Source organism: Ochotona princeps, chromosome 9 (assembly GCF_030435755.1).
Source record: "Ochotona princeps isolate mOchPri1 chromosome 9, mOchPri1.hap1, whole genome shotgun sequence".
Taxonomy (NCBI): Eukaryota; Metazoa; Chordata; class Mammalia; order Lagomorpha; family Ochotonidae; genus Ochotona; species Ochotona princeps.
This window is the reverse complement of record NC_080840.1, coordinates 34,861,977-35,408,918: the sequence shown is the minus strand read 5'-3', so window position 1 is coordinate 35,408,918 and position 546,942 is coordinate 34,861,977. Positions and strand designations below refer to the sequence as shown.

Here is a 546,942-nt window from a genome sequence, read left to right as displayed (position 1 = left end):
AAACCCTTAATGTTCATGGAATTGGTTTAAACTTTTATGTGCAAATATGAAAGGATTGTTTTTATACTACAGTTTGAAGATGAGAGCTGTTTTGTTTGTGTCAGCATATCTCGGATTGACCTAACCAAGTTGGTCTTATTTTGTTAATTTATCTGTTGTCCTCCTCTTTTTCCTCTCCCCTGCCCTCTCTCCCCTTTAAACCAAAACCAAATCCTATGCCTTTTGTAGCTGTCATGGTGCAATTTGTCCCCAGATATTGCAGATAATGGTAATTTAGTGTATATGTGATTTTTCAAATATGTAAACTTTAACTTCAACTTTGTGTGAATTTTTCAGTGTCAGAATGTCCATTTTACACTTGCTTTATGTTTCATTACCTATAGCTTCGGGCAGATTTGCAAGAGCAAGCTAATGTGTAAAATTGGATTGTTACTACCAAAACTGTTTAGTCTTATCTCTCCAAACAGATCTTCTTTGGGGAGGATCGGATGTGAGTTACTGAGCAAATCCAAAGATGCTAACAGTATTTTGAGAAGTTGCTGCAGATTTCTTTGGCCACTGTATTTGTTAATTTCTTGTAATTTGAAGGTACGAGTAGGGTTTAATGAAAAAATCAGCCTTTGTTCTTAAAAATGCATTTAAGTTGTAAACATCTTTTTAAGCCTTTGAAGTGCCTATGATTCTATGTAACTTGTCGCAGACTGGTGTTAAATGAGTATATATAACAGTTTAAAAACAAAGTTGGTATTTTATAAGCACAGACAATTCTAAATGGTAACTTTTGTAGTCTTATGAATAGACAAAAATTGTAATTTGGGAACATAAAAACTACTGAATAAATCATGTGGCCTAATATTGAAAATGTCACTGTTATAGATTTTGTACATTTTCGATCAAATGTACATTTTCCCCATTGCTAATGAATGTCTGTTCTGCTGTCAAGAACAATGTGGGTTTGATTTCTTAAGTGTTCCATGGTGGCTATAAAATCAAAACCAAAGAGCCCATCCATGAGGCTGTCTGTTACCAGATTTCACTTCTGGACTGGTCAGAGGAAATCTGAGTGTTAGCAGCCTGTGTGTGCTTGGGTGCAGATAGTGGAAGGCTGCCAGGGAATCCTGACGTTTGCAACCTTTGTAGGATAGCTGATGGCAATGTTGAGATAGATGCCTGCTTTTGCAAACAGCAATTAAGACCATAAATTCCAAAGATTTAAAGAAGTCATTCTGGAAGCCTATCTATGGCTTAAGTCTTGCAGATTGATTTACCTTTGAGCCCGTGTTCCAAATCTCTCCTGACGCTTAACTGAAGGACTAAGAGATGGCACACCACAGCTCACATGGTGGAGAATAAGGAGTTTCTATGTCTTCCATGAGAGCCTTGTTCCATAGGATGGACGTTACTGGGCAGTGGTGCCTGAGGAGGAGGAGAGGTGGTAGAGGTGTGAAGGTACCTTGGCTAGGCACTTACCTGTACTGAACAGTTTCTTTTGCTGTTTTACCATTAATTTTATTTTCAATTATGAGCCGCTGAAATAGGGAGATGATAGCAAAAGCAGCAACTTTTCCAACATGTTTACTTTGTATAAAATTTGACCACTTCATTAAGAGAACATTCCCTGGAATTGCCCCAGAACTCACTTTATTTTTTTTTTTTTCCTTAAAACAACACTTGGAACAGTGTTTCCTTAAATCCTGAATGGCCTTAAATCTTGGATTTTCATCCCATACCTACAGAATCGATTCACTTTATTTGGAATGACTTAAAAAGCCGCAGAATCCTCAATTGCAGCGGTTGAGAAGAATGTAGTGGGTATACCTCTTTCTGTGCAAGGCAGAGTGAAATTCAATTCATAGAATAACAACTGCTTGGAGTATCCATGCCAGGAAAAGAAAAGTTCTGGCAAATATTTTGTCACTGCTGTAAAGCAAAATATTTGTTAAAGTGCCAAAATAAAGTCTGTCATGCCGAAAGTAAATCATTATATAGACTGACATCCAGTTTTCTTCAACTGTATGTTCTCTGCTCAGTTTATTTTGATTTTAAAGATGCAGTAAATAATTCTATAAAAAGTGTTAGTTATGATGACTGAGTTCAGGAAAATTTTGGTAAAATATAAATATTAAAGTCAATGTGAAAAAATGTTCTGTTTCCTTATCCACATGTAAATGGTTTTCCCTTGTGTGCATATGGTTTTGTGCTTGAGGGCTTTTCAAAACTCCCATTGTGGCAGGGAAAAAAGATGGCCTTGTATATTTTAAAAAATGGTTTTGTGCAGGTGCCTAGTAGTTGAATTTTGAATTACAACTTGCTTAATGAATTTAGGAAGAACACAATTGTAGAACTTGGCACCAATTAATGTTCAGAGTTTTTCATTTTGCATCAGATGTTTAGAGAATTAAGACTTGGCAGTACATTTTTTTTCTTTTGATGGCAAATGAGCTAAAGTTTCCTAATTGAGTATATACATGGGCACATCAAAAAGTTAATGGAATTCATAGATAAGATGTTTTTGATGTTGCTGTTGTTTGGTGAAAAAAAAGTTCTTTGAAACCTGTGTACATGATGTTGTCTTGAAAAAACTAGTATGTCGTGGAGGGTTTTGTTCCTTCAAGAACAGACATAATAATGACTTTATAGTTTGGGGGAACTAATTTCTTCAACATCTCAAGCATTTTGAAATGTTGAGAAAACTTTTCAAGTGGGGAGCAAAAATATAAAAATCTAAAAATACCATTAGCCTAATTTTATAACTGGTAACTTCTTTAAAAGACTTCTTACATAATGGAGTGGTGGGACAATACACTTTTAAACATTTGCTGCAAGAAAGCAATGGTTGATGATTTATGTCACACAGCCACTGATGTGAGCTTTCAGGGTCCGAGCTTCTGGCACACAACAGTGAGATCTAATTAAGCCAAGAGACGAAGAATAGTCTACACTGAGTGACCACTAAGGTTCTTTTCAGTGTTGATATTTTATCTCAGTAATGAATTTGGGATTTGGTCATTTCTGGATAATTAGGATCAGCCTGCATGGAAACTTTAAAATGGATAGGACAGTCTGTACGTTTTAGTATCAACATGAATTCTGTCCCCCTCTGTCTCCTCTCTGGATGATGTCGCACTTAGGATTTATATTTCTAAGATTTCCTTTCTTTTTGTGGGTTGGCTGTTTTCTGGTCTCACAGTGTAGCCTTGTCTAACCGAGGAATTGCAGTGGCTGTGATGGGAGCCACTTGGTTTCCTATGAGTAACTAGGAGGGGTAACCCAAGTGGTCCATTTGACCCACAAATAGCAGAGTGAAACTTTAGACTTTGGGGATTCAGATTTGCTGAGCACAAGATTCATCATCTGATTCTGTTAGCAAACAAGCATTCAAGCCACAAATGTTTGCATATGCACATCAGAAGTTCAACAAATATTTGTCTAGTGATTATGCCTGGTCACTCTTCAAGAAGCTGGGATTTAGTGGTGAATCTATAAACAAAGACCCTGGTGGCATTCAGTTTTCATAGAGAGAAGTGCGTGATGGAAACAAAATAAATGACACTAGCATGTAGATATTTTCAGATGGTGGTGATTGCTATGGATAGATGTAATCCTGGCTCACGTAAGGAGCGGAAGGCCTGTCACAGCCCAGATAGGCCAGGTGTGCTGTGCTAACAGTCTTAACATCTCAATAACTTAAAGCTGCAAAGATTGTTTTCTTGCTCTCACTCTCTGCATGGCGCCTGGGGCCAATGAAATAACCATTTCCTGGAACATGGGAGTCGTGGAAGCAGAGGGTCTGAAGCACAGAGCAGTTTTTAAAGTTTCCTTCCATCAGTGGTGAATGTCACATCCTCCTACAGTTGATTAGGAGAAATAGGGCCATGCCGAAGACCCTGATTGCCAAGTAGTACAACCCTACTTGCATGCCCAAGGAGAGAGCCAGAATATTTGTGAACAGCTATGAGTACTGTGGCATGGCCAGGAAACAGAATGAGGCCTGATGTAGAACTTGATGCAGAGCCAGTTGTGCGAAAATCAGGACACACACACACACACACACACACACACATTGTAGGCTGTTGGAAGGCCCAAAGGGGACAAGATAAGCTAAGCATGTTTGAAGAGCAGGGAAAAGACTGTGGCTAGTGAATGGGGGAAATGGGTTAAAATGCAGAATCATGATCTAACTGGTCTTCATTCTTCCAATTTTGGTCCTTTGCCCTTTGACCTTACAAAGATACTAGATTAAGGACAGGTACTGTGTCATAGCAGGTTAAGATTCTGCTTGAGAAGCCTGCATTCCTTATTGGAGTAATGGTTTGAGTTTCAGTTACTCCACTTCTGATCCAGCTTCCTGCTAATGCACCTGTGAAGTACTGGATAATAGCTCAACACTTGAGTTCCTGCCATACCGTGGGAGACCTGAATGGAGTTCCTGGCTTTTCAGCCTAGCCAGTACCTGGCTGTTTCAGACATTTGGGAAGCAAACCAGTTTGTGTCTCTCTCTTTCTCTCTTCCTCCCTCCGTGTGTGTGCGTGTGTGTGTGTGGAGGGGTCACTTGGCCTTTCAGATTAATACCATTTTTCAAAAAAGAAGCTATAGGGCCCGGCGGCGTGGCCTAGTAGCTAAAGTCCTCGCCTTGAATGCCCCAGGATCCCATATGGGCGCCGGTTCTAATCCCAGCAGCTCCACTTCCCATCCAGCTCCCTGCTTGTGGCCTGGGAAAGCAGTTGAGGACGGCCCAAAGCCTTGGGACCCTACACCCGTGTGGGAGACCTGGAGGAAGTTCCTGGCTCCTGGCTCCTGGCTCCGGATCAGTGCAGCACTCACTGGTCGTTTGTGCTCACTTGGGGAGTGAATCATCAGACGGAAGATCCTCCTCTCTGTCTCTCCTCCTCTCTGTATATCTGACTTTGTAATAAAATAAATAAATCTTTTTTAAAAAAAGAAGCTATAGTGATCTTATTAAGATATTAATTAGTTTATGTTGCTCCCATCAGTGGCTTCCCACTTAGAAAAAAGTCCCTGCTTCTTCCTTTTTTTTTTTTTTTTTTAGAAAGCCATATACAGAGAGGAGGAGAGATTGAGAGGAAGATCTTTCATCTGATGACTTACTCCCCAAGTAGCAACAATGGCCGGAACTGAACCAATCTGAAACCGGGAGCCATGGGCTTCTTCTAGGTCTCCGATGTGGATGCAGGGTCCCAAGACTTTGGACCATCCTCAACTGCTTTCCCAGGCCAAAAGCAGGGAGCTGGATGTTAAGCGGAGCTGGCAGGATATTAACTGGCGCCCATATGGAATCCCTGGCACATGCAAGGTGAGGCCTTGGTTACTATGCCGGGCCCAAAAGTCCCTGCTTCTTATCCTTGTCCTCAAGTTCTACAAGAATTATTCTCTGAACAATGCATAATAAAGGGACACAGTTATGGTATCATGGCCATAACTGCCATAGATCCCTAAAAGGGTGTTTTGTCCTAAAGTTGTCACAGTAAAGATGGATGGGAACTATTGCAGGAGGTAGGATGAGCAGGTTTTGTAAAGGGATTGGAATGAGAAAAGAGTCATGATGACATCCACATGTTTGGCTGTATGGGACGTAACTCAACCAAAAGGGGTTGGCATTTGAATCAAAAGTTTATTTTGGCTCATGTTATATTAGAAAGGACTATTTGATATGCAAGTGGAAATGACAGGTCAACAATTGAATGTAAGAAATTGGAGCTCCAAATATGAGACCTGAAAGTAGTTTAGAAGTAATATCCACTATTGGCCTCTTGGCTGTGATTCATTTCCTTCTCTACTTTGTGTGGGTTGAGGGAGCGAGGTTGGAAGAAGGAAGCATGGAGGGCACAAGGTCAACCCATACAAACTATATTTCTCAAGCTTTCTTGTCAAGAGACTTCTGGAAGGCTGCAGGCAAGGAAGCGGGGGAAGCCAGAGATGCTTTCCCCCTCTCTCTGCTATAGACACCGTTAATGCATCTCCTATGTGATGAAGTCCTCCTACTTAGCCCCTTTTGCATGGTCCCAGATCCCACTGTTCCTAAATCTTCATCACCCCACTTTGGCTCTCCATCTAACCTCTTGCTGCTCCTGCTGCTTTTCCGTAGGATAGCAGTCTCTCCATTTTGCCCTTACAGCATTTTTTTAAACACATTCGTAACTGACTCAAGTGTTAACTTCTCTGCGTTGTATTATATGACTTAGGTCCTGATTTCCTTCCTGACGCCTGACTGATGGATGGCACAAGCATACATGACATGTAGATACTAATGACACTAGATGAGACTGTTGGTGATCAACTAGACAGGAAAAGAGGGTGGCCCTGGGAGCACCTTTAGCAGGGTCTAACTACCTTTGTAGATGAACCATTACCAGAATTGATGCTCTAGCACTGCTTTGCCATTTGGGCAGATTCTTAACAGACTGATAATATCTTAAATTAAAGGAGAAGTAAAATCCCCACTGTATCATATAGAACACACATTGGGAAGAAAATTAGTATGTTCAGCATTCCTTTCTTCCTGGTCATTAATAACATAAGATATGAACTGTTTAAAAACTGGAACAGAACAACGGGGCCAATGAATAAGAACTATGTGAATAACCAGGAAATATCTGTGTGTGTAATGGGAATATGTCAGTAAGGAAATAAGCAGTAGCTCTTTCACTGGTAGCCTTGTCCTAAGGCCATGTAAAGCAGTGGTTCTGCCTCTTTAATTACATTCTGCTTAGGTAAATTCCAGAGTAAGCTTGAATTTCCTGTCAAGAGCAATTGGAAAGGCTGTAAAAATGGTAAAAATGAACATGACTTGGCTCTTTGCCAGATGTAGAATTTAGGGATCATGAGACATTTCCTTCGCTGACACCCCCACATCATAAGCCCTTTTTTCAAGTGTATGTACTTTATTTTTCACCTAGCTCTTTACAACCCATATAAAGGAAGTTCCCATGTAACATCTACTACACTGACTTGTAGGAATTCAAGGAAGCAATGAGGGCAATGCACTTGGTGATAGAAGTCCTCAACATAGAAGAATTCATTCATTCATCTGCCATAAAGCTTCCTGGACACCTGGTGTTTACCATACACCGTTAAAGGTATTGGGAAGTGGACAAAAGAAGAAAACATAAAAGAACAGTGAAAATGTGACATTTAAGCAGACTTGGTGAGGGATTGACCTGTTGCGGTATGGTAGAGAGCTTGGGAGTTGGAGACATTCCAGGCAGAAGGACAACAAGATCCAAGATCTTGGGCTTGGAAGGGGAGAGCTGAGTATAGTGGTTGTCAGTCCTGAGGCATCCACAGGCTAGATAGTACATGCCTTGTACCCACTGCCATGACCTTGGAAAGCCACTGCAGGATGTTGAGTCAAGGAGTGACACAATCTAACCAATGCTTACAGTTTGTTCTGATCTCAACAGGCACTGAGTTACCAAAAGGGCTTGCTGAAACACAGGTTTCCGAGTTCCACCTGTGGAGTGTATGATTTAGTAGATCTTCAGAATTCATGTGTCCACCAGGTTTCACAGATGTGGCAGCAGCTGCTTGGTCAGGAGGACCCCACCCGCAACCCCCGCCACTCCAAGAAACACTGTTCAGTGGTGATTTCTGTGATGAGAAGAGAATGATAAGGAAGGCAGATGTGGGCACGAATAAAGCGAGGAGACTGATGAAGCTACTGCAGTATTCAACGAAGACAGACACAGTGGACAAAAGTGATCTAATTCTATAGAGCCTTGCAGCCTCCAAGTCTGGGAAACAAGGTGGAAACATGGTAAATGGTTTGTAATTTGTTAATTTACGACAGCTGATAATGGGGACCTGCCTCATAACACAACACACCAAGCTGCCTCTTGCAATTTTGAAATCTCATATCAGAGTGCCTGTTTAACACTTGGTTAGTCATTTTCTGTTCTAGCTCCTGCTACTGTACCGGGAGGCAGGAGCTAAAAGGCCCAAATGCTCAGCTGCCTGACACCCACATGGGAGAACTAGGTGCTAGTTCCTAGTTTCAGTCTGGTCCAGCTCTGGCTATTGTAGCAATTTGGGTGGGAAAGCAGCAGAAGGAAGGTCCTCTCTCTGTGTCTCCTCTCCTTCCATCCCTCTGCCCTCTCCTCATCCATTTCTCCCTGTCACTTGCTTTTCAAATGCACTTTCTAGACTGTTAGAGCAGCTAACGTATTGATCTATTTTTCTCGACTTTGAGTCAAGTTTTTGAAGGTACCCCAACAGTCTAGTAATCTTGAGTGATACTCTCTTCTCTCAGATTGCCAAAAGCTTGAGAATTTCGCCTCTCGGGTTTCTAGGAACTATTGTCATTATCCAGTCTTCCCAATCAACTTTGCTCCTTTCTCTTTACCCCTGTAACTTTCGACATATTCAGTAGTAGTAGTAGTCCATTCTCCCTTGGTTGTGTGGGCATGAGGGATAAGTTTCAAGATTATGAGTGGACATTCGAAATCATGGATAGTATCAACTCCTATATGTAAGCTGCTTCCCTTCAGAACATATATACTTAGGATAAAGTTTAATGTTTAAATTATACACGGTAAGCAACTGACAATAATGATAACAGAACAGCAATAACAATAAACATGTGAATGATGACTCTCTCAAAATATACTGTAGATCTTAGCAACCTGAGAATATGATTTTTCTTTCCTTATTAAGGCACGATTTCTCATCTTTTCACTTGAAACAGACACTTCATGGCTTCTCTTGGGCTTATCCAAATTTCCAACATTGACACTCTGGCAATTTGTGGCCTTGATTAAGTAAAACAAGGGTTACTTCAGCACAAGTACAGTAGTTCTGTGACTGTCAGTCTGATTACTGAGACTCCCACTAAATGACTCCTGGGCAAGTATCATATACAATGTGGGTACACTGGACAAAGGAATGGATAGACATTAGTCACATGGCACAAGATTTGATCAATGTAAGTCAAAATGACACAATTTAAAACTTATTTTATGTTTCTGGAAGTTTCCATTTGATCATTTTGGACTGCCATGGACCAAGAGTAATTGAAGCCAGAGCCATGGATAAGTGGAACTTCTATTCCTTGTCTGATATGGATGCCTTCAGTTCTAAGTGGTTTCATCAATTCTGCTACTACCCACCATGGCTAGCCCCCTTCCTTCACAATTAGAACCTAGTTCAGGTTTTGATATTTCGTGTATCACCAAATCTTTCTTACTAGCATCTTATTTAACTCATCTGTGAAACTTGGTAAAACCGTGTTTGGAGACTTCTATCCAAACAAAACAATGCAAGCAATCTATTTCATGTCAGAAGTCTCAACAGGATTCAAGTTGGTAGATGCCCACAACTATTCTTTATACATTTAGGTCTTTATTTCATTTCGTTAAAACACAGACAGTGCTTAAATGGGTGGATGGTTCTCTTGAAAATACCTTTTTAGCATTTTGCAGATAAATATTTAGCATTTATGCAGGGAGCTGATTAGTGTTTTCCTCTTTTGTTCTTTCAGTATTTCTGTTATTGTGCCATATAATCACCCTGCTGGATCCAGGCTGTCCCTGAGATCAAAAACTACCCTTTTTATGACCCCCGTCTCTCATTTACGTGAAAGAGGCAGGGCTGTAACTGTGGTATGAAAAAATGTCTTCTATGCCATCTTGATTGCTAACATCTGGTTAAATTTCCATTCATAAATTTAAGATTCGGGCTTCTGCAGCCATCTGGTTTTTTGCAACAATCTTAAAAAAGAGAGAGAGAGAAAAGAAAGACCCAAGGCAGATGTGCAGGTGGGAAAAGAATGGCTGCCCGGCGTGGCCAAGGTCTGTGAGGTGTTACTGTGCTTTTTTCTTTCTCTCCCTGGCAGGACAGGCAAGACTTTTCTTCATTTCAACCCCTGTGTCTCAGTTTCCTATGGTAAAATAGAAGAGATGAAGAAGTGAACTTTTCTCCCAGTTTCTTTTTCTCTTTCTGATACACACACACACACACATTTTATGAAAAGACAAGAGCTGAAATCTTTCTCCTGATGTGCTTGCCATTGCCTGGCGATCTCAGCAGACACGGATGAACTAGAACCCACCACTTGCCTACATCACAGGCTGTTCCCTCGCTTGCTGGGCTGCTTGGCCTCCCAACGAGGATTTCTCCACGGATTACTTTGGCATGGTTAGTGGATATGATTTGGCAGCTGCAGGACCCAGATGCCAAGCTAGGCAATAGCTTTTTTTTTTCTCTTGGCAGTGTCATCTATGTCTAAGGGCTGGGGTTGCTTTTAAAGCTGTCTGGCTTTGTTCCATGGGTACTGTTGCAGCAACTGTGAAAGGCCTTCAAAAGCTGACATGACATTTGGGGGGCCTGCTGGGTCCAGTACTCTCTCAATTGCAACCTAGCTTGGGCCTCTCTTTTAGTTTCAATTTTTTTGACTTGTCTGAAACATGTCTTCAGCAAACCACATGTGAAGTCCATTTGGCATCCTCACATCCCCTCTGTAAACCTCAGCAGTATGAGCAAGGATCCACCAAAAACCAAACCTTCCTTTTAACAGGCTTGCACGTAAGCTGGCGGTTTATGGGATTGCCTCATTGGGTTGTATGTGCTGATTTTCATTCTACTATGGCATTGCTTTTATATATAACTCATGACGGATGTTCTGTACCTCACTGTTTGACCTAGAATATCAAGATCTGTTCTTGAGATGCGGTGTAATCTCATTCAATAATGCTGATGTCTCCCTTAGGCTTACTTTTGATGATTTGGCTTTTCTCTAGATTTCATATTTGAACCCCAAACTAATAATTTCATGGTATTTGGAGGTTAGGCTCATGGGAGAGAGGAGGGTGAGACCACATGGGTGGGGCCTCCACAATGGCATGAGTGACTTTGTAAGAAGAGAGACATTTGGTAGTACGCTCACTCTTGTCTTGCCATGTGCCGGCGTTCTATCAAGTGACAGGCAACAAGAAGACCCTCATTACACAATAGCATCGGCCTTTGGATGTGTCAGCCTGCAGCACTGTGAGCTGAATAAACTCCTGCTCCTTAAACATGACCTAGTCACTGGCATTGAGGGAAAGGGCAACAGAAAGCACATCACATCACTGCTGAGTGCTTCACTGGAGTGGTGTGTGTGGTGTGGCAGGTACTCCTGGCATAGGAGCCCCAGACCTCTTTTTAAAATTTTTATTGTATTTTATTTTTAATATTGTTGTCATAGTTGAGAGGGGTGCATGCCTGTGTGGGCCTCCAGTTATGGTCAGGTATGAAGGAATGTGGATGGAACAAATGTTTCAAAATTTTTCCCCCTGTGTACTTCAAGAGAGATAGGAAGGGAGGCGGCTGCTCTTTGCTGTCAAGCTACATTAGCACCTGGAAACGGGAGACAGTCATTTGATGACACCTTAGGGAACACCAGACTTCTAAAGCCTCTATAGTGTTGAGCAGTTGTTGTCCCTTCAGAGCTGCTCTTGCCAGCAATTTCATACAGCCCTTCCATACTGTCACCAGAGCCTGCTCTCTATTCTCAGAATCCTTGCCCTGTCCCCTTCCCTCATTCACTGGACTCCTTGGGGCAAAAACATTGGGAGGTATTTAGAGACAAGGTGGCAAGGCTTGTATTACAGTTCGGTGTCAGGGTTGACATGGGTGTGAGCAGGAGAGCAAACACTTGGTCCCTGGTCCTCGCCGCTTCTCCATCCATGGCAGACATCATTCGTCGGTCCTAGTGTGCTCTCCTTCGAAAGGCAGCCTGAGCATTTGTCTCTAAATCACACACAGTGCAGCCACAGCCATCTGTTAGAACCAAGTTAAGGTGAGGCCTCTGCACCACTTTCTGCCGAGAGACACACCACCCTTAAAGGCAATACAGTTTCTCTGGATCAGCTGTGTTGTGATCTGACTTGGTGGGTCTATTCAATTTGTTAAAAAGAACCAAATCTAATTTACAACTTTTTTGGGGGGGCATGAAGTATTAGGAATTTAAAACATTCATTGATAAGGAGGGCAATTGGCACATACATTGGATTTTTCCCGTCCTTGGCTATGTGACTGTAGAAGCAACAGCATGTGTTGGAGCTGTGAGCACAGGATGCCTGGCTCTAATCCTGGCCTGGCCTCTAACAGACCGTGACTTATGGCGAGTTAATTCATTTTTTTCTACTTCACTTTCTTCATCTAGAAAATGAGAAAGTAATAGGATTATACTCTTCATAGGATTATTAGGTTGATTAAAAAATTTATCATTTGTAAAGCATTTAGAACAGTATCTGGCATAGCAGATAAAACCTAAGATTTATGGATAGGGAAATTCCAAGTTTTAATCTGAACTGGAAGGCTGTATCTATTTCCTCCATCCCTGTTGTGAAACAAAAAGCAGAGATGATGGCAAATCTGGCATTTTGTAAGTGGTGTGCTTTCTGGTTTGCAGAGAGTTCATCACTTGTTCATTCATTACAGATGTGTGAACTCATTTACTCTTCCCAGTCATCTGGTGAGGCAGGGTACTGGCTACGATAACAGGCATTTCTACATGGTGTTAAAGGATAGGGGTGCAGCCATACACACCACTCAGGCACTTCTTGGGAACCTGTAGCAAAGTGAATCGTCCTAGGTCAGAGGCAGAGGGATGTGCTTCAGGGGCTGTGCCAGCTGTCTGTGGGAACACGGACCCATCCCAGTGTGAGCTACTGAAGATCGTCAGTGCTGATCTCCTTGACTTCTCTTTTCTCTAATTCTGGCTTTTCATTTTCCTTTTTTTTTTTCCTGAAATGGATCTTTTACAATACGAAAATGGGGAATACACATTGTTGTATATTAGAAGATAGAGATAAGCAAAAACCAGAGAATAAAAACGTGTTCCCACCACTTGGTGAGTACCAGTGCTAAGATTAGTATTTATCCTTCCAGAATGTTATTTATAGTGCTCGTTTTCCACAAAAATGAGATTACATGATGCCTACTACTGTTCCATTACCTTTTATCTTGAGCGGTGATCATCTTTTCATTTCAACACATTTAATCTTATCTCATGATAAACCGTGCATGTATTTCCCAATTATCTCCAAAATGTGCTCTATCAGTTGTTTATGCAAGCCTGAATCCCATGCAGAACCACATTTGCTTTTTTAGCTCCTTTGAATCTATCCCTTTTTTATAATATACTTATTTTTTAAAGTTTTATCTGTTTATTTTTCATTTTATTTGAAAGGCAGAGAAAGAGAGAAACAGACAGAGAGAGCCCTCATCTATTGCTACAGCCCCCAAATGACTAACAGTCAAGGTTAGGCCAGGCCAAAGTCAGAATCCTACAACTCAGCTAGGTGAGGGGCAGGCACACAAGCATTTGGGCCATCAACTGGTCTCTCCCAGACGGCACATTAGCAAGAAGTTGTAATGAGAGCATCACTGGGTCTTGAACTCCAGTCAAGCAGGTGAGTGTCCTCAGCAGCATCCTGATAGCGGAGCCCAGCACCTGTCCTGACACAGACTTACTAAAACGCCACTTGTCCTGGATCTTTTTTTTTTTTTCTTTTAGAACTTGGAAATAGTCCTGCAGTTACAGAAAAATCCTTTTTTTTTCCCTGGAACATATGAGAGAGAAAACAGTTGCTTGTAAGTGCATATTTTTTGCATTAAGGGCATTTGCCTACACAACCACAACACCAACGTGAAATCAGGAAATTAACAATGATTCATCACTGCCCTCTACTCCTCAGACTCCTTCTGCTTTATCTGGTTGTCCCGGTCATGTTCTTCTGGAGGAGGACCTGGTCTAGAATAATGTGCTGAGTTTTATTGTCCTGGTTCTTTAATTTCCTTCAATTCAAAACAACTTTCAGACCCTCTTTGAGTTTCTTTCTTTAAAAAAAAAGAAATTATTTATTTTTATTGGAAAATCATATTTACAGACGAAGAAGCAGAAAGATTTTCCATTCACTGGTTCACTCCCCAAGTAGCTGCAACAGCCAGAGTTGGGCCGATCAGAAGCCAGGAACCAGGAACTTCTTCTGGGCCTCCCATGTGGGTGCGGGATCCCAGGGACTTGACCCATGCTCTAATGCTTTCCCAAGCCACAAGCAGAGAGCTAGATGAGAAGTAGAGTGGCCAGGACACAAACCAGCGCCCCTATGGGATCCAGACACATGCAAGGTGAGGACTTTAGCCACTAGGCCACTGTGCCAGGCCCTCTCTTTGAGTTTCATAACCTTGACACTTGTGAAGATTAAAGGCTTGTTGTTTCGTATAACATCCCTCAACTTGGATTTTCCTGACAAACTGAGGCCATACATCTTTAGAAGAAATATCAAAGAAATAATACTGTAATATACATCCTTCTTGTATCCCATCAGTTGGCATAGGTTTTAGATTTGTCTCATTACTGATGATGTTGCCATTGATATTTGATTAAGGTGGCATTTGCTAGGCATTTTGCCCTTTATAGCTAGTAAGTATCTTGTGGGGAAATACTCTGAGACTATGTCAATAATTTTTTTAACATATTTTCAATTTGTGGTTTATTTATATCACTAGAGACTCATAAATTCCTATTTTATTTAAAGGATCATAATTCATTTCTGTTAACATTGATTTTCATGCTTATGGTGTCTTCTAGTTGGCCCTAGAAGTCCCTCAATATCGGCCTTTGATGTGACATGTCTGTAAATTCACTGAGCACTTTGCAATTATTTCCTGTCAAAAGATAAGGTTAAACGCTTATCTTGTACTTTTCCATAGTTCAACCCAGGAACCAGTCATTTATCCAAGGATCTCTGGTGTCTTTTAGTGGAGAATAGCACTAAGAAACCAAAATCTGGGTATTTGATTTAATCATCACGGATTGTTGCTTCCAGGTTTTCTTGGCACACTGAGCTAAGGAACGTTTATAAATCTCTGCGTGGATTTCTTTATATTTATTTTATTTACCTGCCTATGATATATCTGTCTATACTATTGTCATATCTTTCTGTCTATAATTTAGTTATCATCTACATTTTGAAAATAATGCATTTATATAATTATCTCCAAGTCCACAAGGTTCATTCTATTTACTCCTTCTTATGTATTTATAAGTTGCTTTTCAGTAATGAGATCCCTAGCTCTCAAGGTATTTAATACTTTTAGAATTTATGTATTAATTTTTACTTTATTTGAAAGGCAGAGATAAAGACAAACACAGACATATTTTTTTATGCTGGTCAATTCGTCAAATGTGTGAGACAGCCAGGTCTGGGTCAGGCTGAAGCTAGAATTCTAGAATTCCGTCCAGGTCTTTCACATGGTTGACAGGGTCTTGACTGCTTGAGGCATCACATTCTGCCTCCATTGTGTGCATAAATGGAAAAATGGAATTGGAAAAGAGGCCAGGACTCATATCTAGCTGTTCTGACATGAGATGTGGGTATCCAAGCAGTGTCCTAACTGCTGCATGAAAGGTCCATCCTTCATTCTTTTTGAAATAATTTCCTTAATCAACCTTCCTATATGTGACAAATCTCCCACCTGCTCTCCTTTTATGTGCCCCCACACTCAACACTAAGTCAATCTAGCATGTGGATGCGCTATTCACCCTGCCCTATGTTGCCATGTCATTCATACCAGGCAACCTGTCTGCACAGAATCTCCATCACTCACTTTGGGCTCCATTATACCGTGCTAGTTCCCCTACTCTAAAACTGATGCACTCCTCACCCACCCGACTTCTGATATCTTGTGGAGCCAACCTGCCATATAGATACATTCCTTCTGCTCAGGTAATAATCCCCCATCCTGTGTTGTACTCTTATGTGGAAAGGGGCACCATTTTCATTCTACTCCACTTTTGATACCTGCATGGGACCACCTCCCATGTGGAGACTCGCCTCAATCTATTCACAGCTTTCAATATCTCACACAAGGCAGCCCATGAGCATGGATATCCCTTTCACTCTTTTAGGACCGTATAGCCTCAGGTCAGGCCAGATCTTGTCATGGATGCCGTCTGCATTCCACTGTGCCCAGTATCCCGCTCTGGGTCACCATGTCTAACCCTCTCCCCTCACTGCCACACACATTATTTGTACTGTTCAGCTCTGTCTAAGGATTTTTGTACAAACTGCTCAAGGAGAGAGGGAAGGAAAAACATAGATCATTTCAAACTCTTGAGGAAGAACATTTTGACAGTTTATCATTAATCGCCACAGGCCCACTCCTTAGTTACTGGCTGTACAAGAAAGTGTGTAGTGATAATTCCACAAATACCACGATTGCTTTCTATAGGACTTTGTCTTTTTATTCTGGGGGTGGGAGACAAAGAATCCAGGAAGAGATTCCTATTGTTTATTCCCAATGGAGAGGCGTCAGGTTGGCAGGAATTAGTGTGTGTGGTGGTTGGGGGTTACCATTGAGTTTGTTGTGGCTGATGATCATGCGGCTTAGAAACACAAGTTCAGGAAGCTGACATTGTGGCAGACTGAGTTGACACTGCTTTCAACAATGGCATCTCATATGAGAGCACCAGTTTGGGTCTTGGTGCTCTGCTTCTGGTATAGAATCTTGCAAATGCACTTGGAAAGGCAGCAGAAGGTGGCCCAGTGGGACCTAATTAGGAAACCCCAATAGAGTTCTGGGTTCCTGGCTTCCATTTGGCCCAACCACAGCAGGCAGTGCAACCATATGGGACAGTGAACCAGCAAACAGAAGATCTCTCTCTCTCTCTCTCTCTCTCTCTCTCTCTCTCTCTCTCTCTTCTCTCTCTGTATTCCTTTCTTACTCTGTCATGCTGCTTGTTCAAGTAAACAAAAGTCTTTTAAAAAATATAGAAAAGCAGAAGTTCTGGAGGCTGAAGTTGGAGAGTGACAGCTTGACCAGGCTGGTTCCCCTGAGGCTTCTATACTTGACTTGCAGAGAACTGCCTTCTCCCTCGGTGTCCCAGGCTCCTCCTCCCAGACTCCTATAAACACCATCCATATTGAAGTGGGGCCCACCAGTATGACCTCATTTTAACTTAATTGCCTCTTTAAGAACTATCTCCAAATACAGCCACATTCTGAGGTACTGAGGTTAGGACTTCAACATACAAATGTTTTTAGAGAGATACAATTGAGCCCATAGTAAGAATGTATTCCCAGAAGGCAGAAAGCTTCGCATTCTTCCCTGTGTGATGAGAGTGCCTTGTGCAAGGCTAAATTTTTAGGACTTCCTTATTTAAAAGTGACTAACCTTAGGAATCTTTTTCTCTTTTGTCTTTCCCAAGCAAAAATTCCTTTTAACCAAGCTTTGGCAAAAATACTGAATAGTTTGGTGACCTAAAAAGGAAATCTTGACCCCTAGTTTTTCTGAGCCATACAAATGAAAATCATGGGACTTGACATAAAAAAATGAACATCTATTAAAGGGACCTGTAGGATCCATCATAGCATCCACCTGACAAGACAAAACAACCTAGCATACTTGCTTATGGAGAAGTGTCTGACTTAGAGCACTGGGCTGGGAAAAGAGGTCAGACACTGTGTAGTGGGATCAAAAGTGGGCATCACAAAGTTTTTGCAGGGACCACATGCAAGGAAAAACTGAAAAAGAAGGCCAGGCCTAGTGTACCGTGAAGTGTCAATCCAAAGACATCAACTTAGCGGTCCGTTGGGTAGAGGTACAGATAGGGAACCAGTTTAGTATAGAAAGTACCAAGTGGAACCTAGAGCAATTTTCTGAACCACTGGGATATAACTGCAGCAAAGGACCACCACACCTTCAGCCATGATTGATGTTGGAGTTAATAAGTGAACCAAAACAACTTAGGTACTCTAGAAATCAAGACTCTTTCAGAGCAGATGATAGCAAGGCTAATTTGGACATAATTAGAGAAGGAAATGTTTTGGGGCCTGTAGCTGAAAAGGATTAAGCCCAGCTTCAGGTACAGCTGGATCTTGGGGTTGAGATGGTATTGGCACTTCCCATTTGCAGTCTTCCCAACTCTACCCATTTCCTTAGATTGGCCAAATTCTTCACTACATGTGACTTTCTGGGGTGTGGAAAGATGTCTACAAGCAAAATAATCATCACTTTCCTTCACCTTTGTCGAGGAACCCCCTGCCTGTCTCTGCCAGTGTCTGTGTTGATTCTTAGGGAAAATTTTGACTTAGGTTGGGTAATATAACCATTCTCAAAGATGACATTCTCTGGTTGGGCATAATGAGTCAATGCATAGGGAGCAGCTGTAGCAGAATAATGCAGAAAGGGAGAACAGAAGATCTTTAGGACAGAAGGAAAGTGTTGTTACCACAAAAAGAAAAGGAACTAATGCTCAGGAAAAAAATCCATCTATTCCAGACACTTAAACCCAAACTAGGGAATGAACACATTTTCTGTGCCCAAAATGATTCCTGGTGGTAATTATTCCACGTGCCAGCTTGTCCTTAATATGCGGGAGAATTACCCTAACAGGCTGGAGAACTGAGGGCTCCATTTGATATCTTGCAGTATTTGCTATGACAAGGACCTCCTTCTAAGTCAGGCCCTGTGTCTACCTGCCAACGTGAATTCCCACTCAATTTTGTGTCTTGTGGTGTATCTCAAGATATCAGTGAGCAGTCAGTTTAGCTGTAACATATGTAGTAAGCAAACTACATCTAGGCTTAGTCAACCAGTAAAAACGAAATCTTAAGGTCTCTGGTGAGATGGCCCCTGTCCTAGAGGCCAACCACCTACTCCTGCCTTGGGTAGAAAAATATGATCCATCAAAATGAGGGATGAATCTCACTTCTTCTCATTGTATTATCCCGCTTCATTCCTCTTTTATTCCTTCCTTTTCAGTGTTTTTACTTTATCATCTTCAAGTGCTCACTAATTATATAAGCACCGGTTTGTTTCCTGGCTGCTCCACTTTCAATCCATCGCCCTGCTTATGGCCTGGGGCAGAAGAGAGTGCTTCTGATTCTGTTTTCTAATGGGAATCAAAAAGAATATATTTACCACACGAATAGCAAAGTACTGTGTTTGGGGCCATATTAACCTCTAGTAAGCTACATCTGTGAGGAACTATGTCTTCAATTGAGGCTACACTTTGTTGAGTTTATAGGAGTGCAGGATCTTTCTCCAACAGCATTTTAGGTTATTTTTTAAATTTAACTATTTGAAAGGCAGTCTCTCTCTCTCTCTCTCTCTCTCTCTCTCTCTCTCTCTCTCTCTCTCTCTCTCTCTCTCTCTCTCACACACACACACACACACACACACACAGATAATCCATCCACTGATTCCTTCTTCAAGGCTGGGCCAGGCTTTGCCTGTAGCCTGGAATATCATCCAATTCTGCTACAGGGGTGCAGGGACACAAGTATGTGGACCGTCCTCTTCTGCTTTTCAGGTGCATTAACATGGTGATAGATTAGAAGTGGAGCAGCTGGAAATCAAACTGGTACTCATATGGGATACTGGTGTTGCTGCAGGCAACATTCTCGCCCAGTGCCAGCCCCTGCATTTGAGTTATGAGGGGACAAGTTTAATAAATGAAATGGAGATATGATAGGGCCACTATCCTTGCATCTTATACATTATAAAATATCATTCTAACCTGGCAATTTGTACTTTGTAATAATTGTGTACACCTTCTTCAGATGTTTAACCCTTGTTGTCTGGTCTCTATTATCATATCTCTAGAGACATGTTACTAAAATCGTCAGAGGTCCTTGCCGATTGATATCATGCAAACTCTTTCTTATTTAACTCTCTGTTCCACCATCCTTGATCCTTCACCTTTGGGGACTGTTCCATAATGTTTTCTGAGCTCCTGCTAGTATACATAAGCTAGGTCCCACAGGAACATTGGATAATAATCTCTGTAACAGGAATAGCACAGACCTAACCAGATTCTTGGCCTTTCAGACTAGCTTAGACTTGGCATTATGGCTTCTTTGAAACTCTGCTTTCATGATTAAGAAGGGTTGCCAGCTTTTTCTGCTTTTCTGTGCAGGAGATGAAAACTTCTTTATGTGCCACTATAGAAATTGTGTAGCATTCATACTTAGCTTTCAGCTGTACATAAATCTCTCTCATCTACTGTTGACTGCCTCAGTACTGCCACTGAATTCCAATCTTTGTAAGTTTGCCTTTCTCTGTATTTTCTAATAGATCATGCTCTATTTTTGTGTTAACAAGTAAGGAAGTTTTCAATGAGTGAAGAAATCCTGTAACAAAGGAAATTTTAGAAAAGGGTCACCAGCCGAGGGCTGATTGTCTGCTGGCAGTAGTCCAGAAGCTAGGGAAAAAGACACAGGGCCTTGGGCTTGAAGCAAGAGGCAATGGTGGAGGAGTAACAGCAATTTGAAATTCTATTTATAGCTGGATCCATATAGTTTGTGATTAGCACTAGAGTCAACATCTATGTCTTCTGATTGCTAATCAGCTTGTAATATATGAGAAGGTACCTGGGGTAAAAGGCACCTGGTCTCCTTGCCAACTATGAAGAAGAGCCTTGTACTCTCTTCTGCTTCTAAGATTGCCACACCTTATCACAACAAAAAAAGCTACAAAAGAGGAGCCTGTCAGGATGCCTAGAGTTCAGGCCTTATTCCAAGTTTGTTTTTTTTTCTCAATGTCAGCCAATGGTGCTTCCTTGGTTCCCTCTGCTCCCTGACTCTGTGTGTTCATGGGTTCTTATACCAGCCAGCCCCTCAGGGAGACAAGAATGCTGTTCATAACTGTTGACTTCTTCCTTTGTCCCGTGAGAGGCAGAGTGCATGTGGAGGCGCCACCTTCCACTGCTAGGCTTCATCACTGCTCTTCCAATAGATTCAACCCTTGTTAAGGATTAATCCTATTTCTTGATGTATCTGAGGGAAATTATTATTTTTTGGCACAAAAACAATAAATTCTATTTCTGGAAAAATTTATAGTTTTGTACAAGGATTAAAAAAAAGAAATAAGCATAATGGGATACTACCAAATAATAAGAATGAGCCACACATAGCTATATGTGATAAAATGAGTGAATCTACATTTAAAAGCATGTAACATAAAATTTAGCATCCTCATTATTTTTAAGTGTAAAAATTAGTAATGTGAATTCTTTCCAATGTGTGCAATGGGACCCCATAACTTCTCAAGTTGCAAAACGGAAACTCTGTGCATGTTACCTCTTTTTCCCTTTTCCATCCACTTCAGTTTCTGCAAAATTTCATCACAAAAGATACCTCATGTAAGTGGATGCATACAACAGTGGCCTCTTTATTCCTGGTATCTTTTATTTACCCAATATTGAGATTCATTCATGGTGTAGCATGTGATAAAGCTTTCTTTCTCTGCAGGGCTGAGGAATATTTGGCTGTATATAAACAGCATATTTTGTTTTTGCATTCATTGTTTTGCTCATGGATATCTGGGTTGTGCCCTTGTCTTAGTTACTACAAATGGTGCTGCTGTGAGCATGAATGTGTGAATACCTCTTTAAGACCTTGTTTTTGATTCTTTGGGGCATGTAACTTCTGGATCATATGTTAAGCCTATTTGTAATGTTTGGAGGAGCAGATATTGTTCTCCATGGTAGTTGAACCATTTAACAATCACACTACAGTGAATTAAAAAATTTTAATTTCTCCACATCTTACTAACATTTGTCATTTTCATTTTTAAAATTAATTTTAAGATTTATTGATTTGAAATGCATAATGACAAAGAGAGGAAGAGACAGAGATCTCATCCATCTAGGTTTCAGACACTTGCAACAGCTCGAACTAGGCCAGGTCAAAGCCAGGAGCCAGGAACTCCACCATGAACTCCAAAACATGTGGTAGGAATTCAAGTCCTTGGACAATTATCTCTTGCCTTACAGACACATTAGGATGAAGCTGTATCAGAAGCATTGAGTATGGTCTGGTGCTGTGGTAACATAGATAAAGGCACCGCCTTTGGTGCCAGCATCCTATGTAAGTGCTGGCTTGAATCCTGAATGTTGCACTTCTTTTCCAGATCTCTGTGTGACAAAGGAAAGCAGCTGAGGCAACTGCCTCATGTATAGAGTCAGAACAAACTCCTGACTTTAGACTGGCCAACCTCCAGCCATTGTGGCCATTTGGAGAGTGAGCCACTGAATACAAGATCTCTCCTTCTTTCTGCACCCCTAGTAACTCTGCTTTCTAAACAGATAAATAAATCTTGAAAACAAAACAAAACAAGCAGCAGCATGGAGTAGCCAGCACTTGAACAGGCTCTTCACTATGGGATGCAAGCATCCTAAGCAGAAGCTCAATCAGCTGTGACACTATTTTTTTTCTTTCCTTTTTTTTTTTGATAGTAGTTATCCTAATGAATGTAAGGTGCCACCTGATTGTAGCTTTGATTTTTATTTCTCTACTTCTGCATTTGTTGCCTGAGTTTTAGTGCTATAACCAAGAATGTGTTAAACCCAATGTCATGAAGGGGTTTTCCATTTGTTTTTCTTCTAGGAGTTGCACAGTTTTAGGTCTTCTGTTTAATTACTTTAAAAAGTTTCAGATAATTTTGTATGAATGTAGTAGGAATTTCTTCTTTTGCACATGAATACATCGTTTTCCTGACACCATTTGTTGAAGAGATTGTACTTCCTTTGAATATTCTTGGTGCTTTTTAAGGTAGAATTTATTTCTGGGCTCTTTATTCTGTTTGACTCTTCACCCTATTGTGATTGTGTTTGGTCTATCATTGTGTCACTAAACATATTTTTTAGCTCAGGAATTCAGACACAAAGTAATACCATGTGATTCTATTTATAGCAAGTTAAATTATTAAATCAGATCTGTGATGTTACAAGTTGGGCTGGGATATAGGAATAGACAATATAAAGAGAACTTTGAGGGATAATGATATTTCTTGATATATGTGCTAATTATACGTGTGTGTTCACTTTGTGAAAATCCACCGAGTTATTTACAGATATTTAGCATTATAATGACTATCAGAATCATTGTGCCACTTAACATAATCTTAGTTAAAACTTGTTGCATGGAAGTAGATTTATGACCAAAGCCTATTTCATATAATAATGTATGTGTGTGTGTGTGTGTGTGTGTTTTCCAAGTGGATTACATTTGGAAAAGGCAAATATTTCAGTGCAAGTTTACCTATTTCTAACTTTAGACCTTTACATTTTGGTGTGCTTTTTCTGCTCATATACCTGAGAGAGTAGTTAGGAATGAAGAATGAAAGAATAAACACAATGTTCCCTTTCATACTTTTGATGGATTAATGTATTATTGATTTATGTTAGGCTATAATACTTTTCCCCAATTATATTATTCTGGTCATGACAACTTTGATAGGGAAGCACTCTTTTGTCTTCCCAAAGTAATCATTATAACTAACTGAGCAAATAAGAACCTTTCAGATATTCCTGTTGGTCCATACCCAAGGAAAAAGAAGGCATAGCCCTCCCAAGTCTGTGTGCTTTGGTTGGGAAGGCGTTGGTAATGACTTAACATGATTGTGGAAGCACAGATTTTACTTGATCATCGACATACTCAGCATAGGTTTATGGAAATGAAATCATTGGACTGAATACCTCATACAATCAATGAGATACCATGATCTTCATCCCATTGGCCTAGTGTACCTCTCCCTTATTAATTTATTAATTTATTGGATAAGAAAATGGGGAGTGAACTGTGAATGAAAGACCTCTCTCCCTACCCCTCTGTTGCTTTGCTTTTAAACAAATGAATAAATGTTTGAAAACAAATCTAGGCTGTCTTTACACTTTTTTGTACTTTTTCTTCATCCCTCTTTTGTTTCTGTTCCCCAGTATGCCTTCCCTGGGTTACCACACAGTGCCAATCTACTCTCATCAAAGACAGCCTGAACTTACTCTCTAAACTGTCAACCTCACTGCACCATTCACCTGCCGACTTCAGTTCACTGCACCCTATGAGGATAAAGTTCTAATCTCTCTCTCTTTTTTAAGATTTATTTATTTATGTATTTGAAAGGCATCGTTACAGAGAGAAGGAGACAAAGAGAGAACCTCCATCTACTAGCTCAGTCCGCAAACGGCCATAATGGCCAGAACTGAGCAGATGTAAAGCCAGGAGCATCCTCTGGGTATTCCATGTAGGTGCCGAGGCCCTAGGACCTGAGCCCTCCTCTGTTGCCTTCCCAGACTATAAGCAGGGAGCTGGATGGGAAACAGAGCAGTCAGACAAACCAGTGCCCAAATGGGATGCTGGCTCTGTAGATAGAGGATTAGTCCGTTGAGTCAACACAACAACCCAAGTTCTAACCTCTTAATAAAGTCTACAGAACACTTTAGGGGATAGCATTGTGGCATGGTAGGTTAACTTCCCACTGTCAACACTGGAATCCCATAAAAGACCCACTCAAGTGCCAGCTATTCTGCTTTTAATCCAGCTCTCTGTGAATGGTCTGGGAAGAGCAGCAGAAGACAGCCTGCATGTCTGGGCCCCTGCCACTCACGTGAGAGATTTGGATGAAACCCCTGACTCCTGGTATCCAACTGGCCCAGCCCAGGCCGCTACAGCCAGCTGGGGAGTGAGCCAGTAGATGGAGGATCTCCTTTTGTTTTGTTTCTCCCCTTCTCCTTGTAATTCTGACTTTCAAATAACTAAATAGATCTTCAAAAACAAGCAACACAGCAAAATTCTTTGTATCAATGCACTGCTGAACTTTCTCCCTCTTTGTTGTCCAGCCTCCTCCTTTTCTAGCCTTACTCATTGTTCCCCTAAACCCATTGCCACCTCCCAAACTTGTCTTGTATTCACACGTGAGGGCTCAGCTGAGATCTCTGGGAAGTTCCTGCCTTTGTGGGCAACTCTCTGTCCCACTAAGCTTGGAGCCCTTCCCATGATGTTCCAGAGTTAACAAGTATAGGCTTCCAGTGCTAACTGTGCTTAACATTTCCCACGTTCAGCATTACGTTGCTTGATATCCTGAGATTGGCCATGCTCTGAATGTTAATGCCTCAGAAATCAGCAAATGAAAAAGTGAATTTTCTTGGTAAACATTTACACCAGGATAGCAATATACACTGGTAGTTTTATAATACACTGGATATAATTTATTTCTTCATTTGTTCAATGAACATAATTACGGATTACTACTATGTCTGCATTCAGTGCTGGCGATGTAAACGGGGGCAAATAAGAGGGCTCTTGCCCTTACGTTCCTTACAGTTGAGGGGACATGTTAGAGACACATGTTGGTTAATTAGGAAAAAACCAGTAAAATATAAAATATTAGCTGTCATTGAGGACTAAAACACTGGGGAAAAAAGAAAGAAAAATATGATAGGGTGTTTGACTTAGTTTAGGAGTTTTCCTGAGCTACAATCTGAAGAATCATCTTAAATTCATGAAGGAACAAGGTGAGGGAACAGCATATCAGGCCAAAGGAACAGCGTTCCAGGCCTAAGGAGTGCCATGTGCTAAGCTCAAACAGAATGTGATTCCCACCAGCAAGGAACTAAAACAAGTGGGGTTAGAAGAGAGTCAGGGAGCTTGATCTTTTGCACATAATGTTTTTGCTGGCCCTATTAAGGAGTCATGCCTTTATCTTCCAAATAGCCAGAAACTGTTGACATGTAAAAGCAGGAAAAACACAGTGTAGAGAAAAATCAGAACAAGACGGCATCTTAGAAAGACACCAGTGCTAGATTGCCTGGCTTGCAACTCTGGCCCTGCTGGTACTAGTAAGTCACTACCAACTTGCTAGGAAGCTTTCTAAGTCCTCTTTCCCTGATGGGTTCAGCGGAAGTAACGTACTACTAATTCTATGGGGCTATTTTTGCAGTTATAATGCTTTAAGAACAGGGCAGTCTATGTGGGCTGAATAGATTCAAGTTACGCCTCTGCTTCTGATCCAGCTACCTGCTGATATGCACCTGGGGAAGTAACAGATGACAAATGAAGTAACCGCGTCCCTGCCACCCATGCGGGAGTGCTGGGGATCGACGTCCAGGTTCCTGGATTCAGTGTGGTTCTGTCCAGGATTCTGTAGGTATTTGGGGAAAACGAAAATCAACATAAAAATACTTTCCAGATATTATTCTTACAACATTAAGAGTTGAACCATAAGGGAGAACTTTGATCAGTTCTGAAGGAATAACACAAAAATAAGCTGCAGAAGTCAAAAGGCTTTGATACTTTAAACAATAGCAAGTCACTTCCATCCTTAAGTCTGTTCCCCAGTGCTAATCCATGAATCTTCCACTGGTCCATGATGAACTAAATGCACAAATAACTTTTTAGAAATAAATTGGAAACCTGATTTTATATTTGTTGCATTTCTGTATGCTTGCTTTAATTATTTCTTCAGCAATGGGGCTAGTAAAAGTTTAAAGGGGCTGTTAATAGGTTCCATGGAGATAGGTGAATGGACTTTGTCTTTTGTGTTTGTGATCATGTGATTTTTTTTTAAGTGAAAAGTGTTCTATGTGTGTACAGTGATAAGAAGTGCTCAGTGTTTCACAAACACAACTGTTCACATTTAATGAGTTTTGCTATACAGAGCAATTAAATGTACCAAAATGTCAGGCACGCAAAAATTGTGCGCACATACCTAGCGCCACGGGAGCCCAGTGAGTTGACAAACCCTATATATTCATAAGCACAGGAGTTCCCTTTCAGTTTGCGTTTTGTTCCGCAGCCCAGTCCTTTTCCACTTGTGCAGCCACTCTGAATCAAAAACCTCCACTGCAAAGCCCTGCACCTTCCCCTGTCGCCTCTGCAGGCTTGACCTGAGGCCACAGCTTCAGAGCAGTATCATGGCCCTCGGCCCTGACCAGCAGGGTGAAGGCGGAGTGGGCGCAACGTCCACGACTCCCCTCTTCTCTCGCACCCCCCCCCCCCCACTGACTCAAATGAAGAAGCTTCCCGCTTCTCCTCCACCCTCGGAGTGGGGGCAGGTGCCCAGAGTGTCACCCTCAATTTCTGTCACAACCCAGAAGGTGAGGAACTATCCTGTCAGCCTGTCTCCCCGAGGTAGCCTGAGTCCGGGCGAGACCCCCGGGAGTTCCGGAGGTTGGACGCAGTGCCGGCCTGTCCCACCCCGCGTCCCGCGCCCCTCGTCCCCGGCCTCTCCCGTCCCGCCTCTCGACCCCACAGCTCCGGCGTGGGGGGCAGGGCCGCGGTCACGAGGCGGCGGCCTCGCCCGGGGTGTGGCCGCCGCTGCCGCCACCTTAAGGCCCGGCCGCAAGCCCGCCCCAGGCGCTGGCTCCTCTCTCGCGGCCGCGGGAGCCTCCATACCAGGTGCGTACGCCGCGGGCCAGGCCGGGCCGGGCTCTGACTCCTCCTGGCGGGCAGGCTGAGGCCGAATCCGGCCCGGTGGAGGGGGCCGGGCTTCCAGACTCACTCATTCGTAGAAGCGACTGAAGGGCGGGGCTGGCAGCGGCGGGCTGCGGCCTAACTTGTGTGGTGACGCCAGAGGCGCGGGGCCTGGAGAAGGCAGGGGTTGGGGGCGGTTGTGGAGGAGGCTGTGGCGGACCACGTTGCTAGGCCCTCCCCTCAGCCTCAAGGCCCAGCGCCCCGAGCCGTCAGGATCCAGTGAGCTTCCCAGCACCCACCCACCCTCCTCACCCACTTCTGTCTGGAATATCTGTGGTGTTTGGGGGAGCCTTCTGGAGGTTCCTTTTTCATTTGGCTGTATACGTTCTCTTCGGTGTGTGGGTGGAGGCTCCAGGATTAGGCTTTTAAGTTGCCTGAATATCAAACTGGGACAGACTTGCGTATTAAGTAATTTAATAAATGAGAGAGAACCTGTTGCAGTAAAACTGAATGTATTAACCAATCAGTAAGTGAAACTTGGAGAGAGGTGAATGAACCCGTAAGTGAATTGACAGCAGTGCCCAGGCAGTGCAAGCAATGGAGACTTCCTGATGATTTGCTGAAAAGTTGAGTCAAGAAAACAAACGAACAAAAAACCATTTAAGAGTCATTCTGATTGTGATTTCTGAAAAGGAGTTCTAGTCCGTGATTGAAGAAGAAAATGACCAGACACAACCCTTGGTGTTTCCACTTTAGGCAGATTTTGGCATCTTTGCTTGAAAGACGTTTGGTTTTTTCTTGATTGTGTTTTGTACTTTCTACTTTGGACTTGTAAGGAATCATTGTCACCATAATATTATGTAACGCCTCTGACTTGTTTGGAGAATCAGGCATTTCTCAGGAATTACCGATTTTACCAAGACAGGGCCTGGCTGCTGATGTGGTGACAAAAGGTGGCTAATTATGACCCAGAGAGGAAAAGAGACACATCTACCTGTGTGTGAATGTATAGAATAAGACAGATTTAACGCATTTAGTCATTACGGAAGTTCCACGTTGCTTGGGCCCAGGGTCATCTCTTTAGGTTTTAATTTTTTTATCTTTATGATGAGAGTGTCCTAAATTTCTACTGTCACAGGCTTAGGTCTAACTTGTCAACACTGCAGCTCATTCAGGCAATATTGCATTATTTCTACTCTGTTTGGAGAAGTGTGCCATTACTGGTTGACATACCTTTGTGGTCATCACAGATCATGATATTTTGGAACTGGAAGTACCTTGAAGTTTTGTGGGTTTTTTGTTTGTTTGTTTTAATATTTATTAACAGCAAAGACGGAGTTACACACAGAGGGAGAAGCACATAAGAACAGTAGCCTTCCATCTGCTGGTTCACTCCCTAAGTGGCTGCAATGGTCAGGGCTGGGCCAGCCCAGATCCAGGAGCTGGGAGCTTCTTATGGGTCTCCCACATTTGTGCAGGGACCCAGGGACTTGGACCATATTATGCTGCTTTCCAGCTGTGTTAGTAGAGAGCTGAATTGGAAGTGGAGCAGCCAGAATGCAAACTGGCAGGCACCTCTATTTGTACCAAGTAAAGCTGTTACTGGTGGCAGCTTTACTTGGTACACCGTGGAGGTGGCCCTCAAGTCTTTATAGTACTTAAAAAAGTATTTTTACGGATATATTAAAATATTTCTTGTCTGCTACATGTAACAAAAAATCTCTAACGTGTTGAATGAAATTCAATTTTACCAACTTTCAGTTATTTCAGGTCTGTTGGGAAGAGTGGACCAAACATATTTCTTATTTCTTGGTGAAAAAGGCTGACTTTTTAAGGTTCTTCTCAGAAAGCAGGTTATGGGGTCATGTATCATTAAGGCATGAGCTATAACAAATGATATTTCTAGTGTACTAAGCATCACCATGCACTATTGTATTTTGATCTTTTAACTCATATGGCCCTCATTTAATTATCACTAAAAGCTTAAGAGCTAGATACAATTGGAATTTCTATTTGAACTTCCCAAATAGAAACAGTGCTTGTATAATGGGAAAATCAAGATTGAAAACATAGAGAGTGGGATTCTAGTAGACTCTGATATGTTGCCCTAGATGCTCTTGCTTTCTCATTTTGAACACATTCAGACATAACAATTCAGGGAGTCCAGCATGGGTGGCAGTGAGAGTTGCCATCGCTGAGTGGTACTTAACACACTCTGAACTGTGAGTACCCAACAGTGTGCTTTCTTGAAGTGACTCTGGGTCCTTGGTAAGGCGCCCTCTCCCGGTCTCTTCTTTGGAAGAAGAACAGCTCTTGTGCTAAGTGCAGCGCGCATCCCTGTAATCCAGGGAAAGAATTCAAGGTGGATTCCAGCACCCTTACAGGAGCATCAGAGGGGCCTATAAAATAAATGGAAAATTATTTTGTTTCTCTTTTTTTGTCAGGCAGATTTAGCCCTCACAGAAGGCAGAAACCAGTTGTGGTTGCCTGAGAAACTGGGAGCTGATACCAGTTTGATTTAGCTTGGGAGGTTACATCTCTGCCCTGAAGGCTGGGGCGATGGAACATACCTTCCCATGGCTCACAACATTATGAAAAAAACATTAAAGCAGCAATTTTTATTACTTGCGCTGATGCGAGAGCTTTAAAATATGCTTTTTTCCTCCTCACTTCCACCCTCCTCAGCCTTCCTAAACCACTTAATTTTTAAAAACAAACAACCCATTTATGGGTTTGCTCTAGTCAGATTATGAGTCCTCTCTGGTGTTTCTGGGTCTTTAATGCAGAATTTCTAGGTCTCTGGAATTTTTTCTTTAATGCTTATTTTATCCAGAAAACACTAATTGCAGTGACCATTTGTTGAGTGGAGGGTACAACCACGTGCCAGATAAAGACTGATGAGATTGGATTTTAAGTAGGTGAGTGCCCCACCACAAAGAACTGTGCCACAGGTGATATAGAAATTGTAGCCTCTCTATTTCCTAGTGATATCGAAGGAAAACTGCACAAAGCAGGTGAATTCTGAGCTGTGCTTTGAAACAAAGGCCCAGAGGAAGAAGAACATCCCCAAAGAAACAATTACAAGGGCAAGGGAAAGATGGTGAGTGAAACTTTGGCATTCGAGGGAGGGATGAGCTTCCTGAGGCCATGGTGGTGCAGAGGGTGTGTGTGTGTGTGTGTGTGTGTGTGTATGTGTGTGTGTGTGTGCATACATGAGCATGCCTGGCAGGAATCAGACTGTGAAGGTTCTTGAATGCCACATGTTTTCAACTCTATCACAGCTGAGATAATCTAGTTTCGTGTTTTGAAGCTGAATTTTAAGCAAACAGCTCAAGTCATAATGTTTTGGAGGAACTGGAGAGGGAAGAGCCAGGATACCAGAAAGGGAAAAAAAAAAAACGGAAAAAAAGAGGGGGCTGTTGCTATAGTCTAAATGAGATAAGCCAGTGTAGATTTGAGATGTTTTAGGAAACAGGACAGTATTTAATGACTATGTGATTATGCAAAATAGGTTGAAAATACTTCTGAGGTGCTGGAATTAATTAACTGGATGAATGAAGATGCCAGTAATGAGGATTATAAATATAAAATGCGGAAAAGGCTTGGAGAGAAGACAAGAGGTAAAGGCTTGCGATGATCTAGACTTGACTGTAACTGCTGAGATGTTACATTAAGACTCTGCCAAACATGACCACTGATCCTCAGTTTAAAAAGATATGTCGGGCTCGGCAGCATGGCCTAGTGGCTAAGGTCCTCGCCTTGATCCCATATGGCTGCTGGTTCTAATCCTGGCAGCTCCACTTCCTCTCTGTCTCTCCTCCTCTCAGTATATCTGACTTTGTAATAAAAATAAATCTTTAAAAAAAAAAGATATGTCAGTTTAGTAAGTCACTTGGAAAAAGTTGAAACCCCCCACATAGCTTGGTTAGTGAATGTTACATCATGTTTCAGATGAGTTCTTAGAACTCGAATGCTTATGTAAGTTCTACAGAATATAAAAAAGTTGAGAATTCAGACAATGAGGGCTTGTTCTAAGGCACCAAGAGAAACTGAAATTGAGAAAGACAGGAGAGGCTCAATGGAGCGAAGATAAGGAAGTGGCAGGAGTGTAGTGGAGAGAGCCAATGGCTAAGGACAAAGGTAGAGACAGACTTGGAATACAGAGAAGAAATTTGAGCGGACTTCTAAATAACTGCTTCTTCAATGGGATGAGTATCACAAGCTGTGATTTCTCATCTTACTCATTTCTCCAGGAAAAAACAAACAGGAGATTGTTTAGAGGTGTGCATGCTGAGCACAGAGCTTGATTTTATCTTGCAAAGTGTTGGGAAATTTTAAACTGAGGGAAAAATAAAATGGGGAGAGGAAGATAAAAATCCAAAGGGTTATAATTGGGAGACGTTTTTCTTTTTCAGATCATTGAACAAATTCTGTGATAAATAGTTGATTTTCTTTATTATTATTATTTTATGATATATCTCCACAGGCTCTGGGATTTTCTTTATCCCCGTGCAAGTCCCCCCCATCTTTTCCCTGTTAATATAGGGGGAAAGTACAATAGTGTAGTTTTCAGAAGCAGTCATAAGCTCAGCATTCTGTTGTGTAAGTGTGTCCTGACATTGTGGACATGGACAATGGCAGAGTCCAGCATCCCATTGTCCAGATACATTGAACAGTTTCATTGGGAGTCTATCTTTGATCTGGAAGTAGAGATGCACACTGCATTGTATCCTCACATCTGGATATGATAGCCTCCATTACACAGTTACTATACATTCCCTTAAGTGAAAAGCTATAAAACAAAATCAGTAACAGGAAGAAAAATAGAAATTTTTAATGCCATGAAGTTGTATAACATGACTAATGTGTTGCTGAAGAAATGAAAAGGAAAATCAAGAAACTTCTTGAAAAAAATGGTGCTGCTGTATGACCTATGAGTCAGTGAAGAATTTAATATGAGGAATAAAAATGGAGAAATGAAAATAAAATTAAAACATCGAAATCCATGAGATATAGTTTCCACTGATCTTTTTTGGTGAGATGTGTCTCCTGTAGACAACAGATAGGTTTTGTTTTTTTGATCCAGTCCACTAATCTATGGTGTTTGATTGATGAATTTAAGCCATTTACCTTCAGGGTTTATGTGAATAGGTGGTAATTTGGTCCTGTCATTTTAATAATGGGTTGTTCGTTGTTTGATTTAGTCTTCTGTTATCATTTTACTGGGATGTTCTCCACATTTGCCTTTGATTTGGTAGGTGCTATTCTTTTTCTTTGACAAGAGAACATCTTTAAGTCATATGTAGGACAGGTCTGCAAAGGCATATTCTTTGAGCTTTTTTTTTTTTTACTGTGGAAGAATTTTATTTCATTTTCAGAGGCAAACAAAGTTTTGCTGTGTATGTTATTTTGGGCTGACGATTTTTTCCTTTTAGAATCTGGAATATGTTGCTCCATTCTTTTCTGGCCTGTAGAGTTTGCTGTGAGAGATCAGTTGTGAGTCTGATTGGGGTTTCTCTATATGTCAATTTTTTTTACATGTGTATGTAGGGATCTTTTCCTTGTGTTCGACTGAAGAGACCGAGGAGAGCTTGATGATCATGTATCAGGGTGAAGATCACTTTGGTCAATCCTAAAGGGAGTTCTGTGCCCCTCCTTTATTCTGTTTACCAGTTCTTTCTCAGTATTATGGAAGTTTTTATTTATTATTTTATGATATACATCTGTAAACCCAACTTCTCTTTCTACATGTTCTGGATGTCCCATAACTCTCATATTTGGCCTTTTAGTATCTCTTAATTCTTGAATACTTTTTTTTTCAGCGTCACCCTGCTTTGCTTCTGGATTTTTGATTGTGACAAGAAATATATTCCTACTCTGAGATTCTTCTGCTTCATACACTCTATTGCTAAGGCTTGCCACTGATTTTTAATTTGCTGCATTGTGCCCTTCGTTTCTAGTAATTCTGCTTGATTTTGCTTCAGTGTACTGTTTTCCTTGTGGGACCAGTGCAGTGCACTGGACTGGAAATGAGTTTGCTCCTGCCTTAGTGCATATACAGCTTGCTGTGTCCTTCCAGTCCCACAGTCTTTGCTTCACTATGCAAAATATCACCTGATGTGGCACTGGAATGGGTCTGGGCTGTGAAATCCATCCAGTTCCTGCCCTGTCTGCTTAGGGTCTGCCGCTCTGTCTCTGTTTCTGGTCGGATCAAATAAATCAGCAGGACGAAGAGTTCTTTGCCTGGGCTTACCTCCTGAGCTCCAGGTAAACTCCCCTGGCTGCTGGTAGAGCTCTGGATGCTGGTGGTGCTCGGGTTGCCACTAGCTGACTACTGCTGGAGTGTCTGGTCATTGCAGCACTGCTCCGTTGTCTCCGCTGCTTCCTTGTGTCCATCAGTCTCCAGGTACCCCTCTGCTGTTAGCCTGTCCTCTCCTATTTCCTGAAATCTGCCCTTTTTTGCTTCACTCTAATGATTCTCCATCTGTTTAAACATGTCCTTATCCTTTTCCACTATTTTGAGTCTCCCAAAAAAATAGTTGTTAATATTAGAAAAACGTGGATTGCTACAATGTGTTTGATGTGGTAACATTAGCATAGAACTTGAAATTGTAAAAACAATTTTATATGCAATTATTTAAAGAAACAGATATATCCAGGCAGTTTTTTTTTTTTTTTTGATAAGCTATAGGTTTGAAAGTAAGATGGTTGTAGTTCAGATCACATCTGAGGCTGGCAAGAACCCCTAGTTTTTTTACTTTGAGTCCACTACTCTGCTGCTGTAACAGCTTTGCTTGGCCATGAATCCTTGGCCCTTCACATGGTGTCGTCTCCATTCCCACTGTATCATGACACAGGAAAGTAAAAATAAAAATAAGAGAGATGATATTTGAAGACCAACAGAGCCCAGGTCTTTATGGAAAGAGACCATGATAGGATTCTTTGAAGTAGCTCTACTATGTACAGGAGGAATGTTCATGAATGGTTATATTCAGAGACTATCTATGGAAATTCAGCAATATATTCTATGAAACTGAGGAATGTGCCATCTAAAACAATCTTATGAAAAAATATGTGAGGCAGATAATTGCTTTAGGAAATGAACAATCAATCACTCCTTGACGTATTTGCCTCAATAAATCTAAATTTTTAAATAGGAGGTTTTCTTAAAGTCAGATACACCCACAGTAAGCTATATATGTATTTATTTTATGTGAAGTTTTTTTTTTTCTAACGTTGGTGCTCAATATTAAGAGGAAAATCTGGAACTGGACCCCAGATTATTAGAGATTCCTTAAAGCATATTAAATGTGATGATTTTTAGTTAAATCTGTATAGTTACCTTTATTGTTAACCACACATCTAAGGAGAGGACATTGGAAAATGGGGTAGGAAACAGAGATCCAAGGCTGCACTAGTGCTGCCCTGATTCTGACAGTTAAATGTAGATACAACAGGGTAAGGGAAACAAGAAACTTGCATGATCCTTGAATTCCATTTAAACATTGGCATGAAAACAAGTATATTACAAACCAAAAGGATCTGGAGTTATTTGTGTGAAGAAATTAAAAAAAACCTTGAAGGAAGTAGGCATAGTTGTGACATTTCATGGGTCAGATTTAAAAAATACCCATTTCCAAAATATGTAAGCAATTAGTGAAGTACTGTAATACTCTAGGTGAAATCAGTGAGGGAGGGTAGTTGGGAGGGGGGAATCTCAGAGCCTATGGAGCTGTATCATAAATTAATGATAATAATAGTAGAAATGTGAGGACATAAGAAAATCCATTTGTAGATGAACTTATATCTTCTTTTTAATAAAACAGATCAAGTAGATAAAACCAAATGGCCATACAGATAGACTAATATAAATAATTTGAGGTTGAAAAATAAAATGTGTAAGAGTGAATAGGGACATGAAAGGTTTTAATCCTATGTTCTTTTAATATTAATCTAAAATGATACCTTATAGATTATATATGAATATATATGTGCATGATATGTATGAGGGAATCTTCAAAATGTTTATGGAATTGTGTGTTATGAAAAATTTCATGGATCAGAGTTTTTATGCACCAAAATAAACTTATACTGATTTATTGTAACATGTCTGAACAGGATCTAGTTTGAGTAAGTAAGAAGGATGATCAAAGTGCCCCTGTAAGAACAACATTTATTTTGCTAAAATTGAAGCAAAAGCAAACATCCAGTTTGTGATGAAGCTTGGATGGAAGAATGGTGAAATAGGGGATTTTCTAAGGAGTTTATAAGGCAAATGCTCTAATCATAAGTTTATAAAGGGGTAGCTTGTTTGAAGATGGGAAGACAATGATTGCTCTAGCCAGCGGAGCCAGTAAGGAGGACAGGGAGAGGATCTGGGGATGAAGCACTCACAGGAGACCAGTGATGGTAGAAGTCTCTCACAAGTCTCTCTTATTACTTCTCCACCTCTCCTTGTATACTCTTACCCCCAAGTCCTTTAGCCAAACAATTGGATACCGCTGAGTCCAATTAGTCTAGGCGCTTTTAGCTGAAAGCCCATTTTCTGTTACTGCCCATCTTAAGGAGCGCTAACTCCTTAGCCCACAACACGTGATGTTTAGGCCGAGGCTCACACAGCAGATCATCTACATCTGTGTGAGTAGGAAGAGTGAATGTGCTTGTACTAGAGTTGAGGAAGGATGATGGGAAGCAGCAGAAACGGTAGGTAATGCCACAGACGTCTCAGTTGGTGTAGTTTACACAATTTTGGCTGCAGAACTAGAGAGGGGAATATTTTCTGATAGATGGGTGCCAAGACTGTTGCAACCAGATCAACTGCGGACAAGACCGGTGTTTTCAATGGGAATTTTAAGCAAGCGCGATCAAGATCGGAAGCATTTCATTGAAGGTTTGTTAACAGGGGATGACACATGGCATTGCCAGTAAATTGCAGAATACAAAGTGACAATGAAAGCAGTGGCTAGTAAGAGACTGAAGTGAAAATCAATGCAGAAGTGGTCTGGACCAGAGCAAATGGTGTGGCCAAAAGTTTTTTGGTATTTGAAAAACAGTTTGCTCTGTGACTTTCTGAGGGCCAAAGATTAGCATCAGCTTGTTAGGAGAGGGTAGTGATGAAGTTAGTTGCAGTTTTAGCAAGAAAACCCCTAGGAGAGCTTCAGCACTCAATTTCTACCGTGACAATTTTCCTGTTCATTCTTCACCAAGTAGGGATAATTTTGGTAGAGTTATTTTAAAGTAAATAACTAAGCTTCTACGTGGTGTTCTCAATTTGGCTCCTGCTGACTTCTGTTACCTAATCCTAGAAAGTCTTTTAAGGCGCCCATTATCATTCAGCTGTTAATGTAAGAAGAATTGCATAGATTAGTTAAAATCTTGGACAATTCATTCTTCAGAGAATGACTAAATTGGTGGTATCATCATTTGTAAAATTATCCTGAGCTCGATGGAGCTTATGTTGAGAAATAAAATTTGTATTTTTATGTTTATTTTTAAATTCAATGTCCACAAACATTTGAATGTCTGCTTGTATATGGTGTGTGCTTCCTTTTTTACTGTAAATTAAATTCTAATTATGGTGTGCAGTTACATTTACATGTATAAACTATAGATTTATTAAAGTAAGCTAATGAGCATAAACATTACCTAAATTACTTATTTTTATGGTGAGAATATTTGAAATTTATTCTCTTTGGAATGTATACACATGGTTATCTATATTCATCATGTTTGAACAGATGTCAAAAGCCTTGTACTTCCTGTCTGCTGTTCCTCATTCTCCCTGCTTGCTAGCTTCTGAGAACCATTGTCCTAATTCTTTTTATTTCTCTGATGCATTTATGTGTCTTATTTTTAAGAAATGTCTATTCATATCTGCTGTCTATTTTTAAATTGAGTTATTTATTGTCTTGCTATTGAGTTGTTTGTGGTCCTTACATATTGTGGATATGAACCCCTTTTCAGGTGTATGGCTTGTAGACTTTTTTCCCCCAATTCACAGATTAGCTCTTCATTCTGTTTTTTCTTTTTTTGTGCAAACACTTTTGAATTTGTTGTAAATCCTGTTTGTCTATTTCTGCTTTTCTTTTCTGAGCTTTTGGGGTTAAATTTAAAAAAAGTTTGCTTATACCAATCTCATATAACTTTCCCTCTGTGTTTTTGCCAACTATCATATGTTTAAGAATTTAGTGCCTTTTGAGTTGATATTTAATTATGGACTAAAAGAAGGGTCCAGTTTCATTCTGCATATACATTCTCAATTTCCCCAGTTTCTTTCTCAAGACTCTGTCTGTTGTGTGTTCTTATATCATACTCAGAAGTCAATTGACCAAGCCAGCACAGTGGCATACAAGGCTAGTCCTCAACCTGCAGTGCTGGCATTCCATATGATTTTATGTCCTGTTTGTGTCCAGGCTGTTCCACTTCTGATCCAGCTCCCTGCTTATGGTTTGGGAAAACAGTGGAAGATGAATCATGGCCTTGGGCCCCAGAACCCACAAGGGAGATCAGAAGAAGCACCTGGCTCCTGGCTTTGCTTCAGCTCAGCCCTGGCTGTAGCAGCCATTTGGGGAGTGAACCAGTGGGTGGAAGACCTCTCTCTGTCTCTCCCTTTCTCTTTGTATTAGTAGTAGTAATTAAAGTAAAATAATAATAAACCAATTGACCCAAGGCTGATGATGCTGTGGCACCGCAAGTTCAAGCACTACTTGCAAAGCTGTCATCCTGTAGTGCCATTTTGATTCCTGGCTGCACTACTTTATATCCAGCATACTGCTAATGTGCTTTGGAGGGAGTGGAAGATGCCCCAAGTAATTTGCCTCTGCCCACCACATGGGAGACTAGAATGGACTTCAGCATGGCCTACATCTGGCTGTTGTGGCTGTTTAGAAAAGCTCTCTCTCTCCCTCTCTTACCACTCTGCCTTTCAAATCCATAGTGCATACATAAGTAACACATAAATATACAAGAAAAATTTGCTTAAAAAATTTAACTGACCCAAAATGCTGGCATTCATTTATAGGCTCTCTATTCTGTTTCATTGGCTGATTTATTTTTTAATGCTCACTATTTTTAATGTCTAAACTGTGCTGTTTTAATTGGTATAATTAGTAGAAGAGTTTGAAATCAGTCAGTAACTTGCTTTCAGCTTTGTTGTTGTTTTTTCAAGATTGTGTATTTTTTATTCGATATAAATTTTAATCTTTTTTCCACTTCTGTGAGAACTTAAAGTTAAGATTAATTATTTTCATTTTTTTGTTTGAGACTCAGATATAAAAACAGTTCTCTGCTGGTTCACTCCCCGATGCCCACAAAGCCAGAACTAAACCAAGCAGAAGCCAGGGGCAGGGAACTCAATATGGGTCTCCCATGAGTGACAGGGACCCAAGTACTTGAGCTATCATTTACTATGTTTCCAGGGTATCCACTGATACTGCAGTAGAAACAGAACTGGTACTTGAACCAAGACTGGCAATACGGAATGCAAGCATCGTAAGTGGCACCATAACTGTACTGCTCAAAGCTTTCCGCCTGCATGGTAATTTTGATAGGGATCGCATTAGTTGTATTGGTTGTTGTGGGTGGCCTAGACATTTTAAACAGTATTATTAATTCATTCAATAGTGCAGGATGTCTTTCCATTTATTCATGTCTTCAGTTTCTTTCATATAAAACTTAAGCCGTTTTCACTATTCAGATCTTTTACCCCTCAATTAATTTATTCATTTTTTGGCTATTCAAAACGGAATTGCTTTCTTGATTTTGCTTTCAGAGAATTTTTTTCTGGGTATATAAAAAATACTGCTTATTTTTATGTGATGGTTTTGTGTCCTACATTTCATTGTATTACTTTTTTAGTTCTAGTAGGTTTTTTGGTGGACTCTTTAAAAAAAAAAAACAAACTTTATTTTTATTTGAGAGGCAGGTTTACAGAGAGAAGGAGAGATAGAGAGATAGAGGTGTTTGATCTATTGGTTCATTGCTCAGCTGGCTGCAACAGCCAGAGCAGAGCCAGTCTGAAGCCAGGAGTTTCCTCCAGGTCTTCCAAGTGGGTGCAGGTTCCCAAGGACTTGGGTCATCCTCTGATATTTTCCCAGGCTGAAAGCAGGGAGCTGAATGGAAAGTGGAGCAATTGGACCAGGGACATGAACTGGCACCCACATGGCATTCTGGCACTGCAGGCGGATGATTAGCTTGCTACACTACCATAATAGCTTCTTTTGTTCTCTCTCTGTTAGAATTTTTCAATTTTGTCTATTCTTTCAAAAAAAACCACTCTTGGCTGTGGTGATTTTTTTTCCTACTGTTTTTCTAGTCTCTATTATCTTATTTATTTCTACTCATTGTTTCCTTCCTTCCACTAACTTTGGGCTAAATATATTCCTTACCTATTTGCATGAGGGGTAATGTTAGGTTGTTTGAGATATTTTGTACTACTAAGTTTTGTCTTCCTTCTACTCAGGCTGACTGGTAGCAGTTTATACAGGCAGGGCTTGCTGTTGGATTCTTGGGTCAGCTGAGCTGTTTGAGTCTTTGCTTGGGCAGGTCCCTCTGTAGGTTCCTCTGGCAGACAAGGCTCCTGGCTGGGTTCTGAAATCAGATGGAACTTTTGTCTGAATCCTGCACTAAGTTCTGGTTGGGTAGGGTTTCCTGGCATATGGCCTGACTGGTTCCACTGTTGAAGTTTTGCAGTTGGAATATAGTTTAAGTGGATTCACTGCTTTGGAACATATAGGTCCAAAAGCTATGTTCCATGGACATGCACATTGGAGGCTTGCCTCTCGTCATGGACTGCTGGCTTGCACAACTTTACCCGTGTGCTTCATCAGAATGCTCTGCTTCCTGGATGTGATGCTGGGGTACTCTCTGAGGAGAGGACAGCTGGACCACCGTCTATATTCGAAGGTCAGGCACATGTAGTCCCTCTTTGTTACTGAGATAGTGGTCTCCTGGGTGACACAGAGCATTGGGGTGTCCTCTGAGGCTGATTTTGGAGGCTGTCTCTCTAGGGACTCAAGCCAGGCTAACTTCCTGTTGTTGACTCCTTGGAGTGACCAGGTCATCTTTGTATGTGAGCTATGGAAGTGGCAGATACCTCTCATTAGATGCTACTCTTAGCAGGAACGCAGAGTTCCTGCCAGGATCTGCATATTCGTTCCTGCCAGCTTTCCCTTTTTTCTTTGTATTTGCTTGAACCAAGAGATCTAGCATTGCTGTACTCAAAACAGATGTGGATTTTTTGGGGAAGTAGCTTGGAATGCTATGGAAGCTGAGTGTCCACCTCTGATTTTTCCCCCCATTGTACAAACTTTGAGCTCTGTGTGTGTTGCTGTGCTGAGTCAGGGGTGGAGGGACTGTAGTCAAAATAAGGAGGTTCTCTTGACTTTACTAATGCAGTATTTTGCTTTGTTTGATTCAGTCTGTGGTCCATGAGAGTGTCTCAATCTCATTCCAAACGCTGAGAGGTTTCCACCAAAGTGTTGTAGTCTGGGTAGTTGCAGGTTGGATTTCCTGTGGTGGGGAGTTAGTCCTGGGACCTTCTTGTTCTGCCATCTTACTTTGCTTCTGTATATTTGCCAAAAATTTGTTATCTTGTTGGGACATTTATGAAACATTGTAAAACAAAAAAGCTAAATGAAGACTTTTGTAAATTGTTTGTTGTTGGTGTTCTTCGTAGTGTGCCTTAGTTTCCTTTTTATCTTTCAACTAGTTTTAGTAATAGGTTGGATAGAACATAAAGCAGTCATCTCTCTCTTTTTTCACAATGCTCTCAAGTTTCTTTTCTCATTCATCTTCTACCTTTTCACACACACACATACACACACAGTATGTCATTTTTGTGCCCAGTGTATCATTTTAAGATTACTTATTAGTTATGAAAATATAGTGGATCTCTGTTACCTATAGATAATCTGAAACTGTGTTTATCATATTTGAGTATTTTAAATCAGTGTTGTATGTATTATATTACAAAATTTACTGTATAAAACATATGGCTGCTTTTTCATTGGGTCTTTCTTTTCATCCACTTTCTTGAGCTAAATATTAAAGAAAACTAGGGGCCCAGAGGAAGGCTAAAAAGGGAATGAAATCATCCCAAAGACCAGTTAGGTTCTGTGAGAAACAGATGCCGTGTCATGGAGCTCAGTACTGTTCCCACTCCATTTTACTACCTATTCGGTCCCAATATTAGGATTTCTTGCTTAAATCTATCACCCACTAGCACCCTGTGTTCTCTGTAATTTAATGGTAAAGAACATGAACTTGGAAGCCAATGTTCTGCGTTGAAATCTGAGTTTGCTACCACCACACATGTGACCTTGGCAATTACATACTTTCTCTATGGCTCCTTTATAAAATTTGGATAATAATTATAATCGTCTAGGGTAGGCAGAATAATACCTGTCTTCCCCTCCCTTTCCCCTGCCCAGTGTGGTGTCCATGTCTTGATTCCTGTAATCTGAATGTGTATGTTAGGTTACAGGGCAAGGGGAAATTAAGTATGGAGGCAAAGTCAACATTGATAATCTTCTGACTTTAGTATATAAAAAAAGAGGTTCCTTTGGGTTATCTGGAAGGGCCCAGAACAAAACTTCTTGAGAACCTAGGAGGAGTTATGTAGTACTGATTCCTAGGTCCCACACAATTCCTATAGGTTCTGAAACAGTAGGTCTGAAACGGGGCTGGGAATACAGGTATGTGTATGCATGTACATATGTACATGTCTTCTTCATGTTTTATAATACCCCGGTCCTAGACTCTTTACCTTTTCTGAGGAATATGTTGTAAATGTTCGTGCCTGTACTCATGATTGTCCTGTAACTGAAAATAGCCCTCTTGCTATTCAGCTTGGGACTGTTGATTTGTCTTACAAGCTTATAAGCTGAAATATGTTTGAATTTTTCCTTATTCTTTTCAGAGGTATGCCAGTAACACTTTATCATGACTTTATTATAAAAACTTAAGAATTTATTTCCTTTTGTATGAGAGTCATTTTTCTTCCTTATTTACTAGCTTTGTAAAGCCAATTATGACATCTTAATTTCTGCATATCTGAAACCATAACAATTACTCTGCACATAATAATCAGTGCTGTAGTATGAATGACTGAATGAACTCATTAATAAATGACAGTGTATTCTTAAGATTTTAATACCATAGAGACAATGGATTAAATACTAAGCTATTGACTATATTTAAGAACAGTTTAGGTTCACAGCAAAACTGAAAAGGTACAAAGATTTTTCCTGCCCCCCACTTGCGTATTTTGTCTATACTCACCATCTTACAGCGAGTAGTATGTTTTACTATAATTGATGAACCTACCTAGACCCCTCATAATCAGTTGTAGTCCATAGTGTATATTAGGGTTCAATTGATGTTGTATTTCCTATGAGTTTGAAATGCCTTAAAAATTCCCTATGCTATGCCTATTGAACCCTCTCTACCAACCTCTGATTTAAAAAAAAATTTTTTTTCTCCATAGTTTTTTCATATCCAGAATGTCTTACAGTTGAAATAAAGTTTAGTATGTTGACTTTGAAAACTATCTCCCTTTACTTCATTGTGTCCTTTTAAGTTTCCTCTGTGTCTTTTCTTGGCTTGGAAGCTCATTTATTTCTAGTTCTAGATAATATTCCATTGTCTGATTATACCACTGTTTATTTACCCATTCACTTATTGAAGGCTGTCTTGATTGCTTTCAAATTTTGACAGTTATTCTATGAGGCATCATCCATGTGTCGGTTTTTGGTTGGGTATATGGTTTCATCTGCTGTGAGCAAATACCAAGGGGTCTGGTTGCTGAATTATATGTTTTTTTTTTTTTTTTAAAGATCCATTCATTTTATTACAGCCAGATATACACAGAGGAGAGACAGAGAGGAAGATCTTCCGTCCGATGACTCACTCCCCAAGTGAGCCGCAACGGGTCGATGCGCGCCGATCCGATGCCGGGAACCTGGAACCTCTTCCGGGTCTCCCACGCGGGTGCAGTGTCCCAATGCATTGGGTCGTCCTCAACTGCTTTCCCAGGCCACAAGCAGGGAGCTGGATGGGAAGTGGAGCTGCCGGGATTAGAACCGGCGCCCATATGGGATCCCGGGGCTTTCAAGGCGAGGACTTTAGCCGCTAGGCCACGCCGCCGGGCCCGAATTATATGTTTTTTAAAACGTGTCAAATCATATTCCAAATAGGCTGAGCTTCCTTTAGCTATGAACAAGAGCTTCTATTACTCTGTATCCTTGCCAGTATTCAGTGTTGGCAGTGCTCTGGATTTTGGTCGTCTTATTAGGTACATAGCATTATCTCATGATATGAAACATCTTTCTCACTGGTCACCTATATTCTTTGGTGACATAGCTGTTGACATTTAATACATTTAAAACAATTCATTTTATTTTTTATTGGAAAGTCAGATATACAGAGAGGAGAGAGAAGAAGATCTTCGTCCATTAATTCACTCCCCAAGCAGCCATAACAGCTGGAGCTGAGCCAATCTAAAGCCAGGAGCCTCTTCTGGGTCTCCCAGGCGGGTACAGGTTCCCAAGGTTTTGGGTCATCCTTGACTACTTTCCCAGGCCATATGCAGGGAGCTGGATGGGAAACAGGGATGCTGGGATTAGAACCGGCGCCCATATGGGATACTGGCGCACGCAAGGTGAGGACCTTAGCCACTAGGTTATCACACCAGGCCCTAACACATATTTTAATCTGCTTATTTGTTTTCTATTGTTGACTTTTTATAGCTATTTTTTACAACAGTGGTGGAATTTTGTTTGTAATTTTTAATTTGAATTAAATATCCTTAATATAATATATGAACAGTTGTATTAATGTGTATTCCTAATTTGGGGCTTTTAATTATTAAAACTTGTCTTAACAAAGTAATGTACAGGTAGGCATTGTGGTGTAATGATTAAGCCATTGCGAGGGATGCTCACATCTTTATTGGGATGCCTGGGGTTGAGTCTCACCTCTACTTCAAATATAGCTTCCTGCTAACGTGTACCACGGGAGGCGTTAGGTGATGGGTCAAGTACTTAGGTCTCTGCTTTCAATATGAGAGAGTTAGCTGAAATTTCTGTCTCCTGGTTTTGGCCTGGCCCAGCCGTGTCTGTTGTGTGCATGTGGTGAATAAAACAGTCGATGCAATATTTATTTCTGTCTTTCAAATAAATAAAAAAGATCAATTTTTTTTTTAAAAAAAGGTATATGACCATAGGGGACAAAGTGAAAATACTGTAACAATTTGTGAAAATTACAGATTTTTCAATATTACATGTTTTTATGGAAAATGTTAGCAATCCAGTTCTTTAAGGTGAATGGACTCTTCAATGTCAGTTTGTAGTATATCCTTATTTATCTTTCCAATCATTGGCTGGTTAAGATGGACCAATCAGCAACAATTCTTAAAATAATTAAATCTGCCAAGAACCAGTTCCTAGGTAGGCATGGAGCTGAGATCTTGTATTTCTCTTTTGTTGTTTTCCCAACAAACTTGATGTCAATTCTGACTTTTTAGATGTGGGAGTAATTACCTTTTCGAGTAATTTCTCCAAAGCCTGTTCTGAATCAGGAGAAGCAGTACTAAATTTTGGCAGGGGAAGGACTGATGTCTACTCAAGAGGGAAGAAGAACTCTGCTTTGAAAACACAGATGAGCCTTTGGATGTGGAAATTTGCAAGGCTCAAAGAAGGCTGAAATGTCTTTAGAAGCTGAATCCGACAGAATAATAGGAGGCTGTGTGCTGCCTTGGCATTGGAGCTTGTCTGGCACGAACTACTCTGTAAACAGCTCTTCAAGTATTTGCATCTGCATCCATGACATTAAAGTATCAAAATGTCCAATTAACCACTTGTCAATGGAAGACATGTTTGCTTCCTCAGCTGACCTGTTGTCAGCCTTGGCCTTTCTGATGGGGAAGTAGTTTTTTAGCTGATACTGTTGTAGGTGCTTGCTTTCTGGGTCTGATCTTGTCCTTGTTGACAAAATTCCTTTTGAAAGCCGTGGAGACTGTGCCAAGCTGAGGGCTGTGGGAATACGTTAGGTTACTAAAAGAAAATATACAAGGCTGTTAGTACTTTTTAAACCCGATGAAATCTACGCAGTGCTTTAATTTCTCTTGTACAGTTTTATTTGTTTCAAAAATTATAGACATTTTTGCAGCTGAGAAAAAAAAAGGAGCAGTGCTATGATAGAACAAGTGTTAATAGTGTGTGTGTGTGTGTGAGTGGGGTGTGTGCGTGTGTGTGAGGGGTGTGTGTGTGTGAGTGGTGTGTGTGTGTGAGTGGTGTGTGTGGGTTCCCATCTTTTTCGGCAGAATGTTCAATTGTAAGTGACTATGATTGGAACAGTAATGGAGTGTTTGAACACAAGCTATAGAAACAGCGAAAGGGGAAGAAATATGGGAGAAGAATGAAGTGTTTTGATTATTCTTTGGGAAAGTTGTAAGGTATAGAGAAGAAAGCAATTGTGTCCTTGGGCAAATTTTCTGATTCCACAGGCATCAGTTTCTTAATCTGTAAATTTGGGAATGTAACCTCAAGAACAAAAATTATTGTTAGGATTAAATAAAATGATCTATGTAAACTGCTAACCACAGCAACTTCCCTATTGAAGATATTCAACAAGTATTAGATAGTAATGAAGTGTTAATAGTGTACTGGACCCAGGAAGTTCAAACATTCTTTTTTTTTTAAAGATTTATTTATTTTTATTACAAAGGCAGATATACAGAGAGAGGAGGAGAGACAGAGAGGAAGATCTTCCGTCCGATGATTCACTCCCCAAGTGAGCCGCAACGGGCTGGTGCGCGCCGATCCGATGCCAGGAACCTGGAACCTCTTCTGGGTCTCCCACACGGGTGCAGTGTCCCAAAGCTTTGGTCCGTCCTCAACTGCTTTCCCAGGCCACAAGCAGGGAGCTGGATGGGAAGTGGAGCTGCCGGGATTAGAACCGGCGCCCATATGAGATCCCGGGGTGTTCAAGGCGAGGACTTTAGCCACTAGGCCACGCCGCCGGGCCCCAAACATTCTAATGGTACAAAGAAATGACAGGAAAAAAAAAGATAATTGATGTAGTATTGGTAGAGAATTTGGTCTTGGAAAGGAGTATTGGCAGTTTTTTCACTGGAAGAGGAGCTTAGAAAGACTATTGAAAAGGGATAGACAAGTTTTAAAATGAAGATGAAGAGTTCTTTGTAGTTGCAAAGCATCCCATGGCCATACAATTGTCTTATTGATTATTTAGGAGAGAAGGGCTTTTGTGGACTATGAGGAGGAATAGGGGTGAAATTTGGGGATGAAGGAGGGTGGAAAAATTGTGTGATAGCTGCTGTTGATAGGAGGCAACTGAAGATGATTATAAAAGTTGCCCAATAATGCAGAGGATATAAGTGAGGTCAGAAACCTTATTTTCAGTGCAGTATCTGTCACTATTATGTGAATTTGATGGTGGGTTATATGCCCTTGAACAAGTGCAGAGAAATAGGAAACAAGATGAGGAAGAAAGGCAAAAGCATTCTACAGTGCTTGTGAAAACATTACTGAGAGCATTAACCATGGAGCTAAGTTATGAGCCAAGATTGATCCAGCATGGTGATTTGGGTGTACAGAAATGCAGGCAGACTGGAGAGCTCTTCACTTAGCCAAAGTCAATCCTGTTCCTCCTCCATGCCGTACTTATGTTGAGTGATGGGATTACAAGAATGAAGGCAATTCTTCTCATTACAAGCTTAGAAACATTTATTCAGTTCCCAGTGCATCCTGAGCAGATCATCCATGTAACAGTGATCTTTCCCTTTAAGTCTAGTGATGTACTCTAAATAATTTAAACTCAGATTGTGAGGTATTATGAAGGAGGTACATGGAAGGTGCTAGGAAATGTTGGAAGAGTTCATTTAACACAACATGAGGGAAGGGAGGGTTGGTTGGGAAAAGCATCCTAAAAATGATCCTAGCCTGAGCTGAACGAAGGTGAGTGTAGGACAATGGGATGAGGAAAGTTAGAAAAGAGGAGGAAAAGGCAAGGGAGCAGAGGAAATAAAAATCAGAGCAAGGGACTGATTTGGCCACAGCAGAAAAGGGACTTTCTAGAGAAGATGGCAGTCTAGGTGGATTGCTTATGATACTGTGGCTAAGAGAGATACTTCCATTGAAGTGGGAATTTTTTTTGTTCAGAGTGACAGAAGGAAAGGGATGTCAGATGAGAGTGATGAGATTCAGTAACTTACTGTATATGTAGAGAAATGAATGGGTGTTTATATCATTGAATTTGAATGATAGGGATATTATGGCTTCACTAAAAGAAGAGGAAATTTTAGGGAAAATAATGGATTTGGAGATGTTGAATCAGAAAGTTTGGATACAAGTGAAAAGTTAATCAAAACGGCATTAAACCAAAAGAGAGGTGCGAGCATTTGGCACTCTGGTTATGATGCTCCCTGAGAAGCCTCATCCTACGGGGGAATACGGGTTTGAGTCTGGGCTCTGCTTCTGAATGTAACTTCCTGCTAATACACACCCCTCTAGGCAGGCTTGGGTTCTTGCCACCCACCATGGAAACACAGAGTTTCAGGTACTGGCCCCTGCTTGCCTCAGTTGTGGCTGGATTGAAATCTCCATCTCGGTATTTTCTCTGTGCCTTTCAAGTAAAGTTAAACAAAACTTAAAAAGAAAATCAGAGACAAAGAGCATCTGTAATACTTATAACTGGAAATATTATAGGCATAGCTGGATCTTGATGTGGGCTGGTCTCTTTTCTCTGATATTTTTGTGTCTTTTGGTTCGGCTTGTCTTGCTTGATTTCATTAGAAATTTCTGACAGATTATCAGTAAATACCTAAAGCTCCACATCACATCTGAGCAATTCCAGTGGAGGTAACTTTGCTTTGCAACATCCATATGTTTTAAAATATAGTTTTATTATTATTCATGTATGGTGAATCCAACAGGTCAGGTGACAATTACCATTGAAAAGATAGTTTGTTATCATTTCCAAGAAGAGGGGTACGGTACCATGACATTCTGGGCCACACGGGGAAGCACAAGAATCATCAGAGGTAGAAGTGGAAAGGCGAGCCCAGGGAAATGCCTGTCTATTTATTTTTGCAGAAAGAATGGTTAAGGCAAAGCAAGCTGGCTAAGGATTAACCAGTTTGAATAATTTTAGTGGACTCTGGTGTATGGAGGCTGTTTCAAAGAGAGGAGAGAGAGAGATTTTTCAGTTCATTGAATCAGTTCCCCCTTGAAATGTTCTCATGGTCAGGGCTGGTTGAGGCAGAGGCTGGAAGCCAGGAGTTTGGTTATGGTTTCCGACATGAGTGCAGGGACCCAGGTACTTGGGCCATTGTCCACTGCCTTCCTAGGTGTATCAGCAGGGAGCTGGAATGGAGCAGAGCAGTTGGACCTTGGAAACAGTGCCCATTTGCGATGCTAGTATTGCAGACTGTGACTTAAACCTATGCTGCAGTGTCCCCAAACTTGAATTTTATATTTATTTCTTCTTTTAGGTGAGTTCCTCTCTGTCCCCACAGCTAGGCCAAATTAGTTTCTGTCTTTGCATATTTTTATTCTATTTCGAAGCCTGAAGTTCTCTTTTAGTTGTCATTGCCAGCTAAGTTAGCTATTTTTAAAAGTTTGAGTAAAGCTACTTCTTTGATGAAGTCTTTTGTAGTTGTTCAGATCACTTTTCTCCTTGTACTTCAATTTCAGCATCAATTACTTTTTCTGAAAGTATTATGTTTTACTTCATCTCTATACTGTTTTATATTTCTGAGAACAGGGATTATGACTTTTACCTATTTTATATCTTGGTCAGTTCTGGGCATATGATCTTAAATAAGCAGTTGCTAGTTAACTAATCAGCTGGAACAAAAGTACTAATTTGCAAGAATTTCATTGTGGGAATCATTTGTGAGTTTCTCTTTTTCCTACGGGAAGAAATAATTTTAGATTGATTGGACTGACAGATGCTGAAACAATTTTGTTCAGCTAAATGAATTCTTATCAAGATTTAGAACATATGGGTAAGTGCTAAGTAAATAATCATTTGCTCACTTACTTGGTTAACAAATTTTTTGAATACCCAGTATTTTCCCCACATTTTGTAAATTCCTGCTAGTAGATATTTAAATATTGAAACTATAAATGTGGTCCTTATGTTTAATTGCCCTTACTTACAGGATCAATGATAAGATAATTGGATGTGTATAGAACATTGCAAAAAGGCAAGTGACATGTTTGTGGTTGTTTGAAGAAAGGCAAACTCATTCTGAATCAGGAAGTTCAGAAAATGGCTCACACAGGAAATAATAGGGAAAAAAAGAGAGAAGGAAGGAAGGAAGTAGTGATGCTCATGTTTGCCTTGTGAAAATTTCCATAGGATGTTGTTAGCATGCCAGATTATTTCCATGTTTAGGCAGGCAGAGTACCTGTAATTTCCCCTATTCATCCTAGTAAGTACAATTAAAATCCTTTGACAGTACACAATATAAAAAATATAAGCAGACTCTTGGGCCCAGTTTTAGTAGCTTAGCGGTTGAAATCGTTGCCTTGCATGTGCTGGGATCCCATATGGGCACCAGTTCTAACCCTAGCAGCATCACTTCCCATCCAGCTCCCTGCTTGTGGTCTGGGAAAGCAGTCAAGGATGGCCCAAAGCCTTGGGACCCTGTACCTGCGTGGGAGACCCGGAAGAGGCTCTGGGCTCCTGGCTTTGGATTAGCTCAGCTCCAGCCATTGCAGCCCCTTGGGGAGTGAATCATATATATAGACTCTAGAACATGCAATGAATGAGGCAGATCTTGGAATCTGGATATTTTACGTTTTCTGGGTTTTCTTAGTATGTGTCATGCTAGGAACTGAAGAATCTGGCAACTTTGAAAGACTAATGAATGTAGAAAAATATGTACATGAAATGAAAAGTTCCATGAAAAACCTTATTATTCTAGCCAAAGGAACAGGAAAGGGATATTATGGGAAGACAATTTTTGGAATAAGCATTCTATTGCATGGCTTTCCTAGCACCTATGGCCAATGAAGACTGGGTAAGTACCTTAGACTCTTATACTAATGAGCCTATAGTGAGATATCCCAGTATTTCCACTTGGACTTTCATATCCAGCATCCAGTATTGAGCCTTCTTCTAGCCCCACCACATCCATTTTCTGGGTATACATGGAGAGCATTTGAATTTGTCATTTATTTGGCAGTAGTACGCTTCTCCCACTCTCTGCTTACATGATGTCAGAGGAGATCTAATGGGTGGTCAGAGCTGTCATTCTTCCCCAGGAATAATGAGACTGTCCATTCAGATGGCATTAAAAATTGTGTTGGAGCATTGGACACTATCAGCAAAATTTCAATCCTTGGCATTCTCTCATATTTTATATGAGAATTAGCTCAAAATGAATCTTAAATGTAAAATGGAAAACAGAAAAAAACAACAGGATTATCTTTAACATCTAAAGCTAGGCAAAGAATTCTTACACATGACAAGAAAGCATGATCCATAAAAGAAAAGAAGTGATAAATGATAGTAAATCGAAGTTCAAAATTGTTTCTCTTTGGAAGACTCTTTTTAAATATGTATTTATTTTTATTGGAAAGGCAGATATACAGAGAGGAGGAGAGACAGAGAAGAAGATCTTTTGTCTGCTGCCATGTGGCCACAATGGCTGGAGCTGAGCCGATTCGAAGTCAGGAGCCAGGAGTTTTTCTGGGTCTACCATGCAGGTGCGGGGTCCTGAGGCTTTGGGCCATCCTCTGCTGCTTTCCCAGGCCACAAACCAGGAGCTGGATGGGAAGTGGAGCTGCTGGGACATGAACCAGCACCTGGTACATGCAAGGCAAGGTTTTAGCCACTAGGCTATCATGCTGGGCCCCGGAAAACTCATAAAGGGATGGAAAGAACAAGATACAGATGGAGTGACAATATTTAGCAAACCAAATGGTATCTAGTGTATACACATTCGAAACATAAACAATTAAGAAGCGAATAATCCACTTACACCTTAGGCAAAAGTTGAGAGGAAACATTTTACTGAAGAAGATAATACAGAAGGAAAAATCAGCACACCTGTGACAATGAGAATGATAAAAAGTATTTTGGGGGCCAGCGCTGTGGCATAGTGGGTAAAGCCACCACTGTGGTGTTAGCATCATGTATGGGCTCTGGTTCAAGTCCTGCCTTCTCACTTCCAATCCAGCGCCCTGTTAATGTGCCAAGGAAAGCAGTGGAAGATGGTCCAACTCTTAGACTCCTGCACCCACTTGGGAGGCCCAGATGAAGCTCTTGGCACTTGGCTTTGCCCTACCAGCCCTGGCCATCGTGACTATTTGGTCAAATTTTTACCTCTCCCTCTCTGTAACTATAGCAAGCAAATAAGTAAATAAATCTTTAAAAAATACTGACAACACTAAATGCTGGCAGAGGTGTCCAGAATCTGGTGCACTCAGTTGTTAATGGTGGAACTATAAAATGGTGGAGTCAACTGTAAAATCTGGCAGTTTCTTAAAACAAGCAAACAAAAAACTAGGTGAATAACTACCACGAAACCCAGCAATTGCATCGTTGTGGAATCATCTCCAAGAAATGAAGACTTAGACAAGATGCATACACTAGTGCTTCCAGCAGCTTTATTTTTAACAGTCAAATGCTAAAACAGCACAAATGTTCTTCAGAGAAAGCTGTGGTATTTCCACCCTATGGAATACTACTCAGTGATATAAAGGTGCGTTTTATCGATTGAGTAGATGATCCAGATACATCTCCAGAGGATTTTGTTAAGTTTTATTACTTCATTTAAATTATTTATCTATATAAAGTGAACAAATTTCTTGTATTCACACTACAGATGTAGAAGCATAGTGATACTCCCCGCCCATCCTTCTTCCTTCCCAACCCACATTCTCACCCATCCTTCTCTTTCATTATTTCATTATTTACCTTGAAAAAAATTTTTTTTACAATGACATGCTTTTAGCTCACTTCAAAATCAAAAGCTTAGCACTCCATTAGGTGAAGAACTCACAAGCAGAAAAAAACCAGTGTTCCTCAAAACTCAAATCTCAAAATGTCAGTTCTGCTAAAATACATTACATTTTTTGTATTCTGTGTATTAATTACTACAAATCAGGGAAAATATATGATATTTGTATTTTATGACTGGCTTACTTCACAAAGTATATTAGTTTCTAGTTGCATACTTTTTTTTTCAAAACAAGAATTTCATTCTTACAACTGAGCAGTATTCCGTTGTGTTGTGTTTACAAACCTCATTTTCTTTATCCACACTCATCAGTTGTTGGATGTCTGGGTTGTTTCTACATCTCAGATGTTGTGAACTGAGCTGCTAGCTGCTATAAATATGGGTGTATAAATAACTCTGATGTGCTTTCATTTCATTTGGGTAAATTTCCAGGATGACTTTGTAATATGATAGACATATTTTTAGATTTTCATGGAATTCCTGTGCTGTCTTTTATATTGGTTACATTAGCCTAAATTCCCACGAACAGTGAATTAGGGTACCTTTCCCCCCACAAACTCAGGAGATTTATTGTTTTTTTTTTATGTGCTAGCCATTCTAACTGAAGTGAAGTGAAATCTCATTTTAATTTTAATTTCCATCTCTGATGGGAATGGATCATGAACATGCTTTCATATGTCTGCTGACAGTTTGAAAAATGCCTGTTAATGTCAATTGCTCATTGCTTAACTGGATTGTTCGTTTTGCTGTTGGTAAGTTTCTATGGGTCTTTATAAACTCTGAATGTCAATCCTTCATCAGTTACATAGTTTGCAAATAGTTTCTCCCATTCTGTTGGTTGCCTCTTCACTCTGTTGAGGATTTCCTTTGGTAGTGCAGAAGCTTCTTAACTTATTATAATCCCTTTAGCCTATTTTGGCTTTAATTTTCTGTCCATCTGTTACCTTTTCCAAGGAATCTCTGCCTATGCCAATGTCTTGGGGTGTTCCTCAATCTTTTCCTCTAGTAAGTTGATGAAAAGGTTGTCGATTTAGATCCTTGATCCACTTTTTAGCTGGTTTTTGTGTAAGGTAGGGATTTTATTTCATACTTCTGTACATGCAGATCTAATTTTCCTGCACATTTTTGAAGCAACTATCCTCTTTCCAGGGACTGATTTTAGTTCACTTGTCAATGATTAATTGGTTATAGCTGTATGGATTGATTTCTGAAGTTTCTTAGTCTGTTCCATTGATCTGCAAGTCTGTTTTTGTACTGGTACCAAGCAGTTTTGATTATTACTGCCCTTTATTATCTCCTGAAATCTGATATTGGGATGTCTCTGGCTTTGCATTAGTTTTTAAACCTTGCTTTAGCAATTCTGGGTCTTTGTATTTCCATATTAATTTTGCATATGGAATATACCAAGAACATTAAGATGGGGCCCAGCACGATAGCATAGTGGTTAAGGTCATAGCCTTGCACACGCCAGGATCCCATATGGGTGCTGGTTCTAATCCCTGCGGTTCTGCTTCTCATCCAGCCCCTTTGCTTGTGGCCTGGGAAAGCAGTTGAGGACGGCCCAAGGACTGGGGACCCTGCACCGATGTGGGAGACCCAGAAGAGCTCCTGGCTCCTGGCTTCAGATTGGCTTAGCTCTAGCTGTTGTGGTCACTTGAGGAGTGAACCATCAGATGGAAGATCTTCCTCTCTGTCTCTCCTCCTCTCTCTGTATATCTGACTTTGTAATAAAGATCCATAAAATCTTTAAAAAAATAAAATAAGCATAGTGGTTAAGAACAATAAGATCAGTGAGAAGAATGTTGTTTTGATTGACATCACACTGAATTTTTAAATTGCTTTGGGTAATATGGACATTTTGATTATATTAATTTTTCTGATCGACTAATGAAGCAAATTCTTCTATTTATTTATGTCAGTTTTATTATTTAATGTTTTTCTTTATAAAAGTCTTTTACACCTCTGGTTAGACTATTTAAAATGTTTTGTAGAGCTGGTTGCAAGATTCATGTTACAAGTTCTTTCTCAGACATGTCATTGTCTGTGTATATGAAGGCTATTGATTTTTGTGTGCTGACTTTATATCCTGAAACTTTACCAAGCTCTCTTATGAGTTTCAGTAGTTTCTTAGTAGTCTAATGACTCTGCTAATTACAAAATAATGTCATCTGCAAATAGGGATGGCTTAACATCCTATTTTCTAATTTGTATTGCTTTGATCTTTTTTTTCCCTTATGGCTCTGGCTAAAATTTTCAGACTGTATTAAGTAGCTGTGGTGAAGATGGACATCTTTGACTGGTTCCAGAATTTAGTGGAAATGTTTCTAGCTTTTCTCCATTCATTATATGTTGGCTGTGGGTTTGGCATATATTGTCTTGATGGTATTAAGGAATGTTTCTTTTTACTCAGTTTTCCTAAGATTTTTCTTAATTTTTTAAAGATTTTTCTTTTTTATCATGAAAGGAAGTCATATTTTATTAAAGGATTTGTCTGTATTTATTGACTTAATCATATGGTTCTTAGTCTTCAGTTTGCTTTGTATATGAGCCATCTGTGTTCTGTATGCCAGGGATAAATCCTATTTGGTCTGTGTGAATGATTTTTCTGATTTGTTGTTGGAGTAAGATAAGTTAGTTATTGTTGGGAGTGTTTGCATCTATGTTCATCAAGAATATTATTTCATAGTTCTCTTCTTGTGTCTTCTGGTTTTGGAATTAATGTGATACTGGTTTTATAGAAGGAGTTTGGGAGGATTCCCTTGCTTTCAGTAGTTTTGAATAGGTTCAGGGGAATTGGAGTTAGCTCCTGGAAAGTTAGGTAGAGGGACCGATATGTCGATGCACCAAGCTAATCCTCTGTCAGAATCCCATTTGGGTGTCAGTTCTAGTCCCAACTGCTCTCCTTTTGACTTAGCTTCCTGTTTTTTGCCTGCTTAAAGTAGTGGAGGATGGCCCAAGTCTTTGTGTCCTGTATGCGAGTGGAAGATCTAGGGGCGCTCCTGGCTCCTTGTTCCTGGCTTTTGATTGGTCCAGCTATGGCTGTCATGGTCATTTTGGGAGTGATACAGTAGATGGAACATCTCTCTATCTCCTTGTCTCTCTACCCCCAACCCCATAACCCTTTAAGTAAAAATAAATACACCTTAAAAATAACAGCAGCAACAACAAAATTAGGTAACATTCAGAGGTTAAACCATATAATTCTGGGCTTTTCTTTGGTGGGAAGGTCTTTGTTACTTATTCAATCTCCATCTTCATAATTGGTCTATTTAGGGTTTTATGTCAGCATGACTCAATTTAGGTAGATTATATGTGCCCAGAAATTTATATTTTTTTCTAGGTTTTTCAATTTATTGACATATAGGTCTTTGTAGTAATTCCTGATTTCTCTTTTATTTCTGTGGTCTCCATTGTAACATCTCCCTGTTCATCTCTGATTTTACTAATTTGGATCGTCTTCCTCTTTTTTGATTAGTTGGGCCAATTTTATATTAATTTTGTTATTTTTTCAAAAAGAGCAGCTTGCTTTATTTTAGATATTTTGTGTTTTTGTTTGTTTTGGTTTCACTTTTGTCCATTTCTTCTCTAATCTTGATTAGTTCTTTCCTTCTGCTGATTCTGTGTTTAGATTGTTGTTGTTTGTTGGAATCCTTGAGTTGAATTGTTAGATCATTTATTCAATGCCTTTCCCATGTCTTGACGTGGGCAGCAATTAGGATAAACTTTTTTCCTAACTCTGCTTTTAGTTTACCCCACAATTTTTGATATGTTCTGCAGTTGTCTTCTTTTATTTCCAGGAAAGATTTCCCTCTTGATTTTTTTCCCTATAACCTGCTGTTCATTCTAGAGCATGTTATTCAGCTTCCATATATTGTATATTTTCTAAAATTTCTTGGGTTATTAATTTCTAGCAGCATTCCATTGTGGTCAGATAAGATGCGTGTTACAAATTCATTTTTAAAAAAGTTTTGCTTTGGCTGCTTTATGGCCTAGCATATGATCTATCCTAGAGTAAACTCCATGAACTGATGAAAAAAAAATACATATTTTTACAGCTGTGGTGTTCTGTAGATATCAATCAGCTTCATTAGATCCACAGTATAGATTAGTTCTGTTGTTTCTTTGTCTTTTTTTTTTTTTTGTCTACTTGATTTGATGACCAATGAAAGTGGGAGGTTGATGTTTACCTTTATTATTGTTTGGGATCTATATCTTCCCTTAAATCTATTTACATTTGTTTTAAGTAGGATGGTGCTCTGGCATTGGGTGCATATACATTTACTATCACCACATTTCCTTGTTGAATTGATATTTTAATCATTACGTAATGCCTTTGTCTCTTTCAATAGTTTTTGTGTTAAAGTCTAGTCTGTTATTAATATGGATAATCTTGCTCTTTTTGCTTTTAGTTAGTATACAATATCTTTTTCCATCCTTTAACTTTCTATGTGCATTTTTGTTGGTGAGGTGTGTTTCTTGCAAGGAGAAAGTAAATGGTTCCTGTTTTTAAATCCATTCTACTAATCTACGTCTTATAGCCAGAAAATTTAGGCCATTTATATTCCAGGTTATCAATGATACATATCAACTGGGCACTGCCATTTTCCGCCTTTACTCCTATTGTTGACTTTGGATTTCTTGTGTACTTTTAACTGCGAGATTCTCTGCCTTCACATTGTTTCATAATTATGGCTGTCATTCTCTGTTCTGTGTAAAATAGGCATGTCCTTAAGCATCACTTGTAAGGCAGGAGAAAGGGCGATAAATTGTTTCAATTAGTTTGTTTTGGAATGTCTTTACCTCATCATCATTTCTAAACTGGAGCTTTACAGGGTATGTTTTAGGACCTGGACTATGTCTCTCCATTCTCTCCTATCCTGTAAGGTTTCTGATGAGAAATCAACTGTCAGTCTGACTGGAGATCCCTAAAGATCTGACGTTCCTCTCATGCACATTTTGGAATCTTTGTTTTACTGAGGAAAGCTTGACATAATGTGGCACAGTGAAAATCGTTTCCAGTCATATCTATTAGGATTTCTGTTTGCTTTCTTTCCTTGGATTTACCTTTCTTCCCCAATATTAGGGAAGTTTGCAGTTATTATTTTACTCTGCATAGTCCTTCTAATCCATTCTCTCCACACCTCCAGGAACTCCCATGACATATATATTAGGTCATTTGATAGTATCCCAAAAATTTCAGACACTACTTTTCCTCATTTAAATTTTTTTTCTATCTGAATATTTCCAAAGATGTTTCTTCTAGTGAAGATTCTTCTGTTTCACCAATCTATTATTAAGGTTTTTTACTGTATTTTTTAATTTGGCATATTGAATTCTTCATTTATAATATTTTAATTTGACTTTTATCCAAGATCTCAATCTCATGGGAAAATGTCTCATCCATGTCATGCATTTGCTTCTTTTGTTTTTCAGTAATATTCATTTTCAAGCATTTCATCAATGTCTTTATCATTGCATTCTAATATTGAAATGTTCTTGTGTTCCTTCAGAGCAGTCATATTGTCTGCCTTGTTCTTGTTTCCCATGTTTCTACATTTATTTTTAGGCATTTGTGGAACCATTTGTTAGTTTTCACTTCTGGTGGCTTTTATGTTTGAAGTACGTTTCTGTGCCTTAGTGGAGTGCCTGCTAGGTCAGGCTAGGGAGCTCTTTGTAGTGCTTGGGTGTGGTGCAGGAGTCCAGGGTAAAACCCACGTTGGGTGTGGTAGCTCTCTTTTATTGTCAGCAGGTGGGAGGTTGTGAGCTCATCCATTGGTGTGATCATTACTTCACCTCTTCTGTGCCCAGGTGATTCACGCTCAGGGGAGCCCACACTTTCACAAGAACCATACAAAGGATCAGTGTGGTTCTATGTGTAAGTATAGAACCCTTTGCAATGACCTACCTGAGGCCCTCAAGGAGCGCTGAGCTTCTGAAGACAGACAGAGACACAGTGATTTCTCATTGTGATTGGCTTTATTGTGCAGTCATACAATTCCCACTGTATAGTGCACAGGGTTCCCACAGTTAAACAGGAGAGCTACTCTTAGCCCTGGGAGCTGTTCTGTCTGTGGAGAGAGCCCAGTCACTCCCAGAGACGAAGTATTTTGAGCGTAGGTGCCTGTGTCATAGCACTTCATGGGCTTAAGTGAGCACCTACCTCACTTACTGCCAACTCTTTAGACAGTGGTGGCCATAGATTTGCCCCTCATAAAATCCCCTACTCACGGCTGTAAAGGCTGTGGCAGCCTGTACCTACCTTAAGATGTTACTGCTTTCTTGGTACTCACTTGGGGAAGGAAGATGGAAAGCTAACAATGTGTTGTTGTTTTAAGGGTCTAGGTAGGTACCCTGGCTCCTGTTAGCATCCAGGCCAGACTCAAATCCATGTGGACTACGAGGTTCTCACTCAGGCAGTATCACCAGTTTCAGGGACTACTATAGCCTCCTTCTAATACTTACTCTGATACTAGCAAGAGTGAATCATATAAGCACTGCCTGACTTTTCACTACCCAGTAAGGTGCTCTGGTAGGGTAGAAGATGAGAAGGAATTAAGGCAGCTTCCCTGCACTAAATCTGGCAGTTAGCTCCTGTGACCCTAGTTAGCTCCCAAGCTGAAGTACAAGTCATTGGACAGCTGTGTAATTTTTCTGAGCTGGAACAGTGAAGGGTGCGCCACAGAGAGTTAATTCCTACCTTATCATAGCATGATGGCATCTGCCAGTTTCAACGGTGTCTGTCTACTCCTCTTGCTCCACAGAATCTTTCTAGTTTTTCTCATCTCTTTAGTGAAACTTTCCATCAGTCAGACCCCTGTAAAAGTGATCCCTCATTCATTCTTGTCCTATCTTAGAGCTGCTGAAGTTAGTATGACTTCACTCTACACTCAGCCATCCTGCCTTTTCCAGATTGTGTGAGTTTAAAAAAAAGTCCTAAAAGATCATATACTGTATGATTCTATTTATATAACAGTTTAGAAATGACAGAATAATAGAAACTGAGAATAGATTAGTGGTTGCTGGGATTGAAGGAGTGGGTGAGTAAAAGATGGCAGGAGTGGTCATGTGGTTGTAAAAGAACAGCCTGAGGGATACTTGTGGTGGAATTGTTCTGTGTCCTCACTGGTTCAATGGTGCCATCCTAGTTCTGATCCTGTGGCTGTGTAATATGTTACATTGAAATAAAATAGAGACAGAATGTATGAGTTCTCTTGATTTAAAAAAAATCTATTTTTATTTGAAAGGCAGAATTTTACAGAGACACACAGAGAGAGGTCTTCCATCTGTTGAGTTCAGTCCCCAGATGGCCATAACAGCTGGAGCTGAACTGGTTTAAAGCCAGGAGCCAGGAACTCTACCAGGTCTTCCATGCAGGTGCAGGGTTCCTTCTAAGACTTTGGAGCATCCTGCTTTCCGAAGCCATAAGCAGGGAGCTGAATGGGAAGCAGAGAGTCGGCATACAAGCAGCAATCATATGGGATACTGGTCCCTCTCTGCATTTTTATAAATACTTGTGACCATGCAATGTTCTCAAAATAGAAACTGAATTAAAAACTGCAGTGTGCTTTAATATTGCTTCTGTCAGAGTGGTTGACATTCTTAAATCTTTTTTTAAACTATCATATCCTGGTCTACAGTAAGTATTTGTTCTGAATTCCTGCTTTTACTTAGCAGTATGCTGACTGAAACCACTAGGAACCTATAGAAACACAAGATTGCATTACAAAAAGGTGTGTGTGTGTGTGTGTGTGTGTGTGTGTGTGTGTGTGTGAAAAAGATATACCAACATATCTTAGGAAGTGTTTATATCTCTCTTCATTTAATTTTTCTGGTGTTCCATTGTAAATGGTAAGAAATACACTGTAAAGTGGCATTTGTGCTTCTATTCAACTCTTGCAGAGAGTATCTCTGTTAGAATATATAGCTTTACCAAAGTATCAACCATTATATTGTCAAATCTGTGTGAATTATGCAAAACAAAAGAAGACAAATGGTCTAGCTAAGGTTTGGCAACTGCAATAAGGAACTTACCAATTTGAGCTTTGTTGCATTGCATTGCATTTAAAAGGGTATTCTTCCAAGGAGTCTTAAAGCTTAGAATGAATGAATCTTAGGAAGAACGAGCAACTCATTTCTGAGAGACTGAACTAAAACAGAAAAAAATTCTTGCCGATTTTCCTTGGTTTGCATTCATGTATCATATTGAAAGCTTGGTATTTTGGATTTATTCCAATCAATTATTAATTATCTTTTAATTTGCCTACAGAATCTTTTTGAAGAACCGCTTTTACATTTATTTGAGTTTGAGGAAAATATTGAAAGGTTAGAACATTTAAGAAAAGTGTTTAAGTGATAATTCATTAATATATTTTTGAGTGTTGCAGGAAAAAAGATCCTATTAGATCTTATGGTTTAGAGGATTCTTATAAAGTTTGGTGAAATAGATGAAGATTTCTGCTTTTATGGTAGTAGATAATTAATCTCTCCTTGCACCATCCAACACCAGCTTACCATGTAATAAAAATGAAACCATGAAAGTGAAAATAAGGTAAAATACAGATTTTTCAGGCTTTTAAGGCCATTTGTGAACCCTGCTATGGTACGAGTCACAAAGCAGGGCTTATGCAAATACTTCGTGCGTTGATGGGGCTGCATCATGGTGCTTCTCCCAGAGCAGATAAGCAGTGTCTTCTGGGGATGAGTAGCACACATTCAGCTGGGCTTTTCTTAACAGCCCTAGTATCTGTGCTTGACATCATGATAGGTACTGGGAAGTATAGCAGTCAACAACATGTATGGGGAAAGTCCATACCTGCCTGCCTTCATGGAGTTTCCACTCTAGATTAGAAATGGGGTAGGTGAGCTACACAGATAAGGTAATTCCATACCTTGTTGACTAGTTATTATTTGGAATGCTTTGGACCAAAAGTCTTTGGAGGTTTGTTTTTTTTTCCAGATTTTGCAATATTGGCATAAATACAATGAGTCATTTTGGAGATGAGATTCAAGTATATACATGAAATCATGTGTGTTTCATGCATACCTAATAGTTAGTTTGAAGGTGATTGCATAAAAGTGTTAATGATTTTGCATCTGAAACAGTTCTATTGTGTGGAAGTTTTCCCACATTGGAGCTTAAAAGGTTTTATATTTGAAGCATTTTGATTTGAGATTGGGACTCTAGTGAAACTCAACCTGTATTATGTTTGGATGTCTTTCTAACATGTCCAGTTCAGAATATGCAAAGGAGAAAGGAAATGATTGCTAGGGTTAGGGGAGTCATGGCAATTTTAAATAGCTGGCAGAGGAAACATTCCCAAGAAGTGAATTTTGAACAAAGACCGGAAGGGGCTAGGTTCTCTCCAGGTAGGATAATGAAGTGACAATGCTAACTTTGCAGGGGGACCAGAGTGGCTGGAGCAGAAGGAGAGAGTGCTGTAGGTGAGGTTTGTATCTACCTGAGGCCTGTGAGTCACCCTTAGAACTTTGGCTTTTATTCAGGGCAAGATGGAGCACCTTTTGAAGAATGCATGCAGGGGATGAGATGATCTGGTCAAATCACTCTATCCCGAGGACTACATTGCCTGGCTAGTTAGGAAATGGCTTAAAAACCAAATTGATGCAGTCCTCATAAAGTGCTGAAGTTAAGGCTGCAGCTGGAGAGCAGGGAGAGGAAGTGATTTGGAAGAAACACTCAACGAGCATTCCACATCTTGATAAGATGTTCAGTTATTTAGAGAGAGTGGTGGATGAGTAGAGCATAATTGTGTTGTAATAAAAACATAGTTTTATTTCTAAATAATGTACTCATTTTGCCTAGAAACAGTAAAATGAATCAGAGGATTTTTTTTGTGGTAATGGTATCTTGTCAACCATTGTCATCGTTGTCATGGTATCTTAAGTATTTCAACATTGACAAAATACCCAAATCTTGTGTTAGAGCTGTATTCACTCCACTGGAAAAGCCAGTTGGGAGCAGAGAAGGCTCCGAAAAGGAGGGACAGTGAGAAATAAAGGACTGAACTGTACGTATTTCTTGAACGGTTTGCCCTTTCGTTGATGTTATGCTTAAAACGTTTTTGTGAGTTTATTGAGACTATTTAAGAAATACACTCCTATCTCACTGATGTCAGATCTACTAGGCTGAATAAAATAGTTTCATGATCTCTGATATGGAAGACTTAATGTCTAAGTTAACTTAGCTTGAATCAGTGATACTGTCGGTCTACATTTCCTTAAAAAATGCTATGGAGGCTTTGAAATCATGAAAAGCATCTAGCACACCTGGCTAAGAATGAGTACATGACACTCCGACTCTCCAAAACAAGGCCTGTCAGCACATCATGATAGGCACGTATTTGCAGGTTGAAACTTGGCATAGTGACTCTTCAGTGAAAAAAACTGAAACAAAATGTGAATTTTTTTTCTCCTTATGTTTGAAGGAGACGTTCTGTTCCTATTCAGATTCAGCTTCATCTAATAAAACTTCAGGGATTTTTTTGGTTCTGTTTTTGGTATAATAAAAAGTAGCTTTGAAAAATACATCTTTGGATATGAAGGAAGGGTAAAACCTTTTGTGTTTGGCCTCAGATTTGCTTAAAAGCAAATACGATATAAAGAACTTTAAAAGGGAGTCAGTGGGCCCGGCGGCGTGGCCTAGCAGCTAAAGTCCTCGCCTTGAAAGCCCCGGGATCTCATATGGGCGCCGGTTCTAATCCCGGCAGCTCCACTTCCCATCCAGCTCCCTGCTTGTGGCCTGGGAAAGCAGTTGAGGACGGCCCAATGCATTGGGACACTGCATCTGCGTGGGAGACCTGGAAGAGGTTCCAGGTTCCCGGCTCCGGATCGGCGTGCACCGGCCCGTTGCGGCTCACTTGGGGAGTAAATCATGGGACGGAAGATCTTCCTCTCTGTCTCTCCTCCTCTGTGTATATCTGGCTGTAATAAAATGAATAAATCTTTAAAAAAAAAAAAAGGGAGTCAGTGTTATTTTTTTTCTCTCAATGATCATAATCACACTGAAAATGGAAATGCTGATTTGTTTTTGAAATGCTGATATTCTTGAAGACTCAACTCAACTAGCTGCTTGTCCTTAAACTAGTCAGAATTCTCACTAATTCACACCCTCCTAATAATATGATGTTCCTTTCAAAAGTTCATTGCAAATACAAATTCTAAAAAATTGCATAGATTTCATGTTTTTTGCACCCAAAGAAACTATGATTTCATGAACTTTTTGAAATATCCTCACTCACACTAACTGTACATTTGTTCAGAATTTGAGAAGATGTGTGAGACAGATAAACAATATAATAGGCCTTAAAATTTTTAAAACAGTTTTTGATATGATTGATGCCAAGTAGAATACAACTCAAAAAGGTGAGAGGGTCTTACAGTGAAAAGTAAGTTTTCTTCCTTCTCGCTGTGAGCCTTTGGCTACTCTCCTTAGAAAGAGACCAGTGTATAATATTCTGTGTATTCTTTAAGAGATACCATATTGCTATTTTTCAGTAAGCATTAGCTTACTACTATACATTTTGTTCTGCTTTTAACTTTGTTTCACTGATGTTTTATCTTAGTGGCTCTTTTATCTCTGTACGTAGATAGCCACTTCATTCTTGTTTTGTGTAGCTTCCTGATCTAACTTAAGGATGTACCATGATTTACTAAAACAGTCTAATATACATGGAATTTGAGCTCTTTTATGTAAAATCATTGTACGTAGGTCATTTTGTGTGATTGTAGCTTTAGGATAATTTCTAGAATAAACTATTTTGTTAAAAGATACATGCCTGCTTCTGTAGAAATGGTACTCCTAACAGTGACTTACTAATGTGCCTGTTTCCCTCTATCCCTGGCCACCACAATACGTATCAAACTTCGTGGTTTTTAGCAATCTGATGGAAGAAAATATATTAGTTTGTACTTTCATCATGAATGAAGTTGTGTAACTTTTCCTAACTTTAAGAACCATTAGCATTTCCTCGCAGCTGTTCATATTTTTTGCCTGTTTAAATTCATTGTGTGTCTTTTATTCATTTGTGAGAGTTCTTAATTCATGTTAGCCCAATGCATTGTAAAATGTTTTTTTATTTATATTTGATTTTCTGATTTTGTTATGAGTTTTTTCTATTTCTATTTTTATTAGTCTAATTTGTCAATATTTTATAAGTTCAAACTTTTGTGACAAAATTAAAACTCTTTGCTGTGAGATTGCTTTAAATATCCTCTTGTCTTAACGCTTTATGAACTTTTACATTTACATGTTTGCTTTGTCTAGGATTTATTTTGGTGTAAGGTGTGACATAGGGATCCAAACTGCTTCTGCATTGTGCGGTGACACTTTGTTTTTATCCACTTGTCCATGAGGTTCACATTTGTCATATTTTACAGTTTAAACTTTATTCTGTTTCATTGGGCCATTTGTCTATAAACTAGAAGTTTATCATTTAAAATATTACAGCTTTATATGGTGTGATACTGTGATAGTTTCATGCTGCCTGGCTCACAACCTTCTTCAAGGCTGGCCATAGAAACTCTTCCTTCTCTTTTTTGAGCTCACCATGGTGAAATTCTCTGACCTGCTTTGTTCGATAACAGATCATAAAACTCCCATAAAAGAAGCAGTTCTGTCCCAGCCCCTTGAGGAAGGAATGCTGAAGAATCTGAACAAACAGGCCTCACTGGGTTCCCCAAACAGCCTGTTAACATTAGATAATATGCTTTTGTTCAGTCACATTTCTACATGGTTGTCCATGCTTCAAAACTCATGCACTGAAGTCTTCATAAAAGCCTGAAGGACAGTGTTCAGAGAGCTTCTGAGTAGGTGAACAGCAGGAGGTGCCAGGAGCATGATGCTCCCAGAGAGGACCCAAAGGCTCTGTGCCCCTGCCCCTCAGAGATCATCCTATGCATCTGTTTGTTTCTTTGTAATATCCTGTAAGAGAAATCAGTAAATGTAAGTAACACTTGTTTCCTTGATTCTTGTTGATCTCTCAAGTAATTTAGTTGAACCCAAGGAGGGTCTTTTGGGAACACTGATTTTTTATTGAGTTAGGTCAGAACACAGGTTAAACAAAATAAAACAAAAACAACAACCCTGGGCTTGTGATTGACATCTCAAGTGGAAGGGGGCAGTTTTGGGGACTGAGCTCTCAATCTGTGGGATCTGACACTATCTTCAACTACTTGGTGCCAGAACTAAATTAGATTCAAAGATGCTAAGGTGGTGTCCACATTGCAAAACTCACTGCTTGATTAGTGCCTGTGTTAAGATCCCATATGCATTTGGTGTTGCAAGTGAGTTAGGTTGTAAGTGGATGAAAATTAGGGGAAACTGAGTTTGAGTTAGCTTTTCCTTCTGTACATTCAGAAGTAGATTATGATATCTTGCATTGCGAACTTGGGCTTTTGTCTTTGTTTCCGGAATGTTCCTGGCTACTTATTTTTCCTCCATGTGAATTTCAGAATGAAATAAGTTTGTCTTGTTGACAGCCATGTCAATTGTGAGTGGCTGTGTTAAATTTGTGGAATAACTTGGAGAGGTTGGCATTTTAAACATGATGGATTTTCTTATTCATAACATGTTCGCCTTCCCATTTTCCAAATTCTTGCATGTCTTCCAGTAGTGCTTACAAGTTTTGTTTGTATAGCTTGTACATATTTTTTGGTATGCATTTTCTAACTGCCTTAATATTTTAGTTACTGTGATAAACACAAACTATTTTTTTTGTTGTATCTTGTTTGAGTGTAGTTTGTATTTATGAAGAGTTGAAAAGTCACTGTATTATTTTTATATTCATCATTTTACTGAATGATTTATTTTATCTCAGTTGATTAATGTGTTACGGGTAAATAATCTTGCTGTCTGCAAATGATTATTTTATCATATTCTTTTAAGCTTTATACCTATTTGCCTAATTATGTTACCTAAAACATTAAAAAAGTGTTGATGATCTTAGTAGATATGCTTTTCTTTGAGTTGGCTTTCATAGTGTTAGTATTTTTTCCAGGATGCACGATTTGCTTGTGTTTGAGATGCCTACATGTATTTTTATTGTGTGATGGGAGTATCCATTTCTTTTTAGCCATGGAATGCAAAAAGAAGTCTGGAAGCTGAATGGTGACTGCTTGACTCTTTGTCCAATGTACAACAAATACATTCCTACTATCTTCCAATACTTGGGTAAACAGTGTACAGATCATATTGATGATCTGTAGGAAGCCTACCATCAGTTTTGGTGATTTCATAGACAACCACGAAGGGGATTCTAGTCTCAAGTGGATGCCTATGGCATATGGGGCCCTGGTCAGCAGGCACCTCTGGGACTTGTTCTGCGGCTGCCTGAGTGCTCTAAGCCTCAGGGACGGACAGTCCTGGTTGCCCAGGCATCACTGGCATAAGGCACCTTTTCAGGTGGAAGAAACCAGGCCTGGATTTAGTTTGGAATTTGGAAATGCCCTTGGTGTTGGTAGCATTCTGTGCCCTTAATGGTGCTCTTCTGCTGACTTGGTTCCGTTATGACTGCACACTGGGCTGGAAGGATCTTCCCTTTTGTGTAGTTAGAAAGAGACCAAGCCATAAGAGGCTGCTTTGTTAACTTGACAAACTTGTTTTGTAACTTGGTGAAATTTCTCTATCAAAATGAGTAACTTCAAAAAGCAATTTTGTCTGTCCTCTTGCCTTCCTCTGTTTATCATCTATGGAGATGTTAATTTTCTTTTTTTATCATGAATATGAAAAATCATATTACTAAACGATCATAGAATTATTCTTTTATTCTGGGTATAGACACCACTTTGTAAAGGCATATTATTCATTGACATGGTTTTGGATTCTGTTTCCAACTTTTTTTCATTCAGGATTTTTCATCAATATTCGTAAGTGAATTTGGAATGCAGCTTTCTGTTATTTTAGCAATTTATGTCATTGTAAACATGAATTTGAAAGTTTTCCTCTTTTCCTTTTCTATGCACAATTTGCGTGTAATTAGGGTTAACTATTAAGGGCTTGTCTGCTTCTCCTTGTAAAACCAAACGTGTGCATTGTAAGGAGTAAATGTTTGACAGTTTGTCTTGATTCTTGTATGGACATTGGTATGTTACATTTTTTATTTCATCCTGGGTGAGATATCATAGAAAATAATCATTTAATCATAGTTAAATTTACCTAAATTGTTTTGAGAAAAATGATGTTTTAGGATTTCTAAAAATTTCTTCTGCTTCTATGATTTTCTTCATCATTGTGTTTGTAATTTCTTTCCTCTTAAATAAAAAGCACTGGACATGTAAAAACCTTCCGCCTTTATTTTCAGCCATGAGACATCCTTTGGGTTAACTTAATAGTGCTTCCACACTTTTTCAGATTATTTTCAATTTTTAATTTTATTATTCTTTTTCTTTTGGTCTTTCCTGTCTTTTGTTATAGTTTTTAATGCTGGACACTTAAATCATCTCTTTATTCTTTCTTGGTTTTTAATGTTTTAGCTGTATACTTGAAGTAATAATGCACATGTATCATTTTTTTTTGATCGTTATTTTCTAGGTATCCTGCAGTTTCAGTTTCAATTTTCTCTTCGATACAGCCACTCACAGAATTTAAAAATATTCCGACGGTAGGGCTTTTTGTTTTCTGGCATTGTTATTTTTGAGTTTTATCATATAATGAGCATAGATATTTATATCGCTGCTTCTTTTTGGAACCTGCTATAGTTTTCATCATTTCTAAATAGTGTTTCTAAATAATGTTCCATAGATGTTTGGAGAGTGCACCATTTACTTACGAATATCTTATATGCAGAGATTTGTTTTTTTGCTTGTTCTGTCCGTTATGGAGAAGAAACAAAAATCTCCTCATGTCTGTATGGATAGATTTTAATCACTTGTAAAACCAGTTAGTACCAAGGGAAATCAATGTATCAAGTCTCCTAGACCACTCATAAATCATTTTCCAGGGCTAGGCAGAGCCTATACCAAGCATGCTAATGAGGAGGCAGGGCAGGAAAGATTGTTTTTGTTAAATTAGGGATTGTTGTGTGCTGCCCCTGACCCTATAAGGTGATGACATCCCTTACTCACCTTCCTATATGCTAAGGCTTCTGTCTTGTAGCCTTAGTGAATATATATTTTTACTTTAGCTATAGTGAATATAGTACATCTATTAGTTGTGTTGCCCGAGTTTATCTTTAAGCCTTTCTTTATTACCAGAAATTAATGCACCTTCTTCCAGGGTGGAAAAGGGGGAAGAAGGGAATTCAAATGCTTTGAGTTCTTGTCTGCTCGATACTCATCAACTGCCCAGAAACTTCCACAGTAATTTGAGTATGTACAAGATTCTTGGTCTTAACTGATTTTCTTGAGGAATTTTTTAGGTAAGGGTTAAAAAAAGAGATACAGATTTAAACTTGTCCCATGATTTTGATTATACATGCTTAATTTCTTCTTCTGGCTTTCATATGTATTGTTTTGTTGTAGTCTTTTCAAAATTTTATTTTTAGTGCCATCATTTTTAACTTGATTATTTACATTTCTTCCTGAGCATGTTTTCATTTGTGTCCTTCATGGTTTTGCTTTGTTGTTTTTAGCAGTATTTAGTCTTTTTGGGCTAATCTCAAATGTGATCTTGACTTCTGTGATTGTTTATTTTCTATTTATGAACCCTGCCATATATCATTGCTTCCTAATGCCTTGCCTCATTTTGAACTCTTGCATATTTACTTTCCCATTGTGGTTTTTAGAAATGTTTTAGTATTTTGGGTTCCATGGCTTCAAGTTTGGTATCTGTTCTATTGCAGCCTAATTTTTTCCCCCTTTTGGATGCCATGTCTTTTCTTCCTGTTCTTTTTTTGCCCCTCCTTTTAAAAATCTGATATATTTTTTTTCTCTGTAATAGTTATCCTTAAAGGAAGAACACTTTTTCCGGATCAGTTGTTTATGCAAGGTTTGAATAGGAGAAGGATCAGGTTAACAGGAACTGTCCTCATGATTGAGGGTTTTATCTGTGTGCATGGTTTTAAGTTTGTACTTTCTTTCCCAGTACTTTTCCTTAAGACAAATTTGTAAATATATGGTTTGCATATGTGACTTGCTGTTCAGTCTGGATTATCTGCTTTCTTTTGTAGCATTTTGTTGTTGGAAATCTGCTACTACCTGATTATTCCTAATCAGGGATTGTTAGGTTTACCTGTCAAAGTGTGACATTTACTTTGTGGAACTATCCTCATCTTTTTTTTTTGTCTCATATGTGTAGCCTTAGCTACTGTCTTATGACATCGTCTTATACCTCTGCATTGTGGCGCGGGGTTTCATGTTCAATACAGGGGACCTGAGGGGTATCTTGTCCGTTTGGTTGCTTCAGCTGTTAACTTGTTGAGAATCTCATGATCTCTTCTGAACTGTTGGAATGTTGGTCTGAAGATTACTGTTCTAGAAGTTTCAGAATATTGACTATTTTTTCTTTTTAGTATTTATAATTTAATGGAGGGTTCAAGATTTAATTTGGATAATAATATAAGGATATTTGGCTTGGAGGCTAAGATTTTGGTGAAGATACCTGTGTGCAGTTGTCTGGAGTTAGTACCCAGCTGGGGCTCCTGACTGATAATCTCCGCCGTCACGGAGAGGCGGGGTGCTCTCTCGAGTAAGTGCATTCTCCTCACCCATGCGGGAGACCTGAGTTATGTTTCTGGATTCTGGTTTCTCTGTGCCTGTGACTCTCAAATAAGAACATTATAAAAGACAAACTGGAGTCATTTTGGTAACTGGTGTGAGAATTCTGTTTTGGGGAGGTATGTCCCTCTTGAGCTAATGATTTAATAAGCTTGTGTGGAAGTTAGCCTTCTGCACAGGCTGTTCCTCGGGTTTTGTTGATGTAGAGATGGCAAGTAGATTTAGGGACAAACAAGCCCATTGAGAATTTTTCATATACAGTAACATGCTTGACAATAAGTTATTACTCAGAAAAATCAGGGAGACCATATAAATAAAAATAGAAGTTTAGTAGAGTAGATTTAAAAAAATTTACTTTTTTTTAATTGGAAAGTCAGATGTGCAGAGAGAAGGAGAGACAGAGCGAAAGATCTTCAGTCTGCTAGTTCATCCCCAACTGGCTGTAATGGCTGGAGCTGAACTCATCTGAAGTCAGGAGCCAGGAGCTTCTTCTGGGTCTCCCACGTGGGTACAGGGTCTCAAGGCTTTGAGCCATCCTCAACTGCTTTCCCAGGCCACAAACAGGGAGCTGGATGGAAAGCAGGGCTGCAGGGATTAGAACCGGCTCCCATATTGGTTCCCAGTGCATTCGAGGCGAGGACTTTAGCCACTAGGCTATTGCATCAGGCCCAATAGAGAGAATTTAGAAAAGCAACCTGTTTCTCTTTAAAAAGAGGGAGGAAAAGAGGGAGAAAGAAAGATAAATATGAGAGCAAGATTAAAGTTTTTTAATCTACTGGTTTACTCCCCAGAAGACTGAAGTGGGCAGGAGTGAACCATGCTGAAAGCAGAAGCCAGAAGTTTCAGCCAGGTCTCCGAAGTGGGTATGTGCCAGGCCCCAAATGTTTGGACTATCTTCTGCTGCCTCTCCCTGGCCATTAACAGGGAGCTGGATTGTCAGTGGAAGAACCAGGACACGACTGGCACCCTTGATGCCTCAGTCTAACTCGCCACGCAAAAATGCTGGTTCCTTGAGTGCATTTCTTTTGGACATCGCTGGAGAATCTGGGCTTCTTAAATTACATGTATTTAGTCGCAAGAGAGTAATTCCATGGATGTCACCTTGTTGGTTCACTACAGATTGCTGTCATGCTTCCTTCTGTAATAAAGGGCAACAAAAAATCCTAAACAAACAAACATAAAAACAGGTAAAAGTAGGAGACAGAATAATGGAGTATAATGGGATTCATGACAGGGGCATTGTAGAGTACAGAAACACATGATAGTTTTACCAATAAGGCAACTGATCACACAGTGTTTACCGCTCTGTCTTTTGAGATTAACTATGAACTAAGAGGGACTTTACTAGGTGGGAAAAGGGTGAGCAGGAGGCCCCAGGCTGTCCTCCCGATCCTCACTCTTGTCACAGTACCTGGGGCATTTACCACTGGAGAGCCCTGGGTCCTCTCAGGCTCTGAATTCAGAGTGGAAGCTGCAGTGTTACCTTACCACTGTGTTGCCCAGAGTCCAGTCCACATGGTACCCGCTCCGAACTAGACTTGTGCTGTGAGAACCAACCAACTTGCCCAGCTGGGGTTCTGTGAAATTCAAAAGCATCTTCCCCAGCAGCTCCACAAACTAGCCAAGAAGCCTTAACAACCCTCCCAACGCCTCAAGAAATACTGTATGGCCTACTGTGTGCAATTTTAGCTTACAAAGGCTTTCAGAAAATAATCAAGTGATCTTTCTTATTCCCCCTCAAACTCCTCCATGAGGAAGTCACTTGTATCTCTTCTCCCACCCTTGGCTCCTGAAGACTATCAGGTGACTGTTCCTGAGCTTCCAACTGGAGCGCCCATGAGTCTGTCAGTGGCCCTGCTCGGTAGCCTGTCACTGCAGGTAGCAGCCATGCTATTATGCTGTCCTACCCATACCCTGAAACATAGCCAGGTAGCCTGTGCTGAGAAGCTTGGCTAGCATTGGCCGAGGGAAATACATGTACAACTCCACTAACTCATTACCCTGGGAACCACCCAATCATTCTTTTCTGAGTTTAACATGAAGCAGATTGGTTGTTCTGCCCATTCTCTGTTGACCTAAGAACCAGTTGAGTATCCCATTTTCAAAATATTACACTGCACCAAGGCCCTGCAAAACCAATGTTTTGGTGGAGCTCTTGCATTCAAAGTACCTGTGAAACCTACAGTTGGAGATGTCAAGTAGTTGAGGTCTGAAATTATTATATGTAACTGAGTGACAATGTTGCAAATTATGTTTGAAGTCAAAGATGTCAACATAATTATCTAAGCAGAGAATATAGAGTAAGAAAAGCAGAGGGCTTCTTTCAAACTGAGCCTTGAAGAATTTCACATTTTAAAGACTTGATAAAGAAGAGTGAATAGGAAAAGCAGGGAGAGCTAAACTGTTTATGCTTATTTCTATGGCCTCTCTCTCTCTTGGTCAATTGCTCAAGCATATCCTTCCTAAAGAGGGCTCTTTGTTATCCTTCAATCATTTATTTTCTTACATTGTTCTTCTGTTGTCTTTGCAAGCAAGGTCTTTTTTTTTTTTTAAAAAAAATCATGTTTGAAGCCCTAACTCTTAGCAACTGCTTATTTAGAACACACAGGCTATGTCTGTGACTGATAGGAATAAAGATCCTTCTTAAGGAAAATGATCGAGTCTCTGGCTGTGAAATGTTTGCTTTCAGGTATCAGCAGCAAAGGTGTAAATCTAAATTCTGCATCTGTGGTTTTGTTGCCATAGACTCGTTCCTTCCCCTAGGGCAATGGCTACTTAAGTTATTTTCAGAAGGAGAATTTGGTTTTTGACTAACTAGGTCTTCTAGTAGCCCCCTTTCCTGTATTCCTTTACCACATTTCTTCCCCATTTTTCACTCTGAAATACATCTTCCCATATCATGACTTTTGTCTTTGGTAATGAGGTTTTTGTATTCTGGTTCATAAAATGTCGATGGATAATGTGATGAATGTGCAAAGGTCATTGGGCCTTCCTCACATGTCATTTCTCATTCCACTGGGGGCTTCTGCTAGGCTACCTTGCAATCTGTGAGTCTGGGAAAATAATTCTTCTTCTTCTTTTTTTTCTGAGTTGAGGCAAAAAGTTGTGCTATTAAAATCTTGCTGACAGTGATTCAGACCTTGTTGTCTGCATTCTGCTGTTGATTCATGATCTTTGCTGCCTGACTTTTCTTTTTTCTGGACGTACTGTTTTTTCTTGATCTGTGCAGTTTTATACTTACTTGACCTGTGGAATTTCTCTAAAGTTCCTGGTTTTGAACCAATGAGTCTGTTGTTTTAAGCCAGGTATGTTTTCCAGCTGGCTCCTGTTATCTTTGGTGCTTTCTGTTATTTTTCTCATCTCCAAGTGACGTGGTTGACTGAGAATTTTGTTAGCTTTGGGAAGGAAAAGCATCAGCATGACCTGCTTGTGATTGGAGAAAAGTGGGCTTGGCTCTTGAAGTTCAGGGGTGAATGCATAGGAGGTATCAAGGTGGAGAGACAAGGGTGAGTTGGGGCCAAGTTGGAGGGAGAATTTCAATAGAATTTCACTGGTTTCAAAACAGGTTAATGTGAAGCTGTGTCTACATGAGTGAAGACCAATTTTTTTAACACATCGGAAGGTATGCATTTAAGATGACAGCTTAATGTTAAAGTCAGAAGTTATGATTCACAAGCGTAGTATAATTTTGGGTAACATGACCTTATGCATTGTGAATAACTGCTCTATGTCTTTAGGTTTCATTATATTAGCACTGTGAATAGAACCCAGAACAATTATAGAGGAGGAAATTATTCTGAATTTTTTTATTCAATGGTGATTGCTTGCATACTTTTAGAGTTTCACAGATTTTAAATTACAGCAGTGATCTTGCTGTTCACTTTTCTTGTTTTATAAAACTATAACATTGTGGAATAGACACAAAGGTAGGAGTAAGCCAGAGTAAAAATCTTTCAAGTTCAGTACAAATACCTTCCACAAAGAGCACAACTTGGTAAAATCAGAATGGCAACTCCCTATTATAGGCCTAGAACCCATTTGATTTAGGTATCTCTATGGCATTGTATTTATTTTTTCATGACAGAATACAGTTTTTACTTTTGATCTCAGAAAGAAAAGGAGGTTTATAGCTATAAAAATAGCCTTGCGTGAAGTAATAGGCACTAAAGTATAACTGAGAAGAGAAACTGAAGCGATTACTGCTGTGGAATAGAAATTTCTGCAGTGGTAGAAGTATTTATCTGCTCTATTTGGTATTTGGCCACTAGCCACAGGTAGCTACTGAGTCCTGGAAACATGGCTATTGCAAGTAGGAAATTGAATTTATCTCAGTTTAATCAACTTAAATAGTCACATACAGATAGGGGTTACAGTACTAAATGTCACAGTATTAGATCATGGTATTTGAGTTTTTGTAAGATTTTTTATTAACTGGAAAATCAGAGTTACAGAGAGAGAGAGATCTCACCCACTGAATCACTCCCCAAATGGCCACAATGGCCAGAGCTGAGCTGGCCTGAATCCAGGAGCTTCTTCCATGTCTGTCCTCATGGATGCAGGGTCCTAAGGCCTTGGGCCATCATATATTACATTCCTGGTCTGTTAGCAGGGAACCAGATTGAAAGTGGAATATCCGGGACTGGAACCCGTGCCATGTATGGGATGCTGACATTGTAGGCAAAGAGTTAGCATGCTATGCCACTATGGCAGTCCCTATATTAGATTTCTATTGCAGTTATTAAGAATTATTAAGAATTATATCATCAGATTAATGTTTAAATGTAGTTCATCTTACAGTTCTGTGGGTTGGTTATAAGACTTGCACAGGTCTCACTGGGCTAACCATAAAGCGCTAAATAGATCTCTGGAGGCTCTAGAAAAGGTCCCTTTCATTGCTCTTTTAAAGGTTTCAACGAGTGAAAAAAAAAAGATTTCAACAGGTGTCCATGCTCATTAATTCACAGACCTCTTTCTCCATTTTCAAAACTGTCAGTGGTGTACCTCTTTGTCCTATTCTCCTGTAATCACATCTTCACATCTTCCTATGAGTGTTCTTCTGGCTTTCTTGCACATAAAATTTTACATTTATTTTTATTTATTGCAAAGGGAAAGAGAAACAAGGATAGAGACAGATCCTCTATCACCTGGCCATGGTTGAAGTCAGGAGTCTGGAACTCCTTCTGGATCTCCCATATGTGTGACAGTAATTCAAGGATGTTTGAATGCATTTGCAGGAAAGTAGTTTGGTAAGCTCAGGTATACCAGGATAGGATCTGAGCATCTCAAATAATAGCTTCACAGTTGTGACACAATGTCCACCTTACAGTTTGAATTCTGGCCTTTTCCTGGACAAGTAATAATATAACATTGTGTCCTGCTGTGGCATTCGGTGAGGTAGCAAGCTGAAGCAGCCAGCTGCCTAATTTCTAGGTAAATATCGGTGTATACAGTGTGCTGTGTTGCTAAGGCTAAAGAAAAAAAAAGATATAATGTTTAATAGGTTGTATGTGTTCAGTGCAGTTTTAACTTACTTTATTATCAGGCAATTGGGATGTACTGAACCCCTAAGTCGAGGAGCATCTGTGTGTCTGTTTATGTGCTGTGGCTTTCTGGAGAGCTCCAAAGCATTGTAATACGTAAGATTCATTTTTTCCCACCACTCCCCACCAAACAAAATTATCCTTACCCTTTTAGGGATGATAGCATTTCTGTGTGCTCTAAGGCATGGTCTTTGTTTCTAAGGTGGAGACTTTCCAGTCTTTCCTGGATGTCCATGGGGGAACTGAAGCACTATCAGAAGTACCTTTTCTTCCCTAGCTATGCCAGAATTGCAGTATCTTCCATCAATGATCAAAGCCTGGCTTTTCTGTTCTTTCAGTCGTATAGAAGTCACTCTCTACAAGCACTGGGTAGTCTTGCTCTGCACATGTGCAGCTGAGCCCTCAGCAATGGGATTTCAGGGGATCCCAGGTTGCACAGCACTTCTTCAGTGCCTTGCCTTGCATATCCCAAATCTCCAAACGTGGAACTCTGCCTTCTCAATCCAGTGAAGCGGCTGTGCTCTGCTTGGACCCAATCAGCTGCTCTGTGGTCAGGCATTTGTCCTGAGCAAGGAGCTGGAGAACTGTATCAGCTTGTGAGTTTCCATTCTTTCGGAGGCTGTAGTCCTTGTCAGTGAGAATTGTTGCCTGTTTTTATCTAGTTTTATGGCTCAATGGTCATTTATAGTAATAACTATAGTTTTCTCTAACTTCTCTTGGAGTGCTTAAATCCTCCTTTTTTTAAAAGATTGATTTATTTTTATTGGAAAGGCAGATACACAGAAAAGGGGAGGAGGAGGAGAGGAGGGAGGGAGAGAGAAAGAGAGAGAGAAGGAAAGAAATATCTTCCATCTGCTGATTCATTTTTCAAGTGGCTGCAATGGCCAGAGCTGAGCCTGTCTGAAGACAGGAGCTGGGAGTGTCTTCTGGGTCTCCTATTTTGGGTCGTCCTCCTCTTGCTTTCCCAGGCCAGGAGCAGGGAGCTGAATGGGAAGTAGAGCAGCTAGGACATGAACCGATGTCTAGATGGGATCCTGGTGGATGCAAAGCAAGGATTTAGACACTAGGCCACTGTGCCAGGCCCCCTTCTGTTTCTTGTCTGAATTCATCGATAGCACAGGTAATAATCATCCTAACAAAATTTCAGCAATCTTATTTTAGGGCTGTTTATTTCAGCCTTTATACATTCATAGTGAGCTTTCTGAAACATACATTACTTCATACTATCCCCCTGTTTAACATTCTTTTGGTTTTAGGATAAAGTTCAAATTGCTTTCTTCTTGAAGTTTGTTATTTGTAGATCAGATTTATAGAGAGCGGGTTAAATAGAGAGTTCTTCTATCTCCACATGGCCACACTGACCAGGGCTGGCCAGGCCAAAGCCAGGATCCAGGAGCCAGGAGCTTCATCTGGGTCTCCTACAAGTAGCAGGGTACTATGCACTTGGGTCATCTTTTGTTGCTTTGCCCAGGCCATCAACAGAGAGCTGGATTGCAAGTGGAGCAACAGGGACTTCAACTGTTGCCCAAATGGGATGCTGGCTTCATAGGTGGTAACTTGGGGTCACAATGCTGGCCTCTGTATATTAATTTTTCTGTGCCTGTAACCCACATTTTCTTTCTCCCTGTGTTATTTGGCTAATTCTTGTCATCCTTTAGAGTATAGCACAGACTTAATCTTTTCTGAGAGGCCTCTACTGGGATAGATCCCTTGCTCTTTGCTGTATGCACTAACCTAGTATAATTATTGAAATCTCTTCTGTTTTTTTCTCCTTAAACTCAGAAAGTAAGCTCTAAAAAGGCAAGGATTTTAATTATTTTGTGCAGTATTGTAGCTGTATTCTATTAGTATTTGTTTATTAACTGAATAAGTAGAAATCATATTGCCCTCTCTTCCATAAGACTGCTCTTCAAATATGTACCTGTTGTTAGCTCCTTAGTCTTCATTTCTTTAAGAGATCACAATAGAAAGAATTAAATGTCTGTAGCAGGGCTTGGAAAATATGCAACCTTTGGGCCAGATCTGTTTTGCTGTCTATTTTGGTAAAAAAAAAAAAAGAAAAGTAAAATAAAATTAGTGGAACACAGTCCTGTCCCTTTGTTATGGTCTGTGTATGTCTGCTTTTGTGGTATTGTGGCAGAGTTGAGCAATTACGTCAGGGACATTTGACCTCTGAAGCCTGAAATACTTACTTTCTGGTCCTTTGCACATTTTTTTTTTTTTGATTGCTAATATACAGCATCCTCAGTTTATTTACACAGGAAGCAAAGGAACCCAAGGTAGGGGATATTGTAGATGATGCACTAGGCTAATTTGAGGTCGGAAATTAACCTTGAAATCTCAGCAATTTAGCAAAACAAAGGTTTATTTTTCTTTTATGCCAGTTTCTGTGCTGCTTGGGCAATTTCCCAGAACAGCACTCCTGGTGCAGGCAGCCTTGTGCTTGTTTGCGGCAGCACACCCATCCTCCTGCCCTGGCAGGGACTGAGGAAGCTAGAGGGCCTAGAATTCAGTATCAGTTCATTGCAAAGCCCATGAGGCAGCAGTGGCCACAGAACCCCACCTCCCCCTCAGTGCAAGAAAAACCAGCTTTCTTTGGGTGCAGTTTTTTTTTGACTTAACATTTTTGCCTTCAACTATTTCGACAATGTCCTCTTCCTGAACCCCACATTAAAACTTTTTATTTTATAAGTGCCTATTTCAAAATATTAAAATTCACTGAAAGTAAGAAGGATTATTTTATTAAAAAGAGTTCCATTTTTAAAAGATTTTATTTTACTTTAAGGTATTCGCTTGACATGCCTTTTAAGAGAATATCAAGTCATCCAAAGGAAATGAAATATAACCATGTTTTGAAGGGCTTGAAGGATCTCCTGACACGAGGGATTCCTTTTATGAACTCTTCCATGTAGACAGAAAACTTGTACTACTAATGGAGTATTATTATCTAGAGTAGTGGTTGTTTTTTTTTTTTAATTATTTATTATTTAACTTCAGTAATTACATTGTATTATGTGACACAGTTACATAGATACTTGGGTTCTCCCCACCCCTCCCCAAACCCTCCCACCATGGTGGATTCCTCCACCTTGTTGCATAACCACAGCTCAAGTTCAGTTGAGATTTCCCCATTGCAAGCGTATACCAAACATAGAGTCCAGCATTGTTAAGTCCTCCTCCCTTGCTGTATAAGTGATGAAGCCATCTAAACCAATGATATCTTAAGCAGATGCTGTTTATAAAACACACCGAAGTTGATGGGACAGTGTGGTGGCATAGCACATTAATCCCGTGGTGCTGGAATCCCATATGGACACCTATTTGTGTCCTGGCTGCTGCATTTCCCATCCAGTTCATATCATGTGGTCTGGAGGGTAGCAGAGGGTGGTCCAGAGCCTTGGGACCATGCACTTATGTGGGAGATCCAGAAGAGGCTCCTCCCTAGCTTCTGCCTTCGGACAGGCTCAGCTCTGGCCGTTTGAGCCATTTAGGGAGTGATCCAGCAGGTGGAAGATCACTCTCTTTCTCTCTCTCTCTGTTTCTCTTTGTAATTCTAACTTTAAATTAAAATAAATAAATCTTTAAAAAAAGGCAGTTTTGTGGTTGAAGAGGACTGGCTTTGGCTTTTATTACCCCCATTTCTCCCTTCCTTTGTAGTGTTCTTAAGGATTGTAAATAATTTCTGTATGACGTCTGTAGAATGGAATTTTTAATTATACAACTATAGGACACAAAGGGAATTTAGGGAGGACCTACTATAATATTGATATTACTTAGTAGGTGTTGCATAATAGTACAGGATACTGTAGAAGTATGGTATAACAATCAACTTGTGTGCCAGATATTCTGAAAAAGAGAATCTCAAAAACATTCAACAAGCTATTTATTCCCAAATGAGCACTTATGTTACAGTAAGATCTCAAATTGATAGCTAAGTATATTCTAAAGAGCATTTTTAGTCTGTGTACTTTTTAATTTAAATTTCTAATAACATAATAGGCATCTACAATTGTAACACCCAAAGACTAAAGCTGGAATTTTGAGAATAATATACCTTTACACTTCATTAACCCTTCTCTCAGACTAGCCCGATCTAAGCTAATCATCCTGAGTAAATGTTCTCATTTAAAAAAATTTTATATATTTTATTTTATCCGAGTGATTGTTACCTGTAACTTTGTTTATGAAATATTTTTATTTGAAAATAGGACATTTCACTCCTTATAATCTTTTTTTAAAAACTCAGTTGTAGTGCCCCAAACCATTTTGCTGCATATCACAGTCATTCATTTCTACTTTTCTGTAATAATTCATTATGTCAATGTAACAATTTATCCATCACCATTTTGCTGATGGAAAATCATGTTAATTCTGTGTTCTTGTTGAGTGCAGTGATGGCTACTTTTATTCTTGCATGTGTCTCTTTTTGTATACTAGCAAGAATTTCAACTGGGACACTGAATAGGTGAGTTTCCCAATTTTGAAAATAATACTTGATTATTTCCTGTTTATTTCTGTTGCTGTTCTCCATTCCACTTCCTCTTGTATTATCTGTGTTAAAATGGTCTAAGGCCACAAGTGTGATGCATCACTACATGCTTCACCCTACGTTGTCATTTGCGTGGTTAGCAATTCCTGCTCCTGACACAAAGTATAGCATTGCCAGGGCTGCTTCATGTTTAGTTGCAGCGCAGCATTCAGTGTGCTGCCATCTTAATTATCTGGTTGCGTGGGTTCTTATGGTTCCTGTACCTCTCACCTAACTTTTTGGTTTAAGGTATGTGGGCTGCCGGCTACGTGTTAAGGAGAGCTACCTCTTTGGGCTCACTGACTTTAGCCCTTAGGTCTTTTCTCTTCTTTGGCAGGGAGAGATCTTTTAATTCTTTTTAGGTGATTATGGGAATATTAATGAGTGACCCAGGTTCTGAGGATCAGTATAACATTATTGGGAAGAGAGAAACTGTGGTAGTCTGATGGTGGGTAGCTGCTTCCCTTGGGACTGTCACTAGCTCTGATTTTTTTCCAGAAAAATATAGGAATCTATATTTTTTTCATAAAATTTCTTGACCTTGTAGTGTCAGCAATTTATTTTGTTTGGGAAAACACTGTGCAGGCCAAGCAAAATATACCTGACCTGAAGCAGCACACAGATCATTTTTGAACTTTGCTCCGTACGTGGCTTGTTTGCTTTCTGCTTTGGACATTGCCTCATTTGGCTGTTCCTGCCAGGTGTCACTGACTCTTTAGGGGGAACTGTCAGGTTAGCCTTGACTTTCAAGTGGTCTCATTGCATGCAGGCATGAGCGTGCCCGATTACTTTGGCTTGCCCTCGTGACTCCAGTGCTTCCATCTAACATTGACCTTTGGGAGGCCTGACATATTTGGATGATTTTAGTGGAAGAAAAATTGTATGTGGAAGGATTTTTTAACTTTTGTAAAAGTAAGTATAACAAGAATCTAGCATATTATTAATCAGTGCTTTTTAAAATCTGTTTCCACGAAATTTCACTCAAGTGGCCCTGACTTCGTGAGATGCTGGATCATGTCTCGCCTGCACCGTCCAAATCATCCTAATAGACTGTTGGGCTAAAATAGCATTTGGGTTTTTTTTTTTTTTTTGGTTTGTTTTGTTTTGCTGTGTTTTAATTTTGGTCTTCTACTATCTTAGAAATGTCCACTGTTTCTTATTTATGAAATTTAGTCTTTTTAGCATTTGAACATGACATTCCTGGAATTTATAACGTTTTCTTCCCTTAGGATTATTGGCATCTCTTAAGTGTGAATGTGGTCAATATCAAATGGGGAAACCCACAAAGGCCTTACAATTCTCAGTTTTGTTTGTCCTTAAGTCATTGTTAGACATAGGTATTTTCTGAGCCAGGTGTTGGATCTGGGTAAGATCTCTTGAGATTGGACTGGTAGAGTGCTTAATGGGAACACAGTTATGGACTCAGTTCCCATACATGTTTACTATCCTGAGCAAGAACTCCTGACTCATCTTGTTTGCAAACATGTTGTTTTAGGCCTAATGGTGATTAGATGAGAGTGAGTAACCCTTAATAATCAGAGAGAAACAGAACATAAAGCACATGTATGTAGAATATGGTAAATAACATCAATTGTATTTGGTGTTAATATCTCTATTACTTAACTGTAGGGAGAATATTTGTGTCTAAGGAACTGTCCTAACATACGTAATATGGAGTTAAATAAAAAGCGTAAACTGGTGGCTTCCAAGAGTTACAGCAAGAAAGAAGTCTGGCAGCTAATAGATCTGAGATGGAGTCCCCATGACCAAATTGAACTCTGTGTGATTCCCATGTGGTGTGAAGCAGCACCCTAATACACTAATTCACTTTCCTCCCACAGGAGAAGTGGAAGGCTTCAGAGGATTGTGTGGGGGTCTATGATTGTAGAAACTTGCCTTTTGGCTGTCTTACATTTCCACAGACATCTTCCTTATGGGAACAACAATACTTTGTAGGTATACCTGTTTTTTTAAACCTATTTTGATATTGCAATTACTTTTTTTTTGCTGTGAACAGTTCCAAAAAATAGTGAGAATGGAATAATGAACATCCGTTTACATATCATCTGGGTTTAGCAACTGTCAAAATTTTGTACTATTTCATTTAAAGACACCTATTTTACTTATTTAAAGACAAAGGGAGAGAGACAGAGAGAGGAACAGAGAGAGAGAGAGAGAGAGAGAGAGAGAGAGAGAGAGAGAGGAACAGAGAAAGAGAGAGGAACAGAGAAAGAGAGAAGAACAGAGTAAGAGACAGACTGACTCCCATTTGCTGGTTCACACCCCAAATAATTTTCAACAGCTGGAACTGTACCAGGCCAAAACCATGAGATACAAACTCAGTCCAAATCTCCTTAATGTTAGACCCATCACTTACACACCCCCTACTCTGCCCCCTGCCCCCATGCTGCCAGGATATACATTAGTTGGCAGTTGAGACAAGAGCCTGGAGTCAAATCTAGTGAGTTCCCAAGCAGCCACTTTGATCACTACAACTTCTGCTTCTTTATTATTACTGTTAATACTTGCTAGTGTTATCCCATGCATTTCTCTTAAAAACAATTTCCTGCACAAATACAATACTATTATCACCCCTATTAAAATGAATTATAATTCCTTAGTCTAAATTCAAATTTCCCAGTTGTTCCCAAAGTGTCTTTTGCAGCTGGCTTGTTTAGGGTCCAATCAAGGACAATGCATTTCACTGGATTATTATGTCTCTTAAGTCAATTTTAAAAGTCAGTTTTAACTTATACCGATCTTTCCTTCCCCATGGTGTATGCATGTGTGTGTATGTTTTGTATGGGAACAACATGGGGCTTCATGAAGAGACAGTCTAATAGTTCTGTTTCACCTGACTTGATAGGATGAGGCTTGATATATTCGACTGGTGTTGAAAATGAACTTAGATCTGGAAAGTGGGAGTAGCCAGGAAGTCCCTTACATAGAAGGCTTCTAAATGAACACAAATGCAGCAGTGTTCTATCCTCCCATGTCCTGCTGCCTACAAGGGCTGACAGAAACAGTCTTATGAACACACAGGCCATTTTCCTTTCCTAAAGAATTAGGTCCCTTTTCTTCTTTCCTAAGCTATAATACAGCTTGAGGATATGATGGTTCTTTGTATATCGACTTTGAATACTGAATTCTAAATGAAACCAACATGAAAAATAGGAAAATTAAAGGAAACTAAAAGTACAGGAAGGTCCCTGAATATTCCCAGAGATCTGACATCTTGCATTTGATCTTGTTGTCTAAAAGCTCCTTGTCTCTTTGAGAAGAGACACCGAATTTAAAATCAATACCTGCAGAGGCATGAATGTCTTGAGAGAAGCTGATGACAGGCACTAGAAGATAAAACTAGGGAGAAAGACAGCCATAGAAGGAAACGTCCTACGGGGTGAAAGAGTGAAGGGGCCAGCTCATTTCTTTTCTCCTTCTCTCAAAGACTGGTGGTTGTCAGTGGGCCTGTAAAATCTTTTCTGAACTAAAGGTGTTTTGGAAGACTTAGTACTCTTAATCTGGAGCACAGATTTTGAAACTGGAACACACATGGGCATCATCTGGGAACTTTAAGAATCGCTGTTATCTGTGCTTCATCGGCAGCATTTCTTATGCATTAGTCTCAGATATGCTCAGGCAGCAGAATGTTTAAAAGATTTCCCAGGGATAGGCATTTGGTCAAGTGGGAATGCCTTAGGGGAACACATAGATTTGCTATCCAGCTCTGCCTCCTAGATCTTTTTGTTTCATGTCGATCCTGGGAATCAGTAGTGGTGGCTCAAGTAATTGTGATGTAGCCACCCAAGTAGGAGACCTGGATCAAAATCCTGGGTCCTGGCTTCTGTTTGGACTACTGTTGATTACTGCTGAAGCAAGAATATGGAAATTCTTTTTCTCTGTCTCCGTGCCTCTCAAATAAAGTTATGAGTATTTTTAAGAAGACTCCTAGGGTGTGGGTGCTGTGGCACAGTAGGCTAAACTACAGCTCAGGACATCTGTGTGCGAAGTATGGAATTTCCATTTTGAGTCCTGGATGCTGCACTTCTAATCTATCCATCTGCTAATGCACTTGAGAGGCAGCAGATTGTGGCCTAAGTACTTGGGTACCTGTCACCCACATGGGAGACCCTGATATAATTTCTGAGCCCTGGCTTTGGCCTGATCAGCCCTAGCTGTTGTGACCAGAGTGAACCAATGGAAGGAAGAGCTGTCTGTCTTTGATTGATTTGGAAGGCAGAGAGTGAGACAGAGAGATATTCCACAATAGTCAGGGCTGAGTCAGGCTTGAGCAAGGAGTCATAAACTAGACACTTCATCTGGGTCTATCACATGAGTGGTAGAGGCCAACAAATTGAGCCATCTTCTGTTGTTTTCTGGGGCACATATCAGAGAGCCAGAAAGCAAGTGGAGCAGTGGAGAGTTGAACCTGTGCCTGTATGCGGTGCAAGTGTGACAGGGGGCAGGCTGCCCATTAAGTCAAAACTCGGGATCTCAATCTTCTTCTCCATCTTCTTCTTCCTGCTCTCTCTTCTCCCTTCTCTATCTCCTCCCTTTCCCTTTCTCCATTCAACTGCATCTTAGTTTGTTACAATGACTAAAGTTGGATAGATTAGTGTAACCAACAACACAGCTATTTCTTTGGAAATTTAGGCTTTCCTTAGGCTTGTATAAGGTTTTACTTTTGTTCTAGTATAGGACTGATGTCTGCTTTAGTTGAGGAAACTTTTGTTGCACTTGCACTTGTCCTATGGGATGAAGACAGCGTCACTTCATCCATTTTGGTCCTGAAGCTTCTGATTGACTCCAGACATCAAAGGAGCAGGTCAGGTGGGGAGTTTGTTCACTAGTGATTGATAAGGCAAAAGCCAGGGACCTTCATGAAATGACTCAAGAAATGTTCCATAACCTGGATAAATTGAGGCAATCAATGAGGAGGGCACCAAAGTCCATTGAGGGATAATGACCATTTGAAAGTGGTACAAAGATCTGGAGGGTAGTTTTGGAGAAGCTGAGAGTTCGAGGTGGAAAGAATTTGAGGGTAAGACTCATGACCGAGGGAGGAATTTGACACTTAAGAACATAGCAGAATTTTAAGCATGTAATGTGAAGCAATGAAACCTGAGAACATTTTCCCATTTTGATGTTCCCATATGGTTAAACAAAATTCTAAGGTGATGTAGAAATCACACCTTTTCCTTTATTTATATTTTACCAGTGTTGCTAAGAAGTGAACTTGATGAGTATAGATCTTTTCCTTTCTCCTCTTCCAACGCAGACATCAGTAAACAATGAAGTGACTAGATTTTCAAGGAGATGACAACAGAGATGTCAGGAGATTGAAAGACTGACAAAGTAGATGATGTGCAATCAAAAAATACTGAGTAGAATACAAGTATCATACATGCTGTAAGATCTGTTAGAGATAAACTTCTTTTGGGTTTGGCCCTGTCTCAGTAACACTGAGCTAGTGATGCAAAAATTTAAAAATGGCCATGGTTGGTATCTCCTGTTTATCTTTCACAAGACTGGCAGTAATTTCCATATCATGTTCCTTACGCACTTCCAACTTCTACAGAAAGAAAAATACACATTTTTCAGTTTCTTCTGCATTCATAGTGAAAAAGCTTCCAGAGAAATCCCCCCCTGTAATCTGCATAGAGATATAGTACCCAAGATTAGGTGTTTGGATGAGTTAGAGTGTTTGATGGGCTCAGCGTTTTAAAAAATTGGAGGGGCATTGTCTTATTCACATATTATTATCTAAAATATCAAGTTTGCAATGTGGTTGTATTTCTTGATTTTCATTCTTAATACATGTGAGTAACAAAAAACTCCCTCATAAGTAGAAAGTTAATGTTTTTTGGCAATAAAGTCTGTTTTTTCCACTTTCAATTGAGACCAACAGCACTGATGGTGACACTGAGTTGCTGTGTGTACTGCTGCCCCTTTTTGGCACACATCTGTGCATAATCAGTGTTGAGCAGAGACCCCATGTTCTCTGTGGCCATCTGAGTCTGCCTGTCCACAGGCTACCTCGGAGAACACTTCTTGCAATGTCATGTCCTTTTTAAAAAAAAATTTTTCACTCTGATGAAAATTTACATATATTTTAAAGTGCCAATATTAGTGTGCTGGGGAAAGGATTTGATAAAAAAATAGGGCAGATGAAGATAAATGTGAGTGCTTTATTAATGGTAGGACTTGAACTTTTTTGCTGATATGGGTTTGTATACCTCAATAGGGTTTTCATGTGGATCCCAGCTTATATAAACAAAAAGAGGTTTTCAGGATTTCAGTCTAGATTTGGTGTCTGGTTAAGATTGTGCATAGTGTTTTTTTGTTTTTGTTTTTGTTTTGCTTTTTATTTTTTTACATTTTATTATTATTATTACCATTTTGTGATACATAGTCTTTTATATAGACCTCCCTTAAATTTCAACTCATGACTTCTTTTTCTTTTTTTTTTTAAAGATTTATTTTCATTTGAAAGACAGATTTAGAGAGAGAACAAGAGACAGAATGAGAGAGAGAGAGACTCTCCTGCTGGTCCATCCCGTGCCGCACAATGGCCAGAACTGAGCCAACCGCAGATAGGAGCCAGGTCATTTTTCTGGGTCTCCCTCATGGGGTGCGAGGACCCATGGACTTGAGCAATCCTCCATACTTTCCCACTTTCCCAGGCCATAAGCAAGGAGCTGGATCTGAAACAGGGCAGATAGGACGCAGGCTGGTGCCCATATGGGATACCTGTGCCACAGGAGGAGAATTAGCCTGTTAACACCACTGTGCCAACCCTATGACTTCTATTTCTAATCGATTTGAAAGACAGTAGTTTCTCCTTAGTAACAGTAAATTCCCTTTTTCATACCTCCTCATTGCCAGGACACTCAGAGTCCGTCTGTTCCTATCAAAGATGAGACATTGATGACTTCTCAGCTCCTGCCTAACCAGCGACTCTTCGTGGTATCTAAAAGAGGTGAAATTAGTAGACTAGAGATTTCAGTCCTTCATAATTGCATTCAATTAATACATGAGTTTTATGCTTGTGACACTTCAGCTTGAGGAACATCTTTATCTCCTCTCCATTTTTAACAATGAGTGCTCATTACTTAATGAAGATAAGGCTAGCATTGAATACATGATTTAGCTATTTTCTAGAATAGCCCGTCCTAATAGAAATGCTTTATGAGCCCCATATATAGTTTAAAAATTTTCTTGTAGCCACATTAAGAGAAACAGATGAACTAATTTTTAATAAAGTATTCCTATTTAATTCAGCATGTTAAATGTATTATCTCAACCTGCAAATTGGAAATTTCAGGTTGGAGTAGGCACATTTAAAATGTTCAGTAGCTGGCGGTAGCTGGTAACTACCATACTCACAGGCTTGGAAAATTTCTGAGTAAAATGAGTATAGAATAGTGAGCTTATACTTAATTTGAAGTAGATGTGTTCTTTTTTGAGAATATTTAAATTTAAACTATTTTTGTTTCCTCAAGTCTGATTATCCTTTAGTGATCTCCAGTTCAAAAACTGTCCTTGACAGACTTTTATATATGGATTTCCTTGAGGGACACTGTCTCCTTTAAAGAGACGCTATCCACAGCGCACACAGGTGTATGCTGCAGTACTGTTTCAGTAACACTGTCATGTTGTTGGTGCCAGAAAGGGAGTTATTTGGAACACTTCATCTCTTTACTCTCATAACTCATGCTCCAAATTTGTCTTTCACTAAATTCTGTTGATCTTACCTCCAAGATACATGTAGAATCAGATCATATCTCTCAATTTCTGATCCCATCTAATTAAAAAATATGTATTTGGGGGCAGGGGATAAGGCAAAGAGGGAAGGAAGAAGAGAAGGAGGAAGGAGAGAGAGGGATCAGAGAGAAATGAGCACCCCTCCCCCCATCTACTGATGTTTCTGGGGTGGAGCTGAGCTAGCCTAAGACAGGAGCCTGGAACCCAGTGTATGTCTCCTATGTGTATCTGATCTGCACACACAGGGCTGCCACTCCCTGCATTGCTGTTATCACCTCTGGCTCCCCACATCCGCTCTGAACACTCTCCAGTCCATTCTCCCTGCTGCTACCTGTGTTGCTAAAGGCAAAGCTGAACATGGTACTCTGCAATTGAAAACTCTGTAACAGCCTCCCAGGCTTTTAGAGGGGAGTGCAAGGACTCTACAAGGACTTTTGACCTGGCTCCTGCGTATCTATTGCTCTTTCCTTCTTTATTTTGCCATGTGTGTGTCTCTCTTCCTGGGGGACTGTTCCTTCACAGTCTTGCTTTTACCTGAAGTGTTCATTGTCCTCTCTCTTTGCCTGGCTTATTTATTTTTTGTAAGTAACTTTCACTAATATGTGAACATCTCAAGAATATTTTCTGTAGTTTCCTTGACTCTTGGAGCCCATCCTATGTATTGTTATAGTACCACTGTGTTCCTTTAACCATACTTACCACAATTTTTATCTATATGATTATTGTGTACTCTTACTGTAATACCTGTTTTGTTTATTTCCTTTGTATCTGTTGTACCAGTGTAGCACCTGTCATAGAATAAGCTTTCAATAATTTTGAGCTAGACCCACAGGTGGTGCGGTGGATTTGAAAGGTTTCTCAAGGTTATAAAGCTATCTATTTCATATGAAGATTTTAGAGTGTACCCTTTAAGAAGCATATCAAAAGTAAAAAAAGTACAATAAATTTGAGAGAGAACACTTCATAAGAATTCTTGCACAATTAAACAGTAATCTGTAATTAAAAGCTAGCATCTGAATCTGCATATGTCTATGACCTATAGACACATAAGCTGATATCACAGGGTTACAGATGATTCGGTGACCATCATCTCAGGGCCAGACAAAGGTTATCAGGATAACTCAGAGTTGATGTCTCTTGTTTACAAGGTTGGACATTGAGCGATCCTCCACTACTTTCCCACTTTCCCAGGCCATAAGCAAGGAGACTCACTTCAACAAAGATCAGCAGAAACTATATCACATGGGTTTTGTTGTTTTCTGTCAGTTTCATCTCTTCAAAACACTTCCTTCTGATTAAATCATGCAATGACTCGTAGATCATGCAGTGGCATCATTTTCTTCAAGAAGGTTCTTGATTTTCATTTCTTCAGCTACACATTAGTCATTTAATAACATGTTATTTAACTTCTTGATGTTGTTAATTTCTTTTTTCTCCCAGATGTTGATTTTGTTTTGTGGCTCTTCATTTAAGGGGATGTATAGTAGCTGAGTAATGGAGACTGTCATATCTAGTAACGTGTCATTTAACTACAGGCATTGTAAATTTCTATTTTTCTTTTCATTATTGATTTTGTATCACGACTTTTCATTTAAGGGAATGTACAGCAGCTGTGTAATGGAGACTGTCATATCTAGTAACATGTCATTTAACTTCATGGCATTGTAAATTTCTATTTTTCTTTCTACTGTTGATTTTGAATCATGACTTTTCATTTAAGGGGATGTATGGTAGCTGTGAAATGGAGACTAACATTCAGATGTGAGGATGTAGTGTGGCATGCATTTCTACTTTCAGACAAAGATGGACTTACAATGAAACTGTTTACTATATCTTGACAATAGGATTCTGGACTCTCTGCCATTGTCCGTGCCTGCAATGATGGACATATGACTGAGTATGAAGAACTTTATGTTAGTAATGATAGAGAGGAACTGGTGAGGGGGAGGGTACTGGGGAGGGGATAAGGGAATATGAAACTGTATTATAAAATAATAACAATAATAAAAATGTATTTAAAAAACAAAAGAAATGGCCTGTAATTGGAAGGTAGAAGGGGTAATACTGTGAAGAAAGATAAAAATATCACACATAAGAATATCTAGAATAAAACCCTACCAATATATGTACCCATGGAAGGGGCCCCAAAGTATGAACATTTTTACATCACTTTCATCAAAAAGAATAGCTCACAAGAAAACACTCAAGAACCGAGGAGACAGAGGAGCACAGTTGACATGACCTAGGCCCTTTCTGACTCTGATATGGCTTCATGACATGTCTTATAAACATATGACACTAAATTATCTTTATTCCAAGTTTTATTATTCAATTGTTTCCATAAAATCCAAATGATACCTTTTCATAGCACAAAAACCTCAGCAAACTTAGAGGCTACCAGATGAGGCTTATCCCCAAGCCTGGATATATTGCTGTTTAGGATTCCGTGCGTAGATAGTGAATGTGTATTTTTACCTAATCCCTGTAAATGGGTATTTTTTTCTGATCCTCCTTAATCGTAGAGGTAGAAAATGCCAGCCAGTTGCCAACTAGATACTACATGCCAAATGTTATGTTAATATGCTCTAGCAAAGTACCAAATCTGAACCAGTAGCTGTGATTCTGGTTATTACATTGTTATTATAAAATGTTAAATAGGTAGCTTCTTTAATAGTTAATACACATTAGATATTTTTCTAAATCCTTTGTGTCTATTTTTGGTGGTTTATACTTTTCTAGAGATCTGTCCATTTCACCAAAAAGATTTCATAACTTTTTCTTATTAACTTTTTAATAACTGCTACATCTGTAGTTGTGTCCCTTTTTTTATTCCTAATATTACCTGTGCCCTGCTTCTATTTTTTCTCATTCGCTTTTGCCAGAGGTATACCAATTTTATTAGTTTTTGCAAAGAACCAATGTTTGACTTAGTTGTTTCTTTTTATTGTAACTTTGCTTTCTATTTTATTATTTTTTAATCTTTATTTTCCTTCTCAATTTTTATGTTTATCTTGATTCTTTTTACAATTTACTAAATGGGTTGTTTATCTCATTAGTTTCTCAACTTTTCTTATTTCCCATTGAAAGTATTTAAAGCTATAAATATTTTCCCACAGTTTTTAAAATTGTGCATATTCAATTTGTGAAGGCTATAAATTTGTCTCCTGGTGCTTGGTTAATTAATGTTTTTGTAAGGTTTCATTTCTGTGTTTGCTCTAATTTTTATTCTGTAGCTTTAGGGTAAGTTGGAGCTGTGTTTTTTGATTTTTCCAGTACATAATTTTTAAATAGTTATTTTTGCTACTGATTATTGATTAATCAATGTATTTAACGTGCATGAGATGTAGATTCTCTGAAATTTGCTGAAATCTGTTTTGTGACCTGATGTGGTTTGTTTTCATAAAATATGTTTGAAAATAATGCATATTCCAAAGTTGTTAGATTCAGTGTTTTCTAGATACGTTTTTAGATTTTGTGGGTTCAAAATTTTTTAAAAATTATTTATTTGAAAGGTAATGAGCAGAAGAGAGAGAAGTGAGGGAACAAGGAAGGGAGATATAGAGACAGAGATAGAAAAGGGAGAGAGAGAGAGAGAGAGAGAGAGAGAGAGAGAGAGAGAGAGAAAGAGAGAGAAAGAGAAAAGGGAAAGAATGAATGAGTTCAGTATTGGTTCATTCTCCCAGTGGTTGCAGTAGCCATGCCTGGGCCAGGCAGAAGCCAGGATCCAGAAACTTTCCTCTGGATTTCCCATGTGAATGTCAGGAACTCAAGTATTTGAACTTATCTGCTGCTTTCCTGAATATTAGCAAGGAGCTGGATCAGAAGTGCTATAGCCAGGGCTTGAACTGGCACACCATTATGGGATGTGGGCAACATCCCATATGAGTTAAGGGGGGCTTAACCTGCTATACCAAAATCTCCACCCCCAAATTTTTGATAATTGGTTGTTGTTATTACTTAATGATCTTACAGAAGAGGTGTTTTAGAATTTCCCATTTTGGACCCGGCAGCATGGCCTAGTGGCTAAAGTCCTCGCCTTGAACGCCCAGGGATCCCATATGGGCACTGGTTCTAATCCCGCTAGCTCCACTTCCCATCCAGCTCCCTGCTTGTGCCCTGGGAAAGCAGTCGAGGACGGCCCAATGCTTTGGGACCCTGCACCCGCGTGGGAGACCTGAAGGAGGTTCCTGGTTCCCAGCTTCGGATCGGCGCAGTACCAGCCGTTGCAGCTCACTTGGGGAGTGAATCATCGGATGGAAGATCTTCCTCTCTGTCTCTCCTCCTCTCTGTGTATCTGACTTTGTAATAAAAATAAACAAATCTTCAAATTAATTTCCCATTTTATAGATATGTAGATCTCTCTGTGAATCTGTGTTAAGTGTATGCATAGTTGTTATGTCTTCTTCGTGAATTACATCTCATCTGCTACTCCTTTTGTTTTAAGTCTAATTTGTTTGATACTGATAAAACTTTTCTGATTTTTAGTATTTTCTTGCTAAAAATTTTACTGCATCTTGCATTAAATTTTTATGTATTAAGTTTTAGATGTGTTACTTGCAAATAATTTAGGATTGTATTTTTTAAAGATTTATTTATTTATTTCTATGATACAGATTTATAAGCAAAGGAGATCAGTAAGGTACCTTAATCCATTGTTGATGGGATTGTATTTTATATTAAAAGTCAATCTGATATTTGTTCTCTTATCAGCTAATCAAATCCATTTACATTTACTGTGATTAACACTGTATTTGGATTCATTTATATCATCTTGATTTGCACTGAAATATTCACCAAGATTGTCCCACTCCCTTGGTTGAAATGTATTCCAGCTACTGAGTCACCCCATCACCTATCTATAGCCCATTTTGTGGAGCTATTCGTTTGACCCCCCAAAAGCATAGTGACTTGAAGTTGAACGGAACCATAAAAGAATAAAGAGACTAGGAATATTAACATATTAAGATTGAATTTCAGGAAGAAAGAAGTCATCATCATCTCATATTTGAGAAACTATCATGTACGTAGAAAAGGGGAATTAAAATGTAAGCAGGAAACAACAGAGCTAGAACAAATTACTGTGTAATTTTCACAAGTAGCTTAATAGAGCAAACTTTTGAGGGAAGGGTTTACTCTCCCTATTTTATAGGTGGGGAAACTGAGTGTCAGAAAGACCGAAAAAGGTCTTCAATATTGAACAATGGCAGAATTGACATTCATACCCCATTATATATGACTCTAAAACCTTGCTCTTTCCATTGGAAAACAGGGGCCTCACAGGGAAGTGAGCTGGTAAATACTAAGGAACAAATGAGACCTCTTATAATTAAAACTGATTTTGAAAGTTATAATGAACTAGCATTTGGTGTAATGAGTTCTTACAGGTATCTCCAAGAAGAGACAATGTGGTCATGTTAAAGTTGTAACAGTGCAGGTTTTCCTTTGAGTGGGAAGGTATGTTATGAAACAGAGGGTTTATGTCAGGTGGCCATTAAGGTCTGGTTCAGTTTCCATCAGCTTATTGACAAACACATGCTTTGCAAACCACCCTTCTTCCTGAAACTAGGAGCCGTCTGAACTTGTTCTTTCTTCACTTCACTCCTTTATCTCACTGCAGTGTTAGGCCATGTTTATGGGTGAAATTTACTGTTAATTTGTTGGTGGACTGATGGAAGTCTGGTCTATTTTGATAAGAGAAAATAAAGTTATTTATGTGAAACACAGGGTCATTAGCTTGAAGTGATTTAGGCAAGAGGTACAAAGGCAAATGACTGCATTAAGTAACACTGTTATCATTAAAAGCTTTTAAAAAAGATGTATTTATTTGAATGGCAGAGATAGAGAGAGAAACAGACTGAGAGAGATATCTTCTATTTTTTGGTTCACTCTGCAAACAGCTGCAACGGCCAGGGCTGGGCCACATTGCAACTAGAAGCTTGAAGCTCCATCCAGTTCTCATATGTGGTTGGAGATTAAGCTCTTCTGTTGCTTTCCCAGGTGTAGTAGAAAGGAATCCTTTATAAAGGATTTAATTGTAGCAGTTTGAAATTATAAAATGTATGCAGTAAAACACCTTGAACCTGTTGGTGGAGCACTGGTCTTCTCCATGACACTGCTGGATGACAAGACCTATGTTCCCTGGTTCTCTGGAATGCCTTTATGAAGTTCTTTCCTTTTACGGGAAAAGTAATTGTCTCCCTGTGAAACCTTTTTCTGGTCCCTACAGAAATGACAAAACTGCTCTCCCTCTCCTGTATTTTTTGTTATTTGGGATATTTGTCTTTTTTATCATTTGCATTTAATATAATAGTAACAATTTAGTATGTATTATGATTTAATTTTATTTTATTGTACCTTTACTGTGCCTGGTGCAACATTGATGTTACTATTTTATGGTTTTAAGAAAGTCTCAGTTTGGCCAAGATACATATTCTTCGTGAACTTCATTCGCATTTGCTTGGTTCTGTAGCACTTGGAATGTAAGATCTTTTATGGATCTATTTACTGATGATTTGTCCTGAAGGCTTGTTTCTCTGCCCTGGCAAAGAATAGTCAAGAAATGTTCATTTTTCTAAGGGTGATAGGACGGCTATTTGGAAAACTTGGCACTACACTTCAGAATTATTGTCTCAAACATGGATTAGGACCGGTGCTTTCATATCTAGGCCATCAAGGATGAGAAATCAAGAATTCATAATTTTTCATTCTGTGCTGAAAGTTGCTGTAGTGATTGGATAAAGACCTTCTGGGGCCGGATGCAAGGAGCAGAGTTCTAGAGCTCCTGAGGAGTACACTTGTATCAGATAGGAACTGTCGGCAGTTAGAGTCTTAGCTCATGTCTGACACAGGACTTGAGAATAAGGAAGACACAAGAGCATAATCAAGAAAATATTATAGCTCTAAAAGTTGGCTTTGGTATGAGAAACAGGCACCTTATACTCTTGGTGAGTGTGAATTGGTGGTCTTTATGGAGCACAGTTTTAAATAGGTATTAAAAATTTAAAAAATGGAAGGATGTTTATAGTTGTTTCTAATTCTACTCGCTAGAATTTTTCTTAGTGATATAATCTGACAATTCTATCAAGATGTTTGTAAAAGGATGTTTGTTTGAAACTAATTTAAGCGTTGAAAAATAGGGAACAGATCAAACGGATTCATCTGACCAAAGGAGTACCACACAAATATTCAGATAATTTCATATATATATAATATATATATAATTTTATATATATAAAATATATATAAAATGAAAGAGATACATGACGTGCTATCAAAGTTTACAACAGCACTTTATGGAATCATATTATGAATTAAATAAAACACATTTATATATACATGCAGAAATTACTGAAAGTTACTATTGAGAGGTGGCGTTTGGTTCATCTTGATGTCAAAATTGTTTTAGAGAATGTACTTGAATTATGAAGGATACTTATTTTAAAAATTATTATCAAAATCACAATACCTTCAGATTGGTATTTTCCAGGTTGAATGAAAAAAAGAGTTTCAGCATTGTGTATGAACAGTACTGAAATAATTTCAAACTCGGTATATTAGATTTTTCTGGAGAGAATTTTGTGCATTTTTTTTTTCATTTATCTACTGTTGGAGATTCTTTTGTGAGATGGCTGGTTTTTAATTCTTGAGATTCTCTTTCTGCAGCTTTCATTTTCTTTAAATATGTGGTGTGTGTGTGTGTGTCTGTGTGAGAGAGAGAGAGAGAGAGAGAGAGAGAGAGAGAGAGAGAGGAGAGAAAAAGATGTTCCATACACTGTTTCACTCTCCAGATGGCCACAACTGAAGCTGGTGAAACCAGGAGCCAGGAGCTTCTTCAGGGTCTCCCAAGTGGCCCCAACATTTGCGCCATCTTCCCTTGCTTTCCCAGGCACATTAGCATGGAACTGGATTAGAAGTTGATCATGTAATCTCATCGATGAAAAGTATATTGGAGACTAGCACACTGGGAAATGAAGATGTGTTGCAGTATGCATCTCTACTCCCAAGTAAAAGGACTCTCAATGAAAATGTTAAATATACCTTGACTATTTGATACTACTTTTTAAAAATCTTTGCCTATACCTACAATGCCATGATATAATTACATAGCAGAATGTTAAGCTTGTAACTTACCAAAAGTCTATATTATTGTTATAACATGGGGACAAATCGTGGAAAGAGAAAAATGAGGAGAAAGGAAGGAGAGGTGGATAGTGCGTATGCCTACAAAATTGTGTTGTGGAAGATAACAACAATTTAAAAAATAACTAAATTTAAACAAAAATAAGTGGGGAAAATGGGTCTCTAATGAGTGGCCATATCGGATGCTGATATGACAGGCAGCAGCTTTACCCGCTATGCCACAATGCTGGCTCTCCTCCCAGGCACATTCATAGGAAGGGAGATTGCCTACTGAGATGTGAAGTGGTATTTTATTTACTTATCTGAAAGACATTTCAGCCATACATTTTAAAACTTATTCATTTTAATCAAGAAACAGAGTGACAGGAAAAATAGGAAGACACACTTACACACTTATGTTGGGAGTTGCGGGGTGAGCTGGTAGATCTCCCTCATTTGCCGGTAACAGCCAGGGCTGGGCTGGATCAAATCTGGATTTGGGGACTTCATCTAGATTTCCTGCCTCGGTGACCGAATTCTAACTAGTTGTGCTTCCATTTGCTGCTTTTCAGGGGTGAATTGACAGGCAATTAGATTTGAAGTGGAGGAGCTTAGGCTCGAATCAGGCACTGAAATACGGGCAGGGTCCCAGATGCTGGCTGAGCCCTCTGTGCTCTCATCTTCCAGGCATTGAGCTTGGACTTTGTGACCTTTGGCCTTTTCCTGGTGTGATGTGGTACCCCTGCTTCTAGTTCAGTGCCATGGGTGGATGTCTGGTTGGCTATGTTTTTCTGTCTTTGAGGGTTTTAAGAGCAAGGCTTCACAAAACAATATCATTCCACCACCATTTTATCCCAGGAGTGCTTCTAGTTCTATTATGTTTAGAGACCATGTGCTCTCTAAATGTTGGCAAATGTTTGCCTAAACTGCCTTTAAAACATATTTTCATTTAATGCTAAATTGTATTTTTTTTTTGTGGTGTGAAGTGAAACTGAATTTTTTTTTCTCCTCAGAAATACTTAAATTAGTTTCACACAAATCATCTATGGAGTAATCCGTTTTGATGTTACTTTACCAAATATTAAGTTATATGTATGTAAATATAACTTAATATTATATATCTATATCTATATATAGTCTGTTTGTTTTGCTGCTATGAGCTGTCTATTGAGTCCTATGCCAACATTATGCTGTTTTCATTATTTAAGCATTAAAATAATTTTTAATATTCAGTTAGGGTACATTTTGACTGATTTTACCAGTATATATTTTTAACTTAGCTGCTTCCACACACAATATTTGCTAACTAAAATGCTTGACATTGTCTCAAGAAATTAATTAATGTGGGAATAATTGCTGGTTTTCCATTATTTAGTCTGTCCCTCCAGGAGTATGTTTGATCTTTTCATTTGCTTAAATTTTCTTTTAGCTCTCATCTCTCAAGAGCTTGCTTAATTGGCAGTTCATAAATATTGTGAATTGAACTTTCATATTTTCTGACTACTGCTGGGATATGAAAAACTGGATCAATACATATCTCATAATGAGTTATTTTGTTGAATACTATTGGTTCTAGCAGTTTTATAACCCCCTTAAATTTTCTAAAAAACATTACTGTCTTGTACAAATATTTTAAGTTTTCATCCAGCTTTCAGTTAATTCCCTCCTGTTTCTTTTCTTGTTACAAGTGCTGCTGGGTGCCCAGCCTTCTGCCTGATTTTGCTAGGAGGAGTGTTACAATTTTGCAGTGAGGAGGTACGGGCAATTGCACTGAGAGACTGTGATGTGTTTTGTTCCCCCCTCAATGGGAGGCTCAAAAATAAGAAAATATGTGTGAATTTTATAAAATAATCTTTTATCTTTTTTCCATAATTATGTACTCTTTCTTGTTTGACCTAATGATGCAATATATTACATTAATCTACTTTTCAATATTTAGTGATCCTTGCATTTCTGAGAAAATCCCGATTTGATTGTGCTGTTTTATTATTTGAATATACTTTAATTTACTCTTATTGGTTCCTTACACAGGAGTCTCACAATTGCATTCATAAAGAAAGTTTGTCTGGAGCAGCATTTCTTGAAGTGTAGCCTAGAAAGGGTTTTTATGGGTAAAATGACCTTGTCCTTGAATATATTTGAGAAAGGCAGATTTGAACCTTTTTAACATGTCTCTTGGCTTCAGGTCTCTGGGACTATAGGAGTAATAGATGTTGTGATTTCAGACATGCCTCTAGACTGTAATAGCACCCCAGCATAACCACTTTAGTGACCCTTCCACAGAGCCCGTTTGGAAAATGCCAGTCATTGTCATCCTTTGTTTTCAGGGTTGTGTTAACTTTATAATGTGAATTAGGATAGATTTTTATAATTTTATATTCTGTGGTACAGATTAAACAGCAAGGATGTTATCAGTTTCTTGATAATGGAAAGGCCTTGCACGTGACACTTTCTGGGAGTAGAACCAATTTTGTACACTATTCTTTGAAACATTTACCATGACTTGCATGGAGTTAATTCTGCTTCACATATCTGGAAAATTATCTATTATTTTGAGATTTCTAAATTAAAAGAAAATAAAATTGTGGGCAGATTGTTTTTAGTTCTTAAAATGTGCCTTACTTATCGGTCAGCAAGTAAAATGAGATGAGCTTTTGGGTGTCAAAGGCGTGGAATGCATACATGCATGGTGTCTAGTAAATGGGGAAAGCCTTTATTCCCTATCATTTTTTCTTCCTTTATTTTTGTTTCTATTTAGAAATGTCAGAACTGCGTCAACCTAAATTCTCTACCCTGGCCCACGCAATCATCTCTTCTCCTTTTTTAAAATTTATTTTTTAATTGGAAAGTCATATATACACAGAGGAGAGACAGAGATCTTCTGTGTGCTGATACACTCCCCAAGCGTCCACAATGGCTGGAGCTGAGCCGATCTGAAGCCAGGAGCCAGGAGCTTCTTCCAGGTCTCCCATGCGTCCTTTTTTTTCCCCTGATCAACCTTCTGGTTCTTACCAGGAGGCCCCTGGAGTTACCAGGTTCCTGAGTTTTCTCTGAGAAGTACTCTGGAATTGGCTTTTCAGTATAGTGTTATCAATAGGGTATACTTTTTCCCTGGCTCTTATTTTCATTGTTTTAAAATATGCTTTACTTTTAATTTAATTTCTCATTTGATACAATAATCAGGAGTAGCTTTAGTTTGGATTTGTAGGATATCATATGATTTTGTTGTTAATTTCTAGCTTTATGGTTTGTGATTACAGAGTATCATTTGTAATTTTTACTTTAAAGAAAGTACTGGGATGTAGAAGATAATCAACCAATGACTTGGCCAAGTCTTTTTTTATGATCAAGTTTTATAAGCATTTTGTATGCATTTAAAAATGGATAACCATAAAGGGGTACAAATTATCTAATTATCAACTAAATTTTTTAACATTTATTTATTTGAAAGGCAGAGTGAAACAGTGATGGAGGGACAGAGAAAGAGATCTTCCATCACTGGTTTGCAATCCAAGTAGCTGCAGTGACTGGGCTTGGGCCAGACCAATCCAAGGGCAAGGAACTCACCAAGGACTTAAAGACTGATGGCAGAAGCCCAAGTACTTGCATTGTCTCCTGCTGCTATTTCAGATGCATTAGCTTGGAGCTGGATCAAAAGTAAAGTAGCCAGGATGCAAACCAATACTCTATTTTGGACTGTTTGCATTGTAAGTAGTGGCTTAACCTGTTGGGCCAAATACAAGCTCCTCAATTAATTTTTGTTTATTGTAGCTTTTTCAATATTTTATAGAAGGTGTAAATTTGTTTCATTTTCAAATGGTGATGTTAGCCATTTTAATTTCTATTTTAAAGGTTTATATATGATGGCATAAATATATGATTATCATATATTAATTGTATATTGTAACTTTAACTTAAAAAAAATCCTAGGCTGGGCATTTTGCTGCGATCAGGCACCAGCGTGTCACAACAGGCTGCCTGGATTTTAAGACATTGCTCCACTTTCAATCCATCTTCTTGCACATATACACCTTTGGAGTCAGCAGATGATGTCTGAGGTACTGGGATTCCTGACACCCATGTGGGAAACCTGTAGGGAGTTCTAGGTTCCTGTCTCAACCTGGTCCAGTCCTGGATGTTGCAGGTATTCGGGAAGTGATCTAGTAGATGGAAGATTTCTCTTTATCTAATTGTTTTTTTCTGTTAGTCTCTTCTACTCTGTAACTCTCCCTTTCAAATAAGAATAAATAAATATATAAGAACCAAAAAGTAGCAACTATGGTTTTAAGAATTTGGATAGTCAAAAAAAAAAAAAATTCAAGTGAAAAGTAGAGTCTGTTTATTTATTTATTTATTTATTTATATTGGAAAATCAGATACACAGAGAAGAGGCAAGACAGAGAGATCTTCCATCTGGCGATTCACTCCCTAAGCAGCCGCAATGGCCAAAGCTGAACTGATCCACAACCAGGAGCCAGGAGCTTCTTCTGGGTTTCCTATGCAGGTGAAGAGTCCAAGGCTTTGGGCTGTCCTCAACTACTTTCCCAGGCCTCAAGCAGGGAGCTGGATGGGAAGTAGGGCAGCCGGGATTAGAACTGGTGGCCATATGGGATCCCAGTGTGTAGAAGGCGAGGACGTTAGCCTCTAGGCTACCATGTCAGGCACGAGTCTTTCTTTAGATTCTCCACCTTCAATTTTAGACATCAGTGTCAATTGCTTTTTTTTTTTCAAAGATTTATTTTTATTACAAAGTCAGATATACAGAGAGAAGGAGAGACAGAGAGGAAGATCTTCCGTCTGATGATTCACTCCCCAAGTGACCGCAACTGCCGGTTCTGTGCTGATCCGGACCCGGGAACCAGGAACCTCTTCCGGGTCTCCCACGCGGGTGCTGGGACCCAAAGCTTTGGGCCTTCCTCGACTGCTTTCCCAGGCCACAAGCAGGGAGCTGGATGGGAAGTGAAGCTGCAGGGATTAGAACCAGTGCCCATATGGGATCCCTGGGCGTTCAAGGCAAGGACTTTAGACACTAGGCCATGCTGCCGGGCCTGGCAATTGCTTTTGAATATTTTTATAATTTATGTTCTGGTGGTTACCTACAAATACTGAATAATTATCTCATATCTTTCATTCTTCATTTATTTTGAATATTGCTGATTGATTCTTCAATGTGAATGATCAAGGGTTAAGCTATTCATATTATTCTTACCTCTTCTTTTGGAATTCTTCCAAATTTGATCTTTTTTAGAGGAAGTATCTTCATCATTTTTAGAAGTATTGAAATTTTATTCTGAATCCATCTGCTTTAAGCAATTTTTGCTATTGTTACTTAGGATGGTAAAAATAATTCCCCAATTTAATGTCTTTTTTCTCCCTTTATCTACCATGCAACTTCCATTGGCTAAATTATCACTTTTGTGTGAGAAATGATTAGAGAATTCAGCTGTCTAATTCCAACTAAATTTAAATTTTTGTGGGCTAACTTTGAAATCAAGAGCTGATAAATTGAATTTTAATGTGATAGTTATTTAAATAGTTACTTCATGTTTGATAGGAATATTGGATATATATATATTGAATACTATATATATAAACATTAGATTCTCTCTTGTAATATTTATTCATTATTCTCTCTTGTAATATTCATTTTCCAAGTGCATGCTGTGATTTAACTTGTTTCATGTTTAGTGTTGTTTGTTTTAAATTTTCCTTTCTTGAAATTTCTTGAGTTATTGCCATCATTTCTCTGAGCAGTTTGATGATGATTCTTTTGTATTCTCTGTCTGGGAGCTCCTCAGTGTCTTCATCACGCAGCTCTGAGATTGATGTGATCTTTTGTTTGTTTTTGAGGGAAGCACTAGCTCCCTCATTTATGTTACTTCCTGTTTTTCTGCCTTTTCCTATGGCCTTTTGGATCTGTGGGCTTTCTCATTCCTGTTGGTGATGTGCACGCCCCTGTGGGCCTTCAGTCTTGGTGTTCTGTTGGAGTTTTCTGGGGAGCTTGTCTGTGGTCAGGGAGGGGGCTGAGGCACAGGGACACCTAACGTGTCCCTTCCTGGGGAGGATTCCTCTCTGACCTGCCTTCTTCAAGTGGCAGATAGGGCGCACAGATCAGGGAGGATCAGGTGGGTGTGTGCCAACAGCTGCAGCTTTGTGCAGCCTGAGTCCACATTCTCCTGTTATTTGGCATCTGGTCCAGACTCTGCCCCCAGGGATCCTGCGTCTCTCTCTCTCAGGTGGTCCTGGTGTCTCTCTGGGAGGTTCAGGGCACAGACCTTTTGGATGTGGGCAGATTCACTTCTCACTCCATTGTCCCTCTCTCAGATGGTCCACCCTCCAGTTGCTCCCTCCCCAGTGGCTTGTTTCCCAGTGGTGCCCTGCTTGGTCAGGGAGTGCTTAATTGGGTGCGTTTGAGCTTCTCAGGTTTGCCTTTCTTCACCAGTGTTTTGTCCTGTGGGTTCCTTTGCCTCCAACTGTCTCCTTGGGGAGGCTCCTGCTGGGAGTCTCCTGTACTGATCCAAAACTCACCAGGCTTTTGTCTGTGGCCTGGGGTGCCTTCCCATGGCTCATCTGTACTCACCCTCCTGGCCTGCCAGCTGTCATCCTGAACATTTTCAGCAGCCCTTCCTCACCTGTGTTGCACCTGCCTCCCTCCACGGAGCCTAAGTCACCTTGCCGGCGATTCTCTTCCAGCTCTCTGCTCCACTGGATCCTGTCCTGAAGTACTCGGTACTCTCCACTACACCTGCTTTCCGCTATCAGCCATCTTGTCATCTCTGTACATCCACCATTCTTGATAAAATATGTGGTGCCAAATTAAATCCCTTTAGTTTTTAGCTAACTTGAATTTTTCCTTCTGGAAGATTCTAAGATAAAATTTTAACTTCAGTACATTGAAACTTCATTACATTTGTCTAGAATTGCCTCTTTTGTATTACTCATATGATACACATTTAGTCTACGGATACAAGAGATGAATGCAGGTCCTTAATCTTCTTTACCCCTGTTCAATCAGGGGTAAACCCTAGAAAAGGGAAAGTTTCGAATGTTTTCTAAGGGGAATTTGTAATCCAGACACTTAATGTGGAGGCCTCATCTCCCTGGTCTCTTCTTGAGGTAAGCATTGGGCTGATTGGTCTTGTCTCCTGCCACCATGCCGATAAATGTGTTGCTCGAGCCTCTAAAGACTGTGTTTATTCGCCTGCTCATTTTTATCTATCTTTGCCCTACCCGTCATCTGCTTTTAGTAGGATCAACTTTTTTTTCCTATTCCATAAGATGCTTTAGTATTAGGAAAATGGGCTATTGAATTAAAAGTCACAAATAGAGTACATAAATATGTGTGAAGTATTAAAACCCCATTTGAAAGTGTGATTTTCTGATTAATGGATACTTCTGATTAATGGATACTTCTGGGCTGATTTTTTTTCTTTCAATTAAGTTCCATTGAAATCTGCTTGGTTTTTAGAAGGACTTAAGGGCTTTAGGATTATCACCCATTAGCACTTTCGTATTGTAATAATATCTTTTAAATGTCCTTAAGCCATATTCTTCATAGTGTATTCACAATAACTACTTGCTCCCAGTAATCCTACAGAGAATGTTGAGAGTCTATTATAGCTCTTGTTTTGTTGATAAGGAGACTGGTACAAATCATTTCAGTGCCTTGTCTATAATCATGCCATGAGTGAGGTATCAGAATGCTGAGGGAGAGCTGTGTCTTTAGCCGTTACACAAAGGGCACCCTTATTGTAACTGTTAACAACAGATGATCACTATGATTCAGCATTTACTATGTACCAACTATTGCATCCCAGACTTCATGTACATTTTCTCATTTAATGCTCTTCATAATCCTGAAAAGTAGGCACTAAATTTTTCCTGTATCCCTTTTACACATAAAGAAACTACAATTTAGGGGAGTTAAATAACTTGAATATGGTAGTGCTGGTATTCCTGTTATAGTTGCAGTAGGAGCCTATTTTTCTCTTTTAGAAACCCAGTTCTCAGCCACATGGCTCTCTTTTGGCTTTGTTGTATTGCACATATAAAGATGCTCACTCAACCACTCAACACAGCATAACTTAAGAAAACATCCATTTCTTATGATTTCTTGAACTGTGCTTACCAACCACATCCTCCTCCTTGTGGCTGCTCCTGATCTGGTATCTATTGTCAGGGATAGAATTAGGAACTGTGCAGATAAGATGGGAAGAGACAGTGAAGGGGATTAACATTTTACTGATCACTTGCTAAGTATCCATGAGCTGTTAGAAAAGCACAAGAAGCCTTTAGGTTTTGTAGGAAAGAACTGAGATTCAGAGAAGTGAAGACATGTGTGCATTACAGCCAGGAGTGGGGGTTTTCACCCGGCTTCTCAGATCTTACAGCCTGTGTTTTCTCCTCTATGCTGCATCAGGGCTTGGCTCAATGGCAATGTTCTGAGGGCTAATGAGAAGGAACAACATTTCTCAGGGGCCTAAGAAAGACTTCAGTCAACAGCAATGAGTGGCATTTGCTTGTTATAAGATGTAATAATGGATATTCTGGAGTCCCATTAAGTATGTTATGAAGGAACTCAGAAAAGAACCCAAAGAGAATTAAAATTGGCATGTTTTAGGCTGCACTGGTTAGCTTATGTCGCAATGCCAGCAGGCGTTTGACTGAAATACCTAAGAACAGGGATTTAACCAGCAAAAACACAATGGTAAACATCATAATGACACATGCATTTAGGAAAATGATGTTTTTAATTTTAAATGCTATGCAGCCTTGCCTTTTATAGTCAGTGCTGGGAAGTTCTGGTATACCAGGAAATGATTTACATTTTAGCCTGAGGGCAAAAATATGGAACTTGTAATTATGTCAGAAAGAGGCAAAATCTTGTAACTAGAAAAACTGAAGCTGTAAAAGTCTGTTAGTATGTGTGTTGATTAAACCATTGTGTGACTGAACGTTTTGCCTGGCACTTCATAGGGAATGGGTGACTTTTAATGACTTTTAGGTAAACATCTCCCTTCTAAATCTTCAATGTCCTAATGCCAAATTACGGAAGTGGTACCTGATGAGCGTTCTCTTGCTCCTTTTGAGTCTCCCTGGACTGAGCTGATTATGAATGTGGAAGGCTTTGCTGGTTGCATTTTGGCTCTTGGGAAGAAAGCTGAAACACCAGCTTCTGAATTGCACAAGTCCGGTTGAACTGTGGTGCTGATTGGATATAGAAATAGAGAAACCTTCTTGCAGATATGACTTTGCTGCGTCTGGGAGCCAGGACTTTCTGCACCTGAGATCTGAGCACCCCACGTTCTCCTCTCCCAGCAGTACTAGATTCCTTTCTCTATGTAGGATCTCTTTTGTAAGGACCATGAGGTGACCTGTGCATTGACTGCCTTTTTCTGGGGAGCTGAAGTTCTTAGGGTAGGAGTGGTGTTGGTTAGGGGTTGGGGAGAGAACGAAGGGCTTAAAGAGCAAGGAGTGTCAAGAATTTTCCTGTTTTCCTTGCTCTTCTGTTAGTAGAAGTAGACTACAAGGTATATCAAATAACTGGCTATGCAGTTATATGTCTGGATACATACTCTCTCTTATTTACTGTGTGATTTTGACTATTGTCATTTATCGTATCTCTTTCTCATCTTTTACACTGTGAATGATAGATCACAGGGCCATCGTGGGAATTAAATGAGGTCATTGAATTATAAATTCTTAAGACATGTTAACATTTGGATAGTATAAGTGGTACTCTGCTAGTAGCATCATACCTTAAACTTAATCCAGGATTAGTCTCTTCACTAGCTATTGAACTTTAATATAATCCTAACCTGATCATTTTTTTCTGTGTTGCCATATAGTATCTTCCCTCTATGTGGTGTACATTCCAATTTTCTCTTCTTGTAATAATTCCAATTACATCGGATACAAGTCTGCCATAAATTTAAATTTATCACCAAATGATACATTAAATTAATTACAAGTTTAGATTTTAAATTAATTACCAATTCAAAGAATATTTCTAAATGCAGTCATATCTACAGTACTAGGAGTTAGGACTTCAACATATGTGCATTTTTGGATATATAACTGAGCCTATGATGTATGGATTGAAGGATATTTTCCCTTTTTGTGGATATTCATCTATTTTAGTACCATTTTCAGAAAAGAAACTGCCCCCTCACTGTATTGCCTTTGTACATTTTTTAAAGATAAAATATGCTCTCCATACAAGTCGACAGTCTGTACTGTTCCACTGATTGATCTTTCTTCCAATAATATGCTGTTTTGGTTACTTTAGCTTTGCAGTGTGTATTAGCATTGACAAATTGAACTTCCTTAAAATTAAACATTTGTCATCCTCAAAAGACATCATGACAATGAAAAGAAAAGTTGTAGATAGGGAGGGTGTGTGTGTGTGTGAGAGAGAGAGGTTATAGATCTGATACAGGACTTCCATCCATAATACATAAATTCCTAATGAACTATAAAATCTGAATAATAAGAAAATGACACATACTTACAAAAATACATGAATGGTGAGTAAGTGCATGAAAATATACTTAACCCTGACATTCACTGGGGAAAGGTTAATAGCGAGACCTCATTACGCACTTATTAGGCAAATAAAAAGACTGACCATATCAAGTGTTTGTGAATGTAAAGGAGCTAGGACTTTTATCCACTGTTATTGAGCATGTAAAAATGGCACACAACTTTAGATAAAGCTTACCAAATTTTTTTTTAAAAGCATGCGTTTCTCATATGGACCAACTGTGTGGTATCATTTGATGCAATCCAACCATGTATATATTTCTCTACAAAGAGTTTCACACAAAGATCTCTAAGAGTTTTATGTTTATAGCGCCAAACTGGGAATAATTCAAATGACCAATTTTAGGTGAATGGATGTAAATAAACTCTGTATCTTGGGATGTCATTCAGCAATTTAAAAAATTGTACTATTGATGTATGCTATAAAGTGGGTAAATCTCAAAACAGTTATATTATGTGATAGAAGCCAGATAGAAGAAAAGTACATATTATAAGCATCCCTGTGTATAACATTGTAAGAAATGCTAACTAATATATAGTAACAGAACAGACCACTGCTTTCTTTGTGCCATGGAAGAGTTATCTGTAAGTAAAGGAATTACCAAGCAATAGGAAGAAAATTGGGGGATGTTCATTATCATGTTCATTATCTTAATTAATATATACTAATTAAGTTAATGAACATATGCTATATTAACAGTGATGATGGTTTCATGGATATAAACATGCCGAAACTTAACAATTGTGTATTTTAAATAAGTGAAATCTACCATATGTTAATTATATTTCAATAATGGTGCAATAACAAATGGTTGAAAAGCTTTGGAACAGTGATACGAAGAATCAAGGAAAAAAGTGGAAAAAATGCAAGAATATTAGCAATGCACTTTCAGACCTATTAGAATTTCCACTATCCTATAGTGTTTAAGCAACTAATATTCTTGTCTACTTTATAAAGTGTCTGATGAAGGCAGTCAGGAAACTCAGAGGAAACTCCTTACAATCTTGATAGCCCTAAAAATGCAGCATAGAACCACACAAGGCCAAGAAAAACTGATTCCTGTTGAGCTCAGCATCTTTGAATTGAATGTATGTTCTGCTTTGGTTCTAGTTGATACTGGATACCTTCTTGGTTTCCCCCCATTGAGTGTGGGATTCAATAAAACCAGCCTTTGCACCTGCATTTGTTAAAATCTGTACCTATATGTGTTTTGAACAAGAGAGGAGAAGTAGCTAGGAGCAGATTTATTGCAGTCTGGCTGTAGTTGTTGAACTGACTTTTTTTTCCCCTTTCTGGTTATGTGGGTTGATGAGATGTTACTGGTTGGTGGGATGGTGATAGCCCAGGAAGCATTGCTTTACTCTGGACCTGCACTTAGCGTGAACATTCCTGGTTGCCAAGTCATGTATGGATTTCATAGTTCGGAAACAGACAAACAGGAATGCTGGTACAGGAATTGCAGGGTTCTATGATGTAGAAACCAGGATGACTTTCAAAAACATGAGCTAAGATAGTTTAGGCTGTGTTTCATTCACATTTCTAAAAGAAACCTCCTAATTTCAGTCTTAAATATTTTAAAGTCATGACTGAGCGTGAATAATTGGTATTGGTGGAACTGCAAGTGTGAAAGCTGGGCTTACCAGGGCTTCCTTTTACTAAACAGAAGAGAATCTGGGAAAAATCCCTTCAATCAGACACAAACATTTCAGCCTGAAATTCGTGTACAATGAGGGAATAGAAAGTACTACAGTCTTGTATAGTCACTTGCATTTAAATGTACTGTTTTATGAGTCCATAACATGTTCCACATGGTAGTATTAGAACCATGGAGACCATACAATGGGAGCGTGAAAGTTGGACATCTGTGTTCTTATGTATTCGGTTTCATTTTGCTAAGTTCTAGGTTAAATTAGATACTATGTCCTATGGGGAAAGTCGATAGAGTAGTACTGGGACCCGTAGGAGGACTACTCAAACTCAACTATTTGACAGCACTCCCAAAGGATCAATCTGAATTACTGCTTCTCGGAAATAGGGCAATGGCTTCCAAGTCTAACTGCCTATGACTTGGAGGAAAATGTTCTGAGTCTGTTTTGGAAGTCATAATATCCCTCACTGGTTGCTTATGCAGCTTAAATCAAATGAGATACAACCTGAAAACATTTGTTCTCTCACTTGCTAAGGGAACGGTCAATATACACACATATATATATATATATATATATATATTTTTTAAATATTCATTTATTCATTAATTACATTGCATTACATGACACAATTTCATAGGTACTGGGATTCCCCCCCCTTCACCCCAAACCCTTCCCCCATCATGAATTCCTCCACCTTGATGCATAACCACAGCTCAAGTTCCGTTGAGATTCCCTAATTAAAAGTTTACACTATACAGAGTCCAGCATCCCACTTGTCCAGTTCAAGTTCAACCGCCTCTTAGGGAGGCCCTCTCAGGTTTGTAGACAGAGCCAGCAGAGCGTCACCTCGATCAATTAGAAGCACCAACATATCATCAGCAACAGTCCAGATATGATGAGGCTGGTGCAGAGTCCACTGATTGACATAGTCCGTCTTAGGGTTTCCCCTTGTCCAGTTTTCCGCTGCAAGCATAAAGCTGAGGTGGTTGATTCATCTACTCCATTTTCCATCTTTTTTTGATTAATGCTTTGATTCCTCCATTTTGTTCAGGGGAATCCCCCTAAAAAAAACTTTGAGGCATTCCCAGTCCAGGCTCCTACATGTACTACTAGTAAGCACAGTGCCCGCCACAGTCCATCACTCCGATCAGCTGATGGTTTTAACCCCTGGGTTGGTTCTCTTCTGAGCCCCGACCTCTATTGGAACCAATGAGTATCGCATCTCTCCCCGGCTCTGCCCATCACACTCTTGTCCCTCACCTAAACCAGTGGGAGGAGTGCTGGTCGGGTGTTACATTCCCTGCTAGCACAGGCCATTTCACCTTGGCATTTTGTGTTTTGTACTGTTTTTTTTTTTTTTTTTTTTTTTTTTCGCAACCAAACACGGCCAGGCCCCCACACAGTTTCAGCACTTGGGCTTGCCAGTGGATGACGTGAACTGACTCAGCCTGGTCTGCCCCAACCCGAGCCAAGTGTATTCCAGTGGGTCACATATATTTTTTCTTCCATTTTCCTCTCCTGCTGCTTGCATCAAGTGACTTCTGTAGCTGACTCCCCAGAGGTAAATTTCACAGGGTTTTCACTCAGCATCTCTATCACTGATGTTTATTTTGCTGCTTCCGATTCATTAGGGTCTTTTCCCTCTGCTGCTGGCCTGGGCTGGGCTCATGTCTTTCATGTGCTGCCTGGGACACTTCATTAGGGGAAGTGGCTGCCCTCTGAGCAAGATGTGGAGGCAGAGGGAAGATGGGAAACACATGCGGCTCTGTGGGACTGTGCTGAACAGAGCACCCGTGTGGCCCGAGGTGTGTGTGAGGGGCGGGCAGCAGCCATCCTCTGTGGCCATGCTGTGTGTGTGGGCAGCCTGGAGAGAGAAAACTGTACTGTGCTGAGAAATGAGATCTGAACGTGTGCTCTCTGGGGAGGACAAAGAGAGAATACAATCATGTTCAAGTGTAACTTTATTCCGTGTGTGTGTGTATGTGTGTGTCTGTGTGTAGTACATTGCTCCTGCTCCTGACCAGACCTCACCTGCTGTGGATGCCGGTGGTGCAGCTGCTCTTAGTGGGGTGTTCTGCCCAGCCACTCAGCACTGACTCTTCAGAAAAGCAGTACCCAAAGCTCCTCTAGCTGGTTCACTCTGCTTTCAGAAGTTCTGAATTGTTTGCTATCCCTGTGCTCTCCCTTCCTAATAATACTTTACTTTTTCTTCAAACCCAAGTCACCTTCTCATGTTGTAAATTGAGCCAATATTCAAAACTTTTTTTCTTCTGTGCAGCTGTCACAGCAAACTTCCCCTCATCTGCTACTAAATGTATCAGACACTGTTGTGCAGGCTGCAAGTTACCGATTCATTCCCCAGGGGCTTTCCAGTAGACTCTGATGTTATCCACAACTTCTCATCTGTTTCAAAGGGTACAATTTCCTGCATTCTCTGGAGGGAAATCAAACGCAGTGCATTTGGGAAATAGGATGATCCTTCACAGAGTTAGTAGACCTTTAGGCAATTATGGGGTGATTATTCCGAACCTAGTGTTTCCTCACCTCATTTCCGGTAACAGTGATTGGAGTGACCTGACTACGGGCTTTTCGTCTTTCAAGTGAGACAAAGGAAATAAGCCACAAAAACTGAAGATGAGCTGGGGTACCTTTGATTCTTCTGTGCCCTGCCTGCCTCGCCACTTTCGGTCTCTCCCCAGAAGTGGCAAGCTCTCTTTCATCTCTCCTTCTACAGTCTGTTCTTGGGCGTCCAAGAAGCTTTTTGTTTAAGCTCATTTTTGTAATCCTTCAAATTCACATGTAATCTGATTAATATGTTTTTCTTTTCCAAAAAATTACATTTTAGAGTAAGAAATATCCCAATGAAGGAAAACCGTACGTACTCCGCTGACTTCTTACACCTCTTACACCTCTTACTGGTCCTCTTCTTATGCCTCCGACCTTGGAGCCAGGATTGGGTTTTCTACCATGTCCTTTGTTCCACATTCCAAGCTTGTCTCTTTCCAAATGGCTCCCTACTTCCTTTTTATTTTATTTTCAAGTTATCTTTTTAATTTCCCGCTGTCAAACATCTGCTGTCTCACCTTGCCTCTTCTACTTCCTAGAAAACTTGTTTTATGAATGTTTTTTTTCTCCGCAGTGTAATTTTGCTGGCTGTGCACTGATGTAGTGCAACAGTGGTTTTACTTTACAATGACTGATTAAGCAGTTTGAATAATTGTTTTAGCCCCATTACTATGAATCTATTTGCCTTAACACTTTCCTTTTGTAATTTTTGATTAATGTCTGACCACTGGAAAAGAGAAGGAGCAGCACATTAATTTCCCCTTGACACTGCTGAGACGTGAGCAACAGTCTGAAGCGACAGATGCTCTGTGTTCCCACTGCAGGGTGTGTGTGTGTGTGTTTGTGTGTGTGTGTGGTGTATGCGCACACATGCTGCTGCAAGTAAGTGGCAATGTGCTTGCAGCCACTGTTTGCTGATGGTGCTGGGGGTGGGGGCAGCCATTTCCTGGCAGAGAGCAAATGTTAGGATTTAGGGAGAAGTGCAACAGGCATATCAGATTTTAAAACTGAATGGTGATTTTCTGTTGAGTTAATAGTGTATAGCTAGATGGTATTTTCTTTTTAAGCCCATGAAACTTAACAGCTGTTTAGTGAAGTGGTATTTTCATACATGCCTGCTTGACAGATTTAAAAGCAAATTTTGCAGTGACTTGCTACACAGACCTTCCTGGCTTAGGCCGTAACATGAACCATGTTTACAGTATACTTTATTGAGGATCTTTCTGCTTTTGTGTTTATGCCAGAGCCTGGCTAAAATGAGGGAAACTGAAAGGTGTGTTCCAAAGGAAACCACTAATATCTCTTCCAGTGTGTTCCTCGGAACTTGTTAACTGATTCAGGAGAACATAACATGGAGGAAACAGGCTGTTTAGCAATAAAAACACACAAATACCATCAGCTTCCTGTAACCCCATATTGCTGAGTAGTAATTAAATCTATATATCTCCAGTTTCACAGTTTTCTGCCGTAGACTCTCTGGAAGACGTGTGTACTTTGTCAGATTCAAGGGAGCTCACATTCTCTCCCCTGCCTCTGGAAGAGGCTGCTGTTCCTTGTAATAGCTTTTTAATGTTTTCATATGGAAGACAATGATTCACTGATTTTATTGGCAGGAACCTATTACTCTTAGGTTGGTAGGTGGAAGTCAGATTCCTGGGAAAGCACCATGTGTTGCAGCTAGAATTCCATTTCTTTTCTTCCTTCCTTTATTATTTTTGCTCAGATCCTGGAACCTCAGCAATGCTCATGCATAGGGTAGCCCATTGGCCACCATAAATGCATTTTCCATGACTTATTTCTGAAATGATTGGCTCTGTGCTTGATTATGGGTGTATATACACATTTGACACAATCACATATCAAAATCTCTCCTCTGGGTCAACCTCCCTGCCCTTCCATGGTTAGCTCAACATTCTCATTTGGCAAAACAAGTGTGAGCTATCTCATATCTGCATTTCAGCACAAGTTTTGTAATCTAAGGATATAAGTTTGTACTGCAGTTCATAGCTGATTTTTAAAAAAAAATATATCATTTTAGTTGAGTGGCAAACAAGGGGCTTCATATTTCTTTATTGGAGTATGTCAAAACCTCTTACGTTGATGCCATCACGTAAACAGTAAGAATTCAAGCCTTGTTGTTTCAGGAAACTTGAAAGGCCTAAAAAGGTATATGGAAAAAGAAAATCAAAATGATCCCAGTTAGTTTTCTAAGAAGATAAATTCAGAAAAGTTCACTGATAGAGAGTAAAATGTAAGGAATACAAAATGAATCACCCTATTGGTTCATGCTAATGGGATGAGGAGGGGAGTGCAGAGAGAAAGTCACTCCAAGTCTACAGGGGGTGAGACCATGAGTCACTTGGAATGGCCAGTAAGTAGAGAGGGCCCTGGTTGTAGGATCTTTTCCCAGCAGGTTAGCACCCCCCCCACCTCTTCATTAGAATTCATGTGATTCTCTCTGAGAAGGAATTGCTATTGGTATGCCAGTTACCCTGATCTTCTCATGTCATTAGCCTGTTCTCACTGTATTAACATCCAGAACTTTCAAGAACAAAACAAAACAAAACAAAACAAAACCACCTCAGGTAGGTTGGGATTGTTCTTTTAAAGTAATTATGGAATCATGGACAGTTGTAAAATTATTACAGTGAGAATCTATTGTTGCCAACACCCGCCCCAGCCTTCTCCAGGAGAACATTTCTAAAATCATGGCATAACATCAAAACCAGGAAACATTCATTGGTTTAGTCTATACACTTTATTCAGGTTTCAACAGCTGTTGCTGGCTAGGGTTTTCTATGAATTCCAAATTCAATGACCTTTTTCTTTTCAGCATGTAGATCCAAATGTGTAGTAGGAGCAAAAGTTCATATCTGGGCTTTCCCTTTTCCTTTTCTTCCTCAATTATCCTCCTGTCTCACATCATATCAAAAATAGATAATAAGAAAAGTTACATCAATCTAATGGAAATGCTTTCTCTGTAAGTTATATCAGCAAGTTAGTATAGTATGACATGTGCAAGGAGGACATGAATATCTAAAAGGAGAAACTGTTCTGTATCTGGGAATTATCTGCTTATGCAGAAAGGTTCAATGCCAGAGAGTACATATTTACAAAGTACGTTGGTATTCCACACAGGTCTTTAAATTATAAGAAGAACTGCTCTTCAGCCTAGAGTATATCTATATCTTGTCCTCATCCCCAATTCATGTACCTGATAACTCTGAGAAAGCCTTCTGTAAATGATCTGGGCATCAAAGGAGTAAAGTATGGTATTTTGAGGAGCTTTGGATCATTATCTTGCATGGTCCATCGATTATAGGACAAAGAAACATGAATGACAAGCCTAGAGAATGAGGCAGAGAAACCTTGTATAGGAAGTTTGTCACTTACATGCTGTAGGGGAGCTACTGACAGATTTTAATAGAGTTGAAAAGTGATTGAGTTTCTTTTGCAGAAAGTAAGCAGCTGAAGTAAAGATAACATGTAGGAGAAGAATGGAGACAAGGGGAATAGATAGGAGATTATTATATGTTAGTTTTATTGGGCTAATACATGCAGAAGCCAAGGTATTGAGGGAAGGGTTAGATGGGAAAGAAGAGCTTGAGGGCTATCTGAGAGTTAAATTTAACAATGTGTAGTGATTGCTGGTTGCAGGGTTTCAAAGAGGTTGAAGTATCCCGGATGGTCCCAGATGATGTTGTAGAAATGTCACTTACACAGAACTGAAGCTCGGGGACAAGAGTTAAGTCCATGAGAGTGGTATGAATACACTGAATCTGTGATGTCCACAGGACAACAAATCAGAGAGGAGCTCAAATGGTAGATGCTAAAGGAAATGTTAGAATTCAAAGTGTGTAGACAGACAGGAGGGTCTAACAGCAAGCCCTAGGAACTGATGGAATTTGAAGGCCAGCTAGAAGAAAAGACCCTGAAAGCAAAAACACTGGGAAAGGGAATAGAAGAAAAAGAGTGTGTGGAAAAGGCGAGGCTGTCAACAATATCCAGTGTTTCAGATCTAAGAGAAACTGATTTAGGAACGAGGGCATCCTTGCTGACCTTTGTGAGTTAAGCTTATTTTCTTTAAGATTCATTTATCTATTTAAAAGTCATAGTCACAGAGAGACAGACAGAGAGCAAGAGAGAGGGGGAGAAAGAGGGGCCGGGTGAGGCTGAAGCCTGGAGCCTTGAGCTTCTTCCAGGTCTGCTACTTGTGTGCAGAGGCCCAAGCATTTGGACTGTCTTCCACTGCCCTCCCACGTGCATTAGCAGGGAGCTGGATTGGAAGTGAAGTGAAGCAGCTGGGACTTGAACCAATGCCCATATGGGAGTTTGGCGTCATAGGTCATGGCTTTACCCACTGGGTGACAACATTGATCCTGTGAGTTAGATTTCAATTTCCTGGAAGAGAAAGTAGTCTGAGTAGTGGGTTTTAAATATAACCAATTAAGAGTTTGGTATCTACTGATTTAGTTAAGTGCTAATGTGAAGTGTAGAGAGGAGTTCAATTTATGTTTTGTATTTAAGGAAAGCCATATTAGAATGTTAGGGATGAAAGGCAGCCTCTTTCTTACATGTAAAGTGGGACTTCAAATAAATTATTCAAAATAATGCATCTAGAGTGGGACAGCCAGGACCAAATCCCAGGTCTCTTGACTCCTTTCACAAAAGAAACCCGTGAATGTCCAATGGTTTAAAGGAGCCAACTGCTGTGTGATGCAGGAAGAGTAATTGTCAGAGTGCTGAATTTGAGCTACAAGATTCTCTTAAGTATGACTGCTTGTCTGATGAATTTATTCATGGATTCCATAAGTGTTTATTGACAGGTACTATGTGATTTACTTAGTATACAAAAACACATTCTGTGTAAACTATATGCATGGTGAATTTTATGAAAATAAAATACTATCACCATAAGGTGATGTGCAATCTACTAGGGTGACAGACATAAAAACAGTGGTATACAGTGTGTGACTGGACAGGCAGCAATTGGTTCTGCCAAGGGGTTGGAGCTTGGTGAGCTGGGTTTTGCTTAGTGATTGTGATTTCTTCAAGAGGAGAAAGGATAAAAGAGCATGAACCAAATCAGAGAAATTTCAAAAAGTAAAAATTAACTGGTGGAGCCAAGAAAACATGGAACAATTTGAAATGTTGCATTGGTCTCTTTGTGCTGCATTTCTTTTCTTTTTTTAAAATTCTTTTTAAACAAAATATCTGCCACTAGAGAATTTATAAAAATCATGCATTTATTTCCTCACAGTTCTGGGGACTGGCAGATTCAAGGTCCAGATGTTAACAGCTGGAGTCTGATGAGGCCTACTGTGTGATTCCAACTTGGCAGGTCTTCCACAGTGAGTGAATGCTGGGTCCTCACAGGAGAGCAAGAGAATGCTGCCTCCAAATCTCAGCCCTAAGCATGCTCATCCCATGAGTAGGGCCCCTGTGACTTAACTGTGTCCCAAAGGCTCTCATGACCTTTTTAAAAAAGATTTATTCATTTACTTGGAAGAATTAGGGAGAGAGGAAGAGAGAGGAGAGATTCGATAGGTATTGCCTTAACACTAGGCAATAAAGAGTGGAGAAACAACTTTAATCCAAGGAATCATTATTTCAGGTTTCAGATGTATCTAGAGACAGTGTGGAAGATGGGTTGGAAAGGGACCTGGGTTGAATACAGTGAGCTATGCAAGGATGTTTTTCCAATGAGGGTTAATGAGGCTTGGAGATAGGAAAGTGATGAGAAGTGTGGAGAGGAGGGGATTTGGACATTAAGAACTCGAAAGTGGAGTTACAGTCAAGATTTGGCCTGCATTGGAAAGTTGAGAATTTCCAGGTCTTGCTAATGGTGCAATTAATTTATAATATTAATAGTAGATTATGTATTATTATTCAATATTATGCCTATTAGTATATAATATTATTTATATATTAAGGTATATATATATTATCCAAATGTCATATGGCTCTCCAGGAATCTCCTAAATGTAGTATATAAGTTGGGAAAGTATTCACAGATGCAAAGAACAGGGAACTGACTAGCAGTTGTTTAAAACAAAACAAAATGAGAAATAAAAAAAGTTTTTCTCACCTAACTATTAAGTTGGTGAGTGGCCTTGGCTCAGCTGCTCGGTGGTGGCAGGGTCAGTTCTTTATGGCTGGATTGGGAGCGGCAGTTTTGGGTTGTAACTACTTTCCTGTTAGTTACTTCTGTTTGACTTTCTTTGGGAGAACTGGATCACAGGGCCTCCTTTAGCTGAAGGGTGGTTGTAAGAGTAACAGAGGGAATTGCTGACTTCACTTAAGTAAGTAGCTCATTGCTTCCTTAAGCAGTTTGTAATGCCTGTTCTGTTGTTCTGAAATAAACATCACAGACAGTCTGCTTGTGTATATACATACGTATTTTCTAATCCATCAGAATTTTTTTCCTAACTCTAATATACGGAAGAAAGTAAAGGGAAGCAACTCATAATTGAAAGTATTGAAAATGTAAATTCTGTGATGTGACTGCACTAAAAGATGCAGTGAAGTGGTCAAATGATTGCTTCGTGAATGTGAGAGCAGTAACTGCAGATGGCACATGGCTGTGGTATTGGTGCTTCAAACGCTAAAAGCAGCATGATCAGTGGTATTTTATCAGCTGTTGACAGAATTCTTCTTGAAAAGATCAGCTAGCATTAAAACTATATAGTGACTATTTTGTGTTTTTGTAGTAGGAGTTAGAGCAGCTCTCAGGTAGTACTTTTTCACGTTACAAAGTTATATGGAATATAATAGAAGTTCTAGGATACAGGTTGTCCTCTCGGTAGCAGTGTATCTACTGTCCTTGGCCCCTGTGTGATAACGCAATACTCTCCACTCTACATATTCAAATTGACTCTGCTTATACTGAGAACAGCTACTTAGATTAATGGGACTGGACATGTTGCATTCCAAACAGAACTCCAAAAACAGTTTTGATTGACAAGGTGACAGGACAGTGGCTGTTGAGTAGAAAATTAACAGTGAGAACTGAATCTGTTTTTTAGTTTTTGGCACATAGTAAATTATGTTAGCATTCTTGAATGGCTAAAAAAATTGGAGCATTGGCAAATGCTAATATTATTTGAGGTTTAAATTTAATAAAAGCAAAAATCTTCCTGAAGATAATTAAAAGGCTAACCATAAATCCAGGAATGTTATCAGGAGTTGAAAATACACTTTGGAGTACCAATCTGCATTAAGATTTAAACTTTCCTATATTTAGGTTTGCTACACACTCTAAACCGAAAATCAAGAGTTGAATTTTATCAGTGATTTCTGTTTGGTAATGGAAGATGTAAAGGGAAATATTTGGGTTTTCATGTAAGTATTATATTCAATATTTAGAAGAAAAAGTAACTGGCACAATAAAAATGTTAATAAAAATATCTGGCCCTAAATCTCACTACTGGTTTTCAGCATTTTCTTTTCATTGTGTTTATTTCCACTGTGTTAGTCTATTCATTTTGGCATTTTTGTCATAACCTGAGACATTTTCAACTATAATTTTTTTTCAAGAATAATATTTAAGAATAGAAGCAAAGGGTTTGTTTTGTTTTCCGAAAATATAAGTGTATTATTATAATTCAACATAAGAAAGACATTGGCTTTGTCACTTTGCTCAAAGATTTAAGTAGAAAAGGAATAGAATGACATTATAAACAATTGTATTTTTTTGTAAAGAAGATAATCTAACTATATACTGATGATGACACATGAAAAGCCAATAATTTTCAAACAGTGCTCTAAAGTTGCCTTTGAATATATAACTTTACATATATTTACAAAAAAAAAAAAAGATCTATCTGCTGATTCACTCCACAAGGGGCAACAAAGGCTGTAGCTGAGCCAATTGAAAGCCAGGAGCCAAGAGCCTCTTCAGGGTCTGCCACATGGGTGCAGTATCCCAAGGCTTTAGGCCATCCTCCACTGCTTTCCCAAGCCGTAAGCGGGGAGTTGGATGGGAAGTGGAGCAGCCAGAACATGAACCAGCACCCATATAGGATCTCAACACTTGAAGGGAGAGGATTAACCAATTGAACCATTGCACCAGGCCCTCCTGCTTTTGTTGAATCTAAGCTTAAGCTTATGTCCTCATAATCATATACTATTTTAGCCACTTCAGATATAGAGCTTTGTACCTGTGATTGGTCTTTGAGGGTATGGATATTATAATATACATTTTTGTTTTCGAATGCTTAATGGGTACTCACTATATTTTGGTTAAACAAAATAGAGATGAAGTTATGACCCAAAATAGGATAAGGTACCTTTCACAATTGAATTAAGAGAAAATGTTGAAGATGAATAATACCATTTCTTTTTGTAGTTTACCATAGAAAAATGTTCTCCTCCATGTGTAGACTATAGAGAAAGGTTATTGTAGCTTATTAATTTTATTAATCTGAAATGATTTTATAGGAAAATGTATTTCTGAGGTAGGACAGACTATAAGTCTCAGATGGGTGGACCATGCTGAAAAGAGAAGGAATTTTTAGGAGGTCAATGTGGTGCCAGAGGTTTGTGTTGGAAAAAAGAGCATTCAGCTTCTAGTCATTGTATCATTCATTTACCCAGGCTTCTTTTTCTTGATTAAGTAAATTGTACCTGTTTACCATTCCTTGTGTAAAGTTATAAATTTTAATCTTCTAAAGATACCTCTGAACTTTCAGGGGTATCACTTATTATTTATGAAAGATTTGGTCAGTAAATCTGTATTAATGTGATCCAACGTCTTTTTCATCTTATACACGAAAGTATTTGTGCCTATGGATATGTGTTTTCACTCTGAGGTGGGCTGATGTTTTGTGGTCATTTCCTGAAAGCCACATTCATCCCCCACCTCCCTGGACGACTCCAGGCTTAGAATGTCTGTTCTAATGCATGAAGACCTTAACTTTGTGTTCTAGGAGAGACTTGCTCTTGATCTTTGGTACTTACTAAATCTTATTTTGCATATATGCTTCATTAGTTTATACGCTTCTATCCCTCACTTGGAACATACAGATTAGGCAGTCCATTGTAGTTTCTATGTTCTAAAATTACACATTGTGTTTTTTAGTGTTTTTCTTAAGTAGAATATGCTGTGTCAACATGTGGTTTGATTTTGTTATCTCTTCAGATATAGACTGTTGGTAATGATTAGAGATATTTAATTGCGCTTTGTAGTAATAAATTATAGCAATAGTTTTTAAATTTTCTTCCAGGGAAAATCAACTTTTCAGCCAACTAATGGGTACCTAGTATTTGCTAATGCCAGGGTTCCAGGTGATTCCTCAAGCAGCTCATTGTTCTGATAATTCAATATCAGTAAGACTTCTAAAGCACAGGTTACTCAGGGAACAACTGATGCTATAAAAAGTAACAAGTGGGGCCCGGCGGCATGGCCTAGCGGCTTAAGTCCTCGCCTTGAAAGCCCCGGGATCCCATATGGGCACCGGTTCTGGTCCCGGCAGCTCCACTTCCCATCCAGCTCCCTGCTTGTGGCCTGGGAAAGCAGTCGAGGACGGCCCAAAGCTTTGGGACTCTGCACCCGCGTGGGAGACCCGGAAGAGGTTCCAGGTTCCTGGCTTCGGATCAGCGCGCACCGGCCCGTTGCGGCTCACTTGGGGAGTGAAACATCAGATGGAAGATCTTCCTCTCTGTCTCTCCTCCTCTCTCTGTATATCCGGCTTTCCAATGATAATAAAATCTTTAAAAAAAAAGTAACAAGCCATCATCTTTTAAATTCATCTACTTTAAAAGTAAGCATTCGAAAAAATAAAAGTAAGCGATCCATTTCTGGAAATTAAAGATAAGTACAGTAAACATTGCGTTTCTGAAAATTTGAGATAAGTGTAGGTAAGATATCCAGAACAGCATCCCCAGGTATAGCTTCTGATATAAAGTAAATATAATTATATCATTTTAGCACCAAAAATAGTTTAACTGACCATGTGAGGACACATTAAATATGATCAAAATGCAAATATGTTTATTGATGCAGATGATATGCATGTTAAAAGTTGTAAAAATGATAACTTGTTAACTTTATTATTATTTTTCGAGAAGCTAAGAGCAAGAGACAGAACTAGAGATTTCCTAGTTGCTGGTTCACTCCACAGATTTTTGCAATAGCTGTGACTGAGCCAGGACTGATACCAGAAGCTGAAAATCCAAGTCTCCATGGCTCCCTCCAGAAGGTTCCATGGACAGGAAGCTGGAATTAGGAGCTAGAGCTGGACGCTGAACCAAGGTGCTACCATGTGGGAAAAGGCATCTTAACTGCTTAGGTACATATTTGTTTCCAGCATTGTTATTTTCTGGCTATATATTTTAATTTTTATTGTTTTTATTTGAAAGGTAGATACAGACACAAACATACAAAAACCAGAAATTTCCAAAATGCTGGTTCACTTGTCACATGCCACAACAGCCAGAGTTGTGTCAGGTGAATGCCAGGAGCCCAGCATTCATTTTGAATCCCTCTCATGAGTGACAGGACTTAACTAGATGTGTCATCTCCTGCTTCCTCCCAGGGAGCACACTAGCAGGTAGCTAGAATTGAATGTGGAGCCAGGTCAAACCCAGGCACTCCAACATGTCACAAGCAGTGGCTTAGCTGTCGCATAAAACACCGTCTCCTGAATGTATCTTCTAACTAGACAGTAACCTTAGTTCATGACATTCTGGTGGTCCTGCCATGAAGGATAATTTTCATTCCATGCTGAGCCATTTCTCAATCTTGTCTTCAGATGAGGTGTCTTCTCTGTAGCTTTATATGATCCCTTAAAATCCCCTTTGTTCTTCAGTATTACCATGGCAATCTTTGCACAAAAATTTTATTATAGTAACTTGCTTCTCAAACCTCATTTGTTATCTTTCATTGAGTTTCTATTACATATACATGCCTACAGCTTCCTATATATATATTTAATACTACAAGAAATCTGCATCAGTCCAGTTTCTTGGTTGATTATACTTGCTGGTTTATCTGCTGCCTGGGAATCACAGCCAAGGCCTCGATTAATTTTCTGCAAAACAAGAGGATAGACAAAGAATCCCTAAGCTATCCTGTGTCTCCACATTGTTGTTTCTATTATACGTGTAATCTCTGACTGGAAATGGATTGTGGAATAATTATTTAATATTTGCAGATTGCTTACAGTATATTTAATAAGTAGATGCTTCTGGTTAGTGTTAAGGAATACATGGTTTATATACCTTTATCTTTTCTTTTTTTAAAACAACAGTACATTGAAAAAAGTATTTTGAAGAATAAATTGCAACCTTGTGAAATATTTTGATTGTTTAACAAAACGTAGCCTTCAAACAGAACATCGAACTTCAACTATAGAAACCAAAAACTTACGCAGTTAAAGGACTGTAATAAAAAAGGAAAGCAGCAGAAAGGTGTAGTTTGTATAATCTTTCAAACTGTTCCTAATATTATAGCAAGTTTTTATTCTTATAGCTTCTTTGTCAAGGAAGCATGCCTGGTGTTTTTATACCCTAGGGAAGCTAAGACCAACAGAGATTAAAGACTCATTCATTCCTTAAATAGAAAAGTATTGAATTCATACATTTCAGTTCAATATTCAAAAATGCATAGGTGAATAAATTAACCTCCTTGACTACACAAGAAGGGAGAAGATATTTATAGATAGATGTGTAAGTGATAACATGGTTACTTATGATTGGAACATAGAAATGGGACATAATACTCTGGGGTGTTGTTTGCTGAGGCTGCGCAGAAAAGGTGCATTTTTAAAATAAATTATTTGTTTTTCATGATACAGTTCCTTAGGCTTAGGGGTTTACCCTTGTACTCTCCCCCACCATTTTCCCCCAAATGTTTCCTCTATACTGTAATGACAGTTTAGTCCCTCAACAAATGTCACAAGTCCATCATTCTACTTTTTAAGTGAGTTTTGACATTATAGGTATAGAGAATGCTATCAAATCCAGAATCCTATTGTCAATATATGTTTAACAGTTTCATTGAGGTTTTAAGGCATTCTGAGAATGAGTGAAGATATTAGCTGGAAGAATGAGGACGGCTGAAAAGAGCCTTACAGTGACAGAAATTCTGCGTGGGTAGAGGCGTATCTGTGAATACGCCTGGAATTTGAAGACAAGTGTGAGGTTCACTGCAACTAGAATTTATTGTCCAATGTAAATAGGAACACAAGTATGGAATTTTAAAATGCTCCATAGACATACTGAAAAAGTAAAAAGAAATAGGGAAATTTATTGGTGTATTTTATTTAATTCAATAAATCTGAAAATTTATTTTTTGTAATTAGGTACTTAGAATATATGTCTATGTCTCCTCTGTGTGTGTGTGTGTATGTTTATATATATGTATACATGTTTACCACAGAAAATCTCAACTTAGATAACAGTCATTTTAGATGTTCACTAGAAGCTTAGGAGTAGTCGTGTGTGTGTGTGTGTGTGTGTGTGTAAGAGAATGAGATCCAGAATGCAACTGTGTGCTCTACAGATGAAAAAGAGTGGTAAGGTAGAAATATTTGTTGGAACAATGTTTTGAATCACCTGTTTGTCAGCTGACGTAATTTATCCTTGTAGTGTAGTTTACAACCATACTTTCCATTTTTTTTTCCTGTATGTGTGGTGAAAGCCCAGCTTTTAAAAGTTCATTACTTAGAGACTGATACTGACACACAACGTATTTTTTATTAGAAGATTTCATGAACAGGCGTAAAAAGAGGATGCCATTTTTAAGTCATTGCCATTTGATAGATGTTGTTTTACTTCACTGTATGCCATATATATTAGAACATCACAGGCTGGGTCATTCACAGTAAGAAGAAATTTATGGACTGATAGTTTCAGATGCTGGGAAGTCCACTATCAAAGGGCCTCATCTGGTGATGACCTTGTTGCTGTATCACATAGTGGCAGCATGTATTTGTAGCAGGAGGACAAGAGGGAAACAGAGAGTGCCAGGAGGGGAAAACTGGTTCCTATAATAACAGCTCTGTGCTCATGACTGAAACACCTTTTAAAAGTCCCTCCTCCTGCTACCATCACAACAGCAATTAAATTGCAACATGAGTTTTCAAATAGGCAAACATTTAAAACCAGAGCAAATATATAGTTTTTAAGAACATGTAAATTAGAGCTATTGAATTTTTGTAATGATAGAGATAGAGACTTTCTGTGTTACCCAATGTGACAGTCACTGCCACCTGTGGCTATGGAGGACTTACAATGTGTAACTGATAAACTGAATCCTTCATTTGGTTTAATTAGGTAAGCACACAAGACTATTGTGTACTTTATTGTGCAACACTGGGTACATTTACTCTTAATATCTATACTTACCTCTTGTGCCCTAGTAAAAGCAGTTTGTGGATCGGTATTAATTCATGAACTGGGACTGTAGAAGTAGAAAGGTTATGTGTGTCTTTGGCAAGTTATTTAATCTTCAGGTGCTCCAGGTTTTGCATTTATAAGATAAAGGTAAGAAGAAACCACTTTGTAGGGTTGTTATGAAGATTAAGTTCATTAACAAATGCAGTGTACTGAGAATACTCTTTGACACATACCAAGCCATATAGTTATTTCTGATTGTCATGTTGGTAATGGATAGCACAGAGTTAAATGGTAACACAATTCTTTTTGTAGTAACTTAGATTTTCTCCTTCTAAAACCATACCACAGGCCCTGATACATAGTTGGAATTGAGTATCTTTTGAATGTTAGTGTAGATTACTGTCCCCTCCTCTTTTCTCCCTCTCCCCGTCTCCCTCTCTGGTTACATTCAAAACAAACTGCCCTTGCAGCACAGATGAAACACTGGTGGTTTTTAGGGAAAAGAGTAATAAGGAAAAAGTGGAACAAAGATGACACTTGAGTAGGCTTGTGAGTTTGACAGGCAGCGGGAAGAGCACGTGGAGCAGAGGGCCACTGGAGCCATTTGGATTATCTTCTGAATAGAGGCAGGTGCAGCAGAGAACACTGACTCCTGTTACTGATACCACCGCTCTCCCCGGCCTCCCCGTCTCAGTGATCATCAGACTCTTTTGGGATATATTATATAGGATTGCTGCTAGCTAACGTGATTCTATAGTGGTATTGTGGTTCTTTACTAATAAGGCCACTCAGTGCCTCTTTGCATATAACTCATGGGATTTATAGTGTCTGAATTTGATTGTGGGTGTTGGACAGCAGTTGAGGAAAAAAAGAGGAGTGCTTCTTGAGATCTCTAAGTTATAGGAAGAGGCTGTGAGATCCTTTTTTTTTTTTTTTTTTGCCTAAAGCATGTTTTTTCACTTTCATAGGCTATCTTATGAGGAAAACCAACTGTTAAAAAAATGAAGTTCCCAATCTTCGCATTTGTTGGTATTGTTCACCTAGTATCCCTGGGCTCTGGAAAAGCTATTAACAAGAGTAACATCTCTCAGAGGACTTTTGAAGAAATAAAAGAAGAAATAGCCAGCTACAGAGATGTCGCTAAAGCTATCATCAATCGTACTGTGTATGGTGAATCCCAGAATAGATCTTATGAGCGATTGGCACTTCTAGTGGATACTGTGGGACCTAGACTGAGTGGCTCCAAGAGCCTAGAAAAAGCCATACAAATCATGTACCAAAACCTGCAGGAAAACGGACTGGATAATGTTCACCTGGAACCAGTCAAAATACCTCACTGGGAGAGGGGAGAAGAATCTGCTGTGATACTGGCACCACGAAGACATCAGATGGCCATTCTGGGGCTCGGCAGCAGCGTTGGGACGCCCCCAGAAGGTATTGTCTTTTCACTTCCCTGTGTCCTCAGCTTGGAATAACTGATTGTGGCATGTTGGATTCATACTGAATTCATACAGTTCGTACTGATTTTATACAATTAGGAAGAAAAACATGATTTCCCATTTGGTCAGCTTAGTTGATTCTCTGTGCTCACATTCTTCTTTGTCCTCCTTTCTTCCACTTCTACTTCCTTTCTGAAAGAACACCGGTTGTGTAGAGTTAACTCCTAGTCCATGACATGTGCGTCCCCATTGCATTTAGCAGTTATTGTCCACAGGTTGGATCCACTCAGATGAATATCTACTGAGATGACTGCATCAGTCCATGCTCAGCTCAGTTTCATTCTGATCTCCCACGTGGCTGCTAGGCACCAAAGCACTTGGGATGTGATCTGCTGGTTTTCCATATGCATCATTCGTAGGAAGCTGAATCAGAAGCACAGCAGCTGAGGCTTGAACTGGTGCTCCTATATGAGATGCCAATGTCACAGTGGCAGTTTAACTCTGCACCACCAAGCAGGCTATATGTTTTTGTTTTAAAGCATGGCTCAGTAATATTTTTCCTGGGGATCAGAATAGCTTATATTTCAACTACTATTTAGTCTAAGCTAACGCTTCAGCCCCTTGAGCCGGTGTAGCTTCTCCCTTTTGTTGAGGAATCTGCATGCAGTTTGGGTAATGTTTTTAAGTCTCGCCCATGCTGTGCTTTGATTGTTTCTGAGCAGTATGCCTAGGACATGTGCACAGACTGTTGAACCTCCAGGACTTATTAGGAAACTAGAGAGTCCTCCTTTACTGTTTTTTTTCTCTGCTTATTTGTATTAAAGTTCTGATTTTCTAGCATTTTTTTTCAGTTTCTAGCAGGATTGTGAAGCTATTGGAACCGTCTTAATTATTTCCCACCAATCTCTCCACTGTTTTCAACAACACCCTTAGGCATGAGATTCTTCATATTCTACTCATGGAAAAAATCAATAAACTGTATAAGAACTGTGAAGCTCTTTATCCTTGTGGCTTGTCTTTTCTCCTGGGAGAATGCATACATTACTACTGCTTAGTAGTTAGGTGCAGTGTCAGCAGCAGCATCTAGAGTGACCTGCCTGTAGTACTAGGAGGAGATGCTGACAGCTCCTGGTCTTCTATGGTTGAAGCTCCCATTGTAAGATCCTTGCCTCTGAGCAAGCTGGTACAGGGGTGATCAGGACCCACATGTCCTCAGTGATTATACTTGTGGAGTTTTCAATGTAGGAACAGGTGCTGGGTAGAAAAATGAGGTGCTAGTGCTCTTAGTCAAGCCTGCCTGGAAGAGAACTTTTGCACACGGATATTGGATCAGAGGAAATGAGAACCACATATCCTTACAAGGATGATACCTTAGCCTTGAGCTGAAGACTGGAGGAAGAGGCAATCCCGTTTTCTTGACTGTACTTGCCTAGAATAGAGGGTCCATAAAATAGTTCCTGTAACATGGAGCTGGAAGTAGAAGAGTAAAGCACAGTATGGCTCAAATATAAACTGCTGTGATTGAGACTTAATAGATTTTTTTTGATGAATGTGTTTTAATTTGCTATATGCCCTTCAGACAATTTTGAGTGAAAAGAAAACTGCTTAAAAACAATTTCTTCCCTAAATCTTTGGAATAAGTTGAGTTTCTCTCTCTACGATTCTGGAAGCAGCTCTGGAGTGTACAGTTTTTTTTTTTAGATTTATTTATTTTATTGCAAAGTCAGATGTACAGAGAGGCGGAGAGACAGAGAGGAAGATCTTCCATCCGATGTTTCACTCCCTAAGTGAGCTGCAACGGGCCGGTGCGCGCTGATCCGAAGCCGGGAACCTGGAACCTCTTCCGGGTTTCCCACGCGGGTGCAGGGTCCCAAAGCTTTGGGCCGTCCTTGACTGTTTTCCCAGGCCACAAGCAGGGAGCTGGATGGGAAGTGGAGCTGCCGGGATTAGAACTGGCGCCCATATGGGATCCCGGGGCTTTTAAGGCGAGGACTTAAACCGCTAGGCCACGCCGCCGGGCCTGAGTGTACAGTTTTGATCCAAGATCAATGATTTGGTGGCAGAAAATCCTCTGGTATTCGTAGTTCCCTCAGCATGGTGTCTATAATGTCAGTCAGAAGTTTGGTCCACTTGATTTCTGTCAAGCTATGGCCTTATATTAAGAAACAATTTAAGAGCCCTTTTTCTAAGCCATTCTATGTCTGAGAGATAGACCTAATTCTTGTTCTTTTTTTTTTTTAACGTAAGAGGAAGACCTGACTCTAAGGTTTATGAAGTGTACTCATGGTTGCCCCATCAAGAATAGGCCATATTTAAGCATGGACAAGAATCCAGTTCCAGAGTTTGTGCTGTAGTCTTTATACTGTTTTACACACAAACATTGTTACTTTCATTTGGAAAATTTTTTTGTTGTTTGCCATCTAGCTGAAGCAGAGCTATTTCAAAGGCTGCTGATAGCAGATATGTTAGTTTCTGTATCTTGTCTGGATGTGTTTCATTGTTCTTGCTGATGTCTCATACTCATTTCTCATTATGTAGTTGGGCCTGCTTCTCTCTATCACCTCAGTATGGAAAACTAAGCCAAGTTACTGATTACTCTTGGGGCCTTTAAAGCCCAATGGAGAGTATTTGACTAGCTGGAATCTATTCTTGTGTTCCAAGACTCATCCCCCTCTTATTCAGCAGGTAAACAGTTGTCTGGCAACTAGACTATTTTAAGTTCTAAGGAGACTGGAGAGTAAGGCTGGATCAGATGTGGAGAAATCCCAAAGGAGGCAATATAGAGTCTGTACAAAAAGATCTCTGGTTGAATGGTAGGCTGATACAGAGCCATCTCTTAGGTATGCTCCCATGAGCCCATATTCTAACTTTACTTTAGCCACTAATTAGTTGTGTCACTTTGGTTGAGTTGTTTTTGTCACCACAGGCCTTATTTTTTTGACCTGTAGGATGAGCAGTTGTTGAGATTGGTTGAGATGTGATTCTGTGAAGTTTCTTCCAGATGAAAATGTGATTATATGAGATTCTACAAGAGACTGGTAAAGTTAGAAATCATGAGATCTTGGCTTTTCCAAGCATATGGCCATGGAATAGATCCCTTATGTAACTAAAGGTGACTTTCTGACTTTACAATTCTAGGATTAGAGTATTAAAATATATGTTGAGTGTATACATGTGATAGTTGGATATCTGTGAGCTGTCTGTGGGAAGAATAGGCAGAGATAACACTACATTGTCGCTTGCATAGGTAGTAGACTGAATAGCTAATTCTAAGCTTTGAAGAGCAGAATCAGTTTGAACTAGATATCTTACAGGATTTTAATTGTCCTATAGAATCATTGCCAAGGCTAAATAAGAATGATACATATTTTCATTAGATTTTTTTTTTGGAAATAAATGTCAAGATTACTCTGAAAAGTAAGGTGCCCAAGATTGTCATGAAGCAATGAGCTTCATCAGAAGGCTGCTGATGACTTAAGTGCTTTGTTCCCTGCCACCTCCATGGGAATTATGGTCGAGTTCTGGACTCTGGGCTATAGCATGACTCAGTCTGTCTATTGCAGGTATTTGGGGAGTAAACCATCAGATCTCTGACTTTTGTTTCTTTCTGACTTTCACATAAGATGAAAGCATTTAAATTAACAACCATTTAAAAATAAGTAAGAATTTCTGTTTTATGAAGGATAATATGAACAAAGTTGAAAATCAACAGAAAGAAGAATAATATCCTGTGGCATACTAGGGAAAACATATGATATCTCTGTGGAATTGGCTTACCTAACTAAGCATGATGGTTTTCAGTTTGGCTTCTATCCATTTTGTTGCAAAAGACAGGGTTCTGTTCTTTAGGGCTTAGTAGTATTCCATGGTTTATATACATGCCTCATTTTCTTTCTCCAGCCATCAGTTGATGGACATCGGTTGTGATTATGTATCTTAGCTGTTGTGACTTGAGCTGCAGTAAAAATGGAGGTACAAATAACTTTTTCATATGCTTTATTCATTTCATTTATGTAAATTCTCAGGATGAGGATGGCTGATATTTTCAATTTCTAAGGAATCTCCATATTATCTTCCATAATAGATATAGGGAAAGCATTCTATAAAATATAACATCCTTTCACGATTAAATAAAGAACCCTTAAGCAAATTTGGTATAGAAGACACATTCCTCACCAAAATCAAGACAATTTATGACAACCCTAATAGCCAGCATCATATTGAATGGGGAAAAGTTGAAACATTTTAGTAAGATCCAGAACTGGACCAGTTGGCTCACTTTCACCATTGCTATTTAATGTTGCTCTGCAAGTTTTGCTTAGAGACCTTTGGTGAGAAAAATCAAAAGGATGTATTTTTGAAAGGAGGAAGTGAAATTGTCCCTTTCTGCAGATGGTATGATCCAATATACAGGGGGACCAAAAGAGTCCACTAAGAAACTACTGAGACTCATAGGAGAGTGTAATCAACTTTCAGGTCATAAAATCAACACATAATAACCAACAGTCTTTTTATACACAAATAATGCCATGACTGAGAAAAAACTTGTAAGATCATTACTATTCACAATAGTAACAAAAATTTTTTAAAAATTTTGGAATGAATTTAAGAAAGGCTGTGAGATATCTCTATAATGAAAATTGCAAATATTGAAGAAATAATTTTAGAACACACCAAATAAGGAAGACTCTTCCATGTTCATGGATTGAAAAAAAAATCAAAATGTCCATAATACCCAAAGGAATTTACAGATTTAGTCTGGTCCCATAAGAGAACATTCTTCTAAGTTCTAGGAAAAATGTTTTAGAATTCATACGGAGGCACAAGAGAACCCAAATAGTTAAAGTAGTTTTAAGCAATAGAAACAAAGTTGGAAGCATCGAATACCTGGCTTCAAAGATATGCTACCAAGCAGTTTTAATCAAAACAGCCTGACGCTGGTAGTCATGGCTTCTTGTGCAAGAACCCCATATGTCATAAAATGTTAACAGTGGGTCAGGGTAGTGACTGTTCTCACTCATGTGACATTTATTATTTTATGGGGTTTAATTATACAACCTTGATAATGCTCTCTGCTGATAACTGCTCAGCAGTAATTCCTGTTTACTTATCTGACACATAAATATTCTGTGAGCTTTATCATGCCAATTATTGCCTTTGTTTTTTGTTTCCCTGGTCTCTAAGATAGTACCTGTTTCTTAATAAATGTTCAATATTTGGGTATTACACTGGCACCTCGTAGCAGAGTGAGGTGGCAGCAAAACAGACAGGGAGAAACCACCAGTGTGAGAAGGTAGAAACATGGACAAGGAGCAGTTACTTTTATCTGGGAATTGAAGACTTTATATGATTGTGTTAGAGAATGAAGAATTCGTTGGGGCTAAGAAAGAAGGGCCAAACATTTGAGAGTGTGAATGAATAAGACACATGTGCTCAATGACTAGGGAAACCAGTTCACAGATATGAGAAATCAGTGAATGGTGATACAGTGGGAGGTACAGGATGGACTCTTAGCAGTATTTCTAAGGCCACCTTATGTATTGTTTAGGACACAAATTATTTTTAGGGTTAGGAAAGAAGAGGAGAGTGACTAGACATTAAATGTGATATAATTTAGTAGATTAGAAAACTAAGGATATGGAGTTCTGAATTTTTTTTTTTTAATCCTTGCCACTAATAATTTGAGTAGGACAAAGTTAGAAAAATGCTCTGAACTTTAGTCAATTTTATGTTATTTGTAAGCATCATCGTTGTTATCATATTTTATATTTGAAAGTTTTTCTTTTTAGCAAGATATTTTGTGGAGTTTTTTTTTTAAGTTTTAGAATGAAACTAAATAACACTCGATGAACTGTTGGTCATATTGGCATTAATGAAATCATGTCTAGTCACATCTTCACAGGGAATGTGAAATTCACACCCTATAAATTCTTCCCTCATTTTCTCCATTGCCATTTTCTGAACTATTGCTCTATTGATGTCAGTCCTACTATAACACAATAAAGAAATGGGCTTTTAACAAAAGATATTATTATTATTATTATTAGAAAGGCAGATGTAGAGAGAAGGAGATACAGAGAGAAAGATCTCCTGTCCACTAGTTTACTCCCCAAGTGGTCACCATAGCCAGAGCTGAGCCAATCCTAAACCAAGGATCAAGGAGTGTCTTCCAAGTACCCATGCAGGTCTGGGATCCCAAGGTATTGGGCTATCCTCCACTGCTTTCCTAGGCCACAAGCAGGGAGCTAAATGGAAAGTGTAGCAGCTGGGATATGAACTGGTGCTCATATGTGATCCCAGCGAATGCAAGGCTAGGATTTAGCCAGTAGACTATCCTGTTGGACCCTAATTATTTGGAAAAAAAAATCAGGCTGCCGTTTTGTGCTGTTCTGAATTTTCCCTTTGAGCTTGTTTTCTGTACTTAATTTGAGGGGAATTGTCACAAAACATCTAGTGTTTTGTTTTTTGAGAAAGCTCTTGGCTCTCTTCAGTTTAAGGAAAGGAACATTTGTCCTCAGATTGCTGTTATGCAATTTCCATCTGTAAGAACGTTTATTAAGTACTTATTCATGGATATACCTTATCTGAACAAAAAGTAGTAAATATTGTGAAGTAAGAAATAAAAGTTCCATATGGCCTTTTAAAACTTTCTGATTATAAAGGCAGTGCATTATTATCAAATGTTGTATTCATTTACCATATAATCTGAACACTTCCTTTACTCTCAGAGACAGGAAAGTGTAACTCTTCAGAACTAGGCTTTGAGGTCAAATCCTGATGCAATCACTAAGTACCAATGTAATTTTCTTCAACCTATTTATCCTTCTAATTGCTCTGTTTTTTTATAAGATGGAAATACTAGTTTCTACCTGATTTGTTGGAGACAGTACAAGATCAGACATTGCATTCAGTGTACCCAGTTTCTGAAACATAACAGTTTATTGAATGAATCCATTATTGGATATTGCTATTATACCTGAATGAGCTGTTGCTACGTTATGCAGAATTGTTACTATCAGAGTCATTACCATTTCTTTATTAATCTGTGAGTTTGTTCCAGTGCAATAAGATTGTTGAGTAAATCTCTAATTCCCCTGGTTAGTTATCATCAATGGAAGTTTTCTGTTCATTTCTGGAATTTGAGATTTTCATTGGCTGTTCCACATTGGTGTGCTAATGGTCATCCCAAATGATCTCACCTGATTGCCACAAGGTTTGCTTCTATAGACGATATTATCCAACATTTCCTCTTCAAATGGAGATGATAGTCATAAAAATTGGCTGAATGGGACTGATAATGCATGCATATGATCCACTGGGTAGATGTAGCATATTTTTCTTGGTCTCTTTTGGTTGTGTGGTTAGCTACAGGACTTCCTAACTGTGATCTTGGGAGCTTTTAAGCATGGTGCTGAGCCTGGGGATGTAATCAAGTTGGAATTTCAAATGGAGAGCCAGGTATCATCAGCATAAAGTGGGACTGATGAGAGGATAGGGCTAGTTTGTATAACTTTAATGAATTGGCTGCTGTTCAGCTGGTGCTATTATGTCAGCAGTGTTTGTCTTCATGTGTCTCAGTGATGGCTTTGAGCCTCACACAACTCTGCTTTATTCATTAGAAATATTACGAAATTGAAGCAATAGTTAAGACGAAAAAAATTGAAGTTTGACTCTTACGGAATGTTTTGGAGCAGCAGAAATTATGAGTGCTCCTGGGAGTTTGAGTTGTTAGTGCAGCAACTCACAGAGCTACTAAATGCAAATGAGTGTATCCTGATTCTAGACACATGATGTAAAAAAGCTCTGACACAGTACTTAATGAGACATGCGTGAGAATACTTATTGCATTGTTGCTTATAATAATTAAAAAATATTACTATAGGATAGTGGTAAGTAAATTATTACAGATTTACACAATGAAACATCAGAAAGTAGTTAAAAATTGATGAACTAGACTACATATATCAGCACAAATTAAACAATGTTGAGTTTAAAAATGTGAGTTGAAGAGTCATTAGTGTTCTATTGTAATAAATATGAAGTCAGCGAACATGCTAATAATGTTGTATTTATGAATTTATATGTATTGAAAGTATGAACACACATGTATTTTGAATATTGCATTTAGGTCACAACCATGATACTTAGAGAAGAAAGCAAATGAAAATGGGATGATAAAACATTAAAATTTGCATTCTATGGATTTTTATTTAAGAAAAATTGGAGCAGCATTGACTATTTCATGTGGTTAAATCAAAGCAGATGAAATTCACACACACACACACACACACACACACACACACACACATAGCACCCAAATCGAGAGAAATTCTAGCTGTGAAATAGGTCTTAAGTTTTTGTTGTACCACAGACTTGCTGCCTTGTTCCCATTGCGCAGGAAAATCACTCTTAACAGTAAACCATGAATCTTCCTGTGACATATATTTAATGACATAATAGTACATAGTTCATTATTGTTCCACCTGTGCAGGTAAGGAAAATCTGTTTTCCTCAAACTATGTCTGGTGGGTTTTTCCAAATGATCATGAGAAAATGAAGCAACAAATCAATTTATCCAAGCTTGTGTGTGTTATGAAAGAAGTACTCATGGATTTCAAATATGTTTTGTACTCAAATAAACTTGCCTTTACAATGCTTAAGTATTTCTATTATTTTAGATAGAGAGACATCACTTCCCCATCCACTGGTTTACTCCCTAAGCACCCTCAAAAGCTGGGCTGTGTTGATAGTACCCGGGAACTCATCCATGGGACCAGGAGGGACCCATGACATCCTGCCTTCTGGAAGGTGCCTTAAGAGGAAGCCAGGATCAGGAGCAGAGCTGGGACTTGAGCCAGGAATTCTGGTATGGGTTGTGGGCATCTGAGACAGCATCTTATGTGAAAAGGTCCTCCGTTATGCTTACCTTTTAATTAAATGTTCCTTGAATGTTTTCAAGTACCCTCATATTTCTCAAATACCATTAATCCTGAAATATCTGACACCATCTTCTTGAGAAAGTTTTGCTTCATGAGTTTCTCTTTAGTTTTGGAATCTCATATAGTACATTTTTACAGTAGATTATACTCATATTTAGACCCATGTTGAAAAAGTATATCTAGATTCATATTTGAAAGCTTTTTTTCTCTTTTCAGCTTCTCAGAACCTGAATGCCTTAGCTGTGGAACCAGAAGCAATGTCAGTGTAAACATATGTAAGGTAGTCAGACCCTCAAATAAAAACATACTTTTTGTGCCCTTCGGCAAACCTGGGATTTGATGCTACTGTTCCTTTTACAGGTTCACTCAGTCAAGATTATAATTGCATTGTAGGGTTGTTGAATCCAGATAGTGTTAATTTTGTCCTCATTTGTATTCTACACAGCTTTGCCATATTGGATGCTTATTAATTGGTGATTTTTAAGAAGGTTAGTGAAATTGTTGACAGTGTAGCTACGGTTTACGAAAAATGGAGGAAAAGAATCTTTCCTTAAATACATATTCCTAGAGAGTAAGCTTTAGCCTACTGGTTAAGATGCCTTTACCCCACATCTAAATCCTGGTTTTGATTGCTAGTTCCAGCTCCTGACTCCATTTTCCTGCTGATGTTAACACTGGGAGATAGTGGTGACGGCTCAGTTAGTTGTGTTGCTCTCATCCATATGGGAGGCCTTGATACTGTTCTCAGAGCCCAGCTTTGGCCCACCCCAGCCCCAGCTGTTGCTTACATTTGCAGAGTGAATGAGAGGATGGGTCCTCCCTCTTGGTCACTCTCTTAAATATTTAAAAATATGAAAAAATAAATTACCTAAACTTTCCTTGATTTAAGGAAAGATCAGCTTCGTGGGATGATCTGTAGCTGCGAGGTGTCTGGCCTGGATTGAAGTGAGAGTGCGTATTCAGAGCTTGCAAAATCCCCAGTCACTGTCATCACAATGTGGAGATTACAGGCCTCTCCTTGCAGAAAATATCTCAAGTTGAATTTGGGCGCATTAGAAGATAAAGCTCCTTCTGTAAAATCTACGAGAGGAAAAGTTTCCCTCTTATCAATCAACCTTATTTCAGATATGCCTTTTACCCATCTGCAGCTTCTTGGTATCCATAGTGTGGAAAGGGGATCGATCGACAGTGTTTTCCTTGTTTTTTTTTTTTTTTTTGTTGTTGTTTGTTTGTTTTCTGAGTCCGCATGGTAGTCACAATTTTAACTTCTTTAAGCCTCAGTTTTCTTATCTTCAAATGAAGACAATAATAGTATTTTCCTCTGGAATTGTGACTCCAAATACTTGACAGTAGTATGACTTGGCTGACATAAAAGAGATTGTACTTGCCTCCATGAAGTTGTGCCAAATTCTGACAGCTTATTGATAGGACTATTTTATGGAGTTGTTTTAAGGGTAAAACCAGATCATATGTGAGTGTGATTTGAAAACATAGAGATGGGATGACATAAATTTATACTTTTAATGCAAAATACATGCAGTGTTCAGGAATTTTGAGAAATGCTTTGAACTGTTTGACCCAAAAATTCTTAATGAGAAAAAAAGAATTATTGCACTGTGATGTCAGTTTGTTTAAATATATGCTTTATTACACAACCCATCAACTCACTTCTAGGTATTTATCTGAGAGAAATCAAAACATAGCATAAAACTTGTACAGACATATTTATTATAGTTTCAATTTATAATTGCTAAAATCTGGCTAAGAGTTCCTAAGTTCATTGACTGGTGAATAAACAAACATGCTGTTTATTATCCATATAATGGGATGCTAGACAGCTAGGAGAAAACAGCGTAATGGAGTCAGCACCAGGACAAATCTCGTTAGCAACCTGCTGGCTAGGTGGATGAGATGTTTACATCCTGTATCATAGAGCCTGAGTCCAATTTCTAGTTCTGCCTCCTGATTCCAGTCAGATGCCAATGCAGACCCTGGGAAGCACCAGATGATGGCACCAGTGGAAGGTTTCCTGCCATCCACAAGGGAGCCATAACTTCAGTTCCCAGCTCCTGTTTCATTCTGGCCTGTCCTGGCCATTGCAGGCATGTAGGAGATGAACTAGCAGTTAGAATCTCTGTCTTTTATCTGTCTCCCTGCCTCTCAAATAATAATATGGTGAAATAAATTTATGACATTGTATGATGTATTGTTCCATACTTTATTTATATGATAAAACATCAATGGATTGATTTTATTTTTTTTATTTTTATGTAATTTATATCAAAAAGATATGATCAAAAATGAAAGCAGGAGCTGGTGTTGTGACTTAATGGGCAATGTTGCCTGAAGTTTGAGTCCTGGCTGCTCTACTTCACATCCAACTCCCTGCTTACGAGCTTGGGAAAGCAACATAAGTTGACTCTGGTGCTTGAGCCACTGCACGCATGTGGAAGGCTTGGAAGAAGTTCCTGGCTTTGGCCTGGTCTAACCTCGGAGACTGAGGCCATTTAGAGAGTTAACAAATGGATGAAAGCTTGCTGTTTTTCTTTCTTCCTCTCTGTAACTCTGGTTTTTAAATAAATAAAATGAATCTTTAGCAAATCAAAGTAGATAAAAAATAGTTTGTTCATGAACAAAATAGAAAAGTAGTGCTGAATGAGGCAAAACAATTCTTACGGACTTTGAGTCATGAGTTTCTGCAGCGTCATCTCTTACACTGAGCATCCATCTCTAATAGTCCAGCTTGCTAAGCAATCCTGCATACATGCCTCCCTGTTGATCTGTGTTGTCATTTGTTTATGCTGAGTGCTTGCCTGGGACTTCCTCCTCTATTCACCAACCTGAGACTCCCACATACTCTCCCCTGTCTTCCACCTGGTTACTTGCACTTGAAGGTTCAGTTTGGAACTCATCTTCTCCATGAGGCTTTCCTTGATTTCTCCCTCACTCCTTGCACACTAGGGGCATCTTCAGGTATTCTAGGTCATTAACATTATTCTAGGTTGTGCTATTGTTAGGTGTCTATAGGTTTATCTTCCTGAAGAGACTAAAATCTTCTAGAGGTTAGAAACCATATCTTAGATGTTTAATCCCCAGTGGTGGTCAGTGAAAAGCTGGTGAATGAATTGGGAGTGCCAAAGGGAATGAATGATGAGATTGTGTGAGATATGAGCAAGAAAGAAAATGAGGGCAAGGAAGGAGATAAAGTTGAATCCCAACCTTCCAATTAGGTGTCAGAACAACTTTAGGTAAGCTGGTTAATGTGTCACTGTCAGCTTTCTCAGATAGAAAATGAGGGAAATAGTCCTGTCTACAGGATGAGATTGTTGTTCACTTGTGAGAACCATCTGTAGTGTTGTTAAATCCAATCTCATTCTATTTTTCATTGAAGCAGTTGGCATCTAGTTCATTGAGTATATGAAAACATGATTCTTGCCTTATGCATCTTTGAGTTATTCTATAGTAGTTTAAACATTTCATAACATTGCCCCTGAAAATGCTAAAATGACCAAATAGGAATTAGCATGCAGGTCTAAAGGGATATTATCCAGTTTTCTTTTGGAAGGCCAAATGTTGAAAATTATGTTGTAATTGCATTCATTTTTCCAGTTTGTGAAGGTAACGTTTGTTTAACACAAAAACCTACCAGAAATAAGGTAGTTAATATGTTCTGGATCTTTGGCAGCTTCTGATGTCTTCATTTGGAACTTGATAAGAGTGAAGAGTTTCGCTTATCTGTATTCCATTTCCCATGAGTCTTAATATCTGAAACACAACACATCATCTTTGTGGTATTCTTTCTAGCATTTCATAGAGATTTTATCAAGAATATTATTTATTATGGAAAGAATGGGGACTGTGCTTTGCTTTTAGGTAATAGAGCAAGTATTGTGCTCTTAACATTCTCCCCTGTTCATCAGTATTTTTAGGTTCTGATACATATACAATATCATTTGCAACAAAATGGAAGAAAAATCAGTTAACTGTATAAATTTTAAAGTACATAAAATACTCATCAAATTGATATTGTAGACAACATGAATATTTTCAGACAGTATAAAAATGAATTTGACAAACTGTAAGAGATACTGAAAGATTTTGCTGATAAAATATACAAATATTTATATTTCTGACATAGAATTGTAATAGCAAAATAATGTGTCATGTAATTACTTTAACAAGAGAGTTTTAAATTTCAAGGTGATTTAAATGTGTTCTAATCTTGCCAAGAATTTTAAACATCTACTGACTTGTTGGCTTAACCTTTCAAATGATATGCTGGGGGGGGTCACTAAATTTGCATAGCATGCTTATATATTTTCTAAAATACATTTTTGGTTAGGATGTGAAAATATTTAAGGAATACTGCCAGTACTTATGGCTATTCAGTTTATAAAAAACGGAGCTTTCCATGAGTAAGTGTAAAAATTGGAGGAAATGGAAAGAAAGAGAAATTTGAATATAAACCAAATGTTTGCTTATGAGCTATATTTAGAAAACCACATTAGTAACTCTAATAGCTGGAATATTAATGCAGTAATTGCATTTCTACATGGATTATTATTTTCATATGTTCTTATGAGGCAATTCACTTTGGAGTACCCAAAAGAGGAATATTGCATTTTTATCAAATAAGTTCTTTTCAGTATCCTTATCTATCAAATTTGTGTTGAAGGAAGCCATTTTATTTGGAAATCACTTTTTTTGGCACAGATTTTTTTTTTTCTGTTTAACTCGTCGTCATCTTCTTTTTTGAACTATTTGAAAATAGTTTGAGCATTTGTCCATCAAATGAATCATTCTGATATAAGTTATTTAATTGTATTCAAATTATATTTAAAAATCAATTACTATCTTTTTTCGAAAAAATGTAATATTCTTTATTTTTCATGAGACAGTTCCTTAGGCTAAGGGATTTCAACTTATTTCTCATCTTCTAACACGAATAAAACCAATTTGGTAATTTCTCAAAGATTTGTCTGCTTCCCTGATTGTTTGGAGTGATTAAAGTAGATTATTTGCCAGAGCAAAGACCTTTACCAGCTATTCCTCTTTAATTACATTTAAGTTCACATTCAGTTTTTAAAGGATTAAAAACATGCATGCATTCACTACCCAACATGTGTTAATTTATGAAACTACTTATTGAAAAAGATATCATTTTTCTATGTCTTTTGCTTACTGCATGAAGCACTTACCTTTATGGAAGTAATTGCTATAAAATATTACTTAATGGATTGAAATGTTTTTCTCATCAGAAGGTAGCCTTTTTGCTCTTTGTGTGACTAAGTGTGAACAAAACATAAAGGTGAGAAAGGGAAATAATAGAGGGGAGAGTCTTTGACAGCGGGGTCAGTTCCTGGTGATCCTTTGTACATCCTCATAGTGCCTGGTACAGGAACCTCTCATAGAGGCAGGGAACCCTATTAGCACTAGAACAGTTGAGAGACAAGCCGGAGGCTGATGCTAGGAAAGATGAAAGTTCCTTTCATGTTTTGTTTTTTGTTTTTCTTTTTTTCTCTCAAATTTACCTGGTCTGGTTTTTCTCACGATGTATATCTTTATTAAAAAGCAAATAATAAGAAAGGAACTGACTGATATTTCTGTTTATAAGAAAGCTTGAATGTTTGTAACATTGATTTGGGCCCTCACTCAAATACAGTAAGAGCCTTCTTCCTGTGATTTGGTCCTATGAGGCTAGGTCAGAAGGGTGTGGCTGTAACACTGTGATTGCATGTCATTCATTGTCTACTCAGAAACCCTTCAGTGGTCTGTCCCACAGTGATAGTACCTAAGGGTCTAAACACTTCACCTGGTAGAAACCTTCTAGAATTTCACGCCAATTTCACGTAATTTTGGCATTTTGCAGCTCTCTTGTAACCATTCTTCTACATAGTCCAGAGATACTCTAGGCATTTCTGAGGGCAAGCAGAGGGAAAACAGAAACTAACGCTGAGGGCCAGAGAGTACCAGCAGACATGCTTTTCCTAATGAACAAATCCATGGGCATCTAGGAGCCCTGCTGTGCTTCATACCTCACAAGGGCAAGGTACCTTTGTTCATATAGTTAAGACATTTCTTGCTGTCAGGCTGTCATTTTGTTTGCAGATCAGTTCATATTTTGTAAACTTATGTATGAGATTATGAAAAGAAGAGCCATTACTCTCCAAACAGGTAGGAATAAAGTGAGGTATTCAAAACACCAGACTGTCAATCTCATGTTCAGTACTGGACTTGAATCCCTGAAGAAGTGATTGTGAAAACCAGGGCCCAAGGGATGTGCAGTTAAACTAGTGTTGTAAAGGAAAAGGTCAGCAGAGGAGTAGAGGAGAAGAAGATGGCTGATTCTAGTACCTCCTAGGATCCTTCTACTTCTTGGCCTATCAGAAACTAGAAAATGTGCACTATGCTATGCTAGAGATTGCTCTTAAATACTGTAAGGATTCTGGACAGGGCACAACTATACGCAACCAGTTTTGAATTTTTTTAAAGATTTATTTCAGCCGTTAAAAAGAATTTCTACCATTTGCAAGAAAATAGTCTCAACTAGAGATGATTATGCTCAGTGAACCACGTTAATGCCAAAAGGTCAAATATCACATGTTATCTCTGATATAAGGCAGCTTTTATGCAATATACAAGATCAATAGCCCTTCCAATACTGTTTTTGTTATATCTCAGGGTGTATGCTGTTTTTGTTTTTCATTTTCATTCATTAAATTTTTTTTCCTTACTAATTTCCTCATTTACTCAACAGGTCACACAATAGCACTGTTTACTTCAGAAAGACCTTTTATTTTCTTTTTCATTTCTCAGTGACACATTGATCATTTAATAGCATGTATTTAACTTCATGTTGTAAATTTTCCATTTTTCTCTCTGTTGTTGATTTTATTGTTTATCATTTATGAGTTACAGTAACTGTAGTATAGGGTATCACATACGGATGTGAAGATACAATGCAGTGTACATCTCTATTTTCAAGTCAAAGATGGGTTCCAAATGAAACTGTTGGCTGTATCTTGACAGTAGGATGCTGGACTCTCTGTCATTGTCCATGCTTGCAATGTCAGAATACACTTAATATCAGAATGATGGACTTAATGAGTGATTGTGAATGATTATGCTATTGTAATGATACAGGGAAAATCAGTGTTGGGGGGGCAGTGATTTAGGGAGGGGGAAAGCGAATTCCCAGAGTCTGTGGAACTCTATCATGGAATAAAACAAAAAGTTTGTTGGGGGAGAGTTAGAGAGAGAGAGAGAGAGAGAGAGAGAGAGAGAGAGAGAGAGAGAGAGAGATGTTGTGCTGATTTACTCCCCAAATGGCAGCAACAGCCAGGGCTGGTCAGACTAAAGGCAGCAACAGGCAGGACCTCCACTCAGATGTCCTGTGTGTGTGGCATGCCATCACCATCTGCCTTCCCTGGTACAATTATCAGGGAACTAAATTACAAGTGCAGCAGCCAGGTGTTGGACTGGTGAGCCGAGAAGGAATGCCTGTATTGCAAATTGCAACTTAACCTAGTGTGCTACAATGCCATTCCGCTTAAATTTGACAGCTGTTCTGAAAAGTTATTTAGGAAATGACACATTTTTCTGAATTCGGTCAGTATTATTATAGGCTTCTGTATGGTGCATATGATTTATTATTTTTTATCTCTTTATTATATTTCTCCAGACCAAGGAATGTCCTATATTTATTTGTTATTTATTCACATTAGGTCTTACCAAAGAATAAAGCAAGTTTTTTGAACAAATAATACATAATATCAAAGAATAAACCCAATTTTAGATAGCTTATGTTGCATAGATTTTTCAATGGATAGGACATTAATTGATTAGTTTTCTTGTGCTGTCCTTATCAATGGAATACAAAACCACAGAGGTTATTTATCGTTTAGATTGAGGACTGTGGAATTTGTGAAGGCTGCTAAGTGCCTTCCTCTTCTCTGATGAATTTGGAAGTGATACATGATGCAGCAGAAGCCAGAAAATCAGTTATTTTCCAAAAACTCCAAGGATATTCACACAGATGGTGCAGGAGAACTTGTCCTCTAAGCTAAGAAATTCACAACAGCTCTGGCTGTTACGATGAAGGCCAAAAATGTCTGTATCTGGTATCGTAGTACCTGTATTTGAGTCCCAGTTCTACTTCCAATTCCAGATTCCTGCCAGTGCACACCCTTGGAGACAACACACAGTGGTCACAGTGACTGGTTTCCTGCCATCTGTGTGGGAGATCTGAGTTCCATTTCCACATTTTTCAAATGCCTATTATAGCTGAACCTAAAAAATATTAGGATAATTGAAAAGCTAATTACAAAAGGCCAGAGTTTTATCATTTTATTAGTATAAAATGTCCAGAATAGGCAAATGTATAGAGACAAATTAGATCAGGGTGTTAGAGGCTGGAAGGAAGAGCACAGATGGGAATGATTACTAATGGAGCCATGTTTGTCCTGGCAATGATGAGAATGTTCCAAAATCAATTATGGTAATGGCTGCATAACTGTACTAAAAACCTTTGAATTGTAAAGTCTAAATGACTGAATTGTGTCTTACATAAATTTAAGTAAAACTTATTTGAAAAATATAGTAGGGATTAGAGGAAGAGGGAGAGGAAGGGAGGGACAGAAAAAAAGAGGGGAAGAAGATGGAAAATTGGGAAAGAGAGAATAGATCTTTCATAAATTTTCAAGGTGTAAGAAGGTTGATTCCATATCTTGGCTGTTGTGTATATTGCTACAATAAATATGGGAGTGCATGTATCCCTGTGAAATGTTTGTTTTGTTTCCTTTGAATGTGTACCCAGCAGTAAGGCTGCTGGATCAAGTAGTAGTTCGATTTTTGACTCTTTGAGGAATATGCATGTTTTGTCCAGTGGTTATATTGAAGTAATCATCAGCATTTGGGTGACCAGAAACAAGTAAAGCTATTCCTTTTTGTTTAGTAATGTAGCTACATAAAGTTTCATAACAGTTGGGAAGCGAGGGTTGTTTTCCCCATCATAGTCATATTCACAGCAAGATTAAAAGTTCTTACTACCGACAGATAAAACATATGTACAGTGCAGGAATTGGGATAATTTCTGTCCCCATATGTTGTATTTACTTGTATCATGGACTTTAATTAATTATTATATTACATAACACTTATGATGAGTTACAACGTAAGTTTCTTGTAGGAAATATGCACTTCTATGAGCAGCTGACTTGCTTTTTGTTAGACACAGTGTATATTTTGTGCCTGATTAAGTTTTCTCATTTACTTTGTTTGCCAGGGAGTTTGTGGCTAAACTTATGGCCCCATTCAGCAATTGCACAAGCCTTCTGAAATATATTTAACCCATTGAATTAACAGTTGCATCCTTTTGTTTTAATGTTCCTATCTTTACCCTCTTTCTGTATTTTGCCAATGTAGTTTACCAAGTTTATTTTGCTAGTAAGTCAGGAAATAAATAAGTAAAACCCAAATGTAAATTAATAAAATAGCTTGTGTTTAGTGATGACAGTCAAAGTTCCTGCCTCATATTACTTTTGAGAAATCCAAGTTTGTAAATATAAACGCAGCATTTAGTATATTGGAGGGTACATTGTAGGACCTGCATGAATTTTAGTTCTTATGACAGAACAAAATCTGTACTGAAATGCCATCAGATAAACCTGTTAGCAATGGCAGTCTTAGTTTTTTAAAAACAAGGCTAAATAATAGAGGGAAAAGATAAAAATACATTTGATGGTCACTCATCAATAATTGTTCTGTGTCTGCATATTATAGTCCCTGTAGCATCTAGTAAATGCATTGTGCTACATTATTTTCTAGAAATATTATTAGAGATGATCTATAAGACATGTAATACATCTGCTACATGTGTATCTTGTAGATAAAATATGTGGGTGAATAGGCAGATGTTGATTAGTCACCAGAAAGATTCTTGCTTACTCTCACCTTTTTCTATGTGAGCAATATAAGGTGTCCATCGATGGGTATGGTTTTGAAAAATTTTAATGTACAACTAACCAAACTCTGTGACCTGGATCATTTCTCAGTTTTTCACTTGAGTGTGTCTACTGTTGGTGCAGCAATGATATCTACCATAGAGGGATGTAAGGATTCTATGAACTAATTCAAAAATGAATTCCTCAGGACGCCTGTTCAGAGCATGCATACCATAGTGACTTCTATCTCCATTAGTCTCACACATGTCTGAAGAAGTATTATTTTCTAACTCTTGGGTTTATATTGTAAATATGTGAATGTTTTTTCTTTATATATGAGAAAGTTCTACCCTACAATCTGATGGAAATTCTACAGATGGTTAAATTTTTTGCTCATTTATCATAAAATTTTATATAATAGTAGTGTTTGATTATCATTCATGAATTAGAAATGGTTTATATAAATTTTTTGGGAGCTACCCTGCTAAAGAAAGATCATGAATAATATGATCAGTTTTGTGCAATTCAGCCAAAATTTGTTGCATTCAGACTGCAGGAAAAAGCATTGTGTTACATTATGTGGCAAGTGTCAAGGGATTGTCCTTTGGTGATTATCTGTTGTTTGCTACTAGTGAGATCTGAAACAACTTGGTCTTGTGTTAGTGCAAAACACCACACTGATACTAAAGATGAAACTAACATTGTGATGGGTAGCACCAGGAAATAGCTAGAGCTGTTTCTGCCAATGGTCACATGACCCCAATATGTTCCCATGCCATTGGGAGTGGCATTTTCTGTCATTTGCAAGTGTGAGAGTTCGCTAGTTCTTTGATTTCAGTAATTTTGAAAAAAAAAAAAAAGATTTACAATAGTTGTAACTTGAGTGCTGTATTATTCCAGAATACTGATTCATATTTATAATAAAACTTGACCTAGGATTTAAAACAGAATTGATCAGTGACAAACATTCATTGAAATGAGTTTAGACTCATTCAAGCCAACCACTACTCTTGTCTAGTTGCTAAGATGCTGCAACTTTCTTGTGCCTTAGTTTTATCGATTATGAAACATAGGTAAATCCTTACGGTCCATAAGGTGCTGGCTTTTCATTGTAATGAGGCTAACAGCAATCACTGGGATTTGTGTCCTTACACCCAATGGCCTATTATAAATTGTCATCCAAGAAACCTTTCAAAGTTGTATGTGAGTCATGTGCTTCTGACATTTATATCATGTCTCTAAAATCTTCTAGAGCCAAATTATAGCAAATTTAATCAGGGAACCAACCCAGGTCTATTACTATTTGGGACAGGAATTTTGTTAAATATTTTCCAGTGAAGTTTTACTTCTCTTAGGAGCATTTAGGATACTTTTCAAAACACAGTTATACAAAGAACCCCATTTTGGAATATCAAGTTTTTACAAAACTGTCTTACAGCTCTGATGCAACATTGTAGTAACATCATTGAAACAAATATAAAGGCAGTAGTTTTTCTGTCATTTCTGACTTTGGTTTGTGAAGATGGGATTTATAGAGAAAATGCATTTAGAGATGAAATAGTGAAATCTATTCAAAGTGCAGATTTATTTAACAGTATGACATGGCTGCTTGTGTTTGTGAGAAATGATATCTGATGGGTTAGCTAACTAAAGCTTTCAAGCGTGTATTTAAATAATCTCTAGAGCTTTTCTCCTATTTAAGATTCTTTGATACTTAGTTTTTATGTGTTCAGTCACTGACACTTGGTACATTCTTCAGGTTTGTTTATTTTATGCTGTTTGGTGTTGATCGTTTGATCACTTTGTTGTATGACAGGAAGAGGAATGTAGTTATCTAATTTTCCCTGAACAATCTGCTAAGGTATCATATGTCTATTCTGTATCTCACAAATCAATTATAGATTATTAAGACTACTGATAGAAACTTTAATTTCCTGGCCCCAGGGTTCATCAATTCTCTCAATAATGTAATAACTAACATTCAAAATCAGTGACTTACAAGGCTTATTTCTTGTTCACTTTGTACATACCAGCTGTTTGTTGGTGGTACCTTAGCTCTCACCTCAATTGTCTTTTTTACACTAGAACCTACATTGAGAGACCAGTTGTAATCTAGATCATCCATTCTCATGGTTGAAGGCAACAGGATCTAGGAAAGACAAAGCCAAATCTTTCAATAGATCTTTCTGATAGATTTTGTTTTATTTGAAACCCTGTTAAAGAGATAGATGGTAGATTTAAAAACTCCTTATCAGCTGTGACAACATACCAGCCTAATTATCACATGTCCTTGGGTTAGAGTCAGTAGAGATGGTATAGCCTACAAGTTGATGCACAGCAAGTGTTACATTCTTGAAAAGAATGGGAGGAGGGTCTCTTGCTTTTGTGCTCTGTTTTGCTATTGCTTCTGAAAAGCCCCTTCCCTAACCCACTCATTCATTACTCCTACCCTTGGCTGTTTGTGGTCCAGAGAACTTAGGGAGCATGGTTGGATGTTACGTGTACCCTATTGTGGGGCTTTCCGAAATGATGCTTCCATTATTGCTTTAGTAAAAGCTAGACTGATGCACTCGAGACTAGCTCATCTCTGAACTAGGGAAACTCAATATTTACTGAAGTCACACCCATTCTTACTTTTATACCTAGAAATTTGGTTTGAAATGAAATTTTGAATGAACTACAGTTTCTGCCTCTTTCTATTAAATTTGTGTTCAGAGCTCTTAAACTGATTTTTTTTGTCTTTTAGTGCTTAATAACATGCAGAGTGATTTCACTGCTCTTATCCTATAAGATGCTCACTAGAAGCCCAGTGATGTTAATATTACTATGATCATATTTTAGATAGGCAAAGTTAGGCAGTGTATTCAGGATAAAAAAAATCTAGTAATTTTTATAGCCACTGTTTGTAGTGACAGATACTTATTAATGGTGAAGAAATACCTTGCTTTAAGCACATCTTGAAGAATTCATTATGAAATATGAAGATATCTTGTTTTTTATTTTTAAGGAGTAGAAAAAGATGGCTGTTTCACTGAAAAGGTTCACCTTAGATTTTAAATTATCATCTTTGTCTTGTGATTATTAAATTTTAGTATGCATAAAATTTTCCCCAGCAAAATCATGGGGACACAGACTTGACAGTGTGGGTTCTGGGCACAGACATCGACATAGCCAGTTTTCTTAGCATGGGAAAGTATATGCCAAATACATGCTGCTGTTCCAAGTGATCCACAAGGCTGTTATCTCCTTCGTCACAGTGCTCTCAGCTGCCCTCCATATCTTTCGCTACCTGCTGCAAGCCTGGCATGATACTTTGTACACTGGTATTTTAAAAATGTGAATCTGCATTTGCCTGACCTCTCTGTCCCTACCAGGTTCCTTACTACAGCTGTCAGGTTTCCACCCTGCGAATTGCCATTCTTTCCATCTCAGTCCTCACTTCTCTTTTCTACCTTTTCTGCTAGTGGCTCCTAGTAAATTGACTCGCATGTCATAGAGTCTGCCTTTCCAGAGAAGCTTCCCATGTCCCCTAAGTGAGGAGAACAAGTTCTGTTTGTCTACAGTAATCAGAAAACTCTCCTGTGTGTTATGCTGCCCATCACTATGGCCCATGGGCTGTTCCCCTTAAATACCACCTGAAGATGACTGAGGTGCCTTTCTGTCACTATCTTCGCAAGTCACACAGCAGTTCCCAGGGGACACTTCACAGTTGTCCTTTGGTTTTCTTCTGTCTTCTGGATTCTGAGGCCTCAAGGTCCTCTACATCTAGCTGGAACATCAGAATTAGAAAGTCATGGACCAAGAGAAAGGTTTTCCATGATATGCCATATCCAGGTCTGGCAGGGGAATACCTCACTCGAGGTGCTATTTTGTGGAGGTTGGGAAATTTGGTATGGTGAATTTAAGTTTGGTGAAAACAATGTACTCTGGCTCAACTGCTCTATTTCAAACTGTTGAGTGTCATACAAATGTACGGAAGGTCTTAGGAAAGTTCATGGATAAATATGGGCTGTGAACAAGCTATGCATTGATTTCAAAATTGTTCTGCAATCAAATGAACTTATTTTTTAAATTCAGTTTTTATGAACTCTGAAGTTTCTTCATATTAGGTGACAGTCATTTGTGTGAAAGCTTTCACTCACACACATCAGTCATCATTTCAGAGAAAAAACAGTGGTCTAAGAAAAAAGTAAGCGTGTTCAAAAGAAACATATATCAAAGCAAACAAGTTGTTTTGGAAAGAGCCCCCATTGTGCTTTAAAGGCTATGTATTCCCTGTGATCACTGCAAAAGCTGATCAAGATGCTCAGAGCCTGACTGCCTCGCCACATTGCTACGGGGACAGTGAAAACAGCCTAGATGCTGAGATAACCCAATTCCCAAGAATGAGTGTATATTCTGTGCCCATTGCTACTATAGTTCACTGGGTTGGATCTCTATAAAACTTGAGTGTCCGTGTTTTTCATGACTTAAGCACCATGATTCTGTGGTTGGTACCTCTCCACTAACCAACATCTCCATATAAATTCTACTTGATAGAGGACAAGATCAACCAGCTGCGTTGTCTGTGCCTGATTCTCAGACATCAAGGGTGGTAGGATGGCTCTTGTTGCACCTGCACTAGCAGGCAGGCACTGCCTCTCCAGGGATGATGCTAAATCATGCTGATATAGTCAGTTCAGGATTTTGCAGGGACCATTTGGTTATGAATGGAGCCAGATCTCAAAAGAAACAGTTTGGAGATGATGGGTTTCATGCCTCTGGTTTATCATTTGCAACTGTGCCTTGCCCTTGACCTAACTTGTTTTCAGTCAATGAGTTTTAATTTTTTTTCTGAAAATTTATTCAAGGAGATTATTTTCTCCTTCACCTCCCAGAATTATCAGAATGGGAAAAGGGGTGCCATTCATACCTTGATTAAAAACTGTAAGATTGCATGCTGCTCCATTGTGTCTCTGGGGCCTGGCAGGAAATTTTTTATTTACTGTAAATGAATAGATGCTTCATCCATTTGTCTCTCTACTTGCTTAGTCTTTACCTGAGATGGTTCTTTCTGTCATTTCTAGGTCACTGAGTACTTTCAGTTTCTGCTTGTGTTTTTTAGAGGAAATTTCCCAAATTTCCATTGGTCCAAATTAATACTGGTCCCTGTTATTATCATGTAGCATTTTATTCTGTGATTCATTTAGCACTTGTGACAGTCTGAATTCTTTTGTAAATTATTAGTTACTTGTAAGCAATGCAAATCTTAAGAATAAGATTGATAATTATTCAGTTTCATGTTGTCCCAATGTACATCATGGAGTCTGGCTCAGTTGGATGGCTGTAAATTTGCTGAATTAATTTGAATGTTTAAGACTTGTTCTTCCATGAAAAGGACATTGCACAATCATGATATTCTCCATAAACAAATGGACTCTCAGAAAGCACCGCTCTGATGTCCTTTTGTCTGGCTTACCATGATTTTGCAATTTCCTTACTACTTCAGGCCAAAACATTGAGTTTCTAAGAACAACTGTTTTCTCTTCCCTGAAACTCTGAATTCAGGAAAAATCAACCATTCCAAAGACCTAGCTTTTTTGTACACACTGGAAGATTATGTGATGGGAGTTAAAAGTTAGTTTCCTTTTGTATGTAGCTGGACTTCTTTCTGTTTGTGGTTATACATTCTTCTGAAATCAATCAATATTCTGCAACATGTCACTTTGAGTTGAGCACCAGATACACATTGTTTTAACTGTAGTTTTTTCCTTTAGGTGGTAGAAACAATTTATCACTCTCCTTTCACTATGTGCTTTTTTAACTGTTCTGAAGAATTGGTCAGAGAATATCAGGTGTGGACTCTATGTATAGACTAGATGATCTGAAGCAGTTCTAGAGTTCTCAGCATCTGCTGTTTCTGCAAGGACATTGTTGCAGTAATGACACTTGGGGCAAGTGGCTTAAGATAACAAGGAAACTGGGGATTTTGGTTCTCTTTATGTAATAAATTAGGCTATAGCCAAGAGAGTCCCCTTTGGGGGCATTTTTAGCTTCAGTCTCATGCTCTCATCAGTAATTACTGTAATTCTTTGCATTACTCTAACAGTCTGATGAGCCTTTTCCTACATGAGACCTCTAACTAATTCCCCCATAGTAGACAGGTACCCAGGATGATCATGTCAGCCTGGCTTATGAACAAGACCCTGGGTAAACTGAGAACAGACAGATAATCGACAACTTAGGCAGACTTTTGTAGGCCTATGTGCTTTTTCTTATTTCCCCTCAAAATGAAAATACTGAGCTTTTCTTTTGGTGTATTTTAATTTGTGAGAGAGAGTGTCAATGTAAGTAATAGAAAGAGCGTGAGCCTTGGATTCTCACCATCCGTAGTTCCTTTCTCAACAGTAATACCTCGCAACTGTGTTAGTCTTATTCTCTTCATTTCAGTGTCCCCAAAACTATTTTGCAGAGATTGGAGTAAACAATAGACACTCAAATATATCTGTTGGTGTTGTCATCAGTTATTCTGACGTGTAAAAATATGCAGGTTCCTTAGAGGAACATTGGGAGAATCATCTGGGATGAAATTTTATCTTTTAGTTGTTTCTACTTTAGTTGTTTCTGTTCGATTGTACAGCATGTATATGTGTCACATATGCCAGTTACCATCTTGGACACTCATGTAACACTAATGAATAAAACAAAACTTTTTAAAAGATTTTTTCTGATTGCAAAGTCAGATATACAGAGAGGAGGAGAAACAGAGAGGAAGATCTTCCATCTGATGATTCACTCCCCAAGTGAGCACAAATGACCAGTGAGTGCTGCACTGATCCGGAGCCAGGAGCCAGGAGCCAGGAACTTCCTCCAGGTCTCCCACACGGGTGCAGGGTCCCAAGGCTTTGGGCTGTACTCGACTGCTTTCCCAGGCCACAAACAGGGAGCTGGATGGGAAGTGGAGCTGCTTGGATTAGAACTGGTGCTCATATGGGATCCCGGTGTGTTAAAGGCGAGGACTTTAGCTGCTAGGCCATTGTGCTGGGCCCAAAGCAAAACTTTTGTTAGCCTCTTCTTTATGTATCTAATGTTATTGTGATGGATAAAACAAGATGTTGATACATGCTATGGAAAGTTCAGCAACCTACATCCAAAAGACTGTTAGTATTGGGATACTATTAAAATGTGGTAGGCCTTATTGCAAATACAACACACATTTTATGTTCTTTGGGACTTTTGTGTACTACCTTTCAGAATGGAGACATAAGAAAAAGGGGGAGAGTTGAGTAAATTTGTTTGCTGACTTCTGGAAGAGCATAAGGATTTTCTTTGGAATAATATGCAAAACACAAACTAATAGAAAAGGGTTAAGTTTTCCAGATGGCCTAGTTTTATTTACTCAATTTGAATAAAAATCTTACTAAAATGTCTTCACCATACCCTGGCTTCCCAAGTGATGACCATCAAATGCTGTCCGCTGGGCTGGTGACTGCTGAGGTTATCATCACCATAGGTGTGATTGTTGTTGGGACTGTAATCAGGCCAGCCTACTAGGGCCAGCATTTCCTTCCCATAACCTGAGCTGTAATAATTGTGAGTTCTTCCCACATGTGACTGGGGAAACTCAAGTGTTAAACAATGAAAACTTTAACCATACAGTTTCTTTCAACAACAACAAAAGAAATAATTCAGTTAAGAAATGGGCAAAGGACATGAACAGGTATTTTGCAAAAGATGAAATTTAGATGGCCAGGACACTCGTGGAAAATGCCCAGATTCACTAGTTATGAAGGCAAATGCAAATAAAAATTGCAGTAAATACTGAGAGATTCATTTGTTCCATGCCTAGATGTTACCTAGGTCCCCTGAAAGCCCCAAAAAGAGTGGCTCATCATTCAACCTTCCAGAGTGGTGTTATGGAAAAGGACAGGAGTTCAGAGGGCAGGGAATGGGCATCAAAGAAGTGATTCCTCTTTTTCTTGTAAATATTTATTTATTTTTATTTTTAAAGGCTGACTTACATAGAAGGAAGAAAAAGAGAGAGAGAAAAAAAGAAAGAGAGGTCTTCCATCCACTGTCACTCCCCAAATGGCTACCATGACCAGAGTTGAGCCAATTTGAAGCCAGGAGCCAGGAGCTTCTTCCAAGTCTTCTATGTGGGTAGAGGGGCCTAAGACTTGAGCCATCCTCTGGTGCTTTCCTAAGCCAAAAGCAGGGAGCTGGTTTGGAACTGAAGCAGCCAGAACTAGAACCAATAAGTTGTCATAATCAGATGCCGGCACTGTAGGCAGAGGATCAGCTTGCTGAGCCACCAGGCCAACCGCAAGAAGTGATTCTTGAATGACTCCTGAGATATGAAGGAGTGTTAGTTACACAATGAAATTAGGGGAATGGAGCGAGCAAGGCAAAGTGTCCCATAGCATGAACAAGCACAGAGGAGTGAGATAGCATAATGTGAAGATGAGAACTTTAAATTCAGTGTAGCTGAAATTTAAGAACAAAAGGAGTGAGTACATATAGATGGAGAGTAGCTTTCAAACATAAGCTAAAGTGATGGATTTTTTTAGTAGAGGCAGGAGAAGAAACAAAGGAAAGGGAGGGTTACTGCTGTGGGTAGACATGACTGTTTAGTGGTTTAAACAATTTACTCTGGTGCCTCTAGAAACTGAGCTGGAGGCTGGGATCCAAGGGTTGGTGGAATTACCAAGGAGGGACAGTCACAGAGAGAGTGTTTGGTGAGAGTCCATGTAACTAGGTGGAAAGGAAAACAAGGGTTCAATAGATTTTGATTCTTAAAGAATTAAATTACCAACATTTGGCAACTCATTTGATGTAGAGGCTGAAGGAGACAGAAGAATGAAAGATAACTGTAAGCTTTCAGGAAAATAGGTGAGGTTAAATGCAAGTTAGTGGCAATACATTTTGGTCTTTATCTGCTAATATTGCTGCACATTGGTAACTGCAGTGTCTAAGTTAAGTTTGTTCTCTTCAGAACAATGCTCTCATTTATTAAAAGAACTGGTTTTTAAGTATAGAGTGTAGTACCACTTTTGTGTAACTTTAATTTTGCACCAGCCTATAGAAATGTGTCAAAATTTGGTTTTATTTCCAGTGGCTCCAATTCAGTCATCAAAATTACCCCATTGCTGGGCTATCCCTTGAGTGCACCATTGAATCTGGTATTTATTAGAAACAGCCGAAAGTCATCAACAAATACCCATAGTATGCTAGCAATAATGTTAGTCAAATTTCAAGGTAACTCTAGGTTTCAAAATGTTATGAATCTCAAAATCTGTCTAGCCGAATCCTCATTTATATTTTTATGGACTTTTATGGACATTTATGTGAAAAGCTAGAAGTTTCCATGCTTTCTCTCATTACACATTGCTGTTTGTTTTAGATTATAAATTAAGTTCTGTTCTGGGTATTGGTGGAGGTGTGCTTATGAAATTGTACCCAATCACTTTAAAGTAAAAGTACAAATTTAATTTGGATGGTGGAACCAGAAGTCAGAGAGGAGCCAACTCAGAGGGTCCATTACAATGATGCCAGATAGTGACAAAAAAGTCTTTAAAAATTGACAGTACATTTTAAAAGGGTTATCCAAGCGACATGTTACAGTTAACATTCTAATGGCATCTGTTAATCTTCCTCCCACCCCCAAAAAACTAGTCCTTTAGTTGGCAATATTAAGGAAGCATGCCAAAATGTATGCTGATACTTCATTTCTACTGACAAATTTCATGACTACATACATAAAAAAATCACAAACCAGTCGGCGCCAGTCACTTTCTCATAGATAGTTATATTTAGCCCTGCATCTGGCCTTTGTTGCTAAATATTTGTTCCTTGTCATTCTAACTGCTCTATCAATTTGAGTCTTCAGTGATCTGGCAGTTTTTAAATGACTTCTCAGGAGATGTGAAACCATGTTCCCTAATCAGGAAGAATTGGGCAAGTCTCGTGTGAGGAAAGAAAGCACTGTGAGCAAGGACAATAGGACAGTTTTACAATGTCTGTAAAGTTTTTATGTGAAGAATAGTATTGTGTTTGGCGGTGAGTAAGTACTGTAAATTGAGAAGCATGGGAAGTTTGCACATTCTTTAAGAGTATTTTTATACAAGGGGGAAAGAGAATAAACTGACTTTTTGTCCTCTTAGGGAAAGTTAACATTAACCATTTATTACAAATTAAGTTTACAAAGAATAATGTGTACTCTGCACAAATTGGCATCCTTAGTGTGATGTCATTATAATTTATTTAGCAAAATATCTGCACAGTTCTATGAAAATATATATTTGTCTCATTTAATCCCAAAGGGAGTTTATTGTGTGTTTTTTTTAAATCGAATGATCAATATGTGTTTCCATGACTCCTTAGGATGGGAAAGAAGGAACTAAAAGAAGCTGTCTTATGAAGAGATTTGTGATTTGCTACTAACTGGTTCAGTGAGTTGAAAAATGTTAAGCTGTATATTATATTGGTTTGAATGCCTTTTCTCTCTCATGGGAAGAAAGAGAATTGAAGGATTCACTCCTACAATTAGCTAATCCTACAATTTTTCTCCTATGCTAAACAACTGTAAAAGTTTGACCTTCACAAACCTGATGTGGCAAATACTGCATGTGTGCCAATTCTTCCTTAGTGTGGAAAACCGTGAGTTGATCCTGTGTGACTTTGACTTCTAGGCATCACAGCAGAAGTTCTGGTGGTAACTTCTTTTGAAGAGCTGCAGAGAAGAGCCCCGGAAGCAAAAGGAAAGATTGTAGTTTATAACCAACCCTACGTCAATTACTCAACAACGGTACAGTACCGTGTCAATGGAGCTGTGGAAGCTGCCAAAGTTGGGGCTTTGGCATCCCTCATTCGCTCAGTGACTTCCTTCTCCATCTACAGGTTGGTCATGCTGTTTGTTTGAAATTCTTCAAATCTGGTTTGCCTGGGTTTTCTGTCAATGGGAAATGCTTATGAAAGAAAAATGAACTTTTCTGATGGGATTTCTCTTTATTACATGTGTGATCATTCATTTGTAAGATCTTCTGGTTTTTCAAAATTCCAAGCATGAAGTGTTCATTTCTTTTTTCATTTATTATTTTTAATTCATTAATTACATTGTATTATGTGACACAGTTTCATAGGTACTGGGATTCTCCCCACCCCTCCCCAAACCCTCCCACCATGGTGGATTCCTCCACCTTGTTGCATAACCACAGTTCAAGATCAGTTGAGATTCCCCCACTGCAAGCATATACCAAACATAGAGTCCAGCATCTTATTGTCCAGTCAAGTTCAATGGCTTCTTAGGTATACCCTCTCTGGTCTGAAGACAGAGCCAGCAGAGTATCATCCCTATCAATTAAAAGCTCCAACATACCATCAGCAAAAATTTACATCATTATGGAATTAATTGACATAGTAATGAGTAACCAATATGTTAAAAGTAAATGCGAGTTCTTAAGTGTTCATTTCTTAAACAAGCAAGCAAACAGAAACCACAAAAAAACCTTTGCATCGTCAAAGATCCCATAACAGTCCTTATATAAATAGCGTGTATTTACATTGGAGGTAGAGACGATTACAGTATGCATTTAGTTAAAAATTCCCAAGGACTTCAGAGGAAGTCAAACTGTTTTCCCTGTTAATAGAGACATGAAATCAATAGAGTGATTACTGTTTTTGAGGCCATCTATGATGTAGTGGGAGGAGTTGTGGAATTCAGTAGCTGTGGAATTAGACCTAGTCCTGCTTTTGAACAACTATTTGGCTGTTGATATTCTTCCTTCAAATTCATTAATTGATTATTTGAGAGAAGCAGAGAGACAGATGGAGGGACAGAATGCACTCATCCTCCAGTTCACTCCCTGAATACCTGGAGTGAGCTGGATCTGACCTGGGAGTGAGGATTGCTTTCCAGGTCTGTTACGTGGTTGCAAGATCCAAATTACTGGAATTGTCAACTCAGCCTCCTAGGGTATGCATTAGGAATAAGCTGGAATCAGGAGCTGTAGCTGGGAATCAAACCTAGGCACTCTGTTATGGGAATGTTTTATAAAACAGCTCCACATCTCATAATTCTCTTTTTCAAAACTGTGATGATAAACTATAAAAAATGTAAAAAACAATTTCAGTATAAATTGGGAAGAATTTATTGAAATGTATTTAGTTGTTTAAGTCTATACCATGTTTGGTGATACTGTTTTACAATATGAGACCTTTCATGCTCCTTTTAGTCCTTTAGAGGCAAATTTCAAAATATTTTATTGATCCTCAGTTGTAGAATGGAAGTCAGTATTGCAGTGGATGAAAAGGCCGACCACACTAACTTGTAAATCTCGGCCCTAGTTTATAACTACACATGGTCATGTCATCCATTAAGATTAAAGCACTTCAAAGATATAGATGAAAAAGCACAATCTTTGTGCTGTTGTCTAGTCTAAGATATTAAAAAATCTTAAATAATTTTAGATAGAATTTTGTGGAGGTCATTCTTAGAACTGGATTTTTGGTATCCTTTTTAAAGGAGAACTCACTTTGCGCAGTTGTTTCAAGCTGAAGATGCAGCTATTTGACCTTAATTGACATTCCAGATTCTTGGAAAGAAGATAACCTGGGGAGATGTCAGCAACCAGGAATCCCAATGAGAGAGCACTGTATAGAAGTGTAAAGGGAAGGAAAGAGAGAATTTTCTTCATGAGGGATAAGTTATCTTCCCAAGGAAGGAAGATAGGGCCTATTGAAACCACTTGTTAGAACTTTATGACGGAAAAGCTAGTTACGCTTATGTCATAGTGCTAAAAATAACACTCTTTGTAAAGTCTTTAAAGGTTTTCTAACTGGTGAACTAATGATTGGATCATATTCTTTTGCATAGTTAAGCTTCCCAGGAGGGATGCCCTAAAATGGCAATGCCTGCTTCCCAGCTTAATACCTCAGCCATCATTTGGCATGACATATTCAGCAAGCTGTGGCCATTTACCATGGTTTCGCTGGTCATGAGACTTCAATTACAGAGCTAGTCTGGTGCATTGTGAATCTTGGGGATTGACAGGGTCTTTATTTCAATATTACTACTTATAAAACTAATAGATTCCCAAATGCACAGTGATTTGCCCAGTTCATTGCATTTTTTGGTTTTACCATAAGGAAGACATATAGAAACCTAGACTATAGCCTTAGAGTTCCAGAAGAATGGTCCGGTATAAAACTCGAAGTTGGCTGTAAGCATATAAGCTTTGGGGTCAACAACATGTAGTGTTAAAAGGACTTATTAATAATTTTAGGTCTAGACTGTATTTTTGTTATTGATTTTATATTTAAATGCATTTCACTGCTAACTTTCATAGCTCTATTCTTTCAGCATTTCTAAATATATAAATTGATTTTTATATAATGTATTTGAATCTTGCATATATGTGTATGTATATATAATCTTGATGTTCCCATATCAAACTAAAAAGCTTTACATGAGGGGCATCATTATGCATATTTCTAGACAGAAAAAATGAACTTTAAAATTGGAAATAGCTACATGCTTAATTCTAACTTCTTGAAAAATGAAAACCAAAATGAAAATTTCGCCCACTTCTTCCATACTTTTTTGAAAACCAGAAGTTTCCCTCCATTGTATTCTACATTTCTGTCACTAATTGCTAGTCCCTTAATCATTATGCAGACTAATTTATACTGGCTTTTCCTAAAATGGAACTTATTAAGGTCTCAAATACTGTGAGTCTTCAAAAAGCTCATGGACCTGGTGTGAGTGGGTTGCAAAACTTGATAGTATACATTAAAGTAAATCTGTCTTCAATTCCATCTTTCTTAAGATTTGATTTTTATTGGAAAGACAGATTTACATAGAAGAGGAGAGACAGAAAGATCTTTCATGCTTGGCTCACTTCCTGGCCATAAGCAGAGAGATTTATAGGAAATGGAGCAGCCGGGATACCAATGGGATGGTACCAATGGGATGGTACCAATGGGATGGTACCAATGGGATGCCAGTGCTTGCAGGAGGAGGAGCAGACAGTTGAGCTATCATGCCATTCCCTTTAATTTCATCTTTTACAAACTTTGTGAAATGTCGTCATGATGGTTTAGTTGTCAGTTGGAATGGTTATTTTTCAGGCCATCATCTTGCCCTCACAACCCCACTTTAAATCACTCTGATCATTATTGAATGTCTCCAATATTTCTTCTCTGTAGCTTTCTGTGTCACTTTCCCATTTTTCTTGTTCTGGGAAAGTGAGAAATGGTTTCTTTTTAGTTCCTTTCTTGCTTTTCCTTTTTAGGTCTTTCTGTCTTCTTTATTTCTCTGATTTCTCATTCTGAATATTCTACATGAGCAATCCTGTCATGCTTTTGGCTTCAATCACCATTTACTGTGGCAGTTTACAACTAACCTCCTATACACCCCAATGTTCCATTCTGCCACTCTGAGCTCTAAACCAGTATGTGCAACTCTGTTGATTCTTTTTGAGGTTGCTCCAAGGTATGTCAGTTTTAGGTGTTTGTTCAAAATTCATCCTTGAAGTACATTCTTCAGTGTTTTCTATTTCAGTGAATATAATAATCTTTTCTGACTTGTGAATCATATGTGCCTTGATTATTTTTCTGTTCCCTGTCTATCATTGTTGTTGAATATCTTGTAAAATCTGTTCTTTATCAATCATTTCAACAAATACATGTTTTGTGACTCTATTTCCTAGCATCAGTTTACGTTTTAGGAGTTAAAAACACTTTCCGAGTGTCCACCATACTTCCTCCAAGATCCGTGACTTTGCATATGTGTTCTCTTGTGCTAGCCTTCATTCCCCTTGAAGAGCTGTGTGAAGAGTTTCTTCTGGGCAGTCATTGCAGCCCAAGTAGGCTATATGTGTGAGGAGGTTCCAGTCTCCTTTTGCTGTGTCACAATGTCTTGGAGGTAGTTTTGATTTGTGCTTTGGTAGGGTAGATCAACTTTTGCAGTAAACAACCTCAATGGTACTCACAAAGCAAAAGAAGAACCTCTCTTTTGCTCTCATATGAGAGGTCTTCAGATAATTCATGGAAAATGGCTACCATGAAAAAAATGCATGTATTTCAAAAATATTTACACTAAAACATTGTAATTCTTTTTCCATTTGCTTTTTTAATCTCCTTGTAGTTCCCAAGGGTTATTCTGCAAGGGCCTTCTGCTCTAATTGTAGACTGAGAGCTCAGATTCTCCATATTCATTTAGCAAGTAAGAGGATAGAACACTTAGAGCCAAAAGAAAGGTGTTTTCCCACAGTTATCCTTTCCAGAATTTCCTGGGGATATCTACCTTCTGCTGTGATCCAGCTGATCAGGTTACTGTTAAGTGGGGGCTGGGAAATGTCTTGTGTTTTTATGCCAAGTATGAAAGTTAAAGAAGATTGATTAAAATGAAACACAGCACAACAAACCAACAAAAGACTATTCTTCCCAATTTCCTAACAATACACTCGACTATAAATTCCAAGAAGACACTGGTGATTCTATACATGCATACAGTGACTTAACCTCTGTACTCCTAATATAATGTTAGATACAATGCAATCACTCAGGAAATGTCTTTTGAAGAGATAAAGATAAGCCTTCCTGAACTTTAAAAGTAAATCATGGCAGGGCTCTCATGACAAACCAGGTGACCCAATTCCTTGTTCTCTCTGACCAAACAAATATCAAGTTTAAGACAACTCAAACTTTTTGGACACTTTTATTTGTAAATGGGGGAAAATATTCATTTTCCCAATGGGCCACATTCTACATATCTTTACTACAGCAATTATAAACAATGATGCTTTGAGTTGTTGATTAAAGAAAGGCTTGCTTTTTTCTGGCAAGTATTTTGCATTGGTTATATGGACCTAGTATGTGTGTATGTATTTGCAGGCTGGCGATATTGGGTCTTTCTAGGGAGCTTGTAGAAATCAGTAACACTATATATGCTATAGTGGTTTCTGCTTGCCTTCAAAACTGGAGAACTCATGAAGGATGATGGTTTTGTCACTAGTGAGTTGACATTTACCAGTGCCAGTGCCAAAATTATCCATCTGGATTGCAGCAGTCAAATGATTATAGCATATGAACTCAAAAGAAAGTCTACTATATTACCTATTTCCAGTATCATCTCCAGGTTATTTACTCTGATTTCCTTATATTGCCATTATTAATGTTCTTATACTCCAATTTACCTTCCAAGGAAGACATTTTCTTTATTGATGCATTTATAATGTGCATACTTCCTCTTACTTTTAAGTAACAACTGGGCCCTTGTATTAGGGCTTCTTCAGTTTTTCTGAATGTACCTTTCTGTCATGGGTAATATTTTAAACAGAGATTTAATCAGATATTTCATTTCTACAGAGGGAGGTTTCTCCTTCAAACCATTTGTCTTACGTTTTTTCTAATATGCATTACTTTTATTTTTTCTTTATTTTTACATTTTATTTATTTTTTATTATTATTTTGGACAATCTTGACATAATTAGGGTAAAAAGGTTCAAGCACTACAGGAAGATGGGCAAGACAATTAGTTCCGTATTATTTCCCTAATATATCTGACGTAAAATCTTGAAGATATGAAAGAAAGGATGAAGACACAGAAGTTGGAAGTGGAATGGAAAAAAAGAAACATGAAAAGGAAGAATATGAAAAATAGTATCAGAATTTGGGAACTGGTTGGATTTGAAGTGGGGGAAAGGAAGGTATCAGATGTTGAACACAGATCAAAATGCGTGGAATGTCTGTGTTCAGTTCAGCCAAATATATCTCAATAGATACTTACAGGATCAGGAAAAAAAGAAAAAAAGCACAGACCTTGTGGCACATCTAACATGTGCAGAGCAAACGTTAGCTGAGCAGATTAGTGTTCAGTTGCTTGTTGGTAGAATGTTTTCTTGCTGGTGTGCCACAGTTTGTCAGACTCCTCCACCCTATTTTTCTTCTGCTTTATTCACTTATGTCACCTGTTGAGGTTCCATAGGAACTTGAGCTCATGATACCTGATGTAAGGATCTTGGCATGCAAAAAGAAAATGAGTTGGGAGGAAACACAGTTTCGAGCAGACTAACCCCATGCATCTTGTCTGTAAATTTGTGATAAAAGCATTTCAAAGCTTATACTTTTTTATCCACTTTTTAGTCACCCCAGGCCAATTTTAAAATCCAGGCTGATTTCCTTGCAGTGCAGCACGCTTTTGGACTGCTGCCTGCTGCTTTCTCTGCATGCCAATTCAAGAATATAAAGCATTTTAAAAGATTTATTTATTTTTTTATTGGAAAGTGAGATTTACAGAGAGAAGGAGAGACAGAGAGAAAGATCTATCCACTGGTTCACTCCCCAAGTGGCTGCAATGGCCAGAGCTCAGTCATCTACTGCTTTCTCAGGCCAGAAGCAAGGAACTGGATGGGAAGTGGAGCAGCTGGGATATGAGCTGGCGCCCGTGTGAGATCCTGGTACATGCAAGGTGAGGACTTCAGTCCTAGACTACCACGCCAGGCCCAAAGCAATTTTTATTGTCTTCTGTAGGTTCACTGCCAAACATGCATTTTTTTCCTAGTTACTTTCTATATTTTCCCAGATAATTGAATAGAGTTTAAGCTTTAGATCAATGAACAAAGCAAAAAGGCTCTCCCTTCATTTTACTATAAAAGTTGCATCAGTGTGTGTTCAGGAGGGACTGGTCTGCTGATGAAACTTGGCTTCGTAAATACTACTGGCTTATGTTTTGCTTCGCTGGTCCCTTGTGTCCTGTATTGATGCAGTGAAGAGGCAGAGCAAGAGCAGCAATCAGCCTGCAGATGACTGAGAGCTAATTAAACATTCAGTTGGGGGAGAGCAATGAGTGAATCCAGGTGATGTTTATGGAGTGTCAGGGAGGGAGAATGCCTTCCCATCTGGTGAGAGAGATGGGAAAAAGTATATAAATCAATCTCTATAATGATACTTAATTAATACAGAGTCGATAAATGACATAATTGAAGCCCTGCTTGGGCTACATCATGGTGTTAAATAGCTTCAAAGAGGGCTCTGATTAAAGCCATTACAATTTATAAAACATTCTTCATGTTAAGAAAGCATTTGATGAGATTTTGCATGAACGTTTTATAATCAGAAGGCCAGATTAAACATCCAGAGCAGAGGTGAAACATCTTATGAGGTCTATTTTGGATGATTTTTAAAAGCCAGTTTTCTAGGGAGTGAAAAAAGAAAATAACCCTGTCCCACTCTCTGAAATTTCTGAACAGGAAAACACTGCTACATATTTCACATTTAGGTCATTTTAGATTTTTTTTGATGTCCTGGTGGTTTGGTTCTTGAGTATGACCCTAGGATAATTAGCTATCAAGCTCGATTTAAGTTGTTTTGAAATATTGCTGCAATGGGAGGGAGAAAATGGGGATGTGTGCCTGCTAGTGAAAAACAAGAAGACTACTGTGACTCTATAAACATTACAACCCGGCCAGCCTTGATTGAGGCCCCTTCTTTCCTTCCTTCCTTCCTTCCTTCCTTCCTTCCTTCCTCCCTTCCTCCCTTCCTCCCTTCCTCCCTTCCTCCCTTCCTCCCTTCCTCCCTTCCTCCCTTCCTCCCTTCCTCCCTTCCTCCCTTCCTCCCTTCCTCCCTTCCTTTTCTTCTTTTTTTTTTATCTCCTTCATTTTGTTTTGGCTTAATTCACTTTGAGGCTCCTGACAGATGCCCACTAATCAGGCAGAATGCCAGTTCTCATCATCTATGCAGGTGGAGGCCCATTGTGCTCTCGTGGGGGAAGCGAAAGCAGACCCACACTGCACAGTACTGTGTTCACTTTTCATCCTGGTTCTCACCAACCCCTGTACTCCAACCTCACACCCTCTTCAATGTTTGAGAGACAGAGTGTTTGAAAAGCCTTTGTTGGAAATTCCAAAATGTTCTTCCACTGCTGATATTGCTTCAAGTAGTGTGACAGGCATGTTACCTCCTAATGCAGTGAGCCAGGCCGGGGAGCACTGAGCTACAGTGCGAGTTTTCTGTGTAGCCTCTTGCCAGATGTGTGACTGGCATACTGGCTAAACTCTCAGTGCCTTAGTTTCATCCTTGAGATGAAATGTTCATACTAGCAGAGTGGTGAAGAGAGATGTTAGAGCTTGACACATAATAAATTTTCAATATATGAAGACACCTATTATTGTAGTCTTGGTGACTATTGACTGGATATAGTTATTGAATGAAAAGAGGGAAAAATTAGGGAAGGAGAGGAATGAAGGAGAAAGAAGTGATTAATTTGCTAATATCATTATTATAATTGGTGGGTTATAACTGCAGTGATCTGCTTGTAAGACAAACACATTTGAGTCTCTGTGTTTAGTTTGTCTAAACTCTGCTGGGGCTGTGTGTTTACTATTCTCTCTCTCTCCCTCTCTGGTTTGGCAGTTTTCCTGGAGACAGCATATCTTATTCATCTAGGCATTCCAGGTCTGTTTTACACCAATGCTGGGATGATTGTGTAGAGTCTCAAGCAGGCTAACCAGTTTACTAACGTGTAAATTCAAGCTGTCACAATATCATATTCACAGACATTGAATAATAATATAGCTAATTGCTATTTATCAAAAATAAAACTTCTAGAACCTGAGAGCAGATTGTATAGTTATGTAAATTTTGGTAAAGTATTGCAAACTGCATATTACAGTGTTGCTTTGTGGAGCTGCTATAATTAATGGTCTGTCTGCATTTCTAGTACAAACTGTCATTTTTCATCTGCCTATAACCTTGATATAAGAATTTATTCTAATTTACAGTCATAATTTTTGGAATATATATATATAAATGTTCATTTTCTGTTTTCCAGTTTTTTGATTATTGAACACAGAAACTTAAGAATCAGATTCCCACGGCATGCTTTTCTGAATCTGTAGTTGTAAAAAGAAGTTAATTTATTTTGAGTGCAGATTCAAGATTACAACAGTGTTGTTTGCTTACAAAGTGCCCTTTGAAAAATGTCTAGAGTCGCATATGCAGCAAAAAGAATCCTGAGTAACTTCAAACCAATCCTTTTCACATACACTTTTGTTTCTCTCTCTCCCTCTCTTTCCTTCTCTGCCTTTATCTCTTGTTTATTTCATCAAGTTAGAGATAATTTTTACAATCCTCTTGCTTCTATGTAGCCTTTTGGCTCCTTTAACCGCCTAAAGAAAGCATCTGATCAAAGTGCTACCAGGGGAATTTTCAAAATAATAAGAATAACAATCCTTATTTGTGAGATTTGGAACAGGCAGACTGAGTTACAAACTGGCTCTGCTGATTACATACGTTCTGATCTTGTATACCTTGCTTAATCACTCAGAGTTCTGTGGTCTCATTTTTAACATCGGGAGGGTTCTTTTCTAATACAGTTACTGAGAGAATTAAATATCAAAACTTGACACAAAACCTGACACTTGGGAAGGAACCAGTAAATTGTAACTGATACATTTTGTTATACATTGTAATTTATATAAAGTGAGTAAAAATCTGAACTTCACAATACTTTCCACCCTTCTGCCCTCCTTTCCCTTTTCCACTCTCCCATCTGCTTTATTATGACTTTAAAAAAAGTATTTCCAGTGGCACACATTCGTATTCATGAAATTATTAGCACTTCATTAGGTAAAGAATTCAACAAATAGCAAGTTGAAATAAAATCCACTGTTCAAGTAAATATTGTAAGATAATCAAATCTCAAAATGTAAATTTTGCTCATAAATTATAATGTTTTGTGCTCTGTGTATTAGGTACCATGTGTCATGGAAAACATGATATTTGGCTTTTCTGGACTGGTTCATTTTCTTAAGCGCAATGGTTTTCAGTTGCAACCATTTGTTGAAAATACAGGATTCAATTTTTTTTTAATGACTAAGTAAGATTATATAGTATATATCTACCACATTTTTCTCTAATTATTCATTTATAGATATCTTGGTTGATTCCATATCTTGGCTATTATGAACTGAACTATAGTACTTGTGAGAATATGGACAAATTTCTCATGTGCTGAATTCATTTACTTGGATAAATTCTGGGGAGTGGGATGGCTGTGTCACATTTTTGAACTGTTGTATTTTCTGAATATTCACGACACTAACTTTCATACTGGCTGTACTAGTTCATATTCCCACTAACAGTGGAATAGAGTACCTATGGATATTAAGTGGTCATCTAACTGGACTAAGTTGACATCTCATTGTGGTTTTTATTATCACTTCCCTAGTGACTAGAGTTCCTGAGCATTTGTATATATATAAATATATATAAATATATCTTGTATAGATATATCTGTTGGCTATTTGTATTTCATCATTTTGAAATTTCCTGCTCCTGCCCTTTGCCTATTTCTTAACTGGACTGTTTGTTTTGTTGCTGAGTTTCTTTGAATATCCTGGATATTAATTCTCTATCAGTTGTTTACTTTTCAGATATTTTCTCCCATTTTGTTGGTTGCCTCTTCACTTTGCTTATGGTTTCCTCTATAGTACAGAAGCTTCTTACTTTAACATAATCCCATTTATTTATTTTTAAAATTTCTTTTGCTTCTGGGGTTTTTTCGAAGAAGTCTTTACTGAGCTCTATATTTTGCAGAGCTCTACGGTTTGCAGAGTTTTTACAAAGCTTTTCCCTAATAATTTGGTGATAGTAATCATAGACTTAGCCTCTTGATCCCCTTTTAAATCATTTTTGGATAAGGTGTAAGGTAGGGGTATTACTTCTTACACATAGTTTCCATTTTTACAGCAGTGTTTTTTGAGGAGACTGTCCTTTCTCCCTGGATTTATTTAGTTTGTCAAAACTTAGTTGTGTGTGTGTGTGTGTGTGTGTGTGTGTGTGTGTGTGTGTGTGTTCATTTCAGAAATCTATTCTGTTCCATTGATCTTCAGGTCTGTATTTGTGGTAGTACCAGCCTTTTTTTATTACAACCAGCCTTTAGTACATCTTGAAGCTTGGTATTGTAATGCATCCAGCTTTATTTTTGTTGCTTATGATTGCTTTAGCTCTTCAGGGTCTCTTGTATTTCCATATTTATTTTAGCATAAGTATTTCTAGATGTGAGTAGGATGTCATAGGTATTTTGATTGGGATCACATTGAATCTGTAAATTGTTTTCAGGAGTATGAACATTTTGAAGAAATTAATTCTGCCAATCAGGAAACATGGAATATTTTTCTGGTTTTAGTTTCTTCTATTTCTTTAAAGTCTTATAATTTTCATTGTAGATATTTATGACATCCTTGGCAGTTTCTCCACACTGATGGTTGCTTTGTGAGGATTTGGGGAAAGAAATAAGCTTATTCCCACAGTCATCTGCTGGAAATCTTCCCCTGACTTGGCTCTGGTCTAAACTTGGTGTCAGTGTGGTCTGCAAGATGCTACGTCAGGCCATGTCAGCAATGACTCTAGCTGCAATGATCTGCTTCTGCGTTCCTCTCCTGATCTGCCACCTTGCTCAGTCTCTGCACAGTATCTATGCTTGCTGCTGTGCGATGATGCTGTCCACACTCCTCCGTGATGCCTCTCTGCTCCTTGTGGAATTTCCACTGCAAAGTTGTCTCCAACTCTGCCCTGGGAATGCATTTTGTCTGTTTTATTTTTTATTTTTTAGCTAGATTTCCCTAATCAAAATCTTTATGTCTTCCCCTATTTTGGGTGACTCATAACTGACATCTTAATCCTGGTTGTTATCATTATCATCATTAGATAAGATGGGACAGAGCAAGTAGGTTGAGGAGAACTGATTTATGTGCAAAAAGGAGCAGCTCTACATATCTTCTCTGTATGGGTTCCAGGGATTATTGATTTAATTCCCAACTTCAGGAACACTGTCCTTAGTCTCCCCAAGTCTTTGACTTAATCTGAAGCCCACTTCTCTTTACTACTCTCTCTCTCTGGCTTCACATAATTTCAGTTCTTAAAGTTGTTCTTACGTGTGGTACCATACCACGGTTGTGGTGATTCAAACCAGTGATTGGTGGCCAACTGACCAAAATGCATTCAGTGAATATTTTATTTTGGAAACTACCAAGCCATTTTCCATCCAAAATCTTTTTACACCTTCTTTCCTATGTAGCTGGCTACCTTTTTCTTTATATCTCATGTTTCTGTTTATACATATAAACAGAAATATATACTATGTATTATATGTATATGTATTTTGTGTATTTCATGTACACATTTTTAGCACATAATACTTTTTACTCACCTTCCGTCTTCCTTTTTTTCCCTTGTATATTTGTGATTACAGACTTTAAATTTATTTTGCAATCACAAGTTTAATTCTCCATTAAGTAAATAGTTCAACAAATGGGAAACTGAAAAATCACTTTCATAGGAATGGAGACAAGTGTCATAAACAATAATCAAATCTTAAGATGTCAGTTTCACTCATATATAGTTTTTGTGCTCTATATTTTCTACCACAAATCAGAGAAAGCATATTTGTCTTTTTTTGGGTTTGGCTTATTTCACTGATCATGATGGTTTCCAGTTACATCCATTTTGCTGCAAATTATAGGATTTCTTTCTTGTTTATGGCTTACTGGTATTTCATCATGTATATATCGCACATTTTCTTCATCTAACTATCAGTTCATGGACAACTGGATTGATTCTATATCTTATCTATTGTGCACTGAGCTGCTTTAATATTTGTAGGGGAACAGCTAAGTCTTCCATGTGCTGATTTCACTTCATTTCGGTAAATTCCCAGAAGTAAAATGGTTGGGTCACAATGTAGATCAATGTTTGGGTCTTCCATAACGGTTGTGTTAGTTTACATTCCCACCAACAGTACATTAGGGTACACCTTCCTGCACATTGTACCCAGTATTTGTGTTTTATTTCTGAATGATAACGATTCTGACTGGATGAGGTGAAACCTCATTGTGGCTTTTATTTGTACTTCCCTAATTGTCAGTAATCTTGAGCATCCTGAGCATGTATCTGTTCATTTGTGTTTCATCTTTTGAAAAATGCCTTTTCATGTCTTTTGCCCGTTAATGGGATCCCTTTGCAAAGGTTATTTTTCCGAGTGATTTCCTGAGTCTCCTGTGTAACCCTCTCTTTCAAGTGCCTTTACATAGCTCAGAGTCCTAATGATATTTGGTTACTTCTGCTGGCCTTTCTACTTGCTTGTGTGAACTTTCTCAGAAGACAAATAAGTAGCAAGGAGACTAAAACTACATGTTTTTGCCATTTTATTCGCAGTATCCAGGGCATGACTTGGCACATGGTAGGTACCAAAGAGATACTGTTAAATGAATATTTTAAAAATAATGAAAGTTATGCATATTATGCCAAGGTTATTTTCTTTATCCTATTCTGATGCATTGATACATTACTTCTCAAAAATTTTTTGGTGGAAAAATATCAATCTGATGATGCAGAACAAATGCTGAACAAGTTATATACACTTTTTAGCACATTGCTTAACTTTTCTCCCAGATGTGTACCATTTTATACTCCCAGCAACTTGTGATCCACATTTTTACCTAATAAGATACTATCATTCTGATTAATTTTAATGTTTCAGATAATGTTATTAGCCTCTTTATCAAGCTTTTTATTTGCTTTTCCCAAATTTCTAAATTTTCCTTCATGAGGGGTCAACTCAAATATTTTATTCATTAATAATAGCTGTTAATTATTATTATTAGGTAGTAGGCATTCTTTGTATATTCTAGGTTCAACTTCATAGTCAGACACATGTTGTGATACTACTCAGCCATAAAAAGATTATAAAATGTTGTCTTTCTCAATAAAATGGATGCAATTGGAGGCCATAATTAGTGGCAATATACCAGTACCCACAAGATAATTATTGTGTGTTTTCTTTAGTCGCGCTTTTATCATTTGACACTTCTGAAGACTACAGGCAAACTGTTTGGATCATTGTACCTATTTGGTTCTGTTGTGTTTTTGATGTATCTTTTAAAGACTGTGGTTAGGTTATGATTTCTATATGTCTCCAAATGGTTCGTGTGCTAGAACCTCGGTTCCATAAATGGTGATTTCAAAGGTGGTTGAACTTTTCAGAGGTGGGACTCATTGAAGATGTCGTGAACTTTGGCACCATCTTCCCCAGAGGGACGCCATTCTCATCTTGAGTTTTCGTGAGAACAAGTTATCGTTCACAGAGCGGGGCTAGGGCCTCGCTGTTCTATAGCTTCCTGTTCACCACACGACCACTCCGTCTTGTACACACTACCAATTCCGTGCCATCTCCTGTATTATGACAGCCAAGCAGTCCCTCAGCAGAGGCTGGATTGAGAAACCACTAGACCTCAGATTTTCAGTCTCTAAAATTGTGCATTAAGTAAACTTAAAAAAATACTCAGCCTCAGAAATTCTGTTACAGCTACAGAACTAATATCTTGTTACTTCTTGATTTGATTCAGATTGAATAGTGTTGGCAAATATTGCACATGTACCCTTCTATTGTCACAAATAATGTCACCTTTCCATTTTAATGAAGTTTAATTTGATCACTTCTATAAGACATTATCTCTAGATTTCTTCATTGAATAATTGCTTTACTCCATTGTAGGGAAAAACATTTTAATTGTGCTTTGAGACCTTGTGAATCTTATATTTTCTGGCAAAATTTCAGTCAAGGGGATTTTAGTATTTAGCAATCATCCTTGCAGAATCAATCATTGAATTGGGTAAGGTAACTGCTTTTTAATTTCATCATTTGTGCTACATTTATTATCGTGTCATTTTCATTATCTGACATGCTTTTGTAATAAGCAACTTGTCTATCCTTCTTTTCCTCCTTTTGTTCCTGAGAGTTACTTCATGATATTTTATAGCATATATGATAAAATCATTAATGTTATTACTCTTTTTGATAAAGCATCATTTTAACATGCTTAATAAATGTCCACGTTAACATAAAATTAGCCCGAATACTTCAAAATCAAAAAGAATTCACTTTTTTTTCATCTAGTTACCTAAATCACCCATATAATTCACTTAATTAGGGTATAATCAATATTGTTTATGCTCAACTTTTTAAACTTCTCCTCAAGCTATAGGCAAGTTTGCCTTGTACCTAAGCAGGTGTCGTACTGCTGGGAGAAAAGCAGTCAATAGCTAGCGGGCATTCTGAGCCTGGTTAATCTGAACTTGTGTTAACTGTGCCACTATGCCAGCATAGTTGCTTATTCAGTTTTAAATTTTATTTTTGTTTAAAGATAAATGGGGAATGTGGGGAACTCCACTGGACATGCCTTATGGTAGGGAACTACAGATTGCCCAGGGAAGGGGTCTGATGATGTTTTGGAGTGGGAGTGGCTGAGGACATGTTTGATAGGGGAGGGATAATTTCTAGGGTCTTCTGCAAACCAGACTATTGTACTCAAATGTAGGCAAGGGAGTTGAGACTAATGCTTTAGAAGGGGAGAGACTCGAAGACATTTCTGGGTCAGGCCAAGGCATCCATCCACATGGGAGACTTGGGCTGGCCTAAATAGCATTGTCCGCCACCCACTGGTGCACACAAAAACTGGGACTTGGGGACATGCCTGGCTGGGCTAGGCTGCAGTACCTGGCTATGAATGTTGGAACATGGGTGGGCCTCATCAGGCTGCACCATAGCACACACCAGAACATGGGAGAACCAGATCTAGGGATAAATTTTTTAAAATCTTTTTTTCTTTTTTTTTAATCAATTACATTGCATTATTTGACACAGTTTTATAGGTACTAGGATTCCCCCCACTCCTCCCCAAACCCTCTCCCCATGGTGGATTCCTCCACCTGTTGCATTACCACAGTTCAAGATCAGTTGAGATTCTTTCATTGCAAGCATATACCAAACATAGAGTCCAGCATCTTATTGTCCAGACAAATTCAATGGCTTGTTGGGGAGACCATCTCTGGTCTGGAGGTAGAGCCGGCAGAGTATCATCCCTATCAATTAAAAGCCATGACATAACATCAGCAACAATTTATAACATTATGAGATTAATTGACATAGTATTGTATAACCAACATGTTAAAAGGAAAATGCAAGTTCTTTACCACATCCTGTGACTCCTTCGTTGACATTTAAATTTTAGTTTATACACAACCGGGTCCTATACACCTTAAAATGGCTATAGATTAGTATTCAGCTGTCTCGTGTCTATTTTCATTATAATATTTAGCATTATATAGCGTTGAAGCATAATTTTGCTGAACTTGGCTTTTTTTTTTCTTTTTCTTTTTTTTTCAGGTAGTCTAGACTGGCTTATAACTCTAACAAGACATATGTCAATAGTTTAGGTGCAGAACAGTTTTAGGAGGGGTGTGCAGAGAAATCCTCAATACCCTAATGAGGAGTAACCAATCTTTGTGTCCCTCCTAGTAAGGTATAAGTGAATTCACGCTGACCGTTTCCTGTCTGATTCCAAACTTTCCTTGTTGTTCTCTATCTATTCTAGGGTTTGTTTATTTTGAGGGGTTTCTGGAGCGATCCTGATGGTCATTGCAAGAGAGGGTGTGGACCCAAGGTTGGAACCAAGCGAGGACCAGAGAAAGCTCCTCTCCTGATTCCCCAAGGAACTTTACTGTTCTTTTGTTTCTGCGGACTGCTCAGGGCTCCTGGCTGTTGTTCTGACACCCTTGGATCCTGCAAGGAAGGATTTGGACTGCTTTCATCCCATGTGGCAGATCCAAGCAGGAGTGGGTGACCTCAGAGTTCTTGGCCTGCGAAGACACTCCAACTGCCTGTGGTCTCCTTGGCAGTTGGGATGCAGTCCTTGGTGCTCGTACTGATGGTCCTTGGTGAGAATCTGTGAGTCTTCAGGGTTGGAATACAAGTCTCCTCCTGTCCCCCTGGTTGGGGATAGATTTCATAGCAGAATTGTGTGCTTGCCTCTGTAGTGGTAGTGGTGGTAGTAGTAACCACTGTTTTATGTAGAGAGCTGGGGGACAGCAATGGCTGAGCCTGGCTGAACCACAGAACTCAACTGGCAGGAACCCACCTATTACTCAGGAAAACAGGGACTTAGAGGAAGCGGGCATGGACCACTGGCACATGCAATGGCTAAGACTGAGGGACAGACCATACCAAGCAGGCCACTGATCCCGTTGGCACACATGAGATCTGAGACGGTGAGCAGACCTGGTAGGGGAACCTAGGAAACTTTCCTGTTAAGTCACAACTCCCGCTAGGGATCACAAGATCCAGGGCTGGTAGCAGGCCAGGCAAGTTTGTAGCACTTGTCAGTGTTTGTGTGGGTTGGGTCTGGGTACAGGCTGGACTGAGTCAGGTCTCAGTACCTGCTGGCAATGAAACCAATAACTTCTCAGAACTATCAAAACCACTCAAATGACGCCCTTAAAATACTCTTTCTCACACTGGGGTCTCTAAGGTGTCATCAAATGGTCATACCATTTCCAGATGCTGATGTAGTTTGAGTGCAAGGAATGGTCCCCTTTATCTCTTCTGTAGAAACAGGAGAAAAAAAAACAATTGAAAAGTTTGTCCCACCCACCTTCCTCTGTATCCTAATCAGAGACCCACTCAACCATGAGTTAGGGTTAGCATTAGGGTTAGGTTCCCTCTCAACTATGTGATCAATTATTTTAAAAGAAAATAAAGAATTTTAAAAATAACTTTTGACATTGAGGGGTTGGCATAGCTAATAAAGTAGAAGAGAACTGCCCAGGATTACTTTATTTCTGTTGTCTTGTTCCTGCTGCTAGAAATGGGCATTGATAAATAAGAATTATACTTTTGAATGAATAAATGAATTCCTAACCAAAAAAGAGAAATTAGATCCTTTACTCCAGATCTAATTGCTATTGATTTTTAAAATAAGTGAGCGAAATTGTTAAATCCAGTCATTGCCTCTGAGTACTTCCAGACTTTCTATTTTGAATGTGCAGTGCTAATATATAGGAGAATGTCTTCAAAGCATTCTTTCTTTCCAAGAAAAAAAGGGGGGGCTCAAAATGCATCTTTAGAGGCTTGTATTGATCTTTCTTTATGATGACCTTATTTCGTATCTGTGGGGTAGTATGTTATACTCTGAACTTGCCATTCACTCATCTCCCCTTGTTGTTGCAGTAGTGACACCTGCCAGGGTGTAAACAGGAATATTTTACAGCTTAGTGAATAGCTGCTGCTGCAGTGATTGCTGATCAGCAAAATAAATATTTGACACCTACGAGAATAATTCCATTTTTTAAATTTTCTAGTTTTATTCATTCAGTGGTTCAGTAAACATTTATTGTCTTCTACAATTCAGGGAAGGATGGGATCTAAGTTTGGTTGCAGTAGGTGCTGAGTTAATTTGGGACCTCTTTAATAGAAAGAATATAGAGTTGCAAATACATATTTAGAAATAAACTCAGTATTGAAATCAGCAAAATAAGAAATTGTCATAGGGGCTGGCATGTTGACTCAGCTGGCTAATATTCCACCTATGAGTGTAGCTGGTTTGTGTTCCAGTGGCTTTTCCCATCCAGCAATCTGCTTGTGGCCTGAGAAAGCAGCAGAGCATGACCCAAAGCCTTGGGATCCTGCGCCTGTGTATTAGACCTGGAAGAAGTTCCTGACTGTTGTGTTGATTTGGAGAGTGAGCCAGCAGATGAACTATCTTTCTTTCTGTCTCTCCTACCCTCTATAATTCTTCTTTCTCAAAGGAAATAAATAAACCTTAAAAAAACAAATTGTAATAAATTAAAAATTTGAAAGTCCTGCCAAATACTGTAAATATTATAACATTCAAAAAATCTTTTTTTTAAATTGAATAACCCCTTGTCAAGCCATTTTGTTTTTCCTATACTTACCTGCGCATTGTGTGACTCCTTTTATATGATGATGCTTATTTGTTCTGTTCCCTTAAAAAAAAGTAAAACATGAGCATAATCTTTCCTCTAGGATATCTAATAGAATTTAATTTTTGTTATTGATAATTTTAAAAGCATATTTTAGCTTTGCATCTTTCTATTGCCAATATATAGGTAAGTACACATTTTGGGGATTAATGTGGTATTTTAGGATGCCCCTATAAAGTTTCATTTATGTATGAGCTCTAAGATTTCAGGACATTGCTCTCCTGCACCTACAAAGAATGGACAGTATGCCAATGAGGTTAGTGTCTATATTCTCTTGTTAGTGGAATACCATGTCTATGACTTATGCATTCACCAGATTATTTTTGTCAGATCAGCTAGAAATCTGTTATCGTTTTCTTTTCTTTTTTTTAAATTATTTATTATTTAACTTCAGTAATTACATTGTATTATGTGACACAGTTACATAGATACTTGGGTTCTCCCCACCCCTCCCCAAACCCTCCCACCATGGTGGATTCCTCCACCTTGCTGCATAACCACAGCTCAAGTTCAGTTGAGATTTCCCCATTGCAAGCGTATACCAAACATAGAGTCCAGCATCTTATTGTCCCGTCAAGTTGAACGGCTTCTTAGGTATACCCTCTCTGGTCTGATGACAGAGCCAGCAGAGTATCATCCCAGTCAATTGAAAGCTCCAACATACCATCAGCAAAAATTTACATCATTATGGAATTAATTGACATAGTAATGAGTAACCAATATGTTAAAAGTAAATGCGGGTTCCCAGCCACCTTCTGTGACCACCTCACCTATACTTCAATTTTAGTTTATACACAACATATAACATTCAAAACATAACATGTTATACATAACATCGTATCATCTTAAATTAAGGCAAACATGTGGTATTTAACCTTTTGGGATTGGCTCATTTCCCTTAGCATTATGGTTTCCAGTTTGGCCCATTTGGCCACAAAGAACTGCATTTTGTTTTTTTTAATAGCTGAGTAGTATTCCATGGAGTAGATGAACCATAGCTTTCTTATCCAATCCTCTATTGATGGGCATTTTGGTTGTTTCCATGTTTTTGCAATTACTGATTGTGCTGCTATGAGCATAGGAGTGCATGTTGGTTTCTCATAGAACAAGTGTTCTGGATATATTCCTAGGAGTGCTATTGCTGGATCATACGGTATGTTGAATTTGAGTTGTTTGAATATTCTCCATACTGATTTCCATAGAGGCTGTACCAGCCTGCAGCCCCACCAGCAGTGGAGTAGGGTTCCCTTTTCCCCGCAACCTCGCCAACAAGTGTCGTTGGTGCTTTTATTCATGTGGGCCAGTCTTACTGGCGTTAGGTGGTACCTCATTGATGTTTTAATTTGGATTTCCCTTATTGCCAGGGAACTTGAGCATTTTTTCATATGTTTATTTGCCATTTGGGTTTGTTCCTTTGTGAAGTGTCTGCCCATTTCCCGTGCCCATTTCTTGAGTGGGTTGCTTATTTTGACATTTTGGTTGTTTTGTAGCTCTTTGTATATTCTGGATATTAGCCCTCTATCACCTATGTCGTGTGCGAAGATCTTCTCCCATTCTGTGGGTTGCCTTTTTACTTTGTTGATTGTTTCTGTAGCTGTACAGAAGCTTCTTAGTTTGATGAGGTCCCAATTGTTTATTTTGGTCTTGATTTCTACTGCATCTGGAGTCTTTTTTAGGAAGTGAGGGCCTACCCCTAAGTGTTCCAGTGTGTTTCCAACTTTTTCTTCCAAAAGTTTGAAGGTTTCTGGATGTAGGTTTAGATCTGTTATCCATTTAGATCTGATCTTAGTGTATGGTGAGAGATGTGGATCTATTTTTTTGTTTCTGCAGGCTATTAACCAGTTGTCCCAACAGCATTTATTGAACAGACCTTCCCATTTGCCTGGGTTGTCGTTTGTCTTTTTGTCAAAGATTATTTGGCTGTATCTGTGTGGGTTTCCTTCTGGCGTTTCTATTCTGCTCCATTGATCTTCCTCTCTATCTTTGTGCCAGTACCACGCTGTTTTGATAACCACTGCCCTATAGTATGTCCAGAGGTCCGGAACTGTGATTCCCCCTGCTAACTTCCTGTTCTTCAGGATGGTTCTAGCTATCCGTGGTTTTTTGTGCTTCCAGATGAACCTTTGGATCATTGTTTCCAGTTCCATGAAGAATGTTTTGGGCAATTTGATTGGGATTGCGTTGAATGTATATATTGCTTTTGGCAGTATAGACATTTTAATGATATTGATTTTACCTATCCAGGAGCATGGGATGTTACTCCATCTTTTGAGGTCTTGTTCAATTTCTTTTTTAAGTAGTTTGTAGTTTTCTTCAAATAAGTCTTCTACATTTTTGGTTAGATTTATTCCCAGATATTTCATACTTTTCTCTGTTATTTTGAATGGTATCTTGCTGGTTAAGTCTTTTTCCATCTTGGGGCTGTTCGCATACACTATGGCTGTTGATTTTTGTTCATTAATTTTGTACCCTGCCACTCTACCAAACTCTCGTACAAGTTATCTTTTTCTAACCTGATTTGCTTTTTATTTGTTTGGATTCTGATTAATCTTGAATACTGAAAGTATACCTCAACAAGTTGTGTTTTTGCCTGGGAGTGCTAGACTTAATCAGAATGAGATATTTTGTATGTCCTAGCATGCGATCCAATGTTATAAAACATATGACTACATTTATAGCTGCACTTGTTGTTTATACCACAATTACAGGTTTGTGTACTGCTAACACAGGAATTCGTTTAAACTCCTTTTTTGCGTAACTTCCAGAAAAATCCAATAAAATATCAAATTACAGGATATGTTCATAATATCACATTCTGACGAGATCGGGCGCGTTCAGGGTGGTATGGCCGTAGACATAATATCACATTCTGAATTATTTAATCTGTCCTTGACAGGAGAGAACTTTGATTTTAAGTAGGTATTAATGAAAATCAAGTGCTTCTGCTGAAGTTCTACATGCTTGATAACTGAGATAATGCTTCTAGTGATTGACTTCTTGATTTCACTTCCATCTGTATACTTTCCCTGATAGGTGTTTCATAATGTATCCTTTTTCCAATTTGCTCCTGGTTAAACCCTTTATGTTTTAATACCACCATGAGTCCTGAATGTTTTCCTGTATTAACATGGAAATAACTGAATACTACATAGTTACATCCCATAAATACAAATGAATGTCATCTCAAATCGGTGTGCAATGACATGACAAGTATAAAAAAAGGAAGTCAGGCTTGACTAAGAATGTTTGCACCTGTAACGTGCACAGCCCTTCTAGTGAGGGAAGTGTCCACAGGTAGGAGGTGTTAGCATCCTCAAGCTCATCCTCCTGTCCTGAAATTTGTATGTTTTAGGGGTCTTTAGTTTTTGATGGATTAGTAGCTTCTTACTACTTTTTATTCCTTTTTTTAAAGGGGATCACTTTTTTAAAAAAAATTATTTATTGTCTTACTTGAAAGACAGGGTGACTCAGGCATAAAAAAGTGTTTCATCTACCGAATTACTCGCCATTTGGCTGTCAAAGCCAGGTCGGCAGCATGCCAAAGCCAAGAGCCAGGGACTCCTTCTAGGTCTCCACTAAGGAGGAGTTTGAGAGTTGAGCTTTCATCAGCTGCTCCTCAGATGCATTAGCGTGGAGCTATATTGAAAGTACAGAGTAGCCAGGAGTTGAACCAGGCAATCTGTTACAGAGAATGAAAGCATTTCAAGCAGCAGCTTAACTTGCTAGACTAAAACATCACCCCTACCTTTCACTCTTATCTTAATTTAAATGTTTTGTAAGATTTGTTTATTTGTATTGGAAAGGCAAATTTACAGAGAAAGGAGAGACAGAAAGAAAGAGCTTTCACCCACTGATTCATGCCCCAGTTGGCTGCAATGGCTGGAACTGAGCCTATCCAAAGCCAAGAGCTTCTTTAGGTCTCCCACATAGACACAGGGTCCCAAGGTTTTGGCCATCCTCTACTCCTTTCCCAGGCCATAAGTGGAGATGGGATGGAAAGTAGAGCAGTGGGGACATAAACTGGCACCCATATGATCCTGGCTCTTAGAAGGGGAAGATCAGCCAGTTGACTCATCATGACAGGCCCTCCTTTCAATTTTAGAACCCAGATTTTCCAAATTTTTGTGCTGAATCAGCCCTTAGAATGTCTCTTCCACCCCTTAATTTTGCAAATGAGTAAGTTGGGGCTGAAAGTGCATCAGCTTCTGACACCATTTGTTTTCTCTCAAGTGTGGCGGCTAGATCCTGAGTGGATTCCATTCAACCTCCTAGATTAAACAGGAGTTATTTTAAGCATCTACACTCTAGCTAATATTTCTATGAGTTAGAATATTGGACACGGTACGATGGGTCAGTGGCTCAATCTTTACCTTCTACATATGGTATTATTTCATTCACCGCCGTCATATTTCATATGGGCATCGGCTCATGTCTAGGCTGCTCCACTTCCCATCCAGTTCCTTGCTTGTGACCTAGGAAAGCTGTAGAAGATGGCCCGGAGCCTTCGGACCCTGTAACCACATGGGAGACCCAAAAGAAACTGCTGGTTCCTGGCTTTGCACTGGCTCAGCTCCTGCCATTGTAGCTACCTGAGGAGTGGACGTGTGGACGGAAGATCTTTCTCTCTGCCTCTCCTCTCTGTGGATCTTCCTTTCCAAATAAATAAATAAACAAACAAATAAATAAATATTTTGAAAAAAAAGTTTAAATATTTAACATGTTTCTAAACTGTTGTGCATTATTGTTATTTTGCTCATTTTGATAAGACTTCTAGCAAAGCGTACCATAATCTGAACACTTTCCTAGGAGACGGAAACTTACCTCGTGAGAAGTAAGCTTTCCACAGGCTTTTTGTTTTCTTTTCCCCAGCAGGGGAAGATCCTATATGTCAGCTGTCTGGCCCTCCTCTACAACTTGGTTTTTTATCTCCAGGGAGGCAAGGCCGACAAAATGTCATCGCTTCACCTGCTAAGGAGCGAAGCTGTGAAATGGCTCGTCATTGCTTACGTGCCTCAAGCTGCCTGGTGCCTGCTGTATCCATAATACCATGGTGTGTTGGATATGCTGCTGCCTGAAACACTTTGCAAAAGGAATGCTGAAGCTCACTAATAACTCCAAAGAGGCATAGTAATGTTAGTTATTTTTATCTGTAATTAGGTGTATCCTCTTTAGAAAACGTAAGTGTGTAGATGTGTGACTCAATATGGAACATTTTTAATCTGAATTTTATGTTTTGAATTTTAATAATCTCTTAATTCAGAGAGAAAATAACTAAAATATATTCAATATTATACATTTTTAAGATTATGTTATTTTGGAGGCAGAGACTTAGGGACAGTGAATGCTATCTTAATGCTAGTTCACTTCCAAAGTGATGGTAATTGCCAGGGCTGGACGAGGTCAAAACCCAGAACCATCAACTTAATCCAGGTATCCCATATCAGAGATAGAAACCCAAATAGATGCTACCCACATTCTCCTAGGGTATATATGAACAGGAAGCTAGAATGAGAAACAGAGCCAATATTGGGAATCAAGCACTCCTAGATCCCAAATGATATCCTGGCTGCTATACCAAGTGTCTCCAGAGCAGCTTTTAGACATTAGGCCTTAAAAAAAAATAAATATCATCTCAACTGAAATGTTGCATTTGACTAATTTTATCAAGATTTTATTGTAGTAATTTTTGAAAATATTTTAATGATTTGTTTTATAGTTTTGATATTATTAGAAGTTAGTATAACCAACACAGGTACCAGTTTTGTGCCAAACTATTTTTGTAAGGATTGCCAACAAAGCCACACAGTGTGTTTCAACTGAGATCATGTACAGTGTCTTTGTTCTTCTGTATGACTTACAGCCTGGGCAGTTTATTAGGAACAGAAATCTCTTTCTCAGATTTTGGAGGTTGGAAATGCTAAGATCAAAGTGCTCGAGACTTGATTGCCTGGTAAGAATTGTCATCTCCCAAATGGGTCTTTCTTGTAACATCTATGAGAGGCGAGGAACACTGAATCCACACATGGTGCACAGTAGATGCAGAGGAGTCCCTGCGTTGCCTGCAGCCTGCTATGTAATGACCTGGACCCCATTCATGAGGAAAGGAGTCCTCACAACCGAAGCTCTCTTAATACCATCATGTTGGTCATCATGTTGGTTCAGTGCCTGTGTTCTGGAGGTGGCACAATCAAGCCATCCCACAGAGAAAATAACAGGAGGAAAACTGTCGACAAATACACCAGCACTGGAACTGGTGACTTTGGTGGGTTTGAAGTGGCATCTGCAAGCTTAAGCCCTGTTGTCAGAGAAGTGGGGATAGGTAGAAAGACATCTTTTCCATGATGTTTTTTGTTTCCTTCCTGTCCTTCCTTCACATCACCTTTCTCTTTCTCTTCAGTACCATCCAATGGTACCTAAATTAGGCTCTGTTCATTTCCAACTTGAGATGCAAAGCACAGGCAGTAATTTGTGATATTTCTCCTTCCAGAGATTTGCCCTATGGCAGCTTCAATACATTATCATCATACTGGCAGCTCCCCAAGACCCAGGAAGGAAAAAGATCTGCAGGTATGCAGACCTCAAAATCAAGATGTGGCAGGTAGAATCACTGCTCCACTAGCCGTTACTTGTCACTGAATCCAAGATGGAAAAAGCGCATTGGTCATGCTGTCAAAAACAGATCAGATTTCTCCACTGTTATTTCCGTCCTTCCTTTACTAAAACCAAACAAAACATCACACATACACACAAATACCCAAAAATATGTGACACTAGATGAGGGTGAATGTAGCTTGTACCCTTTTCATATTTCATATGTTCAATCATATTCCTCTTAGCAAATATGATTGGAAGTAGTGCTTTTATTTTTCTCTCCACCTTATGGCATTAGATTTATAGGTGAAGATGAAAATACCCCTATTCCCTAAGAAAGGGCTCTTTCTGCTCCGTGCAGTCCCATCTTTTTGCCCTCTTCCTTGCTGCTTCTCACCTTTCTCTCTCTGCCTTCATCTCTCATTTAATTCGGAACATAGAAAAATCTTTCACTCTTCCTTTGACAGGCATCAGATAGACAGTACGAGCTCATTTAAGCTGAACTGTCTGGGGGAAAGTAAATTTGCTCAGGAGAAGAGCAATTTGGATGACAAGTGCCATGAAGTACCAGATGGTACTCCTGGAGAAATTCTCATCAGTCTCCCAGCTCACGTTCCAAGTGGCCTCTCTGTCCTCCTCTGTCCCTTATGCTTATTTGCTCCTGGTTGAACCAAATGGAAATCTTGAAACGCAAATGAAGTTCTTCTTGGAAGTTGCCAAAAAAAAAAAAAAAAAGTGGCTCAACATAAGATGCCTAAATTACCTTAAAAAGAATATCCAGCACTTAAATTTATCTGTGCTTATTTATTCCTCATGCTTCTCAGATTAAGCACACAATTAAAAAGCCCAAATTATGACCCTTACTAATTTATGATAAAAGAGCTCTGTTACACAAGCTGCAAAAAAAAAAAAATGTCTCCAGCCTCAGATAAGGCATAGAGGTTGTTGCCAATGTATGAACAGAAGTGATCTTGAACAGTCTTCTCTCACTCTCTTCTCTCTCTCTCTCTCCCTCCCCTCTGTCTCTTTTCTCTCAATATAGCCAACTGTGTTGACTGTCACTTGCTAGAAAGAGAACGTGTGACTTGTGGCCATAAATGTCATGGAAGGTATTTGGCTTGAAGGTGAATTTTTTTAATTGTTGTTTTTCATGTTACACATTCTAAATATCTAGGCCAGAGCACTGTGGCAGGTTCCATTATATGAACCATGGTCTTTGCATATGTTGAGAAAAAAAAGAGAGAGAGATCAAACTTCACAGACACAGAATTTATCCTCTGAGCACTGGTAATTCGCATAACATTCAGTGTTTGCTTATGTTTGCAGTGATATTTTCCCATTCAACTTACGTTGTGCTATTATTGGTCACTTAACAGATCTTCCAGAAGAGCAGTGCAAGTTGATGTTTTAGGAACACAAACAGGGCAGATGTTTATGATGTCAGGCACTGATATTCTTTGTTTGTTTTTTGATCAACATTTGGTCCACATGAGGAGCTTTATTTCTTCCAGCCTGTCTGCTTTGGCTCTACATTTATGTGTTTTTTTGAAGGTTTGATGTTAATTGCATAATGAAGCTTATTCATGGAAATGGTATTTTGTAAGTGAAGAAGGGAAGTATCAAATCATATAAGCAAACACATTTTTCTTTATTTAATTTTCTACTAAATTATCCAGTGTTCTTCTTATTAGGAATCCTATAATTAAAGAAAAATCAATTATGGCAATGCCATACTTATCTGGAGGTTGAAGCTTGATTAAAATCATAAGGTGCAAAACAGAGCAAAGGGCCTCTGAGCCAGCTTTATAGCTATAAATATAAAGCTGGCTCTGTTTATGTATAAATCTCTAGGTAGTAACATGGTCATTGGACTTCGTTTTTTTAACCAAGAACTTTTGGTGCCTCAGCACATTTTTGCCATTTTTTTGAGGACATACCAAATCAACAGTTATAGGAGTGATACAGGACAGTTATCATTCAATGGGGAGTCAGAAAAACTAAAACGTAGCTACCACACTGCTTGTCATATACTCTGTGGTGGTATAAAGTCATTAGGATAGTGTTGCATCATCCAGAAAAGTTGTATTGTCTTCTTTTGAAGAGCATAGCAAGTCCAAAAATCTTTTGGATGAGTCAGCAAGTGGCTTAGTCGCTGGATGAGGCTAAAGGCCAGTGTGCCAGGAAAGTGATCATGTAGTTCCAGTCCAAAAACTGACAGACTAGAGACCTGAGAAAAGCCAGTGTTTTAGTCGGAGTTCACAGATGGGAAAAAGTTGGTGTTTGAATGCAATCAGTAGTAGTAATCTATTTCTTACCTGGAAGAGGGTGAGATTTTTTGTTCCATTCTGTCCCTGTAACTTTTGATGAGGCCCTTTCATGGGAGCGGTGATGTGGTTTGCTACGTCTACAGATTTGAATGTTAATTGCATGCAAAAATACAACTGCTGGAAATCCCTATAATTATTATAGACCAAAATCTGAGCACCCTGTGGTCAAGGTAACAAATAAAATTAATCATGAGAGCCGTGCTTCCAGTCAGTGGGCAGTAGGTAACTGGTGAGAAATGCCAGGAACAAAAGATAGATTGCACTGTGTCATGGGCTCACCAGGTCAGGGAAGAGAAAGTAAATCTCACCCTAATTGGAGAATACCTGGTTCTCAGACAGGTGAATTAGCTCCCAAGGTATGGATATAACTTCTTTTTTAAAACTCTTTTTAAAATTTATTTATTATGTTATCATACAATTCCATAAGCTCTGGGATTTCCCTTTCCCCTTCCCTAAAGCTCCTTTCCCAAAACTGATTTCCCCCATGTCACTACAATAACATAGTCCTTCATAAACAGTCATAAGTCCATCACTCTGCTACTTAAGTGTATCCTGACAATGTAGGTATGGACAATAGCAGAGTCCAGCATCTTATTGTCAAGATATAGTTAGCAGTTTCACTGGGCGCCCATCCTTGATTTGGAAGTAGAGATGCACACTGTATTGTATCTCCACATCTAGATATTATAGTCTCAATTAAGCAGTTACTGTACATCCTCCTAATGAAAAGCCATGAAATAAAATGAACAACAGAGGGAAAAAATAGAAAATTTACAGAAACATGAGGTAAAATAACATGATACTGAATGACCAATGTGTTACTGAAGAAATGAAAAAGAAAATGATAAACCTTCTTGAAGTAAGTAATAAACCTTCATGATACTGTATGACCTGTAAGTCAGTGAGGAAATTAAAATGAAGAAAGAAAACTTTTTTGAAGAAATGAAAATAAAAACAAACAAAACCCTCATGAGATATAGCAAAAACAGTATTGAAAGAGCTTTTGAACTTGTATTTGCATGAAGGTTGCCTTATATCAGAGAAAATATATGCTATTTGACCTTTTGGGGTTGACTTGTTTCACTAAGCATAGCCATCTCTAGTTGGGACTATTTGGTTGCAAATGGTAGATTTCTTTTTAATGGCGGAGTAGTATTCCACAGAGTAGATATAACAGTTTCTTTATCCACTTCTCTTTTGACGGGCTCTGGGTTGTGTCCATGGCTTTGCTATTGTAGATTGTGCTGTTATATCTATAGGATTACAGATCCCTTTGTCATATGCAGTTTTCATTTCTTTTGGATACATCCCCAGAAGTGAGAAAGCTGGGACACATGGCAGGTCAATTTTCAGTTCTCCTAGCACTGTCCGTATTGACTTCCATAGTGACTGTACTAGCCTACACTCCCACCAAAGGTGAAGGAGGGTACCGTTCTTCTCACATACACACCAGCAGGTATCGTTAATAGAGTTATGGACGTAGGGCAGTCTCACTGGAATTAGGTGGAACCTCAAAGTGGTTTTCATTTGTGTTTCCGTGATGGTTAGGGAGCATGAGCATTTTTCCTATGTCTATTATCCATTTGAATGCGTTCTATTGAAAAATGTCTGTTCATTTCCTTCACTCATTTCTTCAAAAGGTTGTTTGCTTTGCTGTTGTTACGTTTCTGAAGGTCTTTTTAAATCCTGGATATTAGTCCCCTATCAGTCGTGTAGTGTGCATATAACATGGTCAACTCTGAAGAAGATTCCATGTGCTGATTTAAAAAGTCAAAATAAAGAAATGGGACTATATCAATCTAAAAAAAAAAAGAATGTATTCTCTGTAGAATGAAAGGCTCAGTAGATACCAGTTAAGTATATCTGCTTTTGTGTCTGGGTGAGCTCTATTATTTCCTTGCTGAGTTTCTGTCTCGTTGATCTGTCCTTTGATGTTAATTGGGTATTAATGTCCCCCTCTGACTATTATTATCTTAGAATCTTTTTCTCCCTTTAAATCCATTAATATTTGTTTCATGTAGCTAGGAGCCCTGGCATTTGATGAATATACATTTATTGCGGTGATCTTTTCTTGCTGAATGGATCCTTTGATTCTTATGTGGTATTCTTCATTTTAATGTTTTTCATGTCAAAGTCTATATTATCTGATATAAGAATGGCTATGCTAGCTCATTTTTTCTTTCATTACCCTGAAAATATCTTTTTCCATCCTTTTATTTTCATCTTATGCATATCTTTATTGGTGATATGTGTCTCCCATGGGCAACAGATAGATGGATTTTGGTTTTTGATACAGTTCATTAATTTGTGATGTTTGATTAGTTTAAGACATTTACATTCAGGGTTGGTCCTGTCATTTTAGCAATAAGTTGTTCATTGTTTGATTTAGTCTTCTATCGTCATTTTCCTCGATGTTCTCTGCATTTGCCTTTGGTTTGGGCAGATGTTATTCCTTTTCTTTGGTAAGAGAACATCTGTAAGTATCATTTATAGAAAAGGTCTGGAAGAGTCACATTCTTTGAGCTTTTCTTTACTATGAAAGAAATTTATTTCATTTTCAAAGACAAAGGAAAGCTTTGCTGGGTACATTATTCTGGGCTGACATTTTTTTTTCTTTTGATATCAGAAATATGTCACTCCGTTCTCTTCTGGCCTGTAGAGTTTCCTCTGGGGGGTCAGCTGTTAGTCTTTGGGGCTCCTCCATGTGTTAATTGATTTTTTTCACATGCACATTAAGGTGGCCATTGGATCTGAGGGCCACCCAAACCTATTTTGAGTGAAACTGGTAGGATGCCAAGTTGGTACTGTTTTCCCTGTGGGAACAGTACAATGTATCGAGCTGGACATGAGTTCATTCCTTGGGAGGGTTCTGGGTAATGAAATCCACCCTGTTCCTGCACTGCACACCTGGTGTCTGTGGCTCTGTCTCTGTTTGTGGTCGGATCGAACAAACCAGAAGGATGGGCAGTTGTATGCGTGGGTTTGGCTCCTGAGCCCCCGGTGAACTCCCCTTCCCACCTTGCTGCCAGTGGAGCTCTGGCTAGTGGTGGAGCTCCTGTTGCTAATCACTGGTTGCTGACCACTGCTAGGTATCTGGTCACTGTAACACTGCTCCGTTGTCTTCGCTGCTTTCTTTGTCCATGTGTTTGCAGGTACCACTTTGCCGTGAGCCTGTCCTTTTTATATTTGCTGGAATCTGTCCTCATTACTTCACCCTGACTAATGATTCTTCATCAGTTTAAACCTGTCTTCATCCCATACCACCATCTTGCTCTTTGGCCTGGACATAACTCTTTTATTGATTTTTTTTATTCACTCAGATTTTAATCCAAATATCAAATATGCTACCTTTTCTAAGCAGAAGAGAATATGCCTAGAAATTGTCTAGTCCATTCTATTATATTCTTAGTTTTTAAAAGGTTTATTTATTTTTATTTGAAAGGCTGATTTATAAAGAGAGAAGGAGAGACACAGATATCTTTCATCTGTTGGTTCACTCTCCAAATAGTTGCAACAGCTGTAGCTGAGCTGATTCAAAGCTGGAATCCAGACGCTTCTTTCCAGTCTCCCACATGTGTGCAGGGGGTCCAAGGACTAGGGTGATCCTCTGCTGCTTTCCCAGGCCATAAACAGAGCTGGATGGGAAGTGGAGCAGCCAGGACATAAACCAGCAGCTCAATGGGCTGCCATCTGTAGCAGGTGAAGGATTAGCTTGCTGTACCACTGCACTGCACTGCATTGATTTACGTAAAATGAGTAAATTTCACATTTTTCTCAATGCAATAAAAGCATAGAGATTCCATTTACCTCCATTCCTGTTTATTTCTACCTCTCCCCGCCTTATTTTATCCCAAATTATTACAATAGTGCATTCATTGTTCACTTAACAGTAGCACACTAAACTTTCCAATATTTAAATGTATCATGACATTGCAAGCAGAGGAAGGAGAAAACATAGGATTACATATAATAAAAGTAAACTAAAGTAAAAATGAACACCTCACTCTTAATCATGATTATAGATACTTGCTGTATACAGCAGTTAATTCCCATTGTGCTAATCTCACTTACAGTCTTTCCAGCAATTCTCCTTTATTCACAAAAGTTTATTAAGAGGTTACCATCTAAAAAGGCATTAAAGACAAAATGCCAGGCATAACAGGCTCTCTTTTCCTAATAGTAGAAACAGAAAGAAACTAAATTAGCAAATTGGTCATTTCAAATAGTAATAAATAGTATAAAATATAAGATAGAGCAATGCAAGAAAGTATTGAGTTTGAGACAGGGAATATTTACACCATTTGTGCTGGTGTCAGGAAAGTCATTTCCAGATAATCATACTCAGGTTTGAATTTGAATGTTGAGGAGGAACTATCCCTCACCTCTTGGTCAAAGGACAGCTGATGTGAAAGCTCAGGACAGAGAACCATTTGACCTGCTTTTGAACTGAGAAAAAAAGCCAGTGTGATTGAATAGAGGAAACTACAGGAAAGTAAGAGAATTGGGTAGAGGATTTGGCAGAGCCAGAGTTTCATGGGGGTTTATACAGAGCCTTGGTTCAGAAATTGCATTCTCTCCTAGTGGTAACAGATTGACATAACCCAATTTATCCTTTAGGAAGATCAGTGACCAACAGGTGGGATATGGGTTTGGGGAACAGAAATAGAAATAAGAATCGAAATTCAGGAGGCAGTTGGAAGAGTCCAGATGAGAAATTATGATTGTTGGGAAAGAAGAATAGCAATGGAAAAAGTAAAGAATGGCAGATACATCTGTTTGATGTCAGAAGCTTTAAGTCTCATTGGTAGATTGGAGATGGGGGTGAGAAAAATAAAGGACTCAAGGGTGATGACTTATTTTTCTTTCAATTGTATTTATTTTTTATTTGTAGTTATTTATTTGGGTACTTACCTATTCTATATCTCCTTCCTTTGGGCTATAGGTTAGTGAGAGAAGGAACCTCATTAATTTGTTTACATTCCCTAGCTTCAATATCTAGAACAGTGATTGTTGTCTTGAATACATGAGTATATAAACACTGATTGAGTAGTTAGCATAGACAAGACCTTTGCTAAAGAAGAAGAGAGCAAAACAGAACGAACCTCTACAGTCCTGAAGCCTGCAAAAATAGGCATCCAAACCAAGGTGTTTGATTTGTCAATAAAGAAAAGGGGTAAGAGAGTGGCTAGGGAAAATATCTCCTCTGTTCCATTGCTGTCCATGTGTTCACTAGATTGTAACTTCTGTAAAAGCAAGGACTAGATTTGATTTTCTTTGGATAATATGAACATACTGTGTGCCCAGAAGATTCTAGTAGGCCGGCCATACCTAAAAGTCATGCTTCATTCCTGATGTTATCTGGGTGATATGTCCTGCACTGGGAATTACTTAACTCCCTCCTTGTTCATGCAGGCTGGTGATGCTTGGATCGTGGGCTTCTGCTTAGGCGGGCCTGTAATTTAACTACACCCCTAGCTCTGCTTCTTAATATGCCTAGCCAGCCCGCCTGTGGATTTGCATAGCCACACACAGCCTTGCTGCGAACTTATCAGCAAATAGTGCCTCAAGGTCACTAGGGAATATTTAATGTGCAAGGGGAATGAACTAAGGCCAGTAAACATGGAGAACCAGAAAGCAGTGCCCAGAGGGAACTTAGGAGCATCTGTGTGTTTGTTAGAAAACAACAATGCACAGCCATCACCTCCTCTGAGGAGGAGGATACATTTAGATCTCTTATGAAGTCATTTCTTCCACCACATCTGCTTTGAACAGAAGATTTTCAAAATCTTTTCAAAAGAGCTTTGTTTGCCCTTAAGCAGTTTTATCCTCAGATAAGAATGAACAATCAGAGGAAAATTTCACTGAGTTGCCGGACAGCTATCAAAATGAAAAAATGAAAAATCTTCCTTAACTGGAGGAACTGTAGAATGCTTTGGTAGTGCAATAGTTTTCAGCTATCATTTGATAAACACTGCACTCATTTTAGCTAAGAAAAGACTTTTTGATTATCAGAGTTAATAAATAAGTACACACACACACAGTTCCTCCACTGGGAATTGTTCCTGAAGGTTTATTTTTTATTTTCTTGTGACTATGTTCTTTATCACTCAGAACTGCTGGGCCATTGAGAAGATATGGGGAAGCAAGACTGATCAGGGAGCTAACTGGGAAGTGTGCAGTCACATGACTGGGCGTGAAATAAGATATTGACACACACCCAATTCTGTATATTGGCCTTCTAGGGACTTCGAGTTAAGGAAATGGCACAGAAGTGTCCTGGAAGGTGGTGTCTCAAGTATTAATAGGCTAATATTAGTCATAGAGATAGCAAGTCTTGTGGGAGCTCCAGAGGAGGGAAGTAGTAATACTCTATGGAGGAATCCAAGATTTCCTAAGGATAGTTTTGTACACTTTCGCTAAGATCCTACATTTGAGTATTCCTTTTGGGGTGTTCGTTTTCTGTTTCAAGGAAGGCCTCATCAAACTGGTGAGTGTGTCTGCATTTACTCCGAACAGGCCATCTTCTGCCCACTTTGAATATACTCTTCTAATTCTTTGTTTCTAAAAGAGTTAAACAATAGTTGAGTATCCTGAAGGTTACTGCCATTTCTTTTCTACTCAATTGGGAAATCAATCATGAAAAATATTAGTGAAATGGATATGATTAAAATCGTCACTTCTGGAGTGGTTAATAAGCAGAGGTCTCCCTCTTTGTTCCTGTCAACCTTACATCCTTTGTCCCTTCAAGGAAAATCTTAATTTCTCAGCTGTTGCAGTCAATGTCGCCTTTCTGGGATGCAGAAAGCTGTGTGTGAATCCCTCTGCAAGGTGAATAAACCATTCAACTAGTTTTAAGAGGTTATTGCTTTGAAAAATAAAAATAAAAGAATTTGAGTAACAGATAAATGTTTTCCTTGACTAACTCCTATCATCCTATTCTAGTCAATACGCTTAGATATAATCAGTGGTGTGAGTTTGCCCTTTCACTCCATACATTGACATATATGTGCACTTCTGTGTGTTTGTGTGTGTGCTGTGTTGCATTTTTATCTAACAGTTCAAGCTAGAAATTATTTATGTTAATGGCATGAAACTACTGTGCTTTGTTTTATTATGTGTGTGTGTTTTAACAGTCATTCATGTATTTCTTTTTCTGTAAAAATTATTGTTTGAAAAAATTATTGTTTGAATGTTAGATGTGGTTTTAAGAAGCTACAGAAGTTGCCCCCAAAAGCTCTAACAGCTCCTTCATCCTGTCAGGCAGGTCAAGTTGAGGAGGTGATCACCTTGACTCACTGCAGACTTTAGTGGATCCAGGCTAGGTTATAATTTTTTCAGAAGACTGCAGCTGGTTCTCTGTGTTTCCAGAACATGTTTCTCCAGGAATTGTTATTGAAAGCCTTGTTGGTTTTTGACTCCTCAGCAATGGGAGAATGCAAAATTGTTGGCCTGCTTTGGAGAGGGTTTTGTTTTGTTTTGTTTAGGTTTTCGTCATCTGCCAGGAGTAGCTTCAACATTTGACAAATAACACAACTGGAAGATCAGCTCTGTGTCCTTGTTCCCTCACACCTCCAGTCGTGTTCCTAAAGTTCTACGTGCTGTCAAAGGATCTACTGATTTCTCAGCCTGAACCACTTGCCTTTGCCTGGGGTTATCCTGGATTCTATCCTCTGGGTTGAACCAGCTCACTAGTGGCCAATGACTTTTGAGTAACCACATGTCCTTAGCTCACCACTGAAAGCTTTTCTTTCTGGAATTTTTCTTTCTTTTTTTAACCTTTTTTCAATTGTTCAGTTTCTTTAAATACATGATTTATCTAAATTTACCTTTTCTAAGGTTGTTTTTATTGTGAATATTGACTTTCCATGATAACCACCCACATTTTACTCAGAAAGAGAACATCTCTTTTGTTGATTGTGAATCTTTTTTTGTTGGGTAGTGGATTGTTTATGGTTGTTCATTTCACAGTTCCCTGTTTAAGAACATGCTGTCATCAGTTTTTACTTTTACAATTATACAATTAAAATGTAAGCAAATGCATAGTTACATTCTTATTTATGGAAATTACTAATAACTGAAATTTCCAGTTTGGAAAAAAGATTTTAAATTTTAATTTCAAATTTTAAACAATAACTTATTCTCTAAAATAGGCTGAAATTTTAATCTCAGTGGTTGAGGCTTCCCTTCAAGTAAAAAATTATTTTTTTTGGTAAAGATTTATTTAGTTTTATTTGAAAGGCAGATTTACAGATAGAAGGAGATACAGAGAGAAACATCATCTGTCCACTGGTTCACTCTCCAAGTGGGCGCAATGGCCTGAGCTGAGCCAATCCAAAGCCAGGAGGCAGGAGCTTCTCCCAGGTCTCCTGTGTGGTGCAGGGTCCCAAGGCTTTGGGCCATCATTGACTGCTTTCTCAGGCTACAGGCAGAGAGCTGTAAGGGACGTGGATCATCCAGGACATAAACTAGTGACCATACGGGATCCTGGTACATGCCTTGCAAGGACTCTAGCCACTAGGCTACCATGCTGGGCCCGTAAACAATTACTGTTGGGATTGATACTTGAGGGAGTATTTTTTTTTGAATTTTAGCTATTTTTTTTAATTTCCCCCACCCAATATCACCATTTATCCCTTACATTGTGATTGGTTATTTTTTTTCCATATTATTTCCTTCATGTTTAAAGTGGGGTATTAAGGGAGAAGGCCCACCCAATTTCCCACCCACCCCAGGTCCTGGATGTAAGGCATACTCCGAGGTTCTTGCTCAAGTGGTTTTGAAAGTTCACCAGTTATGAATTGCTGCCACTCTCACCACTCCAAGCACGATGAGGTCTTTGAAGAATCCACTGATTGACACAGTCCATCATACAGTCTCCATTTGCCCCGTATTTCGCTGCCAACATATAGCTGAGATGGTTGATTGACCTGTTCTGTCTTCTGTCTTTTCTTGGTTAGGGTTCTGAGCCCAGCATTTCGATTGGGGAGATCTCCAAAGAAACTTTGTCTGAGGTGTTCCCAAACCAGATTCTTGTATGTACTAGCAAGCACAGGGTCCGGCACAGTCCATTGCCCCGATCAGCTGGTGGTTGCAGTTGCTGGGTTGGTTCTGTTATCAGCCCCGACTTCCACTTGAACCAATGTGTGTTGCAGTCCAGCCTGCTTCTGCCCAGCACATACTCGGCCCTTACATAAACCAGTGGGAGCTGCAGCCTTGTCGGAGCGACCCACAATAACCCCCACCAGACCCGCCCCCTACCCTGGTTTGTCAGTATGTGTGGCAGACTAGTCCAGTCTGTCCCACATCCCATTCGGCTCTCGTACATGTCACTGGATATTTAAGCTTTGTTCTGTCTACCCAGCTCCACTATGCAGCCCACACAGATGCTGTTGGGTATCTGTCTAGCTATCCCAGCCGCTGTCCTAGTATTTGTGCCCTCCAGTGGAAGTGGTAACCTAAGAGGGAGGAGCCCACTCTTTCCCTCCCAGGCCACTGCCACTCCTGGATTATGCACCTCTGCAGGTAGTTCTGTGAGTTGACTTGACAGAATTAGCCCCCAGTGCCAGTTTCTGCCAGCTGATGCTGTGGCTAAGCCCAAACAACTATTACCCACTCTAATTTATGCTTGCACCAATAGGAATAATCAACCCAGCCTGGCTTTTCCCTGATCTGGTCCGCATGAGGCACACAGGTGTTGTAGCTCTGCCCAGTCTGGTCTGCCCCCATCCCAGCTCACGCTCTCCAGTGGGAGTAGCTGTCCAGCAAGGGAACCACCCCTTACTCCCCTGCCGGTTCTGCCCCCTTGAGGGAGTATTTTGAACATAGCATCAAAAAGCTCTTCCAGGAGCATGGGATTCCTTCTCACTTCTTCAGAGTCTGTGAGGGCACTGAAGGCCTGCTGGCTGTGTTGCCCCTTCCAGTGTCTTCTGGAGGGCCTGCCTGAGGCTACACTTAGTACTTTTTATGCGTTAAGTGATCATGCTTTGGATGATAAGAATTCAACACATTCTTTCAGACATTAGGAGAGTGATGTAGGCATCAAGGGACATTCACTAGGAAAAAAAAAAAAAGAGCACACAAATTATAGTACATTTTCCATAAGGCAATTTTCCATTTCAAAAGCTTAGCTCTTATTAGAGTATGAGAATACTGGCCACAGCTTTAAAACTATACCTGTGCTTTTAATTCATATCAGCGATTCTTTACCTTGTGTGTATTATAAAATCAATCCCTTGAATGTTCACTTGGTGTTTTTAAATACGTTTTCCAATTTCCTGAATACCCTGAGCTCAGAAGAAATTCGTTTCCATGCCAGGAACAGAGTGGAAAATAACTCTTCCTAGGCCGCTGTTTACCGGTAAGGAGCAATAGGCAGGATTGGATCTGGTGTATGTAGGGTATGCACTGGGATGGTTGTCTTGAGTCACCTTTCATCCAGACAGAGTTAAGCTGTTGGCTGAGTGGGTGAGGATAGGTTAAGGTTTAGGCCTCTAGGCATTTAGACTGAAATTGAAAAGTAGAATTTACTACTTTTTTTCATTAGTTTCCCTTTAAGCAGCATTAATATACTGTATATTGTAGTGTATCAAGAAGCTGTATCGCTTACTTTCCATACTGGTAAATGGATTTCCAAAGTGAACATTTTAATAATAAATGCTTGTTTAATTTGATTTAAACATTTTTAATTCTGATTCTGTGCTGCCAGCTTAGCTCTTTGGAATATAATGGGAGAGGGGTTAAAAACAACGGTAGTTTTTCTCCTGGATTAATTCATTTATTCACTCTTCATTAATCAGTTGCATTTGTTCTTGGACTTTACATTGGCAATATAAAAATGAACTAAGTTGTTATATTTTTGTTTGTGCTGCATGACACAAATCATCTAGATTACAATTCTAAGCCTGCTGAACATTTTAGAATATGGGAAATGGAGATCAAATAAAAATATTCTTGCTAAGAGCTAAATCATTGGCCTAAGAGCCTACTTTGCCTTTTTCCCATTAATTTGAATCTTTTGACAAAGACTAAGTAGAGAATTTGGAAGAGTAGTGCAAGGGATAAGAAGTTAATGGCATAGGGTTAGAACTAAGAGGACAAACTTTGAATGCTAGAAAGAAAAAGCAACAAACATTGAGGAAGTTTGTTTAGGTCACTAAACTTCCAAGATCTTCTGTTTTTGTGGTTTTTTTTTTTTTGATTAGTACATTGTGACCTTGAAGACATAAATTAATCACAGGAATATCACTGGAATATGACCAATTTTTCACGTTTTCACTGCCTTTTCCTAATTCTGTTATCAGAAGTTTTTGCAGAGAATATGCTCAACAGAGTATGGAGATATATCTAAAACAGATGTGTTCATTCTAAAGCAATATCATATGCTTAAATTCAGATTTATTCATTAAAAAAATTAAATGGTTATCCAAATACCCAGTATCATGTGCTACCCACAGTGAGCTCCCAGGCAAGAAGCACACTGGAATGTGAAGCCTAGAGAGATTGAGCTGGGAAGGAGCTGGCCACGAGAGAAGACAGGATGTAATGAAGACCCTAAGGAAGACACAAATAGAATGTTGTGGGTGTTCAGGGAAAAGTGCTTTTGGGTGTGAGGTGTGGTGACAGAGGGAAACAATTTGGGAAAGCTTTCATGCAGGAGAGAGGCATCCCTGACTTTGGAAGTTTGAGTGTCAGCAGTGATGAGTTCTCAATATGGTGGAAAATGCAGACACTATGGGTTAAATAGCAGACTGGAAAAAGTCATAAAGAAGAAAAGCATGTTTAATGACAGGCACTGGGTTCCAGGGTAGGCTAGGGGAAATCATGTACTTTGAGATCATGTCAAATGTCTGCAAATCCCAACACTTACACTTAGAAAATAGAACAATGCTCAGATTACTTAATCTTTGTGAGTCTCAGGTCATTCTTCTATTTTTTTTTTATTTTTATTCTGAATGTTGGAGTGAAAGAGACAGAAAGAAAGAGCTCTTCCATCTGGTAGTTTACTCCTGAGATGTCACGACCCAGGTCATTAGCAAGGGAACTGGATAAGAAATGGAGCATCTGAGACATTAACAAATGTGAAGTGGGACGATGACACTGAAGGCAGCTTTACCGGCTAAGCAGCAATGCCAGCCCAAGGTCATTCATCTTTACAGAAAAGGCAATAGTGATCATTTTATTTTATCTTTCTCCCTTTGTTTCTGTGTGAAGTTTGATCATCGTTATGTAAACTTCTGACTTCTGATACTCCACAAATGATAGCAATTATTATATATTATGCTTGGGATAGTGTATTAGATCAGAAATATAGTTAGTAATCAAATATTGTACAATTTTAAGGAGTTAAGAAAAATGAACTTACTTTTAAAGGCATTGGAAAGCCATTGGAAAATTTTACTTGAGAGTGATGTAATTATTGTTTTAGAACTGGAAATTATAATCATATTATGATAGCAACAGTGGTATTAGATTTATTGTAGATACAAAGCAAAGGGACTGGATTAATTAGGTAAGAAACTTGATGTGAAGTACCTGAATATCTGTTATTTACCCTTTTGCAGTAACAAAAGCCCTGATATTTTAACTGGAAACACGGGTATATAAAATACAGATTGTACTTCCCTCCTTTCATTGTAGCACTTAAAGCCAACTGTTCCCTGAATATCCAGTTTCAACACTTGAAAAGACTAGCTGTTTTCTTCAGGGAGACCCTCTGAGTCTACCTGGAGTAGAGATGTAAGTGTTGAGATTAAACTACTACAGACATCTCTGTAACAGAGAAATCAGAAGGAGCTGCTTTCTTACTCACTATGGAGCTGCACATAGAAGATGTGTATTTAGGTGTCTGACAAAAGCCCAGCAGGACACTTCATGGTATTGTGGTAGATAAAATATCCTGCTAGGAGTGGCTATCTATTGAATTCCTGTTTCACTCAATTCGTTTTATTTGACTTGGAAGGTGCACAACATGCCCTTGCTGCTTAAGGTGAATTTTCTCTCAAGTTCATGTATGACTACTTCTTTGTCAGATTTAGTTAGAAATTCAGATGCTATTGATTTTATATAGCCCAATGGGTATGAGAACAGAACACAGTTGAGAAAGAAGTCACATTTTTCTGAACTCAAGGTCTGAGGATAAAAGCCACCCCCACTCCCCCAGTAACAGACATTGGAAAAATAATGCATATTTCATCTCGCTTAATAACTTCTCAGATGCAGAAGAGCCTCCTGTGTGTGCACGAGGATTTATAAATCAAAGAGATAAATATACATATCATACAGGTACTAGGGAGTAGGAAGGAGAGTCTTCAATCTGGCCAATAGGCTAATTTGTGACACAAATCTCCAACAACTTTGGCAAAAATTTGATTTGTTTTCTCTTAGAGGGCAGGTATTTGATTTGTTTTGTTCACAGCTATAACCTACCTCTATTGCCTTGCAAAGAATTTGGCCCCACTTTTTTGTTGAAAAAATTATCTTAGTATTTCAGTTACCTGATTGGAGGGGGGGTAAAAATGAGTCATTTTAACTCATGGGTCCTTTCTGCTATTTTCACTGAGCCTGGGAATTTTGATTTCCCAAATCAACCTGTTTGCTAGATGTTTCAGTTATGATAATTGTTGAATGTCTTTAGTTTCATATTTGAAGAAATTGTTTTTTTTTTATGAAAGCAGGACCTTCATGACAAACTTAGCACTTCCATAAGCAGCTTTTAAGACATTTACACCAAGTAGCTTCAGAAAATTTCTCAACTGATGATAACTGTGAAGTCATATAATGTTCTTGCAAAGCAAGTAGGCAAATAATTTTAAAGATTACACTCATTTTGCCACTTATAAGTATAAATTACCTGAAAAGTGAAAAAGGTTGTGTAAAATTGTTTAGATATGTGAGGACATTTTTATATAATTCAAAAAGATTTATGGTATTAGTTTCTCACAGAAGTCAAATCATGGTTCTGAGTATATAAATAGTAGTTTCTGTTTGATTGCTAGCATTTTTTACAGTTAACTTTCATTTATTTTTTGATGATTTTACTTACACTTCCCGCTTAAAATTCAAACTAAATTTATGCTTGTCCCTCCCTGTCATGTTTATAAAGTGGAGTAAATCTTACAGAATGTTCCAGTGCAGTCTGAAGCTACAAGAAGCAGCAGAAGTTTCAGGTCTGAAACGTATTTTAATCACTGGTGGGTTTGGAATCATTACCAACTAATTCTGAATCTTCAGATGTAGGCCCACAGAGCACATAATCCAGATGTTTATAAAATGCCATTTCCTAATGTCCTATTTATACTTCAACTTTGTGGTGAAAAAAATAAATTTGCTAACTTCAAAGCACCAGATGAAAGTATTTCACATCAACTAAATATGACACTCGAGCTATGCAATAAACCTTCACCTCTACCTCTTCTGCCTGAAAGCGACTGATTCTCTATCGTCCCCAATTTTCTCTGTGACACGTGACAAGAATTCAATCTGTATTATGAAGTTTGGTATGAATACTAACTGCTTGGCAATGCTGCTTGGACTTCACCTAACCCTTTCATTTTACCCAACAGTATGTTCTTTTTGAAAGGACAGTTTAACTTACTTCCTGGGCCAGATTATCAGTTAAGCAAAATGGAAGAATGTCGGATAATTCCTCATGACTCAGAGGCAACACAAATCTGTGAAAATCTGTTTAATTCATCATTTTACAACTACTTTAGAAAAGGATGTTGAGAAAAAGAAATATAGGGTACTGGGAAACATGGAAAAATGGAGCTGAAAACAATGTTTAAAACAGTGTTTACAAGTTGAGAAAGCCATGGCGTTCTCAAACTATTCATGGAAAATGCTTATAATAAAAAGATATGAATTTCTATTTTTTTGCACCGACATAAACTTTTTGCTTAGCTACTTTTATGTCTGAAATATTTGACGTACAAATTTGTACATATTTATGGTATACTCTGTGTTTCTTCAATGCATGTATTCCTTGCTTAATGTCAATAAGAGCAAAATAGACCTTTAAATCCATTTTCCATATACTTGCTGAATTACCTTCATAGATAAAATGGGGATAACAAATCAATATTAAAGCTAACGTTTTAGGAACGGCATTATGGTATAGTATAGTATATACAGTATAGCACATACAGTATAGAATGTATATGTATATTTTTTATAGTATAGCTTATATAGTAGTTTATATTGTATAGTATAGCATGGTATACTATACTATAATATAGTATAGTATGATATAGTATAGTATGGTATGAAATCATTTCATCACTACCTGTGATACTTGCCTCATATACGGTGCCAGTTCAAATCCCATCCGGATGCCCCATCCAGATTCAGCTGTGTTAACACTCCTGGGAAAGCAGTAGAAGATGTTCCAAATACTTGGGCCCCTGTATCCACATATGTATGAAAGTGTCTCTCTTTCTTTCCCTCTTTCTCTTTCCCCTCTTTCTGTAATTAATTGTCTTTCAAGACATGTAAAGCTGACATTTTGCATTTCAGGATGGGAGGATTAAAAAGCAGCTGAACTTACAGCTTTTTAAAATAAATTAAGAATATTATGTAGACCACTGACAATTTTAATTTAAAATGGTTTATATTGTATTATAATTGTAATATTTGTTCTTTTTACAAATTTAGAAAATTTAGAAGCATTAAAGAGCATACAGTTCACCCATGTTTCTACTACTCAGACAAAACCACTTTTACCATTTTCTATTTTTCAGTAATTTTAAGTGTATAAATTTAACTATATACAGAATTATATGTAGGATACAAAAATGTATATGAAACATATATATGGCATGAATGTGTTTTATGACATATGTCTAGCAATTTGAAATCCATTTTCACTTTTTTGTGACATTGCACATTTAAAAACATTGTTTCAGCAGTTACAGGATAATTGTCCATCCTTTATTTTCTTTCCTGTCTTTTCCTTTGTGTGGTTTCAGTCTTAGGGAAATCTCCATGCTCTTAGCATTCTCTCTCTCTCTCGGTTTAGTCTGGTGGTCATTGATGCTGATCAGAAGAAATTTGCACGTAAATAGGACTGTTCTTCCTGGTCCAGTTGGCTTTGAGGAAGGCCATGTGGCTTCTTCTAGCCACTGAAATGCAAGAGGAGCATTTGATTACCAGTGAGAGAGAACTTCCCAGATACCCTTATCGTTGCACAGTAAGAGACAATATTTTGGAAATTCATTGGTCTGGATCTCAGAGTAAGGGTGAAACCTAGTTGAGCACCCAACTGACTTGACAGACATAGGCAAAAGCATGAAACCCCAGGGGCTGTTGGCTACAGTCTGGTAGCCTATTTTGAGTGATTCACCGATCATGTGTACCTCAGTTACAACTTGTGGTCATCAGGCAAACTCTTGTTCACCTTCATATTCATGAATTCATGAGTATAAATCAGCATTAGCAGGCAGCTGAATGCAGGACTACAGGAACTCTGATGGTCAGATACCACAGGCGGTAGCTTGACCCATACCACAGAGTCACAACATTTGCTCCTGCCATGTTCAATGCAAAAAGTGTAGAGATAAATAATTTTTAAAGTATTTGAAAACAAATATTCTAGAATATATAAATATATAATCAGTATTGTTGTATAAACAATAACTACATTTCAAAGCATTCTAACGGAAATGCTGTTGAGTGTAAGCATTTGCCATATGTCTGTGTCGTACATCTGTTTTGAGATTGTCTTTAGGACCAATTGATGAGCCAGGAATTAAAAACTAACCTCATTATTTTATAACATAGTTTGGACCCAAAGTTGTTTATTACTTTTATTCATCTTATTTTGACTCTTAAAAAATCAATTCTAATCTTAAAGCACCAAATTCTACCTCCACTGAGACCATTTGTAAGCCTGCCAAGGTTTTTCTGAAGGCAATTTCAGAGGAAAAATTCCAAAAATATTTAGAATACTGGGCAATTACTGCAGTGACTGTGAAGCCCAATACAGGGATGGCTCTGGAGGAATAACACTCAATGGTAAAGTTTGTTATTTTACCCATTAAATCTCTAACTCCAAGTCATTAATTGCATGGCTCTCATATGGTTCCAGGTGAATGTCAGTCTCTTAAGAACAAGGACTGGTTACTTTATAACACCTCCACTCGTGCCTTATGCTTGCGATGCACCTACGTGTATTTGTGATTTGTACGAAATGAATATCTATTGAGAACACTCTGTGTTTCAATCTTATCATTGTGAAATGAATACCATTCAAGTGTCCTCACTTAATAGGATTGTGATAATTGGAAAATGAATGAATGCAGCTAAACATTCAGAAGACTGGCAAGTATATAGTAAACACTCAGCTAAGTGTTAGCTATTATTGTCATCAATTTGTCTGGACTGTACAATGGACTCTGAAATATTAACATTTCTTTGAATTATTTTGTGGCATTGTGCAATTGGTTGTGATTGCAAGGCTGTCTAGGGAATGGGAATGTGAATATAATGCTTCCCTGTATCTATGGGGTTCAAAGCTTTCTACATAATTTGAATAGGAGGAAACAAACAAGCAAGCAAACAAAGCCCACTGACTTCTTGAAAAACAGTAAAGAGGGTAGCACAGTGTCATAGCACCCAAACCTTGGGCCTGCAGCATCGGCATGCCTGTTAGTGTCTCAGCTGTTGAACTTCTATCCAATTTTCTGTATATGATTTGGGAAATCAGTAGAAGATGGATCAAGTCCATGGGCCCTGCACCCACACGGGAGATCTAGGGAAGCTCATGGCTCCTGGTTTCAGATCAGCTCAACTTGGGCTATCACAGCAATCTGGGGAGCAAACCAGGAAATGGAGGGTGTCTCTCTGTCTCTCCTTCTCTTTGTAAATCTTCCTTTGAAATGAAAAAAACAGGTAAATTTTTCAAAAGAACTAGCAAGAAGTATGTTGCAAAGGCAGATCAGATTTACAGAGAGAAGGAGAGACAAAGATCTTCTATCTGCTAGTTCACTCTCCAAATGGCTGCAATAGCTGGAGCTGAGCCGATTCAATGCCAGGAATCAGGAGCCTCTTTTGGGTCTCCCATGTGTGTGTAGGCTCCCAAGGACCTGGGATATCCTGCTTTGTCTTCCCTGGCCATAAGAAGGGAGCAGGGAGCTGGAAAGGGAACTAGGGCAGCCAAACATGAACTGGTACCCATATGGGATTGTGGTGCTTCTTAGCCAATGAGCCATCACGCCAGCCCCAAGGAGTGGAAATCTTAAAATCAAAGGTCATCTGTTTTTATTTCAAGGAAATGTATAATATAAGCAGATATACTGATAATGTTGCAAGATGTTGTTTGTATACCCTGTTTTCCTCCTTTGAAAACTCAGTACTGATTTCTTATCTGTGCCAGAATTCTTTTAGGAGTGGATTCTGTACTCTTCTGTGTTATTGTGTGAGAAATATACAATATATATGGCTCCATACATAATTAGAAGGTTCAAATATATACCTACTGCCTCAGAGGTTTAGAAGACATATACAGATGTAAATAAACATCTTAAACACTACCAAATTGTATAGGAAGAATCCTTGGAAACATGTGACTAACATCAACAAAACATTAGCTCTGTAATTTTGCCTAAATGATAACCCTAAAGGACTGGCTGTGCAGAGGAATTAAGCTTCAAATATTTTGTAGAACTAATGGTGGAAGCAAAATGCATTTAATTTTAATTTGTCATAGGTGCATAAATGCTTGTGAGCTAAAATTTCATGGATTCAAATTGCTGCTGTGAAAGCTTCAGACTTTCCTGTTTTGTTTTTTTTTTAACAAGGTGTAGCACACACTTTTAAGAATATAATTATTTGCCTTGCTACAGTTTTCTTGATTTCTATTTAGCAGGATGATGGTTGTCTATTTAAATTTTTTTTTTTTTAGTGATACAGTTCCTTAGGCTCAGTGATTTCCCGTCCCACCCTCCCCATTCACCTTCCTCACACTGTTTTCCCCTGTATTACAGTTCATGAGCAATAATCCCAAGTGCATCTTTCTTCTATTGAAGTTTAGCATAACACTGTAAGGACAGATGACTAAATGAGTATTATCTCAGTTTACATCATGGAAAATTTGTGGTTCAGACTTTATCATGTACATATTGTGTTGAATTCTTTAGACTGAGCCTTATTTCATGAGCATGTCTCCATGCATTGCTTTGGCTTATTTGCATGCCATAGAAGTCTTCAATCTTCCTGCTACATCTTCTGAAGTCCCACTGCTGGATTTCTTGTAGATGTTCACATTTATAGGCAGAAATGAAGGGTACATCTTCATACATTTTTTTCATTGTTTGTGATATTGCCAAGGAGTTTGTTCTCCAAAGTACAATAACCAGAACATAACCAGAAAGAATTTTTGTAGGTTTTGCTACGTATGGGGAAATCACATCCCAGAAAGATCAAACTAATTCACAGTGTAATTTCCATGAACTTTAGGTACAGCTAACACAATACTGGATTAAAAAAAAAGAGATTTATTTTTATTGGAAAGTCAAATACACAGAGAGGAGGAGAGATAGGAAACTCCACTCCCCAAGCAGCTGCAAAGGCCAGAGCTGAGCCTATCCAAAGCTTGAGAGTCTGGAGCCTTTTCCGGGTCTCCCATGTGGGCTCAGGGTCCCGAGGCCGCAGGCTTGAAGCAGATAGTTAGCATTTACTTAGAAAAAAGTAAAGAAGAAAGTTTGAGTATGGTATTGGATTAATCACCGTTGAATTACTTTGTTGTTACAACTTTTAACCAAGTGGAATCCAAGAGTAGATTTGTTTTTTGTTGGTTTGCCTTTTCAGTAGTTCCTATACTGTTTAATTAGCTACAAATCTCACATTTTTGTTATACTGTGATACATATTATTTTTTGAGTCTTTGACATAACATATTTTAAGATTTATTCATCAAAAGAGAGACAGATAGTAGGGGAATAGAAAAAGAACTGTTCTGTCTGCTGGCTCACTCCTCAAATGGCTGCAGCAGTTTGAGAAACAGTTATTCAAGTTCACCTTGTATATTATGTCCTTGCTTTTATTTTACATTATTAGATAATTATTCCTTTCCTCTTGTACATTTGTAGCTTGCCTTATAATAATTTAAACTTATTCTTGAATCCTTGAATCTATATTTACTACCATATTTAAATGCTTTATCTTTGTAATACATCTTAAAATCCAACAAGGCAAAGCTATTGTACTAAACATTCTTTATTGTGTATCTTTGGATGCATTTAATATCAAATGCTATATTTATTGAGCTTAAAGATGCAGTAGAACTTACAAATACCTAAAGCATCTACAACTTAAAAGTTTTTGCTTTACAAATAAAAATTAGACATGGTCTTAACTTTTGAGGAGCTCTTATATGGTGCAGGCTTTTCAACACATGAATACAGCTTAGTATACTAATGGCTTAAGCCAGAGCTTTGTAGATGAAAGTAGAGGTATACTGGGGAATGAGTCTCTGGGTCTTCCCAGGTGTTTTGCAGTAGGTTTTGCAGGTGAAAGGCTTTTGAACGGAAATGAACCTTGAAGTAAAATGTTCAAGTGTTGCAGTTTGTGATAAGTGGAAATTCAATGACACAAACAACAGGTTTCCCACTCTGGGAAAGGGAAAGACATCCGCTGAGAGTGCCAAGAAGCCAGGGTGTGTCTAAGGAATATAGCAGGGCTCATGGAAGGAGTGCCAGACTATGATAAAATAAATGAACCACAGGGTGGACGTTGTGACAAAGTGGGCTGGGTCAGTGTTTGGGATGCCTCTACCCCATTATCCCTATGTTGGCACTCAGAGATCAAGTGTCAGCTCTAATTCCCACCCAACTTCCTGTTATCACACATTCTGGGACACAGACAATTTCTCAGGTACTAGAGTCCTTGCCACTGCAAGGAAAAACCTCAATGAAGTCCTCAAGCTCTTGGCTTCATTCTGGTCCAACCCTGTTACGGAGATTTGGGTAATGAAGAAGCATCAGACAGAATATATCTATTTGTTGTTCTTCTATTTTTACTTTCAAGTTGCTCTCTCTGTAGCTCTTTTATTTCACTTTCAAGTAAAGTAAACATGAATGAAAACATTTTTTAAAAGAAATCAGGGCAACCACAAGACTTTGCATGTCACACTTAGGTTTGGAAATTACACTAAGTAGGTAGGAAATACTGTTGTAAGCATTATTTTGGTGAGCTTTTTTGGGACACTCAATGATCTCTGTTCTTATTTTTGTACTTCTTAAAAGAATAAAGTAATGATTGAGAAAATTGATTCCTCAAATTATTCTATGAGATAGAGTGTTCTGTGTAAAAGGGTTGTGTGGTCAGTGAAGTTTGGGAAATGCTTAGTCAAATGCTCTTTGTTGTATTATTCCCAGAGTCATTAAGGCTAATGATGCAGTATCCCTCCCAACATGGGGGTTATAGGATCCAGTGTTTTTATTTATTTAACCATCAGTCTTCTCCCTCTTGCAAGGTTTCTTAGGCCTGGTTATTCTATGGAACAGACACTAAACACAGATGCCAGAGTTTCTCTATTGAGCATGTAACTGATGCTTTGTTTTAAATGTGTTATCCCTCATTTCAAGAAAGAAATAATTCCTATTTTTTCCCAGAGTTTTGGTCAAGGGTGATGTTAAGTTTTCCCAGTGTCTTTATGCTGCTTCATTTACAAAGAAATGTTCTACGAACTATAGTTGAGGTCTGATCTAACAGGACATTGGACCTTGAGGGCAGTGAGAGAGCGGCATAGCCAGGTTGCTAAGAGACAAGTACACTGTTTCTGCATGAAAAGATGGTTGTCAGGGTTAGCTGATCATTGAGTATCTCTCGGGTTAATTAATTGGTCACAGTCCTTCCCCTTTGGAGCTTAAATAGGAAACATCATTTAGTTGATAATACCAACCATTGTACTGGCTAAGATTATTATCTGTATTTACCAAATACTTTTGTAATGGATGAATAATGAATGTGAATTTTAGTTAATCTTTTCATATGTTCACCGATGGTTACCTCCTTATATTTTAAAATCTTCATTGCATTTTTATATTCCCAAGAAAACAGAAGTCAAAAGTCCTTCCTGTGCATAGTGGGTATTCCCCCTGAGCATTTGACTGTTGTCCTGCCCATCCATGTTCGTGTGGCTCTGACTGTGTTCTTCTCTGTGGCAGGAAGTGGCATCTCTGGCACTGTGCATTGGCCTCCTCACTCAGCTTTGTGGTAGAAGATGAGATAAACACATCACTTGCATTCTGGTCCTATGGGATCTCATCCATGTGGAACAGAATGTTCAGGAGTATGACTTTTTTTCCCCCTGCCTTTCTTGTGCCATTTAACCTGAATCACAGAAAATGGGAATGAAATTTATCGCCACCACTTCTTTCTTGATCGTTTGCTTTTATTCTTGACCTCTGAGAGCTGTACCATTTTAGCATTACTGCTTTTTGGAATTCTAAATTACATGTTTTTCTTTAGTGTGGCTAGTGGCAGTACACACAAAAGATGAATCTATTCTTGTTGTTAATAACAAAGTCTGAGCTGAATTTATTCTTAAGGATAGCAGTCTAAAAGAAATCTACACAGTTGATTGTAACTTTTCCAAGAGAAGTATTTTCAAGCTAATCTTTTAAAATCAAAAAAGGCGTTCTAATAAGCAGAAAAATTACTAATGAATAATCTTAAAAATTACAGAAGCGAAAGAGTATAGCTTTGAAGACTCAAAGTCCTCACTGCCTTTCTCAGCTCTAGACCCTGATTTAGTAAACATTCTGTGGCTCCCTTGTTTCGGTTTTAATCAATTCCGTGACAAAACTCTGCCTATTCCTCATAGAAACATAACTGTTCTTTTGTTGGATACTTAACATATGAACTAACCTTGTTTCAGATATTGAATTAAGCTTTTCAAATTCTGAAATGCTCAGAAATGTGAAGTACTTGGCATCTTTTATAAACAACTAGTCAGAAGTGACCAGAAATAGAGTTTGAATGAGGTGTGGTAATCAGGTGGGAAATTTCAAACTCATTGGCTTAAACATACACTTACTTTATGCAGATCAAAGAAATTATTCAGCCAGCCTCAGATTGTGTCACTTTACATAATACAAACAAGAAATTTAATGAAATTTGAAAACACCAATTCAACACTTTCAGATTTCATGTGTTTTTTTCCTGTGTGTTCAAATTGCATTTTGAGCATACTGTCTTGCAAGCAGAATGCTCCTTTGAATATTTGTGTGCAAGTTTGTATGAATATTTGTTTTCATTAATTTTGATGATATAAAGGGTCTTTAAATATATCATGAAAAAAATGGAAGTAACAAGGAAACTATGCATAGACTTTAAAAGTGATTTTCCCCAAAGCAAATATATATTTAATCCAAATTCCCCATAACTTTTTGGAAATCAACGCCATATCCTAAAGAATAGAATTGTTAGGTCAGTATGGAACCTGCATATTTAACATTTCAGAACCTGTCACATTGTTTTCCAAAGCAGTTAACATACTATTTTATGTTCCCATCATCTTACAAATTTCTCTTCCTCTTCTGCCATGTGCAAATTTCACTTTATTTGGGTAAATTCCCAGCAGTGAGATGGCTTGGTCAGGTGGTAGATTTATTTTCAGATATCTTTGCAATCTTTATACTGTGTTTCACAATGGTTGTCCTTTCCAGTTTCTTCCCATTTGTATGTAGCACATCCTTCAGCATCATTTGTAAGGATGGGGGTGGCACATTCTTTCCATTTCTGTTTGTGTTGGAAAGTCTTTATTTGTTTTTTAACTATAAATGTGAGCTTTTTTGGATAGTATTCTGAGTTGGTAATTTTTGTTTTGTTGTTGTTGTTTTTTAGTACCTGTTGTGTGTCTCTCCTTTCTCTTCTAGCCTGCAAAATTTCTGATGAGAAACAAGGTGTTAATCTAATTGAGGATATTCTGAAAGCCATCTGGCACCTTGCTCCTGCAGATCTCAGAATCTTTATATTTTACTGAGGAAAGATTGACATATGTTATGCTGAAAACCATTTCTGATCATGCTTCCTGTCCTCAGATGTCCCTGACTTATTCCACACTGGGGAAGCTTCCTATTATTTCACCGAATAGACCTTCGAATGCATTATCTTTTTCCACATCTTCATGCAACTCCTAAGATATGTATGTTAGGTTGCTTGATGTTATTCCATTAATCTGAAACACTGTTTTCAGTCTTTTTTGTTTTTCTTCTTGTTTTATATCAGCCTGAGATATTTCCAGGATTTATCTTCCCTATTTGAATATTCTTTTTTCTGCCCCACCAAGCTTTGTTGGAAGATTTTCATCTCATTTGCTGTTTGGCATGTTGAATTCCTCATTTTTAATAATTCAGTTTGATTTTCTTCAAACTGTTAATCACTTGGCAAAAGTTTTCATAACATGTATGGATTTCTTTATCTCAGTAATTTGTTTCTGTGTTCTTTTGAATAATCCAGTGACCATTTTATTCCATTCATTTTTTAGGCATCAATGTGCGGTGAGAATCCAGGGTGAACCCATGCTGGGTGTGATCGAGCTCCTATTTGTCAATAGGGTGGTAGCAATGATCTCCACTGTTAGAATAATCATAGCTTCACCTCTCCTCTTTCAAGTTATCAATTCCTGGGTTTAACCCACAATGGCAACAATTCACTCACTCCTGTGAATGAACTATTCACAAGATCAAACTTGTAACAATTCACCTCAGACAATGGGATTGCTTAGCCTGTGATGCCAAACTTTTTGAATGTCCAGAGACCCCACCACACTTAGCACACTAGCAGACAGTCACAGAATTCCCCAAGTCTTTGTGCAAAAGACTCTCAGTCACAGGTGCTGTGAATCCACTCAGGCACTCCCCCTCCTCCGTTCCCCTCCCGGCCCCATGAGCCTTCCCTTCAGAGAGAATGGAAACATTCCAGCTACCTATGATATCTCTAACTTGGCAGCTTGCACCCTGGAGTCCCTAGCAGTGGAGTGTGATATGCTTGCTTCACAGGGCTAAGTGCTATGTGAGGCTAGCCCAGACTTAAAGTCAGTATTAACACAGATTTCTCTGATAAAGTTCTCCAGATGTGACCACCCGTACAGATGTAGGCACATGCTACAGTGACTGCAACTTCTGGTAATCTCAACGTGGCTCTCTGTTTTGGCTGGTGGGGACACCCCACAAATGGTATCATACCCCTGCTTGTTGAATGAATTCTGTGGAGATCGGGGGAAAAGAAGTATGCTCATCTTCTGGGAGGACTGGTGAGTCCCTCACCACCAGTCTGGCTCCGGTCCTATAGAGTCATCCTTAGGCTTTGTTGCCATTGACTCTGGCTCTGCTGGTTTGCTCGCTCCTTGCTTCCCTCTCCTTCAGTCCCCACTCATTGCTGTATGATCATGCTGCCCATCCTTCTCCATGGTGTGTCTCTGCTTTCTGTAGGATTTCCATAGCCTTTCCATACTTTTCCTGTATTGCTTTGCCTTGGTCAAAATGAAGACATCAACATCAATACATCTTTTCTGTTCAGCTGTCATGGCCCCTTTTCCCCTTCATTGTAATCCCTTTTTTAATGTATTCATCATCCAGAAAAAGAAGTAGTACCTCAGTTTGGTTTTGATGTGCTTTTTTTCCTTCTAGATAAGTGTATTCAGCATCTTGTGCTTAATTTGTATGTCTTCCATGGAGAAATGTCTATTTAGATTCATAATATATTTTTGGTTGAGTGATCTTATTGAGTTGTTAGGAACTCTATTTTAGTGATAAGTGTATTATCAGATATATTTTAAAGATTTATTTATTTTTATTGGAAAGTCAGATTTACAGGAGGAGACACAGAGAGAAAGATCTTCTATCTGCTGATTCACTCTCCAAGTAACCACAACGGCCAGAGTTGAGCTCCAATTTAAAGCCAGGAGCTTCTTCCAGGTCTCCCATTCAGGTGTAGGGTCCCAAGGCTTTGGGTTGTCCTCTACTGTCTTCCCATGCCATAGTCAGGGACATGGAAGGGAATCGGAGCAGCCAGGATATGAACCGGTGCTCAAAAAGGGTTTCCAGGGCATGTAGGAGGAGGACTTTAGCCACTAGGCTACTGTGCCTGACCTCATTAGATAATTATTTTTAAAAACTTTCTCCCATTCTGTGGATTATCTTTCCACTTTGATGGTATCATTTCAAGCAGTAAAGTCTGCTTTTTATGGGTTATCTCTCTTCTCTTCAGTAGCTTTCAAATTTATTGTATTTAAGAAGCAGTTCGTTACCTAATTTTATGATGTTCTATAGCTTTAGCTATTTCATTTAAGTGTAAGATTCATTTTGAATTTCTTTTTGTGTGCAGTGTGATATAGGGAGGAGTGTATCTTTATATTTTTTTGCATGTGTATATCAAGTTGGACAAGCATCATTTATTGAAGATAATCTCTATATTCTTTTTATACCTGACTTGAATGTTTCTATACAGATTTATTCCTTGGCTGTCAGTCCTATTACTTTGTACAGTCTGTTGTTTTATCACTAACACACTGTATGGGTTACCAGAAATTGGTACTAGGTTTTGGAAATATGAGTTCTCCAGCTATTTTCCTATGTGTCTTAAACTTGTCTTGTTAGAGTCCTTTGCTTTTCCATATGAATTTTAGAATAATCCGGTGATTTGTTTAAAACAATATAGCTGTGATCTTGATATGAGTCCTGTTAAAACAATTGATAATTTTGGGGAGTTGTATCATTTTAAGAATATTAAGTTTTTTGTCCATAAGCATCAAATATATCCCATTCATTTAGGTATTTATTTCGATAACATTTAATATTTTTTCATGAACAGTTATTATACTCCTTTTGTTAAATGTATTTGTAGTATTTTTGTTACTAACGTACATGAAATTGCTTAATTTAGAAAGTACTTTTTGCTTCTGTTTTACTGTTCTGTTTGTATTGATTTGCTGTTGTGCAATGGATTTTTGTATGTTGCTTTTTTTCCCCTACAGCCTTGCAAAATTAGTTAATTACTTCAAGTAGTTTTTTGGTTGCTGTCTGTTTTGTAGGTTTTTACATACAAGGTCATGACTCCTATAACTAGAAATATTTTTGCTTATTGCTTGCAATTTATATTCCTTACCTTATTGTTTAATTTTTAGTGTAGAATTTGTAGCACAATCTTGAATACCAATTAAGAGAACAATCTTGAATACCAATTAGGAGAACAAGGTATGTTTCATTCCATATCTTGTGGAAAAAGTTTTTCGCTATTAGTTTGGTTTTTGTACATATGTTTTATCAGATTTTCTATATACCTTTTATCCTATCCATTAGAATAGTAATTTTTTAAACAGGAAAGTATGTTGGATTTGTTAAATGTTTTTTAGCATCCCCTGAAATGGTCATTTGTGTTTGTCTATTTAAAAGTATGATAATGTGCTGTATTACAGCCACTGATTTTTGGCAGTTGAACCAACCTTACATTCCTGAACTAATACCCATTTGATTATAGTTTATTCTTCTTTTTCATATGTTACTGAATGTAGTACATGAGTTTTTTGTTGAGAATGTTTTTGTACTTATTTTTCTTTTTTTTAAAGATTTATTTATTTATTTCTTATTGGAAAGTCAGATATACAGAGAGGAGGAGAGACCAAGAGGAAGATCTGCTGTCTGATGATTCACTCCCCAAGTGGCCGCAATGGCTGGAGCTGAGCCAATCTGAATCCAGGAGCTTCCCCCGGGTCTCCCAGGCAGGTGCAGGATCCCAAGGCTTTGGGCTGTCCTTGACTGCTTCCCCAGGCCACACGCAGGGAGCTGGATGGGAAACTGGGCTGTGGGGATTAGAACTGATGCCCATATGGGACCCCAGAGTGTTGAAGATGAGAACTTTAAGCACTATGCTATCACGCCGGGCTCTGCATTAATAATCTTAAGTGATAATGGTTAAAGCTTGTTTTCCTCTTTGATATCTTTGTCTCATTTTGTGTCACTAACATTAACCTTGTAGAACGAGGTGGAAAGTGCTCTTTTCAGTTTACTAAAGATTGGTATTAATCTTTAAAACTTAAACTTTCATTGTTTCTTTTTGGTTCATAATTTTTACTAAGTTACATACCAGACTTGCTAAATGGGCAGTGAAATAAAATTTATGATGATTGTTTCCTTTAGGACAATTTTATTTCAGGATTCTAAATAAAACGGTTTAGTGTTTATTTTGCTACCTTTTGCCAAACCATAATGGATGGTCCGTCATGGATGACATTTTCATTGTAGAAACAAATTCAAAGCCTTTTATATCTTGAGTTTAAAACTACACAGAGAAGATTCCCTTCAGTGCCATTTGCCCAAATGCAGACTTGGATTCATACCTGCCTTATAATCTCCAGTTTAGGAACTCTTACCTGTAACTTACTAGTGCAGCCTTGTCAAGAAATAGCATTGAAAAGATGCCATTGAGAGATTATTGCACAGTCCTCCACAAGTGATAGTCTGAGAACAAGGAGAGCTTGTTGGTTCTCAGACATCACGTAAGGTAATATGAATAATAATAAATCTTCAGATTGTATTCCTATATGTTGCAAAATATCTTTGTCATTAATTACTCTGCCAACCCACCAGGAAAAAATTAGCACTAAAGAAAATAACAGTGACTAATGTTTAATAGATAATCAGTATGTTCCAAACACTGTTTTCAATCTTTTATCCATAATGGCAATATTTAAAAATCAATACTAATGTATCACATGTGGGAGAGAACTCTGCTGTGGCAGAAAGGAGGAGAAATATTCTATAAATGTGATACAACAAATTTGGAAATAGGAAAAGAAAGGTTTAAAGGATTATTTATGATTGAAAAGAATATGGGGACAAACTGACAAGGTATGTGTGATCTGGAGAATGTTATGGCTAGGACAGTTTGGAGATGTAACACAGGAAAGCTGGACACTTTGACAGAGAAATTTTAATGTGGATGGAGATTTTATTACAGTTTTTAAATATGAAAAACAACTATATTAATGAGGGAAATAACTGGATATGCCATAAGTAAAACTTTTAGGATGTGAGGAAATGGGGGTTTTATAATTGAAGGGCAGAAAATATTCCCTTTTAACATAAAAGATAATAGATTAGCTAATGAAAAGATAGATGGAGAAGCATTAAGATGTTACTGACAATGAATATTTATTATTACTGTAATTGGTATTATGCATCTTAAATGTAAAGACAAAGCACTGTAATTTGTAAATAAATAAATAATGAAAAAAAAAGCTGCCAAACTACTGGACACAGCACCATACCCTTCATTTCTCTCTTGTTGCTGTTCTTATAACAAGCAGGTTTTAAATTTGTTTTCTTTATTTATATGAAATAAACAAATTTTATGTATTTCACAATACAGATTTAGGAGTGTAGCAATACCTCACAGCCTACCCTCCCTCCTGCTCATATTCCACACCCACATAACTCCTTTATGATTTCTTTTTGCCAAGTATATTTTGCAATCATGAATTTCATTTCACTTTGTATTACAGGCTTAACACTCCTTTAGCTAAAGATGTTGAACATATTGCAAGTAGGAGAAAAAACGATATTTGTCAGGAATATAGACAAAAGCTGTAATCAATAATAAAATCTCAGCATGTCAGTCTCATTCGTATAGGCAACATATTTGTACCCTGTATGAATTACCATAGATTAGAGAAAGCATGATATCTTTCTTTTTGGGATTGGTTTATTTTGCTAAACATAATGATTTCTAATTGAATCCATTTAGTTGCAAAAGACAAGATTTCCTTCTTTTTATGGGTGAGTAGTATTCCATAGTATTTATAGTATACTATAAGTCATAAGTCTGCAGTTCTGCTATTTAAGTGTATCCTGACATTATACATATAGACAGTGGCAGAGAGTTCAGCATCTCATTGTCAAGATATATTTAACAGTTTCATTGGGTGTCTATCTTCCATCTTTGATTAGGAAGTATTTTCTTTATCTGGTCATCATTCATAAACTTTTAGGTTGATTTCACATCTTATCTATTATTAATTGAAGTATAATAATCATGTAAGTACATAATTCTCTTACATTCTGATTTCATGTGGAATAAATTCTCAAGAGTGGTATTGCTGAATCGTGGGATAAATCTATTTTCAGATATATGAGGAATTTCCGTATTGTCTCCCATGATATTGGTACACTAGTTTACACTTGCATCAGCAGTGAATTACTTTCCCTTTTTCGTCCACATCCTTGCCAGCGTGTATCATTTTCTGATTTCTGCATGATGATCATTCTAACTTGCGTGGGGTGAAATCTCATTGTGGTTTTGTTTTGAGTTTCCGTAATGGCAACTAAGTCTGAACATGTTTTTCATGTGTCTGCAGGTCCTTTGAATTTCATCCTTTGAAAAAAGTCAATTCAGATTCTTTGCCATTTTCTTAGCCAAATTGTTTTATTGTTGTTGATTTTATTGAGCTTTTTACATATCTTGGATATACATATCATCTTTCAGTTGCATCGTTTTCAAATATTTTCTACCATTGTGCTGGTTGCCTCTTTGTTGATGATTTCCTTTGCTATGCTGAAGCTTCTTAGCTTGATGTAATACCACTTAATTGTTTTTGATTTAGCTGCATGTCTTTTGAAAGAAGTCTTTGCCTACATCTAGGTCTTTGCAGAGTGTCCCTGATGTTTTTCTCTAGTAATTTTCAGGTTTTAGGCTACCAGCTTAGATGCTTGACCCATTTAGAATTGACTTTGATATAAGATGTAAGTAGATGTTTTGTTTCATACTTCTGCACACATAGATCCAATGTTCCATGCATCATTTCTTGAAGAAACTGTCTTTTCTCTCTGGAAAGATTTCCATTCAAATATTAGTTATTTATAGGTGTTTGGGTTCATTTCTGGGATTTGTGTTTTGTTGTATTAAATTTCATGTCTGTTTTTGTGCCAGTGCAGGGCTCTTTGTTGTCCTGAAGTACATCTTGAAGTCTGGTACTGTGAGGTTTGCAGCTTTTTTGTTGTTTTGTTCTTGTTTTTGCTTAAAACTGCTTTTACTATTCTGGGTCTCTTTTGTTTCCATATGAATTTTAGTGTTGTTTATTTTCTAGATATGAGAAGAATGTTGCAAGTATTTTGAATGAGACTGCATTGATCTTGGTGGTATGGAGATGTTGATATTAATTCTACCAATCTATGAATATGGCAGATATTTCCATGTTTTGGTGTCTTCATCTCTTTCTTTAATGTTTTGACATTTTTATCGTAGAGATCCCTCACATCCTTGTTTAAATTATTTCAAAGTAACCAAATTTTTTGGAAGCTATTATGAATGGGGCTGATGTTTTAAGTTGTCAGTCATGAGTTCCAATAGACTGTAATGAGTTCCAATATTTGCTCAGTAGAGTATAATGATCCTCTTGTTTACAGAATCATCTCATACGCAAACAGAGACAGCTTTCCAATTTATATCCCTTTATTTTTTGTGCCTAATGGTTCTAGTTAAAACTTCCAGGACAATACTGAATAGCAGTAGTCAAGGTGGATATTTTTAGTGGTTCTGGATCTTAGTGGAAATGCTTCTAACTTTTCTTCATTTTGTGTGATGCTGGCTATGTGATTTTTATATAATGACTCCATTGTGTTGAGGGAAATTCCTTCCAGTCCCTTTTGCTTTAGGTTCTCTCATAAAAGTATGTCATGTTTAATAAAAATATTTTTCTGCATCTTTCAAAATAATAATATGGTTTTCAGTCTTTGGCTTATTAATGTGGTATATCATGTGCATTGATTTGCATATGGTTGTACCATCAATGCATGCTAGGGATAAATTCCATTTGATCCTGGTGAATGATCTTTCTGATGTGTTGTTGGATTCAATTAGCTAGTAATTTGGTGAGGATTTTTATTTGTTTGCATTAATGTTTATCATGAACATTGGTCTGTAGTTTGATTTCTTTGTTGTATCTCTTCTGGTTTTGGAATTAAGGGCATGCTGATCTCATCAGAGGAGTTTTGAAGGATTCCCTTCGTTTCAAACATTTTAAATAGCTTGAGAAGAATTGGAATTAGTTTTTCTGAAAAAATTTGGCGGATTTCAGAATTGAAACCATCTGGTCCTGGGCTTTTCCTTGGGAAGCCTTTATTATTGATTCAGTCTATCTTAGTTATTGGTCTATTTATATTTCTATAACATCTTGAATCAATTTTTGTAGATTTTATGTGTCCAAAAATCTATCCACTTCTTTTGTGTTTTCCAGTTTGTTGGTTTATAGCTGTGTGTAATAATTCCCAATGATTCCTTGTATGTATGAAGTGTCTGTTATATTTCCCTTTTTGTCTCTGGTTTTGTTGATTTGTGTCCTCTTCCTCTTTTTTTTGTTAGTTGGGCTAGTAGTGTGTTTATTTTGTTGATTTAATAAGACAGCTCTTCATATCACTGATTTGATTCATTTTTTGATTCAATTTTGTTTATTTGTTTACTAATTTCCTTCTTTATTTCTTTCTAATATTGGGTTTGATTTGTAATTGTTTTTCTAGGTTCATGATATGCATTGATAGATAATTTATATGCCTTTCTAATTAACTGACGCAAGCACCAACTGCTAAGGAACTTCCCACTTAACACTTCTTTTGATCATATTCTGTAAACTCTGATATGTTGTACTCTGGGCCCAGCACAATGGCTCAATGGCTAAATCCTCCCCTTGTATGCACCAGGATCCCCACAGGCATGCTGGCTCATGTTCCAGCAGCTCCACTTCCTGTCTAGCTCACTGCTTGTGGCCTGGGAAATTAGTAGAGGATCGCCCAAAGCCTTGGCACTGTATACCATGTGGGAGAACCATAAAAAACTCCTGGCTTCAGATTGGCTCATATCTGGCTATTGCAGTCACCTGAGAAGTAAATCAGCAGATGGAAAATCTTCCTCTCTGTCTCTCTTCTCTGTAAATCTGCCTTTCCAATAAAAATAAACAAGTCTTTTTAAAAGAAAGATTTGATATGTTATACTCTAAAGTTTAATTTCCAAAAGTTTTTATTTCCTTTTGATTTCTTCTATGACCCATTATTCATTCAGTAGTGTGTCTTTTAACTGCATGTGTTTGCTTATTTTATAGTTTCTTTGGTTGTTGATTTCCAGTGTCATTCCTTTGCAGTCACAAAAGACATATGGTATGATTTCATACTTTTTTTATTTGCAGAGGCTTACATTATGGCCTATCATGTGGTCTATCCTAGAGTATGTTCCATGAATAGAAGAAATAAATAAGCATTCTCAAACCATGGGATGAAATGGTCTTTGGTTGTCAATTATGTCCAATATATCCATAATTTCTATTAGCCTGTAGTTTCCTTTGTTTATTTTCTGCATAGCAGATGCTGATGAAAGTGGGGTCTTGAAGTTCTCCATTGTTACTCTGTTGGTCTATGTCTCCCTTTAGATCCATAAATAGTTGTTTTAAGTAGCCAACTGCCTTGTTACGGGGTGCCTATACATTCCTTATGGTCAATTTCTGTTGAGTTTATCTCTTTTTCATTATGTAATGCCCTTCTTTATCTTCTTTAGTAGTGTTTGTTTTAATGATCTTATTTTTCTGTTATTAGAATGGATGCAGCTGCTCGTTTTCCCTTTTTGTTGATGTAGATTATCTTTTCCCATCCTTTTGCTTTCAGTCTGTGTGTATCTTTAGTGGTGAGCTGTGTTTATTATAGGTAGCAAGTAGACAGGTCTTGCTTTTAACCCATACAGCCAGTCTGTATATTTAGATTATAGAGTTTAGGCCATTTGTGTTCATAGTTATATATGTCTTTCTCGTAGACATTTAAAATTTTTTATGTTTTACCCTACAATGTTTGACTATAATATGCATTGGTGAACATCTTCTCTGAGGATGCCTATTTTCAGTTTTATGTCCTTCCCCTGCTGGGATGTATTCTTTTCACCCTATTAAGGATGTTTTCGGTTATTATTTCACTGAATAGGCTTTCAGATCTATTGTTTCCTTTCATGGCTTCAGTGCCACCATATATGATAGTGTCACACACATCTTAGTCACTATTTTTAATTTTCTCATTTCTTCTTATTGTCAGTTTGCAATATTTCCGAAGATTGTTTTCCATCTATGAGATTCTTTATCTCCCCTCACCAAATCTGCTGTTAACGCTTTCCACTGTATTTTTCTTGCTTGTCATATTTAACTATTCATTTCTAATATTTCAAGATCTCAACCTTGCCATCATGTTGTCATTTGCTCTTTTTCAGTAATATTATGATAATATTTTTGAAATTGTTTTCAGACATTTCCTCAGTCCTTTCATCTAAACATCTTAATAACAAAGTGCCATTTTGTTCCGTTGAGGGATTCATATTGTGTCTTGTTTCTTGTGTTTCTCCATTTATTTCTGGAAACACTTGTGATGTGTCTCCTCCGATGCTTTTTTTTTTTTTTTTGAACTATGCTTCTGTGCCTTGGTGGAGTGACTGCTCTCTGTGTTAGGGTAGAGAACATACTCTGATTTGTGCTCCAGTGTGTGGTGGTAGCCCAGGGTGGCATCCAAGCTGGGCATGTTTGATTTATTCTTTTGTCAACTTTGGGAAAACACTGACCACAACTGTTAATGGACTCATTGCTTCACCTCCTCTGTTTCAAGGTGTTCAATGCCTGAGGTTATCCCACAGTGATTACAGCCCCCACCTGCCAGCATATGAGTCACACAAAAGATCTGTAAGTTCTCTGTGTGCTTGGACAGAGCTATATACCACAGACTATCAGGAAGTCACATATCTCCTAGTCTTCATGTGTAAGACTCCCACAGTCACAGGGTGTCGAAGCTTCCCTCTGCCTAAGAGTCTGCCTAAGAATCTGCCTGAACTTTGGTCAGCAGTGGTGTTTCTAGCACCAGTTGTCTCTGGATTCTCCATCTCAGATTGTGCTGCCTCCTCTCCCATTGTGGCTCATAGAAGGATGGGGCATGTAGGTTCCTTAAAGTCCCAGATGCATGGCACCCTGCTGGGACACCAGCCCCAAGTCATAGTTGCTGGGTAACATGAATTTATCCTTTCAGCAGAAGTGCTTTATCTTGTGCACCTGCACATGGCTGGGGATGCACCACCACCACCAAAACAGCCACAGAGCCTTCACTTGTCTAACACCATCCATCATTCACAGGAAGTCTTGGCTGAATTCAAAGTGGCAGCTTCTACCCTTTGGTCCAGGCACTTCATGGGAGAATCGGAGAAACAAATGTGGTGCTCCCCCATGATTATCTGCCAGAACTCTTTCCTCCCTGTGGCTTCTGTCCAGACTTGTAGTCATTGTGGCCGACAGGATTCTATGTAGTCATTGCCACATGTAATCCATTCCCACCTCTTTCTCTGGTTCAATAGTCTTTCCAAGTGCCCAACACAGGGACTTGAGGTAGTAGTGAGCTGTGTCTCACTGCCTGCTGACAGCTTCCCCTCTAAGCTGACTGATATTGGCATTTCTGAACTGTGTCCTCTTGTCCTTTTGAGCTTCACTGTTTTCTTTTGCTTCTTCACCAAAACTTCCTGTCAGTTGGGCTTTTGGAAACAGTCCCTCCTTCATTGTTTTCATATCCCAGAGCAGCCTAAGTTGGCGTGGCTATGCCTTGTTTAGCTGTCTTGGATTTGCCATGGCCAGCAGTTTTCCCCTGGAGCTCAGGCTCAACAGAGGCTGCAAGCCCTCTTATTATTTTTTTTTGTAATTATTTTATGGCTAGTTATTTTGTATGTTACTGTAATGTTATGCCGAGAGAACAGATTCCCTGTAGTTCATAGATACAATTCAAAACATATGAAAATGAAATTTCAAAAATTATTTCGATGAACTTTGTTAGCAGGTACAGATGTTGAAACAGCACAGGATTAATCTAAACCTCATTGTGTCTATTTAAAGAAGTTTCTGGAAATTAGTTGGAATAGTATTTCTCTTTTAATGCCAAAATTATATTCATTTTTGTGGCAGTAAAATGATAGACTTGGATGCATTCAAAACTTTTTCTCCTGGGAGCGTAGAGATTTGGCCAGATGCTGTGCATCAGTCATCCCTCCACATTCTCCCACTGAAATCAGCTGGATCCTTTATTTGAACCTCAATGACACCACAGCCTATCTGGACCAGTTTTCTTGTATATGTGAGGATTTTCTCATCTGCAGCCTTGCTGAACTTGCAAAATGCCCTCTTGGCTTGTCCAGATGTGTTTACCTCTTCCTCACAGAGACACTAAGATTGCCCTTCAGAGCTTGTGGCAATTTGCTGGTTTAAAAGAATTTCAGAATTATTATTATTATTATTTTTAATTTGTCTAATGTTCTTAGTGAGATGATTTTGAAGTTGATGCTTGCAAATTATTTTTCCAATAGTAAAAAATTGCATTCAAGAGTAAATAAATAAATCCTGCCTGTTCCCAATCCCCCATAATCAAAGATCAGTGAAGATGAAATGTCAGTCTTCAGGGGCTTTAGAAAATATATTTGGGTCATTTTTCTCTTGGAAAGTAATCAGTGGCCTCTTTTTCAAGTCCTCACACAGGTATGCAGGAATATCAAGAAGGGGTGCCCAAGATCCCAACAGCCTGCATTACAGTGGAAGATGCAGAATTGATGTCAAGACTGGCTTCTCGAGGTATCAGAATTGTCGTTCAGCTAAAGATGGGAGCAAAGACCTACTGTGATGCTTATTCCTTCAACACTGTAGCTGAGATCACTGGGAGCAAGTTTCCAGAACAGGTGAGTGAAGGAGGGGGATGAGCCTTTCAATCATGGAGTGTTTTGGTGAAGTGTGTTTTTCAGAGATAGCTTGAAGAGAGAGAAGATGAGTCTGCACACATGATCTTGCATTAAAGGACATGCCCCTCAACTTCTGCAGGACCCCCTCTGATATCAAAATCTGCAGATGCTTAAGTCCCTTATATAAAAACGGTATAGCATTTTTCCTCCATGTGCTTGAAAACATTTCTAACTTAATTATACTCATTAATACAACGTAAATAGTCACTTTTCTATATTTCTTTGAGAATAATTATAAGAAAAAGATCAATACATGTTCAGTACAGATATGATGATCTCCTAAATATTTTTAATACAGGAATAATTGAATCTGTGGATTCAATTCAATTCGATTTAATTCACATACAGAGTACATTCTTTTTATCAAATATTTGTCTGAATTGACTGAAGAAATAAGCCTAAATTAAGGGCACAATGAGATTCATGGTGTTGAAATTCAACTTCTGAACATTTGAGAGAGGTGTTTATACATATATGTTGCATTTGTTGTGTTTGCAGCAAGCTTAGTGTTCAAGCTCATACCAATACTTAATACTTAATGCACTTATTATTTGAATTATATTATTCATTTCCTTTAAAATTCAGTAAACTGGGATGTAAATTATATGAAAACTAACTTGTGAATATTCACCTTGTGACTATAAAACCCCAGTTTATTTTAATACATAATTTATGTGCATTTTTAGGGAGTTTTTTTAATACTCTCAGAGGCAGATCCAATCTCTATAACAGTTAAATATTGAATAACATGAACAAGTTACTTATTTTCAGAGAATTTATCTTCAAAGAAAGCCATAGGATATGAAGCAAAATAATTGTTTTCTGAACTGGATTAGATAGCATCTATCCAATTCAATATCTTAATATAGCCTTTGGGACATCCTAGGTGCTCACTGAATGTAACTTTAGTTGATGTAATTGCTTCTGTGCAAAAAGCATTTCTGGTGAAAATCTGCTTTAGTTATCAAAATCATGACAGTAGAACTTAAACATCAGTTTTCAGCCATTTCAGACTTACATTTCATTTGAGGGCATCAGTGGGATGAAGTAACAAGTGAAGCATGATGGAGTCTGAAGGAGGAGGACAGTATATTTAAATCATGCTTGGACTAGATTGAAATTAGGAATAGGAGCGTTGTTTTTTGTTTTTCTGTTTCCCACACACTGATTTTCCATCCCATGTATGCATGTGTGACAGGGGCCCAAGTACTGGACTGTCTTCTGCTGCCTTCTCAGGTGCAGTAGCAGGGAACTGGATCCAAAATGGGATAGTCACAACTTGAAGTGGCCCTCTGAAATGGCGTGCCAGAAGTCACAATCAGCAGGTTAACCCACTGTACCACAACATTAGCCTTAATTTACTTTTAATTCCAATTTCCATGAACTTTTCCAAGTACCCTTGCACTTGGCCTGTCTGGGAGAGAAAGCTAATTCTGCCCCTGGGGCTAGGTGGCAAGGAGAGCATGAGCTACTGGGATCCTTAGGCTGATGCAGTTAAGGGATTAAGAATCTGCATCTGAGGCTGAAGTATTTAGGTAAAAAAGGTCTATAGAGCTGACTTATCCGCTCGAACTGAGTTTCAATTTTTAAAATTTGTTTTATTGAAGTGTTACTTATGAAAAATAAACATATAAAATGGACATGTGAACTTTAATGAATTTTGAACATGCATGTAGTGATATAATCATAATTTGGAAGAATTTTTTTACCCCCAGTTTTTTCTTGTGCCTCTTTGTAGTTCACCTTCACCAGCTGTCTCCCAGTGACCACTGGTCTCCTTCTTAGAACTGCAGCTTTATCTCTTCTAGAATTTCATATATAAATAGAATTATGTAATCTGAATTCTTCCTGCCTAACTTCTTTCACTTTGGATAATACTTCTGAGATATTGGTATATAATATCAATTGTTCGTTCTTTTTATTGCTCTGTTAAATATCATTGCACAAATATACTACAGCTTGTTTATCTTGCTTTCTACTTTTTGGCTTATTAAAAAGGATATTAGTCTTTTGATGGATTTATGTTTTGTTTCTTTGGTGTAAATACCTTGGATTTGAATTGCTGACTCAACCTGAATTTTTTAGATTGCATCAAGATACCTAATTCTCTTTGGATGTCTCGAAGAACAATTCCAGAGATCTTGGGACTCAGAATTAGTGTTACTTTTATCATGTTTTGCTTAGTATTTGAAGAGTTAGTCATGAATACTTTGTTACCAATGAAGTGAAATTGTATCTACCTACCAACAGAGTTATAAAACTTAAAAATATTTTTCAATACTTCCTTTTTGCCACCCACTTACAGTCAGGCATCGTATATTAATGAGTCTATTTTCAGCAGGTTTTGTAAAAGCCTGTTCTCACCTTGCCTCATACTGTTGTTACTGTGTAATTCAAGTCCTTACTGTTCCCTTTATCATTTTTCTTCTGTTCTCTACAATGAAGTTCAAAATATTTATTTATTTATGTAAAAGAAAGAGACAAACAAGCAGACAAGTCCCACCTACTTGTTTACTCCCTACATGCCCTTAGTATTCAAGGCTGGGGCAGGTTGATACTGGAAGCCAGACTGAGGCAGGGAGCCAGGAACTCAGTGCAGGCCTCACCTGGAGTGTGTGCAGACCCACGTATTCTAGCTATCACTTGCTGCTTTTCAGGATGCATATTTAACAGGAAGCAGGATCAGAAGTTGAACCCTGACTCCCATTGTGCATCATGGACGTTGTAACACAGAAACCAAATGCCTGTGCCTTTAATTCACCTTTCAAAATAGTAAGCTCAAGGTGTTTCTTTGTTCATTACTCCTGTCTCCTGTTCCTTGTCAGATAAAAATTATGATGAAGATAACTTCTAGGGTGAGTGGTAAGCAGTTAGAATAAAGGAAAAGCATATAGTTCTATTTGTAAGTGGATAGAAAAAAACAGTGAGAAAAGAGGGAAGGAAATTTATGTCAGAGATTCAAGACCAAGTAGCAACTGTTCTTTCATAGGCCAGCAGTTTCCTAAGATCTAGCAAACATTCCAGAAATCATTCAGCCTTATTTTAAAATTAACAGTAACACTATTGGTGATATGAATATTGATTCTGAAAGTTGGAGTAGACTAACTTATGCCTGTCACATCTTTACTGCTTTGCTCTGTAGCATACTAACAGTGCTTCTTAATAATAACCCTGAGCAAACTAGCTATGGTGGATATTATCTCTTAGAAAGAAGAAGGTATGTTTAAGTTACAGTCCCGCTGCGGTAGAGCACCCTGGGTGACTTGGAAGAAGGTGAGCTTATACTAAACAGTGGCTAACTGGGAATTCCCAGTGATAATGCCAGCACAGCTGCTCAGATCCCAATGTGTGTAAAACTAAAACAGTTACTGTACCAAGAATGCTTCTGTTTTGACCCCCAGAACAAAGACAAGGTATAAGGAATTCAGCTCTGGAAAAGTATATATGTGCTTGAATTATTGGCACAATGTTAAATTCTTATTGCAGAAATCCAGCCATAAACCTGGAGTGAATTAACAACAGGCTTTTAAAAGCTGCCAATAATGCAAATACTTTATTCAGTTTCAGTGTGTATAGATAGCAGGCATGTTAAGCATATAAACCCTACTCTGTTTCCAAAAAGCCCACAATAGCACCTTTGCTTTTGATTCTTTCCAGCCTCAAATTTCCCTCTAAGACATGGGCATGTGGTGCAAAAGTTGCACACCTGGGGTCTGGGGGGAGTGCCTTTCATGGGAAGAAAGCCGTTTTCTGGCTGAACTGAAGTTGGCCTCACAACTCTTTTCTCTATTTTATCCCTGGAAATCCTTGTAATCCCTAGGTTTCTCCAGGGCCCATTTGTGGTTGAGGTATTAGAGAGTCTTTTGGTTTGCAAACTGATTTTCTGCAACACTAAAAGAGCAATCTTATTTCCCTTGCAATTTAGGAAATAATTATTTTGCATTAAAATTCAAGGCATCCTCTGTGTGGCATTGAGTGCAGGATGCACACTACTGACAACAGCTCAGTTAATGCTTTTTCAGACTTAGTTGATGACGCTTCCATGGTTCTCCAGTTCAACAGACATACACACAAGGATTGCTGGGTTCCATGTGACCTAAACAGAGGACAGACTAACCTTAAACAGAGGTTTAGTTGCATGCATAGAAAAGACTGTCTCATCAGTAGTTTGTTAGTCTTATTATGAGGTTTTCTTAGCACAGAAGAAGGGGATTATATGCAAAAGAGAAGTATTTTGAATCTTCTTAGGATGTTGAAAGTATACCAATTTATTTTGATAATGCCTTGATGAGTAATTTTTAAAATAGATACAGACCTTCCCACAGAAGTTTTCATGGATCTAAAGTATAATTTCAGTTTTATATGACAGTATTATTTAAATATGTGGCAGTATTATTTCAGATATAATGTAGCATGATGATGGCAAGTGGCAAATATCAAAATGAAAGCTCTAGTTTGCTAGCCAGATTTTTTTTTTAGAGTGGGGTGTAGATTCTCAGCATCATTGCTGCGGACTCTCCATAGCTGATGAATCTTTGTTGTGTGGGCTGTCCTATGCATCGTGGAACATTTAGTGACAACCCTGGCCTCTAACCATTAGGATTGCTCACCACTTTTAACCTCAGGAATTGTTGAATGCTCCCTGAGGGACAAAAGTCATCCCGCATTGAAAATCAGTGATGTGGACTAATAAAAGGAATTCTGGGTAGGTATTATGATCTCAAGATTTTTTTTTTCAGAGTTCTTTAGCAATTTGCAAGACAGTAGGGCAGAGACCAGAGATTCACTGGGTTGGTTATATTTTGACATTTTGTGTATATATATATATATATATTTATTTATTTATTTTCATTGGAAAGGCAGATTTATAAAAAGGAGAGGCAGAAAAATCTTCTACCTGTTTGTTCACTCCCCACATGGCCATAACAGTCAGAGCTGAGCTGATCCAAAGCCAGGAGTCAGGAGCTTCTTCCAGATCTCCCACTGGGATGCAAAGTCCCAAAGTGTTGGGCCATTCTCATCTGATTTTCCAGGTCATAAGAAGGAAGCTAGTTGGGAAGTGGACCAGCTGGGATACAAACTGGCACCTATTGGGAATCTCGGTGCTTGCAGGTAGAGGATTAGCCCAATGAGCCCCTGCGCTGTCCCTCTCATATTTTCATCTACTCATAATTTGATACTGTCCACAATTATTAAGTACTTTATATATGCCAGACACCAGGATTAAAGCAATAGCTTTGCAAGGGCTGTATAACGCTGCCATTAGATACCAAGAATTCAATCCTGTCTCATATTTTTGTTGATAGATTATTTTGTCTTTCTAGCTATAAATATTAGCTTTTCCTGGAGAGGAGAGAACTTAGGAAGATTTTGAGAAGTAGGGGGGCCTATTTTGTTGGAATAGACCACAGTGGACCTGGTATGCCTTCTAAGGATCTCACACATTGTACCAAATGACAAAGGAGTTGACAAAGATTGCTTCACAACACATGGAGTTTCATTGTAGAGTTGGACAATTAAGCAAGTGAACATTATGGACAGTGATAAATACTGTCACATAGCAGCTGGTGATTGTTTCAGGGGTGATAGTCTTAGGGATTTCACGGTTTCCTGGAGAGATTCACTTCTTTCTTCTAGCAAGAGTAGGAATTAATGGTGCTAAACGTTATGAGGATGAAGGATGGGTTGGAATGGGGTATATCGGCTAAGATGAGTAAGTAGTTTGTATAAACAGCACATGATGTTAGACTTTTCTAAAAAAATATGATGAGATGGCCTGTAATTTTCTTATCCATTTGGCGTATGAATCCTAACTTCATAGTTATGACATGAAACAATTCAAGGAAAATGCAATGCTCTTTTTTGTATATATGTGTTTTTGAAAATAAATTATTGAAAGGCTCAGCACTCCCATTGGAAACTGCATTAATATTGATGTTGTCAAGATAATTATCAAAGGAACAAACAAAACCCAACTGAACTGGTGGAGAAAACTTGTTCCATATATAATTGAGTCGTTACAGGCACTGTGGCAAATATTGTTTTACCTTCTCTCTGAATATGTTGTTGTGGCTTTGATTACAACCTTCTTAGTGAGAACAGCAGGTTATTCTGCCTGGGTGGGATCCTTTTTACTAACTTGAGCAGCTGTTTAAACTCTCATAAACAGTTATAATTAAGTCTTTCTTAAAACTCATTGTTTGGACTATTTGTTCACATCCTAATCCTCAGTTAGAAACTTTGTTTTGGGGAGGGGGCATAGAGTTAAAAGATTTTAAGCTAACAAAATCATTTTTTCTTTCTTGTTAGGAGTTTTTATGGCTTAGAACCAGCTCATCTAAATCTTGAAAGAAAAAAAAATATGTGTGGCAAGCATGAGGCATTCATTGTTTATTTTTCAGATTTCTGAAATGTGCTCATAGCTGTGCATGCCTCTGAGCTCATAAAGACAGCAAATGGAAACAGTCCAAGCCAGACAGGCTGTTTTAGATAGCCACCCAGGGAGACAAGGAAGTTACTCTTTCCTGGATTCATGTCATGCTAGTTTGCCATCCTAGAGCTCTTTCCTAGATTTGAACACCTTTCCCTTATTAATAATGATGGAACCAATTTAATAGTACTCAGAATCACCAGATGAAGGATAATGTACATTTACAGAGTACTTATTCTGTGACAGGTGATATTGTCAATGTTCTCAGACATGATCTCCTTTAATCCTTGCAACAACCTTGTCAAGAAAGCAATGATATTATTATCCCCTGTGACATATAATAAAATGGAGGACTAAAGAGATCGCAAAGTTCACAAACCTCTAGTAGCAGAGCTGGGATTTAAATGCAAGACTGCCCTTTTTAAAAAGCTGCACTCTTAACAATACATCATCCTATATTTTATCATCTCTTTTTATTCTAGTGTATGAAATACTGCTACCCAAATTGTTTCTCCCATTGTTTTACCTCAATAGAAAACACTGGCAGCATCAGTAGCAGCAAATAACTGTTCAATACAACTATGCTTAGGATGTTATTCTACAACCCTGAGAAGTATTCTGGGACAGGAGAGAGAGAGAAGATATAAAGATCTGTGAGTGGTGAGTAAGCTAGGCAGTAAATTTACAGTGATATTTGGAGAGCTGGCAATACTGCATCCTGACTAGTTCATTACTAAGGTATGCATCCAGTGCTTAACAATCTGCAGTGTACTCTTACCTATGTTGCACTATTTAATCTCGACAATAGGACTGACAAAATCCACCATAAACATGAGGAAGCTGAGATTCAGGGTGCTTAAGCGACCAGACCAAACTTACATGCATGCCTAATGGAAGGGAGGAGATAGGAATCAAAATATGATGTATCAGTGATTTGCTATATACTGCGCAGAGTCCTACAGTTTTACATCATCAAGTAAATGCAGCAAGGGATGACCTAGAAAATCACAACACTGAAATAAAGAGCAGTTTTGGTGGTTTTCTGTTTTCAGGTTTTTGATCTCCCTTTACGATGGAACAGAGTTTTGTCTGCATGGGGCTGAGTGTCAGGGAGCTGTACTTAGTACTTTATATCTGCTAAGTAGGATGTGGCAGAAATGATGGTGTATGATGACAAAGTTTAGAATATAAAAACAGTGTGGCTTGATTCCTGTCCTTATCTTGAATAAATTGCTCTTAGAGAAGTCAGCTGCCATGTTATGAGGATATCTAAACAACCCTTGGCAGATGTTCACTTGGAGAGGAACTCAGCCCTTCTGCTATCATCCAGCATAAAAGCATCCAAACTAGCAAGCAATGAATGTATCAGTGCATCTTGAAGATAACTCAATCATGACCAGTATCTTGAACACAGCCTTGTCAGAGATGATGAGCGAAAACCACCCTCTCTAGGAATCTTAATCCCCCGAAACTGTTGGTTAACAAATGTTAACTGTTTTAAACAACTAAGTTTGGGAGTAAAATAATATAACAACCAAGAAGTCTAAGAACCCACAAGGAATAACAGTTGCTGAGCTGTCACAAAAATTGAGTGCCTAAAAACTGAGAAATATGAGTAGAAAAGTAATAGACTAGGAATGCATTAAATGTTCTAGACAGAGAGAGAGGTATCAAGAATGCATGGACCAGTGGGTCATGAGCCCCATTTCAGAAAGAAACCATCCAGTACAAGGCAAGCAAAAATTACAAATCTCAAAGAGCTTAGTATTTTTAAAATGAGATTCTCACCAAAAAATAGTATAACATAGCAACTGATATTTTTAATAATGACTTTGAGATTGCAAGAAGCCAAGTTCCATATGGACTACTTATGAAGACAGAAAAGTAATTTAAATTGTTTGAAAAAATACCTCAAAAAATTCAAGCAAAAATGTATAGTATCCTATCATTATTTGTAGTCACTATGCTGTGTAGTTGAGCACCAGAATTTCTTGCTTGCATTTAATGATAGCTTGATATTCATTAATCAACCTTTCTCCACTTCTCTGTCCTCTTCTTTCTAAGCCTCAGATGATTACCATTCTACACTCAGCATCTATAAGATCACTTTTTTTACATTCTACATATGAGTGAATCATGTGGTCCTTTTATTCTGTGTGTGTGCATGGCTTATTTCACATAACATAATGACCTTCATTTCCATCCATGTTGTCACAAATGAATAGGACAAAAATGTCCAAAAATGTTTCTATTGCATAGTAGCATAATTATTAATGGTGATAATATAGTATATACTTCTCCAAAACAAAATTGGAAGAAAAGATTTTATATGTTTTCATCATAATGCAATGATAAGTGTTTCAGCTGGTTTCAGCTTTACATATGATATAGTTGCATTGGACTATCACATGGTGCCACATAAACAAGTATAATTTTATCAGTTATAAATTTAAATGAATGAAATGTTTTATAAGGCTTCAAAGTGGAGTCCAGGATCTCCAAAAGGGCCACCTCCCTGAGTTGTGACTTCACTGGACTGCTAGGGCTCAGGTTTTGAATAATTTAGCTTAAATGTAGAGTCAACAAGTAAGTAATGAAGAACACCTGTATTTTTCCCAGCATTTCAAAGCACCGTTTCTGCTGTACCAACCAGGTAGAAATTAACATTTTGTAACTAAAGTTATGTTTTGCTTGGAACAATGTTAAACAACTGTTTTTTAGAAAGTGATTGCCTGAACTGACTTGTTATTCTGTGCCACACCTAACTCTTTAACTGAGTGTTAATTCAGTACTGTCTGTATGTTACTACTGTGATAGCCCTATAGACCAAATCTTTACGATTGTTCAGATTCTAGTTCCAGCTCTACTGTTTTTGAGTGTTAATAGTGTTTTCTACTAAAATTACTTCATTTATTGTTGAAGTTCATTTTTTATATATAACTAATACCTGCTCATTTAAAGGAGATGAAAATAATTTTTACTTGGGAATACATTAACTCAAAGAAAATTCCTGTTACCATTTTGATATACTTCCTTTTACTTTCTATTATAAATAAGTTTAGATAGCTTTCATATTTGTAGATACTGTCAGAACCTATTTTTGTTAATATCAAAAATTCTCATTTTGAACATAATTATTAATACATGCTACTCTGAGAAATAGATTTTCTTCAGTTTGCTTCACTTGTCATTAGACATTTTGGTTATACACGATTCCTCTGGTTAGAAGCAAAATGATATACATTAGGAAATTGGATAAGTATCAAACAAATGTTCCAATAATGTGTCTCAAGAACGTAGAAAAACAAAAACAAATCAAGCTCCAAACCAATAGGAGGAAATAAATAACTAAAATTAGAGAACAAATAATCAAAATTTTAAAATTACAAAAAAGATCAGTGAAATGAAGAGCTATTTTTGGGTGGAGTGGACTGGATGGCAGATTAACAAAAATGATTCTTCTTTAACCAAACTAACCAACAAAAATGAGTAAATGAAAAAAGATTTTTGCAACAAATTACAATGGGGAGAGGGAGGATCCTAATGAATTACTACAAAAGCCATATGCCAACAAATGGAAGAATCTAGAAGCAGATAGGTTTCTGAATACACACAATCTACCAAAACTGAATCATGAAGACAGAAGATGTCACTAAGCCAGTACCAAGGAAGAGAATGAACCAGTGATAAAGAAGTTCTCAACTAAGTCATAGGTATTTTGATTTGGTAAACTTTCAGGATATAATATCATACAAAATTTAGTAGCATGTGTGTATACTAACAATTTTGTGTCTCAGAAACAACTTGTAAGATCAGTGCCATTAACAATAATTACAAAATTTTAAATACCATGGAATATATTTAGCCAAACATGTATAGGTTCTCTACAATTAAAATCGCAAAAGAAGCAAAAGAAATAGTACACACAAAAATCTAAAAAAAAACAACTTCTATGTTTGTGGGTTAGAAGAGTGAATATCATCAAAATATTCATACTACACAAAACAGTTTACAGATTCAGTGTGATGTGAACCCAAACAGCAATGATGTTCTCAGATCTAGAAAACAATGATTCTAAAATTCTAAAATATGGAAACAAGAGACCCCAATTTGCTTAAGCAGTCTTAAACAGTAGAAACAAAGCCAGAGGCATCACAATAATAGGCTTCAAGATAATTTGCAAGTCAATAATAAACAAAAGAGCAGGGTACCATTACAAAAAATATAGGTTAAATAAATAAATAGAAGAAGACACAAAACTGAGTAGAACAATTAATATCATAAAAATGCCCATACTACCCAAAGCATCTACATATTCAGTGTGATCCTAATTAAAATGCCACAGGCATTCTTCTCACATTTAAAGAAAATAATGTTAAAATGTATATGAAAACAGGGTTCCCCAAATAGCTAAATTGATTTTAACCAATAAAAGCAAAGGTGAATACATGACAATAAGATACTTCAAGATATATTACAGGGCACTTATAACAACAACAGCCTAGTAGAAGCAGAAATGTAGATATGTAGAGCAATGAAAAAGAATAGAAACTTTAGAAATTGACCCACATAATGCAATCAGCTAAAGTTGGAAGATGAGCTATTATCAAGCAGGGAAAGGACAGTACTTCAACAAGTGGTGTCGTGAAAAGTAGATCTGTGCATGCACAAGTGTGAAGCAGGACCTCTACCATAAAACCTCTACAGAATCAATTCGCAGTGGATCAAGGTATGAACACTATCACATTATAGAGGAAAACATCAGGGAAACTGCAAGATACTGGCGTAGGCAAAGACTTGGAAAAGTTGCTAGAAGCAAAGAGAATAAAAGCCAAACTATGCAGATGGAATTGCATGAAACTAAGAATCCTCTGCATTACAAAGGAAGCACTGAGCAATGGGAAGAGGCAACCAACAGAAACAGAGAAAATATTTGCAATGATACAACTATAAAGGATTAATATCTAGGATCTGTAGAGAGCCCAAGACATTCAGCAACAACAAAACAGTTCCATTAAGAAATGGGAAAAAGACACAGATAGGAGTTTTTCAAAGGACTAAACCCCAAAGGCCAATAGATATAAAAAAAGTGTAGGATCACTGGCCATCATGGAAAAGTAAATAACACAGTGAGATTTGACCTCTCCAAAGTTGGAATGGCCATTATCAAAACATCAAAAAATAACAAATTGTGGTTAAAAAAAAAAAAAGGTTACCAGAATACACTGTGAGAATGAAAGCTAGTACAATCATTATGGATGACAATATAGAGATCCCTGAAAAATCTGTAAGTTGATTTACCAAATGACCCAACCATCCCACTTCTGGTAATTTGACCAAGTTAAATTAAATCAAAATATAAAGGAATTATCTGTACCCCCCTGTTTATTGCAGCTTAGTTCTCAATAAGTAGGGCATGAAACCAACCCATATGTCTGTCAGTAGATGACTATGCAAAAAAATCATGGCATTAAAAATATTGAAATTCTACCATTTGCCACAAAATGGTCCCAACTAGAGACCATTATGCTCAGTGAAATAAGCCAAGCCCTAAAGAAAAAATATCATATGTCCTCCAATATAAGGCAACCTTCATGCAAAATACAAGATCAGTATATATATATAAGTAAACATGCATGTACATATAGTCATCTAGAAAAACTGTACAATAGAGACAATCATACCAAGAAAGGAAGATACATTGTAACATGCATCTCTACTTCCAAATCAAAGATGGACTCCCAATTAAACTCTTAAATATGTCTTGACAATAGGATGGTGGACCCTCTTCCATTGTCTATACCTACAATGTCAGAGACACTTACATAGCAGAATGTTGGACTTATGACTGTTGTTGGAGGACTACACTATTGTAATTATATAAGGGAAATCATTGGGGAGAGGAGACTTTTAGAGGTGGATGCAGGGAAATCCCTGAGCCTATTGAATTGTATCGTAAAATGAATTTTTTAAACATTAAAAATATATATGCCTGTTGAGTAGGGGAAAAGAAAACATGTAGTGGAGTTCTCAAGAAGGACCTGGGGCTTAAGAAAACTGTTTTATGCTGTCACAGATCACTTCCTTCAGAAATTGCCCTTTTACCAATATGTGTTATTCCAGTGGGCTACTGTACCCACTGCTAAGGACTGGAATCTTGAACCAAAAGATTCAGAGATGGAAGCTGGGACTAAATTATCTGTAAAAGTTTCCTAGGTAGCTCATGATCTCTTAGCAACAAGATCTCTGATCTTTTCTGCAAAATGGATTTCATAGGCCTCCGTTGTTTGAGGATTCAGGGATATGATATCTGTGATAAGCTTTGGGATAAAATTATTACACAGGGTGTGCTAGCACTCATTAGGATCAATAGACCTGGGAATGGCTTTTCTTTTTTACCTGAAGAAGGAAGTGTGAATCTTCACTGAGATGGTAGCAAATGCAGAATTGCAGAGGGTACTTGAGAAGAAAATCCAGCCTTTCAAATGATGAACTAGAAGCAGATAATCAGTGAACTGCAGGGCATTGCTGGTTTGTCGAATGCACCTGCTGAAATCGATAGTACTCATTCTGAAAAAAAAAAAAGAAGAAGAAGAAGAAGAAAATCAATGGTGCTAAAGAAACAGTTCTCTTTGTGGGGGAGTTGATAATGTGGAAGGAGTGAGGCCAATATGAGGTTATAGGATTTGTGTATAAAGGAACTGGCTTTCCAGCTATCCATGACTAAGTCTCTTTCAGTAAATATAGTTATAGGGTTTAGTGTCTTACTGCATGTTCCTCAATGGACCGTGAGAATTTCAAAAGTGAAGCAGTGCATATTAGATTTGATAACAAGAATATAAAGAATTATAAATGAGATGTCCAGGAGACATCTATGTTAAGGAAACCTAGCATCAAAAGTTGTGCATTCTTGCCCATGAAAGGGTTTTGGGTAAAACTATGGTGCTGCAGTGGAAAAAGAAAGGATCCTACTAGCTAGAGGAGTGGTAGGAGATATGAGTGATGAGAGAGTTTGATAAAGCACACAGCTTTAATCTTTAAGACAAGAGATGGGATTGAGAGCCGTTGGTGCGTCCCCACACCTATTTTAAAACACTGCATTTTAAAAAACCAGCAGTCTTACCAAATGTTTGGAATTTGGAATACATTTTCATGTATACTTGACAATGCAAATGTCAATTTAATTCATTCTAGCATTAGGTGTACCTGAGCAGAGAACCAGGGTAAAGAAAGTCAGTATGAGGGGCACGTGGTCAAGGAGGAAGAGACGTTCATCTAACCAATGGAAACTTTGTGAAAACTCTTGTCAAAAGAGATTAAATGATATTACCTTGAATGACCCTTCATTTTGTCCTCTTTTCCCAGTTCCTGGAACTTTTCTCCCTAATGAAAAGCTCCTGTTTCCAAACAACTTGAAGAGATGATTATTAATATAATATTATAATCGAGAAAAATAAAGCTTAGAGAGGCTTACATATCTTGCTCATGTCCATATAAATAAGTCAAAAGGAAACCAAGCTCATAATCAAGTATATCTGGCTCTAATACTCATGAACTTCAACATTTTTTGCTTGAAATATCTTGAATAGTTCCATGTAAACAAAATAAAGGAACCCAAAAGGATATGAGGTGGGTGGATATGGGTAAAACGAAGATGAACTTCACTTTAGATATGTTGATTCTGAATTTCCTCAGGATAGCCATGTTTGTCCAGTTGAAAACACAGCTTGGCTTGTTACCCGGTACTCGAGAAGGGTAAACTTGGAGTATCGTTTGCTACATATTTACTGAAGGATAAATACGCACATAAACAGACACAGATGAATGGATACTTGTTAGTAAGTTGGGTGTTTGGAAGTTGGGAAACAGCTGTGGTATCTAGTCAGTATTCCTATTGCTTAGCAACTTTATTTCCTCTTGCAGCCATGACAAATGGAACTTTCATAGTTATTTTGGTGCCTAAGGGATGAGAGGGCTGTCTATGAATGATGCATAAGTGACAATTTTGTATTATGAGTATTACTCTGACTCTTGGAAACATACAATCTCAAGGTTGGGTGGGAACTTAATATTCTCTCTTGGGTTTGCTCTATATTCAGATTTTGCTTTTCACTTTCATGAGGTCCTGACTGACACATCCCAATCCTTTAACCACTCCCTCCTCCACTCCCGGATCTGTAATGCCTCACTTTTGAGGTTAAAGTCTTCTCCATGTACCAGATACTCACCATTTATTTTTTAATTTTTACACACAATAGACAAATCCCAGTTTCTCTCCCATGTGAGAATTCATTGTACTTTTAAAAATAGTAGCCATATCTCCTGATTTTCTCTTTACTTGGCTGAACTTCTCTACCTCTTCACTGACTCCTTGAGGGACAGCTTCCCTTAAGGAATGATTTGTTGGCCCAGGTCCTGGTAGCAGACTTAACAAAGGCTTGGTGTCATTTTCTGCAGTCATTACCTCCCTGGCAGATCTAGTTTCAAGGCTACATCCAATGACTGATTCAGATTCAGATAGTGATACAAAAACCCAGTTATTTCAGTCCACTGTGAGACAACTCTGATAACTCAGGGTCAGTTTTTGAGATTGAACAGGTTGTTGTTAGGCTGCACTGCAGATTCTTTCTCTTAGTCCATCCTTGCCCTCTTGCTCTCAGAATGTTTATCCTAAGGACATAAACATTCTGTATGCCAAACTCTGATTCAGAATCTGCTTCCTTGGGCAATCAGCTTATAACATGTGACTTCAAATTTGCTCATGAAGCCATTTCAGTTTGTTTATGGACTTTGAGTCCTGGAGTGGATGGATTCCTGTACAATTATAAAATATTTCATTTATCAACAATATCTTAAGTGAAATTTTATTGCAGTGAACATTCTGTATAAAACTGCAGTGGGGGAAATTTTTCTGTAGAATCAACTTGTGTTCTTCCTTCTCAGTAGAACTAGAGACGAAGACTTAAACATGAATGGTTATTTTTGGAATCATCTTAAAGGGTGAGAGTGAATGACTGGAAAGAGCAAAGGAGGGAAGTCTAATCTAAGAGGCTGTTATTGAGCGTGTAGGATACAGTTCTACTTAGGACCTTATGGAAAGCCATGCGGAATGGTCTGCCAGAGGATGGAAGAGGTGAGTATCCAGCCCTTGATCTTAATCATCTCAGTATTTCCTCCAAAAAGTGTTTCCTTCCTTATGTTTTCAAGTTTGTGGTTGGTCTAGAACAGCTGAGTACCTGTCAGCAATCCCTAGGACAGAATGAAAGAGACCAGGGAGGCCAAGGCAAAGTACTATTCTGTTATCTCTTTTCAAAAGTGTTTGCTGCAACAATGATAGAAATGAAAAGAAAATGAACTGGGAGGATGTGGAGAGGGCACAGGAGACAACTGATATGAACAGTAACGCTCTGTTTCTAGGATTTTGTTCATTAAAGACAAAATGAAAAATGTATTGAAATTTATGCCCTCCTCTAATATGTCTGTAGAGCTATTTCCAGCTTCCTCTCCTCTGATCATGAGAGAGAAAGTTTGTGATGAATCTGATATAGTGAAGCAGTGTGCTCTCTCCTGGTTGAATTACTGACCTGGGCTAGGCAAACTCATGGACACTAAAGTATCACAAGGAGAAGTCACAGAGACCACTACAGAGGAAGCCACATGCCATAAGGCCTCTCTAGCAGGAGTGATAATCATTATCTGGTGATTGACAATGATTTGTGGATGAGTTCTTGAAAGCTTTTCATTTAGCTGGCCCATTGGGTCCATTACATTTTGCATGTCATATGTATTTGGCACTGATAGTGGTAAGCCATGAGTGGTTTACTAGGAAATTGAGGTGAGGAATTGAGGGACTAAGAACTTGACTTGGAATCCAAATGAAGGGCCACCTTTCATCATGTGGACTGAGGCAGTATTCTAACATCCTGTTCTGAATAGGAAGCACTGTTTTTTTTTTTCTCTTTTGAAGCACTGTCCTTTATGTGTGACTTAGCAACTGAAAAATTGTTCATAGTTTTATATTGAGAGCTTTCTAATGAATTTGACTATGGAGGGTCAAGTGGCAGAATTGTAATATTTCTGCAAGAAATTTGAGCAATATAGTCAGAGAGCAAATTTTTATTTACTTTGGAAGAGCTGTGTGTCCTGACTCTTAAATGATATTTGCCTAGTATTACTTATACTGTCCAACAAAACATGTTGAAAATTTCATTTTTGTCACCTCCAGAACTTTGAATCAGGGATTGATAATAAAAGGAGAAGGTTGGTGAGAACTATACTTAAAGATGTCGAAAACGTTGAGAGAAGAAGGCCATTTAGTGCAAAGAGGGATAGAGTAATGGATTGAGTTCAGCTCAGGAAGCTCATCTCAAGAGCAAAATCCAGTTAGAAGACTGAGCAGAAATAAATCCAGGGACCCCAAGCCAGAGAGCCTGGGAAATCAGAGATTAGATGGTAGTAAATATTTATTATGTGTCACATACCATATCGGGCATTATTCTGATAATTTCATATATATGAATATAATTTCTCACAGAAAGCATATGAAGTGTTATCATTATCTGCTGCCTTTAGCAGATGAGGTAACCAAAGCACGAAGGGGTCAGATAACTTGTCCAGTGTCAAATAGCTAGCAAGAGGCTGAAGTTGGCTTAAATCCAAGTAGTCTTTTCCAAAACTTCACACTCTTCTGAAAATTGTTTATTACTTACATAGCAGCTTCTAAGCAGCCAGTTCTTATCTACTATGAATTTTCTCATTTAAACACCAAAATTGATTCAGCATGGATGTGTTGGTGGGAGAGGGCTTGAGAAGATATCAATTTTATGTGCCTCTCAGACTATGTGGGTCACCTGTGTCTGGTACTACCCAACTCAGGGAAACACTCAAGTCACCCTGGGAACAAGGGACTCTTGCTCTTCCTTGCCCCACCCTGTCTAGCTTGTCCAGTCTGACTGCTGCTTGGAATTTCTGGCTTCCATGATGGTTTAGGATTTGGATGAGATATGAGGCTAGGAGGCCTGGCATATGACCCCACATACATGAGAAGCAGCCAAGTACTACAACTTGCAAATGCGAAAGATAAGTAGTGGGCCATATCCCATTGACTACTCAGTGGGATGGGCTTTACTTTTAGCTCATCCCTTTTTCGTGTCAAGTAGATCCACCTATGAGAGATCTGTTACTAGCTGTGGCTTGTTGAACAAGTGGCACAGTGGTGTTTTACTTGGTATTGCTTGTTAGGATTTCTTGCTTCTAATACTTGATTCCCTGAGGTTATTTCTTAAGTAGCAAAGGCCAAACTGGAAAATAGGCTAAAATTTATAAACACAAATAAATTAGTGAAAAGAGACCTCAACATTTTATTCTTCTGATGAAAGAAGGTATATAGATTGAAACAGTGGATGCGGCATAAGGTGAAAGATGATATTATGACTAATCTGTAAGATTCAGTAATTCATGAAAAGTTACCATAATGTAATCATTAATAAAGAAAGAGGAGGGAATTTTAGGAGGGAAGAAAATCCTAATCATACTGTGCATCAGATCTGCTTACTGCCTAATACATCTGTCTGATCCACTTCCTCATGTTACCAGTCGCAAAAATGGCCACCATTTTCTCAACACTCAAGTACATATCTGAATTATAACATTGGGACTCTGAGAAGCAACTGCCAAATGGCTATTGTTTTATAACTAAATTATTGTAACGGCATAATCATTCATTTCACCATTATAAGCTTAACTTTTCTATATGTAAATGTCTCACAACATGATAGGTACAGGAAAAGGAAGAAAATAAAATAATAATGTAAAAGTACAATAAAAATTTAAAAATAGAAATTCTAGTATTCAGAGTAAAGATGCATGCTGTATATAGCAGTTAATTCCCAGTATCCTGTCATAAATTTGAAGGTACATCAAAAAGTATGTGGAAAATTGAATGAAGAAATGTTTATTTCTCTGCAACAAATTTTAAAAACAGTGAGCAGCTTTTTTATAGCACCCATCATCCAGGAACTTCTTGAAGAACACTCATGGGGCTACATTCATTTACCACGAAACGAAGCCGTGGTGGTTGTTGTGGTGGAGAATGTGAATAGCATCCCTCACGAAGCAGGAACATGTGTAAACAGTCCTCAGCATCCTTTCTTATCCTCATTAGTAGCATCCTTGCTTTTTTTTTGTTGTTCTTTGTTCTTGAAATCATGCAGTCAGGGATTTGCTTGCAGTGATGACATACCAGCTGGGTGTGACTGATCCATCACCTCATCTTTGGAATGTTGGTTCATTCGCCTTCTAAATGGGAGAAGTGAGTGGTATTTGTTGCAGCCATGCTGATCATCGGAATCACAGTATCTGCTTTTGGAAAAAAAGGCCCACCTGAGACCACTGAGTCATGCTGTTGGTGGAGGAAGGAGAAGAAAGGGAGAAGTTAAATCTCTGAATCTAGAATTTCACCAAGTCCTCTGAGTTAGTCTACCACACACTTTAGGGAAAACTTTATGCAGTACTGCCCTTGCACAACTCTAAGGGCATCATTACTCTCTGTGAACTTGGGGCATGGGTCACATGGGATAGAATGTGAACAGTGCCCTTGGAGTTGCAGCAGCCCTGAGTGCTCTGATTAATGCAGAGGTCCATTTTCAAATGTCCATCTTCTTTGATTTTATGACAGTACATTAGATGAAATGCTGAGGGGACCATAGTCCAGAGACATGGATTGAGGATGAAGGCATAGCAGCTAGCTATGACCATAGCATGGGAAACGGAAAGGCAGCTTGAGAACAGCTCAGTAGCATTATCCCATTAGAGGCTAGCTGTAAGACTGGCTCCCAAACCACATCTCATCTGGCACCCATCTCAGAAGAAAGAAGCATCTGTGAAGGCAGCAAGATGTTGAAGGCAGCTTGATTCCAAGGTGAGACAGAGGGCAATGTTTCCTGGATAATACTGAATTGAGAGAAGTAAAACTTTCTCCCAGCTAAGCCAACATTTTTAGTTGCCTACTGACTTTTGTACTCTGGAGGATGCTTTACTTTGTTATCCCTTTGTTCATTTTGAACATCCTATTGGAAAAAGAATATTAAAAACAGCTTTATCTTAACCAAATCAAACAGAAAAGAAAATTTTGATTGCGTGTAAGCCTAGCAATATTACAGAAGCCAGATTATATTGGTAAAATACTAGAAAAGAGTTTAGCAGACAAAATGTTAAAATTCTGGGGGAAAGGAGTTACCCTGGAGTTGTGATTATACCAATTGAACTTTTTCTCATAAGCTAGCGAGATGTTACTGATGTGACTTGAGATATGTCTGTTGTCTAGAAAAATTTTTTGCATCATTAACATGAGAATATACAAATTCCTACCATGCCTCCAGCCGACTTGGCTTCACTGGGCACAGAGGGAGTGCCTTTTCTCTCTGCATTTTGTCAGAACATTCATGCTCCTCACTTTGAGAAGGCCATCCTGGGCAGCAGAAATGCTGTCTGAAAGTGGAGATTCATGTTACTCATGAATTATATGAAACCCTCTGAGCTTTAGTTCTCCCTCCTGTAGTATGGAAAACTGCTATTTTTCTCATGATAATAATTCAAATGAGTTTGCATAGATAAAAGAGATAGTGCTAATGAACTAGAATAGATAGCTACATGGTAAAAATCTATGGTCAAGAACTTCTGTAAACCTACCTGCAATCCAGCACTTAACACAGGAGTGTGCATGTGGGAGGCACCATGTATGTGTCTGCTAGAGAGTCCTTAGCAATCTTGCTCTGTTGGACTGTTAAACAAAATACCATCAGCTGAGTCACTTGTAAACCTAGCACTTTATTTCTCACAGTTGTGGAGATTGGGAAGTCCAAGATCAGGCACTGAGTAGGCCGTGTTCTGGCCTAGATGGCATCCTGCTGTGTCCTCACGTAGTGCATGGGGAGGTTTGGAACTCTTTCTTAAGAACATTACTCTTAAAAAAAAAAAAAAAAAGAACATTACTCTTATTCATGAGGACTCTGCCTCATGATCTCATACTTTCCAAAGGCACCACACCCTAATCTCATCACATCAGTGATTATGTTTTGCCATAAATTTGGGAGGAGGTGGAGGGGCATAAACATTTGGATCATAACAAAGCCTTTGAAAGATTTCTAGAAATTCAAAAATGAAAGAACTGCTATTAGTGCTGTTGGAGAAGAAATTCTGCCAAACTACGGTAGAAGGAGAATTTATTAAGGGAGATCATTAGAGGGAAATTAGCAGTTAGGCAGAAATATTAGCCAATGATTTCTATCCATGATGTGTTCTGTATTTGTAGTATCTGTAGCTCTTATTTGAAACATATATTAAGGTAAATTCTAGCTGCTATAATAAAGAGGCAACAATATAGTGACTCACAATGGGACTTATATATCACCCCTCTACAGTCCTGGCATAAATTGTCTGTGCCTGATGAAGTACCTCTGCTCCTCAAGCTCATCCAATGTGAGTTCCTTCCTTTCTTTTTCTTCCTCCTTGTTGCTGTACTGTCACCTAGGATACATCAGCATCTGCATAGTAAAAGCTGACTTGTCACTTGGAAAAGAGAAAGAGAACGTGGAGCACCTTAATTAAAGGTCAGACTTGGAAGTGAGATAGATGACTTCCATTCACAAACCATTCACTCCCATGCCTAAGTGTCAGGGAAACTGTGAAACATAGTCTCATTGGCAAACCATGAGCCAACAATAGCCATCTAGAGTTACAGCTGTCAAGGAAGAGGAGAGGAAAAGCTGGTGAGTATCTGGAAGTCTCTGTCATGGGAAGGACAGATAGGACTTCGAAATAGAACAGAAAACTACGAAAAACTACATGGCTTCACTAATTGGCCAGAGCTATCAACCAATATGCTTTGGGGTCTCAATGATTCTTCAGATATGCTATTCTCAGAGTGTCTGTAGAGCCTTATTCCCCTGAGTTTACAAGGCGATGTAATTGTTTTTTTCCTCTTTTGTATTTTAGGGTTATCCTCCTGTGTGTGTAGAAGTCCTGTTCTATACTTAATAAATGTGCTATTGGCTAGAAAACATTGGAAAATGTGTCAGTACCAATTGTCTTTCATTTTCTTTTACTACCATTGCAGCATAATGAATCTCAAGTATGACTATTGTCACGTAATTAGAGGCTAGGAACATTAAGAACATTTTCTTAAGGATCATCCAGGCAGAAAATGAGACCATGGATCTACAACATATTTATTGATGGTTCCAAGGATCCAATTGTCCCTGTATATTCCTTATTCTATGCCACCTTTTAAAAATTATTTTTTCTTACTCTGTCTCTCTTCCCTGGTTCCCTCCTATGAGAATGTGTGTGTGTGTGTGTGTGTGTGTGTGTGTGAGAGAGAGAGAGAGAGAGAGAGAGAGAGAGAGATCCATTGGATAACATATTTCAGAATTCTTAAAGAATTATTCAGAATTCTTGTTCCACACTGTGCTGTAATGCATGCAGCACACTTCATGAGAGAATGCTCTGATAATTAACTTGCCTTGGGATGATTTAAAGGGAAAGTTACTGTGATGTCATGCATCTTGTCAGATCAGTGGTATCAACAGGAAAATGGCAGGTGGTATAGACTGAATGATTGGAAGTCAACTGAGACTAGTGAGCTCTAGGTACTTTGGTTTGGAGAGCGATCCTCTCACGACGAGGACTAAATCCCTTTGAATTACTCTAGTAAGAGGAAATTACCTCAAAAAATTAAGTCAGAATCAAGGGCCAAGAAATTGCTTCAATAACTTGGATTGTGAAAAGTCAAGGCAATCTTATGTATGAGTAAATGAAAGATAGGTAACTTTCTTACTTGACATTGTCATGAAAGTTGGCTTTACTATAAATATACATCCAGTTCTCTTTTGCAGTTACTGCTATGCATGCTCACACTTGTGTAATCTGGGAGGTTTTTTCCACTTCGGTATCGTTACATAGCAGCCCCTTATATTGCAGATCTGGGCTGCCGACTATGTTTTCCACAGTACTCTGGAGTTTCCCCTCTGCACTCAGCCTGCTCCAGCACCCAAATGTGACTTTAGTGATTCTGTGCTGCCTCAGCAGCTGCAATTCTACAGCATGATGAGGTAGCAGAGAATCAGATTGTTCCATCTGATTTTCATGTTCTGCCACTTTTGATGGGATTTATAATTAACCAAGATAGGATGCATTTTGTGTCCAGCAATGGTAGAAGTTGCAGTTTTCCTGTGATGTTTAATATTCCTTCAGTACGAGGGCAGCTGTAGTGTGAATGGGTTTTTTGGTGAAAAAAGAACTTTAATTTCTCTTCCATTTTCCCATGGATATAAAACTTTGTTACGGTAAACCAAACTTCTGATATCATATAAACTGCTGGCATCCTAGATTGTTTTAATGGCCACTCCTTGTTGCTTAATACTAAGCATTAACATCTGTTTCTTTCTTAATTATAAATGCAGCAGGAATTCACCATTACATCAGTAACAGTGGAAATAGAGTCAGAGGTCTTGTACTTCTAATATTTTTCTTTTCTGTTGCAGACATCAATAGGAGAAGAACCTCTTAGTTTCATTTCCCATCTTCTCAATATACTTAACATAAAAGTATCATCCTATAAATTGAACAGTTGTCTTTTAAATGAGAAGGAAAGCTGTGTTTGTTTTCTGTTCACAGAGCTGGGATGTGTGGGAAGCTCTTTCTCACAGTGCTGGAAATCAGTGATGTGATTGTCTTGCTGTTACTGGCCTGGAGTTTTGTTAAAAGAGAGATGAGTTGTAATACCCAGTGACATGAGTCATGTCCACCCCCGGGGAAGAGCTGGGAGTGAACATGTAAGGAACTTTAGTAGCCAGCCTGCCTGTATCAGAAAATTGTGGCAACATTTGTAGCAGGAGGTCATGTAGAAAGTGAAGATTTAATTCCTATTACTTAGGCTTTTATTTCTCGTTAACCAAATAAACTAATCAAATGGTAGAACTGTAGTGTGAAAAGATTCCTTTAGATGGTATCTAAATGAAAGCCATGGTCATTATTTTGTGCTATGTTCCATGTCTAGTCAGACTGACCAAGGGGTTTGGAGTTGGCAGAACACCGTTTGAATTTTGACCTATCACTATATGTTGTGAGTTCTCTTCATTCAAATTTTATTAGCTCAGTTCTTTCATCAATTAAAGTAGTTGACATGTCTGTTGTGGGGCTTACTGTTTGGATTCAAAAATGAGAACAAGTCTACCTTAGTGATTGTAGGGATCATGCTTTTCTTCCTCTCTCTCTCCATTCATGATTATCATAGTGAAGGAATGTTGGCCACAGGGGTTAAGTGCTTTGCCCATTGTCATCCATCCATTTAATAATGGAGCTGAAACTATAAGTTATGTTTTCTAAGACTACTCTGGGACTGTTTCTTACTGTGCCGTTTTTAGATCCTGTTCATACCCTTTTCCATCCTTTGCCCACTGGGATTTTAAATAATTGATTACTATAATAATTTGCATTTTTTGATACCTCTAAAATTTCTTAAGTATTTTTTAATAATCTGTATGTCCACTTAACATGCAGTAGCTGAAGCAGTGTTATGATTTTATCCTTACTCCATTTTAAAAAAGATTTATTTATTTTTATTGGAAAGGCAGATTTACAGAGAAAAGGAAAGACAGAAAGGGAAAGATCTTCCATCTGCTTGCCCACTCCTCACCAATTCAAAGCCAATTCAAAGCCAGGAGCCAGGAATTTCTATGTCTCCCATTTGGGTAGAGGAACCCAACGACTTGAGCCATCCTCTACTGCTTTCCCTGATCATAAGCAGGGAGCTGGGTGGAAAGTAGAGCAGCCAGGACACAAACCAGTGCCTCAGGCATTTGCAGATGGAGAATTAATCACTTGCGCCACTGTGCTGGCCCCAATACATATTCCATTTTTACAGCTGCATATCTGAAATGGAAAGGCCATATATGTGGTTGACAAGGTCACACAAAAGGCTGAATCAGGACTTGAATCCAGGCTTGTGAAAGTTCAACTCTGTGGCCTTCATTGTAGTTTAAGTGGACAGAAACAATTAAAACACTGTGTGTTAGAGAAAACAGAGAGGAAACAAAAGGAAATCAAGATTAGACTTCGTAATTTAGTAGTTGTAGGTAGGATTTCTTTTCTTAGGATGGAAATATGGTAAGACCAAAACACTTTCTAGAGTTACATCAATATTTTATTTAGACATGTGCTTTTTAGCCACCAGAAGAGTCCCCTGTGTTGTGTAAGTTCAGAGACAGAACAAGTTTAACACAGCAGGTTCACACTGGGAAGTAGAAACGAAGCAAAACATAAAAGGTAGCCATTGGAAAAAGGACCCTTGTTTCAATATATAGATGAATAATCCACTGCTGGAAAAAAGTAGCTTGTAAATGAAGAGACCGTTTGAATTATTTGTTTTATCCAAGTTCAGGCTCAGCCCAGTAAGGGTCAGGGTGGTGCATATTCCCTAACAAGGGCCTGAGAACTAAGGGATAAGCGTCTGTGGGCCTTGTGTCAGCCTTTTCATACCAAAGTCTCTCCACGTGAACAGCCCACTTTGCACTTTCCCAGCCCTTAGACCTTGTATGTGATCCTTCCAGAGTGCTGTCAGGATTCTTGGTGATAACACCACAACAAGGAGTCTGACTTTCATCCTGCCTCTTTTGCACAGGCAACAGGCTCCTCCCATAGTGCAATTGCTTTGTCAGCCAGGCCCACTATTAATAAACACACTTCCTGAAAACCAATCCTTTCTGGCAATAAAACCAAATCTTTTAATCTCAAATGCCCTACCATTGACCATGTGTAGAAAACCATGCCGATTTTAAAAAAATGTAAATATTGACATTCTGAGGTTTTTCCCATGTAACCCGATTTCATTTGATTTGCTCATTATTCCTACTCTTTCTGTAATCCTGTTATTGCTGAGATCAGGTTTACTGAACGGCCGCTGAGCAGCCTGGTTCAGAAGGGAAGAACTGGGCTGCAGAGCCAGGCAGTTCTTGGGCTGTGTCCTAGTTCTGCCGCTTCACTCTGTGTCCACATTCCAGTTCTCTGAGCCTCCCTGTCCCCTTGTGAAGGGACAGTCATGATGCCCACCCATGGGCTGGTGTTGTAAAGATCAAATGAGCTACGACCTGCTAAGTGCTTACAAACAGTGTTTCTTCTCTCTTGTTAGACAAAACCAGATGAATAATTGGAAATGTTTTTCCTTTGTTAGGAAGCGTTACCTAAACAAGAGATCATTCAGACTTCTTTTAACTCATGAAATGCATTCATATCTTTGAAAGAGATAAGAAACATTGTGTCTAAAGTCCCAAACCTTACTTGAGACACAAATTTTCACTTCAGGTTACTTAAATTTCTTATCCTCTCACTGTGAGAAGACAGAAATCCATTGGTTCTGTTATCTTACATATGCATGTGAAAATGTCCTCTGTGTGCCAAGTACAATCTATTTGTGCTACTTCAGCCTTTTAACATCAAAAGAATCTCAAAGTTCCAGTAAAATAATAATGACTAAAATGCTTATTAAAAAGTACATAAAACGATAAAGCTGTTTTGAGGATCAGGTTATTAACAGGTTATTATTTTTTCATAATGATCAGGCATGCACAGACCAAACGCATGGCTTTGTGTGGTTCTTTTTTTGGAGTTTTACAGAAGTAGTGTTGAAATAAGAGTGTAAATTCTTTTTCTTTAAAGGAAAAGGTAGAATCCAAGCTACCTTTAAGTATTAAAGTAATAAACAAAGCAACTCAGGGGACAGTGTTGTGGAGTTGCAAGTTAGATTGCCTTGTGCAGTGCTATCTTCCCGTATCAGAGCATTGATTTAAGAATAGTCTCCAATTCAATTTCCTGTTCATGTGCCTGGGAAAGGAGTGAAAGCTGACTCAAGTGCTTGGCCCCTGCCATTCATGTGCAAGTCCTAAATGGAGTTCCAGGATCCTGGTTTCAGCTGGTTCAGTTGTGGCAGGGACAGCCATTTGGGGAGTGAACCAGTAGACAGTGTCTTTCCTCTATATGTCTCTCCTCTCTGACACTTTGCCTTTCAAATCAATACACTTTAGAAAAGGGGCCGGGCAGGAGAAATGACTCAGTTGTATTGCTCTGTTCCTAGACTCTTTACCCAGTGTCAAAGACCAAACCTCCTGCAGCCACACTGTGTGATCCCCTGTGCTTCTCTCTCTGTCAGTGGGGCTTGTTGAGAGCCTGGGTGAGTACAGCAGCAGGACACAAGTCATCTGTGTCCCCTAGATATGCATGAGACACTGACACCCTCATTTCTGGAGTGGCTGTGGCCGCTTTCTCCTTAATCATCTCCTCTTTACACCTTTGTGTTCCTGTGCCCCACTTCAACACTTCTACTGAGACCTTGAACCCCTATGCATCAGTGCACTCAGCAAATATAATTGGGGGGTAAGTACCCTTGCTGTCTAATAAAAAGAGGGATTTGTATTACCTTCCTTGATTCTGCTAGATGTGAAGAAGCACTGAGCAAATCAATGAGGCCACCACACATGTACTAGAGGCCACATGTACTACAGGCCACACCACAGATGCACTACACATATGGACCATTGCCCACACTGCTGGTGGAACTAGCAGAATACATAAAAATGATCATGACTCATATGGTTGCTTGCTGCTTTTTCTCTTGCTGCTTTTCTGCTTGTGTCTTTTTCTCAGCCTTGCTGATCCGATAGTATGATCACTGTGATCCTTTTGGGATAGCACTTCACTATCTGCTCTCTACTTGTGAATTCCATGTGGGGAAGGCGGTGGATAACTGAATGTAACGAGAACAAGGTGGACAGGCAGGTGCCATGTATAGAAACAGGATGTTAAAGGAAGTGGACTCTCTCTTTCTTTTTTTTCAGTGTTTGGACAGTGATCCATTATAAACTTTGCCGCTTCATGGAGCTTTTGGTCAAGGCTCCAACTTGTGATTCCCAGAATGAGGAACCAACTATGTTTTATAAGCACTATGTTTCCCTTCTCTCAGAATTCTTCATCTGCTCAAGTTTTCAGAGTTGACGTAGGGGAAGTGGTTTTGACTGTCTAGCTATTTATAAATAATGATTATTCAGTCAAGAGTCTCAATTTCTGAATAAGTTGTGAGAAAATAAAAACTCAGGTTATCACGGTCATTTTCATCTCAGCCATTACTTTCTTGCCTACGTACCCCACGATTACCTTGAATGCAACTGAAACAAATTACAGAATACAACTTCCTAAACCCATATTGAGTTTACAAAGTGACTAAATGGATTTTTGAGAAAATAATTCCTATTACTTTCATTATGTTCAGGTCCTCTGAATAACTGCCACATGTGTGTCAGGTGAATCTGGTAGTAAGTTGAAGTTCAAGGCCAGAACAAATTCAGTTGTTTTCCAGTAAACAGAATGATTTAAATGGTTCATATACTTTATTTTTTCTAATGTTTATGAACAGATTTCTTGCATTCCATAGGCACAGTTCCAAGAAGACAACCACACTTCCCCCACTCCCCTGCTTCCTTCCAGTCCTTCTCTGCCCCCCTTTCCTCTCATTATCCTCTTTTACAAAGACATAATTGTCACCGATTCTATATTCACAAGCTTAATTCACCACTAATCATAATATTCAACAAGTAAGATGTACGACGACCACAGTTGCACAGAAGTAAAGCAAGGGCTAAAAATGATAATCATCTCCAAATGACTGTTTCATTAATATACATTTTTTATTCTCTATTTATTGCTACATATCACAGGAAACATGATATTTTCCTTTTTTGAACTGACTTATTTCATTAAGCATATTGGTTTCCAATTGTACCCATTTTGTTGCAAAAAAACAGGATTTCATTCTATTTTTACGGCTGAAAAGTATCCATGATTTTTTTTATTATTAATTATTTTGCATTATGTGACAGTTTCATAGGCTCTGGGAATCCCCTCACCCCTCCACGCCCCTCCCCCCTGGTGGATTCCTCCACCTTGATGCAGTATTACAGTTCAAATTCAATCAAGATTCTTTCCTTGCAAACGTATACCAAGCATAGAGTCTAGCTACTTATTGTCCAGATGGGTTGAACAGTTTCTTGGGGAGACCATTTCTGGTCCGAAGTTAGAGCTGGTAGAATATTATCCCAGTCAATTAAGAGTCCCAATATAACATCAACAGCAATTTGCAACATTATGGAATTGACATGGTTTTGAGTAACCAGTATGTTAAAAAAAAAAAAAACACAAGTTCTTAACCACAACCTCTGATTAGCTCATTGACATTTCAATTTTACTTTGTATACAGGACTGGCTGCTATATACCTTAAAATGGCTATAAGGTACCATTCAGCTGTCTCGTGTCTATTTCATTTTAGTATTTAGCCATTTGTTGTATTGAAGTATAATTTTGCTGATCTTGGCAGATTTTAGGATAATCTAGACTGGCTTGTAACTCTAACAATACATTTGTCGACAATTAAGGTGCAGAACATTTTTTTGGGGGGGGCTGCAGGAAAATCCTCAACACCATGGTGAGGAGTGACTAATCTTTGTGTCCCACCCAGCGAGGCATGAGCCAATCCACGCCAGCTCTTTCCTGTCAGATTCCAAGCTCTACTTTTTGTTGTTTGTCTATTTATTTTATGTTTTTTTAGTTTGTATGATTGTTTGTTTGCTATGAGGGGTTTTCGGAGCGATCCCAATGGTCATTGCGAGGGAGGGCGGGGGTCCAGAGGTGGAGCCAGGCTCGGACCAGAGAAAGCTCTCCTCCCTGGTCCCGAAGGACGTTTATTGTTCTTCTGTTTCTGCGGATCGCTCAGGGCTTCTGGTTGTCTTTCCGATGACGTTGGTTTCTGCACGGTAGTGTTTGGACTTCTTCCATCCCCAGCGGAAGCTCTGGTTGGGGGTGGGTGACCTCAGAGTACTCGGCCTCCGAGGGCATCCAATTCCCTGTGGCCTCCTTGGCAGTTGGGATATAGTCCTTGTTGCTCATATTAATAGTTTGTGGTGAAGGTCTGGGAGTCTTCTCCATGATTTTTTTTTTAAATGTAGTCAACAGTATGTCATTAAATGTATTTGCATGTAAATACATTAACAGATTAATGTAAATACATTAATTAATCTATCAAATGTATCAATAGTATGTTATTAGGAAATCACCTCCCTTTGGGTGTCAAGGTTTTGTACCTTGTTAGGTTTCTGTTTTTGTTTTGTTTTTTGAAAGGAGACAGCAACCCAAGAATTTTGAATTATAAAAAAGCAAACTCATACCAGTTATTGACCTTGTTTCATGGCTTCTCACTTATGGTAACGTGTAGTGATAGAGTACTTGGGTCTATCATATATAGACGTGGGGGTATAATGGAACATGCATCCCTGCATCCAGACGAAAGATAGAATCCCAATGAAACTGTTGGACATGTAGACAATAGGATGCTGGACTCTCTGACATTGTCTGTACCAGCAATGTTGGGGTACACTTAAATAAGAGACTGATAGAATTATACTGTAACAAAATGGGAAAAACTGATGGGGGTGGGAGTTTGGGGGAGAATCCCAGCCTACACAAAATTGTACCACACAATTCAAAATTCAAAATAAAAATATATTAAAAATAAATTAGATGAAACTACATTTGTTTAAATATTGAAGCATAAAAAAAGCAAAAGTAGCATTGCTTCATTGCTTGAATGCCTACATCACAGAATAGTTGATGGCATGATGGTAGCATTGTGGAAGAAAAAGAATAGGACACTTGGCAGAGCTACATGAGTTTTGTTGTGGCACTTTCATAAAGTATTGGTGGTGGAAAATAAGTAGATATAAATATTGTAACATTTTGCTGGCATCCTGAACAAAATTCAGGTTTTACATTTTAATAGTAATATTTCCCCTGCAACTTTGACTTTTCTCTTTTCATTAAACATTGTGGTTTTCAGTGAGGAGAACATGACAGTCATTCTGCTTTGTCATTTGGGGATGATTTATTTTAAAATATAGTGGTGGATTTGGGGTCAGAAGTCCACCATGCTAATTTCAACTTGAGTTTGCTGACTCTAAGCCATAAATGATCCCACCTCCAGTTTGTAAAACAGGAAGTGGTATATTAAACACCCAGAATCAGGAGATTGCTCAAATGAAATAACACTTGGTAGTTTGGAAGGATTTGTTGATGTGAGCCAAAATTGTAGGTTAGAGATTGACTGATGGGATGCATTTCTACATATAACGGTGCATGACACAGTCAAAAATGGAAAAAAAATTACTGCAGCTGGCTCTTTGGCAATGAAATCACTGATGCAATAATCAGAGGGAAGTGGTTCAAGTTAGCCTAAAAGGATGACTGTGACACAAGGAAGCTGTTTTTTCGTGTGTGTTGTCTGCTTTATCTGCTTTACCTGCCTCACAGGTTTTTTGTGTAGAGGGTGAATGAGAGAGCCAGGGGAGGGGACAGTATTCCTTGACACTTGCCTGATGGTCTCAGAGCACTGCACATGAAAGTCCTTTCTGGCATGCCACTCCTGCAGCCGCTGCTTTTAGGAGTTGGGATCTTACACAGTTTGTCAGTATCTCTATTGTATCCTAGGTTGCTGAGACATCTATGACTTTCAGTTTGAGGTCTGTGTACATGATGTATAAATGCAGAACATCAGGATAATTATAGATGATCACTGGAAACATGCCGGAGACTCAACATGCTTTTCCTTTTTTTGATAATTGATTTGTGCATATTCTTTTTTAAAAAAATCACTCTACAAATAAGATTTGCATAACAGAATATAAGAATCCCAGACACTCATTCATTAGTCCACATGGCCTCTGCTACCAAATGAATTTTAAGTTTTACTGCTTGTTCCCCAGAAGACTATTCAGGTGTGTAACTGTGTCCTCACTACAGAACAACCAGCGTTGAAGGCAAGAATTGAAGATTCTTTGAGATCACACTCTCTGGCTTTGTAATTTGTCTCCTCCATCATTAATTTCAGGATATTTGGGTCTAAATAACTTGCGTATCTCTTCCCCTTGGGTTATAAGTTCCTTGACATTTTGACCTACCTGGCACCTGATTTGTCTTTTTTTGGGAAATGGATTCTTCCACTCTGCATGCCACCTAATGAATATTCTTCCAATTAAAATATTCTGCTGTCTCCGTGCAAGTGGCCACATGGTTCAGTGAGGTTATTCAGAGTCTTAGTTTATAATCTGAGAAAATGAGCTTTGAGGGCAACCTCCCTCTACGGATGCGAAACAGCTAGAGTTGATTCTCTGAAGGCAGAATACCCTACCACTGTCTCCAGTGTGCCAACTTGCATCCTTTCTGAGGTGCAGCTGGGTAACTTCCTTTTAGTTTTGTGAGCTATCATTTATATTTCCAATAAACTGCTTCATTTCATCTCATTTGTCCAAAGTTGATTGTAGACAAATATTCTGATATAGCCTCTGTCTCTTCATCTCTGTCTACGTGTCATTATATTTTTTCAGTACAGTCAAAGTTGTCACTCAAGCTTCAGGATAATCTATTGTTGCATCTTTGATAGGAATCACACCAAGTGATACTGTGAATCGTTCATTTCTTCCAAGACTTTTAGAAAACTGTGAGTTTACAACCAAGAAGTAGAGCAGAAATACTGGGCTCCTGATGGCTGCTGACACTCACCTTGTTTTGACTGCCTTTAATGTTGTGAGGAGTGCCCAGGTTTTGCAGAACACCTCCACGTGGGATTTGTCTGATTTTTTTTTGGCGGGGGGTGGGGGGGAACAATTGCACTGGAGAAATGCATCTGGGGAGGAAGACCAGAGCAGTCAATTGTCAGTTGTCATTTTCATCACGTCTTGTTGTTAACCTTGATCACTGGCTAAGGGAGCATTGTCTGTTTTTTTGTTTTTGTGTTTGTTTTTGTTTTTTGTTTTATTGTACAGGTAGTTTATTTCTCTCCTATCTTTACACACTGTACTTTTTGGAAGGAAGCCTTTGCATGCAGTCCATCATTAAACAGTTACGGAATTAACCTCCACCTCCTAAAGCGTGTAACATATAGATTATTTATAATTTGCCCACACCAAAATTGTCAGTTTTTCCTTATTTAACCCGTTGTTTCTATTAGTATGGTTACATAAAATTTATGGAAAAACATATAATATGGGTCTGGCGGTGTGGCCTAGTGGCTGAAGTCCTCACCTTGAATGCGCCCAGGATCCCATATGGGTGCCGGTTCTAATCCCGGCAGCTCCACTTCCCATCCAACTCCCTGATTGTGGCCTGGGAAGGCAGGATGGCCCAAAGCCTTGTGAGCCTGCATTCGTGTAGGAGACATGGAGGAAGTTCCTGGCTCCTGGCTTTGGATCAGCGTAGCACCAGCCGTAGCGCTCATTTGGGGAGTGAATCATCTCTGTCTCTCCTGCTCTCTGTATATCTGACTTCCCCAAAACAAATAATAAAAAATATATAATAGCTCATTATATCGGTCAAATTGTGCCAACTTTGACTGTTGGAAGCTCTTTCAATTGTGTGTGTGTGCTTATTTGATACATTCCATTATTGTGTTTGTTGTTTGTGAAACATTCTTGGTTTCTGTCATTTCAAAGTGCTTCTAGTGTGTCTTGAATATTTCTACCCAGACCTAGAATCAGCTATTTCTCTCAGCAGTCCACATTCTTCCAACTGGAAACAAAGATCTGGTGTTACTACTGGTTGTTACTACAAGAGTGCCGTTGTCTGCCTTCTCAGCAGACTGAGCAAGATGGATGTGCATACGCTAATCCACTTGTATACACATGTGTATAAATATTTCTGTATGTAACATCTGTATCTGTGTTGAGTTAAATACAGAATCATACTGATGTCTCCAAGTCTAATCCTCTAGTCTTGTCCTCTTGCTTTTCTATAACTTCGTATTGCAGCAGTGAGAAACTTAGTGTTCCCGACTTACCATCCATTTACTTTGTTATTCAATTCTGAAACGAGCCAGCATCAAGGATCAGTTCAGAATCATTAACTAGAGGGGAACCAATTGTATCAACTATGCTACATTGTGTCTAGTACTATTCCTTCTACCCTTAGCCTTAGAGAGTCTATTTATTTCCAGAGCTACCTAGATTAGAACTTCATGCCCTTCTCTGCAGTGATGTTATTTTATATCATTATGTTTTAAAATGTTAACTTATCTAAGGGAGAAACATTAAGAAGAGGTCATAAATACTGCTGACAATAATAAGTAAAAACCAGCAACCCTCTTCTCTCATTCCTACTCTACCAAGACCTGTTTCCAAGAGCAACACTTTCACCTTTTAGCTGTTTTATGAATTCAATTAAAATCCAAATAAAATACTTTTACCTATCTCATGAAATATTAATTTTCCACATTATCCATTGATTTCCTATTATTATAGGTGAGAATTTAGCTTTTACTGCACCTGCTTCCCTAATGCTTTTCTTCATGACATAGTCATTTCATCATTTTAATGAAATCAATACTTAATGTTTATATTACTTATCTTCTTGATCATTGTTTTTAAATCCTGGAATCCATAATTACTTCACTTTGTGTGTCTATTACTGTCTCGCATCCTACAACATTTTTGCCTTTCTGTTCCTTAGCATTTCCTTTCTCTCAAGGCTCGCTGCTTTTTTGGGCTGCTTCATTGAGAATCACTGTGTATAATTAGGAAAAAGGCTACTGGCTGAATTGGATAGGAATTTGGGGGGTTTGTCGTCTCATATGCAGGCCATTTTGTTCTTCCCTTCGTGACTTGGTCTGAGAGGAGCTTCTTAGACAGGCAAATGTTCAGCTATCAGTTTGGAGTTTGGAGTTCAGGACTAGACAGTTCCTTAGTGTGGGGTTCCTGAAAGCAGGCCAGGGGGTTATAGAGGAACAATCACATGATAAGACAGGAAGCAGAGAGAAGCTATGCCAAACCAGAATCATCATATGCACCACTCACCAAGGGCATGCCTCCAAACACATAGAAACTCCCACCAGACCCACCTCTCAGATGCCATAATTAGGTCATTTCCAACTTTAATCCAGCAACTGTGGACATGACATCAGAGTTTAAACATCTGCATGACTCTGGAGGAGAACTCTACTGCACCTGTAGTATAGGATTTCACTTAATCTCTCTTCTCCACCTTCTACTGTGTTCAAGTCACTGAGTCCCAAGCCTTCTGTCAACCTCTTGTGAGACTTATCCCCACATCACCCGGCATCGGGAGAATGTGGGCTGCAGTTATTTGGGTGTTCATGAACGGAAGGGAGACGTGAGAATATATATGCTTTTCATAATACTTTCACCAACTTTCTGTTTCAGTACTGTACCTTATCCATGCTTTAGTAGTGCCTGATACCTCTAATTTCTGTACTTCCCTTAGGTTCTCTGCAATGATGTATTTTGTTTCTGATAAGTGTATCCTCCATGGCCATATGGGTTCTTTTTTCCTTTATTCTGCTGAGTCAGTAAGAACTCCAGTGTCTGCTTCATAATCTTCACTTAATGTGGTTCAGTGTTAGATTTCATCACAAATAGAGTTTTTCTTCTTTCTTTCTTTCTTTCTTTCTTTCTTTCTTTCTTTCTTTCTTTCTTTCTTTCTTTCTTTCTTCTTTCTTTCCTTCCTTCCTTCCTTCCTTCCTTCCTGTCTGAGATTTATCCACTTTTTTTTACCTGAAAGGCAGATCTTCTGTCTGTGCTTCACCTCTCAAATGTCCGCAATGGTCAGAGCACAGTCAGTCAGACACCAGCAGTCAGGAGCTTCCTCTGGGTCTCCCACATGGGTGCAGGTCCCAAGGCTTTGGGCCGTTCTCTGCTACCTTCAGGCCACAAGCAAGGAGCTGAATGCAAAGTGGAGCAGCCAGGACACAAACAAGCACCCACATGGAATCCTGATGTGTGCAAGGTATAGATTTAGCGACTGAGCCATCATACCAGGCCCTGTGTTCCTTTTGTTATTGGTTATTGCAAGGGTAATTTTGGAGAGAAAAGGTTTTTCTGATCTGAAGTTTTCATGCCCAGTCTGCACTCTCTGTAATCCTTAATAATCTCAGCTCTTTGGAGAAGATACTCTTGAATCATCCCAGCAAAACAAGTTGTTCTGTCCTTTGCTACTGCCGCAACCTGTCAGTTCTGCCATTAGGACACGTGTCACACTCTACTCCAAGACACTTGTTCATTTGCTTCACTAGGTTATGAGGCCCCCTCTGGCAGAAACCACCTCTAACTGAAGTATAAATACAGTAAGCCTGAAATGCACGGGTCTGACTCTGCCATGCATACTAAGTACCTCCTCTGCTTACTATATCTAAGGGGACACAAAGGTACTGCTTGCTGCATTTACTCTAAGGAAATGCTGAAACTTCTGATATATTATAGTTGTCACTTCTTGCTCCAACAATGTTAAACTGATTAAAAACTTGGCATTTCCTAATTTTACTCCAGTTTTATGCTTCATAGTTATATGACACCTAACAGATGCTTCCTTGACCTGGAAGAACTGGAGAAAAGCAAGACTGTAACTTAGGAGCCTTCCCACCCAAAGAAAAAGAATTTTTCAGGTTAGTTAGAAGTACCTTTCATGTTTTAATTCTCTGAAGATTTGCTGTGACCTTGGTAAGGCAAATTTATAAATAATGATTTTTAACAATGGAACTAAGAACTCAGAGGTTGTTAATTTATGTTGTAATAATACACAGTCTATGCTTTGAGCCGGGACATTTGATGTTGCAGTTAAGACACTGCTGAGGACGACTTCTACCCAACATGTGAGTAGCTTATTCAGGTCCTGGATGCTTGAATTCCCATACAGCTTCTTGCTAATACACATTCTAGGAGACAGTAAGTGGTAGCTCAAGCCACCGACCTGGGAAACCCAGATGAAGTTTCAAGTTTGATAGACTTCAACTTGAGTCCACCATTACTGTTATGCACACTCAGAGAGTGAGCCAGTGGAGATAAGATTTCACTTTATCTCTCAGTTCCTGCCTTTGAAATAAAATGAAAAGAAATGAATTAAGCATATAATTAAAAAGAAGTAATGAACAACAGCAACATGCATTCTTAAATCTGAGTTTTAGTTTTAGCTTTTCATTTATGAAATAGTTAATCCACGAACTTCCTGACTTCTTTGAGCTTCTGTTCCTCTGTATTAAAGTTATGAGTTTGTGTGAACATAAAGCAGCACAGGTTCAGTTCCATTCCTAAGTAAGCCGTCAATAAGATATGATTGTGTTTTATGCTTATTTAATATTTGATCTTATTTGTTGAGGTGGTAATGAAATGCCAAACAAGCATTCAGTGGTTGTCCAAATTCACTTGAAAAAGTTCAATGAAAAAAAATTTGGAGTGAGGGGTAGACCTGGCTGTAGAACAGTAGGCAATCTGGAGAACCAGTGGGTGTTTTCTTCATTGACTCCCATTAAACTGAAAGAATGTACTCTAAATGCAAGGAAAAGAGAAGCTCTAAAAATCATTTCCTATGATCTGAAGTCCATTAGTTATTTCATTTAGCAGTTAATGTTGTGAGGGCATGGAGTAAATAAATGTGTTATTTGCTAATGGACTTGTTTTCTTAACAATTGCAATATTTTATCTATGTGCTATCATTTGACTCTAATATTCTGCTAATTAGTCAGCAGATCAGCCTTCAGCATTGCTTCAGTATCCCATATACAAAATTACATAGTTTATGTTAAAGGTTGAATTCTGCTCTCAAATTCATACAGACTGTAACTCCCAGTGCCTCAGGATGAGAGTGCATTGAGCATTCAGGTGTTGAAAGATGTGATCAAGTTAAGATGAAGCCATTTGAGTGGGCCCTAATCCAATATGACTGTGGCTTTACAAGAAAAAGGAAAGTAGAGCACACAAAGTAAGACTGAGCACAGAGGGACAAGAGTGTGAAAACAGGGGGGTGTGGTGTAGCATCTTAGCTACCTGCAGTGCCAGCATCCTAAATGGATATTTGTTCTAGTTAGTTCCAGCTGCTACGCTTGCAACATAGTTCCCCGGTGATATGTCTGGGAAAGCAGAAGAAAATGGCCCAAGCTTGGCTACCTACCACCCATGCAGGAAATCCAGAAGAAAGTCTTGGCCATTGGCTTTTACCTGGTGCAGCCTCAATCGTTTTGGCCATTTGGGGAGTAGATGAAAGATCTCTGTGTCTCTCTCTGTCTCAGTTTCCCTCTCATGTATCATGTTTTTCTCATTCTCTCCCACCTTGCTGTGGGTATAGTCTTGCACTTGTTTCTTCTTATATAGCTTTATGGCCTTACGACCTACAGGCTAACTATTGGTGATTATGTTGCTACTTAATATTGGGATGCAGAAAACAGCAAGTTTTCCAAATCTGAAAGAAGAGCGTTCTGATTTTTCAGCTTCTAGAATCTACTGCAGTTCAGTTTTATGGTGGTGCTTCACTGAAATTGAAAAGTAGAATGTTGATATGCTTTATTTCCCTTCTTACTTCTAAGTGATTCCAAGTTGTTTGGTAAACTTTTAGGTGTTCATTAATTCTGCAAATCTATATCGAGCACCTATTATGATCCTAGAGTTTGGGCATCACTCTTTGGGGCAAGAGTTACCATGTTCAGCTTGGAAATAGTTGAACAAAAACCTATTGATTCCTAGGCTAGGGAGGCCTTTGAGTGAGTATTTCAGAGTGCATCTTTTGCTAGCTCAAAACTATATCTTCTCCCACAGCCAAGTTGAAATTGTAGTGCACTTCTTCATTCTTGGAATACTTTCATTGAAATTTGAGAACGTTTTCCCTAAAAAATGTAGTAAGCTATCTCACGCACTTGGAATTATGTAATCTTAATTCATTGTCATGATTACTTACAGCTAAAGTTATAAATGTTTGCTGATATTTAATGTATCCTGAGTGCAAAATTAATAGACAAGGAAGAGAATGTTTAAGTAATAACTTTAAATTGGGACTTATGTTTCAACTGCAATTTAGGTAAGTTTGTATTTTCCACAGAAAATTATTTCGAGTGATGGAGATTGTTCTCAAGTTTTCTCCATATCAATAGAAATGATTTTTTAAATAATCTTTTAAATTTAATTTAAATTTGCAATCTCAGAGACACTTACACTTCTTTTGTGACAACAAGAGTATGCAGCATTAAAATTTTGGCCATCTAATTAGAAAGATGTTTCCCAAGTGTGATCAGCATTGGAACTGGTCCGGAGCCTGTATTTATAAACAGTAACTATGACAACCCACTCATCCTATCCATGTTCAACTCATAACACTTTCCCAACTGTTTTTGCAAGATGACATAAGAAGAGGTTTACAAGATGACATAAGAAAAGATCTGAAAGAAAGAAAGAAAGAAAGAAAAGAAAAGAAAAGAAAAGAAAAGAAAAGAAAAGAAAAGAAAAGAAAAGAAAAGAAAAGAAAAGAAAAGAAAAGAAAAGAAAAGAAAGGAAAAGAAAAGAAAAAAAGAAAAACAAAAAGAAAGAAAGGAACCTTTTGGGTAATATTCAAAATGCTTTTTGAAAACAGAGCCTATACAGTTGTTTATTCAGCAGTATGTGATTCAGGCAACAGAAATTCACATCAGACAGCAAAGATTAACCCACTGTTTCTCATTTTACTCTTGCAAGGGGATAAAGAGCTAAGAATTCCATGTACTCACCCTCTGATTTTCCAAACAGTGATTGGAAAGTGTTTGATTGATGGCTGAAACATGAGACATACACAAGTATTTGTTTTCCTGTTCTTCATGATTCTATGTGATAAGGTTTATTCTATTATGTTTAAAAGAAGACAAAGTGTGATTTTAAACTGAAACTCTTTTTAATGTTATGCTTTTCTGATAGAAAAGAATGATACTTCTCTGTGGCAATGTTAACTGAATTTCTTGTAATTCGCCAACAGAAACCCCAATGTGGAAACGTCTTCCAGGTGAACATAAACGATTGATTTCGTTAGAAGCACTGTGATGTGTCAATGGTTAACATGTCCAAAGTGGCATCAGAGTAGTTCTGTGATGCTTAATGAGTGGCACATCCAATGATATTAACTGTCCTTCAAAATTGAGACTATGGCAGGAGTGTACAATTGACACATTTCCTTAGCACTGGTCACTCCCCCTCAGTCTAAATCCATGTCTCCTGGGGAATTACTTCACTGTAGGTAAAGAAAAATTGCAAGAGCTGAGTCTTATATTAGTCCCAGTTTCTCTTAGGCAAGAAAAGATAGAAGATAGTGAGCTGAAAACTGGTCATGTTTGATGGGCTCCTGTTGCTGGATTGAAATAATTTCAACTTGGTATTCAGCTGCAGAGATAACGATTTTATGATCAAGGTCATGCCAGATCTCTTAGTGGCATGGGGTCACACTTAATGTGATATTCTCTCTTCCTTTGCCTTCTATACTGTCTTTACTGATTAAAAAAATATATATGTATGTGTGTGTATGTGTGTGTACAAATTGTAATTCTAAGCTGGAGACTAGAAGCAGTGCCTTAACATTAAGTATTTAAAATGCTAATACAAAGAAATATAACAAAGCAAATATGAGATTGCATCACCAGAACTGTATAGGTAAGTAAATGACCTGGCAATAAAATATGTCTTTTTAAGCATACATTATACTATTTCATCTAGCAGACATATTAAGTTATATCCTACAAAGCCACTGTTGGTAATTCAGTTACTCTTTTACTTTTTTCTCTTCCCTACCCCCCTTAAAAAGTGATGGTTTTTCATGGCTCTAGCCTTAATCTTCTTCCAATTTTACCCATTTTTTTCTAGGAACATACCCTTATTTGTTCAGTGACCATTCATCCTCCCATCCATACACACAAACAATCCACAATTATTGAGCATTTATTGTATATATGCAGAGCATGTACTCAAAGCATCATTTTCCTGGTTGAGGTTGGAGAATAATGAAAGATTAGATGCCCTTAGTCTGTTTTAGTTTTTGTTTTTATTTTTTTTTTTAAGATAGGCTCTATTGGAAGAAATTTGGGGCAGTTAGTTTATTTTATAGGTGATTTTAGGAAGCAAAAGGGAGTTAAGAGATGGAGAAGGATAGAAAATAATAATGAAGAATGTACTAAGAAATGGGGCACTGCTCTGGTGAGCTGAGTGCTATTGGGATATTTTCAGCAACTTTGTAGAACATGGCTGCGAATTATCTCATGAAAGAAACAGAAAGCTCATATGTTTATCTGTTAACTTCTGTCCTCATTGAGAATTATCTTCAGGATATTAAATCCTTGACATTTTCATGATACCCTCCTAACAAACTTTGCAAGCTCTGAGAAAGGCCTCTGGCAGAATATAGGGGCAAGTTCAGTCTCTGTTCATCCACGTTGCAAGTGTGCATAGCCAGGGTCTCAAAGGCTGTGCAGTGGGTCGTGTACTATCCTATTTTATCCTCCATGGCCATCTCCTCTGCCTTCAAAGAAAGTGCATTATAGTTTTCCACTATTAAATGAAGAGTATGGGAGTAGGCATTTACTCCATTTTGTGTACAGCAACACAGCACTACGTTTAGAATTAGACCTACTCATTTCTTGAAAATATATAGCTTCCTTTTCCCTACAACCTCTTTTCAGCAAATTTATGTTGACAAGAAAAATGTTGTAACCCAAAGCACCACTGAAAATTTCACTCTACTGACATTAATCATGTCTATTTGATTTATTGTCTATCATTTGAAAAGAATATTTTACATCTTGTGCAATTATTTTTTTCAAAATACCAAGAATGGTAATATCCATGTAGCATAATTCTTCTAATGACTAATGCAGTTTAGTTGATATTCATTCATGCCCAAATTATGATGTGTTAGTAAGCAAACACTGTACATGTAAAGTGAGGACAGAAACATTTGATTAGACTATATTTAAGACAAAATGAGATGGGTATAAAGCCAGGCTAGATACTATAACTTATTACTGTATACTTGGTTTGGCAGGCTTTAGTTTACCAGGTACTATTGAATTGAATGAAAAATTAACAGACGATATAAATACTTTTAAGAATCATGTCCAAATGCCATCTACTTCAGTTCATTGAAAGATCTTCATTAGCCATTTATGAATGAATTCACATTATTCTGTTTATAACACAGAAGTTCACCCTTTTGTGTAACTCTTTCTATTATATACTTCCCTGAGCTTGGGACAAAATGATGTCCTGTGTTTGGAAAATGAATGAATGAAAGGAATTCAATTGAGATTTATGTCTAAATACAAATACTTATGAGTCATAATAAACATTAGCAAATTAAACTGCTTTGGGGGCTCATTTTTAGGTGCTCTGTGTTCATTTATGAAATGTGTACCAGTTTATGTCAAGAATTCCTCTCTTGTCTACATCTATCCAGATCACTTTGATGCTTTAGGTCCCAGACATAATTACTTCTTCAATGAAGCTTCCCTAACTTATTCTAGTTCAAGGTTTCTTATACTTGACTGTGGTTGGGGACTTCTTAAAAACATTTTTACCCAGACTATGAAACTATCAAAGTAGAATTCAGGCCTGTAATTTAAAAAAATGAAACAAAAAACTAAGGTAATCACAATGTGTAGCTTAGGTTGATGGCTGGATGTGTGTGGTCTCTTTTCTGAAGATCCAGAAAACGTGATTGCATCTGTTGAAGACAGTTGGCTTTATATTTTAGTTTGAGGTGCTCTGAAGGATGTCTGGTGTGATTCACCAACTTATGCTAGCTTGTAATAACCCAGACTGATAATACACAGTTACAGGGAACTTAGCCCCTCATGTAGACTAGTCCATCTTTTTGACAATTTTGACCAGTTCAGCTTTAACCTTTTTTCTTTCTCTCTCTTTCTTTCTTTCTTTCTTTCTTTCTTTTTTCTTTCTTTCTTTCTTTCTTTCTTTCTTTCTTTCTTTCTTTCTTTCTTTCTTCCTTCCTTCCTTCCTTCCTTCCTTCCTTCCTTCCTTCCTTCCTTCCTTCCTTCCTTCCTTCCTTTCTTTCTCTTTTTAAGTTTTAAGCTGGACTTCCTGTTTCCACCACTTTGGGAGTGGGAATGAGGGGATATTCCCAAGAAGTTTTAGAACATATCTAAGCTATTCAGTCAACTTTTGTGTGGTACTCATGGCATACTAGGCACTGGACTACCTCAGGGGAAATTAAAATTAAGATTCTTAGAGGAATTTGAAAGACAATTCTGATTTCTATAAATAAATTGTATTTATTGATGCACATTTAATGTGCAGACTTCTATCTATCTATCTATCTATCTATCTATCTATCTATGAATAAATTGCAAGCTGGAACAGTTAAAAAGCAAATGGACTTCAAATTCAGCATATTGGCCAGAGCAATGGCCCAGTGGCTAAATCCTTGGCTTGCACGTGCCAGGATCCCATATGGGTGCCAGTTCATATCCCAACCGATCCACTTCCCAGTCAGATTCTTGCTTGTGGCCTGGAAAAACACTCAAGGATGCCCCAAAACCCTGGGACTCTGCACTAAAATGGGAGACCTGGAGGAAACTCCTGGCTCCTGGCTTCAGATCAGTTCAGTTCCAGCCATTATGGCACTTGGGGAGTGAACCAGTGGATGGAGGATCTTTCTCTCAATGAATCTGACCTGCCTGTCCAATAAAAAAGATAACTCTTCAAAACAACAGCAACAAAATAAGTTCAGGTAGTGCAGTGATGATCATTAGACCTATGGAAACATTCTCCCAGGAATGTTGTGGAATCTTTTCTTGAGGCTTTGAATGTGATGTGCTTTCATGTAACTGCATTTGTGTGCTGCTTGTGGACAGTCGGCACTATTGTACAGTGTTTCTCAGAGTTCCTCCTGCATTAAGGGCTCTTTCTGCATCCCTAGTGAGGCAGCTCGGCAACCTTCGGGAAGCCAGAGTAAATGATTAAGATGCTTATTTGACTGCCTGATGATCTTTTCTTTGGTGGGCTGGGGGTGGAAGGAGAACATAAAGTTGCTTTCTTCCTGTTGTCTCCATAATTTCAGGAGCCACTTGTGGTCTGCAGGGAAAATCTTGACTTAGCAGTATTTGATTGTTCCAGTTCCCTGAAATTGAAGGGATTCTAGGGGCTGGGGGTTGGGGGAGGGGGTTTAAGCAGTTTTCAAGTGTGGATCTGAAGGGTTTTGTAGTTTTTGAAGGTGAAGTAATGCCAGGATCTCCATTGTGTTTCTAAGAGGTTGCTTTTATCAGCTTCATAGACTTCACTGGTAATGATACCTCTAGCAGCAGTATGATGAGGTGGCCCTGGCTTAGGGATCATTTGGAGTTTAGTATATTCTGAAAGAACTGATGCTAGAGTGTTGGAAACTTTATGTTGTCCTATCAGAGGGAAAGAACTGGGTCTTGCAGATTCTTTACTGGAAACTGTACACCTACCCCAACCTAGACATCAGAGAGGCCTTTTTAAAATATTTGCACTTATTATTTGAAAGGCAGATTTATAGAGAGATGGACAGAGAGAGTGAAGATCTTCCATCCAATTGTTCACTCCCTAGTGGCTGTAGTGTCTAGACCTGAGGCAATCCAAAGCAAGGAACCAGGAGCTTCTGGGCCACCCACGTGGCTACAGAAACCCAAGGTCTTGAGACATCCTCTGCTACATTCCCAGGCCATTAGCAGGAAGCTAGATCAGAAGTGGAGCAGCCTGGACACGAAGCAGTGTCCATATGAGATTCCAGCACTGCAGGTAGAGGATTAGCTTTTATCACCATCATGCCAGCCAGAGAGGCCTTTTTTATTCCAAGTACCGAACTAAGATGTTTCCACATCCCTTTTTTGTCTGCTTAGTCTCAGATCCTCGGTTCCTTCAAAAACACCCATCTCTGAGATGATCTGAGCTCCCTCAAATTTCAGAGTCAAAAATGTTAACTGTAGTTATTTGTTCTGGCTGACTTTATTGCTCCATTCTGTCCTGCTTTGTTTTGTAGCATACATTATGCTGTAATGTAGTTGCGCCATCCCCACAAGTGCATCAGTGTTAACGTAGACACAATCACTGCAAATATGCAGGGTCAGACCAGCATATCCCATACAGCTCAAGTTCATCATGATGTTTTGTAAGCAAGCAATTACTCACTTCCATTTTATGGGCTGACTATGCCCATATTTTACTCTCAGGAAGCATTTTCTAATATCCAAAGACAGGAATGAGGGGGATGGCTGTATGCTTTTAGTTTCAAACCCGAGGGCATTCATGCACTAATAACCTTCCTCCTTTCTGCTTTTCAAAATAATGTCAAGCAAAGTAATTAAGTTAAATGGAGTTAACATTGACATGGTAGCATAAATCGAATGTCAGCATACTCAATATTAAGGGGTTAACATCTCTTCCTTATGAGCTGTCCAGAATCTGTCTAAGCTGAAACAAGAGTAAGACAAAAATTGATACTTGTATGAATGAAGTTGGGCTGTGAATGGAGGAAGCTGACTTTTGGGTGTAGCTGCAGATAGGCAGACTTGCAAATTGAGGGTGAAACATGTTTATCAGATGCCTGTCTGTTTGTGCTTCATCAGGTCCTCCTGCTCATGGTATTGCGAGCAGGCAAACACAATAAGCCGTTTACCTCTATTCTCAGAAGCTCTGGAAGGACAAGTAAATGGCTGGGCATGTTTAGACTGCACCCACCAAGTTGTGCGCCCTAGAGCTGCCAAATTCTCCGTATCACTGTCAAGCAGAGACCCCTTCACTTTACTCATGAACTGAAAGCTGCGTGCAGAATGGGCTTCTGATATTCACACCTGATGAAATTGTCACTCTCACCATTTCTAAGAGTGACAGATTAGAAGAAACAATTCATCTAAATTTGGGTGTCACTTTAGTTTCAGGAGTTAGGAGCCTGAAGAGTTGCTACTGTGTCTGAAAACAAACAGGACCCAAACTCCTCCACCCAGTTCTGTTGTACCATAAATCTGTATTTTTATTACAACATATTCCAAATAAGGAAATGGTCCCCTTCCAAATTCCTTTTATATGTAGCTTTCTCCCATCCAAGTACTAACCAGGCCCGACCCTGCTTAGCTTCCGAGATCAGACGAGATCGGGTGCGTTCAGGGTGGTATGGCCGTAGACTATATGTAGCTTTCTAATGAGCTTTTAACAAGTATCTATCTAAAGAACTTGCTTGGGCTTTGGAGTGAAAGTTAGTTCATCCTGGTTGATATGAGTGATGGCTTAAAATCCCAGGGTGCTTTATTTGTGTCTATTTAGATGGATCAGAGGAAGGACCACAACTGTGTGGAGAGAACCTTTCCAAGGCAGAGGAAGAAATATGATTTGTAAGGCTATATTTTTATTAGCATGAGGAAGGCATTCTTTAAATTTTGGAAAGCAAATGCGACCCATCATATTGGTAGTGGGAGTGCCAGAACGTAAGATGTTTTGCTCTGCTTATGTGTATAGTTTTAGCAATATCACTTTGTAAAACATTTGCTCTTATGGACAAAAATTCCAGTCTTTCCAGGCTTTGTTATACAAATCCATGCATGCAGACTTCACAAGTCTAAAGTTAGAGTGTTGGACCGGGGATCCCACTCGTACTATACCTATGTGACTTAATTTCAGAAATCCAGTTAAATATTCCTACCATATATGTTCAGCACAGTTCAAATCATGACCGTCTCTTTGAAACACAGTTAAATTTCCCTATACTTATCCTTAGATCATACAGTTTGGGTTGAAAACATACACTCACTGCCATGTCTTGTTTTAGTAAATACACATGTATGTATGTATATGTGTACAAGCATCCAAAGGTGTCACATCCTGAGGGATAGTTGCCCAGGCTTGTTACCAGTTAAAAGCATCCACTCAAATATGAATGGAGAATTCGGTAGCTCTGTGTGTCAGAAAATCTTTCCAGTAATGGTTTCTTTCTATTAATGGCTATGCTTTGAAAACAGCTTTCTGTATGTGCTGAGAACTCAAGGTGGGGATGTGTCCAGGTCAAAATTTGACGTGAGATGTTTCAAGAAATGTCTCCATCTGGTACAGCAAAAACCAAGAATAGAGAATCTTACTCTTTCTAAACTTCACCATTGGAAACTCAAGAGGGAGGATGTATGTCACTGCTTTGAGGTGTATTTAGAAACTATAGAGGTTTCTATGGCAACAGAAATGAGTATAGAGCGCCATTTTCTTAAACTCTCAGCTTCACATGAGCCCAAGATCAAGGAATCAGATACATACAAGTCACTGAGCAAAGGACGTGTTTCTTTTAGCGCTATAGATGGCCAGCAACTGGAATTGCTGAGAATATTTTCAGTGGATGAGGAATTGAGAGAACTGGTTCAATTAGTTTTTCTAGAGTGTTTTGCAGAAAGAAATGTTAATCCTGTTCATTTGTGCAGGTTGTTCAGAGTTTATCTTATTTGCCATCTCTGTTATGGAATTGAAGTCCATAGAATTGTTGTTTCAGACTTGTGATTCTTTGACAAGCCATTTTGCAAAGTGTAAGTCAGCCTGCACAGACACTATTACTGAAAGTTTTGCCCCTGGCATTAAGGATGGTATTCTCTAGAATTACTTCAGTTGGAGATTTTTACGTTTTTTTTTTTTTTTTGAAAGGTTCATTTATTTTCATTTGAAAGGCAGATTTTACAGAGAAGGAGAGATAGAGCAAGAAGGTTTTCTAGGGCCCGGCAGCGTGGCCTAGTGGCTAAAGTCCTCGCCTTGAGCGCCCCGGGATCCCATATGGGTGCCGGTTCTAATCCCGGCAGCTCCACTTCCCATCCAGCTCCCTGCTTGTGGCCTGGGAAAGCAGTCAAGGATGGCCCAATGCTTTGGGACCCTGCACCTGCGTGGAGACCCGGAAGAGGTTCCTGGTTCCTGGCTTTGGATCAGTGCGCACCAGCCATTGTAGCTCACTTGGGGAGTGAATCATCGGATGGGAGATCTTCCTCTCTGTCTCTCCTCCTCTCTGTATATCTGACTTTGTAATAAAATAAATAAATCTTTTTTTAAAAAAGAAGGTTTTCTACGTGCTAATTCACTCTCCAAAAGGTGCAGTGGCCAGAGATGAGCTGATCCAAAGCTGGGAGCAAGAGGCTTGTTCTGGGTCTCCCATGTGGGTACAAGGTCCCAAGGACTTAGCCCATCCTTCAGTTGCTTTCTTAGACCACAAGCAGAAAGCTGGATTGGAAGTGGAGCCGTCAGGACGTAAACCAGTGCCCATATGAAATGCCGATGCCACAGGGTGGAGGATTAGCCTGTTATACCACCATGCCGCCCCAGGGATTTTTTTTGTTTGCTTGTTTTAGTTTTAAAACACATATTTTACTGAAGGCATATAATCTTTATAATTTTTTAAAGATTTGATTCATTTTTATTGGAAAGTCATTTATACAGAGAGGAGGAGAGACAGAGAGGAAGATCTTCTGTTCACTGATTTACTCCCAAAGCAGCTGCAACTGCTGGAGATGAGCTGATCCCAAGTCAGGAGCCAGGAACTTCTCTGGGTCTCCCACACAGGTGCAGGGTTTCAAGACGTTGGGCCGTCCTTGACTGCTTTCCCAGGCCACAAGCAGGGAGCTGGATGGGAAGCAGGGCTTCTGGAACACAAATCGGTGCCCATATGGGATCTCGGCACATGCAAGGGGAGGACTTTAGCCATTAGTCTACCGTGCCGGGCCCCTGAAGGCATATTTTGCATGTATTCGTTTCCCAGAGATTGGATAAAAAGCCTGTTACCCTCCTGGTTCTACTGGCAATGACTTCTCAGGTCTGCAGTTGCAGAGAATGATGCCCGTTTGCATCACAGGAACACAAACGTGTGTGTCCTTCGAATACCTGAGGAAAAACAGCAATGAGTATAATTACAGCTGGCTGGACTCCAAGAAAAGGAAGGAATTTTGATGGGTAGTGGGGTGTCACATAATTGTGCATATCCTCGGACTTGAGTTTTAAGCACTGCCAGGAGAAATGAGATTTGCCTCACACAGAGGGATCAGAGAGCAAAGATGGACACAGTGTGCAAACCCTTGCCCTTTGCATCGCTGTGCTGACAGGACCTCAGAGACGTGCTGGCCACTCAAGACACAGAGTCGAAGGAAATGCAAGAGTGTTCTTCCTTGGTTTCCCCCCTCCTATGGTTATTTACACACCAAAGGCCACATTGACCTTTTATCAAATACACGTGCGGGCCTCAGGCCACTCTCTCTGTCTTCCCCACAGTTGACTTGTTGAATCAAAGTTCGTGTTACTGGAAACGAAGTAATGGGCTTCCTCTTATGGAGTATCTTAGGGATTAAGGTTGACCTTTTTTGCCTTATAGCTATGCTGGGTTCAAAACAGTTGAAATGGTTTGATATTTAACATCATCCTGTTTTTTTCTTCTCTTTTTCTTTTCTTTTGTGCTACTAAGCCCAAGCATGTGTCTTGCTTATCTAAAGAAGCTGGGGAAAGTGAAGTTTTGGTTCTGTAGCTTTATGATGACCCTAGAGAACTGCCTTCTGGCTTCCACAACATCACTGATTACTTGTTTGTTTTTACTTTGGTCTCATTCCTTTGCTTTGTGTTTATTTACTGACTTGGAATCTTAATCATGCTGGGTCTTTTTAGTTCCTGTGATCACCTCTGCTGAATGATGAGGCTTGGTGTGCAGTTAGGCACATACAGCAGGAGGGATACACCCCCTTTTAGAGTGACCTGCCTTTTTCTCACCTAGAGACCCTTCCTCCAAGACACGTCTCCATCTCATGTCTTGTCAGAGTTGAGCCTTGGAACAAACAAGGTAGTGGACTGAGTCACTTAAGCTTTAAAACTATGGCTTTTCCCTCTATCCCAACCCTACATACCTCCTAACTCTTTCCATAAAGTCTTCTGGAAACAAAATTGCTTTATTTGGTAGTACTGTATAAAGAGAAGCAGATGGCATCTGGTTGTGGTGAGAGGCATATCGTTACAAAGGTTTTGCTGGTGCTAATTTAGTCCTATGGCCTCGATATATTTATAAGTCTTCCTGAACATTTCCTTTTAGTCAATCAGAGACTTCCCTTGGGGAAAGTTTGGAATCTTTTATTCTAGATTTCTGGATTTATGCTTTGCTCCAATGATTCTTAATTTTACCATTTTTAATTTAGACCATATTTCAAATACACACACAGAAAAGGAAATGCATATATATAGTCACTACTCAGCTCGAATAGCTCCTAGTGCTTGCTGTGTTAGCTTCAGATTCCTCCGTAAGGAGTAAAGTGAGCAAGAAAGGCAGAAAGGATGGCAAAAGCAAAACAAAAGAAAGAAACAAAAAAAAAAGAATCAGTAGAGTTAAAGCTGTATTCAAATTTCCCTGGTCTTTTGTGTCTTTTTCTTCTGTATGGAATTCACTTGTTTTATTATTTGCACGCATATTTTTGATTATCGGTTATTATATACACATGTTCCCATAAAGCACATAGGCAATTGCTTTTAGTCTTATAATTTAAATAAGAAGTATCATAATGCATATATCCTTTTAAAAGTTGGGTTTTGTTCATTAGTATTAATTAAGAAATCATCCACATTGCTGTATCTGTAACTCATCTCAAATATATGAACCAATTAGAGCTTATTAAATATTTTGTTGCTAAGGTATACTCTGATACATAAATTGTTGCTCTAATACCACTCTGACACATAAATCAAAGTGTGTTGTTCTCCTTGTCTTCACAGCGTGGCCCATAGCTTTCTTCCCAGTCATCATTATTTGTGTGTTTTGGGACACATTCCCCCTGGAACTTGCTTCAAAAAAACCCACTCATTTAATCTGGTAAATTGTTCTTTGACACCAGGGAACAAAAAAGACCTCATGAATAATGTCTTCCAGGTGGAAGTTCATATTCCCAATTTTTCTTATTCATTGTTACCTTCCAGCCTATAGAAGAGTGTGTGATTTGTAATAGGTAAGCACTTGCCAGCTGCATGCCTGTGTTAGGAAAAGCAGATGACTGTAGAAGAAGCCTCTAAGGCTGTTGATCCAAAGGCATATCCAAAGAAGATATTAAGACCTGTCTTAAAATACAACAAATCAACATCCAATAACCATTGATTTCTTCCTGGTAGGTTGTTTCTTTAAGGCTTGCCTCGGTGGATGGATGGGATAGTTTTATCAACTCTTTCAGGTGTATGTGCCACTGAATAGCACAGTGAAAACAAACATAAGCTGTCATCATGGGAAACTGGTGGCTTGAAGGCAGATGTTTTGCCATCTGTCTCTTGGAAATAGATTTTCTTTGGCTTTGACTAGGCCTAGGCAAGGTCAGAGATGCCAGATTTGCTGAGAGAATGCCAAATGTGCAGATTCTTTCAATGGGAGACAGTCTCCTTAAAATGCTCTTTTTCAGCAGCAGCTCGTGACCAGTTTATTTGTGGTCTTTTTGGAAGTGGATGTGGTTGGAGGAGCCAGAGTAAAACAAGAAGTGATTTTGTACCATCAGCAAAGCCTTCTTGTGGGCTTTTGTCAAACTCATTCATTCAACAGTTATTTACTGAACAAGTAATTAACAGGACATTGGCACCACCCTCAAGCTGCTTATTCAGTGAAGGAGACAAAAAAAGCTGGTGTTTTTTGAGACACTAGATACATACTCAAAATAGAGAGAAGCACGGGACAGTATAGAAGCACTTAGCAGGAACAGCAGCCCACTGTCAGCAAAGGTATGAAGGTCAGTAAAGATCTCCTGAAGCAGATGATCTAATGCTAAAGGGATTCAATACATATGCTGCAAGGTAGAAAGAACTTAACACAATGTCTTTAAATTTCTTGTTGAGGGTCAGGTGGTGTGGCCTAGCGGCTAAATTCCTAACCTTGAACGCCCCGGGATCCCGTATGGGCGCCAGTTCTGATCCCAGCAACTCCACTTCCCATCCAGCTCCCCGCTTGTGGCCTGGGAAGACAGTCGAGGACGGCCCAAGGATTTGGGACCTTGCACCCACGTGGGAGACCCAGAAGAGGTTCCAGGTTCCCAGCTTCTGATCAGCGCAGCACTGGCTGTTGTGCTCACTTGGGGGGTGAATCATTGGACGGAAGATCTTCCTCTGTCTCTCCTCTCTGTATATCTGACTTTGTAATAAAAATAAAAATAAATCTTTAAAACATAAATAAATAAATTTCTTGTTGCTTCCTTAGTAAGATTAGAGATGACAATGTGATCTTGGTCTTATGATAAAGAAGAAAAAAAATGCTTCACAACTAGATAGCCCTAATTTCAAATCCCAGATTTTCCTATTATTCTATGATCTTCAGCAAGTCACTCAGGGTTGGAATGGTGTTGTGTATGTCCAGAATGATCATAATGGCTACAGAACATGCTTGTAAGGACCTTAATGTAGTGCCTCACACATGAGGGACATTCAGTAAGATGTTGAGGGGCAGAGTAGAAAAGGTCATTTGGTATAAAGGCAATAGGAACATGTCAGCAATTACCTTTCTTTGCCTATGCATTTCTGCCAAAGTGGTCAACCGAACCTACCATTCACAGTTCACTTTGCAAGCCAATGTGTCCTTCATGATAGAGCAACTTGTTTATGATTGTTCTTGTTACCCTCCAACACATACTTTGGACCATGGGATTTTATCAAATTAAAAATCTTCTGTGCAGCAGAGAAAAAGATCATAAAAGAAGAGATTGAGAGAAAAAGGATTGAACAGGAGAAAAGGGACAGATATTTAGCCTAGCAAGCACAATGGCAGTTAAGATGCAAAGTAGAAAGAAAGTATGCCTTTGTGAAATAAAAAAGGAAATAAGAAAAGAGGAGGGTGATGAGTTATGTGGACAAGAGAGAGCGTAGAGTGGGAAGTATCGCTGGACTTCAAAGTCCCTGTTGTGAAATACAGGACATTCTTTCACTTTATGTACATTGTTTCTTTTTTAAAAGACACTATGAATATGGAATAGCTACATCTGAACCTCAGATCCATTTTCTGACTTCAGCTCCCTGCTAATGCAGGCACTGGAAGGCAGCAGTAAGGACTCAAGTAATTGGTTTCCGAACACTTACCTGGGAGACCTGCATTGAGTTCCTGGCTTCAGTCCTAGCCCATTTCCACCTTGTTTTGGGCATTGGGGAGTGAACCTATTTGGGGGGATTCTCACTGTCTCTGTGGCTGTCAAAGGAACAAATAAACTAATAGAAAGAGGAGTAGATGTTGTGACAAAATGAATTAATCTGCCATTGGCACTTTTTACATCCCTATTTTGGTTGCCTCGGATTGAGTTCTACCTTCAGCACTGCTTCCAATCCAGCTGCAGACTAGTGCGCTTAAAGGGCCAGCAGATGATAGCTCAAGTCCTGAGTTCGTGATATTTATTTGAGAAATCTGGTTGGAGCTCCTGGCTTTGGCTTGGTTTTGACTTTGCCCAGCTCTGTCTGTTGTGGGCATTTGGGGAGTAGATCAGTGAATAGAAAGAGATATCTCTCTTTCTCTATTTCTCTCTCATTCTGTTGCTATTTTTCCAATAAATAAAATAAACAAACACTAAATAAGTTAGATGAATGGAGGAGATATTTGTAAACTAAACATGACAAAAATATTAATAAGAACAATGCATAAGAAATGCAAACAACTGAATGGGGAAAAAAATGATCTAATCTTAAAATGGGAAATATATTTTAAAATAGATATTTTATATCTATTAAAATAGATACTCTCCAAAGAGAGACATACACATAGATATCAGGTGCAAAACAAAGCCTTAACATCATTAATTTTAAATTCACAGTCAGGTGTCACTTCATTCCAGTTAGATTGAATATTATTGTATTTAAAGGCAGAACATAATAACTTCTGATGAGGAGTGGAAAAAAAGGAACCCTTAGAGAATTATTCTTTTGACTTGAGCCACAAGTACTGTTTCATTGTGTTAAGCATTAGAGATCTGTGATTGTCTAGAACTGGGCTAGGTATCCACTGCTAGAATTAAGAGTCATAGTAAGACCAGAAACTGAAGAAGTGATTTTCAAGAAGTACCTGGGTTTCTCTTTTGAAAATAAAGGGGTGTTATGATAATTGTACACATGTCTATATGCACATCACCCACACATTACCTACTACAATCAGATAACAATTAAACATGGACATTTCTGCATCATGATAATGTGGAAATTTTTCATCCTGTGGAAGGGACAAAGAGGTTGGACAAGGTAGAGAATTTTGACTTCAGGGTTGTTTTTTTGTGCGGTTTGTTTGTTTGTTTTTTAGTCTCTCTCAAATCATAGTACAAGATGTCTGTTCTCTGTGTAATTACAAACCAAACCCTGATGGTTACCAGGCAGTCAGTCTAAGATGAAACAGCTTCTACTCATTAACCGCATGTGGACAGTTGAAAATTGATGCTAATTAATTACTCTACCAACTGTGCATCCCAATTTTGTCTACTTATTTTCTTTCTGTCTGTTATCTTTTCATGAACATAACTAAAGTTCATAAGCCCAACTCAAGTAGCGAACATCTCAGGAGATATTATTTATGTGTGTGCTTTGTTCTTTTTCATGTTTTTTTTTTTTTTGGTATAGTGCTGATGTACCTAGAGAAAAGTTGTTAGGAATAAAAGCTTGCTTATTCTCCCCCAGATATAATATGGGGATATGCTACAGTGGTTTGAGTTGAATGGAATTTTTACCTTAGGTTATTTATTTACCTATTTATTTACTTAACAAAGGCAGAGAGAGAAACTGACAAACACAGCTTCCATTCTTTGGTTTACTCTTCAGACGCCTATAATAGCTGGGGCTGGGCCAGGCCAAAGCCAGGAGCTGCTCTCCTTGAACCAAGCACTCCATTATGGGATGTTTCTGTTGCTGAAGGTGTAGTCACCGCTGTGCCAAATATCTGCCTAACGTCTTTTAGAATTTCTGGTACAGTCTATTTTAATTCTGAAAGTTCTTTTACTTGATTTCTGACTCCTTTGCTTTATGATTTCATTTATATTTAAAAAGGGAATAAGGGACCTTTGTTATTTACTCTTCCCTGATGTTTTTCAAATGCCTCAGAATTCTATAAAGCCATCAGAGAGACAAAGGGAGGTCAACATTAAACATTCATTTTCACTATTTTGGCAAAGAAATTTTGAGATAATTCAACACAGAGGAACTAGGGCAGGTCTTTGATAGCTGTGCCTAGTGCTAATTAACTCACATCCACAAAATCTCTTGCCTGACAATCAGTAGAAATATATGAAAGTGTTTTAATACTCCAAAGACATTGGAGAGATGTTTGGGAAATATTTCAGAAAATGTAGAAACATCAGATGTTTGAAAGATCCTCGTAGCAGGTGAAATATCACGGTCCATTTGCATTGTGTGGTATGATTTCCTTCCCTCCTCCTCTCCTTCCTTTCTTCCTTCTTCCTTTCAGTGCATTTCCTGGTGCATTCAGTTCACCTCAAGATATGAAGTGAATAAGACTCAGTCCTTGCCTTTAAAGAACTTGGATTTCATTGAGAGGAGTTCATTCAAATTAACTCAAACTCAGGAAACCAAGGGAAGCTTCTTAGAGGACCACCTAGTGTGAGATCTCTAGAACCAGTTGAGTTAACCATATCTAGCTTTCCATAGTTGAATGCGTCAGAAAGACAGAACCTTGGATTGGTGATAATGCTCTCTGGGTTGAAGACAGGCTTTGTGGCCACCCTCGGTTTTAGGTACCCAGAGTCCAGCCCAGAAGTTACAGTATGGTAGCTAAGGGTTTAGCCATAGTGTTTATAGTAGAGAGAAGCCTTCAGACTCTCCCTAGCATGAGTGATCAGAGCAGAACTGCCAAGCTATCAGATCTTAGGAGAGACACCTCTATGGGTGTGATCAGGTCCAGAGACCATGGTACATTTCAGCCTGCAGAGGGTCTGGATCCTCAGCCACATGTACTTAGTACAGTCCAGGAAACAGGCTAACAGAGCCTAATTCTGGCAGTCATTGGCAATCAGCATTGCCACACAGTATAGGAGGCCTTTGATGAGTGACTCCTGAAGTATTTCTCCTTTCTGTCTTATTACTAACACTCACATAAGACAACCTTGATTCTGAGAAGTCCTTTCAAAGTCCTTGGATTATAGTGTCAACCTATGTTATCAGAACTTGTAATGCTTTGATCCTCAGGCAAAATAACATCTAATTACTGCCCTCTTAGATATAAGTTATACAGTACAAACATGCAAAAACCAAAACAACGGTGTTTTCTTTCTTCTCACAAGTATAGTTCTTTTTACTACAATTAATCACTGCAATCAGTTTTTTTGTGTGTGCACACCTGTTTTGTCTATTTTCTATACTTGCAAATCCATAGACAGTTCTATTAGTTGGAGTCCTAGTAGGAAACACATGGTTCATCCAAACTAGATAATATAAGGTGAGACCTGCTTAAAAGGTATAGTATAAGGAAAGCCCAAGTAATCATGTTTATTAGATCAAGATATGAGGGGGAATAGAATGGGATTGGCCACAGAGATGACCCAGGGTATTATAAGAAGGGCCCTCTGATAGGCATTGGGCCCTCTGGTTGATACAACCAGTACTCTAGGCCACGAGGAGGGAGCTTGGTGGAAGCACACTGCTTCAATCCCCCTGCTAAAGCTGTCTATTGATTGAACCCTACAGGAAGCCATGGAGCAAGGAAATCAGTTGAGGTGGTTCATGCATGTCTGCCATCTGAGCCTGGAAGCCAAGTGGAGAGGGATGGAGAGTAGGTTAAAGGAGCAAACAGATGGTTTCCAGGACACATATAGACATGTCACATCATTCCCTGAACTTTCTACTCTATTTCTTTGCTTACTACAGAAATGAGATCACACTATGCTATTTGTGCTATGACTTGTTATTTTGTTAGTCTATTACATTTTCTTGAAATATTTTGCTGTCAGTACACGTGGATTTAATTTGTTTGATCCATTGGCTATGATTTTTAAAAATTTATGTATGTTATAGTTGATATAATAACAGACTATGCACCGTCTATGGTTATTATTAAGCCTAAAAATTCATCTCTCAACCTAGGATTCTTAATGCCATCGAAGCTAACTTGATTCTCCTTCCTGACTAGTCTTCCTTGTGTCATCTTATCTTGGAATCACTACTCTGGATCTTTTATGTTATCTATGTTTTTAAAATAGTTTATACACACACGTGTATATATATCTATGTCTATATAAAATAAAAGTGTATTATACAACTTTACTTTTTTATAAAGCATCATTAAATTTCTATTTTAATGGTGTAGTGTCTTCTATGATTTTCTTTTTTTTCAAACACAGCATCCATTTTTGTTGGGTAAAGCTGTGCTCCATTTATTTTAAAGTTTGTAATACTCCATTGTGTGACTATACTGCTATTTACTCTCTCTTCAACTACTGATGGACTCTTGGTGCTTTCCAATCCCTGACATTTCAACCAGTGCTACTTATGGACATTTTTTTGTTCATGTCTCCAAGCACATATATGCATAGTTGCTCCAAGGTATTTACCTAGGAGTGGAATTTCAGGGTTATAGGGTTTATACATATTTGGTTTTGCTAGGTAATGCCAAATCATTATCAATGGGATGTGCCAATTACATTCCAACAGAAATACAGAAGAGCTTGGGTTGTTCTTTGATCTCCTCAAGGCTTTGTATTTCCAGATGTTTTGATTAATTTATATCATGTGTTTAATATTCTTTTCGGGGATGCTAGTGAAAGCTTAATGAGAGGCTGACTCTATTATCATAATATTTTTAATCTGTCTATTCTCCAAAGTGAGTGCTACTTTTTCAGAAAAGTAGTTTTTCATTTCCTGCCCTATTTTATGTGCTCATTGTCCACTGTAGTTTTTATCATCCACTGTGACATATTCACACATATTTAAAGGTATTTAATACAGTGAAAGCAGATAAGCCAAATGGGTCTTTCATTTCTTTCCAACTTTAAAAATAAATGTGATTCCATAAAGACTACACAGCTGTATTATACTCATAAAACTGAAGTTTAGGGATGATCCCTGATGGAGAAGTTAGCTCATAAAGAGGAAAGAGAAAACAGTTGTCTCTAGCTCCTTTTCACCAAATCGCACATGACCTTGACTTGTCAGAGAATGGATTGTGTGCTCCATGAAAGGAGCCCTGTCTTCTTTCCTCCCTCATTTAAATCAGACAATCTGTCTTCCTCTTTCCCCAACTTATTTCCTCTGTTTCCCTTGTTCCTCCTTTTCTTCTATATCCTTATCCCTTTCTCTCTCTCCCTCCTATTCTCTTTCCTTCCCTTCCTTCCACTCTCCCTCCCTCTCCTGCTTTCTTCCCTCCCTCCTGCCTCACTTTTCTTCCTTCTTTCTCTTTATTTCCTTACTTCCTATCTTTTTTCCCTTTCCTCCTCCTCTCTTTCTTAGATTCATCACTGACAGTAAGAAACACCCAGATTGTAACTATGTGGTCTTCAAATAGAGTGGTGGTGGATGCACAGATAGGATTTGAAATGCAGAGAGGAAAGTTTGACTTCTGTGTTCCAAGAGTCCACTTTAGCCCCAAGTCCGTGTAGGCTGCACCATGTTCTGTTAAATGAATGAGTGGATCCATGCTATGGATTCATATGTTTATCAATTAAAATTTAACAAGAATTATTTGAAGCTGAATTCCTATCAACTAATTCATCCATCATTTATCACTGGAGTTAGACTTTTTTTTTGTAATTTGATACGCACAGTGCCTTGTGTTGTCTATTGGTTGATTTCCTTCAGGAGACAGAAAATATTCTACTGATTCTACTTTTTAAAAAAAATATTTATCTATTTTGATTACAAAGTCAGATAATCAGAGAGGAGGAGAGACAGAGAGGAAGATCTTCCATCCGATGATTCACTCCCCAAGTGACTGCAACGGCCGGTGCTGTGCCAATCCAAAGCCAGGAGACAGGAACTTCCTCCAGGTCTCTCACATGGGTGCAGGTTCCCAAAGCTTTGGTCCGTCCTCTAGTGCTTTCCCAGGCCACAAGCAGGGAGCTGGATGGGAAGTGCAGCTTCCGGGATTAGAACTGGCGTCCATATGGTATCCCGGTGCGTACAAGGTTAGGACTTTAGCTGCTAGGCCATGGCACCAGGCCCTGATTTTACTTTTTCAAAAAATATTCTTTGCAGTGTTCTATCTTATTTTCTCAAATCTTAGGAGTTGATATCAGTCCCTTAAAATTAGCCATCATTTTCTTCTCCCTTACATACAAGTAAGAGCTTGCAATCACCGAGTGCTTCTCTGACCTAGAAAAGCTGAGAAATTCACATTAATGGAAACACAGGGACTCACAGCATTGCTCTCAGCTTTCTCCCATGGAAGCTTGGCTGGTGCTTGGTAATTAGCTGGGTGGAATGTGGATAATGGATGGAGTGCCTGGTGCTGTTGCTGCTGCTGATGGGGTTATGTAATTTTGAAATCAGGCAGCAGATTCAGTGGGGCAAGGAAGAACTGCTTTTAACAAGCTGCTGAGATTGGCTGAACTTATGCTGGCCTTGCATTCTTACTATTATAACCTTGATGTTTTCTCATTTGTAAACTTTATTTGCATGCCAGAGTTCAGCTGAATTTGCTTGGGACCCTAGTTTCTTTCATCTTGCTGTCCTGGCTGGACTACATGTAAATCAACTTCAGACTTTCAATTGTGCATATATTGCCCCAGTTCACACCCTGTAAAGATTTTTTTCTTTGTAGGCACCTATCCAAAATGCAGCAGTGTGTCTTTAACAGTGCATGGTTCTAGTTGTTATTCTCAGTAATGAGTACTTATTGAATTTCATTATGATATTGAGTTGATGGAGTGACTGTGATAGCCCAGTACTGAAGTTTTCCCAGCCCATACCCCTTAGTACCATAGAGAATTTTCCAAACCACTCTAGATCTCTTATTCCATATCTTCCATATGTGGTGTTTTTTGCTTTTCCTTCTAGAGAGGTCCTGAGCATAGCTGAAAACCATGATTATGAAACTATTGAAAGTTTGTAATGCTATTCCATGCTCTTCAGAATCTTGGGATATGTACTGTTTTTACATATTTACATGTATTATACATTCCCACATCCTCATGTCTGAGTGAAGTATAGAAATGAAAGACAACCAAAGTGGTTAACACAGAATAGAGAGAAATTAGAGAGGGATGTTTAGCCATTTAAACTATTACTAAAGTATTGAATTTATTTAATAATGCAATGTGTATACTAGAATACTATCTTACCTCCTCTTTGTTTTGCCTAAGAAATAACTAAATAACTTAGAGGGATGTATATTGATTGACAATTTAAGAGAAACAATTTGGCTTCTCTTTTTACCAGAATCCAAGTAGTGTTGTCCTTGCAAGTACTATTTAACTTGATTTCACAAATCACAAAAAGCAATTATTTGATATTTTTCTCATGCTTAATTTTCTTATTTTATTCTTATAAAGAACTGAGTAGTTGTTGTTTCATAATATTGTTGTCTTAACCTAAAATACCCCAGCTTTTTTTCCCCTTTCTATTGGAATGTCAAATATACAAAGAGGAGAAAAGACATAAAGGAAGGAAGATCTTCTATCCCATGAATCACTCCCCAAGTAGGCGCAATGACCAGAGCTGCACTAATTGAAGCCAGGAGCCAGGAGCTTCTTCTGGGTCTTGCACACGTGGGTACAGGGTCCCAAGGCTTTGGTCCATCCTTCACTGCTTTCCCAGGCCACAAGCAGCGAGTTGGATGGGAAGCGGGCTTCTGGTACATGAATTGGTGGTCATATGGGATCCTGGCATGTCCAAGGTGAGGACTTTAGCTGCTACATGCCACACCAGGTCCCCTAGTTGTTTTTAAATGGGAGTTTGATGATCGTACGAGATGTCACACGAAGGAAGGAATCCTACAAAAGATATTGAAATAGTCAACTCTGCCCAGATACTTCCATTGGCTGTAAGGTGATGCATAGAGTTGTGTTCTCTGTTTGAGTTTGGGTTTTAGGGTCAAAGCAAATGTAAGACAGAGATCAGAACACCTTAAGTTCCTGTATCTATCATGGAAAGTCTGTCATCCACAGGACAGGACTGTATTTTATCCCATGACCTGAGTTGGATTTCCTGGTGTAGTTCTTGAAATGGAAGATGCATGGGAATCACTTGGATGTTTAATTAAAATGTACATTTCTGGGACTCATATTCATATTCTAATTTAGTAGGTCTGTGGTGAGATTCAGGAATCTGCATCATGCTGAAAGCAACAGGGGAGTCTGTGTTGTTTTTCTGAGGACTGCACTTAGAGGAAAAACCAAGCTACTGTCTCTTGTCATCTCTTTGGCTCCTTGTCTCTGCTTCATAAAGTGGCCTCTTTAAGGTCACCACTTGACCTGGATCCAGGAATTCCTATATTGGACTTTTATCTGATGTGGTTGAACTCTGAGATGAATTTAGGATCATTTTCTTCTGAAGACTCAGAATTCAGGAAGATTCCTCCTCACCCAGATTCTAACTAGTGGATAGAATGATAAAAAGCTAGAGTGAGGAGCTGTTTTTTCAGACCTCCACAGATCTGCCTCCTCTGTAAAGGAAAGCTGAATGCCTGTAAGTTCATTATCAAAAATTTGAAAGGTCTATGTATCATGAAAGAATCTGTTGTCATACATTCAATAGATGCCCCTTAAACAACACAAATAATATAAAAGTAGCTGTGGGCCAGGCCTTGTTCTACATGGTTGAAATATATTAAGTTGACCTTCATAACTATCAATATATAATTTTGCTTCTTTTTACATAAGAAATCAAAGCAAAGTGAAAGTAAGTAACTTGCATGATGTTTACAGCATAACAGGCTGGCCTTCTCGGTTTTATAAGTTAAAATATAATCATTGAGGAAACTAGGAGTCTGAAACACTGCTGTTTTCAAAAGAGAAGGGAAGTAAATGCATGAAGGTATTTTAGGGAAACACAACCATTTGTAAGATGTGTTACAGTTCTCAATGTTTCCAGAAATGTCAAGGCCCAGCAGCTTTAGCCTGTAAAACATACTGAGGTTAATTCTAATACTTTCCCTGTTACTCAGGATCTGACAATGTAATCGTTATTTGTGCCACTAAACCTTTTAGGCTGAAAGGTTTTGTACATTAGTGGCTGTTAGGGAGCTTATTTGTAGAAATCACTGTCATGATTACAGAAGCCTTATTTCACCCACATTAGTTATTCATATGTTTTTGGCATGGTCAGGAGATTTTTTTTTCTTGATTCAAGGAGCTTTACAAAGCATATTTAAAGGCTGACTTCAATCTGTCTGAAGTTACAGAGCCCTTCTATTCTGGAAGAATCCCTTTTGAGAATGTGTGTGTGTGTGTGTGTGTGTGTGTGTGTGTGTGTTCTGAAAAGAAAGAGAAAGACAATAGACATGGCTAAGGATTGAATTCCACAGTGATATGACTGAAATATCCCATGAGCCACCAACTAGGAGTACAGAGGTGCTCTCATTACTGTCCTCACTCAGTTTAGAATTCAGTGATCAGGACACACAGAGCTGTAGGCCTCCATGCCTTCCTACAGCGTTCCCCTAGGCAACTCTGTGAGTTCCAAAGGTTGTTTCTCACGTTTTTGGCCCAAATTTGCTTGCAAACACCTGTTCTGTCACCTTGTTATCCTGACATTGTGAATTTTGTATATATAATCAGTTGCAGTCAAGAGCAGATTCCTGTGCCTTTCTGTTTCTTTCTAAGCAGCAATTTCACAGAAAAGGACCAGTACAAAATGTCCTTTTCTGGAAGTGTGGAGTTTTTCATAAGTCAACCAGCTGTAACCTTTTGAAGGTTTAATGAAATCAGCAAATATAATCCACTATGTAAGAGTGGATATGAATCAAGTCTATTATTCTTGAACAAATGGCATTAATTTTCAGTGCACATGTGGACCTGGTGTTTTAAAATATTTGTTTGAAAAAATGTCAAACTGCTCATTGTTTTAGAATATTTGAGCAGCTTGCCAGTGTAGTCTTTTTTTTTAAACAGTTGTACCTCTAAAAGGTTACGGTGCTCACATATTGATTCTTTCCAACTTTAAGAAACCTTTCCATGTCATGAGTACTGGAGAATACCTTGAATTTCTCTTTTCAGGGATTGTATTTCCAAAACAATATGTATATTCTTTTGGGAGATATATATATCTTTACTTTCTGCAGTAGCTCTAAGGTGAGGAGACTCACTTTAGACAGCAAGATTCATTCTTTTTTCACTGTGTCAAGCAGAGCCTCTAGGATTAGATTCCTTAAAACAAAGAGAGAAGATTGTATCCCCTAAGTTCAATGTCAGCCTCCTAGGAAGAAAAGGGCTTGGAAGCACCAACACTATTGGTAGTTACTGAGGATGTTGAGCAAGGCAGCCAGGGCCCAGCTCTCTCCAAGGTGATTGTTACTGTGTAGTCACACTTGGTGGGAGCAGACAATACAATGGGCTGCTGATATCTGGCGATCTTTGAGAATCTGTGGACAGATTTCTTTTTTTCTCTTAACATATTGGTTACTCAAAACCATGTCAATTCCATAATGGTGTAAATCGTTGTTGATGTTATTTCTGGATTCTTAATTTCCTGGGACGATATTCTACCAGCTGTACCTTCAGACCAGAAATGGTCTCACCAAGAAACTGTTCAACTTATCTGGACAATAAGATGCTGGACTCTATACTTGGCATAAGTTTGCAAGGAAAGAATCCTGATTGAATTTGAACTGTAATATTGCAACAAGGTGGAGGAATCCACCATGGGGGAAGGGTATGGGGAGGGGACGAGGGAAACCCAGAGCCTATGTAACTGTCACATAATGCAGTGTAATTAATAAAAAAAAAAAGCTACAAAAAAAAGTAAAATTTATCTCACTTTAAATTTCGATTGCAGATGTTTTATAACAAAAGTATATTAATATAATTATATATTATAGTGATATATTATTGTTTACATATTATTATAATATAAAATTGTATTAATATGTTGTATTTTTTATATAGTAAACTTAATTATTTTGTACACATAGACACAGATGAGCTTCAGGGCTGTCTGTTCTCTTCCTTTTTTCTTGGCTGATTTCTTTAAGAAAGATTGACAACTACATTAAAAAAATCTGATCTATCTAATCAGGAAATCAATTTAATCAGAACATTTCATTCCATAAACTGTTTGATTTAGACTATTTATTTCTCTTGTGCCTTTTTTTTCACCTGAAGATGAAAGAGTGCCCAACAGCGCTTATACCCAATTTAGCAACTCTTTCAAGTCAGATTTGAAATTAGAATGGCTTACCTTTCTGGAAGATAATCTATTGTAATTGTACAACAGTCCACTGAGAACTGAAACATGACCCTCCTCTCCCACTTGTTCACTTGTCCCATTTGAACATGTTTGCCTCTTGTGAATTGTCACTTCACTGCTTTCCACCAGCTGCTCTGCCCAACACTGGCGACATTAGGAGTTGTAGTCCATGCACGTGACTTCCTGACTGACTTGCCTGCAGCTCTGGCAGCTTGCTTCTGGTGGGCCAGGATCCCTGGGCTGCAGTGACTTCTCAGTGCTACTGTGTTGCAGACTACTCCTATCAGGCTCACTTTCCATGATGTTGGCCTTCCAATTCCTTTGTGAAAAGACACATCTCTTCCTTTTTGGTTTGATTCCCTCCTCAGTACTCAATACTTCTCCAATGTTCTCTCACTGATTACTTTTAGAAAAAGAAATGATCCTTGATGCCATTCCATTGGACTTGTAATTAGGTACTTCTGTTACTTTTCATTTGTAAGGCAAAATTATTTAGTAACTTTTTGTGAGATTGGAAAAAATAATTAAAAATCACATTTTAGATTGCTTAATTGACTCTTCCTTGGGCAATTTTTTTCCTGCAGCTGATTTGCTTCCTTTTGCTACTAGAAATGGAAATATTATCATAATTTACACATGGGTCTGTTTATGTTTAGTCATTTGATTTCCCAAATTAATATGCTTGTTCATAGTTCCCAAATTTATATCAGTATATCTGATGCTTCAAGTATCTACTCTGTGGACTTTCCAGTTCAATACTCTACTTACTGGTAAGAAATCAGTTCTGAAGAAAATATTTTTAATTGTTTTTTAATTTTGAAATTTATGGTACAATTCCATAGGGTCTGGGGTTTCTGCCCCCTCCAAATTCCCACCTCTGACTGATTTTCCCCATGTTATTACAGTAGTGTAGACCTTCATAAGGAGTCGTGATTCCATCAGTCTGTTATTTAAGTGTGCCCCGATATTGCTGGTATAGACAATGTCAGACAGTCCAGCATCCCATTGTCTAGACATGTCCAAGTTTCACTGGGAGTCTGTCTTTGATTTGGAAGTAGGGATGCATGTAGCATTGTATCTTCACATCTGGATATGGTAGTCAAGAAAATCTTCTCGCAAACTCATTGCTGCCACTGGGCCTCTGCATTGGCTGATCACTTTGACAGCACTTCTCTTTCCAGATCACTATGGGGCCAGTTTTGTTTTCATTCAGGTTTCATCTCAAAACTACTTTCTCGGCCCCTGAGTCTTCTACCTGTGTTTGTTTTCTCAAATTATTTTCTTTTGTTTTTCCTAACATTTGTCACTGTATAGAGTTCCTTATTAACTGCTAATTCGCCTTTCCTCCAACAAGAATATAAACTCAGAGGAACAGAGCTTGTCTTCAAGAACTTATTTTTCAACTTTAGTGTCCTGTCTCCAGCACATTGTGTGTTGGCTGGCACGTGGTGGCTTGATAAATACCTGCTGAATGCATGGATAAAACATTTTGAGGAATTCTAGGTTAAACAGAGTTAAGCAGGTTTCTATAGAGTGAGAGATTACTTAGATAATATTTTCCAAATTTAATTAAGAACATATACTAAGGAGGGCCGCTGAAGGGATGAAAATGCTTATATTAGCTTGAGTTCCAGTGACTTACTGAAAGTATACAAGGACATGTGTGGCAGTCACATATAACTCTTCCTTTTAGCTTTGTAGTAATTGATAGTCCCTGTGTTTCTTAGACTGCACTGTAAAGGGGCTTTAAAGGGGAATGCCAGAGTGGAAAGGAGAGCCCTCTCTCCTCCCTCCTCTCTGTATCTCTATCAAGTAGGCTTTACAGCCAACTCAGGTCAGGTCAGGTCAGGTTTCATCATATCTACTTATCCATATTACTCTGGCTCTGGGTATAATTATATGTAACCATTAGTGCAGAGCTGATTTCTCCTGACAGGGTTGGCATTCTCTAACTCTATGTGGAAGTAACTCCAAGTTTGCTTTCCTAAGGAGAAGCCTGTGGATAGGATAGCATTCACCACATCATGGGTCTTATCTATTCAACAGGAGCATGATTCTGCTTATTTCATCGAGTTTTTTTATTGTTAAATATTTCCCTAATATTATAATAACATAGTCAAGAACATTAGGTTAGCACTGATGTTATGTACAGCATTATCAAGCTTTCTAGGTTTGGGTAGTGAAGCAGAAGGATCTCATCCACTTATGTGTGAATTTCCAGTTTTCCCAACATCATATGTTGAAGAGACTATCCTTTCCACAATGTATTCTGGCACCCCTATTACATGGACATAGAGTTATTTGTGGACTCTCTATTCTGTTTCATTGCTTCATATATATGTCTTTGTGCCAATATCCTGCTATTTTGATTAGTCACTTGGTAGTGTTGTTGTTGTTTTAAATAAGGCATTGTGATGAATCTAGCTTTGATATCCTCAAGATTGCTTTGGCTACTTGTAATTGTTGATCTTCCTGGTATATTGTCCCATTATCCTACAGACATGCTTCCGTGTCTCTGTTGACAGGTTCTCTCTTTCTCTCTTGTTTATTGTTTGGATCACGTATCATTTTCTGCCTCCTTTTTTTCATTCTGTCTACATTCTTAAAACTAAAATTCATATAGACAGTGTATAATTCACTCTTGTTTTTCTTAATGCATTCTCTCCCTTTATCTTTTGATTGGGAAGTTTTAATCTATTTGCATTCAATGTAATTATTCATAAGGGAAAGACTATCAGCATTTTATTTATTTTCTTGTTAGTGTGTAGTCCATTTGTGTTTATCTTGCAACTTTCTTATGTTTTTTAATTATTGATATGGTTTGGTTTGGGTTGACATTTCAAGTATTCTACTTCTTTACAAGTTTTAAAATTTTGACTTACTGGCTTACTTAAGTAGGAGGCTTTTATAAAGTTCGTTCAGTACTATCTTTTCCTCTCCATTTTTGCTTACTATTTTTTCTCTAGAGGTTTTGACATCACTTTTATGAAGGAACTTCTAGTCTAGAACTAAATTTTACTATGTTGTATCAGACATCCTTGCCAATAGTGTTACTGAGGATATTGCACAATCTTTTATCAAACCAGATAGTGGCTACATTCATTATCTACATCTGATATCTTTCTCCATTTCTCTTCCACAGGCTCAAACTTTTTCTAAAGCTTTGTGTCTTGCCATGTTGTTGTTTGTTTTTGGCCTTCTCTCATGAACCTAGCCTTTTGCTTATTATCACAGTTGACCTGTGTTAAGGTCCTTCTGCATTGAGTATGTTTAAGATTCTCTTTCTTTGTAGGACCGAGAGAAGCACTGAGAGGAGCCTTGTGGTTCCCCTGGCATCAAGCCTACCCAGTATTGGTGGTTTTCATCCATTTCTAGTCCACAGAAATGTTGATCTATTTCTTGGAGCCAAACTATAAAATTTTGATTTTTACTTTTTTATTTTGTGTTCAATTGTTTCATGTCTGGAACAGAAGAATCTGCTAACAGTAAAAATTTCCTGCTCTAAGTTGATTGGAAATCTCATCACTAACATAAACATTATTTTATTTCTGGTCTTCATTTCTTATACATAGCTCTGTATAGTCCTGATTTTTGAAGAGTATAATAAAAGTTCATCTTTTTTTTAAGATTGTTTACCAGTGAGGGGAAGTGAGTTACATTATACAGTACATGAATGTAAACTTTTCTAATGAGTTTATGTGACTAAACTCATAATGGTCATAGTAATTAATGGAAAAATAGCATTAATTGTATATTGATCCCATAAAGCAATATTCTTTTCTGTAGAGGACAGACAAGCCTGACTCTGGATCATGTTTTATTATCAAACAGGAACAAAAGCTGGTTTGTTGACTCTGCTATGTTCCAGATCTCCTGAAAAAATGGCACGCAGAGAAAATAGAAAAGATCTTTGCCATTAGGAAATCTAGTGTTAGTTAAAGGCTGACAGTGGAAGACTTGCTGCTCCCCTTCCCCAGTGTAAGTCTGTCAGAGCCCAAGATGGAAGAGTTTTTACATCAAGCCCTCCAACAACCTGTCCTTAAAAGAGCCCTCTAACTGCTTGAGAATTGCCAGCAGAAAGAGCCATAGTTTATATAGAACATGCCCCATATCAATTGGATATGATGATAATAATGGAACACATCACTGAATTTTAATATGGATCAAGAAATTAGATGGATTGAGCAATACACGAGGTGCCAGGCAATCCATTAGACACTTCTTTGCAGTCACCTTTGGTACAACATCATAGACAGATTTTAGAGTTTATTCTTAAATAGGTAAATTCACACAGCTTGCTGCAGGAAGAGGTAGACTTCAAACCCCATCTTTCTTCCTCTAAAGCCAGTGTTGGTATAAGAGGGACAGACACAGGGTTTAACCTTCCTCTTTTCTTTGTATGACAGTTTCCTGAAGGAACAGATGGGGTTTAAAATTCATAAATTGGAGATAGGGTTAAAACATAAAATGCCTCTTTGATGGACCATTTAGACTTTTTCTTTGATTATTAAGCAATGTAACAAACTTATCTAAAATAGTATGAATGATTGATATTTTACCATTTCTCTTCCACTCCACATTTATGGCAATCTTAACACCTTCTCCAGAGATTATGCTCAGATGTGATGTCAAGAAGTGCTTTTTGTTCTTGTAACAAGCTTTTAATTTCTGCATGAAATATGCCACAATTCTCAGGCCTTCTCCATCCCTATTTTGGACCACTCTTCCTGTATTCAACCCCCTTATGGAACCAAACTGTTGCAAGCATTATCCTATCTATAAATGTAATTGATTATAGAATAATTAGCCATTACCAGGATAAAACTAATTCCAGGGTATGGCAAGCTTCGGTTCAAACACCTGAATTTGTTTTTGCCCAGTGCTACCTAGTTACCTAGTAACTCCAGTTACCTGGGAAGCTGTTTATATGTGATTGCTTGAGCTAGAACATTTTCCCCTTTTGCAGCCTATTATTGAAAGGAAAATGTAACTTAGCAATTTCATGGTGTATAGATGTTTCAAATGGAACAAGTTCATGCTGTTTTAAATTAGGCTCACCAAACAACATTTCTACAATATTTGTCACATTTCTAAATAACATGCACTCGTGATTGATACTGCTTCTAATTCAAACTGGCAGCACATAGACCTCTAAGCCACTGCCTGCTGAATCAGTATGTGTGAAATCTACTTATGCTCTTGAGCCTCCAAAGTGAATCTTTCCTAGACAGAATTACTCACGTGGTTTGGGGTCATCTTACGATAAATATGGAGCAACCCATGATGGCAAACACTGAAAGAGTCTGTTCCATGTGCCACGGAGTATGACAGCAATGAATAAATTCTCTTATTGGATGCTTATAGCACTTCGATGGTAGTTTTGTATTATTATTCCCAAATTCAATGCAGGTAAACAAGATGTGGAACCAACTGATGGGGATACATTATTGGAATAACTGTTATATTGTCTGTAGACAGAAAGTGGCAGATCAGTATTTGGCATAGTCAAATAAAAAAATAGGGGGCATGTATTCAGGAAGAACAATCAAAGGTAGATTTTGTACCATCTTTTGCAGTGCAGGCAGAGGGAGATAATAGAAATTATCTTTGACTTTGGATCAGGAGCACTGGGTTCTGTTCACATGTTCTGCCATTGGACAAAACAACTCTGTTACTCTGTGTGAAAACAATGTTGGTCATAAACTCCTAAGATAATTCTGCTTTTAATGGGTTATGACTTTTTATTTCAGTGCCAATGTCCAATCTCTTGTGATATATCTATTTTGTCCTGATAGACATCTCTTGAGTCTCTTAGATTTTTCTAGCATTGCCTAAACCTATAATGCCATGATACACTTAAATTGCAGAATGTTAAACTTGTAACTATTACTAAAGGAGTATATTACAGTAATAATATGGGGGAGAATGGTTGGAGAGGAAAATCAGAGGAAAAGCATGGGAAGTGGGGAATCCCCATTCCTGCAAAACTGAATCTTGGAAAATAATAGTAACAATAAAAATTTTTAAATAATGAAAACTTATCTTTTGCAACTGAAATGAGTAAAACTAGAAGCCAGTAAACTCACTGAAATAATTTAGTCTCAAAAAAGCAAATATTATTTGTTTTCTCTGATATGTGACAATTAATATAGAGAACAAAAATATATAGGAAATAAATGATCTTTTGAAGATTGGATTGTCATTTTAGTCATTGCTGAACATCATCATTAGTGATGAGGTAAGCCCATGAATTTAGAATGAATTAAAAGTATGTTTTTGCAAAAAGAGCCGATTAATGGCAGAGGGAGGCAGAAGATTGTGGGGGAGTAGGGCAGTGAGTGAAGTGAGATTGCCTTGGAAATGTGCCTATGGAATGCATAAAATATGTCATGCTTATATTAATAAGCTTTCTAAAATGATTACAATGTTGCTAAAAAAGAATTATGTGCACATGTATCTTGTATATCCACATACATTTGTAAAGCAGGCATTTGTAGTATTCCTAAGTCACATTTATCAAATATTTCTAAATCAAAATTATGCTTAGGGTCCCGCGGCGTGGCCTAGCGGCTAAAAGTCCTCACCTTGAAAGCGCCCTAGGATCCCATATGGGCACCGGTTCTAATCCCGGCAGCTCCACTTCCCATCCAGCTCCCTGCTTGTGGCCTGGGAAAGCAGTCGAGGACGGCCCAAAGCTTTGGGACACTGCACCCGTGTGGGAGACCCGGAAGAGGTTCTTGGCTCTTGGCATCGGATTGGCGTGTACTGGCCCGTTGCGGCTCACTTGGGGAGTGAAACATCGGATGGAAGATCTTCCTCTCTGTCTCTCCTCCTCTCAGTATATCCGGCTTTCCAATAATAATAAAATCTTTAAAAAAAAATTATGCTTAGAAAAGCTTTCCTGAACTTAAAATTATAAGAGTTGCCACTTAGGTGTTTACATATGTATTCATATTTTAGTGTATGTTTATGTATTTTTAATTTATAAAATTTAATATGTAAGTTATTTTGATGTGAAGAGTGATTTATAAATTTTACTACCCTTTTAATAGCTAGCCAGTTATTCCAACACATTATTGAAGAAATAATTCTTATAAGCCACTGGAAAAATTTTTTCAAATAAAAGTTAACTTTCAATTTCATGTTCCATGACATTTTTGTTTCTTTTTGCTTTTCCTTAGCTATCATAATATTTCCTTGGTACAACACTAGTGAATATGTGTATTCTGTCTTTTTCCCATGTAAATCTCCAGAAAAACAGATCAGGCTTAATGAGAAAAATAATATTTTTAAGAACAGGATGTGAGAAAATTAAATGTTTAAAATGTGCAATATCTGTGTTCTAAGACACAATGTACTGATGGAAAGTAGGCTTGTTCTGTACAGTCTAAACACAGAGATTATTAATTGAAATGACCCAGATGACAACAAGGTCAAATTAAAGACTTGAAGGTACTGTACTTGGACAGCAAGCCTGCTGCTCATGTTGGCATGGGAATTTCCAAGTAAGGTTGGCTCCTTTATGGCCTCTCCTAAGACTTAAACCCTGATCATGGACAAATCATGAATTAGACATGTCTGTTGCAATGGTTGACTGTCTAATAAGTGAGTTAGAACTATGTACCAACTGCTATGCTACGTCTTGGGACGTAAGAGATTGACTTCCTAGTTCCCATTATTGCTGTGGTCCACAGATATGGCAGGTAAGAAGCAACAGAAAAGCTTGAATGTTTGAGGGAGAAATACTGTAACTTTGAACTATGAAAGCCATCTTGGCTGGCTGTCTCTTAAAGCTACACAGGCTTCCAGCAATTTACAAGCCATGAAGAACAAAAAGAATCTTTTGGCTATGTGATGAACATTTAGGTTAAAGGAAAGTTTTCTTTTGGTAGGAAGTACCTTGAACCTTGATCCCAATTTCCTAAAATGAAAGATTGATGATATCACTGTTAGCTTACTTAAAGTGAATTATAAATTGCTTGTAAGGTACAAATGTTTCTGTTCTTAAACAATCCTGCTGCCAATGTTGGACAAAAGCCTGCGAAGCAGTACTAAGTGATTGTAAGCAAAAGTAAACTGCAGCTCTATACTATTCCATGCTTCTACCTAACTGAGAAAAGTGATTATTATTGAGGTAGAGTTTACCTAAACTCTCTGTGTCCCTTGCCTCGCCTTAGGAAGTTCAAATGCAGTGTTGTAATGTAACTCTCATACCTTCTGTCTTCTCAACCTGGGCAAGTTGTTTTGTGGTTCTAAACAAGGAACTCAGAAGCATGGTTCTGTCATTTAAAAAAATGATCATCTCAGGTTTTAAGTACTCATGACTTCTGAATGAAACTCAGTTGCCTCCTTAGAATGACTTTCTGTTATAGACATCCTCTGTAGTGCTATTATCCTGAAATCAATGTTTATTCAGTTTCAGCCATTTCTTCAAAAGTTGCTGCAATCACAGTTTGTGATTCTATACAAAGCTTGGGTTTCATGAGCTGCAAAAAATGAGGCCCTTTCTTGTTTTATCCTTAAGTGTAAACCAAATAATGTGTTCAGAAAAATTCAGCCAGAAATTGATTTTTTTTTCTCTTGTGAATCTGAGAACTATGCATAAGTAAGAAAGGAATAATCTGGGAGTAGACACACCTACTTTTCGGAACAGCTTTGGGGATGCACGTGTTTGACAGATGGCCTCTTTGCTTGTGAAACCAGTCCGTATTCTACAAACCAGCTCCAAACACTAAAATACAAAAACAACGAAACAAAGAACAAAAAATCAAGAGGAGCCCACATATTGTGATGTCTCTGAATGCATCCTGTATGCCAAAACTTGACTTTCTTTTAGAGATTACCTGGGCTGAATCATTAAAAGGAAGATGTTTGTTCAAACATAGTCCCTTTTTGGGGAGGTTTCATATTAACACAGTGTATCTAGCAACTGCTGTCTGGAAGTCAAACCTTTGATTCCAGTGAGATATAACTTCTCACCTATGTTGAAATTCTATATTGTGGGAAGAAGTATAGCAAACAAGGAGATGCTGAAAAAAAAAAAGTCTGTTGAGATTATGAGGACTTAAAAAAAGGAAGGGTTACCCCCCTTTAAAGTGGTTAGAAAATGAATTCTTGAGCACTGTAATTGAATATTAATGTTAGATAGAACCTTGAAAGGTTTAATTCATCCTTTGTTTTTGAGCTTTCTATCTTAAGACCTTAGAGTGTATCCTATTTTGTAAACCCTTCAAGCAAGGAAACTTTCCACGACCTTCCCCCTATTATTTACTGTTTTTCTTAACTTATACAAGGGTCTTAATCAGAAAATTCTCGTCTGTTTCTATAACCCTGACTTTCCCTGTAAGAATCTAAGCCTAGTTTCCTTTGATTTTTTTCTTTGTTATTCATGTTCTGATTCTTTGCAGTGGAACCTGTTACAGCTGAAGTGTGTAATTAGCTCACTCCTTCTCTAAGACTAAACAAGGGACATATTTGCCCCTTATGTATGTCATATTTTTTCAATAGTTTAATGATTCTTTTTGTTGAAATTGGAATGGAGCTCTCCTGCATGTGAATATGCATTAGGTCTTCAATGTTGTAGCTCTGAAATTTTTCCTGACACATCCTAAAATACTTCCAATAAAATTTAGAATAGATTTGAGCAACTACAAATAAAACATCATACAAATGAAGAAAAAAGCATGCTTAGTTGTCTTTCTGGTTTTTGACTGAGAATATGAGATATGTGAGAAATGAAAAAGGCTTTATTGTTAGATGTGCGTGCTGTTACATTGACTCAGAAGAATGCAAGATTTAGGTAAACGCCAATACACCTCACATAATTTTAAGAGAAGAATGTGAAAAGCTAGCTGTCCCAACAAAGTCAGTATGACGCAACGGTGGTCCTTTTTTAGTGCTTCTCAAACACAGATGCCTAGATGCCAAGAGTATTTGGAGATTTTTCAGCCACTATTATAATATCTGTGAGATAACAACATTCCAGCTTTTACAGTTGTATTTTACCTGTAGTGGAGTTTCATGGGTAATACTAAGTTATACTTTGGTATCCAGATTATAAGTAAATTTAAACATTTTTCTCCTTTATTTTGAATGTTTGAACTAGGGTGAGATAAATCTGACCTTTTGTGAAGCTAAGCCCTGAGGCTTGGCGACGATAGAGCTTTGATCACTCTTGCTGTTGTTTAATGTAGCACACATACAAAACTGTTTATTTATTTATCCAAGGAGAGTCTGTAGGGAGTAGTGGGAGGAGTCCACAGTTCTCAGTGTCTCAAGCAGGACACAACCAGTGCCTTAGAAGCTCAGTGGGCATCCTTTCTCCTCTAGGTCTATGTGCCTTAACCTCCTATAAACACCACCTTAGTTCCGATTTAGCATTATGCACTTGTTATTTCTTCATAGTTTTATCATCTTCACATGTATTTGTAAAAAAAATTATTAATATGAAGAGAACAGTTTTTTATGGAATGTGTTGGTATAGCTCCAAGAAAATGGTCACACTTCCCTCACTCCCTGTCTCCCTCTCAAGAACTCCCCTCCCCCCACTCCCTCTCCGGCTTGGTATGTGTAGTTAAAGATTTCCTATTCAACTCAACCAAAATTTTTTGCTAGGAAAACATTTCATTTATTGCTTTTGAAATTGTGGAATTTTTTGTCTTATTTTGAGATTCAGTTTTCTGATATGCAACCACTCGTCATTTTCATAAATTTACAGCTTTCTGCTGTAGACCATGCCATACTTTATCGTGTATATAAGCTATTGTTGGTGAATATTTGTGTTTTCCATTTGAGAGCTTTTTATGGCTTTTATGTGGCTATTTGGTACGTGTTTCTTGGAACTGAAGCTCCAGAAGTCCTCTAATATATACACCTAAAATGCCATTGTTGAATTTGGGGATACGTATTTTTTAGTTGTACAAAGACATGCCTATTTTACTAAATCATGTTTAATAATTTATCACCCCTGCCAAGAAATCCTATTGTGCAACTTCCCTGCCAAAACTTTTTTAGATTTAAAAAAATTGTTTAAGCACTTATATAGGTGAAAAAAGGTACTTACTGATGATTGAATATATGTTTCCTTGAAAATAAAGATATATTTCCAATGCTTATGTGCATTTATTTTTTTTTCCTCTGAAATTCCTGCTTATAAATTTTGTTCATTTGACCTTTTGGGTTGCTTGTATTTTTCTTTAGTTTGAATGAATTATTCATTTAGTTTGAATATAAGTCACCTTTTGGTTATATTTTATAAACATATAGCATGTCCTCCTAGTTTATGGCCTTTATTCTTTTTTTATTAAATTTATTCATTAATTACATTGTGTTGTAATTACATAGAATCTGGGATTCTGCCCCCCGCCGTCCCCCCATGGTGGGTTCCTCCACCTTGTTGCATAACCATAGTTCAGGTTCAGTTGAAATTCCCTCTTTGCAAGTATATGCCAAGCATAGAGTCCAACATCTTATAGTCCAGTCAAGTCCAACTACTTATTGGGTAGACCCTCTCAGGTCTGAGGGCAGAGACAGCAGAGTATCATCCCGGTCAAAAAAAAGCACTAACATACCATCTGCAACAATGAACATCGTTATGAAATTAATTGGCATGGTATTGAGCAGTCAACATGTTAAAAATAAATGCGATTTCTTAACCACTTTCTGTGACCCCCCCTTCACAGTTCAATTTTAGTTTATATATGACATATGACATAACATCCATAACATAACATGTTATGCTTAACATCATATCATCTTAAGTTAATATAGCCTTTATTCTTATAGTATGACTTCCAAATGAAAAAAGTTTTCCTTTTATTGAAGCTAAATTTATGTATTATTTCCTCATTGTATACTTTTTACAACATTTTGAGAAAATTCTTCTAATTGCCACTTAAGATATAAAGTTTGCTTTATTTATTACAATAGTTTGAACTGTTGACTTCTACATTTAATGATTTAGTTTATACATAATAATTGTACTTTACAATTTTATCATTTATTTTTTACTTTTTCATAATTTATTTATATAAAGTGAAGAAATCTCACATGTTCCACAATACAGATTTAGAAATATGTTGGTACTTTAGTTCTAATATTTTTGTTTAAATTCTCCATGACTATTAGTTACTTTAACATATTAATCACAGTTTTTTAAAATTTCTGGTAGTTTAAGCATCTGCATGATATCAAGGTCAGGTTCTATTCAACTCTGTATTTTGCAACAATTGATCTTGTAAACTTTTTGTTCATTTTGTATCTTGTAATTTTTATTAGATGCCAGACATTGTATTTAAGACAGCAGTACGGCTCAAGATAAATATTATTTACCAATATCTCCCCCAAATTGGCTGCTCTTCTGTCAAGCTATTCAGATGAGAGTAATTCAGTGAAACTGTCAGTAGTTTCCTGCTTCATTTAGACTGGATCTTGTTATTTTCTTATCTGGGCAGAGTGAGGGAGTGGGCACAGATTTCACGGGTTAGTACTCCCCTCTCTTTAGCATGGGATTTGAGTTACTTGAGCAGTTGTCCCAGTATCCTTACTTTCACTCACGTTTCGGCGTGCTGTCTCTGCACCAGAGAAGGTCAGTGTGTCTGTTCCTGCCTTTCCCTTGCTTGTAAACTGTCCCACCCTGCGTTAGTAAGCCTCACATTGGGGATAGAGTGGTGCCTTGGCTCTCTTGTTCCTGAATCTTAGCCAGACCCTGTGTGCTTGAGTTCAGTAGGACTTTCTTAGCGTTTCTTCTCCTTCTCCTGTGGAAACAAAGCTCTTATCTTTTATCACTCAGTAGCAGTGGACCTCTCTATTGTGTCCCTGCAGGGTTTGGGATGTGAGTGGGTCCTGCTCTGCCCCTGATGCACAGGTGTTTTTTCTGGTGTCAGTGTGGGTAGAAATGCAGTTTTCTGTGCTTTTTCCTGTAGTCACTGCTCTGTGCTTCATACAAAAGGATTCCTAGAAGTGGGCCTGTTTGTAGCCTAACTCCCAGAGCATGTAATCATGACCTGCACTCTGTACCACTGCGGTGGGCTTTCTCAGCTTCTACCCTGCACCCAGACCTTCTGGAAGCACTCACTTAAGACCTGTGGGAAAGAATCTGAGAGGTAAGCTCTCAGTGTTTTTCACACTAAGGATTCTGGGAATCCTAAACTTTGATACCCCGCCAACATTTGCCCTACAAATTTGTGTAACATTTCAGTTTCCTTATTATTGCTTTTGTGATTGCCTCCACTTGTTTCACTGACAAAAAAAAAAAATCTCATGTATCTCCCCTGTCCTTGGAGGTGCATGTCATCCTTTGGAATTCAGATGCTCTGGTGGAATTATGGTTTCTTTGATGGACTTACAAAAGAGCTGTAGTTTCATAGATTATCCATCTTCCTCTCTACGCTGGGGCAAAGGGCAGCATTCTCCTGTGGCTATCTCCAACTTCAAGAGGTAGCAGACCGACTTCTTCCTTGCGAAATGATTTTTAATGAAATCGTATCAGAGACTCAGCCTGATTTCTTTTCATCTTTCCTTCTTCTCCCTACTTTTTAAAGATGTGAGTTTGATCCTATCATTTCCCCAGCTTCTCGTTAAAGTCCAAATTCCTCCCTGGGGCCACACATGGCTGCTTGCTCCTCCAGCCTCTGCAGCCACCCTCTGCCTTACAGCTATCTTGGCTGTAGGCACATCATCTCTCACCCGTTCTTGAAAAATGTCACATTTGTGCTCACCCAGAGCTAATGCATTTATATTCATACTACTTGGAATGTTCTTCGCCAGGATTTTGCATGGCTTGCTTTCTTTTCAGGTCTTTACTCAAACATCAACAGCTCCATGACAATTCTACCTAAAATCACTTTATTCTCCATCCCTTCACTGTCATCATCATTCTCTATAGTCTTTCTCTGCTTCTCTTTATAGAGCTTAAAACTGTGATTATATTGTGTTTGTTTTCCAATTTCTGCATTGGAGCATAAGTTTCATTAGAACAGAATGTTTGCTTGTTTTGTTCATTTCTAATCTCTAACACGTAATGGAAACTTAGGAAAAAAAAAACATGTTGAATGAATCACGAATGGTTGCCAAAGATGATAAAATGTTCTCTAGTTACCTTGCATCAGCTATTGTCCTAAGAAGGCATTCTCTCCGATTGTTTTCTCTCTTCTGTTCTGACATGCTTTTTTTGTTGATCCCATTTTGACTGTTTTGGACTCGGTGTTACGGCACAATGGTGCAGAAGTGACATTGCCTGGGGCTGCTGTCTTCATTCCGCATTTTGCTCATCTCTTCACAGACCCACATCTGGTCGGCAGGCTGTTGTGGGCCACTCCTCGATGAGTCCTGTACTTAGCTCCCTCACACTTAGTACATCTCTGCATTGCTGTATGGGGTTTCTTCACTTCCTTAAGGCTGGGGCCTTTATGGTTCAGTGCTAGTACACTTCTCACAGATAAGAACCCCTACATTTAGCACAGATACTGCTGGAAAGGAAGTTGGGAGAAAAGGAGTTGGTCAGTGTTTGGCTCCTGTCAGGGAGCACTGCAGGGGCAGTGGAGGAGCTGGTTGCCATGTTCCTCAGTTGGTCTGTGCCATGTTGTTACTTAAGAACCTTATGATGCTCAACAGAGGCAGTAAAGGGACTTATATTTTCTTCTGTTTTTATCAAATGAATATTTTTCATGAAATTGGAGTTTACTGCACCTGTGGGTCATCTGTTTTTGTTTAGTTTCTTAAATAAGAACCAATTTTCTAATAATGAATGTTCATTTATAATTAACCCTGACGTAAGGAAGATTTTTAAGTATCCATATGATTTTATTTTTTTGAATTATGTTTAGTGAGGATGCATTAAGGAATGCTGGAGTAAAACCTCCTGCTCTACTTTTTTTAAGCGTATCAATTATCTGTTTTTGCTAGAAAATTTTAATTTAATTTAACTGTTATTAAATTAGAACCATCTTTTCATCATTCGTGAGTAGATATTAAAATTACAACTAGAGAATGGGCCGGGCACAGTAGCCTAGCAGCTGAAGTCCTCACCTTGCATGCGCCGGGATCCCATATTGCCACCGGTTCTAATACCGGCAACCCCACTTCCCATCCAGCTCCCTGCTTGTGGCCTGGGAAGGCAGTCAAAGACTGCCCAAAGCCTTGGAACCCTGAACCTGCATGGGAGACCCAGAGGAGGCTCCTGCCTCTTGGCTTGGGATTGGCTCATTTCTGGCCATTGTGACCACTTCAGAAGTGAATCAACAGGCAGAAGATCTTCCTCTTTGTCTCTCCTCCTCTCTGTATATATCTGACTTTCTAATAAAAATAAATAAATCTTTAAAAAAATTATAACAGGAGTGTATTGTGGACCACAGTGCTTGTATGAACTGAAACGGCATCACAAAGCTATCATAATCCAAATAATAGATAATTATTAGTCTACAACATCATGCCAAATACCTTACCCTATATCATTTAGTTTCATATCATCCAAAACATCTTTCCCATTGTTAAACTACTTAATTATTCTTAAGTAATAATTCTGGATTTTTTTTTAAATAGAGGCATTTACGAAAACATTTAAAAAGTGTGGTTATACAATCAGATCTCAGATCAATTATTCTGAAGGGAGTCTGAAGGTTAAAATAATAGCTGCCGTATTGAATTACTCATATGTGTTGTATAAGAAAAACATGTTCATTAAAACAATTTTGACACTTGTAATCCACAGGAACTTCATCGGGAAAATGGTTCTGAAAGTGGTGAGAATGTTGACCAGTTGAGCTCTTTGTCCCACATGGGATTACACCACTTTGTAAATCATAAGTTCCTGCTATTACAACATGCTTTTTCTTTATTCTTTGTTGTTGTTTTGGTCCTTAGAAACAATCCACTTGGGTTGCTTACATGGCCATTTGTTAGTCTGGGGCATCAGGCTTGTTTGCGACTCTGATGAAGTCATACTAGGTTGGGTCTGGGTATAAGTCAAGAGATCCTGCAGCTGCTCAGTGAATCAGACAGTGCAAAGGGTCATCCTGATATTTTAGACCAAAAATTATGCTTTCCCAAAGCATAATTGGGCAATTTTAGCCATCAAGAAAAGTTTGCTTTGGTTTACTGACTGTAAGCCTATAAGCTTTGATTTACTAACTATATGCTGAGCTGGAAAGGAATTTTCAATCAATCAGATTATCAATTGATAAACAGATTATCAATCTGTTGCATGTTAATTACACCTCAAACTTTTCATTGATATGTAACATTCTCAGAGAGAGGACACAGTGCTAACTACATGGGAAGATGAACTTTAATTGACTGAGCACACCTACCTTCCTGGTACCCAGATTAGGAAATAGAGCATAACAACCACCCAGAACTTTCTCTTGGTGCCCTTCCTGTCACTAGCTGTCCCATTTTGCTAGTTTAATAGTTTATACAAGGAACTCGAAAAAGATCATGGGAAATGGAATGAAGAGATAAATTCATGTTGGTGTAAAAAACTTTTAAATGCATGCTGCATTTTATTCATAGTATGCGTTTGTCATGAAATTTCTGAAGACCCACTCATTTAAGCAGAATTATACATGATGTGTTATTTTCTATTGGGCTTTTGTTTCTATCATCATTATGCTTATGAGTTTCCTTCAAGCTTATCATTTATTGTGTTTGCTGATTCTTTACCCCTGTGCAATGTTCCATTGATAAATGCAACAAAAATTTCTTCATTTTATAGTTTAAAAAAGTCTAATTTCTTTATATTATTTTCTTTGGTAGAGGTTATAGCTATTATGAATATTGTGTCCTGGGTATCCTGGTAAATGAATTTTGGTAAAGTGTACTATATATATGTCTGTTTTCCATTACTTTAAAATATCAAATGAAGACCCTTGGAAAGGAAAAGGTTCATTTTGGCTAATAGTTTGGAGGTTCACGGTTGAAGACTAGGTGACTCCATTAATACAGTACGTGGTGAAGGCAGATAATCATGGAGTGGGTGCACTCAGATGACAACATGGTGAGCCAGAAAAGAGAGACAACAGCTGGAAAGAACTTAAATTATCAACTCCCTTGTGAGAACCACTCTCCAAGGGTACATCCTTTCTTCCTGACCTTAAGACCATTCAGTTGAACCATCTTTCAGGCACCATAATTAACAAGTCTCTACACTTAATCCGTTAACATTAAGACATCAGAGTTAAACATCTACATGAGTTTTGATGTGACAGCTTCTACTTAGCCCTTAAAACACATGCATCCCCACAGATGCACTCATGTTTCTGTTAGATACATAGCTAGACTGAGTCCTGGTGTGCATGGTTCTGCGCATGTGTGTGTTCAGATTTCATGGGCGAGAAGGTTGAATGAAAGTATTTTATCTGTTTACTGCACACTGGCAATGTATGAAAGTCCCAGGTTGCTTCACCTCCTTACCAGTGTTTGGAATTTGCTGTCGTCTTCATTTACTCATTGTGTTGAATGGGTATGGAATATGGTTAAGGTATTTTTCCTTGGTGATAATGAACCTGAGTACCTCTTCACATGGTGATTATTAATGTTGCTTCTTGATAACATTTCTGTTAAAGACTTCTGCTCATCTGTTAATTGGCTGAGTTTTGTTACTATACAATAGGAATTCTTTATGTAATATAGACATCAATGTATATCCATTATATATATGTATAGATATACATATATATATGCTAAATAATGCCCCACTTTTATAGACTGCTTTTCAGTATCTTAAGCAGGATCCTTCGATTCATAGCTTTTAAGCAGTCCAATTTAAAATTTTTTTCTCTTCTGCTTTGTACTTTGTGTCCAGTTTGAAAAAGCTTTGCCAACTCCAAATTGGCAATGTTTTTCTTCTCCTAAAATACTACTATTTAGGTTTATTATTCATCTAATCTAATAATTTTTTATTGATTATATAATGTTTTAATTAAAACACTTTCTTTCATGTTGATGTCACATTAGCCCAGTCCATCATTTTAACCTAGTTTTTAATTTGCTTCAAATATTTTCATATAGTATATACATGTTTATGCTTTCTTGGAATTCTTAAAAAAAAACCAAACCTGTGGTGATTTACAATTTATAATCTCTAAGTTTATTTAACACTAATATAAATTGAGATATCTTTTTTTAAGATTTATTTATTTTTATTAGAAAGTCAGATATACAGAGAGGAGGAGGGACAGAGAGGAAGATATTCCGTCCGATGTTTCACTCCCCAAGTGAGCGCAAAGGCCAGTGCTGCGCCAATCCGAAGCTGGGAACCTGGAACCTCTTCCGGGTCTCCCATGCGGGTGCAGGGCCCCAAAGCTTTGGGCCGTCCTCGACTGCCTTCCCAGGCCACAAGCAGGGAGCTGGATGGGAAGAGGAGCTGCCGGGATTAGAACCGGCGCCCATATGGGATCTCGGTGCATTCAGGGCAAGGACTTTAGCCGCTAGGCCACGCCAGTGGGCCTGAGATATCTTTTTAAAGTTTATTTTGTTCAATTACATCTAGTTTTTTTGAAGTCAAGGGTATTTATTTACTGAGCAACAGAATAATTTACAATTTACAAAACAAAATCATGTATAAATAATTATTCTCAGTTTTCAATTAAACTTAATCCAGTGCGTGTTTCTTAGGTTTCTTCTAGAATTTGAATCAGTTGAGAATATGCTTTGGACCACATTTTTATATAATCTGTGTTTTAAGACAAAATAAATTTTTTTTTATTATAAACTGTCTTAGTAGTAAAATAAAAGAGAGAAATGCCAAGACTCCAATCATAAGACAGTAACAAAGAAGGGAAAACCTTTATTATCCTTATTTGATCAGTACAGATTATATACATGTATGGCCTGGGACACTTTATTTGCACCAAATTTCTCATTAGAAATGACACATACATTGAAAGATGAAAAACAGAAAATATAAAATTTTGGTTTTTGTATGTGTAATGTACTTGATCCTTCTTTGATGTTATTTTGCTTGGCTTTATTTTTTATTGTTCTAGGTTGTACTGGTCAGCGGACATCTGGACAGCTGGGATGTTGGGCAGGGTGCCATGGATGATGGTGGCGGAGCCTTCATATCGTGGGAAGCACTCTCACTTATAAAAGATCTTGGTAAATATTTAGAAAATAATTAATCAAGGTGTAAGAATCCCAGCAGCGATGAGTTTAAGTTAAAACACAAAATACTTACCAGATTGCTTACTGTGGTATGTCCAAAGATTTTTCAGGGGTTTGTATATAATTGGTCACCAGTATATTTGCAGTAAAGAATTAAATTTCCCTTAAAGAAAGAAACTTTAACTCAAGTGTACCCCAGATATCCTAAATTTTAAATATTATCAGATACTGGGAAGAATGAAAAAGCAAATAAATTTGAAACACATTAGCCAGTGACTACGTAAGGACTCAAGATCAATGAAAAAGAAAAGAAAAAAAAAAAAAAACAACAGCATTCCCCTGCTTCCTTCTCCTTTGTGTTAAGACACTATCAGGCCACTAGGGCAGTTGCTAAAGGTCAGTGGTTTTTCCATGATAGAAATGTAACATGATCCAGGACAAGTAAAACTAGATTTTCAGAAGATGGACAAGCATTCAAATGACTGGCCATAATAAAACAGCTTACTCTCATGACTATATTTACAAAGAAAAAAACATATATTATCTTCCCATGATGGTAAAAAAAAATTGAATTTTGAGTTTGACTAAATGTAACAAAATAGTCATTGAATTGAGATGATCATGGCTGAATTTGGCCAATCACGGTTTGAAACATATCAATAGACTGTCTTGTACCATGTTGTGAAATAACCCCAGTTTCATGGAGTCAGATCTGAACATTCCATTGCGTAAGTACTTAAGTGTTTGAAATCATGCTTGTCCTCCCATTCTTCTAATCCTGTAAACAACTCATTAAATAATTGTCCATCTTATTAGCAACAGATTGTGGAAATTGTCTTGTTTGAGGCAAAGTTTTCTGTTGCAAATCTTGTTTGTGCTTTAAAGTGGGTAAGTGAAAAGATGCTCATTCTTATTTTTACTCTTAAGTAGTGCCCCTGTTCCCTAACATTGGCACAACTGGTGTTTGGATCAGATAATTCTTTGTGAGATCTGCCCCATGCATGATAGGAGGCATCCCTGCCTTCTACTCATTGATACCACTAATACTGTCTCCCCAGAACCTCCCAAGCTGTAGCAATCAAATATGTCCCAGACATTAGCATTGCACTGTTAGGGTGGGAGAGAAGGCATTATACCAGTCTGAGAACCACTAAAATACATGGAGGAAATTTTTCTAGGTAACCTTAGTATATGGTCTCTCTCTCTCTCTTTTTCTCTTTTAATTTAAGAAAACAAATTCACTGGAAACCTTAGGTTGTATACAACTATACTTTAATCATCATTTTCATAAATGACAATGCACTGAGCACCTTCTTGGTTTTTCTTTTTTTTTTTTTTTAAGATTTGTTTATTTATTGGAAAGGCAGAGTTAAAATGAAGAAAAAAAGAGAGAGAGAGAGAGAGATCAGTATTCAGTAGAGATTCAGTATTCAGCCACTATTCAGTAGCCTAGTGGCTAAAGTCCTCACCTTGAACGCACCGGGATCCCATATGGGCACCAGTTCTAATCCCAGGGGCTTTGCTTCCCATCCAGCTCCTTGTTTGTGACCCGGGAAAGCAGTCAAGGTTTTAGAATACTTTGTAAGAACTTAACACAGATGTTAAAGCATGTCTTCATAGTAGAGCTGTAACCTTCACATGTACCTATGCACATGGTCCTCAACATAAATGTAGTTTCAGTGTCTACTTTTAATGTTGGGTAAGGTTTGAGAGAAAAATTATTCAACTAGGCAGTCAAAAAATAACTATTTCACAAAAAATCTGGGAGACTGTATTTCAATTCTTTCTCTTCTACTTGCCTTAAAAGTGGTCGGGGGCCATCTCTTCCTTTTCTCGCATCATTCCTAAATGTATCGGGTTCTGGAGTAAGGTAGGCAAAAGGCAAGCATGTTTCTTCTGTGTACAGAAACAAATTACTTTGGAAATCAGTTTTGCTTCAGTGCGTTCAACCAGCTTGTTGAGAAGCATAATGATGGAGTAAAAGCAGAGATCAGGCCCATGGGAATGCTGTTTGCGGTCATGGTGTTACAAGCTCCATTTTTGGCTACAGGCAGATCATTTGGACTCTGTCAACTTCATCATCTCTAGACAAGTGTAAGCACAGAGAGTACTTCATTTGCTTTACGCTGAAATAAAGTATGTCTTCTCCAGGCTTTGAGGCACTCTTCTTTGTCACTCAGTATGGGACCCTTAAATCACTGTTGATTGAGTTGAATTCAATTGCCTGGGTAAATGTCAAACACCAGGCAAGGGTGAGTTGAGCATCTTTCCAGCTCTGAACTTACATGAGCTTCGGTTGCTTTTGATAGCAGTTAGTCTTTTTAATTCAGGACTTTAATCTCTCAAAGATTTCTGTTCACATATGAACATATGAGTAAAACTCTAAACAGCAAAGCGACTTTGAATTAGTGTCAAGAGGCAGCATAATTATGACAAGACACAACCTTCCAGAGTCAGATGCCTGAGTTCCAATCTCAACCCTGCAATTTTCTAGCTTGGTGGTATCAGGTAAGTTACTCTGCTTTTCTTTGCCTCAGTTTTCTTACCTGTCCAGTAAGGGTATTAGATTCTGTCTCAAGAAGTTGCTTTGAAAATAAGAGGAACTATTCACATAACATACATGACTTTGATATTTGTGACACAGTAGTTTTTCTATGAGAGGTTGATGGTTTTGCTGTTTTGTTGTGTGTACCTGTGTGTCTTATTGCTACTCTTGTCAGTGATTATTTTGCCTCTTGGTTTAATATTCTGGTTATACTAGTATAACTCTATAGCCAACTGCTATAGTAAGAGACACTTTCATGTTTTCATTTTCATACTGTTTTTCCGAACTCTTAAATTTCTTGAAGTCACTTCCAGCACCCATGTTCTGCTGATATTGAATGGCTAGTGTTTACTCTATACCATGTTTTCTGTGAACACACCCATTGAGCCTTACTCTTAATTTCATAGTTGATTGTGGATATCTATTTTGTAGATTGCCTTTGTTTTAAGATGGAAAACCAGTTCCAACAGTTGACATGTTAAATAACTGGGCAAACACTTCTGAGATACTAGAATAAGAAATAGAATCTTGGGATTAAGTGCAAGAAGTGGACTCAGAATCACATTACTAAATCACCTTAAGTCCAGACTGTGTAATAGAATAGGAAAGCTCTGCGGCAACCTATTTTTCCAAGGAAAATGAGACTCTTTTTGGATGCTATTCCTTGAATGATGCAACATGCAATGTGCATATCGAAGTCCCTCAGGGGAGCCTGTGAGTTTAAAGTGTTGGTCTAGTGGGGCTTTCTGTTAGTCAGTAGTCTTTTTTGTGGGATTCATCCTTCTAGTATCTTCCCCTTTGTCCTCTTTCACCGTTCTTATTGATTCACTCTCATGCTCAAATCATCACCTTAAATTAGATTCAATTACTGTAATAGAAGAGATATTTGTGCTTTGTAAATATAATCAGTCATTCCTGAATAACTGTCAACAGAAGGCTATTTGCTGTGAAGTGTTATTGAATACTTTTTTGTATGTGTGGTTTACTGGACTTGAAACTGTTTATTTGAAATGTCATTTCCTGGAATGTTCTAGTGCTAGTGGGCAGAACCTATAACCAGACTTTTGTGCTTCAAAATGTTTATTTGGCACCTGAAGATTAAACTACCACCCATTTCAGAATTCTCCCAAATTTATTATTTGAGTAAAGTTAGAGTTTTGAATTTTCAGGCCTAGAAAAATGATGGAACATAGAGTTAACAGGATCACACAGATGACAGAAAACAGAGTTGACAGGATCATTTGGTTGTTGGAATGTGGGTGGTGTAAGAAGCAGCTTTCGAGGCAGGCCCTGTGCAGTGGTGGGTCAAGCTGTCCCGTGGGTGCCAGCATCCCAAATGACCAGATGAGTGCTTATCTGAGTCCTCGCTGTTGTTCTTCTGACCCAGCTTCCTACTAATGGCCTGGGAAAAGTGCGAAGGTTGACCCGAGTGTTTAAACCCCTGCCAACCTTCTGGGAGATTCAGAAGATTCTCTGGCCTCTTCTTACCCCTTCCCTCCTCTTTTCTCCTTTCTTCTTTCCTTAACTCCGACTTTCAAACAAAAAAATCAATCTATTACAAAATAAACATCTTTCTGAAGAATTTTAAATAAAAACATGCTGTGATGATCATACAGCTTGAAAGTCTAGCTAGTAGAAAAATATTTCTGTATGTTTCCTCATTCAGCAAACTTTTTTGTGCATGGACTTTATGTTTACATACCAAATGCCTTCTACCAAGGAGGAAGAAGACACAATAGCCCTAGAACTCCATGAAGTGGGAGAGACATTCATTCAAACATTGAAATGAAATTGCTCTAAGTTGTCTCAGTGTGGTATATACAAATCATTTTTGGCCTCTGGAGAAAGTAGACATCTTAGGGGCTTGGCTATATTGTGGCAATTTTACTAAGGTAACATTTGAACTTGTTTTTATATAACGATAGGTAGAAATTCTGGAAGCAAAAGAGGAGCACAAAATAATTCCCAGTGAAGGAAAAAGGTTTTCAGTTTTGTGTGTATTAAAAGTATGGAGAAAATTGTTGACACTAGCAGTCTTGAGGTGAGGAAGTGGTTACAGAATTATAGGGGATGTCCACTGACATAATCTTAGAATTTTTGTGCAGTGGGTGAGTTACTTGAGTAATCAAGGAAAAGCTCTCAAAGTGTTCACTCTTCCTACAACTTTATTTACTCACTTCCTCTTAGTGGGTAAGATGGTTTGCATCTCAAAATTGTTGATCATTTCTTCCTTGGGAAAGCCCCACAACATTCAATCCTGTTTAACTGAGGAAAGGAAATGGACCAAGTTCTTAGGAAATAGAAAGCTAGATACAGCAGGAGCCACAAAAAAATTAGGGTTAGCCCAGGTGCAAAAAGGAGACACCCCTTAGAGAGTGCCTTTCCAAGGATTCAGGCATACTTCTGGGTGTAATAAGATTGTCAGTAGCTAGCATTCCTCAGATGCTACTCTGCCATATGCATCCAACTCTACTCTTCCCAAAAGTATCCCCTATTGGTAGCTAACTTTTGTTCTGTCCATATCACAAAGAGTGAAAACTGAAACAGAGAAAAGCTAACACCTCTGCCCAATACATCACACAAATATTTGAAAATTGAAATCCCAGTGGCCTGCCTCTACCTGGTTCTCTTAAGTACTTCCAAATATATGCCACATTTCTTTAGATGTTGGACACTTTGGCTGCTTCTAAATGCTAGGTACTGTGAATAATGCTGTTGTAAATGTGGTGGTGCGGATTACTGTTTTATTCATTGTGTTCATTTGTTTTGGGTACATACCAGTAGTGGGAATATACTAAAATCTGGTGATGTGAAAAACTATTTCTAGGTTTTTTTTAAAAGAAATCTCCATGTTGTTTTCCACAGCAGCTACACGTATGTACTTTCCCACCGAGAGTGTATGAGTGTTTCTATTTATCCACAACCTCTCCAGCATTGGATATTTTTTGTGTTTCAGATTTTAGCAATTCAGATTGTTGTGAGGTAATATCTTATTGTCATTTTGATTTTCATTTCTCTGATGGCTACTGGTCTCGAGCTTTTATTCATACAATTGCTGGATATTCATATTTGGGAGGGGGAACTGTCTTTTCAAGTCCTTTGTCCATTTCTCAACTGAATTAGTTGGTTTACTTTTGTTGAGTTTTTCTATTATGTTGCAGATAAATTTGGGATATTATTTCTTTGTTGGTTATATGATTTGCAAATATTTTTCCTGTTCTTTTGGATGCCTCTTTGTTGATATTTTCTTTGTTATTGAAAAGCCTCTTAGTTCTGTATAATCCCATTCACTTGCTTTTGTGGTTTTGCATGTGTTTTGGGGAGTCTGACCAAAGAAATCATTCCGCACACCGGTGTGTTGTAGTGTTTCCACTACATTTTCTTCCACCAACTTCAAAGTCCATCTTGCGTTGAGTTTTTGTGTACTGTGTATTGTGAGAGGAGTTGATCTAATTTCATTCTTCCACATATATAATCCAGTTTTCCAGCACCGTATTTTGAAATAATTATCCTTACTCTAATGTATGATCTGGGCACTTTTGTCAAAAATCAGGTGTTTGTATGTATACACACTGATTTCTGGTCTCTCAATTATGTTCCATTGATCTAAGTATCAGCCTTTATAACAATGCAATTTGGTTTTAAGTACGAAGTCTTGGGTCGTATGCTTCGAAGACAATATGATAATGACTCCAGATCAATTTTTCTTGTACAGGATTATTTTGGCTATTTGGTGTCTATTGTGATTCCACAGAATTTTAGGGTTTTTTTTTTCTAATTCTGTAGAGAATGTCATTGAAATTTTGTAGATTGCATTGATTCTTATCAAAATAAGAATTGCTTTATGTAGTATGCACATGTTAACTGATTTTCTGATCCATAGACAAGGAATATTTCCCAATTGGGTTTGGGCATCTTTGGTGATTTATTTCATAAATGTTCAATAATTTTGGTTACAGAAATCTTTCACTTTAATAAATTTATTCCTAATTATTTGATTTTTGAACTATTATAAATAGTATTTCTTGTTTTCTCATTCTCTGAGCTTATCATTAGCATGTAAAAAGCTATTTTTGAATGTTTATTTGTAACCTGCAAATTTATTGAGTTGATATATAAATTCTAACAGCTTTTTATGTGGAATGTTTGGGTTTTTTTTGCATGTACAACAGCATGTCATTTGTATGCATAGATAATTGGACTTCCTCCTTGCTAATTTTGATAGCTTTTATTTCTTTTTCCTGCTAATTGCTCTTGTTGCAACTTCTAGTACTACATTGAATAAGAGTGGTGAAAGTTGACATCCTTGCCTTATTCCAAATCTGAGGGAAAAATTGTCCAGCTTTTCAGCATTCAGTATGATAGTGGCTTTTGGTTTATGACCTATAGCCTTTTAAATTTTGAGTTATGTTTCCTTCTATACATAATTTGCGGTAGATTTTATCAGGAAGAGTTTCAAGTTTTAATTTTATTTTTCTCTGCAGCTATTGAGATGATCATGTGCTTTATTTTTCATTCTCTTGATGTGATTTATTGCATTTATTGATTGGTGAATGTCGATCCATCCTTGTATTTCTGTGATAAATCCCACTTAATCCTTATATAAGCTTTTTTGCATGACTTTAAATTTGATTGCTAGTATTTTGTTGAGAATCTCTATCTAAATTCACTAGGGGTATAGATTTGTAGTTTTCTTAACATGTCATATCTTTGCTTTTAAAATCAACATAATGCTGGCTTCATAAAAGATTTTGGCAAAGTTTCATCCTATTCGATATTTTGGAACAGTTTGAAAGTTCTTAATCACTTCCACTTACTTTGAGTGTTTTGAAGAATTCAATAGCAAGCCACAAAGTGCCAAATGTTTTGATTACTGCTTCCATCTCATTGCTTCTTATGAGTCTGTTTAGATTGTCTGTGCCTTCTTGATTGATTCTGGGTGGGTTATATGAATCCAGGATTTTATCCATTTCTTTTATCCAGTTTATTAGCAAATAGCTCTTCATAGTTTCTTACAATCCTTTTTATTTCAGTGGTGATGGTTGTAAAGTCTGCTGTTTCATCTCTAATTTCATTTATTTGAATTTTTCTCATTTTGTCTTTGTTACTCTGGTTAGAGATTTATCTATGTATTTATCTTCTCAAAAAGCTAACTTTGTTTTATTAATCCTTTGTATTTTTAGTTTCATTTTCTTTTCTGCTCTGATCCTTATTATTTCTCATCTGCTGCTGGTTTGGGATTTGGTTTGTTCCTGTTTTTCTAAGTCTTTAAGATGCATCATTTGATCTTTAATTTAGACTTTTCTCTTTTTTAATGTAAGCACTTAATGCTATAAACTTCCCTCTTAATACTACTTTTGTGATATCCCACAGATTTTAATATGTTGGATTTTGTTTTCATTTATTTCAAGAATTTTTATTTCCTTTTTAATTTATTTATTGACTTTTTAATTAAAAGGTAGCATGTTTAATTTCCAAGTATTTATGAATCTTGTATAGTTGTTGTTGATTTCTAGTTTTATTCCTTTATGGTCTGAGAAGATACATGATATGATTTCAAGTTTTTAAAAATTTACCAAGACTTGATTTGCAGCCTAAAACGTTTATCCTAGAAAATGTTCCCGGTGCTGAAGACATGTGTATTCTCTACTTTTTAATAAAATACAAAATAAGTGTCTGTTACATCCATTTTCTCTGTAGTATGTTTCATCCACAATATAGTTATTGATTTCCTGGATGATACATCCATTGGTGAAAGTGGGATGTTGAAATCCTCTTTGGTGTTGTGTTATAACAGACGCAAAATGCGTAATAGTATTTGTTCTGTCTGAGTAGCCTTGGGTGCATAAATATCTATGATTGTTATGCCTTTTGCTGAATTGAAACTTTTATCAATATATAATATCATTCTTTATCTGTTTTTTCAGTTTTTGGCTTAGAGTCCCTCTTATCTGATATCAAGATAGCTGAGCCTACTTTCTTTGTCTTCAAACAGGCTGGTATATATTTTTCCAACTCTTCACTTTCAATCTGTGTATACCTGTGTTTGTGAAGTGAGTTTCTTGTAGGCAGCATATTGTGGGGTCATTCTTTTTCACATTCAACCAACCTGAATCTTTTGGTTGGTAAATTTAATCCATTTGCCTTTAAGGTTAGTATTCATTGAACTTAGATCTGTCAGTTTGTTGATTGAATAATGATTCTACCTAATGTGTTATTGAATTTGGTGGTGACAGATTTCCATGCTTATTTCTAATACAGGACATCTTTCAAAAGGATTGGAAATATTTTATTTATTTTTCACTTTTAAAAGATAATTTCTCTGGTTATAATCTTTTTGGTTGAAAGGTTCCTTGCCCCCTTTAAGACCTTAAATAAATGGGATATACTGCCTTCTGGACTTGTAGGGCTTGCAGTGAGAAGTCTAATGTTAATCTAATTCATTTTCCTTTATGAGTAAATTGTAAGTAAGCTTTCTATCACTGTCTTCAGTATTCTCTCCTTGTCTTTAACCTTTGACAGTTTCATAACAATATGCCTTGGAGAAGAACTTTACTGGTTGTGTCTGTGTTGGTTTCTCTAAGCTTCTTGCATCTGGATGTCCATGTCTCTTTAAGACCTGAAGAATTTTCCACTAGCATTTCATTTAACAGGCTCTTAACACAATTTTCCTTTCCTTCTGCTTGAGGAATACCTGTGATAAAATAGTTGATCATTAAATGGTGTCCTACATTTCATGTAGACTGTCTTCATTTTTTTCTCTTCTCTTTGTTTTTGTCTGATTAGGTTATTAAAAAGTTCTTGTCCTTGAGATTAGAAATTCTTTCTGCCATTTGGTTGACTCTGCCTTTAAAGCTCTCAGTTGTATTTATGATTCCAATCACTGAAGATTGCATCTCCAAAATTTCTATTTGGTTCTTCTAAGGTCTCTCTCTTCAGTAATACTTGTGTACATGTCATTCATTGAATTGCTCATTTCTTTGAAATGCCTTTCTATATTGACTTGCATCTCCATGAGTTTCCTAAAGTTATTATTTTGAGTTCTGGATCTGTCATTTCATGCAGATCCTTCTGTTTATGATCTAGAACTGTGACTGGAGGACTATTGTGTTCTTTTGGAGGCTTTATGCTACCTTGTTTCTTCCTGTCTCCTGCGTCCCTACATTGACGTCTGCCCAGCTGGTGCACCTACCCCTACTTTATGGAGTATTTTATATTGGAAAATAGTTCATGGCTTATTATCTGGAATGAAGTGCATTACTTGGATTGTTGCTTTGGTTGTAGATCTAGATGTTCCCAGGATTGTGGTCTCTGAGGTATTCCTTTTGTTTTAATTAATGTCAGCTGTGTCTGTGACACAGTTGTCTATTAGGCTATAGTTCATATGGATAAAAATGTGTCTTCGAGATGGATAATGGTTTCTTTAAGTGTATGCCTTTGGTCCCCTGAATGTGATAGCCAAGACTATAACATGCTTGGGGGCTGAAGGTCACAAGGATGGCTGTCCCCTGTCCTATTGGCAAGCTGGAATGATGCTGGGCTTGTGGCACGAATTGTTGTGACTCTGGAACCGTGTGATATGGATGGTCCCTTCCTCAGGCCCTGTTTGGGAGTCTAAATGGTTTTGTGGCTGCTGGTATCCACAGCCCTAGTCCTAGTACTGAATGAGTTAAAGTGAACTAAGTTTGAATCCTACAGGACGACTATAATGTATACAGACTGTACTCCAGAGTATATAATCTAGTGGAGTAGAGAACCTAGAAATGGAATGATAAAGGACATGGAGGCTTAAGAAATTACTACAATTTATCCTGGAGAAATGAAGGCATGACAAGAGCCAATAATCATATCTTTAATGCCCTAGTAGATTTCATCTCTCTCACTCAAGAATGGTATATATTCTAATCTAAGGTGTTGCTATCCGGTCAACCTGGGCCATCTCATTAAAACAATATTATCACAATTTTACATGACTCAGCTCATCTGAACTCTCCTATTTGATCAAGTGTTTGACAGTCCTTTTACGTAAGGCAAATAAGTGGGCAGGATATCGAGGCTCTTATGATGCAGCAACAATGCATTTATACAGAGACATTTGAGCTAAGCCTTGGAAAGTAAGATAAAAAAAGTAGGATTAAAAAGAAGAAAAAGGTTGCAACTCAAAAAAGTTTATAGTTTGAGAATATTTACTTAAGTCCCAAGCAATACGTGACTGAAGATTCTGAGTCATTTGAGAGATGAGGGTCAGTTTGTGATTGTTATTGGATGAACACTAAGATATGGAGCTAGAATCATTGACAATTTTAAGTATATGTTTGTTATAATAGGTCTTTTTCCCTAACTTCTAAAGTAGCATTGTGAATAGAAGGCAGACACACACACACACACACACACACACACACACACAGAGTGGAATAGAGTTTGCAACCATCCAGAGCTTGGAGAACAATAGCCTTAGGGTTACTAAGCAAAGTTTGTTTGCCCTGTGGTAAGGGGAGCAGTTTCTGCCTCTCTGTGCTGGACATATTCAAGAGGAAGTGACGCAGTTTCCAGAGATGCTGTGTCCTTCCCCTACACATTTATGTGGATCATGCTAATCTTGCATTTTGCAAAACTTGTGGTTCAACCAGCTTCCATTGAATTATGTTTCAGTAATCTTGCCTCAGAGAACTGGAAAGAAATAATAAAAATGTACTGTGAACAGCTGACTTGACCTTTATGGTTAACTGGGTTTTAACTGTCCTGGAAAAAAAAAGGAAAAAAATTGTCCTGGAATATAATGAGTTGCTTTAGTCTATTCTTAGAGCTCTCCCTCCTGTGGACATCCTCAAAAGCAAACCCTAGGCACAGGGAAATCCTGTTGTATGTGAGAAAGAAACAACAGACTAAAAATTATAGGGAATAAGTGGACTGTGGTTAGAATGCACAGTTGCATTCCTTCTAACATCCTGCTCATATGAAACAGTCTTCATTCGAACAGATGTGACTCCAATCTCATTGTAAATCCACCTCTCTTAAATCCTAATTCAGGTCTGAAAGTAAATGAGAGGCATCATGGATGTAGAGTAAGTGCACATTTTGTGTTACAATATCTCAGCTTCAAAATTTACTATGTACCAAGTGGCTTGAACAAATTATTCAGCTTTTAAAATCTGAGAATCCTCTTCATGACAGGGGGGTGCAGTTTACTCTGAATGGTTGTTAAGATGATTTGAAATAATTTAGACAACACCTGACCCCCATTAAGCTGACAGTAACAAATTAATTATTATTAGTTGTTAATTGTGCCAAAATAGTGGGCCTGCCTGTTCCAGTGATATAATCTCAGATGTTCAGATTTAATACTTTTTTAAATTAACATTTGTTTTACCTGAAAAAGTGGCAGAGAGAAGGAGAGGCAGAGATAGCTGTTCCTTGTGTTGGTTCATTCTCTAGTTGGTCACAATGGCCAGTGCTGTGTCAGGCTGAAGCTAGGAGCTTCATCCAAGTCTCCCACAAGTGTGGCAGAGGCCCAGACCATTGGGTCAGCTTTTTCCGGGCCAACAGCAGGGAGTTGGAATGGAGGTGATGCAGCCAGGACATGAGCAGCCCATATGGGATGCCGGTAGTGCAGGTGGTGGTTTTATGAACTACTCCACAACTCCAGCCCCTCGGTTATTATTCTTAGCTCTCATGTGTATATACACGGCACAGCTCAGCTTGTTCAGGGCTGTTCCCATGCAGAGAAGCCTATATAATAAAAGAATATTATCTGTTTGTAATGAGCCAAACTCACAGGATTCCTCCACAGTGTAGATGGAATCATGACCATATGTAGGGGTCATGTAAAGTCAGTTCTTTCTTCATGCTGCTTAATAGACATTTACAGATTACACAGACTTAAAAAGAACACTCCTTGGATAGGGAAATGGAGCGATCTTCATCTTGTCCCACCTTCTTTGCTCTATGTCTTCAACCTAAGTAATGCTAGATACGGCAAGATTTATACTATTTCTCAACAAATGGCTGGTAAAAACGTGAAATGGTTGTTGAAAGCAACATAATTCACTGAAATGTAAACTACTTAAAATGTAGAACTCAGCCCAGAGGAGACGAAGAGATCCAGTTCACTACTATTTACAATTTAGCCCGGTGACAGAATTTTTAAGAAATTCCTCTGCTTTTAATATAGTTCAAACGTCACATTTCCAGGCTTTCCCAGAAGATCCTCATGAATTGAAAACCAAGGACAATGACATCTCCAGAGCAAGCAGAACGTGCCCCTTTTCTCCTGCAATAATGGCATTTTTAAAAAAGGAATGTATTTAAAATAGTCTGTATTACTCCTTTGATGAATGTGAGTGAAAAATATAGGGACCTGTTTCAAAGCCTGTGTTTCTCTCTGATCACCATAGATACATTCAGCAAATTCACATTCACTTGTTTCAGGCAGCATATTAGAACAAAGAAATATTTTACATAGTGCTTTATAATGACATGATTCCTTTTTTTGAAAAAAGGAAGTACACATGTGAATTCATCTTTTGTAGTTGAATAATCTTAGGTGAAGTCATTTGAGTGTCATTTTTGGTCACAAACAAGTTTGAAAGAGAAATTTTTGAACTGGTTATCTTCCTGGTATCTCACAATATATTGTAAAAACTTTTTAAAAAAGACAGTCGCTAGCCATTATGTTTAGTAAAATAAGCCAGTACCCCAAAAGGCAAATGACATATGCTGTCTCTGTTTCTCTAATCCTTGATGACTAATACACATAGCACAAAAGATTTGATCTATAGGAGTGAGACTGATATTGTTCACAGCCTTCGTCTGTACTCTTGACGAACAGTAGGGAGGTGTTTTTTTTTTTTTCTTCCTACTTGCTATTAGTTGAATTTTTTACCTAATGGAGTGTTAAGCCTGTGTTTGTGAAGTGTCACTGTAAAAAAAAAAATTAAGCGGTAAAGTAAGAGAAGGATGGATAGAGAATGTGGTTAGCAGGGAGGGCAGGGCAGTAAGTACCATTATGCACCAAAGTCTGTCATGAATTGTGTGAAATTTGTCCAGATTATATAAATTTAATAATTAATACATATAAAGCAAACACAAAAAGTTATGAAACTTATAAGGCATAGGGCTTTGACAAATGCTAAGTATATTCCCAAACAACCACAGGTCCTATATTTTCATTTTCACACGCGGCAAAATTAACTGAACAGCTGGGAGAAAAGAGAGAGCTAATATTTACTGAACATCACCTATGTGCCCATCACTTTCCGTCATCTTTACAACATCCCTCTCAAGCTTGCTTTACTACATTACATTTGCTAAGTCACTGTCCTTTACCCGTAAAGTAGATGACAAAATGCCTGCAGGGCTGTTTTGTGGATCAAGCATAATATGAGCAAAACATGCTTCCATCTGAGTTGCAAAGATGAAAGATACGGAAGGAAACAGACGGTCATGCTGCTGGTTACCACAGTCACCTTCACTGGCCTGGAAATCAGGAGCCTTTTGGTGGCTTAGTGATATGGTACCTAGGAAAACAAACTGTAGAGTGGTTATAACAAGGAAAAGCTCTCCAATGCCTTACATTGTTGTACCCCAGTACAATTATTGTACTAATTACAAATGTATGAAGTTCCATGACTTTTTTTTAAAAAAAAAGATTGATAACAGCATTAAATACTTAATACTTGCTTGAGCATAAATAAAGTATGTTCATAGATTGCTCATCCAGGATTTGTTATGCAGATGGGAGAATGGGAGAGAGTATTTCTGAATTCAAGATGAAGTAATAATGGCTTGCACACACTGTGCCAAGCTCTGAGCTAAGTGGTAGGTACAGATTCTCAGTGGTTCTAGAACATGAGGATTATTATTCCATTTATACATGCAAGACCTAAAGCCTTGTTTCTTATGGTTAATTTAATTTTTTTCTCTTCTTTTTTTTATTTGTTTTTTGCTAAGAAATAATTCAACCATTAAACTGATATTAAAATAAATAAATAAATAAATAAATAAATAAATAAATATAAAAATGATGCTGAGTTGTAAGCATAAACATGCCCATCCAGACTTTTTAATAAATCTTAATAATTTTGTTTCCTTCATTTAAATGAAATTAAAAGTTGAAGCCTGTATTGTACCTGCCCCCAGTCCAGTATCTTCTTCCGGTGCACATATAATCAGTGCTCTGATCAACCTTCAGCACGTGTTGCAAGTGCACATAGACTAAACTGGTATCATATTGCTTTTGTGATTTTGGATTTTACATAAATGGGATTATTTTCTTCTACATTCAGGTTTGTCTGGTATTTCTTCCATCTTCTCAAATGATTAATTAGTCAATTAATTTTTAGCCTTTCTTCCTAGCATTCATTTTAAGGCTTTGTTTCTCGAAACATTGGTTTAACTGTATTTCACTATTTTGGAAAGCATCCATTAAGGCCATGCAGTCTAGATATCATGATTTTTTATCATATTCTATTCCTTGATTCTGGTTAAAACAGCTTTGTTTAGGTTTCCAAAACCGGAGTCTTACTTAGTTACTGTCTAGGAGGTTACTGAATTACAATTCTTTGGTAGTAGTTTGTTCGGAGTTAATCTGGGCTTAATACTTGGACATTTTAAAAAATGTTTTGTATTGATTTGAAAAAATATAGAGCCTTATTTTCCTGGATTTTACATATATATCAGAGCAAACTTATTAATTGTGCTGTTCAAAACTGTCATATCCTTACTAATTTCTTATCTGCCTGATCTATTTTTTTTAAAGATTTTATTATTATTATTGGAAATCCGGATATACAGAGAGGAGGAGAGACAGAGAGGAAGATCTTCCGTCCGATGATTCACTCCCCAAGTGAGCCGCAACGGGCCGGTGCACGCCGATCCGAAGCCGGGAACCTGGAACCTCTTCCGGGTCTCCCACGCGGGTGCAGGGTCCCAATGCATTGGGCCGTCCTCGACTGCTTTCCCAGGCCACAAGCAGGGAGCTGGATGGGAAGTGGAGCTGCCAGGATTAGAACCGGTGCCCATATGGGATCCTAGGGCACGTTCAAGGAGAGGACTTTAGCCGCTAGGCCACTGTGCCGGGCCCGATCCATTGTTTTTTGAAAGAAGCGTATTAAAGTCTCACAGTAGGAATGTGGTTTTATAAATTTCTCTTTGAATTTCTATCAGCTTAACTTTATATAGTTTCAGGCTTTATTGACTTATATAGCTTGGCCCCAAGACCTTCTTTATCCTCAATAATGGTTTTCTCAGCAAGTATATTTTAGTATCACAAAATGAACTCTATTTTGATTGCTCGTTCTTTCCCAGTTCTTTTCCTTTGGAATTATCTAGGTCATTACATTTTAGTTGATTCTCTTGTAAACAGTGGAAAGTTAAATTTTTGTAATACCCAATATAAATATACTGGAAATTGGTTTACCTTTATTTAATGGTGATTTCTTATATTTTAGCAACCTTATAACATTTTTCTATTAAAGTTATTTTAATTTTCCTTTTTATGTTTCCATTTCTGACTTATTTTTGCTTTCTGGTAGATCAGTTGGCTCTTTTTTTCTTCCTCTTCCTCTCCTTCCACTATTTAGAAACTTGCATGTTTTATTTATTATCTTAAGAGAGGTACTATTAAAATAGTATGTATTAATATCACATTTGTGTCCATTAAATAACAAAGAAAGCATAAATTACTCCAAAATATCCCTTTCCACCACACGTATTATCCTATCTGCTATTGTTAACCTAGTGCTTTCATCATGCCTTGTTTATAAACTCTCCCTAAACTTGTTGTTACCTGTTGGTTTGCTTGTTTACTGTGCGTTTGCCTCTTTACTAGCTGTGTTATCCTACATATTGATTCAGTATGTCAGTGCCTCAGTATTCTCATAACTATTGTGGGAGTTACAGTAATATCTTCCTGCAGATTTAAAATCATAATTAAATGAGCTAATTTAATTCCTGGACTTAGTAACTACTCAGAGAATTCTAGACATTATTATTATTTTGTTAGTCCTTGCTAGATTTTCAACATGTTTACTAACAACCTATTAACTGTTAATCCTTTCTTGTTATACAAGTAACTTTCTACTTAAAGAAGAACTCATGACAAAGAGAAAAAGACCTTCCATCTTCTAGTCCACTTCCTAAATGGCTGCAATAGCCAGGGCTGGGCCAGGTGGAGACCAGGAGCTTAGAATTCTATCTAGGTCTCCCATGTAGGTGGCAGGGGTCCAACTAATTGAACCATCTTCCTGTGCTTTCTCAGGCACATTCTCAGAGAGCTGCATGGAAATTAAGTTGTCAAGACTTGAACTGATGCTCATTTGGTATGATTGTGTCAGGGGTGAAAGCCTACTCCACAGTTACACAAACACAGCACCATCATGCGTACTTTTTGTTTTTCCTTTTGGTAGAGTAATGTTCCAGATGATGATCTCACGTGTTGTCCTTTCATTCCTTTCTAAAAGAAAAATAGTTAAAATTAAATAAATCTGTCTACCTAGAATATTGTTCCCAGCAAAATTCTCATTTATAAATAAAGGTGAAATAAAGACCTTCTGAAACAGCCATAAATTGAAAAGAATTTGTTACCACCAAGTCTGTCTTACAAATGTTACTCTGTGTGCTGCACACATGGAAACATAATCAGCATCACAGAATAATGTGACAGTAGAATTTAGCCTAGTAATAGTACACAGAGCATTCTAAACAAGCAATAGAAATACTTTGGGAAAATGACAAAATCAAGTCACTACTTAATATACTTGAATATAGATGGCTCCTGCCATTGGCCTGACCCAGGCCTGGGCTGTTGCGGCTATTTGTGGACTGAACCAGTCTGTTCCTTTCTGTCTGTAACTCTGCCATTTAGGAAAATAATTTTTTTAACCAGGATCCAACTATAAGAAACAAAGCTTGCCAACAAGTATACAAATAGCCTGAAAGTAAAAGTATCAAGCAACATAATCCATGCAAAAAGAAATAAAAAGTGAGCAGGGGTAAGCAGGCACCCTAATATCAGATAAAAGAGACTTTAACGAAAAAAAAAAAGACGGAGAAGGGCATTTGTAATGATTATGGAATCAATTATACAGGAAGATGTGACTGTTGTAAATTTATGTGCACCCAATGCTAGGGCAACCTGCTATTGAATGCAATTGTTAATTAATCTAAATATAGACAGGTTCCCAAACAATGATAATGGGGAACTTCAACACCCCTGCTTTCATCAATGGACAGATCAAGTAAGCAGAAATATCAACAAGGAAACAACAGAATATTTGTGATTGGTTAAAGGAGTCCTTTTCCTGGTTGTGTGTTTGAAAACACTGATATAAAGCTACTGTATAGATCCCCAGAAAGAAGGGATTTTGCTTGCTTATCTGTTTGTTTAACAGGAAATTTTAGCTGTTGCTGGGTGGTCCAGAAACTGCTTCTGCAGCCATTTCTCTATCCCTTCCTGACTTAATCTCAGCACCTACAGAGATTTGATGTGGAGTTCCTAAGTGATCTAGCTGTGGAGGTTGATTTGCTTGTATAGGATATTATTTGGATTAGCACAGAGAGTATCACAGAAATCATTATATTCCCCTCCGTTCATAATGACCCTAATCTCACATCAGATTACAAAGCTATGCATCATCGAAGCAAATTTATTCATTTCTGGCTTTGTCAATGAGTTTCCTTAAGTTGGGCATCTTGTGTAATCAGCCCTCACTTCAACATTTTCACTGTGGTCCTTTCTTTAGCCATACAGAATTATTCTTTAGAAATACTTAGACTGATTGTTCAAAAGAATCTTCTTTGCACACATCCCAATCCCCACAGTGAATACTGAAGTAGCCATCCTTACTTCCTAATCTAAACCACTCATGACTCTCACACCTGGTCTTCCTATGAAGTCAGGCTGTCATCAGAGGACAGAAGGCAGAACTCCAGTCACTGTGAGCTTGGGAGACAGTGTAGGGCTAACTTGGGAAGACAACAGGAGGTATAACTGTTTCTCGGTTGCTATACGTCTTTAGAGGAAGCTTGTTTTTAGAATAGAGTTTTGTGGAGGAGTCAGCAATATAGTTCTGTTATCCAGATTTTTGAATCACACTCTCAGTCTTTGATTTTCCTTATCTACTCCTTTGTTCTATTTTCTGCGATGTTAAAGATGCTTGAGGAATGAGCATCTTGGTCATGTCTATGCTTAGAATTACTCCATTGAAATCTGAAGACTATGAATAAAGAGAATGGAATAGAGGATAATGTTGTTTACATTTATGGTATGGCCCTGGAAGTCATGGGGAAGTGGTATGATGGTCGCAGGCCATAGGCTTTTGCCTGCTGTTTGTTTCCAGGAGCCTTTTATTGTACAGCAACTTGCAAATACCCTACCTATGCCACATGGATTAATCACTTCTCATTCACATCTGCCCTTCTTGCAGGTACTTGTGTCAGTCATATTTTAGCCTGTTATGCAGAACTTTCAGTCCTTGTATGCATATAACCACTGTAGGATACAATCCAATAGTGTTTGTCAAATCTAATGGATTTCACTGCACCCATGTCCTTTAATACAGGAAAGTGAGAGGGCCAGGGAGAAGTTTTGCTTTGGGAAGGGTATAGAGCAGTAATCAAGGTTTTGTCCACTATAGAAAAAAAGGTATAGAAAGGAAGTGTGACTATGACCAAAGAGAAAGAAAAAAAAATAGTCTGGCTCCTTGCAGCTCAGTCAAAAAGAGAATAGATATTGAGGCACACATCACAGACTCAGGTGGGAAGTCCACATCCTTGTCTGTTTGAGCTGGTCACAATCACCACATGTCTGAATTTTGATCTTTGTAAGTGTCCAGCCTTTATTTTTGAATATTTATCTATTTTTATTGGAAAGACAGAATTACAGAGGGGAGGAGAGACACAGGATGTTCCCCCACTGGTTCACTCCCCATGTGACCACAACAGCTGGAGCTGAGCCATTCTAAGCCAGGAGCCAGGAGCCAGGAGCTCCTTCTAGGTCTCCCATGTGAGTGCAGGGTCCCAAGGCTTTGGGCAATCCTCAACTGCTTTCCCAGGCCACAAGCAGGGAACTGGAAGGGAAGTGGAGCAGCCGGGACACAAATGGGCACCCATATGGAATGTTAACACTGCAAGGTGGATAATTAGCTTGCTGTGCCATTGTGCTGGCCCCTGTTTTGTTTTGGATTTTTGATTATTTGTTACATGTACTTGACAAAACACAAAAATAACGATCACTCATCTGCTGGCTTACTTCCCAAATGTCCACAATAAATGGGGCCAAGTCAATCAGAGACCAAGAGACAGTCTTTAAATGAGCTACTGTTGGTCCCTTTGGATATGAAGTGACAGTTATTTCTTTTAGGAAAGATAGATGTAATGATTTTTTAAAAAATCTTCTTTCCGTTGATTCACTCCCCAAGTAGCCAGAGTCCGGAGTTGCGCCAATCCAGAGACAGGAGTACAGAGCTTCTTCTGGGTCTCCCATGTGGGTGCAGGGTCCCAAGGCTTTGGGCCATCCTTAACTGCTTTCCCAGGCCACAGTCAGGGAGCTGGATGGGAAGTGGAGTTGCTGGGATTAGACCGGTACCCATAGGGGATCCCAGTGCGTGCAAGGCGAGGACTTTAGCTGCTAGGGCCCGATTTAATGATTTTTTTTAAAGGGGGTAGGTTGGTTGTGGTCATAGCGGCAGACTTTTGTAATCCTTTAAGTTTTATAAAAAGTAATGTAATATTGTCAAGTGAACTCTCATGATGGGAGGTTCCAGTCACTATGAGTTGTTCATGGTCATCTTTAAAGCGTTCTTTCTTTCCACACTGTCAGCTGCTATGTACAGTTTATTTAGCTTCAGAAATGTTGTTTGAGATTACTTTATAACCAAGGAATTAAATTCTTTGGGGTTTTGATGGTTTGTGAATTTGGGTGGTTTTTTTATTTGTTTGCAGTTCACTAGTCTACTTGTGGAATACTTTTATGAGGATTTGCACTGAAATTTTACATTCATATGCAGTTTATACACACCTTTTTTTCCTGTCGCACACTTACTGAAAAAAAGATACAAAAGAAAAATAATCTCTGTTTCTTCGTGATGTTAACTCCCCTGCATTGATCTGTAATATACAGTATAATGACTCCTCTGCGTGAGTCTTAATATCTGACATTGGGATGTATATGACTTCACAGTGATCAACATTTCCCTGACCTACTATATACATATCCGAGGAATTTGTTTTCATTCTCACAGACTTGAGGAAAGCAGGCCTTTTTTATTTATCTCTTCCTGTGATTTGCTACTTGAAACCATAAGAGACGTTCAAATGCGGATGGTCTGCTCTAGATTTGACAAAAACTTGGGCGCTGACCTCACAAACCAAGATTTATCTGCTGTGATTCAGCGATGAAAACAGTCATACTAGCAGTTAAAACCTCCTCCTAAGACACCATCCGCCAAAGGGAACTTTGGTTGTTCTGTTTCTTGTTAAAAGCAGCTGGCGATTTTAAAATCAGACACTTGTTAAGGGGGAGGAGATAAAAATGATCAAATGAAAGTGCCCCCTCCCCCTCCAATGAAATATGAGCCTAGGATGTGCACTGCTGTAAGAAAATCAGTCTCAGAAGTCTTCTCTTGATGCTGTCTATATAATTCCATATTTTTATTTGCTCTTCAAAGATTAACCATTTTACATATTTATTCTTTTGGAGTGGAACACATTTAGACAAAAACAGATTTTATGAAATACCAGGTTCATATAAAAAGCCTGTTTAAAATACTGTGCTTGTCCTGGCTTTGCTGGGACTCAGACAAGGTTATCTGCTGTGTAAATTACAACTGTGGTAGATAGGTTTATGCCGTTCCTTCTACCCCCATTTCCAGGAGGCAGAGGGTATTTCTGTCACAGTGAGGGATACTACCCATAGAAGCAGAGGCCTCTGCAGGCCCTGGTCCTGAGACACTGCGTGAAGGCTGCCTCAGAAACCATCAAGTGCCATGATTGTGGGGAAGCATCTTCCACAGGAAATGATTCTGAAGAATGAAATGTGCAAGACCAGTTTTACAGGGTGTGAAACCCTGTGATTCGTGGGACTTGCCTCCCTATAAAAAAACATGGACAGACAAAGCGAAAAGGAGTGGGCATATTGAATTTCCTCAACCACACCAAATTTGGACCATGAATCCTTGGAAACGAAGTAACAGGAAGTCTCGGAATTTAGCATCAATCTACCCATAGAATTTAGCATTCCTTCTGGTTTAAGAAGTTCCAGGGGATCTCTGTGGTGCTGAAATTAGTAGAACATACTTCTGTTTGCTCTTTGTCCATTGGTTTTGTCTCCCCATGAGTCTTTAGCTAAAAGCAGATGAACCTTCTCTTTCCTAATCACTATCAGGATCAAAATCTCAAAGGCTGTTTGGTAGGACAATCTGATGGGTCACATGAAGAAACTGAAACTCAGGAGGAATAGAGAAGTTGCAAGAACACAGAGACAGAGTATATGTCAGGCCCAGGTTTTCTGGCATGTGTACCAGAGCACATATCAAGCCAGCTGAACCCCACCTCTCTACGGCATCACTTGTAAGTGGGTCTCCTCATGTGTCAACCACAAGCCACCCTCAGTTTCAGCTCTGCACCTTTGCCAGTGCTCTTCTTGTCCAGTTCCCCTATTTTAACCCATCACATCTCTCAACATTGCTCAGTCTAATGTCATGTCGAAGGAGAAGGCTCTGCTGTTCTCCCAACCCACTGATCCCTCCTCCCCCTGGAGTCCTTCAGGTCCCTTTTCACACTCTGCTTCATGTTTGACCTCAATTTTCCAACCACACTATACTCTTCAAATTCTGAACTTTTTGTCAGTGTACTCCAGTCCTCTGAGCACTAAATGCCAGGATAAGTATGTAAGCGTACTCCCAGTTCGTTGATGGGCATGTTCAACAGTCTTCTGTTCCCAAACTGAGCTCTTGTTCAAGTAGAAGGACAAAACAGCACAAGCACACAGTACTCAGATGCATAGATATTTGGGTATCCTTCAGAGACAACTTTCAGTGAACCAATGTTTACAGCCCCTGCAGCAGCAGGCTTGTTTATCCTTTCTCTCCATAACAACTCAAGCAACAGTTACTTGGAGAGATGTCTCCTAAACCTATACCTTGTTATTCTTAGTTTCGAGCCTTGTTATTCATAGTTGCATCTATAGCTCCTCTTTTAGGATAGATCTAAACCAAAAGATGGGTTTCTTGACAGATGTTACCATAGACATCTTCTTACAATGGCAGGTGCCCCCTGGAAAAAGGCATGGTTTTCATAATAAGAACTACAGATAACCTAACCAATGGTGCTCCTATGACTCATGGTGCAATTTATAGACATGATTTCTAATGCCCTTTTCAAGCTTCCTCTAAAGCAATAGTACCATGGTTTTAGGGTTGTAGAATCCTTTTTTGCCAAAGGCCATTTGGATATTTTGAAGGCCACATAAATTTAGCAATTTAAAAGTTAGGCAACTGTAAACTTATTGAACTTTGTGACCAGTTTGCACATGCCTTGGCAATGCCGTACCAAATGATTCCACAATCCTCAAAGAGCCTCTTGGGTCAGATGGTCTCCGCCCTGTAAAGCCAAGGAAAGGGAGAATGTAAGGTTACCTATAGAATCAACTGTAATCTCTTTGATCTTTTCCCATTCTAGTTTGTGTTTCCCACATACCTCTTGAGCAATGTAACAATATGGGAAAAAACCTAGACAAAAAATATCACGACCAGGTTGGAGGCCTAATTGTGCCACTTAACTGTCTCAAATCTTTGTAAAAAGTCTAATACCAATTCCTGTTGCCATCTTCTTGGCTGGTAGTGTGAATAATAACTGCCGTGCATTGTAGACACCTTTGACAAATGCAGTTTTTCCTTTCAGCTATAGAATGAAAGGCCCTGTATTTGTCTCATTTGCTATGCTATCTCCAGATCTTGACCCCTCATAGGACACATATTCCATGCCTTAATTGGTTGATCGCATGGGAAGGAGATGTGTAGTGCAGCATATTTATCATCTTTTCTCCTGTTATTCTGGTGTCCTGGAACATGATCATTTCAGTGGGGTTTCATTTCTTAACTCTATCACCAAGAAGGAACTGAACCGGGGGAAAAAAAAGCAGAACCACCCATGGTGAATCAGCTGAACCTAACCACTGAACTTGGTCAAATGCGAGTTAGTAGAAAATTTTGTGGTATTTTTTGTAGATACTTCCTTAGTCCAACTATCTGCTACATGAACTGGATGGGTCTGACCTTTGCACAGGACTGTTCTGTGCCCCCCTTCTGGGTGCAGGTCAGCAATCTACAGCAGCAAGGTGACCTTCTCTACATGTCATCTCCAGCCACTTTTCTTCTGTACATTTTTTATGTGTTATTTGGTGAGCACTTTTAGTGGAGAATCTAACCTTCTGATGATTCTTCTGTAAATGTGACTTCTGCCTGTGGAGGCAGTGCATCAAGGTGTGTCTGGATGGTCTGGGGAAGCTTGTGCTTTATAGCCCCTTTTATAGGTAGGTCTGAGAAGCAGAGGAAAGGCCAAGACTACTGGTATCAGATCTCTCTGCTTTTGAAATCACATGTAACTACAATCTAACAGGGGAAGTGTGTGTGTGTCTGTGGGGGCGGGGGAGGGAGAAAACTCAAATTCAGAGAAAGCATTATTCTGATTTAACAAGTGGAAAAATTGAATTAAAGAGACAAGGGGTATGCTCTAAGTTTTTGACAAAGTGACAGAAGTAGACCTTATTCTATAACAGGGATAATAATTTCATTCTTCAAGCAACGTTTCAATCACTCAGTAAGAAAATAAATGTGTTGAGCCCGGCAGCGTGGCCTAGTGGCTAATGTCCTCGCCCTGAACGCGCCAGGATCCCATATGGCCGCCGGTTCTAATCCCAGCAGCTCCACTTCCCATCCAGCTCCCTTCTTGTGGCCTGGGAAAGTAGTTGAGGATGGCCCAAAGCCTTGGGTTCCTGCACCCGCGTGGGAGACCTGGAGGAGGTTCCTGGCTCCTGGCTCCTGGCTTCTGATCGGCACAGCAGCGGCTATTGCAGTCACTTGGGGAGTGAATCATCATCAGATGGAAGGTCTTCCTCTCTGTCTCTCCTTTTCTATGTATATCTGCCTTTCCAATAGAAATAAAATAAATCTTTAAAAGAAAAAAGAAAAAAAGAAAATACATGTGAAATTATTGATCACACACCCTGACCACAGAATGTCTTCAGTAAAGGTGATTTTCCACCTAATTTATTCCCTTCACTTTCTTTTCCATAAACTGACCAGAGAGGAAAAGTGGCAGAATTAGACTTCAGTCCTATAACTGCTCGCCCAAAGTATATACTCTAAGCTCATATCCATCTTTAAGATTTTTATTGTACCCCCATCCTGTCAACACAAATTGGAGGGGGTAACATGTCCTTCATTTGTTGACAGAGATATGAATAGGCAGAACACATTGATGAATGTCTCAGTTCAGGCAGGAAATGAATGTTGTTTGCGGAGTAGGCTGACTCTTTCACCTGTACTGATGAGACACCATCCCTAGAAAGTAATCCATCTTCACCGTAGTCACTGGAATGGAAACAAGTACATATTCACTGAAAATTACCTTCAAGGGGAAAGGCTGAAAGAAGTCTAGCCCAGTGTCTGTAGTGCAGACACATAATAACCATATAAATTTTGCACTATTTTGATTCAACTGATGAGTAAATGTTTTCAAATATTTTGAAACGTATTTCAAGTGTTATGTTGAGTGAGTTTGTATATGTACCATTTGTTTCTTGAATAAGAGCTAAGTGAAAGCTAATAGTTTTCAAAAGATTTATTCTTAACTGTTTGAGAAATGGACTTACAGAGAGAGGAGTGATAGAGAGAGATCTTTCCTCTACTGATTCACTCCCCACATTACCACAATCTGCAAAGCTAAGCTTAGTTGGGGCCAGGAATCAAGAGGAACTTCCTGCAGATCTCCCATGTAAGAATAGAGTTCCAAGGACTTGTGCCAGCTTCTGCTGCTTCCCCAGGCCATAGACAGGTTGCTGTACTGGGAGGAGAGCAGGTGGAACTTGCACTAGCGCCCTGTGGGATGCTGGCACTGCAAGTGTAGAACTAGCCTGTTAACTATGTGGGCCCTGAAACTAACACATATACATGAAAATGTATGATTACCAAATTCAAGACTCAATGCCTGTTTCACATTCATTCTTTTTCCCTAATACAAACTTATGCCTTGTCAGGCATGGTGTATATGAAAATAATGACTTGAGCTCTGGTATTTATAGGTTTAATAGATGAGAGTCCTATAACCTATAAAATTCAAATGCATATCACTAACTAAAATATGTCATTTTAATGTAAAATAATTATTGGATACTATTAGATTTATATATGAATAGATTCTGTTTAAATATTTTCTTTATTAAAGACATTAATCCCGATTTAATCTTTACTACTCAATCTTTTGATTTTGACTATCAACAGGTAGATGATCTAAACACTAATCATTTTTGTAGAATTTTCTATAAAATAGTATGCATATATTCCTGTGAAACCAATTTTTAAGAATTTAGGTGTATAAAAATAGTGTTTTTTCATAAGATTGGTGTATGTATATATGTACACATATACACATGTACATATATGTGCACACATGTACACATTGTGTATATGTGTGCATGTACATATGTATGTGTGTCTCTGTTATCTCATAGCAAGTCAATAAAAAAGAAGCTACTGTGATTATTCTAAGCAGGAAGAGATTAAATTTAAGGAATTAAACTTATGGCAGCAAAAGTTAAGGTTTACCAAGCACTGTAAGTTCTTGCTGTTGATTTGGGATTGTGATGGGCCTGACTGAAGGACTGTTCAAGGGGCAAAGTATTAATTCCCCAACCAAACTGGCTAAGATCTGTGTGCTTCTCCCAACCCTCACTTTTCATGGAAGCAACCTTGGAAACTCTATGTTGAAATGAAAAAAAAAAAAAAAAAAGGAGGGGAGACTAAATCTTGTCTTCTGAGCCAACAGATGAAGGAGAACTCTCACTTACCTGCATGGATTTCACATGAGCAGGAAGTCAGCTTTCACTGGGAGAATCCTTGGAAATTTGAGATTGTTATTCATTGAGGCAATGAGGGTTCATTACCATACAAATACTTATGAAAGTATTGGGACTTATAAAAATATCAGAACACTTTAAAGAGGGAAAATCAGGGTGTAACTATTAGTTTTGAGAAAATAATAGAGCCCAGGAACTAGAGGATGTCATCCCCAAGGACCTCAGCTGCTGGCAGCTCCAAAGTGAATGACTGGCGTGAATGACTGGCAGCACCAAAGTGAATGACTTGAAAACTGTTGGCGCGAAGCTTCCCTCCCTTCCAAAACTCATTTGGCTACCTCAACGAGTAATGATATTTTTTATTTGTCTTTTTCTAAAAGGTTTGTTAGTTTTTATTTGAAAGGCAGAGTTACAGATAAACAGAGACAGAAATCTTCCACCCATTGGTTCATTCCCCATATGGCCACAACAGCTGAAGTTGGACTAGTCCAAAGCCAGGAGCCAGGAACTTCCTCTGGGTCTCCCACATGGATTCAGGGGCCCAAGGGCTTGGACTATCCTCCTCTGCTTTCTCAGGCACACTAGTTGGGAGCTCAATCAGATGTGGGGCAGCCAGGGCTTGAAATAATGCCCATATGGGATGCTAACACTGCAGGTGGAGTTTTAACCTCCTGTGGCATGCTGCCTGTTCTCTTGTTTTTTAAAAAATTTTCATGAATATGTTGCATTGTCTTAATGGAAAACATAACCCTGTTGGCAAAAGTTTCAGAAAATGTGATTCCCATGCTTCCAACCCCAATTATATTAGGGACAGTATAGATGGGAAACTGGTGTGAAGTTGCTGACATCATGACATTCATAGGTAGTTTCATCATTAGAGCAGTGATGTCCAGAACAGCTCCAATTTATTCCTGTTGATTCTGAGTAATTATTGGAAATCCATACATTTTGCTATTTGAACACTGAATTTTCTGGACATACACCTGTTATTAACATGATAAAAATATTTTATTCCTTTCATTACAAAGCAATTATTGAGGATATAGTAAGTGTTAATCATTGTGCTATGTAATCACTGAAAACTTGGCTGGACCCAGGCACCTGTGATACTAGCTTTCCTGAAAATTGCAGTTTTGTTTCTGAGGAGTGCCTGAACCAAGCAGTAATTATGAAAATGGAGCAGAGAAGAAAAGTTAGGAAAAAATAAGGAATTATACAGATCATGATATGTGCCTAGCATACAGTCCAAAGCCACCTATGTCAGACTTTCCGAATTTGAATACTAGATCCACCACACAGTAGTCTTCTGAAATTGAAAAGTTACTAACATCCTCCCCAGCTTATTACTCTGCTAAATGGATATCACAATAATACTTAAGACGATACTTACAAGATTATTGTGAGAATTAAATGATTAAAATGAAATGTGTAAGAGTGTTTAGCATATGGCAAATACTCGATAAATGTGTGTAGTCTTTACAATAATCAATGAGGAAAAGGAGGAAGGGGAGGTGAAAGAATTGGGAGGGTAAGACATTTTTAGACTTTTTGTGATGGTTGAGTATCAGAGAAGTGTCTGAAAGAAACTCCTAGGTCTGATAAAATGCTTCGACATATGGTTTTGTGAAATAATGAATACACAGAAAGATGATTTATATGGCAGAAATAATGCAGACAGTTTGGATTACGAACGTGGCAAATATTTGTTTTTTCTTCTGATTTTTACAATGACATACCTCAGTTTATTTTGTAATCACAAATTTAACCCTCGACCAAATAAAAAGTGTAACAAGTAAGGGGAGTTGGAAACATGGGCAGGAGGAGTGATAGGATAAAAAGTACTATTGTGATCTTAAATTTATTTGAAATACATGAAATTTGCTCACCTTATATAAATAAAAAATTTAAACTAAAAAAAAGGGAGTGTTCTCAAGGATCTGGAGAAATTGAAACCCTTATGTACTCTTTGTAGGAACCTAAAATACTGCAGCCACTATGTAAAACACTATGGAGGTTCCTCCAGAAGTTATGAACAGAACTACCACCTGATCCAGCAATCCCACCGGTGGGCAAATACACAAAGGAATTGAAAGCAGGATCTCAAAGTAATACATGAATTTCCATGTTCTTTGCAACATGGCTTTATGGTAGCCAAGATGTACAAATAATCTACATTTCTACCAGCAAACCTACAGATATGGACAATATGGTATAGAATAATGGCACGTTATTTAGGCTTCAAAAAGAAGGAAGTTCTGTGACATGCAACCACATGTTTCAACTTTTAGGACACACTGCTGAGTAAAATACACCAGTCATGGAAGGGCAAACATTGCATGATTCTACATAAACATAACATCTAGAGGAAATAAATCAATGGGTCCATAAGACAGGATGATGGATGCCAGGGCCTGGGAGAAGGGAGAAATGGGAAGTTGTTCAAGATGTTGTTTGATGTTTCGATTATGTAAAATAAAAAAGTTCTAGGTACACTTAATATTTTATTAAGAGGGTAAATTTTTGTGTGTATTCTTATAAAACGAAGGCAAAAGCATAAAGAAAAAAATCTTCTGTAGGTGACAAATATGTTTACTACTTTAAATACAGTGGCACTTTGTGGGTATGTGCATAAGTCCAAATTAATCAAATTATATACATTGAATATATGTGAGGTTTTATATATCAATTATGTATCAATAAAGCTGTTTGAAAGGAAATAAACAGTAAATACTAAAAACAATATAACTACAGAAAATAATGTATTTGTGTTTGATTTTATTACTCTAAGTTTGGAGAGCCCTCTGAACTATCTGATTAGCAAAATTTAACAGAAGGCTAAGTATCTTTCTTTGGGTGCATGGATAGAATTCTGATCTTAGTTTGTTGAATTTTAAATATCTAAGTGGTAAGGCTCAGCATGGTAGCCTAGCTGGCTAAAGTCCTCACCTCACACATGCTGAGATCCCATATGGGAGCCAGTTCTAATCCCGGCAGCTCCACTTCCCATCCAGCTCTCTGCTTGTGGCCTGAGAAAGCAGTCAAGGACGGCCCAAAGCTTTGGGATCCTGCACCCGCGTGGGAGACCTGGAGGAGGCTCTGGGCTCCTGGCTTGGGTTCGGCTCACTTCCAGCCATTGTGGCCTCTTGGGGAATGCATCATAGGAGGGAAGATCTTCCTGTCTCTGCTCCTCACTGTGTATCTGACTTTACAATAAAAATAAAGTAAATCTTAAAAAAGAAAAAAAAATCTAAGTGGTAGTTGAAGCCAAGGAAGTGAAGGAGATGAGTGCTCACTGTGAGAAATGACAGTCCAGTGGTGCGTACCTGGACTAGACACTATTTACAAGGCAGAGTAAAGGAACTGCTGAAAAAAAACAAAAAGGAGTAACCAGAGAAATAGAAGCAAACCAAGCAGGTGATGGGAAGGAAGGCAAGGTAGAAGAAAGTCCTGTCAAAAATAGTGGAAAACATCATTAATGATGAACAAAAGCACAGAATATAGGAGCAGAAAAAAGTCCCACTGACCAGACAGTTGGAGACTATTAGTGATTTTAGTAAAAATAGACTCCAATGCTTAGGGTAGGCTGCAATCTGATCAGATCAGAAAAGGTAGAGGTAAGAAGAAGAGAGGACAATAAGATTCTGAAATGTCCATCTGTTTTCAGAGCTCTCAATAGTGACAGAAAAAGAGAGCCAGTTAGTGGCTGGAACCTTTTACAAATTACAAGTCTTTTGCTCATTTAGACAAAGCATGGCACATGGATTTTTTTAATTAGTCATAACTAACAACTCTTGTTTTACAAATGCACTTATATAAAGTGGACACATTTCACTTATATTGCAATACAGTTTATTTAGACCAGGAAACATTTTGTGTTACATGCCCTTCATAGTCCTACCAGTTTCAGAGTGTTCATCATTCATGATTCTCTACTAAACAATCACATTCGGCTTTCTTTTCATAGATATCTGTAGGCAAATTTAAGTTGCAATTTAATTCCATCTTACAAGTTTCTAAGAAACCGTATTTTAGGAGTAAACATGTATGTCCATACACAATATATCTATGAATCATGTGCTTAACTTTCCAGTGTCCCTGACATTAATTCCTTTATAAATTACTTTATAACTGATTTCCCCTTTAACTAGTTGCTTGACCTGATATACAATTTATCTTTTTGATTACTTTTATGCCCATTTCCAGCTTCTCCTAAAAAATAATTATGAAGTCAATAGGTCATAACTTTAGAGGAGATTTGCTAAATGATCATTCTTTTCAAAGACTTTGACCTTTCCCCTGGAGCTTTGGTGGGATTATTGACTACTGAAGAGTTAGTTGCTAGACGTGGAGGAAGGTAGGTTAAGCATCTGGAAATGTTCTACCGGGAGAAGCCAATAGCCTCATTTTTGAAAAGTCCCAGGTCTCCCATCAGTCACCTGCAGTCACACCAGTGCATAAGAGAACCAGAATTTATAACTGCATCATAATTCCGTACTAAGCCCTTTCATCTGGGATCTTGTGTTTGGAAAGCCTCTTCAAATGTTTTCTTAGCCTCAAGGGAAAAGTTTTTCCCAGAGATACCTCAAGTTTGATCAAAAGCATTCACAAGTCCCCCTTTTACTTTTTTTTTCCTCTACCAATTAAGGTCCTCTTAGCTGGGTAGATTAAAGCTCATAAACTTGGTTTTCTAGGGTTATTAGAAAAGTCACTTTAGCTACAAGAGTGAAAGTCTTCACATAGACGGAACCTAAGGGACTAAGAAAAGGTTACATTTCTCCAAAGAGTTCAACTCCTGTAATTTGATTTTCTTCTGGCTTTGACCAAGCTGATTTGTGCTATCCATTTCAGTTAGACTTTGGCCTCTGTTGTTCCAATTCAATTAAGAATTTCAAAATTATTGCTGTCATTATGTTTCTGTATATATATATATTCAAACTCTTCTCATTTATTATTATTTGAAATAATCTGCTTAATTCCAATGCTATTAATTAAAACATGTACTTTTGATTTTGAGAAGATTTTCAAAAGGAAAACCCCTTCTGAATGAAAGTGCATATTGATCATGAGGCAAATTATGGTTTCAGAAATGGTCAGTGTGGCAAAAATATGCCCGAGGAGTTGAGAAGTGGTGTCATTGGTTAGTTCACTGTACCTGGTCTTCCCATTAAGTTGCAGCATTACTTAATATCTACTAACTACTCTGCAACTTATAGATATTGAAAACAATGTGGATTTACCCATTCAGCTGACAGTTGAGAATAGTAATAAGTCATAAGCTTTTATGCTAAGGTATGGACAATAAAGTCTGATCCTGGAAAGAATTTTAAATATGAACAATAGAGACTATTATCATGTGTCTTAATCAAACATATCAAAAGGATTCAAGATTTTTATGCATCCTGAAATGCAGCTTGGTAAAGTAGAAACAGGATTTCTTAGATAATGTCCATCACCTCCATTCTTTTTCTTACACCAACCCATCAAACTTGCATTCTCTTACACTGTTCACAAAATGTTTATGCCTGTCATGGTGTTCCATGCCAGTTCACTCAGTATGGAGTGACATTATTAAGATAAAACATGAAAAAGAAGTATGCTTAAAATATTCAGAAATTTAAATAGTAGGCATTAAATCATAGTTTTATGACCAGAGATTACTTAAAGATGTACAGTATGTGAGTGAAATGCTCACTCTTCTATTTAATGATTGTTTATAGCCACGCCTATAGTCCCACTAAAATAGGGTCATTTTTACTTGTTAAAATTTTTATTTGGTTATGCAGTAAAACTTTTTACTGTAATGTAAACTTGAAATGTTATCTCAAAAACTAAAGAAAGAAAAGGAAAGAGATGGTAGGATGGAGGAGGGGAGGAAGGGAGAAAAGGAATATCATTATTATCTTCTTAAAATTGTGTCTATGGGGCCCGGCACGGTAGCCTATGTTAAAGTCCTCACCTTGCATGTGCCAGGATCGCATATGAGAGCCGGTTCATATCCTGGCTGCTCCACTTCCCATCCAGCTCCCTGCCTGTGGCCTGGGAAAGCAGTCGACGACAACCCAAAGCCTTGGGCCCCTTCATCATGTGGGAAACCCAGAAGAAGCTCCTGGCTCCTGGCTTCAGTTAGGCTAAGTTCTGGCTGTTGTGGTTACTTGGGAAGTGAAGGAGCAGATGGAAGACCTTTCTCTCTGTCTCTCCATCTCTCTGTAAATCTGATTTTTCAGTAAAAATAAATAAATCTTGAAAAAGGTTGTATCTGTGAGCTATATTGAATCTATTAAAATTAATTAAAATATGTTTTTTAAAAGTAATTTATGAGATAACTGCGCAGTAATACAATATGGCATACAAGTACAAGAAGAACTGTCTTAAATCATTAGAAATTAGATGGACATTTACATTTTTAAAAATTCTTTAGAAGGAACAGTCAAAAAAACCAGGAATCTATCAGGGTACTTATGAAATGAGTCATGGAAATGTGAAGATTACCAAGTTGTGCAAAAGATATAAAAGTTCATTGAAACATAGAAGATTCTGAAACATGAATTCTATTATACACCAGCAGATAGTTTTAGTGGGAAAAAAGTTCTGAACATGCTCTTGAGTGAGTGCAAAATGAGAATATTGGTATTGACCAAAGAATCATCAAGATAACATTTCACAAATCTCTTTCTATGTCTGTATTATGGTGAAGCAGAAGAGTACCAAGGACAGAATGTTTGCTCTTTTTGAATGAGGAGATACAAAACCCAGTACAGCCTTCCTGCGTTACGATGGGCCCATCATCGCGTTTTATGTGTTATGGCTGTTTTCTGCCACTGACTTAGTTATCTTTGTTCACTTTTGCAATCGCTATACTGGTATCCAACTGCTTTTAGTCACTGCTGCTTTTTAATATGTACTGGACAAACCTTCACATAGACAGACCCTAAGCTATCCTTACTGGGTGACTTTTCATAAATAAAGAACGAAAGACTGGATCTGAATCAGGCACACAACATTACTAATATAACAAAAGCTTATACTTATGGAATATTGGTACAAGTCCATTTTACAAGGTTCTTCTTCTTTAACCCTCACAACATCACCATGAGACTATTACTGTTGTCTCACTTTTCAGATGAAGAAGCTGAAGTTAAGGGAAAGAAACAGAGTCTCTTGGACAAAGTCACTAGCTTTAACTAGTATATACCTTGGTATGGCTTAGATTTTAGCATTGTAGGGTCCCTAAGCTCAAATTCGTATTATTATTCCATGACACTGTCTTCTATGGAAAAGATATCCCATTTTGAGGGTGAACTCCTGGATCTTTGATTATCAGTCTTTTTCCTATGTGTTTGCTTTCTGCAATGGCATTTTTTCTTTAGTGAGAGGTATATGGAAGGCAAGAGGGATGAGAGAGAAAAGAGACAGAAAGAGAGAAGGGAGTGAGAGAGAGAGATCCTGCCATCTACTAATTCACCCTCCAACTGCCCTCGATGGCCTGAGACAGGGCACAGCTGACACCAGGAGCTGGGAACTCAGTCCAGGTCTCCAAAATGGTTGGAGATTCAAGGTCATTCTTTGAAGGTCGAGTAGGAACTTGGGAGTCAGAGTTTGAACACAAATACTCTCATTCAGAATATAGGCAACTTAGGCAGCTTCTTTGCTGTTAAAGCAAAGCTGTGGTTAATATATATATATTAATATTGTAGTTGGTAGAATTCCAATCCTTACACAGGTGACTGATAGTTTTATAGATGTTGCCCATTTGCAGATCCGGGGTGACCCAGACTATCTGAGTTGAATACCTAAGGCATTTGTTGGCCAATCTGATTGCGTTGTGATAGTTCCCTGGGAAGTCAGAAACCTTCAGGCTCCTGAAGTATAGAAATTACTTACCTTTTATAGAGCCCTAGGAATGTTATGTTCTAAGAATGTATAGGTCTTCTCAAACTCTCCAGTGGATCCTAACAGAGGGACACATCCAGCTTATCCTCTTGAGATCCACAAAAGAAACACAGAGTGGCCAATGTACTTTTTACTGACTCTGTCGGAACAGAAGTTCTAGAGATGAAGAGACTTCTGCCAAAACCAAGTACAAATAATTCAGTGAGAGTGGTTGAATCTGATGGCAAAAGTGTCCCTAAGGACCTGAGGTACAGGGTGATATTCTGTTGTCAGAATGGATGCTTTATGGGCCCGGCGGCGTGGCCTAGCGGCTAAAGTCCTCGCCTCGAACGCCCCAGGATCCCATATGGGCGCCGGTTCTAATCCCGGCAGCTCCACTTCCCATCCAGTTCCCTGCTTGTGGCCTGGGAAAGCAGTCGAGGATGGCCCAAAGCTTTGGGACCCTGCACTCATGTGGGAGACCTGGAAGAGGTTCCTGGTTCCCGGCTTCGGATCGGCGCACATCGGCCCGTTGCGGCTCACTTGGGGAGTGAAACATCGGATGGAAGATCTTCCTCTCTTTCTCTCCTCCTCTCTGTATATCCGGCTTTCCAATAATAATAAATCTTTAAAAAAAAAAAAAAGAATGGATACTTTAAAATTGCATTGTCCCTCAGTATGTGACAAGTGTCATGGGGCAAGGGTCTGGGGATACCACTCATTGCTGGAAAGACATTTATGGAGCATCTACCCTGTGCTTCATCACGTATCCTTCCTATATATGTGCGCCATCTTTACTGCTGAATCTTAGGATGAAACTTTTTGTGTGCATTCAGAAATGATAATATTGGATTTATTGCCTTGGAAATAAAATTATGTTTTGGATCCAGCCGTCTTGGCAACCTACCTTTGATTATCTTAATACATTTATTTTAAGATGAGAGTCAAGGTCTTTCTTTGAAATGTCATCAGGAAGATGGAGGATTAGGAAGTCCAGAGAGGAGGACAGCATGATGGCATTTCAGGTTAATCCTCCTTCTGCAGCACTAGCTTCCCGTGTGGGTGTCAGTTTAGACCCAGCTGCTCCACTTCTGATCCAGCTCTTTGCTAATGGCCTGGGAAAGCAGCAGAGGATGGCCAATGCCCTTTTATTCACCAAGAAGAAGCTCTTGACTCCCACCTTCCAACCAGCTTTGCTATGGAAGACCTCATTCTTTCTCATTTTTCTCTCTCTCCCCCTCTCTATCTCTATCTCTTCCAAATAGAATAAATAAATCTTAAAAAAAGAAGTGCAGCAAGGAAAATCATAAAGTTTAATTTAAAATACATGTAGGAATTCTAATGAGGGTATAATGAAAATTTCCTTAAAACATAAAAGATTCAAGCAAATCAATAAGAAATAGGCCTTAGGATGGCAGTAAATAAAGCATTTAAAGTCCAAAATACTTAATTAAAAAATTTTTAATCTGTGACCCCAGTAGTAATCAAGTACAGTTGATCTAAAACAATGAAAGACTAAAAAGTCACTTAAATCAGTGACTTTAAAAATAATAGAACTCTTAGCGTTTTCATACATTGAGAAAATGTATTTCCAACCATTTGGCAAGCAATCTTGCAATATAAAGAGCTATAAAATTATCCCTGACCAATTTTACTTTTCATAATCTATCCTTTAAAAATTCAAATACCTGGAAAAGGTTTATACTTAAGACTAGTCATTTCAATGTGACTTGTAATATTTGAAATTTAAAATATAGAAAGTCTAACAATCAACAATTAAAATTTTCTTCATCCTTACAATTGAAAATATAACAGATAATACAAATAGAAATTTAGAGAAACTGCAATAGCAATTATATCTACATTGTAATGTGACATAAGAAATATACATGTATAATCAAACTTCTTTATCTGGGAGACTTGGTTGAAGAAAGAGAGGGAGAAATCTCCTGCATCCATTGGTTCACTCCCCCAAATGAATGCAGTGTCCATGGCTGGGCTGGCCTGCAGCATGAAACCTTGAGCACACCCAGGCTTTTCAGAACTTCTGTGTTAGAAGCAAGAACTCATTTACTGAACCCATCACTGTAGCCTTGCAAGGTTTGCTTTAACAGGCCACTGGACCCTGGTGCTGGAGGAACTAAACTCAGGTATTCCAACATGGGTATCTTCACTGCTAAGTCAGTTTGCTCACCCCTGGACCAACTTTAAAATAAGTTGAAAATATGACTTAAAAGAAAAAGAAAATACCAAATATTAGGAAAGATAATCTCTTGTTAATCGTTCAGCTATTTTTTCCCTGATTTTTCATATTTTCCATGAAGAATGGATATGGTTTATTCTATCTTAATAGTTAAAAAAATATGTATTTTTAAAGAAAACATAATCAGACCTATTTCTTATGGGACTGGAGACAGGAGAAAGGGCTTCTATAAACATGGCTTGACTGGAAAGGGTCGTGAAGTTTTCTTTTTCAACTGTTTATAATCATTGCATGGACTGATTTGGATGGCCAGTGGAGGCAACTTCTAAGCTAGCATTTAACAGTGTGACAATCACAGGTCAGGTTTAGTCACAGCTTAGATCTTAAACTATGCTATGTCAGTTGGTGATGGGCTGTAACCTGTAAACTGTCTTTAAATGCTACAGATGTCTAATGAACGTTATCTCTTCATTCAAGAATTTATCAGTTTAATTAGATGAAGTTCAGATATGTGCATATGAGTGTATATCACTGTGCTTTGTTCTGAATATTAAATCTCAATTTATAGTTCTTCCAGACTAATCATCTAACTCAAGATATACTATTCATTATATATGCACATATAACTTCACTGAATATTGAAGTTTTCTTAAATCACTGCATACTTTTATGCTCACTAAATGTTTTATTAGTAAACCACCAGCATCACTGTACGTTCACAGTTTAGAATTTTCAACATTTCCCCAAAACATGCGCTGAGGGAAGCAAGTCAGGGGTCTTCAGGTTTGCCTGCCCAGTCTGCCAACTGGGCTGAACACATGGACAAGTGATATCCTTGTGAGAGAGATCCTCAATTTTTTAGGGAAACTGAGGAAGTGGTTCTGAAACTGTTTTGAAACTATTCTACATTACATAAGGTGAGTTTGAAATGGGATACAAAGATCCTAAAAGAGTTTCCCTTGTTTTGTTTTTTGGGTTTTTTGTTTGTTTTGTTTTAAGATGTGTTTATTGGAAAGATGGAGTTACAAAGAGAAAGGGAGAGACTTTTCATACCTTGTCTTATTCTCCCAATTGACCATACCAGCCAAGGCTGGACCAGATTGAAAACAGGAGGTTGGGTCTCCATCTAGGTCCTTCAACGGAGTGGCAGGAGCCCAGATAGTTGGGTGGTCTTCCACAGATTTTCCAGGGAAGTTAACAGGAAACTGGACTGGAAGCAGAGCAGCCAGGATCCATGTGGAATGCTGACGCTGCAGACAGTGGCTTAAGCACAGCACCTGCATCAGAGGTTCCTTTTTTTTAATTTTTGAATTTTATGGTACAATTTCATATAGACTGGGATCCCCCCCCCAAAAAACTCCCACCCCTTTGTAAGGAGTTTCTTCTCTTGTGTATGTCCTACTCTCCCTTGGAATTATCCAGACCGCAGAAAAGTGCTCCAAGGCTTTGTTTCCAGTGGAGTCTTATTCCACTCTGCGTCTCAGATTCAGCAATAGGCCAGCAGGACATTGCTCACTGCACAAAGTGCAAGAGGAATCGAACCTCCTGTGACAAGCACATGTGCAGCCTTCTGAAAACTGATCCTATTTCAAAATTTCTCCCTCTGATTTCTTAATCTAAATTGCAGATCAGCCTGTGCTGATTCCACGCTGTATGAGTTGGTTACTTGTCTCCTGTCCCTCCCTTTGTTAGAATGCCTGTGAAGGACTATAACAAAGGTATTAAAGACAAAATAATTATTAAAATGTAAATACAATGGCTGGAACCCTGATGTGTTTTTGCTGACAGTCCTCACTGATGGCCCAGGAGAACCCAGGTGCACGAGGGAGGACTTGTATCGTTCTGGAGTCCAGGAGCCTGGAAGCTGACAGGCTCTGAAGGGAGCCTTTTGTTACCTGACTCCTGTGGCAGCTTGCTGGCTCCTTCACCTGCGTGCAAGAGTTGAAACTTGTCTTTCAACTAAATAGAGTACACCAGGGCAGAGAGCCCTTTTTAGTTTGGCAACAACCTAAGTATATTTTTTTAAATGCCTCTGCAAAATAGTAAGAAAGCATGAAAAATGTTTTATGAAAAAACATAAAAGAAAACCAGAGTAAATCATATTCACCCTCAGTCATTAAAAAGCACACTACTGTTCCCAATCTTCCTTGTTCCCATCCCTCCGAAAGTTTGTTTGTTTGAAGAGTTTCTTCAGTAAAACTGCAGATGTGCGCCCGCAGACTCCAATGTCTGCAACAGCTAGCTCTGAACAAAGAAGAGCTCCTACTAAGAGAGATGCACCTTCCATTTCATTTACAGTTTTGCACAATGGTTTCCTTTATGGCTTTTTTTGGTTTGTTTGCGTCCAGCTGTTTTAGCAGAAGCTGTGTAGTGTTTTCTCAGTTAGATCTTTGAGTGCTAGCATCTTCCCTCAATACCCTTGGCAGCTGATGAAAGTGAGGTCCACCACGCAGAGATGCAGAGATGCCACAGGTACTGCCTGCAGTAAAACACCACATGCAAATGCCTCCTAACTCATATGGTGTTCGTTCTTAAGCCTGACACTGTCTGTAGCCAGGTAATGGCAGATAATAATGATTAGCACTTCAGAGTGGGAGTAATCATGGGCTGACACTGCCCTTAAAAAAAAAAATTACTTAGTCAAAAGGCGAAGTAGAGAATTTTTTCTCAAATAAATGTGTGTAAAGTTTCATAGCAGACTGTTATTTCACCAGAAAAAATAATATAAACAAAAAGCATACCAGTTATGACTTGCATTTCTAGCAGAGAGAAGAAATTGTTATTGCTTATAATAAAGAATGGGCCACTTTTCTTGTATGGGACGTTTAGGGTGGTGTGGAATAGTTTCAATGCAAAAACAAAGTGAGCTGCAGAACACCATTAGTTCTTACATATTTAACATTTTATTCCCATGTCTGTTAAGCACCACGAAACTTATTCTGGCACTATTAGTTTGTGCTGGAACAGTAAAATAGTCTGGTTCAGATTAGATTAGGCAGTTGACAAAGTATTCCAGGTTTAAGGCTTGTGTCGCAGATGAGTAACCAGTATTGTAATTGTACAGAGTACTTGCATGTAGGTGCCTTGAAACAAGAGGACTGTTAGTTTCTTGTGAAGTTCAAGGCTTAAGGAAACAATCTGATGGCTTTTCTTAACTGTAAAACTTTGTTTAATGTCAGTTGTCATTCAAGGAGTTTAAAAATAAGGTTGATTGTTCAGAACCATTAGATGTCTTGTACTATTGATCCCTCAGTATACTCAAATAGATTTAAGCGATATGCTACATCAAACCAAGGAGAAGTAAGAACTGATAACTCAGTCCTCTCGAATAATGTGTATCTCTTCATGCTTGGACATTTTAAAATGTCTGTTTATACAAATGTGCCAAAAGAACAACTCTTCCCTTGGACTGGATCCCTCATTTTCCAATTTTGTGACTGGTCAAGAATGTACTTGTTCTGACTGGGTATGACTCCGGTAAAGTTGTTAATCATCTGCTTCAGTGCCAGGTTCCCACAGGACTTGTCCCGCCAAGAGGAAGACCATGAAGACTAAAGGCTTACACCAGGGGCTGTGGGAGCAGAGGAGTCAGGTTCAGGACCTTTCTCTGCCTGTTATTTCATATGTGTCCATGACTGAGATATCTTGCTTTCCTGTGCCTCAGCCTACTGATCAGTACAGCCACAAAAATAGGAAACACTCCATCCTCATGATATTGTGAAACCCAGCTGAACAAAGTTAAGGGAACTAATTTACATACAGTGCTCAGCGTAGTGCCTGGCACAAAATAGACACCCAGTGAATGATTTCTTTGTTCTGTTATCCAACATCAAGGTCAGCATGATACCATGAAGTCTGATTTGTTTTGGTGTCTGCTCTTCACACTTGTATTTCTCAACTTGCCGTCTTACTTGGTAGCTGAGGGTTCGGCCATGTACTGACCATTCTGTGCACCCCAGTTTCAGGTCCCATTGATCCCACTCACTGTCAGAGCAAGATGTCTTTACCATCCGTGACAGACTCTGCCCAGCCTGCAGCAGCAGTCTCTGCACACCAGCCACTGGTGTCCCAGCTCATCCTCTGTATGACATCTTTCGCTCTTGGTATCAGCTCTGTGCTAGCCCCTAGTCACTACAATGCACCTGCTCTTGCCTCAGACAGCCCTCCTCTCTGGATTCTTTAATGTTCATTCCCGGTTTGATCATTCATGATGCTTGACCTGAGATGATTTCAACCAAGTTTTCTCTATTTTATATCTGATTTTTTTCCTTATGTAGAGCTTAGGTAGGGCCCAACAAATAAGCATAGCTGGCTGACAGTTACTCCAAGCAGAGTATTGGTGGCAAGAGGTGCAAGACATAACAAAGTGTCTACATGTTTTCTTGAATTTATGACAGCACTGTTTATGGCCACCAGTTTTTATTTCAAGAGTTATTCATCTATGGAAAAAAGATCCTCTTGATTATATATAATATGCATATAGATTAAATACTTTAAGAAATATTATGTTTATTATTAATATTATTTTAAAAGACACAGACTACTCCCTAGCTTTTGTCATTTGAAGTAGGTCTTAAGCATGCCTGCATAATATCTGTATCACGTATATCTCACCATTTTGCTCTCTGAATTTTCTTCCCAGTTTTTATTTATTCAGTTGATCAGTCAGGGCCAGGGAACCAAGCCTGCTCAGTCTGGAAAGTGGCAGCTTTTCTCAGGGTGCTGTGCATGGGGCCTCATGAGGGAAGCCTAGCAGCCTTGTAACCTCAGATTGTGATGTGTCCAGGCTTGATCCTTTCTCCACATCACAGGATGGTAGTTTGTTGCACTGGGCTACATCTTGTGTCTGTCTTTTTGCTGCTGCTTTCCTGCCTCACACCTGCCCTTCCCTCAGACCTCACTTTCTCCCAGGAAACCTGAGGAGGGGGCAGAAGGCAGGATCCTAACAGGTCCAGAGAGGGAGGCTTGACAGCAGGGACTGTGCTGCTACTGCTGCCTTGCAACCTGACTGATGACTCAGGACAATATGCTGTTCCTTTCTTCCCTCACTGTGCTACAGCCCAGCTGCTATGTCACTACACTCCACTCATTTCCTAGGGCTTTTCCGAAATAATTTTTATGATTTGTCAGAGAATATTCTCAAGGTAAGGGGACCCAAGTCAGGGTGATCTAAATGAAAGGGTACAATCCTGTGATACAAAGCAAACCTGGACTCGGATCCAGCCTCCAACACTGGCTATCTTTGCGACACCTTACAAGTCACTTAAGATTCTTTTGGCCTTCTCTGTAACATTGGAGCAATGCCCCCAGGCATCATAATATTATCAAGTGTTGCAGAATTGTTATGAAAATTAAATGAGATAATGTGTGGAGAGAAGAGAGCAGAGAGTCTGGCAGAGTGTTAAGTACCCAGTGAACTCCGGTTCTGTCTCGCTCCAGCCTCACCTCCTCAGCAGCCAGCTGTGTCCCGCACAGCATCAAGGAAGCCATAAATACCTCAACAGTTAGGTCGTTCCCTGTCGCCTGTCCACTGCTGCACACCTTATTGTCTTCTTTCCAGGTCTGTCCCTTAAACTCAACAATGGCTTTCCTTAAAGTGTAATCTCCTTCTCCATGGAGAACAGTAAAACTGATATGCAGAAAAATTGTTTTCCCTTGGAAGAACTGAAAGCCACTAAAATGTTACTGTGAGGATGTTTTATCTTCCAAGACATGTTTTTGACAATAAAAATTAACACACACATACATTTGGAGCTTATCTCGAGGTTGATAAAATCTTGGTGGTAATAGTTCCCTGATTTTTGAAAAGCTGTGTTTTTCTCTGTGCTCATGATGTATTTTTCTGATCTAAGTGGATGCTAGGTGTATCAGTTTTTAGATTCATTATTTTTTTATTCATTATTAGATTCATTATTTTTTACTCATTATTCATTACTTCATTTATAAGCAATTACTTTTCCTTTGGATCAATTCAAAGCTTCTGTAAAAACAGCAGTTGTGATAGTAATGATAATAAGAGCATGTGGGGACTTAGACTGTTCTCTCCAGAGCCCTAAATTCCTATGTTCTTATATCAGGAATAGAGGTTGACTGAACAAATCTGTTATTTTGGATAATTTTATGTTATTTAAACTTTTATGAAAATTTCTTTTTTGATAAGTGTTTTGGTTTTCAGTTAGTTCAAATGGCTATTGTTGATTTATGGGTTAGTGTTAGAGAATTACATGCTGCTGCTTTTATGGGGAGAATTTTTTTAAGTGTTGACTTATGCATTCAAGATGGATAGTGATGTGTTTTAATAAGTGTAAATGTGGGAACTGATGTCCCTGAAATGTTATGGTCTGCATGGGGGCAAATCTAGCATACTGATTTTAAGGTTTGAGGAACAGGGGGTCCTGGGAAAAGAGCTGAGAATAGAGGCATCACATTCCTTCCCACACTAAACACATAACTGTGTATGGAATTGGTTTCATTTTGAAAGCCAAGTGTTCACAGACTGAAGACACCCTTGTAAACTTGACCCTGGGTGACCAGCAGATAAACTTGGGGAATCATTCTCAAGCAATAATCCCCTGAGGTTTAAAGTAGATTTTTTTACAAGCTACCATAAATACTTTCAACAGACTATATAACATTTCTGCCTTACCCTAATCACTTTTATAAATAAGATGGGTCAGAATGACCTGAAAAAGCAAATGCCCAATAGGTTGCTGGACCCATTACCTTGCTGATGTTAGAGTCGCAAACTTTCAAGCACTGAAATTTCATGTAAACACTGTGAGTGTACTCTATTTTCTTCTACCTCAAGAATGCACTTTCTATGGCAGCGAATGCACTTTCTATGGCAGACAAGCTCATGGGAGGTATTCCCTACTCTTGAAGACATGCTTGCCCCATGTCTCTATGTGCACGGCTGGATATTTGTAGGCAGACCAGTTATAGTACCCTTCAGAGACGCCAGAGCATTCCCAGCACACCACCTGCCCAATGCTAGCCTTATTGTCTGAGGGAGATGAAGCTGACCACTGGTTTAATGTTTAGGAACATTCTCTGTCCACAAGTTCTTTTGGTTCATCTCTCTCTCTCTCTCTCTCTCTCTCTCTCTCTCTCTCTCTCTCTGTGGGTTTAAAACAATTTCTGTTAGGTCTTCTAATCTGTAAACTGGCTTTAATATGCATAGGGCTCTTGGATTTGCTAAAGGCTATGTTTGAAAACCAAAAGCAGAAAGAACATTAATCATGGTTAACTGCCAAATGAACACCACAGAAAACGATAGCTTTTGAAGTTCAGAGAAAGAAAGAGAGAAACAAGAGGAATTACAACTGGGTCTTGAATGGTAGTTGATATTTGAATAAATTAAGAAAAAAGGGAAGGGCAAATTGGAGAGCATAAATAATGAGGAAAAGCACAAAGAGGTCAGGCAAGTGAAGAGGCCAGTTTACACAGAGTTAGAGTTCTGGAAAGGGATGGATTGGAGTCCAGTCTGGAGAGGCAGATAGCAGTCAACCAGCCGGCCTCGGGAGGATATCTATCCCACAGAGCACTGGCCTCTCAAATCAAAAGGCATATGGGAAAACCCATCTGAGTGCAGGCAAATATTTCTTCTTTGCATAAAAGAAAAAATACATTTTACCAATAAGTGTTTGTATAACAATATTATGTATGTGTCACTTATACGTTAGTATATAGCTACATGTTTGTGTGTGTGTGTGTGTGTGTGTGTGTGTGTGTGAGGGGGAGAGAGAGAGAGAGAGAGAGAGAGAGACTCATGCTAAAAATTGCTTCACTGGTAGAAACGTATGGTTCAAAAAGTTGGAGGTTAGCTACCATCATGATTCAAGTTCAAACATCCTTCCCCACACAGCTCCATATTTGTAAGAAATACAATTTAAAGAACCACACTGGTGAATGTAAATTTTTAAGAGGAGTTTAGCTACTACTTGTACTTGATTTGCCATCAGTTTCTTTAAAATTGCACTGTTTATTTGAACCTCTCAGCAGTGGATGTTTTCCTAGGTAGAACTCTTGATAAAAGTGTGACTCAGAGTTCAAATCTATCATTAATCAGCCTTTTCAATTTCTCCTTGCACCTAGCAGCATAAGAAATAATCACCAGGAAAAATAAATATGTATTTAAATACTGAAACACCTGCCTCCCTTATTGGAGTACCCGGTTTGAGTTCTGGCTCTACTCCGCTTCCAGTGCAGACCCTGGGAGGTAGCAGCAGTGGCTGAAATAACCGAGTCCTGGCTACTCATCTGGGGAACCTGAATTACCTTCCAAGTTTGCAATGTTGGCCTGACCCAACACTATCCCATCCTCAACAGTTGTGGACATCTGGGGAGTAAACAAGCAGGTGGAAACTCTCTCTCTCCCTCTCTCCATCTCTCTGCCTCTCATATAAATAAACACTAAAAATAAAGAAATAAGTACATACTATGCCAGACTTATAATAGCTACATGCAACTTAGAAATATGTTGATAAAAGAGTCCTATTGTCAGGCAGTTTAAGAAAAATAAACTTATATGTCTTGTTTCCAATCAGACATGATATATACTTAACATTTGTCACAATCAAATTAAAGTAGGCTGCAAATTGTACAAAATATTCGTTTCATTTGACTCAGCAATTCTGGTTTTTAAGAACTCTGCAATGCATATCTTAAATATCCAACAATTAGACTAGTAAAACATTTGAGAATAATTTTCTTGATTGTTAATATACATTATAATTTTCACATGTAGTATTATATTATTAATATTATAATTTGTGATGAATTGTACTGTAGAAATAACAAATGTGCCATGATTTTAAGCAAAAAATAATACAAATGTATTTCAAAAATGTAATAAAAGTGGAATTTTATTTTTTTTAAAGATTTATTTATTTTTATTACAAAGTCAGATATACAGAGAGAGAAGGAGAGACAGAGAGGAAGATCTTCCATCCGATGATTCACTCCCCAAGTGAGCCACAACGGGCCGATGCTACGCCGATCCGAAGCCGGGAACCTGAAACCTCCTCCAGGTCTCCCACGTGGGTGCAGTGTCCCAGTGCATTGGGCCATCCTCGACTGCTTTCTCAGGCCACGAGCAGGGAGCTGGATGGGAAGTGGAGCTGCCGGGATTAGAACCGGCGCCCATATGGGATCCCGGGGCGTTCAAGGCGAGGACTTTAATAGCTAGGCCACGCCGCCGGGCCCATAAAAGTGGAATTTTAAACAGTACAAAAAACTTTCATGATCAGGAGTATTTCCATAATATACACTTTTTAAAGTTCTTTTGTATGAAAATAGTTCTAAAGTATCACTGTTGGTAATTTCTATAAGCATTTTTGTACACATAATGTTTGCATACAAAATTCCAAGGATATGCACTATACTTATAGTTTGTTTCCCCCATTATTTCTTATTTTTATATTTTGAATAGCATGCACTATTTTTATATTCAAAAGATTATCAATGTAAGAAAAGAGTTGTCAGAAAAATGCAGACGCCTGTAATTTAATTCAGTTAGCTGTTGGAAAGATTTTTGTGTCCATTATGTTTATTTAATGACTCAATCAACAAGAGCTGTTGATGTACTAAATTTTGACAAGACCCAGCTGTGCTGCAAAAGTAGGAAATGTAGAAGCAACTGAAGCAAATGTAGAGTTGAGGCATGTTCAATTATCTTGACTATTGGGGTGTTTTCACTTTACTACTGCTGTGTTATTTACTGCTGTGTCGTCTCACAAAAATAACACATATCTTACCAACTCTCTGAACTAAGTAGGTACCAATATGCTGTAGATCAAATGAGGAGTAGTGCCTTTTACTTGTATAAACATCTTTATCCTGTCAGCCCTTAAGTAAGCATTTATTGGGCATATGTGAAATGTCAGGTGCTGGTCCAGAATATGAAAAGGGGAAATAAGTAAATCTCAAAAAAATTAATTGTCTAGCAGGAAGATCAGCGATTCAGTTGGATGAAAATGAAAGAGAAGTGTGTGGAAATTTCAAGTGTAACTCTAAAAAAGGAACAGTCTTCCTTGCCTGTTAGTTAGGAAAGTCTCTCCAGAAAAAGGGGTACCGACGAAGAATTTTACTGAATGAATGAGAACTCGTCAGATGGAAACAGCAGAGGAGTATTCTAGATACAAGGAGAACAAACGCAAAGCACCAAAATCCTAGGCATGTTCAGCAGCCAGTGGGAAGCGAGGTGTAGGTAGGGACTGGGTCAGAAGGAGGAAGCAGAAGAGCCTGGAAAAGTGGGTTAGGCCAGAAATGGCCTTCCCACACTTACAATCACAGTGCTTTTGCTTCATCAGTGATTACTAATGATACTCCTGGCCAACAGAATCCTAATCATCATAATGAGGTAGGACTGTTCCCTTTGAATTATGGAAATTACAACGGCTATGACCTGTTCCACAAACATAGATTACAATATTATCACATCTCTTTAATCTGCTTTACAGTTAATCACCCAAGTCTCCATGGGGCTTATTAGCAGGGAGTCTGTTATCTGCTTTGAAGGCCCTTCCCCCTGCTTCTGAACTGTCCGTGGTGAATCCTGAGATTTACTAAGGCAAATAGGTCAGTTATCTTCCAGAATTCTGTAGCTGAATCTGCCATGTTATGGGAATATGTTTCCTGGTTTTAATTCCGTGTTCCTGGCCTCACCTAAGGCAAAACAGATTTCAAAAACAGAAGCATCAGTGAGATACACAAGTGAGAGCAGGATTTATTTAAAGAGAAAAAGAGTGACACACATGAATGTGGGCATGAGAGGGCCAGAGTGTTCCTCCATCCCAGTCCCAGACGAGATGCAGGCACCTCATGGAATAGTAAGCATACTGGATTGATACGTGAAGGGGTGGATTTACAGTACAGAGACAGAAGTTGCGGGGGAATCTCCTAGCTCACTTATTCCTGACATCCTGCCCAGTTCCCTCATACTACCTGAGATTACTATTCTCCCTGACTGTGGCACAGCATCATTTGCAACCTGTGTCATACTGGTGCCCTTTGGGACAACAGTATTACCACTCATTTCCATTCTCTGCCATTGTTTCTTAAAACACAACCTATGTGTCAGGTGGCAGCTTCTGGCATTTGCCTTAGGTTAGGCTGAAATTAGTTCTCCCCAGAGAAACATAAGCAATCTTGTTGAAGCCCAGTCAGCAGTTGAGACTCTTCCCTTGGCAGAGTCTGATTACTCCCATGGCTTCCGGGTCTTTCCTTCCCCATGACTTCAGTCAGTATTGCCACAAGCCTCTCATCCCTGCACCCCAACCCAAGGAAACAAGTGTCCTTCCCAGGAGATGCTGGGCTCCTTCAACACGCCAACTTTCTTGCCCCTGTAGGTTGTTTCTACAGGGGGCCCAAGAGTTAGCAGTTTGCTAGAAGGACTTTAATTTATTTTTAAGGTTTATTCATTTGTTTATTTGTAAAGTAAAGTGACATAAAAGGAGATCTTCTGTTGGTTCACTCCCCAAATAGCCTCAATAGCCAGGACTTGGCCAGGCTGAAGCCGTTAGCCTGAAACTCCATCGGCATCTCCTGTAATATTGGATTCCTGCATTGTAGGAATGCAGATACTTAGATGGTCATCTGCTCCATCCTAGGTTCATTAGCAGGAGTGGAGCAGCCAAGACTTGAACCAACATTTTAAAAAATTAATTATTTATATTAAGTGGACAAATTTCATGTGTATCACAATATGGATTTAGGAGCTTAGAACTATGTCCCACCCTACCCCTTCCTGTCTGGATTCCCCTACCCACCCCCCTCCCTCATTATTTCTTTGTTTGTTTAATAGTTTATACAATAGCATACTTTCATTTCATTCTGTAACCATGGTTTTAACACTCCATTTCATAAAGATATCAACACTTTGCAAGTAGAAAATAATTATAATAAAAAAAACCAAAAAAATCAAAACAGAACAAAAATGATGAACCAGCCTTCTGATATAGAATGCATGTGTCCCTAGCACCAACTCTACCACAACACCCACATCTGAAAAAAAAAACACACTTTGAAAGACTTTCTGATACACTGCCCCCAGTGCCCTAACAAAAGTAACTATTGTGTTCATATTTGCATAACTAAGAAGGATATCAACTGATTTTTCCATGAACAAAGATCTTTGATGTAATTTTATGTTCTTGAATACAAACAGAAATAGATGCAATTTTGCTTTACCAAAATAATCTTTGTTTACCCATGCCTCCATATGTTAAAAAATTGAGAATATGCACATATATTATATGACAAGTGATGTACTTTGCCCAAAATGAAAACTGGTCTTAACTACTACTTATTTAACCAGGATGCCTTGGCACGTCTTCTCATTCAGTTCATATACTACCATGTCAATATTTATTTCTCTTACTCGTATTAATCATGTTTGTAGCAGGAAGAGAACTCTCTTTAAATATAGGCATGTTCTTCCAAACTGTTGTTAAGGGAGGATTGACAAAAAACCTATTTATGAATTAGTGCATTTATGAGTAAAATGAATATGTTTCAGAGAAAGTCATTTTTTTCTGTAGATCTAACTCAAAAGAGAACAGAATTGTACATAGTTCTGCACTGTTTGAAATGGAATAGTAAATGGGAATTTGAGTCAATATACATTGTTAAACAATAATATTTTTAAAAATCCGTGGTTTGGAAAAGCATGGCAAGATTAGTTTGAGTTTTTCTGCTGTTGTAAGTCAATCATGTATTTTTGCCTTATCTCAATTGCCTTTGAGATTATTTATTTGTGTATTTAGTTGAGAGGCTGATTGACAGGGAATGAGAAAAAAATCTTTTATCTGATTGTTCATTCCCCAAATGGCCACACACAGTCAGGGTTGAGTCAGGACGAAGTCAGGGGCCCAGAATTCTGTCTTGGTCTCCCAGGCGAGAAGCAGGAACTCGGATTTTTGAGCAATCAGCCACTGTTTCCCAGAGACATTAGCAGAGAATAGGAAACAAAACAGTAAAAAGTCAAACTGATGCTCCAGGATGGGAAGTGAGAGTCTTCAGTGGCAGCTTAACCAGCCACACTGAAGTGCCTGTCCCATAACAATCTGTGAGGAAATCTCTGTTTTCCTCTTGTATAGATGCAGAAACTGAGGCTGAGTGAGATGAGGTAGCTAATCCAGTCTCACCGAGCCGGACGTGGCAGAGCCCGGAATGAATGATAGCTGCAGATGGTCTCCATGGCCTGTGCTCCTCTGATACTCATGTTGTCACTGGGTTTCTCACTTCTTCTGCAGAACCCTCTGTTAAGAGAAGTGGGTGTGGCTTGGTGCTGAAACTCTCAATGGTTTGAGGAGACTCAGTCTTTCCAGTACCCAAAAGCTATGCAGTTGTTTTGAGGCTTTAGACTTCACTTCAAGTCAATTGTTTCTTTGTTGTCATCTGGCAGATTTGAAATGCAGAGGAGAGTATCCCTGTATGGTAATGACTGCCAGGTGGCACACAAAATCTAAAGAGATATTCAGAACATTTTCTTGTATTATTTTTTATTTACAATAAGCTGCTCAATTGCTTTTTATTAGCTCCAATGTGCTTGCCATTCCCTTTATTTATTTATTTATTTTTCATGATCCAGTTCCTTAGCTTCAGGGATTTCCTCCCCCACCTTTCTCATGTTACTCCCCCACCCACAAACACACTCTCCTGCACTTAGATCACTCTGCCTTTCGAGTAAAACAAAAGTAAAATCTTAAAAACAACTTGAAATGATCTGAAGGTGCTACTAACTGTATGGAGCATCCACTGCTGCACAGGGGAGAAGAAGCTAATAGGGAAACCAGTTAATTGCCAACTGTATCATTCCAGGTGTCAGAAGGTGGGGACAAAAGGAAAAGATGGTAGCAATGTTGTAGATTCCACTTGGACCTAGACAATGGGATTTGTTGATGTGTTGGAGGTGGAAACCACTTGTCTAAGATACGACTGGAATGCAGGTTAGACTGTTCCACAGCTGTGCTCTCTTGATGTTAAGTGCTCAAGGGTAATGGGCCTTCACAAGTTCTACATAATTTGGTGAATAATGTAGCTCCTCTGTTTTCACTTCTGGATGCTAGGGTTATGAAACGAGAATGCCTTTCAATGCCTAGAGCAAGTAGAACACAGCTCTATGTCTTGAGGGATTTTTTCATGTAAGTTGCAATTGCCCGTGTATGGGGTACAGAGTGTAGCCACACATGGTTATCCTTGAGATCTGTGAAATGTCCATCTCAAAGCCACTCTAAGAGCTTTTCAGTCTTTCTCCAAAAGCTCCTCAGTAAGAAGGAGAAATACAGATCTTCCTGGGAAGATTTTAGTTCGGTTTCATCTTTTCCTGCCTTTGTGTCTCTCAGAAACCACATCATCTGATCTGAACCAGAGCAGATTAAATCACCCCACAAAAAAGCACTTTTATTGTTCCGTCTTATTATAGAATTTATGTTCCGAAATCAGAGCCTGCTTATGGTCCTGTTGAACTCAACAGAGTCACTTAAAACTAGTTCTAGATCTTCCACCTCTGCCATTAACTTCAATACCTCAAGACGCACATTATGCTCTATTGATGATGGCACTAAGTCTCAGTAAGCTCAGCTTTAATTATCAGTCAAAAATGCATGTAATGCACTCAACTTGTGGAATGTCCTACACAGCCACATGGTACAACGTAGGGCGCAGTGTGCCCTCCTGAGACTGTGGACTGAGTAGGAGGAGCTGCACCAATACATAACCTGGGAAGATATTCCAATTCAAATATCAAGTACGTTTTCTCCTTGAATATGTTTGACTTTTACACCATGCTAAAGTTAAAAAAATTACAAATTGAACCATCATAATTCAGAGATTATCTATCCAAATTTGCCTATCACAAGTCAATGAAATTGCCACCAAGCTGTTTGTGCACTATAAGGTGAGTAAATGTCATCCTGTTCAATTCATTTTACTTAACTGAAAGTGAGTGACCTTTTATTTCAAGCAGGAAGGCTGACCTAGCTAAGCACACTTAGCACATCTGCTTCTCATTTCTTACTTTCCTGAGGATAACATGGACAGGCTGCTCTATTTGTGGACTTAGACTGTTTATCTTAAAGTACCGTCAAATGAGCTGATTTCGTTTAGGATCCTTGAAAGGTCCCATGCTCTTACTTAGGGTTCCCTGAACTGCATCTTACAGAAAGAATCGAATAACTCACTGAACTTGGCCATCCATTGGTTCTTGCTAAGCAGAAATCTGAGACAAGAATATGATCTGAGGCTGTCTTTTACTGGTCTGCAGATAACACTTGTTACAAAATCTTTTGTCATTAACTTGCCCTAGATATCAGCCCTCAAATTGCTTCCCTGACATGTCATCTTTTCCATGGGGAAGGCAGCCACACCAGCTACTTTAAAAAAACACAATCAGTTTTGGTCAGCCTTGTTGGGAGTTCTGTGCCCATCCTGTATTCTGTTTCCCATTTTTTTTCCACCAGATTATGGAAATTTTCCTTTATTATTTCATTGAATACATTTTTAAATGTGACTTCTCTTTCTGCATGTTCTAGAACTCTCATAACTCTTATATTTTGCCTTTAACAGTGTCCCTTAATTTTTGAATGCTTTTCTTAGTTTGACTCAGTTTCTCTTCCAGCATTTTGACTGTTTCACCATTGTGGCAAGAAATGTCTTCCAATTAAGAAATTATTTCTTCTACCTTACCCATTCTGTGATTGAGACTAATCACTTAATATTTAATTTGCTCTTTTGTGTCCTTCATTTCTAATAATTTGGTTTGATTTTGTTCTGGTGTTGCTGTTTCCAGTGTAACATATCTTTTTCATTTCTTCAGCAACACGTTAGTCATTTGGTAGTATGTTATTTAACTTCATGGCATTGTAAATTTCTAGTTTTTTTCCTGTTGTTGATTTTGTTTTGTGGCTTTTCATTTAAGAGGATATATAGTAACTGTGTAATGGAAACTATCATATCCAGATGTGAGGATACAATGTAGTATATTCCTCTCTACTTCCAGATCAAAGATGGACTCCCAATGAAACTGTTAACTATATCTTGACTATAGGATACTGGACTCTCTGCCATTGTCTATGCCAGCAATGATGGACTTATGACTGTTTATGAAGAACTATACTATTTTATTAATATAGGGGAAATCAGTGTGGGGACAGGAATAAGGGAAATCTCAGAGCCTATGGAACTGTATCATATAGTAATAATAATAATAATAATAATAATAAAGAAATGGAGAGAGAGAAAAATCAACTCCAATGTGTATTCTTTTCTTTGACTGGTTTTTCCAGGGCTCCGTCCTAAGAGGACTCTGCGCCTGGTGCTCTGGACTGCAGAGGAACAAGGTGGAGTTGGTGCCTCTCAATATTATCAGTTACACAAGGTAAAAAAAAAAAAAGCAACAGAAAACTCTACTATGGCTTGCTGAGCATTTGTATAGGTCATATAAGCATTAAGAACTGTCTCATTAAAATACTTTAACCCTGTGTAAAACTTTTTCATCTAGCCCTGTCAATGTGAATTCACTGCTGAACTGAGAATGCTGGAGCATGGAGTTTAGGCCTTTATCATTTCTAAATCATAGCCTGTGGCATTAGAAAATTCAACTGCTAAGCTGTCACTTTCATAGTCTTTGTAGTTGTGCTGTATTCGTGTATACCATGGAAACAGTGAGAGATATACATCCTATCTCCACACTGAGCTCACTTATACCCCTTTATCTCATTGTCGTAAATCTACTCCGAAGCCCTGAAATATAGGAGCCAAGTGCTGAGGTCTTGAGTTAGCCAATATCATTACTGTAACAGCGGTGGGAATGGTGGCTTCCAAGGCTCTCATGCCTTGGCATATGAAAGAGGAGGTTGGCTTGGTACGAACCAGCAATAAACAAACATGTAGCCTGAAGCAGGTAGGTGGTCAAAGAAGATCATGATAAGAAATGTAAGATCATATGTAAGAAATTGAACAGGGAAAATAATATCACAAAAAACTTGTTTAAAATGTGTTTATTATTTAAAAGTCAAAGTTACAGAGAAAAGTAGAGATGCAGATCTTCCATCTGCTGGTTAACTCCCCCAAATAGCAGCAGAAGCAGGCTTTAGACTGGGCTGAAGCCAACAGCCAGGAGCTTCATCTAGATCTCTCACATGGGTTCAGGGGCCCAAGGATTTGTGCCACCCTTCACTATTTTTCAAGATGCATTAGCAGGGAGCCAGATCAGAAGTAGAGCAGCCAGGGCTCAAACAATAGCATGAACAGCTGGCATTGCTTGCAGTGGCTCAACCTGATGTGCCAAAGCACTGGCCCCTAGAGTAACTATTAAGTGAGCAAAATGTATGAGATCACAAACATTTTTGTGGATCAACTCAACTATAATATTAAGACATGAGATCTTCAATGATAGAAAAGTGTTCCTGGAAGATACAAGAAGTTTGCCTAAACTGGCATTGAAGAAGAGTCAGAATAAGCTGCTTAAGAGAAGAATTGAAATATGAATGAGACCTAAGGATTGAATAGAAACAGGCTAAGGAGGAAAACTGGGAGGAAGGGGGAGAGTACTACGTATGGGTGGAATAAACTACCGTGTGTAATGGCTGGAGGTTAAGAGAGTACAGCAGCCTGGTGAATCAGGGAAGAACTGAGGCCAGATGCACAATGGTGGGCTTGTAAAATTGGGAGGGATAAGAAAGATTCTAAACAGGAAGGTCATAAAACTCATGTGTAAGTATTTGGTCTTTGTCCTCAAGGTAGGAAGATTAGCAGAATCATTTTTTAAACATTTATTTATTTTTATTGGAAAGTCAGATACACAGAGAGGAGGAGAGACAGAGAGGAAGATCTTGCATCCGATCATTCACTCCCCAAGCTGCCACAACGGCTGGAGCTGAGCAGATATGAAGCCAGGAGCCAGGAGTTTCTTCCGGGTCTCCCAAGCAGGTGCAGGGTCCCAGGGCTTTGGGCTATCCTTGACTGCTTTCCCAGGCCACAAGCAGGGAGCTGGATGGGAAGTGGAGCTGCCGGGATTAGAACCGGCGCCCATATGGGATCCCAGGCATGCAAGGCAAGGACCTTAACCACTACACTATCACGCCGGACCCCAGAATCTTTTTTTATTAATGACATTTCATTTTGTGACACAGTTTCATATGCTCTAACATTCCCCCCCACCGAATCATTTTCAAAGGAGAATTTGAAATTCTGTATTACTTGGACTTAAAAAAATCAACATATCCAAAAGAAATGTTCTAAAGCTATTTCATTCTCTATAATATACTCTACTGAAAAAGATTGGTTGGATTTAAACTTCAATCTGGCTTAAAATTTCCTTACCACTGAAATTCCTAGATCTGAAAGAAGGCTGATTCCTCCATACGGTTTTGAAATGTACCATGGCATATTCAAATCCATGGATGAAATCATAAATAACTTTATTTGAAACTTCTGAAAGATTGGCAAGGAAAAACACACTCAAGATAGACGCACACATTGACAGAACTGCTTCATCTTGATGGTATCCATGAGTCCTTGTACAAATGTGTCTCCATGTAGATCATGAGGGCATGCTCCACACACAGGGAGGGAAAGAACGAACCCATAGGAAACAAACACAGGTTTTTTATTTTACAGTGACTCTATAAATGACCAAAAGCATAGGAATTGATGCTGTTATCACTGAGCAATCTACCTTTGGGCTCTGCTCTGTAGTAGTTGCTAGGGGATGCAAGTTCACAGACTCTTCACCAACATGGCTTTCATTATGCCTTGAACATTGACATCCAGCTGATGGGCAAGGGAGGGGGTTTGTTTGTTTGTTTGTTTTTGTTTTTTAATGGGACAGTTCTGGAAGTGGCTTACCTGCTTTCTGCTCAAATTTTAATAGCAAAATCACTCACAAAATGAAACTGCATGTGAGACTAGAAATACAAACCCTGGCTGAAAAGCCACTTCACAGCATCAGCTCTACACTGTGCAAGGGAAACACACACCTCTGGCGGAAGGTGTCCACTCTGAGGTCTTCCTTTCATTTTGTTTATCCTTCCCAAATGCATCCGCCTACAGGAGAAAGGGGTTGACTTGTGGTCTTTACCCCCTGTGGGGCTCAAAGTGAGATCAACTCCAGCAGCTCACTGCAAGTACACATTGCAAACATGACCAGGATACATTTGTGCATCAATACACAGATAGAAAATAGAAATCAGTCCTTGACAATAAGGTGCTGGTATTGTACTCAAATCACTTTAAATTCACAGCAAAGAAATGTAGTCTATCCAGCTATATCTAACAGTGTGCTGAATTATTCATCGTGTTTTGTTCTTGTGAAGGATTTAATTATTGTCATAATGTTAAGTGGTATACATATTGTTCATGAGGGATGACTGAGGCCTAATGCTCTACAGAGTAACTGGACTTGAATGAGTGGTCAGGAGCAGGGAGAAAGGGAAGCCACTCCTCTGCATACTAATGGTGAGGTTTGCCTCCGGCATCTGTATGGTGATACCAGACAGGAAAAGAACTCTTAGAGGGGAAAATCCATTTTGGTGAATATAAAAAAAAAAAAACTTTGAACTTATTAAATGACTCTTCAAGGAATATCATGGAACAATGACTATTGTTAGTGATCTATAGCAGGAATTAGCAAATCATGGCCTGTAGACCAAACCCAGCCTGTACCTATTATTGTACAGATCTCATCAATCTCAGACTAGTTTTTTTTTTTCCTGTTGTTGACTGGTTATGCAATAGAGAATTCATGTAGCCCACAAAGCTTAAAATATTAACTATCTTCTCTATACGAAGTGCTTGCTGACACCTGATCTATATTATAAAAATTTTTTTTTAAATTTAAATTATTTTTGCTTCCTATATAATACTCTCTTATGATCTTGTATGATCTAGAAGACAAAAATTGTTTGGCACTCAGCTCTGCTTTCAAACCAGATATGGTCTGCCCAAGAAACTGTTGAATTGATCTGGACAAGAAGATGCTGGACTTTGTGCATGGTACATGCTTGCAGTGAAAGAATCATGACTGGATTTGAACTGTAACACTGCAATAAGGTGGAGGAATCCACCATGGGGGGAGAGTACGAGGAGGGGTTGGGGGAACCCCAGAGCCTATGAAATGGTGTCACAAAATGAAATGTAATTAAAAAAAAAAGAAAGAGTGCTTATCAGAGAAATGAATTTTATCTGACCATATATATGCATGCAGATTAATAAAGCGGTGTATACCTGTAAAAAAAATGCATTAGTTGACTGCTTCCACTGTGACTGCAGCAAGGTGAGAGCTTCGTGTAACTGTTACTGCCCTCCACAAAGTTATGTTTAATATGTGAAACCCTTTTCTTAGATTCTCAGGTGGTGTTTTCAACTTAACTAGGTCTCTAAGGAACTGTAGTTGGTTTAGTTCATCTTATTCTTTTAGCCTATTTAAGTATTATTTTTATTTTAATAACAGCTGATTGGAAATGATTTTTAATGAAAATAAAATCATGTGTTCATTTCCCCTCAAAAAAAAAAAAAAGTGAGCAAATCAGGGCCCTTGCATGTGCTGGGTTCCCATATGGGCACCGGTGCTAATCCCAGCCACCCAGTTTCCTGTGCAGCTCCCTGCTTGTGGCCTGGGAAAGGAGTAGAGGACATCCCAAAGCCTTGGGACCCTGCAGCCATGTGAGAGACCTGGAGGAAGTTCCTGCCTCCTGGTTTCAGATTGGTGTAGCACCAGCTTTTGTGGCCACTTAGGCAGTGAATAATCAGACCAAAGATCTTCTTCTTTGTCTCTCCTTTTTGTATATCTGACTTTCCAATAAAAATAAAACTTTAAACAAAAAAATTGTTTGGCACTAAATATTTTCTCAATGTAAGTATTTTTCAGCAAGTATTTTCATGGTAATACCAGAAACATACATGCATAATCTTTTTTTGCATTCCAATGCGATAGAATTTATATTAAATCTGGATAAACTTAGGTGCTAGTTATACAGCAAATGCTATTTAGAAAATTATTACTTGTCTTCCTCTGGTTCTGAAGGTATGCTTTTTTCCCTTCACCATCTTTTTAAGAACAATGTTTTCATGAAAGCTATTTTAATGGACATAGTTTCCTAAACTTCCATGGGAATAAAATTAACACTAATATTCAAGGTCTTTTTCTTAGTAAGTACGTCTTTATTTATAATATATTTGTAGTAATATATGTATGTAAAATATAATTTAATGTTTCTTAAAATTACATGGCAAAATTTATTTTCAAAATTATATTCAGATTAATAGCTACCTTTATTTCATAATTATGCTTCCCTATGAAATACTAGCTCAATTATTATAACTGCTAGAATTTCCTAAATGAGCCAAACAATTACTAGACAGTTTTCTAAATTATAGTGAAAATATGTGAGGTTATTTGTGGTTTGTATACACATTCTGAAGCTTCTATGCAACTGTATTACAATGTCTAATACATTTTCTCTAAGGAAACAAACTTTCTCAAAGAGATCTGCTAGCATTCGGTAGGAATTACTAGGAAAAAAACCTAAACAAGAAGGAAGGAATTATCGTCTGTACTTTAGACTCAACTAGAAGAGGGATCATTCCTGGAGTCCATCTACCCAGCCCAAAGCAGCTCATAGCAGAGCCCATAAATGGTGTGATTATAATTTTTTCAAATTTAAAAGTCTTTCACCAGCTGTAAACTTTTCCGAGTGAGGAGTATAGGCACACAGAGGTTCACCTTGGCACAAAGCAAGGTGGAGACAGTGATCACAACCGACCACCATCACATGGTTGTCCTCTCTGCCCTAGTGCTTCCCGAAGAGGCCCGCCACACTTACTTGCCTTGTTGCGCTCCTCACTGATGGACAGAGCTCCATGGTCCCACTGAAGTCCACTACAAGGAGGGGCACATTTCCACAAAGCTTCCAGAGAGGATACTTACAAGTGTTTCTCTACATACACAGAAATGAGAAATACAGGGCCCAGCACCACAGCCTAGTGGCTGCAAGTCCTCGCCTTGCACGAGTGGGAGCCCATATGGGCGCCGGTTCTAATCCCGGCCACCCTGCTTCCCATCCAGTTCCCTGATCTTCTTCTCTGTCTCTCCTCTCTGTATATCTGACTTTCCAATAAAAAATAAAATAAACTTAATTTAAAAAAAAAATAAAAGGGCCCAGTACAATAGAGTAGCCATTGAAGTCCTCGCCTTGCACACTCCTGGGATCCCATATGGGTGTCAGTTCTAATCCTGGCAGCCCCACTTCCCATCCAGCTCCCTGCTTGTGGCCTGGGAAAGCAGTTGAGGACAGCCCAAAACCCTGGGACCCTGCACCCACGTGGGAGACTCAGAAGAGGTGCCTGGCTCCTGGCTTCGGATTGGCTCAGCTCCCCAGCCTGGGGAGTGAATGATCGGATGGAAGATCTTCCTGTCTGTCTCTTCTCCTCTCTGTATGTCTGCCTTTCTGATAAAAATAAATAAATCTTAAAAAAATAGGAAATGAGAAATACAAGAAACGTGAAATAATGTCAGAAAATTTCCCTAATTTGTACAAAGATATGGACATGCAAGTGCGTGAATCACAAACAATCCCAGCTGGACACAATCAGAGAATATGTTCACCGTCACATATTATATTCAAACCTTCAAAAGGAAATCAGCATAAAAGATCCTAGAATGTGCAAGAAAAAATGATACATCACCATTAGAGGATCTCCAATCAGCAAAATATTTATCCGAAATGCCACAGACAAGGATAGAAAGGAAAGCTGTAGTCCCAAGTTCTTAAAGAAAAAAAGAAAGAGAAGAGAAGAAAGAAAGAAAAAGAAAGGTTGATATTATACAGCAAAGCTTTCATTTCTAAATGAAGGTGAAATAAAAGACTTTCAGAAACAAGCAAAAATTGAAAGAATTTGTTAGCACCCAGCCAGCTGTAAACATGGTGTTAAGGATGTGCTATACACAGAAACAAAGCAAGGTAACAAGCATCAAGCAAGAACATGAAGGCAGAAGGACCTTCCTCAGAATAGTGAAAAGGAGGTGCAAAACAGAACTATAGGAAATTTTACAGAAAACTGTCAAGACTAAGCCATTACTTAAAAATGATAATTTTCTTTTTTTAAAGATTTGTTTTCATTGGAAATTTTCATTTTCATTTATTTATTTATTTCATTTTAAGATTCATTTATTTTAATTGGAAAGTCAGAGGAGAGGAGACAAAGAGGAGAGGAGACAAAGAGGAGAAGAGACAGAGAGGAAGATCTTCCATCCATTGATTCATTCCCCAAGTGAAGGCCACTGGCAGGTGCTGAGCCATTCTGAAGCCAGGAACCCAGAGCCTCTTCCGGGTCTCCCACATGGATGCAGAGTCCCAAAGCTTTCAGCCATTCTTTTTTTTTTTTTCTAATTATTTTTACTACAAAGTCAGATATACAGAGAGGAAGAGAGACAGAGGGGAAGTGGAGCTGCCGGGATTAGAACCGGCGACCATATGGGATCCTGGCACATTCAAGGCGAGGACCTTAGCCACTCGGCCACGCCGCCAGGCCCATCTTTCAGCCATTCTTAACTGCTGCCACTAGGAGGGAGCTGGAAGGGAAGCAGGACACGGGGACCTGCACCAGTGCCCATATGGGATCCCGGCTCATGCAGAGCAAGGACTTGAAGCCACTAGGCTACTGCGCCAGGCCCCATAAATAATAACTTTGTAAATGAACTAAACTCTCTACTTAAAAAGAGAGAAGAAAAAAGAGATTGAAAAAGTGGGTTGATAATATGTTTTTGCAAATCTTTAAAAAAAAGGCAAAAAAATAAGGGAAGCAAGGAAGTAGGTTGAAGGAAGGTTAGAGGGAAGGAGGGAAATGTGGTTTCTTCCTAGAATTGTACCTATAGATTATGTGAAATCTCTTCTCTCTTAAATAAAAATTTCAAAATACATTATGATACTGCCAAAAAAAAGACAACACCAATAAATAAATAAATAAATATTATAATGAGTATCTAAGTAGAAATTCTGGCTGAAAAGTACAATAGCTGATGTGAAAGATTCTAGAGATATTCTGCACGTATTTGAGTAGAAAGAACGATCACTGAATTTGAAGATGCATCTGTTGGAGTGATTTCATTAGGAGTAGAAACAAAAAAAAAAGGAAAAGATTACCAGATCCAAAAATAATAGTGGATGGAGCACCCTCAAACACATCCACATACCCAATGTTACAGAAGTCAAACAGTGAACTAACAGGAGAGAAGGAATAAGTAGAGATTGAAAATAGCGTTAGTTTGATGGAAAATATGAATGCACATATCTGGGACGTTCTGTCAGTTCTAAGCAAGGAAAACTCAAGGAAGGAATCCATGTACAGACACACATTATATTTAAGCCATTTAAAGTCGAAGAGACTAGAACAGCATACACAGTGGGCCAGGGACAAGGGATCTTCAATGCCATTAACAGCTAATTTCTCATCAGAAACAATGAAGGCCAGGAGAAAGAGCGGTGACCTAGTTCAAAGTTCTAAAGAATCTATTAACCAAAAATGTTATGCCTATTAATGTAATCCCTCAAAAAGTGTAAGAGACCAATCACAATGGCTCAGTGGCTAAATCCTTACCTTGCACTATCCAGGATCCCATATGGGCTCCAGTTCCTGTCCCAGCTGCTCCACTTCCCTTCCAGCTCCCTGCTTGTGGCCTGAGAAGGTAGCTGAGGACAGCCCAAAGCCTTGGGACCCTGCACCCACATGGGAGACCCAGAAGAAGCTCTTGGCTCCTGGCTTTGGATTGGCTTAGTGCCAGCCACTGTAGCCACTTGGGCAGTGAACCATTGGATGGAAGATTCTCTCTCTCTCTCTCTCTCTCTCTCTCTCTCTGTCTCTCTCTCTCCCTCTCTCTCCCCTTCTCCCCAGAAATATGCCTTTCTAATAACAATAAATCTTTAAAAAAAATTGTTACAAAAGGACACGATGTGGTAGCCTAGAGACTCAAGTCCTTGCCTTGCACACTCTCGGATCCCATATCAGCGCTGGTTCTAATCCTGGCAGCCCCACTTCCCATCCAGCTCCCTGCTTGTGGACTTGGAAAGCAGTCAAGGATGGCCCACAGCCTTGGGACCAGGACCCATATGGGAGACCCAGGAGTACTTCCTGGCTCTTGGCTTCGGGTGGGCTCAGCACCAGCCGTTGCAGCCTCTTGGAGAATGAATCAGCGGATGGAAGATCTTCCACTCTCTCTCCTCCTCCTCTCTTCCTCATCTCTGTAAATCTGACTTCCCAATTTAAAAAGTTTTAAAAAAAAAGAATAATAAAGCAAATAAATTTCCAGACAAACAGAAATGAAAAGAACCCATTACTAGTTATTATTTGCTGTAGGTGTCCCTTTAGAATAAAATTAAGGGACATTAGTCAGTAACTCCAACCATATAAAGCAGTGATGTTTCAAGTAAATGTAAATTCAGGAAGTAATTGTAACCTCAAGGATGACCACTAAAACATTAACAAAAATACAGAAAGGAAATGAGGAGGAAATAAAAATAATGAACTAGGAAACAATCAAATGATCAGAAAGAAACCAACAATGGGTGAATTGGGTAACAAGAAATATATGACATAGAAAATAAATAAGATAACCGGTGCTGTAGCATAGTGGGCAAAGTACTGGCGCCTTTTGTTGCTGCCATTTGGGGAATGAGCCAGTAGATGGTAGGTTTCTATCTCTCTGCCTCTCGCCCTCTGTAACTTAGTCTTTAGAAATAGATAAATCTTTTCAAAAAGAAAAAAGCAGAATTCTTTTCTTACAATTTATCGCTTTAAATGTAAGTGGATTAAATGCATCAAATAAAAGGTAGAGATTGATAAAATGAATTTTTATATAAATGTGATCCAACTGTTTGTTTTTATAAATCATCCTGAATTCACAGCTACAAATATGTTGAAGCTGATAGGATGAGAAACAATTTTTTGAAAAAGCAGTGAGAAGATTAGTGGAGTGGCTGTACTAATGCAAAATGAACTTTTCTGTCAAATATTGTTACAAAAGCAAATACATAAAAGGTCAATGTATCAGAAAACCGGAAAAATCATGAGCATTGCAAGAAAGACTAGGATTCACGAGGCCATATTTTTCTATTTAAACTACGTTAGCTGCGGCTTTCCTAGGAATAAAACCTAATGTGTCAGTGTAAACAACTTTGGAATGATATCTATTTATATAAGTTCTGCAAAAGGAATAACATTTATAGAAGCAGAATCTGTGTTTGGGTTTTCTGTTTATTGTGTTGCTGGAGTCTCAAGTACCAATTTATTCCACAAGCAGAAGCATCAACTGACCCGCATTATTCTCTAGCTTAATGGAGTTCCTATCGGATTGGTCAGTCTCAGCAATCTATTTCCTCTAATTCATGATGTTCATGTTTGAAAGTTGTTCCAAGTGGGTAATTCACCATGATACTTATCACACTTACTACTTTCTAATCTATATGTATCTGTATTGCATTGATAACCAGACAACTAACCTACATATAAATTTTGAGTACTATTTGTCAAATAAGTTATTTTAACCATGTTTATGGGGTTGCAACAAGGGTTTTTGATCAGCATTAAATATACATGAACTTGAGGGTGTAATTAAATAGTTGATGAAAAATTCCAGTTTGAGTAAATTGCCGAATGAAAGAATAAGTAAAAATTATTTTCAAGTGGTTGACATTCAATTATGATGCTGCTCACTTGAGATGACCACAGTCCTTGTTGAAGTGTCTGGACTGAAATTCCAGTTCCACCCCCAATTCCAGATTTGCACTAGTGCAGCAGATAGTGGTTTCCCACCCACGTAGTAGGACTGGTTAGATTTGCCCCATTCCTGTCTTCAGCCTGGCCCAGTCTTGGCTATTGTGGGTATTTGGAGAGTAGAGCCGTTCAGTAGAAAATCAGTCTGTCTGCATATATTTAAAATTAAGAAAATACTTAATAAAAATTTGAAATAATTATCTGTGAAGTTCACCTTTAGTTGAATTATAAATTTTCTTTGTTAGTCCTTGTCATTTATAATAGTTTTATGAATGCTACAGTATTTAATTTTCTTTAAACTTCTTGTGCAAATTATCTTAAAATTTATTTCTTCTTGAGTAGATGACTAAAGCCAACCAATAAACCAATCCAACAAAAATCTACTTTTAAAAAAGTGCTAAGTTCCATTTCCCAGTAAGTTATAAAATTTTTTCTCCTGGCTTTGAAGTTCCTCTCTCTCTCTCGTTGTACACATTAGTATGTGAACTTGAGAATTAATTGATAAGTGTATTGTTCTTACTTTATGTTTATTAGTTTTTGCAGATGTAACTAATCCTTCTTCATGCTGTTTTTTGAAATTTAATTGGCATTCTGTACATGCAGAGATTTTAAGTATACTTCTAAATATATGTGTGGAAAATGAATATGGGAAATTATTGCCCAGATGAAGACACAAAGCATTCCTGTTACTGAAGCAAGCTTTCATGTACTTCTTCCAAGCAACCTGACTCCACCAAAGTCAGTGTGGCCATCCTCCTCCTCACCACATGTCTCTTCTATTTGAACTTCATAGAAATGGAGTCATACAGTATATTATCTTTTTTACTTAAAGAAAGCAGAGAAGTGTCAGTATATAGACTTGAACCAGGCTTCCTTAATTAAACATTTGGCCTAACAGTTCATCCATGTTTTTGCATTAACAGCAGTTTGTCCCTTCCTATTGCCTAATAGTTTTTTGATGTATGAATACACCATAGGATCTTCATTGATTCTTCTGGACAAAGAATACTTGGGAATTCTGTGGTTAGGCCTTTAAGCTATTTACGGTTTAGCTAGTATAATTGAGCAGGTATGATTTTTTTATACCAATCCTTGAATGGATATATTGCATTTATTCTCTTTTCTAGAAGGAGTATTGATGGGTGGTGTTTAACTATATTGGAAATTACCACAGAGATGGAAAGTGGTATCATTTTCATGGGAGTGCTAATTACTCAGCATCTTTCCCAACTCATGCTGTTTTGGTCTTTTCATTTTTGAGCATTCTTGTCTGTAACATATTTTTCTTCTTATCAAATTATGCTTCTGAATAGTTAAACAATGTTTCCATCTCTAGTGGTCACCATCCTTTATCTTCCCTCACATCCTTTCCTGGGACACTTTTATTCCAGTGTTTTGCCTTACTGTGTAAGGGGGACCACAGGCATTTTTATTCTGTGTTAGTTTGGAGTAACAATGGTTCTGCTTGGCAAGAGCAGGACATAGACATTCAATCCTGCAGGTAATCACAATTGACTAACAAACACACACACACACACACACACACACACACACACACACACACACACAGTAGGTGCTATGAGAACTCAACTGGAGCCAAAAAGAGGTAATGACCCCATAGGGCACAAGGACGAAAAACTCCTGCCCAGAAAAAAAGATAATTTTAGAAATGGGGAAAATACTTCATGAAATGCTTACTATTCTCTCTTGATAAAATTATTCAAGAAATAAACTGATTGATTGAATTCAAATTCTATTCACATAGAATAAAATGAAACCACACAGAAAAGCATCGTATTGTGCACTAGTGAAAAGGGTTCTTATAGGATTAGAATTTTGAGTTAAAAAATACCAAACATGATTTTATTGTATTCTTAAATCAGTGAATGAAATGAGGTTTGTCCAGATGTTATATCCCTAATCTGTTTTTCATGAGAACAGTGTGACTTTTTTCCCTTTACTGAGAAAGAGAACAGAATGTCATTTTTCTGAAATGTACAGAGAAGGAGAAAAAAAATCATAGATTAGTTTCAACTGTATTTCCACCGTTTTTAAATCATTTTCCATTTTAAGCAAAAAATATGATTAGGCATAATTATAATGAGTAAGGTAATCTGGCCTTGAGAAAGCCTCATTACACAAGGTAATCAAATAAAATAGATTGATAGGTTTTATTGTGGCATGAAAAATACTTTAACCTTTTTCTGATTTATTGCACAAACTTCTGGAAATTGAATTACTAGAATAATGAACACTGGTGTGTTCTGTTAGTCATTAATAAGGGCAATATTTTCAAAGTACACTTTATTAAATGAGAGATGGATGTGTGATCATTCTAAGTACATTCGTTTATCAGAAGTCAAGCTAACTCTAAAATGCAAGTTAAAATGAATGTAGCATACTGAGAAATAAGAGATATATGCAGCAAGTGTCTTTACCCCCAAATAAGAGAACTCCCATGACTGTTTTTAATTATGCTTTTACATTATGCTACATGTTTTTCTTCCTTTTCCTACATTAGTAATGTCATGATACACTTATATATCGGATAGTTAAATCTGTAACAGTAAAATGAATGGCTAAGCCCTTAGAATAACTTGGGGACAAATAATAAGAGGGAAATTTAGGGAGGGTGGAGGGGGAGAGTGGTGATCCCCTATACATGTAAATCTGTATCAAGGGGAAAAAAGTTAAACTGAATGTGTATATTTCCCAAAATTTCCTGTGTTATCATGATGAGAGATATTCCTAATTTGCTGGTATAAATATGCAAAAAAAAGTTCCAGCCAACTTTCTAACCCACATTAGCTTTTATTTCTAAAACAAAGGAATATGGTGGTATTAACATTATAAAGCCTTCTTGCAATACTTCCAGAAGTTCTTGAGAGAAGGGGCATTTGCCTAGTGGTTAGGACACTTGCATCCTACATTTGACTCTGGACCCTGGCTCTTTATCCCCATGTTCCCAGTGGTGCAAACCCTGGGAGACAGCAAAAATAGCTCTATTTGAGTTTCTGCCACCCACATGGAAAAATTGATTTATGTTCCCATCACCTGACTTTGGCCCAGCCTAGCCCCATTATTGAGGCACTGGACATAGAACCAGTAACGGGATTTCCTTCCTTCCTTCCTTCCTTCTTTCCTTCCTTCCTTCCCTCCTTTCTCTCAAATTAAAACAAAAAGTTTAAATTCATGGCAAAAATGAAATTAATTGTAAAATTATTTTGATGCCAACAGGTTTTGAAACTCATCCCTGTTTTTTTTTTTTTTTTTCACCCACAATACAGCTTTTCTATGAATTTGCTGAGGACTTCTTGTGTGTTAGAAATGTTTGGGAGACTTCTTTATGTTGTCTAAACAATTGAGTTTCTTAGGCATTTTTCTTTTTCCAACTCTATTGTTTGTAACATTAATGCAGCTAAGGTGACACTGCCAGAATAAGACAACATTACACTCATATTTATTTCTGGTTATAAAAATAATAGAGTTGATGTGCTCATTCAGCATAATTGTGTCTGGTCTGTGTCTCCAGCACAGCCTTCCCGTACCTTTAATGTTCCATGCAGAATAGACATACTAATCAGAGGTTATGATCACAATCATTACTACTTGGCTTTTATGCGCCCTGTGTTTTTCTCTCAGTGCCTACATATTTGCATTAAATCTGTCAAGCACATCATAAAATGGGTTTAAATTTAAATTTATCTCAGTATATTCTTGGTCTAGAGTCTTAGTATTTCCAACATTCACATGATTTGTATAGCATTCCTCACAACTTTATAGGGCTATTATTGGATTAAAAAAAGAAGAAATGTTTTTGCTTTTTTTTTTTTTTTTTTTTTTTGGCTTTGTCTTGTTAGAGGTTCGTTACATGACTATGGGACCTCTAGACCTTATCTATGTGTAGTAATTATATATAGATGTACATTAGTTAGGCAAAGCCATTAAATATTTCATTTAATAGTAGGAGAACTCTTCTACCTGTGAGTAAATTAAGTAGGCTTCATTTCATCTCCTCTTTTTGCAGGGAATCCCATTGGCTTTTATGATTTTTTTTCTACATATGAGGAAAGAATATTTCTTATAAAAAGATAAACCATGACAACTTACAATTAATTTTTCCCATGTACCTGGGATGACAAAATCTTGCCTCCCCTTTTGTAGTATTATTCACCACAGATGAATTTCAGATTGTGGGCAAATTTTGGCTTTAGCATTGGTTTCAGCCGAGTACACAGAAACATCTCCTGACTTCTCCGCTAGCATTTCTAACCTACAGAGGGCAATTGCTTTATAAAATTGGTTCTGAAAACACAGGACCATAACCAAAATTTATTGTGAATTATTATGACTAGAATCTTATCCCATTTATTCTCATTTTGTATCCAGTACATTTCATCAACCTACTAAAGGTTGACTACTACACACAAATGATTTCTGCCTCAGTGCCACCTTGTTATTAGCCAGTTCAGGATCTTACCCTGAAGGACCCATAGCATAGTTAGGGCATGAACAGTCTAAGGAAATCATGGCACTCCAGGATACACAATTGGAACTGAAATGGCATTCCCTGGGCTCACAAATGACCTGTGGATCAGAGCATTTGGAGACTATATTATCCTGTTTCTTATTCTTGAGCCTTAGAAAGTTACAATGGCAGCAATCACTTCTGAGTTACCAGCACTGTTTTCATTTGCCTGAAGCCATCTTCTGTCTCAGCGTTCTGAGTCAGCAGTTGACAAACATACACACAGAGACACAAAAATTGCAAGATCCAGCCAGAAAACATTTTGGTCTGTAAGCCATGTATTTTCTCTCTTCCACTCTACCAATGTAGTGCAGTCATGGAAAATATTGGACAAATGAGTAGGACCGTGTTCCAATAAAATTTCATTTAAAAAAAAATAAAAGTTTCAATAGCTTGCTGACCCTTATTCTAAACTTCAGTTGAACAGAAGTTTAGAAAAACTCTTCTGAAGCCCTTTCTATTATCACAAGTCCCAGTTGTTACAGGTATTTTGTGGTGCCTGGTAAAATCATAGCACTTAAAGATTGTGTCTTGGTGACCTGCTCACATGACTGTTGTGAACTCAGCACTTACAAGGTTGCAGAGCTTCACCCAGGATATTGAGCCAACAGCACATTCCATTCCCAGGTCAGCCTAGAGAGCTTAGTGCCTTAGGTATAGCTCAGAGAGTCTCACTACAGGCACTACAGGCATAGTTACCCTATCAGAGGAAAGGGTTCACTTGTTACTCCCACATTTCCTAGCACAAGAGCAGAGTCTTTTATTAAGATGGTTAAATGTAATAATACTAGCAGATACATTCCAAGGGGCCTATTTTTAAATGTTTTTACATAAAGATAAAGGGAACATATTTTAAGCATTCCATAGGTACAGTTAAAAGAAGGCAACCCTCGTTCCTGATTCCCTACTCCTTCCAATCCCCTCCTTTTCTGCCTCCTTGGTATCAGTTTTTGCTAAGACATAATTTTAATCCACTCTATATTTACAGGCTTAATTTTCCACAAATCGTAACTTTGAACAAGAAAAAGGTAGCAAGGTCCACTTCTATAAGAGTTTAAGGATCTTTTAAACAAATGAATGAATGAGTGTGGTAGCCTAGCAGCTTAAGTCTTCATCTTGCATGCACTAGGATCCCATATGGGCACTGGTTTTGATCCCAGAGGCCCTGCTTCCCATCCAGTTCCCTGCTTGTGGCCTGGGAAAGCAGTTGAGGATGGCCCAAAGCCTTGGGACCCTGCACTCACGCAGGAGATCCGGAAGAGGCTGCGAGATCCTGGCTTCACATTGGCGTGGCTCTAGCCATTGCAGCTGCTTGGGGAGTGACTCAAGATGGAAGATCTTCCTCTCTGTCTCTTCTCCTCTCTGTATATCTGACTTTACGATAAAAATAAAGTAGGTCTTTATAAAAAAGAAAAAGGAAGATATGAGTGTTTCAGTATCTCTTGTCAACTCTCTTACTGGTCCCTAACAATTATCTTTAGCTGTTTATCCACATCTTAGTTTTATCCATGCATTTTCCTTTTTTAAAACCTGAATTATCGTCTGGAAGAGATTCTACCTAAGAGCTCCAAAGAATAGTATATATTGTGATAATAAACAGCTATTATGGAGTGTATCCAGTATGGTATATCTGGCCACTATGATGTTTTTGTAACTCTACCTTGTAACACAGAAACCCCAAAGAATTGTCCCTGTGTCATGTGTTGAGGAGTGAGTGGGCAGAGTAAGTCTGGCAGGTCAATTCTGGGCAGTGAATCCACCTTTCCTCTGAGAAGCTAGGTCCAGAAGCCAATGTGGAGTGCTAAAGCTGTGTTACAATGTCTGAAAATCAGGCTGGGAATCAAGCAGCAAGATTGTGGGACATAGTTGTGAGTTCAGTAACATCTTCAAGTCATTTCCAGCATTCATGTTGATTCATGTTGATTCACGTATTTGTGTAAAAAAACACACACACAAAGCATGATTTTCTAACCAGAAGATTAGAACTTTTTGCCCCTTACTGACTTTCAGGAGAAGTCTCCCTTGCTTGAACTTACAGAATCAAATCCTGCATTTACAATTACTCATTCTAGAAGCTAAGGTTGCCCTAGCAACCAGCAGTCTGACTAAACTGCTTGGGTTTCAGGGTTCTCTTAAAGGAGAGCTTCTCAAAATCAATTTCTAAGCTTTCATACCCCACACAGCCAAACATACATAAACAAAATTCAAATTTAGAGTTTAACAAGGCCTTTCAACAAGGTTTAAAGTGGTTTCATAACATGAGTTATTTTGAGATTAAGTAGCATTGCTGTTCTGAGATAAAATGGGAGTATAATTTGCTTTTATGGATTCCTATAGTTTCATTTAATAAAACTCACCCAATGGGATGCACCACCCCTGAAACCAGAAGCAGTGCTGTGGTAAATGCTTGTGAATGTGTTTCAGGCAGCTCTCCAGTTATTAACTGGCTGGGAGAATGTATAGTCTGCATCTGTCTCCCCCTCATCACCATGGATGCTTGATTTTGTTTTTCTTCTCCAAAACTTTGAAAAATATCACACTCAGAGCCAAATCTATCACACACAGAGCCAAATGGAAGGCAATCAAGCTGTTTGTCTTTGAATTAGGAAAGGTCAAAGGGGGGAAACATAATAGTAGAGGAGAAAGTACTTTGTGAAAATTGTCCATTTTTTTCCTTGTAAGTCAAGGTAATTTGTTCCTTTTCTTAATTCTGAAAATCTAGTTACTAAAAATATTACAGATGGACTTAGAAAGAAAAAAGAAACTATCAAAATTTTTGACAGTCCTTCTTCCCCAAATACATGGCAAGTTCTTACTATTATCTCTTCTATCTGTGTGATCATAGAATATATTTTCATAGACATCATCTCATTGATCAAAGATTTTGGCAGTGGGCAGACTATGCACCATTTTTTTTAGTCTAGCCATGAACAAATACTCTTAAGAACTATAGAATATACCCAGGACTCTGTGGCACAGCAAATGGGCTACGGAACCTGAGCTGGAAACTGGCTTTTCTGTCTCAAGATTTCAGCCATAATGACCAAGTACTTCTTTGCTGCATATCTTGAATAGAAATATCTACCAACTTGTTACAAACTGAAGGACATATACACCAATATATTGAGAATATTAGGTCATCAGTAAGACATGAATGGAAAAATTGATTATGCTAAAGCATGCATACAACAGGGTAAATTCCGTTGACTTTTGAGTAAAAAGGCCAACAAATATTGTGTAATCCTGCAAACTATAATTTTTACTAGTAATAATTATTGGTACCTCTGCTGTAGAATATAAAAATAATTATAAGGATTTGTTCATAATATTAACTCTTCAAATCCTGTTATATCAATACGTGCTGGCAGTAGTAGTAGTAGTAATTGCATTTTAAGTGAATTTTCTTAGGATATTTTCTAAGTAAATCTAGTAAACAATTGCTAGCATTTAAAAATCCTAATTTTTTATTGATGTGAAACTCCTCCCCATAATAGCTGTCAAAATTGTCGCATGATTTTAAAGAATGTGTTTTGATCAGAGGATCTCCAGAATTCTTCGGACATTTGTTGCTGCCTCAATCACGAAAGAAGGAAGCCAATAAAACCCCAAATTTTGAGACATAGAAACAGTACATGCATACGTCTGTTTGTATGCTTTTGTATTTGTAGAGCTTGGAAACCATACCTAGGAAGAAGACACTCAAGACCCTGCACAAATTGAGTATCTCCCAGCATTTCTTCCTTAAGATGACTGTGCTTAATAGCCTCTCTGGGGACCTGATCTATTTCTAAGCATTTCCTAGTGCAGGGATTTCACTTGTGTCAGTATTTTTTTTTAACATTTTCCAACAGCAGGCTCTTAGTGAAGTCTTAATTTAAGGAAGCAATTTAGAAAACTAGAGGAACAATTGAAAAACAACTAGCTGTAGGTCCCCATAGAGTTAATCCCACCCACCTGACTGGTTCCTGTGTGCAGATATTGAGGGAGGATAAGTGAACTAGGCACGGGGACATGAACCACGAATCCCAAATGAGATGTTTAAGTATTATTTGCAAACTAAAAGCATACAAGATTTAACTCTCGGTCTGTCTTTTTTTGTTTATGTTTTAAGATAGTAGACTCTGTTCTTTCCTTGACTGAGGGAGAAAATAATCTATAACCTTTAACATGTTCCTTTCTTCCTATTTGAGATCTCGATTTGTTGGTACCTCCTCTGGTGAGCTGGGTTTTGAATGTGTTGGAAAATTTCAACTGCCAAAATGGATTAACACGTGCTGTTTTTCAGTGAAAGGTAGAATTATCCAGAACTGCCTGCCCCCAAAACCCCTTCAGCCTGCCAAGAACTAACTCGACAGAAGTCAGGAAGGAGATGAAAATGAAAGACATACCCAAGAGCATAACAAAAGGTTGACGCCTCTACATAGCCCTAAGCCTATTGGCTTCCAAAGAATTTGGCAAACAGTTCTTGACCACCCATGTGATGTTTATCTTCCCATCTTTTAAGTAATTACCTTAATATGACACATCATAGTAATAGTTTCCAAGAAAAGGCTCTATTTAAATGTCTTTTCTGAATCACTGAGATGACATTGGAGCAAATGAACATGGGGGAAAAAAAAGATTCACTTTACACAAAGCTTCTCTTTCCATTCTCCTAAAATTGTAGTTAATGCCTAATTACTCTCGCATTTCAGTTGTACAAAAACATTGAGAATGTAAATGTAATTTCTCGGCTGATTATTTCATTATATAAAACTGGCATATGTGAATTAATAGCATTGTCTTCAGAATAGTCAATAGTTGTGGACTTCAAGATAGAAACTCTCAAGCAGAATGAAGTGCCTTTTTCTTCTCATGACTATGATTAGGTGAAAAGCGCCTTTTCTATTTGTGTGTATAATTCACCTCCCATCTTTGCAGGGTTTTTTTTGTGAAAATAAGATAATGCTTTCCTTGTAAAATATTATGCACTAGACAAACCAAAAGGGGTATGAGGAGAGAAGGGCCATCCAAAAGTTGCAACAGTCCAACCTATACTATTAAGCATATTCCAGACAGTTGACTGATGAAAGAAACTCACTTTACTTTCAGAAAAAAAGATCAAGTGTGGACACATGGACAGACAGAGCAACAGAATGTCAAATATTGCATTCTCAGACTGAAACAATCTGGTGGAGCATGAAGGAGGTTCAAAGGGAACTTGATAAGTGGCACAATGAAATTAGAAAGTATTCACTTTTTATTTAAGGAATATTAGGTGTGGAGAATACAATTAAGGCAGTGGAAAATTTTCAGGAAAAATAAAACTATATTAAATTCTGTGTAAGTGACAGTTGCATTAAATACTGAACACTTGAGGAGAATCAAGATGGGGGAGTATGGTAAAGACACATTTAAACAGATGGAGAAATATTAGCCAGTGTGAGGCAAAGAGAGCACAATCCAGGAAATAAGAGAGGACGGAATGACAGCAGAGGGACATCTGGAGACCGACAGACACAGGAAAGGAGTGGACACAACGGTGTGGTGTTACAGTGACTGATACCCCAGTGGCGTTCAGAGAGTTGCGATCCAAAGTACACAGGCAGCCAGAATTCCACCAGGAACAAGGTGGGAAGGGTGTTCACCAGGAGCTTGGGAGGTAAACCCAGACAAAGAAGTGCCCATCCTGCTGGTCTATTTGATTTGACAGGAGCAGAGACAGAGCAGCAGATCCCAGACAGGCAGTGCAGGAACAGGGTGGATTTCGCAGCCCAGTCTGCACCATAGAGCCGAATTGGGCACCATTTTGCATAGGGAGGTAAAGACTATGGGACAGGACTGCATGAACTAAGCTGGAAGTTAACTAATTTCTGGCTTAGTGAACTGCAACAACATGGCATTCTATAGGTCCCACCCAAGATAGGTCCAGGTAGCCCTCACACCTGATGGGCAGCAGATCAAGAACTCTAGTAGTGGCACGTCAGGCACCATTTTGTACTGCAGGGATGGGGCCCAGCACAGTGACCTAGTGGCTAAAGTCCTTGCCTTGAGCACACTGGGATCCCGTATGGGCACTGGTTCTAATCCCAGCAGCTCCACTTCCCTGCCAGCTCCCGGCTTGTGGCCTGAGAGCAGTCGAGGATGGCCCACAGCCTTGGAACCCTGCAACCACGTGGGAGACCCGGAAGAGCTACTGATTCCTGGATCAGTGCAGCACTGGCTGTTGCTGTCACTTGGGGAGTGAATCATCGGATGAAAGATCCTCCTCTCTGTCTCTCCTCCTCTCTGTATATCTGCCTTTCCAATAAAAATAAATAAATCTTAAAAAAAAAAAAAAAAGACTGCAGGGATGACAGCACTGAACTGGGAGTGAAATAAATGAGCTCCGTGCATTGCACTAGTCCCACATGGAAAATAATACCAACTTTGGCATTGTATGTGTCAAAATAGTTCCATGTGGCCCCCAGACCTAACAGACAACAGGTTCCAGCAAGATCAGTACCAGCAACAACCTAGCTAATGTAGGACACATGGTATTTCCCTCATCCTGGACTGCTACAACCAAAATTGGGGCAAGGTTGTCAAGACAATGGTGCAGCCTCAGCATGGTAACTCAGGATGTAGAAAGTGGTGAGCCAGGAGCTGGGGCTACAGAAACCATGGTGGAAGTCTAAAATAAGACTAAGATCTAGAATTCACTGGAGGGAATGGCACAAGTGACTGCAAACAAACAGCTGTGCACCAACCACAATAATCCAAATCAAACTGCAGACCTGTGGGTGACACAGCTTAGAAACCTGCCCCAAGGAGAAGACTCTGCTAACCTGAAGTACAATGACCAAGAGCAAAAGAAGAGACAAAGGAACAAAGATTATTACTAAAGATTCCCCTGTCCCCTGCAAAGGATTTTGCCAACCTCAGAGTTAAATGAGGAATACATCGAGAAAATGAGGGATACAGAACTCAGAAAACTTACTATAATGCTTCTTGTCAACAACGAGAAGCACATAAAGCAAGAGTTCAAGGAATGTAAGGAGCATGTCACACAGGAAATGAATCAAATGAAAGCTGATATATCAGAAATGAAAAATACAGTGGAGCAAATTAAAAGTACAGTGGAGAGTCTCCAAAATAGAATGAAGCATGCAGAAGAAAGAATCTCAGAATTGGAGGATATTTCCTGTTACCAGGGAGAAACAAACAAAAAGCTGGAAACAGAGCTGGGTCAAGCTAAAAAAAAGTATTTGAGAATTGAAAGACACTATTAAAAGACCAAATATAAGAATTATGGGAGTCCCAGAAGGTTCAGAAAGAGAAGCTGGTTTTACAAATATATTTAATGAAATAATAAAGGAAAATTTCCCTAATCTAGAGAAAGAATTGAGACACAACATCCAGGAGGGGCACAGAACTCCCAACAGGTTTGACCAAAAGCAATCTTCACCACAACACACAATGATCAAGCATAAGAAAAAGATCCTTAGATGTGCACGTGAAAAAGATTAATTGACATATAAAGGAAGGCCAATTAAACTCACAGGAGACCTCTCACAGGAAACTCTACAGGCAGGAACAGAATGGAGCAACATATTCCAGATTCCAAAAGCAAAAAATTGTCAGCCCAGGATAACGTACCCAGTGAAGCTTTCTTTTTTCTTTGGAAATGAAATAAAAATCTTCCACAGTAAAGAAAAGTTAAAAGAATATGCCTCTTTCAAATCTGCCCCACAAAGAATGCTTAAAGATATTCTCTTGACAGAGAAGAGGAAGAGCACCCACCAAAACCAAAGGCAAATGCAAAGAACAACCCAGTAAAATAACAACAGAAGACTAAATCAATTAACAACCCCATGCTAAAATGACAGGACCAAATTGCCACCCATACATATTAACCTTGCATGTAAATGGCTTAAAATCATCAATCAAATGTCATTGACTACAGACTGAATTAAAAAATGAAACCATCTATTTGTTGCCTATAGTAGACACATTTAACCAACAAAGATTAGTGGAAATTATACCTCGTGGAATTTGTTTTTCATTTCTTCAGAACTTTTTCTCATTAAACTCTTCAGTGACTCATAGATCATACAGTACATTATTTTCTTCAAAAAGGTTCTTGATTTTCTTTTTCATTTCTTCAGCGACACTTTAGTCATTCAGTAGCATGTTAATTATTTTCATGGTGTTTTTAGTTTTTTTTTCTTCCTGTTAGCTATATCTTGACAATAGGATTCTGCACTCTCTGCCATTGTCCATGCTCACAATGATGGACGACGTGTCACTGTTTATGAAAAACTCTACTGTAGCAATAATATAAGAGAACTCAGTGGATGGGGGCTTGGACTTGGGAAGGAGTAAGGGAAATCCCAGGGCCTGTGGAAAAGTATCTTAAAATGATAATACTAATAATAACAAAGTAAAATGAAAAACACTGAACACTTTTGTTTTCAGAATCCATGTCCAAAATATCTTCAATTCAGAGTCACATGATGGTTTCATGCCTTGTGGTCATTGCCACAGAAGCATTCAGAATCGGACTGTGAGGCTGCCAGGTGTAACAGTGCTCCTTGTCTTGAAAAATGCTGAATATTTACATTTTAAATGGACAGTGTGACTATGAGATTTTGAATATAACATGCCTCTATATCTTCAATTTTACTTTGTATTTTATATTTCTAAAAATCATATGCATTCCACAAAAAGTCCACAGTAGATTTTGACAGGTTGCTCAGTGACTAAGTGGTGACCTGCACAGTCTGCTCACCTCGAACAGTCTTGAATCTGTTTGACGATTTGCTGAATTTTACTGCCTGAGCTATTCTGTCTCACATAAGAAAATCAATCTTCTATATACATCAAAACTTCATGAAGAATTTTAATAAATGATTAGGAACTAGAATTCTAAATCTAATGACCCAGGGGATACCTGTGTGAATAACTTAAGATGTAAAATGAGTTACCTGAGTTCTTTTCTGTATAATCAAGTTTGCATCTCAACAAGCATGACAACTAATTTGTGGCACAATTTATTTCTTTACCTTGTGGTTGGCAAGTCTCTTATGGAATGCATCACGAACAAGAAGACAAAGGCCAATTTCTAAAACATTTAAATAGAAGGAATTATGATTCTTATAATCAGGATTTCCTGTTGAGTTTCATATTGACAAAAATAGGAGATACAAAATATTAAAATGTAATAATTCAATTGCCTTTTGGTTTCAGATTTGCCTGGCTAGTCCACTTTCTATCTATTGTCCTATCATAATTACTGACAGTAACCCCTTTCGTTGTGAAAGAGCTCTTGCTTGCAGTTAATCTAAGTGGTTGATTATTGATTATAACCTTTTACTGATATCATAGTAAGTTTCAAGAGAATGGGATAACTTGGTAGATGATATACCTTTGAGTATGTATAATAAAGTCACATGATCCTCAGAAAAATTCAGCTAAGTAGGTATTTTCTTTGTTGAAGAAAACAAATTTCAGTGAGATTACATGATTGTCAAGGTCATTTAGCTATAGTGTGATAGAACCACGACTCTAACCCAGAACAAACCAACTCTGGTGGGCTTATTAATAATGAGAATGAGTATAATCATCATCATTATGACTTTACTAACAAAGTGACTATTTGCCCTACACAAGTTCTTAAGCACTTGATGAAACCTGTGATCCTTATCTCAAATAATATTTTTTGTGAAAAATAAAACATGTTACTTAAGGACATGAATTTTAGCAAAATCCAATTCACAGAATGTCTTACACTAACACACATATATATGAGGTATTATTTATTACCTAAAATTCCACATGGTGATGAACACAAAGATTATTTTGACTTTTGGAATAAGTCTAACATGATAGGAAATATTGTTGATTTCTCTTGGTAATGAAGTGACAAGTTCTACTAATACCACTCTGGTTTTTTACTTACATTCATAATTGAAAATTCTAGATTTCAGCTGGATATTATTGAAAATTAAAATGTAATTTTTCTCACAGACACCTAAGTCTGAAAGTGCGAGTTGTAATATTGGCCATATTCTGATGAACCACTCAGATTTGTTACTCTGATCACCTGCACATCCTTCAGCTAGCCAAAGAGAAACTGAGGGATAGGTCTGTGTGCATGACTGTTTTTATTTAACTTGCTTGGGCGTGTCTGATGTTCAGTCTCAGCTAAGTGGTCCTCAGGTGGCTTCCTTGAATGATCATTATTTCCAACATATTTGATGCTATTTTCTGCCATAGCTATTTTGCCCTTCTACTTTTAGATGATTACTGCTGCTACTTATTACTATCCTCAGATGAGGGAAATTGTTTTCTTCACCTCCCTTAGCTCAATCCAGGTAGCTATTTGATTTTACTTTCTGTAATCGCTATAATTCCTCAGCCTCATTTTTTTCTCAACTATGCCTATTAAATTAACTCTTCTCAAAGCTAAATTGCCTCATCTGTTTATTATTTTTCCTTCATTCTACCTGAATACTTTAGAACTTAAAAATGTACATGAAGCAATTGTGAGAAACCTAAGTAGTCCCAGGATATGTGCATTAGTTTCTGTAATTGAGTTTTACTTTTACTAACTGCACCATGTATTATTAGCCTTGTGTTGCACTAGCGTTAGCATAAAAAACTTTAAGGTCTTAAAAACATGGACATATGTACATATAGAATATCTGAAAGATGCTATTTGAAAGTCCACTTGGCAGTCAGTTACTGTGTTCACTCCTCTTCCTGTCAGGGCAGCCATTGCATTTTGGCAAGTCACAACGCATTGCAGGTACTCACCTTTGGTGGTGAAATGATGATGACACAGGGTCTACTGAGGAAGTATTTGGCTCTGCCTTCACCTTGAGCATATGGCTGTTGTTACTCAGCCTTCAAAATAAGAGTAACTTCTTATTACATTATTGAAGGGACCTTAGAAATTTCACTTGTATTTTGATAACATAGGGCTATTTTTTTAGGTCTCTATCACTCTAAACAGCTTTCTGGGGAATACTTATTTCAGTATTTATAATGGACGTTGTAAAAGCATGTATATGCTTAAAAGGTTTACAAAATACACGTTAGAGAACCAACTGCCAGACTCTGCTTTCCCAAGAAAACTTTCAAAAAGCACAAAATAGATTCTGAAACCTGATGTCACATGTTCACCAACACTGTATCATTGTTATCAGCCAAAATGTTATCTAAGTATATGCTCACCTGAGTTAACATCTGTAAATATGCACATATGATTGAATATATGTACACATACACATATATATTCATCTATTCATCGTGTGTGCGTGTGTGTGTGTGTGTGTGTGTGTGTGTGCGTGTAATATATGGAGAGAGTGAAAGATTCTGTCCTCTTCCATTCTGGTAGATCATGACTGATCATACATTAGAAAAGTAAGTAAGTTATATGAAGATAACTTCTAAAGAGAAAAATAAGACAGGAAACCCAGGTAAGGTATATGAAGAGGTGACTGCTTTGTTTTTTGATTGAGAGGAACAAAGAAGACTACTTTAGTAAAGGTCTCAAGAAGATAAAGAAACAAACTACTTGGTTCTCTGGCAGTAAGGGACCATGTCCTTGAAGGTGATTGGTGCAGAGGAAGTATAGGACCTGAGGTTCATTATTAAAAGGAATACAGACTTGGGTCTTCTATACTGTGTTATTCTGAGTGAGATTGGGATGAAGGGAGGCTTTTGAAAAGAGGAGTAACAAGCTGTGTAAACATTTCTAAGCTAGTCTTTGTCAGGTTGTAATTAGGTTGAAGAGAGAATAGAATGGAAGCAAGCAAAAATCCAGGTGAGACATACAATGGTAGCTTGGGCTGGGATAATTGCATTGGAGGGTGTGACAAGTTGTTAGGCTTCAAATATATATTAAAGATCCAGAGGATCTGACAGTTTATTATATATGGAGTATGAAAATCCAGCATGACCCTACTTGCATGTGTCCAAGCAATTGAGATGGGAAGAGTTAGGGGAAGGTACAGTATTGATCAGGACCTCAGCTTTGGATATGTTGAGTTTGAAACATCAGATAGTCATATGGAGAGCCATGCTGACATCTTGGTGAGACAAAGGAGTTCAGCAAAGAGAGTTACAGTTAGCCTCTGGTGTGGAGTTTCTTCCCTATAAAGTCTCCATCTGAATCTACAGTTATACTTGCTTGCTTTTCACACCTCTCATTTCTGCCCACTGGAATCCATTTCTATGCTTTATACACTGCTTTTGTGTTTTCCAAGAATGAAGTGCTGTTAGAAGTCATGTCACTTCATCTTGAAGACATCCTGGCCGCTGAGTTCAGGACTTTCCCCAGACCACCTATCTCTCCTACCTTCATGAGCTTCCTTGGCATCACTCTTCTTGAACTTTTTCTCCATTCCAAATACCTCAACCTTTCTTCCCTTCCCCCAAGACTATTGTAGCCACCAACCCCCAAAATTCATTCAGTGTACCACCTTTCCCATCAACAAGCCAGAAGAGATCGAATGATTGTCATTAAATCATTTAGCACAAATAGTGAACATTATAGAAAAGTCCCTTTCCAGGAGAAGACAGATAATGAAAACATTTCCATTTATAAAGGAGAAAATAAAAGCAAAATAAGGGGCCAAGGTTATCTATCAGGAGTAGCAGGTGGTCAGGAAGACTGAAAAAAGGGCATTTCAGCAGAGCCCTGAAGGAAAGGACAGATATCCAGAGACAGAATACAAAACTCAAAGTCTGAAGTGTGAACACTGCAGAACACAAGCATTACTGAAGCAGTTAGAACAGTGAAACTGAAGTGATTAGAAGAAGAGATCAGCAGTTTACAGAAGGCCATGACCACACAGATGAGTGCAAAGGCTTTGCTGTAGACACCCAGGAAAATGGGTACCATATAAAGAATTTAAAAAGAGAAAAGGCACCATCTGGTATAGTTTTTAATAGGATTATACAGGATCATGTATAGATATGTGGCTAAACCTTGGAAAGGGGTGAAATGGGAAGGGAGCAGGGAAGCTGTTAGAGCAGTGCAAGCTAGAGATAATGGTGGCTTGGACTGGGTGAAAACAGTGGACCTGGTAAGAAACCGGTGAAGAGTAGGTCTTTTTGAAAATACAGTTAAGATTTGCTGATAGATTGATTGCATTTTAGATGTAAGAGCAAGAGAGGACTCATTCTTGACAGCCAACATTTTTAGACTAAATGAATAGAAAAATGTGCCTGCTGTTTGACTGAGGTGGACCTTCTTTGTAAGAGAAAAGCAAGAAGATTAAAGGAGGAAGGTGGGGTGGGTGGGTGGTGTGGTGGCCTAGTGGCTGAAGTCTTAAACACATCAGGGATCCCATCCAGCTCCCTGCTTGTGGCCTGGGAAAGCAGTCAAAAACGGTCCAAAGCCTTGGGACCCTGTACCCACGTGGGAGACCTGGAGGAAGTTTCTGGCTCCTGGCTTCGGATTGGCTTAACTCCAGCCGTTGTGGTCGCTTGGGGAATGAATCATCAGACAGAAGATCTTCCTCTCTGCATATCTGACTTTGCAATAAAAATAAATAAAAATAAAATAATAAAATAAATAAAAATAAATAAATCTTTGAAAAAGGAGGAAGAAGGGAATGTAATGCCAGAAAAAAAGGAGATATGGTGGTATTACAGGGAGTCATGACCCAAGCAATGAAGGAAGACTCTAGAAGCTGGAAAAACCAAGGAAACAGATTCTCCTCCAGAGCTTCCAGAAGAAACCACCCAGCCAACACATCTGTTTTTCCCTATAAACTTATGTGCAACTTACAGCCCCAGCACTATCAAAAATAAATACGTGTTAATGGAAGCCACTGAATTTATGACAGCCTGTTGTTTCAGCAGTAACACGCTAATATGGAATGAGACATTAAATGAAAATGCTGAGTAGTTATTGTATATTACTGGGGAATTTGGGAAACAAGAAATAGAAATATGAGTTGGAACTCACTATTACATGGATTTGTTGGAAACCATAAGCTGAATGAGTGTTCCGACAGAGTGTAGATCGAGAAAAGCAGCATCACGTAGGCTGTGCCGAAGCACCCCAATTAGGTCAGGAGATGAGGAAATCGGTCAAGAAACAAGAAAACGGACATTCAGTGGAGCGTGGAGAAAGCCAAGAGTTTAAAATCTAGGATTCAAGAGAAGAAACTGTTTTCATGAGTGTCAAGTACAGCTCCATAACATATTTGTAATTAATGCCCAATAATCTCAATTTTCAAATTTTTTTTGCTAACTCCAGCAAAAACTGTAACATGGACAATGATATCTAGCAATGACTACTCTATGAAATATATATACTCGGGCCCGGCGGCGTGGCCTAGCAGCTAAAGTCCTCGCCTTGAATGCCCCAGGATCCCATATGGGCGCCGGTTCAAATCCCGGCAGCTCCACTTCCCATCCAGCTCCCTGCTTGTGGCCTGGGAAAGCAGTCGAGGATGGCCCAAGGCTTTGGGACCCTGCACCCGTGTGGGAGACCTGGAAGAGGTTCCTGGTTCCCGGCTTCGGATCGGCGCGCACCGGCCGTTGCAGCTCACTTGGGGAGTGAAGCATCGGATGGAGGATCTTCCTCTCTGTCTCTCCTCCTCTCTGTATATCTGGCTTTCCAACAATAATAAAATCTTAAAAAAAAAATATATATATATATATACTCGTATAGATTTCCTGAGTGCGGGTATTCTCTGGGAAATCTGCATATCTGAACATTATTTACATATTTAGAATATTGTGATTTATACATGTATTCATTTGACAGATTGTTTCATCTCCTCGTTGTCTTCCATTTTTTTTTTTTTCATCAGGGTTTTGTAGTTTTCATCACATAGGTTTCTGGCAGCATTTCCAAATATTTATTGGCAAAGTTCTAAGGATACACTGATGAATTAATAAAATCACTGCTCTGATGAGAATTTCCAAATCTATGGGCTTTGCTTTAGTCTGGCACACCTTTTCTACCAAGCTTTCATCAGCTTTTTCCAGCTGTTGCTTTCCCTTCTGTGTGTATATTCATAGAACTCATCACATTTAATGCAATAGTTGTTGCCTCTGCTGGTAAATTCTGCCCTCCTATGGAAAAGCAATCCTATCATAATCATCTTGTACGTAAATTTCTCATAGTACTGGTGCTGATATGATTTATTTTTAAAATGAGGGAATTTTTCCAACAGAAAGGAGGCTTTATAAACAGCCCAAGACAAGATATAGAAACTGAACTACCCATGTATGGTCACCATATTCCTCGGTCTTTGCCTCACTAACTGTTGAGTAAATATGTTTTTCTCCCTTAAGAGACATCATTTTTTTCCCTTAAGAGACATCTTTATTAAAATATGACTTAGTATTTTTGATCTTTTTATTTTAACTGAGGATCAATTTAAAGGAAATGGGGTTAGGAAGTACTTTTGCATCTTTTGTATAACTGTTGTTAGAGATCCAAAACACGGTTTAGCATTCTCTTATAAACAGTTTGGCAATAATGCCTCTCAAAAGTCAATGCTAAAAGAATTCATATATTTTTTGGTGAAGCTAGCTGTATGCCTTTTTTTCCTGGATAACAATACCTCAGTAATGTGCAAGTCTTACATTGCCAGCCAAGAACTAGAGATAATTGTATGCTATTGCTGCTGCGATCATGTCAAAATTTTCTGTTGTGACTTTGTTTTCCTCAAAAATTTATTGGACACCTATCATGTGCTGAGCTTAGTTTTCTGAGCTGAGAATGTGACACGATCTACTCAGATTTGGCCCCTGCCTTCATGGCATTTTCTTGCTTTTTGAATACTTAGCTAGTCATTAAAGATGCCATTAAGAACTACTCTTGTAGGAACAGGAAGGTATAAAAAGGATTGAATAAAATGCACAAGGCCAGCATTTTAGATAGAGATGTGGCACGTTAGTCATGAAAGGAATGGGCTCAAGTACATGGTGAAATCAGTAGCTTCAGAGCCCTTAAAGTTCATGTTTGGGTTCTATTTTTTCCATGAGATTTTGAAGTCACTGGTATGATTTTGGGATAGAAGAAAAGCCATGTTTAAGAAAATATGACTATTTATCAAAATGTGTTTGCAATCTTCATTAGTAAGACAAGAGTGCTTGATCAAATAAAATATATGTAAGGATGTTGTCATAATCCAAAATTTCTGTTAAGTGCTTATCTTACAGTGAGATTTCACAAATTAGATTTTAATAGGTTATGCTCTAAGGCTGGGCACATATTTGGGTTCCAAAGTCTGTGGTAACCTGATATTGCAGGACACAAAAAATTATGCATACTATATTTGAAAAAGAAATATTCTCTGGCCAATGTTGTGGCATAATGCATTTCAGTGATGCTTGCAACCTCAGCACTCAGCTTGAGTCCTGGCTGCTCCACTTCCATTCTGGTTCCCTGCTATTACACCTGGGAGAGCAGCAGAAAATGGACTACATATTAAAACAAGCGTGAAACCACACCATGAAATATTTGAACAACACAAGATGTAAAATAAATCAAAACAAAATTATGAGAATCCCTCTGTCCCCCTACATCTATGGATGATGTTGCTTCAGCAATAGGAATGAAATTAGAAACTGACATGTTAGTTTGTCATGTAAGCCTTTTAACACATTTCTCAGATACCCTGGATGTGATATTGTCCCCTCTCCCTATCAAAAAAAATACAATGATATTTTCATTATAATATTATACTAGTTTGACAAATGCCTATGACATATTTTTAGCTTTCTAATTCTCTATCATTACTGTGGTTACATTTATAGCAGGATCATGTGTTTTCAGTAAGTGTAAGAGCTATCGCTGAACCTTAACTACCCAAGGAAAGAATTCTCTGAATTCTAGAGAGCTTCAAATGACATTGTTAAAAAACGGATTGCCTGAAAGCAGGGGTCTATTTCTCCTGCATGCCTGTGGGCGCACACACTGAATGATAGGGCTACAGGGTACCTTCAGCACACATTCATTCTGTTCTCCTCTTGAGGCACAATTGTGGCTAACCACAATAGGTGTCTGTAATTTTAGTACTAATGTCACTTACCTAAGACTGCCCATTTCCCCAAGTGACAGCCAGCTTAGCTGTCACATAAAAATAACTTAAGGCACCACACCTTGTCATCCTGCTTTTCCTCACCAACCTTTGAGAATATCCAGTGCTGTTCAGAACTGAATGCTGGACAGTATCACAAGTAAAATCCTGAACTTTAGGGTAGAATGTTCTGGATGGGAAAGGCTATGTTTTTTCAACCTTGTGCATCAGGAGAAGCTGCTGCTTCTACAATTCAATCATGACAGGGTGTTTGTTTGTTGAGCTGGAGCTCTGTGGAGAACCACAACCTTTGACCCTGGAAACTGGAATTCCATGGTCACCAGCACAGCTGGATAAGATGATTGCAGCAGCCCAGCACACCCATCAGAAGATGAGTTGCTTCCAAGAGCTTATTTTCAGACTATCATTTTACCAAGCAACCACCATTGTCACCTGTTAAATACTGACACTTTTCTGGGGTTAGAAAATGATAATGAAGCTGGTTGCCCTATGTCAAGCTATGTATTCAAAGACTAAACTGAGGCAGCTACGTGATTGATTAAAACAATTAGGAGTGGCTTTTTTTCATATAATTTTGAAATTTCTGTGTCACTCTAGACCATAACCAAAGACATTTTCTTGAGTTTGTTTTTTCATGGCATACTCACAGGTTATTTTCTGTAGTTTTTGAAAAAATAAAAGCTTTCAAAAAAAGAAACCAAATTTGGGAAAAGAAAAGATGTTATTGAACTTGGATCTGGGTTTCTGGCATTTTAAAAAAGTAAAGAACACAAACATCCTTGTATTTACATGAAGAAGTAACCATTTTAAAACATGCAATATGTATTTTAAACACTTTTCTACTTTTAAGTCTTACGTTGTACTCAAAGAATGCTAATGGTTACCAAATTGGTTTTCGGCAGAGTAGTCTGATCCTTTAAAAAAATAAGAGAAGTGTTGTAAGATGTGACTACAGCAAAAGACAGAGTTATGAATCTTTAATCCTGTGTAGATATTAGCTGATCTACCAGCGCCAACCTAGCAGGTTAACTGAGAGCATTCCTCTACACTGCATGAAGTATTTCACGTGGTAATGGAAAGCAGGCAGGACCCAGGCACCTGGTCAAGGCAACATTCTTCACTAAGAGCACGAAGCAGGAGTGACATGATAGATGGTCCTGGTCAGTCTCCTCACCTACTCATCCATGCCTCAGCTTGTCTCAGCCCGTGATGTTATCTCAGCAGCAAAACATCCAGTCTCCAGAAGCAGGTTTCCTCCTACACACAGTAAACAAGAGGAGTGTCTTGTTCCACTTGCTCAAATGGGTTGAACAAAGCAAGTACAGCTTCACGCCTTGTCACGAGCTGCAGTCGGCATTTCCACACTAAGCTTGTCCTCAGCAACTCGTGACATACTGAAGGACAGGATGCTCATAAGGACACATTCCCAAGCAGCCTAGGACCCCCAGCTGTTCTTTCCAGCTTCTTTGAGAAGAGACATTTTGTTTTTCAAACTCCTTTACCATGTGCTAGCAATTAGATAATGACTCTATAAATGTGGAGTAAGGCAATGTCATGGACGGTGGGTGGCTTGTTTCCTTAGCTCTTTATTGAAAACATATGGAGATGTTTATATATAAACAGAAAACAATAGAATGCCGCCATCATGTTCACAGCAGCTAGTACAATTCTACATGAATGAAAATCCAGCATTACCTATGCCAGCAGTCTGATTTACTGACAATCTACACATCCTATTTCATTTGACTTGAAAAGATGTTTTATTGTTTTTAGGCATTTTATTCCTAATTGGTAGGAAATTTGATATTTTCTTTTTTCTATTCCTCTCTTTGCTTGATTAAATTGCTTTACCAATGAGGACCATTATTAATTCTGTACAACACTTTGCATTACGATCATGAAAAAAAATCCATCTACACATTTGTTTAGTGATGGTCTCCTTATTTCCAAGAGGCTAGCAGACTGCCCAAAGTCACATAGCTAAAGACTGGTTTGAATGTGGTCTAAACCCAGTGTGGGCAATTCCAAAGCCCTTCTTCTTTACCTTACTGAACTAAAATGACTGTTACACTTAAGTACCTTTGAAAGCACCTTTTTAAAATTATATGCATCCTTATCAATATTCTATAACATTGCAGAGTGACAAACTATAGAGTCCCCTGTCTCTAGAACATCTGTTCACTTGGGTCCACAAATATCTTTCAAAGATGCTCAGTGCTCCATAAACAGAGGCTCATCTATTGAGTTTTGGAAAAAGGCTTGTCCCAAGCTATCGCTGGAGAAGACAAGAGCCAAGTTGACATGTTTCAGGGACAAATACAGAGGTCAGCCACTCTCCTCTGTCACCTGGTATGTCAGGCTCTAAGTCAGGAATGGAACAAGAGAGCAGTGGGACAGGACCAGTTCCACCTCACCCAGAAGAGCTCTGGTGTTGGGCCTAACAGCCAAACTGCTGACAAGCTCTACCTTGAACCTCACCAGTGTTTCCTGAGGAGCGCCTCACCTACTGTTCTTGTGAGAATTACTTCTTTTTTTTTTTTTAAAGATTTTATTATTATTGGAAAGCTGGATATACAGAGAGGAGAAGAGACAGAGAGGAAGATCTTCCATCCGATGTTTCACTCCCCAAGTTAACCGCAATAGGCCGGTGCACGCCGACCCGAAGCCAGGAACCAGGAACCTCTTTCGGGTCTCCCATGTGGGTGCAGGGTCCCAAAGCTTTGGGCCATCCTCGACTGCTTTCCCAGGCCACAAGCAGGGAGCTGGATGGGAAGTGGAGCTTCCAGGATTAGAACCGGCGCCCATATGGGATCCCGGCGCATTAAAGGCGAGGACTTTTAGCCGCTAGGCCATGGTGCTGGGCCCGAGAATTACTTCTACAGCATGGGAATTCCATGACCAACATTGCCCAGTTCTGCTATTATCTGCAAGATTAGTCATGATTTTTCTTTTCTCCTTTTTGGAGGAGAGGAAACAAGTTCAGGGTTAGAGTAACAGCAGGGCATACAGGGAAGAGAATCAAGACTGCCAAAGCATGTGTCCACCTGCTAACCTGTTATCAATGAACTAGTTAGATGACGACTGGATAGAAGACATAGATGCTGATATTTTCTATATCATGAACTCTAATCCTGCTACGATAATATAATAGCCAAAGCTGGGAATTGGGCTGGTCCCTTTTATTATAAATGCCTTAATTCTTTCACTGAAAATGATCACAAGGACAGAAATTAGAAGCGAGAGTGGCAATGGAAGGAGACTTCTGCTGTTTTAACCTTCTCATTGTTAATAACAACAGGAAAAAGTGTCCCAGGGCCTCATGTTCAGACCTGTAAATGCTGGCAGTGTCCTTCCTTGGGATCTGCCACTGCCCTTGCCTTTGTAACCAAAGTATGCTTGTCCCTTACTACAAGTAGTTAGGAAATCCTTGTCAAAGGAAATCTGCTTTAGGAAAGAAAAAAAAAAAACCACTTATGCAACCCTCAAGTTGTTTTGTAAGTGTAAAACCATTTTAATGCAAAACAAGTGTTTGTTACCACTCTGTCCCTTGCCAGCAATGACAATGTGGAGATCTGAAAAACAGAATTTTGGCCAACTGTGTGATACTGAGAGAATTGATTGAGCACTCTGATCCTCCAATCTTTCCCTATAAAACATCTACAGTAAACCTGCTTTGTCTGTTTTATGGGTTGTCAAGACCAAAGGATACCGCAACTGGAAAGGTTCTTTGGAAGCACTGTACACATGTTATTATTGATTTTTTTTGCTAGGTGAATAATGAGGAATGAGTAACAGAGCTGACCAAAGATAGCTCAGGAATAACTCAACCTTGAAGACGGGGATGGCTCCTGAGAAACAGATGATCTGGCTAGCTTGAAGGGTCTTAAACCTGCAAATCTTAGAACTGGGTAGCAATTTATCTGTGCAAGCTGTCAGGAGCCTTTTGTTTTCTAAACTCTTGCATTAACAATACAGGCTACATGGAATCACTGTGTGTTATCTTACCAGACTTTATTTGGAAAGGTTTTACAAACCACTGGCCTGGCAGAGTTGCCTGGGATTTAGAGGGCGGTGGTTTTACATCAGGGAGAGCAACGGTCCAAGCCTTGTTCTATTACATCCTTCCCTGGGGATTCAACAGATAGAGCAACAACAAAATCAGACACCCAAGACAAACCTGTCCGTTTGATGTCTTTAAGTTTTGGCAGAATTCACAATAAAAATAAGATGAGCTATCTGTTTAGAAGGACCAGATGCAAAGAAGTTATACCCACCTCTCCCCTCCATCTGAGCATAAGTACCACTATCTAGAGGACCCTGCCATACAGAAGGAGGTGTTCACTAGTACACAGTTAACACTCAGTGAAATTGGTTGATAGAGCATTAATGTTAGTGGAAATACTTAAGTAAGTTCCACAAGAGATTTTGTGTTTCCCTTCATTATATATTTTGAATGCCTACAAGAAAACTGAGTTTGGCAAATCCTAATGTGACTGACTGTGCAACCCCGAATGGTTAGGTGACATGCAGACCAGATCCCAAGGCAGAAAAATCTGTGTCTTGAGCACAGGGTAGGGGAAGGCAAAGTATTTGGTCGTATGTGTGTATTTGTTCTCAAGGGAAAAACACAGAAGCAACAGATATGAACCAAACATGTCTCCCTTTTGTCTAGGTGAATATCTCCAACTACAGTCTGGTGATGGAATCTGACCTTGGAACGTTTTTACCCACTGGGCTGCGGTTCACTGGCAGTGAAAAAGCCAGGGCCATTATGAAGGAAGTCATGAGCTTGCTGGAGCCTCTCAACATCACCCAAGTTTTGAGCGATGGAGAAGCGACAGACATTAGCTTTTGGATACGAGATGGAGTGCCTGGTAAGATGAAAAGATGAAGTTAGTGCTGCTTCTATGCTGTGACTATTCATTACATGGCACAACAGATACCAGTAAGCCAATGAATGCACAAAAATCCTTAGAATATAACGTATAATCTGGTAATTTCCAAATTTAGGATAAAAATCACGTAGCATACTATGTGCTTATCCACCTTCCTTCTCTTTCTAAATTAAAAACTACTCATGTCCAGAGATTCTGATTTGATGATTCTGGAATTAGGCCTAGAAAGCTGTCATTTTATTTTGTTGTAAGAAGTATCTGTTAATTTTAACACAAGTGACTTCACAACCAAAATGTGGGAAATAGTCAATTGTTACAATATCTTTCTAGTACTAGCCCTGTGCTATGCACAAATAAGTTCCTAACCATATACTATACCATCTGAAGTGTAACTTCTAGAGACACATTCTTCGCAGATGAAGTACTTCTTGCTAATTGTGTTTCTTAATATAAAGACACCTATTAAGAGATTGGCATAAACGTATTCCAATCAGTGATTTATCTTATAAATATTCAGAAAAGAAATACTAAGGTTCTGAGGGTAAGGATGAGCTCACGAAGTGGGAATAAATCTGGGGAGACTATTGAAATGAAAGCTGCAACAGTTTTAAAGAAAAAATTACATTACTTTATAAATTCTCCAGCTGGCTATAAAACGGACAGCTATTAATATTAAGTGTTTCCCTGAGGGCAATATAAGAACCCAGATTCTCGCTATTTGCTCTGTGTCTACTGCAACCATGTTTTGAATTTCTCTTAAGTTTATTTCTTCATTTCTTCATTCATTCATTCCTTCGTATTGAAAAAAAGGTAGATTTACAGAGAGAAGGAGAAACAGAGAAAAAAGATCTTCCATCTGCTGATTCACTCTCCAAGTAGCAGCAATGGCCAGAGCTGAGCCAACCTGAAGCCAGGAGTCAGGAAGAGCTTCTGAGGTCTCCCATGTGGGTGTAGAAGCCTAAAGCTTTGGTCCATTCTCTGCTGCTTTCCCAGGCTGTAAGCAAAGAACTGGATGGGAAGTGGAGCAGCCAGAACATACACCAGTGCCCATTTGGGATCCTGGCACTTGGAAGTAGGAGGATTAGCCAGTTGAGCCATCACACCAGGCCCTTGAACTTCTCTTAAAGAAAGTAACATTTCTGTTTACAACAGTGTACATCCCAGGACACAACCAAGACTCCCCAAATCTCCATATATGGCATTCATATTCATAACAAAGTATTGGTGAGAAAAATCTCTCACTTCAATTACACAGAATTATTTCCTAAAAATTTTAGATTTTTTTCTGAACCATAAATTTTTCAGGAGGTATGTCTTCAAGTTGGTGACACCATCAGTGAGCAAGCAGGTTATGAATGAATTAGAAGGATACTGGGGAACATCAAAAGGGAGGTGGAAAGGAGCTGAAAATTACCCTGGAGCAAAGAAGGAAAAAGAAAAAAAAAAGTGTACCTCCCATTCCTGGATATTTCTGACTTGGTTGTATTTAGTCAGGAAAATTGTCTCTAGCTTTATTTCAAGTGTTACCTTTCCCTAAGAATGATTGGTTGAAATGTATAAGATTTGTCTTCACCAGAAACCTTCTCCATGTTGGCCCGGATGAGGTCAAGGTTGAGTTCTCCCTGATGGAGTGGGGACCATTAACTGCATACAGAGCAATCAGAGTTATAATTTACTCAACTTCTGCTATTTATGAGGCACTCGTTAGGCTTTCTGCAGACAATTTCTTTCTTTTTTCCCTTTTTTTTTTTATACATACTACCATCCTATGAAGAAGATCTGATTATCCTTATGTTTCAGACAAGGAAGTGGACTGGGGAGGGGTACAATAATAACTATCTGATATCAGGGCAGAGGTCACCCCAATAAGAGGCCATTTGGGCCTCAAGCCTAGTGGCCCCCTTCCCAGAATATGCAACAACACAGGGGAGTGTGGAATGCGGAGATGGTCTTCCAGGCTCCAGGCAGTGTCTGGGATGTTTATGTTGTTCAGCTCTTGCTTATGCAAAGGATTTCAGTCCATTCCTGCTTCAGAATAATTTACCTCTGGGAGAAAGGAGTTTGTTATTGTAAATAACTACTTATTACTTCCCACATTCCTTGTTTCACTCCCCTCTCCACCTCTGCAGACCAGAAAGGGTTACATAAAGTCAGTAATTCATTTAGACTACCAGGAATGTTTCCTGGAATTCTTTTTTTCCTCTAGAGGATTATAAAATAGAACCCAATTATTTCTGTCTTCCCTTAATACTTTGAAACTTCTTTAAATATTTCAAGTTTCTAGATATTCTAGAAAGAAATCATGAAGCCCTACAAGTTATGGTTTGTTACCTGTTGTGAAATGCATAAACTTTATGTATATAAAATAATTTGAACATAATGAAAAAGAAAACCTCAGGGATTCTAGAATATGCAAATCCATGATTTATTTGAAGAGGAAAAGAAAAAATCGGTTTTGTTCTCTGCATCCTTGAAGACCAGGTAAATCAAAGTAACATATACCTGAGGATAGGATTCAAAATATTCTCTGTGTTACAATTTAAATAACTGCTCACCTAACTGTTGAAAAAATAGTCATAAATGATATTTCCAAATCTCATGCATTCCTTTCTTCCATTGTTTCAATAATAACATGTAAGCATGTTACATTTCTACAACCTGAGGTGACCATATGGATCATGTCATAATCAAGTCCTAATATTTTAATGTTCCTTGAGTGCTAAATACCAACCCACTAATGAAGAGCACAGGCAGCATTAAGATTTAGCGCTATTGTCATCAATTGTAAGAGACAAATACATTAATTTATAAAAGTATTATATTTGGAAAAAGAAGAATACCCTTCACTCATTCAGATGAAATCCATAATGGACAATATAGCTATCAATCCAAACAGAAAGCCTTGTCAGTATAGAGAGATTTTTTTGCAACTAAGTATCTTGGGTATACTTGCTATATATAAATTTCTGTTTTATAAACTCTCTAAGTGTTTGTGCTCCTGTTTCCATCCATTTTCACCTTTCATACCCTGCTCTTACCCTCTGACTCCACATGCTCTTAACGATACAGCCTGTATTCACTGGTGTTCATGGATCCTCCTTCATCCTCCTGGAAGCCTGTTGCGTTTCTTAGTTTCTAGAACACGCACAGTCTTAATCTGGAGATGCTGCCCTTGGGTTACATAGTGTGGCATTGTTCTTGATTCATCAGAATTGTTACTGCACGCATGTCCTTCCTTCTCTAGCAGTGATAAGTTTGTTGAGCCTAAGATAAATGATTTTTGCTTTTTGGCCTCTCCTATCACTGTTAGTTTAATTTTCAGAAACATTTACATCCTTGTAAATCTCACTTGTGAGAAGAAAATAAAACATTAAAAATAATATTGCAATCTTTGTGACCCTCCACTGAAGAAGGAGAAAAATAAAGTATATTGAGAAAATAGTCACAACAGTACAAAAATATTGGAAGGAAGATATAATTTAGGAAGGCTGGAGTAATGTGATCATTTCTCTTAAAGAACCAAAGACTAAGAAAAGGTGTTGAATAATATTTTCTGGTATACTAATGATCCCGACACATAAAATGGCAAAAAGAAATTCCCTAACATCTTCAAACACAATGCAAGAAATGGTTTGAAGTGATGCATAGACACTATTTAATTCAGTATAGTGGAAAGGCTTCCCATCATAAATATTTGCCTGCTCCTTTAAATACAGGCTGTCAGTAAGGAGAAGAGTTCTGTATCATCTTGAATGTATCACTTGTGGGATATAATCATTGCTGTCACATGTCTCTCAACACATCCTTCTTGAACATCTCTCTTTATATACCCTTCCATAAAATATACACCAATGGGGAGAGAAATTGGATACACTTTTAAAGTGCCCTTAGAGGGTGAACCCACTCTTATCTATACCTGCCAATAATAATTTCCTTTCCTGGGTTGTAATTTGAGATTGAACTTTTTTTTCTGATGTTGTTGGCTTGTGGTAGATACTGTACTAGGAAGAGTCAGAAGCCTTGAATGTGGGTTCTGGCTTCCTAACTGCTGTCCATCTATGTGCAAATGATTGTAATCTTTCTAAGCCTCACCCATTTATGAGTAATCATCCTTATTAATCTACTGTGTTACCCTGAGGAGTAATTAGCAAAACAGATGATCTGGATACACATCCCCGCAGACAAAACAGTCCAGCTGGTGAGACTTGGTTATTTAATTTGCAAAATGATTATGGCAGCCCACAGGTTATTTTCCTCCAAGCTTTCATTGTGTTCTTTCTCTTCCCTTGCTCCCTATCTCACTAGCATATACTATTACCCATCAACCTCAAACTCATCCGTGGCATAAAAACAAATGATTGTTTACTCTGAATCCTTCCCATTTCTGGAACTCACTCCCTCCTCTGTAGCTGCAGTAACTTGCATCCCTCATCTTTTTCTATGTAACTGGTTCATTGATGCCAGAGTGAAATGTCTAAATTGAAAATCAGTGTATCAGGCCAGGCGGAGTAGCCTAGTAGCTAAAGTCCTCACCTTGAATGCGCTGGCATCACATATGGGAGCCGGTTCTAATCCCAGCGGTCTACTTCCCATCCAGCTCCCTGCTTGTGGCCTAGTAAAGTAGTCAAGGATGGCCCAAAGTCTTGGGACCATGCACCCATATGGGAGACCCGAAAGAGGCTCTGAGCTCCTGGCTTCGGATTGGCTCAGCTCCAGCCATTGCGGTCACTTCGGGAGTGAATCATCAGACAGAATGTGTTCCTCTCTGTCTCTCCTCTCTGTATCTGACTTGGCAATTAAAAAAAATCTTTAAAAATATTAAAAAAAGAAAATCATTGTATCAATTTGGATGCTTTTTTTGTCTGCAAAAGAAAATGGATTCTACAACCAAGAAACACATTAAGGAGATTTTTAAAAATTCTCTTTAAAAGAACTCTGGTGTGGGTAGTTGCAGAGTGCTTTTAGTCATACAACCACATCAGGACTTCACTGCTTTATATCCTGGCATATTACCATCCTTGGCATGTTTATGTATGTCTTCATGCTTTTCCCCCTATGTCTCAAGATTTCTGCAATCGTTCCAAGTTACACGTTCTCACAAAATGTCCTTACTTACACATCTTTGTTTTTAAACAAGGCATCTTTCCCAGAGCTCTTCAGGCTAGTTTTTGCTCAATTTCACTGATTAAAAGTGTGACACCTATCCGTGATTAAAACCATGAAGTGGCAATGGAGAAGAGCTACCAAGATCAACCTCCTGAATGTCAGATTGGCCACATCTACACTGAAAAACATAGATCTTGAAATATGAGGGAAAATATGAAGCTCTTTAGAAATGAGATGATCCTGTTAGGGAAACTGTTGGGATTGCCTACACTATTTTTCTCTCGTCCTGGCCTGAAACCCTTCAGTGTCTCTGCATCGTCTCCAGGTTGTTCATCTACTCCTAAAGTGCTAGTGTAGCCTAGACTTCAAGGCTGTGTTTTTCCACCCTCTGCCTGCTTCCTCCTTCGTAAATTCTCTACACCTTCCTTCCCATCTTCCCAGTCATAGAAGTCTAATAAAATCAGTCCCCAGCACAGCCTTGTGTTGTCCTTACTCTTCCTTGCCAGTCACTTCCATGTTTTCTTTTTCACCAATGATTTCCATGATTCAGCTGTTTGCTCTCCCTTATAAGCCTTTTCGAATCTCTTGCATCTTGAGCAAATGTCCCTTAGGTACTTTCCCATAATTTCTTTTGCTTGTTTCTCTGTAACACTCACCCTGCTCTTATAATTATGATCAAATGTGGATTTTTAAAAATTTTTTATCTTAATTGAAAAGGCAAATTTATATATGTAGAGAGATACAGAAAGAAAGATCTTTCACTCACTAGTTCACTCCCCAAATGGCTGCCACGGCTGGAGCTGAGCCAATCTGAATGTAGGAGCCAGGAGCTTCTTCCAGCTCTCCAAGATTGGTTCAGGGTCCCAAGGCTTTGAGCCATATTCTATTGCTTTCCCAGGCCACAGACAGGAAGCTGAATGGGAAGTGGAGCAGCCAGGATACAAACCGACACCCATAGGAGATCCCAGCATGTGCAAAGTGGGGATTTAGCCACTGAGCCATCGGATTAGGCCCCAAATCTGGATTCTTCAGATTTGTCAGTACCTGAGCAGTATCAAGCCCCTGACAGAATTTGCATTAATCAAATCCCAAAGAAGTGAGGTCTAGGCATGCTAAGGGAAATAAGAAAGTATTGTAGGAGCAATTCATTATAATGTACCTTATAATCATAAATTATTCTGTTTTAGAAATAATACTACTAGGGCTGGTACAATGGTTCATCCTCCCTTGAAAGTGCCCAGAGCCCATCTGGGTGCCTGTTGTGTCCCCATTGCTCCCTGCTTATGTTATGGCCTGGGAAAGTAGTGAAGGATGGCCCAAGTCCTTGGGCACATGCACCCAAGTGGGAGACCTAGAAGAGGATCCTGGCTTCTGGCTTCAGATTAGCTCTGCTTGTTGGGAAGGATCTTTGTCTCTCTTCTCTGTGAATCTGCCTTTCCAATAAAAATTTTTAAAAATCTTTTAAAAAAAGAAATAATGCTACTTCATTGAGCCACCCTTTTACTTACATATTAAATTGTTTTAAACAATCGTATTTTAGTTTCTTCCCTCCTTTCCCTGATAGTTCAGATCCATGGTGAAGTGCCAGATATGCAGATTTCTCAGAATGCCATATGTTTTCCCAGTAGTTCATATGGAATTAGGCAGGCTTAAATGAACACTCTCCTTTTCTACATTCCCAAAGGCCTTTCTTCAAAAATGTTCTGAGGAAAAGAGACGATCAGAACACATGAATGGTGGCACGAATTAAATCAAACTTGCAGCATCTGGATACAGCACTCACTTGTTTCCTGATGACCAGATGGGATAGTGCAACTCAGCAGACGTAGGTCCCCTGCTGTCCCTAATTTAAAGATGCCTCCCTTACAGGAAAAGCACTCTGTGCATTGGTGTTTGAAGAGATCGATACTCTGTGGTGAGCAGACCTTACTCGGCAGGAAGCATGAAAAGGGCACTCTGACTTTGTGACTGTAGCCCTCAAGCCCTCATTTCCATAGCACTAACAGTTTCATTCAATTAATAAGCATGTCTTGAGTGTCTTCCATAAAAAACACACTGTTTAGACATGAGGTTATATCATGAAGAAGATTTAGCAGGAGTCTGCTCTTCTGGAGTTTATGTTTTAGTAGACGACAGAGGAAACAGACTGTGAAAAAGAAATAAATCTAAATTTTAAAAAAAACCCAAAACATTATTATAGAGAGCCAGCATTGTGGTACAATCGATTAATTTGCCACTTGGGATGCTGTATCTCACATCAGAGCCCGGTTCCTCTGCACTGTCTATGCAGCTGTCTGTTATACCTGGGAGGCTGAAGATGATGCTTAATTCTGCAAAACCAGAAGACCTGGGTGGGCTTCTGGGTTTCCTGGCTTCATCCAGGCTCAGCCTTGACTGTTCACTTTCATTATATGTGTAATACACTTAGTATTTTTTCTCCTTAACTGGAATGAGGATCAAGAGGGTATTTTATTTTTGTTTATATACTTACAATGGATAACATTATATAGCACACTAAAGGCATCCAGTAAATATTTACTGATGAAATATATTGATTTTAAGATAAAGTAACAGTAAAAGGTAGTTTTCAGTACAGTGCCAAGATAAATAACATTCAGATTAAAAGTGCAGGAACTAACAGCACTGAAGACAGGAAAGACTTGTCGGAGAATTCAGGGGAGATATTGCAAGGTAAGTCATATTAGAATGGACAGGAGAGACGGAGAAGGGTATTCCTGGTGCGAGAAATAACATTAACAAGGCAGGTGTCCCTATGCAGGACACTTAGGAAAGTGAATTCACTGGGCAATTCATCTCGGCGAGCAGCAGGCGGTAAGAACAGTTGAGTATCTCTGAGTCAAAGGAAGGAGAGTCATAAACTTCAGACAGAAAACTCTGGTAGATGATGTAAAGCTACCAGTTTGGGGCAGAGGGTGGTGGTGGTGAAGATAGTGTTCTAGCTTGGAGTTCATGAAGCTCATGCCAGGGGAGGTCAGGTGACGCTCAGGTGGGAGCCTCAAGTGAGAATACCTGGAGTGAAACTGAGCTTCAGATCGTGGCAGAGGGTTAGAAACAATCCCTTGAAAAATTCAGTGAGGGCCTCTCAGTTTTCTCTATTTTAGGCACTGTGATGGGTCACAAAGCATTATGACATCACATTTCTCAAGCCTTCATTTGTCCTGGCTTTTAATAATGTAGCCTAGAAAAGTTTTACTGTTATATCTGCCCCTGTCAGAGTTCAAGGTTAGCCTTTCCAGCTTCTCCTTAGGTATTCCACTCTCCATTCTGTACTGTGCACAGATATTCCAGTTGCCGTGGGTACAGTTTGTCCAGCAGATGTTATGTAAAACGATGGAGGATGTAAAAAACAAGAAATGGCTCCTTTCCAAGAGCTCACAATCAAGCACTCACTGTGATTTGTTTCCCTTAATAATCATTAAAATAAGAACAAATACTTCATCATTGAAAACTAAATAAAGCTACACTGAAATTTCTAAGAAAAAAATCTAAAATTACTTGGAAGCCAGTGGATTATAAGGAAGCAAGATTTCAAAATGTTTTTTTTTTATTGACCATGTGAAATGATTCTATCCCAGCTTTAAATAACTCTAGGATGTAAAATCCAGTTTTACCTGCTTTATTTTGTCAGATGCTTATAAAATATTATCTTAAGAAATGTTATAGAAAACTTCAAATGTGTGTAAAAGGAGAGACTAGTATGAAGAATCCCCTTAGATCAATTTAAGGAATTTTTATACCAGAGCAGTCTCATTTTATTGATACCTCAACTGTTTCCCCATACCCAGGTTATTTTGAAGCAAATCACCAAGACTGTATCATCTCATTGTAAACATTTTAATTTCTAACTCTAAAAGGTATTATCTCATTTTGTATGCATGGCTATCCACTATTAATCTGCATAAAGTATTTCTCAGTGTTTCTTATTATCCGGTTTATAGTCAACTTTTAAATGCTTGGAATTGTCCTCAAAAACAGTTCTCTGGTTTAGTTTTATATTCCAGTTAAGGTCCAGAAAATTCGATTTTTTTGATTTCCCTTCAGCGTCTTCCAATTCATAGTTTCTACTTCAAGTTTTTCTTGTCCCATCATTTTGTCCTTATTCCAGTGCCATGGCTTTACTCACCATGTACCTCTGTCTCTTAAATTTCCTGTGAATTAGCTGATTTAAGTTTGATTTGTGGACAAGGGGTGGTGATCAAGAATACTTACTAGGTGTCGCTCTTTATTTAGAATTAATGTCTGCTTGCCTGTCTTTTGATGGTTTAGCAGCTTGAAGGTTTTTGCCTACAGCCATCATTTATTTTGACTGTAGTCCGAATGGTATATTTTAATGCTATAATTCCTTTTTTGTTAGTTAGATGACATAATTCTTTTTTAAATAAAGATGGAAAGTTGGGAACACATGTATTTCCAAGCCCTTGTAGTAAAGATTCCTTGATTTATTTGAAACTAGGGAGAGACGGAGATCTTCCATCCACTGATTCACTCTCCAATGCCTGCAACAGCCAGAGATAGGCGGAAATGATATGCCTGCAACTCCATCCCCATCTGCCCCCTAGTGGCAGGGCCCAAGTACTTAGACCGTCTTAAGCTACTTTCCAGGCACATTCGTAGGGAGCTGTATCTGAAATATATTAACCTGGATTTAGTCTGGCCTTCCAATGCAGGGTGCCAGCATTCCAGGTGATGATTCAACCTGCTTTACCATAACACTAGCCCCAAAATAGTTCTTTTATTTTTTTCAAGATTTATTTATTTGGCTTGAAAATCAGAATTAGAATTAGAATTAGAATTAGAATTAGAATTAGAATTAGAATTAGAATTAGAATTAGTATTAGAAGAGAGACAGATCTTCCAGACACTGGTTCATTCCTCAAATGGCCGCCCAGCCCAGAACTGGGCCACTCCAAAGCTAGGATCCAGGAGCTCCTCTGGGTCTCCCAAGTGAATGCAGGAGCTCGGGGATTTGTGTCTCTGCTATTTTCCCAGGCACATTGGCAGGGAGCTGGATCAGAAGTGGAGCAGCCAGCACATGAACTGGTGCCCATATGGGATGTTGGCACCACAAGCAGAGGATTACCATTCTATAGCGCAATGCCAGCCCCAGGCCCCCAAATATTTCTATAGAAAATAACTTTCCCTTTATCAATTGTGTGTTTACCCTGGGGTATATCTGTTCAAGCAAAGAACATTCTGGTCTTTCCCTTCATTTACCTATAAAGCATGTCAATTCCCTGACGTCCTCCACAGATGGCTGTTGGTATGTTTTGTATCATTATAAAATTAATATAATTAAGAATATTTGATGTCTTTACTCCATGAAAGTGATCTTTTTTGATTGATGTCCAAATTGTCCGTGTTTGGCCAGTAGAAGCTTCTTTATGCTGGGCCCTTATTCCTTTTGACACGATACTCATTAACGGAAGAACCCTCACTCTATGCTGTGAGATTGTTCCAGGCCAAGTTATGTGTTTTCTGAATTCCTGATTTTTCCAGAGCCTGGTTTTTTTTTCCTTGCATATAGTGTTTTGGGGTCATAATTTGAGCATCAAATGTGTTCATTACTACTTGATTGGTGATTCATAGGGCTTTTCAACAGACAGAATTAGAAAATATGTACATTTTTATCAAAAGATAGATTAGAATATTAATTATATGATGTTTTCAACTAAAATTGAGGACCACAAATTTGTACTTAACCTTGGTGATGCCTTATGCGTATCTCCTTTTTCTCTTGCCCAAATCCCTGGTTCTCCATGAAAACAACCTCATCACTCATTTGCTGTGTCATAATGCACACACAGTATTGTCAGCATAATCACCAACAGAATGATTGCTGTAAGCAACTTAGGGCTCAGCTGTTTTTGTCTTCGGTAAGTATATTATGTAGAGTGGGAGTGTATGTTTGAAGCAGTAGTTAACGTGCCACTTGGGATACGTACATCCCATATCAGAGTATCTGGGTTCAAGTCTAGACTTTGCTTCCAATTCCAGCTTGCTGCTAATGTACTCCCTCGAGGCAATGGGTGAGAGTTTAAGTAACGGGTTCTGACACCAGGTCAGGTGAACTGTGCTGGGTTTTAGGCTCCTGACTTTGGGCTGGCACAGCCCAGATTATTACAAGCCTTTGGGGAGTGTGCCATCAGGTGGAAGATCTCTCTCTCCCTTTCCCCGACCCCACATTCTGCCTTCCAAATAAAAGGAAATATTTTTAAAAGTAAGTATATCTTCTAAAAACAGAGATGTACGTACAAATTTCTGACAATTTGTGATGCATAGTACTCTGTGGTATTATTCATATGTTTTATAATTTTTTATCTAAAACCTGAAACTGTTGGTTTCTAAAAGTTTACATGCCCATTTGCAATTTTTATTTCTAAAATGAGAGCAAGATTACAAATAATAGATAAATAATAGATGTTATGGAATTTACCAAAGGAAAGATCTTAGAGTGTCATAGTTATGTCCACAGGATAAAATTATCCATTCTTTCTTCCTAGACCTGACTCAAATAAATTCATAGTTTCACTCATCAATTCAACAAATTCTTATTAAATGCTTTGTGTCATTAGAAAAAGAAGTATAAGGAGGGAATTTAATGTACTTTAAGAGTCTCTTATGTGTTAGACATTATATAGGTGCTTTATATACTTTATATCTTAGTAAGGATCTTTTAGAGTATTCATTATTATTCTGTAACCAAATTTCAAATGAAGTAGTTGGTGCCGAGGCAGTTCCTTTGGTCCACATACATTAAATAAAGAAACCAAAATTAGCATATAAAAGTGCATTTTACTCCAACATAGTATGTAAGGTACGTTCCCTGTCCTTGAGGAACTGATGAAGACTATAGACACAGGAAAAGCAAACTTAAGTGAAAGTTCAGGAAAGAAGAGCATTGAACTGCTGGAACATCACCAAAGACATGTGGTGGCATTTCATTGGATTTTAGTTAAAAATAGGAATTTTGTTGGCTGGAAGAAACAGTGCATTCCATGACAAAAGATGAGGATGAGTAAAATTCAGTGGATAAAAAGGAAAATGGTTTCTTTAAATGATAAGTACTCTGGTTTGGCCAAAGTTTAAAATGCTTTAAGGAAATAGAGATAAAGCTAAGAAGATTGTCTGGGATCTTAGTTGGGGCCTAAATTCCATTGTGAGAACTCAGGATAGCCAAAATCTTTTAGAGGTTTTAAACAAAAATGAGACATTGTGGGGCCCAATCCCAACCACTAGAGACAGCTCCATGTCACCCAAATCCTATTCCTTCCAAACTCAAGACACACAGCAGCTTCATAGATCCACAGATCTCAGCGTTTGACTGCCTATCTTCTAGCAATTTCTTGGTACATTTCGTTTTCTTTGATGTCTTGCCACTAGAAGTTTTGCCAAATTAAGCCTTCCAATTGGAGAGATATGGAATAGTCCCATGAAACACTGCACTGATTGGCAGCAGTTGTACTCAAGTCTTAGATATCAACAGAGCAACTCTGACTAATTGGGTATACTCAATGTGCTTGTTAAACCTTTGAGTAAAAAAAAAAAGAGTATTTTGACATTTCATTGACTTTTTGTAAGAATCTGCTAAAGATGTTTGTCAGTTTAATTAATTTAGTAATTATAGGATTGTGAAAACAATAGACTGACACCACAATGGAAGGAATTCTAGAAAAATTGAGTTTTGATTGAGTAAATATTTCTACTGTTGAATTGTGTCTCAGTAGTATACAACATGCTCTCTGGTTTGGGTAATTTTAATAGCTGGAGATCTTCCCTTTGCTCAGTATCAAAATTTTAAAAAATGTCAATCTGATATTGCATTTTTAGGGTTTGTTTATTTATTTGGAAGAATCACAAAGAAAGAGGAACTGAGAAAAAGAAAGATAACCACCTGCCATTTCACTCCCAAAAGACTGCAAAAGCTGAGACCAGGCCAGGCCAAGGCCAGGCGCCTGGAACTCAATCTGGTTATCCCACGTAGGTAGCAGGATTCCACTCACTTGGACCATCTTCTCCTGCTTTAATCAACTCATTAGCAGGGAACTGGATCAAAAGTAGAACAGCTGGGACACAAACCAGGACTCACGTGGATTGTCAGCACACAGGCCGCAGTTTTATGTGCTGTGCTACAAATATCAGCTCCTAACCTGGTATTCTTGTGTATTCCCTCATGCATATTTGTCTCAGAGAATTGTCTCCATATTATTCCATTTTTTAAAAAGAGTTATTTATTTTTATCGGAAAGTCAGATATACAGAGAGGAGGGGAGACAGAGAGGAAGATCTTTCGTCCGATGATTCACTCCCCAGGTGACTGCAGCAGCCGGAGCTGCGCCGATCCGAAGCCAGGAGCCAGGAGCTCTTCCAGGTCTCCCACATGGTTGCAGGGTCCCAAGGCTTTGGGTCATCCTCGACTGCTTTCCCAGGCCACAAGCAGGGAGCTGGATGGGAAGTGGAGCTGCCGGGATTAGAACCGGCGCCCATATGTGATGCCAGCACATTCAAGGCGAGGACATTAGCTGCTAGGCCACACCGCCAGGCCCATGTATTATTCCATTTTAATAAGATAATGTGGGGTTACATAATTCATAGTAACAAAATTTATTTTCTCAAATGACATTTGATATCTCATTTGTCCTCAAATCAAGGTTGAGCTCTGTCAAATCTGTTACTGTTGAATCACTTGAGACCTGTAAGTTCCCTAAACAAGACTCGAAATAAAGTGCATCTTCAGTGCTTTATTTCCCCTTTTCTTTATCTCTTTATTATCATTTAATAGCTTAAATAATTTCCTTGAACATGAAAGAGCAGAATCTTATGTAGTCATGACTGCCACAACACCCAGTATTATGCAGTTTTTGTAGTTTCAAGCCTAAGTGAGAAATGTTTCCTGAATACCTCTTTATAAAATTTACATTTTTCACAGTAACGGTTAATTAAGTATTGCTAAAACCATATCCCCAGAATGCAGCTACTCACAGTTACTGTGTTATACCTTTAGCGCTACAGTGCAAAGTACAGCACAGGAATAAATTTGCTGTCCAGATAGGTCAGTGATCCCAGACTCATATCCCTCAGGGAAGATTTTGCCTAATAATATAGTCACTTAACATGTTCATTTCAGCAATATCTCATAAACTCGTGTACGTGTGTGTGTGTGTGTGTGAGTATAGACCCAGTCAAGACCCACATAAACCCCACTATATGTGTTGAAGTTTTGATTCATAAACTTGGCTGCATTTTAGAATCATCTGTAACGCTTGAAAACATATCTCAGTGCTGGGGTACCTCCCCACCCCACTCATTCAGATTTCACCGATCTTACTTCAGGGACACACAGTTGTTCAAATCCAGGGAGCACCATTTGTCAAAATGCCTGTTCATCCCCCTGGCACCACAGCCTTCTGGATGTAATTCCACAGGGCTCTGTATGAATCTCACTCACTGTTCTTTAAATCTGAAGGTGTTGTGTCAGGAATATTGAATATCTGGTTGACAAAATCCTTTGGCCTGGCCCAATTGGCAAGATACAGAATTCAACTGATAATCTTGTGTGGCCTGTAAGTGATGCTATAAGAAATGCTCCCCACCCCTGCTCTAGAGGTAGATTCCTGCTTTCAAGAGATCCCTCGGTGATTTTAGTGTGCAGCTAGAACTGAGAACCACTGAGGTATAATGCAGTTTAAGAGCATGAGTTAAAAAACCAACATAGAAATGAAATAATCTAGTTCTACTGCTATCCAGCTATGTGACCTGAGAAAAGTCACTTTACCTTTTCAACCTTACTTTCTTCACAAAAGCAATATAATTGCCACTTCATTAAATTTTACTGTGGTTATTAGAAAACAAACATGGGCTAAATGCTCAGCACAAAGTTATTATGAATAAGCCACTATTGTTATTTCAGTTATTAAAACAAAATTTCCGTGTTAATCTAGACTGCTTTGGTCCTAAGTAATAGAAGTTCTGTTAAGGCCATCTGAGAAACAAAATAGAGAAGGCAAGCCACAAGGACAGTAGGATCAGGCCTCATTCACAGTTTCCAGTATTTCAGTGATGTTAGGACATGTGCTATCTTTCTGGTACTTACTCCAACATCTCTTCCGTGATGCCTTCATCCTCTCAGCCCAGCTGTTTCCATAGGCTCAACCATGGCCATGTTCTGCTCAAGACTTTATGGCCTCCTGAGCACAGAAGAGCCAAGTGATTTGTCACGTCCAACATGGCTGGGGAAATCAGAGTGGCCAAGGCTGTCATGTGTCCATCACTGTGGTCAGGTTGGGTAGTCTAAAAAGCAGAGAATGAGTTCCGTGCAGATAAATACAATAACCACCTTAAAATACATAAGACCTCTGCCGTGCCAGGATTGTACTGGTTGGTAAAGAGTAGCAAGGTACCAGAAATCCCTGATAATAATGATAAAACTCCCATAAATTGAATTCTCTCTGTCCATCACAACCTGTACTTAACTATGCCCTATGATGAGCTTATGTTAAGAAGAACATTCCATATTCCCTGTAACACAATTTACCTGAGTTTCTCATACAGACGATGCAAATGAGGAATTGGACTAGTTCCTGCCCTACTCTCACCAGCCCGCACTGTCTAAAGGTGCTTTCTCTTTCCATCTGCACCCTAAAGTCTCTCATCATCTGTACAAATGGGAAAACACAGCCAAGTTATTTATAGGAACACCCTCTAAAGCTCTTGTACTGTGCACATTATCCAACAGTCTTCCCAAAAAGGGCAACAATCACGAAAGGTCCATAGGTACCTTACAATACACGAGTCACTATAACCACTTACCTAACACTTGTTATGGAGAGGCAGAAAATGTTGTGAAAAGAAACAGAATTCATCACTGTACAGAAGTGGGATTTTGATAGATTATTTAAGTTCTTGGAGCTTCACTTTCCTGACCTGGGGACAATACTGCTTCACAGAACTGTTTTCAGAAATGAAAATACTTGCTACATGATAATGTATTAGAAAGTCAGTTACATGCTATATGGTTGATATTCAATATGCATTTTTGAATGATTTTAAACTTTAAAAATAATCAAAGGAAACATTTTGCTAATTCTCTCACCTTATACTCAGTAGAAAGGATGATGTGGCTTATGCTTAGCTGTTCTAAGAAACACTGCGAAGAATACATGAGTATTATTGGCATTCCATGACCTTCAAGACTTTAGCACACTTATTTTGTGGTTGTAAACCTGAGTGATGAAGCTGCTGGTGTGCATATAAGCTACCCTGCTACCATCCTGGTGTGGTAGTCTCCTTTAGGAATGCAGCCTGATTTCTCCATAATGAGGCAACACCTCAGAGAAGGAAGCAAAGAAGACAAGTCAAGGATTTATCAAGATCTCTGTTAACAGATGCTTCTGAGTATCTTGAATTTCCTACATGTTTCTTATTCAAGCAACATAAGTTGACTGTGTACTAGCAGTCATTGGTCTGAGGATTGTGTGAGTGAATGTGCAAATGCACATGGCCTAGGACAGCTGGCACTTGGATTCTCAGAGGTAACATCAGATTCTAGATCGCGTACACTGGGCTGACAGCGTGTTCTCTAAAGGAGGCAAGGAGTCTCATCCCAGTCAATGGTAGGAACACGCTACCTATTGAAGGCAGCACATGGTGTGCATATCCTCTGACCTGGAAATGGGGAAATGACCTCGCTAAGCCTCCTCAGAGTAAAAACTTTATAATTGAATAATTTTATTTATTTTCCACTAATGACAATACCATATAAAGCATGGTGGAATTTTCAACATAGGAGTAGATTACTGACAAAAATCTGCATTTCAGGATCAAGAGAAAAATAGCACACAACTGCCTACATAAAGCAAGCAGCTTTTGTGACCCATAGCTACATTGCCTTTTGCTTTTCTTTTTATTTTTTTTCACAGTGTCCCCCAGTGTGTTTCTTGAGAGAATCAGGAAAAGGTTTCCTGTTCTCTCAGCTGATGAATTTGTTTATGAGAATCTGAACTAAATGGTTTAACACAATTAAGCAAGGTGCCAAATTTATCAAACCTTATTTTTCTCAGACTCCAATCTTATCTATCAGCAGAAAGCATGTGTTAAGTGGCAACTGTGTTTCTCATCTTCGGCATGCCACATCTGGTGGCTATTACAGAGGTACATGCAGTGCCATTCAGGGCATAGCATGCATCTCCTTGCACCCCGGTTCACAGGCCCTCAGGGTCATTTACAAAGTGTGCACTTTTTAACTGTCCTGGAACTAAGGAGCTTAATCTTGTCTGATAATGTATGTGCCTTGTAAAGGAGGTAGTAATTCCCTTTAGCTTTCCCGTATGTGAGTGTGTGTGAGTTTGTGAGGGTGTGTGTGTGTAAATGTGTGTGAGTGTATGTGAATGAGTGTGAGAGTGTATGTGATTGTGTGTATGTGTTTGAGTGTGAGAGTGAGTGTGTGAATGAATGTGAGAGTGTGTGTGAGTGTATGAGTGTGTGTGTGTGAGTGCATGAGCACGTGTGTGTGAGTGGGAGTCAGTGTGAACATGTGTTTGTGTGAGTGTGTGAACATGTGTGAGTGTGAGTGTGTGTGTGAGCATGTGTGTGAATGAGCATGTGAGTGTTTGTGACTGGATGTGAGTGTGTATAATTGTGTGTGAATGAATGTGAAAGTTGTGCGATTGTGTATTTGTGTTTGTGTGAGTGTATATGTGATTGTGTGTGTGAGAGTGTGAGAGTATAATTATGTGAGTGTGTGTGAGTGTGTATGTGTGACAGTAAGTTACTGTGTGTGAGTGGGTGTGTGTGAGTGTGCATGAGTTTGAGTGTGTGTATTTGTGTGTTAGTGTGTGAGCATGTGAGTGAGTCAGTATGAGCATGTGAGTGTGTGAGTATGTGTGTGTGAACATGTGTGAGCGTGTGTGTAAGTATGAGTGTATGTGTGTGAGTGTATATGAATGAGTGTGGGTGTGTGTGAGTGTGTGAGCAAGTTTTTGTGAGCATGAGTGTGACTTTGTATATGTGTGTGTTTCTGTGTGTGAGTGTGGATGTGTGTTTGTGAGCATGAGTGTGCATGTGTGTGAGCATGTGTATGAGTGGGTATGAGCTTATGGGTGTCAGCATGTGTGTGTGAATGAGTGGGAGAGTATGTGTGAGTGTGTATGTGATTGTGATAGCATTGTGTGAGCGTGTAGGTGTGCGTATGAGTGTGGGTTTGTATATGAGTGTGACTGTGAGTGTGTGTAAGTGTGAGCATGTGTGTGAGTATGTCTGTGAGCATGTGTGTGTATATGTGAGTGTGATGTGTGTGATTGTGTGAGTTTGTGAGATTGTGAGTGTGTGTGAGTGTGAGCCTGTGAGTGTGTGAGCAAGTGTGAACGTGTGTGAGTGTGGGTGTAAGTGTGTGTGAATGTGTGTATGAGTAAGTTTGGGTGTGAGTGGGTGTTTGAGTGTGAGCATGTGTGAGTTTGAGCATCTGAGTGTGAATGGTTGTGTGTGTGAGTGTATGTGAGAGTGTGAGCACGTGTTTGTGGGAGTCTGTGTGTATGTATGTTAGAAGAAAAAAGAATATGAACGCAAACATTTCTCTGTATTCACCTGCAAACCCTCTTTGAAGTTGCTATTTTACTTTTATCTTTGTATTTGCTTTTTGTTAATGTATTTGTTGGCTTGTCTTGGATTTTGTTTTTCTTTGACTATTGCTAAATTCTGAACTCATATCCTCATGTTTTTCAGTCAAGATTTGAGTCAGCATTCATAATATCATATAAAATGTACTAAGCTATTCAGACCCTAGCCAGTGCTGTGCCCTCTTTCCTCTGAATGTTTTCCTGACTAACAAGCATGTAGCATTTTCGCTCTAATCTGGACTATTCATGAAACATTTATTTAATGGTTGGAAAAACAGAGCTGGATCAAAAGTCATTTATTCATGTATTTAATCTTAATACCTGAGATGTATCAAGGTACCCAGAATATTGAAATTTTTTGTTATATGCACCCAAATGCTTAATATTTAATATACATGACCCTAGTACCTTTTTTTTCATTCTAAAGAGACATGCTGCGTTGGGACATGGTGAGTATCTCTTGCTAATATCGAGAATTATTAATTGCCAGCTAGCAGAAAAGCCACCTGAATTGCTTATGCAATGACTGGAAGAAGTTGAACATGAGGTTAAAGACAATGATGGTTTCATCCATGAAAGCTAATGGTGTTTCTTAATGTTTAAATACCACGTGTGCTGTAATGTTTAATTATCCTGAATATTTAAAGTCATTACCAATGCATAGGAGAAAAGAGGAAGTGGCCTGCTCATTCTTTGGTGTTTATTGAACAAAGGAGGCACCTTTAGGAGTTTTGAGAATTCTACGGAGGAGAGGAAGCTGTCCTTCAAGTGGGAAAACATGATGAACTGCCTCTTCTCTAGCATTGCATTTTGCACTTAAACTCAAGGATATGGGAAGGAAGCAATTTTAATTGCTTGGCACTTAAAAAGCCTACTCTACTGTTCAATGAGTTAGAAATATTTTTGAAAATTTGATTGCATTTAGAGCTACGTAAATTCACCTGCAATAAAAATTTTGCCATGTGCCTAAATCATGCCTTCTAGAAACGAAAATTAAATGAACTATGGAGAGCTTGTCGGGGAAAGTGAGACTTCTCCATCAGCTGCAAAATGCAGTGCATTCTTTAGCTTGTCTTTGTTCTGACTGTCCATAAAGAACAGGCATTGATCTTTTTGACTGCTAGGTGAGGAAACTGAGGCTAAGACGGTCTAGGAGCAATTATACGAGAGGGATGAAGTGCAGGACAGAGCTAAAATTGCTCTATTTGAAGATCTGTTGACCTTCTCTGCTGATTTGACCTCGTGGGATCATTTCAAAACGAGCAAAGAGTGGCAGCTTCGTAGACAGAAGCCCTTGGTACCAGTGCAGCTGATTCGTCTAAGACACATGCTCTGCCTCACATTCCAGACTGGGGACTGAGTTATCTGAATTTGTGTCTGAATTAGTCCGTGCATTAAAAAATGCTAGATCATCTCTCCATTTCTGCTTTGTAGCCAGTATAAAATAGCTAAAAGCCCATATTACCCCAGAGAAATTTTAAGAATATTGTCTTAGGTTAAGCAAATGTGCGCTATTAATTAAATTTATGAAAACTGAATCAGTAATCCTCCAGATTGGATTTTTAACTCTGGCATGGGAAAACCCCATTTTGAGATTTTCCTACAACAAAGAGAAGGCTAACTCATTCAGAATCCTGTTCAGCTGATCCCAAGCATAAGAGAAATAGAGTTTCTCTGAAAACTTTAATAAACTTCATTATTTGGCAGTTGGTCAGTTGTCTAGAATATGGCATTCCTTTGTTCTTTTCCCACTTAGGACATTGCTTTACGTCTCTCTTGATGTTACCTGTGTTCTCCCCATCTTGTAGTAAATTATCAGGATGGCTAATGGATTAAAAAATGCCTCCTAAATATTCAATAGGATCATCCCGTGGAAGCATTAAGGAATTGGATGACCTGCCAAGTCTTCCCTTGTCTAAAATCCATGATAATGCCTACAAAATTACGTGGACAAAAGGAATGGCCTTGCACTGTGAAAACGTGCAGGGGAATCAAGACAACCTTGGCACCTTGCTCTGGCAGGCACCTGCCCCGTCCAGCCCCAGATGCCAGCTGCTGAGCTCAGAGGCATCCCCCTTGCCCAAGGAGAGACTTTTCTCAGCAAGTCATCACCTCTCCAGTGAGGGATAGACTCTTGTCTTTATTTTAATATTTTGTTACAAGTGACATTAGTGTTATATCTTGAGAGGTAAATTTAAAAATCCAAGACAGAATTTTAAATGTAAAATGATTTCCCAGTAGAAATCGAGTTGCATTAATTTTGTGGACCTAAGGTGAGCTAAATTACCCAACTTTGTGCATTCATCACTTCATTCTAATCCTCAACATCACAAATGCAAAAGGCTGTCATTAAATTTGAGAACTGACAAGAACTGGGAATTTTCAATATGAATGCTGAAAGATTAATTTGAGATCTCACTAGGAAATACAAAAGGTTATTGTTAACAGGGAATATTTTATATTGACTTGGTACATGGTTTTTTAATAAAGTCCTACTTACAGTATGTAGCTTAAAAAGAAGTCACGCATTTAGAGCATTTGATCAAATTGAAATATTACTAGTTGTTTATGCAATCTGCAAGTGTAGTTTATAAGATGATATGGAAATTTTTTAAAGATTTATTTACTTTTATTGTAAAGTCAAATATACAGAGAGGATGAAAGACAAAGAGGAAGATCTTCCGTCCGATGATTCACTCCCCAAGTGGCCACAACAGCTGGTGCTGAGCCAATCCAAAAACAGGAGCCAGGAACTTCTTCCAGATCTCCCCCATGGGTGCAGGATCCCAAGGCGGGAGCTGGATTGGAAGTGGGGCTGCCGGGATTAGAACTGACACCCATTTGGGATCCCAGTGCATTCAAGGTGAGGACTTTAGCCACTAGGCTACTGCGCCTGGCCCTGGAAGTTTTTTTTGTTACCAAAGTACATCTGACTTCCAGTTAATGACATTTAACACCCCAACAGTTCCAGAGAAACTGGATTAGGAGATAATTTTTGCATCTTTTCTCTTTATTAGATAAGTTTGAAAGAGGACAAAATGTCCTTTAATAATATTTCACACTTTTTGTTTATCCTAGAAATGTTAATGGTAAAGCAGAAAGGATAGTGCTGAAACCAGTGCTATTACGTTTCATCTAAGTATAGTTTATTTTCATCAAGTTGGTTATGAAGCTGGAAGTAGAGCAAAGAATGGAAGTGTTTTAATCTTTGATCAATGGAATTTTAATTACATAAATTGCTATGTGCCTTGATTTACACATCTGTAGCACATTTTAAACATCTGTGTGCAAGATGACCATTTGGACAAAGGTTTATTGGCCTCGCTTAAAACATGCCGTTTGGATCTGTATACACGTTCAAATCCCAAAAGGGACCTTTTGAAAAAGAAATTTCACACATATTGCTTACTTACACTTAATATAGACTATACAACCAGGAACTATTTCTTGAAAACCAGCATTTGTGATTCCACTATGAGTTTTCCGATGCTACGCAGTAGCTGAAGAACTGAAACATCAGGTTCAACAGTGTAAATTAGAATAATTGTGTAAGTGCTTGAGTGGCTGGTAGCCCAGGAGTGCTGGGTCGCTAAGACACTCCCTATGTGGCCTGTATTAATTTATGGGGAATTTTTGCAGTTAAAACCCATTATGACCTAGCTTTCAAAAACTTCTAATTTATGATAATAGACTGGTGTATAGCATTAGTTTTTACTTATCAAACTTGATTAATTTTATCCATAGGTAGTTTGAAAGAACAGCTTGATTAAAACTACTACACATAACAAAAGAAATAGTCTGCCTGTAGCTTAGCTATGAAAGAGCAAATTCAAGCTAAGCTTGAAGTAACTTTTACAGGTGATCCTTCTACTTTTTAAAAAAAAGAAAAATACATGTATATGACTGCTCCTAAAATGCCTAAGCAGCCATTATTATTAAGAAAAATCACATTCCTTCTATCTACCCTTTGATGTAGTCACAACTTTCTCCAAAGCCCAGATAGGACGTACCTCTAATGACTAGGTACTGGCTCCTGTTTAAAACATACGAGACCAGGCCCAGAGCGGTAGCTAAGTCCTTGCCTTGCACACACCTGGGATCCCATATGACCACTGGCTCATGTCCCAGCTGCTCCACTTCCCTTCTTGTGGTCTGGAAAATCAGTAGAGGATGGCCCAAATCTTTGGGACTCTGAACCCACACAGGAGACACAGAAGAATGGTTCCTGGCTCCTGGCTTTGGATTGGTTCAGCTCTGGCCATTGCAGCCACTTGGGGAGTGAACCAGTGGGTGGAACATCTTTCTGTCTCTCCTCTATGTGAATCTTACTTTCCAATAAAAATAAATAAATAAAATCTTTTTTTGAAAAAGACCAGACCTAAAACCACATGCTGTTACCATCAGAATGGTGTATTGGTGGCTTTTCACCCACTTGGAGTACATGGATCCCCTCTCTCGGTCTCATGGGCATAAGGGCAGCAGCTTTGGTTGTAAGAGGAACTAAAAAAGGACCCTAGATCCTTTTCTACTCAAGATCTCTCAATTTTCATAGTCAATAAAACTAGGAGAGACCTCTCTGAAAATCCTGCATGCTGACTCCAAAGTGTTTGCAGCAACATTACCTCTTGTGGGTGTGTAAACATAATGTAGGATGAGATGGGGCAAGCTAAACCTTTCTCTATTTTCAAGTAGCCTTTTAGAAGTATGTACTTACTTCTGGGCCAGTAGTATTCACACAGTATAATTAAGCTTGTGGAGATTCCTAAGTCCCACCTGGGGGAGGACTTGGAGCCTTCGTTTTTCCTATGTTCCCCTGATAATTAAGATGCAGGGTGTCTGGGAAATGGGATGAGCTTTGGGACTATGTTTTTCCATTCACATAAAACCTCTCATAACCATCAAAGAACTAAATTATCAAAGTGGTATTTAACAAAACTTGTCAATGACAGCAGGTTTAGAACAAGATGCTGGACGATGTGCTGGGCACTAAGAAAACTGTGGAGTACAGAGACCAGGCTGAAGTCCAGAGCCCTATTTGCAATGCCCTGGCAATGTCTTGCAACTATTAACCAAGACTTGGTTTTGTAGTGTGTGAATGGAAGTAAGCATCTTTGCATCCCACTGACATAATGCCAATGCTCTGGCAAATGCTGAAGCACAGTTAATTTCTACAGGGTAGTATAGTTGTAGAAGTTAACAGATTTCCAGAAAGCAAACATCAATGGAAAACTCAGCATTTTCTTCATGATTTATATTGATTTTTCTCCAATTTAGGTGATGGTTTTGTAAAATTGCCTCCTCAGAGACTTTCCCATAACTTTCCACATTGCCTTCACCCTGTTTCAATTCATTTCTGTAAAGATATTGAGAAGCCAGAACGAATGTCACATTTATAAACTACCCTCTAACACCTGTCCTTGAAAACCTTACATTTCCCACACTCAGAACCAAAGAGGTCAACTATGTCTGATGTGCTGGAAATAACAACCAGCTGCTGAGCTAGCCTGGAATCATGTATGGGATAAAATAGTCAGATTACACCACAAAACCCTTCCCAATGAGTCAGTGTGTGGGTGCCTCCGTCCCAGGACTCAGACAAAAGAAGGTACTGAAATCTCTCAAATATTTCCTCAAATTTAAATTTTATTTATTTATTTATTTATTTATTTATTTATTTATTTATTTATATTGAAAAAGCAGTACCAAGAGAGGAGAAAGATCTTCCTTCCACTGGTTAGCTTCCACTGATTAGCTCATTTCCCTTGGCATAATGGTGTGCAATTCAACCCATTTGGCTGCAAACAATTGTGTTTCATTCTTTTTAATAGCTGAGTAGAACTCCATAGAATAGATGAACCACAGTTCCTTTATCTAGTCCTCTGTCAATGGGCATCTAGGTTGCTTCCAAGTTTTGCAATTGTTGAATGTGCTGCAATAAATACAGGGGTTCATGTTGTTATCTCATGTGTCAGGTCCTTTGGATATAATCCCAGGAGTGCACTTGTTGGGTCACATGGTAGATGAATTTTCAGTTACCTGAGTACTAACTTCCAAAGTGGCTGCATCAGCCTGCATTCCCACCAGTACTGGAGTAGGATTCCTTCCCACCCCACCCCACCCCACCCCCGCACATTCTTGCCAGCAGGTATTATGGGTAGTTTTCTCTATGTGGGCCATCCTTACTGGGGTTAAGTGGAACCTCAGTTTTGTTTTTATTTGAATTTCCCATATTGCTAGGGAGTTTGGACACTTTTTCATATGTCTGTTAGTCATTTGGATTTGTTCCTTTGAAAAGTGCCCATTTCCTTTGCCATTTCTTGACTGGGTTTGTTTCTTTTGTTGTTATGGTTATGCTGGAGTCCAAGTTGTTGATTTTGGTCTTGACCTCCTTTTCTTTTGGTTATTTTTCTAGGAAGACTTTGCTTGTGCTTATATCTTGTAGAGTACTTCCTACATTTTCTTCTAGACATTTAACGGTTTTTGGGTTAGGTTTAGGTCTCTTACCCATTTAAATTTGATTTTTGTATATGGTGAAAGGTGGGGATCTTGCTTCTTAGTTCTGCAGGCTGCTATCCAGTTGTCCCAACAGCATTTATTAAAGAGACCTTCTATCTTCCCTGGGTTATTTTCTGTTCTTTTGTCAAAGACTAGATGACTGCATGTGTATGTGTTCCCTTCAGATGTTTCTATTCGGCTCCGTTGGTCTTCCTCTCTGTTTCTGTACCAGTGCCAGGTTGTCTTGATTACTGCTGCCCTATAATATGTCCTAAGGTCTGAGATTGTGATCCTTCCCGCTAGGTTCTTATTCTTCAGGATATTCATACTATTTGTGGTCTTTTGTGTTTCCAGATGAACTTTTAATGTCATTTTTTTCCCAGCTCTGTGAAGAATGATCTAGGTATTTTGATTGGAATCATATTAAATTTGTAAATTGCCTTCAGTAATATGGCCATTTTGATTATATTGATTCTACCCATTCAGGAACATGGTACATTTCTCCACTTTTTGACATCTTCTTCTATTTATTCTTCTAATGCTTTTAAAATTTTCTTCGTATAGATCTTCCACGTCTTTAGTTAGGTTTATTCTTTGGTATTTCAGTGTCTTCTCTGTTATTTAAAGGGTACCAAGCTGATTAGTTCTTTTTCAGCCTTGGAGTTGTTTGTATACATTAGGGCCGTTGATTTCTGTTCATTTATTTTGTGCCCTGCCACTTGACCAAACTCTCATATAAGGTCTAGCAGTCTTTTTATTGAGTGTTTTGGTTCTCCTACATGAAGAATCATATCATATGCAAACAGAGATAGTTTGACTTCCTCTTTTCCTTTTTGAATTTCCTGAATTTATTTTTCTTACATATCAGTTGCAAGTACTTCCAGTACTATGTTAAATAGCAGTGGCGATAGTGGACATCCTTGCCTAGTTCCAGATCTTAGTGGGGATGCTTTCAATTTTTCCCCCTTCAGTAGGATGCTGGCATTGGATTTTTCATAAATTGCTTTGATTATGTCGTAGAGTGTTCTAATCCTACCTTGCTTAGGGTTTTTAGCATGAAGGAATGTTGAATTTTATCAAATGCTTTCTCTGCATCGATTGAGACTATCACATGATCTTGATTCTTCAATATTTTGATGTGATGTATCACATTGATACATTTGCATATGTTAACCCACCCCTGCATTCCTGGAATAAATCCCACTCAGTCCGGATGAATAATCTGTCTGATGTACTTCAGCATTCTGTTGGCTAGTGTGTTGTTGAGCATTTTAGCATCGATGTTCATCAAGGATATTAGTCTATAACTTTCTTTCTCTGTTGTACCTCTGTCTGGCCTTGGTATTAAGGTGATGTTTGCTTCATAGAAAGAGTTTGGAAGGATTTCCTCTGCTTCGGTTGTTTTAAGAATTGGAGTCAGTTCCACTAGGAATGCTTTGTAGAATTTAGAAGTGAAGCCATCTGGGCCTGGGCTTTTCTTTGTTGGGAATGTTTTAATTATTGCTTCTATCTCTGTCTCAGTTTTGGGTTTATTTAGACTTTCTGTTGCTTCATGACTTAGTTTTGGTAGTTGGTATGAGTCCAGGAATCTATTCATTTCTTGGAAGTTTTCTGATTTGTTGGCATATAGTTGCTTGTAGTAATTTCTGATTATTCTCTGTATGGCTGAGGTGTCTGTTGTTATGTTCCCTTTTCATCTTTGATACCATCAATTCTTGTCTTTTCTCACTATTTTTTTTTTTGTCAGTTGAGCCAGTGGGGTGTCTATTCTGTTTATTTTTTTTAAGAACCAACTTTTTGATTCATTGATTTTGTATATTGTTCTTTTGGTCTCTAGTTTGTTTATTTCTCCTCTTATTTTGATTATTTCTTTTTTTCTGTTGTTCTTGGGATTGTTTTGCTGTGGTTTTTCTAGTCCCTTCAAGTGTATACTTAGCTCATTTACTTGGTGTCTTTCTTATTTCCTAATACAGGTGCCAATTGCAATGAATTTACCTCTTAACATGGCCTTGGCTGTATCCCACAGGTTTTGGTATGTTGTGTTTGTGTTTTCATTGGTTTCATGGATTTGCCCTTGCCCGTGTCCCTGTTTGCAATTGGGATTCGGCCTCCTGCGTGTCGGCAGCCAACTGTGATTCTGTGTGTCCACCAAACTCTTCCTCACCTTTGTGACACCTATTTCCTTCCCTGAACTCTAAGGAGTTTCAGACACCTCATCCAGCACTTCTCTTCTTCCAGTTCCCCATTTGTCTGGATCCTGTTCCGAAGCTTTCTTCATAGTCATCTACCCAAGTGGTATATTATTATTTTTTTTATAATCAAGATTATTATTTTTTATAATCAAGGTTTTTACAAGTAAACATCCTTGCCCTCCAACATTAGAAACACCTTCCTCCTTGATCCACCTCATCCTGTCCTTCACAACAATGGACAAATAAGCCATCTGAATTGCTCTTTATTACCAGAAGTATACCCATGTTGAGCAAGCTAGGTGTATTGTGAAATGAGGGAGAGTACACACCATGGTAAACACCAAGGCATCTCAATAAAAGGGTGTCTGAAAGATGCTAAAGAGAGTTGGGGCCAGTGCCGGGATGTGGTAGACTAAGCTTTCAACTGGGGTGCTGGCCTCCATATGGGCACTGGTTTTGTGTCCCAGCTGCTCTACTTCCAATCCAGCTCCCTGCTTATGGCCTGGGGAAACAACAGATGGCTCAAGACCTTTGGCCCATGCATCCATGTGGGAGACCCAGAGGAACCTTCTGGCTTCTGGCTTCAGATCAGATTGACTCCCTTTTTTGTGGCTATTTGGGGAGTGAACTGAGAGTTAGAAGACTTTCGATCTTCTCTCTCTCTCTCTCTCTCTCTCTCTCTCTCTCTCTTCTTCGCTCTCCTTCTGTGTAACTCTTGCCTTTCAAATAAAATAAACTAAAATCATTTTAAAAAAGAAAACAAGATGTCAGAGACAACTTGGAGTATTTGGATTTTCATTAGAGGAATGTTTAGGGACAGAGGCCAAGGTAACAGGGGTTTGTTTTATATTGGGTGCTATCAAGAGTGGTATATTAAGATAAGTGGATCTGTTAGCGAATTTCGAGAGAGGGCAGAGCAGCTGCAATCGATATAGAAGCAACATTCCTATCATTCAAAAGAGAGGGTTCTGATGTGTTATGACTTGCAAAATGGCTTTAGTTTTTCTTGACTTAGGCAAAATTATGATTAATATATCTCACTGTTCATCACACTAACAGCGTGACCTACTCTAATGCTGTAATTCTTAAGATTAGTTATATGTCTAGCAGAATGATATGCCCTGGTATTTTCTACAACACTGCAGGTTTCCTCTTAATATTATACCAGCTCCCATATGCTGGTATTCAGGAGCTACATTATTCTTTTTTTTTAGTTCACATGATTGTGTAATATAAAATTAGTTTAGGGATATATGATTCTTCTTGGCAAGCATTTCAGCTTCTCTGGTAGATGCTGTTTTAAATTAATCTTCAGCTTTGCTAATGTTTCCTATTGATTGATTCAATTTCAAGTTTTAGATTTATAGCATTTCAAAATGTATTCATTATAACATGTAGGGTCAGAAAATTAAAAAAACAGTAAACAAAATCCTTTCCCATGAAACAGTAGGTCATTAAGGAAGCTAGAATGTAGGGCAAAGGGAATGAAATGGTTGCCAAAGTTTATTCATATGATAGAGAGATGAATAGATGAGAGCTAGCTAACTAGATAAACAGAAGAATGGTGGGAAACAGGGAGTCAAGTAGGAAAGGAGGAAAGGAAGGGAAGGGAAGGAGAGGGGAGGGAAAGGCAAGGAAGGGAAAGGAAGGGAAGAAAACGATAACCCTCTGTGCCACAGTGCTTGTCCAAAGCCTTGTCCTGTTAAGGATATGGAAACATTCCTTGATCTTTCTTTTTGTCATAATGAGCACTGTAAGAACAAAACTCATCCCTGATACCCTTATATAACATTGTCTGTGCTCGACTCTGTGCATAATTCTCCATTTCTCAAGTGTCAAGAAAGAATTGAGTTTAAAGGCTGTTAATTCCCTTGCAGGTTACACTGCCCATTTGAATGAATTAGTATTCAACACAGCTTTAGGAAAATCCCAGATGATTTGCAGGTTTGCAGATTGTTCAGACTCATAGTGAAATCTCAGGCTGAGGAAATCACTACACGTTCCCGGTGTCCCAGAGGCCTGGACATCTTGGATCAATTCTCTGATCTACCTTCTCTGCCTCATCCATCGCAGACAGACAAGGGCTGGTTGAGAAAGTCACCTGCATACCTACTTGGGGCCACTGCATATTTATGACCTAAAACCTCAGTGAAGCCTCACAATCCTGCCCTGTGTCTTTGCTCAGTGCCTCTCACAAGCTGTAACCACTTACAATATTCTTCCTCCTTCATTACTTGTTATGCAAAGGGTAGTCCATTCCCTATCTGTATACGCAAATGTGCGTCCTTCATCTCCAGGGCTCTATTCTTGATCCTGCTCCCTTCTGTGTCATCATGTACCTTGAACTGGCAGTTATTTCTATCTTAATATTGCAGTTCTCTCCTCACTAAAGTCTTCCATTGATAATATAAAACAGTTCAAGCTAATTATTTTATTTTTAGTTTTAGTTTTTATTGTTAGTTTTAGTTTTAGTTATAATGAACCCCTTCACTTAACTTTGTGATCTATCAACTCCTTAGCTTCCTTGTAACCACAAATTTTCTCTCTCAGTCATATGTCCTGGGTACACTTATGTGCGTTTCATCTGGTTTACTGTTCTATGACCTCAGAGGTCGTCCTTTTGGCCAAATTCAATGGACCCATTCTAGCTTTTCCTTCCTTGTATTTTTCTGAAACACAGGTACAGCTTACCACAATGCACATGCTGAAGCTAAATCCCTTGGTTCCAAACACTCCTTTTGCTGGCCCATGTCTCCCTCTGTCCTTGTCATTGTAGCTTCCACTCCTTGTGCCAGTCCCTTAAGTGTTGCTGTAGTCTACAGTATCATGCTCGCACTGTTTTTTTTTTATTAATTACATTGTATTATGTGACACAGTTTTATAGGCTCTGGGATTCCCCCAGCCCCTCCCCATACCTTCTCCTTGGGCTTGCACTATTTTTAAAGTCACTGTTTCCATAAAGCAACCCTACACATTTCCAAAATGCACCTCCAGGTATTAGAAAATCCATGGATTCAATATTAACATTTAGATGCCCTCTTTAACACTTACAGCTGAAATTTCATTTCATCTTTACACTAATTCATCTCTGAGAATGGCAGATTATTGTCTCAGTCACTCAAACCTGAGATTTTGGCATTGATACAGCACTTCTTCATTCATACTTCCTCATTCACACTTCTCCATTCAATCAGTTCCTAATATATGCCAGTCTTTCTTCCATTCCCAAATGGCTGCAATGGGTAGAGCTGAGATGATCTAAAACCAGGAGCCAGGAGCTTCTTCCAGGTCTCCCATGTGAGCACAAGTTCCCAAAGCTTTGGATATCTGCTGTTTTCTCCGGGCACAACCAAGAGCTGGTTGGGAAGTGGGGTAGCAGGGACATGAACCAGCACCCTTAAGGCATCCTGACATGCAAAGCAAGGATTTAGCCACGGAGTCATCATGCTGGGCCCAACCTTTCCAATTTTCCTTGAAATTGTAACATATATTTTCTAAAATATTTAGTTATTTTTATTGTAAGTGTAGATTAACAGAATGAGAGCCAGAGAAAAGGAGCTTCCATCCCCTGGTTCATTCCCCCAAGTGGCGCAATGGCCAGAACTGAACCAATTCATAGCCAGGAGCTTCTTCCAAGTCTAGGTCTCCCATCCTCCTTTGCTTTCCTGGGCCACAAGCAGGGAGTTGGATGGGAAGTGGAGCAACCGGGGCGTGAAGTAGTGCCCATATGAGATCTCGGTGCTTGCAGGGTTGAGGATTACCCAATCAAGCCACTGCACTGGCCTGTAATTTTAATTTCTTTTACCATGTCCTGCCTAATTACTGAAGTGTGAACATATCTTACTTCCTATTCTAGGAGGTAAAACTTGAGGAAAGAATTTTTTTAAATTCAAATATCTAATTCAATCCAATGCAAAATATGTAGATAACAAATGTTTGGAACTGATTTTCCAGGCTTCCTCTTCACAAAGCAATATCAATAAGGCCCAAATCAGGACGTGGGTAATAATTTCCTTATTTTGTGGTCTCTAGAGTTCTATTTTATGCATTTAAGTCCATTACTCCAATACTCATAAACTGTGTGAATTGGCTGAGGTTCATTCTTTTCTCAGCTTTAGTTTTCCCGTTCATGAAATGATACATGTAATAAGATTATAATGGAAAACATTTAGAAGGTACCTAGCAATAGAATTTAACAATCATAGTTGTCTTCACTGCTGTCAATGCCATCATCATCCCCACCATTGCTATAATTGTTGATGATTCTTGTTATTTTAAGACAGAAATAGCAAACCCAACTATGTTAAAGGTTTTAGTAAGGAAAGCAGAGGCAGGGTACCAAAACAACCTGAGATGTTGAGGAGGGAAATAACAATCAAACAGCAATAATAATAGCTGCTAACATTTCCTGAGTGAGCCACATGTATTAGGAAATCATTGGCTGAGCCACTGAGGTAAGTAGAAATTAGCCAGAGGGATTGGAACGGAAAAACATTAGAAACAGAGGTACCAACACTTCGGGTAAGAATCTGCATAATAACCCGGTGTTATTAGCAATGTCTAGTAAGATGCTGTGGAGTTAAGCCTACACAGAAAACTGACAAGATTTCAGACTGGAGAGTATTACAGGTGTCAGAGTACAAAGAGCTTTACACTTCTCAAGAGCTTGCCTTGAAAACAGTGAGAAGATAACTAGATGCAGTAATGAGAGGTTTTGAGTGCACCCACATGGGAGACCCAGAAGAAGCTCCTGCCTGGCTCCTGGCTCCTGGCTCCTGGCTCCTGGCTCCAGATTAGCTCAGCTGCAGCCATTGCGGCCACTTGGGAGTGAACCAGCAGACAGAAGATCTTCTCTATCTCCTCCTCACTGTATATCTGTATTTCCAATAGCAAATAAATAAATAAATATTTTTTAAAAGAAAATTGAAAACGTAGAGAGTTTTGCCTAGTTAGGGACATATTTTAGAAGAGGCATCATTTGAGATACCTAAGCTGAGTCCTGAGGTGAAGACAGCAGACCGATTTAGAGTGTATTAGGTCTCAAGGATACTTGTAGGGAATAGAAAAATTATGTGTCATTGCCATGGTTTATAATAAATGAGTAAAACCGAAAGCAAGAGGCCTCAACAAAGCCATTCTTCCCACAGGAAGGGGGAAAGAGGGGATAGCCACGTGCGATTCGGGGTCTCTTGCTTGCTGCCATGTCGGAATCTGGAGTCATGCTCAAGAAGTTCACATTGACATGTGTTTCTCTCCCCTGAGGTCAGCCCATTCCCACATCCGTTGTTGCCATCTATCCAGTCTTTTGAATGGTCACTTAATGGCACAGGATAGGGTCAACTATCCTGATGCTCTTTATAATTGAACACAGTGTGGTCCTACTTTTGAAATGGTTGTTGTTAATCTTTTCCAAAACTGTGGAGAAGTACAGCTCCTGCCCAAACAGTGGACCAGTAACCCTGACCCTCCACCCTGTGAATTTCTTAGAATGCTCAAATACTTGTTTTCAGTTTTTGTGTTTCATTGTTTCGATAGAAAACTATTTTTGTATATCTTTCTTAGGTAGAATAACTAATAAGCATAGGACAGTATGGAGTTGGCAGTGGCCAGCTCCAACGTGACTACTTAATGAATGTGACACCCTCACATGTCTTTTTATGAGTACACAAAGAATTATATTGAAATACCTGGCCTACCAATTTTTTGGTTCCTGGCATCTGAAAGATGCTTCAAAAACTGCATTTGTGATTCAGTGTAGTCATATGCAAGTAAGTATGTGATTTTAAGCCTGTATGTTCTAGTCTGGTCTTACTTCATCAGGAATAGGAGTGCTCCTGTAAATGCAAAGCTTAATTGGCCTCTGCATGAGTCAGTGTAGGTAATGCTGACAGTTGCAACAGCTCTGTCTTCAAGGGTTAACAAAGTAAGCACTCGGTTCTTGCTGTTGCCCCAAGGATCAGTGTAGGAGAGCTTTGATGAATGTGTTGCGTACCACACAGTTATCCAGGAGCCCAGGTTTTGCCCATCTACTTGCCTTGCTTGCCTAAAGCTTCATAGCCTTGAAGTTCTCCACTTTAAACTATACATGTGGTTGAGAAGGCAAGCAGAGGAAAGGAGAGGGAGGGGGAGAGAAAGGGAATATATGAATTTGCAAGAGAGGTTTTCAGAACCAGTCATGGAGGTAACACATATGCCCCCTGCCCAAATTATGTAGGGCATAGCAAGTTAGATAACCCTATCTAAGTGCAACAGAACCAGGAAATACTATTTCCTTGAGCGTCCAGTAGAAAAATTAAATGATTTAGTAAACACATACCATTGTTTGCACTCTATCCTTTTCCCCTTCTTTATTTTCATCACTGTAATTATTCTGAAAGTTTTTAAGTCTCCCTCATTCCTCTTAGATGTCAAGGAGCTGCATACTAAGTTGGGGGAAAGAGCTGGAGAAAAAGTCTTCCCATCTTCACACTGCCCGCTTTTTCCTTGACCATGACTTTCTGTATCCATTTCCTATACAGGTTAATTTGAAAACATCAGTTTGCAGTCTTACCAAAGCCTAAGTCCTGTCCCAGGGCCTGGGGAGTCCATGATGAATCAGAGTCTTTGTTCTCAAGATGCCCAGTCTACTGTGTTCTCCTCTACCCATACGCAAACACTGACTCCAAAGGCCTGCTCCTGTGCTTTTCTCCCTCTCAGTCTTGTCCAGGCTCTCAGGGAGAAGTTCCCTTCCTATTTCCCTACCAGCACCATGCAGCAACTTTTTGCAGGAGTCCTGCTAGTTCCTCCAGAAACACTTGCTGTTTCCAGATTACTTCTTCAGCTATCACTAGGACTTATGCTGAGTGAGAAGTCTAGAAAGCACTACTCAGCATGATGAGCCTGGTACTTCCGAGTTTCTCTGTAGATGGTGTCCTATGGCATGACACCATCTCACTGGCATCCCCTAACACAACGGCAACTCACATTACTGCCTGTGTGGAGGTGTCCGGAGGCTTACAGTGAAAGTCGAGGGAATCCGTCCCTGAGAAACAAGAGGAACTCACAAGGGGACCTATACATGTTCTCCCTCAAGGAGAAAAGGAGTACTTGTGCAAATCAGGTCCCAGACACAGCCCTCGGACCTCTCTTAGCCCACAAGAGAAAGGCAATCTGAAGTCTGTAACAACCTGAAGCTGTGTGCGTGTGTGTAACCATAGCTACAATTTTCAATTAAATACAAACTATGTATATGTACCTGGATGGAGATTTACATGTAAATTTAAACTTATACATAGATTTATTTATTTCTATTTTATATATGCTCACATATATATGAAATTAAGGAAAGCATTTTAGATTACAAAACTAATGGTGTTTTAGTTTAGTAAATTTTTCTTGTATAGCAGTTACTAAATTAAAATTTGAGTAAGACAAGAAGTTTACACTGACTTAATCCAGTTTAAAATAGATTTAATAGAGCTATACACATTTTTTAAGGAAAAAATGTTTTTAAAGCATTAAAGATGTCAAATTTCCCTAAATGCATTTTCTGGGTACAGTCCCAAAAGTCTGCATTTAATCATTCCCAATTAGACTTGGAAGGAGGAAATGTTTTATTTTGGTAATTTCACCTCCATCTTGGTCATTTGAATTATAGGAAAAAATCTCAAAGTATGTTTTTCTTTGTAGTCTCCTCTAGTGCTAAATTTTTACCACATCTAAAGTGGTTATGAGAGCAACTCTAGTTGTCCTCAAGGAAAGAATAAAAAAAGAAAATGTTATTAATGAAAACAATAATTTAAGACCTCTTATAATGTCCCCAAATGTGTAGGGACTTTCCCGGCAATCTCTAAGAAATGGGCATTTTGCATCTTGCCTGCACATATGCAAGAAACCAATCTCCAGGTATTTCTTCCCTTATAATTCCTTTATAAATTTCCTCCTAGGGAATTCCCAGGATAGTTTATATTCCTCCCAAGAGGAATATAGATTTTTTCCCAGGGTTAAAAAATTATGAGAAAATTAACATGTGCAGAATAGCTATTTGTCTAATCCCAACATTAGCTAACTACATACTTGCACCACCAGCGTGGCCTCTTTATTTTGGTATAAACTGCACAACAGTGAAATTACATTGCACCTGAGAGGATGTGAAGGAAACACAAACAGGGTTACTGCTCAAGAAGTTCACAGTCTAGATCAGAGCACCAAAAGGGTAAGTCCTGACTGGAATGTAAGCTCCAGCAAAGACAGCCTTGTTCACCCCTGAGCCCCTAAGGACCAGAGCAGAACTTGACCAGTGCTGAAGACATCAGCAAGAGTGTGTTGAGGAAATGGGCAGCAAACAGCACAGAGCAGGTGTCAAAACTGTAAGAATGGAGATTCAGCAGGACGAAGAGCAAAGCTTGGCCAAGACGGTGAAGGTAAGCAGAACCATGACCAGTGCTAGAGAGCAGAGAAACGGGTGCACCAAGCAAGAGACCAAAGATGAGAGAAGTTATCTGTGGAAGGCCTGAGCAGGGCACAGTTCGAACATGGGTTTGACATCTGTATTAGAGTAATAGAAACCAGCAGGCCAGGTTTTGGGGTGTTGGTTTAGACAGGTCGCCTGGATTGGCATCTCAACTATGTCATATACTTAGGAATGAGATAAACAACATCTTTTAGCATGATTTGATGTTTATAATTTGGGGTAAATATATTGGACAGAGAAAATAAAACTTGAGGATATTATAGGGGAAAACTTGAAAAACTATTCTTTAAAATGGCATTGTGATCACTCTTATTTGTGACAACGATGTTTTTATCGGCCTTTTGACTGTGATGTACTGACAGCAGGAAAAAACGGTACCTAAAATGGCCGTGGGAAGTAACGGGCACAGACATGAAGTCTGCGGACTTACTGCTTGTTGAATAATTTCAGGACAAGAGAGCTAAGAAAACTTTTGTTAGATTCCTAAGTACTTGAAATGATTTCAGGTTAAATCTGTGTGATTGATTTGAATTATTGTGTATTGAATGCTTCTGTTTCACAAAGTTATTATGTGGGATATAGAGATCCACTTACCCACTGAATCAGCAAAAAAAACTTGATTGAAATAATACTCAACTACACTTGCATTAAGGAAATTTAGACAAAGCTTTATTGTTAGTGCTTCTTGGCATGTAGAATATGCTTTGTCTTCAGAGAATCTGACTCAAACTTTGATTTTAAACTTCTTTCCAAACATATTCTCAAATTAAAATCGTGATTTCTGAGTATGCCCAAAAGCGGAAAGGTTTGCTGCCTGTAACATAAAAAATAAATAAAAGAAGTTTTAAAAAATAAATAAAAACAGGACCTGGTACAATAGCCTAGTGGCTAAAGTCCTCGCCTTGCACATGCTGGGATCCCATATGGGCTTCTGTTCGTGTCCTGACTGCTCCACTTCCCATTCAGCTCCATGACTATGGTCTGGGAAAGCAGTAGAAGATGGCCAAGAGTCTTGAGACCTGAACCCACATGGGAGACCTGGGGAGAATCTCCTGACTCCTGGCTTCAGATCAGTGCAGCTCTGGCCATTGCAGCCACTTGGGGAATGAACCAGTGGACAGAAGATCTTTCTCTCTGTCACTCCTCTCTATATATCTGCCATTACAATAAAAATAAATAAATCTTTTTTAAAAAGCTATCACAGAAGCAGAGGTAGAAACTATATATTCATAAAGTAGAAGCATTGCAGATGGTGGCACTAAATTAAAATGTTTGGTCAATGCAGTTTGCTCACAGTTGATCAAATTGAGTCCCAAGTAGGCATCACTAATCAAAAGCACATTCTCCCCAGCATGATCCTCGTTATGTCATAGGAACATAGGTGACTAGGGGAGTGTGTAAGTGTTTTTAGGGCTGCCAGGACATCATGGGTCGATGATTAACACCTCCAGCCAAGCTGAGGTCTGACAGCTCCAGCAATGATGCAGCTGGACAGCTCCTTGCCAACTTCCTGTCAGTGATTGACAGCTCCAGCCAGACCCACTGTTGACAGCTTCTCACTAACCTGTGGGGGTCGGGGACCACCAGCTCCAGGCAATTCACGTTTGGACAGCCTCAGCTGACACACCACAGGACAGCTGCAGCCAACCCATGACAGTCTGGCCCAGCCTACATAATAAACCCCCTTCTGTGAACCGTCCAAACTCCCCTTTGATTGCATAGCCTAAGCCTCCCCTTCTTCATGCACTATACAAGCCCACCTCCCACACACCAGCAAGCTCCCAGCCTTTCTGAGCAGTAGAAACTGAAGTTCCACAATGTTGCGCACTTTGAACCAGTGCTAACTGGAATTACACGCCGTGACTACAGAATGTGTTCCCTTCGTACCCTTTAGATCATCTTCATGTTATAATAATCTGACCATGGTGGGGCCCACTGACAGCCATCATGCACCTGACACAATGACACCTGCAATATTTTCTAAGAGTGGAATGGAAATGAGTATTATTCTGGCCCCCTCCTCCAACTGAGTATTCAATGGGGCCCCACACCCACCCCGTTATTACCCCCTCAACTGCATGCGTCTGGAAGGCTTAAAAGAAAGGCGTAACCTTCTTGTCAGGGATTTTAACTGTCACAAGGGCTTTTTCTTGATCTGATTTTCTTTCTTTTTCTTTCTTTCTTTCTTTCTTTTTTTTTTTTTTTTTTTTGTGGTAAGGACTGGCTTTTTTCTTTGTGTAGTGTTTTTGTTGTGTTTTTTTTTCCCCACTATTGTTTTGCCTTGGAGAAGAGCTTTTTCATCTAGAGTTTTTTGCTTTTCTGGCTAATAGTGTACAATTTGGTTCTTGACCTTATACTTTGTTTTTCTCAGAAAAATCCCTCCTGTACATTTTTATACCTCTAACTGTGAATTCTTTCACTTGAGGAGGGGGCAAGAGATGGGAGAAACTGCAATCAGCCAAGCCAGGAACCCTCAAGCTCACAACATTTTGGCTACAGTGTAAAGCTCTAGGCAGCCAATACCAGAAGGCCAAGAGTCACCACAGGGCAAAAGGAAACCACATATTATGTAGGAATGAAGGATGACCTGGTAAAGTTTCAGGGAGTCTCTTATGGCTGTTTAGCTTGCAAATGTGTAAGTGCTTGTGATTAGCATTATGTAATTGCAGGGCCTTTGTAAAAATTATGTCTTCACCTCCCTTCCCACATGTTACTTTCCCTGTTAATTTGACCTGTTATTTATTCAGTTGACTTGTCAATGTCTCTCTTCCATCTCTCTCTCTCTCTCTCTCTCTCTCTCTCTCTCTCTCTCTCTCACTTGCTCTCGCTCTCACTCTGGTTTTTGCTAGCTTATCTTATGTTGGGTGCTAAAAAGAGAGAAGACGAAGTTATATAGAACCTATTTGCTGCACTGGATGAGGACACTTTAAGCAAGTCATGGTAAATGGAAACAAGATTTAGTTTATTTTGGTGTAAATGATCTTGAAATCCATGAATATTTTTTTTGATCCACATTTTCCATGGATTTTTGAAGACCTTTTTACCAGAACGCTGTAATTAGGGATATGCCATTTAATTATGTGAGAATCAAATGCCCCAGTGTCTTGTTTTAAAATTTGAAAATGTGCTCCAGCTTGGTTAGGAGATGTGTGCTTCCTGGTTTAAAAACTGGTAAGTACAAAGAGGATTTTTCATGGCTCAGTCGTGATAGAAGCTGGAAGCTAAGATCTGAGAGCTAAAACACCTGATTCCAGCCTTCACAATTGTTTGGGTTACACTGCCCTGTTCAGGAGGCATACAAGGGAGCAGGGAAGAGGCTCCGTGATGGGAAAAGGGCGAGAGATTCATCCTCATCCCGTGGTGTTTACATGGCCGTTCCCCTGCAGTCAACTTGCCGTCACAGCTGGACTGCCTCACTGCGCTCTGGCAATTGCCTCTTTTCATTGCAATTCCAGAAACTCAGGTTTGGTTGTTTTAGGCACGAACAGAATTCTGGAGTGCAGAAGACTCAGGTTCAAGTACTATCTGTGTCATTTGAGCTGTTTCTTAACCTACTGTTTCATTTGAGCTGTTTTTCACCTCTCTTAATCTCACTTTCCTCATCTGTACAATGAGGAAATTCTTCTGTCCAATTCCTTCATTTTTTATTTAAAAATTTTAATGAATTAAAATTGTGTGTATTTATGCCATGGTATCTGATGTTTTATTATGTACATTGTGTAATATCCAATCAGAGTAAATATATGTATCCTTTGAAGCATTTATCATTTCTTCATAGTAAAAATATGTGAAGTCTTTGAACTTTTTAGTGGAGAAACAATAAAGCACACCAACAAAATCTACTGTGAAAGAGCATCCCAGGACCTCTTGCTCTTCTCTAATTATAAACTATTATTCATCCATCCATCTTTCTCCCTCCTCCCTATCACCTTCCCTCCCCAGCCTCTGGTAACCATTATTATGTTTTAAAAATCTGTACAATCATTTGTTTATTAGACTCCATTTATGTATGGGGTTATGTGATGTCTGTGTTTGGCTTACTTCATTTGATACAATGATCTCCGGTTTCAGCTATGTTGTTACAAATGACACGATTGCACCCTTTTTGCAGATGGCTACATTCCGTTGTGTCTGTGTACCAGATTTTCTTTATACACTCATCAGTGGATGGACACTTAGGTTGGTTCTATTTCTTGGCTTTTGTGAATAATGCTACAATAAATACCTGAGTGCGTGTTTTGACAGATTTATACACCTAAAATAATTTATATGTTAACATATCATTTTATACTTATAATCTGAATATTATAATTACATATTTATGTTTGTATTTATTTTATATATTTTATATGTAATAGAGATGGCACTTTTGAGGTTTTTGAGGACTCCCAATATTGTATTCTACAATAATTGTACTAATATTTGTTCCTACCAACAGTATGCAAGGGTTGTTGTTATTCCACATTCTTGACAATGTTTACCGATTCTTCCAATACATAAACATGGACTGTCTCCATTTGCTTGTGTCCTCTTCAATTTATCCTATTATTATAGATATATTTTATCTCTTTTGTTAAATTTATCCCAAGTACTAGGGGTAGGTTTTTTTTTTTCATAAATGAAGTTTCTTACTTTTGATTTCATTTTCAGATGATTCACTGTTACTGTGTAACAACCCTACTGATTTTTGTACACTAATTAAACTAATTAGACTTTGAAACCTTGTTGAATTGGCTTAACGGCTGTTCACTAATAAGCTTCTGATAGTCCTTAGGATTTTATCTATATCAGATCAGGTGATTTGATCCGAAACTAGTAACAATTGAATTTCCACCTTTAAAATTTGTGTGCCCCCTTTCTTTTCTTCTTTCTCTTCCCTAGTTGCTCTAATTAAAGTCTCCAGTACTATGCTGAGTAAGGTACTAAAAGAGGGCATTCTGTCTCATTCCAGATATTACTGAGACAACATCAGCTTTTCACCATTCCATGTGATGTTAGCTATTCTCCTGTTATAGATGACATATAGCCTTTATTATATTGAGATATGTTCCTTTTATGCCTAAATTGGTCCATGTTTTTATCATAAAGAAATGTCAAGTGTTGTCAAATGCCTTTTCTGTTTCTATTGAGATGATCATATGATTTTTGTTCCTCGTTGTGCAGCTCTGGTGTGTCACACTTACTGATTTGCATATGTTAAACCATCCTTGCATCTATGGTTGACCATGTGGTCATAGTGAGTGATTATATTTTATTTATTTATTTTTTAAAGATTTATTTATTTTAATTGCAAAGTCAGATATACAGAGGAGAGACAGAAAGGAAGATCTTCCATCCAATGATTCACTCCCCAAGTGAGCCGCAACGGCCAGTGCTGCGCCAATCTGAAGCTGGGAACCAGGAACCTCTTCCGGGTCTCCCACGCAGGTGCAGGGTCCCAAGGCCTTGGGCCGTCCTCGACTGCTTTCCCAGGCCACAAGCAGAGAGCTGGATGGAAGTGGAGCTGCCAGGATTAGAACTGGCGCCCATATGGGATCCCGGGGTGTTCAAGGCGAGGACTTTAACCACTAGGCCACGCTGCGGTCCCGGGTGATTACATTTTATTGGATCCTATTTGCTGGCCTCCTACAATGAATGTGGAAGCATTTCCTCCTCTTCTGTTGTCTGAAATAATTTCAGATGTATTGGTGTTTATTTCCTTTAGTGATTTCCTCTGGTCTTGTTCCCTTTTTTTTTCTTTGCTGAGATATACTTTAGGACTAAGTTAATTTTACTATCCATTATTGATCCTTTTAGGTAGTCTATTTCTTATTATTCAACCTAATAAGGAACTTGTCTTCGAGAATTTGTCCATCTCTTCTAGATTATTAAATTTGATGCCATGCAATTGCTGACAGTAATCTCTAACACTCCTGTATATTTATATGGTGTCAGTAAGAATATCCACCTGCATCTCTATGAATTTTAGTCTTGTTTCTTAGTTTGTGCAGCCAAGGGTCTGTCAATTTTGTTTACCTTCTCAAAAACCAACTCTTCATTGCATTGGTTTAGGGCTTTTGTGAGTTTCAATCTATATGTCATTTAATTGTGTTCTGAGTTTTATTGTTCTTCTTGCATTTTGGATTTGATTTGTTCTTGTTTTGCTAATTCCCTGAGGTGCAGTGATAGGTAGTCCATTTGAGATCTTCCTGGATTTTTTTAAATTTTGTTTTACTTTGAAGCAGCTATTAATTGCTATAACTTCTTTGTTGGCACTGCTTTTGTTGTGTCCCATGGGTTTGGTATGTTATATTTTCATTTTCATTCATTTCAAAAATTTCAAAAATTTCCTCATTGACGTTTTCCTTGCGTTGTTGATTCTTCAAGAATAACTTGTTGAATTTCCATGTGTTCGTATAGTTTCCCAAGTTTTTCTTGATATTGATTTCCAGTTTTGCTGGACTGTGGCTATAAAAGAAGTGTGATATGGTGTCTACTCTTTTTAAATGGTTGAGACTTGCTTTGTGAACTACCTGGCAATCTATCCTCAAAAATGTTCTATTTTCTGTTGAGGAGAATGTGGATTTGACAGCTTTTGTGTTAGACATTTGGTGGATGACTTATGGGTCCAGTTGATCTTGGGGAAATTTAATTCTATTTCCTTGTAGGTTTTCTGTGTATATGAACCGTCTATTTTTGAAAGGCGGTATTACTCTCCCCTACTATTATTATATTGGAGAATACCTCTCACTTTAGTTATATTAACATTTGATTTATATGTTTAGATGTTCTAATATTGGGAGTATCATTTTATCTTGATAGATTGAGCCCTTAATCATTATATAATAACATTTCTGGTCTGGTCTTGTCTCTTTTTACTACTTTTGATTTAAAATCTAATTTATCTGATAGAAGTGTGTCTACCTTTTCTTTACGTGGGGTTCTATCTGCCTAGAATATTTTATTTAATCTTTTCACTCAGCCTAAGTGTGTTCTTAGAGGTGAAGTAAATTTTTGTAAACAGTTGGATCATTTTTTTTCAACTGTTTAGTCATTCTATGTCTTTTGAGAATTTGGTCCATTGATGCTTAAGATAAATATTATACATCAGATTTTTCTGTTACCATTCTACTACTTGGTTTATGTTTTGTTGCAGTTCCATTCATTATTTCTCATTGTCTTGTAATCTTTGTTAAATGATTTTCTCTAGTGATTTGCTTTTGTTCTGTACTTATTTCTAGTAACAGTCTATTACAGGTCCTTGCTTTGCGGCTTACAAAAAAGTTATTTTCATGTGATGCTTTTGTTTGCACAATAAAGATATAAATGATTTATACACCACATCTACAATATTAGAAACTTCTGAATTTGTTGTGTGATTACTTTCTCCAGTAAGTTTTCTGCACCTTGGCCAATTGTAGAAAAGAATACGAAAGAGCCTTTATTGAGGAGAAGTCCAATCTCAGGCCTTTCCTCCCCACAACAGAGAAGCAGAGGGAAAGAGGGGAGCTGTGTGAACAAAGGCGAGTCGGGGAACGTGCAGGAGGTTTTTATACCCCTCCTGACACAGAAGCTGGAGTAAGTCCTGCTCTGGTTCTTATAGGTAAGGAATGCTGGCCTGAGTTCATCATTGGTCTGTCAGGGCTTTGCTGCCCTGGTGACGTGTCGGATCTCTGCTGTCCCTTCCAGATCCAGCCTGAGGTCCAAGTGACAGGAGGGGTTCGAAGCAAGCTCCACCCCTCTCCTGTGCCCACTGCAGTCATCACTGATATTCCCATTTGTTAGCATGTCTCCATCAGTTGGATGAACTCCATAGTATTTCTTATATCACAGGTTTAAAAGTGATAAATTCTCTCAGCTTTGCTTGTCTTTGTCTCTCCTTCATATCTGAAGGATAGCCTGGTGTGGTGCAGCTGGTTGATAGCTAGCATCTGCTTGCTAGGTTAATGGACAGAGCTGACAGCCAAAGAATAGAGGTTCCACGCCCTGCCTTTCCTAGCCCCTTCCATATCATTCAAGTTAATTGACAGCAGAGAAATGGCTCCTAAAGCTCACCTGCCTGCTTAAGTTAATTAACCACATGGAAACTTTGGGTTCTGGCAGCTCCCTTCCTCCTACCGCCATTTAGTTCATTGTTTTGTACTTCTCCAGAAACTTTGTTTGAACAGGCACACTCAAGCTGATTGGAGGGTGAGAGCTTGTAAACCCCAGACTTCGGCCATGCAGTGGCTCCTGGAGTGTGGTTGGAGCTGCTATCGCCAAGCTTGGCAAGTAAAGACTTCCCCTAACATCCTACACTTGTGTCTGGCATAATATCTCACTGCAACAGTAGCTTTGCAGTATATAGTATTCTTGGCTGGTACCTTATTTCTTTATATGAAAAGTTTGTTCTGTTTTTCTTTGTCCATTATGTGACATTTTATCCTATTCTCTCCTGAAATGTTTAATTTCTTCTGAGCAATAGGCAGTTAAACAGATTGGGAGACCTGTACTATTTGCTCATTTTTTTTTGTAACCTTGTGACTTCTCTTTGATCTTGGAAGGCTTAGCTATAATTTGTCTTGGGGTAGACTTAATTGAGGTGGGTCTGATTGGTGACCTCTGACCTCCCTTCATTATTTCTTGGTTTAGGAGGCTTTCTGTAATTGTCTCTTTGAGTATGTTTTCTACCCTTTTGGCATTGTCAAGTCCAAAAACCTGAATATTTGCTTTTCATGCTGTCTTACATTCTTGTTTATTTCATGTTTCTTCATTCTTTTTTTGGTTTGTTTTGTTTTTCGACTCTGTATGTTCAAATATCTTTTTCTTTGAGCCTGTGGGTTCTTTCTTCTTCTCAGCCTGTTCTGCTGTTAATGGATTGTATAATTTTTAATTTTGACATGTTATGGTAGCCTCTGAAGAAGTTTTGAGATAAGACTTGCCTACTCAGCTGTCAGCTTCCTTGCTTAGGATATAATAAACAGAAATCTCTAAGAATATCACATGTAAAATATCCATTAAGTAAACGTTTAGGAGCAAGTGAGCTTGTTTACAGAAGGGATTTGTTTTTGTGAACTTGAGCCTATCCCTGCTCTAAAGTTTTAGAGGTCATGCTCCCTATATTAATCAAAATATTCACTGAAGACAATCATGAAGATTCTAGGTGTAGGATTCTTTCCTTCATGGCTGGTGTCAGAGCCCAGGATCCAGTGTTCTTGGCTGAGCATGGGAGGTTTTAGGGCGTTAGACCCGGCCATGATCCCTGGAACTAAAGGTGACAGGACTAATGGGATTCTTATGCCCATGTGAAGCAGCTTTGGAAGGTGTCTCTGAACTATTTGTGCCAATCCACAAATAATGAATATGTTTAATTTCATTAATGACAGCCCTGTTTAAACATTCACCAGGCCACAAAACAGGCTTCTAATTTCATCAGCAAAAGTTCTGATTTTCAGTATGTTAATTGGCAAAGTAACACTTCTGGGTTGAGACACAGATAACAAAAATGTGTGGCAGGCAATTAGCAAAGCCATCTTTTTTTGTGCTCTCTTGGTTAGCATGTAGGCAGCAGATCCAGACTGCAGCATCTCCTAAGTAATGATTTCATAGCATCACACTGCACCAATTGACATGTTGGATTTTTAACCATAGTAAAATATACATGACATGAAATTAACATTTTAGCTATTGGCTTATTTCATTCATCCTAGTCTTCTGGGTTTATCCTTGTTGTAGTGTGTGTTAGAATTTTATGACATTGTATATTTATACCACATTTTGTTTCTTCATCTAGCAGTGAGCATTTTATTTCTATGAACATCAGTCAAAAAACATACTAAAATATTTTGAAGCAAACTGCAGACTAAAAAGCTAATGATTTTACTAGCATCGTAAGTAACTAGGCAGCTAATATAAGCAGAACATAGCCTAACCATTATACTCTTGTTGTGTAGAAAGGCATTTGTAACCTCAACAATTAGTACAGCTAAAGAAATTGGTCTAATAAAATTTTAGAAAGAGGGCCTGACACAATGGCTTAATGGCTAAGTCTTCACTTTGCAAGCTTCAGGATCCCTTATGAACCCCGATTCATGTGCCAGCTACTCCACTTCTATCCAGCTCCCTGCTGTGTCCTGAAAAACAGTAGAGGATGGTCTAAATCCTCAAGACCCTGCACCTGCATGGGAGATTCAGGAAATGCTCCTGGCTCCTGGCTTCAGATCAGCTCAGCTTCAGCCATTTGGCTATGTGGGAAGTGAATCAGTGAATGGAAGTTTTTTCTCTCTGTCTTTCCTTCTCTCTGTAAATTGATTTGCCTTTCCAATAAAAATAAAATCTTGAAAAAAATTTTCAGAAAGAAACTGTTTGAAACTCAGTTTAATAACAGTTTAATATTATAATAATTATTTTATACTTTAGCTACAAATTTTTATATCATTCTATAGATTTTGGTTTCCTGTATGGTAGTTTCATGCTGCAAAAATTGAATATCCACAGATATTTAAAATTGTGCATGGTTTCCAGGATGCAGTTGCATCAAATATATTGTACAACCCTTCACCTTCGCTGCTATATGTTAAAATGTACCCTCATCTTCCTCACTACTGAGAAGGCACAGTACACTCTGGATTTAGAATAACCTTGCTCCGGGAGACCATGATTGTGGGAAGCATCTACCCTGAAGTCTGACGGTGGCCAGAAATGACATAGAATTTGAATTCTGATGGTTTCTTTGTTTGATTTACATGTGTGATCATGATCTACCTGTGTGTTCTGTATTTGTAACATTGGAAAAAGCAAGACCAGGCTGAGACTTCTGTGTACTTAGCTTATTCGTGATGAGTTCCTGGATTTTGATAATGTCTCTTCCAATCATGATGGAAAGGTCTTTGACTTCCACCATACATTGATTTATAGTCTTATTGTGTATCAGGTACTCTGCAGGGGACACAGGATACCTACGTGCATAAAACAAAGTTCCCTGCTCTCATGGCTGTCACAGTCCGCGACGGTCTCTGAACAGGATAGACACTAGCTAATATGTCACTGTGTGAAATAATATATAAATTCATTAAAATTAAATAAATTTTAAAAATTCCATTTTGTTCATTTGCACTAATCACATTTCAAGTGCTCAGTGCCTACATGTGACTGCTGGCTGCTACAGAACAGTGCGGATATAGAATATTTATACTATCACAAGAAGTTCTATTGGCTGATGATAAGGGGAAAACAGGTCATATGTATGGAATGTTAGAATGTAGTAATGACATGAAGAAAAGGAAAGCAGAAGAGAAGAAGGAGGAATTAGTGATAGAGGTGGTTGGAGGTAGGTTGTAGTAGTAAGCAGGGTGAATCTTTCCCTGAAAAGTGAGACTTCAACATAATTGGAGAAGGTGAGCATGTGAGATGTGTAGATACTGAGTGAAGAGTGTCATAGGCAGACTGGTCAGCCAGAGCCATGTGATATGGCAGATGTGTACCTGATACACTTCTGGAATTGACTAAGGTAGTTGGAGCTGAGTGAACAAGAGAAGAAAAATAATGAAATGATCAGGATTGCAGGATCAAGTAAATATAGGTCATTGAATATAGCCAATGGCTTTTACAGTTTTGGGTGAAATAGCAGCTCACTGCAGAGTTTGAGTCCAGAGCAAGGACATGAGCTGTCATGTTGAGCTGGCATACCCACCACATACTTTCAGTTTCCATACCTTGTTAGTCCTCAGCCTTGAAGCTTTATCCACTATTGCTCTGTGCTTTATAATGTCCACAAGTTCTCCACTTGAGGCAAAACCCCTGCTCCAATCCTGTTGTGCTGCCTTATGGTCCTCATTTCCCAGCCCCACCCCATTGTCACTTTCCTCCTGATGTACTGAGACATTAGAAGACAGCCTTCATAAGCATGCATGCTTTTCTCTCCTCTGGCCTTCACAGAAACACTTAGTCTTCCATGCATGTTGTTTCCCAAGTACCCAGCCTCACCATTCCTGTTAAAGATAAACAGACAGCCAGGACTACCAAAACTTTGTTCAGTGAATGATTTCCTCTTAGCAACTCTTCCACAGTGATTCTGCCCTTTGGCCTACAACATGCTACACAAGAATTCTATTTTCGGGGGCCCGCAGCGTGGCCTAGCGGCTAAAGTCCTCGCCTTGAACGCCCCGGGATCCCATATGGACGCCGGTTCTAATCCTGGCAGCTCCACTTCCCATCCAGCTCTCTGCTTGTGGCCTGGGAAAGCAGTCGAAGACGGCCCAAAGCTTTGGGACCCTGCACCCGCGTGGGAGACCTGGAAGAGGTTCCTGGTTCCCAGCTTCAGATTGGCGCAGCACTGGCCGTTGCGGCTCACTTGGGAAGTGAAACATCAGATGGAAGATCTTCCTCTCTGTCTCTCCTTCTCTCTGTATATCTGACTTTGCAATAATAATAAATAAATCTTTAAAAAAAAAGAATTATATTTTCAAAAAATGTATCTCTGATTTTCAGTCTCCTTAAATTATTGTATTCTCTTAGTTGGTAAATCCTTTGGAATCTGTAGTCAGATCTTGGGGCTCCTGTTATTGCAACTACTGTTGTGACCTCAGCCTAATTTTCTGGTCTTGCCTCCCTCTCCCTACAGAACCCTTCCCAAGACTACCTTAATTTTCCAGTTCTCTGTCTTTTCCCTCTGTTCTTTGCCCCCAGATTGCCTTTCCCTCAACTTAGCCATTATCAAAGAATTGTTCTCTGCATAGCCTAGTCAACACAGTATTTCTACAAAGCCATACTTTCCTCTTACCCAATTCCTAGTTTTATTTCAACTTTGTTGCCGAAACATGATTGGCACCCAACTTGATAATCATGTGACCCATATAGCCACCTCTCTCATACAAACAGAACACTTCTAATGTGGCAGACATTTTTTTTTTCATTTTGCTTTCCAGGTAACCCCTTAACCTCACCAAGGAACAACATCTGTTCTGACTTGTAACTTCAGATAGCATTGTTGCTTCTGCTTGAACTTCAGATGGAACCTCACATGGAGTACTATGTGGTGTTTTTTTATCCCTGTACTCTGGCTGTGAAATTCACTTAAGGTTTTGTTTTTGTTTGTTTTTGTTTTTTTAAACATTTTACTTTTATGCAAAAGCAGGTTTACAGAGAGAAGCAGAGAAAACAGAAAGATCTTCCTTCCGCTGGTTTACTCCCCAAGTGAGCACAATGGCCAGAGATGAGGCAATCCAAAGCTAGGAGCCAGGAGCTTCTTCTGGGTCTCCCACATGGGTGCAGGGTCCCAAGGCTTTGGGCAATCCTCTACTGCTTTCCCAGGCAACAAGTAGGGAGCTGGATGGGAAGTAGAGCAACTAGGACGGAAACTGAAACCCATATAGGATCCTGGTGCTTGCAAGGTGAGGATTTAACTTTAGGCCATTGTGCCAGGCCCTCTAAAAAATCATTTTTTTTTCATGACACAGTTCCTTAGGCTCAGATATTTCCCCTTTTCCCCACTGTTTTTCCCTATATTATAACATAGCATAGTCCTTAACCAACTGTCAGTTGCTTTCAGTGTATCCTGACATTATAGGCATAGGCAATGATAGCAAGTACAGCATTCTATTGAAAAGATATATTTAACAGTTTCATTAGGAGTTCATCTTTTATTTGGAAGTAGAGATGCATATTACACTGTATCTCCACTTCATGGTATACTTGCTTCCATTATACAGTTCCTCTAGATTAATATATGTATGTATATGTTTATATATCTGTTGATCTTGTATTTTGCATGAAGGTTGCCTTATAATCAGAGGGAACATGTGATATTTGCCCTTTTTGGATTAGCTGATTTCATTGAGCATGATAGCCTCTAGTTGGGACCATTTTGTTGTAACTGGTTGATTTTAATTCTTTTTTAATGGCTGAGTAGTATTCCATAGCGTAGATGTACCACAGTTTCAGCAGCACTATCTACAATAGTGAAGACATGGAAACAACCCAGATGCCCATTGAAAGAGAAATGGCTAAAGAAACTGGTACTTCCATACATTCTTTTATATTTCACAGTGGTTCATTCTTTTTGATTGCTAAGAACTACCCCAATATATAAATATACCAAAAACATCACAGTTTGTTCTTCTAGTTTACTGCAAAATAGATGTGTTGCTTTTTTCCCAGTTTCAGCATTTATGCATAAAACTACTACATTCTTACTCAGTGTTTAGCATGGACATGTGTTTTAACTTTTTTTTTCTGGGGACAGTGTCTAGGACAGAGTTTGCTAAATTTTTCTAGCTGCATTATTCTACCAATCCATTTTCCAAAGTGATATTTACCCCCTTTTCAACCTTTGCAGTCCCACCATCAGTGCACGTGAATTCCAGTTGCTCCACACACATCTTAATGTTGTGACCTCACTACTGCTTTTTCTCCAACACTGTTCCCTTGCTTTCCTGCAGCTTCTTAGTTCATCTGCTCTTCCACTTGAGTTTTGAAAGGTTGAAAGTGAGTGCCTATCATCTCTACACCCACTGTCTGGTCGTCTTTCAGATGGCTCCCTCTGAATAAGCACAGAGGACACTAAAAGTGAACCCTAGAAGGAGCCCGGGGCTCAGGAATTCAGTACAGGCAGCTGAGTAGCCCAAGAAAGTCAATGCAGTCTGACACAGCAGGCAGTGTGTTACAATATTGCAGCTTGAATGCCTGGCTCCTGTGGTCATCTGTTAACAGTGCTCAGGAAAGGCTTTTTTTTTTTTTTTTTTTTTACCAGATTCATAGCAGCAAGTGATACAAATTATTGGATTTCTTTTCCGACATAAAAAAAATAGCTATTTGTGGCCTTTTTGAAGCTGGGTAAATGAGCCATTGATCTTACCTGTGCAACACTGCAGGGTATTTTTGTCCTGTCCTGACTTCCAATATTCTGTGACAGGAGCCCGCCTCTCCAACCACGCTGACCTAATCATAATGTCCTGGGTAAGCTTTGTCCCTGTCCTCCGCTCTGCCTTCCCCACTGGATGGAGAAGATTCAAGCTCTGAATGCTCTCGTTTTTCTCTCCTGGAAGCTAAATCATCAAGGCCTGGCACAAATGCAATATCTCTCTGAAGCTTTCCCAGCTGCTTCATCTCTCAGTAACTCTCTTGCCCATAAATTATTAGAACCTTCCTAGGCTGGGATGATGGTCTTCATTGTAGCGTGGATGGCCTCCAGAACAGCAGGTTATCCCAGGAGAGAAGAATACTCCTTTATTGACAAGCATATACCCAGCTGTCTGTGGCTGTGTCCGCAGAAGCCCCACCACAATTCAAGGCCTCTCGTTTGACATCTGCTTGTTCAAAATGAGCCACTTTGCTTCTTACCAGCACTACCGGCCTCCTGCCATCATCCTGAAGCAATAAATTGCTTCAGACTACATTTTGTCACTCACAAGTGGGTCAAGAGCACGTTGCATTCAAGAGCACATGTTAAAACCCTCAGACCTCTGGGCTTGTAGAGAGGGACTGGGCCACAGGACTGTCTCATGCCATCAGCACAAGCTACTCATTTTCTGAAGGAGACAGAAACATCTGACCTAAAATTTTGCAAATATCTTGAATAAGACTAGAGAGGAGGCCTAGAAACACTGCATGTTTTATTTTCTCTAACTCTCTGAAAACCAACCAGGATAGGTCCCTTGTGTCCTCTGGGCATTTATCCCAGGTGGCCTCATGAAAGCGGAGTCTTCTCTTGCAACTCCTGTTGTGTACTTTTGGACCCCAGAAAATCCTGTATCTTTAGCTCTGGGAACCACCATCTTCCCCTCTCTCCTTATCCCATCCTTGTGTTGATGGTACTCCCCTGCCTCTCTGTCCCCCTGTTCACTACAAAATATACGTGTTCATTAAAAATATCTAAAAGGATATTCTTCTCAACACTCTGGTAGGAGTTAGAATTGCTAAGGCGGACATAGTATATACTTCTGAAGCTTGTATTTAACACATAGAGGCAACTACCAAATGATGTTTTGAATGTCCCCTGGTCGAAGTATAGGGTCTGTGAGGACTAAAAGTTTAGAGTTCTGGGATGGTCTCAGACAAGAGGCGATTTGTCAGCTCAGCAGAGTTATCAGAAATCCATGGAGAAAGGTGAAGGTAAAGTGGGATGATTCATGCAAAGGACATTCAATGGCACTGCAGAAAGTTCATGTAAAATTGAAATTAAACAATACATTTATTTTGGAGCAAAGTAAGTGTGATACCCATACATAGATCTTCTTTTCTATAATATATAATTTCCATGAACTTTCTCAAGTACTTTTCAGATGGATATACGCAGAAGCTATGGTGATAAGGTACAAGAAGGAGATGAAAGTAGTCTGTTGTGTTTAGAAAGCAGAACACAAAGGAGAATCCGGAATGTGAAGCTGGAAAGAGAAGCAAGACTGTTGCCTTAATAGGTATTCCAGAAAGTTCTGAAAATCAATGAGAACTCATCAAAACAAAGGGAGCCATTCCAAAGCTTACATTGAAAACAAGAAGACCTCTTTTGTGCTTGGAGAGTAGTCTTAAAGCATAGAACAGTGAAGAAGATGAGAAAGGATAAGATGATGTGCTCATTGAGTCACAGGGCAGAAGGGCAATACAGAGGGATGTGTGATATCACAGAAGAGCAGAAGGTGAAGAGTGATGTCAACTCTGAGGCTTTCCAGAACATTCATAGAAGTCGGGAAAACAAGGAATTTCAGTTCTTGGGGCAAGGGATGGGTAAGACATCCTGCAAGTAGTTTGAGATTGATCTGGACCCTACCAGGGCTCCGGGTTAGTGGGGTTGTAAGACATCTGTACTTTGATAGCAATGATGCCTTGGTCATGTATTCAACAGCTTGGGAGAAGAAAAGGGCCTGAGACGACTGACGGATCGGCAGATAGAAGCCCAGAGAAGACTGAAGAGGGACAACCAGAAAGCAGGGCAACCCAAAGAGGAAATTATCTTGGTAGAGCTCAAGAGAGAATATCTCAAGAAAGACAGATGGCCAATGTGTCCAGCTTCCCAGAGGACATTTTACACCATCAGATTTAGCAACTAGGAAAATGAGGTTGGCAAGTGCAATTTGAGGAGCTAGGGAGGAATGAGATAGATTCAAAGAGAGTGGTAAATCAGGAGAAGTAGAGAGAAAGCAAGAAACCTCAAAAACAGTTTGTAAAGGAAGGAGACATAGCAATAGCTACAGAAGGTCATGGCATAGAAGAATGCTTTTTTTAAACATGTAAAAAACAAACATGACCTTGATGAGTTTTAGAATAAGGCAAAGAATGAATGAATGATATCTATGGAGGGAGGCAGTTGTAGGATACAAAGCAAATATTGAGAATATAGACATGTTACATAATAGACTATAAATGCTTACTGACAGATATCTATGGCAGTGTGCTAAACACTCAATTGGCAAAGAGGCTGGAAAATTCAGTTCCACGTCATGGGGGCAGCATAGTGGGCAGATCCTAGAGCATACCCCTTCAGGTAATTCCTGGCTCGCAGCAGCCTTTGAGGTCACAAAATCCACAGAAATGGAGAGAATCCCACCCACCTTCCAATGAGGCTGATGATGAGGAACTGTTATCCCTTATCACCTACTGGAATCCAGAGTAAAGGGCAAGAATATAGCTGGTGATTTTTCAACCAAGCCGAGAAAGATACTAAAACCATGACTAGGTACAGTTGCTCTGCAAATTGTTGAAACAAAGACCTGCCCTTATGAGCCAGATGTGCCAGCTCCATCTGCAGGAGCACTTTTGTTTGTATTGCTTGGCCCAGCACCAGCCACAGAGCATCATCATGAAGGTGGTACAGCGTGTGCACAACCAAGAAATCTCTTTTAAGCTGTTTACCCTGTTTCATTCCAGACCATTCCATCTGGTTTTCAAATGAGATTTTCCTGTTCAGGGAGGATTCCAAAACAGTGGGAATTCCACAATACTTCCAACCTCAGGCACCAGCACTTTGTAATTGCGGTGGTGGTGATTTGAATTGTCTTCTGAAGAGGCCTTGTAACTTTTTGTCAAACACCGACATGTTCATGGAGCTGAAATTAGAAGAGAAATGCAGGGGTGTGTTCTGCAGTGGTTGGCAGCTGTTTGGTGAGTCCTGACGTGCTGATATCCTTTCTGAAGGGTACCAAGACTGTTCCAAAGCTGCACGGCATGGTGGAAGGCAAACCAATGTGGAATTGACCCTAAATGTTTTGGCTGCCCAGTTGAGCAGCCATGTGAATCAGGGCTCTGACCTATCTCCTTGAGCCTTTTGCACTCCTGTGAATGAAGCCTGATGCTTACCGCCACCCTTCACCCAGTGTATTTAGAGGATTACATCACATAGCATAGGTATGTAGTGTTGTGATTGCCAGCTACTATTATTTATTATCATAGATCACATGTTTCTTCCCAACAAGTCGAGTCTTCAGTCATCCTGCACTGCCTTAACATGCCACTATCATCCAAACCCCTTTCTTGTCAAAACTGCAATAAAGACATTACTGCTGTTGTCAGCATTGAAATGATGTACCACTCCGCTCTTGAGTGGAATGTATTCAGGCATTTTCTTGTCATTGGTTGAACTTTTGCAGTCTCCTCTAAAAACAATACCCTCATTTTGTTTCTTCTCTCTGACCTGCCCCTTCTCCTCCCTGCCTGTTTCCTAAACCCCTTCTTGTTTCCCAGTATTGTTTGCTTAATGGGCAGCTTAATGAGCATGTAGCATTTCCATTTGGAAATGCAGAACACAAGGCAGAAATTGGATTTCTTCCTGGACAGTTTCCATCCACTGGCCTCGTTTACAGCTTTCTCCTTTCTTTTCCGTCTGCAACACAACTGAAATTTGCTGAACCATAACGGGGAGGAAGGAGACAAGGAAAGGGGAAGCAATCTGCCTCCTTATTGTTTCAGGGCAAGCTTATTAACATCCTGCTCACAGGAAAAGACCGAATTCTGGAAATGATGCTCAGGGTACCTCTCCATTTGCATAAAGCCCAAAACCCTTGAGCACACCGCGCATGACAGAATCTAATTACCAAGATAATTATTGGTACCTGCGCTGCCCGGTTGTTGCATTTTGTAATCAAAACTATATTGGCAGGCATGAGTCTGAACCTGCTCGAACTCAGGGAAGCTACTGAAGGATTATCAACGTGAAGCAGTTTTACTCTAGCTGCTGGTCGCACGTTGTACTCTGCTAGCCGATTCTTTGGAGATCTGGAGAAAACACCACAGCAGCTCAACCAGTGCACAGGCATTAGTCACCTGGTATGAACATCCCAGGCTGACTCCTGTTGCAGAAACTAGATTCCATGGCAATTTCAGAAGGCTCCATTCCAATGTCTCGGATTTTTTTTTTTTTTTTTGCAAATGGCTGATCATTAGACATGTCTTTCATTTGGCCTTCAGTGGAACAGAAATTGATTTTCTCTGGACACGGAGAGACTATGCACATTTGGTGGGGACAGTGTGTGCTAAACCAGAGGCAGGTATGTGTTCACACCCACTACCACCTGCTTCATGTTCCTCCTGGCGCAGCACTCCAAATGGCTCCTGTTCCCATCTCAGCCTCTAGTTAATGTATGCCTTTACCTCTCCAACATAACACAAGAAGAAAACCAAATTCCTAGTCTAAGAATCAAGTTTATGAAAAAGCAAAACAATATGGTAATAATTGGTTTCAAAAATGCTTAAGGAAGTTCAAACAAAAACAAAATATAGGTTGCAAAGGAAGAAACAAGTACAAAATAGAGACAATGATGTTTTAAAGTGGAGAGTGAACCAGCAGCAAAAAATGGGTGAGGTTAACAGTATAAATTGGAAATTGAAAATGGGTCCAGGAAAAAGGACGGAATAAAGGAGAACAAAAAAGACATGATCTAGACTTGGATAATGGCCTGAAGTGTAAAAATTATGAAAGAAAAAGTCAGAGACATCCAGATCTTAACCGTCACAGGTTGTCAGCGACTTGGAGTGGAAGTGGAAAGAGGCAAGATGTGTCCATAATGAAGCTAGACATCTGAATTCCCAGGACAGTGTCTCCTGCTCTGCTAGTTCAGACTCTGCCAGACTCATCACTGAATTTGGCCAGCCTCTAATGGCAACAGTTTGCTAGTGCATATTTAAACTGAATGTTTTTAACCAACGTCTTAAATACAGTCACAGACTATAAGTAAAAATTAGAACTCAGCAGTCACTGTTAATATAGAAAAAGTTTGTAAACTCTCCCTATTGCCGTTTGCCCAAATTTTCAGTCATTTGTGGTTCTTGATGTTGGCTAATATGTGAACAAGCGTTCCATTGCATCTCCTGGGCAGGGAGAAATGGCTGACCTGTGGTGCATAAGTGAAGTTGTTTGGCAAGAACATTAACAATTTCCTCAGTTTATCAGAAAGGAAGGAGCATTTAAAGGGCCTGTTAAACATGAAATGTGAAACAGCAACTCATCTGCCCAAAGATGGAACACCCAAAACTGGTCTTCTCCACCAATCCAAATCTGAAATACTAGCATCTTGTGAGACAGGCAATTAAGGTAGGAGGCCTAAGAGGAGTCTTAGGAAGCTGTCATTAGCCTGTGGCTCAGGCCCAGTGTTGGGAAACAACTCCACATCTGAAGCCTACTGTGGGTCCTGTGCTCCCACGTGCTCCGTGGATGCTATGCTCCGCGTGCTCTGTGGAGTCCAGGAATTCTCGCCAATCCCTTTGAGGGCAGTTCTCCAACACAAGCGCTAACTTCAGCTGCCCTTCAGCTGCGTTCTGCCATAGTTGGAGCTAAATGCCTCCATTTAAGTGCCTTAGGGTAAGTCAGTTTCAACAGTGAATGGGAGAGGGAGCAGTAATTACCCAGACTGATGTATATTCATGTTTGGATGGGTCTGTATTTTAATAGAATTGGGACTGGTTTGGTTTGCTACAAAATCACGAAGCCCTCTTCAGCTCAAATGGGGCTGAAAGAAGGACATCCCCTCTGTTTTCCTCCTCATCACCTGCAGGGGTACAGAGTTAGGGACGGAGATCAGCTCATCCAACAGGAAGGATGCCCAGCTTATTCCAGTTTACTTAAGACATTTCTGATTTCAGTATGCCAGGTGTGTTGATCAGCTTTTTGATACTTTTAAATACATGAGAGGAGCTTCTGGGGAAGGAAAAGGTTTATTTTGAATTACAGTTTGGAGCATCAGGCATCTGATATCTAATGAAAACTGCCAATGGCAGAGGTCATGTGGAGTAACAGTCATATGGCAAGGTGGGAAGCAGAGAGAGAGAGGCTAGGTTAAAATCAGCTTTAAAAAAAAGTCAACCTTCAGAGAAAGCAATGTGGAATGGCATGGAAAACCACCACCTACAGTGTGACAGCCTATATGGGTGTCAGTTTGAGTCCTTGCTGTTCCACTTTCAATCCACCTCCCTTTTAATGTGCCTGGGAATTCAGCAGATGACTTCCCAAGTGCTTGGACCTCTGCTACCCACATGGAAAACCTGGAGGAAGCTGCGGGTTCCTGGCTTCAGACTGCTGCATCTCCAGCGTTGCAGACATTTGGGGAGTAAACCGCTGATAGATCTGTTGCTTTTCCTTGCTCTCTCTGGAACTCTGACTTTCAAGTAAATATATATACTTTTTGTTAAGATAAAGGGAGTCTAGCATTTCCTGAGAACTGCCTTCTAAGGACAACCCCCAGTGAACTCAGAACTTCCTAACAGGCCCACCTTTCAGAGAGCCGTCATTAGATGAAGCTTCCACCCTCGCACCGTCAACTGATGACATGAAACTTCAACAGTGTAAATATCTGCATGAGTCTGGGAAGCCAAGTCTGATTCAGTCCTCAGTCAGCCCCAGATAATCCATAGCAGTTGGTCACCCTGTCACCCACCGTGGTCCACTGGGATTAGATGATACCCTGGAAATCATGTGAATGTCCTAGCTGAAGCCCAGAAATCCTCTTGAACAATTTAGTTACCTTGTAACTCTCACATTCTCTGTAATGGAAGATCATTAAATACTATGAGCAAAGATACTATTTGCAGATTGTATAAAAGAATAAAATGAAACCAAATGTATTATATTGAACCAATAAGGATCATCTAATCCAGACTGGCATTTGAAAATTAGATAGTCAAGGTGGTTCATAGCGGTGCAGTAGGTTAATCCTCTGCTGTGTGGTTTTGGCATCCCATATGGACACTGGTTCCTGCAGCAGCTGCTCCACTTTCCATCCAGTCTTTTGCTTATGGCCTGTAAAGCAGTGAAGGATGGCTCAAGTCCCTGGTCCCCTGCATCTACTTGGGAGACCCAGAAGAGACTCTTGGCTCCTGACTTATCAGCTTGGCTTTGGCTAGTGCAGCCACTAGGGAGTGAAACAATAGGTGGAAGATCTTTCTCTCTGTCTTTCCTTCTCTCTTTAAATCTGCTTTTCAAATAAAAATAAATACTTAAAAAAAAGAAAGAAAATTAGATAGCCAAAAAGACGAAGTGAATTTAAAAAGTATATATTTTGCATTTGGAAACTTTTAAATACATCAAAAAGATAATTTGTAAAATGGCATCATTAGTGATGCCACCTGCAATGCCTGCAGCCCATTTCAGTGCAGATTTGAGTCCTGACTGTCCAGCTCCTTGATTATGTGTCTCAGAAAGCCGCAGAAAAATTGCTCAAGTCCTTAGGTGTCTGCCACCCACTCGGAAGAGCCAGATGGGATTCCAGGCTCCTGGCTAACGGCTAGCCTGGCCTGACCATTACAGGTGTTTGCGGAGTGAAGCAATGGGGAGAAGCACTCTCCCCACCCATAACTGTCTTTCAAATAAATAAATAAACCTTTTTTATAAAATGGTATATTTTCAGGAAGTTGAAAAAATGGTCTATACTGGGATTACTATTCAATGTGTAAGTGTTAGTTTCCCATGGAACAACTAGCAGAGACAAGTCAGGAGTCTTCATGCTGTATGTCTCATACTTCATTTACAACCAGATAGCCTTTGACAAGTGGGTCTAACAGGCCTCATGTTTAGAATGAAAAGCTGTTAGATGCCTATATGAGCAGGGTGATTCCCTGATCAAGTGATAATGCAAGAAGCACATACAAATATCTATGGATATTTAATGATTATTCTAGCTTGAGGTAGCATTTAGCCTCTGTTCCGATTTAATATGAGAGCTATTATACTCTGGTCCATGGATCAAATCTGGCCTATTGCCAGTGTTTGGTAAAAGAAAAAATTGTATTTATTTTATATTTATTTCCAAGTATATGTTATATAGAACATATATGCATATTTATTTCTTATTTGTTTCCAAGTTTACATTATATGAAACATATATACCAATTCATACACATTTAGATTCATATGTGGCACAACAGACACATAGATATAGTTTTCTACACAGCCATACTTACACTGTCTCTGACTACTCCTTAATCATGACGTCTGCTCCCTGCAGCTGTGCTGTGATCCTGCTGTCTGTGGCTTTGCTGTCGGCCATTTACAACTGCGCTATCTCTGCTTGTGCTATCTATAGTTAAACTTCCTACAATTGCCCTGTTGTTGTGTCCATGGTTCTACATGCTTTGACTGATTCCATGCTACAGTGGCAAGGGTGAGTAGTTGCCTTGTGACAGAGACTGTGAGGGTCACCAAACCTGAAGTAGTCTCTGGTCCTTCACCATAATACTTGAGTAACCCTGATCCAGCAGAAGGGTCCCTAGGCTGGAATCCAAGATCCAAAATTGCTTTAAGTTCCATGCCACCATCTCTCTCTTTACTCATTCTGTATAACAAGGGGAATACACATCTATCCCCATTTTTCTTCTCACTGAAATGTTGCTGAGATGGATAAGAAAAAAAAAGCATTGAATTTTTTTCTTACAAGAATTTGTTTAAGTTCAAAGCCATATTCCTCACCAGGTGGATGTGGGCAGGTAATATGAGACAGAGACTGATGCATCACTGTTCTCTGCTGTGAGTTCTCTCATTTGTGTCGGTGGAGACTCGCTTAGATCAGCAATAGCACACAGTTTCCTACACTGAGGCATTACATCAAAAGCTAAATGCTGCACAGGAATCTAATTTATTCACGGTACCCACTCAGGAGCATGAGTTTAAATTGTTTCTTTATCCCAGTAGCATCTGAACTAAACATTTGTAAGACATGAACTTCAGATTGTGTCAATAGCTCTGCTGAGGTCTCCTGGAAGTTGGCCATTTTAGTTGAGGACCAGAACGCATGGGCCTTCTGGCACATGAGGATGGATTACTCCCAAGATTGCAGGGCAGTGGTGGTGGCAGCAATGGTTTGCAGAGTAAATAGTAAAGACATTTATTTATGTTAAAACTTTAGTTTATCTTTGATTTTTGGATGCCTGACTGATTCCAGGCTAGTTAAGCACATACAATGGTGATTAGCAAAACCTTTGCCTAACACAGGTAAATATTGGGACTTGCTGTATCCCAGGAGCCTCCTCAAGGATCCTCCGTGAAGGATCTCCAAAGGAGCAGCTATTCACGTGACTGAAGGCAGCCCTGTGGGGAGACCACACTGGTCTTTGAAAGTAACATTGGAGCAGGTGCAACAACCCATGGATAGGCCCTCACATACTCAACTCAAGATTTATGATACAGGCAAATTAGTAGGTAACAATTTTTTTATAAGATGATTCTTCACTTTACCTGGTGATTCACTGCGGAGTTCCTTTACTGTGGTGTCACCACTATAAAATCTCATGGTTAGGAATTCAGTATGCACATGCTGTTTCATTGCTAACCTACACAGAAAGATAAAAAGCAGGGCACACCTATAATCTCCTTAGGTTTTAACATGTGGCTTTCATCAAAGTCTCTTGTTCAAACACTGGGAGCTTAATGTTACTTGGTACTTTTCAACTGTCTGGAAGGGATGAGGTATAGGACTCTTTAACAGTTAAATGGTGTTAGATGATTCACTGGCTAACTTGCTCTGATCATGCTCATCAACTTTCAAGTAAAAAAGTTAAGGGTCAAACAATAAGCTTTGAACTTTTGATGATTAGTAGTAACAATATTAACAATAACTATCATTTTGAGAACAGTCATGTGCCAAGCAGAATTGTAGCTCCTTTGCTTACTAAAGCGCAAACCTAAAAGGAAGGTCCATTTATTACCCATCCTATGCTATATATGGAGACATGAAAGCACAAAGAAGTAAAATATCCTGTCCCGTGCCACAGCTAAAGCATAGAGTCAGGATCCAAACTCAGCAAAGCATGTTTTATAATGTGTGCTGTTAGCCACACTGCCATAAAGCAAGTAAAACAGCTTTCAGGGGCTAACACATAGGAGCAAGGGCAGCATTTGGCCTTTAGAAGCTAATAAGCATTTCTGCCTCAGGCCCTAAGGGAGAAAGTGATATTGGACTTGTCGCCAAAAACAAGGGGAGGGAAGACTGGGTAAGATATGTCGCACAACTAATTTTATGCATTGGACAGCAGCAATAGGAAGGACTTTGATCCCTGAAATTGAAGAAACAAAAGATGACCACCATGGTTACCCTGTGTTCCGCCAGGAGTCACTTTTCAGGCCATGCACAGAGAAGGGAAACCCAAGCTTGAACTCAGTGGGCTCATGAAGATGTAGAGGCAGAGATCAGAGTCTATTATATGGGAAACAACTGTTTTCTACAAAAACGTGCCAGCGAGGAGGAAACTGTTGAGAAAAACATGGCCAGAAATCAGCATCCAGGCCCCCTAGAGTCTTAACACTAAAAACTAAACTGAGCATGTATTGGGCAAAATCTGTAAAACTCAACAAACTGGAAGTGGAACAAACCCCAGAGTCCATAGGCTGGGAAAAAGAAAAAAGATCCGAATTCTGCTTAGCAAAATTGAAAGAACTTGTTAAGCATGTAGTTCATTCAACAGAATGCCACAAAGGTCTGTTTTTTGCTTGTTTGTTTTGTTTTTTGTTTTTAAGATTTATTTATTTATTTTTATTTGGAAGTCAGATTTACAGAAAGAAAGATCTTCCATCTGCTGGTTCACTCCCCAAGTGGTTACAACAGAGCTGAGCTGATGATCCAAAACCAGGAACCAGGAGTCTCTTCTGTGTCTCCCAAGTGGATGCAGGTCCCAAGGCTCTGGGCTCTCCTCAACTGCTTTCCCAGGCCACGAACAGGGAGCTGGAAAGAAAGTGGAGCAGCTGGAATAGGAACCGGCAACCATATGGGATCCCAGCAGATGCAATGCAGGGACTTAAGCCACTAGGTTATTGCACTGAGTCCACAAGGGTCTATTTTAACAATACAACAAAACTAGCCCTAGATTAAGACTTCATGACACCATACTCTGCTCTCCAACCTCCTCCCAAAAACATAGTATTAAAAACCTTAAAATAGCCACATTCAGAACTGTCCAGATAATATGCAACACTCTTTAAAGAGAGAAAGAAAACCCAAACCCCAGATATTTTGTAGTATAAAAGTTGTGTGTACCATTCAATCAAAATGACTAGATATGTGAAGAAGCAAAAAATAAAAGTGGCCCAGAATATTCAGTGGAAAAGCAGCCAGTTGGTAACTTAAATTTTATTACCATGGTGAGATGCCACATCAGAGTACCTGGGTGCAAGTTGAGCCTCCTCTCCTGATTCCAGCCCCCTGCCAGTGCACACCCGCAGAGGGGAGGAAGACAGCACCATTGATTGGGTCTCTGCCACCACAGGGTAGGCCACCACAGGGTAGGCCTGGTCGAATTTCTTGCTTCTGACTTTGACCCGGCCTAGCCCAGCCCTCCAGGCCTGAATGATGTAGATATTTCAGTAGTGATCCTATTGATGCAAAACCTCTCTCTCTCTCTCTCTCTCTCATTCTGTCCCTTATTCCCTTTCAATTAAATAAATAAAACTTTGAAAGCAATGGAAGAAATTTTGGTGATGATGAAATTGGCTGATAAAGACTATAAATTGCTATTAGACATACACTCAAAGCGTTTTTTAATAAACATAAGCCTTTGATTGTAATATAAATTAAAAACACATTACCTTTAAAAATAAAACATTTTAATTAAAACAAAGAAAACATAATAAGCAGAGAATTCTAAGAGTCTAATATAATTCTTTTGTTTCTTTAAGATTTATTAATTTTTATTGCAAAGTCAGATATACAGAGAGGAGGAGAGACAGGAAGGTCTTCCGTCCAATGATTTACTCCCCCAGGTGGCTGCAACGACTGGAGCTGTGCCAATCTGAAACCAGGCCCTGGAGCCGGGAGCCCAGAGCCTCTTCCAGGTCTCCCATATGGGTGCAGGGTCCCAAGGCTTTGGGCCATCCTCTACTGCTTTCCCAGGCCACGAGCAGGGAGCTGGACGGAAAGTGGAGCCGCCAGGATTAGAACCAGCTCCCATATGGGATGCCGGCACATGCAAGGTGTGGATTTCAAGCGCTAAGCTACCACACCAAGCCTGAGTATAATACAGTTCTACAACTGAAAAAGCAGAAATATGAAATTAAGAAGAATGAACTTGGTGAACTTGAAAATTTGTATAAGAAACAATTCAAACTGTAGACACAATTAAGGCGAAAATACTAATAAAATGAAGAGTTTAAATAACCTGTAGGACATCACACGATCTAATACAGATGTAAATGGGGTCCCAGAAATTAGCAGAGTTGTAACAGAAAAAAATATATATATTAAGAAATTTAATGACCAGAAGTTTTTCAACTATAATAAGAACTATAAACTCAATATCCAAAAAGCTCAATAAATCCAAATAGCATAAAGAACATAAAAATCATTATCAACTTGCTGAAAGAAACAACAAGGAAATACTTTAAAAGCTTTTGAGAGAAGTAAACACAGTGCATTAAAAGGAAAAAGTAAGAATAATCACTATCTTTGTGTAAGGAAATACATGTCATGTAGAAGACAGTGACTGACATTGTCACAGTGCTCACATGAAAACCTGTCTGACTGGAACTCTGTAGTCAGCCAAAAAAGATTCTTCAAAAAAGACGGTAAACTTAAAAATGTTTTAGACAAAAATATGGGAATGTTGTAGCAGGAGGCATTCCTCCACCTGAGGCACCTGCATCCCATGGGAATGATCCCTCTCCCAGCTATTCCACTTCCCATCCAGCTCCCTGCTAGAGGTCTGGGAAAGAAATCGAGGATGACCCACGTCCTTGGTCCCTGCACCCACATAGCAGACCTGGAAGAAACTCCTGACTCCCAGGTTCAGACCTGCCCAGCTCTGGCCGTGGAAGCCATTTGGGAAGTAGACTAGCAAATGAAAGATACTCTCTTTCTCTCTCTCTCTCTCTCTCTCTCTCTCTCTCTCTCTCTCTCTCTCTTTCTCTCTCTCTAAATCTTTCAAGGAAAATAAGTTAATTTTTTTTAAGCTAGCAAGTGAATTATTCATGAGAAGGTCTGTACTACAAGAAAGTTAAAGGATGCTTATCAAGTGAAAATAGAATGACACCAGCTGGAAACTAAGATATGAAAAAACATGGGTTGTACATTCATAAATTGGGCAAGTCTAGAAAGTTTTTTTCTGCTTAAAAGAAAAAATTATATGTGCATGGTTTATAAATATGAGGCAAATGTATAACATCAACCATTTAAAGGGCAAAGAGAAGAAATAAAAATATACCCTTATAGAATGTTTTAAATATTAAGTTCATAGTAGCTAATAAAAATACTGAATGAAAATGTAGTGATTGCTAGATCCGTCACTTAAAATATCACTAATAAACTATAATGAAAATAATATAGAATTTTAAAAATATATGAAATGAAGGGAAGAAAGGATCAGAGCCAAAAAACACAAAACAAACATCAAGGTGGGGATTCCACCTCAAGCACAACGTTAGTAACATTAAGCATAAATGAACAAGGTAACCCCCCAGGAACTAGATAAAGAAGCAAAATCTAAAACAAGAAAGATGCAACTCTGTGATTTTATTAAAATGTACTTTTAATGCCAAGACAAAGATAGAATTTTTTAAAAAGAAGTAAATGGTTAGAAAAAGAGATAAAACAAATTTTACATGTATAAAGTACATGGAAAAAAAATTTAAGAATGAGAGAGTCAAAAAGTCCTATCAATCAACCTGATTGACATGGAGGACTGCATTCAACAACAGCATTATAAATATCCTCTTTGAGGGTACAGACCCAGTCATAAGGATGAACCGTGTGTTCAGTCAAAAAAGTGATCTCAGTAAATCTGAAAGAGTCAAAATCATGACTGAGTATTTGTTAACCAACATAGAATTATGTAAGATTTTGAAAGCATTGAGATGCCAAAAACTCACAAATATTTGGAAATCAGCACATTTCAAAATAAACCAGTGTCAAAAAAATGATAAGGAAGTTAGAAATTATTTGAACCATCTCGCTAATAAAAAAACACATCAGAATGTATAAACGGGAACTAAAGGAGTACTTAGATGGAAATTTATACTTTAAATGTTTATATTAAAAGGATGAAAGTTTTAAAATAGTTATCTAGTTTTCACACTAAGATGCTAACAAGAAGGGAAAAAAATCAGAAAGACTGGAAATCAAGTAATAGAAAATAATAAACAATGGGGGGAATAAATTAATTTTAAACCTGAGTGAATGAGAAAGAATCTATAAAACTGATAAACTACTACCTGATCACAAAAAAGAAGGTATAAATTTCCAATTGCAGTTGTAAAACAGGACATCATGACATATCGGTAAAAACATTAAGGAATCATGAATAAGCAAACACATAGCAATAAATGTGACAGCTTAGGTGCTAGAAACTCTTTAAAAGATGTGAATTAGTGATACTGGCTCCAGAAAAAAAATAGGAAAAAAGTCTCAAATAACCCTCTGTCTTAAATAGTTGAATTTGTAAGTAGGCACTTCCGCTCACAGAAAACTCTTAACCTCAGTGATTCCCTAACCAATACTATCAAACATCTAAAGGATAAATAATACTACTATACAAATTTTGGGAAAAAAATAGAGGAAGAGGTAAATCCTTTCCAACTCATTTTGTATGATCAATACTACACCAATTCTAGAACCAGACTAAGAAAACTACAGACCAGCATCCTCCGTGATACAAACACAAAAATCTTGAACAAAATATTGGCAAATCAATTCTTAGTAAAGGATAATATATTATGTCCAGATGGGATTTATCTTAGAAACTGATGATTGCTTTAATCTGTTAAAAATCAACATATGTTAAACAATATGCTAGCCAAACAGGTGTGTGCATTTGTCAAAACATGCTTCAAAGTTACACTTAAAATGGATATATTTTATCATGTGCAAATTATACACAAAAAGAAAAAAAACAGAGCTTGCATTTGATCCAAGTGTTAGGAAGCTCCCTAAGATGTCCACATCCAATGTTGGAGTGCCTGGGTCCAATCTTGGACCCTGGGAGGTAGCAGGCGGCTCTAGTACTTGGGTCCCTGCCATGACATGGGAAACCCAAATTGAATTTCAAGCTTCTGGCTTCAGTCTATTCCACACCTGACTATTTTGGGCATTTGGGATGCAAACCAATGAATGGAATCTCTGTCTCACTCGCTCATTTGCTTGCTCTCCCAGAACCTATGAAACTGTGTCACATAATGCAATGTAATTAATAAAAACATTAACAATCTTTGCTAAAGTGATGTTAGCACTTGCTACTTTCTCTCTCCATTACATTAGTTAATCAGAGAATGAGACAGTAGCATTGGTTGATTTAATCTACTTGGGAATACAGTTGGAACTGACCTCTCTGTCCCCTGAGCTCTTACAGAACTTTAGATCTCATCTTCGAGATCTTGGTGGGTGTGTCCTAGCACCCCCATCTGGGCTTCCTTGCAAGCAAAGGCTTGATTACAATTATCATAGTATTTTGCTTAGAACTTTTCTGTCCATACTTTCTACAAATGGAGTTAATATTGAATGAATGTATTTCCTGTACAGAAATTAGCATGTGGAAAGTACTGAGTTTCCTGTCCATAGAGGTGTTCAAGAGACAACTGGACAACCATGTATTAGGATGTTCACTGATTAGACTACTAGGAAGAGCTCATAATAGAATACATGGAATATGAAGCATTGATTTTTTAATTTAATTTTAATTAAATGATTCAAATGTTAGATATTGGTTAGGCAAAAGAAGTTCTCCCCCAGTCCTGATTTTTGTGGAAAAAAAAATTCAGAGAGGATTGGGGTTTTCTCTGTAGAGAGCAATGATTCTAAATACCAGTATAGAGATTAGCCATTGTGGAAATTCGCAGGCCATGGGTAGAATAAGATCTGCAGTAAACCAGCAGAGTGGGTTAGAGATGTCTGTTACCTAGTATGTGGAATTGAATTAGAAGCAAATGAAGTATATAATTTGGGAAATGTGTAAGTCTGACATGAAATCAATAACAGGGACTTTCAAAAAGCACAGGTTCATGTTCGAAGCTCCTGGGATAGGAAAGGTGGGTGGTAGTATGGTCATGGCCTGCTGTGAATGGCACCCTCTTGGAACTGCCTTCTCTGCCTGCTCAGAAGCCAGGACCTCCCACCCCTATAGCTTTCATCCACATGAGAAAGGTGCTTGAATTCAGCACAAGGCAAAATGTCTACATTCTGCCATGCATCCGTCTGTAACATGAGGGTAACAATAATTATGAAGCCACTATGAGGATTGAATACACATGTGAGTGTTTAGTACAGGCCATGGCTCATAGTGTTTAGCAAATTCCTGTTATAGTGGAGGTTCTGATTTTCTTACTTGTTTTTATCATTAAATCATGTGTCATTTTCTCCAGAGATGATCAGGAGTGCCCTTTCCCAGGATGTACACCATGTCCATGGAGAAAAAGCTCAGGCTGTCCACTACTACACCCCTGAACACTTCTACTCCGTTAAAATGAGGGAAAATGAGTGTTTTTTCTTCTTCTTCTACCTTAATTCCATCTGTACAGTCTCAAACCTTTTTATATTTTCCCTTTTATTTCCTGGCCAAGCTCACTTCTTCAGAGGTGCATACCATTAGATTGGAAGCTGTGTGAGAGCAGGTGCTTGGCAGTAAATGATGTCTATCGTCCTGTCTCCAGGGTCCAGGAAGATGCCTGGCTCTAAATGGTAATTCAACAGATGTCAGTTTGAACTGATATGATCCCCTCATCATCGTTATGTGCAAATCATGTGTGAAGAAATCTGTTGATGGCTGCCTTGCCTTAAAGGAATACACATTGAACCAGTTTCCCACAACTTGAAGATTATTTCTCAGCTGCATGAAATTAAACAGAAAATAAGTCATGCTTCATATCCCATGTCCTTGCTAATGAGGCCATCTTTGCAGTCAAAGACTTTAGGGGAAAATGACTTACAAGAAAAACCAGCAGAACTCCTAGAATCATTGTTTATAAGTTATGCACTAGAAACTTTTTCAGGGTCTGCAGCAGCGAATCTCAAGCCCCATTTACCTTACCCTAGCATTCCGCAGTTTGAAGCTGAGTGACACAGCAGCTAATGGCATGTTACCCCACAAAGTAGCCATTATCATCTTTTACCATCAGCCTTCCTCTTTTATAAAAAAAGAACACACAGAAATGTGTAAATTGCAGTTTATCTCGCCACAGAAGCATTTAATCAAATGTACTATAATTATAATTTGGGTGGCTACTGAGAATAATCACTGTTTCTTCATTACCAGGATTGTCCTAAAAAATTACATTAATGAGGGTCAACCGTAAATAGCTTTGAGAATGGAGCTACATTTAAACACTAAATTTGCATCTCTTCTTTGTGGAACCTATAAATGGACTACTGTAGGCTGGGAGCTTTTCATGGGCATTGGCATTTAATGGATGCTCCTTGAACCAACCTTCTACTTTAAGTGAAATGCATTTGCATTAAACACATATTCATTTCCAAAGCTCCTTCTTACACAGTTGTTTTTCTTTGTTCTGGAATTCACAAAGCTTTTCATGTTGAGGTCATCTATTCCCTCATGGCTTAATGATTTTTAAAAGATTGGATATTACAAAAAAATCCTACATCCCATTATAAGTTAGTTAATTACAGGAGTTGGATTTTTCTACCAATTTGGAAGGTGCCAAAAGACCAAGAAAGGAAGGGTTTATTTACATGATTAAAATGAAAGCCAAAAGCATATTAGAATAACTCAGGTAACATTCCCTGATGTACTCCCACTGCCAACCTCGAACTTTTCCATTTCCATTTCTCAAGAATTAGGGTTTGAAGCAAGGATTTTTGCACCATTGTTTTTGTCCTCCTTGTTGATTTGGGGGTTATCTAGTATTTTGTAGGAAATAGCCAAATAGCTTGAGTTATGTATTTGGAATCAACTACCTTACAGAAGAAGCATAGATATACTTGTTTTAGGTAAACCCACACTATCTGACAATAAGCAAATACAGAAAACAGGAAGTAATCTGGAGACACTGCTATACAGATCAGTTTTCTTCAGTAGAGCTTCCCCCACACACACCCATCAATTCACATGACACTTCTGATTTTTCTGAACAGGAAGTGTATTATCCACTAGGATTTAAGCATCCATTGTTTTAATTGAACTTTTCTGATTATTGAAAAAAAACATCTTTTCAGATCGTATTTCTAAACAGTGAAACATTCTACTATATATTTGTCCATATTGTACGGTATAGCTTCTTGTGACTCTTGCCACAGTAATGAAATGTATGCATAAATGAAAATGTGCCCCCAAAAGATATTTTGTGGAGAACTTAGCAGCCCTCTGATATCATCCTGAAAATTACTAATGCATCTCCAAAATAATTTCATTTCTCCCAGTGCAATTTAGCCACTGTGAATTTATGTTAAAGTCCTTTAAAAGGACAATGTTAGCCTGCCCTACTTCATGGGAGATTAACTTGGAGGGCTATTGACAGGTTCTCAAGACTGGTTCCAAATCCAAAAAAAATATCAGTAGTCCAGTGGACCTTCAGGTAGAGAAATACAGGCTGCTTCTGATCTTTGTCATAGATATATTCAGATATGATTAATAGCAAAACACTCGCTTCATTCCCATAGTAGTTCATTATTTTTACACGTAGTCTGTGTAGTTTTATCAAAAGTTTTCTTAAGCATATAAAATAATCCCTCCCCTTGTCCACAGTCATTATCTTTTCAAGGACTGTAAATTATTGATAAGTCAAGGCTTCCTCTGACAAAAACCAGAACCTCTTTTATTTTCAATAAATTATGCAACTGAATGCATATATATGAGTTTTGGATTTTTATAAATCATCATCTTGGATAAATGAAGAGAAAATCACTGGTCAGATATGTGTATGTGTGCCCTTGTGACTTCTCTGGCCTCCAACGCCCTAAACATTTAAAAATGGCTGATAAGTTGCAGGCTTCAGCTCCCTGTCACCCAAGCAAGCCTGCAGTGTGCTTACCAGCCAACCTTTCCAAATTGTCTATGTTCACGAAAATGGGTTCAAAACACCACGCACATGTAACTTGTCCCACCTATCTAATTCCATTGTTTTTGCTTTCCACTCAATGGGAAGTGGGAATCAGGGGCTGAGGGAGATAAAATTATAGGTGATGACTGCAAGTCACTTAATTTTTGCAAAGAAACATAAAAATGCCATTATCCTTTTAAGGCTTGTGGATGGGGCAGTAGTAGAGTAAAATTTTCTAAAAGGTAAAATCCTGACTTTCATGCGAATAGAAATTGAACATATATTGTAGATTTTATTCAATTCTGTAAATAATGAAGAAATCAATAAGATGTTAAAACCAATTGAAATGACATTTGATAAACTATGTTTAAGCAGTGCAATCAAAACATTAGGATAGAATACTTTGGGGGCTAGAGAAGCAACTGGAAAATGTCTTAACTGTAACCTTTGGGATTATCTGTCCTATAAGACAAAAATCATTTTTCTCCCTTCTGGAAATCCATAAATTAACAAAAATATGACTTCATTACATCTAGGATTGTTCTTCAATAGTAAGCAGTGAGACCACAGAATAAACTCCTAAATAATCTTTAAAGGACTTGGCACCTGATGATAAAGATGTTGCTGCCTGCCTTTGTGCCTCGTGGAGAAATAACGGCAAAAATCTAAGCACATCGAGTAGCGCTGCACCGAGTGCTGGACCTCGGTTTATAGTAAATACAGGATTTTGTTAAGGAGCATCCACTTATTTCCAAGACAGAAGCTGAGCATAGAACCTCCAGAAAATAGGACTTAACTTTCCGAAAGTGTCTATAGCAAAGGAAAGAGACAAATAATGATAATCTGCTTTTGTCCTATTAAATGTTTAATTATTCATTCTGCACACGCTAAGTGATTTACTGTGTATAGCAGATACACAGATACAGAGCATCTGCTTTGCACCAGGCATAGAGAAACGGAGTGACAATGATAAAGCTCCCGCTGTTACAGGGCTTAGATTCTGGGCGACAAATAGCCACGCAGCCTAACAGCGTTGTTTGGAGCAGTAGGAAGTACCAAGGGAAAGAAGAAAACAGCAGCAGGGTAAGGGAGGTGATCAGTAATGACAACGAAGGGCGGGCTTTCAGGGACAGCAGTTGGAGGGCCAGGAGGGTTGGCCAGTCAGAGCAGCAGCCTTGGGGCCTGCTTTTCATCTCCTGAAATGGTCCCAGGATACCTCCTACCCAAATTCCCACCTCCTCATTATGAGGGAGAAAAGGGAGTGGGGACCCACAAGTAGAGTGAGTCATGCAGTGTCCCATTGGCCGGGGGAACATTTCCTGGGATAGGGCAAAGAGAAAATGTACAAATGACAGGTTTCAGGCCAGAGACACCTAATTGGAATCCTGCCTCTGCCACCCCCCACTCTGACTTTAGCCTGGGTGCTTCATCTTTTCCATTTGTGAATGCCGTGTAATAATCACTCCCCATGGGATTACCAGGGGAATTAAATAAAATACTCTCCCCAAAGCCCTCCATCCACAAGATACACCCAACAAGTACTGTTTTTCCTGCTACTCCTCCATATGGGAGAACCTACAGCGCTGTCTTCATGAAGCACTGATTGACTAGCCTTGATCCAGCCAGAATGTGCTTCAATACTGTGCAAAAAACACTCCTTATCAAAGTTCTAGTACTGCGTGTTTTCATTGACATGTGTGGTGAACATTATCCTGGCAGCCAGTCAAAGCTTTACAAATGGATCAAAAGTCCATGGGATTAGTATCACACCTTAAAATGTTTAACAAAAAAATGAAAAGATTGAAGATTCTTGGATGAGTTACGAGTTTTAAACTAAGTTAGAATACTTTACATGGAGATTTAAACGGAAATCTTTTCTTTGCCATCCTGTGTCTTCTTCCCTTTTCCTCCCCTCTTGTGAGTTGCATTCTCCATCGAGGCACTATGGGTTAGAAAGCTATTAATTAGCTGCTGCTGATTCTAATTTTCAACAAGATTTAGTAAGGATTAAACTGCCCCCTTGAAAAGGGAGATTAGATGTCTGGAATTAATTTCATGAATTGAGTTTCTAATCGTTTTGGTAATAAGGCAGGTTTATTTTTTTCATTTGATAATGTTGCTGAAAGAAATAATCATTTTAATTAAATTTAAAATGTATTTTTAGCATTTTATGGATTCTAGGGAGACTACATTTTCTTACAAGGAGTAGTTTGAGACTATAACATTCTTCTCTAGCCCCATAATTATTATGATCAGGGGAATGTCTGTAATACATTCCATTGCAATTAAATTGCCTACCCCAGACTGTTGACGATCTGTTTATGAAGGAGAAATGGATTTTCCACAGCTGCTTGCCTGTGAGTGCACCCTTCATTCAACACCACAGCAACAGCTAATGTACGCACCAAAATTACAGAGCTGAATTTAAACTTTCAAAGCTTTCAAATGTCTTTCACAAACTTCTCGTAACACAAATTGCTTAACTTGTACACATGAAAACCCACTGATTACATGTGGGTGAAGATCAATATGCAGTAAGGGAAGGGCTAGGAGAATCTCTGTGTCCTTCCCTGCCGGTCCCGTCAAGAATTAGCAGGTATTCAGTTCTGTTCCAATGTCTTGTGCAGTGACATCTCCCTATGAAAACTGAAATACACTGTGAACAGTACAGGGCAGCTTGGGTACTTGTTACTGTATTCACTGTATCGGCTTCACTCAGCACCCAGCTGGAAAACGTTTTCTGTACGATGAGTGTTTACTCCCCCTCCCCAACCAAAAAAAAAAAAAAAAGCCTGATGAAAATAAGGAAGAAGAGGCTGAAAGAGGAGGAGGGGGGTGAAAAAATCCAAAGTACGGTCAAGGTGGAGTCATATGAAACAGATGCCATGATCCAACTCTTTCATCTTGAAGAATAAAAATAGGGGCTTCGAGTTTATTAAACTTACAGTTTTAAGTCCTCCAATTTGTGTTTAATCGATCATTGGGCCATCCTGATGGATATATGATCGCTACAATAATTGATTGAATATCTACTCCTCCTCACAAGATCTTGCAAGGCAGTGTCATTGGCCACATTTCACTACTGAGAAAACTAAAGTTGAACTGCCTGACATGATTCTTTCACAATTATCCAGTAATTCAATAGAGGAGTTTCGTTTTTAACTCAGGCCAGTCTGTCTCCAAACTCCATATTGTCTTAGCTATTTCTGCTTGCATAGCTCCTGCTTCTCCTTGGCCAACATTCTGAAAAAGAAGCATCCCCATCCAGAAATACAAACCACCCTTGGAAATAATTTCCCAGCAGGAAACTGCCCCAGTAACACTGTAGTCTGTTCCTAAGGCTGAGCAGGCTCTAAGCAGGCTCCTCTTTCACCAGCTCTCAAAGCACATAGGTTCCCCATTCAGTTGCCTGTTCGGAGCTCATGAGCTGTCCAAAGGTCCCATCAATGTATTTCTAGGAATAGTTAACATTTTCTGCACCATTGCCCTACCACGTCAGGCATGCTGAGAAATCCAGAGGCAGGACCTCCCTCAGTGCCAGATCACTAACTGATCAGTAACTCTCACTGACAAAAATGTCTCCTTGGGATTGCAGAGCCGACGCTCAAAGGAAGTCACCAGACCCACCCTCACACTCCTGTGGTTGTCATCGTTCTCACTGGTGACATCAGAGTTTCTGGAGAAGTTTTGTTGAGTGTTCATGGGAGCTTAGAGGAACTGAGTAAATACCTTCTTTAAGTTGCTGGTTGCAAGGGAGGACAGCCGAACATCCACCCCATCTGGCTGGTGGAATTCCTTCAGTCTGAGACATAAAGGGAATTTAGGAAGCCTGACTGAGGCGTACACAAGTACTTCTTGCTTCAGTTTGATCAAAATGGACCTTAGGCCCTTTTCTGTTGACCACAGAACATTGTCCTCCAGAAGCTTCAAAAGAGAGGAGAGCAGCCTCAATAGGCCCTATTTTGTTTACTGGAATTAAATGTACTTCACAGCTTCCTTACCCGACAATTCCAGTGCACCCATCATCTGCCTTCTGTGACTTCCATTCTTGGAACTTGTTGACTCTGTCCTTTATTTCTGCATTAATTTAACAGGCATCTGAAGCTCTCTGAAGTTCAAAGAGCTTGTGCTCCCCACCAAATTAAACTAATCTTGAAATATCATATTTTCTGTTAGAATGCAGCCAGCTGCCAGCGAAGTAAACACTCAGATTTGTCTCTCCTGGGTGAATCGTGGGCTTGTGGCCTAAAACAAAAGCTCTTGAATTTAAAGTGAACTTCTGGCCTTTCTACTTGTACTTGTGGTTGTCTCCACCTGCACAGCTTCCTGAGAATTTCAGAAACTTAAGATGTCATCTCGTCTTGATGCTTGTCACCTCTCTCTAAGATAACACTTCTTCCCCCAGCTATCTCCTCACTGGTGTGGCTGTTCACCCAATTCCTCTGCCCCAGTTTTCTAGAGCATCCCCCATGAGGTATAACTCTAGTCACCCCACCTTCTTGCCCAGTGGCCCTCCGTGATGAACTACCTTCAGCTAATGTTCAGCCTCACATTCAGAACTTTGAATCGTCAGTTGTCAGTTTTAAGTGTCAATCATTAGGCTAACTTGACCCCCACATCCAGCCAAGTGGAATTTTCATATATACTACTCACCTGAATATCTGTGCCCCATGTGGGTTAGTTGACATTGTAAGTGCTTGTGCTGAATATTCTTTTTTTTTTAAAACCACTCTGCATCATTCCTAAACTTTCTTTACTCTGCACTGTCCCACTGGAGGCAAACTCAGTAATGTACTTACTGAGTCATCCATGTTCTCTTGTTCGTGACAGAATTTGACCAAGAGGAGACCCAGTAAATTATGGAGAGGAGCCAAAATGATATGAGTACTTGCCCTTTAATGCAGACAACAACAGCCTCTCTCCTACTGCTCGAAGTGCAACAATAGTTGTTCTCCCTGGGTTCCAGTAATTGTGTGAGTTCTCGCTTTCTCCAGCCTTAACGCCTCTCTCTGAGTTTTATTAGGACTAGTGCAGTGGGCCAGCACACTGGGGCAAGTAACCTAAGCCTCCACTTGGGGTATCAGCATTCCATGTGGGCATTGGTTCAAGTCACAACTCCTCCACTTGCATTCCATCTCTTGCTTATGTCCTGGGAGAGCAGCAGAAGATAGCCAAAATCCTTCTGACCCTGCACCCACATGGGAGACCAAGAAGAAGCTCCTGGTTCCTGGCTCCTGGCTCCTGGCTCCTGGCTCCTGGCTCCTGGCTCCAGACCTTCCAGCCCTAGCTGGTGCAGTCATTTGGGGAATGCATCAGCAAGTGAAATCTCTCTCTCTCTCTCCTTCACTCTGTGTGTTTCCTTCTCTCTCTGTAACTCTGCCTTTAGGAATATATAGATGATCCAATTTTGCTCATAAGATTTGCTGTTTCGGGCCCAGCGGCGTGGCCTAGTGGCTAAAGTCCTCGCCTTGAACGCGCCGGGATCCCATATGGGCGCCGGTTCTAATCCCGGTAGCTCCACTTCCCATCCAGCTCCCTGCTTGTGGCCTGGGAAAACAGTCGAGGACGGCCCAATGCATTGGGACACTGCATCCACGTGGGAGACCTGGAAGAGGCTCCTGGCTCCTGGCTCCTGGCTTCGGATTGGTGCAGCACCGGCCGTTGTGCTCACTTGGGGAGTGAATCATCTGACGGAAGATCTTCCTCTCTGTCTCTCCTCCTCTCTGTATATCTGACTTTGTAATAAAAAATAAAATCTTTTTAAAAAAAAAAGATTTGCTGTTTCACTCTTACAGTCAGAAAATGGAGTTTCTTATTTGATGCTACTTTACAAACACGGGTGACAGAGTGAGTAGCAAAACAAAGGCTCTGCCTTCAGGGAGCTTATATGGGATTGCAAAAAATAAGAAAAATAAGCAATTATAATGAAGGATTGTGAAGTTTATAATGAGAAAATATTTAGTAATCAGATAGCAAGGAATCTGGCTTGGGGTCAGTATGATTGTGCAGTAAAATGCACTCTAGCGTTTTCACCCTTTGCTTGTAACTCTCATAGTGTATTTGACTGTTATTTCTGCTTATATTCACATTTGGTCTGCTGCTGATGCGCATCAACTGAGAACAAAGAAGAATTATTTGTGTTTGATTTACTGGGATTGCAATCCTTGAGACACAAAATGTAAGCCGCTTTGAAAATACATTCTGGGGTATCATATGATAATGGCTGCTTTTACAGCTTAAGTTACAAAGAATTTGTTAATTACACTTGATATTTATCAAGAATTGTCATTAGTGTACCAGAAGTTTGCAAGAGAGGGATTGGGTGTAGTTTCAAGGAGCAAGGGGGCAGGGGTGGGGCGGAGAGGGCTGACCTCACAAACAGCTACAAAGTCTAGTGAATTTCATTCCAGAAATTGCAGTTCAGCCAGTTCACAAGGTCAGCATGCACCCAGGTGGGTATGTACTGACGGCTCAGTTCAAAAGTTCAACTTAAAAGTTCAGTTGTTTAGCTCAGCTCAAATGTCAGTTTGTGGATGTGCCTGTGAGCTGTTTAACTGGGGCCTCTCAACTCCAGTGCAATTCCATTTTATCTTCCATGGCATACAGGGAGCAGAGACTGTCTTTTTCACCTTTATGTCTGCTTTAGCCATTGCCTAATGTTGTAGGGCCACAATACTTGTCTACTTGAATTGGATTGAACATTCACAACAGTTGTAGATCTCAGCTCTAGCTGACCCACTGAAATGTTCTATGTGAAAAACTCAACATTTTGAGCAATAGACTAATGAAAAACAGGTTTTACTACTGTATAAAGAATATTACTGCTGGGATAAGGGCCCCCAAACACAGTTAAAGGTTTTAATAGACATTGTCAGCTTAATGTACACTGTTTGGGATATTTGCCAATAGACATGGAAGACATCAATTGTCAGTGTTGATAGTTGAGCTTTGTCTATGTTTTGTTGACTTGAATAACTTGTACTGATTGAGTAACACCATAGTTATATAGAATATTAATAAGAAGAAATCCAGACTTCACTGAAGATCAAGAAAAAAAATTTTCATTTTTTTCTTCCTCTTAAAAAAAAAATCACAACCGTGCACCAAATGGTGATAAATACAGGCTTCCAGTATGTTGCAGGGCTAGGGAACGCAGGGAGCTTGGATAATGGGTATTTTTTAATGATGTTTACATAATTGATCAGGGTAGAAAGGGTCGAGGATAAGGGAAAGGAGTGAGAGCATTTTTTCCAAATTTTTCCTTTCTTCCTCCCGTATCTGTGGGAAGGCGTTTAACAAGGGGAAATGCCACACTCAGCCTGCCAAACGCCTCAGTACCCAGGGATGAGGAACAACCATCCAACATCATCCCAGGGTCCCTGATGTGGAGCACGCTCTGAGGGGTCTGCCTGAGTGGTTTTGATGGTTCTAAAATGCGGTCAAGCTCACTGATCCAAGGATGAGGAAATCCTTCCAAGGTCACTGGCTGACAGTCCACCTTGGAGCCTCCATTCACCAGTTATTTGCTGTCAACATCTGGCTGGAGTAGTTGACCAATTTGCTCTGCCCTCCTTCCTCTGCTGTGGTACCAGGTATCCTCTGCAATCCCCAGTGGACTACCATATCCTCCTGTGCATCTGGGCATGCCACCCACTGCTCTATCTTAGCCACTGAGGAAGCCCAGTTCTGATACATGCACTCTACAATCAGTCCACAGATCCTGCAATTCTCCCCATGGTTGGAGTTCTGAGACCAGCGGTCCAGTTGGGGTGAATACCCAAAGAAATGTCATCTGAAGTAATCCCAGATTTGACTCTTGAGTGTGTTTGCTAGAATGGGGTCTGGCTCAGTCCATCACCCCCATCTCCTTACACACACACTGGTAGTTGCAATTGCTAGGCCAGTTCTGTCTTCAGCCCCGTGACTTACATAAACATGAATGCTGCGGCCCAGCCACCCCAGCCTACTACACACTTGGCCTCACATACACCAGCAGGAGCTGCAGCCTAAGTTTTTAATCCGAATGGTTTTCGTTCCTCCAACTTATTTCTTTCCCTAGTAATCAACATTTTATGTTCAGAAGAAGTTTGCTTTACCTCCTGCATGTAAGGGAGAACATCCAGTATTTATCTTTAATGATGACACACTGTATACACATATTTTAATGTCACTTGTAGCTCATAGATATATGCAATGGTTGCTGATAATTATTTTAAGCTTGTGGGATGCATGTGTAGCAATATTAGGGGAAAGATTCAGATCTTACTGCCTATACTAGAGACAAAAATTAATACAAATTAATAAACTGAGCATTCAACTGAAGAAGTTAGAAAAGGAAATATAAATAAACCCAAGGAAGAACGAAAATCAAAATCTAAGAACAAACCAGTGATGCAAAAAATATATCAATAATAGAGAGTATTCAAAATTCCCAAGCTGTCATGTTATTTTTCCTCCAAGTGATTGTGAAAGTGACAAAGTTCTGGCCTGACTGAAAAGACAAAGAAGAAAATGACATCAGGAAGGAGCAGGAAGACATCACCACAGAGTGGAGACATCAGCAGAAATAAAAGCAGGATATCATTCAGAGCTTCATGTAGACTATTTTTACTAATCAGGCAAAAATTACAAATACTTGACAAAATATAATTCCAACATTAATTCAAAAACTGAAAACTGAATAATCACCTATCCTAGAAAAAATAAATAATTGCTCAAAATTGCTATCATAAAGAAAGCATCAGACTTGGGCAATTTTGAAAAAGAAAATCTACAAAATAACCAATAAATAAAAGACATAAAATTAACACATATTATTCAAGAATGTAGAAAGGAAGAGTATTTTATAAATCAGATAGATGGCTTGATAATAAAGTTACAAACAGAAAAGACAAATTTAAAAAACTTCTGTCATTTATGAAAGGATCACAAAGTATAATCTACCAAGGAAAGAAAATTAAAAGGTGTTCAAGAACTGAAGTGTGAAAATATAAGAACACTACAGAAGACAAACAGAAACATGTAAACACACAATTGTCCTTTTAAAAAATTGTTAGTATAAAAACAATAGACTGTCGTAGATTCTGTAAGCCCAGTTCAAAGTGGCCACACATTCCTGCTTTCCCTCAAATCTGTCCCTCCCTCTCTTCTCTATCAGTTTTCGAAGTCTTAATTTTAATGTATTTTATGTTCTCGTGCTAAATCTGCACTAATCAAAATATTGAATAAGAAAATTCTAGCTTTACTGGAGCATAAACATGGACTAAAAATTACAACCCATATTCCAAAGCAACAATTTCATTCATGTACATAGTTTTGTACTAAATATTAGTACTGCATATCAGAGAAAACATATGGTATTTGTCTTTATGAGTGGCTTATTACACTCAGCATAATGGATTCCAGTCACATTCACATTGCTGTCGAAGGGTCTTCATCCTTCTTTAGAGATGAGTAGTATTCTATAGGATGTGTGTGTATGTATGTATATATGTATATGTGTGCGTATAACAGTTCTTAATTCATTTCTTTATTCTTTCATCAGTTGGTGGACATCTGGGCTGATTTTATATTTTAGATACTGTGATTTTACCTGTAATAAACACGGAGATACAAATAACTCTCTCATATACTGATCTTATTTGTTTGGATAAGTTCGCAAGAATGTTAAGGTTGGTCATGTGGTAGATCTCTTTTTATATCTCTGAAGACTCTCTGTAAAATCTTCCATAATGAATGTACTGGCTTACATTCTAAACACTGAATTAGGGTAATTTTACTCCCATATTCTAATAAGTGGGGTTTTTTAAAATTTTTGTAGATAGCAATCATAATTGGGGTTAGGCTAAAAAGGAAACATTTTGGTTTTTGTTTGCATTTCCCTGGTGGCCAGCAATGCTGAGCATTTTGGGTGTCTCTGTTGGTCAGTTGTATTTCATCGTTTAAAAATTGTCTGATCTTGTCCTTGACCCATGTCTTAACTCTGAAGCATTCCTTTGGTTGTTGTTGAGTTTCCTCAGCTCTTTGTACATCCTGGATATTAATTTTATGTTAGTTCCATAATTTGCAAATATACTCTTCCATTCTTTGTCTGTTCACTTTGTTGATGCTCCATTTGCGGTGCACTAGCTTCTTAGCTTGATATAATCCAATTTTCTGTTTACCTTTATTGCTTGTGTTTCTGAGGTCTTTTCTGATAAGTCTTTAACTATGATTAGGTCTTGCAATGCTTCCCTAAAGGTTTAATCAAATACTTTGATGATATCAGGTCATAAATTTAAAGTTGAAAATTGTAAGGTAGGGATTTTATTTCATACTTCTGCAAATGTATATACAATTTTCTCAGCACCATTTCCTGAAGAGATTGTTATTTCGCCAAGGATTGATTTAGGGTCATTTGTCAAATGTTAGTTGTATAGATGGGTGGATTAATGTGGGGAGTTTCTATATTATTCTATTGATCTGCATGTATATTTTTGTGCAGGTACCAATATGTCTTGATTATAACTGTCTTGTAATGGGTCTTGAAGATTAATATTATAATGCCTTTGCTTTATTTCTGTTTTTTAAATATTGTTTTAGCTATTTGGAGTTTCTTTTGCTTCCATATGAATTTTAACATCATCTTTTGTAGGTCTGAGAAGAATGTTGTTGGTATGTTGATTGGGAATGCATTGAATCCATAAATTTCCTTGAATAGTGTGGATGTTTTGATGATATTAATTCTTCCAAACTATGAACAGGGAAGATTTTTCCATTTTTTTCTGTCTTCTATTTATTTAATGATAAAAATTTATATTGTAAATATCTTTCACATCCTTGGTTAAATTTATTCCAAGATATTTAGAATATTGTGAATGGAATTCGCAAGTTTTCTGAGCCAGGGCATTGTGTGAATATGCAAAGTCTTTTGATGTTTGTGTGTTGATTTTATATCCTGCCATTTAGCCAAATTCTCCTATGAGTTCTCCCAAAGATAGAATTATGTCACCTCCAACAGTAATAATTTGGCTTTCTCATTTCTAATTCATATGCCTTTGATTTCTTTTTCTTCCCCAGTGACTCTGGCTAAAACACCCAGAACTATACTGACTAGTAATACTGAAAGTTACCATCCTTGTCTGGTTGAGGATCTAGTGAGAATGCTTCCAGCTTTTCCATACTCAATACACTGCAGGTTATAAAGTTTTCATAAATTGCCTTGATGATGCTGAGAAATTATCCTTCCATACCCAATTCACCTAAGATTTTTATCATGAAAGATCTTATATTTTGTCAAATGCTTTCTTGATGTCTACTGAGATAATCATATGGTTTGTATTCTTCAGTTTGTTAATGTAATGTATCATATTTATTGAACTTCATGTGTTGAACCATCCCTGCATACCAGAAAAAATACCACTTGGCCCAGATGAATGATCTTTCTGATCTGTGATTGGATTTTTTAAAAAGATTTATTTCTTTTTATTGGAATGTCAGATTTACAGAGAGAAGGAGAGACAGAGAGGAAGATCTTCCATCCACTGGTTCACTCCCCAAGTGGCTGCAACTGCCAGGGCTGGACCGATCCGAAGCCAGGAGCCAGGAGCTTCTTCTGGGTCTCCCACACAGGTGCAGAGTCCCAAGGCTTTGGACTGTCCTTGACTGCTTTCCCAGGCCACAAGCAGGGAGCTGGAAGGGAGTAACCAGGATTAGAACCGCACCCATATGGGATCCCAGTGCATGCAAGACAAGGACTTTAGCCAATAAGCTACTGCACCAGTCCCATGGATTTAATTAGCTAGTGTTTTTTTTTTTTTTTTGAGGATTTTTACGTCTGTTTTCATCAGGGATAATAATGTATGGTTCTCTTTCTTTGTTTTATCTGTTACTGCCTTTGGAATTAAAGTTTTACTACCTTCTTAGAAGGAGTTTGGAAAGATTACCTCCTTTCAACTGCTTTGAATACTTTGAGAAGCATTGAAATTAGTTCTTGCAAAATGTGGTAAAATTCAGCAGTGAAGCTGCCTGGTCCTGAGACTTTCTTTTCTGGGAGGGGCTTTATTTCTGATTCAATCTCCATCTTGGTTATTTGTCTGAAAAAACCCAATGGTTAGGATAATCAAAAACATTCCTGGAGGAGAAGGATGAGAAGGTGAAGGAATCTGTGTTTCCAGATGCCAAGAATTAGAAAGCAATAGAAACTATGTTAGTTTGGTGTTGCCATAGGGACAGACAGATAGGCCTGGAGCAGAGTCAGCCCACCAAAACAGTCACGTACACAGAGACTGAACATATGGCAGAATTGATTATGCAAAGGAGTGGGGAAAGAGCGTGTAGTAGTTGACAAATATTTTAGGACAGCTGAAAAATAAAATGGAAACGTATCTCACTTCCTATTCAAAAAATCAATTCCCATTTTAGATGGGTTGAAACGGAAAGCAAGATGTTAACATTTTTAAAATAGAACATGAAACAATTCTTATGGTAATAGAATGATACAGTGAGAAAGACTCTTCATAAACAAGACATAAAAAATAAAATCGGCTGGCACTGTGGTAGAGCTAGCTCATCCCATATGAACACAGGTTCAATTCCAGCTGCTCTACTTCTGATCCAGCTCTCCACCATTGTGACTGGAAAAGCAATGAAGGGATGGCCCAAGGGTTTGGGCCCCTGCACCCTTCCTCTGGGAGACCCAGAGGAATCCCCTGGTTTCAGACTGGCCCAGCTCCAGCTGTACAGCCACTTCTGAAGTGAGCTAATGGATCAAAGATCTCTCTCCTCCCTTCTCTTTCCTCTCTCTCTGTAATTCTACATTCCAAATAAAAAAAATTCTAATCTTCTTTAAAAAGAAAAAGTATAAATCATAAAGGAAAAGCAGAAGTTGACTACATTGGGAGTAAAAACATGTATTCAACAAAACACATACCACATACAGCAAAAATGCAAGCCACGAAGTGGTGAGTTATATATACATATATATATACACACACACACATATGTAAGTACAAGCTTACTACCAACATATTAACTTGGAAAATATATAAAGAACTGCAAATCAATAAGAAACAAGCTAACTAACTGAAGAAAAAAAACAGAAAAGGGCATGAAAAAGCATTTTACAAAAGAGAATTGCAAATAACAAAAATTTCATATGTGAACACATATTCAGTCCCATTAATCTTAAAAATCAAAATGAGATAACATTTCACACTCACCAGTTTAGCAAAGGTTATTTTGAGAGGGAGAAGAGAACCAGAGGTCAGAACAGGGTGAGGACACATTAAAGCAGACACAGAAGGATTAACCGAGGAGAAGCCTGGGAAAGATGAGAGGACGGGCCCTGCAGAGGGCCACAGGGACACGGAAGGACAGGGGGAAGCAGCAGAGAGAGCAGCACCATACATGAGCGAACAGATACCCTGATGGCAATTGGAGCTCCCCAACGCCCAAGGAGAAGGGTGGAGCCCTTCCAGACGGAATAAGAAAGGAGACGGGGAGGCGAGGGGGAGAATCCCCATACCTACAAAACTGTATCATGGCAAATAATTTTTTTAATTAGAAGTTTTAAAAAGACAAAAAAAGAAGAAGGGAAATGTTCATACACTGAAACTGGAAAACAAACCTTTAAATTCTGTACTAAAGATAAACACCCCCCCCACTCTAAAATCTGACGTTTCTACCTCTGCGTTTGGACTCCAGACAGGATTGATAGCAGCATGTCATCAAGAAACCCAGAAATAGCCTGAATGCCTCCTATCAGAGAAGTGTAGAAATGATGACAATCAGATAAAATGCAGCAATAAAAATGGCAATACTAGAGCCGTACATGACAATATAACATAAATACTGCATATATTTGAGTGGAAAAAACAAGTTGCAAATACTTATCTGCAGTACTTGGTTCACATGTTGTCAGTGAATAGCTGTGCATAGATTTATTTTGTAAAACTAAAAGAAAAAGATGTACAGCTCCTTGGGAAGGATGAAAGGGTATACAACAGGGAGAAGAAAATCAGAAATTACCCTTCATGGTTACTGGAAATATCTTTCTTTTTTAAAAAAGATTTATTTATTTTTATTACAACATCAGATGTGCAGAGAGGAGGAGAGATAGAGAGGAAGATCTTCCATCCGATGATTCACTCCCCAAGTGAGCCACAACGGCCAGTGCTGCACCGATCCGAAGCCAGGAGCCAGGAGCCTCTTCCAGGTCTCCCACATGGGTGCAGGGTCCCAAGGCTTTGGGCCGTCCTTGACTGTTTTCCCAGGCCACCAGCAGGGAGCTGGATGAGAAGTGGAGCTGCCGGGATTAGAACCGGCACCCATATGGGATCCTGGCGCATTCAAGGAGAGGACCTTAGCTGCTAGGCCATGCCACAGAGCCCTGGAGTATCTTTCTTACACAAATTCTGGACATATGTGCACTTTTTCTATTACTCTTAACAAAAATTTATATCCTCTATAATCTTATGCGTATGTAGTGCATTTAATAATGAAGCAGTCAGCCGGACTGATTAGCTGGAGGCTAGGGTAATGCAACTGGAATCTACAACATGTGCCTAGTAGAAGTTCAAGAAGGATTAAGAGACAGTAAAGTTTCCCTGAGGCTGTGATTGGCAGCTCAAACAAGTGAGAAGTGAGAAAAAGCTTTTAAATGGGGTAGAGAATCCTGCTGATGCCCTTGGAGGTGGTTGGGGATTCCATGACTGTGAGAAGTCAGTGATATGAAAAGCAAAACTTGAATAAAGGAGTACTGAACTTTTGTATCCAGGGACATACACCTTTTGCACTCTTGCAGATAACACAGAAGATTCTGAATATGTGGACACATTTCAGTCACACAGGGTTTACTTTTTCTGATGCAGCATAAATCCAGAAGTAGGCAGTGCAGAGTTTTATTAACGGCATGCAATAGTTTCTAAATGTAGGCTCCTTTTGCCTCCCCACTATGCCATTTTTAGCATGTGTGCTTTCTGCCCCCAAAAGCTCTGAACTTCTCATCCACTTCCAACATGGCATTAGGCACATTTTCTCAGCTCTTTGTCAGCAAACTGAAAGCTTTCCGAGAATTTCTGCAACCTCCCGCTCCTATTCTAGTCATCATAATGATGTCATGTCCAAGAGTTCATGGAACAGTAATCATTTTACCATTGTAAGGAATATCGCAGGACAGGCAAAAGTGAGCAGATAAGAGGAGCAGGTCTGTCTGTGCAATTATTCGTCAGTGTGTCTCAAAACACCACACTAAGTGATCTTTTCTCTGCAGGAGCTAGTCTGCAAGATGACTTACACAAGTATTTCTCCTTCCATCATTCTCACGGAGACACCATGACTGTCATGGATCCAAAGCAAATGAATGTTGCTGCTGCTGTCTGGGCGGTCGTCTCCTACGTCGTGGCTGACCTGGAAGAAATGCTACCCAGAAACTAGCCAGAAAGAGCAAGGAAGAAGGCACTCTCACTCCTGCCAGCGAGTAATCCTGACTCAGCAGCCCTTGGAGACCTCTCTTCACAGAACAGCTCCGTCTGATTCATCTGCAAAGCACAACCCTTCATCATTCTTCCTATTGTTGTCTTTCTTGATACTTTCAAATTCTCTATTTCTAGGATGAGGAATGCTCTTTAATGCCAGAAAGAATCAGTATATGCTAGGGATCACAGTGGAGACATTTGTTTAAACCACCTCTTGAAATTTGTGTTTCTAATTTGAAAATAAACAACCAATAAATATTTGAAAGATCTCTGGTTTCTTGCATGTTCACTTATAAGCATAAAATTAAATACAGTGACTCCAGCTTTGTGATTTTTGTTTTGAATGAAGAAGTAAAGGAAACACACAATTGTAGTAAAATCTTAATTAATTGTGTGGAAATATGTGGCTTTCTGATTTACACATCTTTGTAATTGCAAAAGTTTTTAATGAGATGACATTTTCAGATTTAATAGGGATGGCATATTCTCACTTGGGAAAAAGTATTAAGTACATATTGTTATCTGTTTAATCCAATTATCTTGCTAAAGATGAGTAATAGGATCTATCAGAAAGTAAATAATATCATTATTTTTCATTTACATTTTATAGGTATTACACATTTCCATTAACTTGAGGCTTATTCACAGTTTGCTGAAACTGAAGCCTAAAAGGATAAATATTTACAGTGACTTACAAAAACATTGATCCATTGACTGTAGAAACAATTTCTACTATTTTTCTTACACAATGTCCAGTATTCCCAGAGAAGTATCCCTTTTATAAATGATAATATTTTAAAAAGATAAATTTCAATACTATCCCACCATTTTCAGAATAAATAGATAATACCAGTTACGAAAATGGCTCAGTACTGTCCACACTCAGTACCATCCATGGTGCTCGCCACAGTTAACTGTGGATCTTGGGATTTGATCCCCTGAAGATAACGGGCAGGTGAGCCCCCATAGCACCGTAGTATTGTAGTTGAGCCACCACTGCACCGGAGTATTGTGTTTGAGCCGTGGAAAGGGTGGGGTGGCAGGGAATGTAGAAAGGAAGACAAATCTTTTTTGTAAATGATTGCTTAAGTGGAAAATTCAAATAATCGATAAAATAGCATGATTAAAGCAGAGGTTAGGAAACTTGATACAGAAAAGAAGTTAATATAATTTGGAGGCATTTCTATACAAATTAGGAAATGTAACTAAATATGCCATTGCATTAGTATCAAATAATATAAACAGTTGGCATAAGTATTGCAAAAGAAGTATGAAGTTAATTCACAAAGAAATTGTATAAGTTTTATTAAAATGCATTAAGTTAGACCTAAATAATTAGATAAATATGTCATGTTTGTGTTTTGGGTAACTCAATAGTAAAGATATTTATTCTCTCTAAGTTTTTCTATTTTATCAAGATAGAACTAAGTAATTAGATAAATATGCCATGTTTGTGTTTTGGAAAACTCAATGGTAAAGATATTCATTCTCTCCAAATTTATCTACAAAGATGATACAATCTCAACCAAAATTTCACAACAGAAATATCTGGGTATAAGTGCATCCCTACGGTTTGTTTAATGTACAAATGTGTTCACACACTGATTGGAAGACAAAAGATCAGCAATAGTCAACCATTTTCAATGTGATTGCCCCTCGGTTTTACTCTTTCAAGGCAAGACTACACTTCCTCGCCCCTTATAATTAGTTAATACTGTATATCTTTGACACACAAAAAAAACAGTATTAGATAAGATTTTTAGACCTAAATTCTGTTCAATGAGAACAACTTCTTCAGAGGATCTCAAGAATTTTACAGAAAAGCAGAAAAGTCCTACTTGTGAAGCAAATAAAATTCATGTTTCAACAGATTATACACATGTGGGTGGAAATTCTAAGGTACAATATATGACTTCATACATTCTCTTTCCTTTACCATTTGTGAATGGCAATTTTCTACATAATACCTGCTCAGTGAGCTTAGATTCAGGGTAATAACCAAGAATGATGACCTAATACCCATAAGGAACATAAAATATGAATTTAAAATAAATCTTTTAGTGCTAAACCACTAATAATTTTGTGGGGGTGTTGCTACCAGAGCATAATTTAACCTACTCTGATTTTTTGTCCTGTCTTAATACATCAAGGTGTATTAACAACCTTTAGTTTTGAAAGTGGCAAGGCATTAGCACAAGGATAAATGAATGGACCCATGGATCAGAACAGATTTCAGGGACCAGTATTGTGATACAGCAGTTTAAGCTACCACCTGCAACAGCAGCATTCACATGGGTGCTGGTTGGAGTCTCTGCTTCTGATTCAGCTTTCTGGTAATGTGCCTGGAAAAGCAATGGAGGATAATGCAAGTCCTCTGTGCCTGCCTACATGGGTTCCTGGTTTCAGCATAGCCCAGCCCTTACCATTGCAGCCATTTGGGAAGTGAATCAATGGATGCAAGATCTCTCTCTCTCTCTCTCTCTCTCTCTCTCTCTCCCTCTGTCTCAGTGCGTGTGTGTGTCTCTTCCGGTCTCTTTCTTTCAGCAATTCCGCCTTTCAAATAATAAAATAAATTTAAAAAAAAAGAGTTCAGATCCAGAACCACATACAGCAATAATTGATTCATGATCAGACTGATAAGGAAAATCAATTAAAAAATTGACTTTGCTGAATGCTAAAGCAGCTCTTTATAAATAGTAAAATTTGATTGCTATCTCCTCTTCAGAGTCTTTTTCTGCAGAATTTGCAGCAAAGCATTGTTCCCCTCATTTGTGGGCAGCAAGCACTATGCCCCAGTACACAGTACACAGCAAGTTTACAACAAACACTCCGTGTTCAGCGAAAGTCAGCCATTTTTTACTTTATGACAAACACATTCATCAATTTCTACTCCTCCTATCTTCCTTTCTTGAAGTAATAATGAAAACAAAAAATTTTCCAACATGCAGTCTTCTCAGAAGAGAGCTGGCCTAAGTGCCCACTTGCAAGTCCTGGAATTCTCTCATGGAAGCGGAAAGGCTTAGGCAGAAAAAATGAAAAGTGTTGAGGAAAGAAGTTCTGATCACCAGTGTACTTTTGTGGAGGTGGGGGGATGGGAATCCATCCATATCCTGCCTTCACAAAAGCAGGTGAGTGGCTACAAGTGGGCAGTTAGATTGTAATGTGTCGGTCAGTAATCCATGATAGCAGTAATCTCTGCCACAGTAGTCTCATGTTAGAATCCACCATGAGTTTGCAAGTTGCATAACTGTAAACCCCAAATTTCAAACTCATCCAAGACAGTTCATGCTGGATTGAGAAACACGAGTACCTTGATTCCGTCACTAAAAGCTCTATGAAGCAAAACTACAGCATATTTTAGTCACCAGCTAAGTCTGCCCCACTGCTAAGACTCCTCAGAAAACTTCAAAAAGCTTCAGAAAACACCACCTAATGCTCTGAGGGTTTCCTCTCTAAGAGAAGAAATAGAAACCATTTCTTCCATGTGTGAGTTCTCATGATTGTGTCCCCTGTTCCATTCAGTTGGCTCAAGCGTCAACCTGGGAGTGTTTCTCTTCAGCATGTCCAGTCAGGGTTCAGTTGCAGCAGATGTGAATGCAGAGTAAGGAGCACTTTTGCAGATACACTGGTCTGTCAGTCAAGCTCTCACTGGGACTGTGTGCCGTCAGTGCCACCTGCCTCAGCCTCCTACACACACACACATCCCTCTCAGCTCTCCAGGACTGCAGCTGGAAACTCAGGCAAGTAAGCTGGAGCCATCACAAGGCCCACCGTGTATCTTTTCTGGATCTTGGATATCACTGTCTTTCATATCTGGTGTCTTCAATACTGTGATTTTTTTAAAATTTGGATTTTCACTTGCTTCTATGTGAGCTGAAATTTTAGACTGAACTAAAATTTATGTCATCCCTGATTGTCCAAAGATAATCTATGCTTTATCTGGGCATTCTTGAGCATCAGGGGTTACTTTTGAGAAAGCACAAACAGGTACTGCTTAGCTTATACTGGAGTTGCATCCCAATGAAACCATTGGTACACTGAAAATATCATGTTAAAAGTTCAAGAGGTCAGGATTGTGATCAGTTTAAACTGCGGCCCTGAATGCCACTGTCCTATATTAGATCTGGTGGAGTCCCAGTAGCTGTTCTTCCTATGCAGCCCCCCACTAATAATGTACTTGGCATAGCAGTAGAAGATGACCCAACATGACCAAAATGGGAGATCAGGATCCCAGTTTTCATACAGCCCAGCCCCAACCATCCCAGCCATTTGGGAAACAAATGAATTAATGGAAGATCTCTCTCTTTCTCTAGGACTATCCCTCTCTCTAGCTCTCCTCTCTGTAACTCTTCCTCTCAAGTAAAATAAATATTTTTAATATTTTTAATATTCCCAATCTTCTGAAGATGACAGTTTAGCAACATAATACACTAGAGTGCATCTAACAATTGCTCCTCTTGTGTTCACAGGGCTGAATGGGAGCTGCAGCAGCTGCTGCCCAGAATCACAGGGAATATTGTACCGTGTATCACCAGCCCAGGGAAAGGACCAAGTGCAAATTTGACTGAACGTCATCAGAAAGTCACAAAACTGTAAGTCAAGCCAACATTTAGTCAGAGACTATATACGGTTTCATACATAGCTCTGAAAACAATTAAATTGACTGCCTGTTGTTTGCTGCCCAGATCAGGCAGCTGTGTCCTATGGAAAGAAGTTTTTCTCATTTCCTTGACAAATAGCAAAGAGGAACGCCTTGTAGAAAACACAATCACACTAAGGAGCATCATCTCCCTTTGACTAAGAGCTGACTTAACATTAGCCCTGCAAATGGTGGAAGCCGAACTAAATTCCTTTTATATTCTTCACCCTCTACCACCACTGCCCTTGCCATTCATACTGGAGTTTTAAACCTTAGGACAACTTTCAAAAAGAAAAAACTCAAATCCTCAGCAACTGTCAAGATTGTTTTTCTCCTGCACAAACTGCCTCCTGAATCATTGCACCTACCCAGACACTCCCAGAAACTGAATTCTTTTTCCACCCCAATTCTCACTTTAGACTTAGGCAGCTATATGGTCACCTGTATCTTAGAATTAATTTGAAATAAGAGCTATTACTTTGTCTTTTTGCTTCTGCTCAAAAGTTGTATGTCGAATTGATAAAAAAAAAACCCCTTTATGGTTATTGTTATTATTACTGTGACATTAGCCAGATGATAGCAATAAAATAACTTGTTCCTTTGCTCAACCCCTTGGTGCTGCCTCACAGGAAGAGTTTGGATGTCTGGGTTAGGGGTACAAGAGAATGTGTATAGGTGCAGGGCTGGCGCTGTATGAGTGAGTGGTTATTAACAGCAGTTTCAGTAAGCAAGGTATGAAGAAGTATGCAAGAGTTTGAAAAACCAGAAAATGAAAGAAGATGGAGAAAGAGAGGAGTAGGTAGGTTTGTTTCCCATGACAACTCTACCTACACATTGTAATTGCTATGATCTCTCAGGCAGCCTTGGAGCCTGGCATGTAGTGTTTGAGTAACTATAGCAATAGGTGGTTTTCAATTGCAATCCTCTTTCCGCGAATGTTGTCAAAGCAACAGTTGGGTTGCTAAGAAAAGGTGTACAATTTGAGTGGTGGCCTACTTCCTGGGCAGGCGGCAGATTTCCAATTTGACTTTAGGGTCAAGTTGCTTTCCTATTCATTTGTCTGAGTAGACTTAAGTGCAAATTGAGAAAAGAAACCCATCGAACTGTTTGTATAATGTGGAAAGGGTGAGTTTTGTAACCAAGTAGGGAATTAGAACGGGAGGTTGACAGCTGATTTTGCCCTTCCCAATGTTAAGATGTGGTTTTGAGGGTTCTGGTGTTTCTGTGAATGAGTTGAAGTTAACCTCCCTGCAGTGTTCCACCCCCTTACAATAATTACACTAACAACACCAAGAGTCTTCAAAATTCTCAGATGTCTACCCTGCCTATGTTACATTGATGTGCAGTCCTATTTGCTCAGTGTGCTCCTTTCATAATAATTTCAGATGCTTCTCATTTACCTTGAGTAAATATCAAACAGATCTTGACATCTATATCTGTTTTATGAAATATACATCTTCTGACTGTGCCCACATGATTCATTTAAATATGTGAGGATTAGCATAAAAATCTCATCACAACACAAGATAGAAATGTTATCACTAATTGCTGTTTGAAATGAGGAATGTATACTGCATAGAAATTAATGGCGCATGCTCACTTCTTAATTCTTTGTTATATCAAAAAACCCAAGATTGTTTTTGGAGCAGAAAAAATTACCTTTGAAGTTCATTTTATTTTTTCCCTTTCCTTAGGTGATAAACAGCTAATCAAAACAAGATGGAATGCAGTGGTTAATGAAGTTTCATGCAGAATATAATACAGATGAATTTAGCTCTCATAGAATCAGATCTTCTAACCATTTGGTTACTGAACTTTAGGCAAAAATCTTCTCCCGATGGCCTTGACACTTTAGACAATAAGCTTCTCCTTTCTGTAACCTTAACACCTGACAGATAAAATTCATAGGCTTGAGGTTGGTGTTTATCAGACCAATCCTCTGCCCACAGTGCTGACATTCCATAGGGGCACTGCTTCTGGTACTGGGTCTCCACTTCCAATCCAGCTCCTTGTTTAAGACCTTGGACCTCTGCACTCACATAGGAGATCCGAGAGGAGCTCTCAACTTTGGACCAACCCAGCTCTGGCCATTGAGGTCATTTGGCAAGTGAACCAGCAGATGGAAGATCTCTCTCTCTCCTCTTTGTGACTGCCTCTCAAGTAAGATAAAATAAATCTGCTTTAAAAATGAAAGTTCATAGGTTTGCAATACATCATAAAAGTGCTTTTGTTGAATTCTTGAGGCCTGGTGCAGTGGCCTAGCGGCTAAAATTCTCACCAGGTGGGCACCAGTTATAATCCTGGAGCCTACTTCCCATCCAGCTCCCTGCTTGTGGCCTGGAAAAGCAGTCAAGGATGGCCCAAAGCCTTGGGATCCTACACCTGTGTGGGAGACCTGGAGGAAGTTCCTGGCTCCTGGCTTTGGATTGGCACAGCATCAACCATTGTGGTCACTTGAGGAGTGAATCATCAGACGGAAGATCTTCTTTTCTGTCTCTCCTCTCTGTATATCTGACTTTACAACAAAAATAAATAAATCTAAAAAAGCAAAAAAGTGCTCTTGTTAAATTCTTAATGTCAGTAGTGGTCACTCTAGACTGGCTCACCCAACCACACAATTTTCTATGGGTATGATGATACTTCAGAACGTTTCACTTTATTTTCCATATTTAAACATTGTTTAGGTGTGCCTTAGATCTTGATAATAATGTCTAATTAGGTCACTTACTTGTAAGTACCAGCCAGTATTACCCAGAGGTTGTGTTAGGACCCAAATTTTTTCTAAGCTAAATTTATCCCTGAGGCTCTGCCTTGCCATCCAAATCATCACTACCATTATGATTAATACTCTTCCTGGGCCAATTATGATGTTAAGAACTTCAATAGGCATTTTCTCCTTGTTTTTCATCCAGTGTAATAAGGTGGGTCCTACTTTGATCCCCATTCTAGAGATGAGAAAATGAGTGTATAGTGTCTGAGTTACTATCACACAGTTTCAGAACTAATTAAGTATGGTGAAAATTTAGACAATTCTGGCCTAAATAATCATGTCCTCAACCAAGCATGAATTCTATGGATAGTGGTCCTTCTTACCTTCACCATATGAATACAGGTATGCCAATTGGTGCATTTTTCCTGTGCAGCAATCACAAATGAGATTTCACTACAACCATATTTCGATCAAATGAAAAGTTGCCATACAGATAGTGGCCAGTTCCCAAAATGCGGACGTTGAAGTGATGGAGACGTGAAAATGTTTCTGTTACTGTGGATGTGGCATTCAGGACCAACACAGAGTTAATGTCATACTTCAACGTCTACTTTCACGCTGATGTCCTGTCCTGTCCGAAGAAAGGCCATAGAGATTTTTCCAGTGTCCTGAGGACAGGCGCTCCTTCAGAGCAGGAAGACATGAGTGGTAAAAGGGATGCTTGAAAAGAAAAGACAAGTCCATTAGCTTGTCACATCTGTCCTCTGAGAGTACACGCATAATGAGGCATTGTTTCTCAGGTGTGTGGAACCATCTATTTTCATGATGCTCCTGGAGTTGTAATTTGTGGTTCTGAAGGCGCTTATGGATTAGAATGGTGTACTCCAAGGCATTTGCATTATTGAGTGTTTTTCACAGTAAGTAATGTGTATTCCTCAACATTTTGTGTATGTGGTAGCATAGGCATAATGCAATATTCCATAATTTACATGGCAACTGGAGGAGCACTGCATGCCAGAACTGCCGATTCCACAAACATATTTTAACTTGAGTAGAAAAGCGTATGCTTTATTTAGATACCTTTATTTATTAATTATAATTCCTTTTCAATCAGTAGTCTGAGTAGAATTCCTTTCTAAATGAAATTAAAGTGCAAATAGTAGCATTTACCATAGCAATTGTTTTAGTATACAGTTCAGTGGGTTAAGACATTCATATTGTATAGCTGTCACCATGATCTGTCTCCAGAACTCTTATCAGCATACAAGGCTGAAACTCTGTACCCATTCAACAAGAACTCCCCGTTCAGCCCTTCCCCCTACCTCTAGCAACTGTCTTGCTACTGTTACTCTATGAGGTTGACTGCTCTAGATACCCCACATAATTAGAAGCATACAGCATTTATCTTTTGTGACTAGCTTCTTTGACTTAGCATATGTCCTCAAGTTTCATCCACATGCTAATGCATCAAAATATCCTTCCTTTCTAAACAGATGTATTTATTTGTTTATTTATTGAAAGGCAGTTATGGAGGGAGTGAGGCAGAGACAGAAATCCTCTGGCTCATTTCTCAAATGTCTGCCACCAGCAGGGTTGAGCCAAGCCAAAGCCAGGAGCCAAGATCTTCTTCCAGATCGCCCATGTGGGTGGCAGGGACCACATTCATCTGCTTTTCAGGCACTAATATGCTAATACAAGGAGCTGAATAAAAGACAGAACAACCAGGACTCAAATTGGTGCCATATGGCAGAACAAACAGCAGCTTAACGTGCTACACCACAATGCTAGCCCACAGAGTTACCTTCTTTTTAAAACTAATATTCCCTTTCTCATCTGTTCATCTACTGATTGACCCTTGGGTTGCTTCCACCTTTTGGCTATTGAGAATAATTCATCTCTGAATTTAGGCTTTAAGCATCTTGCTGAGGCCTTGCTTTCAAATCTTTTGTGTATATGCCCAGAAAGTTAACTGCTGGGTCACGTGGTAGTTATGTTAATTATCTGGGGAAATCCCATCCTGCGCTGCACAGTAGCTGCACTTCCTTATATTCTCACCAACAGCATACATGGATTCCACCTTCTATAACACTTGCTGTTTTCTGTTATTTATGAGGACAGGCGATATCTCATGTGCATTTCCCTAATGATTAGTAGTGCTGAGCATCTTACATGTGTCAGTTGTCTGATTTACATCTTTGGAGAAATTCCTGCTCAAGCTATTTGCCCATTTTTAATTCTTTAGTTGGCTCCACAAGTTCAAAAATGAGATCTGAGGGCTGGTACAGTAGTGTATCAGGATAATTTCTACCTGCAGTGCTGGCATCTGGTATGAGCACTGGTTTGTGTCCCAGCTGCTCCATTTCCAATCTAGCTCCCTGCCAAAAGTCAAGAAAGCAGCAGAAGCTGTCTCCTGCATCCCCATGGGACACCTAGGGCAAGGTCCTGGCTCTTGGCTTCAGATCGGTTCAGTTCTGAACACTGAAAGCATTTGCAGAATGAACCAGTGGATGGGAGATATTTCCTGGTCTTCAATTTCATAATCTAGAAATTATTGCAAAAAGGCAATGTTATGAAGCTTTTTTCCTATATTAGAGTTTTAGAACTTCATAATTTCAGTTCTTACGCTTAAATATTTGACCTGTTTTTGCATTTTCATAGAGAGAATAACATTTTTTGTATATGGATACCCAGTTTTCCCAGTATGTATCAAGTGCCTCTGTCATCCTGAATCCCTGGGGCACCCTTGTCAAAAATCATTTGACCATGTATGCATGAGTTTATTTCTGGTCTCTCTATTTCATTGATCTATTAATCTGTCTTTATACTAGCACTATACAGTTTTGACTACTGTAGCTTTTTTAAAAGATGCATCTCTTGAAAGGCAGATAGCCAGAGAAAGGATAGATAAGGGTATATAGAGAGAGAAAGTGGGAGAGAACACTACCTGAGCCTCTCACATTGGCGGCAGAAAGCTGGGGAGTTGGGCCATCACCCCTGCCTTCCCAGGCACATTGGCAGGAAGCTGGATTAGAAGCAGAGTAGACTAAACTTGAACAAGCTCTCTGATATGGGCTGTATACATCCAAGGCAGCAGCTGAATTCACTGTGCCACATGCCCACTCTAGATAGCAAGCATACTTTGTAGTAAGTTTCAAAATCAAGAACTGTGAGAGCTTTGTTCTCTTTCAAGATTGTTTTGGCTATTTGGAGTCCCTTCAGATTTCATCTAAACTTGAAGATGGATTGCTGCAGAAGACAACACTGGGGATTTTGCTGGAGATTGACTACTTTGTGTAGCACTGGCAACATCAGAGTCTTATGAACAAGGTATGTCTTTCTGCAGATGTGTCTTCTTTATTTCAGAAATGTTTTATAAATTTCAGTGTGCAAGTCCTCTGCCTCCTTGGTTAAATTTGCTTATAAATACAATTTTTTCTTCTGTTGCAAATGGAATTATTTTCTTTATTTTCTTTTTGGATGTTGTAGTATGCAAAACTTCAAGTGATTTTGTCTGTTGATTTGTATCCTACAGCAATTTTGTTGAATTCTTTCTTCAGTTCTCAACAGTTTTTTTGGTAGAATCTTTAAGATCATATTATCTGTGAATACAGACAATTTTACTGCTAGCTTTTCAATTTGAACACTTTTTGCTTCTTTTTCTTTATAATCATGTGCCTTTTGAGTGTTAGTTTTGAATAGTTTGGAAGAAAAATAAAATTTCAAATGTATTCCCAAATGTTATATTTATTTTAATTTAAACATTAAATATCCATATTATCTATGTTTTAATAAAGGAATTTTATGTTTAATAATTTCTTTCTTTATTTGAAAGACTGAATCACAGCACAAGGGGAGTAGACAGAGAGAGAACTTTCATTTACTGGTTCACTTCCCAAATGGCCACAACAGCCGGGGTAGGACAGGCCAAAGTCAGGAGCCATGAACTTCTTCTAGGTCTCACACGTGGGTGCAAGGGCCCATGTGCTTTCCTGTGCTTTCCCAGGCACGTTAGCAGAGATCAAAAGTCAGGCAGCCAAAACTCCCAGATGGAATGCCAGAATTGCGATCACCAGCTTAACCCATTACAGCATAGCACCAGCCCCCAAACATTTTATTTTTCCATCTTTTCCATTATTTCCAACAGAACACAAATTATGTGAAAAACAATTTAAAATGTATAATTTCTGAACTAATAATTGATAAGGACAATAAATTTTATGGAATGCATATATAATAATCTGTGAATTATGTATAATTTTATCATTCATAAAAAAACACTACTGACATCACAATAGAAAACCCAGGTGTACAAGCAGTAACAACTGTCTTTGGTATTTTTTCTGACTTTTGGTCGTTACGAAGGGATATTTGTTCAAGCAAGATGTAATTTAACTTTGTTACGTTTTTCTTATCATTTTAAAATATTTAAACTTTTCTTTCTCCATGCCCAGAAATAGGCATCCTGGACTGGTTTATAGCTGCAACTTTCCTTGCCCAAAGCCTCACAAGCCTTAGGTACAGTACAGCCTTGGATTTGAAAATACGCATGCTGTAGGCTTCTCACCAGTGAGTCAGATAGAGCCCTCTACTTTGAAGCCACACTGTATTTGTGCCGACAGATGGGTCTCTGCACGCCCCTGCATGGCACCCTTCTGTAACGTCCCCTTGCACTTGCAATAAAATCCATCCTGTAGAAGGCCTCGAATGTTCTGGTCCTGCCTTTCCACCAACTCTCAGGGTACATTGCTCCTTTCCCACTCTGGCCACATCAACTTTTTTTCTAGTTCTTCCGACATATTTCTTCCTGCCCCCAAAACTTGGGTTGCTGTACTTGTCTCTCCCTGTGCTATTCACCTCCCTCACACCTTTCTTGGTTTAGTTAACAGTTATCTAAATGTTGGATTCATCTCTAGGGTCCCTTTTTCCAGGAACCTCCTTTGGATTTTTAAACAGAATAGATCTCAACAGCAGCAAAATTAGCTATGATGACGGTCATGGGTTAAAAACTAAAATTTATTTAGTGTTTGCTATCCAAAAGGAATGGATGTAAACTCTTCTTCTCAATACACAATATTCTCTCTCTCTCTCTCTCTCTCCCTCACATACACACACACACACACACACACACACACACACACACACACGGAGATGGGGGCAGGGAGGATTATTGCATCTTCTGATCCACTCTTCAAATGCTGGCAATCCCCAGGAATGGGGGAGGCTGAAACTTTGTTTTCTCTTATAATAATTTCTTGTTCATTGTTGATTCATCCCAGATGTCCTTTAAGTTTCTTCCATGTACCAGGCACTGTAAGAAACTGGGGATATGGTGCTTTATAGCAGGTTAGGTAAAGCCATTATAATCTAGGAACTTGGTCCTAATGGGAAAACAAAACAAGATAATTTCTATAGTGGAACAGAATTAGTTCTGCAATAGAGAGTTTGTGGAGAAATCCTACTATTGACATGATTGCTGCAATTGGTCTCTCTAAAGAGGAGACATTTGAGCTGAATCCTAAAGAATGATGAGACAGAAGAGCTACTGGCCCTTCAAAACACAGCCCCTTTCATAATAATGCAGGCCCTAATTTCCAGCTGGAGTTAAGACTATAGTCTCCCATCTGCCTTATAATTAGATGTAGCCATGTGACTAAGTCTTAGTGAGTGTATCATAACTAGAAGCAACAAAAACAACTTTCAGAAAATTCCCTTAAAGGGATTTAGGGGCCTGGGACTACACTTCCTCCACATTCTCCTCTGTACTGGAAAGATCCATGTCAGCAGTCATCTTGGACAATAAAATGGATTTGGGAGTGAAAGCCACATGGTGGAGCAGTTCACAAAAAAGGCCGTGAGTCCATGATACCCATGTAGTGGACAACTCTATCCCTGGACTGACTGACTACCAGGGAAAAGCGTTGTTGGAGTCTACCTGGCTGCTGAGGAGTTACCTGGCCTACTATACCACTCTGAAGACTTCGTGCTGCTAGTGGTGATCCGTAGATGAAAAGCTTCATGCATCAGCTTTTGACCATGATTGTGATTAATCAAATAATCTCAAGAAGTCACTCCAGACACCTTTGGTAGATCCTGAGCCCTAATCACAGGAAATGGCTGGCTTTCTGATCTTGTTGGCATGCCTCTAGAAGGTGCCTGGCATGCCAGACAGGCCACTTGTTTGATCAGATGGCACCTGCCCAAGTTACAGAGATAAAAGCCTCTGTAAGGCGGGTCTCCAGGAAGCGCTTCTGTAACACGTTAGTGATTTCACAAACACATTCAAATGTACAGATAAAGCTTTTGATGTCACTGATGTTTGCATTTCCAGATCCTGGCTGAACAGATAGAAACTGGCCTTCTTTGAAACCCTTCAAAGAGGTGAAATTGCCTACATGCGTTTGTTGACTCTTCTCTGACTCCCAAAGTTCAGGGAAGGTTTTCTGTTTGCTCATCCTTCCAGACATGTTCATGTTCTCTCTTAGGTATGTTTGTTCCAGGAAATTTAAATCCATAATTTAACTGTTGGATATAATTCTAAATTTCCCATAATGATGTGGTTGATATTTCTAAAGGCCTAAAGTCATGACTTCAAAAATAATAGTGTCAGCATTTTATTAGGAAATAGTAGAACTCACTGGCATTGCAGAAATAATTAAGAGTAAAAACTGATGCTTTTACCAACATATTCACGAGTGTGCTGTGGTTTTTACACTAGAACACTCTGTGTGAAATCCAGTGTGCTGAGGGTTGTTACCTTGTCACTTGCATGAACTGGAATTTGGTCACTATGACAGCCAAAATAACATGTGATTTGCACATATTTGTCAACAATTTTTAGCAAAGGAACCAGAATTTGTGGATAGCTCTTGCTGCATGGGCGGTACCGCAGAGACTGCCAGGTGTGGAGATGAACCCAAAGGCTGATGCTTTGGGGGCTCCTCTGTATCCATGACCCTGTTCATCAGGACTGTCAGCAAACAACAAAAGTGCCTTGGAACAAGCTGAAGCATCACGTGGACTCCAGGTCTCCAATGCAGTGAGGCTTCAGCGACTGAATCAGAGACCACTGTCAAGCAGCAGTATTTCCCAACCTTTCACACCTAGCCACTGCTATGTGAAGAAGTATGTCTATGGCCTACCATGACAGAATCATGAGGATGCCCCAGCAATGAGAGAGGACTTACTCCTAGGCATACTGATTATCACCCAGATAAAGCTTTTTTAAAAATTTTATGTTCCCCATTACTATATTTAGAAAAGCACCATGGCCAATGTCTATTGAGCTCTTAATTACATGGTAAACACCATTATAAGCATTGTGTCTGCATTTCACATTTTCATCAAATCCTCCCACAACCTTGAAAGTCAGATATTATGAACCAGAACCAGAAAAACAGTTGCTAAGCACTGTGCTTAAGTTCCTGAAATGTATAGTGACACAAGAGTTGGATCCAACTTTGTTCCAGTCTGCACTAAGAAGTTACAGAGGATAGGGAAGCTTTCTGCAACAGGAAAACTGATGGAGCGTGAGTTAGGAAGCCATCTATGGGTCAGTCACCTGTGAGATGCGTAGATTCACCAGGTGGAAATGAATCAGGTGCTTCTGCTATGCTCTGTGAAAGGCTGAGGGGGTGGGGACAAATCCCAAATAAGGAGTAAATGATAATCACTTCTAAGTGTCCTTTTCCTTCTGTCCCTCCTCCTCCTCCTCCAGGGACCTGAGCTAACTTAATTACTCTGTTCAGTTCATGTTATTATAATATCCCTTGCTTCATTTATTCATTTCATTCTTATTCTCCACTCCCACTCGCAAAAGCAACCATTTCATTTTGCTAGGGATCATTTCCATTAAATGTGCTCTTGTATACTGTCAGCTGTTTTATGCAAAGCATTCTTCATTTGCATATGTAACATAGGGGTATGGGTCCCCATCCATGTCTGCCTTCTGTCAGTCAGGGTTATGTTCCTAATGGGACTTTGCATCTAGCCAGTTTAGAGTGTCTGCTTTCCCCCTGCCTGAACATGTTCAGTCATAAACATGAGTGTTCCATGGGTTGGCAGAGGTGAAAGGACCTCTTTTCTCATGCAAATCACCCACCTACTCAGTGTCACACACAAGGATCAGATCATTTCCACCCACCTCCCCAACTCAAGGAAGATTCCTCCTTGCCTGGTATCTGCAGACTTGGGTGGAGTGTCCATTCTCAGTGCTCCAAGTATCCACTCTGCTTGTTCCATCAGGGCAGAAACCACAGAGAGCACCATGGTTAAATATACTTGGACCCACAATCCAGCTCTCCCACTTACAAGTCAGTCGCATCATCTCTCAGGACCTCTGCTCCCTTTGTAAGATGTCATTAGTCACAAACATCCATGGGATTACTGTGAGAGTTCAAGGAGAGATTTCTGTGAGACCTGCTAACAGTACCTGGTACCAATCAAATGTTATTTGTACCCATTAAAATAAAATTTGTTGTATTATCCGTCTCTCTCCATGTCTGTCTCCAGCACTACGCTGGGAATTCTTGAGCCCAAGGACCTTGACTTGTCCATCTCTGAGTGCTAGTCTCTCTTTACAAGAGCCCAGTGCTTGGTCATTCAGTGACGCTCACTGCCATTCTCTCCCTGGTGGCAGGTGGCTGCAGCATTTGTATGTGGGAACCAGCAGAACTGAGGAGTGGCCAAGAGGAACAAGAAGCAGGTGTGGAAGAGAGGAGTGTCCTAGAACTGTGATGCTCTGCAACTGTCTTTTATCAAACCAACTGCCGTCTACCGTGTAGGCAGGTCAGAAGTCACCTACAACTGACCCAGAGGAAGCATCCTTACACAGAGGACGGCTGTGGAACTAGCCGGTGGCTGCATGTCACTGCTTGGAAGTAGCCCATTGGTGACATGTCACTGCTTTCTGACCCTGTGTGTGACTGAGTTCCCATCATCGTTTTCCCTTATCCCCAGAAAGTGTGTCTTGTTGCCCTCAGGCAGGTCTTGGAGGGCTGCCTGAAAACGTGTTGGACGGTCTCTGACATTCCAGCTTCTAGCAGCTGACAGTCAGAGATACCCAGGGCACGGTGTACGATCACAGACCACGTTTAAATGGGCACAGGATTGAGTTACATTATTCAGATTAATAAATAAATAAATGCTGGAAAGGAAGAGTAAGTAAATCAGACGCGGGTCCAATGAGACCAGCTCAGGGTAATAACAGCCTCTCCCATTAGCTCTCTAAGCAACTTTTAGGCCACTGCTGTGCTGTGGAAAGACTTCCAAAAAACGCTTTGGTTTCATACGTGGAAAGAAGCCCTCAGGGTAAATTAGGAGGTGCCCTACATCAGAGGCCTGGCTGTAAGAAGCATTAGCTATAAACAGAGAGGTTAATTACCAGAAGAACTCCACGGCCTAAGCCAAAGGCATTGCAGGGATTCACAGGGAGAGGGCTAATCGGGAAACCGTGTTTCGTGGCCTCTCTGGGGACAGGGCTTAATGGGAGACTCTAACATCGTTTGCAGTGTTTAAGTTTATGTGAGGACCGGGAGGCCTGTTGTGTTTGGGTTCATTAGCTTCGGGGATTACTGCCTATGGGCATTCATTAACCCACAGGACAGGAGAGGAAAGGGGGGGCAAGATGAGTGGGTAAGATTCAGCCAAAACTCTCACTCTATAAAATGAGTATCTTGATGAAACTCCAAACAGACTTTGCCCATGGCTGTCTCCCTGAGCCACCTGCTTGATCCGTGGTATAAATAGCAGTTTGCAAGACCTTGCTCCTCACCAGCAGCCACTCCATGCCATTCCACAATCAGCTGTGAACACATTTGATTTTTAACGAAACTGCAAGAGTCTTTTGGTTTTGCTTTTCCTTCCAGAAACATTAGAAAACAATATTTTATATTTTGGTCAACAAAAGTTTAGAGCCAGAAACTAATTCCCAAGCCAACACCCACTCCCTGCAAATATTTTGAGGACAAATAGGGATTCAAGAAGAGTAAAATTTAGATGCTCATCTCCAAAAGAGATATTTTGACAAAACACATGAACACTGCAGATCCCGCCATGGCTAAGTGAGCAGGTGCCAAATGCCTGACACTCTGTCCAGCGTTTTCCTAGTCTGGTTCTACAACTCCCCAGTGCTCACCCCTGCCTGAGATGGGGAATGTCACTGCATTGCAAATGAGATTGAGACTCTCAAACTCCCAAGAGCAGAGCCAGCATCTGCATTCAAGTCTATGGACTGGGTGCCAGTGTGCGTATAGGCTAACCCCCCGCCTACAATGCCAGCATCTCATATGCTTGCCAATTCCTGTCCCAGGTATTCCACTTCCAATCCAGCTTCCTGTTTAAGGCCTGGGAAGTCAATGCAGAATGGCCCAGGTTTTTGGGCCCATGCCCCTGTGTGGGAGTCCCTAAGGAGGCTCCAGGCTCCTGGTTTTAGATTGGTTCAGCTCTGGTCATTGTGGCCACCTGGAGTGTGAAACAGCAGATGAAGATTCTCTCTCTCCTGTAAATCTGTCTTTTGAATAAAAATTTTAAGTCTTTTTTTGATAAAGGCCATTGATGGACTTTCTTCGTGTCCTCTCCTTCTGACAGAATAACCCATATGGTTCGCTGTAGTGGAAATGAGAACCACTGTATAAGCTTTCCGAAGTAGCTGCTTCTGAGCCTGACACCCTCTGATCACACCCTCTGCATGCATCTGAACTCTGCCTTTTCAATCTTCCAGACTTCACAGTGACAGTAGAGACAAACATGGTGGCAAATACCAGGTAAACCTGCCTTTGGCTATGTGTGTTGATGCTCCATTTTCATCATATTTTTTTCAGTTATCTCTGCAGATAAATAATTTTTTTCTCTCATCATACCTCAAACAAAATGATCCTTGCTGTACTAAGCCTGGGTGAAATTCTGCCTTCTTCAACCTCAGTGCCTCATGCCTATCTGGCAATGAAGGTAATTAGATGACGTCCTACTGAATGACAATATTATCATAAGTTAATAAAAATTAATGCATTTCTACCTTCACTCTTTAGTTTCTTGTTAATATTCAGCCTCAGCATGAACTTTCAAATATGTTACATTTAGCAATATTCATAAGGCATTTCCACTTGAATTTGTCCAAGGTAGTACACAGATGAGAGCTGACATTATTTTAAGAGTCAGTAGAGTATAGTGGCTAAGGCATTTTGCACAGCAATTGTGCCATTGGCTAGGATGGAATGATCACCTCCCATAGTAAAGTGAATGAGTTAGATACATACCTCCAGCTCCCGATTCATTTTCCCACTAATTCAGTCCATGGGAAGGCAGCAGTGATAGTTTGAGAAACTGGATTAGATTCCCAGCTCCAGCCTTTGGACTGGCTTGTCTCCAGCCATCGCCAGCATTTGGGGAGTGAATTGGCAGAATCTTTTTCTCCTCCGTTCCTCCCCCTCCATCACTCCATTTCTCCCTTCCTCCCTCTCCAACAAATACATATATAAGTAATTTTTTAAAGAATATGCTGAGAGCATGGTTTGTGGAGCCAGTGTTCTTGAGTCCAGTTTAGGGTACATGAGTGCTTTGGCCTAGGGTAAGCCACATCATACATCTATGTCTTATGCACTCCATGAGGTTAAAGCTACCTCTGCCACACAGGGTTCCCAGGAAGCATTAATTTACGTAAAGCTTATATAACAATGCTTGGAACGTGCTAGCTCTGTATGAGTGTTTGCTATTATTATTATTCAGAAAAAACGTGAGTAGGGCTTAAACCTGGGGAAAAGCAGCTACTATCAGATGAGCAATCAAGATACCCTCGGCACCCTGACCTTCAAGAACTGGCCTACTTAGAGCACCAAAGCAGCAGGTGATCCCCCCATGGTTCTCTTCCTCAGCCTCACCGCTCAAGCTTTACTCTATAAAGTGAGAATACTCACTTTTCTCTTTGAAAAAAAAATATGTATTTTTATTGGAAAGACAGATTTTTATAGAGAGGAGAAGAGAGAGATCTTCCATCTGCTGGTTTACTCCCTAGATGGTCTCAACAGCCAGATCTGAGCCAATCTGAAGCCAGGAACTAGGAGGTTCTTTTGAATCTTCCACATGGGGGCAGGAGCCCAAGGACTTGGGCCGTCCTGCACTGCTTTCCCAGGTGATAAGCAGGGAGCTGGATCAGAACGAAGCAGCTGGGACTCAAACCAGTGCTCATATGGGATGCAGGCACCACAAGCAAAAACTTTGCCTACTATGCCACCACACCATCCCCAATATATTCAGTTATCTTAAAAGCAAGTCATTAACAAAAGATTTCTTTTGAGTTAGGAATGGAGGTAGGATCCACAACAGTGGTGAGGAAGAACATATAGAAACATATGAAATAACTCTTTATATTACTTTGGTTGCAATCTTTTTCATTGCTTACAATTCATGTTAGTAAATATTCACCACAGATTAGGTGCCATGATAAAAACTCCAGATAGCTTGCCTTCACAATACCCTAAGAAGGAAATACTATTTATGTCTTCACCATTAGATGGAAAAGTAAATGGAGGCACAAAAGAATTAGTATGAGGTTGCATGTTTTATCAATAGTGGAGGCAGAGTTCAAAGATAAATAATGAAGTTTCTACTTTTAACCACTCCCTTAGGCTGCTTGGAATTGATGTGTCTTGGTCCCAGGGCCTGGCACAAAGTAGGCATAGGCCTTCCTACTGTGTCAGAAACTCAACTGAAAATGACCTTAGTGAAAATGAATATTTACTGACCAGAAATCTCCAGAACTAGAACTAAAGCAGCTGGATCCAGGGGCCAACCCAGGCCCTAGGTTGCCTGCTTCCTTTCCATTTCTGTTTCTGCCCTGCTGGCCTCTCTCTTCCCTATTGGCTAGTGACAACTCCAACTTGACATGTCTTGATTGGCAATCTTGGAGACTTGAGAGATTTGCTTTCCCAGGAGTTTCCATTGAAGAGCGAAGAGTCAGAACAATCTGGATTTGTGCTGTCAATCCAGGCATTGAGGCAGGTCAGCTGCTGGGCATAGTGATGTTCACATTCCTCAAGCTGGTACTGTGGTCAATCCTTCTTGAAACACACAGAATTAAAATAATGGGGTACATTTCCACACAGGAAATGTGGTTGCTTTCAAAAGGAGAGGAAATATCTATAGTCGCGAAATTCTCATAACTTTCAGGAAATCCATGAACATTGGATGGATGTATGGATGGATAAATGCACACAGAAATAAAGTGCCAAGACAATGGGGTTCTAGAATCAGAAACTCACAAAAGATATGCCTTTTGTTTACACTACAAATAGTAGGAGGAGCTTCTCTTCCACTAAAAGAGACACCAGGCCATTTGGGAATATGGTAGTAGAGGACACCTGAAAAATAGGTACATGAAACAAAGAATGAGAACATTTCTCTAATGGAGACAATTGCAGATTTAACAGGACATCTGCTTCAAGCAGTATGGGTCTCTGCTATTGTTAGTACAGCATTTTATTCTTGGTGCATAAGTAAACTCCAGCTGTCATGAGCAGTTACAGTCCAGTGCACAGAGTCACACATCCCATCTGGAGGAACCGGTCACCTCAACTGGCACAAGCCAGCAGGATCCTAGGGAAATATGAGCTCGCTCCACGGGGCTCCTCGGTTTCTCTTTAACTTCCTATGTCAAGCCATTTCTTTCAGATGCTCCCAAGTTTGCAGCCTTGTCTGTGTCCCCTTAAAGCTGCCACTTGGAAAGCTCGTTTTCAGAATGGGATTTGTCAGGGCAAATAGAGCCCCAGTTGAGAGAGTACAACTAACCTGCTGAGAAGGTTATGAAAAAAAGACAGGGCAATGGATTCCAGCAAGCAGGTTCATGGAGAAGGTGAAGGAAAAGAACCCTGTACACACAGAGAAGTAGCTGGAACTGCTTTTGTGCACAGCAGGGTTTCAGCAAGCCCTCTGCATATTTCATCCCAAAAGACTTTGTCCCGTTTTATTTTTCACCCTGTGCTGTATTTCAAGGGAAATGGCATCCACATCTTTCTAATTCACCCACCTTCAGTTTTGCCCTCAAGGTTTATTAATCCATCTTTTATTTATTAACTCACACAGCTCCTCCTATATAACATCCCCGGTCTTCCAAAGCTAAGTTGATTTCATGTCTTTTGTGTTAACACCAGCAATTTGTACCTGCAAAAAGCTGAAGGTTCTTCTTGTCTCAGGAGTTTCTAAGAGTCATGAGCATCTAGGACACCAAGTCTACAGGATGCAACCCTAGCGTGCCTTTAGAGGTATGATGTTCCAGTCTTTAGCTCTGATGTGGGACTGCATTTCCATGCGAGCTGGGATCTCATAACCTGATCATTTCCCCCTGCCTCAGCGTAGATGGATACTGCCCAGTGCTGGTCAACTTTGCATTCATGGAAGCAAGTGCTTGATGATAGAACATGATGTATGAAGAAAAGAATTATGCCCAAACAGGAATCTGAATGAAAAGAAAGGAAAATGGGGTCATTTTTAAAAAAATCTTTTGCCAACCTGAGAAAGCCAAATGCAACATAAAACCGGGTTTCTAATTGTACCTGAGGTTCAGAATCAGAAGTTTTGTGGACGTCACAACCTCATGTCACCTCCCTGGAGACCAGGAGGAAGTGGAGAGCAGCCCACCTAGCCTTATCCACGAAGTGCCTGTGCTAAGGATCTGGGCATTTTAATCTCTAATCCAGGTCCATGTTCCTCACAGAGACAAGAATTCAAAGCAGAGGTATACACAAAGTTCACAAGCAACAACAGGATTTGTTTTCAAGTGAGAGAGTGAATATCCATGAATATTGGCAACCCTGCACAGAGAAATTCCTGTCATGAATGGGCCAGAGTATGGCCTAAAAGGAGAGAACAAGCGCAAATGTACCTCCTCTATACTCAGCTTCTTTCCTAAGATGGTGCTTTAAACTGAGTAAACACACAGAATAGGGTCTAGCATGCTTGGAGCCAGCTGGGATTCTTAGGGTACCTCCACAAGGAATTTAAATTCCACATGATCATCATGGCATCTCCTCCTTCCTGGTCATGGACAAAATACAGATACATCCTGGGAACGGGCTAGGTGTTTCAGGTTGACAGGTAAAATAGGAAAGTTATATTACAGCACTGGCAAGAATTGCAGCTCTCCCACACCTAACTCCCCCACCTGGGTTACCTCTGCCACCTGGGCCCACTGAGGTTGAGACTTGGCAAGCAGAAGCGATGAGCCCAAGAATCAGGCTCTCCCCATCCAACATGCTTCCCAGAGGGACAGGTATAAAGCCTTGCCGGCCAAACCTAACACAATGATGGAAAAGCATGCCACTTTTCTGGGGTGTGCAGGTTCCACGCTGCCCATTCATTACACTGCTGGCAAAGTTAAAAAACAGAGCCAGGAGTCCAGCGTGGTAGCCTAGAGGCTAAAGTCCTTGCCTTGCATACACCAGGATCCCATATGGGCATCAGTTCTAATCCCAGCAGCCCTGCTTCCCACCGAGCTCCCTGCTTGTGTCTGGGAAAGCAGTTGAGGACAGCCCAAAGCCTTGGGACCCTGTGCCCATGTGAAAGACCCAAAAGGGGCTCCAGGCTCCTGACTAAGGTTTGACACAGCTCTGGCCATTGTGGCCACTTGGGGAGTGAATCAACAGATGGAAGATTTAAAACAAAGAAACAAAAGAACGAAAAAAACAGAGCCAGACGGGTGAACACCTGCTGCTGCCCAGACCAATGAAATCGGGCACTTGATTGGTGAGCTCTGGCATTCAGGGTTTTTCAAACTCCCTCTTGGAAACTTTACTGAGCAGATAACTAATTGAAGTTACTTAACTTCAGTTAAGATGGGTCTCTCCAAGTGTTGTCAACCATGGGATCTAAGAAAACATGCTAATTGGGGTGGAGGGGTGCACGCAGGCCTGGATCTAGACATTTAAAGCATATGTGGGAAGAAATGGCACTAGACGTAATAGTCCCTGTGGGAACAGAAAGGTACCCAGTCTGCCTTTCCTAGCACTTTTTTTTTAAGAGAATCAACTCTTTTTTAAAGATTTTTTTTTTTTTTACTTGAAAGTCAGAGTTAGGGAGAGAGTGAGAGGAAGAGATCAAGAGATTTCCCACACTGGTTCACCCCCAGTTGACTGCAACAGCCAGAGCTGAGCTGGTCCAAAGTTGGGAGCCAGGAGCTTTTTCCAGATGTCTCCATTGTGGGTGCAAGGGCCCAAGGGTTCATGCTATCTTCTGATGCTTTCCCAGGCCATAAACAAGGAGCTAGATTAGAAGTGGAGCAGCTGGGACTAGAACCAGCACCCATATGGAATGCTGGCACTGCAGGTGAAGGATTAGCTTAAACCATGCCGGCATCAGCCTGGAACTTTCTATAGCCAAGATAGTCTGCAAGATTTTCTACCTCGTTCTATTTTATGACTACCCTATCTACTTCTCCTGATTTGATTCGGCTGTCATTAATGACAACAAGGGCTCTTCAGCCCTGGAGACGGTTGGAATAGTGGCTTGACAGTGGCGGAAAGAAGAAGCATTTGCTTATGATTTGCCATGCAAAGTATCCAGCACGTCTACACTGTGCCTTTTCACATGCAAATCCAGGCACCGACTTGATATATGATCTTAATTGGGCCTCCTCAGGAAAGGATGTCACACCCCAGCTTGGTTTCAGGAATCTCTGCCTCCATTCACCTACACACACAAGGTCAAACTAACATTCTTAAAGTAAATGCCTCCCTCACTGGCTGTGTTTCTCCTCCTCCTCCTCCAGGCCATTTAATTTGAACTCCATTCTCATGGCAGAAGCATTAATTCTAACAACTCATCTTGGTCATTAGAAAGAAAGGAAGAAGATGGTTTCTCACATACCGAAACAGATAACCCCACTTGCCCAGACCTGACGATGCATATGCATCATGTAATGTTAGATAGAATGACGCTAGTAGCTTAGACTGGTAGGGAAAAGCCAGAGACTGGGTAGGCCTCTACAGGTTTTGCTAAGGACCTTTAGATTGGAGGTTTGAAATTAATATTTCATCTTTTTACTTTTTTACAATTTTTAAAGGTAGCCTGAGGTGAGCAGTCTAGCAATTAACATGACGGTGCCCTGTATTGAAGTATATGGATCCAGTCCTGGCTCTGGCTTCTGGATCCTTTATTCCTGATAAAGCAGAGACCTCAAGAGGCAATAGGTACGGCACACATAGTTAGAACCCTGCCATGCACATGGGAGAGCTCATTGAGTTCCTGGCTTTCAGAGTTTGGGGCTGCTGCGAGCATCTGAGAAGTGAACCAGCGAAGCAGGTAATGAGGCTCCATGCCTAGAAGCCTTGGTTGGAGATGTTATTGGGTTCCAGGATCTCTTCCTTATCTGGAAGGTCCTCCCATATGAGTACTTGAGAAATTACCTGCTGTGTCCTGTGGTATATATTAGCCAGAGCTGATGTGGTTCCTCCACAGGCTAATCCTTCAGCTGAAAGTGCCAGCATCCCATATGGTCCCTAATTCGTATGCCAGCTGCTCCACTTCCAATTCAGGTCCCTGCTTATGCCCTGGGAAAGCAGTGGAGGATGTACAAGTCCTTTGGATCCTGTACCTACTTGGAAATCAAAAAAAAAAAAAAAAAAAAAAAAATGCCCCTGATTCCTGGCTTTAGATCAGCTCAGCTCTGGTCATTTGTGGCCATTTGGGGAGTAAACTAGTGGATGGAAGATTTTTCTATTGCCCTTCTCTCTGTAGATCTGCCTTCAAATAATAATGAATAAAGTTATTTCTAAAAGGTGAACCCAGGGTGTCTTACATACTCCGATACGGATGTGGGAGCTCCAAGAAACAGCTTCACATGCTGTGCCACCACACTTGCCTAAGGCTTTCTTATGGATTGCAAGTTTCCACTTTCCATCCCTGTATCCAGAAGAAAGGTCTAAAGGAACGTAGGTAACTGGGAGAGGAACTGACCTCTCACAGCTCCAGCCACCCTGATGCAGCACAACTCCTCCCTCATCAATGTGCCCCTGCAACATGGGTCTGTGACTGATAACTACAGACAAACTCGGTTTCACAACTAACTCCTGGCCTACGTGCACGGTTTGACAGCCACACCTGACCTGTCCCACATGACAGCCTAGCTTAGCCCACAAGATGTACCTACTTCTGGGCATTAACAAAACCCATCATCCATTCACCACTCAGCTGCCCTCTCCTCTGAGCAGTAGAAACCACAAATTCCACAATGTGTGAACTTGGAACTAGCACCATCTAGAAATATGTATGCAAAATGGGTCCCCACCATGACCCTTAGATCATTGTAATGTCATTTTACCATGAAATGCACTCCTACTCTCATCATGCACCAAATACCATGACACTCCCTGTAGTTCCTAAAAAGCGATTGCAAGTGAGCAGATTTTCAAAGATTTATTTATGTTGTTGTTCAAAGATTTATTTATTTTTACTGGAAATGCGGAATCGCAGACAAAGAAGGACAGATAGAGAGAGGTTCTTCATCTGCTATTTCACTCCCTAAATGGCCACAATGGCCAGAGCTGAGCCAACTGAAGGCAGGAGCCAAAAGCTTCTTCTGTGCCTTACACATAGATTCAGGAGTCATGGACTTGGACCATCCTCCTCTACTTTCCCAGACCATAAGCAGGGATCTGGATTGTAAGTGGAGCAGCCAGGACATCCATTGGCACTCACATGTGGACACTGGGGTTGCAGGTGGAGGCCCCAGCCAGTCATGGCACCAGTCTCAAGGGATATTTTTTTTATTGCTTAGGGTTTTTTTCCTTTATGGAGAGCTTTTAAATTGTTGGATATTTCTCTTTGATGTAGTTTTTCTGTTTGGCTATTTTGTGTTTTTGAGTCCTCATATACTATTCCTCGTATACTATTTAGTTCTGTAAATCTTATACTTCTGCCTTTGGATTCTTCCATACATGAAAAGGCAGAACCTGCAGTGAGTCCAGCCAGGAGCCCCAGCCTACAACAATTCTAATCCTTTTCCCTCTATTCAAAAGTGGTATCACACTAGTTGCCTTCTAAACATCTCTAATAATAATGGAATTGATTTGCATTTGCCTATTTGCCTGTGTCCTCAGTTGAGAAATACACACTGCCTTGTCTTCACGCTTTTCATAGCAATCACCTTTCCCCTCCCTACACCCAACTGTACCTATCATTCATTTGCTGGCATCTACTGAGTGATTCTGTGTTCAATGCATGAGAATGCCTAGCTGCTAACTTTTAGAAAAGGGGAAGGTAGTGACGAACGGCTAAATGCAAGATAGAGCGTCCCACTAGGGGACAGTTTGGTGGCTAATCCTCCACCTGTAACCACCAGTATCTGGTATGAACACCAGTTCATATCCTGGCTGATCTGCTTCCTCTCCAATTCCTTGCTTATGGCCTGGGAGGGCAATGGAGAATAGCTGAATTCCTTGGGCCAAGCACCATGTAGGAGACCTGGAAGAAATTCCTGACTTCGGATCATGTCAGCTCCACCAATTACAGCCAGAATCTCAATCTCTCTCTCTCTCTCTCTCTCTCTCTCTCTCTCTCTCTCTCTCCACCTTCTGTCAGTAAATTTGCCTTTCAGATTTAAAAACAAATCTTTCAAAAATATCTAAATGGAAGAGGATCACTCGGAAGAAAGTTTTTTCCCTATAAAGCAAACAGATGCAGCTAGTGAAGGAGTAGGTAAGAGCCACAGAAACAGCCCTGCGTTTGCACATGAACGGCTTCAGAAGAGCTATCTGAACAGTGTTCTGTCTCAGCTTTGGTTTCCCACCTCAAGTAATCCTGGGAGGCTCGCTGGAGGCTTGTAATGTCAGACTTCAAAGCATTTCTTTGACTCCAAGAAACGAACCTCTAGCCTTCATACCTAGAAATGTTTTGACAAGGCACTGCATCCTGGAAATCAGAAGGAAATGAGATATAATAGGCCATGGTGAAGGTGAGAGAGGCAGAAAGGAGGGGGCATAGCTAATGGAATAATAATTAACCATCATAAATGAACATTGGATCCTAAACATGTAGATCTTCACTTACAGCACAAACAGATTAGTTCCCACACAGATGGATATTTCAGTTGGAAAATAAGAAAGGGAATGAATTCTGACTTCAATGTTTGCAGAAAAGAGCTGACTGTTGGCTGGCAAAGCAACGGAAGCTATCAGAGTGAGAAATAATACACCTTGAGCAATTATACTTAACACACTCTTCAGGCAAGCAGCCTACCTTCCTGTCCACCCTAGCTCTGTCACTCAGAACCTCTGACCTTAAACTTGCACCAGAAATTACCTTTTGATAGATGTGCTTATTCATTTATCTGTTTTGATTACTTCTGTATCCTCATGTCCCAGAAACGTGCTAGGAATGTATTAGATGCTCAACAAATATGTATGAAATGAATGAATGAATCACATACTGTGTTCCCTTGGCCCCAGTGGTTAGCTTTAGGAAATAGAAGCAATGTGACAGCTTTGTAAGAGTAGAAATTGTTACTTTTATTCTTCTATCTCCTGTTCCTACTCCCTACTTTTGAGTCTTTAACACAGGGCAGAAATTTTCTTGTATCTTTACGAGTGCAAGCAATTTGGTTTTGAAAATAGCTTGAGAGTGTACACTTTAATATCCATTATCTCATGTGGTTTTCCTAAGAACCCATAAATCATCAGCAAAAGGATAATCCAGCACCAGCTGACAGACGGGAAAACTGACACCCTGGGAAAAGAAAGACCCAGACCAGGGGAGGATGACTAATTCTCTGTAGGGCTTGGCCAGCATCCTGATTTGGTTCCGACCTATCACATAGGCTTCACTTTTCTACTTCTTGATGCCTCTTTTCCTAGAAAACATAATAAACCTAAGGTTCAGTGAGCTTTCCCTAGCGGGCTCAGGACCTCGAGTAGTATTGGATCCCTAGGCCTTGTCAGAATGTTTCCTAGCCCCTTTGCTGGATTTTTTTCATGTGATGCTCAGCTCCAACAAGCTCACAATGATTGAGGTTTGAGACACTCACTGAGATACCTGATCATGGGAAACTGGGTTCATATTAGTGCTATCTTTCCAGTCCATTTTCTGGTACAGATGGTGTGGATTGGGACCACAAGATTGGACAGAGACCATAGAGACACACTGTGGAGGTTAGCAGAAAAATGATATGTACTGGGACTTGTGCCCAGACAGTATCACAAGGCACAAGAGACAATTTTATTTTAGGACATCCTCACCTTCATAAATGCCTAAAGCACCATTGTTCAGAGCAAGCTCTGACTTCAATGTAGACACACACACACACACACACACGTTACATTCTGATTATTAGAGTTTTTTTCCCCCTGAATCCTTTAGAAAACAACTAGAAATGTAAGTCCAGAATCATGATAGCAGGGAAAAGCAAATATAAACATGATGTTAATTAATGATAAAAAAAACTTTCATACTAAAACACCAGCTTGTTGAGAAGAATTCATTTAAAGACACAGGTCAGATCATAAAGATCAGGAATAGGAGGAACATTTAGTGCAGCAGCAGGTATGCCACCACCACTGGGGTCATCTGCTTCCAATACTGGAGTGTCAAGGCTCTACTTATAAGTCAGCTTCCTAGCTAGCTTCCTGAGCTAGGGTGAGGGGAGACCAGGTAATGGCTCAAGTACTGGAGTCTTTGACATCACCTGGGAAACGTGGATTGAGTTCCAGGCTGCTGGCATCACCCTGATCCAACCCTGGCTGCTGAGAATGAACTGGCTAAGAGTATTTTTCTCACTCACTTTCAAAACAAATTATTAAAAAGAAGGTTTACTTAGAGGGGCTAAGACTTCAAGAGAGTCCTTTGTGAATATAAATCTTAGCTTTGCAATCAGTCACATTCACAGGTATCCTTTGGCAGTTATCAATAGCAGTGGTGATAACAATGACGGTAAATGCTATCTGAAATCAGCAATGAATGATGCTTTCTGGCTAACCTAGAGCTCACTTGCCACATACCATGTCACCTGATAGAGCATGACTCTAGAATCCCTTGAGGGATATAGGGACAACCCTGTGTTGTCAGCTGATATCTGTAATCACAGGCTCTCAGAATGACAAGACATGATTAAGGTCAACCAGATCATCTACTGGTGACAGCAAGTAGCATTTGTGTGGCCACGCACAGTGCTATACCCACTTCACATCCTTATCTGCTTGATTCCTTCACATCCCTCATCCCCAGTTCACTGATGAGAAAACCAAGACTTGGCAAGGGTGTCAGCCACACCTGGTCACACAACAAGAAAATGGCTGAAGTCAAGCTCTGTGACTTAAAGATAGAATCCTTAGCACTTAGGGCACACCACTGGAGCCAGTCCTACACAACCACATATATGTTACTAGCAGAGTGCCAAGGTTCTGACAGATTTGCCACCTTGAAAGCAAGGAGTACCAAAGAAGACATTTGGGGAAGAACTGCACTAATGAGCTGTTTGCCCTTTGAAAAATCAACTTCCTATGGCCTCATTGTAACTTGCTGTAAAACAGAAGCCTAGACTAAATGCTCTCTGGAGAATTGTGCTGCTCTAATATTTGATGCTGCTATGAAATACATCAGGTCTGGTGTCAGGCGAGTATGAGGGAAGGGAAATTCTGCTGTTCACAAAAGGGGAGAAAAAAGGGGGCGGGGAGGGAACCAGAGCAACTGGGGCCTTCTAGAGAAGCCTCAGAAGTCTTCCCTGGGGACTCTTCAAAATGCATGTTGTCAGGCCTTTTGTTGCCAACATGTTCCTTAGGAGAACTTCCTATGCGTATTCTGGTACCCCAAACAGTTCAAAACCACAAATTCAAGACAGGCATTATAGCACAACAGGATAAGCCTTAGCATGGGACCCTGGCATTCCATGTTGGAGCACTAGCTCAAATCCTGGCTGCTCTGTTTCTAATCCAGCTAATGCTTTTCGTGTACCTAAGAAAACAGTGGAAGACGGAACAACTTTTTGGGTCCCTACCACACACCTGGAAGATCTAGAAGCACTTCCTGTATCCTGGCTTCTGCTTGAACCAATCCTGGCTGTTGCAGTCATCTGGGGGAGTGAAGCAATGGGTGAAAAGATCCCTCTATCTCTGTGTTTCTGTGTCTCTCCCTCTCCTTGTTACCTTCCTTTCAAATAAATACAACAAATATTTTTTTAAAAAACAAATTTCAGAGTCCTTCTCAATATAAGGTGAGCCTCCAGGAAGCCACAAATAAATTATCCAAGTAGACAAGCAGGATAAAAGGCATTTTATATCCTTCACATAAAAGAATATCATTGCTAAAAATAAAAGTAGGTGCCTTTGAAGCGGGGGGATCTCGTATTGTAGTGGTCAAGTAACTTGTAGACAAACGGCAGCCCTTCGGAAAACTAGAAAGTATGTAAAATTCAATTGTCGAGCGCAAGGTTAAAATGCGTGTGATAACAGGGTACCCAAAGCTGCGCTCACCAGCAGCATCAGGGTCATATCATAAACGTTCAGTGTTAGAGCTGGATTCCTTTGGGACAGGAATTGATCTGTTCCCTTTCAGCCAAGAGGGAGAAAAATGAGATCATAGGAAAGCACCCACACGCCAGACCCTGGGCACTCCTCTCTGGGGAGGACTTGTTGCTGTCTGAACATTGGCTCCCACTGGGCTCATGAATGGAACAGAGAGAGTCCCCAGTAAATGAGAGCACCCTATCTGTCGCTTTCACTTCTCCTTCCCTTGGGAGGAAAAGATGAGCTGGCAGGCTTGTGGCAGCCAGCTGTCAACAACGACTAGAGGAGAATGGATGATGAGGGAATACCCAGGCTGGCTTGTGGCGGCCCTTGCTTTCCAGTAACCAGCAGCATGCTGCTCAAAGCAACCTCCAAAAGGGACTGTGCTTCCTCCCAGATTTTATTTCTACTGTGTGTGGGTGTCCCATTCTCGCCATGTTTCTCACCTGGAAAGCTGCAAATTGCAGCCATGCTGCATGAAAGCACATCCTACAAGTCTAACTCTCTTCTTGAGAGTCAGACCCTCCCAGGACAAGAGAAAATGTTATCTCTTGGGATCCCAGCTGGGTGGTGCCTAGTCAACATAGTGTCCTGAGTGACAGCTGGCTACTGGCACGGGGGACTCCAGAGAAAATCAGCAGGTGGGGGCCTTACTTCACAGACCTAATAGTCTAGCTGGGAAGATGACTAAAGTTAATCATTACGAATGGTTATTGGACCACTTGTTGTATAGCAAGTGCATGAGGAAAGAACAGTCTGGAATGGGGACTCACTGAGTAGAGAATGGTCGCATCTAGTCACCAGTAGCCACACATGCACTGAACTCTGTAACCATAGCCACACCCTCAGCATCACTTCTGCTCTGCCACTTTCAGGCAAGCCCCTAAAGTGTGCCCCCATACCCATGGACTAAGCAGCACTTTCTAAGAGTTCCTGGTGGCAGCACCATTGGTGTGGTCTTGGCCATCATGAAGACATGACTCCCACTGGTCAAGATGATAATGAGATCACAACACAAACATGGTTCCAACAGCAGCTTCCTTCCTGCAGTGCAAGGAACTTTCTGGATGCACCATTTCCCCCTCTATTCCCAACTCTGAGCAACATTGGCAGCCTCCCTGCAGTTACTAGTCTTTGACTTCCCTTACTCTTTCTTTATGGCCTTCAAATTGTTCAGTCAGTTCCCCAGATGGAATTCTCTGTCTGAAATCTCCAACATGTTTGGGTTTTTTTCTGATGCGACACCAACAGAAGCAGAGTACGATGCTAAGAGGTATTCTCGCTGAAGTCTAACCCTTGTCCTTCCAAGGAGGAACTTGAGTGTTCTCGCCTACCTTCTTTGAAAATGATTGGATAAGGAAGGGAAAATGCCCCAGCTGAACATGTTCCAGCTTGCCTCATTACTAAAGATTTTTCAGCAGATGCAGGTGACCTGTAAACTTTGAGAAGTGCCAGAAGCAAATGAGGAAAGAAAGAGCAACAGTGGGGAGCATGTGCTGCAGGAGCCATGTCTGGAGGACAGAGGAGCAGGGAGGGTGGGAGACAGCTGAAGGAAAGATCTTGGAAGGTTTAGGTGAGCAGTCAGCAGGATGAGAAAGAATTCAATGATTACGATCTCAGCTTATCAGCTAGACCCAGTGTGACAAAAGAGAAGGCATGAGCTACCCACCGGCTCAAAGAATTGAGATGTTTCTGCACAATCAAACTTGCGTACTGTCTTCAACACATCCACAACATGATGCTAAGGCACAACTTCTGGGATGGATCATACATCAGCTATGTGATGTTAAGCAAAGGGTTTTATTTCTCTAAGAACATTGAATGTTAATACGAAGGGTTTTTGTTTGTTTTTGGAGATTAACATTTCTATCAGTAGACTTACAGTAAAATAGATTACTCTCCACAGTGTGGTGGGTCTCATCCAAATACTTGAAGGCTTTGAAAAAAAACAAAACAAAACAAAAACAAAAACAAAAACCATAATGCTCTGGAGGAGGAAAGATTTTGCCAGCAGTTGGCCTTGTGGCTCGAGTTACAGCTTCAACACCTTCCTGGGGTCCAAGCGGTCAAACTACCATGCAGATCTTGGACTTAAGCCTCCACACTGTGTAAGCCAGGTCATATGCAATGGCATAATAGCAGTCTCTGGCACTGCTACCCTCTGTTGGCGCTGGTTTGAGTCTCACCCACTCCACTTCTGATTCAGCTCCCTGTTTATGGTCAGTGGAAAATGGTCCAAGGCCTTGGGCTCCTGCACCCATGTTGGAGACCCAGAGGAAGCTCCTGGCTTCTGGCTTCAGATCGGCTCAGCTCTTGCCATTGCAACCATTTAGGGAGTAAACCGGTATATGGAAGCATGAGCTTGCTCTTTCTCGTTCTCTCTCCATCTTCTGTCTCCAACTCCAACTTTCAAATAAAAATATAGACATTTTAAAAAATCCTTCTCTGTGGCTTTTCACAGAGAGTAACTGTATAGTAACTGTGTATTGGAGACTATCATATCCAGATGTGAAGATATAATGCAGCATGCATCTCTACTTCCAGACAAAGATGGACTCCCAATGAAACTGTTTACTATATCCTGACAATAGGATGCTGGACTATCTCCCATTGTCCACGCCTGCAATGATGGACATATGACTGTGTATGGAGAACTATACTATAGTAATAATATAGGGGAACTCAGTGGGGGGGATTGGGGAGGGGATAAGGGAAATCCCAGGACCTATGGAACTGTATCATAAAATGACAATAATTTTTAAAAAGCCTGGGAAAAAAAATCCCTCTCTGCCTGTCTCTCTCTCAAAGCACTCAGACATATTTTGTTTCCCTGGAGAACTCTAGCTACCATATGTGAGGTTCTCAGGGTGATAAGTAATATTGCCCCCAAAGGACAACGTTTCCAAAAGAGAATCCTCAGCCAACAGTCTCCTCATAGCCCACTGACATATTGAAATGCTCATTTCTCCATAGTTCCCATGACAGATCCAGGAGACCCGGACTCTGCCAGGTCCAGGTCCTAGGCTGCTCAGTTTGATATACAGTGAGGACCTGGTGAGGATGGAGTGGGGCCCCAGCTCCAGATCCACATCTCATTTTCCTTCACTGAGTCCCTCCCACCCTTGGGTAGCAGCATGGTCATTGGGAGATTAAAGCAAGGACCTGCATAGTTGGCATGAGCCTCTGGGAGCAAGTCTGTACCCAGGGATGCTGTAACAGCCACCTGCTTCTCCTTTCCCTACTATCACCTCCTGTTAATGGTCCTGTAAGTGCATGACATGGTTCAACAAACAGGTGGCTGTAACCCTTTCAGCTCAAAGATCAGAAATGTCACACACTGGGGCATTGGCTTCTTATGGTTGCTGAAAGACATCACAGCTCAAAGACACAGAGTACAGAAACATATCCCCATAGTCCTGCATTCCAGACATCCAGCATCAAGGTGTCATTAAGGCTGTGCTCACTCTGTGAGGCACTAAGTTGAGGAAACAACCCTTGCACCTTCCAATTCAAGCATCCCTTGGCTTGTGACAGCATCATTCTAGTCCCTGCCACTATCACATGCCACCCTCCTCTCTATGTGTGTGTCGAATCTCCCTCTGCCTCTCTCATGTAAAGACCTGTATGGCAGCACTCAAAACCCACCTGGAAATTATAGTATGATTTCATCTCAAGATCCTAAATCGATCATATATAAAACTCCCCGTTCAAAAAGAACCATTGACAGGTTCCAGGAATCCAGTCCTGAATTCTTCCATGGACATTATTAAGCTTCCCACAACCCAGTTTCCAGGGCTGGGCTGATGCCTGGAATTCAGAGGGCTATTTTCATCATGCCCAGGTAACAGCAAATAGCACAGCCCCCACTGACAGGAGGAGAGTGTGTACTGCGGGCACCTGAGGGTCTCCACTTCAAGGCCTCATAGGTAAAAGATCTATGCAAACTGAAGGGAAATACCCCTACACACACACCCCAGGCTGACTGCTCAGATGCCTTCCAGAAGCTGAGCTTGTATCAGAAGAGGCTTCAGTTGGCTCATTCTTCTGGGAGGAAGGGGTGGAGGCAGGAATGACAGACTAGGTTCAGCACAAGTTTACACTGGCTTGGGAATTCACTGGGGAAAAAGCGTCTGAGTACCAGACCACTGAAGTGGGGGCCTCTGAGATTCTTTTTCCCCTAATCTGTGTGACTTGCTGTGCCAACAAAAGCAACTTAACACATTTGGGACATGGCAAACTTTTTCTCCCATGTCCAGCTCCACTCTCCAGCAGGAGTGCACCATCTATCTTCACATTGGCCGGCATAAGGCTCAGCATGAGAACAGTGAGTCCTTGGGTTCTTGAGCCAGATGGACAACTGCACTTTCCTCTTTTCAGAGATAACCAATGGGCCACAGGCAGGAAAATTCTAGATGTTGGCATCCATGCTCTGCTCTAACATGGTTGGCCCACACTGGCCTGATTTCCTTTCCTGTTGCTTCCCACTCCAGAACTTCAGCCTCTCTCACTCTCTCCTGCCAGGGCCCCTTTTCTTCCTAGCCAGGCATGTGTGCTCATATGAAGCACTGCCTTTGAATGCAGATGATTCCTCCCAGAGGTGTCTTGCAGCAGATGCTGTGAATGCCCAAGCCCCCATAATCATGACTATCAGCCCAGCTCCCAGCTGCCAGCCAGCACCTGTGAGGCTCTATCCAAGGACTCTGTGGCTGCAAGCACACTGTCTTCCCACTGTACCCAGCAGAGCCCACCAGAAAGCAAGGGTCACATACTATACAAGAGAAAGAGGTGAACCTGCAGCTACCAGATGGTGGCCAAACACTCATTCCCTCTGCATTTAGGCACTTGATTCCCTGGCCGGGTTTGGACATGACTCCAGGCATTGAGCTTGATGATGTTCCTTTAATTGGCTGGCTTCCTATATATGCCTCACTCCCTGAGGCAGTGTTTCCTGAAATCACCTCCCCAAATCCATGTGCCCTCCAATTTTTGCCTGGGGTCTGTTTCCAGCAAATACACTAGCTAGGACATCCTCCTTTCTTGCCTCCAGGATCACCTGTGTTCCTAACATCCATGGGCACATAGCCTTGGAGGCGCAAATTTTGCAGCCTGCTTTTACAGGTTCACATTGAACCTGGTCACTTCTGCAAAAGTGAGAGGAAAACAAGATGTTGCTCGGCATGTCCCCACAGTGCTTGTCAGGCAGGGTTGAATAATTCAAGCTTTACAACTGTTCTTCCTCTGTGCCCAAGCCAGAGGTAGGAGAATGACTCTGTTAGGGACTGTTCCACAGCTCCTCCATCGAATCAGAAACCCAGCTCCCTGCATTGACCCTTTCCAAGACTTTTAATGATTATTCCAGCCTCCCATCTACTCAATTTTAGCCAACACCATTTTATTGCAGGTAGCCTGGAGCTGTGCTATGGGGTGCTTCCGCCTCAGTTGACTGACATGTCTGGACTTCCACCAGTGAGCAGAGCTCTACACCAGCCTGGACCCTGTGGGAGATCTGTGATCTCAGCCATTGATGCTGCAACCTGGGAGTTTCTCACTGTGTGTGACCATCAGTTCTTGGCCAAGGGTAACACTTGTTCAGTGTGACAAAGAAAACAAAACCAAGTATAAATAGCTATTTCAGTTGCTGATGATTCCATCATACTTCCCCAGGGTTGCCTCTCAAATCTCTGGAGAAACCCTTTACTGGGTTTAGAAGACAGTGAGATCAGTGGTAATGTTTCTGCTTTTCCATATCTGACTGTCTCTCCACCCTGTGTCTTGATGATTCTGAGGCTGGTGTGTGAGGGGAAGCCATTGAGATCGCCGCAAAGTACTGGAATTTGGGCTGCATCTCAGTCCGACCCCTTACTCAGTGAGTGACCTTAGAGAAGCTTTTTAAATTTTTAATGTTGTAGTTGTTTCTTGAAAAGCAATTACACAGAGAGAGAGAGAATCAATCGTCCATCTAGTGGTTCACTCTCCAAATGGCACAACCACTGGGGCTTGGCCAAGTCAAAGCCAGGAGCCAGGAATCCCATCCAGGTGTCCCCTGTGGGTGCAGTAGACAAGCACTTAGGCATCCTCTGATGCTTTCCCAGATGCATTATCAGGCACCTGGGTCAAAAGTGGAGCAGCCAGGATTTGAACCTGCACTCAAGGAATTCTGGCAGCTCAAGGCAGCCACCTCAGAAGTGTAGACTTAAGTTGTTCTGACATCATGGAGCCTTGAAGTCCTACCCATCACATTCCACTGTCTCACCTATGAATTTAGATCTAAGAAATAGGAAATAAAATCACATGTCTGTTTTGTTTGTTTGCTTGTTTGTTTTCTGCTTTGTTGAAGTTACAGAGAGAAGCGAAGTGCAGGTCCACCCCCCAGGGATCTCATGTGCACTTGGGTTATCACACCTAAAAGAGGGCTTCATCTCATGTTACTATGTGTGCCACATCTCCTAAAATGTCCAGAGATTAACTTCCCACAAGCTGAGGATTTAATAACTTAAACCTGAGCTTGGCTCCATGACCCAAATTGGATCATGATGCACTTTTGCCCCTGCTGATGCGTCATTTAGACCTGATCTCCACATAGACATTTCTGACTGGATGAGTGAAAATATTGACAGCTGATTCACAGGGTGGGCTGGAGAAACGCACAGATTAGAGAGTAGCAGTAGCCTGTGCGTCTGCCAGGAGCCTCTTCTGGGTCTCTCACATGGTGTCAAGGTCCAAGGATTTAGGCCAACCTCTGCTGCTGCTTTCCCAGGCCACAAGCAGGAAGCTGGTTGGAAAGTGGAGCAACCGGGACACAAACTAGCATCCATATAGAATGCCAGTGCTGCAGGCAGAGGATTAGCTTGCTGCGCTAGCCCCCAAACAATATATTTTTGACTATTTTAACTCTGAAAAATTAGTAACATATTTTAATGTTATCCAGCTTATCTACATGAAAGAAAGTAACTCTCAGGGGGCAGGTACTGGGCAAAAGGCGAGTACACCTGGATATGCCTGCATCCCATACTGGAGACCCAGCTCTGCTCCTGATCCCAGCTTCCCGATGACGCACACCCTGGGAAGTAGCAAATGTTAGCTCAGGTAGATGGGTCAGACTGAGTTAGCTCACAGCTGTTTTTGCCTCTGCTTCTCCTCCTCCTTCTTTCTTCTCTCCCAAATGCAATAAATAAGCAAATTCATTTTTAAACATTTAATATGCAACCAGTTATTAGAACAATGTATTTTAAGAAGTAACATGAAACATACGTGAAACACACAAACAAAAAAATACCTTTTAAAAGACCCCACCCTCCCGCCAATTCCTATAAACAAAATAAGGAACGTAACAATGAATGGTTATATCACAGCTTTGTGCCTCTCGCAATCACAAGCAGAAAGATGGTTTACTTTAGTGAGGATTTTTGAAGCTGTGAGGGGAACAGATCAAGCCCACAGAGAAGACAGGGTCCCAACATGGGGGTCTGTAGCCTGGGAAAACATAAGTGAAGATGTGAATGGCAGGTACCTGCAAAGATGAGGCATGGCCCGCACCACTGTCAGCAGCATATGGACAGAGTGGCTCACTTCTCTGCTCCACATAGGGGGACTTGGATGAAGAATTTGTTTATGTATGTTATCTTTACAATTCTTGCTCTTGGTTAAAATACGAAGACCCTTGCCAACACCCACTTCTTGTGACCTATTTGTGGGTGCACACTGTCCTGGCACAGTTCCCAGAATCCCAGCCATGGCAATGTCATGAAGTGGGCATGTATTGTACCTTGTGGGTCTGACACAACAGGGACTGGGAAAGCTGATGAGCTGTAGATGAAGAAGTCAGGAGATTGTCCTGAGGGTTCCTGGCAGCTCTGGACCTGAAGCCAAGTCTGTCCCATGCAGTGAGTCCCGTGAGAAGAAACCCCATTTTGTGATGACAAACGACCAACCAGGATGATGCAATGCTGCCATGGAGGCAGATGCACCAACACCAGCGACGGGTCACCTTGCCATTCTACGAACCTCATCCTGCTCACTCCCAGCAGAGAGGAAATGAAAAATAAGTTGGGGGCCCAGTGCAGTAGCCCAGTGACTAAAGTCCTTGCCTTGCATCTGCTGGAATCCTATATGGCCACCGGTTTGTGTCCCACCTGTTCCACTTCCCTTCCAGCTTGTGGCCTGAGAAGGCAGTGGGGGATAGCCCAAAGCCTTGGAACCCTGCACCCATGTGGGAGACCTGCGGGAAACTCCTGGCTCTTGGCTTTGGATGGGCTCAGCTCTGGCCATTGCAGCCACTTGGGGAATGAACCAGCAGGTGGAACATCTTTCTGTTTCTCATTCTCTCTTTAAATTTGACTTTCAAGAAAAATAAATAAATCTTTAAAAAAAGAAAGGAAGGTAGGAAAACAAGCCAGAGTACCACAAACACAGCACACAGGAAACCACACCAAATAGTTGCTGAATGGACGAATGAAGAGAGTCTCTGTCCCAAGGATTTTCAGGCTCCATCAGAGGAGACGTGAGAGTGGAAAATCAAGCAATAATGCAAGAAAGATATAAACTGGGAACTGCATGAAGCCAAGGGGTGATTACTTGCTCCTTCTTGGGTGGCTGGATTGTGAAAGAAGGGTAGAAGCATTCTCTTTGAAATCCAATCCAAAAAGAGAATCCATGCCCAAGTGGAGAGGGACAAAGGGGCTCAACAAGCCTGGGGGGCCTGAGTTGTTCACTGTGGCTGCAGAGCAGAGTACAGTCCTCAGCTGCAGCCCAAGCCTGGATCAGTTTTGGGGCATTGGATCACAGAAGCCTTCACGTGGTAGTCCAAGGAGTGACAGTTCTTGGTGTGAGAAACTGAATCCAGGCAGAACCTGCCAACAAGATTTGGACGGGTACTCACTCAGCCACCCCTGTCATCTCACACCAAAATCACTTAGCTGTATGCTTGTCATGACCAAGTTGCCTAAACCTTCTGGGGATCCAAAGTGAGGGGGTATCTCCCCTCAGACTCCCCTGGGCTGTGTGCGCGGGGTGCCTGGTGCTCTTGGGAACCTGTTGTTTCCCATGCTGGCTCCACATTTCCTCTCACATTCAGTCTTGCTTGAAAACACAGGACAAAAGGAAATCAACCGTCACAGTTGGCCGCTTTCCCGGAGAAATTATATTTAGCCTCTCTGAGAGCAACGGATTTCAAAATGGCGTAGTCATCTTGGCTGCAAACCCCAAAGGAGCTGGCTGTGCAAAGCAGCCCCTGGATTGTGGACTGGGCCACTTTGAGTAAATGATTATTATGTGCTTCAAGGGGTCCAATTCTGTGCTCCTCACAGATTTGGCCAAATTAGAACAAATGGGCACAGGATGCTGAACCATCAAGGGCGACCGTGCAAGGGCTTTTCAGGAAGGCCCCAATCCCAGATCCAAGGCTGGCCAGGGCAAGTGTCACCCAGCTCTGAAACTGAGCTCCATGCGGCAGCCATTCTGGCCTGGTGGTTAATAGACTCACATTCTGTATCAGAGTTCCTGGGGTTAGATCTTCGTTCCAGTCTCAATTCCAGGTTCCTGCTAAAGCACAACTAGGGAGGCAGCAGGTGCTGGCTCAAGGAGATGGGTCCTTTCCACCCATGCCTACATTGGTTTCCTTTCTCCTGGCTTCCAGACCCCAGCTATTACAAGCATTCAGAAAGTGACCCAGTAGTTGGGAACTCTTTCTCTGGCTATCTTTCAAAGATATAATCATTTTTAATTGATTTTTAAAAAAAATTGAATTCTAAAACTAGCATTTACTATTTAATAATGTTAAAGACCATTTTAAAGCAAATGAACAGACACTATACACGGAGGGAATGAGGAAAGAAATGGTACATATATTTTTGAGTGTCTGACTCTTGCAAAAATATGAAATTAATGTTATCATTACCCAAGATGCTTTAAAAATAGTTATAGACAATTTCGGTGAAGTTTGGGAAGTGAGAATTCTCATACAATGCTGCTGCCTAGTCACAATTTTGTCTTAGCAAAAACTTTGGGAATGCATTGAAAGGAAGCAAAACCCAAGGGTCAGACATTTATCACAGGGCAGGACAATGGCTGGAAGAAATGTGGCTTGAATGGGTAGGGCAGAGCAGTAAAGGAGGGCAGTGTAATTGAAAAGTGGGGAAAAGTGGGGCAGGCTTTGTGCCACAGTAGGTTAAACTCCCTCTTAGATTGTGAAAGTATGGCTTTAGGGCATCCCTTTCACCTCATGATTGCTTCTAGCCCCTCCTAAGTGGAAATTCTGGCCCTTTTCTTGGCAGAAGTGCTTCGCAGTACATGGTCATAGTTAAGCCAAAAGCATGAAACTGGCATTGTGGTGCAAGAGCTAAGCCTCTGCTCTGGCCATCAGCATCCAGTGTCAGAGTGCTGATTCAGATCCTGGCTGCTACTGTACCTAGGAAGGCAACAAATGATGGTCCAAGTGCTTGGATCCTTGTGCTCAGGCAGGGAAACCCAAATGGAGCTCCTACCTTCAGCCCGGCCCAGCCTTTTGAGAGTGAATCAGTAGCTGGAAAATCTCCCTCAGTTACTCTGTCTCTTTGTCTCTGTCTCTCTGATGCGCTTCCTTTCATATATATATATAAATCTTTTTTTTTTTGAAAAGTCTAGCAATTGATGGGCCAGCATATGGTGTAACAGGTTAAACCATTGCCTTCAATGCAGGTATTGCATTTGGGGGCTGATTTGAGTCTCGGCTATTCCACTTCCAATCCAGCTCCTTGATAATGGTCTGGAAAAAGCAGTGGAAGATGAACCAAGTATGGGCCCCTACCACAAATACAGGAGATCCAGAAGAAGCTCTTGGCTCCTGGCTTCAGTCTGACCCAGCGCTGATCAACTGAGGTCATCTAGGTAGTGGAACAAAAATCTTTCTGTCTTTCCCTCCCTTTATATAACTCTTCCCAATAAATAAATGTATCTTTAAACAGTAACAAAAGCAACATGCTTGAAATGTAGTAGATGCTCTGTAAATACCTGAAGGTATATTTGGCATAAAATAATTATGGTTTCAAACTAAAGAGAAAAAAATGTGGGGCTCAGAGTCCTATTTGACCAGCATCTCAATGCATTTCAGTTAAGAGCATCAGACCTGAGACCCAGCACTTGGTTCCAGGTCCTGGTGTCACCATTTAAAAGCCCTGCCATTCAAGGGTTCTGGACCTCATGTCTTCCTCTGCAATGTGAGTATGAAAATAATAGGCACCACTGAACAGGTGAGGATCCCAGAGTTCATGAAAATCCCTCAGAGCAGCCCCTGACTTGGAGTGAACACCCAAACAGTACTGGCCAACGTGACTCTTCTTTTCCCATATGAAGATCAGAAATAACATGTTTTGTGGAGAGCAGTCCCAGTAAAAAAATGTTGGAAGGAAGCCAAGAGCTGACCACCAATGGACAACATCCTTGGAAGCACAACTTTCCTCTATCATGTTTAAGTATGGAGAAATGGAGAATCCCTCCCCACTGTCCAGTCTAGCCTGACTCCACATGGAGAAGATGAACAAGATCAGAGGCTGCATGCACAGGGCCAGGAGCACTGTTGGTGAGTGGGCTTCTATAGTAGACTTCTGTCTGTTGATTTTTGGATTCATCCAAACACCATAGGACACACGATCCCCTGTATTGCATCCCATGGACTTTTGCCAGCCCAGGTTTGACATAGCCTGAGTGCATGTACACAGAGAAGATGCAGCTGGGTAGGAGCAAGGTGTGATGATGTATTTCTCCAATAGCCACAACTGGAGGCTGAGCTGTACAAGCAGCAGAGGGACAAGAGCTCAGATCAGTTGGGGTGTAGTCGATCACTCTGCCTTCCCTGGGTGATGCTGTGGAATTTTGATGACTTCAGAGATCAGAGTCCCAGGTCAGTGGACATGCATTCTTTCTTCATCAGAAAGATGCATCGATTTATTGGTAAAGCATGATAGAGAGGGAGGAGATTACACTCACTGGGTCACTCCCTAAATGGCCACAACAGCCAGGAGCACCATCTGGGTTTCCTATGTAGGTAGCAGGGACCTGGATCAGAAGTGGAGTAGCTATCACTCGAAGCTGCTTTCTGATATGGGATACTGGCATTGCAGGCTTCCACTCAATGCGCTAAGCCCTAACACATAGGGTTCGGGGGGCCCTCACTGGACATTCATTCTCTCCTGAGACTAAAAGCAGCTGACCGGATTGGGCTGTGACCCAGTTCCCTGAGGGTGCTGCCTGCAGCTCATACAATAAAAGCATCCAGAGATTCTCTGGGAGTCCAGAACAACCCAGGTGAATTCAAATGGAGCTTCCTCTGCCAGGGTACTGGTCGTGGCTATGAAAAGGTATACAACCACCAGCAGATGGATCTCCAGCCCCGTTCTAGGGCAGAAGGAAACTGATGACTCCGCCCACACCAGGTAGTGGTCCTTGTTTGTGTGGCCCACTGCTTCCCACCCCCTTCCTCACCTCTGCATTTCCCTGATCCAGGCACAGCAGGCCAGCCCTGTTCCCCCATGGAAGGCAGAGGTCAGGCACAGTCGGGAGGTCAGCTCTAACATTCCAATGATAAGCCACCCTCACTTGTCCCTCAGATGTAGCAGCCAAGCATCCTTGGAAAGAATGTTGCCAGTATGGCCTCTCCTCCCTGCCTATAGAGTAAGAGCTGTTGTCCCCTGAGGACCTGCCCAGGCTCAAGCCCCTTTCTAAAACCAGGCAGGGATCCTGGGAGGTCTACACAGCCCCACTTCACAGAGGAGAGCTGAGGCGCAGGCAGAAGGCAGCCCAGGCAGTAAGGAGCAAGGTTGACCCAGTTTGTGGGTATGCTTCCCATGTCCCTGCTGTCTCTCCAAGGTAGGGAGAGTGCCGATCCATGGAGTCACTTGGGGGATCCATGCAGGACAGCTTGTCCTTAACAAGCTTTGCTCAAGCATTAGCCATCTGGCTCCTGTCCTTAGTGCCTGGAGGCACTTCCTGTGTCATTGTAGCAACCCAACAATTCCAAGTACCTGCCTACATATGCCCAGAGACACAGCCAACCAAAATGCTCAGGCTGTGTATGCCTGTCCCCACCCACCTGCACTGCTGATCCAGGGGAGGGACCTCTGGGTGGCTGTGGGACATGAGGGATGTGAGGGGCTTAGTGACCCTAAAAGCTGGGTGAGGAACATTCTCATGTGTAACACTAACCTCTGTGTGTGTGTGTGTGTGTGTGTGTGTGTGTGTGTTCAAAACCTCCCCAGGGAATTGAAAGTATTCCCCTCTCCCCTCAAGAACTTCCCAGTCATCACCAGTGTTTAGCAAAAGTGAGAAGGCAGCATAGTTTCTTAATTGTACCTGCTGTCCACTTGGTGTACTGTGAGCCTGCTACACACACACACACACACACACACACACACACAAAACACACCCCTACATGAGGCCATTTGTGCTTTAAAACTAAAGCCCCAATTACAAATTGTGGTGATTCTTGCCTGTAGCCAGTATGGTCTTGACAGGGAAGGTGCCAGGCCATATATATCCAAAATAATGCAGATCCATGGGGTATCTGTGCCCTTTAATTCTCCCCTGGGTGAGTAACTCCATCTGAATAAGGGCCTCGGGGCAGCAGCCAGAGGCCCCCACCTCAGGCTTTTGTCATAACCACTTGAGGATCTGTAGCCCAAGAGTCGAGAGCCTGAAACACACTGTCCAAGTTCCTAGCATGCTAGTGGAACCTCTCTGTAGCATAAGAGTAGAACCTCTCGGAACTGCATCCAGCTTTCTCATCCATGACAGGGATGCTCTGTAAAGCAGCGAAGGAAGTGCAGTAAGAACATAACCTCCTATGTAAAATGGCTTGGCGGGATGCACATATACACATGTGAGAGTATTTCAAAAGTTTTATGGAGGGGCTGACACTGTGGCATAGCAGGCAAAGCCACATGCTGGTTCAAGTCCCAGCTGCTCCAGTTCCAATCCAGCTTTCTACTCATGCACCTGGGAAAGCAACAGAGGATGAACTAAGCACTTGGGCCCCTGCATCCTCCTGGAAGAAGCTCCTGGCTTCAGCCAGGGCCAGCCCAGAACACTGCAGCCATTCGGGGAATGAACTAAACAGTAGAATCAATCTCTCTCTCTCTCTCTCTCTCTCTCTCTCTCTCTCTCTCTCTCTCTCTCTCTCTCTCTCTCCCTGTAAAACAAATGATTCTTTTTTAAATGTGGGAGAATGGAACCCATTTTGCCACACATTATTTTGCAATTCATGCAAAGGCTTTTCAATGTATGTATTCCCATGAATTTTTGAAGATGCTCCCTAGATGGTTTATGTCTCATCTACCCTATATCACATATCACAGGCTAAGCACTCAGGAGACAGCTACCACACCCTTCACATGTGTACCTCGCACCCAGGCCTGCCAATCTGCATCATCTCAAGGGACAAAGGGCATGAATTTAGACAGGAGATGAGACTCAGAGGTGACCTGCTGTGGTTTTGGTCATCATTCCATTCCTGCTACTGTGACCAGGAAAAAAACTGAGTCACTGCCCCTGCTACTCTCCCACCCCCCACATCGGATGGATGTTAGTGAGTCACACAACCCATGCTTTGAGATCCAGAGTGGCAATAGCTTCCTGAGAACATGCTCTTCAAACTCGGGTCCCCCATGCCTTGACCTTGGAAGCACCCATGTCCTTAGAGACTTTTCAGCAGTGACCACAGGCCAAGCAAAAGGAGCAAACCCAGAAGTACCCTTCTTTGCCAACATGGCTCTGACCCAGAGAAAAGGAGCAGGTTCACACAGTGGCTGCCACACCCATGCCTACTGGGTAACAAGAAGAATCGCTGGAACCACCCTTAGGGATACCGAGTGTAATACTACCACCCTGTTGTCAGGCTTCCTCTCCCATTGAGATGCCCCAAGTCCTCTCCAGCGATAGAAGCAGTCAGTTCTAGGTCCTACCTGTGGCTGCATGAATGCCATGGACCAAGCAAAGGCCCTAGCTGTCAGAGCAGCTGTGCCTTTTGCCAGCATCCACTAAGCACAATGACCCTCGTGCTAGTGGCCGTCCAATACCACCATCTTCATCCTGGTACTTCCCCCTGGCAGAGCAGGCAGATATAAATGTTTAATGGCCACCAGCTTGAATGCAACATTCATCCCTTTTCCAATATGCTCTCCATAGGCGACTTCCAACTGAAATGTGCGGGGAAGCATTTGGCAAGCCTCATACTGACATGTTTATCTTGTTAGCTGTCAAGAAGAGTAAGTGGGCATGTGGAGTACCATCACTCAGCCAGAACTGGAAAAGGCTACCACTCCAAAAACCAGACAATATAAGGACATTTTCTAACCTGGTTTGTCAGGACATTTTCTAACCTGGTTTGTCAGATTTCTATTAGTTCTTTGTTTGGAGCTTGTCCTAATTGACATTAAAAAGACCCTCGATGACCCAGGCGACAACAACTGTGAGATATCACAACCCCTACCATACTTGCATGACGAGCTGTCAGTCCAGCACTCAGAGATGTGCGGCAAGGCAGCTGCCCAGCCTGTGTCCAGAATGTTCACTGAAGGAGCCATCAGAAAACTTTTGTTCGGGCTTTGTCACACCTGCACATAAAGAACCACAGGGGATGTCCTGGTCCCATTCCCAGCATTTCTGTCCACCTTCCCAGATGGAAGTTTGAATATGGAGGAGCTCAGAGAACCTGTAGGTAGGGAAATGAATAGAACTGTGCCCATGCTTCCCTGTGGGATCCACTGCCGGCCGGCCTAAGGCTGCAGACGCCTAGCTGGCTCGTCAGTCCTCCATAGGGACAGCCCTCCGAGTGTCTGCCATATCTGATATCTCCAGATCATGGATCCAGGTGGTGGTATATTAAAGGTCTGTGGGGAGAGGGGGTCTGTTGTGGAGGCTTAAAATACCCCTACCTGGGGCTGGCGCTGTGCTATAGCCAGCTAAGCCACTGCCTGCAATGCCAACATCCCATATGGACTCTGATTCAGTTCCTGGCTACTCTGCTTCTGTTCCAGCTTACTGCTAATGTGCCTGGGAAAGCAACAGATGAAGGTCCAGGTAATCAGGCTCCTATACCCACGTGGAAAGAAGCTCTTGATTCCTGGGTTTGGCCTGGCCCCACCCTGGCTGTTGCAGCCCTTTGGGGGAGTGAACCAGTTCATGGAGATGTGTTTTTTTTTTTTTAATTTTTTTTTGAAAGATTTTTATTCATTTTATTACAGCCAGATATACACGGAGGAGGAGAGACAGAGAGGAAGATCTTCCGTCCGATGTTTCACTCCCCAAGTGAGCCGCAACGGGCCGATGCGCACCGATCCGAAGCCGGGAACCTGGAACCTCTTCCGGGTCTCCCACGCGGGTGCAGTGTCCCAATGCATTGGGTCGTCCTCGACTGCTTTCCCAGGCCACAAGCAGGGAGCTGGATGGGAAGTGGAGCTGCCGGGATTAGAACCGGCGCCCATATGGGATCCAGGGCTTTCAAGGCGAGGACTTTAGCCGCTAGGCCACGCCGCCGGGCCCCATGGAGATGTGTTTTTTTCTCTCTCTCTCCTTTCTGACTTTCAGGTAGGTACATCTTTAAACAAAACAGTATCCCCACCTTTGAGGGCAGTGTGCTTCTTGTCTCAGGCCAGGAAGCCATGGAGTCAAGTTCAGAAGGCACAAAACAGAAAGCACATCGTTATTTTCTCTAAAACCTCTCCTTTTTACTTTAAATGAGTAACAAATTTGCATGATGTGATTGCCCCATTAAGATAATCAAAATGTAAGTCTCCTTAACAACTCTTTCAAGTAAAACTATTTTCCAGAAAAACAGAAGTGCCTTATTGAGCCTGTGGTGAATAATGGCAAGAATTTCTGGAGCCCTTGGAGTGTCCCAGCTCACCCAGGATGGTGCTGGAAGGAAAATGTCAACATCATTCACCTGTGGACCACTGAGGACACAGAGGTTGGTGTGTTCCGAGCGGGAAGAACACACAGCCAGGAGGAAGCAGAGCTGAGGTTTGTGTCCAGCCTTGTTTGGCCCTCAGACGGGTGCCCTTGCCTGTGATGCCATCTCCTCGGGTGGGAGATGACAAACCCAGCCTGGGTCCTCAACCCTGGTAGAGGATAGAGTTTACCCAACATTCAGCTCCCAGGGGACAATCATCACAAAGGTGGCATGCATAAGGCCACCAAGGTAGTATGTAGAGGGTGTAGAAGCCTGCTGTCATTCCCCCGGCTACACCTCACCCCAGTGATTCTCAAGGAGGGGGTCCCAGAAGCTACAGCTTGGAAAGAGGCTGGAAAGGGAGGCCACAGCCACTGGTGCCATTAAAATAGTGATCTAAGAGCCTTGAAGACAAATTTTCACTTCCATACAGTTGTTTTGCACAGTGTCATACACCCGCATGGCTATAGGGATAGATGTTGCTTGGGTGAAGCTATCTGTATTCTGGGTGGCTACAGAGCGTTGCCCTGGATAAAGATCAAAAGCAGCAGCAAATCCTTGTCCATTCATTTTCACCCTTCTTTTCCTTAGCATCTGTATTCCAGGCCAGAAAGCAAGCCCAGCAAACATGGGAATACATCCTGTCCAATATCTACCACATAGAACCTGATACTGAAGGGAACTTCAGAGATCCCAGGAAAGGAAAGAAAAATGCAGAAAAGAGAAAGGCTGTGTGGGCACCGTGGCTCAATAGGCTAATCTTCCACCTTAAAGTTCCTTCCTATATGGGCACCGGTTCCTGTCCTGGCTGCTCTATTTCCCATTCAGCTCCCTGCTTGTGGCCTGGGAAAGCAGTAGAGGATAGCCCAATGCCTTGGGACCCTGCAGTCATGTGGGAGACCCAGAACAAACTCCTGGCTTCAGATGGGCTCAACTCCAGCTGTTGCAGCCATTTAGGGGAGTGAACCAGCCAATAGATCATTGCCTCTCCTTCTCTCTGTTAAGTCTGCCTTCCAAGTAAAAGTAAATAAATCTTTTTAAAAAGGGAAGCGAAGGGCAAGGCATGATAGCCCAGTGACTAAATCCTCACCTTGAATATTCAGGGATACCTATGCACACTGGTTCGTGTCCCTGCTGCTCCACTTCCCATCCAGCTATGTGCCTGTGGCCTGGAAAAGCAGAGGAGAATGGCCCAGAGCCTTGGAACCCTGCAAGGGTCTTCTGGCTCCTGCCTTCGGATTGGTTCAGCTCTAGCCATTGCAGCCACCTGGGGAGTGACCCAGCAGACATAAGATTTTTCTCTGCGTGTCTCCTTCTCTCTGTAAATCTTTGTTTCCAATAAAAATAAATAAATCCTTTTTAAAAAGTAAAGAGAAAGTGCATGATACACCCCTCTAGGAGCCTTCTGGGATGGGAAGACTACAGTTCAGCTTCGGACATTGTTGAGTCACCCCAGTGGACCTGACTGAGCATCCTGAACACTTTTGAACAAACCAGGTTACTGCAAACCAATTCATGGATTGGTTTGTGCAGCATGCCACATTTGCATACATATTCAGTTCCCTGGCTGGTTTCTATCCCTGTCTTCTGATTGGTTGTTCTTCTAACCTCCTGATGGGTTGTTCTGTTCCTCCCCCACATTAGTTAAAACTGTACTCACTTTTCAAAAAGCGGCCAACCACGAGCAAGTCACTTTATATACCAAAGGGCCAGCACTTGCAAGCATCTCTGGCAACTCTTCTGATGGAATCCTCCTTCTGCTTGTTAGGACAAGAAGTTTCTCATTTTCTGCTCAGAGGCTCTGTCCACATGGAAATTCTTTCTTGAATGTGAGAACTGAAATCACTCTTATTGTCCTACACCAGTGGCACAGACATTTATGTTTCATAATCAAAGCAACATTTCGGCAGTTGAAGGGACGGAGGCGGAGGTAAGTGATAGACTATGTGGAACAGCCACTTACATTTTCCCTCCTTCATTCTGTGCAGCCTGGGATATTCAGATTCCCACAGGAATAAAACTTGAATGATGCCTTGGCAGTCAACTTGGGAATTTTGGAGATGGTCTCCAGAACTCTGAGTAAGCATTCCGCTTTGTGGAATTTCAGCAAGTGGGGTCAGCACCGCCTCTTTGGTCAGGACTTGATCTTGCTAAGCTCGGCTCCTGTGGTTTCCTTTCTTATTATTGTAGCAAAACCAGCCCAGGTGAAATACCATCCCTCCTGGAACACTGATCTCTCCAGAACCGGATCTAAGTCATAACGAAACAGGAAAGTGCCAAAAGCAACGGACAGGTTCGCATTCTGGTTGTCATTACCGCCATCTAATCTGTGCCAGTTAGGGAGGTTCCATAAGGCTCTCTAGGAACCAGAAAGACACTTCTTCCTCCACACCCGCTGCTGCACCCCATGTCACAAAATTTGACATCCAGGTGCCAGACCATTGTCACCCCTCCTCCTCTCATAAACCCAGGTTTACTATGAGGCATGCTTTAGCAAGAATATTCCAAATGCACTATCTTCATTCGGGATCCTAACAATTTTAGTTAAACCTGTCCCAAGTGTCTTTTCAACCCCCTATAACTGAGGGGAGGGAAACACACCATGTGATTGATTGAGTCCAAGTCTATTCATTTGCTTACTCATTCATCGCTCATTTTTGTGTCAGGTACCACTCAGAAGGGCAAGCCAGCAAGCAGAGAGGCTGAGTCAGCCCTGCAGAGCCGTGTGCTAATTCCCAACTTACAGGCAAGCCCAGGCTCACGGCATCTGTTGTTTGATGGTAGTGTTTCTGGATGTGTGTGTGTTTTTTTTAATTCCCTGTTTGAAATAATGGCAGCTGAGATGTACAGAGCAGTTGGTAATGAGCCCAGAATCATGTACGATTTAATTTTTCTGAAAACTGAATGGGATAGCTATTTCATATATTTTTGCCCCAGTTTCCTCTTCCAAAAAAACTACTGAAGAGCCTCTGCCTGTTTGACATGAACTCAGCATAATCTCGTTTTGCCCAGCATCTACACCGTGTCCCTTTCAGCCGTTAGATTGTTTTGTTTTCTCCATTAGGATTTGGAGGCATCTATTTTAAAACCGCAAACTTGTGTGCTTTTTTCTAAGTTCTTTTCCCACTCACTGGCTACTAAGTACCAAACTGGATTTGTAGCAGCTAGTTCAGAGCCACGGGCAAGAGCGAGTCAGGTCTGGATTCCCTCCACCTGCCCTCTGATGCCTCTTGAGTCCTCACCTTCTGGTGCAGAGAAGGCATCTCCCGAGTGAGTGCCCACATTCATGTTTTTGTCATCTCTCCAGTGCAGCAGCCACCAGTCCTATTCACTCGCTGTCTATACAGCTGGTGATGGTGGTGGAGCCACACACTCGTGACTGATGAGACCCACACCCCAGGCAACACCTGAAGCATCAGTGGCTCACTTTTTCAGATTCTTTGGCAGAACCCCACAGCCATCCTCCACTGCTCAGATCTCCTTGCCCCCTTTATATTGCAGCCTGCACTGACCCGCACTATTTGTCCTCTATAGAGACTGCTGTTCTTGCTCCATTTGTCTTCTGTAAGAGACCCAGTCCCCACCCATCTGTGCTCTGCAGGCAACTGGTTTTCTCACCCCACTCCCTTGTTGTCTATAGCTGTCTCCCTAACCCTTCTTTCTCTGTCCTCTGACATCTCTTCCCAGTGCTCTGGTCAGTTGCAGAAGAAAAATATTGAGTCCAGGCTGGACTGGTCAGCTGAACGAGGGGCCAGCATGTTTTACAAGGCAGTGAAATGTTTTTGCTTTCAGCAAGGTAGCATCATCCCCACCATTTAGATCCACTAAATGACAAATTCAGATTTATATTTTATCATAGTCCTGGTTTTTGATGGCTGCTGGAAGTCACTGGAATGCTGTATCTTGCAGCTACATTGCCATTTAAAGAAAAAGGCAGGTGTTAGAGTGACGCAGGAGGGACCTGGAGGGTGATGTACGCAGCTATCAAGCCAAGTGCCCTCATAGCAATCACCCTTCCTTCCACAGCACATCTGAGTGTCCCCAGTCTCCTCTCTTCTGCTCCTAAATGATAGTTTGGAATCCTGATGGATGTCTGCTTTAGGTTTGAGGCAGAACCTGAGCCAATAGCATCAGATTGTGATCTACGCCAGTGCAGGCTGACACCACCCTCAATGACATGCAAGAATATGCAACCTCCCAGCTTGTCCTCCCTCTACAGTGCCTCCAGGTTCTGTTACCCAACAGAGCCTTTTACAGGGAAAAACAGGCAGAAGAAACAGATGACCGTGGCATTGGGCAATGGTCACCTAGGAGACCAGCTGTGTCTCTCTATTCTGAGCGCAGCCCTAAATAAACAAGGCTTCTGTACACACTCTCTGTGCAGTGGGAGTGCGCACTGCAGCCCTGGGCTTGTGTTAACAAGGGGACACGCAAACCTTTCCCACTACTTTAGAGAGCCAGATCTCCCTGTCACCATCACAGAGTCAGTGTTGTCTCCTTAGGGCATAGCTCTCAGCTGGGGTTAACTAAGTACAAGCTACTATATACTTTTAAATGCCTCCAGAAATAGATCAGCAAAATCCTTCTAGTTTAAGTAAGGTGTAGGGCTGCAAGGGGCATTGGACAAGGGCATCTCCCCATTTGCCACTGGGATACCAAGGGATCCCTGGGGAGCAGTTAAGGTGAGGTGCAGGCTCCTCAGCCACCAGCTTTTTATTTCTCGCTCACTCCATCTCTCTGAATTTCAAAATAAATAAATAAAATTTTCAAAGTTCTTTTCCCAGAGCCCCCCTCAGTGCTCCAGTTTTGCAGGGGACAGGCATGGGGAAATACTTAGTAAACAGCTGTTTTCTCCTCTCTGGGGCTCGATGCATGCTCCCAAGGACCAGAGACACAGTCACAGAGCCTTCACCTCCATTATGGCACCTGAGCACACAGGCCTGCTGGAATCCACCCCCATAGCTTCTCTCTCCCAGCCCTTTTGTGCTCTGTTGCTCTCTGTCTGCTCCTAGCCTAATCTTCCAATAGCTCCATCAATCCCAAGTGCTTGAGCTCTGTCTTAAAAACCTCTTTCCCCTAAACCAATCACTTCCTGTTGCTTGCAAACAAGGAACTCAAGTGGCTGTAAATTTGTACAGAAATAATCCCCAGTGAATATGGTCAATGCCAAAAGCATCATGTAGTGCCACCAAGAGAAGGGACATAGTGCCTGGGGAGGAGAAGGTAGAGAAGGCTAGAGGGGCGGGATCCAAGAAGCCTGCACAAAGGGGACATTCAACACTGGACAAATGACTCACAGGTTTAGGAAGTGACCAAACGCTTGAGCAAGTTGCAACGACAGGGTGATTCGGGCACTAGCAAAGCAGGTACAAAAAGACAAGAGGACAGATTATAACCCAAGTGTCTCTTTTGGGACTACTGCTGTTTCAAGAGAGCCAACCCAGCTCCCCAATGAGCTTCCCTTCCAGAAACAAGATCCTATGACATTATCACCCCTGAATACATCCCTCTGACTCCATCACCCCTAAATACACCACTGCAGAAACTGGCACACACCATGATCTTCCCAACTTCGGACAGGGGTCACCAAAAAACGAATGTTTGTCTCAATGCTGACAACATTGCCAACCCACAGAAAACCACTGGCTGCTTCGTACCCTTACAGTCTCTTCTGAGTGCCCAAGCACAGACCTTCCACTGTGCACGCCTTGGGGCAGCTTTGGCTTCCAGTCCCTTCTTCTCCCCACCCCAGCATACTGGAAAAAAAAATTGCACCAACACCGCCTCCCCTTTGATGTTTACTGTTCTCCATTCCCCACTGAGCCACATTGGCTTCATCTGATTTCATGGGACCATGCCTGTCATGCTCTGGATTTGTGATTTCCGTAGAGATTCAAACAAACCAATAAATCCAAGTAAATTATTTCTGACATAATTCTAGCAAAACAAAAACCACAAACAAACAAAAAAAAGCAGGGAGGAGAGTCAACTGCATATTATAATCCTCATAGTCCAAAGCAAAGGTGACAGCAAGTTATCTGGTGGTCCTTGGTGTCACAGACGAAGGCGAGGCAAGCCTGGGCTTCCTGCTGCCCTGCCTCCTCATTCACCAGACGTTGTTATAAATAAGGCCTGGGAAGGATTTATTCCAGGTTCCAGCTACTGGCTCCCAGACAAGGAGGCATCTTGGGGGGCGGGTTGGAGGGGAAACCTTTGCAATGCCATTGTGACAAAAACCTCTCTTCAATCGTAGATTTGCAGAACATGAATCACCTAACCCACAGCCAGTTCCGGCTGGGGTCCCTGCTGGAGAGAAGCAAGTCTCCAGAAACATCACCTTCCATGGGGAAGGCTGAGTCTGAGGTTTGGCAAGGTGGAGGCATTTCCTTAGAAAGGAAAGAAAACACATACTTTTGGTGGTTGTGGTTCAGGTAACACTGCTTCCCTAGGAAACGAAAGTCTTTGAAAGGAATATTTGTCTCATTCAGTATAAATAATGTTGATTTGTTTACATCTTTACCTCTGGTTGGTTCTTAACAAGCACAAATATATCTTCTAAAACTAGAAACACACTGAATTCTTTTTTATTAGACCACACTGCAATAAAGATGAAAAGAAGAGAGGTCCATTGTGACTCAGAAGAAATGCAGTGTTTCTCAGCTAATCAGAATTTTGGATGATCTGGGCTGGCCCTAGGAAATCTCAACTCTTCTTTCTTAAGAATTTTTTTTTCTTTTTCTTCTTTTTCCTGCTGTCAAATCATGATATCTGGGAATTTTAAAAAACATAATTTTGTTAAATGCTCATCTACTTGAAAGGCAGGCTAAAAGAGAAGGGGATGTTTTTTGATTCACTGGTTTACTCCCTGCGTGTCCACAGCAGACACGGCAGGCTAACTGAGTCTCCTACATGAGTGGCACAGACCTGAGTTCTTACACCACCTTTTGCTGCTCCCGCCACCAGCATCCTTAATGGCTGGAGTGGAGGTGGAAGAGTAAGGACTCAAACCAGGCATCCAGATATTGGGATGTAGCCTGGAAATTTTCAATTACTTCTTAGCATCTAAAAAGCAAGCGGATATGAGTTACCCTGGGTATTGTGTGATATGTTGCCATCAAGCATCGGTCAAGTTCCTTGATTTGATTTGAGAACCAAGTCCAGGAGTTCATGGCTCTTGCCTTTGGGAAGAGCTGTTTTTGCCCTCTAATCTCTGTTACTGCAGGTATGGAGGGGTAGGGTGATAAGACTCAGTTCACCCAGGGCTAGTATGGAAATAAATTGTAATAATGACTAGAAAGGGCCTTGGGGAACTACAAGGTATGCAACAATTATAAGAGAACTAAGGGAAGGAAAATCAAGGTTTATTGTGTGTTCAAATGCCTGGCAACCACTTCCTAACCCCTCCTTCTCTCCACTGTCAATCTTATCACATCTTCCCTACCCCTTCCTTTCCACACCTTACCCCCTCACCATGACAACTAAAGTGACATACATCGTATCATCACATTTCCATCTCTGAAACCCTGCACTGTTTTCCCACTGTGATTGCAGGTAGTGGTATCCTTGCCATGTCGTAGGGGACCCAATCTGACCCCACCCCTATTTCTGTGCACATACAGTGCCCACCACTCAGACCTTCTGTTTAACCACATTAGTCTTGCTCCCATTCTTTGGCCAAGCTCACTCCACCTGCCTTAGGGTTGATGCATGTGCATCCTCTTTTGTTGGGTGTCTTTTCTCCCTTTCTGTACTCAGCCAATCACCTCCTCACTTTTTGATGTGTATGTCACCTACCAGGAGTGCTGAACTGAACAGACAGGTGGTACACTGTACCTCGCAACGGGGGAGCCATTACATGGACTGTGGCCTCCACCCCCTCCATGCTCCTTACTCCCTTGATGTTCCACACATTTCTGATTCAAGTCAGATAGTCATGCACACTTCTGAAGTCATTGGTTCATTAAATTTCCGTCTTCCCCAGCAGGCCATCAGGGAAGGAACCATGACTCTCCTGTTTACCTAGAGTCTTCAGCACCTAGAACAGCGCCTGGTTACAGAAGGCACTCAATAAACATGTAGGGACAGCAGACATTCTATAAAGTATAAATAAGCTCATGGCACATCAGCTTGATTCAGTATCACTAAATAGACATGAACTTTGAGGTTTTTGCAAGTTGTGAGGACACTTCAAATATATATAAAGCAAAATGAAATGCAAAGATGAGTTTATTTTGGTGCAAAAATAGATCCCGGAAAGTGAAGATATGTTGCAGTATGCATCTCTACTCCTGAATAAAAGTAGGATTTCCACTGAAACTGTTAAATATGTTTTGGCAATAAGATATTAGACTTTCAACCATTGACTATACCTGCAATGCCATAATACATTTCAATAACAGAAAGTTGGATTTGTGACTGTTACTAAAGGGTTATACTACCGTTAATACGGGAAAAAGAAGTGAGGGGCAGAGGAGCAGCTGTGGAGAGGAGAGTCTTTGTGCCTATGGAACCATATCATGAACAAATAATTTCAAAAGAGAAATAAAAAAGTTCAAAAAGCTCTTTGAAGTTCCTTCATATGCTTAGATTCAAAAAAAAAAAAAAAAAAAGTTTGCATCAAAACAACCTTGTCTTTTAAGTCCACTTTTCCACAGCTTTTTCAGGCATCATCCTATCTCAGCAGCTTCTATTGTCCATCTCCATTCTTATGGCCAGCACTGACCTGGAAGCTGATAAGGGCTGATAAGCCAAATGCGGAGGAACTCCAGAGAAGAAGGTCAGTGGGGCTGCTGGATATGAACCCTGCTTTCTGTAGCTGGGAGCCATGTCCCTGCCCCACAAGCAGTCATGAACTCCTCTCTGCAGAAATGAATTATTCTGAGGAAACATAGAAGAGCCGAGGCTGTGGCCAGGAAGATCTGAATTTTAATCCTGCCCTATCACAGGCTGGTTGGTGATTACTGGTGAGTAATTAGAAATTGGGCATCCCTTTATCCTTGCTGGTATACTTTTTAATTAAGCAAAGCGCTTATAAAAATTAACCCTGAGCTCTGGGAGCAGGGACCTCTAGTAATATGATGAGCATTGCTATTATGCAGTTGGTTTATAAACCTCTCAATGCAGGTGGTAAGTATTGTGTCTGTCTCACCTGGTTCTTGTGCTGAAGCAATCTTCAGACAGCACCTGTTGATGAACCAAACACAAATGATTTAGGAGCAGGGGCCATGGAACCTGCTCTGAGGTTTGCATAATATCAGAACAAATAACCCCAGCAAGGACAGAGGGCTGCTATTGGGCGAGACCTCATTCACTTGCTGATTCTAAGAGCAAGCACTTGTCTAATAGCCTTCTCTGCATCGGGACCCATAGCATACATTGACCAAAGTGTGGTTCTAGCCTTTAGGGCCTTCAGCAGCTACTGTACAGAATCAAGCTAAAGCGGGAGGTCACAGGCAAGCTGAGGGTGAGGTCAACTCCGAGGGTGAGAGATGAATGGCTTCCCTCAGCAGCAGCAGCACTAGGCAGGGGGGTGGCTGTAACGTCAGCTTCTCGGGGAACCCATCTCTGTGACAAGATGATGCCAAGTTTTCTGCAAATCCTCCATGGAGATGTCCTGGAGGAGACTGGAACTATTCGTGGACAGTGGGAGCCAATATTATCCTTCTGTCTGCAAGTTGTTTGCTTTAAGACTTGGAGTTTCCTATCATCAGAAACCACACAGGCTCACCCCAATCCCATCTCTGGAAGAACAGAAAGGACTGAGTGTGGAACATCAGCCCCCCCCCCCCTTATCTCTGGGACTTCTCAGTAGGAGGCTGTGGGCAGGAACACTGACTACAGACTGTACTTGAATGTGTGGGCTTGGCCAAGATATTTTTCCTACCCTGGTGCATTTTCCTTCACTTTTTATAAAATTGTCTATTTCAAATAAAATACAAGTCTTGGTTTTCTGATTTGTTTACAATCTTCTAAATGCCACTCACGGTTCTAGATAGAAGAAGCCACCTGATGCTGTTTCATTCAAAGGATGGTAGATTTGAGAAGCCCCCAGAGTCCAGAATGTGACCCAGATCTGGACCTGGAAAATCAGAGAAAGTCTGAGTTACACAGGTGCTTCCAGAAGTTCACAGAAAAAAGGAATTCAAAACTAAGTCTATTTTCGTGAAAAAAATAAGGACTCCATGTATGGTGTTTTTATAATTAATATACATTTCCAACTAACATTTCGAAGACTCCCCCTATACCTTGATTTCAACTTTTTTGCACCAAAATAAACATATATTTTAATTGTATTTCCATTAACTTTGTATGGTGCTCTCATTCATGTTCCCACCACTAAGTTTTGGGGCCTTTTCCCAGGACTGGCAATGACACAGGCTGAGGGTGTCAAGGATACAGTGCAGAGTGAGTTGGACCTTCCTGGGACCATTACACCTGCACTGCAGTCACAGTCTAGCTTTTCTTGACCTGATTGAAGGTGGATGGAGCTCTTGAAGATAGTGAAGACATCAGGAAGTTTTGATAGGCCTCCAGGAGAAAGGATAAGAGCCAGAGAAACAAAGGAGGTCTAAAGAGAGCCACATTCGAAATGCACAGGGGCCACTGCCAAGACTCAACAGGCTAATCCTCCACCCAAGGGCACCAGCACCTCATATAAGGTGCTAGTTTGGGTCTCAGCTGCTCCACGCCCAATCCAGCTCTCTGCCTGTGGTCTAGGAAAGCATCAGAGGATGGCCCAGGTCCATGAGACCCAGGGTTTGGATGGGCTTGAGTCCAGCCATTGCAGCCATTTGAAAGTGAGCCAGAGGATGGAATATTTTTCTGCGTCTCTTCTTCTCTCTGTAAAGTTGCCTTTCCAACAAAAATAAAATATCTTAAAAAAAAAAAAAAGGAGGACATGGACGGAAACTTAAGGACAAAAGAGAAACACAAGAGAGAAACTGGGTGTACAAAAGGTGAGGGCCAAATGACCTGGCAGTGGTCCAGGAACTTCAGAACCAGGACAGTATGTACCCTGGGTTTTGAATCCTTGTTGGATACTATGGCATAATTCATTTATTTTTTTCAAACCTTCCGTAAAGTCAGCCACACACAAGAAGGCCTATTTGAGTGGTTTGCTTGGGGGAAAGTATGACCAAATTGCATACTTGGGTGAGGCAATGCCTAAATGGACAAATATTCTGGAAGCAGGAGCTTACAAGCCAAGGTCATGGCAAGCATGTTAATTACTCAGAAATCCTCATGACTCTGAAGGAAGGAATGATTTGTTCCATCACCACTAATGTAAGAGGGATACAGGTGGGGGGTACTTCACCCCTTTCACAAGCTATGTTTTTTTAAAGATTTTTATTCATTTTATTACAGCCAGATATACACGGAGGAGGAGAGACAGAGAGGAAGATCTTCCGTCCCATGATTCACTCCCCAAGTGAGCCGCAACGGGCCGATGCGCGCCGATCCGAAGCCGGGAACCTGGAACCTCTTCCGGGTCTCCCACACGGGTGCAGTGTCCCAATGCATTGGGCCATCCTCAACTGCTTTCCCAGGCCACAAGCAGGGAGCTGGATGGGAAGTGGAGCTGCCGGGACTAGAACCAGTGTCCATATGGGATCCAGGGCTTTCAAGGCGAGGACTTTTAGCTGCTAGGCCAGGCCGCTGGGCCCCACAAGCTATGTTGAAAATGTACCTCCAAGGTGATTTCGACCTCAGGGCTTGGGTGGAACGGACTTCCTGGTAGCATGGCAGCTGCTGTGGGGACCTGAGCCAAGCTGGACTCAATGCTTGGGGCCCTAGCCGGGGCAGGCCAGGCTACAGCATCCAAAGGCAAAGGCCAAAACAAGTAAGGGTCTCTGTCAAGCTGGGTCAGAGCAACCACTGGCACATGCATGATCTATGCCTGGGAACAGGCCTGGTTGGGAAGCAAAGGGGATGCCCTGGCTTGGTTGTAGTTCCCACTGTTGAGTGCAAAAGCAAGAGTGGGAGCTGCTATCTAGTCTGGGCATGACTGCAGTGTCCCTCAGCATAAGCGTAGGATGGATCTGGGGTGTGATAGCCTTGTAGCTAAATCCTTGCCTTGTACCTGCCAGGATCCCATATGGGCACCGGTTCATGTCCTGGATGCTCTACTTCCCATTCAGCTCGCTGCTTGTGGTCTAGGAAAGTAGTCGAGGATGGCCCAAGGCCTTGGGACGCTGCACCCACATGGGAGACCTGGAAGAGGCTTCTGGCTCCTGGCTTCAGATCAGCTCAGCTCCAGCCATTGTGGCCACTTGCGGAGTGAACCAGCAGATGGAAGATCTTTTTCTCTGTCTCTCCTCTCTCTGTATATCTTCCTTTCCAACAACAACAAAAAATTTTAACGAATCTTTAAAGAAAAATTAATGAATGAATGCCACTGTTTAAAAGGAGGGTTTGCAGGTGTAGTTTGCTTTTGTCTTCTCTCTGACATGTGAGCAACAACGTCCCTTTCCTCCAGAGAAGGCAGTCTGTGAAACCTCTTGAATGCAGACTCCCAGGCCCTTGGCCGACACCATACTTATGGGTGTCCTGGTCTTGCACTTGCCAGCCTTCAGAACAGAGAGGACTCTTCTTCTTGTTTTTACGAATTCCCAGTCTCAGCTATTCATTCTAGCAGCACTGAAGATGCTCCATTTAACATCTAGGTTTTACATTTCTGTTATCTCATTGGATTGTACAATTAAAAGAAATAATTATCCTTCTCTTCCAAATGTTCTGGATTTATCATGTCCAAAAGCCCCATCCTTAAGGAGTTAATACATCCAGAATTTGAATTCAAATCTTTAGCTGAGACTTTTAAAAACTTTTTTTTGGGGGGGGGGGGGAAACACATGGAGAGTATTACAGGCTTTGGGGAAGTTGTTAAAATATCCCAGAGTAACTGAGTGAACACTTCAGCCAGTTTGCCCAACTTCAGTGGATTCTGCAATTTAGCATTCTTCCCACCACCTGTTGAACCTGGGATGAAGAGCCAAGCCATAGAACCGGGAATGTGTGCTACAGCAGCCCTTTTTAGATTTATAGATGTCCAGGAACTGGGTCTTTTGCTGGGAACCAAAAAGGAAGCAGATCTGTTTTACAAGTTCAGTTCAGAGCAGCTCAGGTCCTGAGTAATGGCTGTCAGCCAGGCAGAGTTTCTGAATGATCTTGTAGAGATGTTGACAAATACCCATGGCTGCCTGAGCTTCAGACTCCTCATCAGAGCCAAGGCTTCCAGAATAGTGTGTTCTGATGCTCCCTTGGAATTTCCAACAGGCACCCCAGGTTGAGACTACAACTTTAATAGTCTAACACTGCTTCCGCCAGTCTTCCAAGCAGGCCCTCCCTCTTGTGAAACCTAGGGTCAAGCTACCCTCCTGCCCAGCATCCCACGCATGAGGCCTGTGACACCTGTAAAGGCAGCCTGGAGGAGGAACCACAGAGCTCTGTGGCCCTGCCACTCAGAGCTTCACCTGCCTTCTTGGAACAGCCTGTGGACTCCGTGCACATCAGAGGAGATTATCATTCTTGGACACCTGCTCTGCTGTTCCCTGGCTCACTTATCTCCAGAATGCGTTCCACAAAGCTGGCTCCTGCTGGCTGAGGCCACCATGGGTTCTCAGTCCATAGTCTGCACCCATCACTGACCCCATGGGGAGTGGGGAGGAAGTGGCTGGCTTTGTTTTCTAGCACTGGAGAAACAGATTTCTTCTTAAGCTTTGCACAATAAAACTGTATTAGATCCTTTCAGCGGGGTCTCCATGGCTGTGTGAAAGGAAAATCAGACAGTAATTGTTTTCAATGATGCAGCACGGTGAGCCGAAGAATACATCTTAATATCTGTCGTCTGTGTGGTATTCCTGTTTGTACGGAAATGCTGTGCCTTGACTGGGAGGTACTTGGAGAATGAGGTACAAGGTCAAGTACAGATGGAAATAAACAGACCTACCAAACCCGCCACTCCCCTGCTCTATTGGCACTGGCCTTGGGGCTGATTGGCTTATTTTAAGTGAGAATAAAGATGACTTGTATTTATCTCTGCTTTTTTGGCACAAAAACTGGCTTTCCCTCTGTAGAAGCCAAGCACCTGCTCTCCCACGCAGCCTCTTCGCCTCACAGGGCAGGAGAAAGGAAAGTGGATACCCACCTTAGACAAAGAGAATCTCAGGTAAAAATGTATCGCTTGGTAACCGGAGGCTCTGCGGGATGGACATTAGCATTGACGATCCGGGCTTCAGGTCCAGGCCCTACCAATCAGCCTGTTGGACTTCCTCTCACTGCTCTCTGAGATTCCACCAGCAAAGTAACAATGATGATACCTAGATGCTGAATCGTTCTGAGTCTCAGATAAGATGTACGTAAACCACTTATCCTAGAACCTGATCGAGTATTATGAGTTCATACACGCTGACAGTTTGTATGGAATAATTTTATCATTGTGATTCTTTGGGAGCCAGCTTAGACTCAACAAATACTACTGAGGCCCTTCCAGATGTCACGAAGCTGGTTAGGCACTGGGAAAAAAAAATGGGGAAGGAGATCAGGTTCTTGCCCTCAAAAGGGCTCTCAGTTCAGAACTGGGACTTTCACCCTACAGATGTTGAACATTGCCCTCAGGGTGGACTTGACCATGTGCCTGGCCTACTTTGACTCGAGCTGGGCGATTTGTGAGGGAGACAAAGAACGCCAGACTGTCACTGATAGGCAAGTCATTGTGGGTCCCTATCTTCTATAGGCAGTGCAAATTCCAAATGGAGATGTGAGTCAAGTTTCTTGGCCAAACCCTGAAGATAGTTGCGAGCCAGTTTCACCCTGTCTACTGCTTTGAGCACAGCTGATGCAGATAAGAACTCTCTGGCTGTGAACTGGTCGGGGGTGGGAGGGAGGAGGGGAAAGGAAGAAGATGGGAGCAGAGGAGGCAAACTCTCCAAGTATGGGTGAGATCACTGGTCAGACAAGCCAGTGCTGGAGGAGAAACACACTGGCTCCAGCCGCTGTCTGCCATTTTGAACCCAGCTCTTTTTGTCTTTTTTTTTTTTTTAAAGACTTTTAGAGCTTAGATAACAAAAATAATAGGAGACAGGCGGGAAAAAAAGCTTCACACCAACGTGGGAGTCTTTGTCAGAGCCAAGGGCAAGAGAATTCTTAGATGCTTCTCACATCTGGGCCTGTGAGAGCCACCATCTCTCCATGGGCCCCCAGAGAGACCCAGAGCAGCAGTGGCAGATGCACGGAGCCGAGCCTCACAGTGACCGAGTCTCTGGCCCCCAGGGACCGATGTGGACTTGCCCTTGGGTGCCTCTGATCTGAGACCTCTGCCCGCAACTCCCTCCTGCCCAGTCTTGAAACTGGCCTTTTTTCCAGATGCAGTTCACGCCACTCCTCACTCCCTTTCAGACCTCTGGCAGGAAGTGGAGCCGACTGCATGCCAGGATGGGACGGAGCCCCTCCTCTGCACTCCCACACTGCCCTCTGCTGTGTGGGTTTGCCCTCTGGTCCTTCTTCCTGTTTACTTGTCTGTCTGCCCAGCTGGAATATGAGCCCCTTGGTGGGGAACTGACTCACGCACATCATGAGTCCCCAGAGCACATCCCAGTCACTGGCTCATAGATGCAGGAACCAAATAGCTGTTAAACAAGCAGATGCCTATATGAATAACTAACCAAGTAATAAAACTCCCACAGAATATCAGAAAGATGATGTGTTGAAAATGAAAATGACATTCCTTAATTCCTCCTCTCTACTGGAGTCCAGCCTCTTAGATTGTCCCTCATTTACTCTGAATTCCAGTGTGTGTGCAAACACATACACAGGACAGTGGCACAAGCCTACACTTCCAGGGGAGTCTGAAGCCCTCCTCCTCTGCTCTAGATAGGACGCCACACCAGTCTGCTGTGATAAGGACCAGCTATGCTTAACCTCTCCTGTCATTTAGGAATTAGGTCTGCTCAGCGCCTGTGGTGGTGTAAATCCATCTACGGAATCATAATGGTCCCATTTTAAAAAGCAGACTGATCAAGTTTCTTTTGACCCCTGAATTTCTATGGAACACTTTTCCGGTGACTTAAAATCTCCTCTTGGCTTTTAGCTAAACAAACAACAAATGCAGAGACACTGATGGCCTGACCTGACTTTTCAGCCATTTCTGAATGACCAGGATCTTAAATGAATGCTGCCCACCTGGCACCGGAATCTTCACCTGCCTTCTGCACACAAGCAGAGGACTCACATTGATTCATTAATTCATTAATACAGTGCATGTTTATTGGTGTGAAATCTCTGTTCCTGTGTATGTGTGTCTATTCATACAATCTCTCTTAATTCCTATGACAAAACTGTTAGGGGTGAGGATTTGGTGCAGCAATAAACCTGCTACCTGGGATACCTGCCTCCATAATCAGAGACCTCGAGTTAAAATACCAGCTTCCTGTTACTGCCCTGAGAGTAGCAGAAGATAGTTCAAGTACTTGGGTTTCTGCTACCCACATGAGAGAACAGCATTATAGTTCTTGGCTCCTGACTGCAGCTGGTACAGTGTGGTTGTAAGCGTCTGAGTGAGTGAATGGAAGACCTCTCTCCATCTCTCTCACTTGCTCTCTCTCTCTCTCAAAAAAGAGAAAAAGGATATTGATTAGGTAGGTCAAGTTTTCATTCCACTTGATAGATGAGGTAAAGGAAGCTTCAGTGATTTTGGAAGTATCACAATGCTCCTAAAACTCCATTGTGTATATGAATAATTTTTTAGAGACAAAATGTATCACAAGGGCTCTTTTTTCCCAAAAATAGAACTTAACTGACTTGTGCACAAGCATATAACTGACAAATGATGAACTTGAGATTTGAAATTATGGCTGTTGATACCTAATGGCCAACCTTCTCTGGTCATCTATTGCTGGATGATACATACCCACAAGATTTCATAACCTTTCATAATTTTTATGGGTTGTGTGGGCTCAGGTGAGGATTTTCATTTGCAATCTTACATTGAGGCAGTAATCAGATGGCAGCTGGGAGGCAGTGACCTGAAGAGTCAGCTAAGCTAGATGTCTGAGACAATACCTATAATATGGCAGCCAATAATGTTGGCTCTTCTGTGCAATTGATTTTTTTCAAGATTTATTTGTTTCTTTGTTTGGTTGTTTGAACGTCAGATTTACAGGGAGGAGAAGATACAAAAGAAAGATCTTCCATCCACTGGTTCACTCCCCAAGTGGCTGCCACAGCCGGAGATGAGCCAATCCGAAGCCAGAAGCCAGGAACTTCTTCTGGGTTTCCCACGCAGGTGCAGGGTCCCAAAACCTTGGGCTATCCTCAGCTGCTTTCCCAGGCCATAAGCAAGGAATTGCATGGGAAGTGGAGCATCCAGGATGCAAATCAGCACCCATATGGGATCCTGGTGGATGAAAGATGAGGATTTAGCCATTGCACCAGGCTCCTGGACAGTTGATAAAGCACCTCTATGTGATCTTTGTTTGGGTTGTCCTTCATGCAGAATGCCATGAATTACAAAGAAGAGTTTTCCAAGAGCAAATACTACAAAGAGAATGTAGGGGAGACTGCAAGCCCTCTAATTCCCTAACCACAAGTGCTTGGACTTGGCTTCCTGAAGATTCTATAGGTTGAGCAATTCATCAATGCCAGCCTGAATTTCAGGACAAGAATTAGACATCCCCTGACCCTTGGACAGCCAAAAAAGTTTTAGACATCCTTAATTTCCCTAGTCTTCCTTTGACTCAATATTATTTACATTCCTATCACTCATGGAAAATACACACATCTCTTCCTCTGATCTGAGCATCCCATTATGGCATCCCGCAGGTTTGAGTCTAGGAGTTTAACATCTAAATCACATCGTAATGCAAAGGAGACTCCTTTTTAAAAAAGATTTATTTATTTTTATTGTAAAGGCAGATATACAGAGAGAAGGCGATACGAAGAGAAAGACTTTCCATCTGCTAGTTCACTCCTCAAGTGGCCACAGTGGTCAGATCTGAACTGATCTGAAGTCAGAAGTCAGGAAGCAGGGTCTCAAGGCTTTGGGCCATCCTCCACTGCCCTCTCAGGCCACAAGCAGGGAGCTGGAAGGGAAGTGGAGCAACTGGGATACAAATTGACACCCATATTGGATCCCGACACATGCAAAACGAGGATTGTAGCCAACAGGTTATTGTGCCGGGCCAAAAGGAGACTCCTTACAAGTACAGTTCTTCTTAGGCTGATGAGAAGTTGTCCAGTGCCCCACCCCACATTCCACACCCTACATGTATCCAACATACAGTGGTGATCTAGAGATACAATAACCTCACTGAAACTCTCACTCAAAAAAGAGGGAAATGGAGGAACATGGCTGCCACTGGCCATGCCACTAGCAATTCTGAATCACAATTGATTAGTGAGCGCCCAGCCATGCTGTCGGGAGTGATGCTTTTTGGTTTTTGCCTCCCACCCTGAAGTTTTGAATTATTCTTTCTTCTCAATTGGAAACATCCATGTTTTCAGTTCATTAGGTAGTCTTCTTGTCCTGTTTTCTATTCATAGAAGGTTCTCTGCATTTTATATTGTCCATGTCCCTATTTAGTCCAAGTTGATGGTGTTTCCAGATGTACATTTTGTGGGGAGGGGAGCATGTGGGTGTGTGGGTGAGAGAGAGAGAGATCGATTTGTAAGGACTCTTTGGGGTTCACTCTACAACACACTGCACCATCCACAGGCTCAGTTCTGCCTTGGGCTAAGGGTCAGGTGTTGTAGAACAATGTCCCTCAATTCCAATCAAAACCTTTCTGTCTAGCTGGAGGGTCCAAGGAGGCATTCCCTTAAAACTTCCTAAAATCTTCACAAATGACTTAAAGATGTACTTTTTAGGCAGTCATTGTGCTCATATTTTGTTTCCCTCTGAGAATCTTCTTCTGATTAGAGAGGCTGGGAACAAAACACAACATTATTTCTAAGCCCAGTGAGCCTGGCTTCCTTGTATTTCATGTAAGTTTTGCTTGAAACTCAGTAGTTCACTTGCTTGGCTCATGTCTATATTCACACCCTTGCACATTTGCCTAAAACGAACCAGTAGGCACCTTGACCACACTGTTTGGGAATTTCCTTAGCCAAATCTCTGGTTTCACAGGTAGAGCTTCTGTTTTTCATATCACCACCAGCATCAGAGGCACCTAATTATCCATCATTACAACTCTGGGGATGCTTTTTCCAAGCCTCCAATCACAATTTCCTCTTTTTCCTTCTGGTTCTTACAGTTTCCTCAGGGGCCTTCTGGCTTCTTCCTGCTGCTGTGGCTCAAAGCCAGTGACCTACATGTCATTGAGACAGTGCTCATCTCCCACTTACTACATTCTGGTTCTATGTATTTGTGGCTATAAAACAAGCCATCCCAAACTTAGTGGCTTCAAACTACAATCATTGCTTTTTTTCATGGTTTTAGGGATTGCTTGAGCTCAGCTAAGTGATTCTTGTGAGGTTCTTCCATATATAGTTTTTTTTTCATATGATTGCACTTGATTCCAGTGGGGTTACACCTGTCTGAAGGCTTGATTTTCATGTACAAGATGGTTCACTCAAATAACCAGCAGCTGACACTGCTTGTGGGCTGGGAGCTCAACTGTGACACCCATGAGGCCTTTCCAAGGGGCTTGGACTAGGCTTCCTGCAGATTCACAGCATGGATTATGGTTCCAACAGAGGGCTTTCTGAGAGAGCATTCTAGAAAACCCAGGCATTAACACTTTTTATGACAAAGTTTAAACCCTAGAATATTATTTTTGACTCTAATTATTTGAACAAGTATGGTCAGCTCAGATTTTGAGAGCAAAATAGGAGTCCCTCTCTCTTTCCTCTCATTAAATGTACTGTTTTCTAAAAGTTAGGGGCAACTCCACATAACTGGAAACTCATTCCTTTAAGTATTAATTCCAATACCACTCCCAGAGTATCTTACTGTCTTTTACCGTACCAATATATATACAGTCTAGAGCTATGGAAACCCAATCTGCCATTCTTCTGATTTTTTTTTTTTTTTTTTATATTTATTGAATTCAGTAAACTCGGCAGCATGGCCTAGTGGCTAAGGTCCTCGCCTTGATCCCATGTGGCCGCTGGTTCTAATCCCGGCAGTTCCACTTCCTCTCTATCTCTCCTCCTCTCAGTATATCTGACTTTGTAATAAAAATAAAATAAATCTTAAAAAAAAAAAAAAAGTGGTAGAGAAACCACTTAGAAAAAAAAAAAAAAAAAAAAAAGAATTAACCTCCAAAAAAAAAAAAAAAAAAAAAAAAGGGCTCGGCAGTGTGGCCTAGTGGCATTCTTCTGATTTTTAAGGCCATAAAATATGTGTTGATTCTGTAGTAGTCATAGGACACGCGCTTGCCAGAATTGACAACAGCTCATCAAACAGCCATCACAAGAACCCAAATCAGAAATCTTGCTATTGTTTTAGACAGTATGTTCAGGAAAAATTAACTGCATGAAGTAAATAAAAATACCCAGCTCACATGTTTATAACCTTCGTGTACTCACCACCGCTAAGTGAGAAGTGAGTACATGAAGACCAAAGCATAATTTGTGTCCATTTATGCACCTTACAAGCCACTGGTTTTGTTGATTTCATAACCATAGGCCCCAGTTTGCTCCATTCATCCTTCAGAATGGCAGTTTTACATTGGTGAGAGCAAGTGGGCTTTCTCCACAGATTCCATCTTTCTCTACAAGCATGACAGGAAAGGATGGCTAAGAAGGATAAAAGATAGCAATGGTATCTAAGATTTTGTAAGTAGATTATAGAACTGAAAAATATCTGTTGTTCTACTCCAACGGTCATTGTCAGCATCTCCCCCACACTGCTTAGTGAGAAAAGGCACAAGCTCTGGAATCAGATGTGGGCTTCAATTTAGTTCCCAGCCCCCTCCATATACTATGCTACAATGGATATGGTATTCAATATTTTGCTACCACATTTCATGACTTACTTCTTGATTAGTAGTAAGTCATTACTTGGCCATCCTCTCCTTCTGGGATCCGCCTCCCTAAAAATCCTTTCTGGAAGGATCAGAGAAGCTGACAAAGACTGGGCAGGCAGCTAAGCCACATCTGAGGATGTGACACATCCGAGGAAGGGACATTGGAGTGGAGCCTGGAGTATAAGAGTAACTCACAGACTGGCCACGGTCATG

At 39.4% G+C, this 546,942-nt stretch overlaps 1 protein-coding gene across 1 annotated transcript; it reads left to right on the top strand.

The window, feature by feature from the left end:
* Positions 1 to 124,845: 124,845 nt before the first annotated feature.
* CPQ (carboxypeptidase Q) lies at positions 124,846 to 478,294 on the top strand. Its single transcript, XM_004580618.3, has 7 exons — positions 124,846 to 125,328; positions 154,881 to 155,088; positions 219,457 to 219,664; positions 302,321 to 302,432; positions 355,415 to 355,506; positions 392,131 to 392,332; positions 477,821 to 478,294. The coding sequence occupies exons 1-7, from the start codon at positions 124,896 to 124,898 to the stop codon at positions 477,982 to 477,984; spliced, it is 1,419 nt and encodes a 472-aa protein (XP_004580675.2). The 5' UTR covers positions 124,846 to 124,895; the 3' UTR covers positions 477,985 to 478,294.
* The last annotated feature ends 68,648 nt before the right edge of the window (positions 478,295 to 546,942 follow it).

Bases quoted from the DNA above. Each gene is read 5' to 3' on its own strand.
- CPQ (XM_004580618.3), top strand. From the start codon at position 124,896: ATGAAGTTCCCAATCTTCGCATTTGTTGGTATTGTTCACCTAGTATCC. The intron at 219,665-302,320 runs GTGAGTGAAGGA...TTATTGTTCTAG, and splicing joins GGAGCAAGTTTCCAGAACAG to GTTGTACTGGTCAGCGGACA. The intron at 392,333-477,820 runs GTAAGATGAAAA...TTTTCTCTGCAG, and splicing joins GATACGAGATGGAGTGCCTG to GAGCTAGTCTGCAAGATGAC.